This window comes from Mustela erminea, chromosome 5 (genome assembly GCF_009829155.1).
Source record: "Mustela erminea isolate mMusErm1 chromosome 5, mMusErm1.Pri, whole genome shotgun sequence".
Classification (NCBI taxonomy): domain Eukaryota; kingdom Metazoa; phylum Chordata; class Mammalia; order Carnivora; family Mustelidae; genus Mustela; species Mustela erminea.
Window position 1 is genome coordinate 70,642,866 of NC_045618.1, and position 453,378 is coordinate 71,096,243.

The following is a 453,378-nucleotide window of genomic DNA, read 5'->3' on the forward strand; positions in this document are numbered from 1 at the left end:
CTAGCCCCAGTGAGAGTTGTTGCTGTTTTCCCCTTTGCTTGTCTTTTTAAATTTGCCTAGACTCAACCTGTCACTGTCTCCCTCACACCGTGTGCTTACTGACGTCTCGGGTCTTTTCAGGGTCATCCTGTACCTGCATAGCTTAGTGGTTAGCCCAGGATTCATCAGAGGTTGTGCTCAAACACCCAGAGCCAGGAGGACTTCCATTTTCTGCTATTAGATATATGTGTGGTTTGGAGAGAACTTTCACATTTTAGGCAGTTTTCACATGTGCCTAACTTTTGCTTTCCAACAGGATCTGTGTGTCTCCTCTTGTGCATGCAGCCTCTGGTTGGCCAGGGATGGATGGAGAGCTACTATCTATGCCTATTTCCTGATCTCTTTTTTATATTACTGGCTAATCCATTGTTTACCCCAGTCAGGACTGCAACCCCAGCCAGACAACATAACTGGATTTTTCACATTTGTCTCCAGATTAAACAAGATTTTCATGACTTGCTCCACTTTGATAGATTACACCACCAATCAAATTTATAGGGCAGTTGGGCATGGAGGAGAAGCCTCTGGGAAAAATGACATAGATTTGATTTTTACCTGATGTGTGGTAATTTTTAATGAACTGACACTTCTCAATTTGTTGTGTGCATTTGATTGATTTCTAGAGCACTGCAATGGATATATTTTATAATTTTGCTTTATACTTGTTTCCCATAGAAAGGATTTGCTTATTTCCTTTCTTCATCAATGTGAGAAGTCTTGTTCTGAAATCCATTTTTGTGATAAAATTTTATTTATCAAGCAGTTATTTATGAGATATTAGCTTGTTGTTTGGTAAAAAAAAAACTGTTTCATATGTTATAAACATTTGGGACATATTGAGTTAAACAAAATTAAATAAGGTTCTTTATCACAGGACTTCACAGGGTCATGAATATGCTAAGATACATGGTACATCTCTAAGAGCAGGGCTGTGAGTAGAAAGAAGTATGCAGCATTTTCTAATTAATTTAGCCACAGAATACCTTTTACAATAAATATCTGTTTACAAGTTAAGAAGCACTGGTAAATGCTAGGACAAATGAATTGCTTAGACTTTAGGACAAATTTAGGGATTAGTTATAGTGGAGATGGTCATCAATGGGTACTTCTTTATATTCCCACAGATTATTGCCAGTAGTGGGGAACAAATAACCAGATGTTCTCCTAGTGTGTCTTTTTTCTTGTAATTCTTTCTCTGATTCTGCTTTAATCCCTGACATTCTCAGCTTCCACAAGTCCCATTTCTGAGGCAAACCCACTTAATCTACATTGACAGAGAAGGTAGAGTTGAGACCTGGATGGACCTCCGAGTTCCTAGTTCCTTGCTTCCTTCCTAAAATGGTTTTAATTTTCCTTATGATTATAAAATTAATATATTATCATTTAAAAAATTCAATAAATATCAAAAAGTATAAAAAAAAGCATACAGAGTAAACATAATTGCACCGTCCTAGGCAACGACCTTTAACATTTGGGTATCTATGTGTCCAAATATTTTTCTATGTACACCCTTTAAGGAATGTAAAATAAGTGCTTATTAAGTGTCAGGAATTGTGCCAGGTGCTAGGCAAATGGTGTTAAACACTTGATCCTTGTCTTCAAGTTACAATTTAGTCTAGTGAGGGAGAAAGACATTAAAAAAATCCAGCAAATAATTTTATACTTAAAAATTGTGGTAGGTGTGAGATTGACAAGTATTTTGGCAAAGACAGACTCAAACCATACATACGTTTGTTTGTTTGTTTGTTTGTTTGTTTGTTTTTAAGAGATGGGGGAGGGACCGAAGGAGAGGGAGAGAGAGAATCCCAAGCAGGCTCCACGCAGGGCTGGATCTCACAATCCTGAGATCATGACCTGAGCTGAAATCAAGAGTCAGATGTTGAAACAACTGAGCTACCCAGGCACGTCCATTCATACATATGTTATATAACCTGTTTTCTTCACTTACATCAATTTATCATGAATATTTTCCCATGACAATAAATATAGATTCTGTGCTAGAATTGAGAATAAGAAAAACATGCTCCTACCCCCGAGGGTTTGGTTTTAACAGGGGAGAGAGACATATAAATACATCATTTCAATCCAGTTTTCATAGGGGTTGTATAAGGTACAAACATGGGGCAGGGAAGGCTTCATGGGGAAGTGACTGCTTGATTTCTGTTTAAAGGATAAATAGAAATTTTTTAGTTAAGAATGGAAGAATATGCCAGACAGTCAGCATGTGCAAAAACATGAGAGTTAAAAGCATGGCACAGGCATACTTAGAGAACTGTTGGCAGCTTGATATTGCTAAAACAAAAAATCCTAACCTCAGCCTAGTAGAAGAGAATTCTAGAGAGGCAGGCAATGGGAAAATATCAAGGCCTATGTTTCCCTGGTAAGGAGTTCGCATTTATCTACCAGACTATTTTGAACTGAGAATAACATGATCAGATTTCTGAGATAGAAAATGCTCTTTGAAGGGCTGACTGAAAAGAGAAGAAACTGGTGATAGTGGGTGACTAATTAGAAGATTTTTGTAATAATCCAGCACAGAGATGGTGGCAGGTGAAACACGGCAATTGGAGGTATGTTAACCATCATGTTGTTAGGGGGTAAAGGGAAGTAAATTAGCTGGAGTGGGAGTCAGAATTACTGGTGAGAGCTGACAAGAGCTTTTCAGGGAAAACATGGCCAAATGGTAAACTCAAGAGCAAAGGGATGATGAAAGCTAACTGGAGTTTAGAAGCTGAGGGACTTAAGAATAGGAATAGCATCAGCTCCCTTGAACCCTAGGGGAGAGTTTGGCTGAGGACACAGGTGAGATCTGGAGTCATGGATATTTATATGTCCTTGGAACTCCCCCTTCATGTGGCTGCCAGACACATTCCTGGGACAGCATGACAACCTTACAGTAAGTGAGCATGAGCAACTGTTTTCTGTCTTTAATAGTCCCATCGAATGAAGGCAAAAATTTTGGGGAAAATGTTCTATGAGGGAATGATTCCCTAGAGATAGATCTTGGAAAGAAGTAGGCTGAATTCTCTGTGGTCACACGATAGAATGTAAGACTTTTGGAGTGAAAGCTAACATTTATGTATTATATATTTCTGAAGAAATAGATTGTAGCAGTTTCTAGGGAAGGGAAGTGGACAGCTTCCTGTGCAAGAGAGGAAGATTTTTCTCAGCATAATCTTTTGTACATTTTGAGATTTGAATGAAGAGAATTTGACATCTATTCAAAATAAAAGTTTTTAAAAAGGAAGCTGAGGAAGTGCAGAAGAAAAACATTACCCTTTCACACATCCGTATATATTTCCAAGGAGACACTCCTGCTTGGAAAGTGGTGGGGCTGCTGATATTCTCATGAGGAATAAGATAGCTGGCCCCACTGTAGTCTTAGGACCACCATACTTTCTTATAATGTGCGGAGTCATTTCTCTGTCCTATTTTCCGCTCAATGAGAGCCACCTTCTTCCCTGACTAGAAGAAGAGAGGAAATCCACTTCTAGAGGGTTTAATTTAATAGGTTCAATCCCTGTCATTCTGAGTGAAATTACCTGGGATAAAGGTGGAGATGGGAAAAGGAGAAAGGAGAGCCCATATTTACAGAAAAAATGGACAGTCTAAAATTACAAGCTTCAAAGAAAACATCTATATCCCTTTCATTTCATGGCAGGACTTGGAGCCAGAGTCTCAGAATAAGAAGCCACAGGCAACCTCTTCATTGTCCATCCATGAAAGTATGGGGAAAATGCTCCAAACTCAAAGTCTAGATTTAGGGCTGCAATTTCAGTTCTACCTCTAAGGTTGTGTGACCTTGGTCAACTGGCTTCTACAGCCTACGTATCAGTATCCTTTTCTGCAACATTAGGTGATTGGATGTGTCGATAACATCCAAATTTCTTCCAATTTCCACATCCTATAATTCTAAATCTTAGCAAGTCTTGCTATGTAATTCTGTAGTTTTTCCTACCAGGCATTTTACTTCTGGGCTTTTGACATTTGTTTCTTACCTCTGTTATCAACTTCTAGCTTTGCAAGATGGAACCTAGAGGAGAAATGGTAGAAATTGGTGGGGCTTCAACAATCTTTGTGCCTGGGTCACACACTGGGTAGAAAGCTCTGGAAGTTGTTCCACCAACTTCTTCACAGTCGGGTCAGTTGGAGATAGTTTTGTCTTTCCCCAGTTTTCTCTCTTTTCTAAGAACTCTTCTGTATTCTTCTCTTGTAACCATTCATTTTACCCCTAAAGTCTTTTGCTGTTCATTGGCCTATACTCATGTATCAATTGATGTGACTGAATAATGCATATACTTATTTCAATAAATAACTGAGTACCTACTATGTACTAGATAGTTTTCAAACTTTTCGGCCTTAGGACCCCCTCAGCATGTTTGAAAGTTATCAGGGACCTCCAAAACCTTTTGTTTATATATTTACTAAATTAAAAAGTAAAACTGAGAAAATTTAAGGTATTAACTAATTTTTAGAATAGCAAAAAACAGACCCATCGTATGTTAATAACATTAAAAAGATGAAAAACAGTTATATATTCAGAACAACAAAAAAAATTAGTGAGAGGAATGGCACTGTTTCACAATTTTGCAAATCTCTTTACTGTCAGCCTTAACATAAAACAGCTGGATTCTCATGCCTGGTTTCTTTATTTTATCTGTTGTCTTGGGGATTGTATTAGCTTCCTGGGGTGCTATAACAAATTACCAAAACTTGGCTGCTCAAAATGACAGAAATGTGTTCTTTTGCGGTTCTGGGGCCAGAAGTTCAACAAGTTTCACTGGGCCAAAATCAAGGTGTGGGCAGGGAAGTGCTCCCTCTGGAGGCACCAGGAGAAACTTCTCTCCTTGACCCTTCCCGATTCTGGTGACTGCTAACATTCCTTCATTTGCGGCTACCTCCTTCCCATCTCTTCCTATCTCTGCATCAACTGTTCTTGTGTGTGTGTGTTGGCTAATTTCCTGGTGCTTCTTTTTTTATTTTTTATTTTTATTTATTTATTTTTAAAAAGATTTTATTTATTCATTTGACAGAGACATCACAAGTAGGCAGAGAGGCAGGCAGAGAGAGAGGGAAGCAGGCTCCCTGCTGAGCAGACAGCCCAATGCGGGGCTTGATCCCAGTACCCTGAGATCATGACCTGAACCGGAGGCAGAGGCTTTAACCCACTGAGCCACCCAGCGCCCCTGCTTCTTTTTTTATAAGGACATTTGTGATGACTCGTAGGCCTCACTGGGATAATACAGGATAATCTCTTTACCTCAAGATCATGAACTCAATCCCATCAGCACAAGTTTCACTATTCACAGGTTTCAAGGCTTACAGTGCGGATATATCCTTGGGAGCCATTATCAGCCGACAACAGGTTATTTTGTTTGATGTTTATGAAGAAAATCTAGTCTCACACAGATATGCAGTTTGGGTCAAAAGCGAGTAGTTTTACAGCCTTTTCAAATAATTGTGGATGTTCTTCTTTAGTACAACACCAATACTCAACAAGAAGTAGTTTCTTAAAGGTTTGTTAAAACGTGGAATTGGAAAACATATCTGTGAACTTTTCTCACTGGGTTACATTAAAATCATTGGGCTAGAAAACACTTTAAATGGATCATTCATCCACTCCCTAATTTTATAAAATCATGCATTGATCATTTGGAAGATTTTGGTTCACTGAGTTATTTAGGTCTTCCTAATGTTGACACATGTAATTATATATGATCAAAAAATAACATTCTATTAATATCACATCCAATCTTATCAAAACAGTTCCTACATATTGGGAAATTATCAAACTCCTGGTGGTAGAAACACATTCTTCAAAATTGTAATTTACACACAAAAGCTTAAATTTTATCAGTGACAACAAATTCAATTATTTTCCTTAAAGTGACAGACTTGCTGTTCACTTTGAAGAAAGGCTCTGTTTGTTAATAAATGAAGAAAACTGGCTGGTTCAGCTTTCAAGTCAAACAAGTCCTCAAGTCCTTTTCCTTGAAGAACCCTGGCTGTGCATCACAACTGCTTGATGTGTACTTCCCATTTTGCCACACCCAGCGCTTAAAAGGCATATACTGAAAGGTCGAGATTTAACAAAATTAAGAATTCTTACTGCTTTATCAAAGATATTCTAAGGTAAACTGGCTTTTCTCCTCCCCCAGTGCGAGTGTATGTTAGTGAAGAATACAATTTGCAGCCTCTGCCTTGATTTGTGCCAAGGTGCCAGCACTTTTGCCCAGTATTGCTTTTATTCCATTAGTGCAAATATCAGCACAATTGTTCCAGGATAAACTTACTTTAAAAAATTGGTCACTTCTTCTGCCTTCCATCTTCCACCTCTTCCTGTCTGTCTGGCCTGACACTACCTGTCATTCACCGAAGCAAGCAAACACTGACTCCCTTAGAGTGTGTGGGTGGAAGGAGTCAATAGGTCATCATCACTCAGGATGATGTCAACACTCTTTTCATTATTTAACTTATATATTCAGGAGAACCGTCTGGTTGAGAGAGAGGAAATATAGGATGCCTGACAGCATGAGTTCTGAAGCCAGATAACCAGGTTTGAATTGCGGCTCTATACTGGGTAGCTGTATGACTTTGGGTCAAGTTACCCTCATTCATAAAGTGTAAATAAGATCTCCATATTAATACACTGAAAGTGCTTATAACAATGACTGGCATATATAAAGTGCTCAATAAATATTGCTCTTAGTCCCACCCCCCCCAAAATTGGTCATTGCTCTATTTCAGCACTACCTGTGTTTATTGCCAAGCATTTATATAAGAGTCTTCAAGTATTAGTACTGACACTGGATCGATACAAGCAAAGCAACAAGCCTAGCTTACATCTATGTTTATATAATTTTTCAGTCCATCTTCAAGGCAATGTAATTCTGCAGATCAGATGTTATCTCAGTCTTTACAATTGCAACTAAATTTCTAATTTGGTGAGCTACTGCATCCTTGGAAAGTACCTTGGCTACTTTCTTTCTAAAGATGATTTCTTTGATTTTTTTTTTTTAATCCAGCAGGCATTTCCTGAGAAACACACAAGCTTTATTAGCCTCTCAGTTATCATTTGCCCTTTTGCAGCCAGTGCAACACAATAATTTCACCTGTAAGATGCTTCAGTGGGTTTTTCTAGTTCAAAGAGTGGTAACAAAAATGCTCTGACTTTTAAAGGCCCTATCATGTTTAAAATATTCAATTCCCTTTTCTTTCTTATGTACCGTTTCACCCAGACTCTCCCCTTTACCTGAGTCAGAGAATCCTCTGATACTAAGTTCAATGTCGTATTTTTCAGCATCTTTAGCTGTTGGAAGATTGAGAAAGCAAGTCTTCTAATCTCCCTTTCGTAAGCCAATGAAAGAACCTAAAGTTAAAAATTTTATTCAAATTTTACTTTGAATAAAATATTAAATTCTATAAGAATAACAATTTAAAATAATATTTAAACATTTAGATGCTTTTTCAATAAATTAAAAACTATTCTTGCAAAGCAAGTCCACAAAATGAACTTTTTTCTTGTGTTTCTTCATGGGTGCTAGGGCAGTTTAGGGATTTCAAAAAACCCATTTATTGGGGGAGTGATGGGTTTCCAGAGACCAGGTATAAGGGAGGATAGCTTGTGAGAACACACTAGTAGTAGTAAGGAAAAACTAAGTTAATCTCTGAAAGCGCACATGTTTATACCCTAACCCTTGGAACATTCTAGAAAACAGAGGGGTACTCAAGCACACATTCCACCACTAACAAAGCTCTTAAGTCAACTATCCTCTTGAAAACTTCTCTGTATACTCCCAAAAGGATGAGAGTGAAAACAGCAAACATTTTAGTATTGGGCATCGAGTTTGGACTTCGGTGGATCCGCTGGAAGGGTCGCAGAGACCCTCAGAAGTCACCAGACCGCATTCTGAGAACCACTGTACCAGATTCTGTTCTAGGTGGAAGCTGGGGTAACAGCAACAGGTAAACTATCCCCTCCGCAGGGAGATGAGGTATTTACGCAGGGGTCACTGCGATCAGCTCTGAAGGGAGAAAGAACAGAGCTCTGGGAGCGGGTAGGGCACAACACCCACCCTCGTCTGCCGGGCCGGGTGGGCTGCTTCGGGAGCGTGACCTCGAAACCGCCGCCGCAGAGCAGGAGTCGGCCGGGGTGTGGGGGTGGGGAGGGCTTCGCGACCACTTCCCACCCTTTCCTGACTGCGTCCCCAATTCCCGGAGAACAGGGGCGGTTAGGAAGCGGCAGTGGTTGCGACACCCCTGCGTGAGGAAGCCGCAGGACTGCGCGCTCTCCTTCGGCAGCGTCCCCAGCTCCCTCAGGGCCGGGGCCACGTGTGGCGCCGAGGGCCGCCTTCGGGCTGTGGGGAAGGAAGGTGGGCGGAGGGCCCGCAGTCCCGCAACCTGGGAACGAGGCCTAATGGGGCCAGGAACGTGCGCCTCCAGATAGGGTCTCGCGCGGCGCGGAGGCGGCGAAAAGGAAAGGGAAACCCCGGAGTTGCCATCGAAACCGGACCATCAGGTCCCTCAATTCCTCCCTAGGAAGTCCAACCTCCGCGCGCCAGCTGAGCTAGCCTCTTCCCTGCGCGGCCTCTCGCGCCCTCCGGCGGCCTCTCTTGAGAACGACACTGTCCTTGTCCACGCCGGACGCGAATAAAGATTTCTTCTTCAAACAAACAGGAAGTGTCTACGGAGGCCCGGCGGGCGGCTAGGCAGGGCCCGGGCATGAAGCCGGGCGGCGACCGGATCGCGGGCGGTGGCGGCGGCGGCGGCGATGAGCGACATAGTGGAGAAGACGCTGACGGCGCTGCCGGGACTCTTTTTGCAGAACCAGTCGGTTGGCGGGCCGGCGGGCGTCAAGGCGTCTTTCTCTTCGCGGCTGGGCGGCCTCGTCCGCGGCATCACCGCGCTAACTTCCAAGCACGTAAGTGCTCGCCGGACCGGGAGGTCAGGGGCGCCGGCGAAAAGGCCCCCGCGCTGGGAGGCCCGAGTCCGGCGGCGAGCCTCGGGGTCGGCCCTCCCGCGGGGTTCAGGGACTCCGTGTGTGTCTGTGCTTCCCCGCGTCTGTCTGGAAGCGTCACTTTCCTTCCCGGACTGACAGCTTGGAGGCCGAATTTCCACAGTTGGCCGTGACACTGAGTCATTATCGTCTGCGGCTGGTCTGTCTAATCTTTGAGTCTCTGTGTATTTCTGGACGTTGAAGTGGAAAAGTACCAAAACGTACTCCATAGGTTGTTTCGAGGATTAGAGGAGCCATCGAGCGAGTGAAAATACCTAGTGCCGTGGAAGTGTCAGCATCGCTTACCTTCTACAAAGTTTCTGTACAGGTTCTTTCTCACCAGTTCTTTCACACACCGGAACAGAGCCTGCCGTCTGAACCTGTTGTTCAACGTCTTTGGGGAGCTTGAGGTTCTTAGGTTGTAACAACCTTGGGCGGGGGCAACAAAGAAAAAGAGTTAATTCTCCCCAGATAAAAAGTTTGTTGTCTCAGCCTCAGATGGGCTTTGAAAATGACTAGTTAGAATAGAAGGTATTAAGTTTCCACAAACTTTGGTAGTTGAACCAAGATTCAACAACCTATAAGATTATTTTGTTATGTCATAATTTGTTCAAAAGTTAATTTATGAAGGAGGTTATTATGCGTTAGGCATGGAGGAAAAACAGTAAAACAAATTTTCTTTTCCCCAAGGAATTGGTCCTTCATCTTGGACTTAAGACAGGTATAAGCAATATACAATGACTTGTAAGTCCCCAGAGAGGAGGATTTTCTTCAAAGTGCCCTTGGAGTTTAAAACATTTTTTTAAAAGATTTTATTTATTTATTTGACAGAGTGAGATCACAAGTAGGCAGAGAGGCCGGCAGAGAGAGAGAAGGGGAAGCAGACTCCCTGCTGAGCAGACTCAATCCCAGGGGACTCAATCCCAGGACCCTGGAGTCATGACCCAAGCTGAAGGCAGAGGCTTTAACCCACTGAGCCACCCAGGCGCCCCTAAAACATTCTTTTTAAGTTGAAATAAGATGATGCTCTACTGGATGCTGTATTTCTCCTTCACATTCAGAAATCGTTATTTATGGACATAATATTGTTTGTCTTAATATTTTGTCCTTTACTCATTTCTGTGAGATTCTGAGTGAAATTAAAAAAATATTTTTGGTCTTAAATTGTAGTTTGGAACTGTACATAGGGTATCTAAATGTGGCAGTACCTCAGGAGTAGTACTTGAGTAAGCTACCTACTGGACATCTGCTGATTGAATGTGTAATTTAAAGATAATTTAAATGTGTAATTTAATGTGTAATTTAAAATGGGGCCAATATTCAAGTGTGCTAAGGAGATGAAATACAGTGGAGGCAGCAGAAGTGGTCACATTGATGTACTTGTTGTGTATATGAGAGAGAGAGAGAGATGGGAGTTGAAGGAAAGGATGTGAGGAATAGTGAGAAAAGAAGAGGGAAGAGTATAGCTTAAGGGGAAAAAGACCTATTTCTGTTTCTTCCCTCATATCCTATTTCTCTATTCTATGAAGACTTTTTACTTTACTTATTAAGATTTTTTTTATTCTTAAGTTATCTCTATACCTATTGTGGGGCTCAAACTCAGAACCCCAAGATGAAGAGTTGGATGCTCCACTGACTGAGCCAGCCGGGGCGCCCCAGGACTTTTATTCTTAAAGGGAAGGGGTGAGACCCTTATCCTGGACCAGTAGATGAAAAATTTCTTCTTTCTCTCCACCTTGAATTCAAAACAAAGGAAAACAAAACAAAACATTTTCTGCTAATCTGTCCTTTAGAGGACAGTAGTTAAGTGAAGGAAAAAGGAACGGTGGATTATTCTTTACAGGAATGATTGGGAGGGTTTGGAGAAATGCGTTTAGGCTAATCTTAAGCATGTAATTTTTATAACTGTCCTTTAAAATAACGTTTACTTTTTGTTGAAAGAACTACTGCTGCAGTTTGAAAAGACCATTATTCGTGCATTTAATTACTTTCATTTTTTTAGGAGGAAGAGAAACTAATCCAGCAGGAACTGAGTAGTCTGAAAGCAACTGTTTCTGCTCCTACAACAACACTGGTGAGTTTGCATAGTCAGTGCTAGCACATTTAATATTTGAAATCAGGTCCACTATGGAGTCTGTAGTGGCATCTAATTGATCAGTTGCTAAAATCTAATTTATCATAGTCACAGTTATGGATGGTAGCAGGTCAGACACGAGCTTAAGCTTTTTTGTTTTGTTTTGTTTTGTTTACAGGCATACAGTTGTTTATTTTAGCATTGTTAGTTAGCTTTTTATTATTTATTGGCTGCACTAGAGCAAGGCTTGCTTGACTGATGCCAATTCAGTGCCAGCATAATGATAATTACATAAATGTGGCAATACTCATGGGACCCCAGTGCTGATCTTATTGTTTTAATGTTGTGTACTGGGAAAATGTTATGCTCTATCATTTATTTAAAGTAATATTTTCAGTCCTGAATTGGTATATTACAGATCTCTCATTTTGCTCTTCTACATCTTAGAATATAGGTGAATGAGGTAGAAAATGGTTTTCTTGCTGTAAAATACTGTATTGCACAACAGTGAAATCAAGTTCCAGTTATTTTAGAACTTGAGCCATATAACTTGATTTCTCAAAAAGCCTTTTTTTGCAGCTATTTAACGAGTAGCCTCTGTGCAGGCCACTGTCCCTACATAGTTTCATTAAGATCTAAGTTTTTTTTTTTCCTTTCAATTTTCATGTGGTTTCATATAATGAGATTTTGCTAAGCAACATTATTCAGCAAATATTTAGTGAGTGTTCTCCCTCTTCTAATAAGAATATTAGGGTGAATATTTTGCATGAACACACGATCATGTACATGAATAACATTTTTATAGCTTAAGAGAATGTATATATTTCCTTTTATGATCATAGTAATATTTGGAAAAATGAACCTCAAAGCATAGTTAATCTGATATATTTATGTGTGTGTATATATGTATATGTATGTGTATAGATAGGTATATGTGTGTATATGTTGAAATCATTGTGTATTTATTCGTGATACTTGATAGAAATGTTAAGCAGAAATGGTTTCTTTCCTTTTACTTTGTTTGATTTCCATTTTTATTGACACACCTGGAGAAATAAGATAAATAGGTAGAACTTAGGGAGCCAGATTTTGGATGGTAGATTTTATAATAATTATGACTATCCAGCTCTGGGCATGCTTTTTTTTTTTTCTTTTTTTAAATTAGAGAGAGAGAGCAAGCATGATGTGGGAGGGGTAGAGAGAGGAGAGAGGGAATCCCAAGCATGCTCCACCCTCAGCATGGAGTCCCATGCAGGCTCCTTCCATGACCCTGAGGTCATGACCTGAGCCAAAATGGTAAGTCAGATGCTTAACCAACTGAGCCACCCAGGTGCCTCTGGGCATGCTTTGTAGTCTGTCTCTGAGGTGGTTGGGTAGAGGTTCCATGAGAGTTTGTTAGAGAAATTGTAAAAAAAAAAAAAAAAATAATTCTGCAGTAGGGAATGGACTTTCTTCTCATAAACTAGGAGAATAAAAATGTATGCTATAGAAAGTTACAAAACCAGGGATGAAATTTAATGGATTAGATGAATACTTTCACTCCTAATTGATGTGGAAGCCTTTTAAGAGGAACTTCCAGTATCTTTTAAGCTTGTTTTTTTCAGTGTTTAGTAGTCTTAATATACTAATGAATTAATTGTTACTACTTTAAACATAAGTGACCTGAATTAAATCTTATTTTCCAAGGATTTTCCTATGGTTTCTTTTAAAACTCTTCATGTTTATGTATATAAATATGATATGTATATATATATATGTATATAAATACATACATTTATAAATATGAATTAGTAAATATTATTATCCTTACTTAAAAATATTTATTATTTTCTAAGTATTTTGTATAATACACTAACCTAGTTAATTTTTATTTTTTTATTCTTTTATTTTTATTTTTTTTTAAAGATTTTATTTATTTATTTGACAGAGATCAGAAGTAGGCAGAGAGTCTGGCAGAGAGAGAGAGGAGGAAGCAGGCTCCCTGCAGAGCAGAGAGTGTGATGCAGGGCTCGATCCCAGGACCCTGGGATCATGACCTGAGCCGAAGGCAGAGGCTTTAACCCACTGAGCCACCCAGGCGCCCCATGACCTAGTTAATTTTTAGATATTAAAATGGGCTGTGGGGACGCCTGGGTGGCTCAGTTGGTTAAGCAGCTGCCTTTGGCTCAGGTCATGATCCCAGCGTCCTGGGATCGAGTCCCACATCGGGCTCCTTGCTTGGCAGGGAGCCTGCTTCTCCCTCTGCCTCTGCCTGCCACTCTGTCTGCCTGTGCTTGCTCTCGCTTCTCTCTCTATGACAAATAAATAAATAAAATCTTTAAAAAAAATAAAATAAAAAAAAATAAAATGGGCTGTGGACTTATATTAAAGCATGTTTTATTTATATTTTAAATTTATGATTAAAATTTGCTATAAATGTTGAAAATGCAAATATTATTGTACTAATAAAACAAATTATAGAATCTCCTAAAACAACTTATTAGCTTCTGTTAGAAATACTGAAAGACCCAGTTAAAAAATTAAATGTTGAAATAGCTATAGCATTAATGATATCATGCCTTCTGTTCCTAATTACTGAGAGTTATTTAAAAAGAATGCCAGTAAAACAAACTATTGCATATTATGTACAGTAAAATAATTCTGAAGAAAGTCTGGGTGCAGTTTGGTTTTTAAATGTAAACATTTTCTTTACAAATTATTACTAACTTATGGGAATTTTATGGGTGTTTTCATTTAGCAAAGAATATTAAAATTATGTGCTCCAATCTAGAAGCCAAGTCATAATACCATGGGTGAAATTTTGCCTGAAGATCATGTGTCTCATATTATAATCACAGGAACACCTAGAATTAGGAAGAGCTATAGTTCGGGTGCCTGGATGGCTCAATCAGTTGAGTGTCCAACTTTTGTTTTTGGTTCAGTCATGATCTGGGGGTTGTGAGATCAAGCCTGTTGTCGGGCTCCGTGCTGAGTGTAGAGCCTGCTTAAGAGTCTCTTGCTCGCAGGGTGCCTAGGTGGCTCAGCGGTTAAGTGTCTGCCTTTGGCTCAGGTCATGATCTCAGGGTCCTGGGATTGAGCCCCGCATCGGGCTCTCTGCTCAGCAGGGAGCCTGCTCCCCATCCCTCTCTGCCTGCTTCTCTGCCTGCTTGTGATCTCTCTCTGTCAAATAAATAAATAAATAAATAATCCTTAAAAAATTATTAAAAAAAAGAGTCTCTTGCTCCCTCTCCCTCTGCCACTCATCCTGCTTGTGCACGTGTGTGCTCTCTCAAATAAATAAATAAGTCTTAAAAATAAAAAAAGAAATAGCTATGGTTGATTCATTTTATAATGTTGCCACTAACAAAATGTTAAAATAATTTTACTTAAACTGTTAGTAAGCTAAGTTTTGGAGCAACCTCTATTTATAAAGTTTGACTTCAGATTATGAATTTATAATATGTATATATTTTATTTCTTCAGTGCCAGGATTAAGAGATCTCCCTGTGAAATGCAACATAATTTAAGACTTAAAATCAAAGTATTCTATTTATTTATTCAGTTACTGGATATTTTGTTTTGCAGAAAATGATGAAGGAATGTATGGTGAGACTTATATATTGTGAAATGCTTGGATATGATGCTTCCTTTGGCTACATACATGCAATCAAGTTGGCACAACAAGGAAACCTTTTAGAAAAAAGAGTAGGTATGTATGTGTGTAAGGTTTTTGTACTTAATGTTGCACTTAAAGTGCCAGGAACTAGGTAAAATCAATGATGGTGAGTATATAGGGTGTTTTTAGAAAACTGCCTTGTAATTTCCTAAGCTTTAAAAGAGAACACTTCAAAAACTCAAATCTGTAAGTGAAATTACTCTTACTGATCCTTAGCATTATGGGGTTATGGAGATTAAAAATTACCTATTTTTGTGATTGTTGGATGACTGTCTGTATTTGTCAAAACTCATTAAGGCATACACTTAAAAATGAGTGCATTTTCTTGTGTGTAAATTATATCTCAGCAAAGCTGATTTTAAATTCTGCCTGACCTCATCAATTCAATGATCAGAAAAGTTTCCTTATAGAATAAAAACTGAAATTGACTTGAATAATTTAAAATATACTCTTCTTAGTTTCATAAATGTTAGCTGTGAGGATTAGAGGTATCTCTTAAAAAGTTTTGTCTTCTTAATATTAGGGCTATTAGGAAATATCCTTTTAAATAAGGGCTTAAATCTTTTGCTCATGTAGGTTCAGCTGTGTATCAGAATCCAAGAAGGAAACACGTGAGAGTATTATAGGAGTACAACATGTTCTTTATTCAAAACAGTTGATAATGTCATGTTTTCAAGGACCAGCGTTCTTCACAAATTATATTCACCTCTGTCAGATGATGGGGTGGAGGAGAGAGATATTTTGGGGAAGATTCTAAGACCAGGTGCACCCAGTATTCTATTTATTGAAACTCAGTCCACTCTTTGAGATTTGTTGTATTCTTCCCTCCAAGGGGAATGTCTTCTGGCATGCTGTCTGTCCCTCATTGTATTCCAAATCAAGTTTTACTCTTTTGTGATCACCTGGGTGGCATTTACCATCTGTTATCTTGTGATGTTGCCTTTTCATATATTAATGTTTTATTAATGTTTTTAGCTCTCTAACTAATTCTAAGATCCCTAAAGGCAGGGAAAATTTGAAAACAATAGGCAGTCAATATGAAATGGTTGGTGCTGTGATTTTGTATAGCTGTTGCTATGTTGTGCTTCTTAGACGGTCATATAATTTTTTTCATTTTCTACTTAATTTTATTTTAAAAATTGTTCAAAAGTTAGGACCTTATAAAAAGGTATAATCAAAGTAGTCTGACTTTTATCTCTGACCTCTCTTACCCAGTTTGTTCCTTAACTCCTATAGGTAACATTTTCATTAGTTTCTGATTAATCTTTCCATTGTTTCTTTTTGTAAAACAAGCAAATGCACCGGTATACTCAAACACTCTCTCTTATGCAAAAGATAACATGGCTATCTAGATTATTCTACACCTTGTTTTGAAATCTTCATACTTCTATACAGTTGCATCATTTTCATTGGATGGATGGATAGGCTATAGTTTTTTCCATCAGGTCTCTGTTGGTAGACATATGGGTTATTTTTTATTTTTTGCTCTTGTAAATAATGTTGCAGTGAATAAGCTTGTACAGGTGTTATGCATAATTATGAAAACTTATTTTAACAGAGACCTCAGAGTCATTTTTATTGAGGTTTATGGTCTTAGGGAAATATTTTATTGCCATGTGGAAAGACATTTATCTATAGGTATTGACATTTTTTATGTGTGCTAATGAGTAGAAATTTTTTTTTAAGATAACTTTATTTATTTATTTAAAAGTTTTTATTTATTTATTTGAGAGAGACAGTGAGAGCGAGCATGAGAGGGAGAATGTCAGAGGGAGAAGCAGACTCCCTGTGGAGCTGGGAGCACAATGTGAGTCTCGATCCTAGAACTCCCGGATCATGACCTAAGCTGAAGGCATTGCTTAACCAACTGAGCCACCCAGGTACCCCTAAGATAGCATTTAAACCTTCTGTATGTCTTCACTCTGGTGCTATTGCCTCTTCAGCTTTCCTGAGATATGTAAGACTAGTTTTGTTGCTTTCTCTGATGGAGACACCTTCTTATTTTTTTTTAGAAATATAATTGAATAAAATAAATTTTGGTACATTAAATCAGACATGATGTTAGGTGCTTTATCTTGGGAGATAGGATAAAACTGAGGCTTAGAAAGGTTAAGTCACTTGTCTAAGGTCATACAGCTAATAAAGGGTGGATCCTGAATGTAAACCCAAGTATGTATGAGTCAAAGCTTATATTCTTATTCTATGTTACACTTTTATATCAAACATATTCCTTAATCATAGTCATTATTCTTTTCTTCTGGAAACTTTTCATCTTTTGAGTCACCAAATATTCTCTCCCCTATTTCCTGAGAGTCAAAATAGTTAAGGATATTCTTTGTAACAGATAAAATTAAGGTTTTCTTGAGATGGTCTTTGAATTTGTTCATCTTCTCATACCCTGATATTGGTGAGTTGGATGTGGGTGATATCTTGGCTGATCACATGAGTTCTCAGCATTCTGTAAGACCTAATCTCTTTAAATGCTCCCTAAGGTTTTTCTCATCTCTTTTTTGCCCCTGGTTATAGTCTTTTTTCTTTGTCATGGTGCTACTTCTTGGTTGTGAGAATAGGTGGTTTCTAACAGCTTTCCCATGATTCCCAGCAGACACACACACAGTGTGTGGATAATGGTGAGGACAGTTAGACTCCCTAATGAGAGGACTGAAAGAATTGAGAAGAATGGAAAACAGTGAGGATGGAAGTCAGGGAATAGGACCTCAGTGTAAACTGTGTGGAGAGACAGGACAGCATAGGATTAAAACAAAAGTTAACTCCTACTGACTGGGTTTGAGTGCTGGCTCCACCATGTACTAGCCATAGACTTTGTGCAGTTACCCTCTATGGGCCTCATATTCTTTTGGGGGATAATAAGACTTCATAGAGTGGTAAGGATTGAATGAGGTGAGGCTTGTAATGTACTGATCCATGGTAACTGTCTAACAAATGTTTATCAGTATGAAGGGTGACAAGAAAGTGACATGGAGTATCTAGAGTCCATGTACATGCATCTGTCATAGTATTAATTTATGTCCTCAATCGTAAGATGTCCTTTTTAATATTGAAATAAAAATGCTTACTTAAATCAATGATTCCATTTAATGTGCTAGACAGTGTTTCTTTCCTCTACAACTGTTATTCCTTCAATAGTGTATCTTCATATTGAGAAAATAAGGTATTGTTTATGGCTTAATATATGATTTACATCATATGCAATGGTAGGGGGTGGCTCATTCAATAATAACAAATTGCCAGTAACTCCCTAGTAACTACAGTAGCTTTTAGTTTTTCAACAGTTGTATGTTTGATTACAAGATAGAAAATGTTTTGATTGATTGTGTAGAGATATGCACAGAAGATAGAAGATGTATTTCTGACGTCATTTATAGGACTTCAAGTTAGTACAGAGAACCTCTTTTCTGTTTCAGGTATATCCTGTGATACTTAATTATGAAAGATTTCAGGATGAAGAACATCTGAAATCTTCCTGAAGTTTTTGAACCTCATATTTTGCAATCTGTCTTTATAGTTAACCTGAAGCTGTTATCTTTGACACTTAAGTTTTTAAATATATTATTGCTTTGTTTAATTTCTTGAGAAAAGTTCATTTTTATTAGGTAATAATGAGACTTTCCCCCTCAAATTTTATAGGTTATTTGGCTGTTTCTTTATTCCTACATGAAAATCATGAACTGCTGCTTCTCCTTGTGAATACAGTTGTAAAGGTACTATATTATATGTTGGTAAATATGAAGTCTTAAATTAGTCTTCCAGGTATCTGACATTTTACCTCAATCATATTGAATTAGCTATTTTTAGAAGAAGCCAGGCTTACAGAATGGGCTTAGAAAGATCTTTATTTTAAAAAATTAATTATTAATTTATTTTAAAAGATTTTATTTATTTATTTGACAGACAGAGTTCACAAGTAGGCAGAGAGGCAGGCAGAGAGAGAGAGGGGGAAGCAGGCTCCCTGCTGAGCAGAGAGCCTGATGCAGGGTTCAATCCCAGGACCCTGAGATCATGACCTGAGTCCAAGGCAGGCGCTTTAACCCACTGAGCCACCTAGGCACCCCTAGAAAGATCTTTTAGATCAGTTTCTGAGTTTGTAAAATGAGGCTAATAATAGACCTTAACCCAGTTGTAGGGGTTAAGTGAAACATTCTCCTACTGCTGTTATGGTTTCATTTGAAAGCAAATCGCTAGACTTTTATTGTTTTTATTTTTATTTTTTTAAAGACTTTATTTATTTATTAGACAGAGATCACAAGTAGGCAGACAGGCAGGCAGAGAGAGAGAGTGGAGGAAGCAGGCTCCTGGCTGAGCAGAGAGCCCAATGCAGGGCTCGATCCCAGGACCCTGATATCATGATCTGAGCCGAAGGCAGAGGCTTAACCCACTGAGCCACCTAGGCGCCCCGCAAATCTCTAGACTTTTAGTCAGATGCACTTTTCTGGCTGTTGTCTTTTTCTCTAGGATCTGTTCTGAATGTACAAATTAATTATAAAGTTAGTAGAAAACTATATACATGTAGGACCATTGCAATGTTGAACTCACTAACCCTAAATTTCAAGATTTGCACTGAATGTTTTGTTTGCTTAATCATTACATCAGGACTTGCAGAGCACTAACCTGGTAGAAGTATGTATGGCTCTTACTATCGTCAGCCAGATTTTCCCTCGAGAAATGATTCCAGCTGTTCTTCCATTAATTGAAGATAAACTTCAGCATTCTAAGTAAGTAAATTATTTTGGGGTACCTCTCTATACTATATATTTCAAAACAAAAATTTATACTAAAAATTTTATTATAACTTAATGCTTTCAGGGTGGAAGATATCCTTTGATTGCCAGATATAATGCAAAAATCCCTAATAGCATTGTCCTTCATTTTATGTGGGTTCGAGAAAATGCCAGGTAGCTTTCTAAATTTAAACTGAGAGGCAGTGAGGTTTAGTGTCAGGAATCCATGGCTTTTCTCCCAGTTCTACCACTAACCAGCAGTGGTCCTCTTTTTCCTTTGGCTATATGGGGTTGGTTGAAGCATGTTAGTTTTCACAGAGTTGTTTTGAGGGTAAAGTGACATAATGGAAAAAATTTGGTAGTGGTTCAAGTGCTATGAATGCAGACCTTCAGTGTGTTGAGGTTGCTTTCATAGCAAAATTGTAGTGTTCAAATTCTATTTTATAGCAGAATGTATCCAGATAAACCTTAACTTACAGTATTTTTCTAATCCTGTCTTATAAGATTCCTTAACTCTCCTTATCAGTTTGACTTACTTTTTCACAAGTTATTATTTTTTTTAAAGATTTTATTTATTTATCTAAGAGAGAGTGAGAGTGAGAGCAAGAGAGCACAAGCAGGGAGAGGGAAAAGCAGGCTGTCTGATGAGCAGGGAGCCTGATGTGGGACTCGATCCTGGGACTCCAGGATCATGACCTGAGCCGCAGGCAGATGCTTAACTGACTGAGCCACCCAGGCGCCCCTTTTTGTTTTGTTATTTCATTTTTGTTCTGTTCTTGACGAAGTTCCGTAACTTCATAACCTTTAGAGCTAGGAAAAAGTTTGCAATCACTTTTTCCTTTTTTTTTTTTTTTTTGGTGATTACAATATTTTAGTTATACGTACATTCTTAATATTTTTTGTTAATGTTTTATTTATGTCAGATGTGTGTTCAGAACAAATGATGGCTATAGACAATTAATTACTGGAAATAAAATACAGTTTTTCTTAGATAATTACTGGTTGATCTGATCATAGCAGAGCATTATTTTTATGTAAATTTCTCTTTATCCCCACTGTTTTGTGATAATTAAATACTTAGCCTTTGTGTGAAATCCTTCTGAGAACTGAATTTTTTCCTTATTGCTCCTCATGTACTCTAATTTCAAATCCTGGCCTCTCCTGTTTTTCACCAGTTAGACTTCTTGAAACTCTGCTTCTGCCATTACGGCCATACCTACCTCCATGCAGAAGAACATGGGTCAGAGCTATAGGTAGGCCAGTGGATGTCACAAAGATGATGGTTGGTCTTGACTTTTGAATTTCACCATGCCAGACCTATGGCCTCAATCCAGGTCTCCTGATGTCTTTTGTTGGTACCACCACAAAGGGCCAGGCCTGCAGATTCCTGAGCCTGTTGAGTGTTTACATTTCATCATCTCGTTTACCTATTCTTTCTCAGAACTGATATTTGTTAACCCTTAATAGCAATACATATACTGAGATGTAGTTTATAGGCACCATAGTATTAATAATATTGAAGGCAAATCTGTTGTTAATCTGCTTTTGCTTTCTCTGGAAAAAGAATTTTCCGCCCTGGCATAGTTTGCCTAGGAAGGTAGTGAGTTGCTTGTTAATGGAAATTAAAAGAAGCTAAATTTGACATTTGTTAGGAATATTCTAAAAGGTATTTTTGAGTGGAACATATTGGATTGCATTGAATAATCTCAATTTTGAGATTCTATGATTTTAGGTAACAGAAATACTTATTAAGGAACCCTAAAAGTAAATACTTCACTTTTGTGACACTTGCTGCTGTTATGAGCACTGCCAGCATAGCCTGCAAATATGCTATATATATATATTTTTAAAGATTTTATTTATTTATTTATTTGACAGAGAGAAATCACAGTAGACACAGAGGCAGGCAGAGAGAGAGAGAGAGGGAAGCAGGCTCCCTGCTGAACAGAGACCCGGATACGGGACTCGATCCCAGGACCCTGAGATCATGACCTGAGCTGAAGGCAGAGGCTTAACCCACTGAGCCACCCAGGTGCCCCGCAAATATGCTATATTTAGAAGGAGGCATGAGTGAGAATAACAAGGGATATACTTCCTTGGAAATTACAATAGAACATAGGATAGCAACTTCTCATTTTGCTTCTTGTGTGCTAGACATTATCTGTTAAAAATTAAGTGTAGGATTAGTGTGTACTTTCCTTTTCATTTTTTTTTAAGGTTTTACTTATTTGAGAAAGAGAGTGTAAGGAAGAGCAGGAAGAGGGTGGGAGGGATAGGCTCCCACTGAGCAGGGAGCCCAATGTGGGGCTTCATTCCAGGACCCCAAGATCATGACCTAAGCTGAAGGCAGACACTCAACCCACTGAGACACCGAGGTGTTCCTACTTTCCTCTTCATTGTAATGACATTTTTGAAACATGAGTTGGGCAAGGGGAAGAGTAACATCTTTTAATGTGAGTCTCCCTTTCTATTGCCCTGCCTCCCTAAAGTATTTGGAATATGCTTGCCCATGGTACAAAAAAAGAAATAATAGAAGGTAAAATATTAATGAGATTTCCAATATTAATAAAGAGACTGTCTATTAGTAGACAGAACTACCTTTATAAGTTAGAATTGTTGATTCTTTCCTAATTTCTAGAGAGAGGGCTTTCAAAAATGGAATTAGGGAATTAAAGAGTTTATTCATATTGGGGAGGATATGAGATACGGTGAGTGCTGTGAAATGTGTAAGCCTGATGATTCACAGACCTGTACCCCTGGGGCAAATAATACATTATATGTTAATGAAAAAAAGTTTATTTTCCTTGTTTGTTCTGGTTTCAAAAATAATAAATGCATGCTTGTTACCAAAAATTATGTAACTACAGAAATGTATAACATGGGTGTTTAGTCTCTTGAGCTCTTACCTCCTGGAGATAACCACTTTTTATAGTTTAGTGGATTAGAATAAAGAAATGAACAAAAATGAGTAATTCTTTCTTTTTAGATTAAGGTAATAACTGCTATCTTGGAATCATTTCATCTACAATCTTTTTCAACTAAATGCCTGACAAGTCAGATGGTTTGTTTAGATTTTATTTTTTATCTTTAGGGAGATTATACGAAGAAAAGCTGTTCTGGCATTATATAAATTCTATCTCATTGCTCCTAATCAAGTACAGCATATTCACATTAAGTTTCGGAAAGCACTTTGTGACAGAGATGTTGGGGTCATGGCTGCTTCTTTGCACATATACTTTAGGATGATTAAGGTAAGTTGGGAATTTCAGGAGATACTGAGCAGTTGCTATTAGAAAAAGGTAGTTATTAAAAAATGTTAATTATGGAATTAAATGGAAACTCAGATTTTTCAGTAAAATGCTGAATTAACATTTCAGGTTTTTATTACTGACTCTTTAATAGTAATTTTTGCAAGTTGTTTGATAGCATGAGTTGTAGGCACATTACAGAGTTAGTCTCTTTTTTAAATGACTAAGTTTTTTAAGTTACTAAGACACATGGAAAAATGGTAGCTATAGGAGGTGATTGAAATATCCATATTTGTTGTTTTTCAAGCAGTGACTTTCTTTTAAATTAAATAACTTATATATCAGAGAGAGAGAGAGAGCACGAGCAGGGGGAGGGCCAGAGGGAGAAGGAGAAGTAGACTCCTCGCTGGGCACGGACCCCTACTTGGCGCCTGGTGTGTGGGGCCAGATTCTTGGACTCCTAGATTGTGACCTGAACTGAAGTCAGACACTTAACCAACTGAGCCACCCAGGTGCCCGAAGCAGTGACTTTCTTTCATACAACTTCATGAGAAGTCTAATGAGCTTCTAGAAATAAGGAGAGCCAGTGCAAGGTATATAGACTACAGTGTTGACTCCTTACATTGATACTGTGTCAGATGTTAAAGGAATGTTGAATGGTATGGTAAACTTTTCTAAATGGTGATATAGATTTATACTAATTCAGCCCCAGTCTATTGCCTGAAAACCTTTGTATGTTTTATGTATATGTGAGAGACTTGATGACTATTATAAAACAAAATGGCATATTTATTGAATTCAGTTTACAATGACAGAATTGAAGATTGTGTTCATTTTTATGCATTGTGCTCCAAAATATATTGGTATAAAATAGATATTTGATGTTAAATCTTATTTTCCTCTAATGTTTACTAAACTTTGAAAGAGCTATTATTTCCCTTCCAAAAAGGTGTCCTTGATAATGAGATTAAAAACTACAATGAAGAATCTGATGTTTACTTTGAGGAATGTGTATGTAATTTCCCCAGTTCAAGAGATTAGTCAGATAGATAATCAAAGCACACTCATTCAGAAACACAGGTATGTTTAAATACTGTAGGATTAATTAATTTTTAAAAGGCAGATGCACTGATTCTGGGAGGTTTGAATGTTTGAGTAGACTTGACTGCTATGAGCTCTTCCACCCAGAACACAGATCGTTTACATGAGAAGTCTTTTGCAAACAAAGTTCAGAGACTGCAAACAGGCCTTGATCTTCATTAAAAGTAGAAATAATGCCCCTTATCAGTGTGCCTTTCATTCCCCTTTTTGATTTAATTGCTGATATTGGTTGGTAAAATTTCTATATAAGATATAATTATAAGAAATTATGAAATGTGATTAAGACTCTGTGTGGGTACAGGTAGCTATTGGTGGAAGTTTTTTGGGGAATGATTCAGCTTTGGATCAGGTAGCTAGAGCAGTTTCATCAAGGAGGAAATCTAATTAGATTGGAGTACTGTTTCATTAAATGTGCACTTGAAATTTCTAAGTGAACATATAGATATAATCAAAGTTAGATTCTGTATGGCATTTCAACCAGGTCTATTTTATATTTGATAAGACATTAACAGAAGATTTTTTGTTTTGTTTTTTGGATATAGGAGAATTCATCTGGATATAAAGACTTGACAGGGAGTTTTGTAACAATACTGAAGCAAGTAGTTGGAGGAAAGCTCCCAGTAGATTTCAATTACCACAGTGTGCCAGCACCATGGTTACAAATCCAGCTTTTGCGAATACTAGGACTTCTAGGAAAAGATGATCAAAGGTAAACTGTTCTAAGTAAACTTGATACTTTGATAGCCTTCATCTAGAAGTTTCATAAATCAGATTCTCCCAATGTTTAATAAACCACCGTAGGAAGGACATAACAGGTTGCTAGGATAGGATAATCCTGGCTCTCTGCTTATCTAAATCCTGCTCATAGAGAAAGGGACCTCTGAGGCTCCATATCTTTCATGAAGCTTCTTAATCATTCTAGTTTAGGGATTGTTTCTGGGCCAGAAAGTTTCAGACAGTAGGGCCAGACAATAAATATTTTAAGCTTTGTGGGTGTATGTTGTCTCTTGCAGCCATTCAAGCCTGCTATTGTATAACTCAAAAGGACAATCCATAAATGAATGATCATTGCTGTGTTCCAAAGAAATTTGTGGATGTTAAACCTGAATTTCATACAATCTTTATGTATTGTGAAATATTCTTTTGATCTTTTTCCCCCAATCATCTAAAAATGTGAAAACCGTACAAAAACAAACATCCAGCCAGGATAGGCCTGCAGACTTTAGTTTGCTGACTCTTGCTCTGGTTGGATGTGAGTGCTTCATTTTAATTCATTTGTCTAAGTTACTCTTTTTTTTTTTTTAAACTCTTTTTTTTAAATATAATTTTTATGGGTGTCTTTTCAATGATATATATTTTGTGTAACTTTTTATTTTGCCATAGTTTTCAAACTTACAGAAAAGTTCCAAGAACAGTACAAGAAGGTTCCTTAAACCCTTTTCCTAGAGACATCAATTATTTGCATTTGTGTTATTATTCTTTCTCACTCTCTATATATTTGTGTGTGTGCCACATATTTTAAAATTTTTTTCCTGAACTGTTCAAGAGCAAGCCCAACTAAATTTTAGTTCCCTTGAGAGCAAGGACCATGGCTTGAGTCCTTAATGTGTTTCTCTCTTAAGAAAATATTTGCAAAAATAATTTTGCTAATCGGTGTTTTGACTTTATGAGAGATGGTTCTCCTCTGTGCATTTGGGTACCTTCTAATTCTTTAGCCTGTCTTTAGGAAGGGATTGTCTTCTAGGCTCTTGCTCCTCCTAGTGCCTTGTCAGTGTCATGTCAGTTTGCATTTCCCTGGAGCTCCTAATGAGAGCCAATTGGACTGTATCACTCCTGGTATTGCTATGTTACTTTTTCTGTGTTTCTGAATCTCAATTCCTGATGAAACCTAAGTGAAAAAACTGGAGGTGATGGGAGTAGATATGCACATTACAAATGTTTGTCCTAATTTTCTTTTATATAATCCAGCCTCTCCTATTGTGTGGCTCTAGTTGGAGTTCACTGGAATTCTGTTTTAAAATCATGAATTTCATGGTAATGCAACTAGACCTTACTGGTCTAAAAAGACCCAGTGACTTTGGAGGCATTTAGTGAATTTACTAAATTCATTAACTCGTTATTTTTCTTACTTCCTTTATGGATGAATTTAGGGATTATGTACAAAGTTAAAAGCATATGTACAAAGAGAGTGCTTACCTCCAGAGAGCTCAGTTGAATAGAATTAGGCTCAGTGAAATGAATAAAGAGGGGAACTTTTATGATGTTGTGGAACATTAGAATATTTTCTCCTTTTTTGTCCCAACTCTGACATTTTCTGTTAACACAAATCTTGTATTTCTTAAACCACGCTTAGCTCAGTGTGGCAAGTAAAAATGTTATTTTATAACAGGATTCCAGTGTATTTAATTGAAAGAGCTAATTTACTGGAAAAGTCTTTTTATATTTATATTCTTTTGTCTGTTTGAATATTTTCTTGTGTTTTATAGCATTCTTTGTCTTAGGGTATTAATGTTGCTTGATCATGTCTGCAGATGTTTCCACATTTTCATGTGGTTAATTATGACTCTTATGCCAGACATTGGCTTTTAAAATATAGAAGACTAGACTGTAATCTAGGTGTAGAATTACCAAATTTGGGGTGAGGGGGAGGGTTGTAATGTCTGCTTTGTGGTTACTGTCTAGAAAAAGTGCTTACACAATAAAATGAGGGATTTTAGAATATGATTCTGGATTCCCACTGGGTAGTTACCCTTTAGTCAAGACAGAATAAAAGCACATGCACTTCAGATTAAATTTTATAACTGTATATTTGGAAAAAAGAAATTTTCTGAAAAAGGTGTAACATACATCACAAGTTATTTGTGTCACCTCACATTATTTTGATCTCTTTGTTTGTTTTACAGTGTAGTTTCTCTGCAAGACTACTCTGTGTATTGTATGTGATGTAGTTTTTTTTATGTTATTGCTTTTTGAATCTGAAACAGAAATGCCAGTTGAGAAGCCATAGTTTCACACTGACCTCTTGCAGACGACTTTTCTAGGTTGGGAGGCAGAGTGCTCTACAAAGCACTGCATTTTCTTATAGTATCTACCTCAGCCCAGTTACTGTAACTGTAATCAGTAACCACAAAGATACAGGAATGATAGAAACCCATTTCATAAGATGTGATCTCTTCATATTTAATGTAAATGAAAGTTGAAATTTTTTTTCCAGAGAACCTGGTGCTATTCAAAGAAAGACTACTGTTTGAATATCTTTTAAAGACTATGTGGTTACCATCTGGAATAATCTGGATGTGTGACATTTTACAGTAGTAATTTGAAACAGGTAGCATATTTTACTATAAATAAAATTATAAAGATATTCAAACAGAAGCCTGATTTATAGACTAGGTACAGGTAGAGGAAAGAGTTGATTGACTTTTTAGATATCTCTCCATTGACTAGTTAGCTTTGATAAAGCAGGGAATTAAACTCATGAAAAAGAACAAATGGAATCTTAAAGAAGTGAAGTTCTGTTAAGTTCATAAAATGAATTTCTTTCACTTCTTTTCTGTAGATCCTCAGTTTTAAAGAGAGAGAAGTTTGAAAAACTGTTTTATTGAGTTATAATACTATAATTCTACTGCAAATAAAATATCTTTTAAACAGGACAAGTGAATTAATGTATGATGTTCTTGATGAATCCTTACGAAGAGCCGAGTTAAATCACAATGTCACATATGGTAGGTAATATATGTAAATGCTACTCTAATGATTAACAGTGTTTTCCAGGAGTGTAACAAAATGTGTGTTAGAATACTATAAATTCCAAAAGAATTGTATATGTTAATTTTTAAAATGATTCTTTGGGTTATTATTTTTCAGTGCAAGCATTAGATAACTAACAAATAATTTGAAATTATGGCATTATTTAAAATGTTGACCTAAATTCATTATTAACGTTATCTCTCTCTTTTCTATTATTTCATTTTTTAAGAGAAATTGTTTTTATATTGAAAGTATTCACTAAACATCTAATTGATTATAAGCATAACCCAGTAGGTCTGTTCCATACTTAGGAAGACAGTTCTCAAATAAATCAGTCAACTGGTCATCAAATATTGCTTAAATTTCTGTTTTTTGTCAGGCCCTGTGCAAAGTGCTTAGAATACAGTTGTGAATAAAATAGTATTATCATTGACCTCACAGACCAGATGGAAAAGGACAGGTGATATAAATGTTACAAAGGAGAATTATAGGGTGCTGTAGCAGCCAGCTATAAGTGAGAGGAGGAACAGGAAGATTTTTCTGAAAAAATGATATTTAAGAAGTCAACTGAAGGAAGAGAAGGGTATAGACAAAGACGTATAACATATATACGTATGTAATAATATTTATATATGTGTTGTATACAGTTTTATAAAGTAATCTAATAATACGAGATGAGCAATTTGGAGGTGGAGAACTTAGGAACGTAACCAAAAAACTTCCACTCTTAATAGCCAGAGGGAGGAACTTTAGTTCTTTATTGATTACTTTGAAAAAGCTCAGTAAAGAAATTGGGGTATTTGGAAGTATTCAAAAGCAAAATAAAACAGTTTGAATTTTGCATGCTCTGGAGAAGACCAGTAAAGAGACATTGAGAGAGTAACTCAAATGAGAAGTCATTTCTTAATCTAGTAAAATCTAGTAAAATACTGTGAAATAGGGGCGGAAGACCATTACTTGTTCTTCGAGACAGTGGTAAACTGTGGATCTTTAAAGACAATGATTGTAGAAACGTAGGATTGACTAGGGGGCAGAAATTGCATTAGTTTAACTGTAAGAAAAGTGCTTGACAAAGATGGAGTTAGGAATAAGGAGAAAGGATTGCAGTGTAAGACTAGTACAGGGATGATAATGCACATAAGGAATTGAGATGGTAAATTTTGAAGGATAGATTTATGTTTTGCAAATATAAATGGTAATTAAGGCAATAAAAGTGGTTTGTTCATTTTTCAACCAGCATTTATTGAAAGGCTTACAGAAAAAAACTTGATCTGTAAACCAGGTACAGATTGAGGAAAGAGTTGATTTATTTCTCCATGCTGAGTCTGGGAGATTAAAGGAAAAGGAGATAGATACAGTCCCTACCCTTAGGAGTGGATAGCATAATGATCAGTTGGTATTATCTAGGATCCTGCTATGTAATGAGAACAGTCAGGCCAGAGGTAAGGATGAACCTTGCTGGCACAGGTGGTTTGGCTAGGAACTGTCAGAAGCTCTAGAGAAGTGCCAGTCTTTGCAGGCAGCCAAGTTAAAATGTTTTGCTTGAGATATAATTAGCATGTAGGGTAAGAGTTTAAAAGGATCTACTTTTCTTTTTCTTACAGAAGGCTTTTTGTTTTTTGGGTTTTTTTTTTTGGTAATTGACATTTCAGCTTTAATTTTATTTTCTTAAATAGGTAATATATGCACATGGTTCAAAATTCAAAAGGTACACAAAGGTATACAGTGAACAGTAAGTGTTCTTTTGACCCTTACCACTCACCACCCAATTCCCCTTTTTGGATCTAGCCATTGTTACCCATTCCTTTGGTTTGGAGAATGCTGTATACCTGAGGGAATATTTTTTAATGTTCTCCACTAGGGCACCTTTCCTTTATTAAGTTTCTGGGACCAAAACCAACAGTTTGTTTCTTTGTAGGCTGTCAGTCCAGTGTTCACCTTACCATGGAAACCTTATAGTTTCTTTTATTTATTTCCTTTATTAATCTTTCCATTGTTAATCTCCCTCCCTTTTTGTATTGATATGGTTTATAACTTACAGTGATTTTATCAATGGTAGACTGTTCTTTAGTAGTGCTAACATAAAAATTTTTTTGCTTATGGATGTGAATTTTATAATTATGAACTTCATAAGAGAAGAAACTGTGTCTATCCCAGGATCTGGTACTAGATTAATCAATGAGTAATATATTTTATTGGATTAAAGGAAAAGAAGATTACTTTTTATCAGTTATCTGATTGAATTTTAGTCTTTATACTTTCTAAACCATATTTTTATGACAGTTCCGTTATTATAACTTACCTTACTGTTAAATTAAGATATAAGTCACATCAAAGACATTTATTGACTACTGTTATGTACCAGGCATTGTACAAAGTGATATAGAGCATATGAGGAAGTGTAAAATACAATCTTTGCCTTCAAGGAATTTACAATATAATGGAATAAATAGCTTATTTATGAAAGCCTAATACCATTATAAGGTAGAATGCTATGTAGTGGGGGGTGGTGCAGGGAATAACCAGAGGTGGTAGAGATCACTGTGGGCCTGAGAACACACATAAGGATTTATTGATGTAATGGGGCCCTGAAAGGTAGGTAGGATTCAGATAGCCAGAAGGGAGATTTAGGGGGTCTAGGCAGAGGGAACATGAGAGAGGGTGCAGAAGTGGGGATGTGTAAAACTGTTTCAGAGAATATTGACTTACCAGCAGCCTGCATGGACAGTTCATAGTGGGAGCAGTGGAAAGGCCATATTGCAGAGGTCCTCTCAGGGGAACCAGATGAGTTTGGACTTTCTACTGTATACATCCAGAGATACGGGAGTTTGGTAGGCAAGGTACTGATGAGAGTAACATTTTTAGTAAGCTATTTAGTAAATTGGGAGAATTATATAAAATGGAGTACAAGGAACAGACCATCAAAAGTAGATAGACATGCATTTCCCTGTTTTTCCCAGTTAGTGTGTAATATTTGTAAATTTAACATATGACTCTGAAAGATGGAGAAATGAAGGTGGACTGGTTAGAGACCTTGGGATACAAGAAACAGTACCACAGTGAGTACCCTGGATTTTCTTTTTGCCTCATAGTCCTGAGACTGGGTACTGGAGAGCCAGCATCCTGGAAATTCTGACAGGCACAGACAAAAATGCCCCAAGAAAAAAGCCTGCTGTCTAGCCAAAGGAAAGATAAGAAAAAGGCAAAATAGCAAGATAGAAAACTTTTAGACAGTGGCCTTGCATTCCAGCCAAGCATCACAAAGAACAAATTGTGTTATGGCAGAAAAAACTAAGTGGGAAGCCAGGAATTCCACCACATCAGGTGTAACCAGCTTCCCAACCCTGCCCTGAACTTGTGGTGGAGAAGCCTGAGAGAAGAGCCAGAATTTCATCTGTGCCAGGTGTTGCCAGGTGCAACCCTCCCTTGCATTGTCAGCGGAGATGATGTGGGGAGCCTAGATTTAGCATAGTTAGAAATAGGGGGTTAACGAAGTACCTGTCCTCTCTTTGCTGGGGTGGTGTTAGAAGAAGTCTGGTGGAGAGTTGGAGCCTTCATCACTGGTCAGGCATGCTCAGGCCACTGTCGGTGGTGGCCATGTACTTAGGAAGTAATGCTCCTTCCTTTCCCAGGCAAGATAGTATCAGCAGATGTTCCTGTCCCCCATCACCTTGTCCAGAACAAGGAACCCTTGCTTTTCCAAGTGTCAAAGGAGGCAGAGTGGAGAACCTGGGCTTCCACCCCATTGGTGGTACCCACATCTCCCTGCCAGAGTGGGGTCAGTAGATAGAGACTTACTTCGTATGAAAGTAGAGTCTAGTCTGAAGGATATGGTATCAGTGGAACTTTGAATTTTTTGTGTAATCCAGCCCAAAATACCTATGATAAAATTAGAGTATCATAAATGTTAGAACGTTATTAATTTTTAACTTGATAATCTTTACTTGATATTTGGTTTGGATCTGGGTTGCTCTGGAAGAGAAAACAAAACTTTGCATTGTGTTTTTATGTTTAGAAATCCTCAGAAGCACTTTTTTGAAACCACTGTAGAGGGGAACCAGGAGGGTGGCTGCTATTTCATTTTACGGACTTATACTCAGGTTTTTGTGGAGTTGTGGAATAGAGGAATTTAGCTCCAGTGGAAAAATAATCTAAAGGCCTGTTAAATTCTTTTTCAGCTCATTTATGCCTAAGTTGACTAATAAATGGAATTTTCTAACTATTAATTTTACCTGTACCAGCTTTCCAGAAGTTTTATAATCATCTAAATAAGTTTAGATTTTAGGTAAGTAATGAGAAGTTTTTGTAGTAACACAATCTTACAGCAGCAGAGTTTTGAATGGCAGGAATCTGTAAAGGAAGCCATGTCAGTTACAATAGAAAATGGAGCATCATTATTTTTTTTCAAAGATTTTTATTTACTTATTTGAGAAAGAGCGAGAGTGCATGAGTGGAGAAAATAGGCTTTCTGCTGAGCAGGGAGCCTGATGCGGGACTAACTCCCAGGACCGAGGGATCATGACCTGACCTGAAGGCAGATGCTTAACCGACTGAACCACCCAGGTGCACCAGCGAAGCATTATTATTATTATTATTATTATTATTGCGAAGCATTATTTTTAAAAAAGATTTTATTTATTTATTTAACAGAGAGAGAGAGATCACAAAGGCAGAGAGGCAGGCAGAGAGAGGGGAGGCAGGCTCCCTACTGAGCAGAGAGCCTGATGGGGGGCTGAATCCCAGGACCCTGAGATCTTGACCCGAGCCAAAGGCAGAGGCTCAACACACTGAGTAATCTAAGCACCCCCGCAAAGCATTTTTTTAATCTTACTTAGGACTGGCTGGTTAGTTCAGGGTTTGGTAAACTTTTTCTAAAAAGGGTCAGATAGTAAATATTTTAGGCTTTGTATATAACATAGGTTTCTGTCATAAATTCTCCATTTTTTGCTTTTTTCACAGCTTTAATTTTTAACATTTTAATTAATTAATTAATTAATTTATTAAGAAGATTTTATTTATTTATTTGACAGAGATCACAAGTAGGCAGAGAGGCAGGGAGAGAGAGAGAAAGGGAAGCAGGCTACCTGCTGAGCAGGGAGCCCAATGCAGGACTCGATCCCAGGACCCTGAGATCATGACCTGAGCTGAAGGCAGCGGCTGAACCCACTGAGCCACCCAGGTGCCCTATTTTTATTTTTTTATAGATTTTTGTTTTAGAGAAAGAGAATACGAGCAGGAGGGAGGAGTGAGGAGCAGAGTGGGAGGAAAGGGAGGGAGAAAGAATCTCAAGTCAACTCTCCACTTAGTGGGGAGCTCAGCATGGGGCTCAGTCTCAAGACCCTGAGATCATGACCTGAACCAAAACAAAGAGTCAGATGCCCAACTGACTAAGTCACATAGGTGCCCCTTTTCCACAATGTTTAAAAAGTGTAGCGGTATACCTGAAACTAATATAAGTTATATGTTGATTTTATCTCAGTTTAAAAAAATGTGAAAATCAGTTCTACAGGCTTGCAAAAGTAGGCCAACGGCTGGATTTAGTATTGGTTTATCCACTCCTGCCTTAGTTGGTTAGTCACTTGACCAAGCCTCTCTTTGTTTAGTTCACTAAGTCATAACGTCTACTCTTTCCATAGCACAGAGTGAGGACATTTTACAGCACAACATCTGAATATACAGAGTATCTATTTGGTTGATTTTTAAATTTTTTTTTTTATTTTTAAAAAAGATTTTATTTATTTTGAGAGAGCACAAGTAGACAGAGTGGCAGGCTGAGGGAGAGGGAGAAGCAGGCTCCCCGCTGAGCAGGGAACCTGATGAGGGGCCTCAGTCCCAGGACCTGGGATCAAGACCTAAGCCGAAGGCAGCCGCTTAACTGACTGAGCCACCCAGGCACCCCTCTTTTTAGGTTAAATTAACTTACTTTGTAGGTTTTCCTTTAAAGTCCTTTCCCTTCTTAAAGAGAACTTTATACTTCTGGTTTCTTTTCTCTCTTTCTTTCTCTGTAGAAGGGGTTCATATAAAGCTTTTTATGCAAAATTTAGATTTGAATCAATTGATAGGCAACTTAGCAGTATAAAACATAGCTAGTTGAATATTCAAGATCTGTCTTGTACACACAAAAAGTATCCGATTGTTTTGTTTTAGGCTTTTGAAACTAGAGAAGAAATGATGCTATCAAGGACACTTGGATATGCTTCAGCTTGTAGTAGAACTGTTGAGTTTGCTGAGTCTGTGTGTCACTTCTCATTACTGTGATTCCACAGCACATGCAGGATGTAATGATACTTCACTGGTTCTCTACTGTGGCGAACCTCCAGCTCCTTGACTTAGGCTCTTCAAAAGAGCTTGAAAAACATTTTAGTGTCTACTTTGATCATCTGTCATATTTATCAGATGTTTAACTACGTTAGAAAATCAAATTTGAACACTACCAAGATGTTCAGTTGATGGTTCGAGGTTCTTTGAGGTTGCCTTTAAAGAATTGACTTGAGGATTTTTATGAAGTGGTCCTACTTTGAAGCAAATGCTAGAACATTCCAAAATAATTATATTAAAATAAACTACATATATTGTTTCTTTGTGTGAGTGGTAGGAATTGCCTGAGAACAAATTATTTTAAAACATTGAAGGAGTGTTGGAAATATATGTTTATATAGAAACAATGAATATATTACCTATGTGTCCATTAGAATGTGAGCTCCTTAAGGGCAGGGGTATTTGTCTTTTTTCCATGGCTGTGTCCATCCTATTACAACAATGCCTGGCACATAGGAGGTGTTCAGTAAATACTTGTTGCATGAGTGAATTCATCATTTTTATCTATTAATAGGTAATTCTCTTTAGAGTGTGCTGTGGTAGCATAATCCTAATAACTGTGTAAGCCTGAAAACAAAGTTCCTATCTTTGAAAGTTTTTTATAAGTAAGATTTTTTACTAAAACTGACCTTTTAATTCGTTTGTTTTGCTGTGAGTTCTGTACAAGTATGTTCTTTTACTATGCCTTAACATGATCCCTGATATTTTATATTTTCTTTCTCTAGCTATTCTGTTTGAATGTGTACATACAGTTTATTCTATTTATCCTAAATCAGAATTACTTGAGAAGGCTGCCAAGTGCATTGGAAAATTTGTTCTGTCACCTAAAATAAATCTCAAATATTTAGGTAAGATGATTAGATAATTTTTTATAAAAAAAGATTTTACTTATTTATTAGAGAGAGAGAACACGCACGCACACATGCATGCATCAAAGGGGAGGCGGAGCAGAGGGAGAGAGAATCTCAAGCAGACTCCCTGCTGAGGGTAGAGCCTGACACAGGGCTCAATCTCGTGACTCTGAGATCATGACTGAAGCACCCAGGTGCTCCAAGATGATTAAATAATTTTGACAGAAATTACAAAGAGGGCTCTTGAAATTTGCTGGGTATTTGTTTCCAGTCAATTGTATAACATAATCTTTGTTTCTAGGACTGAAGGCTCTTACCTATGTTATCCAACAGGATCCCACTCTGGCTCTTCAGCACCAGATGACAATAATTGAGTGCTTAGACCATCCAGATCCCATTATTAAAAGAGAGGTAAACTGGTATTTTGAATAGTGTATGCAAAGTGTTATAACTTTTAAACTTTTTTTTGGTATTATGGAGAGAATAAAGTAGTGGGCAGTGTGTGTGTGTGTGTGTGTGTGTGTGTGTGTGTGTGTGGTGTATTTTAACTTTTGAGTATATTTTATTCTAAAATTTAAGGACCTTTTCTAAAAAGTCCTTTTGTCAGTAGCCTCACAAATGGATTTAAACTATGAGCTGGAGGAATTAGGTCCAGTTACCTGTATGGCTTCATTAATATCTTTTTGGTCCAAAACTAAATTCTATTTCCAGGTCTTTCTGTTAATACAATTTAAGGTGTAATTTATGGCTATTAATATTTTTTCATATTCTCCTTAATATCTGTAAAGTGGGCTAATGAATTCTCTATTAAATATGTAGGACTATTGAGAAAATTAATAAAGATACCCCAAAATTATTTGAACTGCTTGGAAGGAAAGGTGTATAATTTACTTAATTTGTTTCAACTTTTTCCTTTTGTAAGCTAGCTTCATTGTCCACTTAAGTGTCTGTATAAGTATTTCTGTTTAATATTCATTAAAGGAATCAGTTTGTACCTTCATTTAAAATGGTTATGTGGGACCTATGAGTGTTTATTTTTATTTTTGATTTTAAAAATAATTTATTGAACATCTAAATTACTTAAGTGAGTTAAAAAAGTTTATTGAAAAAACACTATTTCATTAAGCAATTGCAATTTTAAAATATAAGATTATACATTCTGAATTTTAAAAGATGCTGTTTCTGAAAAAAAATATTTCTGAGAAATTGTCACATATATATACACATATATATATATATTTTTTTTAAAGATTTTATTTATTTATTTGACAGAGAAATCACAAGTAGATGGAGAGGCAGACAGAGAGAGAGAGGGAAGCAGGCTCCCTGCTGAGCAGAGAGCCCAATGCGGGACTCGATCCCAGGACCCTGAGATCATGACCTGAGCCGAAGGCAGCGGCTTAACCCACTGAGCCACCCAGGCGCCCCTATATATTTGTTTTGAGAGAGAGAGAGCAGAGAGGGAGGGACAGAGGGAGAGGGAGAGACTCTTAAGGCTCCAGTCTTAGGGACGCCTGGGTGGCTCAGTTGGTTAAGCGGCTGCCTTCGGCTCAGGTCATGATCCCAGCGTCCTGGGATCGAGTCCCACATCGGGCTCCTTGCTTGGCAGGGAGCCTGCTTCTCCCTCTGCCTCTGCCTTCCACTCTGTCTGCCTGTGCTTGCTCTCACTTCTCTCTCTATGACAAATAAATAAAATAAAATCTTAAAAAAAAAAAAAAAAAAAAAAAAAAAAAAGGCTCCAGTCTTAGCATGGAGGCTGAGGTGAGGCTTGATCTCATGACCCTGAGATCATTACCTGAGCTGAAATCCAGAGCTGGATGCTTAAATGACTGAGCCACCCAGGTGCTTCATATTTTTTCTTTTTGAATTCATGTTTTTAATCATCTGAAAATTGTTATCTACCTCAAATGAATCTGGGAAGTTTACAGATATACTAATTTCTATGTGTAGGCATCATAGAAAAGTGATAAGGCACCACAGGACAGTAACTAATAATTATATGGCTCTTCCACTTTGAACAGGTATAGAGCATGCATTTTCTTTGTGTGATTGGCTACTAAATTGAGCAGAATTGACTTAGGTACAGTTTTCTTATTGCTATATTTAATTTGGAGGCTCTTATTTAAAAATGAGAGTCCAAGGGAAAATAGAATGATCATGTCTGATCTGTTTAAAATGGTCAAGTCTAATCTGTTTTTCTATTACCTGTAGTGAGAAAAGTAGTTTGAATCCTTTGGGGAAGATACTAAGTATCAGTGGTATCCCAAGATGGTATTGCAGTACTGTCTTTGAATGCCACTGTCACATTTAACCTCTATAAGTAATTGCATACCAGGAACGCTGGTCCCTGGGTATGGAGGGACCTGTTGCTTTGGACTGGGATTCCCTTTTACTTGGTTTTATTACTTATCTTTCTTACAGGAAGAAAGAAGGGGGTAACATAAAAATGTCATATCTCATGCAGTCTTGGAAATGCTAAATTGCATGGTCTTAGAGTAGGAAATAAATGGGGTGTAAATTATCTAAAAATATATAATACATAGTTTAGAATCTATAGGGAGCATGTCTGAGACAGCTAGATAAATTGAAAACTAACGATAGGGGGACCTGTGTTTTTGTAGATTTTAAATGGAGTCAAAGATTAACTGAAACAGTTATCTTTTGCACTTCAAATCCTGGCTATAAAGATTGAAAAATTGAAAAGAGCCCTAATGAACAAGTCTGACAAGTGAGATATGTTGACGTTCCCTTGCAGCTAATGTTGTTGATCCTAAAATACCAGTAAATAATACTTTCTGAGACCAGGACTGCCCTTGGTCTCATTGATTTCTGGGAATTACAGGATTTTTAGAACTTTAATGTAGGGCCTTAGAAAGCCCAGCCAAATGGGAGCTTACTGTGGTACTGGTCTTCCATCATCTTGCTTGAAGAAGCAAGAGGTATATTCCTGAGCACTGAGATGGTGGCTATAACACAGTTTTTCCTTGCTGCCTGAGATTCTGAACGTAGGCCTTGCTGAGGCTTTGAAGCACTTGAGCCACCAACCCTTGTCCATTAGAGGCCATTTGCCCTCGGCTGACAAACCTGCTCAAGGGCTGTTTTCAGTTGAATAGTGTGGAAAATAGTTTGCAAGACTGGATTTTTTAATTTGTTTTATGTGTGTATATATGCATGCACATACAGGCATAGGTAATACAGGTTTAAGAAGTAAGCCTTTAAATTTTTTAAAAAGTTATGTAGTAGTAGTAGCCTCTTATGTAGTAGTAGTCAGATTATACCTATTGAGATCAGTAGAAGCCTTTTAGACTTTGCAATTGATTATGATTAATTTTTTTGACACAAAAAAATGACAATTTTTTTGTTCTATCTTTAAGTTCTGTTTCAGTTAAAATGTGCATTTCTTCAGCACCTACTAACCGACTGCCCAGCTGACCTGTGCAAAAGTGGGAAAATCAACTGTATTATAAACCTATATAGTGCTGTATTTATTGGAGTTATCATGCATAGTTTTGTAATACTGTTTTTATTTCTCTTTCTTAAATAGACTTTGGAACTTCTTTACAGAATTACTAATGCACAGAATATAATAGTGATTGTCCAGAAAATGCTTGAATATTTACATCAGAGCAAAGAAGAATATATTATTGTCAATTTGGTTGGCAAAATAGCTGAGCTTGCTGAGAAATATCCTTTGTTTGGACCATGAGTCATGGATACCTTTAGAAAGGGAGAAGCAGACTCTCTGCTGAGCAGGGAGCGTGTTGTGGGACTCAGTCCCAGGACCCTGGGATCATGACTTGAGCCGAAGCCAGATGCTTAACTAACTAAGCCACTCAGGAGTCCCAGTGCCTCCTTATCTTTGACTTTACTTCATACTTAGTTTCTTTTCTGGTAAAAGTTCTTGTTTTACAGAGGGGCCTTGAGAGTAAGGCTCAGCGTCTAAAATTTATCCTTTCCACTGTTGTTTATACTGGAAATTGTTGTGATAAGGTGGTTGGGAACTCCACATGTCACTCTTCTCCACATTTTGTTTTTAAAAGTCAGTGTAACTTTGTAGGTCACAAGGAGATTCCATTCTTTTTAAGATGTCTGCTTTTTAAATCTAAGAAGGAGTAAATGTGCAGTGTTAATCCAGGTGTCTTGGAAATTGCTTAAGTATAGTTTTTTCCTAGCCAGTGCTGTAGCTCTGGCCAGCAGAATGATAGAATTTTAGAACTGAAGCAGAACAGATTAGAGAAGATGTTAAACAGCTTGTTCTGGTAGACACACCACATTTAGCCTCTTTGAAGTGTGTATCATTTTCCATTATTTGTCCTTAGTCAGCTGGAACATTTCTTTAAATTATTTCACACTTATTCATTGGATATTTAGTTACGTACAAGGAACAGTGCTAGATGAAGCAACATGAACTTAGTTTATTAAGCTTATTAAATAAGTTTTTACTAAGCATCTATTTTACATTAAACTGGAGTATAGAACAATTTATTGGCAGAGGTTAGGAGCAAAAATGACAAGGTAGGATGGGTTGGGGATTATTCTTTAAAAGGTTGGTGCGAAGATAATTTTAATACTTGGCACTTGGAAGTGTACTTGTTCTTAACACTGTGGACACATATGCTCCTGATAATGCATGGTTTATTCAGACAATGAATGCTGTGTTTTCAGTGGGAGGAGATGTCATGCATCCTGATATTCCCAATAACTTTATGAGACTGCTTGCAGAAGGTTAGTAAATTACTGCATTCTGTAAAATAGAGATCTAAAAATTAAATGTTTTGTTATGGAGTCCTTAGAGAATTTAGTGGAATTTAAAATGATATATCAATTTCTTTGTAGGTTTTGATGATGAAACAGAAGATCAACAATTAAGGCTTTATGCAGTTCAGTCTTATCTCACTTTACTAGATGTGGAAAATGTGTTTTATCCACAGAAATTTCTTCAAGTTATGAGTTGGGTGAGCAAAGTACATTAGATCATAAGTATTTATAACATTTTTTATAATACCAAATACTAACAGTTTATTTCCTTCAGAAGTCATTCAGTTCTACTCTGCTGACTCTAGCTGTCAATTTTCTTTCCCAATGGCTAGTTTCTGTCACTTAACCATCTAGCTGTCTGTTCATTCTCCCTGCCATCTCTCATGTCTGATCTTTTAAGTGTAGGTATTTGGTTAGCCATCTGTGTCTACAATACGTTTGTTGTGTTTTCTGTGCAAATCTGTGTTAGAATATGTGAACACTGTGTGTCTGTTATATTAGTTTTCTGTTGCTGTGTGTTCCCACAAACTTACTGCTTAAAACAGCTGGGTGTTCTGCTTAAAGACTCTGAGGGTTTCAGTCAGGGTGTTGGCTGGGGCTACTGTCTCATCTGAATCTTGACTGGTGAGGGATCCCCTCCCAAGCTCATGTGGTTGTTGGAAGAAATCAGACTCTTGCAGCTGTAGGACTGAGTGTTAGAGGTTCAGATTGTTGACTGTAGGCTACTCTTAGCTCCCAGAACTGCATTTATGTTCTTGCATGTGGACCTCCTGACATGCTTCCTGGCTTCATCAAAGCCAGCAAAGGAGATCATCTCTTTGTAGGATGAAGGTCACATGTATATAATATAATCATAGGTAATTGCACGCATACCATCACCTCTCTGTCTTTTTTGTGTGCATATGGGTGAGTTTCGAGATTTGGTGAAGTACAACTACTAGATCATAGGCTGTACATATTTTAATATTTTATACTTTGAACAAATATTAGCTTGTTAACTTAAACTTTACCCAGACCTTTATTTAAGAATTTTTTTCTCAACTTCAGGAACATTGAAAGACTACTATAATAAGTACCTCTATACTTTTCATCTGTATTCCCAGTTAATATTTTTTAACCACCTTTGCTTTACTGTATCTATATCTATATGTAGCTCTACCTATATACAGTTTGTTTTGCTGAGCCATTTACAATAGAGTTGCAGATATCATGACTTAAAAAATTCACTGTAAATCTTTAAGAATGACATTGTCCTGTCATAGAACAATTATTACATTGGTAATAAGAAATATAACATTAATCCATTAATATCACTTACTTTGTAGTCCATTTTCACATTTATCCATTTGTCCAAAAAAGGTCTGTTATGATTGTTTTTCTACTACTCCCAATCCTGGATCCAGTCAGGGTTCACAAATTGCCTTTGGTTGTCTTTTTAGCCTCTTTTATTTTATATTGATCCTCAGTTTCCTTTTGTTTTCATGATACTGATTTTTTTGGATGAATGCTGTTGACTTACAGACTACCCAGCATTCTGAATTTGGCTCATTATTTCTGGTTTGGTTAAACATTTTTAGCAAGAATACTACAATAACAATATTTTGTACTTTCCACTGCATCATCAGGATGCATTTGGTATCAATTCCTCTAGTCATTAGTGATTTTAAGTTTCATTGTTTGGTTAAGATGATGACCTTTATTTAGATCTCTCCATTGTAAAGATGCCCTTTCTCTTGGTAATTTGTAATTAATCTGTAGGTGATTCTATGTGGCTATTCATGAGCATCTTTTCCTCAACTGCCTTTCACCAGTGGTTTTAGTATTGGTAATCCTTGCCTAAATGGTTATTGTATTGGCAGCTATTTCTTTTTTTTCCTCCATGTCACTCCATATATTTATAGTGCTTTTATTTCTTTCTATAACGTACAGATTCTGTACAAATTTGGTTGGATTTATACTTTCACTTTCTTTAGAGCAGTAGTAAATAAGTTGTATTTTTAATTTTGGTTCCCACATGTCTGTTGCTAGTTTATTCAAGTACAGTAGATTTTTGTATTTTGATCTTGTCTTTGCAATCTTGCTTTGCAATCTTTGCAGCCTTGCTGAACTCACTAATCTAGGGGGTGTGTGTGTGTGTGTGTGTGTGTGTGTGTATAGATTTCTTGTAGATTCCGTGTTAAGAATTCTTACATCTTGGGGCACCTGAGTGGCGCAGTGGGTTAAGCCTCTGCCTTCAGCTCAGATCATGGTCCTGGGGTCCTGGGATCAAGCCCCGCATCGGACTTTCTGCTTGGTGGGGAGCCTGCTTCCTCCTCTCTCTCTGCCTGCCTCTCTGCCTACTTGTGATCTCTGTCTGTCAAATAAATAAATAAAATCTTCAAAAAAAATAAATTCTTACATCTCTGTTCATGAGATTTTTTTTTTTTTTCTACTCTGTTGTTACAGTTTTGGTCTGAAGGAAGGAATGTTCTTTTCTCTTCCATGTTCTGGAAAAATTGTATAGAAGAGTGTTGTTTAATTTTAAGTGTTTGGAAAAGTTCCTGTTATTGATTTCTACTTTGATGCCATTGTTTTCAGAGAAAATACTTGGTGAATTCGGTTGTGTTAAGTTTGTTGAGGTTTGTTTTATGGCCCAAGATATATCTTACTATATGTTCTGTGGGTGCTTGAAAAGAATGGGTATTCTGCCATTGTTGGATGCATGTCCAATAAATGTTGATTAGATTTTTTTGGTGATGGTATTGTGACACAGGTGTTGAGATCTCTTCTGTGTGGCCTCCACTGACATTGTGAAGGGGTTGTCTAGCTATGGCTGAGCGTGGCGAAAGTCCTGACTCTCCTCTAGGCTTCTTCTGACCCTACCCTGGCAGATGTAGGGTGGGGTCCCTCTTATACTTGGGTAGAGGTGAAGTGGCTTCATATGTGGTCTTCATGGACACTGTGGAGGAGTGGGCCTCTCTATAGTTGGTGGGGATGAAAGTCCTGGTTCTCCACTGGGACTTCTCAGTCACTACCCTTGTATGGGAATGGGGGTGCCTCTTACAGCTTAGTAGGGTGGAAGTCTTGGCTCTCTACTCTGCCTGTGCTGGTGTGGGTGGGTCTGTGGTTCTTTTCTGTGTAGTGCTTGGCTGGAGTAGAAGGGTTATTGTCTTAAAGTTTTCTGGCCTCCTGGCTCTTTCACTAGAGGGCAGGCTTTACTTTGGGCCAGTTTGTCTGCACCCATTGGTGTTTCCAGGTTGCTGGCTTACTAGTACCCAGTCTGGGGTGTATGAAGCAGCAGATAACCCACTGTACTGTCCCAGCATCCTTAGCAGTCAGCCTTCTTTTCTCCACCTATTGGTGTCTTTTTATGTGTGCTTTATACATAACATCAAGGGTTTTTAGGTATGCTTATTGGGAAGAATAGGGAAAAATGCACCTACTCCATCTTTCCATTAATTTTTGAACTGGAATTTAGATTACTAGCTTTTCTAGAGCTATCTTCCATCTTATTAAACCACATAAAAATTATCTTTCTACTTTAAAGATTGAACTTACTTAGTTCTATTTATTTTTCCTCCTGTTCATTTTACTAGCTATAAATTTTTCCTTGCCTGTCATCTCACCTCACTGTTTTGTTTTGTTTTTTTACCTGCTGATGCCAGTGTTACTCGAAGACATGAAAATACTCCATAAGTAGCACTTAGGAAAGATCTCACACTCCATGAATTAGCAGGGGGTTTTTTTGTTTTTTTTTTTAAGATTTTATTTATTTGACAGAGAAAGAGGTCACAAGTAGGCAGAGAGGCAGGCAGAGAGAGAGCAGTAAGCAGGCTCCCTGCTGAGCAGAGAGGCTGATGTGGGGCTCAGTCCTAGGACCCTGAGACCATGACCTGAGTCATGGCAGAGGCTTAACCCACTGAGCCACCCAGGTGCCCTGAATTATCAGTTATTAATGATTCTTAGGTCAGTAGGATTATGTATCACCTAAATAAATTAGATGTAAGAAAAAACATATGTAACATAGATCAGTGTTCCTCAGAGTTTCTTCTTTGGATCATCTGCATCAGAATCAGCTGATGCTGGTTCAAAATGTGTATTGTAGATCCCCAAAACAGACATATTAACTCAGAATATCTGGGGGTAGAACCTAGAAATCTGTATGTTTATGAAACACCTCAGGTGACTCTCATGCATATTAGCATGTGAGAACCCCTGGACTAAATGCTTATTGCAAAATAAGTAACAGAGTGTGGACAGGCATATAAAAAGCAATAACCAAACCTGAAAATCAGAAGAAAGTGAACTTATAAAGGTGGGCTGCTTTATATATTGTTAATGATAAAGATATGGAAAACCTTTTTGTATGGAGTTCCAATTCTTATATAATTTTGAACCTAAAATGTATAGTTTTATCCTTATCCAATAATTTGCTATGACAGTATGTTTAATCTAGAGTAAATTGACTCCAGCAGTAGCTACTTTGTTTGGATTTCTGAGTACAATTTGCTGTGTAACTTGATACTTCTATATAAACATCTGTTTGTTTTACTCATAGGTCTTAGGGGAGTATTACTACCTCTTAGATAAGGACACACCAGAGGAAGTTCTAACCAAGCTCTACAAGTTACTTATAAGTGACTCAGTTTCTTCAGAAACAAAAGCTTGGTTAATCGCTGCTGTTACCAAGTTGACATCCCAAGCACACTCTTCTAACATAGTCGAGAGATTAATCCAGGAATTCACCGTATCTCTGGATACTTGTATGAGACAGCATGCATTTGAATTAAAACATTTACGTGAGAATGTGGAGCTTATGAAGACCTTGCTTCCAGTTGATAAGAGCTGTGAAGACATGGTGGTAAGTCATCTGTATTTTAGTTTTGTAAAAATCACATTGTCTGTAACAGGTTAATTCTTCCATTTGTGATATATCTGGGATCTATCAGAATATAGATTCTGTAACATTGACGATGAAGGTCGGAGTTTTTCTCACGTTAGTATGAGAGAGAATTTGAGAGCTGCAGGTCAGTAGTGATCCCGAATAGTCAGGAATAGAGGAGTATCTCTTCTGGAGGACTGCAATGAAGGCATTTATATCCTGTGACCATCTCTTTTAACATATGGTAATTCAAGAATTAAAAATTTTTAGTCTCTCTTTAATTTTTTAATATGTCATTTAATTATTACTTTGTTTTCTTTGAGAATGTAAAAAATAGTTCTCTGTTGCATTTTGTCCCCCTGGTGTCTTAACTTCTTTCCCACTTTAGAACCTGATTACCCACCTTTCCTTTTCCCACCTTTCAGCCAGCACCCTTTTTAACCTAATGAGCTCAGTTATTACTCACCCTGAGTGCATACCGGTCTCTCCCCCAGACTGGCATAAATTAGGAAATTTCCAAAAGGAAATCAGATTTGTACAAATTTTTATTTGTCAAATATAGTTGAGAAAGAGGATAGGAGAGGTAGCCTTCCCACTAATTCTGACTCAGATTTTCATGACTTGTATTCATTTTGAACCTTTGTCCATTGCTTCTTTCAAATAGCTCCTAAAAGCAGAGGCCTTGCTTTCATGTTTGGTAGGCATTCCAGAGACATTCATTGAAATGGTGAATAAATATGCTACATACAGTAGTAAACTAGGAAGTAACCTATTTCCTCTTTCCCTCCAGTAGAAGATAACGATGATGACATAGCTTCATTTTGTAAGAATCTTATTGAAACTAAACCTTTCTTGGGGTGCCTGGGTGGCTCAGTCGTTAAGCATCTGCCTTCGGCTCAGGCCGTCATGGGTCTTGGGATCGAGCCCCACATTGGGCTCCCTGCTCAACGGGAAGCCAGCTTCTCCCTCTCCCACTCCCCTTCCTTGTGTTCCTGCTCTTGCTGTCTCTCTCTGTCAAATAAATCAAATCTTAAAAAAAAAAAAAGAGAGAAAGAAACTAAACCTTTCCAGATTCAGAGTTTGATGTGCCACTTAACTGTTTGAGATTCCCCTGCTCTTCTAATTACCTGAGCTATTAGTGTACACCTGGCTAAACCAGAAGCAAACCTGTGGCTTCTGAAGCCTCCACTGTCATAGCCTTTTGTGTAGATTTCACTCTTCACTCACTTTTTCTTTTCTTCTTTTCCCCTTACTCTTCCTTATCTCATTTCTTTTCACTTAATCATTCTCTCATACCTTTCTATTCCTGCTGAAATTAAGTAATTTTCCATAGATTTGTGAAAAAACATTTTCAGGTAGAAGAGAATAGGATGGTTAAATCCAAGGCACTGTGGGAGTCTGAATAGTGGCCTCCCCACAGTGTACACACCTTAATCCCTGGAACTTTACATGGTAACAAGAACTTTGTAGATGTGATTAAGTTAAGGATTTTGTGATGAGGAGATTATCTTGAGTTGTCCGGAAGGCATGATCACAAGACATAAAGGTGAGGAAAGAGTCAGAGAGGAGAGAGCCAACTAACAATAGAAGCAGAGATCAGAGTGATATGGCCGCAAGCCAAGGAATAGTGGTGCCTTCAGAAACTGAAAGGGATAAGGAACTTACTCTTCCTTGGAGTCTTCAAAAGGAGCTAGCCTTGCCCACACCTTATTTTTCCGCCCCCAGCATAAACTAATACAGATCCTGTAGCTCCTGGTGTAGGTGTCTTCTCTAGTAGGTTACAATTCTCGTGAGGGTGGGAACTGTCTTTGTCTCAGTCATATGATGCTGTAACATATTGGTTGCAGTTCATTCTGCAGGGCACTGAAATTGATCACAATTGCAGAAGACTTACATTGTTAACATTCTTAGCTAACTGATTTGAATATAGATGTTTTAGAAAGCTAGAGAGCTTGGTGGCACTTTCAGAATTGAAGTTCAGTTTTACATTTAAAATTATTTTTAAGACACATGGATTAAAATTATGTGAGTGTATAGTCTACTGGGGTATATACTTAGGGTATATAATTTTAATTTTTAATTTTTAATTTTTGCTTCATGCTAATACAGGTAGATGCTTCTTTATCTTTTCTGGATGGTTTTGTGGCTGAAGAACTTAGTCAGGGGGCAGCACCTTACAAACCTCACCACCAACGGCAGGAGGAAAAGTTTTCTCAGGAAAAAGGTAAGTTTTCATGGGTCTGTAACAAGCTTAATTGCAGGGACATCATTTTTTTTTTTTTTTTAAAGATTTTATTTATTTATTTGACACAGAGAGAGAGAGGGAGAGAGATCACAAGTAGGCAGAGAGGCAGGCAGAGAGAGAGGGGGAAGCAGGCTCCCCGCCGAGCAGAGAACCCCATGTGGGGCTTGATTTCAGGACCCTGAGATCATGACCTGAGCTGAAGGCAGAGAGGCTTAACTCACTGAGCCACCCAGGTGCCCCAAGGACATGATTTTTTTTAATGCAGTTGACATTATAGCCTTGTAATGTAAATAACTGAGAATGTTTTTATCATCTCTCTTTAAATCTGCTTGTGACTTGTTTACCCTGATTAGGTATTTGGATACCCAGAAAAAAGCAGTTAGCCCAGAGATAGTCTCAAAGTCATAGGCTCCATATACATAAGTGCCTAAGGAAGCCATTCGGAATTTTGAAAGAACTCAAAGGTGGAATTATCATGTTGGGTCACTGTGATAAAGGGAGGGCTCATAGTTATTTACGTGAGCATATCTATAGAAAAGTTTGAAAAAACAAATCTGGTTACCATGGACTAGTGAGTTTCATTTTCGTTCTGAGGAGCTTATATAAACTGTTTAAGAATGCTTCCTCGAACAAAATGTCTGATCAGTGAAGTTAGAAACAGCTAAGAAAAGAAAGAATAACTTTACATTTCAGAAATGTAGCCTGTCAGGGAAAGATGTCTGTCATGATTTTGGTAAAAAGGAGATTATTCAGATGTTTGGATGGTGGATGGGAAGTATGCATATTAATAAAGAGAGATTGCTGAATATTATCTTTGTAGGAGTTCAGAATGGTAATAGTGAGAGTGAGTGCTGAAAGCTCTTCATCTCCACTTTCATCATCTAATGATTTTGTTGAGTACTTTCCAGGCTCTGTGGTAGGCATATGAGTACAACTAACTGGTTGATCTTAAAATGACACCAAAAAAGTATAAGTTGCAATTCAGCCATCTACTTCCTTCTTCTGACTCTTTCTGCATACTGTTATTTTCTTCTTGCTCCCCACATGCACATGAACTCTTACATGTCTAGTTAACTTTTTAAAAAAAATCTTATGCTCTTCTAGTCATTCACCTCTGTAATGATCTTGGTAAGTTTTTACTGAAGAATGAAAATAATGTGGCTTGAAGTTCATTCTCAGCCTCGAGCCTTTCCAGGCTTTCTGTAAATGACAGTGCTTATTCTGTTGTCTCAGGTTAGGAATTTTACCTGTCTCCAGATGTTGTCCCCTTCTGTGTCTAGTTTTGTTTTTTCCTCCCCACTCTTAAACTCTACCTCTGATTTTGAATTCTTTTTGCTCAATCTTTACTTGAGCTTTGGCTTAAATTGTTTTTACTCATGCGTAGGAAACATTTCTTGAGCTCTTCACTGCTATTTTGTTAATGCAGAGGCTTGATAATAGTTACGGATGCTATTAAAAAGAGGTCAAAATGGGATAGGAAGTTAAACTACATGATTGAAAAGCTTAAAATGGGAGGATTTTCTAGTTGAAAAGGACCTTGTAAGGATTTAGAGAGTTGATTTCTTTTTTTAAAAATTATGTTCAGTTAGCCAACATAGAGTACATCAGTAGTGTTTGATGTAGTATTCAGTGATTCATTAGTTGTGTATAACACCCCGTGCTCATCAGCACACGTGCCCTCCTTAGTACTCATCACCCCACCCCCTGCTCCCTTCTGTATCCCTCAGGATGTTTCCTGGAGCCCAGAGTCTTGTGGTTTGTTTCCCTTTCTGACTCCTTCCCATTCAGTTTTCCTTCCCTTCCTCTGTGGTCCTCTGCACTATTCCTTATATTTCACATATGAGTGAAATGATATGATAATTGTCTATTTAGAGAAGTGATTTTGAAATATGATTATGAATCAGAATCACGGAGTTTTTTAAAAATGATACAGATTTTTGAGCCTTACTCCTGTATCTTTTGTTTCTGAACCTTGGAAAGCTTGGCTGTATGTGGGAGATTCTACAAAGTCAGCTTGATCTTGGTTATCAAATCAGCATTTGGGAACTGCTGATTTAGCCCAAATCCTTCACTTTACAGACAGAGAAGTTAAGGTCTAGTTCATGTACCCAGTTAATACCTGATGTACATCAAGAACTCTGTTCTTCTGGTTATTAATTAGCCTATCATTTTTTTTTCTACTACACATTGATTTCTCTTCTGTATCATTCTTTTTAGATATAGAATTTATTTTTTTTATCCTAAACTAGTTTATTTAGTTCTCTTTAGATTAGGTGTTGTTTCCTTTGGAAGAGACAGTATAATAGAATACTTGAGAGTGGAGCTCTAGAACCAGGGTATCTGATTTCTTATCTGGCTCTATCCTTTTTCCTATTTTTGTAATCTTTGGTAAGTTCATGGTAAATCCTGCCACAGTTTCTCCTTTGTAAAATGAAGATAACAGGAAGTTCACGTTTATATTTTATAAAGCACTTTTTATGATTTAAGAAGGTCCTTTGTATTATAATCCAGGTAGTCCAAAAAGATAAAACTATGCCAGTTAGGATTAAGTATAGCTACATAGCATATTAGAAAACAAATTAACAAAATGTGGCCTTTTACAAGACAGAGATAACTACTTTTTCCTGTTAAAGAAATTCCAGAAGTGGGCAGCCTAGGATTGATGATGGCTTCATGGATGTAAAGGAGGAAGGGAGAGAAGAAAGGCATTTTTTTCATCCAGGAAGATTCCTTCCAGAACTTGTGCACAGAATGTGTACATAATTTCATTGGCTGGAGCTCATGGCAGAGGAGTCTGGAAATGTCATTTCTTTTCTGGGGGCCATGTACCTAGCTAAGAAGTGAGGTTTCTATTACTTAAAAGAGGAGATTGGATATTGGCTTTTGCTCTACCACAATAACAATATGAATTTTTATGGTTCTTGATTGAATTCATTTGGGTATACAGATTCACAGGAATCTGAACCTGAGTAAACCTTATTGTTTTCAGTAAGGGAAATTTCACACTGAGGGCTCCATTAGTCCATTCAGTATGGGAATGTGCCTAAGATCATTTTGCTAAGCAAAATCTTGGTTATCTCTTTATTCATAGCTCATTAAACATTTTTGTCTGGGAGCAGCAACTTTTCAGTGACCTGGTTTATCAGGTATCTTTCCTAATTGCATCTTCCTTTAGCTCCTAAGGGAGATGAAAAGATAAAAGTGAAGTACCGTTTGTGTTTGATCAGATAATGGCTTACAGACTGTAATACTTCCAATGAATGATAACTTTTTTATTATTGCTATAATTATTTGATTAGGTCATCTCCAGAGTCTCTTCCAGCTTAAAAATTGTCATTGGAGGAGTGTCTGGCTGGCTCAGTTGGTGGAGCTGGCAACTCTTCATCTCCGGGTTCTGGTTTGAGCCCATGTTAGGTATAGAGGTTACTTAAAAAAAGAAAAATGAAATAAATAAAAATTGTCATTGGATTCTAACCTTAAGTTATTTTATTTCAGTAGTGAATAGTAACTTTGTTAATTTCTTCTTTCCCCTCTAACTTTTGCTTTGTTTTAAATATGAACTTGTTTTTATTTTAAAATTATTGTTTTAAAATTCTAGTTCTCAATTTTGAACCATATGGACTCTCCTTTTCTTCATCTGGCTTCACTGGACGACAGTCTCCTGCTGGCATTTCTCTTGGTTCAGATATATCTGGGAATAGTGCAGAGACCGGGCTAAAGGAGTAAGTTCCTTTCTTACTAAAATCGAGAACATAAGAGTATTTAAATTTCTTTAAAGTAGAAGCATCCCTGAAAGCTTAAGTCTTTCAGCTCTTGTTTCAGTGGTTTCTATTTATTGTTTTCAGGGTGTTGATGTTGGACAAGAGATCTTGTAAGAGAGCTTGCTTCCTTCCAAGACAGCATAATGTACATAGAGTTTACACATGATAATGATATGTGTGTTATTACTACATATCGTGTGTATGTATGCATGTGTATGTATGTTTCTGTATGTGTGTTATACACACATTTATATATATATACACACATGTACACACGTAGGTTTTTTAAAGAATACCTAGTTGATTATTTTAAAGAATACGTAGGTGATTATTCAGCATGTCATTCTCCATTTCTCAGAATCTTAGAGCCATTTCATTGGAAGATGAACCTAAAATAAGATGACTGACTTCATTTAAGTCAGCTGCATACTTTGCTCAAAATGCTTCCAGAGCTTCTTTCCTGCCACTGTGAACATTGGTGATATATTTGTCTAAATGTCTTATGTGGAGCTAAATCTTCAATCTTTTTAGGTAGATTTTGATTTTGGAAATATAAGTAAATTTTGGGAAATATAAGTAAATTTTTTTAAGTTAAAAAAGTGAGGTAATATATACAAATAAAATCCAGTGCATAGGAAGTGGTTGATACATGGAAGCTGCTACTATGAATACTAATTGTCATTGCCATCATTATCAGTATCCAAAAGCTGAGTTAATCAAATGAAATTAGTGACCACTCTGGATAACTTTGGTTATTGACATGACATAAAGTAATGAAAATGGCTTCCTTGTTTGTGAAGAAGCTTCTTAAAAGAGTTAAAACTTTTTAACAATTTTAGTTTAATTCCAGTTAACATGCAGTGTTACACTAGTTTCTGGTATACAGTATAGTGATTCAACAATTCCATATATTATTCAGTGCTTATTAAAAAATGTTTTGAGTAATGGCAGCTTTGTTGGAATAAATGTAATAAAATCTCAAAGGTGGCAACTTTGAAAGATACATTTGAATATTGAGTCCTCATATGTTCATAATGGAGTCAGTCACTTTATTTTATGTTTATCTTTGTATTTGTTAGTCTTCTAGCATGATGGTTGGAAGAACTATTTACCAGAAGACTGACTCTAATCTGTGTAGATTATGAGGAATATAAGATGATATGCTGAATGAAATTCTCTTTCTTAGGCTTTCTTAGGTTGCTCTGTTGACACCCTTTTCTTTCCCAGACATTTAATTTCGGTATTCCAGGTATGGGTAACACATACAATTTGTGAGCATTTGAATGTAGCAAATAAATGCCCCAGACAGAACACCGGGACAAGGGAAGGAGAGGACAGGAACCCTCTAAACCCAAGGAGGAAACTTAGTCTCTTTCACCTGCACAACAGGTGACAGCATCTATTTGTTTAGTACTGAACTAAGATCTGGGGGATTTGATTTACTTGATCCTTGTAAATCCTATACATATACATGTACTACTCTGAGAGAAATGACATTTGGCAGACCTGCTGACACACATGCTATGTTACCATGAGATGGAACATGACGCATGAATTTAAAATTTATTTCCAAAGAGGACCACAGCTTACACATGATTTCAGAATTGGGAACCTATGTGGTAATTGACAAGGCAAATCAGCTTTAGAGAGCAGACAACCACTCTTTTGCAATCTCTAGCAAGCTGAGAATAAAGTAGTAGCAAGCCCAACTTAGAATTTCTTACCTTAGGCCGTCTTTGGGGGCTATCTGAAAAGGGAATTCCTAGAGCTGAATTAAAGTGTATCCCTAACCTTTTGAAGTTAGTTTGGCCAGAATTTACATCTGTGTTTGATTGATGTGATTAAAACAATACAAAAGTACACCATGTAAACTCACAAATTTATCAAAACCCAAGCAAAGATGACTCATGTTTAAAAAAATTCTTTTACACTGTGTCTCATATTGTAAAGAAACATATTTTGTGTTCTTTCTTACTTTTCCTGCTTTTTAGGCTGCCAATACGTAATCCATGATGGAGAATTTATATTGATAATAGGCATGTATGCAGTTGAAATATGCTAGAAAAATCTTTAAAGTATCTTGAAGCTCCTTTTAGGCTTATTTTTCCTCTCCTTTCCTATTTTGCCTGTTGTTGTGGATTGGATTCCCTGGGAAGTGCATTCCGTGATGGATTTAGCATGCAGAATGTAAAGTAGTGCCCTTGTGATCACCACCTGTGGAAAGAAGGAGAAAGAAGCAGATTTGGGCAGAGGAAGGAGTTAAGATGCAATGCAGTCTAACAGCAGTCTCTGCTGACCCTGTGGGTAGCTCAGAAGTTAGAGTGACCCTTCAGAGTTGTCCTGAGTTGGGTCTACATGGGTGGCCAGACTCTACACTTCTGTACCTCAGTCACTGGGTGTGGGCTGCCCAGGGAGGCATATGGTCTCAGGCAATGTGTCACTCTGCAGCCGAGGCAATGCCAAAGCATGCGGTACTCCCAGCGACTGGGGCAACAAGTCCTTTATTGAAGGGTCATCTGAATGGAGCATCCCAGGGTCCACCACACTTAACTTTTTTTGTTAACTGATATTTAAATAATTTACTAGTAAAACTTGGGGAGTTTCCCCTTTTTCTTCTTAATTAAAGGATATATTTTTATAAATATACATAATATATATATAATATTTGTATTTATATAATATGTATTTTTATATATAAAAATATATATATGCTTTATAAATATATAGAATATATATAATGTATAAATATATAGGGTTATAGAAACACTGTGGGCATTTATGAATCCCTTTGAGTTTCTGCTGTTGAGCATCCTAGAGATGCTAGGGGTCATCTTAGTGGTTCCTGTAACCACTTTTGATCTGCTCATGCAAGAAAACTGCTTTTCTTCTCACAGGTCTGATGGGTAACTAATAGTTTTGCTTTTTCTAATAAAAACTTTTTTAGAAGGCTCTTTTGGTACGTGAAAGAAAAGGAGAAATCAAGATATTTTTAAAGGAACATTCCAGCAGTAAAATCCAATGAGGAGGATTAGACAGATTCCCTCTAGGCATTCTTTATTAACATTCAGTTAGTTCTTGACTCAGTATGAGGTATAACCACCTGTCTTTGTTTCTGGCATAGTATAGAAAACCAAATTGATCATGATTCCAACAAACTGGAAGGGACTAATAACCAGTACAGATATTTCTGAGTTTTTCTGTTAGATTCATTTTATGATCTATCTTGTGGTACAAATTTTACAATGCTGTTTTGGACTATGACAGGGATGCTTAAATGAGCCAAGTGCAATGAACACATAGTTCTTATATGTAAACAATAAAGGTAATCTTTGGCTGTTTCAGTCTGCACTTGGGATTATTCACAGCTGTAACTTTTGACACAACAGTAGGTGAGTCCAAATTCTAATCACTACTTTTAATTCTTCAACTCAAGCATAAAGAAACATAAACTTCATGCCAGAACTCTTAATTTTTTCTTTCTTTTATAGCTCAGATCTCATTTCATTTTAATAAAAGTACATTTATAATAGTTAAAAATGTAACTAGTGTTCACATTAAGAAAACTTGTTGGATGGGTTAAGAATGGGTTTGAATGATTTTTTAATTTTGCTTTCAACAGGATTTTATTATATAATGTCTATTCCTTCATTGGGTGATTATAGCTAAGAAACTTAAAAGTCATTTCTGATCTTTAACTCATCAGCATTAGAGGTATTTTTGAAAAGTCAGTGGAAGAAAGGAACTAATTTATAGTAGTTCTGTTTTTGGATAACTTATTCAAGCTGTAAAATGAAAATTAAGTGATCTAAAATTTTAAACTAAGTCTAGAGTTCTTTTGCCTTCAATCCTTTAGCTGGGGGGTGAGGGGACATTGGCTGAAACTAAAATAAAATCTAGGTTTTACTTCCTGACATATAGAATATGAAAGTATGTATTATGTATGTATGTATGTGTTTATCTATTTATGTATTTATTTATTTGACAGAGAGAGAGGAGTGAGAGAGAGAGTGTGAGCAGGGGGTGGGGCAGAGGCAGAGGGAGAGAATCCTAAGCAGGCTCCATCCCCAGTGCAGAGCTTGATGCAAGGCTTAATCTCACAACCCCCAGACTATGACTTGAGCTGAAATCAAGAGTCGTTGCCTAACCGACTGAGCCACCCCGGGGACCTGTGAAAGCTGTTTTTAAAAGACCATGGCAATGATGTGTTTTAAAAAATGCCTTGAGAAAGTAACTCTTCAGCAGTTATTTAAGTTGTTTTGATTTCATTCTTAATCTTCTTAGGACAAATAGCTTGAAGCTGGAAGGTATAAAGAAATTGTGGGGTAAAGAGGGTTATCTTCCCAAGAAGGAAGGCAAAACTGGGGATGAAACTGAAGCTCCGCCTGTTCCTCAAGAGAGTATAATAATGGAGAATGTAGACCAAAATATAACAAAAAAGGATCAGTGTCAAGTCCATACCCAATCTAAGGAGGAGAAAGAAAAGCAGCTGCTGGCATCTTCATTATTTGTTGGGCTAGGATCAGAAAGTACAGTCAATTTGGTAAGTAGTCCATTATATTCCTCTGGGAATCTGAAACTAAACTTTTTTGTCTTGTACAAAACAACTGGCTCAGCAAAAGTTCTTGGCTCTCGTACACATGGTGGGAAATGGCTTTCCCAGCTCCAGAGCCACCAATGACATACTTTTTATATTCCTGAAAGAGAAATTCTAATTAGTTTAGCTTGAGTCAGGTATTTTCTGTAGTCCAGTCAGCTGGGGCAAGGGTTGGGGTCCAAACAAAGTTACACATATGACCACAGGTATTACTCCTGTGGGAGTTCTCAGTGGGAACTTCACAGTTCTCAGTGGGAAGGGGGCTTGATGAAAGTATTGGCAATAACAGTAGTTCAACAATATTGATATGTCTGTGGAAAAAGTACTTCTCAAAATGGCATTTTTAATAGCAAAAAATAGAAATCAGTTTAGATGTCTAATAGTAGGAGAATGGATACATAAATTATATTAGCTCAGAATATTACTTAGCCATTAAAAATGATAAATACTGTATTGTAAAATAACAAGTACATGTAATATATTAAGCAAAAAGGCAGAATATAAAGTTTTATTTATACTTTGTTTATAACTGCTAAGAAGATAAAAGTGTATTGAGACTGAAAGGAATTACACAAAATGAAAATTATACTCAGGCATTATGATCAAAAAACTTTTTATGCTGATATATTATTATCATAGTAAAAGAATGAAATATCAGAGTGAAGGGCAGGTGCTATTTTTGAGCATCTCAGAATTCCATGTAATTTTCCGTTTGGTGGACTGATGGACCTACCTGGTACAGAATTGTGGTTAGAGCCACATTTTCTTGAGTTTTACATCATTCCAGTTCTTTCATCTTCCTTCTCTCTTGGTGGAATTTTCCGTCTATCCCTATACTCTTTGCCTGTTTTCTCTTTCTTTTCTAGTTGATAGACTTGATCAACTATAGACTTGATATTCCCTACTAAGGAAAAAAAAATTCAATCTAGATATATTAATAAGTAATGTATTGAATGCTGTCTCAGCATTTGGATTTCAGCCACAAGGTGACTTATTTTGGGTCTTTACGGTGTTCTAGCTGACTGTGGTAAGGGTACCTGTGCATCTCCTGGCACCATTGGGGAGGTTCTCAGTGGTCACAGTGCACCTAGGCTTATGGAGCCCTCATCTGTGAATCCCATGGCTACTGTTGAAGCTCTCAACAAAGTGCAAAGCTTTCAGTTAAAGTCTTTCTCAAGAGAACATTCAGTGTGACAAATGATCCAGCCTTTTTTTTTTTTTTTTGGTGGTGAGCTCAATATTAGAAATATAATTAGGATGTTTTTTCATTTAAGGTATACTAGATCCTTTTTGGGTTAATTTTTTACGTAATTCTCTGTAAGGATCAAGACCCCCCCCCCCCCATCTTTGCCTTCACTTTATTTTCATCTTTAGTTTTTTAAGTTTTTATTTAAATTCTAGTAAGTTAACCTGCAGTGTAATATTAGTTTCAGGTGTAGAATTTAGTGATTTAATACAACATTTGGTGCTCATGACTACAAGTGCCCTCCTTAATCCCCATTATCTATTTAACTCAACCCCCCATCCCCCTTCCTTCTGGTAACCCTCAGATTGTTCTCAATAGTTAAGAGTCTGTTTCTTGGTTTTACCTTCATTTTTGAAAGTTATTTTCTCTGAAGTCTAGGTTGACTGTTTCTTTTCTTTAAACATTTTAACAAATATGTCACTCTAGTGTCTTATGGCTTTTGGAGCTTCTGATAGCAGCAGATCAGACAGTACAGAGGAAGAAAATCTTGAAGACAAAGTATTTAAAACTACCTGAAATGAAACATGGAAAAGAACAAATGAAAACACTCAGAGCATTAGTGACTTGAGGAGCAACACTGAACATTCTAATTCAAGTCCCACAGCTACTTGAAAGTGGAAGTCCTTTACCCACCCACTCCTTTTCATTTTTGTGTGAATAAAATTTTAGTTCTTGTTTGATGACTTCCGAATCAAAAGATAGGAGACAAACTTATCTGCTGAGAGTTGGAAGAAGTATTGGGACTTGAGTGGGTGAGAGGGTATGGAAGAGGAACTAGAATTCTGGTTAACTAGAATCTTGTGAATGATGGCCCCGCGGCCACAAGAAGGCTGGAGATGTGGATTTAGAGTAGTGCCAGTCTGCTACACTGATTCTAGATAGGACTTTGGAGGGTAAGAGTGAACTGTGAACCATCACTCCACTCTTTTTTTTTTTTTTTTTTTAAAGATTTTATTTATTTATTTGACAGACAGAGGTCACAAGTAGGCATAGAGACAGGCAGAGAGAGGCGGGGAGGCAGGCTACCTGCTGAGCAGAGAGCCCGTGGCAGGGCTCAGTCCCAGGACCCTGGGAACATGACCTGAGCCGAAGGCGGACGCTTCAACCCACTGAGCCACCAAGGCGCCCCCATCACTCCACTCTTAATGTAGATTTGCAGACCATTTCCCAGGAGTCTTGGTTCAAGGAAGGCAGATTTGCCATTCCCATTTTCTGAGTCTGGAGGAAACATCACTAGTCACTGATAGAGTTCTTGCCTGCTGTGTGTGTCAGCTACTGCCAGTTAGTTCTTAAGATAAAATCAGTTTTTCTTTTCTGTTTATTGACTTGTGGGGCCATGAAATCATGGTTATTATAGACTGACAAACCAGAGTTTGAGCCATTCCTGTATTTTAAGGTATCTTCTCTTCTACAGAACGACTCTGGAAACCCAAAAAATGGCTAGGTATCTCACTGTTTTTATTTTATTTTTTAAATGTTATTGCTTTTTATTTTTACTTTTCTTATCTTTTTAAAAGATTTTATTTATTTATTTGACAGAGAGAGCACAAGTGGGGTAGTGGTAGGTAAGGGAGAGGGAGAAACAGGCTCCCCACTAAGCAGGGAGACTGATGTGGGGCTTGATCTCAGGACCCTGGGATCATGACCTGAAGCCTTAATTGACCGAGCCACCCAGGTGCCCTATTTTTATTTTTTTAGAGAGAGTGCATGCAAGTAGTTGAGGGATACTGTGAGTGGGAGAGAATCTCAAGCAGACTCTGTGCTCAGCACAGAGTGAATGCGGGGCTCAGTCCCATGACCCTGAGATTTTGACCTGAGCCAAAATCAAGAGTCAGACACCCAACGAACTGAGCCACCCAGGTGCCCCTCACTGTTTTTAATTTTTGCAGTTCTCTACTCTAGCATTCCAAAACTGAGCAAATTTTCAGAATTGTTCACAAATGACTTTTTGACTTTCTTTTTTTAATTTTATGTTTTTATGAGAAATAAGACTTAGCTAATAGTTCAAAATGAGGTAGCTGTCAGAATTTTAGGGCTTAACATTTTATTCATCTCTGATTCTTTTGTTAATCTATGCGTTACAGATAGAATCTTAAGTTAGTAAAGTGATGCTCATTTGAAATTACAGAAAAATGTTTAAAATTCATCACTGGTGGAATTATTATGTTTTATTTTTACAGCTAGGAAAAGCAGATACCGTATCTCACAAATTCAGAAGGAAATCAAAAGTCAAGGAATCCAAAAGTGGAGAAACCACCAGTGCTCATATGACCTGTTCTTACTTTGGTTCTTCGTCAGAAGCAACTTACGAAGATGATTATTATTTGGATACTTTGCAGGATAGAGGAGACAAAGAATTAAGTAAATTTTCTCTCAACTCTGAGCTTTTGGATTCTGAGTCACTCACAGAACTGCCCTCAGTTGAGAAACTCTCCAATTGCAAGCTCTCTTCTTCACCCTCTTTGTTCACTGATAATAATATGGAAGGTTTTCACCCTTCTCAGTCCACTGCACCCTCAGTTGCTAATGAAACCTCTTTAGCTGCTTCTTTGCTGGAAGAAACTTCTGAACACGTGCATTCAGATCTTGTGGAGGTCTGTCATAATGAAACCATATCAGTGTCTTCTTACAAAATTTGGAAAGATGATTGTTTAATCATGGTCTGGTCAGTTTCTAATAAGAGTGGTTTGGAATTGAAAAGTGCTAACTTAGAAATTGCTCCAGCAGAAAATTTCAAGGTAAGACAATGAATGGTTCCTTATTTCTGCCTTAAAAGGACAATGCTTACTTAGTGTTTCTAATGTTTGATCTTCTGGTGGTTTATAAATTTCTTCCATATCCTTTTCTCTTTAGTATAAAACCCCAAAGGGGTGACAGGTTTTTTTCTTTATTATTTTTAGTAGGGATAAATTATTCAAAAGAGACAAGGAAACAAAGATTTTCCACCTGTATTGGGGAAGGCCATAAAGATAAGCAAGTATCAATAGAGCACAGTAGTTAAAAAGGTAGGCTATTGACTCAAAATGCTTAGCTCTGAATCTTGCTTCTGCTACTTAGTTGTGTTACATGGTCAGGTTATGTAACTTTGAGTTTCCTCACATTTAAAATGAAGATATTAATAGTGTCTGCCTGTTACTGAGAGGAGAAAATGATCTGTAAAATGCTTATAGCGGTAACTGACACATGGTATGTGTTACCGTGTTATTATTTTCAGTGTGTATTTTGTGGTTTTTTACACTCTTTAAATGTCTCATTCATTCTTGTTATAAATAGTGAGACAAAGTTCTTAGATTAACAAAGCAGAACATCAAAGAGTAAGACTATTGAAGGATAAATATGTATATTGTCTGCTACCTTTTTCTTTCATTGATTTATTATTCTATACTGAGTGCTTGGGCACCAATTGCATTTCTTCCCAAGCTTTAAGAGATTGCCATTGTGATTTCTGGAAATATGTTAATTATGTTATTGTATGGGTGTCCTTGGTGGAGTTATAATGAGATTTGACCAGTAGATGAGTTAGTTACTCCACAAGTTGCACTCCCGTTTCTTCTGTGGGCTAAAATGTGTTGAATGGGTTATTGCCTGAACCATTGACAAGGGCAGAAGTTCCTTACTCTAGATGGGCACTAAGTTCACCAGTGGAACTTAAAAAAAAAAAAAAAATGAGAGAGAATCAAGCCTCAAAATGGAGGTAAAATTGCTGCCCAGTCATCCCCAAGCCCCAGTCCGGCTGTTGCTGCTGCCACTGGGAAGAGGGGGCCATGATCCAAAGGAACCAGAGCAGTTGAGAAAACTGTTTTTTGGTGGTTTGAGCTTAGAAACTAACTAATGTTAATTTAACAGAACATTTTGAAAAATGGGACATACTTACAGATTGTGTGGTGATGAGAGACCCCCCAAACAAAAACTTTCTAGGGGTTTTGGTTTTGTGACTTACTCTCATGTTGAAGAGGTAGATGCAGCAATGTGTTCCTGACTACACAAGGTCGATGGGTGTGTAGTGGAACCAAGAGAGCTTTTTCTAGAGAGGATTCTGTAAAGCCTGGTACCCATCTAATAGTGAAGAAAATTTTTGTTGGTGGTATTAAAGAAGATACAGAAAAATATAATTTGGGAGAGTACTTTGAAAAGTATGGCAAGATTGAAATCATAGAAGTTATGGAAGACAGAGGAGAAAAAAGAGGATTTGCTTTTTTAACTTTTGATGATCATGATACAGTTGATAAAATTGTTCAGAAATATCACACCATAATGGGCATAATTGTGAAGTGAAAAAGGCCCTTTCTAAACAAGAAGTGCAGTCATTTGGATCACAAAGACGTCATGGAGGTGGATCTGACAACTTCATGGGTCATGGAGGAAACTTTGAAGGTGGTGCTAACTTTGGCCATGGTAGAAACTTTGGTGGAAGAGGAGGTTATGGTGATTGAGGTGGTGGCAGCAGAGGCAGTTATAGAGGAAGTGATGGTGGCAACCGTGGTGGTTGTCCTGGTTATAGTAGTAGAGGAGGCTAAGGTGTTGGTGGACCAGGATATGGACACCAAAGAGGCAGAAATGGTCGTGATGATGGAGGATATGACGGTCACAATGAAGGAGGAAATTTTGGAGGTGGTAACTATGGTGGTGGTGGAAACTATAATGATTTTGGAAGTTATAGTGGACAACAGCAATCAAATTATGGACCCATGAAGGAGGGCATTTTGTTAGAAGAAGCTTGGGGACTCCTGTGGTGATGGTTATGGATCTGGTGGCAGAAGTGGTGGATTTGGTAGCAAAAGGTTCTAAAAAAACAGAAGAAAGGGCTATAGTTCTTAGCCAGAAGAGGAGCGAGGAGTTGTCAGGAAAGCTACAGGTTACTTTGGGACTGTTGTCCCAAAAGCATTAGAAGAACTGTAAAAATTTGCCACAGAAGGAATGATGATCTAAAGTCAGAAAAGTCACTAAACTTAAATAGGAAAATCTTCTTGTTCAGGACTGTCATAGCCACAGATTGCAAAAAGTGCAATTACTGATTAATGCAATGTGGTATCAATTAGATGTACATTCCTAAGGTCTTTGATCTGTTGCAGCTTTGTCTTTGTCTTACTCTTTTCATTATATCAGGTATATTGCCCTGTAAATTGTGGTAATGGTACCATGAATAAAAAATTAAGGAAATTAAAACAAAACAAAACAAAATCCAATCCAGTTGCTTGAGTTCTATCCCCATAGCTTGAGTAAGTGTGTAGATTGAGAAGATAAGACACCTGTGTGTGTGTGTGTGTGTGTGTATACACATTTTTAACTCCCCTGGGATTTTAAAAAATAAATTTAATTTTTTAAAGATTTTATTTATCTGAGAGGAGAGAGAGAGAAAGGGAGCAGGAGCAGGGGGATGGGCAGAGAGAGAGAGAGAGAGAGAGAGAGAGAAGTAGACTCCCTGCTGAGCAGGGAGCCGGACCCTGGGATCATGACCCAAGCTGAAGGCAGACACTTAATTGACCGAACTTTCCAGGTGTGCCAACTCTCCTAGCTTTAAACATCTGGTGCTAGCCAGGATTGAGAACTGAAAGAGACAAGTTTAATAATTTTTATATTGTTGTTGCTATATTTTACGGAGATTTTCACTGCAATTTGTTACATATCTTTTACCTATATACTATTTCTTAATTATCTGTGCTAATGAATTTTTCTCAAAGTGAAGTCAGTCATTTTCATGATGTGGTTTATTTTCAGCATCTTACAGTAGCATGTTTTTGTATCACTTCAATAAAGTAGAAAATTGGTATTCATATAATAGTTTGTATTGATCCCTTCTTCAGTACTTTTGTTATTTTTATTTACAGATCACCGAGCAACCTGGATGTTGCTTGCTCCCAACAGAAGCAGGAAGCATCAAAACCTTTCAATATAGCGTGCAGATGGAGGAACCTTTTACAGAAGGGAATCTTTCTGGTTTTATAAACTATCAGATGATGGATACCCCATCTGTTCAGCTTGAATTTTCTGTAAACTTATCACTATTAGATTTCATTAGGTAAATATCTTCTGGAAACTTAATTCAAGTTATTCATTCATTCAGCAAATATTTATTAGGCCTTCTCTCTGGACAGAAACACTGTGCTAGGTGCTAGGGAGTATAATAAATATACAGTCCCTACCTTTAGGGAGTGTTCAGTCTGGGGAAGAGACATTAAACAATCACATGAATGCATATCTACTTTTGAAATGTGCTGTGAAGAGAAAGTAAATGGTACGAAGAACAATTATAATATGGGACCTGATTTAGGCTGGGGTTGATTAGTAATCTTGGAAAACCTCTGAGAGAAAGTAACATTAAAGTAATGTTTAAGCTGAAATAACTTCAGAGATTCTGCCTTGCTTTTTTTAAAAAAAAGCTTTTAAAGTTTCTCTCATTTATATTTCATTGATTTGAATAATTATTTCATAAAATCTGTTTTCTAAGCTTTAGAGATCTATAAGAAAATTACTCAAGGTTAGAGATACTGTCAGTATTTAGCATTATACTAGACACTATGCAGTATTACCAGAATAATTGAAGATAACTTCTTCATTCTTCTGCTTTCATTTGGTTTTATGGATATATTTTACTGTTTTTTTTTTTTCCTTAAAGATTTTATTTGTCAGAGAGAGAGAGAGAGAGAGAGAAAGCGCACAAGTAGAGGGAGCAATAGGCAGAGGGAGGGAGAAGCAGGCTCTTCACCAAGCAAGGAGCCTGATGTGGGACTCGATTCCAGGACCCCGGGATTATGACCTGAGCCAAAGGCAGCTGCATAACCAACTGAGCCACCCAGTCCCTATATTTTACTGTATTCAAGCATTTTTTAAATTGAAGTTGCCTGAACCAAGATTGCAGAATGCCAATGATTATCTATAAAATTTTTTTAACCTTCACCCATTCATTTGTGTTACACTGCTGTAATTTTTACCTACCCTTTAAAATCTTTTTTTTTTTTTTCTTAAAGATTTTATTTATTTATTTGTCAGAGAGAGAGCGAGCGAGAGCGAGCACAGGCAGACAGAGTGGAAGGCAGAGTCAGAGGGAGAAGCAGGCTCCCTGCGGAGCAAGGAGCCCGATGTGGGACTCGATCCCAGGACGCTGGGATCATGACCTGAGCTGAAGGCAGCTGCTTAACCAACTGAGCCACCCAGGCGTCCCCCCTTTAAAATCTTATAGTAAAAACATGTCTGTCACTCTTTCAAAGAATATATTTCTGCTTATGGTGCTGTATAAGATAGAATCCAGCCTTCTAAAAACTTACATTCTCTGACTAAAGGTGTATCCCATGGTGAGCATTAGTGACCTGAAAAAGTATAATATATACAATAAACAGTTCTTCAGTGTGTATTAATAAATTCCTATGTATCTTTAAAAAATATTTTTCCTAATTATAAAATAAGTGTGCAATTATTATAAAAATTGAAATGCTATAGAAAAATATAAGTAGAATTTGAAAGTTCCTTAAAATTCTACCCCCAGTGACCCAGTGTTCACTATTTGATCTTCAGTCTCATGAATCGTTTTTGTTTTTTTGTTTTTTTTTTAAGATTTTATTTATTTATTTGACAGACGGAGATCACAGGTAGGCAGAGAAGCAGGCAGAGAGAGAGGAGGAAGCAGGCTCCCTGCTGAGCAGAGAGCCCGAGGCAGGCTTGATCCCAGGACTCTGGGATGGTGACCTGAGCCTAAGGCAGAGGCTTGAACCACTGAGCCACCGAGGCGCCCCTCATGAACCATTTCCAAAAATACATTTATTAAAATTCTTTCCTTGGTCTAATTTACATAAGGTGCTAGATCCTTGTATTCATCCTCTTGTACACGACGTTGATAGTGTCTTACTATCCCCAAATCCAAAGTATACATGAAAGTTTTATGTTTAAATGATTCATGAAATTACTTGGTAAAATTTTACTGAAATTACTAATACTTAGAGAGCTGAGTGATTTATTGAGAAGACATCTACATTCAATAACATCTTTTTTCAGTATTTTCATCAGTTTGGAGGATGATAAACATTCTAGTCCTAGTTAATTTAAAACATAAATTTTGCAGGACCCCGGTTTATAAAGATTGTGTTCTATTCCCATGAGTTATTTGATATGTATTTGTTTGTTTAGAATTATTTCATTCTTCTGGACATAAATCTAATTTTAAAAATTATTTTCAGGCCATTGAAAATTTCAACTGAAAACTTCGGCAAACTCTGGTTATCCTTCGCAAATGATGTGAAGCAAAATGTTAAAGTGTCAGAATCTCAAGCTGCTCTGCCTTCTGCCCTAAAGACCCTGCAACAGAAACTAAGACTTCATGTTGTTGAGATTATAGGTTCGTAGAGTTACAAAAAGGCAATCTTACGTTTATAGGGCCTTGCTCACAGTCAGAACACAAATCAGCTTCTATGAGTATCCGATTTTCTAGAGCTGTATTTCCTGTTATGAGTACCTTTCAAATGAGTGTGTTGTTCAGACATTATTAAGTAATTTTTTGTGTGTGGTAAATTACACATGATGAAAGTTTCCATTTTAATCAATTTTAAGTGTACAGTTCTTTGGCATTAAGTACATTCATGTTGTTGTACAACCATGGCCACCATCACTTCCAGAACTTCTTCCTCTTTTAGCTAAAACTCTGTGCCTTTTAAACACTAACTCATTCTCCACCCTCTCTACCTCCTGGCAACCACCATTCTTATTTCTGTCTCTATGAATTCAACTATTCAAGGTATCTCATATAAGCAGAATCATGCAATATTTGTCCTATTGTGACTGGCTTATTTCATTAACCTGTCTTCAAGGTTCATTCATGTAGCATGTGTCAAAACTTCTTTCCTTTTTAAGCCTGAACACTATTTACTATTCACTATATGAATGTACCACATTTTGTTTATCCCTTCATCTGTTGATGGACACTTGGGTTGCTTCCCCCTTTTGGCTATTAGATATAATGCTGCTGTGAATGTGAGTGTGCAGATAATCTGTGTTCAAGTCTCTGCTTTCAGTTCTTTTGGTTATATAATTTTATATTTAGTTTTTGAAGAAACTGCCATATCATTTTCCACAGCATCTGTACCATTTATATTACCACCAGCAGTACATAGAGGTTCCAATTTCTCCACATCCTCACCAGCGGTTGTTATACATACATACGAGTGTGTGTGTGTATGATATATATATATATATATAGTCATACATATATATGAGTAGGAATGCATTTCTGTACTGTTCAGTGATGTTGAATGTCTTTTCACATGCCTGTAGGAGAAATGTCTACTTAAGTCCCTTTGTCTTAAAGAATTTTTAATTTTTGTTTTGTTGTAGGCAATGAAGGGCTTTTGGCCTGTCAGCTGCTCCCATCCATCCCCTGCTTGCTGCATTTTCGAGTTCATGGTGACGTATTAGCCCTGTGGTTTAGATCCTCCTGCTCTCCTCTTCCTGACTATTTACTGTATCAGTGTCAGAAGGTGATGGAGGGATCCTAGCAGAAGCTCTGCTTCTATTTTACTCCATCAGAATAAATGGTTTACACAGATAAACGTACTTACCAAAGTAAAAGAACTCTTGGTACTTCTAATGAAAATGGGGCTTATTATAAGCTAATGAATCCTGATCAAGAAAGATCCCCAAGGAACTGTATCCTTAACCTTTTACTCAGGATTGTACAGTACGTTTGGGTCCCAAAAAAGTGACCTAAACTAATGTTATAAATTGCTAATGATTTATATGTCACTTAGTGTAGAGGGATGAAAATATTTATTTTGTTATAAATAATTTTATAGCAAATTTCCTCTAGTGCTAGCTGATTTGTAGTAAAGCCAAGTCTCAGTTTTCTGCACTAATGGAGGGGAGACAGACATGGCATTGATAATCCCAAACCTAATTCATATTTGGCTTTGGAATGCAGTAAGCTTTTTGATAGGCAGGTCATTACTTTCAATTATGTTTTGCTTAAATCAGTACTGAACTAAGTTGGCACAGCACACACTGACAGTTCAGGAGATCCATGAGCATGCTGGATATTGGGGGGATTCAATCTGTGATATAGTTTTTATTGTAGATAACTCATTACACATACTTGCAGCTAATTTGGCTACAAAATTTGTTTATTTTCCCACTTGCATTTATTTTTAAAATTCAAAGTGAATCACTGTATTCTTATTTTAAAAACCCATAGCCATTTACAAAATATTGTCATGTGGAAGCACAACCTATAAGAGCACACAGTACTAAAACAAACAGATATAAAAGGACATTTTAGTTATGGTGAATATCTTAGTGTCCATTTAGGTCCATTTAGGTCCTTTTGACAAGCTGAATTTTGTGAGTACAAATGGGAAAGTCATCTTTACTGGCTTTACTAGTACTCAGTGGATAGAACCAAAGCAGTGACTGCTTAAGTATACCAGACAGGTTCTTCAGTAAAATATATCATTTTTCTGTTGTTAGTTGTGCCTTTATGGCATCTCTCAGAACTCTTATCAGTAAAAGAGGTTAAGCCTACTATGAATGATGGACCACAATCTTGAGATTGTACATTAAAGTTAAAAACTGAAATAGTAAGTATTTTATAAAATCTTATGGTGCTGTGGAAAATATTTATTATTTCACTTTTTCTGACACTTCACCATGGACACTATTCTGGTAATATAATTTTAAGTCCTTGCAGTTAATTCTCTGGTTAGTTGGTATTGTTTGTCACACAGGTGTGGAGTTCGGTTTAAATTATCTCACTAATCATAACTGATACAGATACTAAGGGGATTCCCCAGAGCTGATAGATTTCAGTAGTTTTTTATGTCTAGTGTTTTCCTCCCTAAAAACTCAAGTGCTATTTTAAAAAATTAATGTTAAAGTTATTTGTTTTAAAAAAGGTAGCACCTTGTTAATTTTATGCTTTTAAAAACATGTAGTGAAACCTTGCTGCAAGAGCAATGATAAATGACTGGAATTTCCTGTCTAGGTTTCTCCTTCTGAGTAGAATATCAGATTCATCTTCAGGTTCCCAGCAGTGTTGTAGTGAAGGGTATGAGCTCTCTCTGGGGTGTAGTGGACACTGGGGGCTAAACTTACAGCTTCTTTATTTCTACCTCTGTCACCAACACCCCCCTAATTCTGCTCTTACTCTGACAAAGAAATAAGATGTATCCTCTCACTTTGTAGAGGAGAGTAGTGTATGGCAAAGGAGGTGCTCTAATTTTTTTGTGTCCTTACTTCTGTGTGTTTGTGTGATCATGAAGGCTGGGTTGAGTATGGAGCAGTGGGTGTAAGGTGTCCAGCAAGCAGATGGACAACCACCTGGGAGAGATTACAATGAACTGTAGTGCTGTTTGGCTGCAAGATTGTTCCGGGGTGGCAGCGGCAGTTGTCGTGAAAGACATGGCTTGGCCAGCAGAGCTGTCTAATGGTGGGACACGTGTAGGTTAGGGTGGGGACATTGTTTTGGCCTGCCACGGGGAGCTTCGTGCCACTTTTGTTCTTTCTGAACTCACTAAATGGAAAATAGGGTGTCAGAGTTTCCGCTGAAGTGATTAGGAGAATGTTTACAATGTTTATATTTTTATGGTTTTAAAAACAACAACAACAACAAAAGAGTAAATTGTAAAGAACTTCAGAGCAGTATATATTTTGCCTAGATTAATTCAATGTTTTAAATTCTAAATCAGGCATCACCAACCTTTTTTGCATTGCAGGAGCTGTGACTCTAAAGTAGGGAGAATGAATTTTGTGGGTAGACAATCTCTTTACGGTACAGTCGCAGTTTAGTCATGTGAGGGGGCAACATTTGGAGTAAGAGCTCTGGTGGGGACTGTCAGCTGTGTGAGAAGGCCGGTGAGGGCAAGCATGAACCTGGAGGTGAATACAGGGCAGACAGGCTCCCACCAGAGTAGTCCCTGTGGGGGCGAGCAGATTAGGCTCAGGGGAACGTGGGCCCCGAGTGAGGGTCCTTCTGAAGATACCACAGATGGAAGCAGCGCAGTCCTCACGCGCTCATGTGCCAAGCTTGCCAAGCGCAGCATGTGCCCTGCAGAGCTGCAGCGTTTTAGGCAGTGACCTGCTAGCCTCTACCAAAACAGTTGTGCTGAAAATGCAGTATTGTATTTTTTCTTCTCTTTTATTTCATGTCCATAATATTGTACAATATTGAGCTCTTTGTCTTTTTTATGGATAAATGTGTTCTTTGTCTCATAATTGTAAGCCACTGAAAGTGCACTGAACCTATTCACATGTCTTTAAGGTGTTTTGCTGTGTAAAATTTTAGGAGAGGAAAAATGCAAGTGAGAATGACAGCCTAGCAGGCAGTAATTACCTTATTTTGGAGTTGAATTCTGTAATTGCAAAAAAATTCAGTTAAACGTGTAATAAATACAAAATAATCTATACTGTTCTTTGGTCTGTGTGTTTTTTATTGTCTAAACAGCTGAGTAACCAGTAAATCCTACTCAGTGATTTGATGGGGTTGGTGAAACAGAACAGGCACAACTGGAATAGGATGAAAAGAGTAATTTACTCATAATGGTCTCGAAGAATGTGGTCTAATTGGTTAAAAGTAAAGATACTGCTGTTTCTGTGTGATGTTCAAAGAGAACTTTGTGGGCTTCAGACAGGTTAGAGTGTGGATTGATCCTCAGGTGCATGTCCATATCCTCTGTAGCCTGACCAGAGCATTCAAAGCAGTGTTCTATTATTCCTTCTCCCTAAAGCCACCAGAAGATGCAAGAAACACAGTAATTCAGTTGGTGACTTAGTGACCGAAGACTCTGAGTCTCCTGGCCATTTCTGCATGTGTATCCTAAAACACAAAGCTAGATAAAAAATGGCATTAAATCTCACCGATTTGTGCCTACCATTGGCTATAATGGATAGCAGACAAATTCTGAGATTTGCAGCCCCATCTTTGGGGCACAGAAGGTAAAATGCACCACACCTGCTGTAGTAGTTGAAGGGCCTCGTGAAGGGAGGGCGGGCTGTTGCCAAATGGGCCAGGATTCATGATTGTATGAAAGCTACTTGTTTATTTGTGTGCATAATGAGACTATGAACTTTTTATGATTAAGGACCATGTACATTTTTTATGTTCCTTTTGCCTGATACATAATAGGCAGTCAGTGTTAGGGGCTCAGCTTACTGAATGAATGACTTGTCCCCTCAAAATAAGTAATCTGAGACCAGGTAATATCCAGGGATTGATTTTAGCAATCCCATGGCTCTCCGAAAAATAAAGCAGAGTGATCTGACCTAGTTTATAGATACAGGTCAGCAGAAAGGGGTTCTGGTGAAACTAGCTTGTGCCAATTTCTACCAGGTGGGAGAGAGGAAGCATGAGTGCTTGATGAGACCTTTACTGACCTGAAAGCTAAGTCCTATGAGAAGGCGCCATGCCATTTAAGAAATCTCCCTGCAAATACAGTGTGATTACAGATACTATGACTTGGAGGAGGACGTTTCTGCATTATAGCAGATGTCCATGAAGCTGTACTGATCTAAGAGAACTTGTTCTAGGACAGAAAACAGTGGGCATTTGATGAGTGAAGCTTAAGATAGGTAGCTAATGAATATGATAAGGGAGATTTACCAGCTAAGTTAGCATTGCCTGTTTTTTAGAAGAATGACTACTGTGATAATGGTGTGTGGGGGGCAACCATACATTAACAAGGCCAACAGCATCAGGAAAGTTAGGAAGTACAGGTCTTCTGAATAAGCAGCAGGAAACAGGAAACAGAATTACTTAAAAGGAAATGTGTTATCCTATGCATCACCTGGGAAACTTTATGGTGGGTGCCTGGATCCAAGATAGGAAGGTACCCAAAAGATGGGTCTAGAGAACCCTGAGAACTTAAAGATCGTGGCCTGGATTCAGGGAAGACAGACCTGGGCAGGGGGAAAATATGAATGATGTCAAATAGCCATGAATTTCCTGGAGCATCTGTAATGCTCAAAATATAGTGAGTTCTTTTGCAGCTAGATTGTGGGCTTCTTTCCAAGAAAGGAATCAATTTTCTTTAGTTATTTTAAACTGTTTTCCTAAGTGGATGAGTACTTTTCATTCTCCAGAACATACTGTTGAGGCCACTAAACAGCTGACCTTAAGAAGTTCTTCCCTGATGCAGTCTGGCAGGACATGTGCCAAATGGGCAGACTAGAGCCCAGAGATTTTTTGGTATTTCAGTGAAGGAAAAGTACTTCGAAATCTGTTTGATTGCACGTCTCCATCCCTTACATTGTGTGAAAAGCAGAAAGGAACAGAGGCGAGGTGTGATATATTCTTAGGGGGAGGGGTTTGGTCTGAATTGCTACTATATAATTTAATGAAGTTGAGGGCAAAACCAATGAGTGGGACAAGTTGGTCTGCACAGGTATAAGACCTGATAGATCAAGGTTAAGAATTTATTTTTTCATTTTAGTTGACTAATAGTGGCTCGAGTTAAGTAGAAGAGTTATTATGAGCTATGGGAAAAATGAAATGATTTGGACCCAAATATTGGGCCAATTTTCATCTACACAGGCTTCACAAGGAGCCTTTTTTGAGCAGACCTGATTTTATGCTAATGGATTGACTTAGAGTGGCTTTGACAGAGCCACTGGATGGCGTTGGTTATCAGAAAGACCTAAGTGATTAGAGGGTTTCACAGGGGCAAAAGTTCCCGTGCTCAGTACCCTTTTCAGGCCTTGCCCTTTGTACGTCATCATCTGGCAGTTCTTGAAATGTGGCCAGTCAGAATTGAGATGTGTTTGAAGTATAAACATTGGATTTCAAAGATGTAGTGCAAAAGTAAAATAATTTTTATATTAAGGATATTGAAATAGTATTTTAAATATATTAGACTAAAAGTATGTTATCAAAATTAATTTCACAGGTTTCTTTTTATTTTTAATGTGGTAGTAGAAAGCTTAAACTCCGTAAGTGATTGCATTATATTTCTATTAGTGCCATCTTGGATCTAAGTTTCAACCAAGATTCTGATTTACAGCCCTATAGAGGTCAAATCTAGAAAAAAACAATCAGTGATTATTTTTTCCCTTCCTTGCTCTAATCTTGATATTAAATCCATTCTTAAACTTTAAAGGCAATTCAGAGAGAATTGAAGTTTTGTTCTGGTGCAGTTAAGTTGCTTGGAATCAATTTGATCCTTCCAGCACCTGCCTTTAAGTTTTCTTAGGCTGAGTCCAGAGCAGTCTTTAGGGTTAACACTATTAAGATAACACCTTTCTGAAGATACTACCTCTATCTCATGGGGGCACTTTGGCTGGTGGAAACAAAACTATTACATCCCAAATTCTAGCCATCCTGGCCTCCCTGATCTCTTTGGACTTTTCCTTCCCAATCCTGTGCCCTGATCCTGAAGCTGCTTCCAGGCAGTTAGCTGGGATAATCATTTTTGTTTTTGTTTCCCTTGGTTTTTGTTTCCCTTCTTTCAGAGAAATCAAGAGTGATGCACTGGGTGTTTTCCAGTGTCTGAAGATCATGGTTTCATGTAATCTCTACAGTTTCCCAGTTGTTGAAGGCAGGAGGGTAAATCTAGTCCTTTTTACTCATGGTCGGAAGAGGTAGTACCCTAATTAGGTTTTAATTTCATGAATGACACATTCCTATCTTGGGCATTCCTGAGTCACTTGATCAAATTCAGGAAGAGGCATATTTTACTCTGTGTGGACATAGAACTGGAACACTCCTCTATATGTTTTAGGTTTGGCCAGGTTATTAAAAATAATGTACTGGGGCGCTTGGGTGGCTCAGTCAGTTGAGCGCCTGACTCTTGGTTTTGGCTCAGGCTATGATCTCAGGGTCAAAAGAGAGAGCCCTGTGTCGGGCTCCATACTCAGTGCAGAGTCTGTTTGTCCCTCTATCTCCCTCTGCCACCCCCCCCCCCAAATAAATAAAGAAGTTCTTTTTTTTTTTTTTTAAGATTTTATTTCTTTATTTGACAGAGACACAGTGGGAGAGGGAGCATAAGCAGTGGGAGAGGGAAGCTTCCCACCGAGCAGGGAGCCTGATGCAGGGCTCCATCCCAGGACCCTGGGATCATGACCTGAGCCGAAGGCAGATGCTTAATGACTGCACCACCCAGGTGCCCCTAAATAAAATCTTTTTTTAAAAAAAGATATTGTACCTACAATTGGGGGATGCAATTAGCATTGAAAGGAAGAGCCCCCTTATTATGGCAGTTAAGCATTGGTTAAGAAAGCAGAATGGAGTAGAAAAGAGGACTTCTGAAATCTTCCCATCAGTGTGAAGCCTCTGAAGACTTGTGTCCACCGACAATGCCAGACAGGCCAGAAGGGCACAAGCCTTAGCCTCTGCCTGGAGCAGCCCCAGGCTAAGAGTGCTGTGGTAGGCCAGCCTGAACCCAGCTCTCCCCAGCACTGGGAGTGGTTATTGGGAATGTTCTTTGTGGGAGAATACTATGGACTCTGAACTGCTAATTTCTCTGTGCATAATAGAAGGGTATTTTGTGGAGGGAGGGCAGGGAAAGAGGGTTGTTGTTTCTTTTCTTTTCTTTTCTTTCTTTCTTTCTTTCTTTCTTTCTTTCTTTCTTTCTTTTTTTTTTTTTTTTGAGGTTTGTTGTTTCTTAAAGTTTCCTTCCATGAACATTGAACTTATTAATGAAAATGTCAGCTCATGGGCTCTCCAAAAGAGTTACCTTTCCCAGCCTCTTCCTTGGATTTCAAGGGCCTAAGTCAGTAAAGCAGGGTATCTCTCAGGAGTTGTCCCTGTAATGCCATGTATCTTCTTAGTACTGGCATTTTTCTTTGTTAGGGGTGTGTGTGTGTGTGTGTGTGTGTGTGTGTGTATTTTTAATGAAGTGATTCTCTACTAAATTATTTCTTGGTTTAAGAAGTACTATTATTTGGGGCGCCTGGGTGGCTCAGCGGGTTAAGCCACTGCCTTCGGCTCTGGTCGTGGTCCCGCATCGGGCTCTCTGCTCAGCGGGGAGCCTGCTTCTCTCTCTCTCTCTTTCTCTCTCTCTCTCTCTGCCTGCCTCTCCATCTACTTGTGATTTCTCTCTGTCAAATAAATAAATAAAATCTTAAAAAAATAAGTACTATTCTTTGTCTGAGTTTCTATTGAAGTTCTTTTGTCAAAGTCATTGCAGGTGGGTCCTTTGTGCACAGAAGATCAAGAGTGGCACCTGCTATCACATTTCTAAGCTCAGGACAGACGCTGCCATCTATCACATCCCTCCTGCTTCTGGACTCAAGCCTCAGCTTCAGAATCCTTCCTACCATAGCCCTTCAGTCATCCACCTCTTAAGTAGTTGGTAATCTAAGTTGCAACTCAAAATGAAGCTTATTTGTCCTGTCTTAAGTAGTATGTAATTAGTTTATAGCAACCTCTTTCTAATTAGGGGCTTCCCAACTAGTAGACTGCAAGGAGCTCTCCGCCTTCCAGCTTCATCTGACGTAATACCTCCTGTCCACAGTGACTCCCCACCCCTGATCAAATCTAAAAGGCCTCCAAGGAAAAGTAATTTGCCGTCACAACAAGGTAACATTTATTGAGTGCCACTGGGTCAGAAACTGTTCCAAACACTGTTACGTGCTTAATCTGCTCAACTGCTGTATTTTCCTGTTGATGAAGAAACTGAGGCTCAGGGAGCTAAAGTGACTTGCCCGAGGTCACACAGACACCTAGCAGAAGAGTTAGGACTATAGGGATTTTATATTCGTCCTTGAAGTCCTCTGCCCATTTTCTTATTTCTTTTTTTTTTTTTTCTTTTCTTCTTCCCCACCTTGTGGCTTTGGTGAGAGGCAGCTGGCCCTTTGGGAGTTCTGCCAATTAGAGAGTGCCATAACTTCTGTGAGCAGACTGATGGGGGATTTTCTTTTCTGACTAGAGAGAGACATATTTTGTTTTTCTTTTCTTGGTTATTTAAAGATTTGAAGCCACTGTGAATGCTGAAAGTCCAGCTAGTCTAAAGAAAACAGAGAAATTACAGTAATTTGTTTTTATTTTAGTTTGACAGTTGGGTCAGGAAATTAAATAATGCTGTGATTATTTAAATATTTAAATAATGTGTGATTATTTAATTGAAGCAGGTAATTATAAAGCCGGGGGAAACTATTTTCAACAAGTTAACCATTGATGATCGATGATTCACCATTTTTATTGTTTTGTATTGGAAAACAATCATCACCAAAGATGAGCGATAAGCAAATCCAGCATGCATATACAGATACACGCGGAGGTATATGTATAATTATTTAATGAAATAAACATGTTTGAAATTATTGACCATTTTATCTATGTATGTTAAAGATCTTTTTTAAATTAATGAATTATTTCAGCCACATCGAATTTTTTTTTTTTTTTTTTTTTTTGTTAGAGAGAAAGGGCATGTGCTTCCCAGCAGTGAGGAGGAGCAGAGGGAGAGAGAGAATTGTAAGTAGGCTCCATGCCCAATCCGGAGCCCCACTTGGGGTTTGATCTCATGACCTTGAAATTATGACTTGAGCTCAAATCAACAGTCCAACTGAAGCACCCAGGTACCCCCCGGCACATCAACTTTTGAGGTGGTACCTCTGAGCATAGTTTCTCAGCAAGTGTGCCTGGGTCACTCCCAGCAGGATGTAGTGGAGAATCATCAGACCACCCGTTCCTGACTACAGTGCTGGGAGCAAGCCCACGTCTGCAGGGCCAGAGCTCAGGGGCACGAGGATGAGCCAGCTGACTGAAGCCCAGTTTGAGGCGTTATGGAAAAGTCCAGAAAAGTGTGGCTGCCAGTCCCAGAAGCCCAGAGAGGAGATGGGGCAAGCCCAGTCCTGATGCCAGGCTTCCCCCAGTTTTCCCCAGACCCCATGCTAGAACACAGAGGGGACTGGGTGCAGGAACAGAGCACAGAACTGACAAAAAGTGATCATTTTTCCTCTTTCCCTGATTTCTTTTCTTTCATCAGTTGAGCACCTTTCAAAGGTTAGTCATGATGCTAAGTCCTGGGGAATGAGATTGGGTCCTTGCCCTTCGGGAGTTCTTCATTTGGAGGAACTATCTGGATGGCAGAGTGCGGCAAGCGTGGGGACACAGATGTCTGCAGGAGCCTCACAAGCTGTTTGGAAGGGACCTTCTCCCCAGTAAGGGTGTGAAGTGTCTTGGTTCCTCAGGCTACAAAGGAACTATTACTTATTACTCTTTTTTTTTTTTTAAGATTTTGTTTATTTGACAGAGATTACAAGTAGGCAGAGAGGCAGTGAGAGAGAGGAGAAAGCAGACTCCCTGCTGAGCAGAGAGCCTGATGCGGGGCTCGATCCCAGGACCCTGGGATCATGACGTGGGCCAAAGGCAGAGGCTTTAACTCACTTGAGCCACCCAGGCGCCCCTTACTTATTACTCTTGATTATTTCTTTCTATAAATTCCACTATGGAATTTATAGTGGAAACTAAGATATTTTTGAAAGTGAATGAGAGCTTCATATAGAATTTAAAATTACAAAATTTTTTGAAATCTTCATTGATCAACAAATTGGCTTATTAGTGATTAATAAAATAGATAAATAAAAAGCTGTTTCTAACAAATTTTTGGAAAGCATAACTATTTGCATTAAAACAAAAATTAATGTCTTTATATTGATATCATTTAAAAGATAAGCAGTTATTTTACTTGTAACATAGTCACATTTCTTAGCTATTTTTGTCCTCAAAACCTCAGCATCTATTCTGTCCAAAAAACAGAGGTGTTTTTCTGAAGAATGCATTAGAAGATATATCTGACTAATTTTCTTAAAATTTTCTGCAGTCCTCTTCAGAGTTGCATTTTGTAGTTACTAAGTTTGACATTGTTGATATTATTCTGTGAAGACTGTAATATATTCCTTTGATGTTGACCTTTTTTAATTGAGATATAATTCACATAATATAAATCCCTTCATTTTAAAGTGTACAAGTCAGTATTTTTTTGTATATTAACTATATTGTACAGTCATTATCACTATATAATTTCCATCAACCCAAAAGGAAACCCTGTGTCTGTTAGGAGTTAACCCCAATTTCCCCTCTCCCCAGCTTCTGGAATCCACTAATGTTCTTTCTCCGTCTATGGATTTACCACTTCTGGACATTTTTTAAAAATGGCATCATACTATACGTGGCCTTTGTGTCTCTGGCTTCTTTCACTTAGCATAATGTATTCAAGGTTTGTTCATATTGTAGCATTTAACAATACTTTGTTCTTTTCCTGGCCAGATAGTATTCCTTTGTATGGGTGTGCCACATTTTGTTTATCCTCTTCAGTTGGTGGACATTTGGATTGTTTGTACTTTTTGGCAATTATGATTCATTTGATTTTGATTTTGATTTTTTTTTTGAGAGAGCGGGCACGAGTAGGGGATGGTGATGGGCAGAGGGAGAAGGTGAGAGAGAATCTTAAGTAGGCTCCATGCCCAACACAGAGCCTATCTCAGGGCTCAATCTCATGACCCTGAGATCATGACTTGAGCCAAAATCAGGAGTTGGAGGCTTAACTGACTGAGCCACTAGGTGCCCCACATTTTGGCTGTTATGCTACTATGAACATCAGTGTGCAGACTTTTATGAGTATATGTTTTCAGTTCTCCTGGGTGTATATCAAAGAATGGAATTGCTGGGTCATATGGTATCCATGTTGGAGTTTAGAGGGAACTACCACACTGTTTCCCACAGTGGTCACACCATTTTACATTCCCATCAGCATGTGTGAGAGTCAAGGCAGCCCAAGATGGGACACACGACACTCTAAGAAACCACTCTTTACCCAGGCAAGGGACAGTGACTGCACCCACTTATAAGCAGCCCTGGAAACCCCCCTCCAGGGTCAGCCTCCTCTTAAACAGCCATGAAGAAATTCCCTAGAGGAAAGAATGATGTCAAACAAAGTGACTACAGTGAAGGACTCTTCCAAAGCCCTGAAAACTGCCATTACCCAAAACAGGCATCCAACATGTTCATTTATAACTTTCCATAAATAACAGCACTAGCAATATTATCTTCACAGCACTTTAGAAGGAGGTGACTTCACAGCACTTTAGAAAGTTACAACATCATAAATAATCTATGAATATGTTATTTCATCTGCTCTCATAATTTGTCTGCTCCATCAGAGTTCTGGCCAATTTTAGAAATTTTCATGTAAATATATAAATGTAATGGCAAGAAAAACATGAAAATTGACCAAAATGAGGTCAAGTATCACATTTAATCCATAAATATTATGGTAGAGTATAAAATTGTTTTATGGGTGGCTAAAGTAAATCTGTTCGGTGGGGGAGGCGATGACATGTGTTGCCGCCAATGCAAAAAGAAAGGATGCCTAATAGGGAAGCAAGCAGCAGGCCTACCTAGAACCTCTTTTTCTGTAGTTAGTGATGTACATCATTATAAATTGATTTGGTGCTGTCCTAAAATACTTGACTCAGTACATTTGTGTGCATATAAATTTATACTGATACTCTAAGGATAATAGAGAATACTATTTTTTTTTTTTTTAAAGATTTTATTTATTTATTTGACAGACAGAAATTGTAAGTAGGCAGAGAGGCAGGCAGAGAGAGAGAGGAGGAAGCAGGCTCCCTGCTGAGCAGAGAGCCCGATGCGGGGCTCGATCCCAGGACCCTGGGATCACGACCCGAGCCGAAGGCAGCGGCTTAATCCACTGAGCCACCCAGGCGCCCCGAGAATACTATTTTGTAACACTTTATGCCCTGTGACACATCTGGAAATGTGCCATAAAAGAAAATTAATTCTGAAATGGAGTTGGGTTCCCATCAATTGTCACTAAAAGTCATTCAGGTAAAAATGAACAGTTTGGGCCTGACTCTATAAAGGTGTTAATTAAAGGCACAATTATGGAAATGGGTTAACAATTATTGCTCACTCCAGTTTTCTTAAAAAATATGCCTAGGGTATGATCTGTGATCTTTCTTTCCTTGAGTCTGGAATCCTCGCCTGTTCTTTTCCACCTACTTCGGATTCTCTGGGAAACTTTATTGATGCCTTTGATTCCCAGATGTGCTGGTTTGGCGCAGGCAGATTTCAGGTTGAGTTTCAAGCATCATACTCGGGACACACGGGGAGGGTGTGGCTGCTGTTTGAATATCCATGTTGTGGGGTATATTGGTGCTAGAATAGGGTAAGAAACCTCTGCCTGGTGGTTTGCTGGCAGCTCACTTCCTCCAGACTTCCTCTCAGAGGCTCCAAGTGGACTCAGTATTATTTCCAGGAAGGTATGGAAGTGGAGGCAGTAAAGGTATTGATTTGGAGGACATACAGGACTAAGGAATGCCTAGACCTGGAAAACTTGGTTCTCTCTCCTCCTGAGATTTGTGTTTATAAGGGCAGGAGATTTGGCCTTGAAGGGCAGGTATCTGCTGTATTACCTGCTGTGGAAGTAAGCAGCAACAAAGAGGGAATGGGAAAAAAAAAATCTGATGTTCAATTTAGCCTAAAAGAAACACACTGCATCATGTAGCTCACCAATTCTTTAAATTTATTTATGTTTTTGTGACACTGGAGGTTCTAGGACCACTTCGGATAGTGAATACCAGTGACAGAAGCATTTATTTATTTTTTAAAGATTTATTTATTTATTTATTTTAGACAGAGTGTGTGTGCATGAGTGGAGGGAGGGACTGAGGGAGAAAGAGAATCTCAAGCAGACTCCCTGCTGAGCACAGAACCCGATGTGGGGCTCGATCTCACAACCCTGAGATCATGACATGAACCGAAACCAAGAGTCTGACACATAACCAACTGAACCACCAAGGTGCCCCAACAAATATCTTTCAAACACCTCCTGCTGGAGAGTTTTTCTCTTGTCTTGGTTTCAGTGGAAAATCAGCAACCTCTGGGTCTTTCTATAAAGCACAACAGGGGGCTTACAAGGAGGACGACAGAGTTAGGGACAGTCACAAGATGATACAGCCAACAGGTGAGGGGTGGAGGGAAACACCAAATATTCAGGAAGATTTGAACACTGCAAGTGAGGCACAGTGAGCTTTTTATAGAACTTGGTGGAACTCAAGGAACCATCTCTGAGATAAACACCCTTATTCAAATGCCACAGACACACTTTCCCTAAACACAGAGACTTGAGACCTAGTGGTTTTTATCCTGCAGCAAAAGATTTGGGTCAGAACCAAAGTTTTAAAGACTTTTTATTGAAGAAGTTCAAAGATTCATTGGCCAGCAGCCAAGTGTGGTCTGATTTGTTTGCATTTCCTCTGGGAACTCTCAGGCAAGTGAGGAATTGGCCAGCCACAACTGTAAGGGTCACCCACTCCCCTGTGGGTCCTTTCTTCCTGGCATTTACAATGTAAGGGAGGAGAGTCAGGAGGAACCCAATTCCTACAAAGGCCTTGTTTCAGCAGCCCAGTCAAGCTGCAGTTCTGTCCTGGGTAAAGGGGCTGCAGTCAACCCTCACATCATCCTGGCATGAATTAGTCTGCAGATGAGATCACTATCACTCAGGGTGAGAGGCAGTGAGAGCTGAGGTGGGAAGTGAAATGCCGCCACTTCTTCCTTCCACTAGTGGTGGTCAGAGGACCCGCTGTAGTCTTGGAGGCATCACACATGCATGCTCATGGACTGGTTTTTCTTGTTCACGTTCTTGGAAAGCTTAACATCTACCAAGAATCTTTCAAGCATTCCTGTTGTTTGTGGTTAACTTAGAAGGTTTTGGGAAATTTGTCAACTGGATTTGACTTTAAAAAATGAAAAAAAAATTTTTTCTGTGGTTTTGGGAATTTAAAAAGTCGGTGCTTGTGTCCCACACATGGGTATACATATACATAGAGCATGATACCTCCTTTTCTTGGAATTTTGATCTCACTTGCTATACAACAATTGTGGTGGAATAATCTATCTGATCTAACTATTTTAGAACACTGGAATCTATTGCATAAGACCATCTTGTAACTTCCAGAGGAAGGTTTGGTTAATGTTGGTTAATTTCAGCTCTTAGTACAATAGCAGCTACCCTAAAAATTCCACACACACACCAAAAAGAACCCTCTTAGAACTTATATATGAATTCAGCAAAGAAGCAGGATACAAAGTCAACAGACAAAAGTCAGTTGCATTTCTATATGCCATCAATGAACAATCTGGAAAGGAAATTATGGAAAAAATTCCATTTACAGTAGCATCAAACATAGGAATTAACAAGGAGGTGAAAGACCATACAATGAAAACTACAATAAAGTGCTAACAAAATTATTTCCAAATGGCTCAAAGACCTAAATGTAAGACCTGAAACTATAAAATTCTTTGAAGAAACATGGGGCAAAAACTTCATGATATTGGATCTGGCAATGATATCTTGTGTATGACACCAAAGGCACAGGTAACAAAAGAAGATATAAACAACTGGACTTCATGAAAATTACAAAAAAAATTGTCTATCAGAAGACACACTATCAGCAGGGTAAAAAGGCAACCCACAGAATGGAAGAAAATATTTGAAAATCATATATCTGGTAAGAAATTAATATCCAGAATATATAGAGAATTCCTAAAAACAAAATAAACCTAATTCAAAAATGGGCAAAAGACTTGAACAGACATTTCTTCAAAGATATACAAAATGGCCAATAAGGACATGAAAGATACTCAACTTTACTAATCAGTAAGGAAATGCAAGTCAAAACCACCATGAGATACCATCTCACGCCCATTCAAATGGCTACTATAAAAATAACTGCCCCCCCCCAGAATAAACCAACCCAGAAAATAACAAATGTGGGTAAGGATGTGGAGAAATTGGAACACTTGTGCACTGTTGGTGGGAATGTAAAAGGTAGAGCTGCTATGGAAAACATTAAAAACAGAATTGCCATATGATCCAGCAATTCCACATTGGGAATCATTGAAAGCACGTCTCAAAGAGGCACTTGTACACCCATGTTCATAGCAGCATTATTCACATTAGCAGACTTGTAGAAACCACCCAAGTGCACATGGATGGATGACTAGATAAGGATGATGTGGTACAAACACAATGGAATCTTCTTCAGCATTAAAAGGGAAGAACATTCTTATACATGCTACAACAGGGGTGAATCTTGAGAACACTATGCTAAGTGAAAGAAGCCACAAATAGTCAAGTACTGTATGATTCCACTTATAGGAAGTACTCAGAGTAGTCAACATCATAGAGACAGAAAGAATGGTGGTTTGCAAGGGCCAGGGGGAGGGGTAATGGGGAGCTATTATTTAACGGGTACAGAGTTTCAGTTTTACAAGATGAAAAGGGTTCTGGAGATGGATGGTGGTGATGGTTGTGCAACAATGTGAACAGACTGAATACCACTGAGCTGTACACTCAAAACTGGTAAAGATGGAAAATTTCATGTTCTGTATATTTTACTACAGTAAAAAAAATGGGAGAACAGAGTGAATATGGCTGCCACTGTGTGGAGAAGCAAGAAGGAAACTCAAAATTCCCTGCCCCTGACAAATGATGAGCAAAGGGGCCTCCATCTATGTAGAATGGAGGGAAGCAGCTCGTTGATTTCAATGAAATCAGTTTCATTGATTGAATTTGGGGAATCATCAGGGTATGGCTTCATAATCTGAACCATCACTTGGTTGGTCTCTCCAGAAATGAGTTGCCATTGTCAGATCAGAGGCAAGGGGTCTGGGTCAAGCCCTCACTTCTATAGGGCCTTACTCCACCCTGGCCTGGTGGGGTGGTACACCAGCACCTTTGTCCTGTCCTGTGCTAGTGGACCCAGAGTGAGGGGTACTTGGCTCTTTGGGGAGGCTTGTGAGCACTCACCCCTGACATGGCTGGAGCTCCCTCATTCCTTTTTTGCTCCATTGGCTATTAAGATATCTTTCTGAATGGCAGCCTCCAGCTTTCTTCCTCTGGCAGAAAGCCAGCTCCTCTTTGCTGTAAGAGAACTTGGATAGGGACCACCAAAAGGATTTAGTAGCCCTGTTCAATTTGCAATCATGTGGGACCAAACCTCTGTGTTCCTGGGAGCCTCTTCCTGTGTCTGTGTGTGCCCTAGCTCCCTTCTTCCTTTTTGTTTGGGAGTCCTGGGGATGGCTGGTCTGAGCCCACGTGGACTTTAAGATCAGAAAGGCAGGTCTTTCTGCTTCCTAGCCCTCCAGGTTCCAAAGAATCCTGCCCCTCACTGGCATTTCCAGGGGGAGCCTTGGAAAGAAAAGGGCCTAGCAGAGGATGCCATCTTTAATGTGCCCCCGAGGGACTTTTATTCTTGGAGCAACTGGACCAAATTACATTTCCAGATCACCATCCCAGGTCATTTTCCTTAGAAAAAAATTTTCAGAGAGCCACTTTAGAAGGCAATTCATGAATTGAGAGACAAGAAATAGGAAAAAAAATATGGCAAATGTGAAACTCACAGCATGGGCAGGATAGATGGGGGGCCTCCTGCCACCTTCCCCACAGTTCCGCAACTCTCAGCATTGGAGAGAGTGGGTGGTGTCCAACACGGTGAAGACAGCTGTCCTTCAGGCCCTTGCAGCCTGTGATGACAGGACTTCTGATAGCCCCAGCTGACAACGAGAGTCTAGGGGGGCCTCATGGACACAATGGGAGAGTGTGAGGGGCTCAGACTCAAAGCTGGAAGAGGCAGGAGGGAAAAACGAAGCATAGAGATGCAATGGATGGCAAGTCAAGCCCTCTCTACTGGGGTCTGCAAACTCTGTCTAAATATTACCATGGAGTTTGTACATAATGCAGAGATTTGGCTCAGGTAGTTTGGGAGTGGACTGTGCATTTTCAAAGGAACCATTCCCTGTCCTCGGGAATCTTGATGCAGGTGGTTCACGGTCCACACATTGAGGCCCCCTGCCCCACATGAGACCCGAGCTCCTTCTCTGGCACCCCCAGCATGGCCATCGACTTGGGGTCCAGTGCTGGAGCAGCAAAAGGATGAGGGAGCTGCCAACTGCAGGTGTCTGGTCAGCCTGCCATCCTCACACTTAGCCGGATCCAGCTCCCCACAGAGACTGCCCATCAGGACGCCATGAGGTTGTTCTCACGGAACAGCACAGATGCTGCTTGAGGCTCAACTTAGACTTCCGATATTGAGAAGTTTATTATTGTGCTATTGGGCAGGGGAAGAGCAACTTCTGTATTGCTGGTGAGGCCCGAGTGGGGGAGGAAGGCAGTAGCTAGAGGACCAGGCGTCCTTCTGAGGGGGTGAAAGTGTTCTGAAATTGTGTACTTGTGGTTGCACACATCTGTGGATATACCCCAGTCCACTGAATTGTGCACTTTAAATGGGTGAATAGTGTGTTTTACGAATTATATCTCAATAAAGGTATCTAAAGAAAAGTTCATTACACCAGGGTGCATGAAGTACACTCTCTACGGACACATGTTGAGGGTGTTTCAAAGCATGCCATTTGTATGTACAAATAGTTCAGTGACGTAATATGTTTACCCCATAGAGGGAAATCAGAGTTTTACCATTCAAGGGAAAAAAAAAGATCTGAGAACTCCATAAAAATCTTGTTTGTTGGGGGAATGGCTCTATTAATACACTTAAAAATAATTCTGATAATTTCCCATGATATTTGACTCACATCAGTAATGACTTATTTACAACGGTGCTGTTTATGCTGTTATCTCTACAGAGATACATTACTGAGGCTGACACTTCTCAGTTTGAAATATATGTCTCAGTAGATGGTTGGTCCTGACATTGAATCCCAGGCGGCCCCAGCTAAGCAGTGGACTGACTGGCTTTCTACCTCGGCTCACATTGTTCCCTTCTCTGGTCCTTATGGAGTCCTAATTTTTTTAAAAAAAGATTTTATTTATTTATGAGAGAGAGAGTACAAGTGGGAGGAGCAGAGGGAGAGGAAGAGAGAGAACCTCAAGCAGACTCCATGCTGAATGCAGAACCTGGCATGGGCCGGATCCAGGACACTGAGATCAGGACCTGAGCCAAAACCCAGGGTCAGACACCTAACTGACCGTGCCACCCAGGTGCCCCTGGAGTCCTAATTTTACCTTGCATTTCCTAGCTTAAAGCTTTTCCCCCTCTAAATCATGAACTTGTATCAAAAGTCCTGAAGGGATCATCAAGGAGTCATTTCTCAGTCTATTTGGAAGCTATTGCTTCATTTAACGAATGAATAGTTTCCCTTTTAAGAACCACACAGGGAAAAAAAAAAAAAAAATGCCCAGAACTTCCCTCCCACGATGCTCAGAACACAGAACTACGGAAGGAGAAGGGTTCTTAGTGATCTAGGGCAGCTCTGTTTTCACGGCCTAAGGGAGGTGAAGTGTAAGGTCACCAGGTAGCAGGTGAGCTGAGACTAAACCTTCTGGCTCATGGCTTGTCCCATGTCCTATGTTTTGCATTGCATATGAAAGCCACAAAAAACCAAACCTCCAAATACCTGTCTCCCCCAAACCAAACCCACCATCCAGTTCTAAAATCAAGTTGTCACTGTTATTGTACTACAAAGCAGGGGCTGCCCCATCCTACCATTGAAGGAGTAAGACCCCTAGGGAAACGCAGCTCTGGGAGGTGGAAGGAGCCCAGTCACACAGAGGGAACCAGCCCACGGGCTCTTCCTTCCCAAGTGACAGAGCCTGGGAGAGTGCTTTTCTCCTTCCACTACATAACCAATTGCTGCTCCCCGGCTAGCCTCCAGCCTTCGCTCTGTGCCAAGCTCTGGCTTCCATCCAGCCCCTCCTTGGGAGCCAAACCCCAGACTCTCTTGTCCTAGGAACTGGTCCAGAAGGGCTTTGGCAGTCGGCAAGGAGGAGCTTTATACCACGGCCTGGGGGGCCCGGCTGCCCAAGCTCTGGCTGCCTGGGTGGGTGGCTGAGACCCCTACTCTGCAGAGCCCTGCCCCGCACTGCAAAAGAAGGACAAGGAAGGGAAATAACAGGTTAGTAGCACACTGAGGGGCTGTTGGGGATGGGGAGTGAGAGATGGCTTACTCTGGCTGGTTCTTCCTTCTTCTGGGTGCAGAGGAATCTGATGACACCAGAGCCTGGGTCCCAAGGTGCCTTCTTAAATTCAGCCAAAGAATTAGCTCCTGGGATCCCAGAACCACACACAGTCTTCACGCCTGGGATTCTGCACTCTAGTAAAGCTGGCATTGAGACAGAGTGTGAGTGGGTACAGGCAACTTCTCTCTGTAAGGTTTTTCCTCTGTTCCCTTCCTTGGAGGGAACAGTGTTTGTGATCACTAGTGATGGCTTCTCTTATACCTCTGAGTTTCTTTAGGATGGCCAGGATGGGTTGGCCTCAGACCCTGAGGCTTGATGGCATCCTACAGCTATGAAGTCTCCTCCCCACAAGATTCAGAAGGTACTTACATTGATGTTATTTGAAAAAAAAAAAAAAAGTTGCCAGAATGAAACAAAAATCTCAAATTCCCTTTAGAACTCATGGCCTCTTCCCTCTCCCCTGCTACCATGCCTTCTTTCCCCCCTGCACCCCTACCAGAATTCTCGGGAACTCTGAGATGCTATTTTGAGGAATGTATTGTAGGAGAGTCTTCTCTCTCACAACAAAAAATTTCCCTCTAAGGAAAGAGCAGGAGGTGGGTCTGGTCTGTGGCCCCACACAATTCGGAGTTGGGAGGGCCTTGGGGTACCCTCTTTTTAAAGGCTATCTGATTCATGACTCTGTTGTCAATGTCCCTGTTCGTTATTGGACAGCCCCTGCTAATCCAGTGTCCTCACAGCCCAAGTTAGCTGACCTAGAATTTTCACTGACTGGTTTTGCTCTTGATACCTGAGACCGTGTTGAATTACAAAACAAAACAACCCCCAAAGATAATGGGGCAGAGGGCATGAAGGCCTCATTTTTTTTTTTTTTTTAGATTTTATTTATTTGAGAGAGAGAGAACTCAAGCAGGAGTAGAGGGAGGACAGTGGGAGAAGCAAAGTCCCCACTGAGCAGGAAGCACAACAGAGGGCTCCATCCCAGGACCCCGAGATCATGACCCGAGCCAAAGGCAGACACTCAACTGACTGAGCCACCCAGGCGCCCTGAGCTCTTTTTTCAAAGTATAAATGGATGTAAGAAGTTCATTGAGTTGCCAGTGAATGTGCTGATTTGCTTCTGAAGAATGTACAGATGGGGGAGATGGGAGTTTGGAGGAGAAGCACAGATGGAGAAGTCTTTTCATTTTGATTTGTCACTGAGCAGAGACCTGGAGTTGCTGAGGGTGTCAAGACTCAACAGATGCAAACCCAGGGAGGAAGGGCGACACAGACACACGGCAGGCACAGTCGGCAGGAAATGTGTTTCTGCAGGGCTCAGATGCCAGAGGAAGGGCACACAACCAGGGCTGGGGGGCTGGGGGATATTTCGGCCCAAGTCCGTGGTCTTTCCAGGGGACAGACCTGGGTGCTCACAGATGGCTGAAGACCTAGGGATGTTCCCCGAGGACAGAGGCAGACTGATCCTGCCACCCCCACTCTTAAAGGCTGCGTGCTGTCTGCGCCCTTGCCTGCTGAGCCCCGCATTGCTCTCTGAAGGGCACATGGCCTGCTCAGTGCCATGATTTTGTCCTGCTGCTTCTCTTGAAATCTGTGTTCTTTTTGGTGCCACCTGAATGCAGATATTCTAACTTTGCTTTTGTGGGTGCTCATTATTGAAAATTTTGTAGAGTTCCGAGCACAAATGCACATCTACAGAGTCCTGTTTTAGAAAGCATCTGTGGGTCTCTGACATATATTTGTGTGTGTGTGTGTGTGTGTGTGTGTGTGTGTTTATTTTCCCCAGCCAAAACAGGCTTTCAGGGCCACAGAGTAATGTGGGTAGATTCCTTAGGATAAACCAATAATGTGATTCTTTTTTTGGTTCACTAGATTGTTACATAAAGTGTCTGAAATTTGTAAGCTTTTCAGCTGGTTGATGACACTTGATAATCACTTGAATTTATATGCCAATGGTTATGCTTAAATTGTACACATGGGATTGGCCTGGGCTATTTTTGGAGGCATGTGGGTTACTTGTGCCTGAATATCCCAGCTCCCCCTGGCTACTGTTGATAAGCTTGAGCTACACCCAACTGGCCACGCACTTAGAGCGCCCCTTTGCTGCCTCAGTGTGGGGCAGCGGGGGTGGGGGGTGTCTAAGGAAGCAGAACAGATTTTGGTGTATGCTCCGCTTTTGCACTCACTGAGACATGCTGGTGGAAGTGGTGGTCCTTCTCAGATGAGAATAAGGAGGACTCAGTGTCCTTAGAGACTCACAGACTGTCAGAAACTGATGTGTGTGGTGGCCTCTGGAGTGGCCACCTTCTTCCCTGCTATGTCTCAGATGGGGCAGAAGATAGTTCCACCCAGGCCTGGTGGGTCTGATTTCCCTGGCTAGGTGCTTAGTGAAAAAGGACCTGCTGCTTCTAGAACCATCTCTAGAACTAGGAAGGAGTTCTTAATTAAACAAGTATACCGAGGCAGGCATTGAAGACTCCATGTGAAAATTCAGCTGTTGCTGGTCTGCTTGCTGCCTGGTGGGTGACTGGGAAGGAAGGCACCTGCCACCTGCAGCTTCCATTGCCGAACCACATTCCCAGCCCACCTGGGCCCAGATATCAACGTTCAGTCCTCAGGTCTGTGAGGGGTGCTAGGGGCTGACTTACCTGGTCCCTATTCCCTCCTGGTCATCCTTCCTATGAATTAGTTTTTATTTTATTTTTAAATATTTATTTGAGAGTGAGCGGGCGGAAGTGAGCTCGAGGGGGGAGGAGCAGAGGGAGAAGCAGACTCCTGCTGAGCAGGAAGCCCAACATGAGGCTCCATCCCAAGACCCTGAGTTCATGACCTGAGCTGAAGGCAGATGCTTAACAGACTGAGCACCCCCAGGCGCCCCTCCTGTGAACTGCTTTTGAGTGCTGGTAGTGGAAGAACTTAACTGATGGTGTGCACTGATGCTGACACGAGGCAACATGGCCACTGAAGCTCATAGGATGTCACTTCACAGCCTCCCACAAGCCGTCTTCTGATGGGCTGAGCCAGCGGCTGAGCTAATGTGGTATTCTGATATAATCATCAGGTACCAGAAGCAGAGTGGGACGGGAGGTGATGCAGGGAGAGCAAGTCTCCTTAACGTAGAGTCCTGCAGACAGGAGAAGGCGGCAAATACCCTGCCCTGATGTTTGTTAAGAGTCGAGAAAAATATGTCAGAAGCCACAGTGTGAAAGCGAGGCTGGGAGCAGGTCAGAGAAGGTGGCCACATGTCTGTGAGCGAGCTTCCCTGGGGCCCCGTTTGTGCCCGCCCTCCCAGTGTGCCCTAGGGTCTGAGTGCACAGCTCCTGCCCAGCACTGTCTGCCTTTCAATCCCATTGTTCTTAACCTATTCTAATCTAACTCCAAGGTATTTTATTTTGGAATCACAACTCCAAAACCTCTTGTTTGAAGGGTTGTTTCAATTTATTGATGAACCAAAGAAACTAGCACAATGGGATGTGAAAGGCCAGGAGAGGTGGATAGGGGTTCCTTCTGCCCGGCCCCCAGGCTGCCAGGATGAGCCCTCCCACACCTCACCTCATGGGCGTCGCCCCTCCGAGGGGGAGGCCTAGCCTGCAGGGAGCACAGTTCTCTGCCCCTGCGTCAGGAGTAGGAAAATCTCCACATCCCCACCCCACTGGAAAGACTCCCTCTGCAGGATCATAAACCTGCATCTGGGACCTAAAAACACAGCTTTTGGAAAACCTTTTTCCAGTCTGCTGCTATGCTTTTTCATACCTTTGTATTCATTTGTGTCTGAAACAGCACATCTAGAGACAGACTGTCTCTATTAGATACTAGATACTATTATTCTTTTCTTCTCTGCTGCTTAGTAGTCTAAATCCAGGTGGATCCCTCTCACACTCCAGAGAGAGAATAATAAGACCTTACATTAGAGTTTTCAAAAGTGTGGACATATGTTGCCTCATTTGAACCTCCCAGTAGCCCCGGGAGGTGGGCAGGTGGGCATCGTGGTCCTAGGATCCTGAGGATAGTTGTCCCAGTGAAGCCAGGAACCGAACCTGTGTCCTCCAGCTCCTGGTCCAGGGCTCCTTCAGCTCCCCAAGATGAAGCGAGCTCACCTCGATGAGCACAGCAGCCTTCGCTGAGAAGAGACGAAATGTCCTTTGGGCTGGCTGACCAAGGTGACTGGAAGTACAGAGCTCATCAGTGGGCTCAGGGGAGAAACACACCTGAGTGAAATCTGGCATCAACGGCAGACGGGGAACTAGGGTAGGACATGGGCATCTCGGACAAGGGTTTCCTGTTTTCTTGATTCGAACCTGGACCACACTGGTGCTGCAATCAGGACTCAGCAAAGTCTGGGAGGAGAGAAGGCATTCAGAGGACTTTCTCATCTAGCAACTTATTGATTCCTTCACACATTCTCTTGAGGTTGGGTCGACAGTCTCCGTCCAGACTATAAAGGGTGGAGAGGAACTCCACGTCAGCAAAGTGGTTGAAGACATGGTTGATGCGCCCGTGGGTCCGGGGCGTCAGGTGTCGCTGCACCAGTTCATGCACCAGGTCCTTGCACTCGTGCAGGAGCTTGGAGAGCACGTTCCTGTCAAACGTGTATTCCACCTCGTAGAAGCTGACGATGGTCATGGCGGTCTGGTTCAGCTTCTTCCTGAGCTTCTCCACAACAACCACCTCCTCCTGGCTGAACTGGTTGTGTCGGTAGAGGATTCCGATTTTGATTGCCACCTTGATCAAGTCTTTCATGATCTTGTGGGCTTCCTTCTTGTTGTGGGTGTGCTCTTTGGTGACTTTGTAGAGCTCATCGAAGATCTCGCTGCTGGTGTCATCGATCAACATATTCGCCATGGTTTTGCTGGCGATTTTGCTCAGGATCTTCTTCTGGGCTTGAAGGGCAAGGTTCTTTGAACTAAAAACATCAGGACCTAGTGTGAGGAAAGAGAGAAAAGTTAGAGAAATATGAGAGCTGTTTATTATGATTCCACAAGTGAAGGACACTAATTTGAATTTACGTTCCTAGAGCAAAGACAAGCCTTTATATCCCACTGCTCCCTCACCAAACTCCACCCAAGCCTGGGATTGCTACATTGTCCTCTCCACATACCATGCTTGTTTATCCTCTTGAATCTTCTAATCACCCTCTTCCTTCTCTGGAAGTGGCCTCCTCTTCTCTAGGTCGAATCTCACCTTTTTAGACCTACTTCATGCACAATGCTTTCCTGACCCTCTTAGTTCACAGAGAACTCCACTATCCAGTTGTGCAAATTACTGCAACAAGCACATCGCACTGACGCCAACGCCATTCCCTGGATGGACATGGATGCCCGATCACGGCAGTCTATTTGACTGAGTCTCAGAATCCATATTTTGAGTCTAAGGTGTATTTTTTTTTTTTCATGTTCCCTATCTAGGAAATTGTTGTGTGTCTTACAGTCACTGTTGCCAGGGACACATGCACTGTGGTTGTCTTTATCTATATGCAAGCGATTTGCACAACAGGAGCCAGAGATTGGGGAGAAAAATCAAGAGCACTCAGATGCCCTCAGTTGGCAGAGACAACTGAAGGGCACTGTGTGCAAAAACACACACACTAACACCTCCAAGTCAATCAGGTTCTCTTCTTTTCCACTTTATGAATGAACAAGAGTAAAAGATGTTAACAAAACAAAACAAAACAAAAACCCTATGTCTAAGCAAGTCCAAAAAGACCTTTCAATAAGTATAACATATCTAAGTAAAAAAGAAAGCAGTCACTCACAATTTAATTGGCAGCACCTTTTTCTTAAGAGCACATAAAAGAACCTCTTACAATCAGTGGTGCCTTAGATTTGATGAACTACTCCGTGGTGTGGGCAGTTAGCTACAGCTGACATCAGAAACCCACTGCCCATCCTGCTACAGCGTGTACGTGTATTACTGGCCCAGAGGAGAGGCAGGTTGCCCGAGGGTGGAGACGGTATCTCCCATAGCACCCAGCTCTGTTCTGCACAGGGATGAAGTGGCGTCTGCTGGGTGAAATACCAGAGAAACACTGCAGAAGAAGAAGGTTGTAAAATACAGTGCGAATTTATATTAAAAAAGTTTTCCTTTGAGGACTGAAGACCCTTCTAGGATCCAAAGAGACTGTATCCAGTGCTTTGTGGCCACAGGGAAGTAACAGGACAGGCAGAGTGGACACATGGCCACACAAGCCAGCCAGGTCCCACAAGCCTCGCCTGGCTGCCCCCATGTTCCACATGGTCTGCCGACCGGGGCTTATGGCTCAGTGCTCAGCGATTAACACCCAGATGCTTGGGTCTCACGGACAGACTCAAAAAACACTCCCACACAATTTAAACAAGGCTCCCATGCATTTCCTGCACCCACTTCCCCCCTCCTCATGGGCCCCTCCTGGGCCCCGCCTTGCTCCCTCAGCCCTGGGCCTTTCCAGGACAGCTCTACTGCTCTGGGGCTTCTCCCTGCAGGCCCCGAGGCTTGGGCTGGAGGGGGGCTGGTGTGGCAGGGTCAGCAGCAGTAGGGCAGTCAGTCGAGGCCAGGAGCATCCTACAGCCCAGGGAGCTCACGCTCTTTAAAGTCTGAAACCACAGAACCTTCAAGCAACTTCCCAAATGACCCTGGTGCCAGACGTTCCCTACAGTCAAGGTATAAAGGGAACCAAAAGGGGAGCCCTGGTCTCAGTCCTCCTGTGTGCTCAGGGCCTCAGGCACTGGTGGCTCTGGGTGCGGGGGGGGGGGGGGGGGGGGGGGGGCAGGGCAGGGAGTGGGGGTGGGGGGAGGGGCAGGGAAGGAGTGCTGAGTGCACCAGGTGCTTCACTCTGTTAGCTGAAGCTGACACTTTTTTTTTTTTAATTTCTTTACAGTGTACCAGAATTCATTGAATTCATTGTTTATGTACCACACCCAGTGCTCCACGCATTATGTACCCTCTTTAATGCCCACAACCAGGCTCACCCAACCCCCCACCCCCACCCCTTCAAAACCCTCAGATTGTTTTTTAGAGTCCACAGTCTCTCATGGTTTGTCTTCCCTTCCGATTTCCCCCAACTCCCTTCTCCTCTCCATCCCCCCATGTCCTCCGTGTTATTTCTTATGCTCCACAAGTAAGTGAAACCATATGATAATGGACTCTCTCTACTTGACTTATTTCACTCAGCATAATCTCCTCCAGTCCCATCCATGTTGATACAAAAGTTGGGTATTCATCCTTTCTGATGGAGGCATAATACTCCATTGTATATATGGACCACATCTTCCTTATCCATTCGTCTGTTGAAGGGCATCTTGGGTTCTTTCCACAGTTTGGCAGTCATTGCTGCTATAAACACTGGGGTACAGATGGCCCTTCTTTTCACTATATCTGTATCTTTGGGGTAAATACCCAGTAGTGCAATTATAGGGTCATAGGGAAGCTCTATTTTTTAATTTCTTAAGGAATATCCACACTGTTTTCCAAAGTGGCTGTACCAACTTGCATTCCCACCAACAGTGTAAGAGGGTTCCCATTTCTCTGCATCCTCTCCAACACACATTATTTATGTCTTGTTAATTTTGGCCATTCTAACTGGTGTAAAGTGGTATCTCAATGGGGTTTTGATTTGAATCTCCCTGATGGCTAATGATGATGAACATTTTTTCATGTGTCTGTTAGCCATTTGTATATCTTCATTGGAGAAGTGTCTGTTCATGTCTTCTGCCCATTTTTGGACATGATTATCTGTTTTGTGTGTGTTGAGTTTGAGGAGTTCTTTATAGATCCTGGATATCAGCCTTTTGTCTGTACTGTCATTTGTGAATATCTTCTCCCATTCTGTGGCAACCTACATGAAATGAAGCTGACACTTTTACCAAGGCTTCCTTGCTAGTCTTTTCCCCTCCAGCAATGCCAACATTCTTCTCTCAACCAGTAGCTGTCATACCTTTTGCTCATATACTCCCATAAGAATTTTGAAAAAATTATGCCCTTCCTTGCACCCTTGACAGCAAGTATTTTTCACCTTAAGGTTAAATAGTTATAATTTGTTAAAAGATATAATTTCTAGGTATTATAAAGTGAGTATTTAAAAATTAGCCCATTAAAGCATTCTTGTAAATATGTCCAAAATAACATAGCACTACAGTGATATAATACCCATTATTGTCAATTTTAAAATGTTAAGAGCAAGCTCTTCTTTAAAAATTAGAAATGTTAGGGATGCCTGGGTGGCTAAGTCAGTTAAGTGTCTGTCTTTGGCTTAGGTAATGATCCCGGTGTCCTGTGATAGAGCCTTGGGTGAGGCTCCCTGCTCTGTGGGGAGCCTGCTTCTCCCTCTCCCTTTGCCTCCTGCTCCCCCTGCTTGGGCACTCTCTCTGACAAATAAATAAAATTAAAAAAAAAATTAGAAATAGTACATTGTTCTTCCCCCCTTATCTCTATGACATGACACCCAGAGAATTTTAATGTATTTTTATGCTTGAAAATGTTTTATTTGATCAATTCCTCACAATTCTCTACAGCCAAAGGATGCATACAAATTGAAATTTAAATTAAAAGATGATTCTAGCGATCATAAATCTTCATGTCTTAAAACATTTCTTCTAGAGTGAGCTATTTTGTTTTGGGGTACAATATATAATATTAAAACGTTGGTAAACACTAAACATAAAAAATAGTAAATTTTTATTGGAGATGCACTTCCAAATGAGATATATAGGGGTGGATTATGGCCCCTTGATTCAAAGAGGCACCACACAGCACCAGAGCTTCCTGTCCTCCCTGTGTCTGACCAGGGAGGTTCTGCACGCCGGCTGCATGTCAGTCAGCCCCGATTTGAGTCTTTATGGGTTAGAACTCTGACTACAAGAGTGGAAAGGAGAGAGGCCCACCACGCTTTGACCTCAGGTGGTTCCTCAGGAAAGTGTAGAGAAGAGTATGTATTGAGGTGTGAAAGGGTAATCAGATCAATAAATCAATTCCCTCAAAATCATCCTTGTCTGAACATCACATGGGAGGTCTGGACTCTCGGTGTGCACACTACATGGAATTCTCTTCAGCAAGAGCAGCAGGATTCCAAGAGGTGATAAAAAGCACTATTTGGGGTAAGGAGATTCTTGACCAAATAAGTTTGGAAAATACTGGGTTAAGCAGTTAGATTCTTTTCCTGTGAGACTTTAAAACACTCCTTTAATACACTGAGGTGTTTTATCAACTTTTAGAGGGTTGGATGTGGTAGGCAGAATTACCCCCAACCCCAAGATGTCTGTGTCTTGGTCCCTGGAAACTGTGAGTGTGACCCAGCAAAAAAGAATTTGCAGATGGGATTGAGTTAAGGGCTTAGGGATGGAGAAATTACCCTGGATCATCCAGTCAGCCTGATACAATCACAAGAGTCTTTCTAAGTAAAGGAGGGAGGCAGAAGAGCATGGGACACAGAGGGGGATGTGATGGTGGAAGTAAAGGGTGAGAGTGATGTGGTCATTGGCTTAGAAGATAAAGGAGGGAGCCACCAGCCAAGGAACACGGCTGGCTTCGAGAAACTAGAAAAGGGAAGGAAATACAATCTCCCCTAGGGCCTCCAGGAAAAGTGTAGCCCTGTGGATACACTGATTTTTAGCCCTGTGAAACCCACTTGGGATTTCTGTTCTCTAGAGGTATAATTGGTATAATTGGATACATCTGTGTTGTTTGACGCCACTAAGTTTGTGGTAATTTGCTTTGTTACAGCAGCAATAATTCAGATGGATAGATGTGATGTAGCAAGTTTATCTGGTCAGGGGATTCTTTTTGTCTTTTGACTAGAGCCACCAGGTAGCTGCCTGGGGCTGCCAGGATGGAGGGGTTTTCCATATAGCTGACTTCCAGGGCTGGAACTAGATCAGTGGCAGGCACGTTGGAAAAAGTTGGTCAACCTATTCCGAAACCACCAGTGAGGCATATATCATTGAGTTAAAAATTGAACAGAGAAGTAATTGAAGAAAAATTTCCGAGGGTGGTAGAAAATCATACATACCTGCCTATCATCTCAGCAGGTAAATTGTACTCTCATGTTGCCACATTTAGCAAAATCTGCCCTTCTCTCTACTTTTCATTTCTGTAAACTTAACCCCTTTTGCTCATTTTGGGCAAAGTCCCTTTTGTCCTTTGGTTGCTCTGTAGTTATTGAGCACTTCCTATTAGTTTGGCAATAAATGAATTTGGCTAAATTAGTCTGCCTAATATTTTGGCTAGCTTGGCTCTATATGAAGTGCTTATGGAAGAAATCACCCCAGAATATCCATTTGGGTCCTGCTCTGAATATGGTCCCACAGGGATGGGAGACACAGACAAATGAATCAAAATGCAGAAACATGCAAAACGTCCCAGAATGGCTTGAGTGAGAACAGCTGGGGACATCTAAAGGGGGACTTGAATGTGGACAGATGGGGGTGGCTACCATGTTACAAAGTACAGGGTAGTAATTTCCGCCTAATCACAAAGGCTTGGGGTGGTTTTCCTGCTAAGTTTTCAGCCATCTCTACTGTATAAGAATGTGTTATTTATGTATAAGGGGACTTAGGGTACAGGCTTCCAGGGTTGAGTGCTCACACCTGTGGCATCTCTGAAGCCTGAAATAGCAACAGTCTAGAGCAGAGGAACCCAAGTGCTATGGATCATCAAAATCACCAAGAAGGCTTTAAGAAACAACAACAAACAAGTAGATTCTCCAACTCTATCCCAGATTGCCAGTAGGAAAATCTTCAGGAGACTGCTGGTAATGCAAGCTTGCAAGGTGACTCTGACATGCTGTGTGGAAGACCCACTGATCAGGACATGGCCAACACGGATCCGCCAGAGCACTCATCGTGCTAGGTGCTCTTGGAGAGAAGGATCTGTGGTGAGTTATAATGACTTTGTGGATGACCACAGATTATGGTTGGCTCTTGAGGCTCTGCCATACCTGGTAGCTTATTAAAGGCTTTGAGAAGACCCACAGTAAAGATACCTGTGTAGTTTTGTTTACCCACTTCTCAAACTTCCTGAACCTTACAAAATTTGTACACACACACACAATCATCTTGTATATATTATGAGAAATGCTGGGATAGGATTGAGAGAAAATCAAGACATTCTGGTCAACTTTTACAACTCCCAGGGATCGGCTGGGCAGGGCTGAGGAGAGCCAATGTTTCCAACATGTGTGCATGATTAAACGGAGGGTGTGTACAAAGAGGAGAGCCAGAGAGGCAGTCGTCTTCAGAAGACTTTTGTACAGAGAAATCTTGGGCCTGTTTCCTTCCCTCCATTCTTCTCTCTCAGCCTTCTGCAGGGGGGACTATGTGGGTGATCTGTCAGGGAGAAACAGTGCTGGCTGAGAGAAAGAATGCAAGTTTTGGGAGCCAGGGTTGGAAGTGTACTTGGATATTTGGGGAAACAGGCCTAACTGGTGGACACATATTTGTTTTGGGAAAACACCAAGAGATCCAGGTTAGGTCTTGGCGCAGACTGTCCCCTTGTTGCTGTGTACAAGCCTTTGGAGGGCTGTTTTGGCCAGGGATAATTCTCTTAACCATGTTTGTATAAAAGTTCCCATTCCCCAGCCACAAAAGCTAAGGAGTTGTTTACAACACCTCAGAGTCTCTGAGAATGGCGATAAAAATGTGATCATGCAGCTACTATACAGCTCCCCTGGCCAGTACCATGAGACAAGATGGAGGAAGCTGTGAAATTGACCACTGAAGCATAACAGGGGTTTCCTTACACTAAGATTGATGGAGAAGCTCAAATGAGAGCAATGCGAGGTCAGTACTCTAATAAGCCCTCTTGGAATATTCACAAAGAAAAGAAAAGTACCAGAGACATGTTGGGAGACTGGCATGACAATGGTGGCCAATTAGTTTGGAGAGAGAAAGCAAAAGATAATTTAAGAGGGTCTCCCCCTAAACGGAAAAGTGCTGGGGCTGGCTGAGTTGATGCTTCTATAAATGATGTTCAGCCATAGTACAAGTGATGTTTCCACATTTGAGACAACACTAAGCTCTCCCAGATGGTGAAATGCCAAACGGGTGGTGACACACAGCAGGAAGATCTTACCGAGCTGGGTGAGTGGGCAGAAAAAGAGGCAGATGAGCTCTAGCGTGGTAAGAGCAGGTAGTATATTCTGGGAAAAATAAAGCAAACACTGATTATGAGGGATGAGGAGCTCTGAGCATCTGCCCAGGATGTGCTGAGGCATGGAGGGGCTGGGGGACAGACTCCACCCACCTCTCCCTACTCTCGACTCGGTAACTTCTCTGCTTCCGGTAAAGGAGTGTGGGGAAAACTTGAAGGCGTGTGTGGATAGCTGTGTCAAAATAATAAAACTGGAAATTTATCTCTCGTGGCCTGTGCTGTACATGGGATCATGTCAATTCTGTAAACAGCCTAAGATGATGATAGCAAGGAAGAGAGTGAGCTAACAGTGAGAAGGAGAAGTTAGGAGAGGAGACGGTATCCAGAGGAAAACAATATGTGGCACTTAATAAGCACCATCTGTTGAAGCAGGAGACCCAGCAGACAAGGAACATGGGAAGGGCAAAACCCTGAGCAGAGGGTGTTCAGTGGTAGTCCAAAATTTCTGGTGCTCAATCACCTACATGTAACTGTTGGGGAAAAAAGCACACCTCCTTCGGATGCAGCAGCCTCACAAACTACTGGAACTTTCATGAGCACCTTCCTCCCTTTTCACCTGCACATGCACCCAGAAAAGCTGACTGGACTGGTCATGTCCCTCAGGCTCCCTCCTTCACTACTGACAAGGGGCCAGGACCCAGTGGTGAGAGTGACACCCTCTCCTCTCCCTGCCTGCTTCCTTGTCTGTTCTCTGTGTGAACGATGGAAAGGGGTTGGCTTAGGGGGAGAGGTGGTCTGCAGGATTGGATCTCCATGACAATGACAAAACACCTTCTAGAGAAGACACTGGCTCTGCTTCAGTTCTTAGATGTCCCTATGTAGCTACGGGGACAAAACTATTAAGCAACCTTAAGTAGTGTTTTGAAATGTGAACCTAACAGAGTTCTGGTTTCCAGGAAAACTACTAATTGAATCGTTGCATCTCCAGTGGAGTCAACCAGAAAGCACTGTCCTTTCCTTGTATAAAGCTATGGCTTGTGTACTGCTGGAATATTAAGAACATGGCACTAGAGGAGGTACAGTGAAACAAGATCGTTGAGTGATGGTGGGGTCTTTGAGTTGGGGACAAGCAAAAATCTGGATCCTTCCCTCTCTCCACAGAGAAATGACCAAAACGTAGAAGCCCATGAAAAAAAGCCTTTGTTGGTCTAGTCCCTTTCATACTTGAGATGGCAATTTTGAGACTTAAAAAAGATATTTTGGGATAGTTTAAAAGGCATCACAGTAAAACGTGGATGGCCTGGGAGGGTCAGGAATGCATTTTTCTGACTACAGGTCACCCCTGAGCACACCCAGAGCAGATCCTGAGACTTCTTCGAGGCTGGGTCCCCCCGCCCAACCCAAGAGAGCCACCTGCCTTGAGTGTGTATCTCCTGGGCTCACCTCTGTGCCTAAGAACTGAGATCCCCCCAATTTCCACTACTGCAGTAAGAAGCAGGTGGCTTGTGGGTCCTACAGGTGTCCTGTACATGCATGTCCTGACATGCAGGGGAGCAGTGTGCAAAATGAAAATGTTAGAAAACCTCTGTTTCTGTCTTCTTAGGAAAGAAGTGAAGTTTTCCTAACACTGAACACGCAGGCTGACTGGGAGACATAAGGGAAGTGGGGAAAGCCCACCTCTCAGGATTTGGGGGGTGTTTAGTGTATCCCTCACTTATTTATCCCCTCTCACAACTTTTTTTAATTTTTTTTATTATTTATTTGAGAGAGAGAGACAGTGAGAGAGAGTATGAGTGAGGAGAAGGTCAGAGAGAGAAGCAGACTCCTCGTGGAGCTGGGAGCCCGATGTGGGACTCGATCCCGGGACTCCAGGATCATGACCTGAGCTGAAAGCAGTCGCCTAACCAACTGAGCCACCCAGGCACCCCCCTCCCACAAGTTTTGATTTATTTCAGCATTTGTTTATGTGTGTTTGATTAAACAGACTCAGTGATTACATTATTTAGTTTCAACTAAACCCTCACAAAATGGACCAGTGATTTCAGAAGATTCCAGCAAGCACCAAAACTGAAGACAATACACTAATCATGCCAGCTTAAGTGAACAGCAAGGAAATGGCAGAGCAGACGATTATCCTTCTCATCGTAAGAGCTTTTCCACAGCCAAATTATAAGGTAAAAGCAATGATCTAATCAGATCTGACAAGAAACAGGCCATAAAAATTTCAAAAATTCTAATAAGATGATTTGAAACACTTTTACTTGCCTTGAGATATTCCCCAAGGTAGTAGGAAGCCATAACAATTAGTGAAATGTGCTTGTGATTGTGATTTTAGCTTGTCCTATGGGTGAGGGGGAGGGGTACTCAGGAACAGCACAGATGACTGTCGGGGGGCAGGGATGAGTCAAGAATGACGCTGAGTGCTTCCTCTAGGTTAACTGGGGGCAGGGGGCAAGGAATGCACCATCAACTGGAAGAGGCATCTAGAAGCTTGTGGGGTGGATGAATTCAGTTTTTAGCATGCTGAGTTCCAAGGCTGTAGGGCAATCTGGCTGGAGAAGGTCACAGGAGCCTGCCCAGTAGGCACCTCACACCAACCTGCCCCACCATGAGCGTCCCATTTGCCCACCCAAACTCTACCTCTTTCCATCAAGCAGGAGCCAGTGAAGAGACCCATCTTCCCTAAGGAATTTGTCAATGGGGGATCCCTGGAGATAAACAGGTTCTTTCTTAAAAATGCAACTATCTAACATTAGCTGGTTAAAGCATAGTCTCTATTCACAGCTTGCTGGGAATCCCTTTAGTTGGGGCCATACTGTATTCCTTCTAGAGATTCTCTCTCCCCTCTTTGGGCCCACCATCAAACTGCCCCTCCTAGTAAGTGAAAAACGAAGGCAGGAAGTGAGAGGCAGGCTTGGGTATGGCAGGACGGGGAGGGAGGGTGGAAGGAAGAAGGACTAGGTTGCCAGATACTCAAACGTGGAGGACGGGGTGTCGCACTGGCCAGTTGTTCCCCACCAGCTCGAGCTGGGCTGGAAATCTTGCCGTTGGCCCAGGCCCGGGAGCAGGCACAGAGTTTGGGCTTTGCCCTTGGTGGCTGTTCAGTCCTTGAGAGTCATTCATCCAGTGGTTAGAAATGAGTGTTTTTGGGGGTCCAAGCATGATGAATCTTCCCAGCTGTACGGGACATTTCAGGATGCTGTGCAAAACTGTAGAAAAGCAATGGTAATCAAAACGGGACACTTCTTACAGGAGAGCTGATTCTGATTGTTGCAACACCTTGCACTGAATCATTCTTCTTCTTCTTCTTTTTTTTTTTTTAGATTTTATTTATTTATTTGTCAGAGAGAGAGAGCACAAGCAGGAGGAATAGCAGGCAGAGGGAGAAGGAGGCTCCCTGCTGAGCAAAGAGCCCAACATGCAGACTCGATCCTAGGATCCTGAGATCATAACCTGAGCCGTAAAGGCAGATGCTTAACCAACTGAGCCACCCAGGAGTCCCAAATAATTACTCTTTAAAAGCAGCATTTGATCATCTTTAAGGAGAAGACCAAGTTGTTTTGTTGTTGTTTGTTTGTTTTCATTTCAAAAAATTCCTGGGCTTTGAAATAACTTCTTGTTCTAAGTAAGGTGAAGAGAAATTGGCAGGGTCAGCTGTAAGACCTATCAGCGCCTTATCTCATTTTGTCTTAGACCCCCTTCAAACCCCCACTCATCAGCACTGAGCAGCTCATTTAATTAAGAATCACATCACAGATACTATTAACTACTGAGCACAGATTATGTACCTGGGATGGTGGACGGGACGTATCTGATCTTCCCAAGAGTGCTTCAAGAGAGGGGTGGTGAGTCTCATTTTACAGATGAGGAATCTGAGCCACAGCAGATTTAAGTAATTCACTCAGCTATGGGGCTAGTAAGCAGCAGAACTGCAGTTGGGCCCAAGTTCAGATCAGCTCCAGACAAAACCTGCCATCTTGGCCTTCTGGCACCGGCTTTCAGAAAATCATCCTTGGCTTCTGAATGTCTGTGATTTCTCACTTATTTGAGACATTAAATAGGCTTCAATTTAAGTCCCCTTCTAGCGAGGATATTTACATTTCATCATTTAACTACAAAAACCATTCTTATTATGTGATAGAACAATGCCACATACTCATCAAAACCTAAAGATAGATGTCGCTTTTGTTTTTAGAGGGAATTCTATATATTTCAACAGTTACATACGGATTTTGTTTTTCCTACTGATTTACAGCCAGCTCTGAAAAGTGAATGAGTGAGGATTTTACTTAGCAAAGCTAACTGAGGCAGATACAGGTGAAGTCGCTGGGGGTTGAGTCATCTCCAACTCCACAGGTTAATTTTGGAGATTTGAGAGATATTTTTATCTTATTGCAGTAGAAGAACCACCACCACCAAACACAACATCTACTTACGTGATTTCTAGAACTAGAGCTTGTTCATCCCCTCCTCCACTCTCCCTTGCATCTAATAAGTTAACTGGGGTCTGTCTGGATGGTAGGTCATATTCAGGCATGATAAGAGAGCCCACTTCCGTAGTGTTTAATGCACACAACCTCATCACAGCCTTGCGACAACTCTGTGAGCACACGCCAGTCATCATCACCATCATCACCATCACCATCAGCAGCAGCAGCAGCAGCAATGGCATTCTACGTCTTCCATCCCAGGCATCCGCAGCAGAGAGATTAAACAGCTCATGTGGAGCCACCATTCAGGGAGCAGCGGAGCTGGGTTCACACCCGGAAGCCAGCCCCAGAGTCCCGTGCTTCACCGTGCCACGCTAAACTGCCATTCTCGAGTGACAAAGATCAATTAGTTTAAATGTGCTTTGAATTACTGACCACTTGAAAAATGGAAATGGGTTTATGTTTTCCTCTCAGAACAATTAATGTTTTAAAAACCATGACACATAGCAAATACGTAGACAGAATGGAAGATAATCTGACAAACTCTGGTCATTTGGCCTCTGCCCAGGTGTGACAAATCTCAGTATTTTGTCCTGGGAGTCAGAGCTAGGGAAAATGTCCTATTTGTCTTCAGCTGCCTCTTTCCCTTTATATCTCCCCAGATCTAACTGCGTTTCGGAAGCTGATGTGTCTGTCTCCTCCATTTTTATAGTTTTGCCTCCCGAGAAAGCATGTATCACCAGTATGTTGTTTAGAGTGTTTTAAAACTTCAGATAAGGATATCAGACCACACACATTTTTCTGCAACTCTTCGATCACGATTATGCTTTCAAGATTTATCGTATTCAGGCATGGAGTTGCTTATGTGACTATACGATGTCCCCATGTTTCCTGATGATGGACGATTCAGTTCTTTCCCCTTTCTGCAAGCAAAAATGTCCACAGACCTCTCTCTCTGTGCACACACGTCAGTCTCCTGGGCTCTACATCTAGGAGGCGACCGCCGGCTCCTGGGCCCGAGGCTGCCGGTTGCTTTGCAGCAGACAGCACTAATTTTCACTCTCAGCAGCAGCCAAGGGGTGCCTGCAGTTCCATTTCCTCATCAGCACTTCAAACAGCCCACCTTTTAATTTCCTGCCAATCTGATAGGTACAAAGTAGTAGCTTGTTGTAATATATCTTTCTCTGCTAGGGAAATTCAATGTAATTTTGTGTATATTGAGCATTCAGGTCCTTCTTCTGTGAATTGCTTATTCGTAGAATTTACTAACTCCTGCCTTATCCTCCCAGCCGCCCCCGCCCCCCGCACTGGATTGTATGTCTTTTTCTGGTTAATTTGTAGGGGCTTCTTTTTCTTTTCTTTTTTTAAAAAAGAGTTTATTTATATATTTATTTGAGAGACAGAGAAAGCAAGCACAAGCAGGGGGGAGGAGCAGAGAGAGAGGGACAAGCAGACTCCTGGCTGAGTAGGGAGGCTGACACGGGGGACTCAATCCCAGGACGCTGAGATCATGACCTGAGCCAAAGGCAGACGGGACGGTCATCGGACTGAGCCACCCAGGCTCCCCTGCAGGAGCTTTTACTATGCTATGGACTCTAATCCTCTGCTGGTCACTTGAGTTGCAACCATCTCCTTCCAGTCTGTAGCATTACCTTTTCACTTTATTTGTGGTGTCTTTAGTCATACAGAAGTTAAAATTTTTAACATAGTCTAATTTATCAATGTTTTCCTCTATTGTTAGTGGGTTTTGTATCTCGCTTAAGAAATCCTTTCCTGCTATGAGGTGGGAAGTGAATCTCATATATCTTCCAGAAGTTTGAAGGTTTTGCTTCCCACCTGCAGGTCGTTAATCCATTTGGCATTTTTCGTGCCTTCTGCAGGAGGTACATTTGTCTCCTCACAATTTATTCAATTTATCAAATAGTTCATCCTTGTCCCACTCACCTGTTGGGCCACCTTTTTCTTACCAAATTTCCAAATTACAACAGTTCTGTGTCTTGTACTGTGTTCTACTAAACTATTTTAGTACCAGCACCACACCGTATTCACTATTGGAATTCATAATAAATCTTGACAGGCTGCAGGGAAGGCTCCCCCCACCATTTTATTCTTCCTAGAAATTGTCTTGACTGGGGTACTTCAGTGGCTCTGTCGGTTAAGCTTCTGCCTTTGGCTCAGTTCATGATCCCAGGATCCTGGGATCGAAGCCCCACATCTGGCTTCCTGCTCAGAGGGCAGCTTGCTTCTCTCTCCTTCCTGCTTGCACTCTATTTCTGTTATTATCTTTCTCTCAAATAAATAAATAAATAAATAAAATCTTAAAAAAAATTGTCCTGTTTTTGCCTTTACTCTTCCACATGAATTTAAGGATCTTTTGACCAAATGCCATGAACATGCTGTATTAATCTAGAGCAAACAGGGATCTTTACGCTATCAAGCCTCCCAACCATTAGCATGATAAATTTCTCCATTTGTCAGATCTGTGTCCTTCCATAATGCTTTCAGAGTCATTCCTGTGAAACTCTCGCATATCTTTTGTCAGATTTACTTCTGCGTATCATACGGTTTTGGTTGCTACTCCAAGTATAATTTTTTCTATTATCGTTTCTAAATAGTTGTTGGTGATATGTAGGAATCCAACTGGTTCCTGTATATTTATATCTAATTGAGAAATTTTGCTGACTTCTGTAATTAATTCTAATTGATTTTCAGTAGCATCTCTCAGATGTTTTTGTACGGACAACTACACTGCCAGCACAAAATGATTTTCTTCTACCTCCCATTTCTTCTTCTTGCCTTGTTGCACTGTTGGGGGCCTCCGGTGTAATGCTGAATCATAAGGGTGCTATTTGGCATCCCTGTCTTGTTCTCAACTACCAGAATTGCCTCTAAAATCCTCCCCACCCCTGACCCTGGCCACATATGATCTCTGCTATGGGTTTTTGATGGATACCACTTATCAAGTGGAAGAATCTTCCATCTGCTCCGGTTTTGCTAGTAAGGCTTTGTTTGAAGGTAGAAATGTGTATCTAATTTTATCAAACACTTCCTTTGTACCTGTTGAGATCCCCATATGGCTTATCCCTTTTAACATGTGAATCTAACCAATTATTAAATGACTTTCTAATTTAAATCATCATTGCCTTCCCACAATAAAACCCCCTTCATCATAATGCATATTACATATGTACATTATATATAGTATAGTGTATAAGTATGTATGTAACATACATGCATATAATATACTGAGGAATTCCATAGTAAGTATTGTATTCAGCATTTTGCAACTATGCTCAAAGGTGAGATTGAACTATAACTTTCTCCTAGTACAGTCCCTGTCTGATTTTGATGTTCGAGTAAACTAGCCTCATGAAATGGATTGTGTAGCCTCCTTGTTTTTTAAAGGTTTAGTAAAACTCACCCATAAAGCCACTTGTGACAAGGGTTGTGTTTTGAGACTGGGGATGAGTGGAGAATCAATTTCTTTAATGTTTATTCATGTGTAGAAGAGCAATAATCCCCTAAAATCAACACATACTTACGATTTTTTTTAACATTTATTTTAAGCTCTCTAGATTTTTCTTTTCTTTCCCCAAAGCACCCACAAAATAGGTAGCCGCTGTGAATGATGGGTCACTCTCAGGAATAAAGCAATAAACACCATCCACAGGTATAATTTTCAATACTGTTCTCCTTGTTCTTTTTTTTTTTTTAAAGATTTTATTTATTTATCAGAGAGAGAGATGGGTGAGAGAGTGAGCACAGGCAGACAGAATGGCAGGCAGAGGCAGAGGGAGAAGCAGGCTCCCTGCTGAGCAAGGAGCCGGATGTGGGACTCGATCCCAGGACGCTGGGATCATGACCTGAGCCGAAGGCAGCTGCTTAACCAACTGAGCCACCCAGGCGTCCCTCCTTGTTCTATTTTAATATAAAATATTTCTCAAAATATTTTCTTTAACAATTTTATTACAAAAAATGATTAATGAGTATTGAAAAATGTCAGAAAAGATGCATACACTAAAGGAAGAAAATGAGTCTCCCATAACCCCTCCATGCATCACAGTCCCCATGTGTATATTCTACCAAACACTCTCTCAGGCATACACACTTTCATATCCACAGACACATGATCAAAGAACCTATTTTCTAATCTATAGAAAGTAACAAATACCCAGCAGCAGGTGTGTGATGGGGGAAAGGGTGTCCAAAGGTGTCTACCTGCACATCCAGGAGTCTCTTCTACTGCCCCTTCCTAAGCCAGGAGGTGGCAGGAGACACCGAGGAGGAGCACCTCCCACAGAACCCCTGGCTCCGTCCACCTCATCCCATCAGATGCCTGCTTGTTGGACATTAGAGGACACGCTGAAATCAGGCGCCAAAGCGCAGCTCATCCCCTCACATGGATGGCTCTGCCCTAGCCCAAATGGTTGAAGACAGGCAGGTGACAGCAAGCAGTACCAGAAATTCAGTGGGCTTCCTCTGGGGCTAGTGCCCTGACCCCAGCTGCCCTGGTCTTCTGTGCCCATTACGCAATCCCATGGATACCTGCCCAGGAGGCAGAGGGGCAGCGAAGGTTTGTTCTCCAGCACTCACGTCTTTCCAGGATGGGGGGCCCTCGCATCCATGTCCAGTGTGGTCCTTTTCCAGTGCTTCACTGTGATCAGCACTGAGTTATTCTGGGACTGATGCTCAGAGGACTTGTGTATCCTCCCAACGAGGACAGCATTTGCCATGTAGAAGTTGTTCAATAAATGTCTGTAAACGAATAACCGATTGAACGATATAGAGTGCTCTTTCTCATTCTTTGAGGCCCAGATTCTATCTGTTCAGGATCCATGCTGGCATGGTGTGCGGAGGCATGGTGTACCTGCTGAACATTCTGAGCTCTGCACAAGTTCATGCCCTGCCTTTCCCATAAAGTGACCTGTGCGGCCCAGCTGGGTCCTGCCTGTCTGCACCCCTGCACGCGGCAGCGTCCCCCGGGGCACCAGCGGTGCTGCCCACCACATCCTCCGTGTTCAACTCCGGCAGGAGCTCTCTCTCCATGGCAGCAGCCCCCACCCTCCTGCCACCCCCGGAGCCTTCTCATTCACATCCATTCAGGCTCGCTCAGTATTTTAACCCCCAGGAGCTGCTGGGGATCACAACAGCATGGGCCACATCTGTCTCTCTGGGGGATCCCCTCTCTGCCGGCGGCTCCCACACTGTTCTCCATGGCAGGCGCTGAAAACCTAGGCTCAGGCCAGCAGACTGTTAACAAGGACACCAGTAGGATGCCGCATTCAGAGCCATGGGAGGATGCCAACTTGGTAATATGTGAAATTAGTAAACAGACTGATGTAATAAAAATGTCAGCCTTTGGAATTCTTCAAGTTTGGAGTATAGATATAAAACCTAAAACCTTTAAAAAAAAATCAGGCAATAAGATGAAACACATTCCAGTCTATACTGGAAAAAAAAAATAAACAAAATAATGGCCTGAGATAGTGGGCAGGTAAGCCTAAAGGAATGAGGCTCTTGGAAGGTGCTGTGATTAGATTAACACAGCTTAGTGAGTTTAAAGAAAATAAATAAGAGGGTGGTGGGGTTATGGACATTGGGGAGGGTATGTGCTATCGTGAGTGCTGTGAAGTGTATAAACCTGGCGATTCACAGACCTGTACCCCTGGGGCTAATAGTACATTATATGTTTATAAAAAAATAAAAAAGAAAATAAATAAATAAACAGTAGCTGTACTAGAGAGGTCAGAACACGTGAGGGAGAAGAAACCAGAAGGTACTTCTAGATGGGAGATGATTTGGCAGACAGTACCGTGCCTTGCTCAATGTTCTACTTACTTTTTTTTTTTAAGTGAAATAATAAATTTTGTACAATGACATTTTTGGATTTCAGTCAATTTGAAAGCAGAACAACAGGAAAGGGGCACATGTAATATATCATTAATAATACCCCTTACATATACTCGGTAGTAATTGTGGGGTTTTTTTTGTTTTTGTTTTTGTTTTTTGTCCATGGATTTGAGATCTAAGACATAAGTCAGATCACATTTGGGATATCCACTGGGGCCATGGTCATTTCTGGCCCAGGGGAAAGGTCATGTCAGGGAATGGAGTTTGCAGAGGGGAGGTGAGATGGCAGGTCTCTCATTCACCTGCAAAGTCTCCAAGGTTGGACTCCTGGGCCCAGCTGGGACCCCTCTTCAGACAGAACCGCTATCAGCCAAGAGGGTCCCACTCACATCACTCAGGAACCAAACAAGTTGTGGAGAACTCACGTTCCTGGAAGTTACACACAAATGTGTCTTTCTTTGAGGCTTCCTTTCTAGATTAAACTTGTCCCATACTTGTCCCATGGCAGGAGATGTCTCTAAATGATTTGTTTTACCATTTCAAATCAAGTCATCTGGTGTGGTCACCCCCAGATGCTGACAATGGCTGTCCTGTGAGGTCAGGATACAGAGCTGTGGCCATGGAGTTGTTCCCCTGTCCCTGTGCCCAGTCACTGTGCAGACAGCAGGGCGTGGAGGACCAAGGCCGACCCCAGGCTGCCCCAAGGCCCCCATTGTGCTCACTGTGTATCATGGGCCCATGATACACGCCTTCCTGGTTTCTTGGTCTGTTAAATAGGGGAGCTGGACTAGATGATTCTGCTAATTTTATATTAACTTCTTCAGAATCATAAATGGAGTTTTTAAGTCTGTAGAAGAACAGTATTGAGCATATATGACATACGAGCGGATACACGTAGGTTGGATTCTCAGGCTCCTTTCTCTCTCAGATACTCCTTCATTCAACAAGCTCTCGCTCTGCTCTGCAACTGCCCATTTCAGCAATGCAATACCTCCTTTTTCTCTCCTTGAAAAACCCAGGGCACTGACGTTCAAGACTCCAGCTTTCCTTTTCTGTGGTTCCCCTCCAGAATGTCCCCTCCATAAATTTCCTGGGGCCTTTGCCTCCTCCATCAGACCACAGCCTGTGGTCACCACAGAACAGGCGGTCGGCCGACTCTCCCCAAGGCCTGTCCCTGTGCTGGCCTCAGCTCCCACAGACCAAGCCACAGACTGCCAGCCCCAGCAGGCCGCCCTGTGCTGACATAGCTGCCAATGGGAGCTCTGCCCAAACCCTCAGGGCCAGCTCCTCCTGCCAGGTCTCACTTCCCTGTCATCCCACCTTTCTGCCCAAAGAGAAAGTGGTTCATCCTTGCCCCAGCCCCACACGCTTTACTCTATGCAGCTTCTACCTGAATGCAAACATGTTGTGCTGCTCTCCCTTACACCCCTCCCCTGAACAGTCCTTCTAGCCAGAGCTCCCCACCCCCAACACAAGGCCTTTTTAAGGACCTCCTGCCTGATTTCACTGGTTTGTCCACTGCAAACTGCAGAAGCAGAAACCCGCCCTGCTGTGTCCACAGTTGTGTCTCTGACACATAGTAGGAGCTCAAATAAATTTAAACCTCAAAAAACCAGCAGTGACAAGTCAGGAAGCAATGTTGTGGGGGAAAGACAAGGACAGGCTCTATCATGGCATGCCACCTTGCAGGGCCAAGAATCTATGTTCTGTTCCCCTCTGCAGCTTCATTCTCTCTAGACTCTGAGTTCCTGACTGCCAGCCACACCCAGGTGTCCCAGTACCAGGCTTGATCACTCCCAGGTCCTCTCTGTGCCTCTGCCCATCCTGCTCCCTGGTGTTTGGACGTGGGTGCCTCCCTCGCCCCCTTCTTCCCGATTCCTATCTGACCAGCCAGGCTCCACAGAAGGACTTCTGACCTCTGAGCATGCATCCCTGCCACCACATTTCCCTCTAGTCTACTCGTCCCAGTGCAGAGCCATCACACACCAGCTGGGTGAGTGACGTCATGTGCCGCCTGTCTGGGAGTGGCTGGACGGCAGGCATCATGATGTATTCATCCCATGGCTCCAGCCAGGGACTGAAACGCAGAGAACATTCATTGCGTGAGCAAATGGTTATCAGTCTTAACATTTTACTGAAATGTCTTCACACTTATGTCAGGAGAAATAACGATAATCAGAACCAGTGTGGCCCCAGGACACTGAAGCCTGTCTCCTCCAACCAGGGGCCTAAGGTCAGCCCCACTGAGCCTCTTTCCCACCTGGGCATGCTTGCCAGGACATCACTCCTCTAGGTCATCAGTCACGCTTCCTTTTTATTATATTAGAAATCCATTTTCAAAGTGATATGGGTACATTATTTTAAAAGTCTGGTCACTCTAGGGCTTATCCAAAATGCAGCATCTTCTGGCCCACTTTGGGTGCTGCCTCTTCATGGCAAAAAATTTCAAACTCTTTTAGCTATTTCAACTAATAATTACCTCTTTATGTTTACATAAAGACATAAATTACATGCTTATACTGTTAGTCCTCCACTTTGCTTTTAACTTCCTATTACGGAAGCCGAGAAATTAGCTCTCCCCCATTCATTTCTCCTTCCACTTTCCCATTTAGTTCTGCTTTATAATATTTGGTTAAATCAGACTTCAGTGATTTACATTACTGTGACTTGGATACCGTTCGCAGCTGACTCATGTATGCTCTATTACTTCCATGACTGCATTTCCTTTTTTATTCATCTTATTTTCTCAGGAGTTAAACACTGCCTTGTTTTTCTTCCGGTTGGTTTTCTATCTACCTAGCACTAATTTACTCCCAAAGTTCCTAGCACAGTACAACGTTCTCAATGGGCTCAGACACATCAACTCATCTTTTACTTTAATTTCCTTTCTTGGAGACTTGTTGGGGCACTCTCGGTGCCCTGGTCCAAATCTGGGCACCTCTCCCTCCTAAGCCCCTGCTAGGCCCCCACCCTGGTGCTCCCTCCATCCTTCTTCCCTTCTCTCTGTGTCCGTCTCATGGCTTCCTCTTTCTTAACTTATACCCCGTTTCAGTAGGACACATTGTGCAGCAGAGGCATCAGCACACTACCTGAAAGAGGCCGACAACAAAGGGCCAAAAGGCAAAATGTATTTGGGTACTTACAGAACCATTTAAATGTAGCCATTAAAGAAAAAGTAGAAGCGCTCATGGGCCATCCAAAAACAGGTGGCAGGCTGGACGTGGCCTGGGGGCCTCAGCTGGCTGACTCCTGATCTAGCAGCTCCCTAAGGAAGGGAATGTGGTAGGGTATGAAGGGTAGGAAGGGAATGTGGACACCTAACATGTCTTACGTTGACTTTATTCCATCCACACACTCGACTGATGGTTTGATGGGGTTCAGAACTCTACCTGGGAAATCCTTTGCTTTGAGAATTCAAAGGCATTGTACCACTGTTGTTTAGCTCTTGGTGCTGCTAGTTGGAAAACTAGTCCATTGGTAAAAGGGCCTGGTTATTCTCTCTGGAAGCTTTAAGATCTTTGTTTCATGACCACTCATGGCCGTACGTCTCAGAATTTCCTCTGCCTTAATTCCTCTAATGCCTAGGAGGGCTTGTGAGGTGAGTGGGGGGTCCAGGGAGAGGAAATGGAGAGATGCACCTGGGTGGAAAAGGCTGCAGGGAAGGGGAGCATTAAGGATGAGACAGTGATCTGGGGCCAGGGAGACAGGACAGAAGGGGACAGGTCAGGAGTGAGACTTGCTTCTGGCAAGAGGTAAGAGGTCAGGAGGCTGCTGCTGGGGAGCCAGCTTTTCTCAGTGTTGGACTCTCTAAGAGGTACAATCCTCCAGGTGAAGAGGTCCAAGAAGGCTGGGCAACCATGAATGGCAGGACCGCTGCAGGCCTAGGGACTCAAGAGAGGGCCCTTCTTGCGACCCCTGCCCCTCTGGCCTCCCTGCCATGTGACCTGGCTTCCTGATGTCCTGACCAGCTGCTCTTCATTCTTGCCTGCCTCCAGGCTGCCTTAAGATAATCTTGGCTCCTTAATTATCAACGATCTTCAGACTTAGACTCCAGTTTCTCTCATTGAGTTATGACAATTTGGCAGAATTATTTTTATGTGATTTTTTTTCCTTAACCAAAAATGAAATAAACAAAACCTAAGGATGTTTGGAACATCTTCATCCCACCCGTGCCTCAGTTCATCACTGACCTCCCTCCTGGGGTGAAGGAAAGCCTGGGGTGGGGGTATTTGGTGACAGCTTTCTGGAGATAATTCCTGGGTGCTTTACTACAAATGCAGGTCTCAGGATGTATCATCCATTATGGACATAAATGCCTACTTTCTCCAAGAACTCACTCATATCTTGACTATTCTGTCTTTCCTATTTCCTGATCTCTTTTTAAAAAATCACAGTGGTCATATTCACTCACTTGCAATTGATAAGGAGATATGGCTGCTTAATAAAGAACTGACATTGCTCTCCATGGGAAAATTGTGACTTTTTTTTTTTTTTCAAATGGGAGAATGAGGTTTTCTTGGAGGGTGAACATAGTCAATATATATTTTTATATCTGAAAAGAGGTAAAAATAATTATTTTGTATATTACAAACCAAGAAAGTAAAGATAGACAAAATCCTAGGTTAAAAATTCTGATAAAGGTGAATTGAAATGGTTAGTACTTCTGTTTCCTATAAGCTTCTTGACTGGGCTACCCCTATTTGGTTGGCTAGAGTAGAGTAAGGTGGACATAGGGAGGCAGTAAAGAACACTATGGCCACGATGTCTCTTATTTTCAGCTCCAAGAAACCCTCTGCATAAGAAATCCTCAATTAAATTTCTAATTCCATTAGAAACACACACACACACACACACACACACACACACACACACACACACAAATAGATACACATGATATTTAATATCATACAGCTCCTCAATAATAATTTTGTTTTAGAATGGCAGACCAATGGTGGCAGTAGACTTCTATAATAGGATTTTAAATGCTCACCCCTCTTTTTTTCTAATTGTAAAAGTAATAAAGATACAAAATCAATGTGTAAATGAAAAAGTGGAAAGTCATAGTCATTCGTATTTGGGATAGAGAAATGTCATGCCAGCTGCATACAATGACAGTCAGCTAGCGTCAGTGAGGCCACGTTCAGGGGCCAAGATGGCTGAGTCAGCAAGCTCATTCCAGCATTGCATTTGGCTTGAGAGGCTCTGGTACCCTGTGCCGGACTCTGAACCCCAAAGCTATGAGCTCGTTACCTACTCATTACCTATTCTGACGGCCCACACTTCCTCTTCATGTCACGAGGGCCCACGAAGCCTAGGCCAGGTGGCCCCAGATGGGACAGAATGATGCGGGGGAGGCACCAGGGAGAGTGGAGGGCCACAGCCCGGGCAGTGGGTGAGCAGGAAGAGGGCTGAGAAGCCTGGAGCATAACCCCCACCAGAAGAAGCCCTGAGAGGGACTCAGAGAGGACTTGTCTGAGGGGAAAGAAGAGCACAGGGAAGTGAGGGAAGAACTGCTTTCAAGGAAGAAGATGGAGGGAACTGGGACAAAACTAAAAGAAAACCACAGGATGAGCAGTGGCCTAGGCCACCAGATCTCACTCGATTGTTGCTTTTCAATTAACATGTCCTGCTAAAAGTTATACATACTCACTGTGAAATATCTGGAAGAAAAGTGCAAAGAAGGCAATTATAATTACCCATAAACTCATCATATAAAATGGTTAATTCTGTTCCAGAATTAAAAAGTTAAAAAAATGTTTATGTGTATGAATGAGAATAAAGGAGACTCTTCTCCTCTTCTCTATAAAAATGAGTGTATGTATATGTATGTGTAGGGGCATGTGTGTGTATAAGTAAATATATGTACATATATGTATGTATATGCATGTATGGAGCACAAGTGAGATCACAGATTATCAAGCTTTCATTATGCATTATACTGCAAACTCTTCCCTATATTATTATATGTTCTTCAAATTAATTTTTCTTTTTTTTTTTAAGATTTTATTTATTTATTTATTTAAACGACAGAGATCACAAGTAGGCAGAGAGGCAGGCAGAGAGAGGGGAAGGGAAGCAGGCTCCCTGCTGAGCAGAGAGCCCGATGCGATGCGGGGCTCCATCCCAGGACCCTGGGATCATGACCTGAGCTGAAGGCAGAGGCTTTAACCCACTGAGCCACCTAGGCGCCCCCCAAATTTTTCTTAACAACTGAATAATATTCTGCCATGTGGAAATGTCGTTATGTATTTAATTGTTCAGTAGCTATTTGACTGAATGTTGTTTTTTGGGTTGGATACGTAGGTTTGCTGCTGCCCTCATTTTGGTGGGGGTGGTGGTGCTGTTTTTAATAGTGAAAATTCAGCACCTGTTTTGTGATTTGGGGTAATCTCTGATTCTGTATCTTCATCTGTAAACTGAGAATAATAATGCCTGCTTTATCCATGTCCTGGTTTTGCTGTGGATCAAGTGTACAGGGTATTTCATTGTTCTTCAGCCTTTACCGTTGTTTCACTCCAAATAACTTAGTGGCTAAGGAGGCCACAGAAAACCTGGGGAAAGCTGAGGGAGAGGTAATGGTCTGGGTGTGGAGGTGCTGAGATGAGGGGCCTCTTGGCCAGTGAGAAGGAGAGGCCCAGATGCCTTAAAGGCAGGATTTTTTGGGAGAGAGGACTGGGCGAGACTGCAGCTTTGGGAATTTTTGGCCTTGCGCCGTTAGAACGAACAGTCTCCCCCAAATGAAAGTATATTGTCAGAAAAGACCAGGCTGAGGACTCAGCCTGAAGAGACATGTGTAGGAAAAAAGTATTAATGATGGACACAGGAGGAGCAATGGAAGAAGCGTCTGGGAAAACCAGGATTACATATAGTCGGAGAATTCGAAAGGAAAAAAAAAAAAGCCAAGATATTATTGTTGAATTCCCACTGGACCCTGCTCTGGGCTCTCTCAAAGTTGACTCTGTTTTAACTGAACTCTGCCTGTCTTGTTTCACTGAGACTGAATCATTCAATATGAATACCCTTAAATCCTAAGGGTAGAGAGGTTAACACAGATGAACAAATTTCCCTGTTTCCTTACAAAAATAGTCAATCTAAACACAGATAAAAATCATAACTGGAGAACTAGAAGTCAATAAATCTACCCCTGAAGCCAGTAAATATTAAACTCAAAAGTAGATTAGCCTTTGCAATTGTCACTGGGCATCTATAAAACCCAGTAAACATCTTTTGGCTATTAAAAACTACGAAAATCTTCTGAAGGCTCTGTGTAGGGCCCTTCTGACGAAGGGGAGGAGGGACCAGGCAGAAGGGTAAGGCCTTGTGTGGGTCTGTGGTAGCCTGAGTTCTGGGCAGACGTGCCTGGTGGGGAAGGGGTGGCAAGAACCCAAGACAAGGTGTTGGGAGGACACAGAGCAGGGGTCCCTTTGATATCACAACATCCAAAATAACTCTGATCCTTTTCTAAAAATTATGATTTTGGGAAGGACAGAGGAGCCAGAGGATCTGGCCTCCAGCTCTGGTTCTGACACTGCTTGGCAGCATAACCAGAGGCTTTAATGTCCCCAAGAAAACATTGCGTTGGGGGGGCTTTTGTTCTCTTAAAAAGACTGCTCCCTCCCCAAAGAAAGTTCCCTTGCATCTTTTCAGGATTGTTTTTTTGGCTTCGGAAAAGCACATCTATTCTTAGGGCTCAATCTAATTTCCTTCTTTGTACCGATCTTTACACATATTCTACCATGAGCTTGCATTCCTTTGGTCAGAAACTAATGTTACTAAAAAGCAGCAAGTAAGAGACCGCAGGGACACCCAAACCCCAATAATCAAGCTCTGAATCTCAACTTCTCTTCACTGTGAGGCAGGCTCATCCTTGGGTTTCTGCTCATCCTCGAATCCAATGGGTTACCATGCCCTCAGAATTCTTTATCTGAGATGATTTAATGCTGGAGTGGAAAAAAAAAATGCCTGAGGACCCAGCAAGCTTAAGTCCACGCTGATAAAAAGAATGTTTGTCTGTCTCTCCTGAATTTGCTTTTCAGTCCTTCTCTTGTCCTAGTTTTTGCTACATTCACAACCTGCCACGTCCCCATGGTCTGGAGATGTGCATGGCTTCAGGGTCCTTCTATAACCTTCTCTCCCCGGTAGGAGCTTGGTACCCCTCTCTCCATCCTCTCTCCCAAACCACACTTCATCAGCTCTAGAACAGGAATCTGGGCCAGCCAGTCCTTGCCAATGTGCTACTGGGCTAGTGCAGGTGATGTCTGGTGCTTAACACAGGGCCTTCTGGAGATGTCATGTCCTACCAGAAGGAGCCTCATGAAGAAACCTAACAGTCAGGATTCTGGGCCCCATAGGTGCTGGAGGGGGATACAAACGAGCCTGGTGGCATCCAACAACTTAACCACCTAATCTACCTTGTACAAGAGCACTATTTTTGGAGTTCCCCTGACTTCATATCCACTGACAAGATGCACATTCCTGAGCAAGTTATTTAACCTCTCTGTGCCTCTGTTTCCCAGTTTATAAAATGAGGCTATTTCTAGTACATATCCTAGAAGGCGGTATAAGGGTTCAATATCACATAAATAATCAGTCCAGATTTGAATACATTATATGTGCTTAGTTAACATGAAATAAATGAGTAAAATTCAAAACATCACTATTATTTTACATTTAGGACTAGCCCTCTGGGACTGGACTCTGGCTGGCAAAGAGCATCCTCACTGCTTCTCATCTTGTTAGATATTTGCCACAGCTTCTTAAACCCCATGCCCTCTCCGCTGTAACCCCAACCCCAGTCTTCCCTTGCTGTGTCAGTGTTATCCTAAGGAAACCAAGGAAGCACACTGGTAGACAGTCGCTGTTAAGGCCTGCCCTGCAGAAGGCCCCATCATCTCCCTCCCACGTTCTACACCGAAATCTCTGCTGACTTCCCCAGCTCAACCCACAGGCCCCAAATCAGACCTGCTGGACATGCGTGCTCACCAGAACGGCCCGTGACAGAACTTCTTCCCTTGCGTGAAACAGGAGCCTCCACTATAAAAATATCAATTAGGAATCTCCATAAAGCTACGTATCACCAAAATGTTTCCTTGCATGGTTAGAACAGTTTCACAGAAAGCATATTTTACTTTTGAGAAGAGAACCTACAAGACAGTGGCTTCTCCTGGGGTTTTTCAACAGTTTAAACCAGTATTTGGACACCACCAAAGTGTCTTTTTATTCTTCTTTTTTTTCTGGAGAACTGAGTTACAAAATACTGGTTTCTATTAGGGTGTGTCTAGCACTTTCTGTGCCGCCAAGCTTTCCATTTTTATAGTCTGCACACTAGGAGATTTTCCATGAACAGGCTCAAATTTATTCCCAGGCAATGATGTTTAGGCAAGCCAATATGAACGTGAAGACTGTTTGAAAGCAGCATCAGAATTTGGACCATGCAACTGCCTAAAAACAAACAAGCAAACAAACCCATCTCTGATGTACAAAAAAGTAATAGATTTTTTTGGCATGCCTTAATATATGTCGGGGACAAGGGTACTCACTCTCATACGTTTCCTTAGATTAGGTTGTTAGAGAAAACTTGTTTTTTAAATTTTTCTCTATCCTTTATTTCTATACTTGCACAGAATACAGCCCAAACACCCACCTACACAGGCATTTTACATGAAGAGCTACAAGCCAAGTGACTGCAAAAAACAAAACCAAATTATGTATATAGTGTTTTTATAGAGATCTGCATGTGAATTAAAGTAGGAGCCAATGGTAACTCTGGGGGAAAAGGAACCAGTTAGTGGAGAGTGCTAATGGAAAGTGTGACTATAATTTGGTTTTGCTGACAAATCAAAAAACAGGTGCCATATTTTTAAAGAAAAAAATAGCATAGGAAATAGGGCTTTATATTTACACACTCACACATATTCTTGTTCCAACTCTAGAAACTTACACATTGGCTACAAGTACCACTATGACACCCAATTTTACTTTTTTTTTTTTAAAGATTTTATTTATTTATTTGACAGAGAGAGAGAGAGAGAGAGATCTCACAAGTAGAGAGAGAGAGATCACAAGCAGGCAGAGAAAGAGGTGGAAGCAGGCTCCCTGCTGAGCAGAGAGCCTGATGCAGTGCTCCATCGCAGGACCCTGAGATCATGACCTGAGCCGAAGGCAGAGGCTTAACCCACTGAGCCACCCAGGCACCCCCGCATTTTACTTTACTTTTTAAGTACGACAACTCCCTTCTGCTCCTGGTCATCTAAGGAGATCCCCACTGGGTCAGGCCAAGCTCCTCACAGGCTTCCAGCCTTGCCACTTTCTCTTTTTTCTACCCCCATCTAAATTTTTCACTTCTTCAAGGCTACCCTCAAGGCCCATTTCCTCCATGAAGCTCACCACCAGAATTCCAGACAAGGCCTCTTGCTCCAGATCCTACAGCATTTTTTGCTGAGGCCTCCCAGTCTTGCAGATTCAGTTTTGGGTGGGTGTTTTCTCTCCTCAACAAATCTGCAAATTTCTAGAGGGTAGGGTCCCATCGAATTCTATTTCTCTATGTGACCATAGCACCCTGTGCCACTCTGAACATGAAACAGGTGAACAGCCAGTACCTCTTGGATTGAATGGACTGAACAACTGGGTGCGGAGCTATGAGGTCTGGAATGGCTAATTTCATCTGGCAATCTAAATTTTCCTAGGGAGGTCTAGGTAAAACTTACAGCTCAATGACTATTCCCTGAGCTTTGCTGGTAGACAGGGCTGCCCTCTCTAATGAAACACTCCTGAAGAATTCTGGGGACTACCTGCAGGGGATGTCGCAATGTCCTGCCCAGGTTTCTCCTGGAGAATGAAGGGCCAAGCATGCCACAAGCCTCTGGGGGCCTGTAGATAGCTCTCAGTGGGTGGGGAGAGCTTCACCCAAGTTTGCACCCTGTTCCTTGGGATGGCCTGCATCTAATGACCAACCTCGTCCCCTTGTATAAGGGGACATGAAGGCCTGGCCCCTCACCCTGATTCAGAACAATTCTGAAGGGCTGTTCTAGCTCCAGAGCTGGAGGCTATTATTACTGGGTGTGCATTGGAGCTCAGCTTCTCACTCTGCCTAATCCAGTGTCCCTCCCCTTCCCTTTCCTTCCCCAAATAAACCCAGTGCATGCCAACCTCAATCACAGAGCCCACTTCCTGGGGAAACAGCCTACAACAGCATCCATCCATCCATCCATCCATCCATCCACATATAGGCATACCTCATTTTGTTGCACTTGGCTTAATGAGCTTTGCAGATTCCCCCCCCCCCCCCCGAAACTGAAGGTTTATGGCAACCCTGATGGAGTAAGTCTAGCAGTGTCATTTTTCCAACAGCATTTGCTCACTTTATGTCTCTGTAACACATCCTGGTAATTTTTACAATATTTCAAACTTTCAAATTATTATTAACATTTGTTATGGCGATCTGTGATCAGTGATTATAGCTCACTGAAAGCTCAGATAATGGTTAGTATTTTTTAGCAGTAAAATGTTCTTAAAATTTTTTTTTGAGTGAGAGAGAAAAAGATGGGGGGTGGGACAAAGAGAGAATCTTTTTTTTTTTTTAAGATTTTATTTATTTGACAGAGAGATCACAAGTAGGCAGAGAGGCAGGGGGAAGCAGGTTCCCCGCTGAGCAGAGAGCCTGATGCAAGGCTCGATCCCAGAACCCTGAGATCATGACCTGAGCCGAAGGCAGAGACTTAACCCACTGAGCCACCCAGGTGCCCCATAAAGAGAGAATCTTAAGCAGGCTCCACGTGGGGTTCCATCTCACCCTTAGATCATGACCTGACTTCAAATCAAGAGTCAGATGCTTATCTGACTGAGCCACATAGGTGCCTGAACAGTAAAGGATTTTTAAATTAAGGTATATAAATTGTTTTTTAAAGATATCATGCAATTGCACACTTAAGAGACTACACTACAGTATAAATGTGACTTTCATATGCATTGGAGAAGCTAAAAATTCCCTGGCCTACCTTTATTGCAATATTTGCTTTATTGCAGTGGTCTGGAACCGAATCTGCAGCATCCTGTGCTGTGCCTGTCTTCACTTATCCATGCAGGCACACAGCCAGCCAGCCAGCCAGCCAGCCAGAAACCTACCAGTGTGTGGGGGATCCAAGGTGTTAGTGGGAGGTGATACAGGTGAAAATGACCCCATCCTTGCCCTCAGGGAGCTAACAATCCAGGACAAGAGGGAAGAATGTACCAGAATAACCCTAAAGCACACAATGGCAAGTGGCTATTATTAAGACAACAGAGATTTGGCTGGGTACAATCCCAGGGCAAGAGGTCAGGAGTCTTCATGCACTGGTGCAGGTCGTGGCCATTGCTGTATGTGTCCTGTCTCCCCATCTGATCTTAAGCCCTGGAAGCCAGAATGGATAGTGTCCTTACCTCTCTGCCTTCCCCATACTTCCCAACACGGGGTCCCAGACAGCACAAGAAATCTTAAAACACTGAAGGCAAGCTTTGGTAGTTCCACTGCATAGGAAAGGTTTCTGGCTGTCTGGTCTCTCAGTGCAGAGTTCCCAGGAGGCTCCTCAAGATGCACATTCATTTATTATGCCCATAAAATCTCAGGAACCTGAAAGCACAAGACAAGGTCCTGACCCATAAAGCAGTTACAGACAGTGTGTGGACAAGGCAGAGGCCCATGGAAATGTCCACAAACAGGAACAAGACACAAGACAGTGACTAACAGGCACGTGGTACCTCATCCTCAGACGGTCTCCATCCCAGGCTGCCCAGCCCATCCACTGTCAATCTGTCAGTTAACTAGGGTTACCCAACAGTCTCCACCAGGAACCTAATGATGAGAATGAACAAACTGCCGAACCTCATAATCACCTCAAGCTAGTGCTCTAGCATGGTCTACTATTCACAGCGGACAAGTGCCTGTAAGCAAAACACCACCTCTAAGTGCCTGATGGGAAGAAGGGGTTGGCTGGGAAGTGTGGGTAGGGGAGTGACTCTTCTGTATTCCCCGGCCCTCACCCCGACTCAGCATGCCAGTCCTCTTCCACTCTCCCTCTCCTTTCACTGCTTTTATACGGTCTGTCAGCACTTCTGTTGTTTGCTTCTCGGAAATGACACTTGCATCCTCCCTCTTCTGCTTCGCCTGAGCGCTGCCACTTGCCCTGATACCGCGGCCACCCCAGTCACCGGTGCTCCAAGCCTAGGCAGTCCCGCACTTCATGTCTGTTGGATGCGGCTCCTGCAAACCCAGATCTCAGTCAGTCCTGTCTCTGCATAATGATCAGCTCATTAGGGTCCTCCCTGGCCCCATCAGGACTAGTCACTAAGAATCCTTTTCGACGTGGCCCTCCCTATCACTCCAATACCTTTATTTTCCAGTACTCCCTAGAATATGTCCTCCACTCCAGTCACCTCCCTGCTCATCTGGGCCTTTGCTCAAGTGGTGTCTGACTTCTGGAACACCTTTCCTCTTCTCAATCACCTACGGAATCCTACCTACTTGAATCCTACCTGCCTAATCCACCTTGCTACTTTGTTCACAAGGACCATACTAAGGACCTAGGTGATGAGAAGGATGGAAAAGGCAGGGTTAGAGGCCTGCTGTCTTCCCATTTCCTTTACTGTCTTGAAGCTTCCCTACCATATCTTGATTCCATGGCTTGGAAATGCTTTTCTGTTGCGCCTGCCTGGGTTGTGAAGAAACCCCACCAGCTTGACGACCCTGGACCACCTAGTGGTGAGTGGAAGGAGACTGTTTGCCCTCAGCTGGGTAGACTTTGTTTTACAGGCCTAAAAGAGAAAAAGCTGACACGGCTAATGTTTACTTGCTTGTTGCTTCTTAGGAAAGATTCTTAATCACTGTCGAGTTAATATACCAAGTGCTAAAATTTCTGAGAGATGGATGGTGGGTTTGCCAAATGACAGACTGCCAAGTTGGGTCTCTGGAATGAATCCAGTGTTCCATAAACCCTGCCTCTTTCCTAATCATAGAAAGAACCCCAAACGACAGAAAGGCAGAGTAGAGTTTCAGGCAGCAGAATGACACAGAAGCCTCATCCTGTGCTTCCTGAAAAACAGAAAGAGCAGCTGGAGACAAATCTCATCTCCCCCCTTCACCCACTATGCACAGTGCTGTCCTGCTCGATGAGGGCACCACAGGCACCGGGGAGATCTTTGGAAACGTCTCTTGAAAGGGGTCAAGAGTAGGTGGTCCTCGGAGACTTTCTTACTCTTCTGCCAATTTGTAACTGGGAAGGTGACTGAGATGGGTAAAAATGGAAGGGGAATGATGAGGACTTCCTGGGCCTCCTTCTACCTTGAAGGAAAACGGTTCACTGGTTGGAAGGGCTACCTCCTCTTGTATCATTTGAAATGGCATGAAAGTGGATATCTCCAAGTTAGCTGGTGGGTTGGATAAGGGCTTCTCTGCTTTGTGTTACTTTACCTAGAGTGAGAGGAAAGGGGAATGGTGAAGGTAATAGTTCTGAATGTCTCCATCTTCATGCCCTGAGCTGGAAGATGAGGAGGATAAGAAGAGGTAAATTAAAGATAACCTCCCCCAAACCAACTAACAAACACACACACACACCCCCCCCCCAGAGAGAATGAGAGAGTGAAATTCAAAACAAAGCGCAGGCAATTACATTAATATGATAATAATGACAATAATACGTGTTACACATGTCTACTGATTTACATTTTATAAAGCACTGGCGTATGTTATTTAGCAGTATTCTTACAATAAATAGTCCAGTCAGATGACAATCAACATAGCAGCTACCATGTACTGAAAAATTACTGGGAACACTTCATGTGGTATTTTTTTTTATCTTTAATTTTTTATTTTTTATAAACATATATTTTTATCCCCAGGGGTACAGGTCTGTGAATCGCCAGGTTTACACACTTCACAGCACTCTCCAAAGCACATACCCTCCCCAATGTCCATAACCCCACCCCCCTTCTCCCAACCCCCCTCCCCCCAGCAACCCTCAGTGTGTTTTGTGAGATTAAGAGTCACTTATGGTTTGTCTCCCTTCCTGTGGTATTTTATTTAATCCTCACAACCTCTTTGTGGTACTACTGTTATCTCCATTCTACAGAGGGAGAAACAGGTTTGGAGAGGTTAAGATACTTGCCCAACAGGTAGAGAATGAAACCTAGGTCCTTCTGATTCCAAGAGTATAGGCTCTTGACCTTAATAGAGTATCTCATGGCAGGGCCTTTTTTCTTTTTTTGCAAGTTCTAGAAGGGAAGGCCACTCAGGAGGAAGCAGTCCTCATATATTAACTCCCCAAGAGGTAGGTTTTCACAGACACACACACACAATGAATACTCCAGGAAGTCCCACTTCTCTGTTGTCCCCAGTTACAAACGCACTCAGCTTGCACAGATACAGGTCCACAGATGGACCTGCACGGAGACAAAGATCAACCCCGAAGGGTAACATAGCTTCATTTAACCTGTATCTGAAGTTGCAACAAGGGTTTCCATTTGACAGGATGCAACTACAGCAAGGCAATGAATTAGCATCTAGTTCTGAAGCTTTGTCACAAAAAATAGTTTAAGCCTGAGAATAATGAGATGGAATGCCATTTAGCAGAATGGCTTGTGATATTCAATTAAATGTTCAGATTGAGAGATTCATGCACAGAGAAGAAGAAATGACTGTAGGAAACAGCAGGGCAGAGACACATGGTGACAGCTCATAGAGTTGGCTGTCCTATTCTTCATGGGACCCATCTGACCTCAGTGGTAAGGTCTGCTGTTAGCGCAGGGGCCTGACACAAACAGACATGCACACATCTGGGATACCCAGGACTGGGAAGGCTTGGTGAAGAAACAGGACTCTTGAGAACTCCTTCCCTCCCCTTTTACCAAAGCACCAACTCCTCCTCTGGAGTGTCTCCTCCCCCTTCTTCTCCTCCCTCTTCTTTCTCTAAGCTTCCTTCTCCTCTCCTTGAAACATCAACCTGCGTAAGAGACCTGAGGGTGGGGTGGGGACAGCATGTTAGTTCCTGGGATTTTGAGACTGTCAAGTGTCAAGGTCAGCATCCCCCAACCCTGCCCCAGCTTTCCAGATACACTTAGATACATACATAAACTTTAAACAGATGTGAGGAGATCCACAAGTCCCCCATGATACAAAATCTTGGTGCTTCCTCGCCACAGAAACATACAAGTAGGCAAAGGGCTCAGGTCAATTTGTTATATCCACACCTACCGGCACAAAGGAGGTGACCCTTACACATACACTCAAACACACACAAACACGGAGGAATCCTCAACACAGGCATCTTGGTAATGCCACCCTGCCTCTTGACCAGCCTCATCTCTTCCACCCACCCAAAAATGTTGACCACAGCCGCCCTGTGAAAGGCGGAGGGGTACTGTGTAGTGGATAGGGAATCACTGTGCCCTTGGCTACTCCCTGCTGTGAGACGTGGGCAAGCTACTTAGCTTCTCTGGGCTTCTGTAAAATGGAACTAATAACCACCTGGCTAGATGCTGTGAAGATGTAGGGGAATCATCTATGTAGGGCCTTTGGCACAGCGCCTGGCGCTGTCCTGCCTGGTTCCTGAGCTTGCCTTTCCTACACCCACGCCTGGACGCCTGGGCTGAGTGAGAGTGCCTCCTGGCACTTGGTCCCCACTCTCAGGCTGCTGGTCTGACATAGGGAAGAGTGGGGACTAGTCTAGGACCTTGGGTCTGTAACAGGGGGGTCAACTCTAAGGTCACAAGTCCGCCGCCGGCTGCGGCTAGCCTTCAGGGCCCCTGAGGGTGCCGGGAGCCGGGGACAGGTGGGCTGGGCGACCAGTTCTACCGTGCGTGGACCGGTGGGCGGCAGGTGGAGCCGACCGGTGAAGGTGGGCAGAACCCAGCGGTAAGTCGACCCAAGGCTGTGGGTGGCTTCCTCCTGTTGCTCAGTATCAGGGAGAAGCGGGGGAGGACATTCATTTTTTCCTAAGTAAGCATCCACCCATTGCTTCGATAACTATCGATTGAGAAAAGCCGGCGGCGCCTCTTAAAGGCGAAGCCCGACTCGCGCGTCTGCGCCCCCGCAGCTCCCCCCTCCCCCCACCGTGGCTGTGTTCCGGGACTCCTCCACTGGGACCTCCTGGGCCTCTGCGGGGCAGCGATGGGCGAACCCCTCTGCTCCGCTCGTGTAGCAGCCTCGGGAACCGCAGCCACTAGCTGTGGTTTGACCCCTGCCCGTCCACCCGTGGGTCCTTTCCTTGCCGGAGTCCCCTGTCACGCCTTCGGACCGGGTCACCTGTCCCGCAGCGTCCCTGGCGCCAGGGTTCGAGGACAGGGTCGGCGCACAGAAAGTTATTTCAAAGGGCAGATGTGTTGCAACCCTCGCTGCAGCAAACTACAGGACGCGGACTTCCCGAACCTTTCCCCACCCCCACCCAGCCCGGGCGACCCGAGCCCGCCGCAGGACGTAGCTACGCGGAGAGCCACCCGCAGATGCACCTCTTCTCCCTCCCGCGCGCCCAAGTGCAGTGGAAAACCTCACAGCAAACTCACGGCGCGGAGCAATCCCCGGTCCTGGCCTGGAAGGGATCGGCCTCCCGCCCGGCAGCTCCGAGAAATACTCGCGATTTCCTGCCCCAGCCTCCCCTCCTCCCGGCCCCGGCCCTCCCGGCTGGGCTGCCGCGGCCCCTCGGTACCTGCGGCGGTCACGGGCTCGCCCTCGCTCTGCTCGCCGGAATCCGAATCCATGCTGCGGACTGCTGGCCGGACGTCCACAGCCGCTCGCCCGTCTGCGGGGCCGCTCGGGGCCGGCGTCCGGGCTCCGGCGACCGCGGCACACTCGGGACGGGCAGCCGCGCGGCGGCAGCGCTGGCGGCGCGGGCTGGGCAATGCGCGGCGGCGGCCGGGGGGCGGCTCCGCAGAGGCGAGCGCCGCCCGCGCCCCGCTCCCCGCGCCCCGCCGGCCGTTGCCTGCGCGCCAGGCGAGCGCGGGGCGGAGGGTGGGGGCGCGCGGGGAGAGAGCGGGGAGGGGGAGGGGAGGCGCGAGCTGGGAGAAGAGGGAGCGGCCGGCCCCGTGGGCTCCAGACGGGGCTTAAATACCCCGGGGGCGGTGCCGCTCCTCCCACCCGCGCCCCGCGCCCGCGCCCGAAGCCCTGGACTTGAGGCGCTCGGTGAGGTCGTGCCGGTCGGCGAGACCGAGCGCGGTCGCGTGCGGGTGGCCAAGTTGGTTGGCTTTTGAGGCGAAAAAGCCCCTACCCCGTAAGGGAAACAAACAAACAAAAAAAGGGTTCCGTGTGGGAGTCCTGGGGCTCCCTTGGCTGGAATCCGAGTCCACCGCTCCGGGACCTTGGGCGAGAAACTCAACCTCCCTGAGGTGTTTCCTCACTTGGCAGATGGGGAAATGACAGTTGTCTTTTGCCGGCAATGTTGTGGGGGAGTAAATAAGATAATGCACGTGAGGAGCCGAGAGCAGGGCCTGGCACCTGGCGAGGAGGGGAACAGCGCTCGGCAGGTACGCTCGCTCCGGCTGCGCTTCTTGCCCGCGTGGGCGGGGCGGGCGGGTGGCGGAGCGCAGCGGGGCCCAGCTGCTGGCGCGAGCTGGGGGCCTAACTCGGGGCCGTAGCGCGCGGGGGACACACCCTGCCTGCCCCGGCCCCGCCCCTTGGCGCCCTGGACCCGGGCGGAGAATGGGATTTTCAAACCTCGTGTTAACGAGGAGCGCTCCACATGCTCCGAAGCGCCTACCCTTTCACTTTGTAGAAAGAGGTATTTGTGAATTCACTTAGTAATTAAGAGACAAAACGACGGGGACCGGTGGGTGGGTGGGTGGGGGGTACGCCCTGAGCAGGAACTGTAAGGCCTCAGGAGATCGGGAGATCGCTGGTTAATTGTCGACCATCGATGCAGTCGTACTGTCTGCCGAATTATCAACTCCTAGCACTTCCGTCACTTCAGGCCAGCCTCTGTGTTTATAAAGTGCCACCGAAGATGCAGACTATATTGACGTGAGCGAAATGAAGTCAGGAGGACACAGTCTACCTAAAAGTGCCATTTAATTGTTTCCTGTGTGCTCTTGTTTAATATGTACAGCGACCTACTGAAGAATTTGGGTTGAACCACGTGCAGATGCTTTTTTGGGGGTTCAAAAAGAGCTGAAAGTTGGTATTTTCATAGAATCCGACCTATATTGCTGTCTCCATTTTATACATGTGGAAACTGAGTATCAGGAGAGCAGATAATTTTCTTGTGGTCGCATGTCCAGTGAGTGAGTGAGCTGCGACTTGAAATCAGGCTTGTCTGAGGTCCAGACCTGCTCCCAGCTGGTAGGGTAGAGTGTAACAAGTCAGTTTGGCCTTTTGGCTACCTGATGACTGCCTCTTTTAGTGAAGGTAGGGGCTTCATAGAATACAAGTACGGTTCTACTTTGCGTCCTCAGAAAACATTTTCTAGGTGGCCAAACTCACGGGCTTTAGTTGACAAAAGTTGGATCGGTTTCTGTGGAATAGTCAAAGGATTCCCATTCTAGCCATGTGATCTTGGGCAAATGGCTTAATCTCTCAGTTTCATTGTATGTTGGCATCTCCTTCATAGGATAGTTGTAAGGGAGTAAATGAAATAATGACTGTGGAAGCTATTACGCAATGTCTGACACACAGTTAATGTTTGATAAGTGGGAAAAACATTACTTCTTAGATCTAATGGCTCCCATTTAGAAAAAATATTTTAAAATCGCATTTTTAAATGAAAAGAGTAACAGCAACAGTTGTGTAAAAGTTGATACTCAAAAAATAAATAGCTGGTATCCTTTAAAGAGTTTGCTATCATAGGGGTGCCTGGGTGGCTCAGTGGGTTAAGCCACTGCCTTCAGCTCAGGTCATGATCTCAGGGTCCTGGGATCGAGTCCCGCATCAGGCTCTCTGCTCAGCAGGGAGCCTGCTTCCCCCTCTCTCTCTCTGCCTGCCTCTCTGTGATCTTGTGATCTCTCTCTGTGAAATAAATAAATAAAATCTTTAAAAAAAAAGAGCTTGCCATCATAGCTTTGCATTCCTTTTTTTCTTTTTTTAAGATTTAAAAATTTATTTATTTATTTATTTATATTGTGTGCTGCAGGGGAGGCGAGGTTGGGCTGAGGGAGAGGGAGAGAGAACCCCAAGCAGACTCTGCTTTCTGCTTTGACTGGAGAGCTCCAGTCAGGGTTGGAGCCCAGGACCTTGCCAAAGGTTTGACCTGAGCCAAAATCAAGAGATTTGTTTAACTGAGCTACCCAGTTAGTTATGCCCCATAGCTTTGCATTTTTAAGGAAAAACAAGAATGGTAGCAGAGAACAGAGTATATTAGATTGAAAAGACATCCAGCTTCCTCTGAAAACCAACCCTAGATTCAACAACAGGAAAAGTGAAACTTTCTCTGCTCCCTTACACCTCCTTTCCTGGCACTTGGTAGAAGCTTTTTAATGAGTATTTATTTGTTTGTTTTAATGGACAGATGGTCTAGGTTGACGGATGAGAGAGACAGAATCCCACGGAGGTATCTGTACATCACAGCAATAAAGGAAATGGGGAATCCACTACTGGAACTTGGTTAACAGTAAACAAGGTATGGAGAGCACACATTTATGATACATACAGGCCCATCAGTCATTGGATCTTTACTGAATAACTAGTACATTCATCCCAGAGATAGAATGCTGTGGGTGGGGGATGCTGGTCAAAGTGCTTCAGAAAAGTGTATGAGTCCAGAAAAACAACACCTATTCATTTATTTATTCCTATATTCAGTCATAGTATATTTCTGCAAAAAAAAAAAAAAAGCAGACCTAGAATGAAAAATTGAATGTGGAATTAAACAATGGAGAAGAGAGATCCAAACCAAATAAGGTCCCCATTCCAATTTCCTATGACATGCAGTCTGTTGTCATGGGATAGCAAGACAAAGGGAAATGACTGCTGGCACACATGTGGGTTTAATGAGGAACATTAGTGGAATATACCTTATCTGTCCTCCCAGTGTGGAAAAATCTGTATAAGAGAAGGAAGTCCTTAAAATAGTATCTCACGACCATCACCCCCACGAAAACAGTGAAATCTGAGGTGGTGAATCTCCGTTACAAGCCAGACCTAGTATATTTCTTTAAAAAGAAAAAGAAGGAAAGGAAAAGCTCTTAGAAAAGAGGAAAGGATTTCCGTAGTTCCTCTGTGTATTTTTAGAAGAATGGCATCACTTTGCAGACTTGAATCTAAAGTCTGAGGGTTATAAACCACTTTCCTCAGTGTTTCCACTACATCTTTTCAGCCTGGCAGCTTTTCAGACAGATGAGTTTCTAACTCTTATTGGTCATTCCTTAGCTTTAGCTAATGAAGTCTTTGGCTTTTAAAGAAACTTGCCCAGTCTGGTGGGAAAAGCCTATCTATATATATGTAAGGTGTCAAGAAACGGATAATAAAGTATATCCATTTCTGTGAACACAATAATACTCCTTTAATCTAAGCCAGTGCTATGACTCATCTGCCTGTCTCCTCTTGTGGGATGGCAAGGGAGCTGTCTGTAAACCTTTGGGCAAGCAGCCTGGAGAGAGGAGGGAGGTTCCTCTCACGCGCTAGGGCTGCTGCTCGGCTTCAAAACCCCACAGGGCTCTGGCACTGCCATTTTTTCTAGGCTGAAGTGGCCCTTGGTATTTCAGGATGAGAGGTTGCCTAGGACAGCCCCATTTTAAATAACTTTAAATAACTCTTGAGGTGGATTGTGGCACCAGGGAAGCTCTGCCCAGAGTGAGGTGGCCTTCGTGGGGCTCTAGGCAAGCTGGACAGTGGGGTCTGAACTGGCTTCATATTCATCTGGCAGAAGACAATCTTGAAAGGGGGGGGCCTTTCCTCTTTCTTTCTGGCTAGCAAAAATAAATTTTTATTGTCCTCCATTCCTTATTTCAGGAGTATCACTGTGGAAAAATTAAAATCCAGTCATAAGTGCACTAGTTATAGTAACTATAACACATCTTTTGAAAAACCTTTCTCTTTGTGTGTGTAGCATTCTGCTTTTTCAACTTGCTTTTTCCTTTTAATAGTATGTTATGAACATCATTCCATCTACTTTTTGCCGCGACGTTTAATATCTGCACAGTATTCTACTGTATGGGGATATACCATCATGTAGTTAAACAATCCTTTATTATTGGGCATTGAGGTTGTTTCCAATTTTCTGGTATAACTGACAGCATTAGTAAACACTTCATGCTTAAATCTTTGTATACATCTTTAATCAATGTCTGTGAACTTTCAACAACTTCATTTTTTTTTTTTTATAGTGGGGAGAGAGATGGACGATTGCATCTAACAAAATAATTGCTGTATATATATCAAGAGTTTAAGATTATCAAGAATTGTCATGGGCATTGTCCCCTCTCAGTAGGAAGTGAGTCATTTGAGTTCATTTTTGCATTTTCTAAGCATTCATTGAGCCCCGAGGGGATTCCTCTGGGTTGAGGAGAGGAGTGGAAAGTTTCCTTTCACATTTTCTTGGTGGACAGTATATCACCTGCACAGTCCTATCCAAATAAAGCTACCTTATAGGAGACAGGGTGTGGGGACCTGGGCAGTTGGGCATCAAGTTGTTCTATGTTCTTAGCTTTTGCCCTCATGAGTTGCCTATAAGATAGCTTCTGGAGCAGCTAATGCAGTTATAGTGACTCTAAAGCACTGATTCAAGGTTTCCTGGGTGGCTCAATTGGTTAAGCATCTGACTCTGGATTTCGGCTCAGGTCATTATCCCAGGGTCCTGAGATCAAGCCCCATATCAGGCTTCACGTGCTAAGTGTGGAAACTGCTTAGGATTGTCTCTTCCTCCTCCACCCCAACTATAAATAAATAAATAAATAAATAAATAAATAAATAAATAAATAACTGATTCAGAGGGAGAAGGATATTGGGGGGGGGGGAAGAGAATGAGGGAAAAAGAACAAAGCTATGTGGGCCCAATTTCTCTTATGCTCTGGCCCAGCTCCTTCTGGGGTATATTGGGTTTTCAGGAAAATAAGGGAGTACTCAAATACTGGATGGGGCAATATTGCCCCAGTTTTCAAAAGGAAGAAAGGAATAAATGCCAGGAGTAACAGATTGGTGACATTTTTGGTGCCTGCTAGCAGAAGTCTAGAACAAACTTCGAGAAGAAAATGGTGCTCACCAGCAGCCAACATGGATACATTCTCATGTCTCATTAAAATGACCATGGGACTTCCTTTACACAGGGTCACTAGGTGTCAAGGTGTATAAATCAAGATCATTTTATTTGCCTTCAAAGTAGCAAATAATAGTTGAGTACTCTCTGTTTTTCAGGTGCAAAGTGAAGGGATCTGATTGCCACAGATGCCATAAATTGTTATTTAAGTAAAGATTTTGATGAAATCTTGCCTAATTCTCTTGTTAGGTGAATCTGAAGCTGGTTGAACAACCCTACCCAGTGAGCCTTGAGTCATTGTTCTGAGTTAATTTGACAGAAGTCTTGAGTGGAGTGACACAAGGTTCTGTCCTTGGTCTGTTTTACTTTTTTTTTTTTAATCAGTGATTTAGAGGATGAATTTAGTTGTGTTTATCAAATATGTACATTACCCTGCTAGGACAAGTTAGAGAAGACTTGGAATCACATTGGAGAGATATGTCGTCTTGATTGTTCATAAACTCAGTGTGAGTCAACAGTGAGAGAACAGCTACATTGCCAGAAGAAGGGCAGGGATAGTCTTGTGTATGACCTGGTATTATGGACATCTGGGGTCTTGTGAACATCTGGAGCCACGTTTTAAGGGGACAGACCAGGGAGCTCCCAGAGGAGAGGAATTAGGATGATGAGAGAGGTTTGAAAACCATTCTGTGTGAGGAAGTTTGAACATCATGCTGGGAAAGAAAGAAAACAAGGCATGACAGCAGGGATATCCTCAGATGTGTGGAAGACCCGGACCCGAGGCTGTTGCAGGATCCATAGGTGAACATGGTAAGAAGGTAGACTTTGGATTTCATGCCAGTCCTGGCCTGCTTGTCCTCAGATCCTTTTCTTGCCATTTCCCTGCTCTGTGTGGAGGAAATGCTGACCCCGGCAGTCTGCATTTGCCAGGGATGTTCTCTGCCACTGTCTATCCCTCAGATCTTAGCAGCTCTGACAGTGGCCACATCTCCTCCGTGGCTCCTCCAGCTTCCACCAGATGGACCTACTGTGGTTGGAGCTTCTATCAGGTGACCACAGCCTCTGGGTTCCAACAACAGCACCTCCTCTCTTCAGTCCCTCCAGCTCAGTGTGGCAGTGGCTCCTTGCTGTTGCTAATGTCTCTTGATTTGCTGTCCTCTTTCTGCCTTCTCAGCTCTTCAGTCACCTCTGTGCCCAGTTCCCCGCACTACTCCTGAAAATACATAAACTAGCTTCTTCTTCCTAGTTGGATCTTCTTAGTATAGACATATAGAGAGCAGAAAGACTATTGTAATGATTACAGGCGGATGACCACATGATGAGAGGCTGGCATCCATGATCTTTAGGTTCCTTTGGAAGTTGGGGTACAGAGGAGAAATAACATGTCCAGATCCTGGACGAGTCAGAGTTGGGACTGAACTCAAGGCTTCTGACCCCTGGACGGGCACTCTTTTCATCTGATCTTAGCTTTCTCCTCCTGCTTATATCTTTATTAGCCATCCACCCATAGTTTATGTTAATCACTCTTCTGATCTATGTGAGGGAAAATTGAGTCTCCTCTAAATTCTTTTTTTCCTTTTAATTCTCTTGTAATTATGGGACAACCCAGTTCAATAATGCTTACTTGCTAATTATTTTACAGAACAAATACTGCTCGCCAAGTGTTGAGTGGAACCTTTTTTCCCCTCCATTCAAAGCATTTTTTTACTTAGAAAAGCTAAATACAAGTTCCAGTCTGGAAGGTTCCATTTATATAAGTCTCTGATTTCACTGAGTCTATGGCTGTAGAAGAGGGAGGGGATGTTCAAGATCCCCTAGTCTGAGCCCATCACTTTACATACAAAGAGACAAGCCCAGGAAGATGGAGTGACTTGCTCAGAGTTTGAGGCAGAAGTAGGGCTAGAATCCAGGTCTCTGGTCCTAGTTCAGGACACTCGTCGTAGTACCCTGCTCCTTTATGGGCTCTTCACTCTTCTTTACTACATCTGTTTTCAATCTGCTTCTGAATTCAGCTCTCAAATCTCCCCCCTCAATACTGATCTTTCCCCGTTTTATCACCTCTTACATACCAGTGCTGTAGTCCTTCTCCACCTCGAATGGAATTATCAAAAGCAGGACTTGACCAACCCCTCTTTAATTCCTTCATCTCATCAAAGACTTCTTGTCTCCCTACCCTTTCTCACCCTCCCCTCCCTACCTTTCTCCCCCCTCTTCTGTTCCTCCTCTCCCTTCTTTCCCTTCCCTCCCCATCCTCTTTCCTCTCCTTCCTCCCCTCCCATTCCTCCTTCCCCTCTCCTCCCCTCCCCTTCTCTCCCTTTTCCTCACCTACTTCTTCCCCTCCCTTCCCCTCCCTTCCCTTCCTCACTCTCTTCCCTCCCTTATTCTTCTCTAACGGATTTTCAAAATTTCCATTTCTCTTTCCTTGCTAGCCAACATTTTCGTTCTCACCAAGTCTTTCCTTTAGCATTGTTCTTTAATTGATTCCTCCCTTCTGTGCTCAAAGCCAATCTGTTTGGTTGAAGCCATCAACACTTCTAAGGGAGAAATCTTTCAAGCAGTAGATATGATTCCTCGTTGCCATAAACCTCTGATCATTTTCTAAGCAAAGCCATAAGTTAATGTCATCGTTTAGAAGAACTCCTGGGCATATCTCTGTTACTTCCCTGGCCTCTTAACTGTGGATATGAGCATCTTAACATCTCAGACAGTATGGCATAGATGGGAAATCCTCCCCGGCCAAAAATACCAAAATTTATTTTAGTTCAAACCATTAACACATATCACTCCATTGTAGTTTTCAGTGTTTCAATAACTTTCTTCTTTAGCTGTCAGTATCAGTTTTAGCTGGTTTTTAGATCTTTCCAAATGTGTATTATCCGGACGTTCACAAGAGGTTAGATTTATTGAAGCTTTTTCAGGATATCATCATGACAGTACAATATTTGAGTCACAATGACCTTGTTCAAATGCACCAATTCTCCCCCTGAACAGGCACATTGACGCCATATTTCCAGTTGGCTTAATTATATTCCTCTCTCCTTCCAAACTCTGTGTTACTTTTTTCCAATGTGGATTTTGTCAAATCACATAATTGTCAGGAATCCAGGAATGCATTTCACCCTTCACATTCTTATAACTCATACTTTAATTTCTTTCGGTGAAGTTGATAAGTCCAAGGATCCCGTACTAGGTTTCTATCCCAGAAAACAAGTGTAGGGGACACCTGTCTCCTTAGGGCAGTGAAATTGCTGTAAGAGTTAACAGGAATGGGGAGTGATGCACAGGAGAGAGGTCAGCCCTGGACACTGGATCCCAGCTCCATCATGCTCTCCTCTCCCAGATACAGAGTGCAGGGTGGAGTCAGCGCCACGTGCACTCTCTGCTCCAGAGAATCGCGTCTTTCCAAAGTCTCCATCAGCACCCACGGTGCCAACAGCCCCCCATCCCCCAGGCTCAGAATCTTTTACTGAATTCCCTGACTTGTGTTTTTCTTTCACTTTGGCATCCACAGTCTGATCAAATTCTAATGCCATTTCTCTACAGTCCTCTTGATTCCAAATCTGCAGTCTCCCTCCTCTCTGCTCTTCTCCTCTGTCACCCACGCTTTGTCCAGCCTTGCTCAAATCCTGCTACACCCAAGCCAGAGCTCAGGCTCCATCTTTTTCATCTGTGAGCTTGTGCCTTTACTATCCTGCACTGCTCCCCATGCACAGAAGAGCCCTGAATACATATCAAAACAGAGAACTAGCTAGAGTCTAAGCAGGGATGGGTGTGTTCCATGCCCACCCAGTTTCCGTCTCTCCCTGCTTCTATCTTGCCCCACATTTAATGTCTCTGGCTCTGTTTGCTGCAGCCCCATCCCTGGTGTGTAGGCTCCTTGCTCCTCCTCTCTCCAGCATAAAGCCTGCCTCCTTCCTATCAGTCATGGTGCTTTGTTAGAGGTTTTGACTCTCTGGTCTGGCCCAGGGCCCCTTCTCCCTGAAATTATCCTTGCAGGAACTTTTGGCCAGTGTGCCCTGGTGTTCTTGGAACCCACATCTTCTTCTTGGCTATGTCTTGGGACCACTAGCTATTGGGTAATTTCTGCTGTGGTGGAGTGAAGACACCTGGATTTTTGTCCTGACTGTTCATGAACTTGATATGTGACTTTAAATAAGTCAGGGATGTTTGTCCCAGCCCTCCTCATATGCAAGCTCTGAAGACCTCCAGCTTGTTATCTCATGTGTCTGTGTCTTGTCATCTCACATGAACATGCCCCTCTCCTCCCTGCTAATTCCTGTGTCTATTCTGACCAAGTCCCCTACCCCACCAAGATGAGGGAGGGGACGAGTCTTGTTTGTAACCTGGCATCCAGTGTACCCTGAACCCCGCATTTCCACTGACCTACAGTTTCTCCTTTGGCTCTGCCCCACAGAAGGTTTATACTTGAAGCAGTATGCTTGGTTTTGCCTCAGTTTTCCCACGTGCACTCACGCATCCTTCTTGAGACTGTAACCCCACTCTGGACAGACCTGAGGTCTGGGCATATCTTATTATTTGAGGTACTATGAATAAGCCAGCTTTTGTCTCTAGAGAGATTGTCTAATACAACCTGCAATTTGTGGACTCTCACTCTGTTTCAGAAGTTAGTGTGATTGGATATTTTTGAGTGGCTTAAATTTTTTTTTTTAAACTACCAGTTGTCTTTTAGCACATTTTAGGAATATAACCAAGAACCAGAAGAAGTTAAGACTTTATTGGGCTATCATAAAAGGTATCTTTTACCTAAAGGAGGGTCCCTTAGGCTCTCAGCCATAGTCTAGTCTTCCTTCTTTACCCCGAAATTCCGGTGCAAGAATAAAAGAGAGGGGTGGAGCACCAGTCCATATGGCTCCAGAACCACAGTGGAGGAGCTTCTGTGCCCCACACTCACTTTCCCCCATATCCTGCTGCATTCCTACTGCAAACACCTGCAGGCTTCTGGAAGTGCCAGAATGCTAAGGGGAGCAGCCCTTAAATAATGACAGACAGGATTTGGGGATAAAATCTAGGTTTCTGCCCCTCCTGTGGAACAGCTCTGCACAGTGTTGTGGAAGTCTCAGTACCCTGAGCCCCAGCTGCTCCCAGAGCTAAGTAACTTGCACCTGTAATAATGCACCTGTATGCGCTGCTTCCTCAGTCCTGTCTCCCTTCGAGCCCCCTGCTGGTGCTTCCTGGGATCACCTCCCAAACAAACAACTTGCCCTCCAATCCTATCTCAAGGCCTGTGTCTAAGAGAACCTGTCTTAATCATGCCACAAGAATGAAAAGGTGAGAAGAGATGGAAAGAGGAACTTGAAGAATTCTGAAAAAAGCAGGGACAAGAACTATTTTGGGGCTCAGGAGGTCATTTAGCAGGAACCATTGGTACTTGAGATTATTATTATTATTAATTACTGTACGCAATGAGGGCTTTAGTGGTGATCTAGGGGTAGTGTAATTTCTATAGGAGGCTGGGGAAGAAGTAGATTTTAGAAAGGTTTCTGTCCAAAACTGTGGAAATAGGTTGTGATGTGTCAGGGAATAATTCCTTGACTATCCCAAAGCTCGAGTCTCTTGGGTGCTACTTTCCCTGATAGCCAGGATATATTGGGTTTTCAGTTGAACTAAAATCCTTGCCTTAAAGCTTCAAAGCTCCTGGTTCCAGCACTTTGGTTTTTTAAAGATTTGTATTCTTCATGTTTTTCATAGTCCTTGATTTCATCCCTTCCCATACCCTGTTTGCATAATGGAGTTCTCTTTTTTTTAAGCTTCTCTTCCCATGGAAGCCCCTTTTGCCCCTTGGCCATTTCAATGGCTCTTCTTATGCACTATTATCTCATTCTTGGAGTATGGGTATCAGTTCTGCATTCAGTATTCCAAGGGCCCATGTACTGAGATTTGTACTTCTGTTTTGTTTCCAATCCAAATTGATTATTTTTTTCAGTTTTCATCCAGATGTTTGGTATCATGTAAACACAGCTTGAAAGTGTGCCTGAACTGCTTACAGATGTACACCAGTGAAATCCTTTCCAAATTATATATAATGATGCTCTGGGTCTATTTATATCTATGTCATAGTCTCTGGCTTGAGTTTTAGCTGTAAGACGAAGTTGGAAAGAAAGTGAAAAATTCATGTGTGTGGGTGATTTGTCTACTTGATTAAAGACTCCAGATATTTGGAAATATTCAGGAATTGTCATTTTCTACTGAATGGTGGCATGTCTATAAGCATGGTGTAATGGACTGAATGTGTTCAATTTATATGTTGAAATCCTAATCCCCAGCGTATTTGGAAATGGAAACTTTGGGAGGTAATTAGGGTTATATGAGGTCATGAGGGTGGGGCCCTTATGTTAGGATTAGTGCCCTTATAAGAAGAGAGGCAAGAGAGGTCCTCCCCAGCCACCAAACCCCCACATTCATGCTTTCACAAAAAAAACGTCATGTGAGCATACAGTGAGAAGGTAGCTATCTACAACCCAAGGGGAAAACTTTCACCAGAATCTGACCATGGTGGTACCTTAATAGGCCTTCTATCAAGAAGCAGTTCTATGTCCTCTCCCACAATCAGGGAGGGCTGTGATTTGCTTGTAACCAACCAAATCCAGTGAAAGGACATTGCATAACATCTGAAGGTAGGCCAGAGATGAGTAGACAGCTCCTGTCTAGTTCTCTGGAATGTTCATCTTTGGAGCCCTGAGCTACCAATGACTATTCTGACTACCCGGAGGGCTTCATGCAGTGAGGCAGTCCTGGACACATCAAAAGGCCATGTGTGAGCACCAGATCAACAAACAGACATATATGTGAAGATGCCTCCATTTTCCAGCTTTGGAGTTGCCCCTATGTGAGCACCTACCATCACGGAACAGAAATAAACTATCCCTGTTGTACCCTGTCCAAATTCTTGGCCCATGAGATTTTAAGCAAGACAAAATGGTAGTTGTGAGCTTCTAAGTTTGGGGGCAATTTGTGATGTATTTTATTGATTCCTCTGAATGAAATCCTACCTTTGGATCAAACCAGACCAGCAGAAAACTACTGTGCTTAGGTCTCTCCTCAGCAGCCCTCAGGTATGGTGCCGTTTCGTACCAACAGGTAGGATCAGAGGCAGCTCTTCTGTGGAGATGGTGTTGAAGATGGGGCAGAGCTCACTTAGAGCTTAGTGCAGGAATAATTGTGTTTCCTGGTGACAGCTGATATCTAACAAACTCTGTGAGTCTTACCATTGCTCAGCCTTCCCTGTTTGCTTTGACTTCTAGGAAGCTTTCTAGAAACCAGTTGGTCAGCTTTGTGATCAACTTAGAACAACTATTCTTCTCTCTTTGTATCCCACTGTATTTATTTTTGTAAGCTTCCTCAAAATACTTTTGGAGCAAGGTGGGGTATAAATGAATTCATGAGAACAGATATCCCTCAAATCACCCTAGTATTTGAGAGTGTTCTTGGACTGAACTGGTTCCAATATATAGCTTTATCACAGCTAAAAGCCAAGCATATTCTATCTACATTCTGTAAAATAAAATACAAGAAACTAATGGGGCAGTCTAAGCCAGGATTTAAAAGGAGAAATTATTCCCTGCAAATATTATTTAATAAGCAAAACAGCGAGGGGCTTGGACAGGGAAAATAATATCTATTGCACACTCCCAGGCATTTTCTAAATTTTTTATGTACACAATTTTACTTAATCATATTTAATCCCGATAAAATCACACATGGGCTTAAAGTTGTCTTACTTTGCACATGCAGAAGCTGAGGCTGAGAGAGGACAAGTTTGTCCAGGGTTAACTCAGCTAACTGGGAGACCGGATGTTCAAACTCCATCACTTTGTAGTTATGGCAGGTCCTGATGACAGCTTGGAGACCCACGTAAGTTAGAATACTTCCCCAGGCATAGATCCGATCCCATCCAAGTGAACACTGTGCAGGCGCATCTCTTTCCTGGGAATGGCGTGTTTTTGTAACTGGCCCTGGCTAAGGAGGGATTCAGTACCCTGGGGGGCAGCCATCAAGGAAGCCAAGTTACAGGAGACAGAGCAGTAACAGCCCCCTATACAACCATCACTTTCAGAATGGGGAGTTTTGTTTTCTTTCCCCACTTCCATATATCTCCACGTGCCTCACCCTTCCCTGGAAAATATCATTGCTGCTTCAAGAAGGCTCTTGAGAAAACCTCTGAGATGTCCACTGTGGCTGTGGATGAGGTTTCTGTCACTCACCAATGTGAGAGTCTGCTGCGTGCTGTCACAGAGAGGCATTTACTAATTCTTCCCCCATATGGACAGGAACTAGAGAAATATGTTCTTAGTACCAAAATAATCCCTCACAATGGGTTCAACCATGAGCAGACTGGGCAAGCATCATGACCATGGGCTTGTGAGTGGGGCTTAGGGGACATTCTTGCACTTTGGGTCCTGAATTGTTCTGGGTAGTGATACCTTACTTGCTGCGTCCTTTGCCAGACAGTGATCTGAAGCATCAGAGAGAAGGAACACTGACTTGTGGATGAGAATGCCATCTAAGCTCTAGCCACAAGCTGTCACTCATCTAGGTAAAGCCACTGAAACTAAGGCTTAAATGAATGGCCTTTTGGTTGCTATTGGAGTTAGACTTACTAGTAGGTATGAAGTGACTCAAGGGGTATGATCTAGGTGAGGCCAGCAGCTCAACACTTCTCCCCTGCTGGCCCCAGGGCCTGAGGTTTCACCGTCAGTGGTTCATACCCTTGAATCCAAAGCAAGTTGTCAGAGTGTCAGAGTCCCCTAATAATAGTACTGTTGGGTGGATAGTTGAAGCAGGTATATGGGAGCCCCAAGGAGAGCTGCTGCCTTCTCGGCACTCAGCCCTTCTTCCTCCCCATTTCCAAGACCTGGCCACTAGTGCCTGTGAGCTTCATGAGGTTCTGGCTCAGTCCTGGCCTGCTCCGGAGCTGATTCAGCATGCTGGTACCCTTCACCTGCCAGCAGGTGGGATTTGGAACTCAGGCACTCACTCATCCCTCATTCAGCAAATATTTATTGAGCTACATGCTCAGGTGCCAGGGTTTTGGTTAGACTCTGGGGATACTGGAGTAGACACGGGTCCTGCCCTCATGGGGCGTGCATTAGGTAGGAGATAGACAATAAATTCACCAATAGATGTATCATGGGTCAGCTGTGATAAATGCTGTAAAGAAAGTAAGGGGGCTGGAGAGTGATAAGGAAGGAGAGTGTGATAATTTCACATGGACAGACAGGGAAGTTCTCTTGGATGGGGTGACAGCCAGGCAGAAGCTGTATGCAGTGAGAGAGCCAGTGGGCAACATAGGGAAGGCACCCCAGATAGAGGCAGCAGCTAGGGTGAAGCCCTGAACAGGGGAACAAGTGATATGCTGAGGGAACAAGTGATATGCGAGAGGGTCTGGGAGCTCAGGGGAGACATGGTGAGGTCCATGGGGAAGTCAGAGATGGGGTTGGGTGGGAGCTGTTACTCCTGATTCCCAGTCCAACTGCCTGGGAGGCTTGGAGTAATCACTAATGGATGGCAGCCTCCCTCCCAGAGGGTCCAGGAGCTCTATCCAAAGCCCCAGATGGCCTAGGCGAGGCCCTGGAAACAGCCTACCAATTCCCCATCCCTCCCCACTACATCCCTCTGCAAGCTCTGTAGGGGCCCCCGGGGATGGCCTCAACACTCTTTACTTGGCCACTCCCACCCCCTACCCCTTACACCAAGGTGGGAGCAGGCCACCTTGCATGTTGGTTCCCCTTAGCCCCAGCCCTTCCTGGTCCTGCTCCAGTGCCACCACTTACGCTCCTCGCCAGTCCTCCCACCCCATTCCTGGGGTAGGGCCTGTTTGCATGTAATCACTACCAGGGAAAGGAGCTATGAGAGGGCTTATTGGACACATATGTCCCACCTCGCAGTTTTGGCCAAGGCTCACCCTGGGTAAGTCTTGCCTTGGGAAGTTCACTTGGGAACTTGGGAAATTCACTGAGTACTTGACAACATGTTCTAACTACTGTGCTTTACATGTGTTGAGATTTCCTGATGAGATGGGCATTACTAAATTTTATCTCTGTTTTACTGATGGGAAAATGGAGGCTCTGAAAGGCTAAGTCATTTGGCCCAAGGTCACATAGCTGCTAATTGGTGAAATTCTGGCTGAAACCCAAATCTGTCTTTCCCCAGAGCCCCTCCCAGAAAAAAAATGTCAACAGTTGAATGTATTCAGAAAGAGGTTCTGAACTGAGGCTTATGAGGCTCTGTGTTCCGCAGAGTCCAGGCAATGAGGAGCTGATCTGTGCCCCTTGCTCCCATGGTTTACCCACCAGGAATGCAGATCCTGCCATTGCTCACCAGTGATGGCTCTAACATGCCAGCACCCAAAGCAAGGCTGATCCTCTGGCCTGGAATTCCCTGATGGCAAGGGGAAGAAAGGCCTGGATTTGTAGTACTTCCCTTGATGTATAAATGTTCTTTTTCCTGGCCCTAATGCCTGGCCTCTTACATCAAACATTTGCTTAGTACTTTCTGGGTATCAAGGACTGGGGATACAAAACGAGTTATGGCCCAGTCCCTACTGTCATGGAACACTCAGAACAGAAGACCAGGTGCCCTTCCAGATGGCTGCCCTGTGACCCTCCCTTTTTTGCCCCGAGGAAAAGGCCATGCTGCTGCCTTCCCCAGTTTCCTTCAGATTTGCTGATTCTTCTTGAGCACGTATTACCTGTGAGGGATGGTTTTGGGCTTGCTGAGGATATTCTCTGAGGATACAGAAAAATGGGACCTTTTTAGTCTTAAAGAGTTGACTAACTTGATTGGAGGCTGGGGAAGCAGGAACATATAAGACAGGTACCTGAACTACTCTATTAGCAGGCAGAACATGGGCCTCTTCTTGCTTAGCAATGTGCTGAAAAACAAAACAAAACAAAAACGGAACAGACAATGTTATTTCAACAAGATGAGCCTGAAATGAAAATGTACATGATATAAAAAATGTTGTCATATGGCAATCAAACTGCAAATTATTTTTTCAGCAATTTAAAAACAAATTTCCACATCTACCTCATAGCTTCCCAAGAGATTTCCAGGAGATTATGATGCTTCTGTGCAATTGTTTAAGCCTGTTTTTATTCAGCCCCAAGACATAAAACTATAGGGAAATTTGGCCTTTCAGATCATTCTTTCAGGGGGCAATTAGTTAACAAACAGTGTTGTATTAGTTTCAGCTGTACCATACAGTGATCCACATTTTCCTAGGACACTCTACACTCATCACAGTAAGTGCACTCCTTAACCCTGATCCCCTAGTTACCTATCCCCCTAACCCACCTCCCTTCTGGTCACCAGCAATTTGTTCTCTAGAGTTAAGAGGCTGTTTCTTGGTTTGCCTTTCTCTCTTTCTTTCCTTTGCTCATTTGTTTTGTTTCTCAAATTCCACATTGAGTGAAATCATATGGTGTTTATCTTTCTCTGACTGACTTATTTCTCCATGTTATTGCAAATGCTAGACTTCATTCTTTTTATGGCTAAGTAATATTCTCTTTTGATGCCGTTGTTTTCAGACTTCTTTTCGAGGGCATGATGGTAATGCAATGGAGTTCCTTCTGCAAATGAGCTCTTGTAGCAAAACCCCAGATGAACATAATTTGGATATGTGTTGGGGTTCTCACTTCCTTTTATTTTAGGTAAAATTCCCCAGACACCCCTCCTTCTTGCTATCCTACACATCTCCACAGCCTGATGAAGCCATGTCTAGGATAGTCATGGGGTCCCCTCCGCTTCTGGCTCCTGGATGTTTTCTCTCACATCCACCCTGGTGCCAAGCTCAGCCACACTTGTTTCCATGGGGGTAGCCATTGTGGCAAGCATTGTGTGAGTTTCACAGATCCTTAAGATTTCATGGAGGTCAAAAGGCTGTTCACTCTCCTGTCAGGCTCATTCCTTTGTCCTCTGTCTTCTCCCACACCCTGATTCTCCCGGGGCTCCCAATCCTTTTCCTTGCACCTGGACTACCCGAAGGTGCCCCCTGCTCTACCTGGCCCCTCCCCACTGAACATGAACGTTCTCCTGGTTCCTGAAACACTCCATCTTCTTGCTGCGTAAGCCAGGGATTGGGATCATCCTTTCTTCCTCTCCCTCTCTGTGTCCCATGTCTAAATATGAAGACCTATCTACCCTAAATAATCCCATTTCTCCAGGCTGGATAAAATTCACTATAGGGGAGCTTCTGGTAGAAGAGGGACAGAATGGGGGGCGCCTGGGTGGCTCAGTGGATTAAGCCGCTGCCTTCGGCTCAGGTCATGATCTCAGGGTCCTGGGATCGAGTCCCGCATCGGGCTCTCTGCTCAGCAGGGAACCTGCTTTCCCTTCCCTCTCTGTCTGCCTCTCTGCCTACTTGTGACTTCTCTGTCAAATAAATAAATAAAATCTTAAAAAAAAAAAAGAGGGACAGAATGGGAGGCCTTTTCTTGGCTATAGGTGCATAGCCAACACCCTGCTTTAAATTTGAGGATCTGCTTACTTGGGGTGACTCTGGAGGTGAATTTAGGGAGATCATGGGCAATGGCTAGAGTCCCCCAACCCCTCCATAACCATAGTTTCATCTCACAGTCCCCACTGCATCTGCCTCCTCCCCCAACTGCAGGACACAGGACAGCTTTGGGGCTTCCCACCCAGACTCCCTGACACCTCTACTCCTTCTGACCCATTCTCTACATAGCTTTCAAGGCTGGCTTTCTAAAAGTTGAATCAATCCTGTTGTTCCCAGCTTTGGTGGTCCTCATTGTCCTTTGGCTAAAGACCCAGTTTCTTTACAGGACCTGCAGGGCTCATGAAGGTTTGGGCCCAGCCCCATGACTCTTGTCTCTCCTAGATCCTTGCTCTTCATTCTTGCCACATGGACCTGAGTCCATTCACGGTATCCACACAGGACTTACTCCACCTGGAACACTTGTCATCCCCTTTGCCTGGTGAAGCCCCCCTCTCGGAGCTTTACCTTCCAGTTAGACATCACTTTCTCCAAGATGAGTCCCTGATGTTGTAGGCTAGTCAACAGCATGGGAGTTTTGGGCATAGATAACAATAATGACTGCTCAAACTGAAGGCTTTCCTTGCCAAGACTATACAACAGTTCTATGCTGTCCTGAGAGACCAGCCTGCCCACAGTGGTATCCCCAAAGTCTGGCACAAGCGTGGCCCAAAGAAGGTAGTCAGTAAATGTGTGCTGAATGATTGAGTGAATGAACAGCGTGCCAAAAGGTTTTTTCTATGTGAAAATAGATCTTGTGATGTTTCATCAAGGAAAGAGTCAACAGGCATTGGCAAGAGAACGTACATGATCATTACTGAGGCTGCTGAGGACAGAATTGGAAGGATTAGATGGATTGTTGGAGGAATAAAAATTATATGCATAAAGTGCCGAGTATACTGCCTGGAACCAGTAAGTTTTCCCTAAAGGGTAATTTCTATCCTATGTTGTTCTCTTTGTACCTGTTTTCCTTCTCCCCACCAACCTCCAACATTGGATTGAATTAGGGGCAGCCAATGGAGTTCAGAGAAGATAGTTTCTTCCCTTGGGGAGGAAAACTTTCTACAGAATATTCTGGAAATGGAACAGGATCCTTGTGATGGTGACATCCCTACCCTGCAATCATATGGTATTGAAACATCAGCACCATATACAAGAGGGGAGGGAAGGGGGTGGACCAGATGTCTTTTAGGTTTCTCTCTTTCTTAAGGAGGTTCTGAGTCTGTTATGTCATCTTTTTTTTTTTAATTTCTTTTGTTGCCTTGATTTAAAATAGGTGTAGAGTTGCTGCATATTCAAATATAAGAAAAATCTCAGGAAAATTATGTTACTAGGAAACCAAAAAGGTTTGGCATTCTTTCAAGAAATTTTCTATTCTGCCACCATATAGTGTTCCTGAGGTTTTGCCAGGCACATTCTTTTTTTTTTTTTTAAATTAATTTTTTATTTTTTATAAACATATATTTTTATCCCCAGGGGTACAGGTCTGTGAATCACCAGGTTTACACACTTCACAGCACTCACCAAAGCACATACCCTCCCCAATGTCCATAATCCCACCCCCTTCTCCCAAACCCCCTCCCCCCAGCAACCCTCAGTTTGTTTTGTGAGATTAAGAGTCACTTATGGTTTGTCTCCCTCCCAATCCCATCTTGTTTCATTTATTCTTCTCCTACCCACTAAGCCCCCATGTTGCATCACCACTTCCTCATATCAGGGAGATCATATGATAGTTGTCTTTTTCTGCTTGACTTATTTCGCTAAGCATGATACGCTCTAGTTCCATCCATGTTGTCGCAAATGGCAAGATTTCATTTCTTTTGATGGCTGCATAGTATTCCATTGTGTATATATACCACATCTTCTTGATCCATTCATCTGTTGATGGACATCTAGGTTCTTTCCATAGTTTGGCTATTGTGGACATTGCTGCTCTAAACATTCGGGTGCATGTGCCCTTTTGGATCACTACATTTGTATCCTTAGGGTAAATACCCAATAGTGCAATTGCTGGGTCATAGGGCAGTTCTATTTTCAACATTTTGAGGAACCTCCATGCTGTTTTCCAGAGTGGCTGCACCAGCTTGCATTCCCACCAACAGTGTAGGAGGGTTCCCCTTTCTCCGCATCCTCGCCAGCATCTGTCATTTCCTGACTTGTTGATTTTAGCCATTCTGACTGGTGTGAGGTGATATCTCATTGTGGTTTTGACTTGTATTTCCCTGATGCCGAGTGATATGGAGCACTTTTTCATGTGTCTGTTGGCCATCTGGATGTCTTCTTTGCAGAAATGTCTGTTCATGTCCTCTGCCCATTTCTTGATTGGATTATTTGTTCTTTGGGTGTTGAGTTTGCTAAGTTCTTTATAGATTCTGGACACTAGTCCTTTATCTGATATGTCGTTTGCAAATATCTTCTCCCATTCTGTCCGTTGTCTTTTGATTTTGTTAACTGTTTCCTTTGCTGTGCAAAAGCTTTTGATCTTGATGAAATCCCAATAGTTCATTTTTGCCCTTGCTTCCCTTGCCTTTTGCGTTGTTCCTAGGAAGATGTTGCTGCGGCAGAGGTCAAAGAGGTTGCTGCCTGTGTTCTCCTCAAGGATTTTGATGGATTCCTTTCGCACATTGAGGTCCTTCATCCATTTTGAGTCTATTTTTGTGTGTGGTGTAAGGAAATGGTCCAATTTCATTTTTCTGCATGTGGCTGTCCAATTCTCCCAGCACCATTTATTGAAGAGGCTGTCTTTTTTCCATTGGACATTCTTTCCGGCTTTGTCGAAGATTAGTTGACCATAGAGTTGAGGGTCTATTTCTGGGCTCTTGCCAGGCACATTCTTTATCCATGGTCAGTATTCTTTGGGCTGGACTCCCTTCCACAAAGGCCAAGGTTCAAAATTCCTGAGCACTAAGATCCACTTACTTAGGTATTTAGGTATAGGTATTGAGGTAGAAAGTAGACTTTTCAAACATGCTTCTCAGTCCAGCAGGAATGTCGGACATTTTGAGCTCTGTCAGGAAAATATATAAGATGTCTAGGCTGAAGTTCTCAATCTTGGTACTCTGACATTTTGGATCAGCTAGTTCTTTGTGGGAAGTGGGGGGATTTTTTGCACTGTATAATGTTTTAACAGTGTTCTTGGCCACAAAAGTACTGTTCCACTAGTACCTACCCAGTTGTGACAACCAAAAAAAAGTCTCCAGATACAGTCAAAACCACCTCTGGTTAAGAACCACCCACCTAAATAAAAAGGCTAAAAGTCAGTCATTTGTATGTTCTGTTGGTCTAGGTAAGTAATGCATGGCACCTGAAATCCGGGTTTTCTGACCTTGCAACCTGGGCTTACAAGGCAGGACCTCAACGTGATAAAGAGCAAAGCTCCAGAAATCAGTGGACCTGAATTCATTTTCTGGACTTTTTGTCTCCAAGTTATTGGCCTTGGTGAGAGCTTTGGTTTCTTCATCTGTGAATGAGGCAACAATAGTATTTACTGTACTGGGTGGTCAAGAGGATTAACTGAAATAACGTTTGCAAAGTGCTTATCACAATGCCCCAGTCTTAAGAAAGTTGTAATTCTTGTGCCTTATTATTGTTTGTGACAAAATTTCCCAGACTGAAAAAGGTAATCGATTCTTTGGCAAATAACTTAAAAACCTGCATGCATTTGTTGTATTAGACAGCATAGTCTAACTGCTGTTACAAACAATCCTGAAGGTTAAGTGGCTGGATACAATAAAAATGTTTTTCCCACCTAGCCAAAACCGATCACTGGCGTTTCTTGTAAGGTTGGTCTCCTGGGTAGCCCCAAGCAGTAGCTCAGGGACCTGTTTTCCATTTTATGTCCCCTTCACAAGGATCTTTCCTGAACATGAATTTTCTATGAATTAAAAAAAAATCTGAGGTCAAATAATTTTGAAAAATAATGGACTTACAACTTCTTTTTTAGAGATTCAAAGTATCCATTTGAGTATGAAGGTTTTCGATGAGTTCTGTATTAAGAAACCTGTAGAATTTTGTTTAATCCAATATTCTCTCTCTTCTTTTCCCCTTTTGCTTGTTTGTTTCTTAAATTCCTCATATTAGTGAAATCATATGGTATTTGTCTTTCTCTCTCTTTATTTCACTCAACATTATACTCTCTAGCTCTATCTATGTTGTCGCAAATGGCAAGATTTTATTCTTTTTCATGAGTGAGTTGTTTCATTAGTTATTTCGTTAGGGGGGGTATATATCCATTGTGTATACATACACACACATGCATGCATGCACCCACACACACGCACACCCCACATCTTCTTTATCCATTCATCAGTCAATGGGCACTTGGCCTGTTTCCATAGTTTGATAATGCTGCTATAAACATCAGGATGCATGGATCCCTTTGAATTAATATTTTGTGCTCCTTGGGTAAATACCCAGTAATGCAATTGTTGGATCATAGGGTAGTTCTATTTTTAACTTTTTGAGGACTCTCCATACTGTTTTCCTGAGTGACTGCACTAGTTTGCATTCCCACCAACAGTGCAAGAGGGTTCCCCTTTCTCCACATTCTCACCAACACATTTTGGTTCTTGGGTTGTTGATTTTAGCCATTCTCTTGGGTGTAAAGTGATATCTCATTGTAGTTTTGGTTTGTATTTCCCTGATGATGAGTAATGTTGAATATCTTTTCATGTGTCTATTGGCTATCTGTATGTCTTCTTTGGAAAAATGTCTGTTCATGTCTTCTGCACATTTTTAATTGGATTTTTTTTGTTTTGGGTATTGAATTGTGTAAGTTTTTTATATATTTTGAATATAAACTGGTTAGTAGGTATGTCATTTGCAAATATCTTCTCCCATTTGGTAGGTTGTCTTTTAGTTTTGTTGACGGTTTCTGTCATTTCTGCTTTGTACCCTGCTTTTAAAGTGGTTTTTTTTTTTTTTTTTAAGATTTTATTTATTTGACAGAGAGAAATCACAAGTAGATGGAGAGGCAGGCAGAGAGAGAGAGAGAAGGAAGCAGGCTCCCTGCTGAGCAGAGAGCCCGATGCGGGACTCGATCCCAGGACCCTGAGATCATGACCTGAGCCGAAGGCAGCGGCTTAACCCACTGAGCCACCCAGGCGCCCCTGTACCCTGCTTTTAAAAACCTATTCTGGGGGTGCCTGGCTGACTCTGTCGGTGGAGCATGCAACTCTTGATCTCCGGTTTGTGAGTTTGAGACCCATGTGAGGTATAGAGCCTACCAAAAAAAAAAAAAAAAAAAGAAAAAAAAGAAAAACAACAACAAAAAATAAAACCTACTCTGGACATCTTTTCATGTCTATTCATATGATTCTTATCTTCTCATCATTTTATTGATGCATAGCATTCTATTTTATGGATATATCATAAAGACTTGTTTTTTAAATTACATGATTTAAAAAATTTTAAGGGCCTTAAATACATGGACTCAGGTCTTAAATACACAGAAAAATTTCTGTAGACAGGAAGAAAACAACTTCAGGCTTTGGTGTCATCTCGCAAAACACCTTCATTGCTCACAATTGTTCCTACTATGGTTCCTCTAGGCACAGTTTGTTCTCATTTTTATAGTAAACATAATCTCTACACAGTTATTCAGAGAATAATCCCTCCATATTATGTTATATTTTATTTGCAAATTTAAACATACCTCCTCCTGATAGGAGACATGAGAAGGGCTCAGCACCATTTATATGGCATTCCTACCGAAATGACATAATCTGAATCTAATGATGACAAAGCATCAGACAAACCCAAATTGAGGATATTGTACAAAATAACTAGCTATTCTTGCAACTTTTCTACAAGTCTGGAGTTATGTCTAAAATAAAGTAAAATTGAATGAAAATGCAGATGTTACTCCTTCATTTTTATTACTGCCCAAAGCCCTAGAAATGCAGCTTGAAATGTTTACTTGGAAATGGTTGACTCATGACTCATTAACCTTCAGAAAAATCACAAAAATTTAGCTCTCTTTGTCAGTGTTGCTTATCACTCACCATCTTTCATGCCTGGCTCTGTCGACACATAATATGTCAGCTCACCACTCTTCCCCATGCTTGCCCTCCTTTCTTGGAATTTGTCTCTCCAGCCACTGGCTCCCGAACATGAGAACACTCTGTGGTATCCTATCTACCTGGTCATGGTTTTGTGTGTATCTATGTCATAGTCTCTCCACGTGGATCATAGAGTTAGGACCTTTTTGAATATTCAGCATTTTAGGGTCAGATCAAAATGTAGACATTTTCCTAAAAGCATTTCCTAAAAGCAAGCATTTATTGCTTTTCCTCTTCACCACATCTTAAAAGACACTTAGACTTGAATATTTCCTCATCTCTTCTTGGTTCAGATAATGCTGCCTTTATGCATTAACTTTTGATCCCTATGTCCCTTCTTGCCCTTTCTCTCCCTACTCCCATGATTAGGAAATTTCCATTTGTTAGAAGGATTTCAGGACTTTCATGCTGTTGAAAGACTGGAGTGTGCAGGGGAAGAGTTTAGCTGGGAAACTGAAATTGGTTTGTTTAGTAAAGTGCAAAGAGAGAGGAGGAAAAGAAACAACATGTCCAACATGTTGGGCCAAACAGGCATATGGCAAATTAGAAGCTCTTGAGTATGTTTGGCGGAAGAGAGGGGACAAAAAAGGGATTTAAGAAATGTTGCTGGGAGTTGTGAATTGGAGAGGTGGATATAAAAGGTCTGTGGTGGAGGGGGTGAGTGGGGTGTATTAAAATTGCCCAAAAGGTCAAAAAGCAGCTGATCTTAGAGGGAGACAGAAGGTGACACCCACTGTGCTGCTGGAAGGGTAAGTATTGTTTTCTTCCCAAGGAGTAATGGGAAGCCAGGAAGTGTTTTAAACTGGTATGGAGACCCATTGTCAGAGTTCTTTTTCAATAACCTCATGGCTTCAGTGTGGAGAAAGACTTGAGGAACAAGAATGTGTGTGGGGAGGCCAGTAGTCCAGTGAGAAATGATAAACGAGGTTGGTGCAGTGGAGCTGGAGAGAAGGCAGCAGGTTCCAAAGATATTTAGCAGATAAAGTCAACAAGACTCAGTGATGAATTGGAAATGGGAATACGGAGGTGAGGAAGTTGGCCACCTTGTTTTTGAATGCAGGCTAATGTAACAGGGTTAGGTGTGCTAAAAGTAGTGGAAGAGGCTAGTTTGGAGACAAGATCATGAAATCAGATTTGGCCTTTCTAGAGGAGGAGAGAATCTTTTTCCTCTCTACCCATTTTAGGTTCATTGGCTGGGGACCTGTGACTTACATTGGGACAAGACAGATTAACAAGAGAAAAACAAACAGACATTTATTGACATGAGAAATTACACATACACATGGGAGTACCCAGAGGTGAGTAACTCAAAAGAGTGGGTAGAACTTGGGCTTATATACCATCTTAACAAACAAAGAAACAAAAAGAAAACCAATAAAGTTTTCAGAGAAGTGACAAGACAAAGGGAAAGGACTTTGAGTTTCTAAGGCAACAAGTTGTAGAAAGGCAAATATATGAGTAATTAGTAGAAGATAAGGGCCAGTTATTAATTTGTTATATAGGTTCCTTACTGCCATCTCTGAGTGGGTGAGGGTCTAGAGTTGTCTTTGGTGATGAACTTTAATCCATCCTGGTAGAGAGGAGGGGAGAGACACCTTTACAGATTTATGTCCGGTGTTTGGACAAATAGAGGAAATATTGTATCTGCTTCTTCTCAATTGCTTTCAGCTCAAAATAATCCTTATGTCAAAGTGGCATTATTTTGAAGTGGCCTATTCTGCTACCCTTCACCTTGATGTAGGTATAAAATGTTTGTATGAACTTATTAGGGCTGCTGTAATAAGTTACTACAAACCGGGTGGCTTAAAGCAACAGAAATTTTTTCTTTCACAGTTCTAGACGCTGGAAATTTGAAATCAAGGTATTGGCAGGGTCATGCTCCTGTGAAGGCTCTTCCAGTTTCTGATGGTTAATCTCTGGCCTTCTCTGGGTTGTAGCTGCATCACTCCAATCTCTGCCTTCATCATCACATGCCATTCTCACTGTGTCTATGTTTCTGTGTCTCCTCCTTTTGTAAGTGCATCTGTCAAATTGGAGGTAGGGCCCACTCTAGCCAGTACAACCTCATCCTAACTATTCCATCTATAGAGGACCTATTCCAAATAAGATCATACTCACAGTGGCCTAGGGTTAGTTAGCACTTCAACATTGTCTTTTTGGAGGACCCAGTTCAACCCAAAACAGTGTTTGTGCCCCTCCCAAGTGGAGTGGCTAAGTGGTCGGTTGGCTGTGTGGATCTGTAGTGGTAGGGCTGCAGAGAGGGGGGAGATGGCAAGAAGAAAATGGTGACAATCTCATGTGAAAAGGATATGAAGGAAATCTAAGTGGAGAGCTAGGAGGTGGGGGCCCTGAGAGACAGAAGGCAGAAGAAGACCACAGAGAAAACGTTAAAATGGAATCCAGTATTGGGTGGGATCCTTTAGTTAGACAAGGGGCAGTGTCGGGGCATAAGCATGAAGACCTGAATGTCCACTTACAGTTGAGGGACTGACTATGGCTGTCTTGGGGGTGACTAGGGTGCAAGGGAATATGTGGCCTTGGGTCTTGAGGGATTTGGGTTTGGGTTACATACTGAAGGCTTCGTGTGTAACTCCGAAGACAAAGGAGAACTGTGGTGGGATCCACAAGATCTGATTTGAGTTTTAAACTGAGGCTAGCAAGCCCGCATTGTAAATGGATGGCAGAGGATTTGTGGCAGTTGTGGTGAGTGTGCAACCATCTGCCCTGGCCACCACTCTCCCACACACCCCACTCTAATTCTTGACTTTGACTCTCACCCCTGGCCTCCATGTGGTTTTGCTGACCATCTGGCCTGAGAGGCCATAGGCCAGTTTTAGTTTTATTTATCCATCCTGCCCCTCCTGTAGGCCTGTGGGGTTTTGACAGCTACTTTGTGGTGTTGGGAGAAGGGGGCTGTCTGGACATCAACAAAGCAATGCCCACGAAAGGCAGGTTTTTAGACCAGAAAACATTTACACAACTCTGGTTTTGGAGTCAGGCAGACCTGGGTGCACTTTTTTTAAAAAAATAGCTCTATTGAGATATAATTTATATGCCATAAAATTCACCATTTTGAAATGTGTAATGACAGTTTTTTTATGTATTCAGAAAGTTGTGCAAGCATCACCATAATCTCATTTTAGAAAAATTTCATTATCCCCTAAAGAAACTTGCATTTGTGAGCACATCCTAACTCCATCCTTACCTAGCTCTGTGACTGTGGGCAACTTACTTAGCCTCTCTGAGCCCTGGTTTTCTCATCATATAAGTGAGAATAATAACACACAATTTCATGGGCTTATTTAAGGGGTGAATGAGAGAGCAAATAACACCCTTAGCGCATGGCCTGGCACAGTTTTGGCCTTGGCCCCCAATAGATTTCAGTTCTCTCAACTTAATTTCACCAGCTATTTTTCTGTCAATTTAGTCAGAAACCACTCTGAATAATTATTCATGAATCATTGTTGCAGCATCCACAATTTTTTTTGACAAGCTTTCAGTCCTTATGCTTAACCTAATGTTTTTTGTACATGTGCGTGTGCACATACACACACAAATACATACACACACAAATACATCAACACACCACACCTCATAAATGCACACACACACACACACACACACACATACACACATACACACATACACAAATATGCTAATACAATGCACATAGAACTAAGCAAGCTTTGAGAGATTCAGAGAATTTCTGGAATATTTCTATGCTTATAAAGCTAAAGTGTTCTTAATTGTGTATATGTATTTTTTCTCTCTCTCACTATATATATCTGTGTATACATATGTATATATATAGTGCATATATATATATATATATAGGTAAGGTATATAGATAAAGTATTTACTGTCTCTATAATCTTGAGTTAATAATAACAGTTTCTTGGGCTATTCCCATGTACCAAGTCTACGATTAAGTATTCTTACATGTTTCTTTTTTTTTTTTTTTTTTTAGGATTTTATTTATTTATCAGAGAGAGAGAGGGGGAGAGAGCGAGCACAGGCAGACAGAATGGCAGGCAGAGGCAGAGGGAGAAGCAGGCTCCCTGCTGAGCAAGGAGCCCGATGTGGGACTCGATCCCAGGACGCTGGGATCATGACCTGAGCCGAAGGCAGCTGCTTAACCAACTGAGCCACCCAGGCGTCCCTTCTTACATGTTTCTTTATTTTTCCCTTAACCCTGAAAGTTAAAGTCACTTTCATATCACAAAGTAGGAATTATAATCACCTCCCATTTTGTGGGGAAGGAGAAGGGAGGTCCTGTGAAGTTGAGTTTCTTGCCCAAGAGCATGTAATAGCAAATGGAGTCAGGATTTGAACCCAGGACCTCCCCATAATGATGGGTAACAAATAGCTTCAGGTTAGGCTCTCTCCAGATGCTTGTAGGAATCTGCTTTTAGAAGACAGGTAAGCTGCTTCTCAGAGACATCAGTGGGTGATAAGGCTAGTCATGACCACAGAGTTACTCCTACTGCGGCAAGAGCTGCCAACCTTAATGGCCTAAGCATCACTCTCAATCCTGGGAAAATAGCGGAATCCTCCAGGGAGCTTTAAAAATATCTAGATTTTCTGGCTCCACTCCAATTTGCTTATAGCAGAATTTTCTAGGATGGATCTTAGTATCTCTGAAAAGCTTCCAAGAGACCATTTTAGACAGAAAATACAGATACTATCAAATCCAGGAGTACAAGAAAATATGGACATTTTGAAATTTACATTTTACTACCAGCAAAGTGGATACTCAAATGATAATTTGGGGAGGAAAGTTGTACAACACATGACAGGTGGTGGGTGAATTAGTTAGGGCAGCACTGACTGTTGTACATAGCAACCCACCATCCTCTACGGCTTAACACAATAGAAATGAATTTCTCGCTCATAAGTGGTCCATGGTGGGTAATCCTGTTTGACTTGTAGCTCTTTTCCAGGAATCCAGGCTCCCTCCATTCTATGAGCCTCTGACTTTAATACATTTCTTTAAAGCTGTTGGGGAAAGGCGGTTAGGGAGGCTTACAAGGGGGCAGTTTTGTGGGCTGGGCCTGGGAGTAGAGCGCAGTGCTTTCCCTATACTTCACCAGCTGGAACTCAGCCTGTGGTGATGTCTGAGCACCAGAGAGGGTGGCACGTGTTGTCTGCCTGCTCTGGGGAGGATAAAGAAAGGGGTTAGGTGAACTGGTAGCCTGTCTCCATCCCAGTGGATTAATTTCTAATGGATAATAATAAGGCAAACAACCTAACCAAAAATGGGCAGAGAATAAGGACAGAATGTTTCTAGAAGTGCAAACCCAAATGACTCATGAACAGTAAAGATGCTCAACCTCTCTGGTAGAGAGAGAAATGCAAAAACAGGTGACAATGGGTGTTCAGTTTCCACCTATTGGATTAAGAGACATTAAAGCCTGGTAATACTTACTACCTGTGGGAAGCAATAGAGGATATGGTTCCACACAGTTGGGAGAGATGTAGATTGCTGCAACATTTTGGAATTAGCAATGAAAATAAAAAACACATTATTTCAACCTAACAGTTCCATTCCAGAGTCTCTCTTTCATAGAATAAAAGCAGGGTGTATGGATTGATACATCCTAGGATGTTTACTGCAATGTTATTCATAGTGACAAAAATAGGATATGAAGTTCCCACCAATAAGGGAATAATTTAATGGATTGTAATTATCAACAATATGGGATGTTCTATAGTTTTAGAAAAGATGACTAAGAGATATGCCTATGAGATATTATTAAATGAGAAAATCAAAAGTCAGAGAAATGTATATGATTCTTTTTTTTAAAGGATAAATCAAAGGATAATCTGTCTCCCTTTTAAACTTCTTATTATTGTCATCATCAACCTGTGCCTGTCTGCGTATTTATCATGTGATTGATGAATACAGAGAACAGATGTTAGCTGAGTAAGGGGACAGAGGTGGAAAAAAGGTAACCCTCCCCAATACTACATTTAAAGAGGTAGCAATAAAAAACAGCATGGGTGTGATGACCACATAAAACTTATATGCATGTATAATATGTCTTCCTAAAGAAATATATGAATTTATGGTCACAGATGTGTCAGTGGTAATTATTGCAAGGTGGAATTTCAGGTGAGTTTTATTCTCTTCCTTGTATCTTTATATGTTGTTCAAATTTTTACCAAAAAAATTTGTTTCTTTTATTAACAGGAGGAAAACCAATGAACATTTTCATATTTTAAAAAAGGATTTCCTGAATAATTCTGATAATTAGCCACACTTCATTATCAGGGATTGACTTAGGAAGCTAAAAAAGTGGAATTTCAAGCATCAGAAAGCAGCATGTTAAGAAACCACTTCTGTGGGAGGGGGTCTTGCTGGGACCCCAGAAACTATTCCCCATGGATCATTTCCTACCTGCAGCATGCTAAGGCTGACTCTGAGGGGAAATAATGATCAGCTGGGCTGTGAGGTGTCTTCCTTTGGAAAGGGAAGAGTCTGGGGAAGGTGAGGGATTGAGGGATTGACTCCTGGTAGGTGTCAGTTTGAGGTTCAGGTGCAGGCTCTTAACACCTGAAAGTTCTCGGTCAAGGACAGGACATCTGGTGGATAGATGGGTGGCAGAAAAGCAGTGATGCTCAAGGTGGGGAGCAGGGGTATGGTTGCCAAGCAGACTGGAGTTTGGGTCTGGGCCCTGCCAGTTACAAGCCATGAGACCTTGGACCTGTTACTCCACCTGCATGGACCCAAGTTTTCTCATTAGGAGTGTGAAGATAATGCTTTCTTTTTTTTTTTTTTTTTAAAGATGTTATCCATTTATCAGAGAGAGATGGGGGGAGAGAGCGAGCACAGGCAGACAGAATGGCAGGCAGAGGCAGAGGCAGAGGGAGAAGCAGGCTCTCCGCCGAGCAAGGAGCCCGATGTGGGACTCAATCCCAGAACGCTGGTATCATGACCTGAGCCGAAGGCAGCCGCTTAACCAACTGAGCCACCCAGGCGTCCCAAGATAATGCTTTCTTTCTCACAGGCTTGTGGTAAAGAAGGGAGATGATGCATGCGGATGCTGGCGGTGGCCCAGCCAGTTTTGCATGTGTATTAGCTTGTAGGAAGAGCTCAGGTCATAGTCCTGTGAGAGCCCTTCACTCAGCTCGGTGGGTAATGGGAGAGCAGAGAAGGGAGGAGCATCAGCAAGGTGGAGTAAGGGCTGTCTTCTGTAGCTCAAGGAAGTGCGGGCCACTGGGAAAGGGCAAAGGCAGAGGCAAGCTTGGCAGAGAGGCTCTGCATCTTCTATCCCCCTCAACCCCTGGACTCAGCTTCTTGTTCTTTCTCTCTCCCAACCCCTCCATCAATTCTTGTGGATTAGAATTAGGTGAGTGTTACAGAACAAATGTTTGTGCCCTCCCAAACCCCCTTCCAAATTCATATGTGGAAGCCCTAACCCTCAGTGAGGTTGTACTTGGAGATGGGGCTTCTAAGGAAGTAATTCAATAAGGTCTTATAGGGTAGGGCCCTGATCCAATAGGATTAGTGTCCATTTCAGAAGGAATTGGAGATGGCTTGCTTACTCTCTTAGCTTATGCACCGAGGAAAGGCCAGGTGAGGAGGTAGCAAGCAGGTGGTTATCTGCAGCTCCTGAAGAGAGGCCTCCCCCAAAACTAAACCCTGCTGGAACCTTGACCTTCGACCTTCCAGCCTCCAGAATTGAGAAAAAGAAAATTCTAATGTTTGAGCCATGCAGCCTGTGGCATTTTGTGAGGCTTTAGTTGTAAATAATAAGAACATTTTAAGCCATTTACTATTGACAGTGTGCTAATCAGGACTGACATAGAACCTATGACTTTCACAAATGTTCTGAGCCCAGCAAAGAGACAGATGAATAAATAGGCTGGTGGTCTGCCTGAAAGAGGAAGTGCAGAGCACTCTGGGAGCCAAGAGGAAGGCATGGAGATCTAATCTAGCACATGTGACATAGGGTCTACTAACTGGGTTCCAGTACTGTTTTAAAATGTGGGAAATCTACAAAAATCTAGGCTTCCCTCTTCTCTTGAAAAATCAAACTCTGGTCATACAGGGCCTGCATTTTCACAGCTTCCACCTTCAAAGACACTGTTCACCACTGTCCCTGCTACTCCCTATTGTCTCCTTGCTCAGCCAGGTGTCCTCACTTAAGTTGTCTGTTATGTGGGATCCCTGGAATAAATGTTGCCCTTTTTTTTTAAGATTTTTTAAAAATTTATTTGTCAGAGAGAGAGAGAGAGAGAGCAGATGCATGGAGAACTGCAGGCAGAACAGGAAAGCAGGCAGAGGGAGAAGCAGGCTCAAGGAGCTCAATGGGGGACTCGATCTCAGGACCCTGGGATCATGACCTGAGCTGAAGGCAGATGCTTAACCCACTGAGCCACTTAGGCATCCCAAATGTTGCCCTTTTTTAATGCTCATAAGTGTGCACAGTTAATTGTGGTTCTCCCCTGCTGTGGTGGCCACAGGTTAACTCAAGATTGACCCCAAACCAAAATGATGCTTACACAGTAAAGGTCTCTTGGTACTATCTTTTATCACTCAGGAAATTTCAGAGCTGGGAGAGTGTTTGGGGCCAGGTCTTCTAAACATCTCCTTCCCCATTTTGGAAACAGACACCCAGAGAGGCAAAGTCATCCACCTCAGGTCACACAGCTATGGAGTAGGTAGCCAGAATGAGAGCCCAAGTTCCCTGATGCTTAGCCTGCTGCTTTTCCTATTGAATCATTTTTTTCCTCCCTCTTATCTTGATAGAAAAAGAAAAGTGTCAATTTGCCACATAGAATTGGGAAAGTATTGTCATGTGATATTTAATCCATGTTTGCCCCCCCTTTTTTTCAACACTGTCAGAGGAAATTATCAAAAGAAAATTATTGGAAAGTGTTAGCCGTGTAATACATGGCTTCCAAGCCCATGAGCACAGATGTCCACTGGCAAAGTTGAAATAAAATTGGAAGAAATTAAAACTCGTTTTGTTTTCCAGGCCCTGGTAATAAAAAATTCTTGCTGCAGATGAGTGCTCAGGCTCAGTCTCTTCCCTCTTATTATCAAACAAAAGCAGAACACAACAAAAATAGAAACTAATGCAGAAATCTACTCTGGTTTCTTCTTTTGTGTACCAATGTTTTTGTTGGTCAAATCACATTATGGAACAATCATCACAATGGCTTATCTTTCTCAGCCCCAAAGTACATATTAAGGATGTGAAGGGAGGTCTTTCATAAAGCAGGATGGGATGAGAGTTCTGTCTTTTTGGGTCTCTGTGCCCCAAACTGGTGGTAGAGGGAGTAACTAAGCATGAAATCCATCAGAGAATGAACGAAATGAGAAGCCATGTCAGTTGGCTTTGGGCTTTGGAGCCAGACTTTCCGGGTTCCAGTCCCAGTTCTCTCATTGACTAGCAGTCTGACTTTGGGCGAGATAATTAACCTGTTGGTGCCTTCATTTCCTGACCAGAGAAACAGGGCTGATGATTCCAATCCCTGCCTTCCAGGATTATTTTGAAAATCGAGAACATTAAGTCCCAAGGTCTTGCTTGATAGCTGGTAGCTGGACCATCACAGCAGGTGACCAAGACGCTTATTGACCTAATTGTGGTCAGGCTCCTCTGAGCCCTCTGTTCAGTTAGGCCTTGACCTTGGGTTTCTGTGTCTTGTTCTTGCCAAACCCAGTTTTAGAACCCTGAATCTTGCCGAGTCAGTTTAAAGAAATCCCCCGTCCGTGATATGTGATCACCCTTGATACATGATCAAATTCTTTATTCCCCACACCCTTGGTATCTGATCACCCTGACCTGTCTTCAGGAAGAATCCTGTTAAGTCAGTTTAGCAAGAATCTCCTCCCTGTGATGTCTCCTCTTAGTATTTTTCCATCCACTGACTCCTCACTCTGCTCATTGGCTGTAAATCCTTACTTGTCCTTGCTGTTTTGGGAGTTGAGCCCAGTCTCCCTCTCCAATTGCAGTACCCCCATTGCAGCATGCAGGGTTTCTAATGTTCACTCTCTCAGTTAATTTTTGCAAAAAGCCCACGGGTAGGCATTATTACCTAATTTCACAGATGAGGAACTGAGTAAGAATGACTAAATGGCTGCCCAAAGTCAAGCAGCTTCTAAGTGTCGGGGAGGGAGTTTGAGGTTAGAGCCTGTGCCCATGCTCCTCTGGCGCTATGGGAGGTTTGATGAGTGGTAGCACAGATGAAGGATGAGATGCAGGAGGAGAAGCAGGGAAATGGATCTCATATTCAATTGGAACATAGGATCACCTACACGGGAGTCTTTGAGGCATTGTTGATTGTTGGAGGCTTGGGGTCAGGCCTTCCTAAGCAGACATACCATGCTGAAACCTTTGCCAGGCTGGTAAGGTTGAGAGGGGAGATGAGAGGGAGTGGAGTGCATGTGTATGTCTGTGTGTGTGTGTGTGTGTGAGAGAGAGAGAGAGAGAGAGAGAATGAGAAAGATGAGATACATTTTCTGCATTGTCTCCTGTACTCCTTCAGAGAGGGTTCCTAGCCCCTGGGCTGGTGTCCAGACTCCATGGCCTATTGTGTCAACCCCACTCTCCTTCATGAGAGGGTCACCCTGGCCAGTGAGGCCCTAGAACACCAGAGCTAGAGGTTGTCTGGTCCAAGTTCTTCAGTTGTGGAGACCCAGAGAGGTTAATTTGATTTGTTTCGATTCATGGAGACGCAGAGTTGGGTCAGAAACTAGATATCCTGATGTATTAATCCATTCTGTAAATACATATTGAGCATGTACTCTGTTCCAGAGACACCAGCCTTTTAGGAACCTTTTAGAAGCCTACCTTTCCCAGTTGAGCACAATTCCATCTCTTTTCTTAACTCATCACTGGACAATTTCTAGGCCCCAGGCCCTGCCAGGGACAGTGGTGGCATCTGATGAGGTCTTAGCAACATGGAGATTATAATGAGCATGCTCCCCCTGATCCCAGGCCTCCCAGGTGGATGGGTGTGGCCATTGGCCCCCACTGCCCTTTTCCAGACCTCTGTTTGTTTCCCTCTGCCTTTCTGCATCCCCACATCCATGTTAGGGGCCTCTGTCATTCACGCCAGCAGCCTCTAGTTTCCTCCCTCTATCAGTGCACTTCTGGGCTATCTGCAGTCTCCCTCTTTCCAAAGGATTAAGTGGCTTGTCCAAGGCTGCATGCCAGTTCCATCACAGGCTCCAGTATTTAGACTTAGACTGGGGATGGTCCCATGGGGGAGGGGAACAATCTATTATTTTTTGAAAGCCTACCAGAAATGTCACATATCCTGTACGTACATTCCTTTCTTTTAGAAGTTTATGCTTAAAACAAAACAAAAAAACCCTTGTGCCTAGTGCCTTGCTTTCCTACCCAGCTCTGTCCTTTCCACATATTCTCTTTCCCACATCACCACCTTGGCCTCCATGCCTTTATGTTCTGTCCATTAAAGAGACCTGAGTTTGATTTCCAGCCCCACCCCTCAACAATGCTGTGACTTTGGGCAAGTTGCATAATTAATATTTGAGGCCTCAGTTTCCCTTTCTGTAAAACTGGAAACCGTTGGTGAATCCATATTTGAATTGCATGGCAGGTATGTAAAAATTGTTAATTTTCTTCCCCTTAGATTGTCCCAAAGGATTCCTTCTCTAAAGAAAAGGAAATCCATTTTTCCCCCCTATTTCAGAACATTGCCACTCTTGCATTATGCTGCGAGTAAGGTTTGGCACCAAGAAGCCAGGTTTGGGCTACCCTTTTGGACCACTTGGTACTGCCAGGCACCTCTTCTGGGCATCAAAGCTGCAGGTCAGCTTTGTGGTCCAGACGGTAGCCTGGCTCCAGAGCTAAGGAGGTCAGCTTGGTGGTAATCTGTGCAGGCCCCGGTCTCTGAGTGCTGAGCCACAGGTACACCAGGAGCTGGGAGGCAGAGGTTTGGGTAGGGAGCTACTGAGGGGCAGCTGGGTGAAGTGCATCAGACACCACAGCTACCTGCAGGGAAGCCCCCAGCTGGCCCAGTAGACCTCCATGGAAGGCTGAGGTCCCTTGCTGCCTACCGAGCCATCTGGACTCCATAGTACCCTCTCCCCACACCAGTCCTCACAGCCATCACTTCAAGCATCAGTCTCCTCCCACATTGTCCCACGGCTCATGTTGTCCATCTGTGAAAATGCAAATACAGTGCTGTCTGAGAATGACGCCTGAGCCCTCACCAGCCTCAGCACAACCCATAGCACCAGGAAGCTCTGTTATAATGCCAGTCACGTGAGTCTGTGGTTCACAGTGGCTTGGCCTGTTGTTACTAAGTGCACATGCCCCATATCCTTATGTCTGCTTTGAGGGGTCCAGAAACATCTGCATCCTGTAATTTAGGATACAGGGGCTCTAGTGCTAGAGGCAGTGTTGGGGGAAAGCCACTCCTTGATTTTTACTATGGAGCTATAAACCCTGACCCCCTCTAAGCTCCAGGATTGGCCCCAGCTCAGGCTCCAATTTCAGAAACATGTCGGACTTCAGACTCATCCACTGGAATAGTCCCAGTGAATACCCCCGAAAAGACTTTCTCTAATGCTTTAAAGCTTAATTCCCTAGTTACAAATTTGTATGATTCTTTTTTGCCACTGTAGTGTTGGCACAGTACCTGGCAGGTAGTAAGAGCTTAATAGATGTATGTTGAATGAATGAGGTATAGATGACTGTCCAATCAGTCATGTTTATCCCAGTGTGAAAGAGTTTTTAGTCTTTCCTAGTAAATAAGCACGTGGCAAGGCTAGACAAGAGACTGAAAGAGCTCTTGTCAGTTTAGGAGCTAGTCTCCTCCAGCCCTACTGATCCTCCAATCAGGGAATGCCAATTTTGTATGACTTGCTTTCAGCCACCTTCAGAGCCCAGACAAGGTGGGCCCAAGTGGCCCAGCTCAGAGGGTTCAGAAAATAATAATGTCCCTAAGCTGTTGGTCTCTGGTCCCTTTGGATTCTGTCTGAGTTGTCTGTACATAGTTCAGGCACCACTGTCCAGGTAGTTGCTGCTGCCCCTCCTGTGAGCAGCCTCAGAAATGGGGTGGCTGCCACCATAGGGCTGGTAGAACTGGAAGGTCTGTGGAGGATTCCCTGGTGATGTGATGCATGCCCACATTGGGAAAAATGGTTACTGGTTGCCTGAATGCCGTCTGCAGAACCCTGGGAGGCGGAGGGAGGACAGAGAGCAAGTGGGAGCTCGTCCCACTCTGCCCAGGGACTTTCTTTCACTGCCTCTTAGAAAGAATGAGACAAAGGCTGACAATCCCATTAGCCCCTGAAGACAGGAGAAAAATTGCCATAGGAGCTTCTCTGCTTAGTATGAAGCAGGAACTTGGCAAATGAGGTGCCCAGACTCAGAGACCCTCAGACCTTGGAAGGATCCTCAAGAGCATCTGTTCTAGCCTTCTCGTTTTAGAAGCACATCACTTAATGTTCAAACAGCGGGGGATTCTCTTGTTATCTTTTTGTTATTGGTTTTACCTTCATTCTGCTGTGGTCAGAGGACATAATAGGATTTCAGTTCTTTGGATTGCGTCAAAACTGGCTTTATGGCCCCATGAATGATTAATTTTGATAAATGTAAATGTTTGGTAAACTTAGAGAAACATGTGGGTCCGAAAGTTGTTGGGTGCCAACATTCTTTGTGAATTAATTAGATCAAGTTTGTATATTGTAGTATTCAGATATTGGATATTTTTGTGATTTTTTTTCCTGCTTGTTCTGTCAGTTACTGAGAGGCATATTAAATCTTCCATCATAACTCTGGAGTGCATACATATTTTTAAATTCTGCCAAGTTTTGCTTCATATTCTTGAAATTGTGCTATGAGATACAATCGAATTTAGAATTCTATGGCCTCCTGGGGGGCTGAATCTTTATTTATTTTTTTTAAAGATTTTGTTTATTTATGACAGAGAGAGAGAGTGCACACACAAGCAGGGGGAGCAGCAGACACAGGGAGAAGGAGGCTTCCCACTGAGCAATGAGCCTAATGTAGGGCTAGATCTCATGACCCCCACCAGGAATCATGACCGGAGCCAAAGGCAGACAGATGCTTAGCTGACTGAGCCACCCAAGCCCCCTGGTGGGGCTGAATCTTTTTTGCTTTTGTTTTGTTTATTTATTTAAGTTATTTATTTTTAAATCTTATTTTATTTTTTCAGTGTTCCAAGATTCATTGTTTATGAGCCATACCCAGTGCTCCATGCATTACATACCCTCTTTAATACCCACCACCAGGCTCACCCAGCCCCCCACCCCCCGCCCTCCAAAACCCTCAGTTTGTTTCTCAGAGTCCATAGTCTCTCATGGTTTGTCTTCCCTTCCGATTTCCCCCAACTCCCTTCTCCTCTCCATCTCCCCATGTCCTCCGTGTTATTTGTTACGCTCCACAAATAAGCGAAACCATATGATAATGGACTCTCTCTGCTTGACTTATTTCACTCAGCATAATCTCCTCCAGTCCCATCCATGTTGATACAAAAGTTGGGTATTCATCCTTTCTGATGGAGGCATAATACTCCATTGTATATATGGACCACATCTTCCTTATCCATTCGTCTGTTGAAGGGCATCTTGGCTTTTTCCACAGTTTGGCAATTGTGGCCATTGCTGCTATGAACATTGGGGTACAGATGGTCTTTCTTTTTACTACATCTGTATCTTTGGGGTAAATACCCAGTAGTGCAATTGCAGGGTCATAGGGTAGTTCTATTTTTAATTTCTTAAGGAATCTCCACACTGTTTTCCAAAGTGGCTGCACCAACTTGCATTCCCACCAACAGTGTAAGAGGGTTGCCCTTTCTCCACATCCTCTCCAGCACTTTTTGTTTACTGTCTTGTTAATTTTGGCCTTTCTAACTGGTGTGAGGTGGTATCTCAGTGTGGCTTTGATTTGAATCTCCCTGATGGCTAACACATGAACAGACACTTCTCCAAAGAAGACATACAAATGGTGGACTGAATCTTGATCATTATTAGTCATTCCTCCTTATCTCTAGTAATGTTTCTTGCCTCAAAGTCTACTTTGTCTGATATTAGTTCAGTTCCGCCATTTTCCTTAGGTTTATGTTTATATGGCATTTCTTTTTCCTTACTTCTCTTGCCCTTGTATTCTGATATTTAAAGTATGTCTTTTAGGGGCACCTGAGTGGCTGAGTGGGTTAAAGCTTCTGCCTTCGGCTTAGGTTATGTTCCCAGGGTCCTGGGGTCGAGCCCCACATCAGGCTCTCTGCTCAGCAAGGAGTCTGCTTCCTCCTCTCTCTCTGCCTGCCTCTCTGCCTACTTGTGATCTCTGTCTGTCAAATAAATAAATAAAAACTTAAAAAAAAAGGATGTCTTTTATAAGCCATATATAGTTGGGTTTTATGATAATTTCTGTCTTTTGATTGACCTTTTAGGACCATTGTATTTTATATAATTATTGATACAATGGGTTTAATTTTACCGTCATATTTTTCTTATTTTCTTTTGTTCCATCTGTTCTGTATTAGTTTTTCTCTTTTTCCTAACCTTCTTTTGGATAAATCAAGTATTTTAAACATTTTCAAATTTAAAAATTTTTATTGATGTGAAATTCATATAACATAAAATTAGCCATTTTAAAGTAAACAACAGGGACTCCTGGGTGGCTCAGTTGGTTAAGCCGCTGCCTTCAGCTCAGGTCATGATCCCAGGGTCCTGGGATCGAGTCCTGCATCGGGCTCCTTGCTCAGTGGGGAGCCTGCTTCTCTCTCTGCCTCTGCTGTTGCTCTGCCTGCTTGTGTTCTCCCACTCTCTCTCTCTCTAACAAATAAATAAATAAAATCTTAAAAAAAAAATAAAATAAAGTAAACAACAATTTAGTACATTCATAATGTTGCACAATCACCAACTCTCTCTAGTTCTAAAACATTCTCCTCGCCTTCAGAGGAAACCCCATACCACTAAGCAGTCACTCCCCTTTTACCTCTCCCCTTCTCCGTGGTAACCTCAAATGTGCATTTTGTCTCCAGAGATTATGGATAAATCAAATATTTTTATCATTCCAATTCCTCCTTATTATTACTTATTATTACTCATTCTTTTAGTGGTTACTTCTGAGATTACAACACATCCCTGACTTACTAGATTTTATTTTAAATTAGAACTTTTATAGCTTCCAGGGCAGAGTACCTGTTTTAGACATGCTCCAATTTTTTTTGTCTCCTCATCCCTGTGCAACAGCTGAGAGCTAAAGTTAGCTTGCTAAACTCTTAGGTTCTTCTCTCTACTTGGCTCCTTACCTGCTCACCCTGAACTAACTATGAATCAGCACAAACATTGTGGGACAAAGTGATGGCAGTGTCCAACTCAACCGCTTCAGTTGGTTCTTTTCTTTCTGAGATCCTGTCTCCTCGAGCCTGCCTGCCAGGGTCTCTTTCCAGCTCTTCCCTCTGTCCCTCCTTTCCTCCCTTTTTCCCTCCCTCCCTCCCTCCTTTCTTTCTTTCTCTCTTTCTTTCTTTCTTTCTTTCTTTCTTTCTTTCTTTCTTTCTTTCTTTCTTTCTTTCTTTCTCCCTTCCTTCCCTTCTCTTCCTTTCCTTTCCCTTTCCTTTCCTTTTGCATCTTGTCCAGCTTTTTGAGATGTTCTCAGTGAGAGAGTTGGTCTGCAACAAGTTACTCGCTTTATCAGAGCAGAAATCTGGCTCCCTCCCTTTATAGCAAGGAAGCAGAGGTCTAGAGGGGAAGTGGTTGTCTAGTTTTGTGCTGCTAATTAAAGGAGAGCAGGAATTGGAACTCTGGTCTCCTGATGCCCTTGTCAGTGTTGTTTCTACCACAGCATGTTGGGCAACAAGGGGATCTTAGTCTATCAGACACTCACCCAAGCTATCATTCCCCTGTTAAACACTTACTTCTGCAGGACTTGCTCTGTGCAAAGTATTGGGCAAGTAAAGTGTCTTTTTTTTTTCCTGACTGCTTTCAAGATATTCTCTTTGTCTTGGTTTTCAAAAGCTTTATTATGATGTGTGGAGGTGTGAGTTTCTTCGTATTTTCTCTGCTTGGAGATCACATATCTTCTTAAATATATAGCTTGAGATTTTTCATCAGCTTTAGAAAATTCTCATTCATTGTGTCTTCAAACATGTCATCTGCTTCATGTTTTTCTCCCTCTTATTTGGAGATGCCATTTACATGCATGTAATACCTTCAAGAATTACACAGCCTTGGGCGCCTGGGTGGCTCAGTGGGTTAAAGCCACTGCCTTCGGCTCAGGTCATGGTCTCAGGATCCTGGGATCGAGTCCCACATCGGGCTCTCTGCTCAGCAGGGAGCCTGCTTCCTCCTCTCTCTCTCTCTCTGCCTGCCTCTCCATCTACTTGTGATCTCTCTCTGTCAAATAAATAAATAAAATCTTAAAAAAAAAAAAAAAAGAATTACACAGCCTTGGCGGGGCAGGGGCGAGCGGGGATCAGGCAAGTATATTATTTAAGAAATACATTTAGCTGCCTGTTGCAAAGACACAGAATAATAGTGGCTTAAATAAAATGGTTTATTCCTCTTTTATTTAACAGGCGGGAGGTAGGCATCCCAGTGTGTGTGGTGGCTGTGCTCCTCAGTGGTTGACTTGTTTTGCCTGAACTGATATGGCTTTTACTACATCTCTGCTCCAGTCAGATGGTTGGAAGAAGTGGGTAAGAAGACTGTATAACATCTCTTCAGAGTTTCTCCCTGGAGGTTTTCTATCTCACTTCTTTCACATTCCATTGACCAAAATTCAGTCATTGGTCAGAACTAACTGCAAGGGATGCAAGGAGATGTAATCTTTATTCTGGGAGGTCAATTCTTATGCTAATATTTAGGGAGTCTATTGCTATGAGAGAAAAGGAGATACTAAATATTGGGGGACAATTGGCAGCCTCTTGCCCAGCAGTTAATCATAATACAAGACAACAGGTGTCTCAGAGGAAGAAATTGGAAAAGGTGTCAGAAAGAAACATCTGACTGGATATTGAAGTGTGGATAGGAGTTCACTGAAGGAAAAAAAAAATGATCAAATGATACTCTAGGCAGGGATACTGGGAGAAGCAGTTGATTCCTGAGAGCAGAGCCCACATATCTTCTTTCATCTTTCTAACCGTGACACATAATTGCCTACTGTATCACTCTCGTCAAGTAGAATCAATTGTGAGAGCAGAAGGTGAGGGAGGTTTTCACCCGGGAGACTGGAGGCCTAGTGGAACTGGAAAGGCAGTCATTAAGTGTCATTGTGGGGATGGGAGAGGATTCTGCCACTGCAGATGTATTGAGATTTAAGGTGGAAGCAATTGAAATTGCTCTGCAGGCAGCTGGGGGACCGCTTGGGCAGCAATAGGGACTGGAACTGTGGGTGGGAGCTCTTCTTGGGAGGATGACAACTGAGGATCTTCAAGGGTCTTCTTTCTACTAAGGAGAACATGCATTGAGAATAAAAAGGCCAGGCCAGGACAGAACCTCTGTAGCAGAGGGAAAGAATGAGGAAACAGAAAGTTCTGCTGTGTAGGGCAGCCTGTCCTTGAGAGCTTTTGGACGCCTCTTTCCCCTCTGAAGGGCTCACTGACTCTTCTCGGCTTGTCTAGTCCCCTGGACCTGGCCCACCTCCCTTCCTGTGACTTGTCCTTTCTTTGGCCCTGGCTAGCTTTCAATTTATGATGAATTCAATTTTATGTTTATCAGACTTTCATTAGATAATTGCATTTCACACATAAAAGGATTTTAAACAGCATTCAGCTTAATTTATATTAATAATCCATATTCACTGGTAAAAAATCAGAAAATATAATTAAACAAAAGAAAAAAACATTAAAATTACTCATAATCCCTTTACATAGATTGTTAACATTTGGTACATATGTGTCCAGATTTATCTCTTCCATGGTAATAATATTAATAACAATAATTGCTCATAGTAATGAGCCGTATGTAGCAGTCACTGTTAGGTTTGATACCTGTATTACATTGTTTCAATGTCATAGCAACCTATAGCATAGTTATTATCCTAATGTTATAGGTAAGGAAACTGAGGTGCAGAGGTTTAAAATTTACTGAGTGTGTTATTCTTGTCTTTTTAAAATATAGTTGACATAGAATATTACATTGATTTTAGATGTGCAACTTAGTGATTTGACAAGTTTACACATTATGCTATGTTTACCACAAGTATAGCTACCATCTGTCTTATTATATCATTATTATAATATCATTGGCTGTATTCCTTATGCTCTGCTTTTTATTCCTGTGGCTTACTCATTCCATAACTGGAGGCCTGGATCTCCCACTCTCCTTTAGCCATGTTCCCTAGCCTCCCATGCCCATTCCCTTGGCAACCATTAGTTTTCTGTCTGTGTTTATAGTTCTGATTTGGCTTTTTGTTTGTTTATCCTTTTTTTTAAAGATTCCATTTATAAATGGAATCCTATGGTATTTGTCTTTCTCAATCTGACTTATTTCACTTAGCATAATACCTCTAGCTCCATCCATTTTGTCTGAAATGGCATGATCTCATCCTTTTTTATGACTGTGTAATGTATGTATATGTATATATATATATCCACTTTCCTTATCCAGTCACCTATTAATGAACATTTAGGTTGCTTCCATGTCTCAATTATTGTAAATAAAGCTGTAATAAATATCAGAGTACATATATCTTTTTGTTAGTTAGTGTTAGTGTTAGAGTTAGTGTTCTTTGTTTACCCTGAGTAAATACTCAATAGTAGAACTATTGGATCATATGATATTTCTACTTTTAATTTTTTGAGGAACCTCCATACTGTTTTCTCCAGTGGTTGTACTAATGTACATTCCTACAAACAGTGCATAAGAGTTCCTTTTTCTCTACACCCTCACCAACACTGACTGGTATTTCTTGTCTTTTTGATTTTAGCTATTCTAATAGGCATGAGGTGATATCTCATTGTGGATTTGACTTACATTTCTCTGATGATTAGTGATCATCATGTGTCTGTTGGCCATCTGTATGTCTTTGGAAAAATGTCAATTCAGGTCCTCAGTCCATTTTTAAATTAGATTGTTTGGTATTTTGCTGTTGAGTTGTAGGATTACTTTATATATTTTAGATACTAACCCCTTATCAGATATATCATTTGCAAGTATCTTGTTGCATTCAGTAGGTTGTCTTTTTGTTTTGTTGGTGGTTTCCTTTGCTATGCAAAAGCTTTTTACTTCGATATAGTCCAAGAGTTTATTTTTGCTTTTCTTTCTCTTGCCTTAAGAGATGTAGCTAGAGAAGTGTTGCTATGGCTGATGTCAGAGACGTTACTGCCTGTGTTCTGTTGTAAGATTTTTATGGCTTCAGGCCTCAGGTTTAGGTCTTTAATCCATTTTGAATTTATTTTTGTGTATGGTGTAAGAAAGTAGTCCAATTCCAATTTCATTCTTTTACATGTAGCTGTCCATTTTTTCCTCAGCACCATTTATTGAAAAGACTGTCTTTTCCCCACTGTATATTCTTGCTTCCTTTGTCATAGATTAATTGCACATATAAATGTGGGTTCATTTCTGGGGTCTCTATCCTATTCCACTGATCCATGTGTCTAACTAGTGTATTATTCTAACCTTACTCATACCAGTTTGTTTTTTAACCTCTGATTATGAAGAATTTTCAAATTTATAGAAAAGCAAGGGAATGGAATCGTGAAGTCCTATGCAAGCAATACCCAGCTTCAACAGCCATCAATCCATCTGTCTGGTTTTACTCATTCTCCTAGCTAGCTCCACCTCAATTACTCTAAAGTGAATCCCGGACATCACACCATTTCATCCTCAGTGCCTGTCTCTGTAAACAAGGACCTTTTTTTTTTTTTTTTTAAAGATTTTATTTATTCATTTGACAGAGAGAGAGATCACAAGTAGGCAGAGAAGCAGGCAGAGAGAGAAGAAAGGAAGCAGGCTCCAGGCGGAGCAGAGAGCCCAATGCGGGGCTCGATCGCAGGACCCTGGGACCATGACCTGAGCCGAAGGCAGAGGCCTTAACCCACTGAGCCACCCAGGTGCCCCAACAAGGACCCTTTTAAAATGAAACCGCAATACTTTTAGCACCTCCTGTCCAACTGAGCAACTCCCTAACATTATTTACTTTCCATCAGTGTTCTAATCTCCCCAGTTGCCTCATAAATATTTCCTCACAATTTGTTTGAATCAGGATCACACATGCTCCTTCGTAGTGTTGGGGCTGAAATTCACACCCAGATTGGTCTGGCCCCAAAACCATGCTCTTTCCAATTCACATTACGAATGGAAAAATCTATATAGTTTATACTACATTTAACTTGAACACATGTATATATATACAACAATTTATTAGGTTTTATGTATTGATGAAGGCAGAAAAGCTAAGATACTAAGTTGTAATTTCTCTTCACTAAGGAATTGAAAGAAAACCTTCTGTATAATCTGCCAAATTTCTCTTATGTCCTTCAGGCTTTTCGATCTCTAAGGAGTTTTCTGTTCTATTTTTGTCTCATGATGTATTGTTCTGAGATTATTTCCTTGCACAAAGATCTTTGTTATTATTTTCATTCATCCATTCATTCATGCAACAATTGAGGACTTATTATTTGCCAGAGACTGTGATTGACAGATACGGCCCCATTCCTGTGGACTCATATTCCATGTGGGAGAGAAACAAACAAAAAAGCAAATGGACAAATAATTAAAATAATTCCAAATTGTGATAAATACCATGTGAAAGTAGCAAGGAGTGAAGGTGAAGAATGACAGTGGAAACGACGGTCAAGAGCATTTAGAAAATGATTTGCGTTTACTTGTTCACAGTTCTTTTTAAGTGCATCACCCATTATTGTTATAAAAAGAGGTTGCATCTTTCGATATGCTTTTGCTAAATGCTTGCTGCTTGATATCTGTTAATCTCCAGTAGCATCCTTTTCTTTATTTGTCATGTTGCAGTTTTCCTCCTACACCCCGTTAGCTGTTTGGTCATTCTTTTTGGGTGCTGTTGTTCTATACATGAAAATGTTTTGAAATTGAGTTGGTAGAAACTAATTGAAAATATTGAAATGATATAAAAGTTTATATATGAGCGAAAGTCCCTGTCAACCCACTCTTCTTCCATTCTCAATCCTCAAGTATAAGCCCTAACGGCACATTAGGATGCTTCCCTCCCTCACTTCCCTTATGCTTGAAGTGAGGTAGAACAGGGTGGAGAATGGGACCAGCGTAGACAGGTGTGTGGGACGGAGGGAATTTGTAGGCCAGGCTTATTATGAGAACCCTCCTTCATGAGCATCCAGAGCTTTCGATGGTTATGACTCTCCAGGGCACTGGGAGCTTCATTTGTTTTGGCTAGGAGGTTACTGTTCTTTGAGAAGTTTACCTTTGGAGCTGGATACAGCTTACATATCACTTATTACTTGGCAACTTTTGGAGATAAAAGTATAACAAATATGAGCACTGGGGTGCCTCAGTGTTAAGTGTCTGCCTTTGGCTCAGGTCATGATCCCAGGTTCCTGGGATTGGGTCCACATGGGGCTCCCTGCTCAGCGGGAAGCCTGCTTCTCTCTCTCTCTCCGTCTCCCCCGTTTGTGTTCCCTCTCTCACCGTCTTTTTCTCTCTGTCAAATAAGTAAATAAAATCTTTCTTTAAAAAAGTATAACAAATAGTGCTTATGATCTTCTTGTCATTGTGGGACTGCTAGTTATTTTTCTGAGTGAAATACCTGTGAAAGGAGAGGACTTGACACTCTCAAAGTCATCAAATTTAACATACCAAGCCATTTGAAGGAAATTCAGAGGGGATGTTTGATTAGTGTTCCAACAGGCACTACAACTGCTGGAAGAGTGTGAATATAAAAAAGCAAATCAGTTGAATATTAACTATGTAAGCACTGATTATTAGATAAAGTACACTTTGTTCACTATTCTTGAAAAGAAATATTTTTATCTTATTTTGGGTTTATTTATGAATTTATATACAATTTTCTGCAACTTGCTGTTTTCACTCAACAATATCCATATGACATATAATTCTAGTTCATCCTTTATGTAGAATGCATTTTGCTTCATAACACAGATATTCTGTACTATTATATATCCATTTTTCTTTTGGTAGACATTAGGATGCTTATAACCATGTACTATTATCAATAATGCTCTAGTGACTGTCTTTGCACAAATATCCTTGAACTGTATGTATTTCCATAGGACAGATTCCTACATGTGAATCTCTGAGTCAAAGTGTATATATATATTTGAAATATGGATAGACTTTATCAGATTATTTTCTGAAGATGTTAGAGCACAGTGTATAAAATGACTCTTCAAACCTTTCTTCCACTTGCAATGGTCAGGTCTTTGCGTATTCCCAACAGAGCATCTTATTTTCACTTGGATTTCTCTGATGACTAGGGAGGCTGATCCTTATTTCATTACATGTATTAGCCATTTGCATTTCTTCCTCTGAAAATGCCTTATGCGTTTCTTTGGTTCATCTTTCTGTTGAGCTTTTTAAATTATCTTCACATTGATTTATGGCAGCTCTTTTTATGTAATAGGGGTATTAGCCTCTGGGTTGTTACCTACATTGTACATATTTTCTGGTTGTTTTTTGTTGTCAAATGTTATGATTCTAACCATGCTTTTTGCTATACAAGAAAGAAGCATTTTCATTTTAGGGAGGCAAGATTTCAGCCTATTTGTTTCTGGCTTCTAGGTTCTATTTTCCCCAAGATTAGCCATTAACCATCTTCTTTGACTGTACTGCTCAGCAAAGTACTAACAGCTTCATGTACATTGGTAGGTAAGCTATAATCAGTGAAGCCATCAAGAGAAAGAAAGATGGGAGAAATAAAAGAAGAGGGAAGAAGAGCACAGAGGGAAGAGAGAACTGAAGCCAGTAATTCTTAGCAGAATCTTCTAGCTCTTCTTCTTGTCTCTAACCTTTAAATGGCTCTTGCTTTCCCCACAGATCCTCCTAGCTAATCATGGGAATGGGAAATATTTGCTTTTCTCAAGCTCCACTCCCTACAGCCCCTAATGTCTTTCCATGCTGTTACCTGCCAAGAAGTGCTCCTGATTCCCTTCTCAGCCACAACTCCCATTTCTCATGGCTTTTGTGGGGTGGAGCTTTGAGCTCTTTTCTCAAAACAAGACAAAACCTGATGCTCTACCTAAGAATTTCCTTACTTTAGGACATGTTCCTCTGAAGGTATGGGAGGTAATTTTGGGTGGCACGTCAACCCAGCATAAAATAATTTTGAATCAAGGTTGAAATAGTTATTTTCCTTTTAACTGCTTCCTAATCTTTCTAATTGTATCAAGAAGAAATTCAGCATGGTGGTAATGTTTTCCACACCTCCCTAACTCATGTGAATCTCACTCTTTAACGAAAAAATAGGCCCCAGGCTGGAATCCTTTAGTAGACAACTACTTAGTCAGGATTTAATGAGTGACATTGTTTTCATTGTATTTATTTTCTACAGCTACATTCTCTTTGTGGGAAATGATTCCGGTAGGGATTTAGAGGAGAGCTATAAAGTTTCCTTTTAAGTGTATTTATATTTAGAAAAACAGAGTCAACAACAGTGCAGTTGGTACCAGAATATAACAAAAATCATACTAGTGATATCCCCAAGAGGGGGAATTTGGGAAACAGGTGGTCACTCAGTCAAAGTCTACGTAGCCCCCATCAGCTCTCTTCCCCTTTGTTTCACCCCTTGCCTAGAGAACTCTACCAGTTTTTTTGTTTCCTGAAGGCCCTAGTCCCTCCTGGCTCCAATTCTAGCTCCCTGTGTGCTCTTCCATTCATGTCAATACTGACCAGATCTTGGAGCTCCCTTTTTTAAAGGAATCTACATTCATGAGTTCATGGGTATTACCTGTTCAATTTAATCATGCATTTTAATAATGACAGATCTCTTAGCTCGAGAGAGATAGTGAGAAGAGCCTGTGAGTTCTGTGGTTATATAAAACTCAATCTAATTCCTGCCTTAACCAAATAGTAGTTGTGACTTTTGCACGTCAACCCAAAAGAGCTTGTTCAACATACTGGGAGTTTAAGGAAGGGAGGAAGGCAGTCTTACAGAGACACAGGCAGAGCTTTTAAAAAGATCTTCCTAGTTCTAGCTAGAGCAATTAGGCAAGAAAAAAAAAATGCAGCCAAATCAGAAAGAAATAATCTCTGTTCACAGATGACATGATCTTATATGTAAAAACCTCAAAACACTAAAAAAAAAAAAAAACCTGAACAGCAGAAAACAAACCTGTTAGAATAAATGAATTCAGCAAAGTTGCAAGTTACAAAATCAACCCTCAAAAATCAGTTACAGGGCGCCTGGGTGGCTCAGTGGGTTAAGCCGCTGCCTTCGGCTCAGGTCATGATCTCAGGGTCCTGGGATCGAGTCCCACATCGGGTTCTCTGCTCCGCGGGGAGCCTGCTTCCTCCTCTCTCTCTCTCTCTGCCTGCCTCTCTGCCTACTTGTGATCTCTCTGTGTCAAATGAATAAATAAAATCTTTAAAAAAAAATCAGTTACATTTCTAAACACTAACAATGAGCAGTTTGAAAGGAAATTAGGAGAACAATTCCATTTATATCAAAAAGGATAAAATACTTAGTTATAACCTTCACCAAGTAAGCAGTAGATTTGTGCATTGAAAACTACAAAATGTTGCTGAAAGAAATTAAAGAAAATAAGAAATTAATTGGAAGAAGATAAATAAATGGAAATATATCCCGTGTTCATGGACTGGAAGACTTCATGTAAGTGTTAAAAATGCTCATATTTACCCAAAAGAATTTGTAGATCAGCGCAATTCCTGTCAAAACCTTTTTTTTTTTTTTTTTTTTTTTTTTTTTTGTAGGAATAGAAAAACAAGCCTGTTTCATGTGGCATTTCAAATGACCTTGCATAGCCAAAACACTCAGTCTTCAGAAAGAACAAAGCTGGAGGCCTCACACTTCCCAATTTCAAAATATATTACGGGGCACCTGGGTAGCTCATTTGGTTAAGTGACAATATTTGGCTCAGGTCATGTTCCTGGCGTCCTGGGATTGAACCCCGCATTGGGCTCCCTGATCCACAGGGTGCCTGCTTCTCCCTTTCCCTCAGCCTGCTGCTTCCCCTTCTTGTGTTCTCTCTCTTAAATAAGATCTTTAAAAATATATATATTACAAAACTATGTTAATCAAAACAATATGGTATTGGCAGAAAGACTAGCACTGAGACTAATGGAATAGAAATAGCTCAGAACAGAGGGCCCAGACATAAACTGTTGCAGATATGGTTGATCTTCACGAAGGGTACCAAGACAATGTAATGAGGAAAGGATAATCTCTTCAACAAATCGTGATGGGAAAACTGGATAACCACATGCAAAACAATGAAAATGGACTAATTTTATATCCTATACAGAAGTTAACTCAAAGTGGATTGAAGATCTAAATGTAAGACCTGAGACTAAAACTTCTAGAAGAAAACACAGGAGAAAACTTCATGAAATTGGAATTGGCAATGATTTCTTGGATGTAAAATCAGAAGCACAGGTAACCAAAGCAAAAGTAGACAAATGGGATGACATCATATTTTAAAGCTTCCACACGGCAAAGAAAACAATCAACAAAGTGAAAAGGCAATTTATAGAATGGGAAAAAAATTGCAAACCATAAACCTGATAAGGTGTAAATATCCAAAATATGAAAGGAGCTCCTCCAACTTAACAACAACAACAATAACAAACAAAAAAACGGGCAAAGGAAACAGCTCTTCCACTGCTAGTCCTGGGTTTTTGTCTTGTGGGTCCCATGCTTTCAACTACATCTTTGTGTTGTTGACCCTTGGTCTGAATTGAATTCTGCTGATCCACTTACATGTGTATTTTTTTTAATAAATACAGTACAGTATTGTAAAAAAAAAAAAAAAAAGGGCAAAGGACTTGAATAGACCTTTCAAAAAAGATACATGAATGGCCAACAAACATGAAAAGAAGTTCAACATCACTAATCATCAGAGAAATGCAACACAAAACCATAGTGAACTATTACCTCACACCCAGGAAGATGTCCACTATCAAAATAACAGAAAAGAACAAGTGTTGGTGAAGATGTGGAGAAACTAGAACCCTTGTGTGCTGTTGGTGGGAATGCAAAATGGTGGTGCTATGAAAAACAGTATGAAGATTTCTCAAAAAACTAAAAACAGAACTATCATATGATCTAGAAATCCCACTTTTATGCATACACCCAAGAGAGTATATGAGTAATTGAGGGGCAACCTGGGTGGCTCAGTCAGTTAAGCATCTGACTCTTGATTTCAGCTCAGGTCCTGATCTCAGGATCACGAGATCAAGTCCTATGTCAGACTCAGCACTCAGCATGAAGTCTGCTTGAGATTCTTTCTCCTTCCCCTTCTGCTCCTCCCCCTGCTCGAGCTCTCTCTTAAATAAATAAATAAAATCTTAAAAGAATTAAAAACAGAATCTCGAAGAGATACTAGCACACCTATGGTCATTGCACCATTACATTATTCACAACAGTCAAGGTGTGGAAGCAAACTAAATGTCCAAGAGTGGATGAATGGATAAAGAAAATGTAGTATGAACACACACACTAACACATAGACACAGTGGAGTATTATTCAGCTTGAAGAAAGAAATCCGGTCATATGTTATGATGTGGATGAATCTAGAAGACAGAATGCTAAGGGAAAATTAGCCAATCACAAAAAATAAACAAACAAACAAATACTGCCTAATTCCACTTACCTAAGGTGTCTAAAGTAGTCAAACTCTTAAAAACAGAAAGTATAGAATGGTGGTTGCCAGGGGCTGAGGGGAGCATTGTTCTTTGACTGAATATAGAGTTTCAGCCATGCAGGATGAAAAGGGATCTGTTGTACTACAATATACATACAGTTAACAATACCATACTATATACTTAAAAATTGTTAAGGGGGTAAATTTATATTATGTGTGTTTTTTTAACTATAATAATAAAGCAATACAAAAATTCCTTCTTGCCTAATAGCATGATTCATAAGAGTCCAAACTGAAGCTGCCTAAATGCTTGTCAGCAGAGGGTGGATAAATAAATGTATCTTAGTTTCACAATGGAATACTATACAACAGTGAGAAGAAAGAACCAAACCTGTAAGCAATAGTTTGGGTGAAACTCAGAAGGACAATGTTGAGCAAAAACAGCTATATACAAAAGAGCTCATACCCTGTGATTCCAGTAGGTAAGTACAAAACAGGCATAACTGGTTTTGGTATTAGAAGTCAGGATAAGGACCCCCCACGGTGTGGGGGACAGTGCCCAGAAGAGGCTATAGGTGGGACTCCTGGGGTTCACTCATGCTTCTCAACCTGTGAATTTGTTTCACATGTGTGTTCACTTTGTAAAAACTCACTGGGCTGAACACATGTGATATATATATATATATATACTTTTTGTCTATGTCGATTATTCTTCATTAAAGAGTTTTTTTTAATTATTTTTAAAAAAAGCCCTTCCCGCTATTATGTTTATTATGTGACCATAATAAATTTTGGTGCCAGCATAATGGAGAAGGATTGTTATCTGAAGTCATAGAAAGAAGGAGAGGAAGCTGAATCAGGAGAAAAAAGGGGGTCTGGAAGAGCAGGATCCAGAGGATAAAGCAGAGGGCACAGAGGGCACCCTGGGTTTGGGAACTGCTGTGTTCAGGAGGGGCTTCCTTCACCATGAGGCAGATAATGAGTTCCAGGAAGTCCCCACAAGAGGTGATCCTGACTCGCCTTTGTGGAGCTGGTGCCCACCATGGTTCCTCCTCTCCTTTCTCCTTATCCTTATAGTCCTACTGTCCCACGTGTACCAGCCCAGGAGCTACAAAGGCCAGCCAGACAGCATCCCCAAACCAGAAACCCAAGTGGGTAGCGCAGCTGGTTCACACTGTGCTCCAGGGACTTCACGCTGGTTCTTCCTGGGAGATTTGAAGGAAAGTTTGCAGCTTCTGTAGGCATTTCCTTTGTGATTTTTAGTCCAGGCTCTTGTGACCCGGCAGTGATAAGCAGCTGAGAGCCACTCTGCAGGAGGCAAGGGTATGCTGATGGCGGAAGAAGTTGGGAGCTGGCTGGGTCAGGCGTGGTCTTGTAAGGAGAGGTGTTTGGGTTTCAGGAGGCAAGGAGTGCATTAGCTGTAGCTTGGAGGGCAGCAGGAATAGGGATCCCAGGATGGGCCAGGGAAGAGCAAGGGAGGGAGGCTCTCTGGAGGGCTAATTTGGGGAGCAGGTTGAGGCCGGAACGATCGCCACCTCTAAGAATGAGCAGAGGCCTCAGTGGAGTACCACTGCTGGCTTAATGTTCGCTCCTGAAGTGTGTGGTACTTTTATCCCCAAGCGCTTTTGTTCTTTAAAATTTTCATTAAATTATGAAATACATACACATGCCCACACGTAATATTACAGCCAGCCATAGAGACCCTTCCTATTTGCCACATTGGATTTAGAATTCCTTGCCTCTCACTTTGGAGAAATAAAACAGTATGGCTAAGTCAAAGCCCTATCCCCCCTCCCCACACCTTTCTCCCCAAGAGTACCCATTCTCTAGAACTCAGGGCTCATCCTTCTTGTGAATGGTTTCAACCATTCCCTGTTCCCTCTGCTGGGACTCCAATGGGTATGTCTGGAATCAGAGTCCTTGGCACTGCAGAGAGAGTGGTGGTTTGGATTCACAGGGACAGAGGTAAGAGCTTCTACAAAGGAGAGGTTGCTCAGGACCAGAAAGCTGTGGGAAGCTCCTGGTGCTTGGGGAAATGAAGAGGTGCTGGGTGGGGTGAGGGTTGCAGATGAGCTGCAGGTGGTGGGTCTGCAAGGGCAGCTTTTCCCAGGGAGGTGCTGTGAGCTGTGTGGCTGACCACTCCTTGTGACCCCATAGTCATCCAAAGAATGGTAAAGGTAGGGAAATGCTGTGTGTGATTAATTTCTCGTGGACCTCAGTGGGCACTGCAGCATGGATATGCTAGCTGGTGTGGTGGTGCGAGGGGGGTGGGAAGGGGCACTGCTGGCTTCTGGTTACTCCCAAAATGCTGGTTTGAGCATAGGAATGTGTGCGTCTGGCCTCTTTCCTTTTCTGTTTTTCAGAAATGCTGGGTCTGAAATGTAGAGGGCAGAGGCTTGCACGTGTCTGGAATAATTAGACAATTACTTAATTATTCTGTTTCCTCCATCCAACAACACCCACCCAACTCTATATCGGGCCCGGGGACGTGTGCAGAGATTACCTGGGCCATGTTCCTCGCTCTGAGGGGCTCACAGGCCTGTGTCACAGCCCCAGTGACAGGCCTGCTATGAGAAAAGGTCCCAGGCTAGCACTGAAGGACCGCAAACCTGTGGTGGGTTTCTGTGGATGGGGCAGGAAAAAGCTTCACAAAGGAGAGGCACTGAGAGCAGAGAGGCCATCTCTGGGAGTCGGCAGGAATGGGGGCAGGAGGGGTGAGGTGTGTGTGGAGGAAGGTGCAAGGAGAGGTGAGCTGGACGGTCCGTGAGGCCGCATTGCCCACACAGAGCTTGAAGAGCACGCTAAGACCTGCGGATGTGCCCTGTGGCAGTGGGAGACACAGCATTTCCAGTGATGTGACTCAGCAGAACTTAAGGAAATCAAGACTGGGTGGAGTGGAGAAGAAGGTCAACCACATGAGCAAGCGGATGGGACCACGGGTGGTTATCCAGAGCAGCAGAGTGGCAGCCGGCCACTTGGCGCGTGTACTGAGGACTCCCCATGTACCAGGCACGGTGCTGACTCCTTTACTCACACCCTCTCGTTTGTTCAGGCGCCACACGGGCCGCTAGTCTAGCCATGTCCTAGCTGAGACAGCAGCCCTGGAGAGGCATAGTTACCTGTCTGAGGAGCCAGATGGTAAGCGGGAGAACAAGAATTTGGGCTGCCTGACCTCACATCCTGCTCTGAACCTCCTGCCCCTTGGATCAGGCCTCCTGAGAGTCCAGTGACCACCGGAGGGAAGTGTTCCCAGTCTCCTAAAGTGTCGACAAAGTCATATGTGCCCACCCTTTGGGATCTCTGTGGAGTGTATTTTCCCTCGAATCACAAAGCCCTTGGTCACCTGTAGGGGAAAATGCCATCCATGTGTCCTGGACAAGGTGGAGGCTGAGGTATGGTTGGGTAAGGGATGTGGGGGATGTTTGGGCGAAACTGCTCTGTGAGGGTTCCTTGTTGACTTGGAAGGGGAGAGTCTGTGCATGGAATCACTGACAGGTATGCCTTGTCACTGAAAGGCATCAGGAGCAGGTGAAGGGGCAGGGCTGGGGAAGCATCAGCCATCCCTGGGGGAACCTGTCCGGTGTCAGGGCTGGGAGGGAACAGCTTTGGTGACAGTGGTGATGGGCTGCCTCTCCTTTGTGTACCCACCCCCCCAGAGGGGCCTCTAAAGGCTTTCTCGTGGCAGCATGGTGGGCGACAATCACAGGCCTCAGCAGCCTGAGAAGTCCATGAGGGCTGTGTGTGGGAATGCCTGGATTTCACCACCTTATTCGTCTTCCCCAGCTAGGCCACAGGGTCATAGCAACTCTTTCGTGGTTCCCTCTTCCCTTAAGTATTTCTGGGCATTTGATGTGACTCCAGGCCTCCACTACTCTAAAAAGAGGATCCTTCTGTTTTTTCCCCTCCCACTGACCCCCAGTTTGCCCTATGAGCTAGAACCCCAATTGTGTACATGGTTGAAAAATTTTCTTGTAAAGCTCTTCAGCTGTGTATATATTGGGGGATAAACTAGATGCTCAGACACTTCACCTAACTCACATGAGAGAGATTCAAATCTGAGTGTTGTCCCAGCTGGAACTCCTGATTCAGGGCAAGCAAGGGAAGGAGGGCAATCAGAATACAACATTTGTTGAGCACCTACTATAATGGCAGGACTCTTCTGGGCAACTTAGGCATCTCACCTCATTTCATTCTACCCTTCAGGTAAAAAATTACTGTCCTCATTTTTTAGATGGGGAAACTGTGGCTCAGAAGTTTCTATGATACCGCAAAGTTTGCAGAACTGGCTGGTCTACCTGGCCTAGAATCTCCTTCCATCACATCCTTCTTTTACACCCTCCTCCACATGTTGTAGAGAAGAAAGTACAGCCAGGAGTGTGGTCATGTACAGTTCCTGAGCCGAGATAAGCATTTGGAGACCAGGAGACCTTAGTTTCCCAAACTCTCCACATCCTGCCTCTGGGCCTCAGGTCTCTCCTCTGTATAGTGGGAGGGTTGCTATGCTTAACTCTGGGGTTCTCCTGGTGGTGAAAACATGACATCCCAGCCCCACAGAAGAGCCAAGGACAAAGAAGCTTGCTGGACCTGTTCCTCCTTGGGATCATGAGACCTGATTTGTAAGCTGTGAAGTTGCTCGCCCTCATCAGGGATGACCATGAGACTCTAGAAAGATGCCATTCATGCCCTGCAGTGCCGTGCGCCTTGCACGAGCAGCTGGATGCCAGACGGGCTTCCCAGGTGGACCTGGGCAGCTTCCCTAGAAACAGCACCGGGCAGCAGTGGATGGAGGGTTTGGTCTTATTTTATGTTTAAAGAAGACATGTTTTCTTCTCCTCATTTTATACATATCCAGCTTTATAGTGGGAAGGAAAGAAGCAAACAGCAGAGACAAATATATATGATGTAAGTCTGATTGGCAAAAGCAGGACAGAGCTGTTTTCTAAGGAGACTTGGCTGCCCCCGACCAGCTGTGAGACTGTGAGCAAGTGACTTTGTCTCTCTGGGCCTCAGCATCCTTTTTTGTTCAGGAGAGTCCTGGATTAAGTAGTGTGAGGCCTGGCAGTCCTCGGCTTTATGGATGAAATGGTAAAGTTGGTGGGCAGCAGGGCCAGCTTCATGCACATGTGCCCTTGGCTCTCACACAGGCCCTATACTTGGTAGGACCCATGCCTCGTTTAATACTCTATCACTATCTTGAAAGTCATAATATTTTTGAGCAAAAGGCATCACTTTTAATTTTGCACCAGGCCCTACGGGTGAGGTAGTCAGTCCTGGTTGCCTGTGCCAGTCCTCTGCCCTTAGGGACTAGAGGCTGAGTGAATGCCAGCCCTCAACCAAGCTGTGAGGTGGGGACATTTGCCCTTGGCCCCTTGGGCCAGCCTTTCAGAATCCTCTTCTGTTGCATTGGAACCATGGCTTCCTGCAGACACTGGGTGCATCTTTGGGGCTCCCCAGCATGTCCTCCTGGGTGTGCCTAGGGCTCTATTCACCTAGCACCAACACTTGTTCCAGGTCCTTTCGTGAACCCAGCTCTCCGCTTGCCAGTGGTAGGGCCTTCATGAACATCTGTTGACTAAGTGGTTGACTAAGTATGTGACTGACACATGCCTGAGTGAAAGCAGCTTAGCAGAATATCCCAGTGGGAGGGACACTGGTCTAGCAATTAGATCTGGCCCCTGCCCACTTTGTTCCCTGAGCCTTCTTTTTCTAAAGAGTGGGAGATGAGCATGGGGAGATAATTGGAGCTAGCCCTGCTGCCCTGAGACAGGTCTTGCCTCTAAAGTAATGTCACCAGGCCCAGGTGGCACATAGACCTGTCCTGGAGGACGGGCCAAGTAACCAGAGGCTACATGTGTTCTCCTCTGGGCACCCACACTTCAGAAGGAAAGCATGGATATAATAGGGCTTGAGAAGGGAGATTAAGGAGGAGATAAAGGTGGTATAGAGATGAGACCAAGTCCCTAAATTCCATTTTGAAGTCAATTTGCAAAAGCAGACTTGAAAAATACCTACCCTATCCCCCAAAGAAACACCTAGCTTGTGGGAGACAGGAAATGTATATCTAGAATTCCATTTTGCAAAGATGGGATCTGGACAGCAATAACCTGGCCTCCCGGCCTCTACTCTCAGGGGCTGGAAGGCTGAGTAGATGTTCCTCAGTGGCACCAAACAGGCTGAGCAGGGACGATTTTCATTGGCTCTTTACTTATAACATCAATCACTTTGCTGCTGAGGCTTTAAGTGAAGTCAGAAAGCAGTTACTAGCAAAACCTTCTCCTTTATTCCAAAGGGATTATTTATGGAAATTGTTGCTTTTAAATATATTGACAGTTATCTCCTCATGATAGGACCTTAGCCATGGCTTACCCCTAGGGGTGGGGTAGCTATCAATTCTTTTAGTTTCATTTGTTTGTGAAAAAGCTCTTCCAAACTTCCAGTCATCTCCCCTGACCTCTGGGGTGGGGGATGGGGAAGAGGTCTGCTTCCTAGGGTTTGGACTGAGAAGTGGCTACACTGGGGGAAGCCGAACTGTTTCTGGGCTCCCTCTGGGTTAAGGCGGTAGACATTTGAAAGTCAAGGCAGAGATATCATAAGAAGCAGTGGACTGTCTACCATGGGACCCCCAGAAAGGCGTTGTCATGGTGAATTGACCACCATCCAAGTCTTGATCTCTGCCTTGCAGGCTTGGACATATGTCCTCTTCACTGTCTCAGCACCGACCAGTTCACTCGAGCTAACAGGGTTTGTAAGAGACCGACTCCAAGCCTAAATGTCAATGTGCTGATTGAAAATAAGAAACTGTAATTGCCAGATGGACTGCACATTCAGGCATTTTCTCTCTGTAATGAGGCACACAGAAAGGCAAATGAGAAATAAAAAATGTCTGTTGATGAGCATAAGCAAAGAGAAAGAGGAGTTAGTTATAGAATGTGGGTTTCATTTAATGACACCAGATTCTAATAGCCCTACACACCCATCTCCCTAGGAGGAAAGAGTCCTGCCAGGGGAAACAGAGCTTGTGAGGCTCTGAGAGTCTCCTTCTCCCAGCATAGTGGGTGAGCTCTGCCAGTGATAACTTCTATGGGGCTTCCATGGCTGATCAGCTTCCCTTTGAGTGAAAAGGTCTTTCTTAAACTATGCTGATGTCATCAGACATTGTTTGAATGGGAACCAGTTTCCCTGAGCTCTCTGTTGTAGATCAGGTTCTCTGGAAAGTAGATTCTGATACAGAGATGTTTGTGCTGGGGAGTGCTCTGGGGATCTACCATATTCAGTGGAGTGAAGGATTTGGAAGAGGAAATTGGGTTGTGATACAGATGTGACAAAGGTCTCAGCCAATCTCACTGGGGGCTCTGGAACTGGGTGATCTTTCCAAGTTGTTCTGTATCAAACTAAGGGGCCCTGGCTTTGTTCCCTGCCTCCATCATTGGGACGAGGTCGTGACTTCAGATGAGGCGGCTCTCTTCAGCTGAGAGAGAATCATGGAGGAAAACTCCTCTGAGACATGAGCTACCAGCACTCCAGCAGCCATCAGGGAGCAATGGACACATCATTCCTACAACTTGCACCAGTTTGGTCCTCACTGTGACTTGTGACTATGAGCCTTGCTCAGAGCCTGATTAGCAATGACTGCTATTCCCCACGCAGCCCCAGCCAGATCAGTGCAGTGGCATGTGAAATGATAGTCTGAAGTGGCTGCCTGGGATTCCATTCATCTGAAATCTTATTATTAGTTTTATTGCCTTAGTAGACCTCAGGGACGATAAATCCATGTGGTGGGGATGAACATATGGTCATCACATCCAGGGATACATTTAGAATCTGGGTCATTGTCAGACTAACCATGTACTTCCTCTCTGGCCATGCAGAAGGACTGCCATCCCTGACCCTCACTCATGCATTCCTGTGTGCCTTTCCACCTGCAGCTCCCTTTGCCTGGGATGCTGTCTGCCTCTAGTTTCCCCCACCTTCTAGTTGTTAGATTGGATTCTTCAGAGAGCAGCTTGAATGTAACCTTCCCTTGGAAACCTCACTTGCCAGCTCTCCCCACTACCAAGTGGAATTGCTCACAGCCTTTCTGGCCTAGAGGGCCTATTATCCCAGCCCAAGCAGCTCTCTCCACACTTGTGGATCTGCTAATCTTCCTCCCACTGAGACCCTTAAGGCCAGGACTGGACCTCACCCCACCTGTGTCTCTGAGTGCAGATTCACACAGACTCTAGATGACCTGATGGATGAAGAAGGGAGCTCAGAAGACTTTGGGATCAGGAATGTAGGAGAGAAGTCAGGCTGAAGAGGAGGCGTGGTGGGCTGAACTGGACAGGGTTGATGTCAGGGAGCCCAGTAAGCAAGCTACTCATCCTTCTCGACCTGAATTACTCAGTTCTTACCTGAAACCTTTTGCAAATATGTCTTGTGCCAGGCCCAAGGTGGAAGTGCCCACATCTGTCTACCTCATGCCTAGGACCAGAGCTGCATGGTACGGGTGGTCATTCCCCAGTCAAATGCACTCAGTAAGTCAAGTAATCCAGAATTCGGTGATAAAAGCCATGATTGGGGTATGGAAGTAGGAAGGAAAGGATTAATTAAAAAATATTTTGAGGGGCATCTGGGTGGCTCAGTGGGTTAAGCTGCTGCCTTCGACTTGGATCATGATCTCAGGGTCCTGGGATCGAGTCCCGCATCGGGCTCTCTGCTCAGCGGGGAGCCTGCTTCCCTCTCTCTCTCTCTGCCTGTCTCTCTGTCTACTGTGATCTCTCTCTGTCAAATAAATAAATAAAATCTTAAAAAAATTTTTTTGAATGCAGGAGTAACAGACCTGAATGATAAGCTCTCATAGCTGTAGTTAGGAGCCCGATAATTAGGTGAAAACAACGTTTGAAGGCCAGAAGACTCAAGTAATTCATGTTTGGAAGTGGAGTATAGTCAGCTCAAGTGGTTCATATGCTGGATACAAATATCTAAGTCCTCACAAAGCAGCACTGTGGTTAGGGGAAGATGTGAAGATAATACTAGAAAGCAGAAGAGTGTGACACAGATCAGGCGAGGGCATGTATTCCATTTGTGATGCTTCACTCCAAATACATAAAAGCAGTTTTTCGGGATCTTTTCAATGTGATGTGTTTCTAATCAGAAATGACGATTGTGGGTCAGTATACCAAGACTGGTCTGGCCTCCCCGTGGCTGTCACATGGAGTCACCCATGCAATGTGTGGTTAGGGGCTTTGTACACCAACTCCTCATCTTCTCTTCCGTGTCGCATTTAGACATGGCCACCAGGTGGCGAAAGAGACTCACTTGCCTCCCTCCAGAGGGTCTGCTTTTTGGGATGGAAAATGAGCCTCACATTCCAGCTCTAGGAGACAGATTACTCTTTGTAAAAAACAAAGCAAAACTTCATTAGCTGAAATGGTGGAAATTTTGCCAAGATATACCTAAAAACAACTGAGGAAAAAAATATACAAACAAATCTAATGATCGTTTTTCTCTAACCAGGCTGTATTCAGCCTGACTTCCTTTATGAATTCATAACTCAAAGGGTTCTAGTAGGCACTTATCAGAGTCCTGTGAGTCTCAGCTTCTCTCCTATGATTTTGTGGAGTTTATTTCTGCTTTTTCCTGAGGTTTGAAAGAAACTGTATTGTTTGTCTCTTTCTCCTACATAGGTTCTTACAAAAAGCAGGGGCAAAGCCTTGCTCTATGGGTTGCTTGATTGACCATTTGAAGATGGACAGAGAAGCCCTTTTCTTAAAAAAATATTTTATTTATTCATTTGACAGACAGAGATCACAAGTAGGCAGAGAGAGAGAGAGAGAAAGAGGAAGAGAAACAGGCTCCCTGCCCAGCAGAGAGCCCGAAGCAGGCCTCTATCCCAGGACTCAGACCATGACCTGAGCCAAAGGCAGAGGCTTTAACCCACTGAGCCACCCAGGGACCCCCAGAGAAGGCCTTTCAAGCAGCATGAACAGAAGCACTTACTCTGCGGAGCTTGGGCAAGCCACCGAAACTGTCTGATCTCAGCTTTCTCACCCAAAATGAGGATTATCACAAAATCTCCTTCTTGGGGCTGTTTCAAGATTGGATGAGAAGAGGGCATGAGACACTGAAAATTGCAAACCACTGCACCAATATTGTAGATCAATTAATGTCTTTTTAAAATATGTGGCTCTTGAAGAGGAAATTTAATTAATTTTAAAAAGCATGCTAGCTTTGGAGGATTCTTTCAATAGAGTTGACAACTGTGGAACTGGAGTGTGGAGGATACACTCCTCTGCTTCTCTGGAGTCTAGAACCTGGGTTCAGCTGCCATTCTGTGAGAAACCAGTTCTGTGCCCTGCGTGAAGTCTCCCCAAATGATGTGGCAATGGCTGCTTTACTGGGAGGAGGCCATTAGGAAACCAGCGGTTTCCTAGAGCTGGTCCTCACCATAATTAAAGAACATTAAAATTCAGAAGTAAATTTCCACTTCTGTCTCTGGTGCAAAGCAGGCTATTAATCACCCTCTCATCAAACTGGGATAGTAACCCTCAGTCTAGAGCCCAGAGCTGGGCTTTTTCACTGCTGTGTCACCACATAGCATGGAGGTGCAAGAGGAAGGATCAGAACAGGAAGGAACTCATGGTGGTTGGCCTGAGGGCCTGGGTTACGTCTGGCCTGCACTGTGTTTTTTGTTTTTAAAAAATTGAGACAGCATTTAACAACTGGGAACTTTCATATGTTTCATATGGACACCCAGCTTCTCTCAAAGATTGGATCTTAATTACCATGGGGGAGCATCTGCTTGGTGCTGAGGGGCAGCTGCCCATTTGGTGGGGCAGGAGGCATGCACTTTGCCCCAGTCCCCACCCTTCCCTATTTCATTATCCTCCAGGTCTGCTACACTCAGTTATGTCACCTGCCAGGCCATTTTCAGCACATGAATTTGTAACCTCTGAATTAGATGATGAAATATTCTGGGAATGATGCATACTCATGTCATATTTTTTGTTTTTCCTGTAAGGGCAGTGTGGAGACTCAAAGCCCACACCCTAAGTGGATGTGTGGCTATAACTTTTGAGAAACACTGCAAAATCTTCTATAGTTCACTCCTCAGTCCCTTCCTCACTATCTCTTCCCTAGTAGTAACCGGATCTGATAGAGTTAAGGTGAACTGAGAAGGTTTTTTTTTTTTTTTAAAGGATTTATTTATTGAATGAGGATCTAGCCACACACACATTCAATGCATATAAATTGTAAATATATGTAAATCCCATACGATAAATAGGTAGTCCAAAAGCCAGTGTGCTGAATATTCTGCTTCATTCTACTAAGACAAAAAGAGAGAACTGCTTGAAGGTGCTTTGGTATATAGTCCTAGTTTCATTTGCTTCTGTTGTGGGTTGGTGATTGATATAGAACGAAATACAAACCTCTTGTTCCCATTAAGTTATATAAGCTTAGAGAACTTATGAACTATTTTAACTATTTGTAAACATTTAACTATTAAGCAACAGTGAGAAGACATGATGGGAAAAAAAATTCCATTTGCAATAATGACAAAACAGATAAAATACCCCCCAAATAAATTTAACCACGTGAATAGATTTATATAAGAAACACTTTTTAAAAAAAAATATTTTATTTATTTATTTGACAGAGAGAGAGATCACAAGTAGGCAGAGAAGTAGGCAGAAAGAGAGGGGGAAACAGGCTCCCCGCTGAGCAGAGAGTTCGTTGCGGGGCTGGATCCCAGGACCCTGAAATCATGACCTGAGCCGAAGGCAGAGGCTTAACGCACTGAGCCACCCAGGTGCCCCGAGAAACACTTTTAAAATGCTATTTTAAGCCACACAAAAAAGGGGGACACGAAAGCTAACACAAATTCTGCTGTGTTTGAACTTCTATACTTGCAAAGATTCAGGACCTTAATGTCAGGTCTCCTTAATTGAGGAATTTATTATTTTTCTGATAAAAATCAGGAAGTGCATATAAGCTGAATCTCATGCTTACATGAAAAATAAATAAGCATATTCTTTGAGAGAAAAAAAATTGTGGGAAGAAAAGCAGTAATGAAGGGATACTAACTGGTCCTACTAGATGTTAAAACATTATAAATCTCAGGTATCTTATGGTTCTTGGTGCTATAGTAAATAAATTTAATAAAAACAAAACAAAAACAAAAACAAAAAAACATTATAAATCTACAGTAATTTAAACAACATAATAAAAATACATAACTAGATTGATAATGTGAACTAGAAGGTCAAATGAAATAAACAGGGTCATTTAGCCTATGATAAAAGGTCCTTTGGGAAGGAAAAGGAAATTGTTCATTTAATGGTGTTAAGACAACTAAATCATTATATGAGAAAAAAAATTGGATCATTAACTCACTTCTTATACCAAATTAAATTCCAGATTTATCAAATGCACAAACATAAAAAATTAAATCATAGGGGCGCCTGGGTGGCTCAGTGGATTAAGCTGCTGCCTTCAGCTCAGGTCATGATCTCAGTGTCCTAGGATCAAGCCCCGCATCGGGCTCTTTGCTCAGTGGGGAGCCTGCTTCTCTCTCTCTCTCTCTGCCTACTTGTGATCTCTCTCTCTCTCTGTCAAATAAATAAATAAAAATCTTAAAAAAAAATAATTAAATCATAAAGTAGTATGTACAAGTATGAGGGATTTAACTAATAATACCAAAATGGGAAGGCTCTTTTAAGAAACACACACATACAAAATTGGCAAATTCTATAAAAAGTTGGGCACAAAAAAGAATACTCAAAAAAAAAAAAAAAGAAAGAAAAGATAAAGGGCAAACACAAAGCTGGGGAAAATGTCTGCAAGTTTCCCAGCTGAGGCCCCCAAAAGCATGAAGAGGAGACAAGCTCTCCCTGATGTTCTGTGTCCAAATTCCTAACCCCTAGAATCCATGAGCATAATTCATGGTTGATGGTTTAATGGTGCTGAGCTCGGGGGTGATTTGTTATGTAACCATAGTAACTGGAAAAATAGTGTCTGCCAAATTTCTCCACCATAAAGATATTATTTCCCTTTGGTAATAAAGTTACCACTCCCCCTTTGTTCATAGGGAGGTACCTTTGAATGTAGTGAACATTCTGCTCCTTATCAAATTTTCACCCTGTCAAACTCATTTGAACGTCCACTGATGATTTCCTAATTCCATCATTCCTTCTCTATCTATTGGGTAGCATTTTTCCAAAGGGAAGAGCTTTGTCTTTCCCCCCTACTTGTGCAGGTATGCATGTGTTTATAACAGTGTGGTCTCACGGATTTTTATTTTATTTAGTGGAATATAATGTGTGATCCTCAAATCTCCCCAGATTTGGCCAATGGAAGTTCTTTCAGGCTAGTGCTTGGTACTTCTGGATTTTCCAGCTACTAATTGAATATCACTTTGTTTCTGGTGTAATAAGATGTCCCAGGTTCATCTTGTACTTTTCATGCTCCAGTCCTGACATATAAGACTTTTCCCCAGGAAGCCCTGATTCATTTTAGTGGAGAATCAGAGAACTATTTAGATCCTAAGATGTGAATGCTCGATGTGCTCACTGCTGTTGGTTATCATTGCTTTTAGGGGTTCTCAGTGGACAGAACGAGAACATACATTTAAATAAATAGATAATTAGGGGTTCTCAGTGGACAGAACGAGAACATACATTTAAATAAATAGATAAATATCTATCTACTGAAAAGCATGAGTTCATACTGTTATTTCCAGTTCTAATCCACAACCTTAGAGAACTTCTAATCTTCCCCCTCTTCCATATTTGTAACTATTCTCTGACAGTAGAAACCTGGCTCTGATTCCCCTAAATGTATTTACTCATTTGTTCAAGCCTAGGATACATAGAAAGCAATTTCAGAATTACTAACTCATGCTGCTGAAGAAAAGCAAGCCTACTAATTAGAGTTCAGCATTTGTTTTCAGTTATTTTTAAGGTAAAATTTAGACAGAGTGAAGTGTACAAATCTAAAGTGTACAATTTGATATATATTTTTAAAAATATTTTATTTATTTGATGGAGAGAGATCCCAAGTAGGCAGAGAGGCAGGCAGAGAGAGAGGGAAGAAGCAGGCTCCCTGCCAAGCAAAGAGCCCAATGCGGGGCTCGATCCCAGGACCCTGAGATCATGACCTGAGCCGAAGTCAGAGGCTTTAACTCACTGAGCCACCCAGGCAACCCCAATTTGATATATTTTGACAAATGAACACTCACCGTGCCACACACACACTGTTACGACAGCATGGACTATTTCCATCACCCCAGAAAGTTCCCTCATGTCCCTTCTTCTTAGTCACTCCTACCAGAGCCAACTATTTTTCTGATTTTTTTTTTTTTAACTATAGATAATTTCATCTTTGGTAGAACTTCACATAAATAAGTTCAGACAATACCTACTCCTTTCATGACTGGCTTCTTTTGCTTAGCTTAATGCCTATGACATTCATCCAGCATATTATCAGTAGTTTGTTACTATTTATTATAGTGCATCATTCCATTTTATAAATATACTACAGTTCATTTATCCATTTTCCTGGGACTGGAAATTTGGGTTTGGCTTTGTTTTTAACCATTATGAATAAAATTACTACAAATATTCTTGTACAAGTCTTCTAGTGCGTATACATTTTCCTTTCTCTTGGGTGAACACCTAGGTATAAAAGTGCAGTAGGTGCGTTTTTAACTGTATAAGGAACAGATCTGTCCAAAGTTGCGCCATTATACACTACCGTCAGCGATGGTTGAAAGTTCTGGTTGCTTCACATCTTTATCAGCATTTTGTATTTTTAGTCTTTTTAACTTTAGCCATTCTAGGAGTTTTAATTTTTATTTCTTTGATTACCAACGACTTTCAGCACTCTTTTCCCACTTTTTAAGCATGGATATCCTCAAAGCTTGGTTTTGGGATCATTCTCCACTCCTCTCTCTTGAGTGGGATTTAGTTCAGGGAGTGGGAGTAGTTACATGGTTCTTAAGATTTTTGCAATCAAGCTTGAAGTAATGGATCAGAAGGTTCAAGGATGCTCTTTACATTCTTAATTCAGATTTACATAAGCTTTTGTTAATGAGACAAAAATTTTGTAATTAATCACGTGCATATAATTTACTTGGGTTTGTTCTGTTTTGTAAAGCTGATTTCAATTATAGATATTTATAAAGAAAATGAGTATCTGGCATTGTTTACATGCTAACACTTCCAGAGTTTTTATGAAAATTATACAAGTGGAAAGATGAATTCTCATAAAATTTTCTTAGCAGCTTTTTTTTATTTTTAGAAATTAATACAAACTGTTCAAGGCTAGCATCAACATATTGCCAGACTGATAATTGCACTGGGTGTTTTCATAATACTTTTCTTTGTGCATGCATTCAGTATGCTTACCATATCCCCATGCGGTATTATCTACATTCTACAGGTAAAGAAACGGGGGCCTCAGAGAGGCTAAGCAACTTTCCTAAGGTCTCCACAGTTGGTAACAGATCAGGAGTTAACGTGAATGAGTCTGTTTTGTGGCTCATGCTGATTCCATTAAGAGCTGCTGGGCCTCCCAGTGAGGCCAATGTGTTCCTTAGTCCTAAAGCAACTTATTTGTTTGCTTCAAACGGCACCATGGAACAGCTCAGGGAGCCAGATTCAGCCAGGGAGAAGCAAAGTCTGTATTCAGTTGCGGGGAGAGTGTAGTGGACTCCAAAACTTTCAGAAAGGGTCATATGTCTCCTCCGGCTTCCCATAGAGATGGACATGTCTTCAGCTGAGCCTTGGTGGGAAACAGCACCTCTCTGGACTTCCCTGCAGAAACAGTTGCAGGATGGGGGCTGAAGGAGGTCTTTTTGTTTTCCCATGTCTTGGAAATCTATCAGGATGGCCAGCATCTGGATTGGAACATCCAAGTGCCTGAGCCCACCCTCTCCTCCTGGATTCAGCATCAGCAATGTCTCAACCTTCTTCCTGGTTCCGTGGTCTGAGAATATTAGTTTATATCAAGGCAGCCTCCATCCAGACCCATTGCCTGGGTCCACATTCCAATACTAACATCCTTATCCAACTTTTTCATTCCTTGTCCTTAATTAAGGGTTAGGGGCACGACAGCTCAGGCAATATCCTTCAGTAGCAGTCTGCAAGATGCTTGCCAAAAGAAAGGTCTCAATATAAATGGTGATGTGTTTAATAATATACCTGTCCAGTACAGATATTTCTCAGACTATGGAACAACTTTGGAGTTATAACACAAGGATACAACATAATTTGAAGGAAAAAAATCTAGAAAGTAGTTCAGAGAGATGTGCCTGTATGCTCTTATGTTATTTTTTTTTAAGGTTTTATTTATTTATTTGACACACAGAAATAGAGAGAGCACAAGCAGGGGGAGTAGCAGGCAGGCAAGCAGAGGGAGAGGGAGAAGCAGGCTCCCCCTGAGCAAGGAGACCAATTTGGCGCTCCATCCCAGGACCCTGGGATCATGACTTGAGCTGAAGGCAGCCGCTTTACAGACTAAGCCACCCAGGATCCCCTATGTTATTATTTTTTTTTATGATGGCTTTTCATAAAATAGAAACATTTAGAGTTAAATAGAAAGATAGGCTACTTCGGTGTCCATTAAAATACTGTATCATTTGATGATGCAGATTATTGTAGGACTTGTAGGCAGGGGTCCGAAGAGTATTTATGTTAGGATACCTAAGAAATTGTTGTCAAAAAAGAATTTGGCTACAAATTGAGGACAAAAATGAAAACACTTAAAACATTAAAAAAAAATTCAGTATGTTAGCAATGGAGTCTTACTTTGCACAGTCAAATCCCAGTTGTATGACAGATCTATCCCTGAAAAACAATAAAACTTGAAAACATATTGGCAGACACATGAAGTCTATGGAAAATAAGGAAATGGAAGTATGATTTGATGACTTTCTTTTATGTGTTACAAGTCTGAAGAGTGTAATGGAGGAGACAGTCTTACTAACATCTCTGGTAAATAAGAAAGGGAGTCTCGGGCAGTGGGAGGTAATAGTCTTAGAGACCAGATAGAAATAAGGACCAAGGAATGAGGTTTGAACCTGAAAAGTCTAGGGGGAAGTACAGCAGAGCCTCAGACCTGGGGTTTTTCTGGGGAGAAGGAAGGAATAGAGCTATGTGGATGGTGGGACTCTGGGGCATACAGGTCTAGGGGTAGCACTACAGGACAGCATGGGGACCCTGGGGCTCAGGGGCCAAAGAAGGAGGCTAGGAGTTAAGAGCTGATACAGGAAGCAGAGAGGGCTCCCGAGGCCCCTTCCTTTCCCCTCCTTGTTTACTTGCTCCTCTGGTGCTGGCCGTTTAAGCATCTCAGGGAAGTTTGCACAGCCTGATAGGTCCTCCCTGCAACGGCTACAATGTATAGAAGGTGCTCCATCACCTGGAGCCTATTTCTTGTTACAGAACATGGCTTTGTACGATGGCAATTATGATTTAAAGGGAAAAACCTTGAAAAGGAAACCCATCACAGGGTTTGTCCTCTTCTGGGCAGTGCCTGGGTCAGATTTATCTCTGTGACCCCAGAGTAGGTACTGGGAATGTGTCATCCAGAATGAATGGATCTGACCTACCTAGCAGGCTTATTATGAATCCACTTAGCGTTGTTTTTTTTCCCCCTTCTTCTCTCCATGATAATCTGAGGGTTCAGGAGGGTAGATTTACCAGAGGGTGTGGACCCTGGTAGGCAGAACTAATGGCTCTTGTTATGCCCGAGTTTTCACGTCCGAGAGACCGCCAAGGAGCCAAGCACCGATGCAATCACACGAGGGTTTATTTGACAAGCTTAAGCTTGGGCCCAAGTATACCTGACACAGCGGAGTAGGGACTTGGACCCTACAGCCAGATTGCAACCTGAGCCAGATTAAAGTTAGAGTTTTTAAAGGCAGAGTAGAGGTGGACTCGGCGGTGGGTGAGGACAAAGGGGGTTATGGATGATGTACGTCTCTAAGGAATTTTGGAAGTGAGGTCTCCAGGACCTTGAGGGGCTAGCTGTTGTCTGAGGAAAAGGTTATTCTTTACCTATAATAAAAATCTTCTTGTGAGACCCTTTAGCTGTATATCAGTGGGTCATATACTTGGGAATGATTCTCGACACTATCTTGGAGGTTTTGAGATAAAGTTTCCTAAAAGAATTGTTAAAGTAGACTTACAGGATTCTGGTTGGACCTGACAGGGTAGGGAGTCAGTCAGGCTAGGATTGTCTTTAGCAAAATCTCAAGGTGAGGGCAGTTAAGTCCCCAGGGGAGAGCCACTCTGTCTGTTTCAAGGGCTTGTCAATAGGTGAGGAATTTTAATGATTTTCTTCTCCCTCTGTTTCCCACATCAGCTAAACTTGAGGTGGCATGGCCCTAATTTTCTCAGCCTCCACACTCTTATTATGCTGGTCTATTATCCTGGTCTATTCAAAACACCCCTACTCCTACCCATGGCTGTCACTCCAATCATGTAGTACTCATGGGGAACTAATGAAGGACCTTTCTCTTCCCTATAGCCCAGCCCAAGAGATCTAGTCTAGAGTGTATATAGAGTCTTTGCTAAAGCCAGAGGAGACTAGCCTTGCAATAGTTATCTTCTCAAATATGGCCCTAGACATTTAGTAAGATCCAGTAGATCACATTGGTAGTCAGAGATCTAATGGGCCTTATAAATTTTAATGTTCTTTTTTTTTTTTTTCTGGTTTCTCAGCCAGGACTGGTACCCAGGGGAGGTCAAATTCTGCTAAATAGGAAAATAGGTGGCAGAGAGGGAATTTTTAACTGCCTTAGAAGAGTGAAGGTTTAGCAAAGTCCAGGAATTAAACAGCTGAGAGAAGGTCAGGTTTAGAATATAGTGAGAGTTGTTATCCTCACTTGGCTTCTGAAGGGACAGGATTACAGAGTGTTAGTGGAGACAATGGGCAAAGGCTAAGAGAGGTTTAAAGAAAGTATGTGGAACACGGTTAACCTCCATCAATTTCTATTCCTCCTTGTTTCCCTTCCTCCCTTTGGGGGAAGAGATTGAACGTTGGCAGCAAGGCTGTACACATTTTTTTTACTCAGTGAGTACTTTACCATTCACACGTACTGTTTTTCTTTTTTATTATTGAATTATAATTGATGTATAACACTACATGTGCTGGTTTTCTATAAATAGAAAAATAATGTTATAACAGTAAGATTCAGTGTGCTGATAGCTTTTCTTAAATATTGGACAAAACAATGCTGGAAAATAACTTGGCAACGTGTTTCAAGTGCCTTAAAACATGCATTCCCCTTTACTTTAGTCTACTTTTGGGAATTTATCATAAGGAAATAATCATTGCAGAATTTTTTTAAAATAAAGATTTATTTATATGAGAGAGGGAGAGCACAGGGAGGGGCAGAGGGAGAGAGAATCTCAAGCAAATTCTGTGCTGAGTGTGGAACACAACATGGGGCTCAGACTCAGAACCCTGAGATTACAACCTGAGCTGAAACCAAGACTCAGACCCTTAACTGACTGTGTCACCCTAGAATTTTATTTTAAGATTTTATTTATTTTTTAGAGAGAGAGAGTGAGAGAGAGCAGGGGGAGGAGCAGAAGGAGAGAGAGAATCTTAAGGAGACTCTGTTGAGCAGAGCCTGACATGGGATTCAATCTCACAACCCTAAGATGTGATCTGAGCTGAAATCAGGAGTTGAAAGCTTAACTGACTGAGCCACCCAGATGCCCCAAATTAATTAATTAATTAATTAATTAATTAAGATTATTTATTTATTTTTTTGACAGAAAGATAGAGAGCACAAGTAGGCAGAGCGGAAGGCAGAGGGAGAGGGAGAAGCAGGCTCTCCGCTGAGCAGGGACCCTAATGCGGGGCTCGATCCCAGGACCCTGCGATCATGACCTGAGCTGAAGATAGCCGCTTAACTGACTGAGCCACACAGGCACCCCCCAAATTTGTTTTTTAATAGGGAAAGTTGAAAACACCTCCCTATATCCAATAACAGGGGAATTTTTGAAATAAGATAACAAAACGTTAACATTGGTATTCTCTGAGTGTGGTACATGTTCACAACTCCTGATTAAAAACCTTTAGGGTCAGATGGTGTTATGGACATTTGTCTGTGTCTCCCACCAAATTCTTATGTTGAAGCCCATATGGTATTTTGAGCTAGGGCCTTTGGGAGGTAATTAGGTTTCTCTGAGGTGATGAAGGTGGAATTCCATGATGGGATTTGTGCCCTTATAGGAGGAGGAAAAGACCCCAGAGCTTCCTCTCTCCTTTCCAGTCTCCAGAACTGTGAGAAAATATCTGTTGTTTAAGCCACTCAGTATGGGTTAAGTTTCATCACAAAATTTTTGTTTTCCAGAGTTCTTGCATTTCCCACTTCTGTGTAGAAAGTGCACACTGACAAGTCTTCTCCCTTCCAGATGCAGGGTGTCTGAGCTCCCCACTGTCTCCTGGCCCCTGTGAGCCCATGTAAGGGTGCCCTGACTCAGTGCTGCAGTCCTCACCTTTTAGGTGAGGGGGAAGGAGTAGACAGCTTTATTTTATTTCACACTTAGAATTTTCTCTTATGTAGATGCTTCCCCTAGCAGAGAATCCCAGAGGGGAGGATCTGGGCATGCATCCTAAACTCTCAACAACCCCTCAGTTAATACTTTATCAAGACACATTCTGGGTACTCGCCCAATATCCTTTGTTAGTCTTTTCATCAGATCACTATCTGAAGATGCCAGATCTTTTTGTTTCCTCTCTCTCTCTCCCCCCCTTTTTTTTTTCTTACACATTGGCACCAGCATCCCTGTCATAATCTCTCCCTATTGTCCTTTATTCACCAGGTCACATTGCCTTGGACTGCTCCCCTGCCATGTAAGCATATCGTGTCTGAGTCTAATCTGCTCGTGACGGCAGGGGTCCCCTCTTGCTGCTCTCCTCCCCATACCTGGACCCCTGTATACTGGTTCAACTCCCTAAGTTCAGTTAGCTGATTATGGTTTGGTTGTGACGTGGCAAGGAGATCACCCTTCAGAACCTTCCATGGCATGACTGCTAAAACATAGAACAAGAGGGCCAGAAGTTACGTCACTTAAACCTCATGACATCTGCCATGTGATGGGTACAATTATCCTCCTTCTCCAAATAAGGAAAGGGACCCACAGCCAGATAAGTGTGAGCCAAAGCTTGAACCTGGTCCTTCCCTGCTCCAGAACAAGTTTTCTTTCCACAGTGGCTTGTTCACAGACTGGTAAGTTTGTGTCAGGTGGGGTATGTGGCAATCACAAGGAGGCAGTCATACGCAGTCTGTAAAGGGTGTGGTTTGCTTAGCTGGAGAGAAACGAATGTATAAAGTACACTTAAGGTAGTTTATTCTCCCAGGATAGAATAGATTTATAAAGATTTTCTCTTGTTGTCTTTTTTAAAGGAAATGTGCTAGTCAGAATGATTATGCCACAGATTCAAGATTTTATTTATTTATTTGACAGAAAAAGAGAGAACACAAGCAGGGGGATTAGCAGGCAGAGGCAGAAGGAGAAAGCAGGCTCCCCATGGAGCAGGGAGCCCAATGTGGGGCTCAATCCCAGAACCCTGGGATCATGACCTGAGCCAAAGGCAGACGCTTAACCGACAGAGCCAACCAAGTGCCCCTGTGCCATAGATTCATGGAACAAAGGCAGAGGCTTATGACATGTACTGAAAACTCTCCATGATGACATGCTCATGATGGGTGCAGTTAACAGATGTGGGATACAACCTTGCTCTCATCTGATGGTGGCTTCTGGACAGGAGCCAGCACTGTGTTATGTAACAAGATGTGGGATTTGCTGTGTGTGCTGTGTGCCCGCGGGATGGAGGAAAAGGTATTGGGTGGGAGAGAAGTGAAGTCATATTTCTGGGAGAAATGAATGCAAAATTAATTAAAATTTTTTTTTATTTGACTAAGATAAATGAATGTCATGGCCAGCGCGACAAATCGACCCGGAACGTGAGGGTAAGAGGATGGTGAAAAGAAATTAAGAGACAAAGAGATGGGGGCAGGAGAGCACTGAGGAGGATGTCCAACAGTGCCGATTTTATTCCACATCTTACAAGCATTTATAAGGCAGACCACAGTAGAAGGAGTAATACATCAGTATCTATTCAGATAACTGCAAGTTCCTATAACAAGTTTACATTAACTACAAACAAATCTCGTGATGCCAGGTAGTCACGGCTAATGCCAGTAGCTACTATTGATGCAAGACAATCAACCAGGGAGTGGGTTATGGGCAGTACAGGAACAACAAGGACCAACAAAGAATTCATGACCCTGACCACCTTGTTCCCTTCTGTAGGGAGAGCGTGTGGGAAGTCACGTAGGCGAGCGCACAACACATAGCACGGACCCTTTCTCAGTGTTACTCAACTTTCCTGTCCTTAACCCCTTATCAAGGCGTCCGGACTTTAAAGGAGACACAAGTCAGGGCCTGGTTTGGTCCACGACTCCAACCATGCCGTAGCCTCCAACAAATGAACAATATGTGGACTGGAAATGGTTCTTGGCCTCCAGACATTCATGGCAGCATCTTTCCTGCCTCCTCTTGTTCTCTCTGGTAGCCTAGGCCCTTCTCTGGGTGCTTCTCAGCTCCTGGTGGGGAGGGTATGTACATCAAAATACACTTGGGTGGGGGAGATTTTTCAAAATTTTTTTCACACTCCCCCCTAATCTGATACTCTTGGGAGGTCACCACCACTCACTGTGTTGTGAAAAGTTCCCCAAGCAGGATTCTGATACCTAGTAATTCTCTGACATCAGCTGGGTGTCCTACAATTTAATTCAATTCTGACACTGTCTACCTGGAGATAGCATTGGATCCCATAGGTTAAGGACTCAGTCCTACAAGGTGCCCCCAGCCCTGGCAAGTCCAGGCTTCTACCTCTGCTTCTATCCAGCTGGCTATCAAGAAACATTTTGTTACTAGATTACTGGTTTATTATAAAAGGATATTATTCAGGAATAGCCGGATCAAAGAGATGCATAGGTAAAGGCATGGAGCTTCTGTGCCCTCTCCAAGAGTGCCATTTCCCCCAAATCTCCATGTGTTCACCAACCCAGCAGCTCTCTGAACCTTGCCCTTTTGGGTTTTTATGGAAGCTTCATTACATAGGTATGATTGACTAAATCATTGGCCACTGGCTATTGAACTCAAGTCGTCAGCCCTTTGTCCCTCCTCTGAGGTTGGGGGGTAGGACTGAGTGCTCCAACTTCTAATCACAGGGTTGGTTTTCCTGACTGCCAGCCCCAAACTTAGATGCTTTCTGAAAGTCACCTCATTAACATAAACTCAGGTGTGGTTGAAGGGGGTTTGTTACAAATATTGAGACACCTATATTCCTCTTATCATTTAGGAAATTTCAAGGGTCTTAGAAGCTCTGTGCCAGAAATAGGATGATGAATATATATGTTTCTTGTTATAAATCACAATATCACACCAGGGTATTCTGCTGTTCATCTCTTCACACAACATGTACAGCTCCACCAATATCTCTGTTTTACCTCTTTTCCTCAAAGAATCTACCCCATTTCTAGAATTTTCTCACTGTTGGGATTTCCCAGCCATGCACAGAAATACCTGTGTGTCTGGAAAGGGTGGAAAGGAAAATGCATTGTATTCTCCAGTAAGTTCCAGATTCATGCTTTAGAAACACAGGTTGTTATGGAGGAGGGCTCGGGATCAGTCTCCAGGGGGCACGCCACGTGATTGAGCTCAGGGAGGCTTGGCCTGGCAGCACACATGTATGAACCGGATGGCTTTGCCTGTGGTGTTCAACTTCTTTTCTCCTCAGAGAGCCTGGACCTCTATAAAATCTCTTTCTCCTGACTTTGTGCTTAATGAAACCTGCATGTGCCTGTTCTGCCCCAAGGCTCATGGAGTTCTATCTCTCCGAGGCTGCTTTTTCCTTCAGCTCCTGTGTCCTCTCAGGCCGAATGAGCTTTTCCCTCAGGAGGCCCTCTTGATGGCAGCTGGACCCTCTGGTAACTTTTCACACACTTTCCAGCTGTCCTAACCATCCACCTGGGGCCCACCATGCCATTCTTTCCACAATGTGATGGGTTTCTTAATGTGAAATCCCTGTTGGGTTCTCCAAAAATCATCGCTGCTTGAAGACACAGTTGCAATCACGTTAACTGTCCCTGAAAATGACAATTGTGGAAACAGCTGTTATTAGCCCATACTTGCTCACAGTGTTAGAAACCACAGCCAGATTCCCACAGTAGTAATAGAGGCTGCCATTTATAGAGAGCTTGTGATGTGTTAGTCACTAGTGTTTTTTATTCTTTTAATCTTCAAGTTAACTATTAGCTAGGAGCCAGTATTTACAGATAGAGAAATCGAGGGTCAGAGAGGTTAAATAAATTACTGAGTGTCACACAGTTGATAAATGGTGGGGCTGGACTATCTAAACTACAAAGCCAATACATTCCCCTCCCACTGCTGGAGCCACCGTGCTCCATAACGTCCCACTGTTGCTGTCTGTGACCGGATTCCTCTCCTGGGCAGACAGAGGCATGCCCCAGACACATTGCATTCAGAATGGCTGTGCATGAGAGGGTGAAAATCTAGTTAAGATCAGTTCAGGGAAAATTAATATTAGGACTCTTCACAGGACCCAGCACACCAGTCCTGATTAGAGCATCTTTTCACAACACCATCTTTCCTCTCCCTGTGTTGGGCACTGAGACAATGGAAGGCAAGGAAGAAGCAATGACCAGGGCCTAGCTGGGAACGAAAGTTGACCTTTCTGCCACCCTTGACGTATTTGGTGCAGTTTTTCAACCCCTAGTATAGGCAAAACTGTGTTGTGTGTGGTGGTGGGATGAGAGGGGGATTTCTCAAAGGGACTGGTGGTAATGTAAGCCTTATCCTCAGAAGCAGCCACCGCCTCTGTTGCTTTCCTATCAGTCTGGCTTTGCAACCAGCCTGCGGCTAAAGGTGTTGCTCAGGCTCTTGGGAATAAGGCTGGTAAAATACAGGCCAACTGCCGGGCATATTTCAAGAAAGAGTTGCCTATGCTTTATAATTCAGTATATATGGTAATGAAAGACCCTTCCCCCAGTTGTTAACTAATTAACTGCTCTTTTGCCTTTCTGTAACCGCTTGGCTTTTAGGGTGTGACACTTGTCTCCTGTTTGAACAAGATACTTTCTGCTAATAGCCGAGGCATGGTCACGTAGGCAGGGGGCCGCATAGTCACGTAGGCAGGATGCTTCTCTGCCGAGTAATAAGGTCCAATTCCCCCTCCTCACTCCCCCTTCCCGCCTTTTTCTTCGCGCGCGCGGGTCCTCCAAAGCCAATCCGCAAACACCAAGTATGCCTTTTTCAAATGTTCAAATTGTCAGCCAGTCAGCTCCGCCCCATCCGAAACTTGTTTGTACCTGTCTATAAAAATCCTGCACCACCCCAGCCTGGTGTGCTCAGCTAGCAGGAGCTGCTGACCACCCGCAGGCGCCCGCGCTACAATAAAGAACCTCTTGCTGTTTGCATCCTGTGGCAGTGTTGAATTCTTGGGTAAGGGGATCCGCGGGTCTTTCAGTAATCCTAGTAACTGTTCTTCTATCTTTACTAGAGGAAGGAGAAGGAAGGTTTGTCCAACTTTCTCAAGAAGTGAATCGCAGCCTAGAATTCTATTGACCTGTGTTCCGTTCTCTCTTGAAAATTCTAGGTTGTCAAAAGCAGATAGCTTTTCCAACACAGCTGCATTGCCCACAACAGCAGGACAATAACTCCCGCCGCCCTGCCTATATTGCTTGGGGGATTTTTTGTGTGAATGTTTTTTATTCTATTTTTCCATCTGGTGACTTTTGTTTTCTCCTAAATGGCGCTGTTTAAATGCTTTCCACAAACGCAAGCTTGAAAATAAACACATTGAATGGATAAGAACAAAAGAAGATCCATTCTTGATGCTGATCACTGCTCAGAGGTTTCCTCAGCTGCAGGGACAAGGGGGCCGTGTGGATGGATTGCCCATGTAAAATGCCACCCAGGAGTGCTACCAGGATTGGAAGCTAATCAGAACCAGTCTAATGGTGTCCTGACACATATAGATATATTAGCCCTTCACAACAGGGCACTCATAATTAACTAGCGGGCCTCGAAAACTTAAGAGGCTCATCTCCCAGTTGAAGACTTGGTTTTATGCCTCCAGCGCTTCCCAGAAGAGAGGAGACTGTGGCTAGCTGGTTACTTCATCCCTTGGGGACTTCACTGTCCACCTCCTTCCCCACACTCCCTGAGTACCCCCGGGTGATCGCTGCCTAAGTCTGGGCTCCCTGCAATCAGATGCTGAGACAAAGATTTAGGCACAGGTAATTGTTTGGGAGGGACTGTGAACTCCAGCAGGAAAGTCATTCAGGGAAGGAAGGCAGTCAACAAGGGGTGCATCGCTACACCTCAGAGCTCAGTCCTGTGGAGGACTCAGAGCTCAGTGCTCAGTCCTCAGAGCCTCAGAGCTCAGTCCTATGGAAAGCAGTGTCAAACACACACTTCAGAATGCTTGTGCCCAGGGTGAGGGAGCTGGTGCATTTGTACACCGACTTCCAGAGCAGAGGTTGAGGACTGTTCCCTGGGGTGTTAATTCTGGGCACTAATGGAACTCCTTGCATGTGAACTGAGAGACTTTCCAGTTTTGAAAAAGAGCCTGGGGCACAGGTATGCAAACCTGGCAGTTTGAAGTTGGCTGGAATACACTGGAACATCCAAGGGGTAGGTCTGAGGCACTTATAACACCTGCTCTCATCACACATATGACTTAAAGCAAGTAGTTCCTTTGGAGTCAGTGGCAGAGCCACATCTAGAGGGTTTTTAGGATATTTTTTGTCCATATCAAGTAACCCACATCAGAACTACTCTATTCCCCCGCCTGCCCCTGGGTGTAAGTTCTTGATAATTGCAAAGAATTTACTTGTTGCCTTTATGGATGAAGATGTCAACCATGGGGCCCTGAGACTCATGGCCTGAATGGGTGCAGGACACCAGGCCCCAGCTGGTCTGGGAGTAAGCAGCCATTTGCTGGATGTAGAATTCCAGTTGTCATTGGCAATGACTGCAGCCCCTGCTCCCTTCCCAGGAGCTTGCAGAGGAGTGGCAGATTAGGAGACCCGTCTCAGGGATGTCACCTTTAGCAGCAGAAACAGAGAACCTCAATTCAAACTGGTTTAAACAATACAGAGAATCAATTTTATTTCACTGAACAGGAAATTTGAGATAGATTCTTTCATTTGAGTTCAGTGGTTCAGGTTCTTTCCGTCTCTGCTTTGCCATCTTCAGTGTGTCGATCTTGTTTGGGGGTATCTCTCTTCCTAACAAAGTGGCCACTGCAGGTCTAGATCTCACGCAGGCATATACACACCACTGTAACCCACCACCTCTGTGGGGAAGCCCAAACCATACCACACAGACACAGTGCAGGGAGAGACCATGTGTAGATGTTCTAGCCAACAGCCTGCTGAGGTGCCAACCAACAAGCCAATGGAATGTGAGTGAGGACACATGCAGGTGATTCCAGCTCCCCCAGCTATTGACTCTTCCCACTTGAGGCCCCAGAGATCGGCCATTGTCATGTTGTCCCGAGTTACTGATCCACAGAATCCAAGAGTACAGTGTTTTGTATCATTAAGTTATGGGGTGGTTTTCAAATTAAATGCAATTAAATTTATTTATTAGAGAGAGAGTGAGAGAACACAAGCAGGGGGAGCAGCAAGCAGAGGAAGAGGGAGAAGGGGCTCCATCCATCCCAGGACTCTGGAACCACGACGTGAGCCAGAGGCAGATGCTTAACAGACTGAGCCACCCAGGCGCCCCGTGGGATGGTTTTTTGATACAGTAACCAGAATTGAAACAGTACTGCTAGGGGGATTTGCCTTGGTCCTGAGAGAAATCCAAGGAAGGTAGAGAGACTTTGGAGGCTCATTAACTACTGTTCTCCACATTTCAGAGAGGGGCCCAGAGCCCACAGGGGACAGAAGAAAGCTGCCACAATGCAGGTCAGGGAAACTTTTTTCCATGGCTGATGTGTTCCATTATCCTGGAGGGACCAAGAGAGGGCTTTCCAAGAAGTTTATTGGGATTGGGGCCCACACTGGGATGTTCCTTAATGGATGGTTCCAAAGGTTTCTGAAAGTCTCAAATCCTTTTGGCTTTACCCTCAAAATGTGCCCAGAACCTGACTACACTTTACCACGTCCAGTTATCACCCTGTGGTGGTCCAACCTACCACCATCTCTTTGAATTGTTGCAACTGGCTCCTAGGTGATCTCCCCCCTTCTCCCCCTGCCCCATTACATTACATTGCCCACAAAGCAGGCAGAGTGGGTCTTCCAAAGAGAAGTCACGTCATGTAATTAGTCTGCTCAGAACCTGACCCATCTCTCTCAGCATAGAAGGCCCTATTTGATCTGCACCTTCCAGCTTTGTCTCTGACATGCTTGTCCTCATCCACCCTGGTCCAGTTGCAATGACCGCCTGGTACTTCCCCAGACATGCCAAGTACCTTCCATTCTGAATGCTCTTCCCCAAGTCAGCTCCAGATTTTACACAAATGTGCCCCAGCTGAGGCCTCCCCGGAGAGCACTATGGAAAGCTGTACCTACCACCCCACCCCCGCTCTCAAATATTTTTTTCTCTTTTTTCAGTTTTCTTTACAGAACTTATTTCTATCTAACATACCAGATATTTTGCTTATATTTAGCATCCAACCACTCCCGCTAGAATTTCAGCTCAATGAGAGAAGGGCTTTTTACTTGTCATATTCAGTCTAGAACAGTGTCTGACATGGAATAGTCCCCAATAAATACTTGCTGAATGGATAAAATAGCTGACCTCTCCTTAGCGTCTGTCTTCTGGTGCTGGACAGCGCCAGCACCTGAGAGCCTGCATTTAGATGCACATCCTCACGTCCTAGGGTCTAGGATCAAGCCTTCCAGGGTGCTCTGTACACAGTAGGTCTGATTGTCTTAGCTGGGTTTCAATTCCATTTCCTCTTCACTTCCCAGCCAGAAAGGGGAGGTAACACTTCCCACTTCCTGAGGTTGTCACAAAGAGTGAAAACGCTAACCTTGGCAGAGAGCAAACATTCAATAAATGCCAGCCAGTAGTAGTCCCACCCCTAGCCACTTTTTCTCTTGGAAATCCTGTATTCACCTTAATTCGTGTGGTTAAGAACTGGAGAGTATTTACTCCTTGCTTTTGGTAAACTTCTTGCTAACTGGTAAAGTAGTAAGAACTTGACTTGTTTTTAGATTGATTGGGTTGTATTTCACCTAGTGTGGGTTATAATGCCTCTTTTATGTCAAGACAAATTAATTGTAATAAATAGTGTTCCATTGATCAAAAAACCCAAAATGTGTGAACATTTCCGCACTGTATCTTCCACCAGGAGCTGCAGTCTTCTACCAGACAATGACATTGAAAACAGTTGTCATGGGTCCCACACTGAGGGCAGAGATGGTACGAAGGGTTCAATATGTGTCACTTTGCTTCGTTTGCACAAGCCCTCTCTGCATAAGAAACGTAGATACTGTGGCACTATCCACATTTTAAGCAGGAAGAAATGAAACTTAGGGAGTTTTATTTGTCAAGGTCACAGATCTAGAAAACAGGCAGAGAAAGACTTATACCCCTAATCCCTCAGGATTCAGTATTTATGTCTCCCAGTCAGACCCCCTTTTTTTTCTTTTTTGCAGGCCTTTTGAGTCACTAGGCAGCTTGAGAAGTTGCCCTGGCTTTGCCAGAATCCACCTCCTCTCACTCTTAATTGCTTTCAGTTTGGCCAGAGTTCATTCCAAGTTACAGCCAGCCTTCCTCTCTCCTTGCCAACCCTGGACAGGAAGCCGAGCATGGGGCTAAACCTCGGGCCCTGGTCTCACACCTGCCCCATGAGGGTCACCTGGCCTCCTGCTGGCAGATTTCAGTAGAGCAAAGAGTGGATGGATCTTCCTCAGGAAATCCTGAGGCTACAAATCTGAACCTGCTTCCCATGTGTTAGGGAATTTTAAAAAAAGAAAGAAAGAAAGAAAAGTAAAATCATGATTCTCATGCAAACATTGAAGTGACCACATGTCAAAGATTTTATTTAAGTCACTAATTGAATGTGGGAACTGGTTAGATGTAACTGGTTCAGAGAAGTCAAAAGGACCACAGATTTATAAGGTATTAAGGAATGTTGAAATAACCTTTTATGTGGACTTGAAACTTGCTTTATTATGCTTTGCAGAGAGATTGCAGAGTTTATTTCCATGTCTTTAGGCAAGAATTCTTTGTACTGCTATCCCCTGTATGCAATGTTCAGAGTTGTAAAATAACTTGATAGCATCAGAAAATTTGCAGAGGCTCCAGCATCCCACTGAAAGGCTATCCAGTAATCTCCTTTGCTTACTCCAAAGTCTTAACACTTTTCCTTCATTTGAATGATTTTTCTTGGGTCATCTTTCCTATTTGTGGTTTCTGGGAGAGAGCTTTCCCTCTCTGTTTTGGGAGACCTTACATTGTGGGCTTTAAAACGAGGCAGAACTGGGGTTCCAATTCCCATTTTGCATTTACTAGGCATGTGGCCCCATTGAAATCACTTAATTCTGGAGTCTGTTTCATATGGTAGGTGTGAGAGTTAAAGTGCTGGGCATGGTTCCAGATTTAATGTACTCATCATCACCTCTATGGTACCGATATGGAAATGGAGGCACTGGGTGTTTAAGGCACTGATCTAAGGTCAGACTACTGGGTTGTACAGTGGAGCTGGCATTCAAACATGGCAGTCTGGCTCTGCTGACACACTTAGGCAGCACTCATGGGATGGCAGGTGCTGTGGCATTGCTTCACTTCTCTGTGTATCCAAGTTGGGATCTCTGGGTGAGTTGGCTGGTGACCCTAAGTACCTAGCTGCTGGGTTGGTGGCCACCCACTCCCCACTCCCTGGCCACCTTTTTTTTTTCCCTTTTAAGATAATTTATTTATTTATTTGAAATAGAGAGAGCATGAGCAAGGGAAGGGGCAGAGAGAGAGAGGGAGAGGCAGTCTCCCCACTGAGCAGGGATCCCAGTGTGGGACTCGATCCCAGGACCCTGAGATCATGACCTGAGCCGAAGGCAGATGCTTAACCAACTGAGCCACCTAGGCACCCTCCCTGTTTGGCACGAAGGTGGGTGTCATTGGGCCCACTGCTCTCATTGCGGCCTGCTGTGTCAAGATCCTGCTTGAGTTGTTGTTTGTTTTGATATTATATTGAAATCTCATATACTTATAGAAAAATGCACAGCTCCATGAATTTTCAGAGGGGAATGCCTATGCATGTAAGCACGTAAAGACCTGGCCAGCTGCCCAGAAACAAACTCATGCCCCCTTCTGGTCACTGCCCTCAGGTGACTGCCCTGACTCTATGCCCCCAGTTTTGCCTGTCTTGGATCTTTCTGTAAAGATTTTTGTGTCTGGCTTCTTGGGTTCAACATTCTGCTGATGAGGTCCCTCCATTTTGTTTTCAGTAGCTGTGGTTTATTCATTCTTATTGCTCTATGACAATACAACTCATTTTATCCATTTTATAATTGATAGACATTTTGATAGTTTCTGATTTATGGCTTCAGCACATACCTTTTGGCCCAAAGAGATACACAATTTTGTGGGGTCTGCTTAGTTTATAAAAGTCACGTTGTGAGTTGGTTAGTTCTGACATTTTCTTAGCAGATGGGTCAATCTGCTTCTCCTTTGCCACAGTCAGCAATTTGGCTTTGGTTCCTTTTCTTTCTTTAGGTCAAGTGTGCAGGCCCATCTGCTGGCCTCTTCAGCAGGTGCTGAGCAAGGCCAGTGGCAGCCCAGCTGTATTTTCAACGTAAGTGGCAACTAGCTTCCTATGTGCCTCCTGGTTCATGGTGGGGCGGTGGGTGGAGGGGTGGGAGGTTCTGGAATATCAGTGATCTGAAGCCCGCTCACAATCACAGCAGACCCTAGAGACTCAGCCGTTGGACAAGCTGACCCTAGGAGCGTCTCCCTTCAGGTGTCTGGCTGTTTCTGCAGGGACAGTGATTTCTGCTCCCCACACTTACTTTTTTCACGAGAAACCTATTGCTACTTGTCTTCTCTCCCCCTTGCCTCTGAAATGCCTACAAAGGAACTTCTCCCCTAACCTGTGCTTTTTAGTGCACACTCCCCTCCAGTGGCCTTCTCTTCTCCCTGTTCTTGGCCACATCGGGAAATGGTCCTGGGCATTGTGTATTTTTACCTGCTCTTCTTTCTTCCTACAGAGGAGCCCAGACCCCGTCTTTCTCAGAGGTATTTTTACTGTTTCTGTTTCTGCTTCCTCCCCTTTCCCTCAGGCCTCATTAGCCACTTCCTTACCTGTAAATAAGGTTTGTTTTGTTTTGTTTTGTTTTCCCGGGTTGGCACCTTCCTTTCCCCAAAGCGCTCTAGTCTCTGACCAGTACTTCCTGTCAGCAAAGCAGCAAGCCCACACCCCTGGATGGAGCAGGTCAGGTCAAAGATTTATATGATGACTTAGTAAAATATGCATATAAATAGAATATGAGCTTCAACCAGAAAGAAAAACGCAAATCTGCTGGCCGCTGTAGATAAAACAACATATTGCCTGTCAGATCTGGTACTGAGCTTCCCCTTAACAAGAACGATAAAAGGAATCAGAGATTATAGAGTTACTGTTAAGATAATAGAAAAAAGATAATAATACATAAAAGAAGATAATTGTGATTTTCTGAAGAAGTGTCTTATTCATTATTCTATCTCCTAAACACCTGGCTTAGGGCTTCATGCATAGTATATGCTTGATAAGTATTTAAGATATAAGCTAATAATGTAAAATCACTTTTAAGTGCTGGCTAATTCTCCTGAGTTCTTACTATGTGCCAGGCAAATTCTAATCAATTCCAGTCAGCATTCTCAGTAGGTAGGCTCTGTGGTTCCCTTCATTTCCTTTTTTTTTCCCCCTTTCTTTCTTACACCCCCCTTCATTTTCAAATGTGGAAGCCAAGTGTCCAGAGTAACTCCCCAAGGTCACAGATCTTCTATGGTCTGGTGATGATTTAAAATCAAGTGCCCTATCTGGAGCCAGCCAGCATAAACACCAAAGAATCAGAAATGATAGAGCGAATGAACATTTATGAATATTTTCATTTTACTAGACAGGAAAACCAATCATACTAGTTTTTTACTGCCGCTCCCTGGCTGGGAGCCCAATTTGGTGAGAGACCCTGCTGGAAACCAAGGCAGGCAGTCCTCCCCCAGCAGGATGCTGCCAAACTTCAAAGCTGGCAAGCCTTTTCCATGTCTGCCCCCTGCTGGCAGACTTGAGGATCATAGGGCATTCCCCCAGCCTGTTGCGGGGAGGTCTTCAGTCAGAATGAGGCCCTGGCAAGTATTGCATGGAGCACAGGGTGTTACACGTAAACAATGAATCTTGCAACACTACCTCAAACACTAATGGTGTATTGTATGGTGACTAACATAACACAATAAAAAAAAAAAAAAAAAAAGAATGAAGCCCTGGACCCTCTGCCTTGCCCTCCTGCTGGTTTGCGAGGGATGGGGTGTACTACCCAAACCTCAAACTGGAACCTGTGCTCCGACAAACAGAAATGTCTTAGGATAGGCTGTTTAAAATTGGTTGATGTCCTGGCAAGTCTAGTAGGCCTGGTCTCTTGACACAGGGTAGAGGCAGCGTGAAGGAGCTAAAGGTCAGTTTTAAAAGTGTTAGAACAAGAGTCAGGAGACCTGAGTCCCAGTCCCAGGAGGGCCTACCCACCAGAATGGCAGGTGCCCTCTCTGGAGCTGCTCCCTCGTTTGCAAAAGGAGACATTATTTTATATGACTTGAATGGGTCTTCAGTCCAAAACCTTGACTTGGTTTAAAAGTCAAAGTAAAGGTCTCCCTCAGTTGGGTCTCCTTGGACCCCACCTCCTCACCATAAGCTCCTTCTCCAAGCTGTTCTCCCTGTCTCGGGTCTGCTGATGTGCATACCTCTGTGGCGGGCCGACTTACTTCTCCCTAGATGCCCCCCATTCTTCCCCACCCTAAGCCAGGACTTGGCACCTTTTTATGGGGTCTCCAGGCTCACACTAACTGAAAATGGGAATCTCATGATTCAGAAAGTATACTGGGCTGTACTTCTTGACATTTGTGCCAACTTGTCTCCCACCCATGGACAAGATCAAACTCAGGATGTAGAAAGAGAGAAGCAGCTGAAACCAACCAATATATGGGATTTTGTTGGCACTAAAGATGGAGTCTGAGGTGAAACCACCTTCACACAATATGATAATTTACAGAGCATTCTGTGAGTTGCAGAACAACTCTGTAAGGAAGGCACTTCTATCACCCACATATGTATGAGGAAATTGAACCTAGAGATCCACAAGGTCCGCAGCAACTTAGCCAGCATGTGGCTAGGCTGGGACCTGGGGTCAGGTCCACACCAGGCTCAGGACTTACCCTATCAGAAATGTGCCAGGCCTGAGAGTTCCAACACTGGTCATTCATTCCAGAAGAAGACAAGTCCTCTCACCCCTTCTTTCCAGTGGGAGTCTCTCTTCTCCTTTTGGAACAGTTCTACCCCCTGTATTTCGTACATGGGACTAGATGTCCCTTGCTCAGGCCTCCTGGTGCAGATCCTAGTCGAAGCTGGCACTGGATTGTCTTGCAGTGACCAGCCTGTACCTCTGTGTGGTGTATTTGGACACTCTTTTCTTCCTTGAACCCCAGCTTCCGTGACTGTATGGTGGGGATGCTAATACCCACCACAGGGGTATAGTGAAGAATAAAAGTAGGATGCGTGGGAAAAGCTTTTTACAATGTGCAGAACCACCAAGCATTAGAGCTTGAGGGGGAGGGAGGTAGAAAGATTTACCCATGAGCTCCCTTCTATCTATTGTTTGGCTCATGTACTACCAGGTTGGGTCACTGATCCTTTCTAGCAGTTTATGGGGAAAGCCAGACCGTATACCCTAAACACAGTGTTTCCAAGGATCCAGAAGCAGTGAAGGGGCCAGAGCCTCCTGGGTCAGGTTGGATGGGACCTGGGTGCATGGCTGCTGAGGCTCCAGCTAGGTTGGGCCTGGTGTCGGGGGAAGCTAAGACAGCCAGGGGTATCAAGAGATGAGGTGATGGTGACTGCTGGCATTTTCTGTTTGAGCAAATGGTTGAGGTTCTGGGAAAAACTGGGGCCAAAGAAATCTAGAGAGACACATAAAGTTGTTGTGGTCCAGTGGTGGCTACCTTAGGAGCCCGGAGGTCCGTGAGAGAACTGTGGGGGCTGCAGTTCCCATGGGGCAGGGCTGGGAGTTAGAACCAGCGGATGTGGCTATTGCTATGAACATGACCTCATGTTCAACCCTGCTAGTATCTGGGGAAAATAAGAGTTTCCAAAGGATTTTTGTTATTTACTTTGGAGCACACATAATATAGACATTTATTCAACCCCAGATAGGGTCTAAAGCAGAGCTTTTGTGGCGAAGCACAAATTATTTTTCTTGATTTTCAGCCCGTCATGGACTGACACCTCAAAAAATGCAATAAAAGAAAATACTAGAAAATGAAAAATGCCGAAACTAGTGTCTCTAGTTCTCTTCAGTGAGATGAGTCCTCTGATCACGTACTTGAATGACACTGTTGCATCACATTGCTATAAAATTTCTAAATCCTAACTCTCTATATCTACATTTATCTCACCCTGAGCCCCAGCTTGTGATTTCTGATTTTTGGATTCTCTGGAGATGAAATCAGTCTTCATAATTACAATAGAGATAGTACTTTTTAACAAGTGGATATTTTCCACAAGGAGTCAAAAGGGAAATTCATAACACTTGTCACCATATTTACCCAAAGACAGCGGTATTAAAGAGATATTTGTGTATGCCAGTGGCTATGCCCTCTGATTCCTGGAATTGTTTCTCAGCACCACCAGAAGTATTGCTTTCCTCCTTTAAACTTGAACATACTTACGGTACCAAATACTAAGAAGTTAAGGGACAATAGCACACTATTACATTTTAATAACACTCTACCACACTTAGTGTAAAACTCTGAATCCTTTTTGTGGTATTGAGAAAAACATGTCCAGAAATGGGAATAGGCAGGAGCTGGCTGTCCTGGGACAGGACAGGACTGGACATTGGCCAACTCTGTGCCTATCCTTTCTGATTTTCTAGTTATTTTCAGCTTTGGATCTTAGTACTGAATTTAATGTGTTTCTTTTTTAATTTTTTTTGAATTTAATGTGTTTCTATTTTGATTTCAGATACTAAGCTAATGTAACTTTGTTCAACTGAAAAATAAAAATTAAGTACACTAGTAATCTGGTTTTAAAATTATCCTCTTGTTAGGAAATATCCTGAATATGTAAAAAGAAAAAAAAATAGACAGTACCAAGCCCTGAGGGAGATTTAATTTACGGGAATGAGACTGTTTCTCAATAGACATTCGGAACTTCTATATTCAGCTTGTGGATCATACTGTTGTTCTAATGATGCTGTCACTGCATAGAACATTTTTGGAATGAGTTTTTTAGAATTGTGTTCAGAGGACAATACCCTGAGTATTGACATACATTAATAAACTTTTTCATTATAATGTCCAGTAACCTGAGATTTAGAGAAATAGTTCAGAAGTAGTTCTAGAAGTCTAGAGACTTCTAGAAACACAAGCTAACTGTAGAATTTTAGGGTCACCATCAGGTTATGTCCATTCAGATGTAGATAAGAGAACCCATGGAAAATCATGTAGAACAAATAATTAGCAAAGCGTATAATTTTTCAAAACCTTTCCAAGACTTCTGAGGATAATTGTGTTTTCAAATGATGTCATTTTTACTGTTTTATGCTTGGGCAGCTCTATAGTTTTGGGTTTCACGTGCTTGTCTGGATCTTGCAGATAGCCCAAGGGTCTAGAAGTCCAAGCTCACCTGCAAAGTCTGAGGTATACACTGTTTCCAAGGGCTCCAGCGTTACTCTATGTTAGCCGGCACTTTTTAAAATTCCCTCCTTTGCCCCATCACACAGCCTACTTTCATCCTCCCGTCTGCTTCCCTGTATGCAGAGTGTCTTGTAGATTCTTCATCCCCTACCCTCCAGCTTCACGGAACTAATTTTCCAACCATGGTCATTCCACATCACTGCCCTGAGGCAAATGTTCAAATCAGATAAGTAAACATTTTTCTATTGGAGAAACAGCTGATGTTTATATTTGTTTTACTGGAACTCCGTAGACCAGGTACCAACACCCACCAACAGATGAGTGGATAAACAAGATGCAATATATCAGTGCAGTGGAGTATTATTCAGCCTTAAAAAGGAAGGAAATTCAGACACAGGCTACAACATGGATGAACCTTGGGGACCTTATGCTAGGTGAAAGAAGCCAGTCACCAAAGGACAAATACTGTAGGATTCCATTTATATGAGGTACCTAGAATAGTCCAATGCATGGAGACAGGAAGTAGAACAATGGTTGCCAGGGGCTGAGGAGCGGAAGGAATGGGAAGTTATCGTGAAAGGGGTACAGAGTTTTAGTTTTGCAAGCTGAAAGAGTTCTGGAGGTGGATGATAGTGATGGTTGCCTAGCAACTTGAATATACTTAATACCACTGAGCTGTACACTTAAAGATGATTCAGATGATAAGGTTTATGTTATATGTATTTTATGATGATAGCATTTTTTTAAAAAGGAAAAAGAGAAAAAAATGTAGGTTTTCAGTTCGTGTCTCCCCCATCTGTGCATCTCATGACTGTGTTTTCACTACAAGCTTGAGGCCAGTCCCTCAGAAATGCAGGATGACTTGAAAACTTCATGTGCCAATTCATTTCCTCCAATTTCCTCCATAATGAATAGAACCACAGTTCACGATGAAAAGAAAAGTGACTTGAATATAGGCCAGTAGACCAAGGCTGGCCCACATCCAGACCTTGGAATGAAGTGTTGAAGCACTCAGCTGCATTCATTAATGGGGAAAAAAAGTCTTTTACCATTTTTGTGTCACTGTTCACAGCCAGGCTACAGCGCAGTCTTGCTTTATGCTTCAGGAAGGCATGGCCTGAGCCAGGCTGGGAGCAGAAGGCAGGGAGGTCCTCGCACTAGGAGGTGACTTTGAAGGCTGAATGAGATTTGGACCCCACCCTTGGGTGACACCCCTGGAGGGGCGATGCACAGCCCTCCACACTAGGTAGAGGGTAACCTGAGCCTTCTCGAAGGGACTGGGAGTTTCATAAGCATCATTGGACTGAAAATCAAGAGACCCAGCTGCTTCCTCATCTTGCTGCACAGGAGCTGTGAGACTCAGGCAGAGTTCACCATGTCTAGGCCTTCCAGATTTATAGATGGTAGATTGTGTCTGCCCTAACAATGAGATTCCATGAACCTATGAAAATGGTGACAGTCATTTAACGAATTTCTCCTGAAACCCCGAGATATGATTAATTCCTAAGAAAAGAAACAAGTGTTTCATCCTGATGAATTTAAGTCACTTTCATTTCCATAATCTATGATTTCAAGATCTTTTGAAAGAGGTGGTAGATTCACTTCTTTACTTTTCTTTTCTTTTTGCTTTTTTGTTTTGTTTTTTGTTTGTTTGTTTTTTTGTGATTAAAGGAGGGAAGCGTCTTTGAGTACCCTTATGGCCCCTTTTAAATTATCTGAATTTGTGTTGTAAATAGCGAGAAGCCTTGACAAGGTATCAGCATTGAGTGTATATCTTCTTAAAGCTGAGTTAAAAGCAGGTTGTTTCCTGAGAGCTGCTTTTTTAAAAAAAGATTTTATTTATTAATTTGGGAGAAAGAGAGAGATTACAAGCAGGGGAGGAGGGGCAGAAGGAGGAGAAGCACGCTCCCCACCGAGCACGGAGCCTAACATGGGACTCGATCCCAGGACCCTGAGATCATGACCTGAGCTGAAGGCAAATGCTTGACTGAATGAGCCACCCAGGCATCCCATGAGAGCTGATTCTTGACTGCTCTTGTTATATGCTCCTAACCCAGATGGCCTTGTAGGGAACATGCTCATAAAGGCTGTAGAGGGTGCCAAGGGTGTGTCATCTGAAAACATGAATAGCAACCTACAAAATTAAAAATATACTGAAAGATTGTAGAACAGGGAATTTATGAGCTGAAGTAGCATTGGACTTAAAAAAAATCAAGACATTTCTATTTGGATATAAGTGGATCCACCAATTCTCTTGGAAATATCCCTTCTCTGTACGTGTACACCAAGTCACAGGTGATCAGCCATGAAGGCAAACCACACCAAGAGGTTGTTCTGGTTGTTTAGTGATTTGCAGTCTGCAAAAATATCTGCCATTATCATTTGTTGAGGGCTTCCACTGAAGTAAGAATGGTAGGACAGTCTTCTGTCTCACTAGTGCTCAGCCTTTCTGTGTAGTAGAAACGCTATTGGACAAGGAGCCAGTGTCTATCTGTGCTCTTCCCCTGCCATCTATCTGTACATCCATGAGCAGGCCATGAAGCTCCAGGCCCCAGTTTCCACATTGAGTAAAGTGGGGGTGGAGCAAGGGCTCAGCCAGCCAGATGGTCTTACAGGCCCTTTAGCTCTGAGAGTCTTTCAAGCTCTAATGCATTTGGGGGAGGGAGGGGTCTTGACTGTGAAGCCTGATACTGATGGTTATTTTGAGTGAAGAGGAGAGCTGGTTGCTGATCAAAAGTTCAGGAAATCAGGCCTGGGAGCAAGATGTTAAAAGAAAAGGTTGCCTGGGATGAGGAAGAAGAGCCCTGATTTATAGAATTTGCCAATTTCCATGGTGTACATGTTCCCACTGAGGCCAATCTCAAGCCACCAACTTGGTGTTTACTGGCTCACAAAATTCCTAAAAACTCAACATTGACCTTTCTGAAGTCAAATGAACCAGACCCGGCATACTCCTGCTCAAACCCAGCTTCTTACTGCGGCCCTGTGGTCCAGCTTGGTCTGCTGTCATAACAAAATACAAGACTGGATGTCTTAAGAAACAGAAATCAATTTTCTCCATGTTCTAGAGGCTAGCAGTCCCAGATCAAGGTCTGGCCAAGGTCTTCACCAAGTCCCTGGTGAAGACTTTCTTCCTGACTTATGGACAGCTGTCTTCTCACTGTGTCCTTATGTACTTACAAGGTACTCACTAAGCCCACCGTGTTGGAGCCCTAACCTGATGGCTTCATTTAACTTAATTACTTCTGTAAAGGTTCTGTCTCCAAATACAGTTACACCAGGGTTAGGCCTTCAGTACACGAATTTGGGGCCGTAGCATCTGCCTACCTCATCAACCCTGTTTCATGCTCCCTCTGATTATGGCACTGCTGCTACACTGCCTGCAAGCCCTCAAGTACTCAACTTTCATCCCAAGTTGACCTTCTCATTAGCTATTCCTTCTATCTAGAACTTTCTTTTCCAGATCTTGACTAGTTACTCTTTGGTCTTAATGTCAGTATCTCAGAGAAGCCTCACCTGACCATCTAACACTAAAATAGAACCCCTTCCTCCATCATATCTCATCACTCAGTTTATTTCCTTCACTCTCCTTACATCATCTGAAATCATCTTGCTTATTATCTGTCAACTTAACTTATTTTCTGTTTCAACATATAAGCTGCAAGGGAATAGGCACTTAGAACAGGGCCTGCTCATGGCACGTTTGTTGAAGAATGAAGTTAAGAATAGGGCAAGAGTTAATTGTTTTTATTGCAAGATGGAAATGATAAGCATTAGGGAAAAGCTTGACTCTGGAGGTTTATAACATTGGTTTCAGAATTCTTTTCCTTTTAAGTTGGCGTAGTTCTATTTTGATGTGGAGACAAATGTAGATAGACTTCTTAAGACAACGCAGGGACCAGTCTTTTCTTCAAAATGAACTATTTGAGGAGTACCTGGGTGTCTCAGTTGGTTAGGTTTCTAACTCTTGATTTTGGCTCAGGTCAGTGATGTGAGATCAAGCCCCGCCACTAGCTCTATGATCAGGGAGGAGTCTGCTTGAAATTCTCTCTACCTCTCCTTCATCCCTCCCCCCCACCGCAAGCTTGCTCTCTCTCTCTCTCTCAAATAAGAAATAAATCTTAAAAAAATAAAATGAACTATTTGAAAGACCACTGAGCCAGGAAGAAGGAGGAGAAAGAAAAAGACACAGTTGAACTGTTCATTTTCTTTTTTTTTTTTTTTTTAAAGATTTTATTTATTTATTTGACAGAGAGAAATCACAAGTAGATGGAGAGGCAGGCAGAGAGAGAGAGAGAGGGAAGCAGGCTCCCTGCTGAGCAGAGAGCCCGATGCGGGACTCGATCCCAGGACCCTGAGATCATGACCTGAGCCGAAGGCAGCGGCTTAACCCACTGAGCCACCCAGGCGCCCTGAACTGTTCATTTTCTAAGGGTGTAACACAGGAGGATAAAAACCTCTTGTGTGATTGATGCTTCTCAGACTTCAACGTGCAACCAAATCCCCACTGTTGCAGCTTGGGGATCTAGTTATAATGCAGATTTGGACTGAGCAGGTCTGAGCGGGGCCCGAGGGTCTCCATCTTAACAGGCTCCAGTGCCGTCGTGGCTGCTCAGTAGATCATGCTCGGACATGCTTTGCTCATCTGGGACCACCTAGCTGGGCACCATAGTTACCTGAGAGAAATGCAGAAATCTCAGGCTCTGCCCAGGCCAATGTAGTCAGGATCCACAGTGTAATAGAATCTCAGGTCACTGAGATGTAAATTCAAGTTTAGGAAACACTGCTCTAGAAAGTATAAACTGCCAGGCAGGTCCTGAGGGACTATATGGATTGAATGATGACCTCCCCACGCCCTACCCTAAAACATATGTCAACACCCAAATCCCTGGATCTTGTGAATGTGACCATCTTTGGGGAAAAAAAAAAAAAAAGTGTGGGGGGGGTTTCTTTGCAGGTATAATTAAGGATATCTTAAAATGAGATTATCCTGGATTACCTGGTGTGCAGGTAATCAATGTGCAGTCACATGATGTGTCCTTACAAGAGAGGCAGGGGGAGACTTCAGACAGACTGAGGAGGATAAGGCAACATGACCACAGAGACAGAGATTAGAGTGATGAGGCCATAAGCCAAGGAGGCCAAGAAGAAACTGGAAAGGCACGGGAGTCTCTCTTAGAACATCTGAGGAACACCGCCCGGCAGACACCTTAATTTCAGCCTCTGGCCTTCAGAAGCATGAGAGAGTCTATTTCTGAGGTTTTAAGCCTCCCAGCTATGGGTAGTTATGGCCTTCCAAGGAAACTGGCTCAGTGAGGAAGGGTGACCCCTCACTGAGGCAAGAGCTTGAGGTGTAAATGGGGAGTGGGCAACTCAGCTCCCCCAGTGCTGAATAAAATGGTCCATGAAGCCCCTGAACCTGTGGCTTATGCCCAGAGCAATTCGGGAAGGCGACTGGGGATTATAAAAGGAAAGGAAAGAGGTTACAGAGGTTCCGAAAGCACAAAGAATTGTGGAAGGAGGATCTGTAGAAGAAGAAGAAAAAGAAGGATGAAAAGCAAATACAGACCAGATTCGCTGGAAGAGAACAGCAGTCCTGGGCCAGGAATCAGGGTGGGGGTTCCCTGAGCACAGTCCTCAGTGCACCTGAGACAGGAGGCAGGGCAGTGAAAGGACTCTCAGAAGAACCCATGTGGCAGGCCCTGCCAAAGATCTATGAGAAGCCAGGATGCAGGCTACTGAATTAGAGAGGACTACCACTACTACTGAATTCTATGATGGAGAACAGGGGATAATCACATTGAAATATGATGAAATGTGCTTTTTTGGATTTATTTGGAAATGACTTAGAGCTGTAAATATGCACAGTGTTACCTCTCCTGATAAGCAGTGGGCATCACATGCAATCATTAAGCACAAAAATACCGTATATGCACTATACTTATGAATTGGGACTGATTGTGGAGCTAAGGGAGGTTCTTATGGAAGATGGCCTCTTTGAAGCTGTGTGTTCAGGGGACCAGCTTTTTGGCTCCAGTTATAAAATGTTCAACTCCTGGAGTGCCTCGGTGGCTCAGTGGGTTAAAGCCTCTGCCTTTGGCTCAGGTCATGATCCCAGGGTCCTGGGATGGAGCCCTGCGTTGGGCCCTCTGCTCAGTGGGGAGCCTGTTTCCTCCTCTCTCTCTGCCTGCTTTTCTGCCTACTTGTGACCTCCGTCTGTCAAATAAATAAATAAAGTCTTTATTAAAAAAAAAAAAAGGAAAATGTCCTACTCCTTACCAACCCATAGACTCGTGGAATTTCAAGTTATAAGAGGGGTGTCAAGGTTTATCTTGTCCCAACTCCCTAATGAGCAGGAACTCTTTCCCTAGAAGCCCTGACCAAGAAGTGTACCAGCTCCCCTGGTTTGCCCATGTATTTTTTGTTGTTGTTGTTGTTTTGTTGTTGTTTATCTTTTTAAGTTTATTTTATTTAAGTGAGGGAGAGAGAGAGAGCACAAGCAGGGAGGAGGGGCAGAATGAGAGGGAGGAGAAGACTCCTTGCTGAGCAGGGAGCCTGATGCAGGACTTGATCCCAGGACCTTGGCGTCACGACCTGAGCAGAAGGCAGAGGCTTAACCAACTGAACCACCCAGGTGCCCTCTTTTTCTTTTTTTAAATGTATAGCCAGTTCATTCACTGACTCAGCCTGGGTCAGTGGCTCATTTTAGAAGGTGTACATATGATTCCAATTATTTTTGTGAATCTAGTAGAACTTGATTTTCTCAGTGACTCAAGTATTCTTTCACCAATGTTCTATCCACCAAAAATGTATTGAGTTCATGCTATGTGCCAGACACTAAGATGACTAAAACATGAATGGCTAGAGAAAATATATTGATTAATTTACTTTGACTCCTTCATATAGCCAAATGGATATAACTGGTTTGATCTATCATTGCCTGGTGGTTGGAGAGTCCCAAGTCACTGTTTTTGGATTTATTCCTATAGTAATCTGGGTGGTGGAGCTCAGATAGGGGCAAAGATTCATCAGTATTCTAAGGACATTATTTTCTGCCATCCTTCCCCCCAATTTTAATAACTATGCCAATGAAAACTTACAGGCTTTATATTTAAATTTATATTTGATTTTACAAAGGACCAAATCCCACTTTTAGTCAGTGTAGCATACAGGGAAAAAAAAATCATAGATTTTGGGATAAGTCAGAGGCTCAAATTTCTAGGTAAGAAAGTGTGGGCAAGTTACTCTTTGAGAATCAGTTTTATCACCTGCAAAATGGGGAATAATCTCTTGCATGATTGTTGTGAGGTTTAAACGAGATAAGCTGGACATGCAAGTGCTTGAAGATGGAGAGCAATTGCTTGTGACAACTTAATGATTTTTTTTTCAACTTAATGATTTATAACATTTCCTTCTTCTCCACACTTGCCTCAGAGACCACACACAAAGATGTGTCAGGCACTCCTGCATTATCACGAGCAGAGAGTTCGTTTTTCTTTGTGTGTTTTTGATTGTTTCATGAGTTACACGAACAGTAAAACCACCAAGCTGCATTTGGGGAGGGTGGTAAGCATGCCAGAGAGAGCATTAATTTCAGGAGGGAAGGGAGGTACTTTGATCTTAGTGATCCATTAGTTTGAGTATAAAACCAAGGCTACTCAGAGAAAAGGATTTGCTTCAGTATATGTATTGGTTTGCCTACAAGTTCAAATAGGGCATAAAGTGATAATCTTTGAGTGAAAAGTGGTCCATGAACACATTTCATGCCCTTGCAGCAGTAAGTCAGGGCTACATACAGGCATATTAGTGTTTGGGACTTGTATTCTGCAGTTGATATTCAGTGAATGCCCAAATCGTCCCTTCAACAGCCAAATTGCATGTCTGACCGAGTGAAATTGCCTTACCCACTCAGTTTATTAGAGCCTAGATATAAAGGGGGAAATGGTATTATGTTTATGAAGCAAAATAACAAGTTTGAATGAAGGCATTGAAAATGACTGTAGAAGTCCTCTGGTGAAATCTGCATTTACAGATGGTCCACCGAGGTTCAGATTGGAGAGAGGACACTGCAGTCATGTTTGGAAGATGGCCAGCTAGGAAAAGAAGTTGGGCTGGTGAGGTCAGACTCAGAGCTGGGATCCCTGGGAGGAATTCTAGATGTGGACCTTACTGTGTGACATTGGACAAACCACTTGACCTCCCCGGGCTTCAGCTTCCTCATCAGTGAAATGGAGACTTCTCACCTTCCTCACAGGGTGGTTGGATGGGAAGGGGGCACCGAAAAAATGATGGATGTGAAAGGGATTGATGTTAGAGACTTAAGCCATGGGCCCAGTCCAGCCCAAGGATGACTGATCTGGCTGGCACTGTGTTTTGTGAACATTGAACTTGAATGCCTTTGGGTGAGAATGCTTCTTTTTTCATACAAGCTCTATTTACAGCTGGCCTGATCGTCTGATTTATGTTACCTGCCTGGCTCCTCTAGACATTCTGATTCAGGACCCTTAACAACTTAGAGACTACTGTGTAGGTAAAGCCAGCTTCCTGTGTGTGTGAAGTAGGTGCTGTCATTTTAAGGGGTTCTCAAAGGCACTGCCTCCTTTTCCATCCTCTCCTTCCACAAGCCCAGCTTGTTGTTGCCTATAATGCTTTGGGGAAATCCTCTGGACAAAAACCTGTGTTGGAAGGGAGGATAACATTTCAAGCCTTAGCTTTGCTTTATCATTTATAATTTCGGTAGATCTAAAAACCAGAGGAGAGGGGTGCCTCCTTGGCTCATGTGGTGGGAGTACATGACTGTTGATCTCAGGGTTGTGAGTTTAAGTCCCACATTAGATGTAGTGATTATTTAAAAATAAAATCTTAAAGAAAACGATTGGTTAAAAGCAGACTTAAAATTTTTTTTGAGAACAGGTTTTGATAAGAGAACTTGAGACACTCACCATATGTGTTGGGGATGTGCGGGTATGAGAGGGAAACGCTAGCAAGCAGGTAGCAAAGGGGTATACGTGGCTGGATAGGTGGGTGACTTTTTCTGGAAATGAGGATAATACTTGCGTCATAGTATTGCTGGGAGAATTAAGTGAGAATGTAAAGAACTTAGTAGAATAAGAAAGTAAATGCAGTCATTCTTGTTTTCTTGGTCTGAGAGAAGAAACACACTCTCACAATAACGTGGAGTGGGAAGGAGGAAAAGGGGTATTGTGCTCAGCTACTTATCCATCTGAGCTCAAATAGGCCAGCAGAGGAAGCTTGTATGCACTGTGTCTGGTTGGGTTTCCTCCATGCCAAACACATAACAATTTGGAAGTAATGAAAGATTGAATAGTTCATTCATATCTGGAATCCTTGCCAAATGTAGAATTTCCTTAACAGCTATCCACCATAGTTGGCTTCTTAGCCTTTTCCAATTTGACCAAAATAGAGATGATTTTGTGGCCATCACAAGGTCCAGTTTGCCTACTATGTGTTTATAGTAAATTACTATTTTTTTCTCTTCCGCTCTCTTTTTTTACACAGTATTGCTGCTGAAAGGAATTGAAATTGTGCAAAACTAGAAATGTTCCTAGTGGTTGGGGAATAGCCTGATGGAACCTGATAATTTCCTCTTGAGGGAGATGTTGACATCCACATGTTATATCCCCTACCTTATACTAAGAGAAATTTTATAGCGCTTTCCCATGGACTATCTCTTTTTGAGAAAGATTCTCCAAACATACCTGTGTGTGGGGTGGGTAAGGCAGAATCATCCAGATTTTATGGATGAAGAAACTGATGTATTTCCTGTGTCAGATTCCTTGGGTAAGGAGGCAAGGAATGACAAGTCTCAAAAGGGGGTTGCCTAACATAATAAGATGGGAGAGCTGGGAAACTGACTGTTCTTCTCAGCCTTCCAGCAGTGAGTCCTGTTGCAAAGAAGCAGCTCAATGAAGGGGCCAAAGGCGTTGGAAGGAGGGCAAGTCTCCCAAACTCCCTGGGTTTCTGTTCTCGTGGATACAATGTGGGGCTTCCTGGAGCAATCATACTAATGTGAGAGTCGTCATGAAGCTTAAAATGGGAAATGGATGTAGAAGCATCTGGCACATCTTCTGCCCTCTCTACTGTGTGTGAAAATGTTTGAGGGTGTCATGAGTCAACATAACTGCTGAGCATCATCATTATTGTGCCTATGCTTATTGAGAAGTTGTCCTGTACCAGACACTGTCCTAACAACTTCACGTGAATCATCTCTTATAAGCCTTACAGCAACTTTCTGAAGTAATTATTATCCCCATTGGATTGATGAGAAAACTGAGGTATGGAGAGATTGAACAGCTTGCCCAACTATACATTTAAGAAAAGGCTGAGCCTAGATTTGAGGCTTTATTGCCTCCTTATTTAGGGGGTCATAGAGCTGAAAGGAATTTTAAAAACCACTTGGACCACAGGCTCAACCTCTAGGTCTTGTAATTTCAGATCTTCATCATAAGAAATATTTTACTAATATAGTAATCCATGCTATCCATGTGGGATGCCCAAGACCCACAGTGGATGCCTGAAACCAGATAGTACCAAACCCTATACATACTGTTTTCTTCCTGTACAGACATCTCTATGATAAAGTTTAACTTTTAAATTAAGCACAGTAAAAGATTAACAACAATAGCTAGTAATAAAAGCGAACAATTTTAACAATAGATTGTTGTATGAGTTGTATGAAAGTGGTTTCACTCTTTCTCAAAAGATATTACTATACTGTATGAACCCTTCTTCTTGTGATGGTGTGAGATGATAAAATGCCAGCATGGTGAGCAGAAGTGAGGTGAGTGATGCAGGCACTGTGACACAGTGTTAGGATACTGTTGACCTTCTCATAGTACTTGCAAAGGATCATCTTCTCCCTCACTGCTGTTGACCATGGGTCTCTGAAATGGCGCAGAGTGAAACCATGGATAAAGGGGGACTATTGTAAATTAAAATACTGAAGTTTGTGAAACGTTTGCATTTGGTTATAATAAGAGTGGATTCAAGATTATTCTTATAGTTATTTTTATAATTATATTCTTATAATAATTCCCATTTGTTGTATGCTTTAAAATGCTTTCTTGATAAAAGAAGAAGGTCAGAGTATACCTAATGGGCTGGACTTGGACCAGGTTGATTTGTGTGAATGCATCCTGTTTGGTTGAGCTGGTGGAAAGAGGGTATGGCCATTGGCTTCCTAGACATAGGTCAACATCTGCAAAGAGCTGCAGAAAAGAAATGAGGGCGTTCACTCAGGTAAGCCCTATCTGTTGAGCCCTGGAGAGTTCAGCCTTTGACTTTGCTTTTCATGAGCTAAGTCCAACTAAAGTATCACAAATTCCATGTCATTCATTACTTTGACGGAATTTAATTGAGCATATCCTTCTGCAAGTATGAGTGAAAGATTCAGTCACAGAGTCCAGATGATACAGGAGACTGAGGAGGATTCAGCTTGTATTCTTTCTAGTGGGCCAATGCCATACACTTATGAGAATATTAGCACCATGATTAGCCAAAGGTGCTATTTAGAAATAAAAGTGACAACTTCCAACTGAATTTCTCAATATGTGGGATGTTCCATATGGCATTATTTTCTCCTTGGATGAGAAAAAAGTGGGATGTCAATGAAGGCAGAGGGAGCGGTGTCCTGAAGTTAGGAGTATACCTGAAGATAGGAGAGCACAACTGTCTTTATGATTTCACCACAATAGAGTCTTTATATATGCATTTCACTGACAATTTCTTTGAAAACTGGTGAAAGTTGAATCCACAGCACATTCAAGATGATAATTAAGTACATAACAATGAGGCAAAATTCTGAAAACAGGATTTTCAAATATATGTTGATCAACCTAATGAAAAATCAATGATACTCCCAATTCCTTAAGCAAAGCCTGTACAAACATATGAGGGTTGTTAGTACAGACCAAGCAGAATGAAAAGTTGAATGACTACCAGGATAATTTGATTTTGGGAGTCTTCTTGGGTCATTCAAACCAATGCTTTCCCTCTTACTATCATTCCCTTGTCCCCCACCCCCATACCTAGCTTTTCCCCAGCATACTTTTGTATCTACAATATCTCTATATAACTATATAAACCTTCCATTTGAGTTTGACTGTGTAGACATTGGCCTTGGCTACATGCATACATACAAAATACAGTAGATGTTCCAAGGGAACTGGATGGGTAAAGTATACTGTCTGAAGTCTCTTTTCCTCTACCCTGCAGCTCTAGCTAGAGGCCAAGTAAAGTGTGTGTTTATAGTCATCAAGTGAATTAACTTGGGTACATTAACTATAGAATCCTGGCCTTTCTTACTGCAAACTGAATTATTTGGATGCTTGTCCAGACCTGACTATGGACATATCCAGGTATACAGGTATATTTCTGTGTATGTTTAAGCCATATAAATGATCCATATTGTTCCAAGTTCAAATATTTCCTTCTTTACTAAGACCTATCCTTGAATTCTTAGAATACTTGCCTCCCCTTTACTTGTATTCTGAGGCCACTTAAATTATGTATAAGCAAGGTAAATATACAGAATCAGAATGGGGGATTGGGATGGATTACAAAAGAAATAAAAGAGCTCCTACTCTCAGGGTTCTTATACTCTCATTTTATTCTCATCTGTTGTCCTATTACTAAACAGTAGGATGAAAAAAATATTCAAATGTTGAGATGGCACTTAACTCAATAGCAAACATTTACTTACTTGTAAATGAGTTTACAATTTTTAAATGGCATTCAGTAGATACAATCATATTGGCTATTTAAAACAAGTAAAGTGGTATTTGGAAAATTAACTTGTCTACTTGATTCTCTTTATTTTTTAAAAATTTTATTATTTCCTTATTTATTTTAGAGTGAGAACACACAAGAGTGGGGAGAGGGTATAAGGAGAGGGAGAGAGGGTATCTTAAGCAGGCTCCACACCCAGCATGGAGCCCGACACGTGGCTCGATCTCACAACCCTGAGATCATGACCTGAACCAAAACCGAGAGTCAGATGTTTAACTGACTGAGCCAGCCAAGGGGCCCCATACTTGATTCTCTTTAAAGAACTAATTTATAAGGTGTGCATTTTATCCGTGGCTATATATAATGATTCAATAAACTCAATAGCTGTTAAATCTCTAAAGTAACTATTAAATTCGAGGTAGGATAAAAGATGATTGCAAGACCTCTACCTTGACCATGTTCTCTACTGATTTGTTGCTGTTAACTTCGGAATCACGGAAAGAAAGAGAGGCGGAAACTGTTGAGGGAGAAAGAGGTTGGAATGGGTTTGAACCCACTAGGTTGTGGAATTAGATGTAGACGTAAAGGAGCTCTCCTCTCTCAAATCATTGGGGCCATTGTAAGAGTTCATAGATACCATTATTTAAAGTTATCTCTTGATTAGCACTAGTGGAGCTAATCAATGATACAAACATGAAGAAAAGAATTTTTATTTGATTTGAAATGCATTGGGTGATTTTTCTTTTCCTATAGCAGATGTGTGGTCCTGATTATATTTTACTCAGGCTATTACTAAGTTACTTTATATTACCCAAATCTGTGTCTATTGTAGTAGAAGTGAGTGGCTGAGGATAAATTGAGACCCTGGGAAAGGATAGTCCCCTATTTAACTTTGCCACAGGCAAGTCACCTGTGGGTAATCAAGAGTTAATTGAATAATTCATAGGAAACATCAAATGTTGAATTTGTAAGCACTTCTCCAAAGAATATGAATGTCATGGAGCCTACCACTGAAAACTAAATCAAAATACTTTTATTCACATTAGCAGGTATGTTGGGTCCTAAGTACCTGGACATCAGCCTGGCCTTTCTAATGGACTTGAGTGTTTCTTCCCCAGACATTAAAGTGCTTTGGGGGCAGGCAGTAGAGATTTTGTGGGAAGGAGGATGTAAGTTTTGCTGATGACCTACTTTTTCCAAAGCATGTTTTGTGGGATTGACCATTTTCCCTATAAACTCTTGACCTCTATTTTCTCTGGAAGTCTTGTTCTCTGATTTGGAAAGAACAGGTGAGCAATGTCTCCTGACTTGCTGACAATCCATATGAGGTATGCCTATAAAATGGCACAGGCCACCAAATGTTCATTGTGAGGATGACACTACCTGGTCAAGACGGACGATTTTCATGTGAACTACTGTTGAGAAATGCTCCAGAGTAGGTACTGATCAATTTTCTTTAGTGTTTGAGGCACTTTTCTGAATTTCTTGGGATAAAAACCATATCCAGCAAGTTGCTAGTTTCATCTGGGTGTAAGGACAAGCCATATGTTTTCCGTAAACTTTCAACACACTCTCCTTGCAATGTCTGCACGTGGAATCGTCTCAGAAGTGTAACCAGGACGACTTTCATCATCACCATGGCGATGTATTTTCCTGCACAGCTACGGGGCCCAAAACCAAAAGGCTGAAAATACCTGTAGGGAACCTATGAAAATGATCAGACAGTTAGCCAGAGTCATGTAGTCTCTCTTTGATTCACCCTGAAACCACCAATCGGTCAGAACGCCATTATAGGGTCTAAACCATACTGTTCCTTCACTGAGATGCATGAGTGTAACTCAAATAAGTTCTTTTTTTATCCAGTGTGATTCACCCCATGATATATGCCCAACTTGGACAGTCCCTGCTTTTCACATTAATTTGCTGGGATAAAGCAATGCACATCATGTTATTACAACCAGTGTTAGCATACTCAACTAGGTCTGTGCAATAGCCACAGCTTTATTACTCTACTGCATTTCACCAAGGCAAAGATTGTTTTTTTGTGTGCAAAGGTGTTGACTCCTGGCCCATTAGTGTCAAGCATCCAAATATTTTTAGATATGCAAAAAATTAATGGGGACCAAATCTGTCTGTCTTGTTACCATCTGTGTTTACATAGTACCTGGCACATAGTAAATGTTCAATAAATCTTTGTTGAACAGTTGTCAACATAGCCTGGGTTGATCACATAGAAACAGAATGAATTAGAGAACTGGATTAATTGGGATCAGATTTATACGTCATATGCAAATAGAAAAAGAGGAGGACGAGGGAAATATCTGGAAAATTTTGGTTAATAAACATCATTGCCTAAAATTTGACATAACTGAAGCAGAATCTACACTATATTTCAGTGATAGAAAAAGCTGAAGCTCTTCTAGGTACTAAATTCCATTTAGAATGGGAACTAGGGTTCATTGGGCCATTTGGCTAACCAAAGGCAGACTGTAAAAACTAAATCTTCGTCTCGTTTGATTTCCATCTGAAGCACAACTGGATTTTCCTTTGCTTAGGAAGTGCCAGAGTTGAATCTACATGGTTACAAAGGGACAAGTTGAAATGGGAAAGTAGGCTTGTTGGGTTAAACAACATTTATCTCATGGCAGCCAAATTAAGGGCTGGACCTTTGACCCATTGTGTGGCCACCATGTGGATGCTTCTCAGAGCTGGAGACCCAGCATTGTTGGCTTGAGGACGGTAGTCTTGTCCTAAGCCAGAGGAAACATGTGCTTCTGGTGAGGCAATAGAGGGAAATAAGTAAATAGAATGAAATGTACATGGTGCAAACACAGAACCAGAGAGGATTTAACAGTTGACATTTTTAAGAGTGGCATGCTTAGTTTTAAGGAAGAGATCTTACATTCTTTGCAAAGTTTTCAAGAGTAAATTCATTGGGCTTGGGGAAAAACTCGAGTCTATGCATTCTTCCAATATTCAGGATAATGTTAGTCCCCTTTTTCACTGGGTAGCCATCGATGACATCATCCTGTAAGGCTTTGCGCATGACTAAGTTCACAACAGGCTGGTACCGCATGCTCTCGTAGATAAAGTTCTCCACCACTTTTAATTTTTGCATATCATCAATCCTTACATCTCTTTCACCTGTGGGAACAGGTAAACAGGCCAAGGAGGTAATGGTAGTTACAATATGTGATGGGCATTAAAACTCCCTTAGTTTCCACAGAAAAGTCAGCTTCTGGCTGAAAATATTTTTTTTTCTAGATTCTAATGCAAACCAGCAACCTAGGTTGAGTATGTCATTTGGTTCACAGCATGTTTTATAAAAATTCAGACTTGAAGCTAATTACTATAAAACCTAGGAGATTTCATGGAAAAGTCTGGATTTCTAGAAAAATCAGAAAACCTGGGGATACTGGACCCACATCCCTGCATGGCAGTGACGAGCTGACCTTGAGTGGCCGATGAGCCCTTTAGAGGGGAATCCGCCTGTGGTTTTATGCAGACCTACACAGTCTGCTTCAAACTTTTATCTGCCTGGCCTCTGTCTTCGAGTTTGGTATCCTCCTCTAAATTCTAGGGGACATTCACTCCCTCTCTAGTCAAAGTGAAATGGTGAATTAAATCCCTTTCAGTGAAATTTTCTCGTCTGGTCCCCTGTGCAGTCATCTGCCTGGAATGCATCACTGATAGTCCCTCCTTCCATCTCATCAAGTACGACCCATTGCAGTAGAGCGGCAAGAACCTGTCTCCCTACCAAAGCAAAACAGGAGCCTCAGCTAAACTCTAGATGTGCTAGGGTTGACAGATACTTTCACTGTTTCAGATTGGCCTGACACTGGTCAGAGAGGCTTGGATTACTCCCAGAACTGGCAAAGCCTCAGAGCATTCTCAAATGGGTTACCACTTTTGCAGAACCAAAATCAGCCCTGGGTCTTCAGTCAGCTTTGTCTTCTATACAACTATGCCATTCAGAAAAGTTCTCATTTGGTTAGAGAACTGTAACAGCCCTGCACTTTGCATACTGCTTTCTTTTTTTTTTTTTTTACACTCAAGGGTCTCATGGGGGTACATTTATCTGGGGTGGGGTGGATAGAAGTGAAGACGATAGAGAAGATAATGAGAGGCATTCCCTAGGAAGTAATTAGTATGTATGTGTATCTGGAGGGAGCACAAACACATGGACACATGGTTCAGCTGTTTTCCATCTTTGTAAAGGTTTGCTGAAGTGTCAGGGGGACATCACAGGGCGCAAACACTTTTCACCTCTCAAGGAAATTGTATTAAATGCTCATGGTTTCAAGAACAATTTTCGCCTTGTTGCCTGAACTCCATCATTCTGTGGCTCTCTCTTCACTCTACTGGGCTTGCTTGTTAAGTTCTCTTTCTCCTGCCAGCCTGTGAGCCTTACAGGTATAGGAATAGCTCTGGCTTATTCACTGATTTCCCCCTGTGCCTGACCCAGAACCCAGAACCTGACGGGGCACATGAGAAACCATTCTGGAATTTGGGGCTTGGATGTTATTCTGGCTTCCTGCTATCTGTCTTCCCAGGCACAGCAACACATCTGTAGATACCTTCTCTCACATATTTAACCCTTCTGTGAAATTTCCCCTTACTGTCAACTATTTTAAGTAACACTCGAATGGCTTTAAAAAGATGGTGCTGCTCTGCAACCAAGTAAGTCTTTTCACAGGGATTGTATAAGGTCAAGAGAGAAAGGTCTTTATCATTACTGATATCTCTTCAATGTCAGAAATGTGTTCCTAAAAAGATCATCTACATTGGGGAGCCTGGGTAGCTCAGTCAGTTAAGCGTCTGACTCTTGATTTCGGCTCCTCATGATCCCAGGGCTGTGGGATCAAGCCCTGCATCAGAGCATCCTCAAATGGGTTACCACTCTTGCAGAATCAAAATCAGCCCAGGATCCTGAGGCAGCTCTTTCTCTCTCTTCCTCTTCCTCTTCCCCTTCCCACCAACCCCACCCACCCGTGTTCATGGTACCTGTGCTTGCTCTCTCTCATTTGCTCTCCCTCTTAAAAAAAAAAAAAGAAAAGAAAAGAAAAGAAAAAAGATTATCCACATGAAGGACATTCCAAATAAGGAATTCTGGTTTTGTTCCCCAGAAAGCAATTTCCTCCAAATATGACAGTGTTTGTATGGAAGGGAGTGGCAGCATGCAGAATGATGCTTAGGCAAAGGCAGAACAGAAAATGTAGTGTCAGGAAGAGCTGAGCAGGGACCTGCTCAGCTTGAGGGGGAGAGGACTAGGGAAGAAGGGTCCAGCATCACTGGATTTGGGGGGAGAGGGAAACTGACCATTCTTTTGCCTTTGCTGTCATCCTCCCCTTGTCCTTCTGCCACTGACTGGAAGTTTATTTGTAAACAGACTGCTTGAAACTCAGAAACACTGCTGTAGATGATAGCCAGTTCCCTGGAAGGACCCACAAAAGCATTTGGTCCTGGTAGGGTAGGCAGAACATTTAAGTGCATATTAAGGAAGACCTTGAAGAATATACAGCAAAGTATTAACAGTGGTTCCCCCTGGGGAGTACAGATGAGGCTGGTGAAGAGAGTGGAAGGGGTCAGGGAATGTCACTTTCTGCTTTATACATCTCTGTGTTATTTAATTTTTTTGCAACGAGGATGCACTGTTTTTATAATGAAAAAAAAAACACAGTAAGAATGGATTTGCGATCTATCTGGCATAACCAAGTGTGGCAAAATGACTACCTTTATTATTCTCTGGATGGATTAAAATAAAGATTTTTTGAAATCAGATTCTTAGAACATAAAAAGCTGAGGTTCAGAAGGAATTGTTTTCTAAGCTCTATTATTATTTGATCAGTTCTTACCAATAACAGTCTGGATTTCCTTCACTATTGCCTCTTCAACCTTAGGGTGCTTTGCAATGAGAAATAGCATGAAAAACACAGAGACAGACATGGTGTCTGGTGCTGCGACCAACATTTCCAGTATGCACTGGTTCACATTCTCTCTTGTCAGGTCACCACGTTTCTGAACAATTGGAAGAAGGGAGAAAAGTTAGAAAAGAAACTCAAAGCTTCCAAAAAGGAGGGGAAGGGACAGTTAGGATCAAAAACATCAGTAAAATGAGGTCATGAATATTACACCTCTGTAACTGACATTTTTCATAATAGTCTTCATGTGAGATCAGAAAAATTTAATCAATTATCTGTATTTACTGTCTCTGGGCTCCCCCATTTTCATATTTTGTACTGTGCAGACACAGTAGTTTCGATCTTAAAGGTCAGTCTCACCAGAATGTGCAATGAGTGGGCTCTTTGAGTCATCATTATAGAAGTACTAGAGCAGGTACTTAAAAGCAGAAGTATGCAACAATTACAAGAGGGGATCTTTACACAACCTGCACACAGTCGAGTACATATATTGTGTGGGAATTATGGTTAATCCAGGTCAGTACCTCAGCAAAAATCAACTCAGTGGCAAAATCCATATAGTCTTCCAGTTTCTCCGCTGTGGAAATTCTATGTCTTTTTTCTTCTATCAGAATTTCCATGGCATCTTTCAAATCCTTGCTAAAAATAAAAAAATAAAAAAAAAAGAAAATATAATCTATCTGCAGTCAGTTAAGACATCTAGAAAAACAAATTCATTTTTTTAAAAGATTTTTTTTTAATTTATTTGAGAAAGAGAGAACATGAGACATGGGAGGGTCAGAGGGAGAAGCAGACTTCCCACTGAGCAGGGAGCCTAATGAGGGACTCAGTCCCAGGACCCCGGGATCATGACCTGAGCTGAAGACAGTTGCTCAACTAGCTGAGCCACCCAGGCACCCAAAAATGAATTCATTTGCCATTTGTTTAAATAAAATTATCTGCTTTAATTGAAGCCTTTAGCACTCATGAATTACTGAATTTGAACTTAATTTTTCGCAAAGATCCTTAAATTACATTTTCATTACACTTCATCTGAAGGAACCAAATTTAGCTAAGATTTGTAGGTACTGGTAGCAAAATGAAGGCTGTAACCTCTAGTTAAGGGTTAAAAGCTGGTACCAGAATGATAAATCCAATCATGTTTTCTGATTTTTGATGGGTCCCGTACAGTGTCTAAGTTGAAGTGACCAAAGGCCAGTGAAGGTCTTTGGTGGGGGCATGCACTCACCAGTTTGCCCCAGGCACCTTCACTTCCTGTTGACTCATAACCACCCAGCCCATTTCTATTTGCCCAACTCTGGAAACAATTGAGTTTGAGATTTCCTGTTCTAGAAAGTGAACACAAGGGATCAAATATTATTCTTGATATTTACTCCTGTACCTTGCAGTTTCTGCCACATAGTAAACATGAAGTAGATATTTATTGATTGACTAGCCACAAGAGTATGTATATTATATGTGTTTTGATGGTGTGGTAAGGGGAAGAGCACCTTGGAAAGAGAGTCAGGTTCTAGTTCAGATTGTTCTCTTTCTATGTGACCTACTTTACATCTCTCTCTTTTTTTTTAATTTTAGTTTTCTTCTTCTTTTTTTTAATTTATTTTTTATTTTCAGCATAACAGTATTCATTATTTTTGCACCACACCCAGTGTTCCATGCAATCCGTGCCCTCTATAATACCCATCCCCTGGTACCCCGACCTCCCACCCCCCGCCCCTTCAAAACCCTCAGATTGTTTTTCAGAGTCCATAGTCTCCCATGGTTCACCTCCCCTTCCAATTTCCCCAAATTCCCTTCTCCTCTCTAACTCCCCATGTCCTCCATGCTATTTGTTATGCTCCACAAATAAGTGAAACCATATGATAATTGACTCTCTTTACTCCTACTTTACATCTCTTACATCTCTTTTAAAGTGAAGGGCTCAGCTCAATGAACAGTAAGTCCATCTTAAGATCTAGATTCTGCTACGCTTGCCTTTGTCTTAAACCGTATGTGTCCACCTCTAAGTGTAGTGTTTACCAATCTCAGGGCATGCTATTCTGCATTACCTTACATGTACAATAAATCCTTCTTTCAAAAATTTGCTGATATAGTCACCTGTACACCTTGTGGGTGGTGCTGACATAAATAACCTCTATGTTTACTCCAGCTCAGCAGGAACAGTAAGGGAACATTCTTTAAGATTTTTAAGATTCTTCCCACTTTTTGAAGTTTCTTTATGGGCATCTCAAGGAAGTTTTTTTTTTTTTTTTTTTAAGATTTTATTATTCATTTGTCAGAAAGAGAGCACAGGCACAAGCAGGGGGAGCGGCAGGCAGAGGGAGAAGCAGACTCCTCACTGAGCATGGAGCCCAAGATGGACTTGATCCCAGAACCCTGAGACCATGACCTGAGATGAAGGCAGACACTTAACCAACTGAGCCACCCAGGCGCCCCTTAAGAAAGGTGTTTGAACATTTGAAGAGGTATTCTTCAGGCTAGTGTCATTAAAAATGAAGCTGCTATCTATTGTGTATCTCTGTAAGTGTGCCTGTAGATACATACATACCTCCAGAAAGACACCAGGGATAAATTTACATTCATTCATTCATTCATTCATCTACCAGTCCATTTACTCAGCGAATATTGAAACTCTTACTTATAAGGGACAGATATTCACTCAGTTGGTGGGCTGTGGATGCTCATAGCATTCCTACCTGAGCCACGGCCCCTAAATTTAGGTTGAGGAGTTGTTGAAATGCTCTAAGACTATAAATTCATGGAGAATTCCTTGATGGAACTTCAGCCATTTCTGACCACCTACGTCCTCCCTGGGCCAGAATTGGGACCTATGAATGTCCATTGGAATTCTCCCTATTCAGGTTAGAAGCTGGTCTTACATAAATGTATGTGTCTGAATTTATATGCCCTTAAACACTGGGAGAATTGAGTTCATCGACAGTGTTCAGGAAACAGGAAATCTCCAACTTAACAAACATGTATTATAAGAATGTATCTGTGAGTCTGTGGTTTGGAACTCTGAGCGTATTTTGCATCCAAACAGGTTGGTTAGGTTATCAGTCCAGGCCAGCAACACTTATTTAAGGTGTTCTGTGGCTAAAAAAAACCCTTAAACTTGCCAGAATAAAAAGTAGAAAACAATACTGCTGCAATATTGGGAATTAAGACAGGCAGAAGTATAAAACTGAATAAATAGGGATGGGAGTAGTTGTCCCAGAATCCTTTCCATCAGTATATTCCTAAAAAGTACTGGCATGACAGAGAAAGACAACTAATATATGATCTCATTTATATGTGGACTCTTAAAACACAAAACCCTAGCTCAGAGATACAGAGAACAGATTGGTGGCTGCCAGAGGTGGAGAGGGGTAAGGGTGGGCAAAATGGCTGAAGGGAGTCAAAAGGTAGAAACTTCTACTTATAAAATAAGTCATGGAGACATGATGTACAGCATAGTGACTATAGTTAACAATACTGTATTACAGATTTGAAAGTTGCTAAGAGTATAGATCTTAAAAGCTTTCATCACGAGAAGAAAGTTTAGTAGTGAGATATAATGGTGATCATTTCACAATATTTAAAATTACTGACTCATGATGTTGTTTGTATACCTGAAAGTAATGTTTTATGTAAGTTATACTTTAATTTTTAATTTTTAAAAAATGTAATAACAATGGGTATGGGTGGGAGAGAAGATTAAAAGATTTCTCTCTGTCTTTACTGCTCTAGGAGATAGGATATGTAGATTAGTGTACTAACAACCATTGACAAATATTATATACAGAGGGAATGTTGTGGAGCTAATTTCTATAGAAACCTAAGAGAAACCATTATATAGTTTCATGCAATAAGTTTCAACGGGCTTGCTGGCCAAAACCAAAGCCAAACTAATGACCAAGAAGCATAAAATGAGACTCTTCAAACCACTGCCAAATTTGAACATATGGAAGTGATGAATCTTTTATCTCATTGATTCAAGTTACAATAAGCTCTGGTGAAAACTAAATGAAACATATAAAGACCCAAGTGTCCAAATCACCTACTTAATATTCACCAACCACAGGAGAATATATAAAGCAACACCAAGTTGGCTTCCTTCCTGGAGACTAACATTATTAAATTTTCAAAATTACACAAACAGGATAAAGTTGGGTCTTCAAACAAGCTTGGGAACTTTTAGAGATGGAGAATTTAAAATCATTGGGGACATCTGGGGGAAGATATGAACAGAGGGAAGGAGAAAACCATCATCTTTAGTGCCTTCTATGTGCCATCCTCTGTGATAATTGCCCACATATAGGCTCTCATTGATCTATATCTCTATTCTGGAAGGTAGGTTATATTTTACTTTAAATAACTGCCCAAGGCCAATTTGTTACTAAGCAGTAGAGACAGAATATAAACCAGGTCTGTCTGCCTCTAAACCCCATAATCTCCTCACTGATGGTTAGAGGGGCAGTATTTAGTGGCTGGCTCCTTACACTCTAGAAACCTATTCTTTAGCCTGAAGGCCATTGGGCATTTGTCCAGTTTCTGTCTAGACTTGTCTATAATCAAGGCAAAGCCATTTAATGACAGTTTCATATATATGACCAAAAAAAAAAAAAAAAAAAGGAAATCACACATTTTGTTGAAGTCCATTATATTCATTATGAAAAAATTCTTTTGAGACTACTGTTAATTCCTACAAGTTGAATTATGTTAAATTCATTCAGAAGCAACAGGGCTATAAAATGATTTTGTGTTTCCACTTTCCAGATATGAAAAGAGAATTTTTACAGATAGTGATGATAGGTTTAGCCAACCCATCTCTTCAACTGAAACCATACTGCCATGCCCTAATTCCAGACTTGGGGCTCTCAGACCACCCACTTGGCCCCTTGTTAAAAAGCTGCCTGGGCCTCGGGCCTCCCTTACTCTGGTCTGGCCACCACGTGCAGCTAAATTGCTGTACAGTGTTTCATCAGCAACTTAATCCACAGCTCCCCTGTGGGTTCTGAAGAGCAGAAAGCTAGCCAAACAGGCCAACAATAGCAAAGACACAACCCAAAGTCAATCCAATCTCACTGATAAGTTTTCCAAACTTGTGTTACTTACACAGACTTTTCATACTTTTTGTATAGCCAAGAAATCTTAAAGAAGATGTCTGGTTTGAGAAGGAGAGCTTGCCATGCATCAAAATAACCCTGGATTTTAACCACGATGGCACTTTCTGGAAAAACAAAACAAAGAGCAGAGTAGTTGAGCAAAAATGTGAGCCCAAGAAAGTTACCTGAGAAGAGAAGTCCCCCTGTATAGAGTCTCTTGCCAGCCTGGGCTTTAGCTTTCAGCCATGTGAGTGCCACTAGACAAACCAACATTAACTTACTCTGCTTGACATCTAAATCAACCAAGCTAACCAGAGTTGGCAAGTTTTCAAGTTTGTGTTATAGACACAGCCTAGAATCTCATGTCACCTCTTTGAGTGTCCAACACCTTCCTGTTTTTTGTTTGTTTGTTTGTTTTGTTTTGTTTTGTTGTTGTTGTTGTTGACTATGGGAAATAAGAGGGACACCAATAATTACGGGTGTCATTTACCTCAATTCTGGCACCTGGGAGGGCAAAAATCCACGTCACTCTCCTGGTTACATCTTGGTCCAGAGTATAGAATTCATCTTAGTATCCCTTTTCCTGAGCCTCATGCATAGTCAACTCCTAAGGAACATCCTTTAATTAAATTACATGTTTGGGGAAAGAAAACTCCTGCATATTTCAAATTGTGCAAGAAGGAAGGGAACAGACGTTTCTTTTCAACTGCTAAATACCAGTCACCATGCAAAATGCTTTACAAAAGAGACCTCATTTAATCCTTACAATCTTGCTAGGGGAGTAATATAGTGTCATCACTTTTTCAGACCAATAAACTGGGAAGCTTGCCTAACACCATACAGCCAGTGTGGCAGGTGGCCCTTAGGCTAGAGCCCAGCCCTATCTGACCTCTGAGTAATGTTCTTTCCTCTGGCTACTCTGGCTCCCTCAGGCAAATGGAGAGTTTAACTAGGATAGGGTGGGGAGAAAGGGAATCAACAGAACTCTGCATGGGTTATGCAGATTCTTAACATCACAGCCTGCATGCCTAAGTTTACAGAGAGATTTACATCCTTCCTAAGAACCCAGGCCAGCCAGGAACCAGAAGAAGCAGGGACTAATAAAACACGAACTTGCCTGACCTTCGGAGAGCTGCATGTAGGACAGGCCAGCCGGGATTAGAGTTCCTGTCTGAAGGGGATGAAGCAATGGGTGTGACTAAAAATACTCAGAGTTGAATGGGGCGCCCATCCAAATGACAGTCAGGCGAGGTTCCTATGACTCTTGTGGGGAGTAAGTAAAGAGCAGGGGACATGAGGTAAGCAGAGTGGGAGAGGAGAAAAGGGGGCTTATAGCTTATCTGTTCTTCCAAATGTGGCCAGTGAGGCAGCAGGTGTTACAGCTCAGCTGCTTTGGGCCATTGTTAAAATGAGGCCCCATTCTCATGCCGGAAGTGTTCTTCCCTCAGACTTGGATGTGGCTCCCGATCTCCCTTCACTGAGGCTGATGTCCAGGTGTCCTCCATGTGCAATCCTTTCCTGACAACTCTCTCTGGGATAGCCACACCCACTCCCCCCACCCCCTGCACCTCCTTCTGCACTTTCTATCCCCTTTCCCTGCTTCGTTTATTCTTCAGGGCACTTAGTTTTGCCTGATGTATTATGAGATATTTACTTGTCTCTGTTTATATTGCCACTGGGATGTGACCACCTTGAAGGCAAGGACTTTATCTGTCTTGTTCACTGTTCAGTCCCCAGAACCTAGAACAGTGCCTAGCATAAAACAGGCAATTAGCAAATATTTTTTGAATGAATGCATGAGTCAGCAAACATGCTAGAATTCAGGGGAAATTACATTAAGCTGGACAACAGCAGCATGGAATTAACCCAACTGATTAGTGTTTATTTTTTGGTGGTGATAGAGTTGCATGTATGTGTTTTAATATTTGTTTCTGTAGTATAGTGAAGGGAGTAGCTTTCTGAGTGGGACCTTCTTACAAGAGTTGTTATAATGCTACATGATAAACTCCATATATAAAGCAACTTTTTTATAGTAGATACTAAACTAATAGTAGCTCTTTTTATCATTTCCAACAGCATTAGCACCAGCACTATTATCGTACAGACAGTCAAAATTTTCATTCTTAGTAGCTTTGAGGGAGGACTATATATGTATATTTATATATATATGTATGTATATCTGTGCGTGTGTATGTGTGTGTGTGTGTGTGTGTGCACGCATGTGCCCACAAGAATGGTTGGAATTGGTTAAATATATCCATTTGATTGGTGGTAGGATATATTCATGGCCAAATGAACTGATCATATTTGTCAAGCTTTGACTGTGGGTAGAATCATATTTCCCAGAGCGATGAGGAGATGGTCCCTACTCACAGAAGCTTATAAAGGAGCAAGGCAGACACTCTAGGGGGAAAAAATCAGAAGAATACTTGGAGATGTTTGAATATGAGCGATGTAAAAAAGCAACATTATCTCTCCTTGAGTCTGTAATCCCCTCCATTCCCTTAGTCAATAAAGTGGAGCATGTCAGTTCTCACGTACCGTCCAAGGGGATCCCCAGGAAGAGAATGTTGGAGGTGTCCAGCATGATACGCCGCATGAGGGTCAACACATCGATGTACCCCAATTCGTTGCTGACCTCCTCCAGCCTGTCCAGATGCGTGAGGATGGATCCAACACAAACGGTCACCATGCGCACAAGGCCCGGGCCGGACAAAGCTGAGGGGAGCATGTCGGAGAGGGAGTCACATGAACTTAGGGACACACACAAATCAGCTTAGTATGGCCTTTTCTGTGTGGAGTTTCACCATACATGATTTTTTTAATTCAATAACTTAGCAGAAATTTTCATGTCTTTTTGAATACTTTTCTGCATTCTCCTAATTTTTTACAAACATGCATCACCTTTATGGGGAAAAGTGAATGAATGAATGAATGAATGAATGAATGAAAATCTGAAAATATTCAAAATTAAACTCTTCTTCATGTTATGGCAAATCACTTGTGAGACTACAAATGAAACATTTAGTACTTATCGTCATGAATCACACATCAGTGATTTTCCATATTTATTGTATATGTATTTCTCTAAAGAAGGTCTAGATTTGGCCAGGGAGATGTTTATATTTCAACAGGTGGCAGGGTATTGCTATCGAACTACTCAAACTGGCCCTTGACTATTTGTTCTAAAGTGCTTCCTGTTTAATTGTGGTTTATGCAGCTCAAAACGCTAGTCTTAGAAATTACCAAAAGTGTTCTCTTATTTTTGGTTTCTCTTCAGACTACTTCTAGATTTGTTTTACTCAGCCAAGGTCATGACAACTAAGCAAATTTTTGTTTGTGTATCAGTCTTCCCAACTGGCTGGGAATTCTTGAAGTGCAGTGACAGCCTCCTATTAGCACTGTCCTTCAAGTCCACAGTACATGGTGGCCTTCAAATCCTATTTGTCAAATAGAGGAATGAACGAATGAAAGGATGGGTGAATAAATGAGTAAAGACAGAGTGAACTGGCTCTGCTCTAGGTCATCTGGGTAGCTAGTGGGTCATGGTGGTAGATGATCTGTCTAGAGAATTTAACTCTAATTAAAGCCCTCCTTTCTCCTATTTTTTTTTAAGTTTTCTTTAAGAGTCATCTCTCCTACTTATGTCTTTTATTATTCAGACTTACTGTTAAAGTCAGTTCTTGAAATGCAATGAAAAATCCTAGGAAAATTTATAGCCATAATTCTTTCTTAAAAAAAAAAAAAAATCAGTTGTACAATAGAACCCCCTGAAGGCAGACTTTGCAAATAAGAAAGGAAGCCTGGTGAGCAGTTCTAGAGTCCTAACATTTCTACTTATCTATAAAAAAGGAAGGTTGGGTTGGTAGCATACTTTCTGATTTTCATACTTTCTATCGCATTCCCAGGTGGATTCCTTTATGATTCTTTAATGATTCAGCCCTTTGTGCAGAAGGGTTGGCTTGGAATATAGGTGGTTTCCTCCTATACCAATGTATGACTTGCCTCTCTGTCCAAGAGCTGGAAGCCATGTTTCAACCATATAAGCAAAATGTAATATCATTGCTTATAGGCAGTGGCCTGATGTGGATATAATTTTAATTTTTAAAATGTGTGAAAAAGTACTGAATCTTATCCAGGTTAAAAAAAAAAAAAGGTAGAGCAAGTAATCAATGTAATTCCTTCACTGTGGAGAACTCTTCCGGCAGTTTCAGGAAATACAGGCTATTTTTTGCCCCTCCACCTTCATCTCTCCAGGATGGGCCATTTGCCTAGGCTGCTCTTCATTCTCTCTCCATTTGTAAGCCCAGGGAATCAAAGCCTTCATTAATGTTACTACTTTAGATACCAAAATGTACCCCCAAATTTTTTTTCTTTTTTTTTTATTACATTATGTTAGTCACCATACAGTACATTAGTGTTTGATGTAGTGTTCCATAATTCATTGTGTGCATATTATACCCAGTGCTCTATGCAGCCTGTGCCCTCCTTAATACCCACCACTGGGCTCACCCATCCCCACGTACTCCTGCCCTCTAAAACCCTCAGTTTGTTTCTCAGAGTACATAGTCTTTCAGGGTTCATCTCCCTCACCAATTTCCCCCCCTTCTTTTTTCCCTTCCTTCTTCTAATGTCCTCCATACTATGCCTCATATTCCACAAATAAGTGAAACCAAATGATAATTAACTTTCTCTGCTTGACTTATTTCACTCAGTATAATCTCCTCCAGTCCCATACATGTTTATGTAAAAGTTGGGTATGCATCCTTTCTGATGGCTGAGTAATACTTCATTGTGTATATAGACCACATCTTCTTTATCCATTCGTCTGTTGAAGGGCATCTCGGCTCTTTCCACAGTTTGGCTATTGTGGCCATGGCTGCTATGAACATTGGGGAGCATATGGCCCTTTTTTTCACTACATCCGTATCTTTGGGGTAAATACCCAGTAGTGTAATTGCAGGGTCATAGGGTAACTCCAAATTTCTGCCATATCAGGAAAACTAATGAGAAACATAACTCTCAAGGGAGATTCAAGAAATGCCTGGGTGGCTTAGTCAGTTAAGCATTTGGCTTCAACTCAGGTCATGATCTCAGGGTCCAGGAATGGAGCCCCACTTCAGGTTCCCTGCTCAGTGGGGAGTCAGCTTCTCCCTCTGCCTCTGCTTCTCACTCATGTTCTCATTCTCTCAAATAAATAAAATCTTTAAAAAAATGCTTGGGACTCTCATTGATTACTAAAAATGTCAGACACAGCAGGGAACTTTTAATAAGTAATTTGACTTCTACTTTTTTTTTTTTTAAAGACCTCTATTTTTGGCATTTAATATGGGTAGTTTTATAATGTTTTTATTAGAAAATCTGATCTTCTATATACAATGTTTATCTAAAAAAAGGTCACAAAAGATGTTCATGTCATTTTGCTTAAAATCTTGAATGACTTACTGTAACTTTTGAGATGAACTCAGCTTGGTGCCTCCCCTAGGCCTCATGCCTACATGTGTCCATGACAGGCACAAGGGCCTACTTATGGACACACGGTGCTGTTCCACCCTTCTCTGTCTTGGAGTATTCTGTTCTTTCCTTCTGTGGAATGCATCCTTGTCAAACTTTCTTAATGTAGATAGCTTTTATCTTCTTTCAAAACTTATTGCAAGCATCTGCTCCTGAAAAAACCTCCCATGACCCTTCAGAATACTTTAGATGGCCCATTTTTTCTATGTCTTGTAGCACTCTGCACACACCTCTAGCATAATATATCACCTAGGATGATATTTGGTGATATGATATCTGCCCCTCCCCCTTTTATAAACTTCCTGAGGGCAAGGACCATGTCTTGACTATCATTGTATTCTGGGTGCTCACTAAGTTTGTGGCAATTTGGTACAGCAGCACTAGGAGACTAATACAGTGGAGTCTATAGTAGAGTTGTACTGAGCCTTGGTGATGGGCAACTCTGTAGAGAGAATCAATGCGCAGCTGTGTCAGGCATAGATTCTCCCAGTCCCAGTAGCCACATGGGAAGCATCCAGGTTCACTACAGAGGCTGGCTGGAGGGAAGAATGTTGCATGGTCAGGCCTAAGATCCATCTAGCCCCAGATTCTATCACTGACAGTGTTGACAGGGCATGATTATCTTCCTTGATATTGATTTCAAAGACTGGCTGTGTGTATTCCCCAGCTGCTTCATTTTCCAGTGAAATACAGTAAAGGATAGATAAGTATCCTTGGGACCAAGTCCCTACTCATCTATTATTTGCTATGTTGTCTGAGTAAAAATCACAACCTCTCTAGGACTGCGTTTCCCCAACTATAAAATTCAGAGACTGGATGAGATGACATATATAGTCCTTCCTAGTTCTAAAATTCTCTAGTTTTATTCACAAATTGCTTTCTGTTAAAACATCTAGGACGTCAGTCAATGATTCAGTGAACACATTGTTTGGCTATGTTTAAATCAAACATGTGACTGAAACATTAAATTCTTAATTGAAATGATCCTAAGTACAGAGCTGTAGCTCTTCTTCATGTCTGTGGAATTGCTTTATGTATCAACAGGAAAAATGGAGTCTGTGGTGGTTAAAAATGTAGGCACTGGGGACGCCTGGGTGGCTCAGTGGGTTAAAGCCTCTGCCTTTGGCTCAGGTCATGATCCCAGGGTCCTGGGATCGAGCCCCGCATCGGGCTCTCTGCTCAGCAGGGAGCCTGCTTCCTCCTCTCTCTCTGCCTGCCTCTCTGCCTCCTTGTAATTTCTGTCTGTCAAATAAATAAATAAATCTTTAAAAAAAAATGTAGGCACTGGCATTGTCTTCTGGGCCACCATTTACTAATTTGGGGACCTTGGGTAAGTTATTTCAGCTTTTTTATGTGAAAAATGTAGGTGACAAGAGTATTTACCCCATGAGGTTGTTGTGGGATTAAAATATCAAGTACTTAGAATAGTGCCTACCATATCTTATTATTTCAACGTAAGTGATGCAGCAGAATTTAAGTTCCAGAAAAGGGGCTCATTTATAGATAAAAGAGCAGAAGGTCACCAGCATCTGATTACCTTTTGTAAAGAAAGGACGAATGGCTTTCCAGAGGGTTGGATTATTGTTAAATATGATGCCATTTTCATGCATTCCGATGCACTGCAATCCAAGTTTGCTGCCGAATCGGGAGCTATAGTGACTGTGCTTCATTATGTGGAACATACTTGAGGACCTACAGAGACAGCAAAACTTCGTGTTAATTTTGAAGGGTCCAGAGAGCTCATGATGATGATTTTGACTACCAGGTGGCTTTCTTAGTAAATGCATGTTGCTCTAAATGCAAAGTATTCGAGGGGTGCCAGTAGGTTAAGTGTCCAATGCTTGGTTTTGACTCAGGTCGTGATCTTGAGGTCCTGAGATTAAGCTCCAGGGTGGATGGACTCTGTTCTCAGCACGAAGTCTGCTGGAAATTTTCTCCCTCTTTTTTTGCCTCCTCCCCTACTCACAGTCTCTCTCCCTTTCTCCAAAAATAAATAAATAAATCTTTTTTAAAAATGCAAGGCATACTAGTATTCATATTGAGTAGTGTTTGTGAGCGTAAGAACATTCCTCTCCAGTTGAAATATTCCTACTTACTAACTCCCTGTTTGAGTATCACCAAAGATAGAACACACACACACACACACAAACCATTCCTTATCCCTCCCCTTTTTTTCTAATTCCAAATCACAAAAATACTAGCCACGACTGGGGTAAGAGCTGCAAGGCCCTGAGTCCCAGAAGAGTCCAGCCCCATTCCAGACAGTTGCCACCCCCTGCAGGACTGAGTCTCAGAATCCTGAGTTCCTGGAATTGCTGAAGTCTTCTTCTGTTTGGAACAAGCAGTTCTTCCTCATACCACCTATCCTCAGAATCTCTCATCAGGCCTAGTCTCTCCGGTGGGTATCATTCTGGGCTTGAAGGAATCTCCTGGGCACTCATGAGTCTGGCTTTGCTGGCTAGGCTGGGCCTGGACGGCTCCCTGTGGTGGTGGCAGCAGTTATCTTGAGACTACATTCCATCCTGACTCATCAAGGTCTCCAGGGTCACAGAGTTCTGTCAGAATATAGGGCATGGTGAGGCATTGATAGCCCTTGAGGTAGCAACACTGGGACCTTGCCAACAGTCTTCCTTGAACTTCTCAGCTCCTCTCCGCTGTTTTGCTTCCATTCCCTGCCATGCCCAGCTTTTAAGGCCTGGGAAGAACTAGGGGGCAGGAAGCAGCTCCTTCTGTTTCTCTCCTCCCCACCCTTTTCCTCCTCTAGGAGCTACTTCCTGCCCTTCCACATCTCAGGGAGGCAGTTTGGGCATGATGAGGCACTGAAAATTAGAAAATGTTATAAAATTCAAGCTGAAGAAGTTATAGGAGCCTGCACATGTGAGTAGAGTATTATATTCTTAGGACAGTGGTATAGAATTCTTCTGTAGGGAGAGACTGACTCGCTTTGTTGAGATGTTAAGACTGCTTAGGAGTTAGCCTATGGCATTAGAAGGATAAATGGGTAATTAAGTAATAATCAAAAGGATTAAAGAAAATGATAATTATTCTCTTCAGGATAAATAATAGGTGGGTTTATTGGAGGGTGGGTGCAAGCAGCATGGGGAAGGAGAGGGTGGGGAGCTGAGATGAATGCTGTAGAGTGAAGATTTGTAGAGAGAGGACTCCTGGCTCAGTACTCAGCAAAAGAAGTCTGCTGTAATTTATGAAGTTGAGAAATATGGAGTAGATGGGATAAATTCACTTTTCACCTGCCAAGAGAAAAATTAAGAGATGTTACAGGTGACTGCATTTCCTGTGGCATGGGGCTTTGGCTGGAAAACAGGTTCATGCAGGGCCCAGAGGGAAGCAGGCTAACTGGACAAGGGCTGAATGATGGCTGAGGCCATGGATGTAATGGGTCAGGAAGCCAGAACTCCAAGATGGCATGTGTTAATAAGCTATGTGGCTAACCCTTCATAAGCTAAGCAAGATGGACACTACATGAAGGCAGGACAGTGTTTACTGGAGGATGGAGAAGATAACAGGACATGTGGTGCTTGTATGTCTATTGTTTTCATAAATGCCAATATCATATTGTAGGTGTAGACCCCACTTGGAAAAAAATCAAATGAGGTTATCTAAAGGATATTGTAGAAAGTGGGCAGAGTGAGAACAAGAGGCAGACGAAACAGTGCAGAAGGGGGTGCAAACTGCCAGATCCCTAAATCCTCACCCACAGTGGTGCATGGTCATGCCTGAGTGAGTGAAGAAAGGGAGGTCACACGTCAGCCACTTCCTTTCAAGGCCCAGCCCTTCCATACAGAAGGCTGGAGCATGCCATCTCAGAGGCTTGGGGCCCTCCAACATCCCTGTGCTCCCGAGTGGACACTAGAAACACAGAGTACACAGAGGACTGCAGAGTTTGTGCTCAGAAAGTCTCATGTGTCGTCCTTAGCCTCCCTATGGTAACAAAGCCTGTCCCAAGCACATACATTACCCAGACTCCTCTGAGGTGCATGGTGACAGGTTCTTCAGATCATAAGGCCGATGTCCAAGTACTTATATGTGGACAAGATGGCCAAATGCAAATTACCCTTGGTAAATTGTAAGCATAAGCAGATTTACTTCCCTCCATATATATTTTCAGCCACTTCAACGAATTTCCACTCAAGTATATTCAAATGGATCACCATTTTTCTTGGAGATAGGGAGAAAATGGGAGGGAGGAGAGTTTGGGAATTAAAAAGAGGAGTCAGAATGGTGAGCAGAGGAGGAATAGAGGTTTTTGGCATGCAACCATGGGAGGTGTGAAGAAAGTGGAGGCAGGGTAAACTGTCAGGAGTCTGGCTTTTGGCCGTGTTAGCAGTGCCAGAGCCAGGCCATGTATAAATGTCACCTACCTGTGTATGCGCTGGTGGGGATTTCAGGCAAACCCCAAGTGACATAACTCTTAACCTTGGGGCTTAAGAACTAAACTACTCAGGTCTGCCAGGTAAGTTCAAAGAGATCTCCCCAAGCTTTTTTTCACCTGGGGATTATAAATTACTGCCTGTCTCTGAGACCAGAGTGGAGTTCAGAGAAAGAGATCACAAAATTAGAAAGGAACTAAACATTTGAGCAGAGGAATAGGAATAAAATGCGCACATTATTGCAAGAAAGTAAAATATATCTAAATGTCTCTCTGGTACTGCAAAGGAGGGAGAACCAGTTTCTGGTGTGGGAGGGGTAGAAGGGGGAAAAAAAACCTAGCAGCATGGTGCCTTAAATGTGCAAAGTCAAAATACATAAAATATCACCTGTGTTACATTTTAGACGCTGTTGTTATTTTTTTTCTATTTGGGTGACCTTAATATTTATACAAATTTTCATGTGTTCATTGTGACTTCGGTTCTTCCTCTCCACTTTTCCACTGAAATTTTGTTTTTCAACTGCAAATTCTCCTACTATGGGACGTTTCTGAACACATAACCCTGAGAGATGGGAGTGGCCATTATAGTGTATGTACCTGGTTCCTACACTGGGCTGGAGTGGCCATATTACCACTTGCTCTTCCCTCTTAAAGTTGATAGGTGGTTCCTAAAAGGATGACTTTGCCTTAATGAGGTTGTTCAGTTAGTGCTTGTGAAAACACATTCCTAAAGAAGGCATTCGGCCAATCTGCTGGGGGCTCTGGCTGAATAGATCAGCCTGTGGGCTAAGAATTAGCCAAATCCTCACATTTATGATGGTTCTGTAGTTCTATTTAAATTTTAAAAGAAAGACCCTGAAATAATGTCAATGTCAAAAAATGAAAACAATTATTTTATGAATAAATTATGTACTAGATAATTTCTTTAAGGAAACAATTCTTATTTTCAAATCAAAACACTCTCTATTAAGTCAGATGTTCTCTTGATTCTGGATATTATTCGTCAAATGATCCCTGTGTTTTGCACAAGTTTTTTCTCTCCCTAGCGACAAAAATAAAAACAAAAATCCAGATGCTTCTGTTTATATTCTAGGGAATTAATTTGACTGACAAATAGCTAAAACTTTGTCCTGTATATAAAAATCATGCTATGAGAGGGCTGAAAATATTATTAATAGATTTCAGGACTTTAGGTTCTTTTACCTTCCCCTACCTTAGTCTATAATGACAACAGAAAGTAAGTGATTTGTACATTCTGTATTCACAAATTCATATCTAAAATTTTTAAGTGTTCAGAGGTAAAGCAGAACACTATTTTTTCTTGTCTGACCCCTAGAGCTTTTATATACTGCATTTAACCACATTAGCCTGTCCATTTACTTTGAAAAATTACTAATCAGTTTAAAAAAAAAGAACAACAGACTCCAGACTTAAATCCTGCTAAAGGTGTAGTTACTAAAAAGAGCTAACTTCAGACATAAATGTGTTCTTTAGGGGGCGCCAACAACTCAGTGATTTCTTCAAGTCGGAGGCTCGGACTTGGACTTGGCAAAGGACGAAGATAGAAGTGAGAGACCTTGAGGGAGAAGACTGGCTGCAGGTGAGCAATTTAAAACCAAGTCTTTGATCAAAAGTAGGCTGGCTTTATCTAACCAGAATAAATCAAGAAAGTGAAGAAAAGAAAGTTGGTGAAAGAACTAAGGACTCCAGCCCAGAGCTCTCAGGACATTCCGGAAATAGTGGAGACCTTGCTCCAGCCTTGTGGGCTAGCCTGTAATACAAGTTAAGGGAGATGTTATACTGACTGGGAGAGTAAGGACTTCTTACCACTCAAGAGAGACCCCAGGCTCAGGAGGGGTAGTGGGTAGTGTAAACCAGATGGTAAATGAGGTCATTATCCTTCCTTCCTCTTTTCCCCCCTCTTCTTCCTTCCCTCTCTCCCTCTCCCCCTCCCTCCATCCTTCCGTCCTTCTTTTCTTCCTCTTTCTCTCTTTTTCTTTTCTTTTCTTTCTTCCTTATTTGAATATAGTTGACACAGTGTTATGTTAGTTTCAGAAGTACAAGGTTGTCATTCAACCAGTTTATACATTACGCTGTGCTCACCACAAGCACAGCTGCTATCTGTCGCTATACAGTGCTATCACAAGACCTTTGACTGTATTCCTGTCTTGTACCTTTCATCCTTGTGACTTATTCATTCCATAAGTGGAAGCCTATATCCCCCTTTCCCCTTCATTATTCTTCTTTAAACATGACTAACGTCAAAAGACATTGTCAAAGATGGCAAACCTATTGTCTATTCAAAACGAAAAGTAGCCAGAGTAAGTTCTTAGGTATTGAGGAGGAAGCCGCCTTCAGTTCTGAATTTAAAGGACTCACTTAGGGGCACCTGGCTGGCTCAGTTGGTGGAGCACAGGTCTCTTGATCTTGAGGTTGTGAGTTTGAGACCCGTGTTGGGTATAGAGGTTACTTAAAAAGAAAATCTTCAAAAAAATTTTAAAAATTTAAAAATACACTCTTTAAAAAAAAAAAAAGGACTCACGCTTCTGTGGCCAGGTTCAGGAAGGATGAGTACTGAACATTTGGAGGAGAAACTAATGGAATCATTGGTACCAAACAGTTAAAAACACTTGCCCTTGTAGACCTGTTTTGTGTTGAGACTCACAGTCTGTTGATCCCCTTGCCTTTCCCCTGTCCTTTGCCCCGCTAATTATTCTCACTTACCCAGCTTAAATAGTGGAATCATGCAAGAGAAAAACAATTTTTAGAAAGGAGAGATCTGCCTGTAACTACCCTACCCAGTGATCACATTTAACATCCCTGATAGTGGGACAACCTTTTCTTGTCTCTTGATGGGATGCAGTATGAAGTGCCCAATATTGCCAAGGAGGTATCGTTACAGAAGTGTTTAACCTGACTGAAACTGAGCCTTAAACCATAATTTCCAGTTTATAAAAAATACAGGGAATAGGGGAGTATGTTAAGTGACACCATAATGTAATGAGAGAAATTTGGAAATGCAGAACATCCCATAAGACAATTGACTTGGTCTCTTGAGAAGGTCAATGTCACGTGGGGCAGGGAATGAGAGAACTGCTCTTTCAGCTTTCCTATTCATTTGAACATTTTCTTAATAAAAAATTGGAAAAATATTTTATTGTCAATCATTAAAATCACTCTCTCTTCCCATGCATTCTCAACTCCCTTGACCCTCTCCTTACTTTGTCATAGTTGCCTGGTAAAAACTCACCCCTGGCTAAATCCAACTCTTAGCTTACTCTGGGTTTGCCCCTGACAGCTGAATGTGCCTGGGGAAAAAACTGCACATGCACATGTACACACACACACACATACAGGTCCCAGTTAAATTCAAGTGGACCCTTAGCACAGCTGGCAATTCTACATTTCCTCAAGTCCCTTCACTGTCACTGTTCTAGATGACTATTACAGCCCGACTTCTCACTCCTCAAATACTCTACTTCCTCAGTCTCAGCTAAAGACTTTATTTCTTATTTTACTGAAGAAAAAGAAGAAACTAGAATCTCTGTAAGCTCCAACTATTAGGATCTGTGCTTGTATTTTCAAACTTCCCAAACTTACTGTGGGTGAACTTCCATGTCCCTATTCAAGACCAACTCTACTGTCACTTGGACCCCCTTGCCATCTCACCTAGCACACCCCTTTCTCTTCCATCAACAATTTGGCTTTGTAATCCATTATTGCCATCTCAACACACACGTTGTAAATTCTCCTATCTTAACAAAGGCTCCTTGGACCATACATCCTTTCTATTTCTTTGTCCCATTTCTCGGCTGCCTTTAAGACAAACTCCTTGGAACAGTTGTTTACACCTGCTGTCTATAATTCTTTCCCCTCTTTCTGTACTATAGTCCTACTTCTGCCCCCAGCGCTCCACTGAAACTGCTCTTTTCAAGGTCACCCATGACCTCCCTTTTGCTAAATGCAACACTCAAATCTCCTATTCACCAGGCACTCTCTGGCATGGTTGACAGTTCCATCCCTTCTGATTTGCATTCATCATCTGGCTTTCAGACCAGTGCCTGCTTCTGGTTTTCCCTTCTTTGGCTGTCCTTCTCAGCCTCCTTTTCTAATTTCTGGTTATGGTTGTGAGATGGGAGGGGGGTGGTCTAAAGACACAAACCTTCCTTTACAACATCCCACTCAGCTGTCTACTAGGCCATGTCAAGTCAAAATATCCTTTTTTTTTTTTTTTTTTTTTTTTTTTTAGTATATGTGCTGCCGAAGCGAGCACATCAAGTCAAAATATCCCAAATGGAATCCTGATTTCTCCCCATCCCAAACTTGCTCCACTTATCTGAGGTAATGATACCTGCATTTTTCTAGGTACTGGAGGCAGAAACTGTGCTGTCACCTTGATTCTTACACCCAACTTCCAATCTCTTAACACCTTACTGGCTTTGCCCTCAAAATATGCCTAGAATTTCACCTCTCATCTTATCACCTCTACTGTGCTGATGTGGACCAGCTACCCTCTCTTGCATAACTGCTCTCCATACATTCATCCTTGTTCCTTTAGCACCTATTCTTAAAGAGTGTAGGTAGAATGGAAGTAAAATGTGAGTAGAGAAGCCAGGAATGTGCTGAAACATGAATGAGTCAGATATGTCACTCTTCTGCTCACTCTTCAAAGGCTTCCCATCTCACGCAGGATAAAATTCAGAGTTGTTACAATGGCCAACAAGGCCCAACATGACTGGGTATCTTAATACCTCTCTAATGTCATCACCACTATTCTTCCTGTAGCCACACTGGTATCCTTGGTGTTCCTTGAACATTTCAGACAGGCTCCCACCTCAGTGACTTTGCACTTGTTCTTCCTTTCATCCAGAATGCTTTTCCTCTATATCTCTGCATGACTCACTCTCTCACTTCCTTTAGGTCTTTATTCAAATGCTCTCTTCTCCTTGAGGCCATTCTTGACTGCCTGCAACTGGTCCTCCCCACTCTAGTCTCCTATATAGCTCATATCTACCTGATGAGCAACCAGCTTGGTTTGCTTGGGACTGTCCCAGTTTTAGCATTAAAAGTCCCACATCCTGTGAAACCCCCTAGTCCCAGGCATACCAAGACATTAGGTCACTCTACTCCTATACTATATGTTTTACTTATCTGTTGTTGGTATATTAACAACACAACAATATACTTCTCCATGAGAGTAAGGATATTTGACTGATCTGCTCATGATATCCCATGTACATAGTTAAGTCCTCAATAAATATTTACTTAGTGAATGGGAGCCAATAACAATTATATGTTAGGATCATCCAGTGCTTAGTATATAGTAAATTCTCAATAAATGTATGTTGAAAGAATACATGAATGCGTTCTCTATAAATGTACACATGATTAAAACAGATATACAAATATAATCCTAATTAGTATGTTAATTACTAACAAGTATGCAAAAATAACCCTAATTAGCATGTTAATTGCTAACTCTCCTTAATGGATGCTACCTATATTCTTTTTTTTTTAATTCGTTACTAAAACTAATATATACACACAACACACAGTGTTGTATACAGAATCTGTAGACCCTTAAGAGCTCACCTGCCTCATCTACTGATGTTGAGATGAACTTTCTTCCAAAACTCCGAGCTCAGGCAACATCCTGGCAGCGCTCTGGCCTGACCTTCCCGCCCCACCCACCCAACCCCCTCGTCCCCTGCCTGTGAAGTTTTGCAACCCCCACCACTTTGGGACAATGCTGGTAGGGAAAGTTGGACCATAATCTCTACTCAGCTGTAATGACTGCAGATCTTAAACTTTTCAAAAGAAAAAACCTGGCAAACTATTCAACTAAAAATAAAAAGCTTTCTGAGGTCCAGTGGGGTATTTTCAAGAGGCACGGGTAGTTCTGGAAGGGACCTGAAGAACAGGCAAGGGAAGGAGATGGGGACAAACATGTCCTATTCCCGCAGGAGCTCAGCCCTTAACAACAAAATTGAGCGGTTCAGAGGCAATTAAGGAGAACACAAAGACTCCAACCAGTGAAGAGCCTGTGAGGACAGGATGAGGAGAGAACTGGGAGAGCTGGGGGAAGGGCGGGATGGGTTGTGTACTCATCTTGAGCATGAATCAGCATCTGAATTGGTCAGGGTCGCTAAGGTGACGTTCTTAATGAAGACAGGAGAGCAGTCCGATGCCACCCTGCACTGTCACTGAAGGATGCTACTTCAGGAATGGCTTTGGGCTTCCAGGATTGGGTCTTGTGATCCAAATGTGTAGTATGCGTTCTGGTTCTCTGGTTCTTTGTCACATTCTTCACTCCAGTTCTTATCTTATACTACCACCACTTGAGCTAGACTGAAGGGTAAGTTGATCAGGGGAAAGCACTCCAAGCCTGCTTAGCTGCTGCCCAACCCGGTGCTGGCAGCTGCTTACCTATTCTCCTGCCTCAGGCTCTGCAGCACATTGGCATTACTTGGGGAGCTCTACAAATACATGCTGCCCAGGTTCCACCTCCCCACCCAGAGATTCTGAAAGCTGGGGTGTGCCCTGGGCACTGGGATGTTTAAAAGCTCCCTGGGCTACTTTAATGTGCAGCCTGGGTGAGAACCACCGCTTTGTGTCCTGAGCTATAGATTAAAAACCCTGCGGGTCACTTCACCTGTCTGCTGAGAAGGGCTGGAAGGCAACTAGCTATGCCGGTGGATGAAAGAACAGGGCCAAACATCCCAAACCCTGAAGCCCTTGTGTCATCAGTCCCAGGACATTTTGAGACATTTCGATACTGTGGGCCATTGCTAATGTAAAGTATTAATTTCTAAAACCTAAATCCTGGCTGACCAGAGTAGCCCAGAGAAGTAAACCCAAGGATAATTATTGGTCCCCACTTCCTTCTGTGTTATTTGGTTCAAAGAATTGACCTTTGAGATTACCATGGTATTTTATTAAATAATGCATGTAATCTTGGCTTGAAAGAAACCACTGTAGTTTCCAGAAATGCTTCACTTACTTCTGAGTAATAGTCTATATATCTGGACAAAAAAATTCTAATGGATCAGTAAAACCCTAGTTTTACTGTCAAGGAATATAAAAACTTATCAATGACCCAGTGTTGGAGTATAACATTGTGAAATATCCAGTAAAGATAGCTGAAAGTCTAGTGAAATGTGCTCTCTATTTTCTATGATCAGTAAATAAGAAAACTAGTATTTCACAAAGCTAGATCTCTACAGTCAATTCCTATTTGATTAACCCTGGATGAAGTCAATCTGCTAAATTTATCCAGAAAATATAACAAATCATTTTTTAAAAATAGGAAATATTCCTGATTTATTTGAGGTCACTCAGCTGAGACACTGGCCCACAGTCACAAATAGAATAGGAGTATAAGAATGACATCTTTTTCTGGGCATCTGGTTGGCTCAGTGGGTTAAGGCCTCTGCCTTCGGCTCAGGTCATGATCCCAGGGTCCTGGGATCGAGCCCCACATCGGGTTCTCTGCTCAGCAGGGAGCCTGCTTCCTCCTCTCTCTCTGCCTGCCTCTCTGCCAACTTGCGATCTTTGTCAAATAAATTAAAAAAAAAAAAAAAAAAGAATGACATCTTTTTCTACTGTTTCCCCTTCTAGAGGTGCTCCAGAGCTTGCCATTAGAAGCACATTAGCAAATTGATGCAGATTCCTTTCTCTTGAGGGTTTGGTTTTCTTTTGTTTTAACTGCTCGCTTACAGCAATAAGACCAAAATCTTAGGAAAGCAGAAAAGATAATGCCTCTCCCTAAAGTATGTCCTGTCAAACTCACATTCTTTGGATTCTAAATTTCCATTCACTGCTCAGAGAAATTTCAAATAGTTTCCCAGCTTTCCAGAGTTCTTTATCTATGTACCTTTGGGTTTAGGCAAAACTCAAGTATTCCATTTCTATATAGGCTTAGATTTTTTTTTTTAACCTAGGAAGTAAAAACACAGCCTTAGTAACAAAAGCATCAAGATATCAAAATAAGTTTGTTTGTTACTTAATAGGAAAAACACAGCCTTGGTTTTAAAAATTTGTCTCTGATTATAAAAGACTCACTTGCTAATAATGAGTGTTTCCTCTCCACATATCCAGACTCTCATGAACTCTCCATACATCTTGTTGTAGTAGTTGCAGGCACTGCCAATGCCCATCCACAGAAACCTGCAGTGGGAGATGAGGGGCCCGATCCCCATACAATAGCCAGGACCTAGGAGAGTCATCAGAGCAGAGTCAGCATTATAGCAGACACCAAAAAAGAGCAACCGCTTTATGTTATTTCTGCTTGTGTTCTTTTATATCTGAAAGGTCTTATATCTTCCAGTATATATCTGTGAATCACTAAACAAACAAACAAACAAACAAACAAGCTTAAAGAAAAAGACAAAGAGTAGTTCAGTGTCCATACCACAGTAGTTCCATTTGGTCTCCATCATTTTGATCTGAATGAACCAGGGTAGGGGTCTGCTATTTCTTGCCATGTTAAACAATGTCAGTGAGTTTTAAATACAAGTCAGTCAGTCCATCTAGTTCCAAGCACGGAGACCAGGACTTGCAACAAGCTGACCGATCTGTTTGGCTGTCTAGTTTTGTCTGAAAACTTTCAATTTGAATGCCCAGCTAATGGAATGGGTGGGTTAAAATTAGATTGTAGTTTTGGTGTAAACTTTTTAACCATTCATTTTTTTTAACCATTCTTTTTTCCCCTTCAAAAAGGATTCCATTTGAGAGAAGAATCCTAAGCTAAATTTCATTATGCAAATAATACGGCTAAGCATTGAGGAATTAGTCAATGAGTCCAATTAGAGTCTGGACTAGAATTTGGTCCAGTGATGTGGTTTTACTCAAGAGAAGTGATGGTTCATGTCCTTGCTTACATTAAAAATGGAGAAATTTGCTATTACTTAAACCAGAGAACAAACTTACTAGCTTGATTTTACTGGTGGCAGTAAAAAGTTAGACAGAAACTTCTTGGAATGGTTTTAGGAGTTTTCCTGGGAATAGTAGCTTTTCTACATCAAACCTTTCTCCTTTAATTCCATTCCAGCAGTAAAATAGGAAACCAACATGCACAATGGTTTGAGACAGTATTCTCATTCCAGGGGCAAGCGCTGTGTAAATAAATCTGGATAATCTAAGCTTCTGCTTAAATTATCTAAATTAGATCTTAATTCCCAAATTTGGCAAATAAGATTTAGTCTTTTGCAATCGCTGGATTAATGGGAATAAGACTGTCAGGTTTTTTTCTTTAGAGTGAAGGTCTTTTGGAACGCCTGGGTGGCTCAGTCGTTAAGTGCCTGCCTTCAGCTCAGGTCATGATCCCAGGGTCCCGGGATTGAGTTCAGCATCAGGCTCCGTGCTCAGCAGGGAGTTTTTTTCTCCTTCTGCCTGCTGCTCCCCCTGCTTGTGCTCACTCTCTCTCTTTCTCTCTGACAAATAAATAAATAAAATCTTTGAAGTGAAGGTCTTTGGTAGTATCTATAGAATCAAAACATTTTCAAAGGGTTCTTCTTAATCTTCTGATTGTTCTGATAATACTGAATTATAAGCAGATGACTGACTTTATATTAAATAATTTCATTAAGTTCTTTAAAAGATTGAAAAAGGAAAATTTGAATATGTATTTCCTTAAAGGTCATCAGATATATAGATCTCTAATCAACTAAAGTGTACGTAACAATAAACTACTCTGCTGGGGTTTACAGCTTGAAACATTGTAGATGTGTAATAAGTGTTTCCTGGTGAATTTTTTTTAAATTAATTAGAAATGGGTGTATAATGTAAAGGATGAAGTTTTAAGTGTCATCCTCATTTAGAGTATTTTAGGTAGTATTTACATTTTGATAAAATGGAAAAATATTGTTGTGTCATGTACCTTTAGTCCACAGGAGGTCAGACATCTGGCTATTTGGAAATAGAATCATTCAACAAACATTTACTGACTTAATATGCTAGGCCTACGAGGCACAAAGACATACAAATGAAAAGCTGCACTCATCCTTTTTATAATCTAACAGTTGGGTGCCATGTAGATAGTTTTAATATTAGGGAACCACCATTCAAGAGAACCACCATCTCTTGATTGGGAACCACCAAAAAGGGAGATGATAATGAGCTTTGCTCAGGTTGAAAACCTGAATGTTCTAACCAGAGGAGAATCCGAGTCTGGAGTCCCTAGTGATCAGTCACTTGTCAGCTTAAGTCATCCAACAAACACTTACTGAGACTCTGCTAGGTAAAGACCCTAACTACAAGTCAGAGGCCAGAGATGAGCGATATGCATAACTAGGTTCCCATCAGAGTCCCGGCCAGGAGAGGAGAGTATGTGAGGAGAAAGTACAATATTGAATTATTATAACACAGTGTGACCCTTTCATTTACATGTATATCTTAAACCCTCCATCTGAGAAAAGACTGTTCTAGGAGGGGAGAGACTTTGGTACGATATTTAGGAAATACTTTGTTGGCAATCACCTTAAGCTGCTCTCTGCCTGTCGGATTTGGGAAAGCTGATCTAGGCCTGCAGTGATTTCGGGAGGCTCTTCCATACCCTAAGAGGAACGATGAATACTACACTGCGTGTTTGTGCAGAAATAGCCTCCCAGAAGCCAACAGCTGGGACCTTTCACCCACTGTCCTAATGCAGAAGATGTTGCATTCCAGGCTATGTGTATGCCCTAGAGAAACCTGTGCATGGGAAGGTTCATAGCAGCACTGCTCACAATAGTCTCAAACTGGAGCCACCCAACAGTATCCTCAGTATCATCAGTATCATCAGCACCAGCAGTATCATCAGTAACTAAACCATGAGATGTGTGTGCTACTGCATACCATGCGAGCTATAGTGGCATGTCACAATGTGGGTGAAGTTTCCAAACACAATACTGAGCAAAAGAAGAATATAGAATAACATAGGACTCAATTGCTAAAACAGTTAAAATTAACAGGCAAAATTAATCTGTATTATTTGGGATATGAGATTAGGTGGCAAAATTATAAAAAGCAGGGGAGTGATTATCACAAGACCGAAGAATCTTGATCTCTGGAAGTGAGAGAGGAGGCCCAAGAGAAGTTTCTGGGATGCTAACACCCTGTTTCTTGTCTTGTGTTGTGGTGACATATTTATTTGTACACTTTTCTGTGAAGTCTTTTCTTAGTGGGAGAAAGGGAAATGTGTGGCTATGTCCTTTTCCCAGTGCCATCCTCTGGGGACATGGTGCCCAGGGCAGAGAGAGGCTCTGGGGAAGTGGACCCAGATGCAGGTTCGGAGATGGCTCAGGAGACTTAGCTCTGAGTTCCAGTTTCATCACTTACTAGCTACGCACCATTGACCCTCTTTAATCTGTTTCTTCATCTGCAAAATAGGCATAAACACACCTACCTCACCAGAGTGCTATGAGGATCACAAGAGAAAAATGAATGTGAAACTGCTTTGTAAATTGTAACTAACTTAAGTGTTTTTAAATTATTACACCTTCTTAACTCCCCTTGACTTTCCCTGACCCTAAGCTTCCCCCAAACCTGTAAAACCAAGAACCCAGAGAACCAGTGATTTGAGGAAACTACCAAAAGGAGTTCAGGAAGAACCACCCCAACAAAGCCAATTTTCCCACTTTTCCTTACCCCACTGGGCACCATGGGACCTTAGTCTGTGCCACAAGTGGATTCTGACCAGAGCTCACATTTCCGAAGGGAAAGCATGGGACTAGAAGACTCCCAGCTAGCAAAATGATCACTAACCTGAAATTTAGGAATTCCTGGTTACCCCCCTGCCCCTCAACTACCACTTCCTTTCAAGCTGAGATGCTGCAAGCCATTTCCTTTTTTGGGGCTTTAAGCCCTCACTGAAGGGTTTGAACTCAGTGGTTTATTTCTCATAATGATTTGTTTGGGTAAGGCCATTCACTTCTCTGGGGCTCGGTTTCCCCTTCTGTCAAGTGAAGGGGTTGAGCTCGTATCTATGGCTCTCAATTCTGACTGCTAATGAAAAATCACTTGGGAAGGTTTTTTAAATTTTTATTTTATTTATTTATTTATTTATTTATTTATTTTCAGCTGGGGGTCGTGGTACAGAGGGAGAAGGAGAGAGAGACTCTTAAGCAGGCTCTAAGCCTAGCATGGTGCCCAGTGTGGGCCTGGCGGGCTCTATCTCATGACCCCGAGGTCATGAACTGAGCTAAAATCAAGAGTCAGACCCTTAAGCAGCTGAGCCACCCAGGCATCCCAGATTTTTTTTTTTTTTTAATATCAACATGCAGGCCCTGCTCCAGACATGGCTGAGAACCATAGTACAATTAGTGTATGACAGCATGATGTCCCCAGCGCAGGAATGGTAGACACAGTGAGCTGTCACGTAGGCTCCTGATCCAAAGCTCCAGGGGTGCCGGTTCTTGTGCTTGTCCCCCATAGGCTGACCTCCTTTTTCAAAGATCCAGGGACTTCTTCTAACACTTGCAACATAAATGTCTGGGGGGACTTGCTAAAAAATACTTTCCACCTCACCCCACCGTACACACATCCTGACCTGGGAGCCCACTGTGGGAGAAGTCCAGTGAGGAAGGCGCTGTTGTGGGAAGGAGCTCAAGTTAAAAGCCATGAAAGAGTCTTCACTCAGAACCCTCAGGGAGCAGAGAACAGCATTAACTGAGTGCTCTGTGTTTAAGTGGGCATGAAAGTCCCCCACAACACCAGGCTAAATCAGATCAACAGGACACACAGTTCTCTGGAAAGGTTTGGAAGAACCAAACATGGGGCACTTGGCAACTTGGCATCAGCTTCACATTCCTACATTTAGTTGCTCTGCGATGAGGCCCACTGCACTTGGAAGTGCATAATGACTATGCTTTTGAAGTAAAGCCTTGTTGGTTATCTCATGAGACTGGGGATTGAGGCCTGCCCTGAATAATTTTCACTGAACACCAGAGAAATATTTGAATAGTTCTGATAATTTGGAATTAATCTGATAGTGTGGAGTGGTAGCAGTTTCTTTTGGAGTTATCTGCATATTTATATGACACCCTGTGTTTGGTTATCCACAGATCTGGTTGATGATTCTTTCAGGGTATGATGTTCTAAGGGAACCATAGTGGTCCCTATTTTTCTTCCACTGCCCAGGACCCAGGCAACTCTTAGGTGGCACCACCATCACACCTACCCCCAAGACTAAGAGGAAATGTGGGATGAAGGAGAAAGAAAAAGTGGGATGAAGAGAGGAAGTAAGTTCAAAAAAGGAAGAGGGCAGAGCTCATGGATGAGGCAAAGCAGGAGGGAGGAGAGGGGTATAGAAGCATTCCAGGTGCGCCTGGCTGGCTCAGAGGAGCCTGGCTGGTCAGAGGAGCGCATGACTCTTGATCTCTAGGTTGTGAGCTCAAGCCCTACACTGGATGTAGAGATTACTTAAAAATAAAATATTTTTAAAAAAGAAGGCATTCCAGAGACATTTTCACCTCCAGAGCAACACTGGAATGAGTTTGAATTAAAAAAAAAAAAAAATTTCCTGGTTTACCTTGCTTCACCCCATCTCAAACTTACTGTTTTTTTTTCCTTCCATCTTTTTTTTTTTCCCCCCCCAAACTTACTTGAAAGGATACTTCTGCCAAGTCTACTTTACCAAAGCAAAGCACAGACTGGAAGGGATTATCTAAGATTTTTTTTTTTTCAAATGCTTTCTTTTGAAAAGTGCAGGTAATTGGTATAAAATTTTTCACCTGAGTTTTTATTTGCTAACATTGTCATGGGCTTCTGCCATTTCCCCATGTTTGCTTTTGTCCTTTTGTAAAATTTTCCTTACCCTCATGGACCGAGAGCCCCAAGGAAACAATCTCCTTAGTTACAGAACTAAATGACTGACTCACCTGGTATTGAGGATGTGTCTTCATAATTCCAAACCAAAAGAAGAAAGCCAGTGAGCAATAGCATCAGCATGGTGGCCACAGGCATGACTTCGGGCATCATGCTGGTGATGTTATAATGCATTGGGTTCAGCATTTCCAAAACCATCCTTTGTTGCTGGATCTCAGGAGAAAAAACTTAAAGTCCTGTGGAAATCAGAGGAGCGAAAAAAAAAAAATTAGAGAATCCTCGAAAGGTTACATCCAGGACTCCCGTTGCTTCTTCAGAGGATGCTGTAGTGCAGAAATCAGCGTTTGTTTTATAAAGTGATTGGACACCCAGACAAGATAAACTTATGGTTACAAGTCAAAACAAGCCAAAGAGAGATCTTTTGGCTTCAAGTGCAGCATTTCTGACCTTGGTAGAGTCTCAGGTTTGTTTAGACACTTGGTTTGATAGAACCTTATCATCTTGCCCTTGAGTGGGTAGAGTGACTGAATTCCCAATTGAGAATCAAATTTCTTACCAAAATATAAGAAAATGAAGCTCATTCCAGAGGTAGAGCCATTCTGTGACTTCATCAACAAATACTGCTTAGGCAATCTTTTTCTCTTGACATCAAATCAATTTTTTAAAAAGTAACCTCTAACCCCCTTCCTTGCTCAAAATTCCTTCCCCCAAAGAGTGAGCTTCCCTAGCAAGAATTGTTGCTTGGGCATCGTCGAGGTATCCTCAGTGCCTCCTGTTGGGTTGTTTCTTGAATTCAGTGTGACTCAGAACGATCTTTCTCTATTGACTTTAATAAGGCTTAAAATCTCTTGCTCCACAGGCTGGATGAAACAGTGTCCATGTGGGCCAATGTCAGAGACAGCAGGGGAGAAGAATGAGAGAGGAAGAATCAAGGCAGAGGAGAAAGAGAAGGAATGGAGAGGAGGGAGAAAAGAAAGGACAGAAAGAGTAGAATGCTGCCAGCAATAGGCTCAGGTCCCACTTGTGCTTTGCCCACAGCAGCTAACCTCCTGCGCAACGTAACTTTCAATTTGATTTGCTGGTTCTGTCATGTTTCTCAACAATGTAATGTTGAGTCTGTCTCTTCAGTAGGGTTTTCTAAGGCCAATACTCACAGAGGAGAGCTTCAGGAATGGTGGTTTGTTGAAGAACCTAGACTGAATAAACTTGCATAACAAGGCAAGAGCCACCATTCAGTGTGGTTCTGATGCCCCATGACTGCTCTGAGGACTACCCTCCCTTGGAAAGTGAGCTGAGTTTGCAAGACTTGTAATGGCTCTGAAACAGTTTTTGGCAGGATTTTATCTAGGAATAGTTCTAGATTCTTAACCACATCTACTAATTGGATTATGGATGTTCTGTGAACTCCCTGAAATGCGACATGAAGTGTTGTATCTCCTCACCTGAACTTTTAGAAGGAGAGAACTTTCTTTTTTTTTTTTTTTTTTAAGATTTTATTTATTTATTTGACAGACGGAGATCACAGAGAAGCAGGCAGAGAGAGAGGAGGAAGCAGGCTCCCTGCTGAGCAGAGAGCCTGATGCGGGGCTCGATTCCAAGACCCTGGGATCATGACCTGAGCTGAAGGCAGAGGCTTTAACCCATTGAGCCACCCAGGCGCCCCAGAAGGAGAGAACTTTCATCAGATTCTTAAAGAGTATGTAATTACATTTCTCCCCTGATCTATATGATCTATATTTATTTTTTAAAATTCATTTGACGGGGGTGGGGGGTGTACACAAGCAGGGGGATTAGCAGGCAGAGAGAGAAGGAGAAGCAGACTCCCTGCTGAGCAGGGAGCCTGATGTGGGGCTCAATCCCAGGACTCTGGGATCATGACCTAAACCAAAGGCAGAGGCTCAAACCACTGACCTACCCAGGCACCCTTCAATCTATATGAGATCTTAAATATCCAGTTAAAAACCCATTTCTGGAAATTAGAGAAATTTCATAATATAGTTGAATTTATTCACTTGCTTGATTCATACTATTGATTCATTCTATTATTGCACCATTTAAATAATTATCACAAGTCTGAGATCACAAGTAGGCAGAGAGGCAGGCGGGGTTGGGGGTTGGGGGTTGGGAAACAGGCTCCCTGCTGTGCAGAGAGCCCGATGCAGGGCTCATCCCAGGACCCTAAGATCATGACCTGAGTTGAAAGCAGAGGCTTAACCTGCTGAGCCACCCAGGCACCCCTATTTAAGTAATTATTAACAGTTAAGTGCAAGGCATTAAAAGTGCCTGTATGTATATTGGGCAATTTGGGTGGTTTGTTTGTTGGTTTGTTTGTTTGTTTAAAGATTTTATTTATTTGACAGACAGAGATCACAAGTAGGCAGAGAGGCAGGAAGAGAGAGAGAGGGGGAAGTAGGCTGCCTGCCGAGCAGAAAGCTCGATGCGGGGCTCGATCCTAGGACCCCAAGATCATGACCTGAGCTGAAGGCAGAGGCTCAACCCACTGAGCCACCCAGGTGCCCCCAATGTGGGTGTTTTTAAATGTATATAAGATGAGGCTGAGAAGTTAGAAGTGTGTCTGTTATCATCTGGTTCCTTTGTTAACGAGAAGCTGCTTTGAGACAGGTTGAATTTTAGGTTTTGAATCTCCATTGTGGAATTTTACAACATTCTGAATAAGCATCCTGTGACTTTATGACAGCCAGGCCCTTCAAGGTTTCTGTTGATACTAATGAAACCTGAACCCAGTGTTAAAAGTGTAAGTGAAGGGGCGCCTTGGTGGCTCGGTCGCTTAAGCTTCTGCCTTCCGCTCATTTCAAGATCCCAGAGTCCTGGGATCCAGTGAGCTCCCTACTGAGTGGGGAGTCTTCCTCTCCTCTCCTGCTCCTCCTCCTGCTTATGCTCTATCTCTATCTCTTCCTTTCTCTCAAATAAATAAAATCTCTAAAAGAAATATTTAGTGTATTATGTATTGGGTCTTACTATTTTTTTTCACTTCCATACACACTTAAAATCTGTAGTGTGAAAGTTTTTAATGATTCAACAAAAATTTAAAAGGTCACAGAACGTGCTCGCTTCGGCAGCACATATACTAAAAGGTCACAGAACACTTGTGTTCTTTTCTCTCAATTTGTAAAAAGATTTTATTTATTTATTTATTTATATTTTTAAATTAACATGTAATGTATTATTTGTTTCAGGGGTAGAGGTCTGTGATTCACCAGTCTTACACGATTCACAGTGCTCACCATAGTACACAGTGCCCATCACCCAACCACCCCATCAGTTCCACTCCCCTCCACTCCAGCAGCCCTCACCTGAGATTGAGTCTTTTAAAGTTTGTCTCCCTCTCTGGTTTCATCTTGTTTCATTTTTCCCTCCCTTACCCTATGATCCTCTGTCTTGTTTCTCAAATTCCTCATACCAGTGAGATCATATGATAATTGTCTTTCTATGATTGACTTATTTCGCTTAGCGTAATACCTCCTAGTTCCATCCACATCATTGCAAGTAGTAAAATTTCATTTTTTGAATGCTGCATTGTATTCCATTTTGTGTGTATGTATGTAGTGTGTGTATATGTGTGTGTGTGTGTGTGTGTGTGTGTGTGTATACACACTGGGACTGGATCCTAGGACTCTGGGACTCTGTATACACACACACACACACACACACACACATTTCACATCTTTATCCATTCATTTACTGATGGACATCTGGGTTCTTTCCATAGTTTGGCTATTGTGGACATTGCTGCTATAAACATTGGGGTGCACATGCTACTTTGGATCACTACATTTGTATCTTTCGGGTAAATGCCCAGTAGTACAGTTGCTAGGTCATAGGGTAGCTCTATTTTCAACTTCTTGAGGAATCCCCATACTGTTTTCCAGAGTGATTACACCAGCTTTCATTCCCACCAACAGTGTAAGAAGGTTCCCCTTTCTCCGCATCCTCTCCAACATCTGTCATTTCCTGACTTGTTAATTTTAGCCATTCTGATTGGCGTGAGGTGGTATCTCATTGTGGTTTTCATTTGTATTTCCCTGATACCGAGTGATGTTGAGCATTTTTTCATGTGTCTATTGGCCATTTGTATGTCTTCTTTGGAGAAATGTCTGCTCATGTCTTCTGCCCATTTCTTGTTTGGGATATTTGTTCCTTGGGTGTTGACTTTGATGTATTTTTTGGATACTAGCCCTTTATCTGATACGTTGTTTGCAAATATTTTCACCCATTCTGTCAGGTTTGTTTTGTTTTGTTTTGTTGACTGTTTCCTTTGCTGCACAAAAGCTTTTGATCTTGATGAAGTCCCAATAGTTCAGTTTTACCCTTACTTCTCTTGCCTTTGGCGATGATGTTTCTAGGAAGAAGTTGCTGTGGCTGAGGTCGGAGAGGTTGTTGCCTCTGTTCTCCTCAAGGATTTTGATGGATTTGTATCTCACATTGAGGTCTTTCCTCCATTTTGAGTCTGTTTTTGTGTGTGGTAGAAAGAAATGGTCCAGTTTTATTCTTCTGCATGTGGCTGTCCAATTTTCCCAACACCATTTGTTGAAGAGACTCTTTTTCCATTGGACATTCTTTCCTGCTTTGTCGAAGATTAGTTGAGGGCCCATTTATGGGCTCTCTGTTCTGTTCCATTGGTCTGTGTGTCTTTTTGTGACAGTACCATACTGTCATGATGATTACAGCTTTGTAATAGAGCTTGAAGCCCATAACTGTGATGCCACCAGCTTTGGTTTTCTTTTTCAACAGTCCTCTGGCTATTTGGGGTCTTTTCTGGTTCCATACAAATTTTAGGATTATTTGTTCCATTTCTTTGAAAAAAGTTGATGGTATTTTGATAGAGATTTCATTAAAGGTGTAGATTGCTCTAGGTAGCATAGACATTTTTCCAATATTTGTTCTTCCAATCCATGAGCATGGAACATTTTTCCATTTCTTTGTGTCTTCCTCAGTTTCTTTCATGAGTACTTTAGAGTGTTCTGAGTATAGATTCTTTGCGCCTTTGGTTAGGTTTATTCCTAGGTATCTCACGGTTTGGGGTGCAGTTGTTAATGGGATCGACTCCTTAATTTCTCTTCCTTCTGCCTTGTTGTTGGTGTATAGAAATGCAACTAATTTCTGTGCATTGATTTTATATCCTGATACTTCACTGAATTCCTGTATGAGTTCTAGCACTTTTGGGGTGGAATCTTTTGGGTTTTCCACATAAAGTATCATCTCATCTGCAAAGAGTGAGAGTTTGTCTTCTTTGCTGATTCGGATGCCTTTTATTCCTTTTTGTTGTCTGATTGCTGAGACTAGGACTTCTAGTACCATGTTGAATAGCAGTGGCGATAGTGGACAGCCCTGCCGTGTTCCTGACCTGAGGGGAAGAGCTCTCAGTATTTCCCCATTGAGAATGATATTTGGGTTTTTGATAATGTGTTTTTCCTAGATGGCTTTGATGATGTTGAGGTATGTACCCTCTATCCCTATACTGTGAAGAGTTTTGATCACGAAAGGATGCTGTACTTTGTCAAATGTTTTTTCTGCAAAAGATTTTATTTTATTTGACAGAGAGAGAGCACAAGCAGGGAGCAGCAGAAGGAGAGGGAGAAGCAGACTCCCCGCTGAGCAGGGAGCCTGATGTGGGACTCAATCCCAGGACCTTGGAATCACCACCTGAGCTGAAAGCAGATTTTTAACCAGCTGAGCCACCTAGGAGCCCTTTTCTCTTGATTTTTACAGTTTCACTTTTTATAGTCGTTGTTATGGTCTTGTACTACTGTGTAAAGCAAAGACTGCCTGTATGTCTAAATGCTTAATAGGGCTTAGAAGCCTGGTTCCTCATCCGGTTGCTGGTCCTCATCTTCCTCAAGATGAGTGTGAGAATTTTTTTTTTTTTAATGCTTACCGTCCATTTACTCTGTGTCAGACATTGATCCAAGTGCTTTATAAATACGAAGTCATTCATCCTCACAACCATCCTGAGCTAAGTAAGATGATCCCTATTTTACAGATGAGGAAATGGAAAGAGTGATAAGTAGGGCACCCAGCTTGTTTACTGCAGAGTTGGGATTAAAGTCCATGTAGTCTCTCCCTGGAGCCCATGTGTTTTTGGTTTTCAAGTTTTTATTTACATTCCAGTTAGGTTAACATACAATGTAACATTAGTTGCAGGTGTAGAATCTAGTGATTCATCACTTACATACAACACCCAGTGCAGAGCCCATGCTCTCAGTCGTGCCATTTTAATACCTATTATGGGATTTATTGGGTCTCTTCATTCAGGGACTTTTCAATTCTAAGCTATTTATGTTCATTTGTAAGCTATTCAGAATGACTTCCTTTAAAGGAGTAAGCTTTTCAGACCTTTGAATACCACACCTGGAAAGGTCCTTTCAAATTCTTTCCTTGCAGATTGATTTTCCTGTTCAGTAGAACATTCTAATGGGCCGCACAGACAGGTTGGTTGAACAGACACCTTTGAGCAGTGGTATAGGAATGTAGGAAAGTCCTAGAACGTCATAGGGGAGGCTTAGATGTCCTCTGTGCCAGGAATACCTCCCCAGCCCCCACTCCCAAACACGCATACACATACACATGGCCCTCAAGTGCCATGTTCCTTCAAAAGCCATCTCAAGTATTTGGGGCTCTGGGCATTTTTTTGCCAAGCAGTCTCTTACTCTTCACTCACTGGGCATCCCACATGGGTCCTGGTACCAAACAGGACCTGTGGAAGTACCAAACTGTGCTCTGTGGAACCACAGGTATCCTAACACCTTCACTTACTACCCCATAACCTCAGGATGAGGAAATGCCAGTCCTACCTCCAGAGTCCCAGTGCAGGGCAAATGCTGCTGGGGACACTGCAGAGCCTGGGTGTCCTGGTGCCTTGAGTTCAGGACACACTCTGGGCCCTGCAGTACCAGGAGGGGTTCCCAGATGTCCTGGTATAGCCTCGATCCTCTGCAGGGTGGGGAAGCAGCCCCCAGGCTTGCAGGAGTACCACCTGGCCGGGCCAGATCCTACCAAATCCTGCCTTGAAGTATGGGGGCAACCTCTCTAGGGGACCCTTCCACTCTGGGTCTGTGGGCCAGGTGTCAAGCCTGCCCTTCCTTTCCTTCTCGTCACTAGACCTGGTGTGCTCCTCTTGTCCCCACTCACAGAGAAATGTGACCCAGCTACCTTGGTTCTCCCTGTAAGTCCCTTACAGAATAAAATGAGGCATTCATCCTTAAAAGTTCTCTCCCTCCTTTTGTTACTTCTTCTAGGAGGGGAGTTCTCCAAGGCCAAAGATTTGTGTCTTTCTCCTTCAAGACTATATCCCATTCCCAGAACAGTGTCCTGGACTTTACTTTGTATACGCTCACTACAAGCCTGTTGCCTGGCTTTGCAGTCTCCACATTCATTCAGGTTTTACTCCTTGGTGCAATCTCCCTGAGACCCTTCTTCTCAGATCTTCTCTTTCAGTCTATCCTGTGCACTGTTGCCAGACTGCTTTTCAGTTCAGTTTTCATGACATCAGTTCCTTGCTAAGCCTCTCCTTGCTTCTAGTTGATTGCAAGGCTTCCAAATTCATCCTCATTCAGACTTATTTCTTGGCTTTCTGCACCAACATTCTGACTCCTCACTGATCCACAGACATCCTACCTGGGAGCTCTTCCTCATGCCTTCCCTATCTCCCCAACTTAGCTGGTTCTGCCCTACAGGCCTCACAGGAAAGATTTGCTTCCTCCTCTCCCATCTCTGAGCCATCTCTTACCTGGTATAAAAACCCCTCCCTCCTTTCTTTGACTTTAGTTCTGGGACACTCTTGCTTTTGACTGCCACGTCACTCTATAACTCAAGAGTCATTGTTTCATTAAACAAGCATTTATTAAAGATATTGTCTGAGCAAGATGCTATATTCAGAGATGAGAGGCATAAGACAAGTTTCAAGAAGGTGGTGTTAATCCAGGGACTGGTGGGCGGATGGCAAGTCTCTAGGATGACAGGCAGAGTTGCCCATGAACTGCTGCATCAAGGAAACACAGCTGGAAAGAAACTCTGAGATCTTCCAATAGTACAGTTTTCTCTCTTGAAAAATGAACCAACCACCTGAGGTCCAGGGAAGTAAAGATCCACTCATCAGTGGTCCCTTACGAGTGGAAAATGTTTACCCACATGCACATTCTATGGTAGGATTTCCATGATGCCTTCCTACCGGGGTCATGACACTGCAGATTCTTGTCGTTCTTTCCAGCAAGCTTCCAAGTGAGTCTCTGGGAATTTCTTGTTCTGGAGAAGGAGAGATAACAAGAACCAACCAGGGGACACCTGGAGGGATAAACATTGTGTGGTTGGCCTGGACTCCCCTTTAGGGACTACTGACAAGACCTGAGCCACTGGCACTCCAAACACAAAGGGAAGACTTATTGACATTGTGTTAAAGGCAAGGGTCCCTCTTGAATAATTGCATAGCTGTCAAAACCCACATTTCACATGAGCATGCAGATCCAAAGCTCTTGGACATCTGGCGGGACTAGGGCTTTCTTCCTCATCTTTGAGGTCCCATGACTTCAGTGCATGTTTGTGGAAATACTCTTTTCTTTGCAAGAGCTTACTGGCCAACTGCCAGTAGGCCTGGCTGCTCTGTTACCTTAGCTTTCCTCTTTGCCCATCTGAGGGGCAAAAGGAGGTATCTGTCCCTCAGATACCTAATCCATTGTCTTCCCAATGGGCTATATCTGATATCTCCTCCCAAGGCAATGTTTTAAAACATAGATAGCAGAGATCCCTGGAAAAACCTTCTATATCTTGACATTAAAAGCTTTTCAGACCACTAGACAGGGTGTGGGTATTGTGGAACCAGAGACCCATCATGGGCCGTTCAGTTTTACGAGACCCAACATGTTGTCTGGTCTCTGAGGGAACAGGTAGCAGAGTTTTTCAACCTAATCTTGGCTTTTAACCTGAAGAGGGAAAAAGCAGAAGTGACACATATCACAGGAAGGTTTGGAGAGGGGGCCTGAGTTCAAGTCTCAGTGGCTAACCAGCTCCGTGAGCTTGTTTGCTTCCCAAGCCTCCCTGAGCCCTGGCTGAGGAAACCAATTCTCTCTACCTTAGGACATGGAGAAAAGGGTTAAAGCAAAACCTCCAGAGCCAGCACCAGTGGTGTTGGCTGGTGCTCCTCAGGCTCAGACTCTCTGTGGCACATGGGATTGTGGGACTCCAGGACTCTGGGAGCAACTATGCCAGGTCCCCAAGTGGGATTGCCTAAGATAGCCCTGATGCCACCAGCTGGAGAGGCCCAGAGAGAGAACCTCTTTCTTGTGGGAAGATCCAGAGCCCTCCCTCAGCCTTGGTATCCAAGATTTACTACACTGAGGTCCCAAGTGGCCCTGCTTTAGCTTACCTACCTGGATGTGATAAGTTCTTCTAAGGACAATAACGAAGCTGGCTCCTGTATAGAAGGTCCAGCTGCCTCTGCAGTGGGATGTCTTTTGTCATTACCACAGCATAAGTTCCTCCAGGGCTAACAGTCACATCTCTGTCCTCTCTGTGGCTCCAATGGAGGCTACATGAGTGCCTTGTGCCTAGTAAGTGCTCAGTAAATGTCAGTGACATGAATGGTTAGCAGGTTAAACTTTGGGGCCTGGGTTGTTAAAACATGATGAACTCACACACCCGCAAGGGAATGTTTTCCATATCCTATCTGTGCTTGCATATGTCAAGTTTCAGCAATGCAGTGGCCCACAGCCACCACCCATACAGTCAGATAACAGCGGCTGGCCTTTCCTTGTGAGCTTATCTGTTGTTGAGCAAACTAGGCCACACAGATGGCCTAGAGCAGGGCCAGTCTCTGACAAGGGAGCCCCTGGCTGACCCCAAGTGCTCACATTACTTAACCCCTCTGGACCTCCTTTCCTTATCTCTAAAACACAGGGATTGGGCCATATGACCTTTTCTATTTCTGTGTCTTATCCCCAGAATTCTTACCCTTTATCTTAGCTTCCCCTCCTGGTTCTCTCTTCATCTTCCTTGATTCTTTTCCTTGTGTATCATTGCCTTAGGCCAGCCAGGGGTGCCCAAAGGCCCAGGTATCCAGAGCAAAACTGGAATATCTGGGAAGCTGGGGTGCTGTAGCTCTTCTCATTCTCCTTAAATCCCCAGGCCCATTATGAGAACCAAATGAAAGAACTTACAGAACTTCAGTCTGGGAAACACACTCAGGAATCAATATGCAGTGTTTTTGAATACAGTTCTGAGTTCTGGACCCCCTGAGGCCCATTCACCGACTTCAAATTAACAACCTCTGGGGCCAGTTCCTTTTTCCACTTTCCACCTCAGTTTCCCAATATCCCAGAGACCCTTTCCACATCAAAACCACCTTCACTGACCAGTAGAGTGTGATTTTCAGATTGTAAGTGAGTGGAATTTCCTTTGGGAATTTTACATTTCTCCTGGACCCTAAATCTACAGGTGAAACCTTAATGATAAGGTGGTAGATGAAGCAGCCAGTGGAACTAGTGAGAAAAAATTAACAGGAGAATGTCTGATAACCCTGAAATCCCAGCTGTGGCCTACCTCTCACTGACACTGTCTCTCACTGACACTGTCCAAGTAACCCTTGGTAGGCATCAAGACTCAGAAATTCTGTGGACTTCTGCCATGGGAGGTCCTATCTCATGGGAAAACACACATGCAGGCAGACTATTGTGCTCACTCCCCAAGTTTCGTATCTACAACATCTTATGCACTAGGCTCTAGGAATATAGCAATGAACAAAATGAGGTCCGTGCCCTCAAGGAGTTAATTTGGACAATACAGAGCCACCTGTATTACCATTCTTGTAAATCAAATTACAAGTTTAACCACGGGCGTCCTTAGGAAGACAAGAGAAACAGATTATCGTGGGAAGGTTGGCTATGGTTTAGTGAGCAGGCTTTGAAGGAGGAGCATTATTTTCAAAGTATCAAATTGAAGGAAGGCATTGCAGCTTAAGAGAATGAGAAAAGAATTGATAGGGGAAACTCAAAGCTGTTCCTGCATCCCTCCCCATGCCATTAGTTTTCCTGTGTTCAGATGGGTGCCCATCACTGATTATGTTCACTGCTACAGCTCTGCCTCAGTTTCTTCATCAGAAAAAAAGGAGAAATAGAGTTTCTTGATGTGGTAACTATAAAGAGAGAGACCTTATTAGTGTCTCTACCACGTGGGAAGAGTTCAATAAATGTTATTAGTCTCCAGTGTCCAGCAAAAACATAGACTACAAGGGACAGTCCTAGAAATAGCTAGAAGCAGCAGTCTCTGGACTGGAGTGGTGTCCTGGGGGTCACCAAAGATGTCTGTGCTTTGGGGCAAGTCACTACACCTCCCTGCACCATAAGCCTCATTGGTGAGTGGTCTGGAGGTCAATAATTCTATGACCCTTTTGTCATGGAGCAATTGGGGATCATGTGAGAGAGGCTGAGGTGGCCTGAACAGAATTGCAGAGTTGCAGATTAATTGATGTTTGCCTCCAGTGCCCTTCCTCACCCAGACTTCCTTTTCTGAGTCATTTGCCCACATTTTATATCCACCCACTTTCTTCTCCCCAGTCATAAGAAATCATCTCACCAAAATAATTGGTCTCCAGGGGCTAATCTTTCAACTTGTTCTCCCTCCTAGGGATATTTTCATTTTAACAGGTGCCTGAAGCAGTTTTTTGGAGGGCACAAAAGAAATGTTTGGCACTCTCTCAGCTCTCTGGGAGCCTGTGGTCTAGTAGAAGAGAACTAATAAGCATGACATGGTTGACAAGTACAAAGAGATATTAACACAGAGAAGTGGCCAAAGAAGGCTTTGCATGAATTGTGAGACTTGTTCTGGGCCTTGAAATGTGGTTGGAGTTTTAATGGGAAGAAGACAGGGTTTAGTAAGTGCTTGGAGGCAGGAATGAGTAGGGTGGTTGGGGATAACGAGACTGAAGAAGCTGGATCCATATTGGGGAGCATTACTATCTACTGGCGGAGCTCTAAGCAGGGGTAGGGATGATGAGGGAGGGTACAGGAGAGGCAGGATTCTCTTAGCTGACCCCCGGCTTCTAGCTTGTTCATGTACTCCTGTGCTAGGAAACTAGGGGAAGGTTTGAAGAAACAGAAAATTCAACTAGCTAAACTGCCTGTGTGGGTGCAGGCATCCTCAGAACCAATTTGTGAGCCTTGCAAAAATGTTTTAAATTCACATCTAATTTCACTTACGGCTCATTGTCAACAAGCACTGTATTTGATCATCCATTTGTTCCACCACGCATGGCTTCAAATGACCTTTTACGGCTTCCCAAATCAAGTCTCTCATTGGTGAAGGAAGAATTGGCCCCTTGATATATGTGTAGGAGAATTCAGGCAATCCCAACTCAGTTCTGGCAAATTCTTGGCTAATATTTCTTTGGTTGTTGTCTCTCCTCTGTTCTCGGTATTTTTGCTTCCTAGAATACCAGCTAGACAAATATTGAGCCTTATGGATCCATTCTTCATGTTTCTTACCTGCTCTTTTTATATTTCCCATCTCTTTTACCTCTTTGTGCTGCATTCTGAGATCATTCCATGATTGGAACCCCCAGGTCTTCAACTGTTATTTGGCTTTCAGTCTATCCATTCAGATTTCCATTTCAAAAATCAAACTATTAATGTCCATTTTATATTAATTTCTTTATGGATGGCAGTATCTGCTGATATCTCTGAGGTTGTTATTAATTCAGTGTATTATATAGGGCCCTGTTTTCATTGACCAGTAAGTCTTGTTTCCTCAGGTGCAAACTCTTCTGTTTACAGTTTGTGACTTCCTATGGTGCTGGCATTCATCAGATTTTGGTGAGTCTTAATTACATGCTCATTTTTGTGGCTGAAATTCCCCGTAAGGCATCTGGCTGCTTCTGTTTGTCCACCTTTTTGGGGAGGAAGAGAAGAGACAGGACGTTCTGGTGCAGTTTGTATTCCAATCTGTTTACAGGAAGAGTGAGAAAGAGGTGAAACGTGCCACTAGTCAGAATATCTTAGAGTTAGGCTTCTGGGCTCGGGTGTACCCTGCACCTCCCGCTCCAGCCCTCTGTGCCAATAGCTCCTTTGGGAAGAGTCCCTACATCAGCTACTGCTTGATAAGGGGGAAGGACATATTCAGGAACTCCTGAAGCCCATTCCTCAACCTGCTTGTTGCCCCTAGTTTCCTCCTACTCTCATGAATCTACTTTCTCCACATAGGGAGTCCCATTCAGTTTTGTCTTTCCTTTGTAGGGATACTCTTCAGTGTGTATGTTGATTTGTTTCCTCTACCAGGTCAATCCTGTCGGATTTTATACTTTCAGAATTCCTGGCCCAAGGAGAGCTCCCTTCTTGTTTTAGAGTTCAGTTGTAGGTTTTAAAAAAATCTTTTTCTATCAATTCCAGAGATTTGGGGTGACAAAGAAAGGCTGTAATGTGTACTTCACCTACCGTCTTGAACCAGGAATTTACTCAGGAGATTACAAGTGTCACAGGCTTCTGAAAGCAATTCCAAAGAAGCGACTCTGGGGATCTGTTGGCTTCTATCATTGAAATGAGTGAGTAGGCTGCATAGGAGTGTCATTTGCTTAGTCCTGTAATGTCTGATGTAATAGTTACTCATCAGTCCTGTGGCTCTGGGGCCTGACCCTGTGGCAATAAGGCAGCGTTGTTGATTTCCGAGGTGCTCTAGACTTCATCCACAGAGGGTCCAGAGTTGGATATGGTAAACAGAGGAGGCAGCAGGGGATAAAGAACAGTGATATACTCAGGAGACCCAGGAGAGCAAATATAAGTTAGATATGGAGGTCTGTGACCCAGCTGGAGGGAGAAGAAACAAGCAGAAATGCACACACATAAAAATGGCTTCTCCCAGAGTGGGTGGAATAGTGAACATGGGAGATTTTGGCCAGGCATGAGAATTCTAATAAAATGATCAACATTTCTCTAATGCAGGGTGAACTTGGAAAAAGGGAGTGGGTGAATCCTTCATAAGTGTTAGAAACAGTTTGCACAAGGCCCTGAATGATCTGTGACCAGTTGGAACTTGAAAGTGAGACAATCAGCATTGTTACAGTTTTTATGATATTCTATGTTGTCATAATGGGGAATAATTTACTTTACAGCCCCATACTGTGTGACTTGAGGCAAGTTACTAAACGCATCTGAGCCTTCAGTTTCCTTCCCAGTAAAATGGAGATAATAGAGTCTTCTTTGCCTTCAGATAACTTAGATGAAATATCTACATACACTGTGATAGAGTAAAAATGGCAAGCAGGATTTTGCCTGATACTTCTTCTCTCTTGGGAGTTCAGAAGCAAAGCAAAAATGAACGAGAGAGAGAGGCCCTTGAAAGAGAGAAACCCTCAGGTAAGCATTCCAGGGATCCCTACAAGGCTCTGAAATGCCACAACCAGCGAACCAGACATGTTCTCTCAAGGTGTCTTCTCCTTCAGCAAGGGCCTTCTGTTCTAGGTACTACATCAGGTGATGGGCACCTGAGGAACATGGTTGACAGGCCCTGTCCCTAGAGCTCATGACCTAGTAGTGAAGGCAGGCCTTGAACTGGTAAGCATAACATTGAGACAAGGTTTATCAGAGAGAGCATGCATGGTCCTATAGGAGTATGTAACAGAAAACCCCTTCCAGATTCCCCAGATGAGGTCAGGTGCCTACTCAAGCTCAATCTGAAAGATAGTATTTTCCAGGAGAAGGAATGGCAAAGGGGTGACTTATTCCAGAGAGAGGGAACAGTGTGTATAAAGGCTCTGGTGGTTAAGAAGAAAATGCTCTTACCAAAAGTAGGAAAACTTCTTTCCAAATTATGCAGACACTATTCCAGTAATTGGAGGCAGATCTTATTTGTGTGGAGGGTCTCTGGAACAGCTGGGCTGTAAGTTCTTACATGGTTTCCTGACTCATCGGGGGAGTGAAATGGGGGACGGCCCCATGTGCAGGTGCACTCGCCTGAATTGATTGCCATTGAATTGATTGCCACCATTTCTCATTAAAGTCACTATTGACCTGGGCACAATGAGGGATCCCTGTCTTCCATAAAAACCCAGTTAAAGTAACTCAGAGGAATCTTTACTCAACAGAATATTTTGAGAAGAAATTTCATTTTCAGTTTGTTTTGTTCACAAGTGAATGTGGAGGGAGGCTTTCTGGTGTTTCCACTCCTCAGGAAAAGTTTGGAAGCCTTTAACCCCATGTTTAGCTGAGACAAAAGTTGTGGCTTGCCTGCTATCGATCCCAAGTTCTACATGGGAGCTGCTAATAAGGGTCCTAAGAAACCAGCCAAGGGGTACAGAGGAAAACTCCCCCTTGCTTGGATATGACGTAGGCAGAGAGTACGTCTGGAAAGCATCCTGAAGGTGACAGGCTCTATAATGATGGATGAGTAAGGTGTTTGCCAAAGAGCTCTTTCCACACTCCTGCCAGTGCTAAAGGAAAGCAGTTCTTTCCTCACATGATGGGAACCATCCTGAAAATTATTGCCCCAGAAAGAATGAAGTGGCCCAAATAGTTCAGCCAAATCCTGAGTATTATTCCCTCGATTTATGGGAGCCCTAATTTTGCTCATATAGAACCAGACATTCAGAGTTAACATCTTTCCACCAAGAGATACTTAATGGGTAGGGCAGTATACCTACATCACTGTGGCAGAATGCAAAGTAGGCATTCCTAAAAGAAATGTTTCTGTACATCTTATAAAAAAAAAAAAAAAAAAAAAAGCACTGAGCCTAGAGATAATGCCCTCTGTCCGCTGCCCCCACTCTAGGGATCTTAAAATGGAAAAACAATAAAGATAAAATCTGCTGCCAGCTTAGCTGTACAATCTTTAGGTCTTACAAAAATTACACAAGATTCCATTTACAAAGAATCCAGGAGCAGGTTCAAGAACCTATATTTATGAAGCTCCCATTTCTGTGAAAATCAAGACAGAAGCCACTGGTTATTTAGCCCAGTTCTCTGACCTGAGAATTTGGAAATTTGGCATTTATAGGAGAAGAAGATATTTACTTTGGATATTTACCCATAAGTCCAGCAGGTGAGGGGTGGACATGATGGCCCTGCATATATCATTCTGGGCTCACCTCTAAAAATTCTGATCCAGTAAAGGCCTGGCTTTGACCTATGTGGTAAATCCCCAATATACCATTTAATAGACAGGTAACCTTGGTTGGGCAAGTTACTTAACCTCTCTGAGCCTCGGATTCCATAGCCTTGTAATGGAAGTAGCACCTACCTTCTAGAGTGGTTGGTGAGGATTTTAGAGCTCATTTACTTAAAGCACCTAGTACAATGGCTAATGCATATTCATTCCCCAATAAGTGATAGCCAACCTTAATGGTAAAATAAATAACTGTCAAAATACAAAGATGTTAAGAAGAAGAAAAATATTCAACTAAGAGCTATGTTTTGAGAAAAGATGTATAGTCAGCTTGGCATTGGAGGTGAGGGTAGAGTGAGGAGTATATATCAGTAGAGAGAGACTCTTGGACTGGTTTGCCCAAAACACTCCCAATGATGCCTATTGTCCCTGCACCATTAATAGTATTCCCTTTACTCTCAAAAATGTTCCAGTTTAGTAATAAATTTTATAATCACCTTAATTATATGTGATTCTTCAGTGTGCTTCCAGAAGCTGTCACCCCCTTCCTTCTGCCTGCAGCATCACACTACAGTGACTGCAGCTATCAGTAATCATAATGGTTACATTTTATTGAACACCAAGCTTTACCTTGCTACATCCAAGCCTCACAATAAGTCCCATAAAGATTTTACTCTCATATCCATTTACATATGTGGCTTAGAGAGATGAAGTAGCTTGCCTAAGAGTTTAGATTTCACAAAGCATAGAACTTGGGGCTGGATGGAATAGCAAGCTTCTGTGTGGCCTTCAGTCTAGAGAAGGGCAGAGCAGGTAGTGATTCTATGAGGGTGAGGAGAGCCGCTCTGGAAATTTCCCTTGCCAGTAGAGCTGGTCTCCCATGACCTCCAGGGTCTGAACCACAAACACCTCTGGGAAGGGTGCAGAACTCAAAGGAATGTTGGCTCTTGGGTTGGTGACCAATAGGAGCTTTGCCTCCATGCCAGAGTGGAAGGAATTCCAAACAGGCCCTAGCTTCTTGGACACTGTGCTCCAGTGCCTGAGCCCAGGGCACTGAGGTCAGTCTCAAACAGCACCCTTCTCATTGCAATATTTTCTTCCAAATACTATCCCAAAGTGCTAAACCATACAAAAACAGCAGCAACATGAGGATCAAACCCTCTTTCCCTTTTGTGGTATCTTTTAGACTATAACTCTCAATCCTACTTGTGGATCACAACAGACATTTTGTGCCTACATATATGTATATATCAGTAAACATAAAAAATAATAATAGCTAACACTTATTGAGCACTTACTGTGCACCAGGCACTGTGCAAAGCGCCTTGTAGGTAATATTCTCACTTAATCCTTATACGAACTCTAGGAGTTAGGCACTAATACTGAAGTCCAGAAACTAGCAACAGCTTGCCCAAGGTCACCGAGCTACTGAGCGGTAGAACCAGACTCAGATCCTGGCAGTGTAGCTCAGAAGCATACTTTGATCCTCTCTACTGCTTCTTGCTTTCTTCTCTCTCCTCTGCTCTGTACTGGTAGCTAATGTTACATATGCTACCTCCTTCCAAAGGATCAGAAGCCCCTTGAGCAGGCACTAAGTAGGACTCTAGAGCCCTGCCAGAGGATGGAACTAAGTTTGTTCTTATAGCTAGGATTGTGTGCTTTCCAAATCACTGCTTCTTCTCCACAAAGCTTTCCAGATCTCCCCAGTCCCCTCTCCCACGTGTCTTCCTTTATTGCCCACGACCAGGGTCAGCACTTGTGAGCTTCTCTTCTCATCACTTCTTGTGACATTTCTAACGTGCCTTTATGCCAGTGTAACCCAGGTGCTTTTAAGCATGTGGCTTGACTTCCAGGTTAGATTGTAAACTATCATGCCTCTCTCTCCAGTCACTTCCCAGCAATACCCCTGTCAACCTCTACAGCACACTTATATGATCTAGAAAAGTCCACATCTGGGAGGAAAACTTTGGGAAAGGCTCCCTTTCGGTGGACCTTGGACTGGATTCCAGTTCCTCCTGCCCCTGCACTTCTTTCCCACCGCCCTCTTTGTGTCTAGCAGAAGGGCTAAGAAAGAAGTGCTCAGTACCTATCTATGCGTTGGCGGCCTGGAATTCTAAGGTAGGCTCTGTTGAAATTGTTGCAAATATTTACAAAAAACAAAGAGGAATATAAGAGTGGATTTCTCTTTAAAATATAAGTCTGATTTATCCAATTAGAAGAATTCAAATCGAGAAAACTAAGGCAGGGGGTCATCCATCTTAAGTAGATGACTGAATGTCCAAGGAACCAAAGTGGGCCACAGCAAATGCTGCTCACGACAAATTTGACAAAAGCTTGAGAAAGTGGGAAAGTCTTAGGATGCTTTGAGTTTAACTAACTTCCACCTCCAGCCCCTACCATGATTTACAAGCTGTGGCAGTTTAGGAAAATCACAAAAGCTCTCTCCTAGCCCCAGACTGTACATCTGTAAAATGGAGCTAATGATTCCTGCCCTCTCACCATCCAGAGGATGATGTAATCACTAGAGGGGATTGTGCATCTCTAGTACAAGCACCCAGAGAATTATGCTAGGCAGAGTTAGGGCTTAGCATTGCTATCCCCTGTAACATCTGTCAAATTATCAAGTAGTCAAAGCAAGAAAGGAAGGAAGGAAGGAAGGAAGGAAGGAGAAAGGAAGCAATGAAGGAAGAAAGAAAGAAAAAGAAAGGAAGAAAGAAAAAGAAAGAAAGAGAAAGAAAAGAAATTATATGAAAAATAATGGTGAATGCATTGCACAGGATCAGATTCTGGCAAATGCTTAAGTTTAGGAATAACTGGAGATAGCTGGAAACATTTTGGCTATGTGCAAGAAAAGATGGTATAAGGAAATTACCCAGAGAGAGACCACATTGTGTTCTTCAGTTTCAAGGGAGATTTTTAGGGGTGAATTGGGCACTGCACCTAGCTTCTTTTGGTTCTAAGATGACCAGCTCTTTTGCCAAGGGAAACTTCATATGGCTTTCTTGTAGAGTTGCCATGGGTAAGGAGGCGGGGTGGGTGGCATTGTTCTTAGGGCTGGAGAAACCAAGAGTGGTAGAACAGTTCTCAAGTGGAAGAATGCTAAACCCTGGAACTAGCCCTATTAATACGTTTAAAAATGAGTCAAAAGAGGGAGCAGATTGGAAAGCTCTCTAGAGGTAGAGGGAAATGCCAGACAGATGGGGAGAAACTATAGGAAGCCAGTAGGAGTGGGCTGAGAAGAGGCTGAGGATTTTCAATGTGGGCAAAGATAGGTGATGCATTTTGCAGAAAAAAAAAAATGACCCAAATTATGCTTATGACTCATTGACTTTTCTAGAACTCTGAACTCCAACTAAGTGCAAGGCATGGTATTAAGCAAGGCAGGTAGGGAGGACTAAAAGGATACCGTCTGTGCTGTTAAGGAGGTTTTGATACAGCTAGAGAGAAAGGCATGAATACGAATAAAAATAACAAAGCTTTCTGTGATAAACTCCACAGGAAAGGAGTATGCAAATTATGACAGTGGAATAGCAAAGGATTGACTCTGATCACAGAAGAGGATGGAAGTCAGGAACTATCTCACAAGGAAGAAGTCTTTCTGGTGTTGTGGGATCATTAGGATTCTGTGGAAACTAGATGTCAAAGTGCTCTTGGCAATGGTATAGGACACTAACTCGGGTATATTCTGAGCATTTTCATGGAAGGCATTGGTCGTAAAGGACTGCTGAAGCCTTGGTGAATGTTCAGAAATTTTAGGAGAAGCATTAACTATGAGGAAATCTGTTTAAGTCAACCCAGAGCATATATGAGTTAAACCATGTGATAATATGCATCCAGTGTAACTAAAAACGTCTGGCCCCTTTGCTACATTGCCAAGAGCACAAAGCTCACAAAGAGGTTGATCTGAACCAGCTGAGCTGGAGAGCAGTTACCAGGAGTTTTCAGGATACAAGCATCATTTAGAAGCTCAGAGATAGGGGCGCCTGGGTGGCTCAGTGGGTTAAAGCCCTGCCTTCGGCTCAGGTCATGTTCCCAGGGTCCCAGGATGGGAGCCCTGCATCAGGTTTTCTACACAGCAGGGAGCCTGCTTCGTCCTCTCTCTCTCTGCCTGCCTCTCTGCCTGCTGTCAAATAAATGAATTAAAAAAAAAAAAAAGAAGAAGAAGCTCGGAGATGGCCTCTTAGGCTATTCTAGAGTTAAGAGCTTGTTGACTCTGAAACAAAAGTAAGAAGCAGGCAGCCAGGATCAGCCAAGACCTTTGTATAAATCTTGTCAAAGAAATGAGTAAATTAGCATTATTAACATATCCCTTCAGAACTTTGATATAAGAAAAGAGATATCCTTAGTTAATTATAAGGAAATAACAATAGTAAATATGCTTCTCTTATTAATTTTTTTTGGGGGGGGGGCAAGTGTTCCAGTTCATCACAGATGGCACAAATGTCTTGATAGAGTCAACTATAAGAGCACTTGTGTTATATATGTGGTAATGAGAAGGAGTCCTTCTCCCTGGGGTAACCAAGGAGGGCTTCAGAGAGCTCACCAGGGAGCAATAGGATTCCAAAGAGGGAAGCGTGGGGCAGGTCTTTCCAGGGAGAGAGAACATCATGGCTGTGAAGGCTTGCTGAAGTGGGTGATGGGCAAAGTACTGAAGTCTTCTGATTCCGGGCAGTCTCTCCCTGCCCACCATCCCACCCCCATATTCAATTGCCCTTTTATCTCTGCAAGTCTTGCCTCTCCCCTGCCTCTCTCTTCTCCATGCCGCCTGTGAGCTAAGGCTCTTTTGCCAGCCCTCCTTCGGAAGAGAGTCACACAAATGCCCCTGCCCCCTTCTCTCCTTCCACCAATTCTTTCTCCTTCCTGCTGACAGCTTTTCAAAATGCAGCACTCACCATGTCACTCCTTAGGTTTAAAAGCTTGAAGACCTCCCCCACTCCTCAGTGCTAGGTTTACTTTTATTAATACAAGATTCCCCCACTCTTGGCAAAAGAACACATCTGGACTCCCTGTTCTTTAGTAAAGAAAAGATAGCTGTAGGCCGAATCTGGAAAACAGACTACGGTGACAAGTCCTAACTGTTCGACCATCCCAAGAAGGCAGAGGTATGCTTTCTCCTTTGGCAGGCAGAGCAGGGGCCCATTGAGTAGCCGTCAGCAGGGAAGCTCAGTCCCTGAGCTGGCCCCAGTGGATCACAGAAGTGGTAAAAGCAAAAAAGGCATTGCCCACCCTCAGAGAGCTTACAGTTCTAGTAAGGGAGACCCACAAACAATATACAGATAATCACTCAACTCAGTACTTAGCTGCAGTTCTGGGATAGAAAAGGTGAGGATTCAGGAAAGATTAAACCAGGTTGGATATGGTATTTGAGGCCTTGGGAGAACCTGAAATTGCCTAGCGACACTGTGCTATGAATGAGAGAAGCTCTCAAAGAACTCAAAAATTCAGAATTGGGGGAGAGGAAGAATAGGCAAAAGATCCCAAGAAAGGCCAGTCAGAAGGTATAAGGAAGAAATAGCATTTATCACCAAAGACAAGAAGAGAGAGTGTTTCAAGGAGCAGGATATGGTCAACTGTATCGAATGTTGCAGGGAGGTCAAGTCAGATGAAGACAAAGTTTATATTGATAAAGCAAGGAAGCTACAGTGACCTCAGCAAGAGCACTTTCTGCCAAGTGGTGAGGTAGGAAGCCAGACTGGAAAGGGGAAGAGGAGACAGAGTGGAGACAATGCCCGTGTATAACTGTTAAAAAAAATTAAAAAGCTTGGCTCTAGATGGAGGGGAGAGAGATTAGGTGAGAATTTGAGGGATGTGTTCAGTTAAGGGAAGTTTTGTTTGCTTGGCTTTGTTTGTAATGGAGGATTCTAGCATATGTTTAAGTGAAATCCAGGTATGAGGCAGAGATTGAATATTTGGGTGGGAAAAGGGAGCGAATATCCTGATGGAGCAGGACTTTCTTTAAGCAGGAGGAGATGAGATTTTGGCTGGAGGGGAGACCTGTGCTCTGTTGTCATATAGGTATGAGGAGAGGACAGGTACAAATACAACTGACCAGTGTTTTCTGCCAGGCCTCTTCTCTGGGAATAAACGGGTTTGGAAGCATGAAGCTCCGAGAAGAGGAAATGAAATTGTGATTGTGAATGTGGCTTGAGAGCTTCTAGAAAAGTGCAGTAGTACTGCTGGCCAGTGCCAAGGGCCCCGACAAGCCTGGAGAACTCAATGAAGTGAGATTTATGACAAAATGTCCAGGCAGGTCATTTTCTTCAGTAAGGCTCATCTGCTTAGCACAAGCATGGATTGTTCTGCAGGTCTTGGCCAGGCAAGGACTTTTGGAAAGAGCATGATGCACTCAGTAATCTGTTTAGGGCACTCTGGGAAGAATTATTGCCTCTAAGAAAGATATAAAGGACGAAAAGACAGAAGGAGGGTCACGGACAGAGAAGGTAGAGGGACCACTGGCATGGAGATCTCACAGTGAAGGCACCTGAGAGAACGAGCTGGAAGAGGTGGCAAGAGAATGAGATTTCAGGGGAGATACACATTGGAATGATACTAAGATCCCAGCTGTGCCCAAGGGGGTGGCTGAGAAGGAGGGAGATTGTCACAGAAGGAACGAGTGTCAGGTAACACAGCAACCAGGGTGTTCTTGCTTCCATCAGTCACAAGGACACTTAGCTGTTTTGGATGATGGGGTTGAGGGAAAGATGTGTAGAAGGAGACTAAAGGCTTCTGTGACTAGGGGAGACAGACAGATGCTGTGAAACCTCAAGCAGGTTTCATCTCTTTAGAAAGAAAAAGGGAATAATTGTCCAGAGGCAGCACTCGGGAAGGCACCAACATGGGACATTGGAAACGCAATGGTGCACACACATCCTTTACTTGAGCAGACAGATGGGAAAACAGGGTCCTCAGGGGTCAGCCCGAGTATGGTGCAGAGACAGAGCTGGAAAGATTGCTGGGAAAGAAGAGGAGTTGGTGGAGCCTGGGGAAACAGGGAATGGGAGCTGGAGCCTCCAGCTGGAGGCAGGCAGAAAACACAGCAGTTCCAGGAACAGCAAAGTTTAGTGACAGCTCTGGCACACCGCTCAGTCAAGTCTTGAGTTACCTAATACCCTCCGTGCAACCTGTAGCAGCTCTGGATACATAGTAGAGGTCAAGATCACCCACATTATAATGGGCATGGTTCCCCAGATCATGGTTTTGGAAGCCCATTTATGTCACTTCAGAGTGCACAGATGATAAATTATACCCAATGGGATGAAGGATTAGTCACCAACTTTATAAAATAACTCTATAAAAATAACGTAAGTAATCACTCCTGAGCCAATGAACAACTTTCTCTACATTAAGTCCCTATTTTCCTCTCCCTTTCCAGTGTCATGTGCCCTACACTCTACCCAGCTATACCAAACTAGCCCTAACTTCCCAAGCACACCACCCCCATTTGGGCCTCTTGAGATCGTGTATGTGATGTTCCTCCATCTGGTCTAGTCCCTGGGGTGGGGGGCAGGCTAGCTAGTGCTACCAGATCACTCTTTATGCCCTCTCCTTATTAAGTCAGCTGAGGATTTTTCATTGTTTCAGGGAAGCAGAACACAGAAGGAAAAACATTTTCTTGGTTTTTGAATTTCAAAATCCAGGCCCTGTAGGGGTAGGCAAAGACTGGCCACATTCACAGCTTTGGGGAAAAGCACAAATTAAAGGAGCAAGGCTTCTCACCTCTGCCTTCCAGAGAGAGATGACATCTCCTCCTGGGGGAGGTAGAAGTGATGGAAAAGGAGAAGCTGATGCAGGAGCCGGGCAGCCTGGAGGAGGAGGCTCTCTGCAGGAATTAGGGCACAGGACCATCTTCTGTCACATTTCCCTGCCTTAACTGAAGTTCCCATCTGTAACCTGCTCACCCTGCTTACCTACTCATCTTGGCTTACGTTGTGCTTTAAATTTGCTTTTGCTGCCATCATTTAAAATTTTGAATATCTCAAACTTTAAAATTCAGGTTTCAGGCCTCTGTTAAGGAAAAACTCAGGAGATCTGACCACACTGGACTCACATTCCTCTGTGGCCACAGCCTATTGGTCCTTTCAATGGGGCAGGCACCCTCCTTTTCCCCCTAATTATTATACCCTCATCATTACCTGCCCGACCTTTGTAGCTCTCTGAGCTTCACGTACCCTGATGGCCACCAGGCCAAGGTCAGTGATTATGACCGGGCTTGATAAACCTAGTTATAGCCTCAGAGACAAAGCAAATCTTAGTTTCCCCCAACACTAAGAAAGAGTCGGTTTCCTTTGTGCCAAGGTGCACTAAGCCTCTGTTCACTCTGTAAATCTGGCCCAATGTGCAGCCCAGACTCAGCTGAGGAAGACTTAGCTTTCTTCCTGGACAAAAACCTGCCAGATCCAACTCTCTCCTGCCAGGCTCAGAAGGGCAGAGATGACGCTGTGATAATGTTCTCACATGTCACATTATGTGCGCAATGCTTTCCTCTCACTAAGGGGCGCTTGCATATTTGCCGACAGAGCGGCGAGTGTTGGCATATCCTAAGAGGTTAAACTATGTACCCAAGGTCTCCCAGCTAATCTGTGACCTCGGTAAAGACCCAGCCCGCCTCTCTTCCCCTCCAGTACCCTTGCAGATTATACTGCTTCATCCTGCCTCTGAGAAAGGCTGGGTTCGAGGCCCCTCCCTGCCAAGCAGAAGGAAAAGCACCTCCCTCCTCACACAGGTGAAGGTGGATAAGCTTCTGCCAGTTCCTTCTCTAACTCATGGAGTCAAGGATTAGTCCAAAATTTCTAGCATGCCTTGACCCATTTAATGGAACCTTCCAAGTTTATTTTTACTTCTAAATTCATGAGTTTTAACAGGTTTATAGGGCATGTTTCCTAAAAAGAGCTCTTATCTGCTCTTGACCTTTAAAATAAGCATGACCTGGACCATGTGGAAAAAGCTGGAGGCAAACAACTGGCAAATCAAAGAGGTCCAGCCACTAATCTATGATGGGCTAGGCACGCGAAATTTCTCTAAGGTCTGGTCTTTTGTTGCGGCTGGGTCATTGTCTGACTAGGAGTATTCATTCTGGAAGGAAAGGCAAGGTATTGAAAGAGAGCCTGATGTATTTTACTACTCTCTCTGTGGACTTGGCTGTTGTCATGGTTACTTTCTTCAAAACAACAAATTGGGACTTTCACCCTTATTCCACACTAGAGAGGAAATCAAAGAACAGGGAGGACTGTAACCAGAAGAATCTAATGAGAGCAGGACTTGCCTTGCTTCTACCCTGATATACTTCCTACTCTGGAGAGCAAGTCTAACCAACATTCCAGACTCTCCATCATGGGCTTCAGTCTCTGTCACTCCTGGTCAGGGTGAATGGAGCCAAATCTTTCCCTTGATGGGCACTGGATGCTTTCTGGAGTGAAATCAGTCCAGCTCCTCTCCTTGCGGGAATCCGTGGCTGGAGCCCCTGGGCAGGCAGGGTGGGGAAGGAGAGCACTGTTCCCACACAGGCTGCTCTGTAGCTGGGACTGACCGCAGAATTTGCAAGGCCCAGTGCAAAATGAAAATGCAGAGCCCCTTTCTGGTTCAGAAAGCAGGCAAAAGGACTTTTTCTTTCTTTTACAGTCTTTCTTTCCACCTGTCATGGTGTCTTTCATAATGTTGTGCTACTTGGGGCACAGGGATACTTGATGGGCAAATACAGACCCTCCCAGTTGCCCGGAGGCCCCCCACCCTATGACTCAGTCCCCTGACTGTGCACCCAGTCCCCCCATTCTTCTTATGCACTGTCAGGCAGAGGGCAACAGTGTTGGCTGGGCAGGGAGGAGAAAGATCAGGCAGTGGAGAACTTATCCCCATTCCCAGGGAAGCCACAGAAGAGGTGACCCTGCATGAGTTAAGGGTCCAGTTTCCCCATACATCCCCTATCCCATTGGACTTCGCTTACAAATTCAAAGATAAAATGATTAAGAACTTCCGTCCTCTGACTGCAGAGCGTTAAACCTGCTCGTGGGTGCCCCTCCTGAATTCTGAGCCCTATGTGACTGTCTTGGCTAATGGGCTGCCCAAGCAGCTGGCCTTCCTGCTCCTCCTCCTCATGCTCAAGGGAGCTTGAATGCCAGGGCTGGTCCCAGTGTGCACCAGGCATTGTGTCTGGCTCCACTCCCCCCACCCAGCCTGAGGGGAAGGTCCATATTAAAACAGACAAAGAGGAAAGCAAAGTAGAAGACTCAGTGCTCCCTAGGTTTCTTCTAGAACACCGTTCAAACTGTTTTAGTGTACAGGGGGTCTTGCATCCATTACATCGGACCCTGTCTCCCTCCAACCCTTTAAAACCACTTTACTGAGGCATAATTGACATACAATAATCCTCAAATACTTAAAGTGTACAGTCTGATATGTTTTAACATACACGTACACAATTGTGAAATCATCCCCAGAACCAAGATAACATTTTCTTCCCCCTTTGGTAATCCATCCCTTCATGTGCCCTGTCTTCCAAACAGCTGTGGATCTGCTTCCTGTCACTATTTTTTTTTTAAAGATTTTATTTATTTATTTGACAGAGAGAGATCACAAGTAGGCAGAGAGGCAGGCAGAGAGAGAGAGGAAGAAGCAGGCTCCCTGTTGAGCAGAGAGCCCGATGCGGGACTCGATCCCAGGACCCTGAGATCATGACCTGAGCTTCGCGAAGGCAGCGGTTTAACCCACTGAGCCACCCAGGCGCCCCTCCTGTCACTATTGATTAGCTTGCATTTTCTAGATTTTTATGGCAGGGTAATCCTACAACCCGTGCTCTTTTCTCTCTGGCTTCTTTCACCCAGTACACTGATTCTGAGAGCCATTCAGGCGGCTGTGCTCATCAGCGGTGTGTCCCCTAATGCTGCTGAGTTGGGTTCTATTGCATAGTCAAACGACGGTTTATCCCTTCATTTGTTAATGGATACCTGGGTTGTTTCCCAGTCTGCGCCATGTCCTATAAGGCTACAGGGAATGCTAGTATACAAGAGCATTGTACGATAGATACAGGTTTAACTTTTTAAGAAACTTCCAAATGATCCGCATACCCCCACTTTCCCACCAGTAGTATATGAGAGTTCCAGTTGCCCCACATTCTCACCGACTGCTTGGCGCGTGCCAGGCTTTTAATTGTAGCCATTCTAGAGGTATCTGTTTGGGGTCTTAATTTGCAGGTGCCTGATTTTCTGATGATTTTGAACATTTTTTTAGTAGTTTCCTAGCCATTCATGTATCTTCTTTTGTGAAGTGTCTGGTCAAGTACTTTCCCTGTTTTTTAAAAATCGGTTTGTCTTGGGGCGTCTGGGTGGCTCAGTTGGTTGAGTGTCCTGACTCTTTGATTTCAGCTCAGCTCATGATCTCAGGCTTGTGGGATCAAGCCCCAAGTCGAGTCTGCTTAGGATTCTCTCTCTACCCCTCTTTCTAGCTCTTCCCACACCGCCCTCTCTAAAAAACAACAAACAAAAATTGGTGTGTCTTACTGAATTTTAAGAGATTTTTATAAACTGCATTCTGGATTCAGGTTCTTTGTCTGATTTGTGTTTCAGATATTTTCTCCTAGTTTGTGGTTTGCTTTATTTTCCTAATGTCTATTATAGATCAAAAATTTTAAATTTTTGATGAAGTCCAATTGTCAAGCTTTTCTTTTACTAATGGTTCATGCTTTTGTGTGTGTGTTCTAAGAAGACTTTGCTGCTCCATGGTCACAGAGATTTTTCTCTTGCTTTCTTACAGAAGTTTAATAGTTTTATATCTTTCTTTTAGGTCACTGATCCATGCTGAGTTATTTTTTCTCTATGGTTGAGGTAAGGGTTGACAGGCTCTCCCCTCATAGATATCCAGTTGATCTAGTGCTATTTGTTGAAAAGACTTTCCTTTTCCTGTTGAACTGCCTTAGTATCTTTAGTTAAAAATTGGCAATATAGGGGCGCCTGGGTGGCTGTCAGTTAAGGGTCTGCTTTCGGCTCAGGACATGATCCTAGTGTGCTGGGATTGAGCCCCCTCATCAGGGTCCCTGCTTGACCAGCAACCTGCTGTTGGGAGTGTGGTTCCCTACTAAGTTCACAGAAAGGCCCACTTCTCTGGGTAGCTCCTAACTGGTGACTAGATATAGTGGGGGTGCTAGTGCTAGCCCTTCCCATGCAGGACAAGACTCTTCTAACAGGAAATCTTTGTTTCAGGACTCTCCATTTCTGGCCAAAACTCGTGCTCAGGACTACGGTGTGGTCTCAAGCCCTCTCCATACAATTCTTCCTTCCCTCTCTCCTTTCACAGGTGTCAGACTAGCACTGGGTTCTGACTGTTGCCCGACTTGTTCCTGCTCCCTCCTCTTTTATCCTTCCCATTAATTTCCTCTATAAATCTCTTGCATATCATATCTAATCTAGTCCTGGTGAGAAGTCTGACCTTCTCAAAGGTCCTTAAATGACAAACTTTGGTTATTTTAGGTCTTTGCATTGCTATATAAATTTTAGAAATCAGTTAATTTTACCAAAAAAAAAAAAAAGGTAAAAAAGAAGAAAGCCTTCCAGAATTTTAATTGGCAGCTCCTTGACTCTGTAATGACTCTAAGAAGAATTGTTACCTTAACAGTATTGAGCTTTATGTCATATATATGTATATCGCCATTTACTAGGTATTCTTCAATTTCTCCCAACAATGTTTTGTACTTTTCAGTGTAGAGGTCTTAGCCATCTCTTGCTGGACTTCCTATTTTTATGTCTTTGGGGACTACTATATTGGAATTTTTTTAAAAAAATTCTTTTCCAATTGATTGCTATTAATGCCTAAGAATACAATTGAATTTTGTGTATTAGTCTTGCATCCTGAAACCTTGCTACTATACTAGTGCCAGTAGTTTTGTCTCTGCTCCCCTTTCCTTTTGAAATAAAATTTTCTTGGGACCCCAGTGCTGTAATAAGAGTGGAGTGTGGGTAGCTGATGTTCCTCCTTCTACCAGCTTCTGTCTCCCTCGCCAGAACCTATCCTCACCTTCAAAACTGATCTGTGGAATTTCTGAAGAGCCCCAAGACTCTAAGTAACATAGTTAAACAATCCACTGTTCCAAAGAAGGGGGTATTTACTCAGCGTCTCCCCCAATATTTTATAGGTGTTTTATCCCATTTTAGTCTTTAAAAGAAAACAAATACCTTGTAATATAAGTAGAAATGATTCCCTTCTAAAGGTGAAGAAATAAGAGATTAAATCTCCTTGAAATGGCCTCAGTTGGTTGCTGTCTACAGAAGGGTTAAAATGCATCTGTCTGACTCCAGAGTTCATGCTCCTCCCTCCTGCCCCAACCTGGCTATTTCCCAGGCTGACAGAGGCAGACAGCTGTCAAAGCCCCGGCTTTAGACTGGCTCAGCCTGGCATTCATTTAGCACATGAGCTTACAGGTCAGGAGACCCCCAGGGTGCCGACAGCCCAATCTTGTTTCCCAGCTTCCTCTTCCACCCACAGTGCTTTTGGAGGATATCCGTGACCTCTTGCTCACCCGTCTGACGGGACTGTTTGCAGGCCTAAGCATTTTTTACTTCTCTGCTGCCTTAGCACAGAACATCTTAGACCTGGGTGATCCAGTCTGCTTTGGGTTCTCTTCTAAAGTCTCTGGTCACCATCCATCTGTCCTCTGATTTGTAGTTTGGGAGATATAGTTAACATTTCTCCTTAGAAATGTTAGAAATGTTCCCCCGGGAATGGGCATATTTAGAGTATCTATCTAAACCTCATTGAAAAACAAGCTCATGATATTTCTACCTAAATGGGTAGCTAATTCCTAATTTCTGCTATTTCTAGGGATTCCACCACCCTTTTGTTTCCTTGCCTCCTTCATTTCTCCCATTAAACCACCAACCCTAGCCCATTTGCTTCCAACCTGTTTGGGGTTGGGCTCTATCTCTGCAGCTGTTGCCCAGGCCAGGGCCACATCAGTTCACTTTTGATTAAGTCAAGGATATCAAAATACTGACCTTCTAGTCTGTGGACTTCCTCAGCCAGGGTCAATAATACATGGACACGAATCTTTCCTTTCTCTCTGGCACTTTTTGCCACAGGTATCCCCAATCAAGTGATATTCAACAGCCAGGAGCCTGCACCAGCAGACTTTGTATTGGTGCCCTAATTTCTGTTCACTAAATCTGAACCCGTTTTTCAGATGTTTAAGGTCATCCATCTCTCAGCATCCCATATCACCACTTTCATTATTCATACTATTGCTCTGTATGGAACTCTTTCAGCCAAGAGCTGAAACCCAGGCTCTGCTGGTCCTCTTAAATGGGGCCTGATTATTCTCTCTTGCCTGCTTTTGCCTGAATGCCAATATTCAAATTTCCCCCCTCATTATAAACCTGAAGCCTCTATTTTCTTATCCTAGGACTTCTCCTCTAACTCTTTCCAGGCTTCAAGATGTGAGTTCCAGGGTAAATCTTTTAGGATATGCTTGTAAATATCTTATTTGCTATTAAGCTAGCTCTGGTGAACAGAAGTTCCCACATTAACTGGAAATGAATATCATGAGGCTATGAGCTTCTTCAAGACAAGGACCATGTCTTATTTAACTTTATATCACCAGCACCCATCACACTGCCAGGCACATCATTTAAGTACAGTAAACATACGCTGGATAAATGAACACCACATTGTGGTGCTGCCCCCACCCTCTTCAGCAAGTTCCTTAAATACAAGAGAGTTTCAACTGCCTTATCTGGAAAATTGTACTTAGAATCCTGACATCAGAAGTCATGAACATTAAATAAGAAAACCTATGTAAAGGTCCTAGCACTGAACTTGGCAGAGGGTGCCATGCATGTGAGTTCACACATTCCCACTAACTTTATAGAAATATTGTCAGAACCATGGACTTCTCCCAATTGCTTTTCATGTCAGTGTATTTTTGCTGGGTCTTCTTTTGAGGCGGTATCAATTGCAAGCATGGGAGTTTTAATAGTCTTGGTCCAATAGGACTACTGTTAATTTCTGGTGTGGGACTTGGCTGCAACAATTCTGATATACAGATACATACTGGTTTATCTTTTAAAGGGATTCCATAAATGCATAATCTGTTTGGATGCCAGGCTTCATTGACAGTGGAGACTATCTTCCCCTCCCCTTCTTTACTTTTCACGTGAGGGAGGAAATATTATCAACAGCATGAAGAACACTCACTGTGTTCACTGTAACACTGAACTTTGCATATTTATAACTAGCAGGTGGAATGAGAATTATTAATCCTGAGGATCTGTTAAATGAGTTTCATGGATTTAGTAATTTTTATACTTCAAGTGGCCATTTGCCCCTAACATGAAATATGTCTTCAGTTTTTCTATCTGTAAACTAGAGGTAATAGTTTGTACTCTCACCCCCTTAGGATTAGCATTTATCATGATACATAGGAAAGAGCACTGGACTGGGAGTCAAGAGAACAGAGCTCTATCCTTCATAATGACTAGCTGCATAGACCTTGGGCATATCATTCAACTTAGTCCCCTCACCTCCAAAATGATAAGTGTAAATTAAGCAATTTTTAAGTCAGTTCCCAAGCTTAAAATGATGGTTTTTTAAAGGAGGGAAACAAGTTAAGTAACCCCCTTCGTCTACCCAAGGACTTTCTATGCACTCTGCAGAGAGGGGGATTTAGCCTATACTGGCCATAGTAGATATGTGGCGTCTATATGCCAACCATAAGGCAGGAACTCAAAGAAAGTATATGCATGTCTTATTGAGGACAAGAACCCAGGGAAGTAGAGGCATGTGGATTACTTGGGATGCTTTTGCACAAAGCATATCATTATTTTTGTACAAAAATCGAACCTAGCACTATTCATTCTTTTCAGACTTCCTAAGCTGTGCACCAGCCCTCTGACTTATGGTTGGAGGGATTACCCCTCAGCATACCCCAGCAGAGAGGGATTGGAAAAAGAAGCGGGAGCTTGCCTCTTCCACCTATTGGTGTGTTAGTCCCCTCTCCAGGGATGGACTCCAGTGCAGCCGGCGAAGAGCTGCCCTTGGTGTTCACTTGATGATCATGCAAAGTTCAAGGCAGGTCATGCCACTGTCAGCTCCAAACCTTCCTGATCCATATAACATCTCAGACTCTACATGTGCCCATATATACCGTCATATTTTCCAGATGTAGGAGAGAGCCAAAGGGTTTCTAATTAAAAGACCCGAGTTTGAGTCCCACCTATACAAACTGCATGGCTTTGGGCAAGACAGTTTAGGTCTCTGAGCCAATTGATATAAGGATCAACAGAAATGGGAATGTGTAGGGTGCTTTGTTTCAGGGCTAGTCATGGCTGAACTCTTTTACAAATCTTTTACCCAAAACTGTTTGAGGGAAGTTTTTAAAATTATCTAAGTTTTTAAAATTATCCTTTTGTTAGGGAAACCTAAAGAGCAGGCAACAACACAAGCCAGAGGCTTTAGAACCAGAGGGGACAGGGCTCTGCAGCCCTGCAACTTTGAAGCAAGGTCCTTGGGGCAAAGCTCTGCTTTCTATAGTGTCGTTTCTCCCTCCCCCTGCTTTGGCCACACCCGGGTCCTCTTCCCCACCACTTTAACTTGGCCTTGACCCATTCAGGATCTTGGTTTGGCTTCCTCCCCACCTGTGCAGTCCCTAACTGTTGTGGGGTGGGGATGCCCCCCCAGAGAGCCCCGACTCAGTCTCTGTCCTCACAGGAAAGTGTCCCTCATAGAGCCCTACACCCCGCTTCATTTGGGATGTGCATCATGGCAAGGAATGGCGACACGCCCGGGGCCCACCGTGGCCACAGCCCAGCCGAGTGCCCACCTCCAGTTCATAGCCTGTGGCAGACATTGAAAATGCAGGATTGGAGTCACCCCCAGCCAACAGAACCGGGGGTAAGAAGACTTGTCCGTGAAAAGTTACCTGAGTCTCCACTGCCAACCCAACTGCTCAGTTTTTGCTTCACTAAGACTGCAGAGACTATTTAAATGTCTGTTTAAAATAATTTCTGGTGCCATTGTGGCACAAGAAAGCACCTAGATAGTGGCAGGGGGGAAACAGGAGGGGGTTGGTGTCAGAGCAGACCCTGGGTTTCAAGCCCAGTGTGCTGATTGACTGTTTAGGGAACATATCGGCAAACTGCTGAACCTGGTTTACACAGGTGTAAAATGGAGATGCCGATGCCTTTGCATAGCTGTTGTGAGGATTAAACAGAACTGCACATTGCAAAGTGCCTAGGCCACAGTGGCTGCTCCAGAGGGTTTTGTTTGTTTTTTGTTCTTTTTTTTTTGCTTCCCTCTCACTAGAGAAAAACCAGATTACCCCTAGTATGATTCCTTCAGGAGGGCTAAAATTTTTCTGTTAAAAGTAGTACTTGACCAAGTTCCTGCCTAATCATTTCAATTCAGGTATTATGGTGTCCAAACTAAACCGATTTGTTTGCAGCACAGATCTCCCATGGCGCAGGAATGTTTGGCAGTGGGCATGTCCCCTGTTATGCCTCCTCCCCCCAACACACCCTTACCCCCACCAACCCAGTCCTAGCCAAGACGTGAAAGAAAAGAGCCCTCAAGTTTTGTTTAGGATGTTTTAGACACCAAATAATGATTATGATGAAAATTCTCATTCATGAAATTAAAACTGCCCTTTTTCCTAGGAAGCCTTCGCTAATAGCCTTGTTTTGATCTCCCGCTTTAGGATTTATACTGAGACCATTCATGTGTACATGTGTGTATCTCAAGTAACTAATCCCAACACAGCAGAATGCATTGGCTTAGTTTATAATGGCCAGTCTAGTCGGAGTATTTCATTGCAGATTTCAAATCTTGCCATTGTTTGTCCATCAGACGGCTCATTAAGACAGCCAAAATGACAAGCTCTACAGTGCCCCTGGCCCTCTTTGTTTCCTTATACATAGACAAAACACAGATGACTGGAACCTCAAAGGACAGAGTTTGAAAAATCTTCAAGAACCACTGCAACAACTTAGCTGTCACTTGTAATATGTTACTGTATCTTTATTTTTTCCCCTTCATATTTAGGAGACCATGGTATACCTAAAACTGGAAATGTATCCAGACACAGCCAACAAAAGCAGTATCTTACTGTTATTTACCCAAGTTCCTTAACTTAAAGCTACAGACATGTTTCTACAATAATGCTCACACTACAATATAAGTACATAAAACCATTAGCTCTAAGTGACAAAGCTATACATTTCTCTGTACTTTCATATTACATTGCTTTAAAAAGAGTTGCCGCAATTCAACTTAAAATACCCAGTTGCTAACTTCCGAGCAAAAACAATCACAAGAAGAAATCCTCTCTGCCTCAAGTTGTTAGCGGTAACAGAAATACAAGTCATAAGCAGCGTTTAAATCAAGTGTAATCATATCGTGCTGATCATAAGGAGCCTTTTCTCAGCAGAACATTAATAAGTCCCAGATTTTTCTAGGATTATCCCAATTCTGGATGCCCTGACCCATTGCCAAGCTCTGTATCTGAGACAAAGTATCCCATTTTCTGATTCTCAGAAGATGACAGCAGACTCTGTCCCCTCTGGTTCTAAAGATTTATTTCAGCTAGCCTCTCAATTTAAAGATAAGTGGCACATGCAATTCTCATAAAAAAACAAAGTATCACCATCCTAACTTGGGTTTATCAAAGCTGCAATTTTCTAAAGTCTGTTTGCTTGGATCTGTGATGTCTCTGTGTAATGTTGCTAAGCTCAATCAGGAAGATTTTTTATTTCACTTTCACAAAACATCCCCTTTTTATGCCCCATGCATACCCCCAAGTGGGTTACCCCTTAATCAAAGGGTACAGATGGAAAAAACAATTGTTCCTCATCTCCAGCTCCAATTTTCTAGAAAGCCATTTATTTAAGTCTTTAATTCCTGGGTACCTGAAAAAGCAAACAAGGTACAGATGGCTGGAATTTCTCCTATTTTTAGTTTTAGAATGAAACTTTTTCCAATAGCAACGAAAACAAATAGAAAAATGCTAGCTTTTGTGCTATGAGAGAGAGAAAAACCAGTCCTTGTTATTTGCAACAAAAGAACATCATTTGCTACTGGAATTGACAACTGTATTAAATGGCTTAAATTTGGAGGTAAAATAATTTTGCTATTCTTTAAATATTTTAACAGTCTAAAAATACCCTGGGGGGAATATACGTAACCCCCTAGCAGTGCATACCACTCAGGGTGACATTCTGCACGTTATTTTTGCCACAGTGTGGATTTTTTTCTCCCTTCAAATGAAAACCTACAGAAATAAACTCTGAAAAGGATAGATTGTTCCCCCCTTCCATCCTCATGTCAATGAAATATTGAGTGAACTGTTTTCTGATCACAAAATTTATTCCAAGTTGTCTAAAACAAAATCAAGAAGCAGTTATTTAATAGAACATCCTATTAAAAGTTAGCCAAAACCAACTAGTAAGATCTCAAAAGAAATGCACATATTTCAAAGAATTTTATTCTTTTCAATAGTTGCATGAGTTTTTTTTTTTTCTTTTTCAGGAAAATGTGCAAATATCAAGGTTACCTGGGTCTGCTGGTCACTTCTAGTTTTTGGACTCTTGAAGATGGTGAGTTTTGCTAATGATGCGCGGCTGTTTAAGAACCGGGTGGCTTTTCTGGCAATCACTCTTTGTGTGCCATCTTTTATAAAGGTGCTTCTTGTTGCTAAGAGATCAGTTGCTTAGAGACCAAATCATTAAAAAAAATATATATGTCAGGGGCCAACATAAATTATAACCAAATTTTGTCATTTCAGCTGGCCCTCTGAATGTTTGGCTTTTGTAATAGATCGTAACGTACCAAGAGAAGCCAATTACTAATCACAAATAGAAAACCAACCATGAGGAGGAGAAAAGATCTGTGCGTGCGCTCACATGGGCAGAGAGTAATGCTACGGATTCCCTGTGAAGGAGATGCATCGTCGTGAAGCTCTTGGAAACTTTGACTCCTAGTGGGCGTCCTGGATGCATCCTGGGAATATAGATTCACACAGACACACACACACACATGCACACATGTGCACACATGCATGCACACATGCATGCACGTGTGTACACACACACACACACACACACACACACACACCTGTCCCAGGCAAACTTGAGCGCAGTTTGGAGTCTGAAAACGTGGGAATTGTGAAACCACTTGAGCCGTTTCCAAAGGGAAATTAGGAAAATGTAGGGTAGAAATCTGAGGTGATGTTAGCCTTCAGTCAGATGTCTTCATGTTTGAACAACTGTCAGTGCTTCAGGTGTGTGCGCTGTGGGGAGGGGGCTCCGAAACAAATCTGTCTGTTCTCTCCTACCCTGTAGTTAGATGCAGCACTAACCAGGAGATGGAAGTGTGTACAACTGGTTAAGCCTGTAAGGTTTGGCTTTGGAATTCTTCCTCTTCCCCTTTGGTGTTGCTTTGTCCACAAAGCCCCTGTCCCCTGTCCCCTCAAACTGTCACCCAAGTGTTACCCCTCCTAAGGACATTGGCATTTTAGGAACCTACTTTTAAATCAAAGACCCTTAAATTCCTTTAAACTCCATTCTAAAGGAATGGTGGGACATTCCAAGCTTAGTAGGTAGGATGGCAGATATTTGGGAGCCAGAGAAAGCTGGACACAACCCTTTACTGTAGGACTCCATAACATAACTCCGTTGTCCACTTCCCTCCTCTCCCCCTCCCATCCTTCACGGCTCTCTGCGGTCTCATCTTAGGTGAGAAGCAAGCAAGCAAATTAAAAAAAAAAGAAAAGAAAAAACAAGAGAAGAGGTAAAAAGAATACCTGGGATCCTAGAGATTATTTTCTGCCTTTACTAGCCACCAAAACGCTTGTCATTGGGCTTGACTGTGATAATGAATACTGTACAGGTGGAGGAGGAGTGAGGGCTGCGGGCTGGAGCAGATGCAGGGGCAGGGGGTGGAGAGGTCCAGCACGGTCACTCTCTAGCTCTGCTAGAAGAGCATCATCTCATCACTCATTTACAGGGTAGATGTAAGACCCACAACAAGCTTCAATTTACTTAGCAATAAATGACAGTTAAAAAAAAAATTACAGTCTGTGCAAATGGAAAGGGGCTAATGCTTGTAGAAGTTCATTACAGGAGGAAAGGAAGTGCTGAATTTCCCCAACCCAAGCTGCAAGTGACATGGACACAGAGCACTCCAGCATCACAGAATGAACTCAGGTATGCTAACTAGGCATACATTTTCCCTTAGACTCTTTCCTCTTCTTTCTACTCCCCCAGATTTCTCTTGATTGCCTCATTTTTTTATTATTTATTTATTTATTTATTTGAGAGAGAGAGAAATGGAAGCAGAAAAGGAAGGGATCTGAGAGAGAGGAATTATGGATGGAGAAAAGAAAGAGAAATAAAAATGTCCAAACTCATGGTCGGTCCTCAGGAAATGCTAGTTGAAAGAATAAGGAAGAGGAGGCAGTGGCTGAGGGGAGAAGAGGCAGTGCACTTGACTATACGTTCCCTGAGGCAAAACCCATCTTTGCTTTCCTCCCCTCCCCATTCCAAGTACTTTATACAGAGCTTTTGCACTTAGAACACAATCAAATGTTTTTGTTAAATTCTAAGTCAAAGGACAAAAAGAGCAGAAGGGAGGGGCCTGAGGGGATTGAACTATTTACTTGGCCCTCTATTCTGTGTGCCTGGTTCCCTCCAAAGAGCATGTTCTGTAGACATTTGTTTTTTACACCTCAATCCAAAAATACAAGCCTGCCCTTCTTCTTACCCATCCAGTCTAGTCTTTCTACTTTGCCTCTGATTGGCTCTCCCTGGCCTTGTGGCCATTTGCTTTGGATTCTTAGCTTCTACCTCGGAGATATGAGGCCCCCCACCTCCCCTTCTTATTAGGATCCCAGTACTTGCAGGCTCCAGGCTTTCATCTACCTGGGTGGAGGTGGGGAATTGCCGTGGTCTGTGAAGGATCCACCCAGTTGTCAACACGGTGTGGCTGAAGTATTGAAATAGACTTGGATCCATAAGGGCTTTGTCTGCAAATGTATCAACTTTGAAGATTTGAAAGGATTTTTTTTTTTTTTTTTTTTTGCATGCATGTAACTGTAAAGAATGTGATCTGGTGTCATTTTGGATCCTTCTGTATGGCGGACTACTTACTCACAGGTACATAGAAACAGAGAGTCCCCACCTTTGCTGGGAAGCTGCCCAGCCCATGCAAGCTCCATCTCCCATCCTCGGGAATTAGGGGGAGCAGCTGGGAACTCAGAACAGTGGGCTCCTGCTTTGACATCAGGAGATGATACACTGAGAGACATTAAACCCTAAGGCATTCTCTGCAGAAGTGGCTGCCCCTGCTGGTGCATTTTTCTGGGGAAACCAGTGTCCCAAACCCACTCCTGAGAACACAAAAATCCTGATGCCATCAACTGCCTACTGCCCAGTGGTCAGTGGTTCCTTTAGGACTTTCCTCTCCTACAGGAAAAGCCAAGACCCCATTTCTAGAAAGGCTTACACAGGACCTTCTTTAGGTAGGAGGTAGAAAGAATCCACTTGTATCCTGGGACTTTCCAGTGCAGTGCTCCATAACTCTGTTCATATTTCTCCAGGAAATTTCCAGAAGAGGCTTAAAGAGGACCATGACATGCAAGATAGGAATAGACACTGCTTCAAGTGCTTGCTGTCCTCTCAAGGAGGACCTCTGCATGCAACCTAGTAGAAGCCTGACCAGCACTAAACAAGGTTGTTTTTCCCAAACAACATTACCTTGCCAAATCCCCTGTGTTAGTGTGTTAGGCAGAAAGCTACTCTTAGAAGCCAGGGCACAGGGGGCAGCAGATAAAGGCCTGCCCTGGAAAAGTCACCTCTAGCCACCCAGCCCAACTGTAACTATTAAAAAGTAGTGTTTAGGCAGTGAGAGCAGCAAAACACAACTGCCTCAATCTGAACTCTAGAGTACCTTTGGGAGGCATGAGGTGAAGGGGCAGAAGGTCTGGTGTGTCCCAGGAGGCAGCTGCTCAGCCTGGCCAGAGGTATGGCAACCAAGCTTGCCCCTGTGCAATCATGAGTGCTTCTCTAGACTCAAAAATCTTCATAGTAGTCCACAGGGACTCTGGCATGCTATGACCTTGAGACACAGAGGCCTGGGTCAATAGCGAAAAGACCTCAAGACCCATGGTTATAGTTGCCTCTTCTGGTCATACCTCCTGTACCCCCTACTCCCTACCCCCTTACGGTCTTGCCTCCTCTTTGCAGTGGCCTTAAGACATCACATTTCATCCTTCCAATTTAGCACATCATCACAGCTCTGCTCAGCAAATTTTCTCTAAACATCTTGCCCCCCCTCATCCAGATTTTATGCCAGCTTTGTGGGTATACACCTGTGCACGTGCACATCCACTAGTTCTCCAATAATTGCCTAAAGAGCAAAGCCAGACATGGTGTATCACTTGGGTGCTCAGAAAAGGCTTGTTCTTGCCCCTGTCACCAGCAGTAGACCTGATCAACTATCCAGAAAAATTTACCTGTAACATCTCTGTCCCTTCCCTGGTGCTGGAACACCCCATTTTCTCCCTGCCCTCTCCTCCTCCACCCCTGCCACCGAAAATATGGTTTCTGCCCACACCAGATTCCCAGTGCTGTGGTCATACCAACACTCTGGCAGCTGGCTTGCCATTTAGGGATCTAGAGCAACCCTCTAGCAGGAAGGCCTTTGAGAAGACTTGCTCTGACATGTTGAAGACCACAACTAAGAAGTCCACCAACCACTGCTCACTCCAGAGTGAGCATATGTGTCCAACTCATTTTGTTACCAGACATTCATTCAAGGCAGGGAGCTCTTGGACTGCAATCTGTGTGATAACGTTAACAAAAGAGTGCAGCCTAATAAGCACCACCATTCATCCCAGTTTTACTGCTTTGCTTGAACAAAGAACCATGATGTTCTTCTCATACATTGCCTGACCCTGGTTGACCCTAAATTGATAATTCACCTCTAGTCACTGCCTTTGATAGCTTACAGGTATTAATTATACCCATCTGTTAGGTAGTTTACTGAGTGAGAAAAGACCGGGGAGAGGGATGGGAAACAAGAGAAGAATATTATGTGGTGGGGGAAAAGTGGAAGCAAAGAGAAGCCTGGGGCCTCTTGAACTTCACAAAGTGATGTACATACATGAATAGCCACACTGAACAAATTCTACAGTAACTACTGACTCTGAAATCTTCTAACCCTTTAGAGAAAAAATTGCAAATTACTCCTAATTGAAATACAATTATAAGTCAACACAAATGAAACACAATTATAAGCCAGTTTGTTTCACCAAAGTGCAGCTAACCTGAGCAAAATTCTCAAACTAGTTTCCATCCTCCTGTCTCTTATCTGACCCACCTTGGAGTCCATCTCTCCCTATCTCCTTCCTCTCTCTACCTATACGTCCCACCAGCCATCTCTCATCTTCGGGGAAGCACACTCCCTCCCACACCTCTGGATGCCATCGATCAAGCCAAGGACAGACACGTATCTTTAAGTGAGGTGGGCTAACATAAAGGCAAAGAAACACTAAACTGCTCTGCCTTGAGGCACTTGTTTTATTGGATTTTTTTTTTTCCTTCAAAGTTTGATTCCTGTCTGAACCACAGCCTTCACAACCAGCAGGGTACAAAGTGTTTTTTATTTCATTCAGCACATCACATTTTGAGGCCAAGTGTGTCCTGATTATAGTGGGTGTGTCCAAAGCCCACTGTGTAAGGGCCCCCAGTCCTCTGACAGCTTAAGGGAATCCTCCCAAGAGCAAATGTTTTCATGCTGTGTGTGCTCCAAACATCATTGTCTCCTCCCCCTTTGGGGTTTCCCAACATTCTGCAGGGGATTTGTTGATTTGTAAGCATGGACCAGGCAACCAGTGAAAGGTTGATGAAAATCACCCAGAAGAAAATAAAAGGCAAGGATCCACGCACGGGAGATACACTGGCTGACACATGAGCAAGAAGTTGACACCTCACACCCATGGCGTCTTGAGAGAGGTAAGCTGTGGCACATTCAGAACACACCTCTAGGAGGCCTCTAGAGGGGACAGAAGGTGCTGTTCCAGTCTTGCTGAGGATGATTCCAGCAGGAGAAGCTTTCAATTAGTCCTATCACTTCCATCCATGGGGTGCCGTTGATAGAGGGAAAGATGGACAAGAGTGGGGCTTGCCACCATGTATTCCTCCCACCCATAACTCATTCAAGTGACTCCCACTCCAAACAAAACTTAGACTTTTGGGGATGAGCTAGGAAGTTTGTCAGGTCTTTCTTTTCTTACCCATCCTGTCCTTCCCAGTCCCCTAGACTAGTCCCAATCAAAGTAATCAAAAATATGTTCTTCCAAAATTAAAGAAAAAACAACCAAGACTTTAGCCAAGAGAGAAGGCAGCATGCAACTAATTAGTATGGCTGTTTCCAAGAGGCACTTTAAAGCATGGTGAACCCTGATGTGCCATGTTCTTTGGCAAAAAACATTTGATTTGTTTTGAGTCAACCAGAAAAAACTGAGCCCACTTGAACTGGGGGCTTCTTTCAGTGCCGGTTCCTTGAGGATATTGTGGGCCTCCTCTCAGGTTCTCAGGCAGCTGTAGCTCTGACATTGGTATCATGGTCTGCAGAAGGAGTCTGTTCCCACACAGAACCCTCCACTCCCGGCCTCTCCTCCTCTCCTGGGCCCAAATACCTTTGCCTGGAGTTTCTGCTGGCCAGGTCTCCACTGTACTCTCAGATGGCCCCCTAACTCCAGGCGTTCAGTTAAAACTACCAAAGTAATAGTAAACAGACTCCTGATTCTCTTCAGTGATTGAGGGTTGAAGCTCTAATAAAGCAGACAGAAGCACCATTGTCTTAATGGCCAGCCCAAAGCAGGTCTAGGTAGCCCGCTGATTTTATGGGCAACTAACAGGAAATTCCAACTTATATGCATCTTGGGAGGTGGGGTATGAATTGAAAGTGGAATGTTTAAAAGTTCGGTGCCTTACTGAAATAATCTGTGGCTGACTAGATTTGAGAGACGTAAGCTAGAGTCTTAGTGGAGTAAAATGTAAGTGATAGCTACTTTCAGGTAATAATAACTAAAAGCACCATGAATTTGACAAATCATCTTCAGGCACTGGAATCTAGTTTTCCCAGCCTATCTCCCCTGAAGATTCATGAACCTCTCAAGAGTAAGGACCATGTCTTACTCATCTTCCTATCCCTGGGCAGCTGCTGCCTATAGCACTCCATAAGTGGACAGTGAGTTTGGAAAGAACGGAACTGTTTATGCTTTGCCTCACAACCCTGCCCCTGCCTTCCCTGGTCTTCCTCAGATCCTGGCAGCTGAGGTATCTGAGCTGGCACTCCTGCCCCATTCCCAGACCAATCATGTCTCAGACAAGGATTCTCGTTCTGGCGGCTCTCAGCTCTGCCTGCTGTCCAGTGTGGTACCAACTCACTGGCCACAACCCAGGAATTCAATTTGGTTCTTGGTGCTCTGGAGCCGGCCCATCATGTTCCACAGCTGCTACTCAAGTCGTAGATTCTCCACCACCCCAGGGCCCCTGGGATTCTCCTGCTGACACTGAGATTTCTTGCACCACTCAGTGGCTTCACCACTGAGTACCAAGGGGCATGCACTGGACCTCTTTTGCTTGTTCTGGGCCAGCTGTCCAGTGAGCACTCCAGCTCTGGCTCGTCACCCCACTGCATGCTCCTGCAGCCCACTATGGAGACAGCTGAAGGTCCCTTCTCCCCTGAGCCCGCTCCCCTGCTTTTATTCCCCACCCTCTGCCCCCACCTTCTGTCCTGCTCCCTGGAAACAGAGGCCCTGCTGTGAACCCCTGGCCCAACAGCTCACTTCCTATTAAATTCAGACTGCTTTCAGTGGTGACAGCTACTTCTCTGCCCTAGGCCCGGTCTTTACTTTGCCCTCCGATGGACACCCCCACCTCCATTTCGTGAGCCCCCAGTACTGACCATTTGTTTAAATCAAGATAGGAGATTACTGTGTCCTTTACCCTTCCAACTGGCTCTCCAGTTAGCACCATCTGCCCACCATTGATGAGAGAGGGTCCTGGTGTCTCCCAGCCTTTCTTGCCAACCTTCAACACAACAAAGGGATCTGGTATGGTGGTAATTACCGCACCCCCAACACACACGCACACACACACACACACACACACACATACACACTTGCTTTCCAGCTTCCTTCTTGCACTGCCAAGAGAAATGGAAGGTGAACTAACCCACAGGGGTTATTCTGAAAGCACATAGAACGAGTTTTTTGGTTATTTACATTTTTCATGGAAGCAGGGGACCTGGGGTACAGATAGATCTCTGAGAACCGCACATGCTGAAATTATCTTGGACAGCCCCACTTTCCTAATGTTTTATTCTTTTCAATGAAGGGTATTTTTTATTAATACACATATTTTATTAATATGTGTATTTTTATTAATACACATGTTTATATGTGTATTTATATGTTTATATTTCAAATGCCTTGTTAGACTTCATATATATATATATATATATATTCATATATATATATTCATATATATTTCCAAAAACATTTGAAAAGAATCCCTTCTCAAATCATGAATTTGGGAAAAGAGGGCCCCTGGATGAGGAGGTGACCAGGTCCCTGCTTGTATAGCTCTCGGGATGTTTCTGGACCATGGAACAGCTCTCCTAGGGTGCCCCTGTCCTGGAGCCCTGCCCCAGGCTTCATGCTCCGAGAGTCATGCTCTCAACAACAGGGGTGTGAACTTGGTTTTGCTCATCATCTTTCTTGGCTTCTTCCTACATAAGGCTGCAAACCACCATCCTGTCTCTAGCTGGGTGGGTACTTTGGGACCTTAAGTTGTGCTTTGAGGGCAGATTTGTCTGCAGAACTCTCAGCGGCCCACTGTGACCCCCCTTTCCTCAGATAGCCAGGATAGGATCCCTGGACATCCTCCCCAGTCCTTGCCAGAAAACTTTGCTGAGTCATCCATTTCTTTTTATAAATGGAAGGTACCCCTTTCACCTTAAAGTTATTTGTATTTTAGACCTTTTTTTTTTTTTTTTTTTTGCAGTGAATCAAAGAATGAAAACTAGTCCCATTAAAGGAATTTTATTGTTGATCCTCAGGAGAGTGGAGGAGCTGGGGGAGGCTCCCTTCCAGTGCTCAAATATCCTACACACACTCCTGCTGCTAGGCCCAGCAGAAGCCAGTGAGGGTCAAACATGAACAGCCCTCACGTGCCTCCAACTATGCCCCTTCCCCACCACTGAACTTCAGGACTCCTAGTGGGTGAGTGAAATGCAGACAGCAGGTGTGAGGCTGAGGTTGAGTTGTAAAACCATCTTTTAAAGGCCGCCTTCCTTGGCTGGTCCCAGCCTACATGGGCCCGCATTCCCCTAACTCCTCAAGAGTTTCACATTCTTACTTCGCTTCCCAGGAGTCACCTGGGGATGAGGCAATGTGTTTCCCTTAGCACAGTGCCTGGCACATAGTAAGCACTCAGTAAATGTTAGCTATTAACAATAAAAAGAATAAATCCAGAGTGGGATCCATGGGATGCTTGCATAGGAGCTGCTAGGAGTAGTCAAGGGGCTGAGACAGGGTAGGCAGCTTCATTCTCAGCACATTGTAGCCTGTTCATTTCGTGTACCTAAATTGAAGGGAGTTTCACTTCTTTAAAGTGGAAGAGGAATGCCTGTTGGCCAAATGACAATGATAAGAGCTCCTTACTCCTAAATCTCCAAGAGTTAAAAAAAAAAAAAAAGTTTTCATGCAATAGCTAAACATCCCGCTCAGTGCCCAAGATGGAAATTTATGACCAAAACACTACCCATCTGCCTTCTGTTTTGGCCATAAGAATTCTAATTGGCCAGGTGATGTAGACAACTTTCAAAGGACCTGGCACCTTCTACAGAAGGAGGTGAGGCTAGTGAGGTGTGTTAAAGCAATTAAGCAAGCAGTATTTGTAAGATTCTCACCTAAATCCAGGGAACAGAAAGAGAAACAGCTGAGATTCTGCCCTCAGAGTCCAGAATTAATATTGCTGACTTAAAGCGTGGGATCACAGCGTTGCCGTTTTCCCTCCTCACCCTGTCATGTTGCTTTGCACAGAGTTGTTGGAATTTTGCCTCCATTTCCTGAGACTCTGGACTTCCACCTGGTCCTTTAGCAGTGCCTTGACTTCTAAACTGGTTAGCTGGGGCAGAGGCAAGGATCCTCTGCCTAAGACCTGTCAGACTTCTTGCCTGAGGAATAGAGCCCAGAACCTAGGTGTAGGTGAAGCACCCACTTCAGTTTGAATATCCGCAGGGCCCCACAGTACTGTCCCCAAGCTCTAGATTGAATGTCCTTAGGTAGGATACTAGTTACACTTCTCTTCCCTCCCTCGACCCTCAGATTATGTATGATTTTGGTCACAGCATGCCTAAATATGGCAGAAAACTGGATTGGAGACCGATTATAAAAACCTTGAAAGTGAAGGTATGGAATGAGGGATGGGGACACTGAAGGTTTTTAGGCAGGCAATTCATATGATCAGAGCTGTGCTTCAGGCCGTGGTTAAGGTAAAGGTGGATTGGAATGGGCAGAGCCCTAAAGGCAGAGAGGTTGGCTCACAATCCAGGTGAACTTGCCCTCAAGGTGGACAGGAGGGGACCAATCTGTGAGATGGTTCAGAAGAACTGACATGGATTTGGGAAAGGGTAGGGGAAAGGAAAGTTATTACATTAACTGGACAATTGCAAAACCATCTTTGTATGCTGTCTTCCTTGGCTGATCCCAGCCCCTGTGAGCCCACACTCCCTAACTCCTCAGAGTTTCTATCTAACTGGAGGTCCCTGCTCAGTTTTCCTGGAATCACCGGGGAATGAAGAAAGCGTACCTTACAGGGAAATAAATGTTCATGCTAATAAAAAATGGGCAGAAGGACCAACCTCTAATAAGTGCTTATTACAGAAAAAGCATTGGTAGCATTCATGGAACAGGCAAAAACAAAAACAAAACAAAACCCAAAAAATTGCTTCAGGAAGTGTAGAACCAGGATTCTAACCTAGGGGTGTGACCCAAAGTCCTTGCCCTTTGCACTGCAGAGTGTTTCTCTAGAGAAGCCAAAAGGACAAGCAAAATAGAGTGTGGAAAGTGGCTTTGAATATGTTGAGGGGCTGGCAGGCCAGGCAGAGCACACCATCAGCGGTTCGAAATGTGAGCACAGAAATCTGGAAATAGATAAGGACCAGAAGATACAAATCTGGGAGTCAGTTGCATGACCGTTAACAATGGAAACTCTGGGGCACATCAAATCTCCAACACAGAAGGTAGAGATCAGGGAAGAAAGCTCAGGCTGGAGACCTGAGGGATACCCTCGGCTTAGAAACCAATAAAGAAACAAAAAAGGAGCCATCAGAGTAGAGGGAAACCAGGAGAGGATCATTTAACCAGAGTCCAAGGAGGACCACATAAAAATAAGAGAAACCAGTGACTTAGAACACTTGACACTGACAAAAGATTAAAAAACAAGCAAGCAAACAACAAACAAACAAGAAAAGGCTAGCAGCTTCAGCAAGGAACACAGTGGTGCTCTCCATCAATCAGATCCAGTCAGGTGGTGGGCAGGGGAGCTGCTGAGAGAGCGAGGGTAGACTCTTCTTTCAAGAATTTGGCATTAAGAGAAGAGAGGTATTGGAAAAGGTGGGCAGGGATGGAGGACCTCTTTGGACCAGTCTAACGAATGAATTGCACACCTTCCTTCAACAGTTTTGTAATGCCACCTTTCAACCCCAGCTCCTCCTTGGTAGTAATTCTGCCACCATCATCGGCCTCTCAAGATAGTTACTCTTCAATACAATGCTGACATCTGGGAGATCATCTCGTCCAGTCCTCCATGCAGCAGTGGGAATGGCTCAAGTTGGCCAGGGGTCTTCTAGATCCAAAAATCCCATAGAAAGTTTTGCGCATTTTCATAACCTGGCAAATCATATCTAACTTTCACAGATTTAGCCTGTTCCTTGGCCTCTTCCCTTTTCTTCTGCCTTTGAATTGGAGAGGGGCCTGTCTAAGAGAAAATGACATGAAAAACCAAGGGGGAAGCTCCCTTTACTTGGGGCCACGGAAGCAGGAGCCAAGTAGGAGTGACATCCAGTCCCTGCTTCCTTGCCGGGCTTTGGATGCCTCTGGAGGGGACACCTTTTTCTAAATTGCACAAAAGAGGGTAGACTAGTGGGGCTTTGCCTAAATAGTTATGCTAGGAGAAGGACTGGGTAGAGAGCAGCTCTCTCCTCAAAAGAAGCTATTTTCTCTGATGGGGGTCCTTCTGTGGCCACAGGCCCCAACCCCAGAGCCCAGGCACTCCATTTCTCTGCTTAACATTGAGGGGCATGTGGGGAGAGCTGGGAGTCAGTGTTCCACAGGACATGATGGTCTTGAGTAGAAAGGTCTGCCTCCCTCCAGGAGGAACACTGGCTCACATAGGGAAAGGGGCCCAGATGATGTGCTGAGTTGTGGGAACAAGCCAATGCCAAAGAGTGTCAACTGCAGAATTTGCCCAAATTCTTTTAAATAGAAAATTAGCAAGTCTGAGCTACCTGCTCCTCTTGAAGGAGGCTGATGAGACCAGACTCTAAGAGGTTAAATTGTGTGGAAAACCCTTACTTTTAAATGGAACTACATTTAGTCAAGAACCACTTGTGTAGGATATGTCTTCAAATATTATTGCCATTTGCCAGAGAAAATGTGCTTTAATTCCTTGATGCCAAGGAATGTCTGATACGTTGTATAATGAAACTAGAATAATTGAACCACTTGTTCATTACAAAGCTCTCTAGCCAAATGCTCTAAATTCTTCAGCGTCCGAGTGGGCTTGCAGTGAATTAACAACGTTCTCTTCTTAAAAAAAAAAAAAATAATAATAATTTTGAGGTAGGACACAATATTTACAAAAGAATTTTTGTGAAGCGTTAGTAAGTGCTTTTTATTCCCAGAAGGATCATGCATTATTCTTTGTTGCTAATGCCAGGGTGATTCAGAAGGACAAGTGAACCGTTAGCCAAGGCATTAAGCAAGAATCCAGACCAGCTTTACTCTGGCCATTTTTCTCTCAGTTCCCACCAGGGATCATCCCCTAACCTACTGCCCCTCTCATGGCGTTCCCACAAAATGGCTTTGCCTCCAGGTAACCAAAACATCAATTTTGCTACCTCCACCTCTCCAACTCCCTTAAGCTGGGGAGCCCTATAAAGGCAGAGACCATGTGGTATTAACATTCTGGTCATCAAAAGCACACAACGGAGTACTTCACACCTAGGAGGCCCTCAGAAAGGCATTGATGTTGGGTATAGAGAGCTAGAGTTAAGTGAGATACTAGAATAAAAATGGAAAAAAGTCCAAACTCAGACAGATGCTTCCTCCACCCCCCTGGACTTGACGGAGGTAGTCAACTTCTTTGCATTTCCTGGGAAGATTTAATGAGGTGCCAGAGAATCAAGACTGTTTGGGGAAAGAAAGTTGGCCTTGTCATGGATCACAAAACTCTGGCAGCAAGGGAGTTGAGGGAGTGGAGAGAAGAGTGAAAAAAGAGAGAAATGACTCAGTAAAACATGGCCCGGCCAACCAAGGCAGGCATAAGGATGTTTCAAGGTGCGTGGGAACATTTTAAAGATCACAGACAGGTTGATTTTAAAGCCAACCAAGGAAAGGCCCCTGGGTTTCAGGAAGTGGCTTCTAGATTTCCACTGTTTCCAGAAAGGTGAGGCTAGAAGCCAGATGGCAGAGAGGTAGAAAGGGCTTGGGAGGATGGGAGGCAGGAGGGCAAAGACCACATTTCCAGAGCAGTAGGAGATAAGAGGTAGGAGGAAAGAGTCTATGTCTGACTGGGGCAGGGAGAGGGAGCAGTTGGAGTTCATTTTACAGCACACCTCCGGGTAGGACTTATGGTAGAAAGGGCCTTGAGAGAAAGAATCTGAGGAGCAGAAATTAAGTACATTCTTCCTCTGAGATTAGAGGATTTGAAAAAGAAAAGAATGGATGTAGATTTGACACGCTTTCACGAGTACCCCTCTTCCAAGTCAAGATGGTGCACACTATCGTCTCTCAACTGGTGATCCTTGGAGCCAATTCATGGACCAGTGTCCTTCCACAGTAAACTTCTCACTGAAATGAGGTTCTTTTTATATAAGCTCAATTCAATGCGAAGGACTGTCCTTTATGCTGAGACTAAATCCTCTACTTTTTTGGTATTGATATGTTATTTGCTGAACACAAAATGATGATAGTAGATCAGAGTTTGATTTTTCCCTCCAAGTCTTTACTTAGCAAAAGAAAACAATGCTATTCCTTGTGAGTCCTCCTTCTGCCACCACCACCATTCATTTTTCATGTTCCTGTTTGTGAAATAAATTATTGAGAGTAATTGTTCTGAAACGAAGGTTTATATGCCTCTAAAATAGAGTTTTAGAAAATGGTTATTTTATTTTATTTTATTATTATTTTTTTAAGATTATTTATTTATTTATTTATTTGACAGAGAGAAAACACAAGTAGATGAAGAGGCAGGCAGAGAGAGAGAGGGAAGCAGGCTCCCTGCTGAGCAGAGAGCCCGATGCGGGACTCGATCCCAGGACCCTGAGATCATGACCTGAGCCGAAGGCAGCGGCTTAACCCACTGAGCCACCCAGGCGCCCGAAAATGGTTATTTTAAATGAACTATTTTGGGGAGCCCAAGAAAAAGCATTTCTGGTTTCATCTCCCTGGTTAGGACTTACAACCTCATGCCAGTGTTTCAGTTGAAATGAGAATTACTTCCTTTGAGGATCACCTTAAAGATGAGTGAGAAACCAAGTCTTTTTGACTCAGTGGTTTCCAAAAGGACCAGGTGACGACTTTTGTGTACACCTCCTTCCAGAGACACCAATGAACAGGTTTGTGGTAGTGGTAGACATCCAGGTTATGCAGTCCTAAGATCCCAGACCTTTAAGCCTGGAAGGAACTTTAGAATTCCTTTTTGTCATCTCTTCTGGATTAGTCTGTCTGAGGCCCTGTGCCCAAAGCCACACAACCAGCCAGCAGCAGTGCCAAGATGAGAGAGGCCCAGGCTTCAAATCCCCAAGTGTCCCTCTCCCATCTCTACTTGCTCCTGGCTCAGGATCATTCCTCATAGGCAAGCCTCAAGCCAAACAGTAGCAGCCTTGGGCCACCAAGGTTGGCCTATGGGCTGGTACATAGAGAGCCATTTCCTCCTTTATAATAATGGCTGTTGCCTCAAATGTTTAATGCCTTCCTAATTGTATCACTCAGAACTCCTGCTGCAACTCTTTAGTCCCCTCCCAGAAGGGCTTCTCTCTAATGACTCAGAGATCACTTCCAAGGCCCAGGCTTTCATAGTCCACCTCAACCTCCACGATTTCAACAAGGCTTTCCTGCAAATGGCTCCCCTTGACAGCTCCCTTCTCTTATCTCCCTGTTCATTGTCCACCCCAGGAGTGGCATCTTATTTCTGGTGAAACAGACCTTGTGGGAATCCCAGTTTTACCAATTAGCACTAAACATTTTCATAGTAGCCTTTGAAGCTGAAAGACCAGGAATTACAAACAAGAATGCACCTAGGGCTAGTGGAGACCTATCAGAGTCACCTTATGCTATGACTATAAGGGACATTGTGTAAGGGTGGCAGGAGAGCATGAGAACAGGGGATAATTTGGGTCACTCTGGGAAATGGAGGTGGGGGAACCCAGGAAAGCTTCACAGAGAAGACATTTGAGCTGGCCTTGAAGAACGATTTCAAGGCAGAGGAAGAATCTTCTAAGATCCTTGCCTCTAGTCATAGAACTGACCTCAGAGAGCAAAACAGGAGGTGGAGAGAACTGCCTAAGAAACAAGGAGGACCCACCAAGCTGGGATGCAGCTACTGTTTGGGATAGCACAGAATCAAATGGTCCTTCCTTACTGATTTGGGTTATGTCCCAGCTGATGGTATAATATAAGGTTATCTGTCCACTGACTATAAGCTGAGATTTAATGCCATAATGACATTAAAGTTACTTTGCATTTTTGGCTTATTTATCGTTTTTAGAACCTATAGAGTAATTCAAACTCTAATGGAGCCTATGCCATGAAAAATTAAGTGTAACTGTTTCAATTGTTATGTTGACAAAATACATTGACATTTCATTACCATTTATGACCTTGGGTGATGATTAAAAGTAGTGATGTCGCTACTTCATGGTGCATATTATGATAAGGTGTTTAGTTGGAGATGTGTCATGAGCCATGTGTTTTTAAAAGTTGGTACTTATCATAAAAATTATCATAAAAGAATCCAGAAACATTGTCTTTGTGGAAAGATCAGGTGGGAATCAGGAAGATGTAGTTTCTCCCTCTGGCTCATCTCCTGACACAGTGTCTCATCCCTGACTACCATCTACTTTACTTTCTCATTAGTAAAAAGGAAGTAGATGCCTAGCTAGAGACAGGAAAAACGGAATAGATGGTTTCTAAGGACTCTTCCAGCTCTGCCATTTCTATGATGAAATTCAAGGGATTCCTTTCTTGAGCATTCTATGATGAAATTCAAGGGATTCCTTTCTTGAGCAGTAGTCCAGAACATTTCCTTCCATGCCCATCTTATGCATCATTTGCTTCTAAAACCTTGAACCCTTGCTTTCTCAGTAACTCTTAGCATGGTTAGTATGTTGACTCAGAAATTGTTCAAGTACTAATGATCATTATCTCACTTTAGCTGTTGCTGAGAAAGTGAGAAAAAGGAATTGGTTTGGGGGCAAAGAATCATCCCTAGGATAATGGATTACTATTTTTCTTAAATTAGAAAACAAGTCCTGAGCTGACTGCAAATGTAAGCTTGTTCACATGGTTAATGGGAAGTTAGGAAAGAAGGTGGCTGGCCCCCATTGGCCAGCTCCATCGCTTTAGGGTTTCTTGGAACCAACAAAGCCACTTTCTGATCCCTCAGTCCTCTGCCTCAGAAGGTTTCTTAGAGAGGCAAGGGGCCTCTGCCAGAACAGAGGACCCTTGCTACTGAGTTTCCCATGTATTCTTTTCCATTGTTGGTGGCATCTGCTGTCTGATGGCAACTGGGCTTCTTGCCATCACCAGGGCTTCCTTTTGATCCCTGGTTTACATGGCTTTCTGTTGAGCAAATAAACACACACTCATCCCCGCCCCAACAAAACAAAGGCAATTCATTCACAGTAGCCGCTGCCCAGCTGACAGATGTTCTGGCCTCTTGACCCTGCAGCCCAGCATGCTGCTGACCTTAAAGGTGAAAGGCTCTGTCACCCATTCTCATCCCCCTGTTGGCCAGTTGCTGCTACACAGGATCATCCAAGAATTCTGACATTTGTCTTTCCTCCTCCACTCCTGCCCCCATGACTCTTAGTGGCTCTTAGGGCAGAGCTATTTCTAAAGTGGCCTTTGATCAGGTCAGCTGGAGAATGAAAAAGATGGGTCATGTGGTCAGGGTTTCCTTGCCACAGCTGCTCAGATCCTTCTTCTGCAGACCTGACTGTGCCTTTGCAAAGACAAGGCCATGAGGAACTCTTTTAGGTACTTCTCCACAGAGAGAGAGCAAGGAGAAGGCCCTTTATAGGAACTTAATGGCTGAAAAATAAGTCCCAACTTTCCCAGCTTTATCATGATGTTGTTGGGGCTCAATAATCTTCCTTTCTTTGATAGTTTACAGCCTAGGGGAGGGAGAAAAGACCTTTGCTAACATACTGTCCAGGTTTTAGGGTCTAGGGGACTGCCCAAATGTTTGTTGAGCCAGAGAAGAAAATGTTGACTACCAAAGGGACACTCTTGAAAGGTTCTGCAGAGGAGGTGATGTTTGAGCTGAGCCAGAGGAGAGGTAAAATTTCATCAGCAGAAGTAGAGATGGGAGGGCCTACGGTTATGCAGCTGCTTCTGTGTGAAGGCAATAGACTGCAGAGCCAATCCGAGCAGCAGGGAGGGTGGAAGAGCAGCTGATGAGGCAAGAGGGATCTCCCCACCACAAAGATGCTCTTTGAGTGTGTCAGTTAGCCCTCTGAAGAGTGCTGAGCCCAGTTTGAGCAACTCTTTAAACCCATTTCTTTGTGGAAATTCAGAGGGTTTTGAGAGGGAATTAACCCCTAGGTAGTCTTTAAAAGGAAACTCTATGATCTGAACTCAGCTGACTTCCTCCCTGTCTATGCTTCTTTGGAGTCTTCCAACATTTTTCTACATAAGTTACTGAGTGTTCTATGCTTGTACCCCAAACCACAACTAACCAGAAGGGCCACAAATAGCCTGTTAGCTTATCTTTGAGAGCTAAGACTCTCTAGAAATCACTATGGTGCTTTTCAGCTCTTTTCATGGGAAAACATCTCTGAAGCAAATGATCAGGTGCACTAGAAAGAGGTTTGAGTCACATGTGACAGCATTAAGGAGCCAATTTCACTCCACCAATAGTCAGAGACTTTCAAGAATAAAACCCTAAAAAGCCTGTCTCCACCACAGCTGTGAGGCTTGAAGCTCTGGCCCTCCGGTGCCACTTGCAGAGTCTGAGCAGTACTACCACCCAGCTCCTCCTCTAGCCCTACACTGGAAACCAGCTCCTGCTGCTTTTCCCTCCTTCAATGAAGAGTATTTCCACCACATTACATTCCTCTTCGGGGCCTTTTTAGTGTATCAAATGATTGAAGTTCCCTGTTAGTAAAACTATTGTGTTTTGTTTGTTTGTTTAAAAGCATATTTCCCTTAAGAAAGAACAATTCCTTAAAAGAACATTTCCCTTAAGAAAATCATCAACCCCAGAAAGAGAAAACAATTGTAGGGGACAAATTGGACACCAATAAGACTGAAGGCCAGCAAAGTGTGATCAGAGAAATGGCAGGAAGGAGAAAGAGGTGAAGAGAAGTGAGCAGAAAGCTAAGAAAGGAAATCACCTCCCTAGGAGAGATAATTCAATTGGACCAGGGGGAAACTGTCAGAAGAGAAATCAGATCCAAAGGGACCTGCCACAGTAAGGGTTAATTTGCTTGGGTTGGGAATAGAATGGGTATAGAAAAGCTGGCCTTTTAAGGCAACTGACAGAAGGCAAAGGCTAGAAAGACTGAATTTAGAGGCTGAAAAAATTCATGTGGGCATATCCCCAAAGGCAATTTCTCATACTTGGCAAATTGCCAATCTGACTCCAAGTAGTCGAGTTGGCCATGTTGCCCCTTGTCATTTGCCTCCCAGTGTCTGATAATACTGAGATAATCTGCACTATTGTATGATAGTTCTTGCCCAACAATGGTAGACATTAAGCATAAAACTTAGAGGGCACAAAGCTTCCTTTCCAAATTAGGTCAATTTAGCCTTTTAGATCCTGGGTTGACCAGAAGCAGGGTTCACCTCATGCTGGATGGTAGGGCTACATCTCTTAAGGTCAAGGATCCTCCCCACCCCCCCAGCCATGTGTATAAAAGATCAAGCAGAGAATGAATGTCTCCTCCTCCCACCAGAGGATTCTTAGGATCAGGAACCATAGATCTGCATGCTGACCCTTCTCTGACTAACCCACTATGCCTTCCTTTTTTTGTTTTTTTTTAATGCCGCCATCCAAGGTATGCTACTATTCTCTCAGGTCTGAGTCTTGTGCTCCTCATTCTTTGGTTGACTAGACCTAATTTATCTGCCAACTTCTCTTCTATCACGTATCATTGGGTTGCTTTTTCTTCCAAGGCTATGGTTACTGCTGACTAAATTCAGCTCACTGGGAATGACTAGAATCCTGGGGAGATACTGGTTATATCTGGGCTTGAAAACCAAAGTCCAAAAGGTATTATGCTATGAAAGATTAAAAATTGTTCTTGGAGGTTGTACAAACATTTTTAAAGGAGTAATGTTTTGGGTAATGATTTCCCTGCCAAAGAAAAATTTTCGCAAGATCCCTCTGTAGTCTCTACAAAATGGTAGAGCTAAAATTCTAAAACAGCAAGCAACAAAGCGGCGGGGTAGGGGTGAGAACTGAATTAAATATTTAAGTGTGGACTTCTTAAGTAAGTTTCCCCTTTTATCTTATCATTCAGTTGCCCCTTCTCTACCTTTTGTTTTGGTGTTTTTTTTTTTTTGGTTCTCATCAAGTAATTTATTATCAACTCCTCTCTACCCATGTCAACTCCAGTCCTCCTCTTTCTCATTTCTGCCTACACTCTTCAAAACATGTACCCATACTCTTTCTATTGGCAGACATGAACTAAACATCAACCTGATACTCTGGCAAATTCAAGTGAACTGTTCTGATCATATTCACTCTTTGGGGTCCTGTCTCCCATTCTACTGTGAAGTATCATTGCTTGCTTGAGGGCATTCACTAAGAGACCTTGCCTAGGCCCAGAGGTGTATCACTGGCTCTCCCTCCAAACACAGACTCATAGAATAATGGGACTGAGGGGTCAAACTAACCACTCTCAGAGAGCACTTGTCATTCCAGCCGAGTTCTCAACTTTCAGCCATTACTCCCTATAAATAAATAATACCTATTTTCATCTGGACAACATTGGGCAAAATGTGAAAGCAGGTAAAGTGTCATTCCTGGTGTCCTTACTGGTGAAAACACCCAGAGTCTCCTTGGCTTTTTCCTAACTTTCTCCAACTACCTACCCCCACCTTCAGATCACAGTCTTGGACTGAAGGTGTCCATCACCATAACTAGCACCACCTCCAATCTCTGCCTGTGGAAAGTTCCCTGTCACCTTCCTAAGTCCAGCTCAAATGCAACCTCTTCTAGCAGGCCTTCCTTGATGACCAGCCTGCATCTTTCTCTCTTCTGAAGCCCCATGGCCCTTGGAATTGGCTTTGCTATGGTACTTGGCACTTTTCTACCACTAGACAGTGAGCTCCTCGAGGGCAGGATCCATGTCTGATTCATCTCTGGGTCCCCTGTGGGGCTGAGCCCAGTGATCACTCTTGGAGGTATGCAGGAATGGCTGAGGAAGGAGTGAGGCTCTAAACATGGCACAACACACTCTTTCAGTAGGTTGGGAGGAACATGGGCCTGGGGTCTACCTCTTCATAAAGCTGGTTATTTACTTTCCTCTTCCATTCTCACTCCCAATCCATTCCTGAAGGACCTCTCCCATTCACTATCTTCAGCTAACTGTCACTGTGAGGAGAATTCTCTGTGAAGGCTTTCGCTGTTAACAGCTTAGAATGTTACTGCTCCCAGAAGTCTTTGCACTCAACAGTAGGGGTGGGATGGGATGGGGTTGGGGGAGTGCTGAAGGAGGGGAGGGTGAAAACATTTAGTTCCCAATGACATGCCCTCTTATTAGAGGATTTAGGTATGACAGGTTGGGCAAGGAAAGAATTTGGGGGATTGGGAGAGCTACATCTTGATACCTGTCGAGTCATAGCCGTTTAGTATTCTGAGCTACTTTTCTTCTCTTTCTGCCTATGTTTCTTTTAAAAAGATCTCCTAGCACAAAGTAGCCCTTAAATAAGTTATAATGATTAATGTCAGTACTAATAAGTCAAGAACATAAACAACATAGACACATAGCCCAGTATAAGCACATAAATGCTTGGAGGTACCAGGTATAGATGTAGATAAATTTTGTTAGAATTTCTGAAGTGTCAATGGAGATTTTGAAATCTCTGCTTCCCTGATGGTGGAAACAGTCTGAACAAAGATAAGGAGGTAAAAACCAGCAAGTTATGTATGCACAGGGAATGGCCAGTGACTGAAGAGAGGGTCCTCCTAAAAGACTGACAAATGGAGTTGGTTAGATGGGAGGAAACGAGAGGGGAGAGAGGGTCCGTGTTGAAGAGAGACCTGATGAAAAATTCAACTTTGAGTTGTTGATAGGTCAGTAAAAGGAAATGTCCCCTAGGAGCCTAAAGATCCCAGGCAGTGAGTAGATATGTAGGGCTCAGGGTCATAGGCAATGCATGAATCCTGCAAAGCAACAAATGCAAAGGAAAGAGCAGGGTTCAGCATTCATGTTCAAATGAAAAAGTTGGGGATGGAGAGGGTGATAGTGGTGATAGATAGTGCTTTTAGTGTCTCAGTGCTCTGTAACAGAAAAGTCCAGAAATGTGAGGTCAGGTAGAAAAAATATAGGATGGGAGATGGAGAACTTATTAGAAACCCTAAGTGTGTTCTAAAGACAGCTTGGCTTAAATTAAATATTGAAATTGTATTTACTTAATGATTTAACAAATAACGCTTTTGCTGTTTTTCTGGGTTGGAAGACATATGCAAGTGTCCATAAAATTGAGCTGAAGGTCCCACTTGGTGCTCTCCTTGGTGCTGGATTTGCACAGTGCATTCCTTGTCTTAGGGGTTTATGGAAACCAGTGCTTTCTCCTTGTTCTTCTTCCTTTCGGTGCTAGCCAGGAAGTAAATCTTGCCAAATAAAATCACCTTTACATGACTTGTGTTTCTCCTCCACACAGCGTCCCTAAGGTTAATGTTTGCTGCGAAGTATTGAATAGAGACAGCAGTCCTTTCCAGGAGTAAAACTCTCCATTTTTTTCCCAAACCAAATCATGTTAATAGTTTTCAGGGGGTGGTCAGATTATGAAGACTGTTTATTTCCTTTACATTTTCCACATTTTCCAAATGTTACCTCCATAGTTAAATTTGTATTTCTTTTAGAGAGAAAAGTAGATTGGAGATGGAGTTACCACTCTTAGAAAGTCTTGTAAGATAACCATAAGCTGTGAAATTCTCAATGACATGGCATTTCTTCTGTGTCTCCTTTAAGAGAAAATTCTTTGCAAAATATTCAGGTTTTTAGAATTTATTTGTAAAGATTTATTTATTTTAGAGAGAGTGCACACAAGTGGGGGGAGAGGCAGTGGGGAGAGTCATCAAGCCAACTCCCTCCTGAGCATGGAGCCCCAGGTGGGTTTCTATCTCACAACCTGTGAGATTGTGACCTGAGCCAAATGTAAGAATTGGATGCTTAGCCAACTGAGCCACCCAGGAGCCCCTAAAGTTTATTTTTAAGAAGATAAATGCAAAGAACTCTGTAACTTGAGCTTTAGGATTTTAATTCAAAATAGTTTATGGGGCACCTGGGTGGCTCATTGGGTTAAGTGTCTGCCTTCTGCTCAAGTCATGATTCCAGGATCCTGGGATTGAGCCCTGCATTGGGCTGCTCAGCGGGGAGCCTGTTTCTCTCTCTCCCTCTGCTGCTCCCACTGCTTATGCTCTCTCTCTCTGTCAAATAAATACAATTTAAAAAAAAAATAGTGTACTACTCCAAGAAACCGCTTTTCTTCCTTTCAATGTAGAACATCACCTGTGAGTACCAACTCTTCAGTGCATTACAGGAGAATTTTGGGTTTTGGAAGATTGCTGAGAAAACCGTAAGGTCATGGCCTATGTCATATGTCTAGGAAAAATTCAGCTAGCAGGGATGAATGGAGAACATAGTCATATGCTTCAGAATGTCTCAAAACCAAAGTCAGACACTATGAACTTGACACATGAAGCACTGGGTGCTGCTCACTGCCCTCCACTGTGGTCTTCACGCACCCATGCTCTGAGCCAGCTGACAATGTCCCCTGAATCCCCACATACTTTATGCTGGACTGTTGTTAGGCTTTCCTTCCATTCTTTCTCTAACCTTTACAAAGCACCTTTGTATGTGCCTTTTACTGCACTTTTGCTCTGATATGATAAAAATGGACATGATAGATCCCTTCCCTAAAGACACTTAAGAACCAAAAGGAGAGGCAGCTATGCCAAGGTGACAGTAAAGCAGATGACTGTTAGCCCAGAGGTCAATACAGGGTGTTAGGGAGCACAGAAAGATCCTAATTTTGCTTGGTGAAAGACGGTGGGAAATAAATAAGGGAAGAGGGTCACAAAGAAGGGGACACTTACATTAATTCTTCAGGTATATTGGGGAGGGGTCAATGGGAGAGGATCTGGGGGTGCAGACCCAGAGAGAAGAACCAGGAAGCTACTTCAAGAGAAGGGCTCAGGAATGATGAAGGGACTTACCTGGGACCTATTCTGCTGAATTGTTAATTGGAAGACTGAGTCCCATGGACTGAGAACATGCGGGGGCGGGGGGGTAGATATAGTTGGTGGAATTATAATTATACTGTAATTCTATAGTAGGTGGAATTCAGCTCCCCAAGATTCCAAACCCCTGTAGAATCCTCTTTCCAGGACAGTAAGCAGGACTTGTGAAGATGTAATTTCACGCTTGTGATTATGTTACCTTATACAATAAAGAGGGTTTATGGATGTAATCAAAGTCCCTAATCAATTGACTTTAAATAAATTAAAAGGACAATTATCCTGGGCCTGAACTTAGCAAGTGATATAAAAGTGTATAGGCCTTACCAGAAGTCAGTGGTTCTAAGCAGAATATAGGCTCTCCTGTTGACTTTGAGGAAAAATCTGCCATGTTGTGGAGAAAATCATGTGGCTAGGAAGAGCATGTGGCCTCTAAGAGTTGGAAATGAATTGAACAAGCAGTGAGCTTGGAAGAAAACCCTAAGCCTCAAGTGAGATGGCAACCTTGGCCAACACCTTGATTCCAGCCTGAGGAGACCCTGAGCAGCTATCCCGTACCTGTGCCCACGTGGGATAATAAATTTATGCTGTCTTTTTTTTTTTTTTTTAAAGATTTTATTTGACAAAGAGAGAGATCACAAGAAGGTAGAGAGGCAGGCAGAGAGAGAGGAGGGAGCAGGCTTCCCACTGAGCAGAGAGCCTGATGCAGTGCTCAGTCCCAGGACCCTGAGATCACAACCTGAGCTGAAGGCAGAAGCTTAACCCACTGAGCCACCCAGGCACCTTTAAATTTATGCATCTTCAGCCTCTTAAGTTGGTGGTAATATGTTATGTAGCAACAGAAAACTAGTTCAGTAGGTAAAGAAAGAATAAATGGTGAAGACAGGAGAGGAGGTAAGATCTAGAGCCCTAGTTTCCGTAGAGAAACTGGGGAACAAAAAACATTCTGGTCAGCTGGTCAGTCAGTGAGACGTGCTGAAGTATAAAGTCAGGCAAAAAAGCTCTGCCTACTTCAAGGATACCCGTGATAGGAGCAAAACCCGTGAGACTTTCCTTCTCAAGAGGAATGCTCAGGTGAGTGGTGCTGGCTTCGGCTCTATGACTTTTCTTGCCCAAGAAGAGACCAGTGGAAAGGAGATGATGTTTATATCCTGGGGAGATGTCAAAAGTGTGTTTCATTCAAAGGCAAATACGTAATTTTTGTACTATGAAACTTGGCAAGTTTCTTTCCTGAAATTTAGTTGTTTCCTAGCACTTTCTTTCATGTTGTTACTTCCTACCAAAGAGACAAAAGCGTACTCTTGCATTTTATGGTGCATTTCAGTTCTTTCAAAATATTGAAATAAGGTGTAGCCAGTTTATTTTTCCCTTCAAAGGAGCCAATATTTGATTTTCTTCTTTGTCACACTGGTGAATCATTTCAAAGTTTGAATCATTTTAGAAAGTCCCGAGGGACTATTTCTTTAACACTGGAAATAATCAGTGGTTATATAATATACATAAGAAGGACAAATAAGGGGCGCCTGGGTGGCTCAGTGGGTTAAGCCGCTGCCTTCGGCTCAGGTCATGATCTCAGGGTCCTGGGATCGAGTCCCACATCGGGCTCTCTGCTCAGCGGGGAGCCTGCTTCCCTCTCTCTCTCTCTCTCTCTCTGCCAGTCTCTCTACCTACCTGTGATCTCTCTCTGTCAAATAAATAAATAAAATCTTTAAAAAAAAAAAAAAAAGAAGGACAAATAATTTTTACAAAGAAATCCCTTCATCTCTTTTTCTTCTGCCATCTCAAGAACCCTAAGTCGTCACTGAAAATAGTAAACTATTTTTTTAAATAGTAAACTATTTTTAATGACAAAGTTATCTTCCTATGAAATTTTAAATCTCTAGTAAATTTTGCAATAGAATATCAAGTGCCTATTCTATGAGAAAAATATGGCATTGTACTGTCACATCCGCAGGTGGAAGGAAATTACAGACATCTAAAGACAATTAACAATACAGGATGATTAAACGTGGCACAAGGAGCCCAGATAATCAAAGGTATAATTGCAGGGGAAGGAAGAATTGCCTAGAGTCTAGGTGACCAGCCCATCTTTGAAGGAGGAGTGATCTCCCATCAGTGGTGAGGACTGAAAAGGGGGGGGGGGTTGGCATAAGGCAGGGAAAAGTTGGGAAGGTTGGAAGAGTCTAGGCATATTTGTGTAGCAATAAGTAAATCAGTTAGCTTGAAGGTAGGATTCATGTAAAAGGAAGTAGGGGAGATGTTTGGAAAATATTACTGAGTCTAGGCTTTTCCTATGTACAGTGGAAAGCCACTGAAGTCTTCTGGACCCAACAAAAGCAAATGTTTTTTGAAGATCCATGGCAAATTGTGTTTGTTTAGATTGGTGGCAGAGAGCCTATTGGGAGTTTATGGCAAAAGTGATAAGGACCCAACCATGGCAGGGGGAAAGCAGACAGAAAGATGACATTCAAAATATAATATATGGAAAAATGCAAAAGATGTGTTACTTCTCTAGGGAATTTATTGATGTCACAAACCTCCTAAGATTTTGGTCAACATCCAGTTTGTTTGGTGGGGACCAGTGGTCTCAGGCAACATTCCTTTCTCTTTGCAGAGAAATATAATTGTATGTGAGCTCACAGTGACATTTTTAGAGAATCAGCTCATGACTCATTGAGAACTTCAGTGGGAACTAGGGATGATTCCACCGCCCTGCTGCTGCTACTCCTCACTAAGCAATCCCTCCTCCATCTCCAAATCACTTTCCTAGTCAGAAGAAGAGGTCCTGGAAAATGATGCCACCCTTACCTCACCTTTACTTCCTTTGTCTCATGGTCAGTTTCTGACCTTTTTTATTTTTGAGAGAGGGAAATGTGCACTTGCCTGAATAATACTCCAAGGAAATACAGGTCTGGGGAACTTGCAGTCTGGCTTCCCAGTGGACTTCTTTCTCTCTTGTGAGCCTCAGATCCCACTATTGGTATCTCTTCCCCATACTCCTCAGAAGTACCCATATGTCACACAGAAAACCTCTGTGGCTCTTGTGGTGTGAGAAGGGAAACTTTCAGACCCCAAAGTCTAAAGGCTGGTGCAGTGGAGAAAATAGAACCTGTACTCGGGATACCTAGGTTCCAGTCTACATTTTCCCAACAAGGAATACATTTTCCTTGTTAGGGAAATGGAGACTGAGAAAATCACATCGCCCTTTAGTTTGTCTCCCTGTGGACCATGTAGGCATCACAAAGCTTATCACAAAGGCATGCTGGATTGTTGTGACAATGGTAAGATAACTAATACACAGAACACTCTTGTTGATGTGGTGTATGGCACCTATTTGTGCTAGCTAAACAGCTGACCCCTGTTCTTTCTCCTGCCTTTTATCCTCTTTCCCAGATTGAACACACTGGCATTACTTTGTTGTAGAAAGAGAAGGTAAGTGCTTTCAAAGAGAAAAGATAGCAGAGATGGCAAGGGGGAGTAGTTAATCTTCCTTATGAAGAATTTCATCCTTGGCAAATGGCCTCAGCTTCTCCCACTCTTTTTTTTTTTTTTTTAAATATAAGATTTCATCCTTTTTCCACTTCAAATGCTACTCTGGACACCCTCTCATGTCTTCATTTCCCTTTTGAGTTCTGGAGTCCCAAACTTGATTGTATTCTCTAAGACTACATTTAGTAGGCAAGAAAACTATTACACAGAGTAATCTTGGCATTTTGTAGGATTCATAAAACTTAAAGTAGTACCTTATACACTGTTTTGTGAAAGTGATTTGCTATTGGTTTTCATCAGAAGAGAGAGAGAATCCTTCGATAGTTGTTTTCTAGAAAGTGAAAGCCCCAGAATCAGGCTGGGAAATGCTCTCTAACAATATGTTGCATTCCAAGGGACATGAGAGACCTTAAGAAAGATTTCAGACTTGGATCCCAAATTTCTTGTCCGAATTTCTGCTATTTCACTGAATTGTGAGCTCATTAAGGTCAGGGATGATGTTTAAGCCATTTTTGTATTTCCAAGATAATAGCACATAGGGACATTCAATACACCTTTGTTGAATGAACATCTATATCAAGTATCAACCCAAATAAGGCAGAGACTCCTGGGACTTGGCACCACCAGACCAGGGGTTATAGGATTCCTAAATACAACTGTTTCTATCAGTGGGCCTCTGCCAGTAAGTCCTAGGGCAGCACCAACTAAAAGTAAAAGAGATGGATTCCAAGTATGTGGCTAGACTTCCAGGTCCAACCAAATGGAGGAGAGACATTGTACTCTCTCACACTGATTGACAACTAAACACTGAACAAAATACAAACACACAAAGCAATTAATTAAGGACTCTGAAAAGTAAGTAAAAGCAAATGGACTGGGGCAAGAAAGAAGAACTCAATATATGTCCAATATAGTGGCAGTGAGTTTCTTAGAATTTTTCTCCTGACTTTGACCTAAGGGTGAGCTGACTCATGACACTGCATAGCAGTCATAGACAGCAACAACTATAAAAAGCAGTCTATCTTTCTGGACAAATGACCTGGAAAGGGGGTCCTTCCAAGCCAGAGTATGTGGGGAAAATTCTTGTTCTCATATATTTTCTCAACTCAGTCTCAAAGCCAGATGCAGCTTCCAAACTACACTGCCACTGCCATAGCAGCAGCCTGGGCACCTAAAATCCCTGAGAGAAAAACCTGTACCTCTGGATAGAAAGATGTAGAAAAAGGACCTCTGCTATTTGAAGAGTATAAGAGGAATCCTCATTTTTTTCTCTTTTCTCTTGCCATTTTATCCAGAGGGCAGGCCTAGTAGAATGAAACTCTATAATGTCATTATTGGCTCTACTGAGAAAGAGCCCCATCTTGCTGGTCAGGAGACCAGCAAAAGGTGATTCTAGGAGCTGAAGAATGTGAGGGAAATCCTGGAGAGGAAAGAAGGGGAGAAAGGGATTCCATGTATGAACAAGCATAAGTCCTAGACTTTACCTCCAAATTCTGCATGTGTGGAATACACCCAAAAGCACAGCATAGTCTTTGGAACCTGAACTGAGAGTGGAACCTCTGCACACAGAAGGTGAGAGAACTACAGTCTGCACTTAACTGGTTTGCTTAAATGCTAAAATTAAACAAAACAAAAAAATCAACATGCTCTGATTTTTCACAGGAGTTACATAACACTCCATATATAATACCTAAGATATAATCCAAAATTACCCGATGTGCTAAGAACCAGGAAAATCTGACCAGTTCTCAAAGGAAAAGGTAAGACAATGTTGAAATTATAAGAAAAAAGATTTTAAACCAATTGTTGGAATCATTCTTCATGATGTTAAAGTAAACACTCTTGAAATGTATAGAAAGACATTGTCAATAGATTTGAAATAGAAACTTTTTTGAAATGGAAATTGTAAAACTAAGAAATACAACATCTAAAATTTAAAAAATTCACTAGATGGGCTCGATAACAGAATGCAAATGACAAAGGGAAGAGTCAGTAGACTGGAAGACAGATCAATAAAAATGATCCAATCTGCAGAACATAGAGAAAAATGTTTGAAAAATAGTAAATAGAGCCAAAGGGACCTGTGGAACAATATCAAATTGTCTGACATCTGTGTCATTGTAGTTCTTAAGGGAGTGGAAAAAGAATGGGAGATTAGAAAATAGTTGAAAAAAATTAATGGCTGAAGATTTCCCAAATTTGGCCGGAGATATGTTTATAGATTTAAGTAGCTCAGCAAACCCCAAACAGAATAAACTTAAAGAAAACTGAACATCCCACCATTCCCTATCATTTTACCCACCAGTGCCCTTCTTAGACCCTGAAGACATTTGAGTTTTTGACCCCAGAGTCAGGGAAGGAGCACATGAATAGGACTCAGACTTCTAAGGACAGGCTCAAGTGTGAGACCCAGGGAAAACCAGTTCCCCTGCGGGGCCTCAGGTCCTCATCTAGAAAATCTTAGGGTTGAACTACATGATTTTCTAATTTCTTTCCAGCTCTTAAATATTAGCCATTATTAGCTATTCTGTGATCTTTTTCTGTTCAAAATGATAACATTATCAAAACTTAATGCTCTGAAACAAGAAACCACTTTCCTGCCAAGTCTTTCCACCCTTTGTAATGGTGCAACTGACTGAAATGGAGATACTCACAGGACACAACCAAAAATGAAGTTTTGTAGCAACCAGAATGGAGGTTGGTTTTCCCCAGCAGCTTCCTACAGAGCTCTTTGAACACCATGGGAAGCCTGGAATTCATTGCAAAGGAAAGGAAGCTCATCAGAAAACTTTACACTCTCCGAAAATGTATTTCCAATCTCATCATGTTTCTCAGAGGCTAAGGAATGGAATGGAATGCCCCCATGGCCTCAGATACCTAGTTTGATGTCAAGTCTTGTCAGAATAGATTAAATCTAACTACCACTTGTATAGTATCTTAAAACAAGCAGAGCAGTTCTCTTTCATGCATACAAGCAGAGCAGTTCTCTTTCATGCATAATTTCATTTCATCCTCCCAACCACCAACCTCTGCGGTAGGTTGTAACAGTCTCCTCCTGTTTCCTCAGAGGAAACAGTCTGAGAGAGGTTGAGAGTTTTACCCCAGGCCATCTAGTACTAAACTTATGAAAGTGCCAAATCTCTGGCTTCCAGTTCTGTCCTTTTTTCCCACCACCAGGAACCAGAGGCCCTAGGCAATACCCAGAGCCAAGCTGTGACGTAAAGCTACTAGGCAAGAGGCCAGTTACCCCACATTTTAAGGACAAGCTGTGGTATATTTCATCCACTAGATCATTCCTCCCAAGAGAAACATGGTGTTAAAGGTTGGCTCCAGTACTCTCTGTCCCTCTCCCAGTCCCTCCTGCCACTAGCCAGGCTACTTGACATGGAGAGTCTCTCTGATATTAGATACAAGCTCTTTTGAAAATGTCTTTCCTCCCCTACTTCTAACTGCTTGAGAATGTGCTCGACTTTGGGTCAAGTATGTTTAGGAAGTGGTGGTTGCTTGTTCAGGTTTTGCCACTGAGGGGCCTTGAAGGGCTTTGCTGCTTGGCCCCCACACACAGGCTTCCTCCCTGCTCTCCTCTCCCCCAAGGAATTGCTGTTCCCTCCCATTCTTGTACATTCATTCAGCCTCCACTCTGCATTGATGTTCCTGGAGGTCATCCTTCCCTCCTTGCATGAGCCAATTTCATCTTGTTTATTCACACATTGTCCCTTCATTTTCAGGAAAAATACAAAGTAGTCTCTTTGAGTATGATAATTCTGAGTCATTGCATACCATCATTTCAGAACAAAAAGATGTCAAAAGGTGGGCGGGTTCATTTCATCTAGCAAGAGAGTAGGCTTCTCTTCTTTGTTTTACTCTTAATGACTCATTCAACCTGAATGAAAGCTGAGTAGTATTGGCCTTTGAACAGGAGGCTGGGGCCTGAAGGGGGAGGAGCAGGGTGTAGGTACCAACCAAGCTGGGGCCATGTCCACATGGCATGGAGTGGGCAGAAGGGACTGAGAAAATAGAATGGTAGCAGGTGCCATATGAAGCCCTTGTTCAACTCTGGACCTCTTGTTTTCCCATCTATAAAAACCTCAAAAGAATCACACAAGAGTGGGTCAAGACTGGGGTGTATGACTTCACTATAACTATTTTTCTGAATCACTGTGTTTTTCTACTTGGCATTGGAACCTTGATTCAGGAAAGGAGGTTCAACCCTCACCTGTCTTAGATACCTGAGGAGGTGGAGAAAGGAGGCTTTGCTGGCTGAGTTAGCTTGGATCCTACCTCTACTACTTCCTGGCTCTGTGACCTTGGGATAAATTTTTCAGCTCTCTGTGTCTCATTTATAGTTTTCTCATTTATAAAAAGAGAATAGTACTTATTTTGATAAGGTGATTGTGAGGACAAAATGTAATATCTGCCATAGTTATCTCAGGGACTTTCTTGACTCACATGCAGGATATACAGGACAGAGGACAGTTAGGCTGAGTGGGCTTGGACAGTCTTTTAATATCCCTCAGTGTATTCTTTGGTAAAACTGAAATAATAACGTGTGCTTTGCAAGAGGTTTCTGAGTGTTAAAGTTGATATAGTAAAGAGTCCAGCACAGCATTAGGACTTTAAGTGGTGCTGCTCGTCAGTTAGAGGTTATCAGTATTTACCTTACCCAGGGCCAATGCTGGGTCAAAGCAGGAGACAGCAGTGGGTTTTGAGCCAGAGAAGGTGCGACCAAGAAGCCATCAGCATACAAGCTAGGGCCAGTACCTAGAGGTATTGTACAGGATGCTCAGAGAGGGGATGGCGTCCTGCAAGAGTTTACACCCCAGAACCAGAGAGGCTGCCCCACGCACATACTCATACAGCTGTATTTTCCACAGTGTTGGGTTCAGGGAGTCTCCCTGATGAGGCCTGACAGGCCTCACAATATAAGCTGCCAGGCAGGCCTCTGCAGAGGCCTAGAAATAGGATAGCAACACTCCAGGGCAATAGCTCTCAGCATGAGGATCCAGGTCACTGCAGAAGATTCACAAACATAAAAACATTCCTTTTGGGGAAGGAAGACTTTTGGGTTTTTCCTTCCTGATGGAAACTGGGATCTATGGGGTTTTGGTCATGCTGGGCTATCTAGTGGTTCATAGACTTCTTGAGGTTCCCGCACAAGTGGCCTTGGGGTACGCAAAGGACTCTGAACCATTCTGGGAAGGGAATGGGATGCATTTCCCCAGTCCCTTCCTTCACCAAGTTTTAGTTGCATACCATGGAGAACCAGGTCTCAGCATCTCTCCCCCAAAAAACCATGACCAAACCATCTGCTAAACAAATCATACACTGTTCCGTCTCAATAATCTTACTTGCATCATTGTGCAGCCTGGAATGTCCTCTCCAGTCACTCAAATCCTACCCATATAAAAGGCCCAGCACCCATCCTAACTTTTCTGGGAAGCCTTCCAAGATCTTTCTAGCCCACAGAAATTATCCCTTCCTCAGAATACATGGTCATGCCACCATTTTCTTTCTGGATAGCTCTTATTCTATGGTTTTGTTAGCATCTGTGTTTGGTATTTTTATTTTTTTTCTTCATGAATATTGGTTTCTTCCATCTTTCTCATTTCTTCCTTCCAGCTCATCACCAAAACCTGTTGTTTGTGTCTCTCAAAATTATCTTAAATCCATTAGCTTCTCTTTACCTATCAGGGTCAATCAATCTCTAGTTCAAGCCACCATAACTATAGCAGCCTCCTCCATCAGGACCAACCCTTCTAATTCATTCTTCACCCTGATCCCAGAGGACTGTTTCTAAAATACAAATCTGCCTTGGGATGCCTTGGTGGCTCAGTCAGTTAAGCATCTGCCTTCGGCTCAGGTCATGATCCCAGGGTCCTGGGATTGAGTTCCATTGTCGGACTCCCTGCTCAGTGAGAAGCTCACTTCTCCCACTGCCTGCCACTCCCCCTGCTTGTACGCACTCTCTCTCTGACAAATAAAATCTTAAAAAAAAAAAAAAAATACAGATCTGCCCCAAGCCCTTTATCCCACTAGCCTCAAGATAAAATATATACTTCCCAACAGTCTTAAAAGGCCTTCATTTACAGGTCTCTACCCACCTCTGCAGTCATATTTCTTAATATTTCTCTCCCCCAACCCCTTCCACCATTATCACTGAGGCCTGCCACCTTCTGGTCATGATAAACCCTTCTTTGCTCCTCACACAAACACGCTGTTAGACATTCCATCTGGGATTCTCTTCCTTCCACCCCCACCAAGACTCTCCCACAGCACTGGCTGCACCTACACATATTTAGCTCAAGTCTCTAGTTCCATGTTCTCTCTTCTGCTGAGCCTTCACTTGATCTTAGCCAAAAGGCCAAGAAGCGATTCTTCCACTGAGCCTTGATGCCTACCAGCCCCCAACACACACCCCAGTCTTGGTGACCTACCCAGAGCTCCCTGTCCCCTCCCCATCACCATACTTTTAATTCTACTTTATAGTTGCCTGTTTACTGGTCTTTGTCCCCCAGTAGACTATAAGCAATTTCAGAGCAGAAACTGTATCTGCACAGTTTACTGTTGCATACCCAATGCTGGGTGCACTGTCTACCTTTCATAGATGCTAAAGAAATAATTTTTTAAAAAATGAATGAAAAGAATCTATACATCCAAATCTTCAAGGGCAATAAACATTTTATATGCTTCTCTGTATCTCCCTTCAGCGCCTGATTCAGGGACCTGTGTTTTCTAGGTACAGAGGGAAAGAGGTAATGCCCTCATTATTTAAATAGAATGTTCCTCTATTTCTTGTTATTTCCCTTTTCCAGACTGAAAGCCTTTTGAACTACATGCTGACAGGAGTGCAGCTGACAACACAGTGACCTAGATCTGCTGCCAGGGGTGCCAGATGAGCAAGAAAACCCACAAAATTCAAGGCCTCAGAATCTGAATGGGCCACTCATCAAGGAGGAGCTGGAAAAAGCCTTGAGGGAGTCCAGAAATTGAAGCTCTCATCCTGGCTCCTTCATTCAGTAGCTCTATGACCACAGGCAAATCATTTAGCCACTGAAGTTCAGTTTCATCATTGGTAAAATGTAAGAAAAATGACTGACAGTTTATCTTCACTTAGAGCTTAGAGCTATCATTCATTAATAAATATATCACCACATTCCCACCAGAGGTGAGGAAGAATTGGGCTGTTTACAGCCCAAATATCGGGATACCATATCATTACAAACAAGGTAAGCGTTTTTGTAACCATAATCTTATATATTATATGAGGCTTTAAACTAGGTAGTGAGTTTTCATATTTTTAATTATTAAAGTAACTGCAGCTATATAAGTATATCAATAACCATTATCCCCCTCTTGCCTATCAATTTATTAGAAATGGCAATATGTCCAGTTAAAAACTATATTCCCCAGCCTCCCTTATAGCTAAGATAATCATGTGACTAGGTTCTAACAGGTAAAATTTGAGCAGAAGCATGATGTATAGCATCCATGTAAAGCCTCTCTAAAGGGGAAGAATGCACTCTTTACCTTCTTTGTCCTCTCCCTTCTGAAGGCTGAATGTGAAAAAGATGTCTGAACTTGGCATCTATAGTGGTGATGTGCTTAGCACATCCATGAGGTGATGTGCTAAGAATAGTGGAGCAGCAAGATAGAAGGAGTTGGGTCCCTGACTCCTGGAACCACCATCCCAACCCTGGGTTATTTTCTGTTGGACCTCTTTGCCATAAGAGAGAAATGATTTCTATCTTCTTTAGACTACTGTTATTTTAGTTTTCTTGTCACATGTAAACTTAGCCCTAACTGATAAAATAATCATCTATTCAAGACCCTAGTGCTAAATGCTGCACCTGCTGTAAAGATATAAAGGTTTTAGATACACAAAGAATTGAGCAGGAAGGCTCTGTCTGGTGTGAAGGAAATGCTAAGAAAGGTTTGGCCTGGTAGGGCTATGTGGATATGAAGAGGATTTTATAAGACGAAGCCAGGGAATATTATGGAAGGAGCTTAAATACCAAACTAATGACATTGGACTTCACCCAGTGATGGACAAATAGAGCAAGTAAGCTTGCCTCCAATTTGTGAATGAAGAAAAGCCTTATCAGATTATAGGACTTGTTCAAGGATACCCAGCTGGTAAGCTGCAGAGCCAGAACCAATCTCAATTCTGACACTTGCACCAGTGCCATCCCATTGTTCTGATGTCTTTGACGGAATCTGGGGAAAAAGAGTAGGAATGGAGATTTTGCACTTTGGCATAGCCAGGGAACTAGACTGTGCCCCTCTTCATACCCCCACACCGCTAAGAGGAAGCTTTGGCGGGTTGCTAGAAGTTTAGGATCCAGACCTACCTTGAAGTCAGAGGACCTTCTCGGCTTCCTGCTTAAGCAGCCCCATGAGGCTACAGTGTGGCCAAGGTGCTGCTTTGCTATGTGGTAAGTTCTCATGTGGCAGGCACAGTGCTGGGCACTCTGTACACATTATGTAATTTAGTGCCTTCAGTAGTTTGACAAGAAAGTTATAATACCACTCCTATCTTACAACAAAGATGTAGAAACTGAGGCTCTAAGAAATGAAACCACCAACCAAAGTTGATGGCAGAGTTGAACTTCAAAGCCACATTTGTTCAACTCCAAAGCTGAGTTCTTAGCCCCACATTCTAATGTCTTCCCAATCCCTGTCGCCAAAGCATGGAATAGTATCCTATTACTACTACTCAGACAACAAGGACTTACCTGGTTTAGTAGGCTGACGGGTACCAGATTCCCTCTGTGCGCATTCCACCTATAGTCGGGAGTCAACCTCCAATCCAATAATCCTATCAACCATGCCTTACACGTGACCCTCACATGGGTGAGGGATCTGGAGAGGTAGACCCACAGATGCTCAGATCTTTGTGGCCTCAAGCCTCCCAGGGTTCTTTGTCTTGGCTGGTCATGTGGCTAGGATGTCAGAGTCCTCCCATTCTAGGTTCTAGAATTCACAAATTCCAATGAGCTGTTTCATGGAATCAGGGACACTGCATTCTTTGTGTCCTTCCTGTGGCTGTCATGGTTAGAATGCATTTGTTATGATTTGCACTGGCATTCAGTCAATAAACAACTGGTCATTGGAACTGAATCTCCTATCATTGCCAACATTTGGAAAATTGCGTTTTATTTTGCTGGTTATCCAGTGTGCATCTTTCCAGTAATGTGGTATGTCCAGTGTTCCAACACAAACCACATATTCCCCTAAGCTGACCACACTGGTTTTCTTCTGGAACTTCCATAGGAAACACCCTGAGATGTAGCCTGTAGAGCTAAAGGCGACTGATGGACCCCTATCTCCTCTGCATTCTCTGCCCAACAGAGACAAACTGCTTTGTCAGATTTTGCCCTGGGTCATCACCCACCACCCAATTCTTGTGCGACCTCCCTTCCTATTGGAAAAACTTCTTCCTTTCCATGCTCAGCCTGCGATTCTCAACCCACACCCTCTTGCTAATCAAGCTGAAGATGGAATGTTTCCCTTATTTTAACCAGATATGTTAGGTTTAGCCTAAGTCTAGCAGATTTTAAGTTATCGATAGAATTTTCATCCATTTCCTTGTAAACACTATAATCAACATTCCTATTTTCAGATGCACTACTTACAGCATCTGAAATCAGACATGAAAAAGTAATTTAAATTTGTTCACAACAAAGTTTTCTGAAGATATAAGCAGATTCTGTCAGATGCAGAAGCACAATACTTACAAACACTTTCAGGCATTGTAGTGTAGTCAAACTATCTCACCAGAGATTACCAATACACCTGGTAGACATTCTTATCAATGGTTCTTATACAATCCTCATAATCTGCCATTGTCACCCCAAAGTGATGGCCAGTTAAGCAGTTGGACCCACATGATTACCAGAGGCTCACTTCTTTCTTGACTGCAACATTTTCTTTAAAATTATGCCCTAGTTATTTCATATAGGTAACATTTGACATTTACATGTTCCCTCAGGAAGCATCAGCAACTGGTGGACCTGAAAGGACTTTGAAACCCTGTATGACACTGTACGATGTGTCAGCTGTCCTTTTACATGGTAACAGATGGTGACTGAAGTCCAGTTAAACTCTACTTCTTAACTGTAGTATGATCTCTAGTAGGGCATTCACACTCTCTCACCTCCCAAGTTTTTCATCTGTGAAATGGAAATGATAATGCTGCCCTACCATGAAGTTCAAATGAGATCATAGTTGGAAAATGCCTTCAACAGTCAAATGTTAACAATTTTATCAAATGCATTTACTTTTAATCTTCACAATAGTAAGACATAGAGGTCATTATCCCCTTTTACGGATGTGAAGACTCAAGCGAATAAATACTGGAGGGCCTCAGGTCCACACCCAGGTCTCCCTGTCCAATGCTCTTTCCTCTCTGGGAGGAGGTACACTCCACCGCACCATCCCTGTTTATGGCTCTGTCCTCTGCACATTTCAAACAGCACATCATGAAGCTGTTGGCCTAAAGTCTGGCAGCAAATCAATCCTCAAGAGCCACACAACGGAAAGAAGGGGACCAAGGGGAAGGCAGTCAAGCCCCCGAGGCCTCTACTGTCCATGAATCCTACTCCCAGCCCAGCTGCCTGATTTTCCCCAACACAGGTATGTTGGCCACGTACCTGTGGAACATCTGCTTCCACCACAGCCCTGGGGAAGATAGATGGGATTCAGTGGCAGTGCCCTGAAAAGAAGTGTCACCGGAGGCAAGAACTCAAGAGGCACAGCAGCAATTAACATGAAAGAGTTTATGTTCAGGTGCCTAGTGAGTAGGAAGGACACAGGGACATTTCCAGATGCTTCACTTGGGGAACACTGGAAATCACTGAAGTTCTCTCTGGCTCCCAAAAGCCCAAGAAATACCTCAGTTTGGGAAGAAACAGAATCGGCATCGTCTCTCCTCTTTCCTCAACCCCACTTCCTTACCACAGAGCTGTTTCACTCGCTGGCCTACAAGGTTCTGTGTGGTCAGAGAGAAGATGTTTCCATTGTCATAAGCTCTAGACCTACCCCAGAGTCCACCCTCTGTGAACGTCTACTGAATTGAACAGATGTAAGTAGAGTACTTGGAAAACAACAGGGAATCACCCTCTGGCCTCAGAGACCTATGAAGCATATGCAGGCGGGCTGGACTCTGTCCTGGGGAGGAGGAGGCCTAGGCCCTCATGTAGGAGCCAAAGGAAGGAAAACCATCAACATCCTATGAACTAAATGGAGAAAATGCTGTTTAGGAAAAAAAAAAAAAAATCCAATAAATGAAATTCCCAAGAGCAGCAACTATCAGGGGAAAATCCCTCCCTTGTGTGAGAGGCAGGGAAGTGGTGTTCTGGCCACCAGCAGCCAGAGCTGGGCTGCGAAGGTGAAGGGGCTGCTTCCTGCACTTGAAGTCGACTGATGGGAACCCTGTGGGCACCTTCCTGCCTCGCTGTGGGGACTCATGGGTGAGTTTTGAGGGCCCTGACCTCTTCAGAGGAAGGAGGCCTAATTGCCAGGTCCAGTATTCTTCCCTGATCTTGTACTGAGTGAGTGGAGAACAAGTTGGGGCTTTCTCTGAACCACGTGGCCCCTTACCTGATCTGGAAGAACAAAGGGAAATTAATACAGAGCTACTTTATGCAAACACCTCCCTCTTTTTTTGTATACTATATTTAGAGAAAGAAACTGCTTTGGCATTCAGAGATAAGTTTTACATAAGAGTTTGTTGCTGCTGCCTTTAACCAAACAGTAAAAGCCAAGTGGAAACACTCAAATGTCAGTAATACGACCAAAATGCTTAAAACTATCCACAAGGCCCCCTTCAGTCACCACATTTTTAAACTTCTGGAGTACAGAAAACCTTCTTGGAAGAACTTATCATAATCTAATGCTTGACAAAATGTTTTCCACCTTCCCTCCCAACCTCTCCCATTAAGGTTTTTCAGGTGTACTTGATTGCAATGACTTTGGGCCAAGCTAAGTCACTGTGTGGCCTTGGGCAAGTCCCTATCCCTGTTGGTCTCAGTTGCTGATTGTAAGACTTCTAAGTTTCCCCCCTGCTGAAAGGGGCCCCTTTCAGCACTAGGAGTCGAGAACCAGTGATCCCATTAGGAAACAATGCAACTCCTAGAATTATGGGTCCACAGGGAGCATATTGCACCTCTGGCCGAACCGTTCCCAGACTGCTGCTAACACAGAGGCTCCAAGCTTTCAAGCCTCAGTAATGGCTCCAAGGAATTCAGTGTTTTGTACCAAATGAATTCTGGCACCACAAGGGGACTGGAGAGGTCTTACTTAGCTGGCCCAGTAAAAAGAAGGAAAGTGACCTTCTGCCCTCTTCCTGCGTTCTCCTCCACTGGGCTCCTGGGCCGCCTTCTCTGGACCTCTCTCCACACCCCTACTACCAAAGCCATCAGCACTGTGAGAGTTTGGGCTCTTGCGTGGTCTGTGAGTACCTACCATGCCTGGCTCCCTCCAGCCCTCTTCTTCCCTGCCTGCTGAAAAACTCCTTCTGTAGGAAGCTGCTCTCAGGTGGGAAGGAGCCAACTGACTAATTCACACGGAGACATACTGCTTCCTAAAGAATTGAAATGCAGATGTCCTATAGGAAGAAGAAAAAATTCATTAAGTTCCCAAGGAAATTGAAGAGTAGAACTTGAGGCATCAAAGATGAACCAAGAGAAGATGTATTATGGCATGAGAGTTTTCCAACACCAGATTTTTGGATTTGGGTGTGGCTCTGCCCTTTCTTTTACAAATATGTACTCTAGGGAAATTTGTTTAACCACTCTGAAATCCAAGTTCTAGGACTATAAAATGGCTCTGGAGCCACTGATCTACCCCCATGAGATAACAGAAAAGTGCTTGCAAAATGCAGAGTTCAGCACAGCCCCCCATGCCCACGCCCCCCTTAACCTACCCCCAGTCATCTCTTTCTTAGTTCCACTACTCACTCCCACTACCCTGAGAAAACAAGGGAGAGAAAGATGCTGGCATGTTCCCTTCCAGCCTTCCCCACGCTTCATCCCCTCCCTACCTCCTAATCATCACAGGGATTTGGAGGGTTGTTTTTGCATCTGGATTTTCCCTTGCCCTAGGGGAAGCACTCCAAGTCTCTGGAACCACAAGGTTTGACACGTTCTGTAATAGGACAATAGAAGACGGGGTGTGCAGGGTGGGAAAGAGGGAGATCTGCATGGTGGACAAAATCAGGAGTAACAAGGGTCGTGCTTTTTTATTTTTTTAAGACCTATACAAAAATGTGTCCCTTCTGACTCTTTTGCCAACATCTCTCAGTCCTCTTGAAGACTGGGCAGCATGATGACAAGCTTGGTGCTATTTTATAATCAGGCTATTTCCACATATTCCTCTCAGTGGGGGACAGTTCTCCACCTCCAACAGAGTAGATATTCCCCTTATTTAAATGTGGACATTTCTCAGGGCACCTGGGTGGCTCAGTGGGGTAAGACTCTGACTTTGACTCAGGTCATGATCCCAGGGTCCTGGGATCAAGCCCCACATCAGGTTCTCTGCTCAGCAAGGAGCCTGCTTCTCCCCCTCTCTCTGCCTGCCTCTCTGCCTACTTCTGCCTATTTGTGATTTCTCTCTCTGTCAAATAAGTAAATAATCTTTTAAATAAATAAATAAATGTGAAAATTTCTCATTATTGACAAAGATTAATATTTATAAAGTCCTAACTTGATGGGAATTATTCTAGCTATTCCTGATTACCATTAGGCTTATATGTTAACAGTGTATTGCCAAGTAAGTTTGGGAATTGGTCTAAAAAATATGAAAATAGAAATAAGACTGAATAAAAACAAAGCCAATTCATAGGACACTAGAACATTGCAAAGAGAGGAACCATCATGTTTATTAAGCCCCTGTATGATGAAATTACGTAATGCATGCTGGGGAGCAAGGTCACACACTGATCAGAGCTGAATTAGAACACAGTTCTTCTAATCCACTTTGTGGATGGCTGAGAACATAACAGCAGTAAAATAGAATAAACTAAAAGATAATTACGAGCCAAAAAAAAAATAAAAAGACAAATTCAAAAATGGTTCAAAACTAAACACCAATCTAAATTCAACTAACAAACAAATAGATGGAAATGAAATTCAAATGGGAAAAAGCATAAGTGGAAATGCAAATTTCAGACAGGGAGAATGAATGCGAACTGGAACTCCACTTAAGCCATCCACTGATCTGGAGCTTTTACTGTCCGCTGTGGAGCTCCCACTGGGTCATAATACCAAGGAAGAAGTGATTCTATTTGGGAAAACAAGGTTAAAGACAAAAACAATAACAAAATGCTGGGGCTTGTGTTTGACACAAACTGAAAGCAAACCGTAACCTCATTTTTGGTGACAATCACCAGGAAGAATAAACAAAAGAGTTCTTGGGGCCCACTCCACGAAAAGGAATAAAATGCCAGTAACAAGAAAAACAAAGTAATTAAGAGAATTCCTCAGCCCACATCAACTCTGCTTATTGGGGTGAGTGCCCAAAGCAGGTTGCTCCTAGGCAAGGCCCTTAAAGTTGTTCTGGAAAGCCCCTGAGAAGTAGAGGCCCTGTGGGTGCTTGTTGCTGGCAGGGCAAGAGGTTGTGAAGACTGAGGAGACAGAGAAGAAAGCTTCCATTTTAAGGACTTTGACCCTGAAGATTTTCATCTCCTCCTCCATCTGCCCTCTCTGCTCTGTGCTCTTGGGCTAACAGTGGGACACTTAACCTTGGGGCTTGCACCTCATACTCACCCGGCAAATAATGAAGAGACTTCCCATGCACCCCCTACTTTTCCCAGTTCGATTAGCATAGGTGTCTGAATCAGGCTGCCACACAGTAAACACCTGTTTTACTGAACTCCGTCAGCTCAATTCATAGTTCCCCCATACTTCCCAGCCATGGGTTCCAAGAGGCCAGGGTTAAAGCTCATCCAGGAAAGTGGAGAAAGGAAAGTGCCTCTGCAATAATTTAAGTCAAATGTTGGGTCTCCCAGACAACAAGAAATGAGACTTGAGCAAAATTAATAGGAACACAACACGGACCTTACAGTCAAGGAATTTTGCTGGTAGAATTCTCAAATACAATAAAATATAGAACGAGGCTCGAGTTTAAATATTTTTTTTTAAGATTTTATTTATTTATTTGACAGAGATCACAAGTATGCTGAGAGGCAGCCGGAGAGAGTAGGGGAAAGCAGGCTCCCGGCTGAGCAGAGAGCCCAATGCAGGGCTCAATCCCAGGACCCTAAGATCATGACCCAAGCAGAAGGCAGAGGCTTAACCCACTGAGCCACCCATGTGCCCCTCGAGTTTAAATATTTTAATAGTAAATCCCACAGATCCAGACTTTCACTCAGTGGTTTTATTTTCTTAATAGGAATTGTCCAATATCATGCCTAGTACCTAAAGAAAGTAACAATGTACCTTTGACACAGCACTGTCCTTGACACTCAGAAATAACAGGTTCTAAAACTGGAGAAGAAAATGCCCTTCCTCAAGCCCGTTGGCCAAAAATACAGAATTTTGAACCTGAAAGAAATCTTAATTGGAGACCCAGGTTTAGGGTAATAATATCATCTTGACAAAGTAAGGCACAGGGCCTTAGGAATAGGTGATTGTGAAATGAGGGGCCTTAAAGTGTGAGCATCTTTAGTTTCATGGTATATGTACCTCTGCCAATGACTCACGGTGTAATTCACTTAAATAGTCATTTACTGCATTTTGTTGATTTGTAGAATTTTCAACCTGAAAATATCAACTGGCTTGTTCACTGCCACGCATTTAGTTGTTGGAAAGCGTCAGGGATCAAGCCCTGTATTTTGAACTCCTATCCAGAACTGTATTACCTCTACTGGCTACGTCTGTAACTATTTTGTATATACCCCTAAACATCCAAAAGCATCACATACTTTTGGTTTCAGGTAGTCAATAAAAGGTCTTAATTAACATAAGGAAAGAGAATAAACCTATCTACTATTTAGAAGTAAAGTAACTTAGGACTTAGGCCAGCCCTAAATGAAAGCCAGTGGGTGATACATGGCACCATATGTCAGGTTTGTTAACAGCTTAGCTCTCTCCTGCTTGTACTCATCTTTGTTCTTCTTTTCTTCCAGAATCAGGTGCCAGGCCTAATTAAATTCCTGATTATAGCCCAAGACATCGCTGGGAGTTCAGCTGGCCAGCTGGCTAGGTATAAAGGACAAAACAGTCTCCCCAATTAGATTTCCAAAGATACTGGTATTGTATTGGTAGAGCCATCTGCTGGACTCTCCCAAATCATGCACTCATTTATTCATTCATCCATTCATTCACTAATTTGTTCATTCATTCATTCAACATTCATAATGAGCGCCTCAGGACATGGGACACATCAGTCTCTCTTCTTAAGGAATTTAAAGTCCATTTGAGGAGATAAGAAATGAACTCATGAAAAGAATTTTAGTTGGAGCACATGTAGGCAGAACAGAGAGGGGAGAGAGCTTCCTCAAGGTGGACCTGATCCAGGACCTGTAAGTCCCTGGAAGATAGGCACAAAGCCCTCTTGATCTTTCCAGCCCTTGACTGAACAAAGAAATATCTCATTGACACTCAGTGACATTAGCCAGTTGCTTAGGGACCTGCTAATTTCTTTTTTTTTTTTTTTTAAGATTTTATTCATTCATTTGACACAGAGAGAGAGAGAAGGCAAGCTGGCACAGAGGCAAGCAGAGAGATGGGGGGAAGGGGGAAGCAGGCTCCCCGCTGAGCAGAGAGCCCAATGCGGGGTTTGATCCCAGGACCTTGAGATCATGACCCGAGCCGAAGGCAGAGGCTCAACCCACTGAGCCACCCAGACGCCCCTCTTTTTTTTTTTTTTTTTAAGATTTTGTTTTTTAAGTAATCTATCTCTACACCCAGTGTGGGCCTCGATCCCACAACCCTGAGATTAAGAGTCACACGTTCCACTGATAGAGCCAGCCAGGTGCCCCGAGACTCATTAATTTCTGATGATGGAAGATAAGATTATTGGGGACCTAGGCTCCTCACCCCACACAGACCCCTTGGAGCCAGGCTTGGGCCTGACAGGTAGATGAGCATCTCTTCAGAGGCACTGGTTCATTTAGAATAGTGGCTTTCAGCCATACTAAACTTAATGCCTCTTTTTATAACAAATAATTTGTAAGTCTCCCTTTGTTATGCTCAAATGAAAACCATAAATAACACAATCTGCCTACACAAAGAATTTTCCCTCCAAAATCCATAATTTTAAAAATTATTAACAACGCACTCACTGTTATAATGAAAGACCAAAGAAATGTAATTTTATAGTAAAATATTAAGTATTTCGGTACCTGAAAAAAAAAATGTACATAGTTACACTGGACCACCTAATGAGTAGTTAGATGTCTGCACCTCTGGGCAGAATCACCATGAATGCAATATGTAAATGCATAGATCCACAAGTATTTTAAGGGCCACTCAAATGCTGATTGGCTTTGCTATTCATTATATGGTTTTCCAGAATCATGGGAATCCTAGGGAACAACACTCCATAAAGTCCTAAACAATATATGCCACCTTCACTCAATTTTGCATTCCTAGAAAAATTCAGTTCCTGTCAAAATTGAAAAAAAAATCCTTCATGTTTATATGTAAAATGGAGTTGACATTTTACATATAAATACAAATAGGGTTTGTATTTATAATTACAAACAGGGTTTTCATGGACAACCATCTGGTGGGACATTTGAAAGTATGTTGACAGTACCTTGTGGTATAGACTGTCCTGATCATGGCAGAACATCTGACACCCCATCCAGTGACAGCCCCCCCCCCCCGCAGTCATTGGAACAAACTGTGATTGTGACAAATGCTTCCATAAAATCCCAAAATTCCTCTTAGGGAGTGAAACTATCCTTTCTGGGAAGCCTAGATTAGAGGGCAAGGGGTGTGTGTGTGTGTGTGTGTGTGTGTGTGTGTGTGTATGTGTGTGAGAGAGAGAGATAAGGTATGTGTCTTCTCTAACAGCTGGAGGTAAGGATCACCTGCTCACCCTGTTGCCTCCTGAAGTGGTTAATTTAATGTGATGGGGCACCAGCTGGCTCAATCATTTGGGGTATGACTTCTGCTCAGGTCATGATCTTGGTATCCTGAGATTAAAGCCTTGCATCAGGCTCCCCTACTCAGTGGGGAGTCTGCTTGTCCCTCTTCTTCTCCCTCTGTCCCTCCCCCCACTAGTGCTCTCTCTGTCTCTCTCTAATACATAAAATCTTTAAAGAAATTTTACGTGTCAACCTATCAGCTATAGGGTGCCCAGATATTTGGTCAAACATTATTCTTGAGTATTTCTGTGAGTGTGTTTTTGGATGGGATTAACATTTTTTTTTTAAAGATTTTTATCTATTTATTTTGATAGAGAGAGATCACAAGTAGGCAGAAGACAGGCAGAGAGAGAGAGGGGGAAGCAGGCTCCCCGCCGAGCAGAGAGCCCGATGTGGGGCTCGATCCCAGGACCCTGAGATCATGACCTGAGCTGAAGGCAGAGGCTTAAACCACTGAGCCACCCAGGTGCCCCGGATGGGATTAACATTTAAATTTATAGACTGAGTAAAGGAGATTGCACCCTCTAATATGGGTGGTCCTCACCCAATTAGTTGAAGATCTGACTAGAACAAAAAGGCTGACCCTCTTAGAGTAAGAGAGTAAGAGAATTCCTTAGACTGCCTTAAACTGGGACATCAGCTTTCTCCTGCCTTCCGACTCAGACTGAAACATGGGCTCTTTCTGAGTCTCAAGGCTGCTAGCATTCAGACTGGTACCACAACGTCAGATCTCCTAGGTCTCCACCTTGACAATTCATTCTGTCAACCTCCATAATCACCTTAAGCCAAGGTAGAAGAAAGGATATAAGGTACAGGTGTGGAGTGAGGAGAACTAGGCTAGAGAGAGCAGGCAGGAGTTGGATTGTGGGATGCCCTGTGTGGGTCATGATAGGCTGCTTGGTTTTCACTCAAAAGGCAATAAGAAGCCACTGAAATATTTTAAGCAGGAGAGTGGCCGATCAGATTTGTATAATAAATGTATCACTCAGACTGAAGAAAAGAGTCTGGTTGCATAAACTAGCAAACCAAGAGCAGGAGCAACACTCAGGAAAGTGTTGCAGTAATTCGGTGGAGGTGTGATGGGGACCAAAATTAAGGCACAAGTCAGGGAGGAAGGAAGGGGTATGCAGAATATCAAGTAGAGAAAGGATTTGCACATACACACACATAACTGATCAGTAAAACATGAAAAAATCTTGCTATAACTAATAAAGCAATTAAAAAAGTGATAAGGTACTTTCTTCTGTTGACTTCATAAGGGTTTTTGTTTTATTTTATTCTTTGGGAATACAGGACATGTTGAGTTTGAGGTCCCTGTGGGTCTCCAAATGGATTCCCTCCATTAGTAGTTGGCCCTGTGGGTCCATAATTCAGGAGATAGTCCTGGGCTGCAGATAGAGTTTGGGAGTCATCCATGGTATGTGGTGGTCAGCAGCTTTGGAAGTGAGCTAAATCACCAAGGGAGAGTCTGTATAGAGAGGAAACAGGGCGAAATCCTGGGAAACACTAGCAATCAAGGTGAAGAGGGGTTAAAGAACAGCTAAAGGAGGCTAAGAAGGAATTGTCAGAAAAGTAGAAGGAAACCTAAGAGAAAATAAGGTGGAAGCCAGGACAGGAAGGAACACCAAGAAGGAGGGAGTGAGGAAAACCACCAAAGGTTGCAGAGAGATAAAGTGAGGTTGACCTTCATACTGAATATTATGCACTGCATTCAGCAAACAAGTCATCGGTGACTTGTTTCTTCTATTTTATTTATTATTTCATTCCCCCCCCCCATTTCCTTGTACGAATTAGTTGTTACTCAATTTTTTTATTTTCCTTGTTAATCTGGGATCTCTACTTTTTCCATAATATCAGCTTTCTTCTCCTTTTTGTGACTTATAGTCAGACCCATATTTTTATTCCATTGCATGAAGACTCCAACTATTTCCCCTAAACTCTATTCTCCTGCTGTTCTTCCTCCCCTGAAGGATGAATCCTTTAGAGTGCTTTCACTTCCCACTCTCACACCAACATGAGACGTGTGGGAAAGTTTTCCTTCCCCTCTTTCTCCTTTAGTACTTTCAGTTCCAGGCTATTATTAACATTTCCCTTGAAATATGTCTCTTCTATTTTGAGTACTTCTATTACACATCCTTAAACAGTCTATTATTATCCATACAAATGTAACTAGTTATATACTGTAAAGGTTCTTTCTCATCACTATTTTTTTTTCTTTTTATCCTCCATCCATCTTGACGCCTTTATACAGATTCAATTATTGTTTGGTTAGGTCTTTTATTAATATCTTTTTTGTCTGATGGAAGATGTGGGTGACACATCCTTTGAATCTTTGCATATCCTCAAATATATTTCTTTCACTCTGACAGGGGAACAATGTCTTGCTACAGGATTCTTGGTATGCACTATTTTTTTCTCAGTGATCTTCACATGATTCACCACAATACTGTTTCAAGCATTGAAGAGAAAGTTGATTTCCCCATGATCCTTTTTCCTCTGTCAGTAACTTGTACTTTCTTTCTGGATGATTGTAACATTTCTTTTTATCCTTATACTTCAGGAATTTACCAAGCTGACTCACTTGTCTTTGTCCAGAACTTGCCAAAACCTTCTAATCAGCAGTCTTGGGCCTTTTTTTAGCTTAGGGAATTTATTTTCTACTACTGAAATATTCTCTCTCTCTTTTCCATCTACTTAACTTGTGTGCAGATCTTATCTTTTGGCTTCAGAAAGTTTTTTGTATTCTACAAGAATCTTTACATCCTAATGTTCTTACTATTTTAAAAGGTTATTATTGTCCTTTATGCAAGCTTCTTTCCTAAGAGTATTGCTGGGCTCCTTAGGTATTATAGTAGTTTCTTTTGTCTGCTCTCAGGGCTCAGTGCCAGTCACTGAGGTGCTTTAAGATGGAGCAGACCCACAAGTGGTGGGCAGTACTCACCCAGTCAAGATGCCAGGAGGATGGCTCTCATCCTCCAGTTTTCTCACATTGCCCAGTCTTGACAGTAGAGGTAGAACATAGTACACCTATATAATTTCCCTTCTTCTCAATCAGCTGAGTCTCTTTGCCAGAATAGCTACTGGTACCCAGATGCTGGGGCCTTCTTCTGATCACAGAAGAAGGGGCAGTTTGGAGAGTAGGTGCTTACATGCACAGCTTTAAGAAAGCAACACAGGTCCCATTCAAGAAGTTATCTCAAATTGACATGAGCAAGATAGCACAGTAGGAAGACCTTCATTCTCCATAAATACATTGATTTAGCAGCAATTCATAGACAAATTCCTTTTGTGAGAAATTCAGAAATTAATTGAAAGGCTTTTGTACCTCAGGCAAACATGAAACCAGGTTCACTGAAGCCAGGAAGGAAATTCAGGACACAATTTTGCCAGAATTCCTACACTTAGCACAGTACCATATGATCAGGAAGAGACTCGCTAGGTCCCAGGATTTCACAGGGGAGGAAAGAGTTGATTCATGCATCTAGTGACCCCCCTTTTCCAAAAGGGCTCCCCAAGAACTGGCTTCTGTCTTGCCAAGCTTGGCACTTTTATGGGTCCAACACAGTCTAGCCACCCAGGGGAGAACGGAGACAGACTTGGACTCCATGACTCCACCCCTTTGCACAGCACAGAGCAAGCAGGCAAAAGCACAGCTGCCTGCTTCTCCCTGGTGAGGTAAAGAATTGGTCCAGGCTTCCAACATCACTTTTCTGGGAGTTTCCCAAAGGACTAGTTCTGACTTGCCTGTCTTGGAGTGCCAATGTGACCTGACATAGTCTATCTGCCTGAGGGCTAGTGAGCACAGAATCAAGATTTGGGTTGGAAGTCATCATACTACCCTTTCCTGGTTCAGCACAGAGCAAGCAGAGATAGATAGATATAGATGAATGGATGGAGAGTTAGATAGATAGATAGAGGTTTCCCACTTGTGCCTAGGAAAGGAAAAGTTGGACAGAGTACCCAGTGATCCAACTTTTCTGGGTCCCATCTAGGGAACTGGCTTCAATCTCACTTGTCCCAGATAGAATCCAGGATACTCCAGACATCTAGTAGTTATATAGAAAGTGGGTTGGTTTAACACAAAATATTGAAAAGCCCCTAGAATTTCTGGCCAGCCCAACTGATGGGGGGTCTTCTCCTGTACACAGCCAGTCAGTGAAAACTATGAGAGGTGGCTGTTTTGTCTAATACGCAGACACCAACACAGAGTCCAGGAAAATGAAGAATCAGATAAAGATATCATAAAGGTACACAATAAATCTTAATAAAACAACCCTAATGAAATAGAGGTATATGATATACCTAACAGAGAATTCAAAATAACTGTCGTAAAGGTGCACTTGCGGTTAAGAGAACATGAAGGAAGTAATAATTTCAATAAAGAAATAGAAAATATTTTAAAAGTCCCAAATAGAAATCTGAATCTGAAGAACACAATAGCTAAAATTAAAAATTCACTAGAGGTGGTTCAATAACAGACTAGAGCAACAGAAGAAAGAATCAGTGAATTAAAAGATAAGTCATTGAAAATAATTCATTCAGAGGCGCAAAAAAGGAAAAAAAAAAATGAAGGAGTGTAGAAAGCGTAAGGGACTTATGAAATAAGTTGGCCAAACAGGCCAACATATACATTGTAGGAATTCCAGAAGGAGAAAAGAGAAAGAAAGGACCAAAAAAGCTTATTCAAAGAAATAATGGCTGAATATTTCTCCTCAACTCCGTGTAAGGAAATAGACATCCAAATCCAAGAAGACCAAAAAATACCCAAAAATGTGAAACAAGAAAATTTCACACTGAAATACATTATACTCAAACTGTCAATTCAAAGACAAAAAGAGAATTTTAAAAACAGCAAGAGAGAAGCAAATTGCCTTATACAAGGGAACCATCATAAGACTATCAGCAATTTCTCAGCAGAAATCTTGCAGGCCAGAAGGGAATGGTAGGATAAATCCCAAATGCTCAAAGGAGAAAACTGCCAACCAAGCGTACTGTACCTGGCAAAACTGCCTTTCAAAAATGAAGGAGAGATAAAAACTTTCCAGACAAACAAAAGGTAAAGGGAGTTCATCACCGTTAGACCTCCTTACAAGAAATACTAAAGATAGCGTAAGAAAGTATAAAATGTATTGGTAAAGATGAATATATACACAGATACAGAATACTGTGTTACTATAATGGCAGTAGGTAAAATAGTTTTAATTCTAGTATTAAAAAAACAAAAATACTAAAAATAACTATCTAAAATATGTTAAAAGAGAAACAATATGAATAGATATTATGTTGTCATACAACAACAAAATATGTGAGAAGTTATAGTGTAGTTTTTATATGTGATTAAACAGCTTAAAATAGACTACTTTTATGAGCTTAAAATAGGCTTTTAACTATGAGATATTTTATATAAGCCCCGAAGTAACCATTAACACCAAGAATATCTATACAAGTTACACAAAAAAAAGGAAAAAAGAATTTTAAAAATATCAGTACCAAAAAATCAACAAAACACAAAATAAGATAGCAAGAGAGGAAGACAGACAACAAAATTAGAAGATCAACAAAAAATAACAAAACGGCAATAATAATTTAAATGTACAAATAATTTAAATGTAAATGGACTTGGGGCACCTGTGTGGCTCAGTGAAGCCTCTGCCTTCAGCTCAGGTCATGATCCCAGGAACCTGGGATTGAGCCCCACACCCGGGCTCTCTGCTCAGTGGGGAGCATGCTTCCCCCTCTCTCTCTGCCTGCCTCTCTGCCTACTTGTGATCTCTGTCTGTCAAATAAATAAAATCTTAAAAATAAACAAACAAATAAATAAATATAAATGGATTAAATTCCCCAATCAAAAGAGATAGAGTGATGGAGTGGCAGGATAGATAAGAAAACAAGACCCAACAATATGCTATCTACAAGTAACTCAATTTAGATTTAAGGACACACACGGGCTAAAAGTGAAGATGGAAAAAGATAGTCCATATATATGGTAACCTAGAGAGAGCAGAGGTGGCTATAGATATACCACACAAAATAAACATATAAAAATGAAGTAGAAAACTATCACAGAGACAAAAAAGAGACAAATAAAGATAAAAGGGTCAATTTACTAGGAAGGTATAACAATTATAAATATATATGCACCCAATATCAGAGCACCACAATATATAAAGCAAACATTGACAGAACCAGAGGAAGAAATATATAGCAATACAATAATAGTAGGAGACTTCCATACCTCACTTTTAATAATGGATAGAACATCCAGACAGAATACCAATAAGGAAACACAGGATTTGAACAACACTGTAGATCAAATGGACCTAAGAGGCATATAGAAAACATTCTTTTTTTTTTTTTTAAGAGATATTTTATGTTAAGAGGGTAGGTCTCATGTAAGTATTCTTACCATAATAAAACATTTTTTTTTTAAAAAGAGACCAAGTAAAATGACATACAAGAGTAATTCATTCCTAATAACTTTGTGACACTGTAAACCAAAAGAAGGAAGGCAGGAAGGCAGGAAGGAAGGAGAGAAAGGAAAGGAAGGAAAGGGTAGGAGAGATGTAGCCTATTATCACAGTTATGCACATCTCTTAAAAAGAAGAAGAAAGTCATCTGGGTTCAGGGTCTGTAGTCTGACCTGCATTCCCCCTGGCTGAGGATAGTCCTCCAGTCCCCTGGTTCTGCAGGTGGAGTGCCATCTCTCCAGACTCGGTATTGGCAGGATCCCTTTTGGTCCCTTTCACTTAGACTTTGGAGAGGTGAGGCATATCTACTTTTGCTTTTTGCAGTCACTGCCTTCTGACCCCAAGGAGGAAAAGTCTTGGTTTCTCAAGCCCCAAATTCACCTTCATTCAGGTTCCATATTCATCTCTGAGATGCAGGGAGGACCGTTCCCCTACTTGGTCTCCAGGAAATCGTTCTGACATCACTGCTCTCCCTGAGCCCTCCATAAAATGCTAAACTGGGGACTGGCTCTTGCATTGTTTACATATTCTAGCAATCAGACTTGCCCCGCCTTTGTTTTGAAGTCGTGGAGCCAAGTGCCACTCTAAGCCCTTTTCCATTTCATCAGTTTGAATCCTTTCCCTGCCCTATTTTTCCACTTCCTGTCCAGCAACTTGAGCATTCCTGACTGGCCCAAGATTTGGGTCAAGAAAGTTCCACTTTCGATGAATACTGGTGAGGTTGCAACAGTATGATCTTGAACAAGTCACTTAACCTTCGTGAGTCTTGCTTTCTCATCTGTGAAATGGTTCTAAGACCTGCCCTGCTCACTTCACAAGCCGATTATGGGGCTCAAATGACGTGAGAAAGTACTTTGAAAACTGAAGTGCCCTACACATGTAAAGCTTTGTTTTGTCCTTTCAAAAACAGTGGTTCAAGTTTCATAAGTGGGGCTTTACAGTATTAAGTTACTTCCATGGATCCAGCCATTTTAAAGCTACTAGTTGAGCTTTTCTTCCTATTTTCATTTTTCTGAAAACAATCACTTTTTTATTTACTGAACGGCCATAACTCTAGGTGAAAAAGAAGGCTTCTCTCCACTGTCTGATAGGATTACAACTTCAAGTTCACTAACATTGGAACTGCAGACCTGTCTTTGACACTAAGCAGGTGGTTGATATGGTAGACGTGGAGATGTGCCCCACTTTCCCTTTCAAGGAAGGACTTGCTGCCCAGGGACAGAGAGTGAGGGTATGGCTCTGATTTGAGAACCAACTGGCCCAAGGTCACACTCTTCCTGAAGCAGCCCACAGCTGCCCTGTGACTTGGTAAGACTGGTGTGAAAGCCAAGCCCATTCTGACCTGACAAGGGACACTCTAATGGACAATACTCAACTCACAGATCCACAAAGTGTTGACCAAGGCTTTGCAAGACTGCACTAAGTTGGACTTCTCCCTCTACCTAATCCAGCTTCTTCTATTTCCTTCATAGATACTGATCCCTAATAAACATCTTGCACCCCAAATTCCATCTCAGCATCTGTTCCAGGGACCCCCATCTGTGATAATTGGCTATGATGCACTGGGAGGGCAGGATGGGGGGGGTGGGGGGGGCGTGTTTATCACAAACAAAGGAAATGAAGCACAGAAAGGGTAGAGGGAGAATTTGAAATAACACTACTGTATAACCTCGGACAGCTCCGTGTCTAACAATACTTGGGTAACTCTCAGATACTGCACCTATGGCAGGTGGAAAGCTGTTGTTACTTCCCCAACTTAGAGCAAAATCTTATAGGGGAAGCAACATCTTCTATTCTTCCTCTCAATTCTAGAGATGGCTTGATTTGATGATCTCACCTTGAGGTACCAAAGGCTGGCTTCTCAAAAAATGTAAATACCTGCTAGGTATCATACAAAAACTCCAGCTAATGTCATGACTAGCCAAATTATCTAAATGTTAGTCATGGTTCTATTTTTCAACTACTTTTTAATGTGCTATGAAAAAAAAATGGCATTTTCTAGAACTAAATGTCTTCTCATTTCATTTGGAAAGATGGGTTTGAAGGCTGAGATTTAGCCTGGTGGAGGTCAGAGATGATTTCTTTAGTGACAGAAGCCACTGCAAATCCTACCAATAAAAGGTAATCTTTGAAAATGAAAATCCGTCATTTCCCAACCCAACCTCCCACCCCAACACATACACTTAAAACTCTTAACTAACGTCCCATTTCTCCTACAATAAAGACCCCAGTCCTACAAGTTCTCACCTACAGAATCTGGCCCCTAACTCAGTCTCCAGCCTCACTTCATTCCCCTTTCCTCTTTGCTCCCTATGGTCTTTCTCCTAGAGCCACATGGGACTTCTTACGGTTCCTCAAATAAACGATGGTACTTCCTGCCGTAGGATATCACATGTACTGTCCCCTCTGACTACAACTCTCCCACTCACACCTAGCTAACTACTGCTAATCTTCAGATTCCAGCTCAACCACAATCACTTCTTCAGGGAGACCTTCCCTGACCCCACACTCCACATCTAAGACAGGTTTCTCAGTGATTAGATCTCACAGAATAGCACTCCTTTCCTTCAGGTCTTCTATCTCATTGTCGCATTTAGAATTATACCCTCACACAATTACTTGACTCATTCCTTCTCCCCACTTAGACCACGGCCTTCAGGAAAACAGGAAGAGTGTCTGGTTTTTCTCTCCGTCCTATTTCTAGTTCCTAGCACAGTTCCTGACAAATAGTAAGCACCTAATTTGTTGAATAAATGGATAAATGAATGAGTGAGTGAACGAAGAAAAAGAAATTTCTGACTCTTTTTGTTTGTGAAGCTTGAAGTTCATGGGGTTAAAACGTAGAAATGTTGAGCTAAAAACCCAACGCAGTTGAGCAAAAGATATATTTTGGTGGCAACTGTTACAGAGATTTACTCCCCAATCCCTGGCAAGGAGGAAGGGTGGGGTGGGGAGGCAGCATCTAGCACCATCAGGAGTCACAGCATACCTGCCAACCTCATCACAGAGGATGACAATCCCCAAGATCAGGCCTGAGAGTAAATGAAAATTATTCACTTCATCGTCATGAGGAAATGCTGTGGCCTTAGAGTTAGAGTATATTCTTGAATTGGGTATTTTTCTCCAGGGCCCTAAAGTTTACTAGCTGGAATCATTTTTTAAGGACCATCCTATTTAACCTTTGAAAATGAAGCATCTGTCTTTTAATGGAAAAGCTCCTTCTCATTGTAAAGATAGCTCAGAATGTTCTTGGCTTTTTTGGTCTCCAGAAAAGGAAAGTCAGATATCTTCCTGTGTCCTCACTGTATCTTGAACCTCTGTGTCAACAAAATAGGCCATATTAATAGCGAATTTTTTTTTTTTTAGAATTACTTATTAGGAAAAGTACCAGCCCATCCTGAGAAACATTAGGTAGGGCAGTCTACACAGATGTATCTACCCCTAAAGGAGTCATGGGAGGCTTAGGAAGCCAGAGATGGAAAGGTTCCAGACAGCCAATCTCAAAGCCACTATGTTCAGAAAAGAGGCCAAGCTTACCATACATTGAAAAGTTCTATTCCTCAGAAAACATCAAAAAAAAAAAAAAAGGTAATTAGCTAATCAATTTATTAATCTGATATTCTTATTTGGCATAAGCCCCTCCTGTGTCACAGTAAAGAGAGGTCTCCTTCTTAAGCATACTATAACCCAACAAAAGAAGTAAGATCTAGAAGAACTAAGATGTTGGTAAACAGGCCAAAGCACAGCAAGGGTGTCAGCAAGTTCATAGGCAATAGCACTAATGTCCACTGAGTGTTTACTGTATGCCAAGTGCTCTAAATGTGTATTCTCATTAAATCTTCACAAGCTATGAGATGGATATGATTACCCTCTCCTTAGAAAAGCTGAGTAAGGGACGCCTGGGTGGCTCAGGTGGTTGAGCCGCTGCCTTCGGCTCAGGTCATGATCCCAGTACCCTGGGATCGGGTCCCACATCCGGCTCCTTGCTTGGCGGGGAGCCTGCTTCTCCCTCTGCCTCTGCCTGCCACTCTGTCTGCTTGTGCTCACTCTCGCTCCTCTCTCTCTCTGACAAATAAATAAAATAAAATCTTTAAAAAAAAAAAAAGAAAGAAAGAAAAGCTGAGTAACATACTCAAGGTTGTAAACATCAAAAGCAGTTTCAAGCTTCGTTCTGATTCCAAAGTCCATGCTTCTAGGCTCCGAGTCCCTGAGGCTTCCAGAATTCAGGAAGGCAAGGCTTGATGAGGGACAGGGTTCTGAGCTAGGCCTGAAATGGGCACAACTCTAAGATAGGACAGAGAAGAAGTGTCAGTGCACGGAGCTGGTGGAGTGAGGATGTGGAGAGAAGACAGAGAAGAAAGGGGAAAGAGAACAGAGAAAGGCCAGTTGCTTGGACACAGCCATCTTGGGGGGAGGGATGAGTGAAGACACCTGCCTGGTAGGCCATAACAACTTGCCCTACCCTTCTCCTTTCCAATAAAATATTATATTCCTACACAGAAAGACTTGAAGAAGGAACTGGAAGAAGTGGTGAGTCGAGGAGGAACCTTGTCTTCCCTTTGCTCTTTCTGCCTCTCTGCTCTCTCTGAGTGCAGTACCCAAGCACTCCACCCAGCCGGCCCAAAGTCCATGCCACAAACTTTTCGAGCCCTACATCCCAAGAAGAGTAGCATCTTCACGTGAGCTCATCAGATAAAGCCTGGCTGGTTCCAAATAGAACTGGAACACCACTGCCCTACTGACTATGGGCTCCGAACCAGAGGGGTTGAAGGCATGTAGGGTAGGCTGCGGTTACTCTCCCCAGTGAACAGGCAGCCTTCCAAGGAAAGTCGCTCCAGTTCGGTGGCACAAGTAGAGTTTTGTGCTCTATTTGTGCCACTACCACTAGGCTTACTACCACTAGGCACACGTCGTCTTACACAGACATACGTTCACTATACAGCCATTTGTTCATTCACTCATTCAATAGGGAATTATTGAACGGCAATTTCAAGCCGAAGACTGTGCCTGGTGTTGGGGGAGACAAGGTCAAACAATATGTGGCTCCTAACCTCAGAAGCTATATACTTTGTTATTGTTGGTGGTGGCCTTCCTCATGGACACAGTCAGGCCGTAGTAACTATAATGAACATTAGGATAAAGAAAGCTCAGCAGGTTCTGTGGGACTCCAGCTGCTCACACTGCAAGCTGCTTGCCTCGTTCATTTCTGTACTTCCAATGCCCATCACTATGCCTGACATACAGTTCATTAACTTTTAGTGAATTAAATGAAGATCTTACTGAACCTGATTCCCAACTCTTTCTGTGGCTTCTATCCACTGGTTTAAGCCTGGCATCCTAAGCCTGGATGAGATAAGGATACATGGCATTCTTCAAATAGATCACAGTATGTTTGAGTTTGGAGAAACTGGACAGATTTGTCTGTATCACCTCGGTTCCCTCCTAGACATCTTGTCCCTGTAGTTGAGGTCCTTCATGAACCACTTGGAACTTCATGCTTTCCTAAGTCCTCCTCATCCCGGATGCTCTCCTAAGAATATGCAAAGTTTGTCAATGTCCCAATAAAAACTCGGGAATCCAGACCTTGATACAGAACTGTGACAGCTTCAGCTAGCTGATGGCAGGGGTCCACCTCCTCCTTTGAAATAATGGGCTGTGGAAACAGAAATCTTGGCTTCTGATTGGGGTCTTCCAACACCACTAGGGTATCCTGTAGGGTCTGGGGCTGCAGGGAGGCAGAGCCATTTGGGGAAAGGTGAGAAATGGGGTGGAGAGGTCCTCTGAGGAGGTTGAGCCATGACTCCGCACTTCAAGGATAGTGATCCTTGAGGTATAGGCATGTGAGCTGACAGGAAAAGGAAGGGGTAACTAGGAGGCTTGAGGCAACTGTCCCCTCAAGCAAGGCAGGCTAAGTAAGGTCCAGAAAGAGCCTAGCCAGGGTCCCAACTCTTCAGCCAGAAAGCACCTCAGAATCTATTCAGAGTGGTCTTGGGGCATGCGCAAAGCTCTTCAGCTGAGTAATAGCAGAATGGGGTTAGAATCAGTTCTCCCGATTTCCACCCTGGAGTTTTTTTTTTCTCCTCACCCTGCTGTCTCCCAGATATGGATCTCATGTCAGAGTTCTTGGCCTGTCACATCCTAGAAATCTCCTTCACAGAGGACCCCTTCTCAGACAGAGCAAGGCTTTTCTCGTTCTGATGGGTGGCCTTTTTAATCCTCCAAAGCCAACTGTCTCCTTGTCTCTCTCCATCCCCTTCCTCCGAAAGATCTCATGGGGCTCAGTGGCCACGTGATGGGCAGCCTGGGTCCCTGCCCAGCAGCAAATCTAGGGACAGTGGGCATATATCTTGGCATCTGGGCATGCTGACCCTTTTCTCCAGAGAGGTCAGCGTGTGGGGAGAAGGGAGTGGAATTCAGTGACTTCTAGCGCCTTAAGAATTCCTGCTCTCCCCCTCAGTCTGACCCTCATTCTGCGGGCCTGGGCCACAACAATGCCCACAGGCAGGGCAGTGAGAAAGGGAGGGAGACCTGGGTTTGCCTGTTTTCTTGGCCAGGCACCAGGAGCAAGAGCCCGGCCCACCTCTCCCCCGCGCCGGCCATCTCCACTTGCTCCTCTCCCCCTCTCCCCCGCCTGTCCCTCCGGGTTGCTCAGGCGCCACCACTACTGTCCCCAACCCGCCCCGCCAGCCCGGGCAAAGGGCAGCGTGACTCACGGCGCTGCCACCAGCCCACGGCTTGCCCGCGGCGTATATAGGCTGCCCGGTGGGAGGCGGCGAGCCCTGCCCGGCCCGAAGTGCGCAGAGCATGGCCAGGGGCGCGGAGCGAGGCCGCGGGGGCTCCGGCTGGGGGCTGCGGGGCGCGCTGGCGGCGGTGGCGCTGCTGTCGGCGCTCAATGCTGCGGGCACCGTGTTCGCGCTGTGTCAGTGGCGTGGGCTGAGCGCGGCCGTGCGGGCGCTGGAGGCTCAGCGCGGCCGGGAGCAGCGCGAGGACAGCGCGGTGCGCTCCTTCCTGGCTGAGCTGAGTCGCACGCGGCGCAGGGCGCCCGCGCCACCCCCGGACCCCGCCAGCGCCGCGCGCAACAAGCGCAGCCACAGAGGGGAGCCCGCACCACACATCCGCGCCGAGAGCCACGACATGCTGATGATGATGACCTACTCCATGGTGCCGGTAGGCGGGGGCTCAGCTCCGCGTGGCGCCTCCGCCCGGGGCGGGTGGTGGGCAATGTGGGGAGACAGGCCCGGACGCCCTGAGCTCGCTCCCCTGGCTAGAGGGAGGGTCCTGGGCGTGAGCCCGGCTGGGGAGGTCACCCCGGCAGGCAACTTAGCCCTTCCGTTTTCTCCTCTGTTAAATGGGGGAGGGCGTGAAGGGCTGTCTTCCACCTCTGACATCTTTGGGTCTGAAAACACGGGGTGCAGGCAGAGTTTAAGAGAGACTGCTTTCCTTCCTAACTCTGGATTAAAGTTTTCACCATCTGAGGTGAAGGGAGCCACAGCGGCCCTGGACTTTGCCTGTGAGACACGCTGGAGCCCCCCTGAGAGCACAGGGAAGACATTTCTGGGAGCACAGACATCTTCAATAAAAGGGTTCTTTACCTGGCTTCAGCAAGTGGTCTGGCTTTTCACCTGACCATCCCTTCATCCCTGTTGAAGGGAAAACAATCAGCCCTATTTTACCAGTCACCTGGAAACTTGGTGCTGAGAAAGTTGCTCTTGGGTCTAAAGCGATTCCAAATGGGAGAGATCAAAATGGAGAAATTTTCTTAAAATCCTCTGTGAAAGCTGAGATTCTCATGTGGGCTCCAGCAGGTCTATAGAACTCCAGAAATTACCAGTGTGCACTTAGGGGCCGTGCATCTGGGTAGAGTCCATGGCTTTTCATTAGATTTTCATTAGATTTGCACTCCTCCTAAAAGGTTTAAGAAAATCTGCTCTTAATGTCTTTAAAGCAAAACCTCAAAAATCTTTTTTTTTTCCAGTTTGAAGTTTCTTTGCTTTTGCTGATTTTTAACTCAATAATTATCTAATGATTACATTTAGATCATATGGCCTTTCCCAATTCTGTTTCATTACCCATTACGACTGCACTTGTCTTATTTCATTTTACAACTACAAAGATTTCACTTCTGGCACCCCAAGTCAAGTGTGAGCGATACTTGGGAATCCTAGGGATTTGAAGATAAACTCATTTAAAGCTTCTGCATCAGGAAAAGCTTTTTGTTAAGTATCTCATACAAGTTGAAATGCTTTTACAACCACATGATGGAAGTACTAGATACTGCAAATACATCTTTTGAGAGAGATCAAATTTTCCATTCCTGGCTTCATTTTTTTTTTTTTTTCATCCGTGTTATCATTTAAAAATCTGGGCCCAAGCCCAAAAAAAAAAAAAAAATTTAATTAGATGTCTGATTTTTTTTTTTTTTTTTTTGACAAAGAGAGACACAGCGAGAGAGGGAACACAAGCAAGGGGGAACAGGAGAGGGAGAAACAGGCTCCCCACCAAGCAGGGAGCCCGATGCAGGGCTTGATCCCAGGAACCCCGGATCATGACCTGAGATGAAGACAGATGCTTAACGACTGAGCCACCCAGGTGCCCCCAGGCAAAAAAAAAAAAATTTAAAGACCTCTGTAAAGTGAAGAAATCTCCTTTCAGGGAATTAACTCTTTCTCTTGACTCTCTACCATGCATTTTGAGGATTTTTTGAAACCCTTCAAGAAGGATGCATCTGAGCATCAACATTTTATATTTTTAATCCTGATTTTAGGGTAGAAGCTTGCGTATTAAAGCTTATTCAGTCACTAACCCAAGAGAACAGAGATCCATTTCTGTCTCAATCTGAGAGCTAGATTTAACTATCACCACCTGCTCTGTTAGAGGTCAGAGAGCAGAAACATCACATTTGTTGGGCTGAGAGGCATTCATAGGTTATCACCAGCTCATCCCCCATTGTAATGGGTATGCTTTGAGGGAATTTCCATGCCGGTTGGGAGAGAGTAGCTGTCTTAATGCTGGTTGTTCTCAAGTTCTCAAGCAGTAGGGAAGGGGGTCACCTGGAAACACACTGAAGCACAGATTCCACGGTCCCACCCGCGAACTTATAAAATGATCATCTCCAAAATTGTCTTCCTTAGTAAGTATGCGACTCCCCATTCTCCCACCTTCCCAGCCCCTCGGTGAGTTAGATACAGGTGATTGCAGGTGCCACTCTAGAAAGCTCTAGGTCACTCTACTGTAATAAGCAGGTGAATACCTTGACAATCTTGTTCAAATGCACATTCTGAATCAGAAGGCCTAATTTCCAGCTTGAGATTCTGCATTTCTCATAGGCTCCCACTGAAACCAATGTTGCTGTTGTGAGGACCTCACTTTGAACAGCATGGTTCAAGAGTGGTGGTTGCACACTGAAATCACATAGGGAGCTTTCAAAATGACTGATCCCTAGATCCCACTACCAGAAATTCTGAGTTCACGGTTAGAGGTGCAGTCTGGCATGCCTGGACATTGACAGGCCTTCCTGCTGACAGTGAACAACATTGAGCATCTTGCTCTCACCATGTCTCTTTGAGGCCTCTGTCTGCTTCAAGCAGAGGTACCCATTTTATTGCTGAAAGCCCTTTACTTTATTCTAGCATCATTCATCTTGGCACATTTTTCTCATTTTTACTCCCTGTTTTTTTTCCTCAGAATACAGAATAATTCACATGAGGAAACAGTGTTTTAAAGGGTACTTTCAGGGCTGCCTGGGTGCCTAATTCAGCTAAGCATCTGCCTTTGGCTCAGAGCATGATCCCAGGGTCCTGGGATCAAGTCCTATGTCAGGCTCCCTGCTCAGCAGGGAGTCTGCTTCTCCTTCTTCTTCTCCCTCTGCCCCTGCTTGTGTGCACTCTCTCTCTCAAAGAAATAAATAAAATCTTTAAATAAATACATACAGAATCTTAAAAAAAAAAAAAAGAAAGAAAGAAAGCTCTTTCATGGGCACCTCTACTAGAAAAGTTGCTTAGAGAACTGTTTAGTATACAGTATGGAAATCAGTGTGCACACTCCTTATGGTTGAAGTCACATCCCCCCCTCCCCCCGTTTTACAGCACCAGTAGGTTCTGAATGAGGATGAGATCAGAGGTCCCCTCACTGTGGTTCCATGTCTTTAAAGACAGAGAAAGCAAGAAATAAGCTAATGTCAGCAGACTAATGTCAGCATTTTAAAAAGTCTTCCAAATGGCTCATTTATCTAAGATGAGCTTCCTCAAGCTATCTGACAGTCCAGAATTCTGTGCTTTTGGCTGAAAGTATATCAACTCAGCATGGAAATTTCGGTTAGCACATTCTGCCCAGAAACTGGTTGTTAGAAGGGCAACATAACTAGTCATTACTTAGAACAGTTAGTTTCGTACAACCAAACACATTAAACCCTTCAGAGTAAATGGATACTTTGGAGAAAAGTAATAAGGGTCCTGGGTACCACTGAGCTAGACCAATGATGGGAAGCCATCTGCCAGGAGCTCCCGCAGGTGAGGGGGCTCCCGTCTAGTCCCCATCCTACCTCACACCACTCGCATCTCGCTTCTCCCATCAGCTGCTCTCTCATCCCATTTTCCAGGTCTTATGCTTATTGATGTTCTGGGAGCCTCGTCATCCTGTCCAAAATCTAGGGTCAAGCCCCCAGTAGGAAAAAGATTTTACTCCTCACAATATGTGTCATAACAAGCTCCAAATGGGTTGAAGATTTACGTTTTTAAAAAACGAAACCCCGAAACTACTGGAGGAAATATGGGTAAATGCGTTTTTAATGTTGGAATAGGGCAAATCTTTCTTTCCAACAAATCAAAAGCCAGAAGCAAAGAGTGAATACATTTAACTACAGCTTGAAAAGCACACACAAGAACAACAAAACATCTGGATGGCAAACAACAACAAAAACAAACATATACCTCACAAACGTAGGCAAAAGATAAAGGACAAACTGGGAAAAAAATATTTGCACCTCATATCATAGATGCAGGGCTAATCATATATATATATACACACATGGGGTGGGGAGATATATATGTATATAATTCCTATAAGTTTATAAGAAAAAACCAAGAATTTAATAAGAAAATCAGCAGAAATAGGGATCCAATAGGAAAATGGAGCATAGTTCTCAATAAAAGAAATACAAATGTCTCTAGGTAAACATGTGAGAAAAGATGTCTTGGTTTTAAAATGCAAATTGCACCTTGTCTTGAAACATAATTTTTACCTGTCTAACAAAACTACAAAAGTTTAACCACACATTCTCCCGGGGAAGTGGAAGGGAAGTAGACAGGCTTTTGCATTGCTGTCTGGACCACAAAATTGTACAACGCATGGGCAAGGCAATTTGGCAGTACCTAAAAATATTATAAACACATTTACCCTGTGACCCAGCAGTCTCAATTGTGGGGATTTATCCTGCATGACAGACTTTATCACCTATGAAATGACATATGCACATATTCACTGTAGAATTTTGGTAAAAGCCAAAGACTATTCACAACCTGTGCCCATCCATATGGAATTATTTCATTTTATTATTTTTTTTAAATCTTTTTTTAAAAAGATTTTATTTATTTATTTGACAGACAGAGATCACAAGTAGGCAGAGAGGCAGGCAGACAGAGAGGAGGAAGCAGCTCCCTGCTGAGAGCCCGATGTGGGGCTCAATCCCAGGACCCTGGAATCATGTCCCAAGCTGAAGGCAGAGGCTTTAACCCACTGAGCCACCCAGGCGCCCCTGGAATTATTTTAATAAGCCAACCTGTGCACTCAGTGGGAGAGGTAGCTGTAAAATGAGAATGAGGAAATTCTCTGTGTCCTGTTATTGGAATAATCCTTAGGATATATTCTAAGGGAAGAAAGCAAGACAGAAAAAATATATATATTGTATTACCTCGTGTAAGGAAGAAGTGGGAAAATAAGTGAAGATATTAACAAAAGTGCTTTACTTAGGGTGGGTGGGCATTAGATGGGATTGAGCCTCTCACTGTGTGGCTTTGTGTATTTGTGTATTTGTTGACTTTGGAACCATGTGATTGTGTTACTCTAATTGTGAGTGAAAAGGCCATAACCACAAAGTTACATGGGTGCTGCCCCTGGACTAGGGGGGTAGTAGGGCATGGTGGAGACTCTGCCACCCTGAAGTTTGCTCTCTTTCTAAAAGGGTGGAGGGCGTGCTCTCCCTGGTTGTTCCTATACAAAAGCAAGAGCTCAGTGTGCCTGATCTTTTGATTTTTTTTTTTGAAGTGAAAAACCCTGACTTTTTATGTAAAATCTCTTGGCTTTGAAATATTGACCGAAAAATTCCAAAAAAATTGTTTTTAACTGGCTGAGCGTGTTGGCCAAACAACACTCACATTGTTAGGGGCCATGTTAGGACTACCAAGCTTAGTTCCCAGCAGTCTCATCTTATAATCATGCATGGTTTTGAACAGAAATGGCCTTATTTAACTCCACCACGTCCCCCTCCCCCACGGAGTTCCCATCCTGGTTCTGCAAGGGTACTAGTAACTGTGCCATTGTTATTGTTGGTTGAGTGGAGCTAGGTTTCTTTGTGTGTTTTGTTTGGTCTGGGTTTTGTTTAGTTTTTTGGCTGTTTCTAAAAATCAACCCCATCTTCAGTGGATGGAGATTTCCCAGCACTCTGGCTTTTTCAAAAGCCTGTGGTCCAGTTCTGAGGATAGTTCTCAAGGAAGAAATGCCTGCTGTCTTGAGCTGTCTAACGCAGTATTGTAACAGACAGAGCTTTTCATGATGAATGTAATGAATTACATGGATCTATACATTATCTCATTTATGGGGTGGAATCACGTTACCTATAGCCACAGGTCCTGCTTGCAGAGATGCTAGCTCCCTGAAAGGCCTAAATTGGCTGTGTCAGGGTTTACCTCCCTTTCCTACCTCTTGGAGTCAGTCAACTCCAGATGGTGTAAAAGCTGAGGATTCAGACCAGGGGACAGTAGACTGTGCCCTATAGCCAAGTCAAGCCTGCCACCTGCAAGCCCACAAAGTAAGAATGATTTTTTACACCTTTAAAGGGTTAAAAAACCAAAAGAAGAAGAATATTTTGTGACATACAAACATTATGTGAAATTCAAATTTCAGTCATCATAAATAAGGTTTTGTTGGAATACAGCTCTGCCCGTTTGTTCACATATCGTCTGTGACTACTTTCACACAACAACAGCAGAACTGAGTAGTTGCAGTAGAAACCATATGGCCCACAAAGCCTAAAATATTTTCTTTTTGGCCCTTTATAGAAAAAGCTTGCCAACTCCTCATTAGACTGTCATCCATCAGAGTGGAGATGACACTGGGGGTTGTTCCTTTGGAGAACCTAAGCAACGAAATCAGGGTTGTTCTAGGATTGGGTTAACCCTGGGTTTTTTAAAATTTGGGGTTTTTTGTGTTTTGTTTTGGTTTTGGTTTTGGTTTTTAGCTTAAGGGTAGAATTTAGTGATTCATAGTCGCATATAACACTATAACACCAAGGCTCATGAGATATATCACATGCCCTCCTTAATGCCCATCACCTATTTAGCCCAACCTCCCACCCACCTTCCCTCCAGCAGCCCCCAGTTTGTTTTCTAGAATTAAGAGTCTCTTACAGTTTGCCTCCCTTTCTTTTTTTATCTTAGTTTATTTTCCTGTCCCTTCCCCTAATGTTTATCTATTTGTTTCTTAAATCCCATATGAGAATGAAATCATACGGTATTTGCCTTTCTCTGATTGACTTACTTTGCTTAGCATAATACCCCCTAGTTCCACCAACGTCATTGCAAATGCTTTGCAATTTTTGATGGCTACATAATTTTTGATGGTTACATAATATTCCTGTGTGTGTGTGTGTGTGTGTGTGTGTGTGTGTGTGTGTGTGATATCTTCTTTATCCATTCAACTGTTGATGGGCATCTGGGCTCTATCCATAATTTGACTATTGTAGACATTGCTGCTATAAACACTGCGGTGCAGTTTCCTCTTTGGATCACTACATTAGTATCTTTAGGGTAAATACCCAAAAGTGCAATTGCTGGGTCTTAGGGTAGCTCTGTTTTCAAGTATTTGAGGACCCTCCATGCTGTTTTCCAGAGCGACTGTATTAGCTTGCATTCCTACAACAGTGTAAGAGGGTTCCCCTTTCTCCATATGCTTGCCAACATCTGTTTCCTGACTTGTTGATTTTAGCCATTCTGACAGGGTTTTAAGACCTCACCCAAGGAGACAGAATCTAGAATTGAGCTGACCCAAAGAGCAGTCCTGCCTTGGAAGGGGGCTGCCGGGCCAAGCTGGCCCTCAGGCCTTTCGTTCCTTCTAGGCCAGCTCCCCAAGTCAAAAACAGTCATGTTAGGACAGCATTTAACCAACACTAACTCCATATCTAAGCCTTGCTTCAAACTCCATTGTTCTCTTCAATTCCAATTGAAGGGGGAGGTTTGTACCCCATTAGGTCCTATGGAACAGTCCCTGATGAGAGATCAGAGGCCTGATACAGAAGAACAAAAAAGACTGGGCAGCCAAAGGCACAAACCCGCATGCAGTGCCTGGGAGGTATGTCTCCATGGCTTTTGTCATAGCAGCAGGTGCATGTTGGCACTTGGGAAGTCACACCTGACACTGTGGTTGGTTTACATGTCAGAAGCCATTTCCGAGTGTCAGTTAAGGGTGGGGAAAACTTGAAGCTATGTGCCTGCATAGATTTTGTCTGCTGTTGATACTGTGAACACATGCATAAAATTAACTCATGATGGCACATTGAGGAAGTCAGGTGAGAGCTAGCTCCTTACTAGCTTCAAACACTTTATCAAAACGCATTTTGCATACATGGAAATAAGTCACTCAATGTAGATATACAGTTGTCATGATTCTCTAGGGACATGTGTAAACACAAGTGGGCCAAGACTGAGCACCTGGACCCATGAGAACAGAGCAGTTGTGTTGACCATGTGAATGGCATTCCTGCCTTTCCTTTAACCTATGCTGCCTCTATGCCAGGGACGGAAAGAATTTTTTGTCTTTGGAACTCAAAGCCACATGCCCCCCCACCCCGGAAAGACGCTACTCCACTCTGGGAAGACAGCAGAACCCCCAGGCCATCCCACGTGTTAGTGGCACTGCCCCCAGACCACGGGCTGAGAGATCTTCGGGCATAGGGCCCTTCCTGGGTGAGTTCCAGAATGACTTCTCAGATCATGAGGCTTCCAATGCCAGGAGGTTTTTTATCATTCCCAATGCCCTTGTCCCAGGATCTGTTCTACTGCTGGCGCAGGCTCACCAACAACACAATACTCCTGCCACCTTCAGCCATTGCATGGCAGCCCTAATTTGAGCAATCTGGGATTCCTTCCTCACTCTCAGATTCTCAGCCAAATTCTCCCTCCCTGATGGTTCCCTGAATACGTTGTGGTGGTGAGCAGAGCGAACTAGGGAGTCAGATGGATTCATACCCTAGGCCCACAGCCTTGTAGCTGGGTGACCTTGGATGAGTCTTAACTGCTCCAAACTTCAGTTTCCTCACCTGCAAGCTTGAGATAATAACGTGCACCTCATACTGTCCGTAGGGGGGTTAAGGGAAGGGAGGTATGTCAAGAACAGCACCTGGTGTAGTCACGTTCCCAGAGCTCTTCGTTGTTGCATTATGAAGATTCTTCACTCTTACTTTCACTCTTACTTACTTTGTTAGCCCTTCTTGTCCCATTATCTCAGCATCTTCTTTCTGGATTTATGGTTTATCACCAGTTCCCTCAGAATGCCAAGTTTTCTGTTCACATGTGCTTCTGTCAGCTGCTGCTTCGGGATCATATTTGGCTTCTTGATAGCAGACTGACATCACACCAGCCTAAATCACCTTGTCATGAAAGCAAAACAGAGTTAACCTTGATAGAATGACAGGGCTTCTCAAACTGGTCAGGATTTCCCAGGCCCCTATCCCTTCTACATGGCCACTGATGACCAGCTTTGACACCCACTACGAGAGAGTCATCTTGACCCCCTTTCTGAGTGGCTCAGCTGTTGTCATCCCCTACTGCTTACTGTCGGTGGCAGTCCTAAAAAATGTTTTGGTTTCTTTCATTTGGAAAACTGACAAAATGTGAGCTAAAGGTAGAGGGAAAACAACTTCCAAGAAAGAAAAACAATTTACTTCTTAGGGGTCTCATGTTCTCCAGGATTGGATTACCTATGTGGAAACTGTCAGAACAGGCTTCAGATCTGACAAAACACATTTATCTGAGAAAAAAAAAAGCTTTTTTTTTTCCCCCTCTGCATTCCTCAAACTCCTGTCCCCCCCCCCCCCCACCGCCTCCCCCATCGCTCCCATAGAAGAAATCCTTGGTCAAATCTCGTTGACATTTAAGCTTAATTTACATGCATTTTATCTACAGACTAAAGGTCATGTTGTGTGAAATAAACTGAAGTTTTTGGTTGTGATTCTGCTACAAAGAGAGCATTTTTCAGCCCATCAGTTGCTTTTATGTAGCTCTTTGGGTTTTAACAGCTCTGTATTTTAAGTAGAGATAATTTACTTCTAGTTTAACTAAAGTTCAACCACAATTTTCTTTACTGAAAGGTAGAGTTAAAACAACAAGACCAACTGAAGATCATTCAAAATGCAATTTGTGGAGTTTGTTCTGAATGCAATAGGTAGAGTAACCTTTCATCTGCCATTCAGAAAGTTTCCTGTGTTCACCAAAGTACTGGGAACTTTGGAGACCCTGCCTGGGTTGTATGTAAAGACATGAAGTACTTGGAGAAAAATTGTGGCTAGCTATACCTCAGCTAAAATGATGAACTGACAACTGCAAAATAATCCCCTGGTTTTTCATTAACTTGATGGATGACTGTTGGAATCTGGATTCATTTTCACTCAAAGGTGGAAATGCCTTCTCCCTCTAGGTAGCACTTGAGGACCTTGGAAACAATCTCGCTGAAAAGGGAGACCTTTAGTGGAAAATCCTTCATAGTGAGCTGTGTGGTAAGCATCAGGGCAGTCAAGAAGAGAGAAAATCAATTCTCACCAAAGTGATGAAGGAAGATTTCTTGGAGGAGACAGAACTTCAAGTGGACAATGTGGGTTTGGTAAGATTTGGGCAGGCAAGGAAGGTGAATCATTCCAAGGACAGAGAAGAACTTATGCCAAGCTCGAGGGACTAGAATGACAATGGTTACAGGCTAGAAGAGCAAGGGACCAAGAAGATCTTCCCGCACTGGAGAGTTTGGGCTACGGGGAGGGGAATTCCTTCAATTTACACTTTCGAGAAGTTGAGAATGAATCTGATAGACAATTGGGAGCATTGTAGATCTTTCAATGGGAAGGAGTCATGAAGAAAGTGGTTTTGTAGGATTGGTCTTGTGTGTAGTGCAGGACAGGCAGGGGAGAGACCAGAGGCAAGAAGAAAGGTGGGAAGTTATTGCCTCGATCCAGGCAAAAAAAGAATGGATGTCTGGCTAAGGTGGTGCCATCAGAAATGGAGAGTAAAATCTATATCCTACAAATTCCAAGACAGAAGAATTAAATTAAACTGGTAACTAATTGGATATAAGAAAGAGAAAGGAAGTATCTGGTCCAGATCCATCCAACACTGAGAAGAGTGAAGACATCACAAGCAGAATTGAGGAAACACTGAAGCAGGTTAATTCAGAAGTGAGGATACCAGAGGGCATCTTGGTGGCTCATTCAGTTAAGCTTCCGACTCTTGATTTCTGCTCAGGTCATGGTCTCGGAGTTCTGTTGGACTCCATGTTGGGCATGGGGCTTGTTTAAGATTTTCTCTCTGTCTCTCTCTTGTCCCCTCCCCAACCCTCTAAAAAATAACTTTAAAAAATTTTAAGTGAGGATGCTGAATTTTTTTTGAGATTAAATATGAGATGAAAAGAGGGAGAAAAAGGGTAGGAAGAGAGGTAAACTAAGAAAAGAAAGCATTCAGGGAAAGGAGAACATCCTGTTTCCAAGAACTCTGTGTTTGCTCTAAGAGAAAGAGCTTTACAAGCCTTAAAAGGAAAAGGCAGACCCAAAGCCTTTACAGTGAGTACTAGAATCATACTACATGTTTCCTCCTGGCTCCCTTTTAGGTGTTTGACCTTTCACAGGTCAAGCTCTCTGTGTCTCAGTTTTCTCATCCTTAAGAAGGCAATGGCAGCAGTGTCTACCATAAGGATTTAATTCAGTAACTCATGTAAAGTCCTTGGCATGGTGTCCACAACTCAGTATGTGTTAGCTTATTATTACTGATATTTTAGTATATCTCAAATGCTTCCTTTCTGAGCTTCAGGGAATTCTGAAACCTTGTAATAAAAATAATGCCATTTGAATCAAGGCAATTTGCCAAAAAAAGGGCAGATCCTAGGATGAATCTAAAGTTTGGAATCTCAGGAATCTTTGGAATACATATATATGTATGAATGAAATTCATATATATGTATTCCAATACATATATATGTATTCCAATGCATATATACGTATTCCAATACATATATACATATATATGTATTCCAATACGTATATACATACACACACGCACACACACTATATATATATATATTTTTTTTTTTAGGGAATTTAATTATATTAAATATAATTTGCAAATATCTTTATTCATGTCCAACGTGAACTCATGCATTTATTCTTTCACTAACCAAAATTTATTGAACCCTATAGGAACAACATATTTGTCAAACCAATGATCCCATTGTGTTCCAAGGCTAATAGAATCAATAATTATTTTGTGGGTGAGCATCTCGTCCCTAAGGACCTCCTCCAAATGTTTTCTGGAGTAACCACTTATAGCTATTCCCTGATACAAAGAGGAAGGAGGAGGGGGCTGAGCAAGGAGTAGATTGAAAAAACATCTTCACAAATGTTTTTGCTATGTACAAAGAATGCTGTAGGGCAGAGTTTGGGGATAATGGTTTAATTCATTGTCCATTCCCCCATCATTGACAAGTTACTTGTTATAGTTTATAAATACTTTTCTGACTAAAGGTAAGGATAAGAATGCTTAGATAAAAATCAGAAATTATCTGAAGATGCCTGTTGAAGGGAACAATGTGAGCACAAACTGTTGTTATTAATGGTTGGTGAAAGATTATTCCAGTAACACTCGTGCTTCAGAGAGCTCCATTAGAGGCCAGGAGGGGACAAGTGATTCTCAGTCACTTCAAAACACTTATCTTTTCCTTCCCTGACTCCTTCTGCACTTATATATCTATACCACACAAACTAAAACTCTGTGCACAGTTTTGGTCTCCAGTTTGTCACCTTCAGTCACCTTGTCTCTTTAAATACATCTCACCATTCTTTGCTATGCTTCTAGTGAGGTAGTTGACAAATACCTCTTCACTGATGAATTCATCTGCAACTCAACAAGTACACATCTAAAGAAGGTATCTGTCAGTTTCTGAATCTGGTTTCTTGCCCTGCTGAGAGTTTTGAAGGTGGACCCTGGAGCATTTTTAAAATTCCTTCCTCAGAATTCATGCTACTCACCAAATAGGAGATGGCGTCATGTATCGGTAAGACTTAGAGGCCTATTCTACCTGTCAGAGATTTGTTCATTCAATATGTGGTTATTGAGCACCTACTATGTCCCAGACACTGTTGTGGTTGTGTGTGAAATAGTCTGAAGAAAGCCTACAAATCCCCGCACTCTTGGACTTCATGTTCTGGAAGGGAAAGGCAGGCAAAAACCAAAGTACATAATTATCTACAGTATTAGAAGGTGATGAATGCTATGGAAAATGGTAAAGCAGGGGTGACGATTAGCAGGGGGAAGATGAAGATGGAATTATAAGTCATGTGGGTGGGGAAGGCCCCATTGAGAAGGTGGCATATGAGCAAAAACTTGAAGGAGGAGGAAGTGAGCCATGTGGATATCTGAGGAAGGGCCATTCAGACAGAGGGAACAGCAAGTGCAAAGGCCCTGAAGAAGGAGAATGGAGCAGAGAGAGTAGGAGGGAGAACTAGGTCAGAAAAGAGGTCAGACAGAAAACTGAAGGGACTGGAGAACAGTTCACATGTTGCTTTGTGGGCTGTTGTAAGGACACTGACCTGAAGGGAGAGTCTTTGGAAGATTTTAGGCAGAGGAATGGGAGAAGTGACCTACCTTTTCAACGAAATCACTGTGATTAGACTAGACTCTGTGTGGGGTCGGGGTGGGCAGTGGAAGCACGGAGGCTTTCTATGTAGCTGTTGTGATAATCCAAGTGAAAGAAGAGAGTGACTTAGATCAAGGTGCTGGCAGCAGATAGGGTAAGGAGCAGATACGGTAAGGAGTGGACAGTGTCTACATATGTCTGATGGTCAAACTGATTGAATTTTCTGACAGCGTGGGGGGAAAAATATTAAATGACCTCAAGGTTAGTGGCCATTAACTGAGACAGCAGAACTGCAGATGTTTGTGGGGAATATCAGGAGTTCAGTGTGGGGCCCATTAACGCTAAGATTTCCTTTAGAGGTCCACGTGAAGAAGTTGAAGAGGGAGCTGCATACGAGTCTGGGAAGGGGCCCCAGTTGGAAGTGTCCCCAGGTTATAGTAGAAATGCTGAATATGAGGATATTCATTACCTGGACCCTGGGAGGCTCTAACCAAGAATCTTCCCACTCCATATTAAACTCAGACTGTTTAAAAAAAAAAAAAGTCTTTGATAAACAACGAAATTAAACCAATTAACTGTATTGTGAGGCTTTTGTGCCCAGAGATTTTCTCTTATCCTTATAAGCACAGGGCCTGGTTTATCAAGTGTTTGTCGATGAGTACTTCTCAGTTAGAAATATCTTAGAAGTTTAGCAGAAGCCTTTAAGCAAGTAAGTAATTTGTAAGTTAATATAACAAACGCTAAGTGCCCATTTTGGGCAGTGAGGGTGCACACTGTGGGTGATGAGGAAGAAGAAAAGAAGCCCAAACATACTTATTGGCTAGTAGGAAGGAAGCACTTTTGACACAGAGCAAAGAATAATAGGACCCTCAGAGAAGTAAGACTAAAATCCAGTGGGCGGTCAGGGAAGGTTTCAAGAAGGAGGCAGCATCTGAGCCAAGCCTGGAAGGGTGGGGAGGACTTCACAAGGCAAGTGCTGGGCAGAAGCAAGAAGGCATTTCAACAGCTGGTGGTCTCTTTTAGCTTCAGCATGGTATGGGTCAATATAAAAATGTCTGAAATCTTTGCCTTCATTGTTGAAAATTATTTTGATTTTCCCTTCAATACTTTAAAGGGGCACCAGGGTGGCTTAGTTAGGTGTCTGCCTTCAGCTCAGTTCATATCCCAGGGTCCTGGAATGGAGTCCCGCAAGCCTGCTTCTCCCTCTGTCTCTGTCTGCTGCTCTCCCTGCTTGGGGAAAAAAAAAATGTTATCCCACTATTTTCTCACTTGCTTTGTTTCCAACAAGAAGACTGTTATTATCCTTGTCTTTGTTCCTATGTAGGATTGTGTCTTTTTTCCTCTGGCTACCCCTAAGATTTTCCTTTAATACATGTTTAAGCAGTTTTATTATGATATGCCTTAGTGTCATTTTCTTCATGGTTCCTGTGCTTGGGTTTTGTTGAGCTTGAAGGAGATACAGATCTATAGTTTTCTTGAAATCTTGGACAATTTTCTGCTACTATTTTTTCAAATATTTTTCTACCCCCCTCCCCACCCTGCCAGTCATGAACTCTGATTACACATGTGTTAGGCTACTTGGATTTGTCCCACAGCACATTGATGATCTGTTTACTTTTTAAGTCTTTTTTCTGTGTGTTTCATTTTGGCTAGCTGATATTGCTGTGTCTTCACATTCACCAAGCTTTATTCTGCAATGCCTAATCTGATTTTAGTCTCATTCAGTGCACTTTTCACCCAGACATTGTAATTTCCATTGCTATAAGTTTGAGTTAGTGTTTTTTATATTTTTTATGTTTCTACTTAACATGTGTAGTCTTATCGTTAGCATCTTGAATGTTTGGAATACAATTAAAATAACTGTTTTGTTGTCTTTGTTTCATAATTCATTTACATCATTTCTGGGTGAGTTTCAGTTGATTGATTTTGTTCCTCCCTCATTAAGGGTTGGTTCTATTTACCTGCTTCTTTGAAGATCTGGTAATTTGTTATTGGTTGCTAGATGTGAGTTTTACCTTGTTTTGCGTGCTTATAGTTCAATTAAGCACTTAGCTCTACACCCAGCATGGAGCCCAACATGGAGCTCAGTCTCATCCCTGAGATCAAGAGTTGGACGTTTTAGCCAACTGAGCCACCCAGAGGCCCCAATTAGGCTCCCTTTGATTATACCAAGGGGAAGAAAACGCTTGGCCTTGGGTAATTTCCACATGGTTGACAGGTCACTGAGGCTTTGAAGGTTAAGTTGCTCAAGATCACAGAGCCAGCAAGTAAAAGAACAGGAATTCAGATCAGATGGAGCTGGATCTGATTCCAAAGACTGTGTTCTTTGTACCGTACCTTGTGGCCTTGGGTATTTTCTGTCTTTTCATTTTGTTTCTAGAGTTTTTTTCTTTTGAAGGGGGTTGAAAATTTTTTATTTCATATACTCACATCTATAAAGCCTTTCATTTAGAGGCTCTTCTTTTGCTTTTATGCTTAGAATGTTGTTCCCCATCTCAAGATCGTAAGATCAGATCGTCCCCTCTGTTTTCTCATAGTTACATATAATTTCATTCAGAAGCTATTCCATTAGATTCACATGTGTTTGAACTATACAGAAATAAAAACGAATGTTCTTTTCCCTTTAAGAAACAATTGGCCAGAATTAGTCAATAGATTGCTGGATGTGAAAATAGGCAAGATAACTTCTTAAAGTATGGGCCAAGATTTGAGCTTAATAACTTGATTTAAGTTACCTTTTGTTTGTTTGTTTGTTTAAATGATGGGTGCTGTGGAGAGAACTGTCTCAAGATAGATACAATGTCACATTGTCTCTGTGTTTGCATCTGTCTCCCATTTGGTAGAAGAAAGTGTTCTGAGCCTTCTCTGGGAGTGGTCCAGGTTTCTGGTTCTGGAGCTGGGTCAGCCCATTGGTGCCAGGATGCTGTTTGCTGCCAATGACTCTCCCCCAGCCTCTCAACAGAAGGAAAAGCAAAAGGTCTGGCCATTCCTGAGCAGCAGCTACTTGAACAGCAGACAGGATGAGATTGAGAACCTGGGGCTTGTTGGTGCCTGGTAGAAGAAGGGAAAAGCTTAAGAAGGGGGTCATAATGACCAATGGCAATTTCTGCTCAGTGGGTTAGGGAGCTTATTGATTTGTCTGGCGGTTTTTATAAATCTTACTCCATTTTACATTTTAAAGGAGCAACTAGACTTTAGTCTAATTTTTTTAATGACATGAATTAATGATTTTTTGAAAAGTAGAACCACCTCATTTATGTGCAAATCATGAAGTATCTTTATATAACATCAACACAAACATAAAAAGTTGTCTTTATGAGGGCATCATTACTTGCCCCAGCTCCTCTCTGGGTAAGTATTGTCATGAGTCCTATTTTGTCAAGGGTCCGGGTCGCTTCTACAAGATCCTGAGCAGTCCACAAGAAATATCAAATATCTGCCACCACTGTTTGACCTGAGGTCAGAGCCCAGAGACGTCTTCGAAGCACACCCAGGGGAGGAAATGCTCCTTCAGGAACTTAAACTGCACATTTTCAGATGTTCCCAGTGTTAATAAATGTCCCCAGGCCCTGATCCCAGCTCAAAGCCATTTTGCCAAAGACGTCAGTGAGGATGTTTGCTGGAACCACCTCTTCCCAACTGGGATTGTTGATGAGTCCTGAGCCCAACCCAAGCGGCTTCAGCTTCTGTGGGTTTGCACACAAGAGGGCTGGCCAAGACTTGTGGGTGGACTCTAAACCAGCACTCCTTAATTATTTGTTGGGCATGTTGTTAGAGTCTGGGCAGTGGCTAAGACAGGGTGAGAAGAAGGGTGGCAGGAAGCTGTACAGTCTCCAGCAATTCAGTTCAGCTCTGCAGACCCTACTCTGCAAAAGAAATGTCTCAGGGAGAAGACATCCAACCCCTGCTTGGAGGGCAGACTAGCCTCCACCCTCATCCTAATCGATTTAGTAAAGCAAAAGTAGCTGGTAAATAGCATGTTCACCCCATGGCACTGGATTTTCACTGATGTTTCAGACTCCCTTACATGTCAGCACCCCAGTCTCTGCCTAGCTGTTCCAGGCCCTAATCAACTGGATGCAGAGCTCATGCAGTTGCCTCTACTCAAGAGAGCATGAAAGGTTTAGGTTATTTCCCTACATGCCAGGGGAATAGCAATTGTTTCTGGTTTTACAATGATGTTATTGAGGGCAGGAAGCAAGCTGTCTTGCTTTCTCAGGGTTCCTGAGACACCCTACTAGGATAATCCTGGCAGCTCCAAGCTCCTGTTTTCTAGGCTTTAGTGGCATGTCTGCCAAAATAAAGTTATCTTAAACAAGCAGGCATGAAGATGCTAGATGTTCACTTCTCATAAACAATGTTAGTGCTGGTCAGAAAGAAATAATATCATTGTTTGAGGAGTACATTCTCCTTCCAGTTGAGTGAGTAACCAATTATGAAGGACTTATTGAGCATCTACTTTGTGTCCAATGCCATTCCAATGCTGGGAATGAGGACTAATGCGTCAGTAGGGCATACAGAAGAAGGATTGGACAGTCCCTACCAATGAGCCCATTTTGTTGAGAAGCCAGAGCAACACATGGGAAGTGTGCCAACACCATCCATATCGTGATGCTGCTGGGCTCAAGAGGGGCACAGCTGGTGGGAACAAAGGTCTTTGGGGAAGTCTGGGCAGGGTTTAGTTGGCCTCTCAGGATTCCGGTCTGGAGAAACTGACAGGAGAACTCAGGCCCAAGGCCATTGGAGTGGGATGGCCAGGGCTTGCTTATTTGAGCTGACAGATGTCTAGACCTTTGGCTGATCTTCCTGTGGGCCTGCAGGAATAAGTTCATACCCAAGAATTTCAGCCCCATACAAGGCAAACTCCACCTTCCCCTTGGGCCACCATGTCTTGGCCCCAGTGTGAATTCCTGTCTTTCACGGGGGTGAGTCCACGGTGGCTGACCTCAGCTTCAGGCCCCACGAAGGATTTCACCAACACCTGTGGTCCAACCCTCCAGCAGCTGGGCCCCCACACTCAGAACCCCATCTCCACAGTCAATGGAAGCCTGATTATCAGCTCCCGCGAGCTGTTTCTAAAGGATCATTTGTATGTGCATAATAACAGCAATTTGCATAATTATAGGGAGTCATAAAGAGTATTCAGTTGTCCAAGGAAAATGGAATTTAAGTTATGGCATAGGTCAGATCTGAAAGGTAACTTGGAATCTGAACAGTGTTCTGGCTAGCAAACCAGAGACTGTAATTGGGGAACAAAGAAGCAGCCACTGCAGCATACTTTGTTTGAGCAGGGCTCAAACCAGAGCAAGCTGGGGTGGATGGGCAGATTTGCTGTCTTACTTTTTCATGAACCATTTCTGAGAGTAAAAGGTGAAGGAAGGTAGTTCAAGAGGGGAGCCAGCCAACCACCCTCAGTTTTGTGTTCAGATGAACAGTGTTAACTCACTGCAGTTAGCAATGCTCCTTCTGATGAGAAACACTTTTCACTAAACCTTTTGCTTTTGCACAGAAAAGATTTCTTAAGATTGATGCATTTTAAAATAGTAAAAAATATAATATCCTATTCATATTCAAACTAAAGCAAAAATTTGGGGGGGAAAAGCCTTTTGCAAAGGCTCAGCAGTATGAAAAGGTACCAGTGGAAGAAAATAGTATTCAGCTCTGGAAGCTACCTGAGTGAACCTGGACCAACTACTCCACTTACTCTCTCTGGTCCTCAGCTTTCTCTTCCATCCTCCCATGACTCTAGGTCTCTGTGTGTCTCTCCCCACCTCCTCTCTCCCCCATCTTCCGGTTGGAGCAGAATTTGAAGTCATGTCTAGTCCAAAGCTCTCATTTCATAGATAAATAAGGCCAACCTCACCCCAGTTCACCCAGAGTAGCTCAATTTTTGTTTTGTTTTCTATTTTGGGTTTTGGCAATTTATATGGGAAAAAGAAAAATCCTATGACTAATGAACACTTTGAAAATCACTGGGCTAGACAACTGTTCTTACCCACTCTATGTTCATTTGCCTAGAAGCAACAGAGGTCTGAGTTATTCCAAGTGTTGGGAATAATTGTGAATGTTGTACCCAAGTTTTCGCGTCCGAGAGACCACTAAGGAGCCAACACCGATGCAATCACACTAGGGTTTATTAGACAAGCTTAAGCCTGGGCCCAAGTATACCCGACACAGCGGAGTAGGGACTTGGACCCCGAGCTTAGTTAATGCAGGGGTATTTATGCGTTCCTGTTACTAAAGCAGGGTGGGGCTTCCTGTTACTAAAGCAGGGTGGGGGGTCTCTGGAACCAAAGCAGGGTGGAGGTTCTTGTTACTAAAGCAGGGTGGGGGTCCTTAGAACTAAAGTAAAGTAGGGGAAAGTTCAGCCCTTGGGCACAGGGGTCTGAGTTGGCTGCCGGAGCTGAGATGGCTGTACTTATGCTAAGGCTAAACCTGAGGTGGGATGGCCTTAATTTTTCTTGGCCTCCACAGTGAAGGTATGGTGTTTGGGTTCCCAGGGAAACCTGGGCCATTAGACCCATCTTTTGAGTTCACATAATGTTTGCATGCTCTCTCTCTCCCACTAAATTACTAAAAACCTAACAAAGTAAAAATCAGTCATTATCTTTTAAAACTGTGTTCACGAAGAAATTAAAATTTCCTTTTCATTCCCCTGGACTCAGCCGCCAGAGGAAAAAAAGAATCTCAATTAATAATTGGTTCATGATGCTCCCAGCTTTTCTTTGTGCTTATCTACACATTTCTAGATATCCTTTTTTTTTTTAAGATTTTATTTATTTATTTGACAGGCAGACATCACAAGTAGGCAGGGGGAGAGAGAGAGAGAGAGAGGTGGAAGCAGGCTCCTCGCTGAGCAGAGAGCCTGATGTGGGGCTCAATCCCAGGACCCTGAGACCATGACCCGAGCTGAAGGCAGAAGCTTAACCCACTGAGCCACCCAGGCACCCCTAGATATCCTTTTTTAACCAGAAAAGTTGTATTGTGTGTTGTGGCTCTGACTGTACCTTGTTAAAGACTATGCTAAGGCTGTCTTTCCAGCTGAGGACATATCATTTTATCTCATTCTTTTTCATCTGTTTATCAGCTGCCTTATTGACGAACATTTAGGTTGTTTGGGTGCTTTTGCCATCACAATGTTGCCATGACCATTCTTGTCCAGGATATCCTTATGCTGAAAGGAAAACTGCACACCCAAATGGCATTGCTTAGATCAAGTCACCAAACCAAGAACTTAGAACCTAAACTAACAGCAGTTTCAACAATCACCCCCACTCCCGACCCCCAACCTCCAAGGAATGTAACCTTTAGCTAGTCAACATGGAATTTCCTGGTCAATACTAGGAAATTTACTGACAGACCCCTGCTGCTCCTCTTAAGAGGGCAACCTTGCCTAAACAATGCATTCCTTGCTAAAAAATTCCTGTCTTCTTTTTTTAATGCTCTTTCTCTGCCTTTAAAACCCTTTCTTCTATTTAGCTCAGCAGAGTTCCCTTCTACTTGCTAGATGGGGTGCTTCCAATTCATGAATCATTTTAATAAAGCCAATTAAATCTTCATTCTACCAGAGCCTACAGAGGAACCCTGACAGAAGCCACTGAGAGGTTAAAATTCTTACCAGAATCACTTCTTCTGAATCTGTCTGTAGTACCCCATCAGAAGAGGAAAATAAAAATACCATGTTGGGCCTTTCCTTCCAAATCCCATACCATTGTTTGTTGATCCTTTTTTGCCCAAGGATGCTCATTGTCTTCTAGCTTGTCTTGTTTTGCCTAAACCGGTTTGGCTTTTTGCCTGACTGGGACAAGCAGATTGTTCGTTCTTTCTTTGGGCTGTTTGGGAGTGGCTCTGGATTTTGGGAAAGTAATGCCCTTTGCACCCTCTTTGAGGACCTGTCTTACACCCAGGGGATTATGCAATACTGCCAGAAGAATTTAAAAATTAGAAGTATGTGGGACGCCTGGGGGGCTCAGTTGGTTAAGCGCCTGCCTTTGATCCCAGGGTCCTGGGATTGAGCCCCACATCTCATTGGGCTCCTTGCTGGGCGGGGAACCTGCTTCTCCCTGTCCCACTCCCCCTGCTGGTGTTCCCTCCCTCACTCTCTATCAAAAAATAACTAAAATTTAAAAAAAAAAATTAAAAGTATGTATCCAAAAGGAAAGAAACAAATTGAGAATAATGTAGTTGCACAGGTGGACCAATCTATGATGTCATTTCAGTTGTAAGCCAATTCTTGGAGGAATTGAGAGCAATGATCCTAATGTTACAGATTTTTCACAAAACCTAAATTAGCTCTAGAGGCAAGTCAAGATTCATCTATTCCTTTACCAATCCCCAAACTTTCCTTATTTATCGCAAAAGACTTGTAAATTGTTGACCTTAGGAAACCCAAGTCCTTTTTAGAAGAACTTGTATTCTTTCTCTTGTTGGGTCCCCCAAAAATTGGGTACCCCAATAATGGGTCCATGATAAAAGGAGCCAGACTGATACAAAGTGAAGGTCAAGCAAAGCTTTATTTCGCGCCAAGCATCAGGAATCAGACCCACCATCAAACAGACCAGTCACGGCTGCCCCTGCAGAGAGCATGACACACACACACACACACACACACACACACACACCCCCGCTTTCCAGACTAACTTTTATGGAGCAAAGGCTATGTGGTTGGGCCTGGCCACACACAGGTGGCCAATGAGATTGTAACACACACAGGAAACTCCACAGTGATGCTAGGCAACCAATTGAATTACAGCTTACCCTAGTAGAAATTTGATTTAGCCTATCACACCTTGGTTAGGATTGGCGCCAAAAGGTTCCCAAAGGACAGGGGCCCATACTCCTTGGTAGCTAGGAGACAATATGCGCCCCCACTGATTGAATACCTCCTCCTGGCCTGACCCACCCTTGTACTTGGACTTTGTTACCTGGGACTGGTTTCCCAGACTTGCTTTTTTTTTTTTTTTTTAAAGATTTTATTTATTTATTTGACAGAGAGAAATCACAAGTAGATGGAGAGGCAGGCAGAGAGAGAGAGGAGGAAGCAGGCTCTCCGCTGAGCAGAGAGCCCGATGCGGGACTCGATCCCAGGACTCTGAGATCATGACCCGAGCCGAAGGCAGCGGCTTAACCCACTGAGCCACCCAGGCGCCCTCCCAGACTTGCTTTTAAAGTAAGTTCTGGGGGTGGGGGGGATGCCAATTTAAGTTTTACAACAAAATGGCAGTTCAACCCAGGTGGGGCCGCTCTGGCTGAATAGGCCCTTACATTCCCCCCTTTTCTTTGGAGATTAGTCAAATCTTTGACTTTTCAGCCAGTGCTATGTCCCTTTTTTTTAACAGCTGCCAGACTGTTTTAATGATTCCAGAATGATTTACCCAGGAAAAGCATTTCTCTCCTAGGGCTATGCAGAGCCCCCCCTTTTTAGAAATAGTATGTCAAACCTTAATTGTCTATATTTCCTACCTATATTTCAACAATAGGAGCAACAATGAACTCATTGTTTCCGAGTCTTAGCTTTGGTCCACGATCCGCAGGGTCCATCGGCAACGGCATCCACCACTGGGGGGCATCCTCATCCTTGGCTCGTTTGACGTGACTCACGTGAATCCAGGCCCTGACACCGTCTACTTTCACCGCCATGGGGGTGGTCGGGATGACAGCAAACGGTCCCTTCCAGCGAGGCTCCAAGCCTCCCACTTGGCAGCAGCACATCCAAACCAAATCCCTGGCTTGGCGAGGATGTGGCTCCTTCCAAGACAGACTGCGATGCCTGCAGTGACTGGAGTAGAGACTGATCAGTCATTTCTGCTAGGCCAACCTCTTGTGGCTGAGGGCAGAGCAGGGGGTGTCTCCCGAACACTATTTCAAATGGGGTCACCTTGTTTAAGCAGGGTGTACATTGCGCCCTGAGGAGAGTGAAAGGAAGGAGATCCACCCATGCACCGCCAGCCTCCAGAATTAGCTCTGCCAAGGTCTCTTCGAGAGTCCAGTTCATTCTCTCTCCTTGCCCAGAACTCTGCGGCCGGCACGCACAGTGTAGTTTTCAATTAGTGCCCACGGCCTTGGCCAATGCCTGTGAGACTGAACTCACAAAGGCAGGGCTGTTGTCTGACCCAATCGCGAGAGGTAGCTTTTTGGCTACCACTCCTGCCATCTCATGTTTAGCAGAATAAAAGCCTCTACCCAGCTTGCCGTCCATATAGATGTTGGCGGTCTTACCCTTGGCCATCTGTAGCGCCTTGGTGAATGCAATCAGCTCCCCTTTTCCGCCGAGGTTCTGTGTGGCAGGGCTGTCGTCCAGAGTCCCTGCTCAGGAGAAACCACCGCAGCCCACGCATACCTCTTTCCATTGACCATGTAGCTACTCCCGTCTGTGAACAGAGTCATCTCCACATCCGGGAGGGCACTGTATCTGAGATCCGGCCTTATTCCTGCGACCTGGGTTTGGACCTCCCCACAGTCGTGTGGGTGATCAGTCAGCTCATCTGGCAGCAACGTGGCTGGACTTAGCACCGCCTGAGGCTGGAAGGTCACTTTTGGTTCGCTGAGGAGGAGGGCCTGATACCCCGACACTCGGGCGTTTGTCATCCACCGATCTGGTGGAGTCTGGAGAAGGCCTTCCACAGTGTGGGTGGTGGTCAAAGATGAGATTTTGACCCAAAGTCAATTTGCTTGCATCCTTGACCAGGAGGGCCATGGCAGCAATTATTATGCGGAGGCAAGAGGGGAACCCCAGCCACTACTGGATCTAGTTTTTTTTGTTTTTTTTGTTTGTTTGTTTGTTTTTTGTTTTGCTAAGATAGGATACTGGCCTTTGACAAGGCCCCAGAGTCTGAGTCAAACCTCCCTTAGTCAGTTCGTAGAGAGGTCGCGCCATCTCCGCGAACCGCGGTATCCACAGCCTGCAGTAGCCCACTGTCCCAAGAAACTCCCTCGTGGAGCTCAAAGCCTCAATAAGTGGCGTGGCTCTGACAAAGCTGTGCTTTCATTGCTGACACCTGATACCCTTTTCCTGCAGAGTCTGTAAGAGAACTCTTGTCCCCTCAAGCATGACCCATAGTCCTCAGTGGCTATTTCCACTGTTCCCACTAACTAAGTCAGATTATTCCTTTCAAATCCTTCAATTTTCTGAAGTTTCCTCCTTATCTCTGGGGCTGACTGACTGTCAAAAGCAAGGTCATCTACACGAGTTATCCTATAACTTCTCCGAAGTTTACCTGAAGTTATCTAGCTTAGGTAAACAAACATTTAAAAACAACCAAATCTAGAATTTAACACCCATAAAGGTGTGTTATTAAAACTACTTTTTCTCTCTAAGATAACCCTCATTTCCAGAGATAGCCAAATCAGGACTAACTCACTTGAAAAACAAGTCCAGTTTTAACAACCTTGGCCTAATTATTTACATAAGCTCAGCAAGAACAGTGAGTGTGATCATATAGAGCTTTTGGAATCTGCTTTGCTGGAACTTCTTATAAGGAATCTCTAGGTTGAACTTTTAGTAGCCTCTCCGGGCCAGAAGCCAAACCACGTAGTTGCCATCAGACATGCCTGCAATACCTGTCGATTTGGGCGAATTACTCTTCCTAAGGTCCAGCCCCTGCCAGGGAGTGACATTCTTTACTTGCCTGGTAAGGCTGCTGGGAACTCTGTAAGCAAGGTATCAGGCCAACAGTTCCAAAGGGCTTTACGGCTCCAGGTTTCATAAAGTCAACTGTAGTTCCTTTAAACTGTCTGGTCATATCTGAGTCTTTTCAAATATGACATCCCAGTCAAAGCCTTGGTAAAATAACCAGTGTTTCCAATGCTGTTCTGTTACAAGGAGAACAGATTCTTATTGAACTTATGCAAATGACTGATTGCCATGGAAGAAAGAATACTTACTAAGACCTTTTGGTTTCAGAGGGTTCAGATGGAGAGAAAAGTTGGAATGCCTTGATTCGTTTACAAATGAGGACTGTTACATCTCTATAAATTACAGATAACTTAAGAAAAAGTTTCCCTTGTCTGGAACCAGTCATGTTTAAAATAAAACAACACATTAAGAGACACATTACAACTTCCTTCGATTCATCTAGTCCCATGTTACTAATTCTGGTTTAGTCCGAATGCAGCTTTTACTTCTGGAAATGCTCACCCATTTCAGTTCCCAGGATTTAACATATCAAAGACCTGTATTTGTCCTGAATGTCTCCCATATGAATTTCCTTTAGAGGGGTTACCCAAGAGTAAGGCAAGGTTTATCATTGGTTTAGCAGTACTCCCTGAGTAACTTAGCATATCAAGGAAAAGCCTTATGAGTCAAAGAGACCTCATTTACAACTCTGGGCAGGCAAAGAGGAAACCATTTACAGATCAACTAACCTAAGAAAACTTTGCCCTTTTAGGGCGCCTGGGTGGCTCAGTGGGTTCAGCCGCTGCCTTCGGCTCGGGTCTCTCTCTGCCTACTTGTGATCTCTCTCTGTCAGGTAAATAAATAAAATAAATAAAATCTTTAAAAAAAAAAAAAAGAAAAGAAAACTTTGCCCTTTTAAACAGAGAGAAAACCAGCTTTTATTTTCTTTTTTTTAAAGATTTTATTTATTTATGGGGGGGGGGGCACAGGCAGACAGAATGGCAGGCAGAGGGAGAAGCAGGCTCCCTGCCGAGCAAGGAGCCCGACGTGGGACTCGATCCCAGGACGCTGGGATCATGACCTGAGCCGAAGGCAGCTGCTTAACCAACTGAGCCACCCAGGCGTCCCGAAAACCAGCTTTTCTATACCACTGTCTTTCCTCTTTTTTCCCCTAAGATAGTGAGTTTTCTATGTTTCGCTCCCATCGGAAATGATGTCGCAGACAAAGGGAGGGGGATCTTTCAGATTCTGTCCTGCTCACGTCCCTCGTAGGAACTTAGGAGTGTCTTACCTAAGGTCTGTCCATATAAACCCCCGACCAGGCTACTCCGCGGAGTAGATGACCGTCATGCCATATGACGCCCCGCGAGACTCCGGGTGCAGCCCACTCAGACTCTGTAGCGGAAGCGGTGGAGCCACACAGACACATTCACATAGTCAGGCACTCTTCAGATTCAAACAGGTTGGACACCCTCCCCTTTGGGTATCCCTGCCTAATGGGAGGCGATCAGTCTCCCCTTCCATTCTTTATGAACGGATCTAGCTCAGACAGTGGCCCCAGGACTGTTACAACAGAATTCAGTTAAGCACAAAAGATGTTTACCAACAGATTTCAAAAGCACAAACCTAGTTCCTACAACCAGCGCTCTAGCATTTTATCCCATTTGGTTTAAAGTTTCAGGTTAGGAAAGACTTTGAAAGCTATTTTAACAATTAGCCATTAAAATTTTGAGACAGACAATTAACCATCAGTTTAGTCATCTCTTTGCTAACAGATTTCAACAGATTTTAACAAATAACATGAGCTTATTTGACTTTAAGTAAAAACTCTTAAGTTTCACATTTACTACTGTGACCTCAAAAGACATGTTTATCCTAATTAACTTAACAAACTTAACTTAGTTCAAATACTGATTTACGTTCCACCTGGGCCCACTCCGTTTTGAATGTTTACCTGAGACCCGGGTAGGAAGATCCAGAGTGGAGGGTGTTAGGTCCAGGGGGAGCTCTTCTTTTTTCCCCGACAGTGAAAAACAGAACAAAGTGCCACCAGAAGGCAGAAAAAGGGTTCCCTGTTCTAGGGCTTATCAGCTCCTAGAGAGGAGCAGATGCCATGCTTTCCCGCCAGCAAGGAGGAGGGGCTAGGCAGTCCACGTTGGGCCAGAGAGGGCAAGGAATGTCCCCAAAACAAAGGTAGTTTCAGCAGCTGCTTGGGAATATTCCTTAAAGTCTCTGTCTTGAGTTAGACTATCCCCGATTGGCTCCAGTTATAGCCCTAAACACACAAAATGAGTGAGGTTCGAGAAGCCCCACATCCATTAGTAGGAACAGAGAGATGAAAGTCAGGGTCCCCTTACTCTCTGCTTGCCCCATTCCTTCAAACACAACAAACACCACAACAGACTACAAAGAGACAAGACAAAGACAACTGCAAACCCAGCGGCCCTTACCCAGAGCCGGGAATGGGTGGGGTTTTTTTTCCGGCCCCCTACAGGTGCTTGCCAGTGGGGATTTCTCTGTTCCCTAGAGACACTCGCCGAGACAAGCCACAGAACAGAACCAGACCCAGCGGCCCTCACCCACTGGTGGGGGTTACCTGGCCCCCTACAGACCCAGATGACCGCCTAGGGGGGACTTGGACCCCTAGACGATCTACCAGAGGGTGATGGGGCGTACCTGCATCCACTCCAGCCCTGGGGAGCATGGCTGCATCCAGCTTCTTTCTGGTGGACCCTACCTGGAGCTCCGCAACCAGACAGACAGATTCAGACCCAGAAATTCTGATGCTGGCTCAGTTCTCGTTATTTAATCCCGGACGAGCCCCCATATGTTCGGCCCCCCCAAAATTGGGTTCCCCAATAATGGGTCTGTGATTAAAGGAGCAAAACTGATACAAAGTGAAGGTTAAGCAAAGTTTTATTTCATGCCAAGCATCAGGAATCAGACCAACCATCACCAGACCGGTGGAGGCTGCCCCTACAGAGAGAATGACCCCTCCCTGCTTTCCAGACTAACTTTTATAGAGCAAAGGCCAAGTGGATGGGCCTGGCCACACACAGGTGGCCAATGAAATTGTAACACACACAGGAAACCCCACAGTGATGCTAGGCGACCAATTGAATTACAATTTACCCTAGTAGACATTTGATTTAGCCTATCACACCTTGGTTAGCATTGGCGCCAAAAGGCTCCCAAAGGGTAGGGGCCCATACTCCTTGGTAGCTAGGAGACTGTATGCACCCCCACTGATTGAATACCGCCTCCAGGCCTGACCCACCCTTGTACTTGGACTTTGTTACGTGGGACTGGTTTGTTAAAAAAAAAAAAAAGTAACTCCCATTGTTATTGCTCCAATGTCCACCTACATAGTAAATGGTAGTGTAAATGTCTGAATGGCCCTCTAGATTCTGAGCTCTAAATGTACAGAAGTGTGCTCAATTTTCTCACCTATAAATTGGGACAATATTTTTCTTTCACTATAAATTAAGTGTAACTACATGTGAAGCCCCTAAAATCAACTTTAGCAATGTCCGTTTTTATATCTTCCCATCAGAACAAGATACAAGAGAAAACTGTGTTAGTCATAATTCTGCAGAATACAGGAAAATATTTAAACCTGAGAATTTCACATGCATAATAATGTTGGAAATATTAACCTAAGATTATCCCCCAACGTATTTCCTTATTGATCCCAGGATATTGAGTTGTTCCAGGAAAGGGAGGACACAAAAGTATCTTCTAAACAGATAATTTGTTATTGTGGCTATGATGAAGTTCTAGATGAAGTTCTATGATGAAGTTCTAGAACGGTGGGGTGAGGTCCAGAACCAATGACCAAGAAAGAATTCTTGAAACATTTTTGGTGCAAAATGGTGGTTTATTAAAGCGTGGGGACAGGACCTGTGGGCAGGAAGAACTGCTTCCCTGTCTTGTGAGGGATGGCATGTTCTGTACCATTGGGTTGGGGGAAGGTAAGGGAAAAGGAGGTTTCAATAGAACTTTCATATGCTAAAGAGGACCTAAGATACCTGAGGTCTTGCTGGTGTCGAGTTGTTTTTCCCTTTTAGCAAGCCATTGACATTAAGATAGTTGGGGCATTCTTAAAGAATGTCACATTTGTCCCACCCAGGAGTGGGGTGAGGGGGAGATTGCAAGGTTTCAGCCTTTTGCTTTGTCCTCAGCTAGCCTTCTGCTCCCTCATCAATTAGACCCATGTAACATAAAATTCACCCTTTTAACCCTTTTAAAAGTGTACAGTTTGGGGACACCTGGGTGGCTCAGTGGGTTAAAGCCTCTGCCTTTGGCTCAGGTCATGGTCTCGGGGTCCTGGGATGGAGCCCTGCATTGGGCTCTCTGCTCAGCGGGGAGCCTGCTTCCTCCCCTCTCTCTCTCTGCCTGTCTCTCTGACTACTTGTGATCTGTCAAATAAATAAATTTTTAAAAATCTTTTAAAAAAATGTACAGTTTTGTGGTACTATTTACATTTGCAGTGCCGTACAACTATCAACACTCTCTAGTTCCAGAAATTCTGCATCGCCCCATAAAAGAAACCCTGTCCCCCTTGAGCAGGCACTGCCCCTTCTTTGCCCACCCCACCCCCCGCCCCAGGCCTTGGCAGTCTATTAATCTTCTCTTTCTATCGGTTACACATACTTAATCTCATCCCAGAAAATTGATTTAAAATCCAGTGCTCTTTGAAATTTTCAAGACACAAGCTTTTAAGAGAGAAAAGTTTTTAGGAGGTCTTCAACTTAGCTTCCAAAGATAGGAGCCACTTTGATATTCTGCTGATACATTTTTTCCTTTCTTTCTTTTCTTTTTTTTTTTTCAAGAAAGAGAGAGGTAGGGAGGGGCAGACAGGGAGAGAGACTCTTAAGAGGCTCCATGCCCAGCACAGAGCCCAACACAGAGCTCAATCTCAGCAACCCTGAGATCATGACCTAAGCCCAAATCAAGAATCAAATCCTTAACCAACTGAGCCACCCAGGCACCCTAACAGCAAATACACATTTTATTCCAAGAAGGACAGCTACAGAAAGAATGCAACCCACCTTTTCTTCTAGTCATAGGTCAGAGGTCAACCTGAAGGCCTGTAGAAGACTGAGGGAATTTAAGCTGTCAGTGAGAACCACAAGACACCCAGAGAGGGAAAACAGCTCTCACTGGACCCGGCTAGTAGGTTGATATCAGGTCCTTATCTAACTTTACCTGATAGATAGCAAAACTCCAGTGATGGTTTTTAAGCAACAGAACGGCATGTCTAGAAATCTGCTCAGGGAAACCAAATCGCATACAGAAGAATTCACAGCCACCACATTTGCCTAAAATCAGAAGAGGTTGACTTTGGTTATATTTCACAGCACTGGGAATGTTTGCTTCAGCTCAATGCCATTGAATTCCATGCTTTAGCTCTAATTAGTTGTGGGGTCTTGGGCCAGTCAGTCAGCATTCTGGGGAAGATAATCTTTCTCTGTAACTTGGGAACAATAAAACCCACCTCTTACCCTGAGGATAAAATAAGAGCGTATTGAGGACCAACCTAGTACAGTCTTACTGGTTGGAGTGACTAACATTTAGAACCACAGTTCTCAACCAAGGGTGACTTTTGCCCCCATGCCCCTAGCCCTTGGGACATTGGGCAATATCTGATCATCTTTCATGATCTCCCATTTTTGGTTGTCACAACCCTGGGCTTAGGCGAGAATAACCTTTAAAATATAAACTATTAAAAGGACTCTTGTGCCCAAACTCTAGCACAACCTCTTTAAGTCTTTAAGGGCAAACATGAGTCTTAAAAATCTTCTCCACAAATATTAGTAAGACTTTTGCCATCCTGGTGTCCTTGTAACATGGCAACAACCTGTTCCTAAATCATAGAAATTAAGGTGGGTAAGCAATGGCTGTAAATGAAGAGAACACTTAGGGCTTCAGGAAACCCAGATCCCTTGGTGCCTCTCAGCTCTCTGAAAAACCCCATTTTTTGTTTTGCTTTGTTTTGTTTTTGCATTCCTTCACCCACCACAGTACATCAAAGATGACTCAAATTATGAATAGATATTGGTAGGGAGACTTATATAAAGTCGCAAAAACAGTCTACCAGCTACATCTGACTTGTCAGGTCCATAATCCTGAGAAGGCTGTTTTTCCCAGAGCCCTCAGACCTCCGGCTGGACCTTTTGAGCACCTGCATCTGGGACCTCAATTAGCTGCCATTTCATGTAGGTTAGCCATATGTTTTTGCTACTATATGTGTTTTCAAGATATGCTAAAACTTCCCCCGCTGCCAGGCTGATGCCCTCACAATGGCAAAGGAACTGTTAAAAAGTATGTGTCCTCCCTGGGGTATACCTTTCATGATCTCCCATGATTGAGGTATCCATTTCACTGGACATATATGCCTTAACAAAAGCATATGATATGTCTTAACAAAAACCTTGCAGACCTCTTAAAATTTCATCACTATACAACCTTCTGCTTATCCTTTGTCATCTCATGCTGATATGACCAGCTACTGTAGGTCTCTAATGTCTTATACTCAAACCTAGCATCAGCAGGTTAAAGAAGCCTTTCCCAGGTTCCAGTTCAGAGAATCTAACTTGGTCACAAGTTAGAGCCTGGTGATTGGGTGTTCTGAAAAAGATGGCCCTCAAGCCCCACTGGAAAGGGGATCTTACCAAATGCTCCTGTCCTCTGACACTTTTGCAAAACTAGAAGCTGTTGAGCCAAGGGCACTTAGTTTTTCCTTTGTCCTTGGACTGTGAAATTACCTACTTTGGTTAACCAAAGTAAAGCCATTTTGGTCTAGGCTGACCCTTAACTTAAAAATCAGCAGGTTATTAAAAAAAGTTGTAAGATCTGATTCATGGATGATCGCCAGACAGTAAAAGCCACCAAGGCTGGACAGTCTTAAAATTGTTCCCTGTTGGTAATTGCACAACCTTGGGACAATGGAAAAACTATGGTCCCAATGTAAATGATAAACCCCCAAAGTTAAAGAATAAGGCCCTCCCTATACAGTTAACTAATTTTAAAAGCATATAAAATTGGGGCACCTGGGTGGCTCAGTCACTAAGCATCTGCCTTCAGCTCAGGTCATGATCCCAGGGTCCTGGGATCAAGCCCTGCATCACATCATCGGGTTCCTTGCTCCATGGGGAGCCTGTTTCTCCCTTTCCTACTCCCCTTGCTTGTGTTCCTGCTCTTGACGTCTCTCTGTCAAATAAATAAATAAAATTTTTAAAAGATATATAAAACCTTTGGGTTTTATAGAAGCAAAAGGGGATGCTCTACCCCCTCTGGGAGAAGAGGCTGCTACTTTGTGAAGTAGCTCCTTTCTTACTTCTCTACTTGATAAATCTTTGATCCTTCTTCTAAATGGATTGTTCTTGAATTCTTTCTCAAGCAAAGCCAAGAACAGTCATGGTGAGGAACCCAAGACCCTTCCTCCCATTTTGGCTGTCTTTTCTCCCATGACCCACATGTTGTCACTGCTAAGAACAAGTCCCCATACAACGTGTCCCTCTCCATTACTGTATTGATCTTCCCACTCAAGAGATGACCCCGACAGGCCATGGTGTCTCTTCTGGGGAGGTGATTCCACCCCATTGACACGTTGACCAAGGGTGCACTAAGCCTGAGCACTCAGGGGTACCATTATTTATATAGCTCTGAAGGTGACAGCCATCTGTTTCCATAAAATGTGTCCTCCAAATAATGTCCGTGGGTTGGGGTGGGCCTTCCCACAACTGTTATGGAGCTTTTTCTGCATCTCACCCATCCTCTTCCCAATGCCATCAAATTCTCATGTCATAAACCCAATTAGCAATTTATTGTCAACTTCTGTCAAGGTAAGATCTCCCTTCAAGACCACTGACTTACTTTTTTACTTGAAATGTATCTCCCCAGTGGAAAAGTTCTAGGTCTGGAAGCAGGCACTATTTTATACACAAGGGATAGAGACAAAACAGCAAATTCTCTCAAAATTCTTCCATTCTTTGGGAGGCAGGAGTGGATAATAAATAAACGCAGACATTAGTAAGATAATATTGGATAGTGATGAGTGTTACAGAGAAAACAAGCCTGGTGAGGTGATGGAGAGTGGCCCCTAGGGGTATTTTCAGCTGGGGAGTCAGGGAAAGTGTTCCTGATGTGGTGACATTTGAGCTGAGTTCTCACCAAAGATGTAAGCACTGCCTACAGGTGCAGCAAAGACCAGAGACAACGGTCAGTACGACTGGAGCAGAGTGACGGGGAAAGTGGCAGCAGCTAGACTCTGTGGGGGAGCAGGGCTACATCTTGGACCGACTGTGCCTGACACCCCCAGGACAGTGAGCTGGAAGGCCTCTTCCAGCTTCACCATTCTTAAGTCCTAAATTAAGATTTAGAAAGCTCTCTATGCCAAATGTGATTCCATAATTTGACAACCTAGGTTGTGTGACAACTCATTTTGAGTCCTTTTATTCTGATCCAAGGTCTTAATCACTATCAGAAAGACAGCTTCTGACTTTCTATGGTCACAACTTTTCATTCCCTCTATTTCCCCCACTACAGTCTTATATAGCCCAAGTCTCTTCAAGGACTATTTCTGCATGAACATTAACACAATTTACTGGTAAATAGCTAAATGGACATTTAGCATATAAATGGAGCCAAAAGGTCGGAAATGAAAATTCTTTCTTCATCATCTTTTATAGAGGCTGTGCCTACCCCAGACCGGTGATGAGAAGGAAAGAGAAAGGCTAATTTTCCCTATTGAAGCTTCTGTTGTTTCAAACTACTCCCTCTGCTGTGATCCCCCAGGCAACAAATGAAGCATTGTGAAGTCTTTAATGGTTCTCTCAATGGGCAATTATACATTTTTTAAGATAAAAAATCTTGTCCATAGTGCAGCTGATTACATTCATTTAGGAAAATGACTAAAAATAGCGAGTCGAAATTTCTTCTGTCTGGTTCTGTTGAGGGAATCATCAGAGCAATAATCGAAAGCACAGTAGACCTGGCATCAGGAGTTGAAGCCAGCTCTGATCCCAGCAAGTGATATGACCTTGAGTACACGATGTCACCTCTCTATGCCTCTGTGTTCTTACTTGTATGAAAGAGAGAGGAACACCACACAATACACTTTGTCTCAGAGTTGATGGGGCTGGCATGTTACAGGAAGAAGCACCTCCATTTTTTTCCCGGGGGTGGCAAGTGGGTGCGGGATATACATGTTTGTTTTACGATTCATCTTTAAATGGTGCACGTTTGCTCTATTTGTGAGATGTATGTTTCACAATACATTTCTAAAGCCGTCAATAAATATCTATAGATACACTTGACAAAGTAGACACGGTATGAATTTTCCGCTGGATCTCCTAGCAAACAGACTAAGCCTAGGTGGAAGGCAAAACAGTCTTTCCCCTTCCATCAAAATTTGTTCTTTTTAAAGAGAGTTTAACTCAAAGAATGATCAGTGAAAATTTCCAATGAAACAAAAGGGCACATCATGTTTCCTATGGCCTCCTCCCACCCTGGTCCTCCATCCCCGCCCCACCCTCGGGGCTTTTTAGGTTTCTTTCCATAAATACTCTGGAAAGCCAAAAACAGAGAATCTTGAAAGCAACAAGAGAGAAGCATATAGAAATATTTGTGTGCACAGCACTTTTTTTCTTTTTTTTTTCATAAATGAGAGGCCATTACACATGCTGCTCAGTACTTTGCCTTTTTTTTTTTTTTTCATTTATCTTGGAGATATTTCAGTGTCATTCTTACAGATTTAAATGTATTCTTTTTCACTGAATTTCATGCTACGGATATGCTGCCTTTCATTCCATAAGACCCTCTGATAAATATGGAGTTTGTTTTTGCTCCTGTCCACATTTCTGCAATGACTGTCTTTGTACTTCTCTCTCCTCACGTGTATTTGAATATATCTGAAGACTAAATCCCAAAGTGCAATTGATGGATCAGAAGGTAGACCCACTTACGTTTAGTAGTTATTGCCAAAATGCCCTCCAGCGAGATAGTATGCCTTCACTTGATCAGCAGGATGAGAGAGTGGCTTTCCACTGTTCCCATGATAGTCTGTTGGTCTTTTTATTAACAAATCGAAGAGGTGGGAAATAACATTTCATCATTTGAATGTATTTCTTTAACTGTAAGTGAAAATGATGCAGCCTTTTGCTTTTCTCTGAAGTTCCTGTTTGGGTCCATTGTCCATTTTTCTTCTGGTTTCTTGTTCCTTATTGGTTTGTAAGAGCTCTTTAGATACTAGCCTTTCACAGTTATTTTTCAAGGTCTACGGTTCTCATTTGTTACTGGCTTGTAGGATTTCACCTTTTGCAAAAATTTTAAATTATTAGTCAAATTTATACATTCTTCCTATATAGTATGGAGGTTGTTTCTTTCTTGGAAAAGTCTTTCCTATCTAATGCCAGTATGAATTTTTCCCCCAGGTTTTCTTCCAGTGTTTTATCGAAGTTTATTTTTCACCTTTAACTCTTTTATCAATATTGCTTAATGGACTTATTTAGTGTAAGGAGCGAAGTAAGGATTCAACATTTTGTTTTTCCCCCGATGTCTAACCTGCTATCTCAAATCCACTTCTTTTTTTTAAATTTATTTTTTATTTTATTTATTTGACAGATCACAAGTAGGCAGAGAGGCAGGTAGAGAGAGAGGGGGAAGCAGGGTCCCTGCTGAGCAGAGAACCCGATGTGGGGCTTGATCCCAGGATCCTGGGATCATGACCTGGGCCAAAGGCAGAGGCTATAACCCACTGAGCCACCCAGGCGCCCCTCAAATCCATTTCTTAATAAGTTCTCTGCATAGTTTTGAAATGTCACATTATTAGGGTCTAAAAATTACTGAATCTATAAGTTGAAAACCATTGAACCATTGGGTGGTAAATTTATGAATTAATTCAGTCATTCCTGGCATATTTAAGGAACGATCTAACACAATAGCATAAATAGCATGTGCTTACTATGTGTTAGTTCCTGCTCTGAGTGTGTTGCCTGTACTTGCTCATTTAATACACACAACCATGGTATAAGGTAGGTGCTGTTAGCTTCATTTACCGATAAAAACACGGAAGCACGGAGAGGTCACGTAACTGCCATCCGATCACACTGCTTGTGAGTGGCAAAGCCACGATTTGAACATAGGCAGGTTGACCTCAGAATCCATGCTTCTGTCCACACTCTCTATTACCTCCACTGGGTGGAAGATAGCTGTTGTGTGTGCTTTCCAGATTGTTCTAAGAACTTCACATAAAATGATTTCACTTACTCTTCACAACAATCCTCAGATGTAAGCACTATTCCTATCTCCATTTTGAGATGAGCAAACTGAGGCAAAGCACAGCTGGAAGATAGAAAGAGAAAGGGGAGTGGTGAGATGAGTCCAGAGAAGGAGGAACTTTGTTCTGTGTCTTTAGAGCAGCAAGGAATCACAACTGTGTGAATCAGGGCTCACCCGCTCAGGTTTGGTTTTTGTGAAGTTCCCTGGGAGCAGCATGGAGAGTGGAGAGGGGGACGGGCTGCAGAATGGGTGTGGGGAGACCAGACCCCGGGCTCAGACCATGCTGCAGGGTCCGCCTACCACAGACGGCCATCCAGTGTTTAGTAGGCTGTACCCACAAGGCACGAGAATGACTACCATCTGGGGCAGCATTTGTGTACCGGGGACAGAACTCAAGACAGGTGCTTATAGTATTTACACTTTTCAAAGGAAACCAAAGCGCCTGGAGGTTAAGTACCTTGCCTGTGCTCGCCCAGCTAGTGGGTGCTAACTCCCAATCACAAACCCTTCCCTCTTTACTCAACCCCCACGCAGATTGAGTCCTTCAGATGCTGGAGGGCTGACTCATGACAGCCTTGAAAATTGGATTTAGCAATTCCTTTACCATCTCTCTTCTCAGAGCTAGAGAGAAATCAAGGAGATTTGATGAATGATATTAGTAGATGAGCTTCTATTATCATATATCACTAGGTCTTTTAAGAGTTTCTTTTTCAGTTGAGGTTAACTTTTCTTCAGACTTAGGCGTGTTCTGCTGAGGTTACTTTGTGAATCCTTGTAACTGCTTTTGTCCGGGTGAAGGTCAAGTTCGGGGCCCACTGTATTCTGTGATGCTATTAACCACTCTCTCTCCCTGCAGATCCGAGTGATGGTGGACCTCTGCAACAGCACCAAGGGCATCTGCCTCACAGGTAGGCCGGCCTGGCACTGAGCGAGAGGGGTTCACACTGCACACACGTGGGCTCACCAAAGGACCAGGGCAGAATGAACACCTAGGAACACTAAGGGTTATAAAAACACATGTTGGTTTACTTTTACCAGATTTTTTTTTAAAGATTTTATTTATTTATTTGACAAAGACAGAGAGAGATCACAAGTAGCCAGAGAGGCAGGCAGAGAGAGAGGGGGAAGGAGGCTCCCTGCTGAGCACAGAGCCCTACGCGGGACTTGATCCCAGGACCCTGAGATCATGACCCAAGCCAAAGGCAGAGGCTCAACACACTGAGCCACCCAGACGCCCCTTACCAGATGTTTTTAATGAGTTCAGTATCAATTGAAATATAATTATGAAAAATAATATTTCTGGTATTACCATAGAAATACAGCCATGAAAAATAACTAGGTCTTGGATAATTAGAAACGTGTGGTACCTTGAAATGGGGCCATAGATGTTTTCCTTATTCACACGACTTTTTAAAAGAGAAAAAAAAAGGGGTATTTGCTTATCAGAAGTAATTGTTTCCTTATACATATGGCATGAACAGGAAGTTCTAGAAGCAAACTGCTAATTAGTCAAGAAAACATTATGAAGAGTGCTCTGTGTGTGGTGTCTACTGTTTGCTAGGTGAGATGGGGGGTTATGTCACAGCTCCCCTCCACTCAGGAAATCAAGGACAAATAAACAGGAGGGAGGGAATCAACAAGGAGGCACACCAAGCCAAGGGACACAGCATGGCTAGTGGGTTGGGGGCGGGGGGGGGGGGGGGGAATGTGCTGTTGATAGACAATGTACACCTGAACCTAAGGTGTCCTGCCTCCTGCCTGAGGTGGTGGGGGGTGCCTGCCTCCTGTCTTCTGCCTGAGGGAAGTACCTGATTCCTGCCTGAGGGGAGCTGGGTACTTGATTCCTGCTTGAGATGAAGTGCCTGCCTCCTGCCTGGGTTGGGAGTGCTTGCCTCCTGCCTTCAGAAGCTTGTGGCAAGGAAGAACACAGACCCCAGACAGGTCACCTAATTCATTTTACCCTAGACCAAGGAAGGCTCTGGCCAGGCCCAAGGATGGGCCTACGGAGCCTGATATCAGACACAGCCTATTTCCATCCTCTCCCCCATTCTGAGGAAATGATTTTTGCATTAAAAGTCTACTATGGAGGGGCGCCTGGGTGGCTCAGTGGGTTAAAGCCTCTGCTTTCGGCTTAGGTCATGATCCCAGGGTCCTGGGATCGAGCCCCACATCAGGCTCTCTGCTCAGCAGGGAGCCTGATTCCTCCTCTCTCTCTGCCTGCCTCTCTGCCTACTTGTGATCTCTGTCTGTCAAGTAAATAAATAAAATCTTTAAAAAATAAAAGTCTACTATGGAGTAAAAGCACAGCTCTCGTGAACTTTAACACATAGCCAGAAGACTTTGAAGCCTGATGAAGCTTCTGTTGATCCTTCTCCGTGTCTGCCCTCAGGCCCTGGGGGTGTCCCACTGACAGGGCACACTGGTGGAGGTTGAGAAACCCTGCAGGCTGCGTCCAGCCGTGAGAAACCCCGTCCTGCGTGCCAGCGTTCTCCCCGCGACCGCCCATGACCTGCCCTGCACTGGGAGCTCAGTGCAAGTTTGGTGAACGACTAAACCGATGGTTTATGGAAGTGATTAAATTGGGGGCAGTGGGTTGGTGAGAAAGACATTCCCATGAAGAACCCTGGGTGCAAGTTTGCCTCTTGTTTGCTTAGTTTAGTTTTAGTGAGAAAAGCTATAATCCTGTGGCTTCTTGGGAAATGCTAATTGAATTACTCAAGACACATTTCGACCCTCAGAGAAAATTAAATCTCTTCGGAACAGCTTGGTCCTTCATTCTGAAACTCTTGTGTCTTACGCACCTTTCTTTCATCTTCGAAAGTCCTTTTCAGAGTTCCTCATGTGACAGTAATGAGCACTAGAAAAACGCTCAGATGGATGGAATTACAGGCACAAAAATCCTGTTGAGAGGCACAGGAAAAGCCTCCTCCTTTTTGATATTTATTATAGAAGTGCTAGAAGGAGAGCCTCGCTGTTCAGTGAATGCTGGTGGAGCTGTCGAGACCACTTAGGGAAGATTAGGGGTGGGGGGTGGGGATCGCATCTGTGCTGGAAATGGGTTGAGGAAGCTATTCTTTGGTACCTCAAAATCTTTTCAAAAGCCAGCACCTTCTCATTTCATGCCAGCTTGAAACTGAGCCCCCTTTTCACACAGAAGGCTCTTCAATTAAAACTTAGGTGTGAAACTTACAAGTTGCCAAGTGAGGTTGTATCTCTGGACAGATCACGCTGTCTGGACAGGGGGCAGAAAGGTGACAGGATCCAGGACTGCATTGGCAGCTACAGGGGCAAGGGCAGAGAGTCTTGGTCCAGAGCTCCAAGAAGATCCTGGCAGGAGTGGCTGCCAGAGTGGACCCCGGGCTTGGGGCCTGAAGCCTGAGAACAAGATCCAGCTTTACAATGGGACTCAGCTTTGAAAAAGCAGGCACTGTGACTCGAGGCTAGTCTAGCTGGGACCGCGAAACCCCATCCCTGTTCCCTTTTCTGGAGGCAGCTGTCCGTGGTCTGGGGACAAGGACAGATGTATGCAGCCGGTAACCGTCAGGCAAATAGTGAGGGCAGTTCAGGAGCTAGAGCAGGTAAGGGTTTTGCTAATGCATATTTTGTGCTTTTGAGTACAAACGGCATGCTTTTCTGGAAGCATCCCATCCCAAAGCCCAGATTTCCTGGGACCCCAGAAACATATTTTCTGGAATAGCAAGTGTCTTGAAGAAGGCAGGTTCTGGGTTCTTCACTTCCAGTGGACTCAGAGCATAGGCTTTTTTGGAAAGTCTCACAACTATGACATTACTGACCTGCTTATCTGGGCAGGGGCGCTTCAAATCCACATTGCCCATTCTCCTTATGGCCAAGGGGCTCCAACCCCATGATGGCACTCCTTATGGATCCTTACCCTGTACCCTGGCAGACATGGAGAAGGGATCCCAGCCGCCACGAAGCCTGGCCTCATGTCATTCTTTTCTAGCCTTCCAGAAATCTGTACTGACGGATGAGAACTGGCACTTGAAATAAAACCTACTGGCCATCCCTACTCTAAATCTTGAAGGTTGCCGTGCCATGGTCCAAAGTTGAAATGCACCAAACAGATGGGATTGGACCAAAGCCACAGTTTAGCGGGGACATAGGAGGAAAGATGCCTTTCCAAGTTAGGTGGCCTGGGACTGGCCCCGCGGTTGGTGGCAGGGGCAGCCGCAAAGGGTGTACCGTCGCACACAGGCTGGGTCCTGAGGCCTCCGAGCTGTGGCCAGGGCAACGCTGGTAAACTGACAGGCTGTTCTCAGAAACAGCTGGTGTTTGCTCATGCTCTCGCTCAGCTGGCCTCACTGAGCCACTAGCCTGTTGTTCTAGTTGGTAAGTTCCAGTTCCACATGCGAGAACTAGGGCCCTCTCAGGCTGTCCCTGAAGGACAGCCAAGTACTCCTGACTCTCAGGGGAAAGGGGAGCCACACTCCCTTTGGCTAGAGCTCCTGTCTGGCCCTGAAGCCTTGGCTGGCTGAATCCCAAGCGCTGGGGAGTCCCTGCTGGGAACAGAAGAAGAGAATCAGGGCCATAGGCCCCACAGGCGCCAGGCCTGGCTTTATCAGGCTTAGCGGCTGAACCGGACCTCCCTTTCTGACATGTTTCTATTTGGATTTTTATTTGGGGGCTTCTTTGTGTTCCACTATTGGTGAGACTTCGGGAAATGTGGTCATTCCTTCCTCATAACTGTCGTGCCCGTGTTTCCTGTCTACATTGAAATCCTTCTCTTTGCTAGCAGCAGAGCTTATCCGAGGCGGGGGGACGGGGGGGGGGGGGCGGTGGTCAAGAAGTTACCAGTTATTGTAAGGACAGAGGGATGTATTTGTCAAGGTAGGTTAGGACAGGCTCTGGTAGTGATTAAACCATAAAATCTCAGTGGCATAACCCAGCAAAGGCTTTTTTTTCTCCATGAAGTCCGGACACTCCAAGCTGGTTCTGGGGACTCCGGGATCCCAGTATTGCCATCTTGTGGTTCTGTCATGTCAATGCCAGTCACCACCACTCCTCTCTGATCTCTCTCAGCAGAGGGGCATTGTTTTGCCTTGCGTGACAATCCACAGACCTCCGATTTACGTAACTGGGGCCACTGTGGGTCAGTCTTAGATTTCAAGGAGAAAAAAAACTCTAAGCGGCTCAGCCTCCTTCAGCATCCGCCCACTTCTCACCGATTCTGGTTAGGAATGTGGGTTGGGGCAGTCAGAGCCTGCTGCGGCAATGAAAATTCAGGGCCCCTTCTTCAAAAAGCAGGAAAAGGGCTTCCTCCTTTCTTTAATGGTTTTACTCTCTACCTGCTATGGTGGGGCTTTTTATTTGCTATTTAGTGTCATACTCCTCAAGGGGAGGGATGCTCACAGAATGGGTACAGGCCCTCACAAGCACAGGTGACCCCACTCTGTGACGAAGGCGTGTAGGACACATGTCGGGCTCAGGCCCCCACCCGTGTGGAAGGTGGCAGCAGTCTCTAACCGGGTGAGGAATGGGGCAGACGCATCAGAATCTCGGGAGGCAGCAGAAAACTTGTCCTGCGGAAGCCAGGAGGCAGTGGGAAACAGGGAGACAGTGGGAGGCAGGATCACATGTGAACCAAGTCTCCAAGTCCCAGAGACATTCTCCATTGTCCCATCGCTCTAGCCCCGCATACAGTGCTAACATGAACTTGGCTGTCCACGTGTATCCCCAGGGTTTCTGTTATTCAAGAAGAGAAGAGTCAAGAGTTGAGAAAACATCCTGATAAACAGTTTTCTCAAGACCCAGTTGGCACATACTATTTGACTTTTGACATTAGTATAATGACACATATTTGGGGCTTCTTCCAGGTGTAAGCAGCCTTGGGGCAGCTCTGTAGGCATCCCGAGTGGGCGTCAGGATACAGGTTCACCATCACTATAGCCCTCTGCTTCTGGGCTCTTTGGAAGTGTTTGTCTCCTTTCTCTTCTGAAATTCTCTTCTCCATTAGGTTCAGGGCTCAGGACCTCCTGGATTCCCTCCTGTACCTTCGGTTCAGTCTCTCTTTCCTGATGCCTCTTCTATCAGCCATCTCCCTCCAGATGTGGTATATGTCGACCCCACTCTCCATCCCACAATTTGGCTCAACACTTTACTCTTGCTCTCAGACTAAGAGCTCTCAGGCTTTCTAGAGTCAGGGACCCCTTTAGGACTCTGTTGATAGTGACTGGTTCTTTTTCCAGAGACGTTTCGCATCTGGTCGGGGTTCCCCATGACCACCTGCTTCCCAGTCCCCTGTGGTGCCTGGTGAAAATGCACTTTCCTGGGCCCCACTCTAAATGTAAACTGAATTAGATTCTCCAGCTGGGGTCTAGGTAGCTGCATTTTAACAAGCATTCTAGATGATTCTATGGACTCAAATGACTGAGAACTATAACCATAGGTGCCAATGATCCTCAGGTCAATGTCAGGAAATCCTAATCTAAACATTTCTCCATAGCAACATTCTTGGCCATAACCAAAGTGTCCTAAATATACAGCTCTAGCCAGGACTTCTCTCCAATATCTATCTTGAGAACTCTTGAAACCTATATAGACAACTGATTCCTGCTTGGTGACCTTTTATCCAGTCTACACATCTGAATTTGGTTCCATCTGTAGTTGGGAATGATGACTGATTTCTTCTGCCATCTGTCAGCTCTTCCCATCACCTCCTTACATGTGTACAAGCATGTGCCATCTGGGGGTAAAAATCATGTCGCCACAGGCTATAGTGGCCCTAGAAAATGTGGTACCATTTTCACCAAATCATTTTTGCCCAAATGGGACTGCATGTATAGAAAGAATACATCCAAACACTTCTTCCAAGAGTCATCATTCTCTTTCCGTCCATATCCTCAGTTCCCCATCATCTGAGAGTCCTCCTCTCTTGCCCCTACCCAGTCAGACATAGAGCCCTGCTCATTCTTCTGCTGAAATACCTCTTGAATTTCTAGCTTTCTCTACAACTCTACAGTTACCAACCAGTTTGTCCACAACCTTGCCCCTCATTTTAACTACAAAGGTCTTCTGGGTGTTTTCTCCCTGCCCCACCTCTCTTCCTCTCTTTCTCTCTTCTTTTTCCCCAGTTGTATACAACTTCCATCTACAGAGAGGATTTCAAAAACACACTGATTTCATGGTATCCTCCCCCAATTAAGACCTACTGTAGCTCCCCACTGCCTTGCAGACACCACCTACACCTCTCCTTTTGGTGTTCCAATGCCCCACACCCACCCCGCCAAGTACTGACTCAGCCTCATCTCTACACACACCAGGTTGGCCAGTCTTCCTCCTTTCACTCTCTCTGAATCATGCAACTTTCTACCCCCGTGTCTTTGTTCCTGCTGGTCCCCGACCTGAGCTGCACAGCCCTCACCCCCGTGGCCGTGTCAGGCTCATTGTTTCTTCAGCACCATAGCTCAAACCTCACACACTCTGGAAACCTTCTCAGACTGCCATGTGCCACACTGCCACAATAGTCCTTGGAGAGACTGCTTTTCTGTAACTCCCTCCCTCGTGTTTCATTGTGGTTTCCAGCTAGATTGTAAACACCAGAGACACAGGGACAAGATTTCTGCTGCCTAGTAGACTTTAGTGCTAGACACAGGAAGTGCTTAGTAAATGGCTTAGTAAATGGTTTTATGAAAAGTCATAGGCTTGGATTTGTAGAACGACCTTTCTACTCCAATATGGGTAATCATCATATATGTTCTGGAAAAACAGAAGGACCTCAGCCGCTCATGTTATAAGCCCATTGGCTTGTCCGAGTGCTTAAATAAAATAGTTGACAATGAGACTCTCCTATTTGTGGAAGCGAAATTGTTTTGTTGGATTATGTGTAAATGGTTCATCTGAACCCCTTAGATCCTCAGGTAATTACACACTAAGCAAGATGTTTGTTACCTGATCTGGGTCCTCAATTGTTCCCAGGCTATTTCGTGCAACAGAATAGAGACCTGAGAACCAGTTCTGCTCTCAGTTGCCCTAGGTGGCCTGGAGGAAACGCGCTGGCTGGATGAGAGCTCTTGGGACTGCTTTCTCACAACAGCCAGATCTCAGCCCGGCAATGACAGCACCACCATTTCCCGATGCTTACCTGGGCCCAGGCTGCACTAGCGCCCTCCTGCATTCTTACCAAGCCTCATTTAATGAAGCTGACTGCTTGAGAGATGACTGACATATGAATCTATGGTGAAGCCCACTCAGAAATTATTCTTAGTCCATCGAAACCTAAGCAAAAGTGGGTTTGACTGGCAAATTGTTGAATTGCTTTCAAGGATCTTTTGAGTGAATATGCTGAATTCTTAATAAAAGGCGTGGAGTGGTTGCTTAGGGCCAGTAGATGGTTAATAATTATTAGGAGGGGAAGGTGCCCTTTGATTTGGGGTTTGTGGTGCTGGCTTCACTTTCTACCAGCCATGCTTTATGATCTAAATTTGTTTTTTTGTTGTAGGACCCCCTGGCCCACCAGGTAAGAGCCCATGGATTTTCCCACTTCCTGGGGAATGGGGGGGGGGGGCTCGTTCCCCAGATGGCTCAGAAGGGATGGAGGCGGGAAAGGGGGAAGAACATGAGTGTGTCCCCCTCCTTGTCTCTACCCAAATCACGAGCTCGTCTGTCCCCTCCCACTCAAGAAGCTGCCATTACTATTCCTTCCCTGTCACTGCAAGGGGGAGCGGGGGGGAAGGGAAGGTGGAAAAGGAGGGGAAGTGGGAGGAGAAGATCTGGGAAAGGCACTGATGCCCATCCAGTTTCACTGGCTAAAGCTGATCATATTGAGCTCAGTGACGATTTTTTTTAAGATGGTCTTGTTTCCTGTGTTTCGACGCAGGACCTCCAGGAGTCGGTGGGCTTCCAGGACACAACGGATCAGACGGACAACCTGGTCCCCAGGGCCCAAAAGGAGAAAAAGGAGCAACTGGAAAACGAGGAAAACTGGGTATTTTGGCAACTTTTCTAGTTAATCCCCTATTGCTTGTCTCAATTACCGCTTTTCGGACGGGCCCAAGAGGAACATAGTGGGGAGATGGTGTTACCTCTTTGCCTGTGGGACTGGTTTAACTCTCGTCAGGAAGCCGTTGGGGGCTGAGTTGCCACAAGCGTGCTTTTGAGTGCAAGCCTGCAAAGGTTTACATCTATCTGGAGAGCGGCCTCCCTGGGAACTGATTCCGCTCTTCTGCTCACTCCGAGGCAGACGGGGCAGACGGAGGGATGGAAGGGGCCGTAGCAGGCAGCCCTGGGGAGGAATGCTGCAGGGGCTTTGGGACAGCCTCCGTGGGTGCTGACACCCAAGTTCTTTTGAGGCTCAGGTCCTGCCCCGTCCTCTCGCTGCCTCCTCCTGCCCAGCAAATCCTGGTGTCTGACTGAGCGTCAGCTGATTGATGCCGGCCGCGGGTGTTCTCAGCTAGAGGAGTAGCTAGAACTGTTTGAGTAGGCCCCCCTCGGGCTGGTACTTGGATCATGTGGTCCCGGCAGCCGGCATCTCCTATCCTGGCATCGTCCGATGATGACACTGGTGTGGCTGACATCCCCGGAGGGGTTCTGCTGCTCTGCACTGAGGGGCAGCATGGTCGCAACCTGAGCTTAAGCCCTGGAAACATCGGTGTCAGACATGTCCAGGGAGCCGTGAGAAGCAGGGGCTGGTGCGAGGCCCAGCAGGCTGCTGTGGGCCGGGGTAGGCACGTTCTGAGGGGATCTGAGCTCCAATGCTGGGCCGTCTGTGGACAAGGCCAGGAAGATGCCCGATGCGAGCTGGCCCGTGACATGGTGGGGGCCCCACTGCCAGGGGTAGGGATGCCCCAGGAGGCTACCGGGGCAGGACTGGCCCTGAGCCACAGCAGTCAGGACCGACTCTACCAAACCCTCTTGTTTATTTTCAGCCTCTTAGCTCTGCCATGCCAACTCACCTAGGCAGGCCTGGGGCTAGAATAACTACTAGACCACTCTTCCAGATGACACGGTACCCTCTTCCAGCACCTCTGCTCTTCTAAGCACTTTAACTGAGAACCAGTAGAAAGGGAGAAAATTGTTAAATGGCTCTGCCGTTCGGTCAAGCCGACACGCTCCTGTTCCCGGGGGCTGCCTCTGAGAATGGGCCCACATGGTCCCAGTCAGCTCAGTCCCCAGAAGGCCGGCCATTCCAGTGTTAATTACAAACCAGTAATGGACCCTTACATGGTGGATAATAATCGTAATTATAAATGAGCATCGGCGGTGAATAATGATGGCCATCAGTGTGTAGACGTTTGGTTTATTCCAGAAAGGCCCCAGAAAGGTAGTCCAGTCCTGAGGATCCAGCAATGAGTATTTTGAGGGCCAACTCGGGGGGGAGGAAACCTCCATGGTTCACTGGGTGTGGAGCAGACAGGAATGGGGTGACTTTCAAAAAGCTTACAGACCCCTGGCTTTGAAGAGGGGTGTTTGCTTGCCACCCACGACCCAGTGAAGCCCAGACAGATCAAGCTCATTCATCTCTATAATGGTGGGTGCTATTCTAGATGTTGCAGATCCAGAAGTGAAAAAGCTGACAAAATCCCTACCTTTGTGAAACCCCCATTCCATTTTGGGCAGGTGGACCATAAACAAGCTACATACGTAGGAAAGGATGAGCTGTTCCGCGGTGCTAAGTGCGACAGGGGAAACAGTGTCAAGAGAGGGAATGACAAGTGTGTGTATGCAGCGGGAGTGGGGGGTGGGCTGACCGTGGATTGGGAGTCCCGGTAAGGCCCCCTTGGGCCTTTGAGCCAACACCTGGAGATGGGGAGAGAGGGAGCCACAGGCTATAGGGGGACAGGGGGTTTCCAGCACAGTGTGTGAGGGCGGTGTCCCCACAGGGTCTGAGGAGCAGCAGGGCAGCCAGGGCAGCTGGACAGAGGGGATGCAAAACGCGAACCTGGTGGAGATGAGGCCAGAGAGATAGTGGCCAAGTCAGCTTGGCCCTGGTATCGTAAGAACTGTGGTTGGTACTCGGAGGAAACTGGAGAACTGCCTTGCCTCACCAGGAAAGGGAAGGAGGCAGCGGTGGGGCAGTGAGAGGGGGCCCAGGTCCACTCATCAGGGCAGGGGACCAAATCCCATGGGACCTCCAGCAAAGACGCAAATGCTCCTTTGCAGCGGGCTTCCAGCACCGGAGGCCTCCGGGAGTCAGCAGCATTAGAAGGAGAAGCCTTGGCTAAGGTTGAGTAGAGAACCTGAGTCACAAAGGGCCCAGGCAGTTGTCCTTGCCCCAGGCCAGGGGAAAGGGAGCCGAACACCATCCTCCATGTACAAACACAGAGACTGTTTGACGAGCCCGCTCTATGGAGAGGTTGTTAAAGCACAGCTCCGCCATCGGCCAGCTGCGGCTCTGACCTAGACCCTGAACTCCAGCACGTGGGTCCGGTCACCCTGTCAAAGGCCTGAATCTGTTCTTTCCTTCCTCTGCTTCCTTCCCTCATCCCATGATGGGTTCACATCCTACCTGACACTCAGTGTTCTTGCAGGGAGGGGAGACCGGAGCTGGTCAGAGGGTCTGGGCTTTATTCAGAGAGCACTGAGAAGCCCCTGAGGGGTTGCAAGTAAGAGAAAGTGACAAGGTCCGGTCTGCTTTTCTAAAATGACACTGGGGATGCTGCCTGGAGGGCACACAAAGGGAGCAAGGAGGAAGGAGGGAGACATTCTGAACTTACTCAGATGCAGGTCAAAGGGATGGCAGGCTGGGGAATGGAGAGACCGGTGGAGTTGAGTGATATTCTGGGGAGAAATCAGCAGTACCTGGTGGTGGGTGGATATAAGGAGGGGGTGCCCAAGACTGACTCAGATCTTTGCCCCTGATGACTGCTGTGTCCCAAGTAGGGGAGCCCTGTATCAGCTCAGGTTCAGGGAAACAAGCTTGGCTGAGCATGGGATGTGCTGAGTTTGAGGTGCCTTGAAATGTCCAGGAGGAGATGTTGGGGGACTTTGGAGATGCAGGCAGGTCTACAGTCAGAGGAGACCCTGGGGCCAGAAGTATGCATGAGGGGGCCACCTGAGGCGGTGGGCATGTGGGCATGGGCACTGTCACTTTCAGAGGGAGCTAACAGGAGAGGAGGGCTGAGCCTTGAGAAGCAACAACGTCTAATGAGCAACTAGGAGGGGGGTGAACCAGCAAGAAGGCCAAGAACGGGACCGAGCAGCAAGTAGAATACCAGGAGAGGGTGGAACCATCTGTCAGCAAATATTTATTGAGCAGGTTCCCAGCCCTAGTAGGGAAATAAACAGATGCAGCCCCTATTCTGGAACTTTCCATCTTTGGTGGGAAGGCAGGAATTAGGAGTCGATAGTCAAATCACAATGTGAGATACCTGTTTGAAGGAGAGAACAGGGTTTTAAGAGATATGGTAAAGAGAGGGGGTGTCGGGAAGGTCAAGTGTGCGGTCAGACTTGAAAGATGTGCGCAGGCAGAGGGTGGCCTGGGGGGAGTGCATGGAACCCACAGGGCCCGACAGGTATGGCTGGGGGAAGGGAGATGTTCAGGAAGACCTTCCAGAACCTTCTGATTAGTAGTCTGTGTCTCCTGGTCAGCTCCCAGGAAGGCACCGCAGGGTCTCATACAGGATGTGACCTGCTGGGCCAGGGTCATGACTGTGGAGAAGGAAGCGTTGTGGTTCCAGCTGAGAGTTCCAGGATCAATAGTGATTTTCCAGGCAGGGGTGGGAGAGAGGAGGAGTGGGTGTGCATTCCAGAAAGAGGGAACAAGAAGTGCTGTTTCTAAAAACAGGAAAAAGAGCCTGTGTTCCACAGAGACAGGATTCAGGCTGGACTATGCCCTCTAGCAGGATTCTCTGAACAATAGTATGCAAATAGCTAATATCTATTGTCAGGCATGTTACCAAGTATTCTCTATACTTAACCTCTTTTGGCCTTCAAAACAACCCTGAGGAGAGGGACATTTTTTTTTTTTTTTTTTTTAAAGATTTTATTTATTTATTTGACAGAGAGAGATCACAGGTAGGCAGAGAAGCAGGCAGAGAGAGAGAGAGAGAGGAGGAAGCAGGCTCCCCGCTGAGCAGAGAGCCCGATATGGGACTCGATCCCAGGACCCTGAGATCATGACCTGAGCCGAAGGCAGCGGCTTAACCCACTGAGCCACCCAGGCGCCCGAGAGGGACATTTTTGTTGGCCATATTTTTTCCAGCTGAAGAAGCCCTATCTTTCTGGTTCTCAAACATGCCAAGCCCACTCTTGCCCCAGGACCTTTGCACTGCTTTTGTGCACTGCGTAGCACACTTTCCCTGCTCTTCCTGCAGGTCTCAGATCTGTTGCCACCTCTCAAGTTTATCCCCCACCTCTGTGTCCAGTCCCTGCCTCACCAACATGGTCACATTCCCCATTCCATCAAAACACATACCCCCTCCTGGAAATTCTCTCCTTGTGTTTGCTTGTTGATGTGCTGACGGTCTGACTCCCTAGGAAGGATGTGAGGCCCATGACAGCCAAGCCATGTTTATCTTGCTTAGAACTAACCTCCAGGGCCTGGAAAACCCAGCAAAGGGGGGCAATAAAGACAATGTTGACACAAATGGACATAAGTTGCCCACTGTCACAAAAGTAAGAAGTAGAGGATGCAGGACTTGAAACCAGGGCTCTCTAATCCTGGACCCCTGCTTTTAAACACCGCTTAAAACCATGAACTTAGAGGCGCCTGGGTGGCTCAGTGGGTTAAAGCCTCTGCCTTCGGCTCAGGTCATGATCCCAGGGTCCTGGGATCGAGCCCCGCATTGGGCTCTCTGCTCAGCAGGGAGCCTGCTTCTCTCTCTCTCTCTCTCTCTCTGCCTGCCTCTCTGCCTACTTGTGATCTCTGTCTGTCAAATAAATAAATAAAATCTTAAAACAAAAACAAAAACAAAACCATGAACTTACAGGCTGGAGGGGCTGGCCCCCAGCTGGGAGAGCAGCGTCCCCGATGTGCCCCAGAGCAGAAGCAGATAGGAAGGAGGCCTGGCCTTGGGAACTAGTGTCATTAACTCCCGCAGGACATGGGGCAGTGGACCCCTCCCACTGCAGCCTGCCGCGGAGTCTGGCAGAGAGGGCAGGGAGGCCGCCAGCCCTTCCGAGATACCTGCAGGATGCATACAAGAATACCCAGCTCAGAGGGGAGCAGCCTGGCAGGCAGGCAGAGATGGCTTTGTGTCTCTTATTTCCTTTTCTCTGGGCAGAGGAGGGCAGTGGAAGGAGTCCCGGGCACACCAGCCTCAGTCCCCGACTGTGCCATGGCCTCGCACAGGTCACTTAACAATCCAGCCTTGGTCCCATCTGCAGACTAAGGAGGTCGGGTTCCCACAACTCTAACATGGTTTCCACTTTTTGGAATAGTCTGCTCCAGTCAGGTGAGGCTCAGTAAATAGCTGATGAATGAAGACTGAATGCATGTGCGTGGGAATGGGAAGAGTAGAGCCTACCTTCCAGCGGGGAGGGCTTCCCACCCAGGTGAAGGAGAGGCCGGATCTTACACACAGCTCTGGAGGTGTAGCTGGTTGTTTTTTCTTTTTTTAATCTTTTTTGAATTAACTTTTTATTTTAATTCCAGTTTGGTTAGCATACAATGTTATATTAGTTTCAGGTGTACAACGCAGCGAGCTGGTTTTTCTGAACTGAAGACTGCTTTATCCATCACAAGAGAAAGCTGAACTTCTCTGTGCACATAATGGACTAGTAGGGCCCCGTGTAGAAGATGGGTTGTTTTGTAGGGCTAAGTGTAAGGCACAAGAGAGAGAAGTGAGACCAACATCTTAGAAATAACCAGAGGGAAGCTGTGGAGGGTGTTGCAGTGGGAGAAGAGAAAGGCCTAGCCTGGAGGGACTATTCGTGAGACTGTATGCTGGAGGGGACCCAGGCTGGGTGTGTGTCGGAGGCAGCAGGGAGCCACTGTGGGCTCTTGAGGAGATGAAGAACATGATGAAACCTGGGTATAGAGCTCTAGGCTGACCATTGTCTCCAGGAGACTGAAGTATCAGAGAAAACTCTGGCTTTCTGACCTTGGCAATGCTGAGAACAGTGGAATAGCATGGATCCAGAGCCTGACGGCATGGTTTGGGTCCCTGGCTCTAGCTGTGTGCCCTTGGGCAAGTTACTTAATCACTCTGTGCCAGTTTCCTCATCTGTAAAATGGGAGCGGTAGTATCAACCTCTTCAGGTCATTTAGAAAATTAAATGAGAGACATATATTGGGCTTAGAATAGGGTCTGGCACACAGTGAGTGCCCTATCAGTGTTAACTATTGTTTCCAAAACTTGGTTTTCACCTAGAGGGAAATCTAAGTTGAAATGCCTGTAGTCATTTGAAAACACTGACTTACATGTGGAGAGGAGAACTAAAGAGATTTAAATGTGGTCCGTTTTGCAACTGGCATCTTCGATGACGTTTGACATTGCCTCAAAACCAAGCATTTGCTTTTTTCCCCCATCTGTGTCTCACTTTCTCACTAAGAGTCAGTACTGCACTGTCCTCTCTAAAAACCAAATCCTCCAGCAACAGAAAGAAATGCCCTCCTCTTTATTCATCCCAGTCTTGGGACTGGGTTTTGTGAGACGCCCCCGACCCCTTTTTGCTCCCCCCTGCCTCAGTCAGTGACAGATGGTCTCCCCCAAAAATAAGCTGTCCTCCTTCACCCCCTGCCGGGAAGAGGCTGGAGTTGACCCCAGCCACGTCAGGCAACCCCCAACGGTAAAGCTGGTGAGACAGTTTGTTTTGAGTGGGCGCCATGGGGGAAGGAAAATAGCAGAGAGCCACTCCTAGCCGACGAGGCGGGTGAGCAGAATCCGGCCTTTCTTCCCTGCAGAATGTGCTGACTCGAAGCCGGCCAGGACTCAACCGGACACACTGCGCGGGGGGGCCGGGCCGCGCACTGTGTGACAGTCAGGCCTCGGGTCCTCTGACGGCGGATGGGATGAGGCGGTGCTGGACCTCAGTGGGGCCACGGCCAGGGCACCACCAAGGGGGGCAGAGAGGAAACTGTCACGAGAGAGAGAGAGAGAGAGAGAAACTGACTCTGTGGAGACAGAACATGCCCCGCCCTTCCTTAAGGAAAGCAGAAAAACCAAATACATTCCTAAGCGAAGGTCTTTAGTATCTTTAGCTTCAGGGCCTCACCCCTGTGGGGGGCGTCGGTACCACGGCCACATTCAGGCAGGAGTGGTTTTCTGTCTCACACTAGGCCTTTTTGAGAAAGAGAAGGCACAAGAGGGACGAATAAAGGGGAAATCGGATGCTGATGCGGAGAGGCTCTTAGTGACTCGAATAAAAGCCTGAAAGAGAAACCCCCGAAGTAACCGAAGTAACCGGCAGGACACCATTCCCCTGAGCACTGCGGCCCGGGGCGATGCGAAACCTGTGGAAGGTATCCCTTGTCCTCCACGCAGTGCGTGCGGCCGGCTCTAGGACAACGTTCTTGCCTTTTTGTGTCCTTCAGATAATGCGCCAAATCGCCTATTTAAAATCCCCACAAAAGGACGTCCTCCTACGCTGAGGGCCCTGAGGAAGGGCTCTTCTCCAGAGAGGGCGCCACTTCCCAGCGAGCGGTCCGGGCCCGGGGTGGGGGCGGGGGGCTTCCATGGGGCTGTGAGCGAGGCCTGCGCCTCCCCACCTGGCAGCTGCCCCCCACGGAGGGGCGGCCGGCGGCTCTCCGAGTCCTCTCCCGCTGCGTCCCCAGCCCCTCCATCAGCGCCTCGCCCACCCGGCCGCGCCACCACCACCGGCTGAGGCAGGAAACCCCAGCTTCAATCTCCCCACTCAGCGGAATCTCATGGTTTTCGTGAAGATGTGGTTTTCGTGGTTGGCTGAAATCTGGCGAACGCGTCTTTGGGCGCTGCGTTGCCCGACAGTGATCAACACTTGAAGGTTCTTGAGTACACTGCTGGCTTCCTGGGGGTGGTCCGCGTAGGGTCCCTCGAACTGGGAGCCGCAAATGCCAAAGGAGTGTGTGTACCACTTCCGAAAGGCGCTAAGAGTTCCAGATGGAGGTTTTAGGGAATATTGCCTCTGATGGCATCACAGACTCTTCCAGCAGGATCTGAGATACGATGGGATGTAATAAACCGCCCACTGCTGACAGGACTCCAGAAGAGCCCATCGGGGAGTGTAGAGAGGCTTCTGGGCTGGGACGTGGGGTTAATCTGGATGACCTCCAAGGTGCCTTCCAATCCCAAATTCTCAGATTCTCTTTTGACAGTGATTTTGGAATCCTATGGGGCTGTAGGGAGTGGGGCTGGGGTGGGTCCAGATCTTAAGATCTCGAGTGCTACTCTGGAGGGCGGACAATCGCAAGGCTGAAAGGATGACAGTTGGAGAGTGGGCACTGGCCAAGTCGATGAGGATAAGAGAGGGGGCCTGGGCACTTAGCCAGAGCTTATAAGAAGGAACACCTTGTGGGCGAGGGGCGCCTTGGTGCTCAACTGGATAAGCGTCTGACTCTTGGTTTCAGCTCAGGGCATGAGCTCAGGATTGTGAGAGTTGGGTTCCACACTCAGGGCGGAGTCTGCTTGAGATTCTTTCCCTCTTGCCTCTCTGTCCCCCTCTACCCCTCCTCTCTCTCTCTAATTAATAAATATCTTAAGAAAAAAGGAAGGGGCTTGGGGACTGGCAGGGTAATTAGAAAAGAAAATGAATGGATCCTAAGCCCTCTTGGTTATAAAGGTTGAGACAAACTAAAGGTCTGTTTGCACTAAAAGATGCCCTCTGGCTCTTCCTTGTTGCCTGAAATCACAGCCACTTGGAGCAGTACCTCTAGGAAGCAATCTCTCCAGGAAGCTGGTGTGGAATTGACTGTGTGGGCCCTGCAGATAGGGGACTGTGTTAATACATTCACAGCTGGCAGTACCTCTTCCCAATACTAGGCAACTCCTTTCCTTCTCAGGGTCCCAGGGTGCCTGGGTGCTGAGGAGTTCTAGTACATTTTTTATAGGTTCCATGAGATTTTCTACAAAACAATCAGCTATCTGAAAGACAATTTGAATCCATCCTTTCCAATCTTGCCTTTTCTTTCTTTTTCCTTGCTTTATTGCACTATCTGGGACCTCTGGTATTGTGTGAAGTAAGAGTGATGAGTATGGATGCCCTTGTCTTTTTCCTGATCTTAGGAAGAAATCAGTTAGTTTTTTGTCACTAAGGATGAAGTTGGCTGTAGGTATTTTTACAGAGGCCCTTTTTCAGAGTGAGGACTTTTCTATTTTTTGTTTGATGTGAGTTTTTATTAAGAATGGGTTTAAATTTTATCAAATTCCCTTTCTGCATCTGCTGAGATGATACAATCCTTTTCTTTCTTAAATAGTTAATGTTCTGTGTTACATTCGCTAAACGATTCAGATCATGGACTCTATTCTGGCAGTGAAATTCCTCCCAGCTCTGTTTAATATTTCTGAAGCTGTTTTTAAGCTTAGGTATAATGGATCCAAAGTAGCCTTGACTCTTGGGCTAATTTAGCCTCACTACTGAGAAAAGAATTTTCCAAGGACTTTACCCAGCGTCTCATCATTTTCTGAGATCTCTCTGCTTTGCCCGACAGGAATGAAGCCCTTTCCCTGGACAGGCATGAGAGTTGTATAGTGAACTTCCTGTTTGTCCCTGCCCTGCCTTGTAGAGTTTCATCCTGCAGGTCATGGCTCAGCCAAAGACCCAATGACAGCTGTCTGAAGTTCCTCAGAGCTCTGTCTGCACAACCTCCTCCTTCTGCCTCATGAATCCTAGCCACCTCTACCTCCCCAGAATCCAGCTTTTGTCACCTCACCTCAGTGAAATTGTGGGGCTCTATCTGGGTACTCTATCTGGTACCCTCTGTGGCTGTCTGGAAACTAGCTGCCAGCATGACCAGGGCAGTCGGATCATACTCCTAGTTTCTTCCTTTCTGCCAGGGATCAGAATGCTGTGCGGTCCGTAATCCATGCTGAGAGGGGCCACTGCCTAGATTCTTACCCACGTCTAGCCGAGAGGGAGCGGTCCACAATTCTTGGAGTTAGGGCTCCCCAGGAATGGGGCAGACCGTCCACCCACACGATCACCATCTGTCTTAATGCTTGTGCTAGAACAACTTTACCCATTTTGCTCATTTTTTTTTTAAGATTTTATTTATTTATTTCACAGATCACAAGTAGGCAGAGAGGCAGGCAGAGAGAGAGGAGAAAGCAAGAGCCCGATGTGGGGCTTGATCCCAGGACCCTGGGATCATGAATTGAGCTGAAGGCAGAGTCTTTAACCCACTGCGCCACCCAGGCGCCCGCATTTTGCTCATTTGATGAAAAGCATTTTGCACTGGAATGTCAGAGAAGAGCACACAGAATCAGATCTCTGCTGCTCACTTAGTGGCCTCAGAGATGATGCGAGCCTGAGCTTCAGCTTCCCTATAACAAGAGTCAGGATGACTAAGCAGCCTTCCGCTCCAGTATGTTTTGAGGAAGAAACCAACAACGCAGGGGACAACACCCACCCTTCTGGACGCCACACACACCCCTCTGTGTGCTCCTTCCTTTCCACAGGCAAACGGGCTCAGGACTTACCTTCCTTCCACTCTTGCCGTGCTTGCCCCTTTTCTGGTGCATTCCCTGTTGGTCCAGCCAAAGATCCCTAAGATAATCAGAAGAGCCACCTGGAAATACCAGTCTTTAATGAGTTTATATCATGCTGCCATCCAAAAATGGCCACGGAGTCTTAGGTATTTGGTTGTTGAAGCTCCTTCACCCTAAAAGTGCAACTTGTGATATGATATTACAAAGTGGGGTACCACAATTTCTTTACTACAGGCTAAGAAATCATTTCCTCCTTCAGGGCCGCCTGGAGCCACAGGAACTCCAGGGGAGAAGGGAGACCCTGGTGAGCTGGGCTTGACTGGAAATGAGGGCCCAGCAGGGCCAAAGGGTGACAAAGGAGACAAAGGGGATGTGTCCAATGATGTGCTCCCCACAGGTAAGCGGCCGGGCCCAGAAATTGGCCTAGCTTTTAGGACAAACGCTGCTTGGATCTTCTCTCCTTATCTGCTTTATGTGCCCATCTGCTTTGCAGCATTTTTTAGAATTCGGTGCTTTCAAAAAGGAGAAAACTGTGCATGCTATCCCAACCTTGGTGAGACAAAATCTGAGATCTAAGCAGAAGTAGTTTAGATAATCCAGTCCAAACATCATGGTTAGATTGAATGAGGATGAAGGGAGCTTTCTTTTTCTAAATATCTATTAAGTCTAGCACAATCTAGAACAAGACGAGTAAGCAAGCAATTTAAGATACGTCAGAGGACAACTGACAGAAAGCTCAGGCATTTTCTTCACAGTCCAGGTAGGGACATCTTCAGATCTTTATCCTAAACATTTTGACGTAGAATTGGAGCAGACTTGGTTGCTGATCTCCTTTTTCTGGTTTCCAACCCAGGCTCAGAGCACACAGTTGGTACCTGGCAGGGGTAAGGGGTGTAGAGACCCAGCAAACCACAGAAAGACATGGTGGAAAGAGTAGGTGACAGCTGATGGTCATGGACAAGGAAGAGGCAGAAGAATTTTACAAGCACATTACTTCAAAGACCACTTCTATCCTAAAACTATAACTATCCTTATGTATTCAATAAATATTTTTGAGTGTCAAAGAACACCATTTATGAATTAGCAACTTTGCTAGTAGCTGGGAATATGAAGATGAAAGTGAGACAGGACATCTGCCCCAAAGAAGCTGGGATGATAGATGGTCAAAAACAATGACCCTGAAGCAGTTGCCCATCTAGCTACTCAAAATGTGTTGAGCACCTACTGTTTGCCTGGTACTGTGCTAAGACCAAAACTCAAATTATGTTTAGCATGATTTGTTTCTTAAACGGGGAGGTTGCTGTACAAAATACACAAAATTTAAGAAGTGCTTTGACAGGATCAAATATAGGTGAATATACTTCGAAAACACGAGACCATGTTATACTTCAGTTATATAGGAATTTATACATCCCAACTGCTATACTCCCCTATGCCCCTTAACAAGTGAGGGGTGTTGACAAACCATTCAGGAAAAGCTACGTCCCTGTGTGTACCCCAATTCCAGAGAGCAGCCAGAGCTGAGTGTCCGCTGGCCAGAGAGCAAACAAGGCATCTGAGGGTGGATCTTGTCTGCCCTGCCTACAGGTCTCTGGCCCTTTCAGAGTGGGCTTGGACTTGCCTGGGATCCTGGCTTGCCCTTAGAGAGCCTAGCAAGCTTATCTAGTCTGGCTGGGAAGAGGTGGCTAATAAGATCTGAGATCACCAGTCAGCTCAGGACGGGAGGGTAGAACCAAAGAGCTAAATGGCCCAGCCTCGTGGCATCCTTGTGAATGGTCCAGACAATAGCACCTGCAATAGGCTGTACCCATGCACAATGGCCATCTAAAGTCAGAGCACTCACAACAGTGACCTCAGTGTCTTCTCACGGGGCAAGACAGGGAGGATGAGACTCGGTATGGAAATGAAGAAACGGGCTTAGAGTGTTAAGCTGTCTGCCCCAGGTCACAGACGCAGTAGGCTCGCCTGATTTCTTCTACCACACGGAGCAGTGCTTCTCACACCTGGCAGCGTATGAGGAGGCTCTCAAAAATACAGATGACCCGTTGTCATTTGACCTAACTGTTCTGGGTGAGGTCCCAGCATTAGAATTGTATTAAATCTCCTTAGGGAACTCTAATAAGCTGTCAGGGTTGAGATCCTCCAACAAGGCGGGTGAAACGAGCGCCAGCTTTGTCTTTGTCCCAAGACACACCTAAGGTTCGGTTCTACCCTGTTCCCAGTTGTGACCTTGGGCAAAGCACTGAACTTCCCCAAGACTCAGGTCACTAAGGGGCTACTAATACCATCTCACAAATGATTGGAAAGAACAATGGAGAGGAGATTTATAAAGTTCTTAGCACAGTTCCTGGCACAGAGGTGGAACTCAGCGTCTTCTATGGCTGCTTCCTCAACTTTGCATGGACAAGTTCTAGAATGCAATTATGTCCGGGAAGGGGGCACTCGGCCATCCTCCCTGGGGCTGCTTATTCTCCTTTCCCCTGGGAGAAACCCATCTCTGTTTATGGCTCTTGCATCAAACTCTCTCCCCACCCTGCTTCTCTCTCCAGGTGCTAAAGGCGACCAAGGCCCACCTGGACCCCCTGGACCCCCGGGCCCTCCAGGTCCCCCAGGACCGCCTGGAAGCAGAAGATCTAAAGGCCCTCGGCAGCCAAACATGTTCAATGGCCAGTGTGCAGGTCACTAGCCCCTGCCCCAGGGAACCCAACTTTTTGGGCTAATGATCCCAAACGCTCAGGCTTCCCCTTGGCTCTGCAACAGGATTTCTTAAACAGAGGCTTTGCCTAAAGCAAGAGCTCCCTTGTGCACCAGGCTGGTGGGCTGCTTTGGTGCTCTGCCCTTGGGGTGAGAACTTGTAGCGGGTTTAGAATTGGGCCCCCCACAACCTCCCCTGCTCACCCTCCCCTCGTTTATCCCCAGACTATTCTTCTTCCTTGCCAAACCCACCATCACTCTCCCCCAAAACAGTCTCAGAGGCTAAGCCATTCACTCTGGGAGCGTGAAGGGCTTGGCTTATGTTGGGGAGATGAGGCGGGGTTTCAGCCTGGTTCCCCCCCACTTGGTTCTTCAGTTCTGTCCTCTCCGCCGCTCCGCTTTGCATGCTGACCACGGTGCTAAGTGCTTAGTTCACTAGAGGCTCACAGCAATGACATAATACGCCAGTCGGTACTGCCACCAACTTAGAGATCCCAAACTGAAATGCCCAGGAGCTGTGTAGCTTGCCCAAGATCACTCAGTAAGTGACAGAGCTGAGACTCACATCTGCTGGGCTCTAAAGTTCTGCTCTGAGAGCTTCTTCCTTTCAGAGCTGGAAAGTCACACTTTGGGATTAAGCCAACCAAGGGCAAAGGGCACCTGATCTCTGGAAGGCCAAGAGGACTTGCCCATGGGTCAGTCGGTTCCAGAGGTGGCCACGGGACTGAAAGCTAATTACAAATGAAGGGCCATGTTAATGAAAAATACTTCCAAGGTGATGCTAGAACTTCCCCCTCCAAGAGGCCTTCACTGCCATTCAGCATCACCCTCTCCGGGAGCATCAGTTCTTTGTTCAGCTGCCCTTGGAGAATGAGCTGAGCAAGAACCTTCGTCTGGGAGAAGGGGGCTTTTGACCTGAGCATTTGCCACAGGCTGTGTCAGCCAGGACAGGGGTGCAGGGAGAAGCAGCCGCCCCTGCCTCGCCTGCCTACTGAGAGGCTGGTCAGCAGGGCCTAAGCCACAGTGTGAAACTGCTTAAATGAGAGGCCGTGGTCTTCCACTCTGCCTCCTAGAAATGAGTCCTCGGTTGCCAGGCATCATGCATCTGAACTTGGCCTTCTCTCCTCCTCCAATTCCATTTCTTTAAACCCCCTCCTGCCCCCACAGCTTTAAAACCATGTTAGTACAACATGAATTAATGAGAGCCTTTTCTTCAGACTAAGAACAGGAGGGTCTCTCTGTCCCTTTCCTGGGCAAAACCCACGTTCCTGAACAGAAGCTCTAGATGAAACTCAGAGGCAGCAGGAGTCATCACACTGTTCCCAAGACTGCTCTCATCAGGGGACAGGAAGACTTCAGGGAAACACGGGCTCATCCTGCTAGAAAGAAGCTTAGAGTACAGGGGGTCCTGCCCTTTATTTTACTGATAAAGAAACCTCTCTAGATTATTCTGTGAGCTTCCATTGGAACAATGGAGGTGCCCCTAGCACCTAACTAAAAGGTGATTTGAACCCCTCAGAATTGTTCTAGGCAAGTGGGCTGAACTCCAGAAAGCTTTACTTATCCCCACCTGCCCCAGATCAGGTCCTTCTCCCCAGCCAGTCCACTCCCTCTGTCTTCATACTGGCCACCTTCCTCCCTTTTGTCCTGCTTCTGCCAGCCTGGGACACCTCTTCACCAAAGGTCTGAATTAAGCCCATCTGTTAAGGGAACAATTACAGCCCAGGTAGGAAGGCTTCTAGCTCAGGTATGGCCTCAAACCAGCTGTGAGTCAGGCACCTGTTGAGGACCCATGTCCCGTAGACCTTCAAGCCAACAGGGGTAGGAAATGGTGGAGGAGAGCTCAAACATCTCTGGGGTCCTTCTCCCTTTGGCTGTCCAGGAAGACAAGGTAAAGGCAGCCACCACTATCATGAGGCCCTGTCAGTTTCCCTGAAAGTGTAAATCCTTCCAGGAAAATGCAATCCGTGATAGTGATACCACCAGGCCAAAGCAGCCAAGAAGCATCAGTACAGCTCTCCGCTCCCCCAACCCCAGAGTACAGAGGGCTTGAATAGGCCACTTTTCCCCTTTGACTGACACCCTCTTGGGAGTGCATTTTTTTAGCAACTGTGATGATGGATAGTTGTTGGGAACTCCCCCAGCAGAGGGTGGGGATGCCAGGGGCAGGTGGTGGGGAATTGGAAGTATTTGACTTGTTGCTTAAAAGCAAGCAACTAAAAAACTCGGTGCACTTATTGTAAGGGATGCTTGTAGGACTAGAGCCTGGGGCGAAGTGGGGAAAGCACCAGTAATAAAGTTACATGACTCTCCCTGTGCTACCTGCATTTTCTCTGACAATTGTCATTGTTGTTGTAGGTGAGACGTGTGCCACACCGAACGATGGTACGTTGGTTGGAAAGGCTGATGAGAAGGCCGGGGATCACCATTCTCCGCCAGCAGGTACGTGAAGCAGAGCATCTTGTTTTGAAATTCAGAAGTTGGATGCCTTCAAGTCACGATGAGTGATTTTTCTTTCTCTTCCTTTGGTAGAATCTGTGATCGCTTCCATCGGGAGTCCAACACAAGTACTGAAAGTTAGAGAGACATTTGGGACGTGGATAAGAGAGTCTGCAAACAAGAGTGATGAGAGGATCTGGGTGACGGAACATTTCTCAGGTAACTTCCCTTGGTGAGGAGGCCGATCTGTGTGGGGCTTGTGCCTTTCATCGGGTTCATTCTATGTCTGTGTATCTGAACCCCTTCCTGATTAGGGTCACAACAGAGGATCTTTGTTTTCCAAAGCACAAGTGAGTGGGTGGCACACTTGTCTCAGTTGAGCCCACTGGGGACAAGCCTTGCAGGTCAGGTCCCAGGGTGCTCTCAATGTCACTTATTCAGTTTTAGGCGAAATATCTAGAAAGAAACAAATAGCCTTATGATGACAGCCTTATCAAGCCCCAAACCATAAGGTGGAAGAAATGTTAGAGACAAATTCTTGCGCGCTGTCTTTCTTTAAGGAGAACACTCGTGGCCATCTTTCTGAGAGCTCTGCCAGACAGCCCAGGGGAGAGGGTGAGGTACCCTCTTGCCTCCAAGCATGACCCCAGTTGCGCGGCCCTGGAGGGACAGCTCAGGGACCACCATCAGCAGTTGCAGTAGCCTCGTTCCAGAAAGGGTCTGGCCATCCTCACTGATCAGAGCAATGGCTGAGACACGACTTCATTTCCTCAGGGCTCGGTGACAGCCCAGGTTACCAGCTGGGAAGGACTCTGTGGCTCAGAAGGAAGGAGGAACACTCAGCAGGGGCAGGAGCCGGCAGAGGGGATTACACAAGGGCCAAGATTTCGTTGTTGCCGGTCCAGGCCTCTGAGGGTCTGATAAAAGACTTTATAAATAGTCTAGAGGGGTCCTGGAGGAGCAAAGCCAACTCTGTGGCTTCTGCCATGGAAGGACGGTTCAGGAAAAAAGAGAAGAGAATTGGCCTTGAGTCTGGGAGTCCAAGACTCCAACCTGGACGTGGACCCTTGCTAGACACCTCATTCTCAACTTACGTCCTTTTAACGTCCTCCCCCTACTCCCTCCCATGCCTTTCCCTGGCTTCTCCCCTGCAGGCATCAGGGTGAAGGAATTCAAAGACCAACCATCACTGCTGAACGGCAGTTACGCACTCGTGCAGCTGCCGTATTATTTCCATGGCTGCGGGCATGCCGTTCACAACAACTCTCTCTACTACCACAAAGGAGGTTCCAACACCATAGTGAGGTGAGTCACCCGGGCCACAGCTGCCCTGCTCACGCACCCCAGATGGCACCTGTGCGGTGTCTCACTGATCCGGGAGCTACTTAGGCGTAGGGAGTGTGGTTCCCTCATCTTTCTGTCCCCAGAGCTTCCACACACGGGTCAGTCAGGGTTTGCTAACTGAATGAACCATAAGACACAGTGAGGGAGCCCCATGACCCAGCCCCAGCCTGGGATCTGCCATATTGCTAGTGGAGACATCAAGAGTAAGGTCAGAGCCAGAGAGAAGTAGATCTGGAGTGATAAGAGCTGTAGCTCTCTTAGCCCTGGAAAAAAGAGGCAGGCAGAACCTAGCACTCCCCTGTCAGGAAGGCGTCACACCTCGGAGTCGGCTGTATTCTGAAAAACTTGCGCTGTGAGAATTTCATGTCATAGCTCAGATCATTGAAGACTAAAGACTGAACACAGTGCAAAGTCAGGGAATCTTTGTGTTCAGATTGAGCTGTTGTCCTGATGGAGCCCTGGCCAGGCCCCCTCTCCTCCTCTTTGCTCTCCTAAGGGGAAGGGAGATGGCTACCTGGGTAGACTGCGCCATGGCCTCCTGGTTCCCCCAAAAGAATTGCTAAAATTCTGTCTTTGTGGCTTAAGAAGACATCAAGTTCTGGTCTTTAGAGGCAGAAGCAGGTCACCTTGGACAAATCGAGAAAGCAGGGAACTCAGTCAGGTTCCATCTTTGCCTACTGACTCCATGGCCTTGGACAAGACTCCACCTCCTGGCGTCTGCAGGTCCTCAGTAAAAATGAGAAGATGGACCAGAACCTCTGCAGCCCTATCTGAAATAATCCCAGTATTATGAAAGCCATGGTCCGAGTCATTCAAAACAAGAGATAAGGACCTGCGGGAAAACTGGGTCCCACTTCTCTCACCCTCATAACCCCCCTTCCCCGGCCCCCCGCCCATGAGGCCCAGCTGCAACAACCTTGCTGGCATTGGAGTGTTGGTTAGGCTGGGGGCGGGACACCTGTGAGCTATGGCTGGAAGCATTCTACCCCCTTGGCCTCTCACTCCCTTCCCCCACCATTTCAATAGCTCCTTGGTCACTTCTTTCACATAGTCTTGTGCTAACAGAAAAAGGCAACCAAACCCCTCCTGTCTAGAAGCCAGGACTCCCCAGACACACTCCTTTTGGTGCCCTTTCTCCCATGTAATCCTACAGCTTCTTATTGCCCACCCCCCAGGCTGTGTTTCCATAGTGAATGAGCCCCAGAAAGAGGATCGGCCACTCCAAGAAAGAGTGGTTTCTAATGAAACTTGGCCTGAGTGATGCGCTGCTTAGGTCTGTCCTGCAGCCCTGCCCTCCCCCAGCCACAGGGGAACTAGACCCCGTTTCTCCTGTGAGAGACAAGTCCCTTCAAGAAACGCACCACCAGGCACCAATACCAGAGCAATGGCAGTCCTGAACTCCAGGCATTCGGAAGACAGAGAAGACCGTGAGCTGAGCCGGGCAGGCAGGCTCTTCTCAAGCCCTCACTTGCCTCTGGCTTCTTTTCACACTTACTTCAGGGGCTCCTAATTGTCTTCCAGCTTGCGAGGCTTCCTCGCACAGTCCCACCCTCTCCATTTCTTCTGCTGCTCAATGGCACCCTCTTGTGTTATTCTTTTCTTTTAGCCCAATTCTCGTTCCTGGAGTTAGGGTTCTTCTGTATCACCGTCAACGTTTCTGATCAGGTCTGGGTGTGGAGTCTGCCAAATCAGCCTCCAGGAGCCGAGGGCGGGGGACTCCCTGCTGTAGCTCGTTATCCCATCACTTTCCTGATGAGAAAACTGCCTTCACGGCAGTGACTTGGCTCCATCTCTTCCCAGCTGACGACCTCCTGCTTCATTTAGACTGTTGTGACATGTTTGTTTTTAAAAACTCCAGCAGAGGTAGAGGAAAACCCCCCAAACTTGCAGTTAGAAAACTTAAATTCAAACTCTGGCTACTTACTGATGTTCCTGGGTCAGTCACTTCTCCTTTCTCATTTGTAAAATGAAAAGACTGGACTCGTTCATTTTTTAAGGCCTCCGATTAGCAAACATCCGAGAATTAGGAGAGTAAGGAATGTCCCTGGGTCACGTGGCTCGCTGGTGGACACTCAGACGGTGTCACCATCCTTGACATCCTTGACCCACAGAGGACTGCGTAGAATGGGCACAACCGGTGGAATGGGCATGACCTGGAACTTAGAAATGCAGCGTCCCAGGCTCCACCCAGTTGAATAGAGGATAGCCACAAACAAAGCCACCACTGTCCTCAAAAATGCTGACTCATATCTGCCCTTTTATACATTTCAGATTTGATTTTGGCAAAGAAACATCCCAAACTCTGAAGCTTGAAAATGCCCTGTATTTTGATCGAAAATACCTTTTTGCAAATTCCAAGACTTACTTCAATTTAGCTGTGGATGAAAAGGGCCTTTGGATTATCTACGCTTCAAGTGTGGATGGCTCGAGCATTCTCGTCGCCCAGTTGGATGAGAGGACATTCTCTGTGGGGCAACACATCAATACCACATACCCCAAAACCAAGGCCGGCAATGCCTTCATTGCCCGAGGGATCCTTTATGTTACAGACACCAAAGACATGAGGGTAACATTTGCTTTTGATTTGTTAGGAGGGAAACAGATCAATGCTAACTTTGATTTAAGAACTTCCCAGTCTGTTCTTGCCATGTTATCATATAATATGAGAGACCAGCATTTATATTCGTGGGAAGATGGCCATTTAATGCTTTATCCCGTGCGGTTTTTGTCATCTACATTAAACCAGTGAAGAGAGGCATCCTGTTCCCCTCAGTAACTTTCAGATGTTCTCTGGCATCATTTATAGCCCAACATAAATCTTGTCTGTAGGGTAACCAGGTACTTAGCTGTCATAATCTCATGACATGAGTGTTGATATGGTCAGGGAACCCCCTTTAAGTTCAGATTCCTTAGGGGGAAATAGCAAAGATGAAGTCAAAAAAGCTGAGATTTGGTGATTTCTCCACAGACTAGCTGGCCAAGTTACCCCTCCCTCGTTAGGCCTTGTTTTCCCGACCGGTAATAGGCAAGGCCTGGCGAAGCTGATTGGCAAGAATTCCTCCACCTGTAGGAAACTCCATGATTCTCGCCGTTGCTGCCCTCCCAGCGGTTATACATTTGGTTTTGGATTTCGGGTATTTAGCCGCGTGCTGAGCAAATTTACCTCCGAGTTTCTAAGCCCAATGACTTGAGCGGAGAATTCCTGAGTACTGACTTGTTTTCAGTGCCTAGGGAAGCCTCTTGGACCCTTTCAGGCTGCGGAGGAACCAGGTTGCCTATAATTTATTACCTTTCTCTGCCTCTGCACCTGCCACCCCAGCACCACATGATCATTATCCTCAGCTCCCTCTGGTCCCTCCAGGATTAGTAAAAAGCCAGGCACAGGCTACACGCTCGGGTTTGCTAATAAAACAGAAATAGGCCCTTCTGGGCTTCCATCCATCTCTGAGCATGCTGATTTGCAGGTGTAGATAAACATTGACTCCTCAGGGCCTCCTGGCTTCCACAGCGATGCCTCTGCTCTCAGAGAACTAAATATTGTGTAAGTAGGCATGAACCTGGCTAGAGCCATGGGACGACGCCCTTGGCAGTTCTCCAGAGAGGCCCGGTATGTGGCTATTATCTAGAACGTGGACGGACCGACTACGGCCCTGCGGCCAAGCGTGCCCACTGCCGGTTTCTGTAAGTTGTGCTGGAATGCAGTCACATGCATTTGTTTATGTAGACTAGTTTGTGACTACTTCAGCAGAACTGAGTCGTTGCAAAAGAAGTTGAGGAGGGGCCCGCAAAGCCTAAAACACTCGCTGACCCTTTACAGCAAAAATTTGCCGATCCCTGATCTAGGATATAAAGCGAGCCTGTTGGAAGGTTGATTCACCAGGGGCCGTTTGTTATGTTTTGTTTCGTTTCACATTATGAAGAAATAAGTTATATGGTTTGAGTGTTTGGTCGAGGCGAACGGTGGGAACAGCATAAAATTAAGTGGCCCTCCCCAAAAGCAGTTTGTAAACTGTTCTTTCCCTAATAATAATCTCCTTGGGTGCCCCGGGGAAAAATCCGGCATAACTTGCACCTGAATGCCCTTAAGCATGTATTTTCTGCCAAATCCGTTCTTCAAACATTCTGCAGCCTGGGGTCCAGGCAGGGCTGGTAAGAAGAGAGAGGAATCTGGAAAGTTACTGGGGTCCCAAGGCCAGGAAGGGGACTTAGGGATTTTCACCACTTTGTCTTTGTTGAACTCATGTGTGTCGGGGAGAAGAGCTATATGCTCGAGGGTTTTTCCCCTGTGACTTCCAATTCACATTTGGGAGGCCCGGAGTTGTGGCTTTATACCATATTAATAAAAGCATTTTGAAACCTAAGGGCTATAGAGATTTGAATATTTAAATCCCCCAACCCTGAAAACACTTGGGCAGCTACTGGAGATGTTTGATATTGTTGTATTCTCAAAATAGCCGGTGTTTGAAACTTTTTCTCCACTTTTCTATTGGATTAGTTGTGTCATGTCCGCATAGCTTTGAAAAAAAATACTCTGCAGATTTATGTTTAAGATTTATGTTTATGCATCCAATGAATACTAGTCTTCGTCATTTAAATACATGTGTTGCTGTTTCTGGACACAGGGGACCTCAATATGAATACAAATCCATAGTAAAAGTGGTATTGGTAATAGTAATATATACAGTGCTAATTGTATATATGGTAGCAACCTAAAAAGGTTAATGAATGAGCACATATTTCTTTTAGAACAAATTTTTTAGAAACCTCAATCTTGATATCTAAGCTATCCTGTTCCCTTAATTGTGGGGACAGAATCCTATACTTATGGCTAGAAAAGCTCATTTGGGATTTTTTTTTTTCTATGACAGAGTAGTACCAGGACAACAGAGTCTGACCGAGGTATAATGGGGAATGCTATAATATGCTTGAAAGTTTGTCTTTACAGAGGAGAGACTTTATAAGATTTGAAAAACTTAGAAAATTAAGATTTTACTCATTCTTGCCAGCAAGCACTACTTTATTTAAAAAAAAAAAAATGGTTTGGGCTCACTGTTAGAACATAAAATCTAATGTTTTGAAACCAAGATATCACTTTAGAAGTTCACGCTGTCACTTATAATCAAAGTTGTTTTAAAGCAGTTTCCAAATATCTGTACTTCTGATGTCAGAATCAGCGCTGATAATGCTCTAATTCTTCTTTAATCTGAAGTAGATAGCTTTTCCCTGGAAAGTAAATAACTCCATCCTCCCGACCTCAGCTGTAGGCCAGACCCTATTTCAAAACATTTTCTCTCAAACCGATAATGTGTCCTGTTTGAAGCTCTGCAGGCAGCCGGAGTCTCTGTGTATCACTAAGCACAGGTGTTAGGAGAGAGAAACAGTTCTGGGGTGAAAGTTTTAAAATGAGGTGTTCTGGTCTTCACACCCCACCCCCCACAGCCTTTTTACCTTCAAGGTTGCAAAGTGAAGGATCAAATGAAACCCTATGATCCTTGAGAGTCAGGAGTCCTTTTCCAAGTGCAAGAGGACATGTGGGCCGTGACTATCTGATGTCAAACCCTCTGAAGAAGCACGTGATGGGACTTCTCAGTTTTCAGCCCACTGCCGTAACCTGGTGGGTGCAATATTGGGGAAAAAAAAAAAAAAAAAAAAGCTGTGGTTTCCAGATCTGGACCATTCTGAGCAACAAACGAATCATGGTGAATGGCTCTTCTTTGGTTGTCATTTATTTAATGTTAGTCCATAAAATAATCACTGCTGGATACAATCACATGTTGAAACAAGTGTATTCTTATATTTATCTCTCATTAATTCCCATATCACATCTAAAAGGAAAAAGTAACCACCGAAAACAATCTGGAAGAGGGACACTGGTTGGTCCTGGTGAAACTCTTGCAATTTGCTAACTCCTGCCGAAAACTGAAAGGTCATGGACTGTGTGTTTTCTATAGGGAATCATGAAAGCAGTGTAAAACCATAATGTAAAACTAGTCACTAGAACCAGAAGCAGATAAATGCAGTGGAGATCTGCTACTTTATTGGCATAAGCAAAGCCACTTGAAAAGGACATCACCTCTTGGCCTAAAAATAAAAAAGGACAGATTAAAAAAAAAACCAAACTGACTGTGTGTGAATTGGGGCAGATATCTTCACCCCTCAGCGCCTCTGGTTCATCTGTGAAATGTATAACAGTGTTCCCACTTCCTTGAATTTTTCTATGTGAAATGAGAAATGCTATGAAAATTGTACAATTCTTAAGAAATTACTGTTGTTCCTTTCATAATTCATCCCTGCGGAGAATCCGAGTGACCCTGTGGTTCTCACACCCTGAGCCAGGGGCTGCAGAGATGGGTCAGGATCACGGCATCCTGGTTTCTGCCTACTGGCCTGTTCGATTAGGTAGTTAACGCTCCATACCAGCGCTAAACAAAAAAGCTTTCTTAGTTCTACAACAAATTTACAGTAAAACTGGCCCACAGAAAAAAAAAATACTGCTTGAGACCCTATTGCTGTGACCCATAAAGTTCTTTCTAATCTCTGCTTTCTAACCTCTGTGCTACTGGGTAGGCCATGCATGCACTGATGATAACTTTTGTAAATAAAAGATTACAAAGCAAAAAGAAAAAAAAGCCTATTAAAAAAAAATAGTAGTCTTGCCACTTAATTTTTTTTTTTTTTTTTAGTTTAAATTCAAGTTAGTGGGACGCCTGGGTGGCTCAGCTGGTTAAGCAGCTGCCTTCGGCTCAGGTCAGGATCCCAGCATCCTGGGATCGAGTCCCACATCGGGCTCCTTGCTCCGCAGGGAGCCTGCTTCTCCCTCTGACTCTGCCTTCCACTCTGTCTGCCTGTGCTCGCTCTCGCTCGCTCTCTCTCTGACAAATAAATAAATAAAATCTTTAAAAAAAATAAAAATAAAAAAAATTAATTCAAGTTAGTTACATAGAATATAGTATTGGTTTCAAGGGTAGAATTTAGTGATTCATGCCTTACATATAACACCCAGTGCTCTTTACATCATGTGCCCTCCTTAATGTCCATCACCCCGTTACCCCATCTACCCCACTACCTCTCCTGCAACCCTCAGTTTGTTTCCTAGAGTTAAGAGTCTCTTATGGTTTGCCTGCCTCTCTGTTTGTATTTCATTCTATTTTTTCCTTTCCTTCCCCTATGTTCATCTGTTTTGTTTCTTAAATTCCACATATGAATGAATTCATATGATATTTGTCTTTCTCTGACTTAATTTGTTTAACATAATACACTCTAGTTCCATCCATGTCCTTGTAAATGGCAAGATTTCATTCTTTCTGATGGGTGGAATATTCCTTTGTATGTATATATCACATCTCCATTCATCAATTGATGGACATTTGGGCTGTTTCCCATAGTTGGGCTATTATGGACATTGCTGCTATAAACACTGGGGTGCATGTGCCCCTTTGAGTCAGTATTTTTTTTATCCTTTGGCTAAATATCTAGAAGTGCAGTTACTGGGTCGTATGGTAGCTTTATTTCCAACTTTTTGAGGAACCTTCATGCTGTTTTCCAGAGTAACTGCACCAGCTTGCATTCCCACCAACAATGTAGGAGGGTTCCCCTTTCTCCGCATCCTCGCCGACATCTGTTGTTTCCTGACTTGTTAATTTTAGCCATTCTGCCTGGTTTGAGGAGATAATCTCATTGTGGTTTTGATTTGTATTTTCCTGATGATGGGTGAGTTGAGCAGTTTTTTATGTGTCTGTCGGCCATTCGTATGTCGTCTTTGGAGAAATGTCTGTTCATGTCTTCTGCCCATTTCTTAACTGGATTACTTTTGGGGTGTTGACTTTGATGAATTCTTTATAGATTTTTGGATACTAGCTCTTGATATATGTCATTTGCAAATACCTTCTTTCATTCCATCACTTGCTTTTTAGTTTTGTTGACTGTTTCCTTTGCCATCCAAAAGTTTATCTCAATGAAGTCCCAACAGTTGATTTTTGCCACTTTTCTCTTGCTTTTGAAGACAAGTCTAGGAAGAAGTTGCTGCACCTGAGGTCAAAGAGGTTGCCACCTGTGTTCTTCTCTAGGAATTTATGGTTTCCTGTCTCACATTTAGGTCTTTCATCCATTTTGAGATTACTTTTGTATGTAGTGTAAGAAAGTAGTCCATCTTCATTCTTCATATTGCTGTCCAGTTTTCCCAACACCATTTGGGAAATTGAAGAGAGGTCTCTTTTTCCATTGGATGTTGTTCCTGTTTTGTCAAAGATTAGTTGACCACATAATCATGGGTTTACTTCTGGATACCTTATTCTGTTCCTGTTCCATTGACCTATGTGTCTGTTTTTGTGCCAGTACCACCCTGTCTCAATGATTATATTTTGTAATATGGCTTGAAATTGGGGATTGTGATGCCTCTTGCTTTGTTCTTCTTTTTCAAGATTAGTTTGGCTATTTGGGTTCTTTCCTGATTCCATACAAATTTTAGGATTGTTCTAGTTTTATGAAAAGTGCTGGTGTTATTTTGAATGGGATTGCATTGAATGTGTAGATTGCTTTAAGTAGTATAGATGTTTTAATAATATCTGTGCTCCCAATCCATGAGCATGAACTAGCTCTCCATTTGTTTGTGTCATCTTCAATTTCTTACATCAGGGTTGTATAGTGTTCAGTGTACAGATCTCTAAGCTCCTTGGTTAAGTTTATTCCTAGGTATTTTATTATTTTTAGCGTAGTTGTAAGTGGGATTATTTTCTTGATTTCTATTTCTGCTACTTCATTATTAGTATATAGAAATGCAACAGATTGCTGTATATTGATTTTGTATCCTATGACCTTACTGAATTCATGTATCAGTTCCATTGGTTTTTTGGTAGAGTCTTTAGGGTTTTCTACCTATAGGATCATGTCATCTGAGAAGAGTGGATATTCTATTTTCTCCTTGCTGACTTGGATACCTTTTATTTCTTTTTGCTGTCTGACTGCTGTGACTAGAATTTCCAGTATTATGTTGAATAAAAGTAGTGAGAGTGCACATCTTTGTCTTCTTCCCAATCTTAGGGGAAAGGCTTTCAGATTTTTACCATTGAGTATGTCAGCTCTGGGTTTTTTATATATAACCTTTACTATATTCCCTCTAAACCTATTTTGTTGAAGATTTTCATCCTGAGTGGATGTTATACATTGTCAAATACTTTTTTTTTGCATATACGAAAATGATCACATGGTTTTTATCCATGTGAGGTATCACATTGATTGATTTATGAATATTAAGCTCACTTTGCTTTCCAGGAATAAATCCCAATAGATCATGGTGAATGATTTTTTTAATGTATTGTTGGATTTAGTTTGTCAATATTTTCTTGAGGATTTTTGGATTTATGTTCTTCAGTGATACTGGCCTGTGGCTCTCTTTATTTGTAGTGTCCTTATCTGGTTTTGGCATCAGGATAGTGCTGGCCTTACAGAATGAATTTGGAAGCTTTCCTTCCTCTTATATTTTTTGAAATAGTTTGAGAATATGTATTAAGTTTTTAAAAAATATTTGGTAGAATTCACCTGTGAAGACATCTGGTCCTGGATTTTTGTTTTGGAATTTTTTGATTACTGATTCAACTTCATTATTGGTAATTTGTTCAAATTTTCTATTTCTTCCTGCTTCAGTTTTGGTGGATTAGAAGTTTCTATGAATTTATCCATTTCTGCTAGGTTATCCAATTTGTTGGCATATAATTGCTCATAATATTCTCTTGTAGTCTTTTTTATTTCTGTGGTATTGGTTGTTATTTCACTGCCATTTATGATTTTGTTCAAGTTTTCTTCATCCTTTCATCCCTTGGTCCTTTTGTCCCTTGGTCCTTTTGTCCCTTGGTCCTTTCATCCTTTCCTTCCTTCCTTCTTTCCTCCCTCCCTCCCTCCCTCTCTTTCTCTTTCCTTCCTTCTTTTTCTCTCTCTCTCTCTTTCTCTTTCTTACATTCTTTCTTCCTTCCTTCCTCCTTTCCTTTCCCCCTTTCCTCCTTTGTCCCTTTCTGCCTTTGCCCCTTTGCCCCTTTCTCCCTTCCTCGCTTTTCTTTCCTTTTCCTTTCTTCTCCTCTCCTCTTCCCTTCCCTTCCTCTCCCTCCCCTCTCCTCTCCTCCCCTCCTCTCTCCTCTTGTTTTTCCTTTCCTTTCCTTTTTCTCCTTTTCCAGCTAAATATTTAGCTATTTCATTGATCCTTTCAAAGAACCAGGTTCTGGTTTCATTGATCTATTTTTTTTTTTTTTTTTTAAAGATTTTATTTATTTATTTGACAGAGAGAGAAATCACAAGTAGGCGGAGAGTCAGGCAGAGAGAGAGAGAGAGAAGCAGGCTCCCGCTGAGCAAAGAGCCCGATGCGGGGCTCGATCCCAGGACACTGAGATCATGACCTGAGCCGAAGGCAGCGGCTTAATCCACTGAGCCACCCAGGTGCCCCGATCTATTTTTTTTTAATCACTTATTTATGCTCTAAGCTTCATTATTGTCTTCTTTCTGCTGGCTTTGGGTTTTGTTTATTCTACTTTTCCCAGCCCATATAAGTATAAGGTGAGATTGTTTGAGATTTTTCTTGCATTTTGACTTAGGCCTGTATTGCTATAAGCTTTCCTCTCAGAACAGCTTTTGTTACATCCCAAAGATTTTGGACCTTTGTGTTTTCATTTTCATTGGTCTTCATGAATTTTTTATTTCCTCTTGAATTTCTTAGTTGACCCATTCATTGTTTAATAGCCTATTATTTAACCACTAATATTTGATCTTCTTGAATTTGTTGAGACTTGTTTTGTGGCCTACGATGTGATCTATTCTGGAGAATATTCCATGTGCATTTGCTGTTTTAAGATGGAATGTTCTGAATATGTCTGTTAAGTCCATCCGGTTCCATGTCTCATTCAAAGCTGCTGTTTCCTTATTTTCTGCTTGGATGATCTGCCCATTGATATAAGTTGCGTGTTAAAGGCCCCTACTATTATTATATTACTATCAATTAGTTTCTTTATGTTTATTATTAACTGATTTATGTATTATGTGCTCCCATGTTAGGTGCATAAATATTTACAATTATTATGTCTTCTCCTTGGATTTTCCTCTTTGTTATTATATAACGCCCTTCTTTGTCTTTTATTCCAGTCTTCATTTTAAAGTCTATTTTGTCTGATAAAAGTATTGTTACTCCAGCTTTCTTTTCACTTTCATTTGCACGATAAGTGTTTCTCCATCCCCTCACTTTAAAAAAAATTAAATGTATTATTTGCTTCAAGGGAACAGGTCTGTGAATCATCAGTCTTACACAATTCACAGCACTCACTATAGCACCTGCCCTCCCCAGTGTCCATAACCCAGCCACCCTAGCCCCTCCACCCCCCAGCAACCCAAAGTTTGTTTCTTGAGATTAAGAGTTTCTTATGGTTTGTCACCCTCCTGATCTCATCCTGTTTCATTGTTTCCCTCCCTGCCCCTCCTGACTCCCCACTCTGCCTCTCAAATTCTCACATCAAAGAGATCATATGATAATCGTCTTTCTCTGATTGATTTATTTGCTTAACATAATACCCTCCAGTTCTATCCATGTCATTGGAAATACCAAAATGTTATTTCTTTTGATGACTACATAGTATTCCAGAGTGTGTGTGTGTATCACATCTTTATCCATTCATTTGTTGATGGACATCTAAGTTCTTTGCATAGTTTGGCTCCTGTGGACATTGTTGCTATAAACATTCAGGTGCATGTACCCCTTTGGATTACTACATTTGTATCTTTGGGGTAAAAAACAAATAGTGTGATTGCTGGGTCATAGGGTAGCTCTATTTTTGACTTTTTGAGGAACCTCTATACTGTCTTCCAGCATGGCTGCACCAGCTTGCATTCCCACCAACAGTATAGGAGGGTTCCTCTTTCTCCACATCCTCACTAATACCTGTGCTTTCCTGACTGGTTAATTTTAGCCATTTTGACTCGTGTGAGGTGGTATCTCACTGTGGTTTAGATTTGTATTTCCCTGATGGCGAGTGATGTGGAGCACTTTTTCATGTGTCTGTTGGCCATTTGCATGTCTACTTTGCAGAAATGTCTGCTCTTATCTTCTGGCCATTTCTTAACTGGATTATTTGTTCCTTGTGTTTTGAGTTTGATAAGTTCTTTATAGATTTGGGATACTAGCCCTTTACCTGGTAAGTCATTTGCAAATATCTTCTCCCATTCTGTCAGTTGTCTTTTGGTTTTGCAATTTCCTTTGCTGTGCAGAAATTTTTTATCTTGATGAAGTCCCAATAGTTCATTTTTGCCCTTGCCTCCCTTGCCTTTGATGATGTTTCTAGGAAGACACTGGGGCAGCTGAGGTCGAACACATTGCTGTCTGTGTTCTCCTCGAGGATTTGGGTGGACTCCTGTCTCACATTGGGGTCTTTCATCCATTTTGAGTCTATTTTTGTGTGTGGTGTAAGGAAATGGTCCAGTTTCATTCTTCTGCATGTGGCTGTCCAATTTTCCCAACACCATTTGTTGAAGAGATTGTTGGACATTCTCTCCTGCTTTGTCGAAGGTTTAGTTGACCATAGAGTTGAGGTCCATTTCTGGGCTATCTGTTCTGATCCATTGATCTATGTGTCTATTTTTGTGCCAGTACCATATTGTCCTGATGAGTATAGCTTTGTAATAGAGCTTTACATGTAATGTTGCCAGCTTTGGTTTTTCTTTTTCAACATTGCTCTAGCTCTTTGAGATCTTTTCTGGTTCCATATAAATTTTAGGGTGATTTGTTCTTTCTTTGAAAAAAGTTGATGGTATTTTGATAGGGATTGCATTAAATGTGTAGATTGCTCTAGGTAGTGTAGACATTTTCACAATGTTTGTTCTTCCAATCCATGAGCATGGAACGTTTTTCCATTTCTTTGTGTCTTCCTCGGTTTCTTTCATGAGTACTTTATAGTGCTCTGAGTACAGTTTCTTTGGTTAAATTTATTCCTAAGTATCTTATACTTTTGGGTGCAGTTGTAAATGGGATCAACTCCTTAATTTCACTTTCTTCTGCATTGCTGTTGGTATATAGAAATGCAACTGATTTTTGTGCATTGATTGTATATCCTGACACTTCATTGAATTCCTGTATGAGTTTGAGCAGTTTCGGAGTGGAGTCTTTTGGGTTTTCCATATAAAGTATCCTATGCTCTGCAAAGAGTGAGTGTTTGACTTCTTTGCTGATTTGGATGCATTTTATTTCTTTTTGTTTTCTGATTGCTGTGGCCAAGACTTCTAGTACTATGTTGAATAGTAGTGGTGATAGTGGACAGCCTTGCCGTGTTTCTGACCTGGGGGAAAAGCTCTCAGTTTTTCCCCATTGAGAATGATATTTGCTGTGGGTTTTTCCTAGATGGCTTTGATGATATTGAGGTATGTACCCTCTATCCCTACACTGTGAAGAGTTTTGGTTAAGAAAGAATACTGTGTTATGTCAAATTCTTTTTTAGCATCTGTTGAGAGTATCATATGGTTCTTGTTCTTTTTTTTTTAATTTCTTTTCAGTGTTCCAGAATTCATTTTTTATGCACCACACCCAGTGCTCCATGCAATCATGTGCTGTCCATAATAACCACCACCAAGCTCATCCAACTCTGTACCCCCCTCCCCTCCAAAACTGTTTGTTTCTCAGAGTCCACAGTCTCTCATGGTTTGTCTGATTTCCCCCAACTCACTTCTCCTCTCCATCTCCCAATGTCCTCCATGCTATTCCTTATGCTCCACAAGTAAGTGAAACCATGTGATAATTGACTCTCTCTGCTTGACTTATTTCACTCAGCATAATCTCCTCCAGTCCTGTTCATGTTGATGGAAAAGTTGGGTATTCATCCTTTCTGATGGAGGCATAATACTCCATTGTATATATGAATCATATCTTCTTTATCCATTCATCCGTTGAAGGGCATCTTGGTTCTTTCCACAGTTTGGTGACTGTGACCATTGCTGCTATGAACATTATGGTACAGATGGCCCTTCTTTTCACTACATCAGTATCTTTGGGGTAAATACCCAGTAGTGCAATTGCAAGGTCATACGGTAGCTCTATTTTTAATTTCTTAAGGAATATCTACACTGTTTTCCAAAGTGGCTGCACCAACTTGCATTCCCACCAACAGTGTAAGAGGGTTGCCCTTTCTCCATATCCTCTCCAACACATGTTTTTTACTATCTTGTTAATTTTGGCCATTATAACTGGTGTAAGGTGGTATCTCAATGTGGTTTTGACTTGAATCTCCCTGATTGCTAATGATGATGAACATTTTCTCATGTGTCTATTAGCCATTTGTATATCTTCTTTGGAGAAGTGTCTGTTCATGTCTTCTGCCCATTTTTTTTTTTATGTGATTATCTGTTTTGTGTGTGTTGAGTTTGAGGAGTTCTTTATAGATCTTGGATATCAGCCCTTTGTCTGTAGTGTCATTTGCAAATGTCCTCTCCCCTTCTGTGGGTTGCCTCTTTGTTTTTGTGGTTTTTTTTTTTTTTTTTTTTTTTTTTTTTACTGTTTCCTTTGCTGTGCAGAAGCTTTTTATCTTGATGAAGTCCAAAAAGTTCATTTCCACTTTTGTTTCCTTTGCTTTGGAGACATATCTTGAAAGATGTTGCTGTGGCCGATGCTGAAGGCCACTGCCTATGTTCGGGCTCTAGGATTTTGATAGATTCCTGCCTCACATTTAGGTCTTTTATCAATTTTGAGTTTATCTTTGTGTATGGTATAAGAGGATGGTCTAGTTTCATTCTTCTACACATAGGTGTCCAATTTTCCCAGCACCATTTATTGAAGACTGTCTTTTGTCCACTGTATATATTTCCCTGCTTTTTTGAAAATTATTTGACCTTAGAGTTGAGGGTCCATATCTGGGCTCTCTACTCTGTTCCACTGGTCTATTTGTCTGTTTTTGTGCTAGTACCATGCTGTCTTGGTGATCATAGCTTTGTAATAAAAGCTTGAAATCAGGCAATGTGAAGCCCCCAGTTTTGTTTTTCTTTCTTTTTTTTTTAATTTTTTTTATTTATTTTTTTAAAGATTTTACTTATTTATTTGACAGAGAGAGATCACAAGTAGGCAGAGAGGCAGGCAGAGAGAGAGAGGAGGAAGCAGGCTCCCTGTTGAGCAGAGAGCCTGATGCGGGACTCGATACCAGGACCCTGAGATCACGACCTGAGCCAAAGTCAGCAGCTTAACCCACTGAGCCACCCAGGCGCCCCCAGTTTTGTTTTTCTTTTTCAACATTTCCTTAGCAATTCAGGGTCTCTTCTGGTTCCATACAAATTTTAGGATTGTTTGTCCCAGCTCTTTGAAAAATGCCGGTGGAATTTTGATCAGATGGTATTGGAAGTATAGATTGCTGTAGGCAGAATAAACATTTTAACCATTTTTATTCTTCTGATCCATGAGCATGGAATGGCCTTCCATCTTTTTGTGTCTTCTTCAATTTTTTTCATAAGTGTTCTATAGTTCCTCAAGTACAGATCCTTTACCTCTTTGGTTAGGTTTATTCCCAGGTATCTTATGTATATAGGTATCTTGGTGCTATAGTAAATGGAATCAATTCTCTAATTTCCCTTTCTATATTTTCATTGTTAGTGTATAAGAAGACAACTGATTTCTGAACACTAATTTTGTATCCTGCCACATTACTGAATTGCTGTATGAGTTCTAGTAGGTTGGGGGTAGAGTCTTTTGGGTTTTCCATATAAAGTATTGTGTCATCTGTGAAGAGAGAGAGTTTGACTTCTTCATTGCCAATTTGAATACCTTTTATTTCTTTTTGTTGTCTGATTGCTGTTGCTAGGACTTCTAGTACTATGTTTAACAAGAGTGGTGAGAGTGGGCATCCTTGTTGTGTTCCTGATCTCAAAGGGAAGGCTGTCAGCTTTTCCCCATTGAGGATGATATTCCCTGTGGGTTTTTTATAGATAGATATTATGAAGTTGAGGAATGTTCCCTCTGTCCCTATACTTATAATCATTTTAATCAGGAACGGATGTTGTATCTTGTCAAATGCTTTTTCTGCATCAATTGAGAAGATCATGTGGTTTTTCTCTTCTCTTATTGATTTGTTCTATCACATTGATTGATTTGCGAATGTTGAACTATCCCTGCATCCCATGGATAAATCCCATCTGGTCATGGTGGATAATCTTTTTAATGTACTGTTGGATTCTATTAGCTAGGATCTTGTTGAGAATCTTGGCATCCATATTCATCAGGGATATTGGTCTGAAATTCTCCTTTTTGGTGAGGTCTTTGTCTCATTTGAGGATCAGGGTAATGCTGGCCTCATAAAAAGAGTCTGGAAGTTTCCCTTCTGCTTCAATTTTTTGAAACAGTTTCAGGAGAATAGGTATTATTTCTTCTTTGAATGTTTGGTAGAATTCCCCAGGGAATCTGTCAGGTCCTGGGCTCTTGTTTCTTGGGAGGTTTTTGATCACTGCTTCAATCTCATTACTAGACATTTGTCTATTCAGGCTGTCAATTTGTTCCTGATTCAGTTTTGGAAGTGTATAGATTTCCAGGAATGCATCCCTTTTATCTAGGTTGCTTAATTTATTGGCATATGACTGTTGATAATAATTCCTAATGATTGTTTCTATTTCCTTGGTGGTAGTCATAATTGCTCCCATTTCATTCCCTTTTCTCCCCTTTTCTCTCCCTTTTCATTCATAATTTTATTAATTTAGGTCCTCTTTCTTTCTTTTGGATTTATTTGGCCAATGGTTTATTGATCTTATTGATTCTTGCAAAAAACCAGCTTCTAGTTTCATTGATGTGTTCTACTATATCTCTAGTTTCTATCTCCTTGATCTCTGCTCTAATCTTGATTATTTCCCTTCTTGTGTGTGGGGTTGGCTTAATTTGTTGTTGATTCTCCAGTTCTTTAAGGTGTAAAGAGAGCTGATATATTCTGGGTTTTTTAAGTTTTTTTGAGGGAGGCTTGGATGGCTATGTATTTCCCCCTTAGGACCTGTATCCCATAGGTTTTGGACGGAAGTGTCTTCATTCTCATTTGTTACAATGAATTGTTTAAGTTCTTTGATTTCCTGGTTGATCCAAACATTCTTAAGCAAGGTGGTCTTTAGCTTCTAAGTGTTTGAGTTCCTTCCAAACTTTTTCTTGTGGTTGAGTTCCAGTTTCAAAGTATTGTGGTCTGAGAATATGCAGGGAATAATCTCAATCTTTTGGTATCAGTTGAGCCCTGATTTGTGACCCAGTATGTGGTCTATTCTGGAAAAAGTTCCATGTGCATTCAAGAAGAATGAGTATTCTGTTGTTTTAGGGTGGAGTATTCTGTATAAATCTATGAGGTCCATCTGGTCCAATATGTCATTCAATGCTCTTGTTTCTTTATTGATTTTCTGCTTGGATGATCTATTACTGAGAGTGGCATGTTAAGATCCCCTACTATTAATATATTCATATCAGTATGACTCTTTGTCTTGATTAACAGTTGTCTTATGTAGTTGGCTTCTTCCATACTGGGGGCATAAATATTTACAGTTCCCCTTGGTGGATAGACCCTTCAAGAATTATGTAGTGTCCTTCTTTATCTCTGACTACCATCTTTCATTTAAAATCTAATTAATCTGATATGAGAATCATCACCCCAGGTTTCTTTTGAGGTCCATTAGCATGAAAGATGCTTCTCCATCCCTTTACTTTCAGTCTGGATGTATCCTTGGGTTCCAAATGGGTCTCTTATAGACAACATTTGGATGGGTCCTGTCATTTTATCCAGTCTGCAACATTGTGCTGTCTTATGGGAGTGTTTAGGCTGTTCACATTGAGAGTGATTATTGAAAGATACGTTTTTATTGACATCAATAATGTTTAATGTTGCCTGTGAAGTCCTTGTTTCTATAGATTGTCTCTGTAAATTTCTTTCTATGACACTCTTGGGTTCTTTCTTCTTTTATAGAACCCCCCCCCCCTAAATATTTCTTGTAGTGCTGGCTTGGTGGTCACATACTCTTTTAAACCTTGCTGGTCTTGGAAGCTCTTTATCTCTCCATCCATTTTGAATGTCAGCCTTGCTGGATGAAGTATTCCTGGCTGCATTTCTTCTCATTTAGTGCCCTGAATATGTCTTGCCAGCCATTTCTGGCTTGCCAGGTTTCTATGGACAGGTCTGACGTTATTTGAATGGACCTTCCTCTGTATGTAAGGAATCTCTTCCCCCTAGCTGCTCTCAAGAGCTCCTGTCTAAAATTGTGATTCTCAGTTTCACAATTCTATGTCTTTCTAGATTCTATGATCTTGGGGGGTGATCTTTCTGCCTCTAGGACATGAGCACTTGTTCCATTGCCCAGATTAGGAAAATTTTCTTGGAGAATTTGTTCAACTATATCTTCTAGTCTTCTTTCTTTCTCCTCCCCCTCAGGGATCCCAATAATTTTGACATTGGAACTTTTCATGGCATCATTTATTTCCCTAATTCTGTTTCTATGGCTCCTAAGCTATTTGTTCCCGTCCTCCTCCTGATCTTTTTTCTCTATCAGTTTGTCCTCTAGATCACTAATTCTGTCTTCTGCCTCAGTTTCCATACCTGTTAGAGAATTTAGATTAGATTGGATCTCATTGATAGCATTTTTAACTTCTTCTTGGGTAGTTTTCACTTCTGCCCTAATCAATTCCATGTTGTCATTAATGGTTTTCTCCAACCTAGCCATTTCCTGGATAATTGTTACCCTGAATTCCCTTTCCAACATTATGTTCATGTCCATACCCAATAGTTCTGATGGAAAGGGCACAGTGTCTGAATTTTTCCTCTGTTGGGCATTCCTCTTCCTAGTCATTTTGGTGAGAGGTGAAAGGTGGTTGAGGGGATGTGTAGCTGAAAATATCAACTGTAATCCAGGCAAGGTGCACTCTGGAATGCTTCTGAGCAATCGGAAGTCACCACCAAAAAGAAAGAAAAAAGAAAAAGAGAGAGAAAGAGAGAGACAGAAAAGAAGAAGAAGACCTGTGGAGAGCCATGCAGCAGGAGCAAGGAGTCACGTACTAAGCAAGGCATGAGGGGCCAGGGCTGTAGATAGTTTGCCTAAGGAATGCGAGCAGATGCAGGGAGTCACGTACTAAGCGAGGCCTGAGGAGTGGGAGGAGTGAGAGATTAACCCAAGGACTGTGAGTGCATTCGCGGGTCACGTTTGATAGATACCAGGAGTCAAGGGAAAGGCGCATGATCTGTAGAACAAAGAAAACCTATGGAGTCACGTACGTGCTCACGAGCACGATGCATGCACATAGATAGTCCTTCTGATTGGTAGTTTTGTTAGTCGTGGTATACTCTGATTGGATATAGTTCGCACTTGGTGGATATATACTTGGGGGTCTTAGACTGGGTCGGGGGTCCCCGGCTGAAGATTGTGAATAAAGAAGTTTGCCACTCACCTCGCCTACGGGTCGTTCTTGCGGGTCGAGAGCGACAACTGGTGCCGAAAACCTGGGGACCGAGACGCCGGACGTGGAGCGAGGATTGGGGTAAGAGCAACGATAAGGAAAGTGTGCACCCATTTCTGTCTTTGGACAGGGAAGGTTCTCTGGGGACGATCATAGACAAAGCTATTTAGGCTCCTCAGGGACTATAGTAACGAAAGATTTCCGGAATGGGAAACGAACTTGCTAGATATAGGATGGAGGGCCCCTTAAGAGACATCCTCAAGGCAAACGGCACTCCCTTGAAGTCAAAGACAGCTCGTGACTTCTTAAAAGAGGTAGGGGAGATTGCCCCCTGGTTTATAGAAGAAGGACTCTTGAATGTGCCTCAGTGGGAACATCTGGGGGAGGATTTAAGACAAAGCTCCACTGTCACTGCCGGAACCCTTGCCGTGTGGTCCCTTGTGAAGGTATGTTTGCAGTCATCCCGGGAACGGCTAAAACACGTAGTGCAGCAAGGAGGGGAGATTTTAGAACAGTTAAAGAAGGAATCGCATAAGGGGTCCTCCCGGGGTTCCGATGTTGACAATGAGAGTTCGGAAGGGTTTTCAGATGAGGAGACACAAGGCTTGGAAAAGGGGAAGGAGAAGAAGAATCAAGAGGTTTCAAGCTTACCTACAGGGGCAAAACCTTCAGCTGTAGCGCAATCAGCAGCGAAGGTAGACCATGCACCGCTTCCTCATTCTAGCCCCACGGCACCACTTTATGAGTGGCCCCCGCCGTACCGGCCAGGTTGCGCGAAAGTATGTCATTGCTCAGACTGTACCGCGGCGAACTGGAGAGAGGTCCTTGGCCCGGGAAAAGGTTTTTTTTCCAGTATTAGAAGATCAGAATCAGCAGAGGTACCACCAGCCATTAGATTTTAAGCTGGTAAAACAACTCAAGGAAGCGGTTAGTGCCTATGGGCCCCAAGCAGCTTTCACAGTATCTCTTGTGGAATCGTTAGGGGCGCTTTTCCTTATCCCCGAGGATTGGGCCAATTTGGCCAGAGCAGTTTTGAGCGGAGGGCAATATCTGGAATGGAAAATTCAAAATCAGGATAACTGCCAGGATACAGCGCGGAGAAATGCAGCTGCTGGAAACCCCCAATGGAACTTAGAAATGTTAACAGGTACCGGACCATATCTTGGGGCTCAGGTGCAGAGTACCTACCCCCCTGCCATATATCAGATTGCTACAGCGGCTGTCAGGGCATGGAAAACTTTAAGAGGTGCAGGTGATCTGCAGGGGCAGCTGTCCAGAATAGTACAGGGGCCAAATGAGCCCTATGCTGATTTTGTGGACAGGCTTATGCAGACAGCGGGCAGAATGTTTGGGGACGCTGATTCTGCAATGCCTTTAATTAAACAACTAGCTTATGAAAATGCTAATAAGTGGTGTCGGGAGGCCATCAGACCATGGAAGGCTAAAGACCTATCTGCCTATATTAAGGTATGCAGAGACATCACAGGGCCCGTGATTCAGGGGCAAGTTATGGCTGCAGCCTTTGCTCAGGTTATGCAGGGCCAACAGGGAGTCCACCCCCGGAGGTGTTTCCAATGTGGACAAGAGGGCCACATAAAAAAAGACTGTCCACAACGAGGAACTCAGCTTGGTAAGGCCTCCATGACTAAGCCGGCGGGGAATCTTAAACCCCAGCTTTGTCCACGGTGTAGAAAAGGAAATCATTGGGCACATGAATGCCGATCTGTAGCAGATATCGAAGGAAATCCTTTACCACCTAACAACTGGGGGAATTCAAAAAACGGGAGGCAAGGCCCCACTCCCCGGGGCCCGAAGCAAATATACGGGATGGCGATGTCCCTGCCTACCAAGCCGCGATGGGCTTTCCCACCCTCCAGTCAGGGGAGCCAATCCGCGCAGGGCCCAGGAGAGCCACAACAGGTTCAACCGGACTTGACGTCTGTGCCACCACCCGAATGGTCCTAACACCTGAAATGGAGATGCAGGCCATGCCATCTGACCTGCATGGAGGGCCTCCAAAAGGAACGGTGGGACTGCTCCTGGGTAGGAGTTCCTCTACTATGCGGGGACTTCAGGTACACCCAGGAGTTATTGACCCCGATTTTGAGGGGGAAGTTAAGATTTTAATTTCGTCTCCTAGGGGTATTAATATTATAAATCCAGGGGACAAGATTGCACAGCTCCTAATTTTGCCTAGTAACCACGAGGAATATCCATCTACAGGCCAGGTGAGAAAAGGTGGTTTAGGATCCACAGGATCTTCCCTCGCATGCCTTACTATGAGCATGAAAGAGAGGCCCATGCTTAAGTTAAGGATCAGAGGAAGGCCATTCTGGGGGCTCCTGGATACAGGGGCAAACAAAAGTATTATCAATTATCTAGATTGGCCTAAAGCCTGGGCCCTGGTTAAAGCCAGCCAAACCCTCCGAGGACTAGGAATAGCTACCAGCCCAGATATCAGTGCCGCATCTTTGGATTGGAAGGATGAGGAGGGACATAAAGGCATTTTCCAACCGTATGTTTGTGCCACCCCCGTTTCTCTGTGGGGACGCGATGTGCTGGAGCAGATGGATATTAGACTTACTACTGAAAAACTGTATAGTGAGGCCTCCCAAACCATAATGAGGAACATGGGATATAAGCCTGGCCAAGGCCTTGGAGCCAAGGGCCAGGGAGATCCCGATCCCCCTTCCATGGGAGGTCAGGGTTTTTCCTAGTGGCCACTGAGGCAATTCGAATAACTTGGAAACAACAAGAGCCACGTTGGGTACCTCAGTGGCCTTTAACAAAGGACAAATTGCAAGCGGCAAAAGAGCTAGTTCAAGAGCAGCTCAGAGCAGGGCATATTCAGGAATCCACGTCCCCATGGAACACTCCCATATTTGTGATAAAAAAGAAATCAGGCAAGTGGCGATTGCTACATGACTTGCGACAAATAAATGACCAAATGCAAGTCATGGGACCCATTCAACTGGGGCTTCCAGTTGTAACGGCGCTGCCGAGAAATTGGCCCTCTATTGTAATCGACATTAAGGATTGTTTCTTTTCCATTCCATTGCACCCTGCAGATACAGAGCGTTTTGCCTTTACTTTGCCATCAATCAATCATACTGAGCCAGACCAGAGATATGAATGGAAAGTGCTACCTCAGGGAATGGCTAATAGCCCCACCTTGTGTCAGTTGTATGTAAGCAAGGCTTTGGAACCTTTTCGAGTAACATTTCCAGACCTGCTTTGCTATCATTACATGGATGATATCCTAATCTGTGGGCCGAATAAGAGATCTTTGCCCTCGGCCCTCACCTTTCTACAAAAACAGCTGGCGGAATGGGGGCTAGCTATCTCCCCTGAAAAAATTCAGGCAGGGAATTTACAAAAATATCTCGGTATGCAGCTCTCCATTACTACAGTGAAACCTCAGCTGATGCAGATCCGTAGAGATCGTTTGCACACATTAAATGACTTCCAGAAACTTTTAGGGGACATTAATTGGATCCGGCCGTATATAAAACTCACCACAGCAGAGTTAAAACCCTTATTTGATATCCTACCTGGAGACCCTGCATTAGATTCCCCAAGAGCTCTTACACCGGCTGCCCTTAAATCATTACAACTGGTTGAGAATAGACTAGCCTCCACAACAGCGGATAGGTGTGACCCTGAAAAGCCTATACATGCTATAGTTATTCCGTCCCCTGGATCACCCACAGGAGTATTATGGCAGGGGGGACCCTTGTTATGGATTTACTTGCCCCATAATCTTAGCCGCGTTATTACCCCGTATCCTACAGCTGTAGCCATAATAGCAGGTAAAGTACTTAAGGCTAGCATACAGGTCCTCGGAAGGCTGCCCGATTTGTGCATAGTCCCATGTGATAAAGCTCAAATAAATACTCTGACACATGAAAATGATGACTGGGCCATTTTGACAGTCGCTTATCCTGTTACATTTGATAATCATTATCCCTCACACCCCCTAATTGGGTTCTACAAAAATACACCCCTCATTTGGCCTAAATCCTGCCGATTGGAGCCATTGGTCGGGGCTCTCACAGTGTTTACAGATGGTAGTAAATCGGGAACTGGCGCCTACGTGGTGGAAGGAAAGGTAATTCCGGTTGTTGTGCCATCGACCTCAGCTCAAAGAACAGAGTTGTTGGTAATTATGTGTGTTCTACAAAGGTTTCAAAATCAGCCTATTAATATTATTTCAGATAGCAAATATGCAGTTGTAGCTACCAGAGCTATTGAAACTTCCATTATCTCAGCTAGTCAATCAGAAATTTCCTCCTTGCTGACTGAATTGCAAGATCTCATTCTCTCTCGTGGTGCCCCCTTTTATATTGGACATCTTAGGGCACACTCGGACCTCCCAGGGCCTTTAACCGAAGGCAACCGAATAGCTGATGCAGCTACACGTTTTCATGTGTGTAATGTTCTAGAGGACGCAAGGGCTTATCATAAAAAATGGCATGTTAATGCCCACACTTTGAAGACGCGTTTCAATATCTCCAGGGCTGACGCACGGGATATCGTCAAATCTTGTGGCAACTGTGTAATACACTTGCCTTTACTCCCTCTAGGGGTAAATCCAAAAGGGCTCTTGCCCAACCATCTATGGCAAATGGATGTAACGCATATACCTTCTTTTGGACAACAAAGATATGTCCATGTAAGTGTGGACACTTGCTCGGGGGCTGTTAGTGCAACCCCCTTACGAGGGGAAAATGTTAAAAATGTGATATCCCATTGCCTACGCAGTTTTGCCTGCTGGGGAGTACCAAAACAAATAAAGACAGACAACGCTCCTGCCTATACCTCTGCGAGCTTTTCCAGCTTCCTAGCCTGTTATAATATTCAACATGTTACAGGCATTCCTTATAACCCTCGAGGCCAGGGCGTCGTAGAGCGCACTCACCTGACCTTCAAAACTACTCTGCAAAAAATACAAAAAGGGGGAGTCGGAGAGGAGTATCGTACCCCCACTGACCTCACCAATTTGGTCACCTTTATTTTAAATTTTCTCACACTTGACAAGGATGGCGTTTCAGCAGCAGAACGTCACTGGGGCCAACAGAAAATGCAGCAATCTATGGTGAAATGGAAGGATGTTCTCACTGGTTCGTGGAAGGGCCCTGACCCGGTGCTTCGGTGGCACCGAGGTTCCCTTTGTGTTTTTCCACAGGATGCGTCTGCTCCACTTTGGGTGCCGGAACGCCTCACCAGGCTGGTGGCTGTGGAACCTGTGGAGGATGCTGCTAATGATGATGATAGCAACGACGACCGTCCTGCAACCTGTCCCCGTGAAGGCGGAGTCAATTCAACTGTGGCCGAGACAAGAGATTGCCCAGCTTCAGGCCCCTCTTCAAATGACTCACCATAGAGTGCATTTTTCTTATCCGGACTCATGTTTGTTACTGACGCTTATTCTTATGCAAATATTGGCAGCCCAGGGCGCATTGTATTGGGCATATGTCCCTGATCCGCCCCTGTTACAGCCCGTGGGTTGGGATATGAGTTCTATTTCTGTGTATGTTAACGATACTGTTTTACTAGGCCTTCCCTCCTCTGTTCATCTCCAGCCGCAGCAGGCAGCCATATCTTACAAGGGTTATTCTGATGTTTATCCTATGTGTTTTACCATGAAGCGCAAAATGTCATATTGTTTTCCTGTAGCCCCACGATCTAGTTATAATGATGTAATGATAGTTGGCCCTAACACCACCTATGGCACTGTAGTGACGTCTGGTATTGCCCCGAAAGACATTCCACTTTGTGCAGCTAATTTAAGTATAGCCAAAGGGATCGGAGTGCCCTGGAGGCTTTGTGTAGGACGAGAAGCTACAAGGTACTCGCTAAAAGACGGTTTTAATCTATGGGATTGGGGGCCTGCAGTATTCTCTGGATGTCCTGCATGCCGTCCAAAGATACCTCCAATTCTTGCTCCTCGACGTGGCTATCCGGTGCAAACGGAGATTTGGAGACTTATTGCTGCTTTCGGGGGCGCAATGCGCTATGTCCATCAGATCAGCAACGTCGAAACTGTGTTTGGATACCAGGATATTGGACAGGATTTCAGATATCCCCAAGCCTGTGTGCCTCATCCCTTTATGCTAATTGTAGGAAATCTCACTGTAAAGAAAGAAAAGGCTACTTATTATTTTTCCTGTTATAACTGTACTCTAACCAATTGTGTTCAAGGTATATCTCCAAATGATGGCGTATTAGTGGTTAAGCAACCTCCATTTATCATGATTCCAGTTAATGTCTCTGAGCCATGGTATTCCAACCCTGGCTTAGAGTTGTGGGAACGTGTACATTCTGCTCTGAGCCGATCTAAGCGGGAGCTAGGGCTGTCGGTGTTTGGAATAGCTTCGCTGATAACCTTGATTGCCACAGCCATAACAGCATCTGTGTCCATTGCTCAAACGGTGCATAATGCCGACACAGTAGATCAGCTTGCGCATAATACCTCATTAGCAATGGGGACTCAAGAAGATATAGATAAAAGGATTGAAATCAGACTAAATGCTCTTTATGATGCTGTGAGGTTCTTGGGAGAGGAAATTCAGAGTTTAAAGTTGCGCACCAGAATTCAATGTCACAATGATTATCACTGGATTTGCGTGACTCCTAAGAAATATAATATCTCTGAGACTTCCTGGGATCGCGTGCAGCGCCATCTAGAGGGGATATGGTCAAATTCTAACCTATCCCTTGACCTTTTACAATTGCATCAAGAGATTTTGGATATAGGAGAGGCTCCCAGCGCTAAACTTACGGTGGCTCAGCTTGCTGATGATTTTGTAAATTCTTTGTTTTCTCATTTCCCCTCTCTGACACATGCATGGTATGTTATAGGATCTATTATAGGTGTGCTAGTAGTGGTTGTTATTTTTATGTGCCTTTTACCGTGTGCGGCTAAAATTATACTTGTAGAAGTTTACAAGTTGAGAGCCATCGTGCGTAAACAACAGCAGGTCCATCGTGGGAAGCTCAAAGAGCAACCTTAATCGCCACATAGGTGCCCTCTGACCCTGGTATTATAAGAAAGTCTTTGACATTATTCCTCCTCAGGCTGGAAAAACAAACAAGCCTAATGAGAGTGACTCTGATGTTCTTAAAGCTGTTGCTGCTAAAACACATGGCAGACTTGGCCATGATGGCTCCAGAGACTAGCCATTCCCCCTCAAAATTATAGCTGGCAATGCTGGATCGGTAGCCAAAGACGGGTAAGACTGATCCCTCACCATAGCAACCTAAGACAGGGGCTCCTCAGCTAGGGGGAATACCCGATGACGGGTAAGCATGTGTGCAGAGGATTGGCGACCTAAGACAGGCACGATCCCTGCCATATAAAAATACAAAAAGGGGGAGCTGTGGAGAGCCATGCAGCAGGAGCAAGGAGTCACGTACTAAGCAAGGCATGAGGGGCCAGGGCTGTAGATAGTTTGCCTAAGGAATGCGAGCAGATGCAGGGAGTCACGTACTAAGCGAGGCCTGAGGAGTGGGAGGAGTGAGAGATTAACCCAAGGACTGTGAGTGCATTCGCGGGTCACGTTTGATAGATACCAGGAGTCAAGGGAAAGGCGCATTATCTGTAGAACAAAGAAAACCTATGGAGTCACGTACGTGCTCACGAGCACGATGCATGCACATAGATAGTCCTTCTGATTGGTAGTTTTGTTAGTCGTGGTATACTCTGATTGGATATAGTTCGCACTTGGTGGATATATACTTGGGGGTCTTAGACTGGGTCGGGGGTCCCCGGCTGAAGATTGTGAATAAAGAAGTTTGCCACTCACCTCGCCTACGGGTCGTTCTTGCAGGTCGAGAGCGACAAAGACCCAGCCAGAATGGACCCCCAAGGTAAGATTTATAAGATATACAAACAAAAACAGACAAAAAGACAAACAAAACTAAATGACAAGAAAAAAAAAAAAAAAAGAACCCAGCCAAAATAAACCCCAAGTATAAGACTTATATACTACCAGAACAAAAAACAAATACACAGAAACACTGACAGAGGAAGAAGATGGGGAGGGTGGTTATAAATCCTCAGTGTGGGCAAGGAAGGGTATTTTGATTCTTCCTGGGTGTATCTTGATAGCTTTGTTAAAGGACTCAACTTTCCAGAGATAAAGGGAGATTAAAACTGGTTTATATATAGGGGTAATATTTATTAGGGAAAGAGGATTACCTTGAAGCTTATATCTATATGTATATTTAAAAAATAGAAAAGCAAAAGAAAAACACAGGTATATGTATGAAAAAAAAAATCAAGTTAAAAGGTTATTATGGCAGGGCAGCTGGCTGGCTCAATGGGTTAAAGCCTCTGCCTTTGGCTAAGGTCATGATCCCAGGGTCCTGGGATCGAGCCCCGCATCAGGGTCTCTGCTCAGCGGGGAGCCTGCTTCCTCCTCTCTCTCTCTGCCTGCCTCTCTGCCTACTTGTGATCTCTGTCCATCAAATAAACTTAAAAATTTAAAAAAAAAAAAAAAAAGGTTATTATGGAATTTGTTGTACTGAACCTCTGGTTGTAATGGTAAGTAGGTTAAAAAAGTTATGTAATGGTAAGTAGGTTAAAAAGGTTAAAAAGAATGAGAATACTGAGAACGAATTAAAAATAAAAGTTGTATCTATGAAATCTATAGGTTTTAGGGCAATACCGGGAGCTTAATATCTTGTTTCCCCTAATATTGGGATTTTACGGTTTTATGGGGACCTCATAGTTGTCCTTATAGTTGTCCTCTCACGCTTTTGGGGGTTTTCTGGGGAAGGGGGCTGCTGCATTGCTTTTCAGTCAGTCTTGCTTGGGTTGAGTCCTCCTTCCCCCATCAAGGCGCTGGGCTCTGTGGAAACCGGTCTTTTAGGCTTTTGTTCTCTGGAGGTTTTTGTTCTTTGGTGGCTTTTTGTGGCTTTTCAAAGGTTTAGAGGAAAGCAAACTGCACCCAGACCTCTGTCTGCTCCCCTCTTGGTGGTCCAGAACACACAGACTCCTCCTCTGCAAACTCCACTGAGCTGTGCAACCTCCTACAGGCAGTGCACGTCCCCAGGCACCGTCTCAGTGTTACACAAAAAGCACCTGCTTGTCTCTGCACCTCCGTGCCCCTAAAACCATGAGTGATATTGGTCCAGGCAGCCCCTTTCCAGTGGCTGCCTTTGCTGGGACTGCTGTTTGGGGTCCAGACCATCTGAGAGATCCCAACCAGAGATAGTGTGCTGAGATTTTCAAGCCTGGTCTGGGAGTGTTCAGACTCTAGGCCGGTCCTAGAGACACCCCGGCTAGCACCCACATGGAGCTCTCTCAGAGGAGGGTAGGGATTGCAGTTCAGGCCCTGACTGCACAGTGCATGTGCAGAGTGCAAAAGGCTGTGGTTCTAAAGAGCAACAGCTGGCGTCCACACCAGACTCACACGCCTGCTGGTGAGGAGTGTGCCTAGCCCAGCGCTGGGTGGAAAGTTGGGGGCTCAAGGACCACAGCCTGGAGGCTTCAGCCTGGAGGCTTCGCAGCACTCTCTCTGGCACAGGTGGTCACTGATGGTGGCCGTCCTGGGTCTGTGGGCTTATGCCCATGCCCACGACTGCTGATTCCTCCAGTTCCCTCTTAAGATCTTTGGCTCTTTTTGAGTGCTCTTAACCAAACTCCAAGTTAATTCTGGTCCCCAATCACAGGGCACTCTCATATTGGGGTATTACTTTCCAATAGGTTGCTTCGGTGGCTCCCTCCCCCTTCTGTTTACCCTCCGGTATCAGTCCAATCGTACCCAGTATGCTTTATCTCTTCACTGGAGTCTTCTGTCCCCCGTAAAGATCCAGAAGTGTATAATCCTACATCTCAGGCTGATTTCATGGGTGTTCAGAGTGTTCTCATAGATGATTAGCTCACTTTAGGGAACTGGTTGAAACAGCGTCTCCTACTTCTCTGCCATCTTGCCCACCTCCTGTCCTTTTTTAATTAATGTGTTGTATCACATTGATTGAGTTGTGGATATTGAACCAAACTTGCAGCCCAGGAATAAATCCCACGTGGTCGTGGTGAATAAACTTTTAATGTACTGTTGGATCCTATTGACTAGTATTTTGCTGAGAATTTTTGCATCCACATAATTCTCCTTTTTGGTGGGGTCTTTGGTTTTGGGATCAAGGTAATGCTGGCCTCCATAAAATGAGTTTGCCAGTTTTACTTCCAGTTCTATTTTTTGGAACAGTTTCAGGAGAATAGGTATAAAATCTTTAAATGTTTGGTAGAATTCCCCTGGGAAGCCATCTGGCCCTGGGCTCTTGTTTGTTGGGAGATTTTTTTTTTTTTTTAAGATTTATTTATTTATTTATTTGACAGAGATCACAAGTAGGCAGAGAGGCAGGCAGAGAGAGAGGAGGAAGCAGGCTCCCAGCTGAGCAGAGAGCCCGATGTGGGACTCGATCCCAGGACCCTGAGATCATGACCTGAGCCGAAGGCAGTGGCTTAACCCACTGAGCCACCCAGGCACCCTTGTTGGGAGATTTTTGATGACTACTTTAATCTCCTTGCTGGTTATGGGTCTGATCAGGTTTTCTATTTCTTCCTGGTTCAGTTTTGGTAGTTTATATGTCTCTAGGAATGCATCCATTTCTTCCAGATTGTCTAATTTGTTGGCATATAGTCGCTCATAATATGTTCTTATGTTTGAATTTCTTTGGTGTTGGTTGTGATCTCCTCTTTCATTCATTATTTTAATTTGGGTCCTTTCTCTTTTCTTTTTGATAAGTCTGGCAAGGGGTTTATCAGTCTTATTAATTCTTTCAAAGAACAAGCTCCTAGTTTCTTTGATTTGTTCTACTGTTCTTTTGGCTTCATTTCATTGATTTCTGCTCTGATCTTTATTATTTCTCTTCTCCTGCTGGGTTTAGGCTTTCTTTGCTGTTCTTTCTCTAGTTCCTTTAGGTGCAGGGTTAGGTTGTATACTTGAGATCTTTCATGTTTCTTGACAGAGACTTGTATTGCTATATACTTACATCTTAGGACCACCTTTGCTGTATCCCAAAGGGTTTGAACAGTTGTGTTTTCATTTTCATTTGTTTCTGTGAATTTTATTTTTTTTTTAAGATTTTATTTATTTGTCAGAGACACAGCAAGAGAGGGAACACAAGCAAGGGGAATGGGAGAGGGAGAAGCAGGCTTCCTGCTGAGCATGCAGCCCAATGTGGGGCATGATCCCAGAACCCTGGGATCATGACCTGTGCCAAAAGCAGATGCTTAATGATTGAGCCACACAGGGGCCCCTGTTTCCATGAATTTTTTTTTAGTTCTTTAATTTTCTGGCTGACCCATTTATTTAGTAGGATCCTCTTTAGCCTCCATATATTTGAGTTCTTTCCAACTTTCCTCTTTTGATTAAGTTCTGGTTTCAAAGTATTATGGTCTAAAAATAAGCAGGGAATGATCCCAGTCTTTTGGTCTTGACTGAGACCTGATTTGTGACCCAGGATGTGATCTATTCTGGAGAATGTTCCATGTGCATTAGAGAAGAATGTGTATTCTGTTGCTTTGGGATGGAATGTTCTGAATATATCTGTGAAGTCCATCTGGTCCAGTGTGTCATTATTTCCTCGTTGTCCTTATTTCCTTGTTGATCTTTTGCTTAGATGATCTGCCCATTTCAGCGAGTGGATTGTTAATGTTCCCTACTATTATTGTAGTATTGCTGATGTGTTTCTTTGATTTTGTTATTAATTGATCTATATAATTGGCTGCTGCCATGTTAGGGGCACAGATATTTTAAACTGATAGATCTTCTTGTTGGACCCTATAAGTATGATATAGTGCCCTTCCTCATCTCTTATTATAGTCTTTGGCTTAAAATCTAATTTGTCTGATATAAAGGTTGCCACTCCAGCTTTCTTTAGTTGTCCATTAGCATGGTAAATGGTCCTCCCACCCCACTTTAAATCTGAGGTGTCTATGGGTCTAAAATAAGTCTCATATTGATGGTCTTGGCTTTTTATACAATCTTATACCCTCTATCTTTTGATTGGGATATTTAGCCCATTTACATTCAGGATAACTATTGAAAGGTATGAATTTATTGCCATTGCATTGCTTGTAAGTGACTGATACTGCATATTGTCTCTGTTGTCTATGTTACCTTTGGGCCCTCTCTTTCCTTAGAGGATCGCTTTCAATATTTTTTGTAGGACTGGTTTGAAGATTAGAAGTTCTTTTAATTTCTGTTTGTTCTAGAAGCTTTTTATTTCTTCTTCTATTTTCAGTGACAGCCTAGCTAGATGAAGTATTCTTGACTGCATATTTTTCTCATTTATTACCCTCCTTTCAGCACTTTGAATATACCATGCAATTCCCTTCTGGCCTGCAAAGTTTCTGTTGCAAAACTGCCTCCTAGCCTTAAGGGTTTTCCTTTGTATGGACCTGTCTTCTTTTCTCTTGATGCTTTTAGTATTTTTTTTTTTATCATTACTTTTTGCCACTTTAATTACTATGTGTCTTGGTGTGGCACTCCTGAGCTGATTTTGTATGGGGCTGAGCAATCTATTTGCTTCCTAGATCTGGATAACTGTTTCCTTACTCAGATTAGTGAAGTTTCCAGCTACTATTTCTTTAATTAATCTTCTATCCTCTTCTCTCTCTCTTCTTCTGGCATCACTATAATGTGAATTTTATTATATTTAATGGAGTCACTGAGTTCCTTGTCTTTTCTTGTTTTGCATAATTCTTTTATCTCCCATTTGCTTAGCTTGATTAATTTCCATTACTCTGTCTTCCAGGTTATGAATTCATTTCTCTATTTCATCTAGCCTGCTACTTATTCCATCAAGTGTATTTTTAATTTCATATTGTGTTTTTTGTCTCTGATTGGTTCTTTTTTTATCTCTTTGTTAAGGGTCTCACTGATGTCCTCCAGTATTTTTCTCAAGACCAGGGAGTATTTTTATGATCATTACTTTAAATTCTTTTTCAGGCAATATTTACTTGTATCTGTTACACTTAGGTCTCTTTCTATGGTTTTGTCCTGTTCTCTCATTGGGACAATTTTTTTTGTCTCTTCATTTTGTCTCTGTGTCTGTTTCTGTTTCTGTGTGTTATGAAAGTTAGCTAAGTCTCCTGCTCTTACAGTTTAATGCTCTTATGAAGAAGATGTCCAATAGTGTCCTGCAGTGCAGTGTCTCCTGCTTTCCAGGGACTAGTGTTTCAGGAAGTGTTTCCTATGTTAGTGTCACGTGTGATGTGTGTTGAGTCCTGGCTGCTTTTTCCTTTAGTCCAGTCATCTGCAGAGGTTCTCTTTGCCTATTGCAGGCAGTGTTTGGTCTCTGGCCAGGTGGGGTGTATTTTAATAAGGTGTGTGCTTGAAAAATGAGATCAAAGTGCAGGTTGGGGAGGTAGGGCTTGGTGTAAGCAAGGTAGGGCTTGGTGTATGCTGTGCTAGTACCCGCAGGTGACTATTTATGCTGGGGGGCAAGAGAGGGAAATGATTCATCCAGCTCCTTTGTTCCTGGAGGGGTCTCCTTATGATCCCTACCTCTTGGGACCGTGTTCTGAGATGAATAAATCACTGTCCCTCCCTTCAGCCCTCAGCATATTTCAATCTGCTGCGTCCATGTTGAATTTTCACTACTGTTTATTGTGTTCTCCCTTTAAGTGCAGGGACTCCACTTCCTAAATGCCTTTGGGGCTCTCCCAGAAGTGAGCCTGATTTTTTAAATTCCAGGCTTTAAATCCCACAGTTGTAAGAGCTTGCAAGATTTGGCCTCTCTCATTTACAAAGCCAAATGAAATCGGAATTTGTCTTCCCAGTGTGATAGTCTATTGATCAGCCTTCTCTGCTCCACCAGCATCCTTGAGATGGTTGGCCACAGTCTGTTTCACTCCCAAACTGCATCTTTGCCCTCCCTACCTTCTTTGATGTGGTCTCTTCTCTACCTTTAGTTGTAGAGTTTGTTCTACCAGTCTTCTCATCATTTTCTGGATTATTTATGCTGATGTGAGTGTCACCTTGTTGTATCCATGGGATGAGGTGAGTTTAGGGTCCTCCTACTCCACCATCTGCCCTTAGGGTCCCAGACTTTCTTTTTTATATTTTTACTCCCATTCTGTGTAGGAACCACAGAACACATATATTGAGTGGCTTAATGGTTTTCTTCAACTCACTGAGGCTGTTTAGTTGGTTTTGGCATTTGTTTCCTTTGGGAATTTCTAATATATTTTCACATTCAGTACTGTTTTCTTCTGCAATGCTTAATCTGTGAATCCCATCCAGTGTGTTTTCCATGTCAGACATTGTAGTCCGTAGTTCATTTCTAGAAGCTTCAATTTTTTAAAAATGCTTTATTCTGTCCAGTTAACCTGTCTAAAGCTCTTCTTGGACATATAGTATGTATTTAAAACAACTAACTTATTATTCTTTTCTGTTACCTGTGTTATTTCTGGACCATTTTCCAATGGCTTGAATTTGCTCAGTTGGCTCATATTATCCTGCTTTTCTTCATGCTTGGTAATTTTTATCAAATGTCAAATATTTGAATTTTACCTTGCTGGTCCTTGTATTACTATAAATATTCTGGGACTGTGTTCGGAGCTGTAGTTTATTTGAAAATTGCTTAACCCTTTCCTTTTAGATTTCTTGGGCGGGAGTACAGTGGTGTCTTTCACTAATTTTGTCCCATTACTGCAGCAAAACTCTTATGAATACCTAATGCCCTATGAATTTTGAGGTTTGTTGGTTGGTTAGAATATGAACTATTTCTAGTTTAGTGTGATTTGATTGTTTCTCTTATCCTGTCTGGTGGTTCTTTGCCTGACCACCAGTAGTTTTCTCCTACAGATGCATTGATTCCTGTTCAGCTGAATATACGAAAAGGAATTTCTGAGGCCTCTCTCACTCTCTTCTCAGCCCACTCTATCTTGTGCTCCCCAGATGCCCCAGTTCTATTTGGTAACTCAGAGAGACCATCAAGCTTTGCCTGGTTTTCTCTCCTTCTTTGTGGCCTGGACAATTTATTCAGGTATTAAGTTGGGACTATAATAATGCTCACCTCTGAGGGATCCCTTTCCTCCACTGCCTGATATCCTATGTCTTGAAAACTATTGTTTTGTATAATTTTTGTTTCAAGTAAGCAGGTAAATCTTACTGCTTTGACAGTAGAAAGTTCTTTTTGAAATCTCTCAGAGCACTTAGGCTTGAAATCTCCTACCCTGGGTGGGTAGTTGGGCCAGTTTTGTTTTGTTTTGTTTAGGGATTGGGGTAATAAAATCTTACAAGCTTTTTCCCTTTTCCCTCTGGCTCTTATCATTGTGTATACTCTCCTTTACTCTGGAGCAACATCAGAGCCAGGACTGGATTTGAGTTTTGGGTAAGAAGTCAGTCAAAGGTTTTTGTTTTGTTTTTTGTCTGCTTCAGGTGCTAAGCTTTTACATACACATAGCTTAAGTTAAAGACTTTCCCGTGAAGTTCAAAGATCTGCCAGGTAATATATGCCTAGCTTATGTTTCTGTGAGAAGCTACAGAGAATCTGTGGAGAAGACTGCAGGACATCTGTGGGGAATGTTTACAATATAATGTAGTGTTACGCGTGTGTGAACCTTATATTACTTAAGTCTCAACTATTTTTCATTTGAAAAATATGGATTTTTAAAATGCATTCTCTCTCTAACAAGAGACACAATGCCTCAGATTTGTTTTGGGAGTGAGATAATCTATGTAAATTGCTTAGCCCAGGCCTAGAGTACAGTAAGTAATCCATAAAGAATCTTTTCCTGGAGAAAGTACCATCATTAACTGCATCTCAATAGCCTCTAAAAGCTCCAGAGGAGCCTAAATAAGTAAGTACTCGGGATACATAACACTGACTCATGCAAATTTAACTTTATATAAATTATACCATGGCACAGTAAAATTTTAGTTATAGAAACAGTTTGTAATGTTTTATAGAAACACAAAGTAGAACTTCCAGTTTCAGCCTGAATGTATAGAGCTTGGAAGTCATCATTCCTGTCCTTATCTTAAGAAAAAAGCACAGAATATAAAAATCAACATATTTTCTTAGATCCATTAGAGGATGTGAAAGCCCGGGGAAAACTACCACTCCAAACACTGAAGAGACCTACAGATACAGGTAATGACAGCCAACTTCGAGGAGAAGCTGCTAGAGCCAGTCACTGGTAGGAACACTTAAAAATGTAATTAAGAAATTCCTGGAGTCTGAGTGTCGACTTGCAAGCTAAAACTCCTGGAGCCCAGTCTTAAGGGACTCCACGTTTGTGGGTTTTGCCAACAGAAGCCCACCAACTTCTTAAGGTAAGGAGAGGACCAAGAATAAGACTCTGTCATACTTCTTTCCAGAACCATGGACGGAAGAAAGGAGTGAAGTGAAATATTTGAAGTATTGGGGCACTGGGGGTGGAATTCTGTAGAATTCTGTATCCCATAAAGTTACCCTTCCAAAGTGAGTAAGGAATTCCTCAGATCAGTAAAAATAGACTGTTCTGCCAGCAGGCCTGCCTTACAAGAAGTTCTTCAGAGAGATGGAAAATTATATGGGTCAGAAACATCTATATCAAGAATGAAAGAGCATTAGAAAAGACATAAGT

The 453,378-nt window shown here is 42.9% G+C and overlaps 4 protein-coding genes, 3 long non-coding RNA genes and 1 pseudogene across 19 annotated transcripts; 5 read left to right on the plus strand and 3 right to left on the minus strand.

The window, feature by feature from the left end:
- Positions 1 to 1,878: 1,878 nt before the first annotated feature.
- LOC116591065 lies at positions 1,879 to 8,691 on the minus strand. Its single transcript, XR_004285828.1, has 4 exons — positions 8,115 to 8,691; positions 7,292 to 7,408; positions 4,038 to 4,072; positions 1,879 to 1,898 (listed from the first exon to the last, which is right to left on the minus strand). It is a non-coding gene; the product is annotated as an uncharacterized LOC116591065 (long non-coding RNA).
- Positions 7,832 to 68,620, plus strand: AP4E1 (adaptor related protein complex 4 subunit epsilon 1). The gene is made up of 22 exons (XM_032343716.1): positions 7,832 to 8,004; positions 8,716 to 8,959; positions 11,037 to 11,108; positions 14,673 to 14,796; positions 18,412 to 18,485; positions 19,375 to 19,496; positions 22,594 to 22,753; positions 24,394 to 24,560; positions 27,503 to 27,576; positions 34,645 to 34,767; positions 35,072 to 35,181; positions 38,315 to 38,454; positions 39,383 to 39,495; positions 39,607 to 39,725; positions 44,066 to 44,368; positions 46,499 to 46,613; positions 50,233 to 50,356; positions 54,677 to 54,935; positions 58,416 to 58,973; positions 62,064 to 62,254; positions 64,407 to 64,564; positions 65,557 to 68,620. Exons 2-22 carry the CDS (start codon positions 8,810 to 8,812, stop codon positions 65,715 to 65,717), a joined length of 3,417 nt encoding a protein of 1,138 aa, XP_032199607.1. The 5' UTR covers positions 7,832 to 8,004; positions 8,716 to 8,809; the 3' UTR covers positions 65,718 to 68,620.
- LOC116591064 lies at positions 59,253 to 61,529 on the plus strand (annotated as a pseudogene).
- A 19,941-nt stretch (positions 68,621 to 88,561) lies between the features above and the next one.
- Positions 88,562 to 125,482, minus strand: TNFAIP8L3 (TNF alpha induced protein 8 like 3). The gene is made up of 2 exons (XM_032343726.1): positions 125,152 to 125,482; positions 88,562 to 90,061 (listed from the first exon to the last, which is right to left on the minus strand). The coding sequence occupies exons 1-2, from the start codon at positions 125,201 to 125,203 to the stop codon at positions 89,499 to 89,501; spliced, it is 615 nt and encodes a 204-aa protein (XP_032199617.1). The 5' UTR covers positions 125,204 to 125,482; the 3' UTR covers positions 88,562 to 89,498.
- A 79-nt stretch (positions 125,483 to 125,561) lies between these two features.
- LOC116591069 lies at positions 125,562 to 298,119 on the plus strand. 2 transcript variants are annotated; one of them, XR_004285833.1, is made up of 7 exons: positions 125,562 to 125,965; positions 127,939 to 128,049; positions 150,378 to 150,491; positions 166,717 to 166,836; positions 248,979 to 249,084; positions 296,883 to 296,950; positions 297,139 to 298,119. It is a non-coding gene; the product is annotated as an uncharacterized LOC116591069 (long non-coding RNA). The 2 variants fall into 2 exon arrangements; XR_004285834.1 differs by lacking the exon at positions 150,378 to 150,491.
- On the minus strand, positions 224,526 to 332,781 carry LOC116591066 (aromatase). 10 transcript variants are annotated; one of them, XR_004285829.1, is made up of 12 exons: positions 274,724 to 275,430; positions 273,494 to 274,234; positions 261,341 to 261,523; positions 255,546 to 255,696; positions 244,635 to 244,789; positions 240,125 to 240,301; positions 237,594 to 237,708; positions 233,021 to 233,135; positions 232,431 to 232,593; positions 229,478 to 229,719; positions 227,959 to 228,280; positions 224,526 to 224,732 (listed from the first exon to the last, which is right to left on the minus strand). XR_004285829.1 is itself a non-coding variant. In XM_032343723.1 (11 exons), exons 3-11 carry the CDS (start codon positions 261,483 to 261,485, stop codon positions 228,032 to 228,034), a joined length of 1,512 nt encoding a protein of 503 aa, XP_032199614.1. In that variant the 5' UTR covers positions 261,486 to 261,523; positions 328,491 to 328,588; positions 332,560 to 332,629; the 3' UTR covers positions 226,815 to 228,031. The 10 variants fall into 10 exon arrangements, 9 of the variants coding, with proteins under 9 accessions (XP_032199614.1, XP_032199613.1, XP_032199610.1 ...); XM_032343723.1 differs by lacking the exons at positions 224,526 to 224,732; positions 273,494 to 274,234; positions 274,724 to 275,430 and adding exons at positions 328,491 to 328,588; positions 332,560 to 332,629 and having other exon boundaries at positions 226,815 to 228,280; XM_032343722.1 differs by lacking the exons at positions 224,526 to 224,732; positions 273,494 to 274,234; positions 274,724 to 275,430 and adding exons at positions 320,666 to 320,770; positions 332,560 to 332,578 and having other exon boundaries at positions 226,815 to 228,280.
- Positions 298,483 to 332,582, plus strand: LOC116591068. Of its 3 annotated transcripts, none has more exons than XR_004285830.1 (5): positions 317,569 to 318,001; positions 325,123 to 325,399; positions 325,490 to 325,587; positions 330,640 to 331,053; positions 331,380 to 332,582. It is a non-coding gene; the product is annotated as an uncharacterized LOC116591068 (long non-coding RNA). The 3 variants fall into 3 exon arrangements; XR_004285831.1 differs by lacking the exon at positions 317,569 to 318,001 and adding an exon at positions 323,630 to 323,770; XR_004285832.1 differs by lacking the exons at positions 317,569 to 318,001; positions 325,123 to 325,399; positions 325,490 to 325,587 and adding exons at positions 298,483 to 298,558; positions 302,208 to 302,365.
- A 22,408-nt stretch (positions 332,782 to 355,189) lies between the features above and the next one.
- Positions 355,190 to 420,317, plus strand: GLDN (gliomedin). Its single transcript, XM_032343727.1, has 10 exons — positions 355,190 to 355,552; positions 392,242 to 392,293; positions 399,844 to 399,861; positions 400,222 to 400,329; positions 411,165 to 411,302; positions 413,455 to 413,583; positions 415,958 to 416,041; positions 416,132 to 416,257; positions 417,193 to 417,343; positions 419,654 to 420,317. Exons 1-10 carry the CDS (start codon positions 355,190 to 355,192, stop codon positions 420,129 to 420,131), a joined length of 1,647 nt encoding a protein of 548 aa, XP_032199618.1. The 3' UTR covers positions 420,132 to 420,317.
- Positions 420,318 to 453,378: the final 33,061 nt, after the last annotated feature.

Bases quoted from the DNA above. Each gene is read 5' to 3' on its own strand.
- AP4E1 (XM_032343716.1), top strand. From the start codon at position 8,810: ATGAGCGACATAGTGGAGAAGACGCTGACGGCGCTGCCGGGACTCTTT. The intron at 8,960-11,036 runs GTAAGTGCTCGC...TCATTTTTTTAG, and splicing joins CCGCGCTAACTTCCAAGCAC to GAGGAAGAGAAACTAATCCA. The intron at 18,486-19,374 runs GTACTATATTAT...TCATTACATCAG, and splicing joins TTGTGAATACAGTTGTAAAG to GACTTGCAGAGCACTAACCT.
- TNFAIP8L3 (XM_032343726.1), bottom strand. From the start codon at position 125,203: ATGGATTCGGATTCCGGCGAGCAGAGCGAGGGCGAGCCCGTGACCGCC. The intron at 90,062-125,151 runs GTACCGAGGGGC...TCCTCACACTAG, and splicing joins CGAGCCCGTGACCGCCGCAG to GTCCTGATGTTTTTAGTTCA.
- LOC116591066 (XM_032343720.1), bottom strand. From the start codon at position 261,485: ATGGTTTTGGAAATGCTGAACCCAATGCATTATAACATCACCAGCATG. The intron at 240,302-244,634 runs GTAATCAGATGC...TGCTCCCCTCAG, and splicing joins TCGTCCTTTCTTTACAAAAG to CTTTGTCCGGCCCGGGCCTT. The intron at 229,720-232,430 runs GTAAGAACTGAT...CTGTTCCCACAG, and splicing joins GGAAATCCAGACTGTTATTG to GTGAAAGAGATGTAAGGATT.
- GLDN (XM_032343727.1), top strand. From the start codon at position 355,190: ATGGCCAGGGGCGCGGAGCGAGGCCGCGGGGGCTCCGGCTGGGGGCTG. The intron at 400,330-411,164 runs GTATTTTGGCAA...TTCCTCCTTCAG, and splicing joins TGGAAAACGAGGAAAACTGG to GGCCGCCTGGAGCCACAGGA. The intron at 416,258-417,192 runs GTAACTTCCCTT...TCTCCCCTGCAG, and splicing joins GGTGACGGAACATTTCTCAG to GCATCAGGGTGAAGGAATTC.